Consider the following 576,716-nt stretch of genomic DNA (forward strand, 5'->3'; position numbering starts at 1 on the left):
ATTGTCTTACATGCATATTTATAAGTAACATCATATACCCTGATCAGCCATTACCTTAAAACCATCTGCCTATTATAGGACGGGTGTAGGTCTCCCTCATGCCACTAAAACAGCTCTGACCCATTGAGCCATGGACTCCAGATGTCCTGTGGTTTTTGGCACCAAGACATGTATAAACACACACTAGCAGATGTACCCAGTTTCACCCAGGTAGACCTTAGATATTTACTGTTTCCATTTCCATCTCACCAGTAACACATTAGTCCTTCACCTCTATAGTAATGCATCACTGCTATAGTAAAACATTACCCTCCCTCACCTGTGTACTAACACATTCCACTCCCTCACCTCTGTAGTAAAACATTATCCTCACTCCCCTTCTTAGTAACACATTTCCCCCCTTTGCCAGTGTTGTAACACATTCGACATTTCCCTCCCTCACCTAGAAATACAACCCCTTCCTCACACCTGTAGTAACATTATCCTCACTCACACCTGTAGTAACTTATTCCCCTCCCTCACCTCTGGAGAAAGACATTCCCCTCCCTCACCCGTATTGTAATGCATTCCCTTCCTTCACCCCACAGTAACATATTTGACAATCCCCTCCCTCACCTGTGTAGTAACACATTTTCATCTCCCACCTCTGTAGTAACACAGTGTCCATAACACTACACTATATTGTATGCTTAACCCTAACCCTGAACCCACTACTATATGCTTATCCCCCTAACCCTGCACCCAATACTGTGTCTTTATCCCCGTAACCCTGCACCCAATACTGTGTCCTTATCCCTCAACACTTAACCCAATACTGTACCCTTATCCCTTAACCCAGCTACCAATACTGTACGCTTACTCCATAACCCTGCACTCAATATTATGTCTTTACCCCCAACCCTTCCCTCACTTTTCAAATAGGGGAGCCACACCAACTGGCAGTGATGTTTGGCAGCACTTGGGATGACAGTTGGTGTTTGAAAATTAACTGTGCTACAGCCACGAAGAGGCAGTTAGTCAGGGCATTGCACACGGGAAGGAAACATTTTAGCCCTTTTAGAGGAGTCGAATTTTGAAAAATCCCTTCTTAGTGGGTACCTACATCATGGAAGGAATATGTTCCCCAATTTTCATGTTTCTAGGTCAAGGGGTGTCACGACCAGGGTTTCTCGGCATGGTGGTCGGCGGGTGTTACCTGTGTGGATGTTATGGCGGGGGGCGTCTGGTGGTGGTGCTGGTGCCTGGCGGGGAGCATTGGCTGTGCGCGGTCCTGTGTGGGCATATTGTCACTCTGTGCTGGGTAGGCCTGGTGGTGTGTCCGTTCCGCTCCGGCATGGGTGCCGCCATCTTGCTTTCGGCCATGTGACCTAGTTCCCCAATCCTGGTGTGTCACATGCTCACTCTCTGACCACTCACGGCTGGGCGCTGGGTATAAAAGGGAGTTCAGAGCTCCCTTGCATTGCCAGTGCAACATGTTTCTCAGCGCAAGCTGAGAGAGAGTTCCTGAGCTTGTCCGTCTGCCTGTTGGATCCCTGTCTAAGCCTGCTTCACCTAACCTGCTCCTTACCCTGCTGGACTTCCACTGCCTTCTCCCACTGCCTCCTCCTTTTGCCTTCCCCATTGCCTGAGTATCTGTGTCAGCTGTTACCCTGCACCTTGCCTCCTCTTGCACCTTCCTCTGGACATTATTTCTTCAGCCACCATTCATTTCAGCCTCACAAGACCTGGATTACTGGACTGCCTTCTGTTTCACTACCTGTACTTTTTCCTATTTCCTCACTACAGTTCCCAAGTGCACTTTAGTGCTATACCAGTACTTTCTGTTTTACTACTTTCATGTCTGTTAAGCCACTCATTAAAAACTCCACTTTTATTTTTAAATCTACTTCAGTGTCTGCTCCTATTGCCACCCCGGGCCCACAACAAAACCAGAACCTCACAGTTTGCACTGGCCCAATGGACTTTGCCACTGGTCAGAAGTCTGGAGCGGATTTATTCCAGTGCATCGCAGGCCGTTTGGAAAACTTGGAAGCTATGCAGCACTAAATGGCCCAGTTCCTGCAAGAAATGACTAAACGACAGGATAAAATGCAAACTTCTCTGCCCTCTCCTAATGTAACAGTAGTTACACCTGTTTCTGTATCTGAAAATACTGCATACAGGACATCCCCTCGGTTACATCTTCCTATGCCAAGTAAATTTGATGGCAACCCCAAGCTTTGTTGGGGGTTCCTGAATCAGTGTGAAATACATTTTACCCTACAGCCTGATAATTTTCCCACTGCAAGAACTAAAGTGGCCTACATCATGTCACTGTTGTCTGGCTCAGCCTTGGATTGGGCTTCCCCACTCTAGGAGCGTTCAGATTCTTTGCTGGACAACTATACCAACTTTGTATCATCATTCAGGAGGATTTTCGATGAGCCTGGGCGTACTGTATCGGCTTCATCCAGTACCATGACACTGAAACAAGGAACACGTCCTGTCATCCAGTATGCCGTACAGTTTCAGATTTTAGCATCAGATCTCAAGTGGAATGCGGAAGCCCTCACCTCAGCTTTTTGGCATGGGCTTTCTGATCGACTGAAAGATGATCTAGTCACCCGTGAACTACCCACTAATCTGGACGATATGATTTCTCTCTGTAACAAGATCGATCTACGCTTTAGAGAACGTCAAGCTGAAAAGCATAGAACTGATAGGCAAAGGTAATTTACCCCTCCCTCAACTACCGGTCCATCCACCCCTTCTACAGATGAAGAGCCTATGCAGGTGAATCATACCCATCTCTCCAAAGAGGAACGCCAGAGAAGAATATTTAAAAACCTCATATTTTGGAGACGCGGGTCACCTGGTTACCTCCTGTTCCCATAAATCGGGAAACGCCCGTTCCTAACTGACTCTGGGGACATCAAGTTAGGAGTAATGAGTCCGTCCCCAACCTGTAAAGATTTCATATTAAACCTAGCCTTAGTTTTCAAGTTGAAACCTGCCTTTGTTGCTGCATTATTAGATTCTGGAGCAGCCGGAAATTTCATGACTTCCAGGTTAGTTGACAAACTACACATTCCTTGTACTCTCCTCGACCACTCAATTTCCTTGACCACTGTAGATGGACGGCCTCTGACTAATGGAATCATCACCAAGGAAACCCAGCCAGTATTGGTCCGCATAGGAGCACTGCTTCCGAGTCTCTGAGATTCCTAGTGATTCCTGAAGCCTCCCAAGACATAATTTTAGGGCTACTCTGGTTACGCCAGCACAATCCCAGGATAGATTGGTGCTCAATGCAAGTCCTTTCATGGGGAGCTGGCTGTCAGAAATCCTGTCTTCCTAAGATACGACCTGTAAGGAAAACAGTCTCATTAAAACCATCAGCAATTCCCAAGGAGTATCAAATGTTTACCAATGTTTTTTCTGAACAACAGGCAAATATCTTACCTCCTCACAGAGAATGGGATTGCCCAATCGATTTATTGCTGGACAAGATGCCTCCTCGTGGTCGCACCTATCCTCTGTCTTTGCCAGAGACCAAAGCTATGTCTGAATACATCCAGGAGCATTTGGAGAAAGGGTTCATCTGTCCTTCCACCTCTCCGGCCGGAGCAGGGTTCTTATTTGTTGTTAAGAAGGATGGTGGCCTGAGACCATGTATAGACTATCTGGGTCTTAATGATATAACGGTCAAGAATCGGTATCCACTCCCCTTAATCACAGAGTTGTTCAACAGAGTCGAAGGATCTGTCATATTCTCAAAATTAGATTTGCGAGGGGCCTATAATCTCATTCGTATCCATGCAGGCGATGAATGGAAAACTGCTTTTAATACTAGAGATGGTCATTTTGAATACCTTGTAATGCCCTTCGGATTATGTAATGCCCCTGCTGTCTTTCAAGGCTTTGTAAATTACATTTTTCGAGAACTACTATATGTTTCAGTAGTTGTTTATTTGGACGATATATTGATTTTCTCCTCTTCTCCTGAGGAACATTATAAACACGTGAAGGAAGCATTAGCCCGACTAAGGAAAAATCATGTTTACTGCAAACTGGAAAAATATGTTTTTAGTGTACCCAGTGTACCATTCCTTGGCTATGTCATCTCATGCTCCAGTTTAGAAATGGACTCCAAGAAGGTTCAGGCAATCCTGAATTGGTCCTGACCTCAGACCTTGAAAGCCATTCAGAGATTGCTCGGATTTGCCAACTACTACAGACGTTTTATCAAAGGATTTTCCTCTTTGTTTGCTCCCATCACGGCCCTGACTTGTAAAGGTGCTAATCCTGCTCTATGGTCACCTGAAGCAGAGACAGCCTTCCAGCTTTTAAAGCAGGCACTTGCACCTTCCTCTGGACATTATTTCTTCAGCCACCATTCATTTCAGCCTCACAAGACCTGGATTACTGGACTGCCTTCTGTTTCACTACCTGGACTTTTTCCCATTTCCTCACTACAGTTCCCAAGTGCACTTTAGTGCTATACCCGGACTTTCTGTTATACCATGTTTATGTCTGTTAAGCCACTCATTAAAAACTCCATGTTTACCTTTAAATTTGCTTCAGTGTCTGCTCCTATTACCACCCTGGGCCCACAACAAAACCAGAACCTCACAAGGGGTTTGGGCTGGGCGTTGATGAGTAAGTCAGTCAATCAGTCAATCAGGACATCTGATTTTATATATAAGTGCTGACTGAAAAGCAATGAGATTGATCTTTTTATTCAGTAGACTGTTTTGTGACATCACTTTTAGTGTTGCAGTTGTGGAAAGGAATCAAGTGTCTGATTCCAGCATAGCTGTGGCGCTGTGGCATCAAGTAAAGATGTGTCCCCAGCGGGACACATTGGCGTCCGATGCTGGAATGTTGCTTTTGCTCCCAGCATCGGGTAAGCGGAGGCGGCGGGATGCCTGCGCAGGTACGGAGTATCTGTTACCAGCGCCAGAAGCGTCGGTTGTTTGGCACTCACCGCGAACCAATCTAAGATCGTGGTCCAGCAGCCAGATAGCAGGAAGCCGCGACGAGCCAATCGAGACTCGCCGCATCATAGCCCCACCCACTCGCTTCTTAGAGAGCAGGAATAGTCAGTCTGGCGGCGGAGAGGGAGGAGAGAAGACCTCCCGAAGAGAAGCAGAGGAGCATCGTGGCGAAAACCACAGCAGCCGCAGAAGAGGCCGGAAGACGACTCGATCAAGAGAGAAGATCGGCGGCGCTGGCTGGAAGCAGAAAAGAAGAGACGACACTGCTGACTGCAGCTGGGGACCGGAGAAGAATTGTGGAGGTGGAATGTAAATAACCTAACGAAGCTCCCCTCCGCAGCCTCTCCCACCATACAGGTAGGCCCTATGTGAGGCCTATCTTTAACTTCTCCCTAGACCACTAGGTGTCGGGCACTAGGCCCGTGGGGGGTAAGTCAGGCCTAAGGCCTGTGCCTTCATTAAGCGGGCATTAGGCCTGGCCCCATGCCTATGCTACAGAGTCCTGGGCATTAGGCCCAGTGCACTGATCATGTTACCATTAGGCAGGCGCTAGGCCCAATTGATGAAGTAGGCCCATCCAGGTAGTTAGTGAACTTGGCACTAGGCCATGGTCACTATTTGTGCCCCACAATTAGCTGGGCCCAAGAACCTGGGCGCATTGTGAATGGCTCTGGGCATTAGGCCCAGACCATTAATATAATAAGCAGGTAGACCCGAGCCCTGAATAAAGTGACTCTGAGCAATAGGCCCAAGTCACTATATTTGTGCACACCATTAGGCAGGCTATAAGAGCCTGAGCCTCATTGATAAGTTGCCCTGGGGGAATCGGTATATATTGCCGGCAGATTACATACCGACAGCAGCAGGCAATTGCCCTAAGCATCTCCTCGACATACCCTAACCCTTCCTTAGTGTTGCCTAACCCTAACCTCCCCCCCCTAGTGCCTAACCCTAACCTCCCCTCCCCGTCCCTAAACCTAACCTTCCCTGGGGGTGTGCCTAACCCTAACCCCCCCCCTGTTTTGACTAACCCTAACCCTCCCTTTCCCTACCCTAACCCTCCCCTGACTGCATCCCGGCCCTGGGCATTATGCCCAGGTCACTATAATTACAATTGAGTAGGTGGCCCCTGTAAATATATATACATATATCAGAGGTGTGTCATACCCTGTGGAGTGTTGTCAGGCTCCCACTGGAGCAACGTTTCTCTTGTCAGCTCTAATAGGCAGTGTAAAAGGGCAGCACTGAGGTTATTGGTCTATGCTTATCTTGGAACTGTATATCTGTCCTTACTAAGTATAGGGGATTGTTGTGCCATGCAGGGGAGATTGATTTAGCTCTGTTACCAATTGTTGCATTTTGTAGATTGTGTTACACCACACACATAGGGCCTGAATCATTACCGATCACTATTGTGATCGCAGCTGCGATTACGCATACAGTCCCACTGCGAAAATATGCAAATGATTGCTATCGTAATGCCGTTGCAGCCTAACATAAGGACGCCCACTTCACCTTACACACATCCATAATACTTTGCAAGTCTGCAAAACCATCGGTAACATGGAGTATCACACACACTAGCACAAGATCTGACCTTACTCAGAAATTGCTAACCTCATCGTACGCAGTGAAAAGCCAAGCTGCGTATGGCATCGCAATGGCTGATATATGCACGCCCCTGTAACGGTGTTCAAACGCACTGGTACACCTGCATTTTACCAACCAACCCCCCGTCACCACCCCCAAATGCTCACTCCTGTCAATCACTCTGCGATGGGTCTGCGTAGTTACTGCGATCGGAATGCAAACGCATGCGCAGTGCACAACAATCGGCCATCTGCAGGCATAATCGCAGTTGCAATCGGTAATGAGTCAGGCCCATGGTTTGTTAGGCCGGTGAATTAGGGCCATTATTAATGTAGATAGGTATATTAGTGTTACACACTGTTAGAGCAGGATAGAGCCCTGCATGGTGTTTTTGTTGTCTCCCTAAAGGGACCTGTGAGGGATTGAGCGGGACAAAGTTTCAAGAGTTCCACTGGTGAGAACCTCTGTGTCTGTCTGTTTTTCTTTCTGTCACGTAAAGTTAACCTTCTGTCATTTTGCAACATTTCCGCATCTTAGTCATTATTGACATCTGTAACCACGGTGGATGGTCTCCCAGAACGCACTTTGTCAGTCACTAGCATATTACCCTCTTTGAAGTGCTTCCACCACCAGAACACTGCAGCACGGCTCATTGTTTCTCACCATATGCTTGCCGTAACATTTCATGAGTTTCATTTCCGCTTTTTCCACACAAAATTCAATCACACATCTCTGACGTAATCTCACAGACACGTCTTCCTCATCTGCCATGACGTAAACCAGGGGCGGGGAACCTTTTTTCTGCCGAGGGCCATTTTTTTATATATAACATTATTGCGGCTCCGGCGCAGACCATGCCCCCTCTGTGTGATGTCACATGGGGACGATACTTCAATCGCCGGTGATTACAGCAATGGCTGGAGCATCCAGATGATGCTCCGGGGAGATGTAAGGGCAGCAGTGTGATCGTCTGAAGCGTCCAGGTGGCACTACTGCATAGATCAGCGGTGGCCAACCTGTGGCTCTTGAGCCACATTCAGCTCTTCCATTGTTCTGATGTGACTCCCCTGACTGACACTGACTGCCCCTCTGATAGGCGCACAGCTGTTCAGAGGAAGCTCGTCCTTTGTTGCAACAGTCTGCTCCGCTCCAGAGGCATGACTAGGTGACGTGGTGATGTCACTCCGCAAACAGGAGGCGGAGCTCAACTTGTGACTGAACCTGCAGCCTCGACAAGCTGTGAGGGTTTTTTATTTTATTTTTTCATTTTATTTGTGACATGTGGGGGTGCTGGAGTGGGAGGGAGTATGGGGGGAAGGTGGATGGAGTGGCCCTGGGAGAAAGGAGGCCTGTGAAAAATGGGGGGATGGAGTGACACATGGAGGGGCTGCTGGAGTGAGACATAGAGGGGCTGCTGGAGTGACACATGGTGGGGCTGCTGCAGTGAGACATAGAGGGGCTGCTGGAGTGACACAAGAGGGGCTGCTGGAGTGACACAAGAGGGGGACTGGAGTGACAAATGGAGGGGCTGGAGTGACACATAGGGGGCTGGATTGTATTATGTGAATAGTTTTTTTAATGTATTTTTTTTTTAAATGCGGATGTGGCTTTTTTCAGTGTATTTTATGTGGATGTGGCTTTTTCAGTGTATTTTATAGAGATCTGGCTTGTTTCAGTGTATTTTATGTGGATCTGTTTTTTTTATTCAATGTTTTTTATATTGTTTTGGCATTTCCTTTCCTTTTAATAGTTACTTCCACGGTGATTGTGTGTATGTGCTTGTACATGCTCCTGGAAACATCATACTGTACCAGGGCCGTGGCCTAGCTGCCACAAGGCTATGCCCCTTTTTGTACGTGTGACTTTGGCACTTGCATGATCTCGGCTCTTTGACATACCTATAGATATTTTTGGGCTCTTTGCCTCTGTCTGGTTGGCCACCCCTGGCATAGATTCTGATTGCAGAGTGCCATTCTAGGCACCTACTAGCCAGATGAGGCTAGCAGAAAAAAGCTCTGAGGGCAAGACCAAATGATTCCAGGGGCCTTATACGGCCCCGGGCCTGAGGTTCCCCATCTCTGACGTAAACGTACAAAGCAGGGCCGGATTAGGCCGAGGGCACTTAAGACAGGGGGGCCTCCCCCTCTTTTCAGCACCACCATCTGGCTGTGCCCACTATGTGTGTGCCTCCTCCCCCAGTGTGGCCTAATAGCGGGAGGCGTGACCACGCCCCCTTAGATCATGGCCTGAGGTCATGGAGGATGAGGCAGCACGGGGCAGTCTCAGAAGCCTGCTCTTGGGCAGCGCAGGGACGATTCTGCTCATCACCAGCCGCCAGCAGCATCTCTCCCAGCAATACATAGGAGAGCTGCTGCTGGCGGCGGAGGCTGGAGTCTAGCAGAATCATCCCCGGACCAGGGGCAAAAAATGCAGGAATTTAAGTGGGGCTTTATATATACAAATGAAGAGTCATGCACACTTATTGGCTGTCTACAAGGATAGAGATAAGACATACAGGGGTCTATTTACTAAACTGTGTTAGGAGATAAAGTGAACGGTGATAAAGTGCCAGCCAATCAGCTCCTAACTGCCATGTCACAGGCTGTGTTTGAAAATTACAGTTAGGAGCTGATTGGCTGGTACCTAATCTCTGTTCACTTTATCTCCTAACACAGCTTAGTAAATAGACCCCATAATTATCTAAGATAGACAGTGCTGCAGGGCAGTGGCGGATCCAGGGGGAGCGATTGGAGCGATCGCCGCCACCCTAGCACAGTCCGTCCTGCACTGAATACAGTGCAGGCCTGGATTATAGGAGGGGCAATGGGGCGGTCGTCCCAGGGCCCCCACACGTAGGGGGCCCCACACACTGGACCTCATTCAGAGTCGGTCGTTGCGGCCGCACGGTCGTAAGGGAAAAGGGGCCGGATATGCAAATGATGCACTCGCAAGTTGCGTCCTTAAGATCGGATCGTTAGCTGGTCGACCAAGGGGAGGATGCGGCCGTAAGACAAAAAATACGCCCCCTTCTCGTACGCATTACAAGTCATCTCCGGCCATATAAGGACTAATCGAGACCATCGGTAACCATCGGAACTGGTCGTAGTAAGGTTGACCATACCCTCTCTTAAGCACTACGATCAGGTCAGTGTACAAACCACCCATGTCACGTCTGCCATGACACTACTTTGTTAATTATGCACTCCCATAAAACGCCGTTCGCATAATTAGGCACGCCTGCGTTCGGATCTCCACTTCCCCGTTTTCAAGCACCTTCCCCTGTTTCCACCCACAAACGCCTCATTCTGTCACTCAAACTACCGACCTGGCTGTGTTCAAGGAGAGAGAAATTTCTGATCGTAGCAGCTAGTTTGCGCACGCGCATTGCGAACTGTAAGCATGCGCAGTTTAGCGAACATCGGTGGCGTAAGACCGTGCGGCCGCAACTACCGACTCTAAATGAGGTCCACTGTCCCCCGTCCCTGGCCACATGGGAATCTATTTTTTTTTTGTAATGGAGTCGTCTGCCGGCCGCCAAAAAGAGAGGAGGGGGCCCCGGATGGGGAAGGCACATGGCCCCCTCCTTTCTAAAGACGCCCCTGATATATATACTATATATATATATATATATATATATATATATATAGTATGTATGTGTGTGTATATATATATATATATATATATATACGTGTGTGTGTGTCTATCTGTCTATATGTTTGTGTGCGTGTGTCACAATACAAGCTGTAAGGGTAGAGCTTAATGCGATTACACATTCCCTGCACAGCACTGCATAATATGGTTGGGCCTATATTAATTAAAAAATAAAAAATAAAATAAAATAAAAATATATATATATATATAATCAACTTTGATAATTTTATTGATAGGGGCCCCCACACCTTTGTTGTCACTGTACTACACACACTGCTGGGCTGCTCTCCCACCTCCTCCCTGTCCCAGGAACAGTGTGACACACACGCCATTGGCTGTATACGCTCCACTTCTGGTTAATGAAATACCCGGCTCTAGCAAGGATGGGGTGAGGCAGGAGAGCAGCTGGGGACCAGCAGTGTAGTACAGTGATAGTGAGACTCACGCTCGGAGTGGGATCTCGGGAAGGGGAGGTGTTAGAGTCACCCCCGGTGGTGCACACTGCACACTGTCTGTAGTACGAAAATGACTTCCCTGTGTGAGGCAGTCTGTGTGAGGCGGCTCTGGGGCGGGGGCGCTGCAGACCTGCTCTGGGTTCCAGCTGCTAAGGTAGATGCAGTGCTCAATCAAGTGTGACAAGTGGGTAAGTGATGGTCTGTATATAAGTAGCTGCCTCTCCGGTCCTAACACACAGCTTTATTATATGCTGAAGCTCACCCCATACACTCCATGAGACTTGCTGTTTGTGTGTATGTGTAAATGTGTGTGTGTAAGTGCCCAGGTGCACAGCAATAGTATCACTACACAAACATTACATACAGATGTCTCTCATATGGGACTTGTTAAACCTTATCTCTGTACACCCCTCTTGGCAAATGCCAGAAGGGCCGATGGCCAGATGGGCCGGTCTGGCCAATTTCGTGGAGGGGGGCCCGGGTGGCAGGAGCTTTGAATTTGTTGCCGCATGGTCGCCCAACCATCCGCAGCAGCCCTCGAGAATGACAGCTCAGCTCTCATTCTAATCTAGCACTAGTCACAAGCCAATGGGAGCGTGCGGACCGGCAGCCGCTGCTGATTGGCTGCCAGTCCGTGAGCTCCTATTGGCTCACGTCTGGCGCCTATCGCCCCCTAAAAGAACAGTCTAGATCTGCCCCTGCTGCAGGGTGTCCACATTACTCACCTCCTGAGGTCAAATGGCATTGTGTATAGCCTCAAACTGACACTGGCTGCTGACTTACAGAGGCCGCTGTGTGCAAGCAAGCCTGGGTCAGAGTCTCTCTCTTCAAGCCTGCCGGCTAGACACAAAAGTACTGGCAGAGAAGAAATGAACATCTGTCCCCGGCTTCAGGACGACTCAGCTAAACAGAATACATTCAGAGAGCTCTAGGCATGTATGATATTAAGGACTCTATTTATTAACATTATTTTTACTAAAATAAAGTGAAAAAGGGTGTTTTCACACCCATTTCACATTATTTTAGTATCACCTATAGTTATTACAGGGCAATTGGAGTAGAATTTGTAAAATTCTACTCCAACCCCTAAGTATCACTTATTTTTAGTAAAGCAGATCGCATTTCCCATAATTGTAATGGGAAATGTGATCCGACCAGAGTTACTAAAAATAAAATGTGAAAAAATACCGGGGAAAGCCCTGTGATAATAACGCCACCTGGAGGTGGCGTTATCCAGGGTCTCCCTTGGTTACCGGCCTCCTACTCTGCTCTAACAGGCAGAGCAGAGCCCGGAGCCGGCCCCAGTAATCAGCTGTGTGGTCTAAACAGACCGCAAGCTGATTGCTGTAAAAAAAGGAAAAAGCTTAGCGCCTTGGGGTAGCAGCGATGGCCGGTCAGCGCATGTGCTGCCACTTTGTCACGGTATTTTTTGCGAAAATACCGTGACTAGTGTGCAGAGGGGATTCGCAGGGACAGAGCTTTATCGCAAGCTCTGTCCCTGTAAGGGATTTGTAGTCAATCCCTATGATATTGCCTGAATTCGCAATGCGAATTCAGTCGATAATATCACACTACAATCTGCATTCAATATGCGGATTGTAGTAAATAGAGCACTAGGTCATCATATGTGATATTACTTATTTTCATTTGATTAGAGGGGTACTCTACAAACAATTTCTAGAGCTATTTTTTACAAACAACCAGATAAAAAAAGAGGCTCTCAGGTCCACCAAAACAATGTATTAAAAAAATAGAGATGATTAGAAGAGTTATGAAAATAAGTAAATGTGTGAATAGAAAAAGAACACATTGTTCTGGGATGTGATGAGGATCCCGACAAGCGGAATGCCGTCTGCTGGAGCCCCGGCATCAGAATCCCGAACTCCCCGGTTGAAGTTAGCGTTAGGCTCCGGGCAGGGGGGAGGTTAGGCTCCGGCCAAGGGGGGTTAGGTTCAGGCACCAACGGGGAGGGGGGGGGGGGGGGGGGGTTGGGTTAGGCACTATGGGGAAGGGTTAGGTTTATGCACTTACAAGTAGAGTTAGGGTTAGGGTGCGGGGTAGGGTGGGTTAGTATTAGGGTACAGGAAAGGACGGTTAGGGGGTAAATAGGACAGGGGAGCATTACTTACCATTCCCCTATCGGGATTTGAACCATCGGGATGCCGCTTTCAGTGTACTGACAGCTGGCATCCCGTCCATCGGTATTTCACACCGAATCCATTGTTCTTAGGTAACCTGTTCCATTTGTCACAAGCAGGAGCATAGCCAGAATTTTGTGGGCCCCAAAGCAAAACTTTTAAGGGGCCCTTCTTAATGCTTCTAGAGAGACACTTCTCGTTAATTCTATACCCTCATAATATTGTCCTAGTTCATTTTATTCCCCAGGGTAGTGCCCTACTTCATTTTATGTCCCAAAAAGGTTCATGAGTTCACGTGATACCACACAGTGCCACCAATTCATATTATGCCACATTGCATTACCCTCAGTGTAATATGCCACATTGTAGTGCAGCCAGTACACATTATACCACACAGTACCTACAGTTCACATTATGCCACACAGGGGGCAAGGTCCAATCAGCACCTACCTGAGAGGGACACTTCCTAATGCTGGACACTCCATTTTGAGTAGAGATCTTCTTAATTTAGGCACACTGTCCTATTCTGGTACAGTCCTAATCTACAAGGTCAATTCCCACCCCTCAGCTTCTGAAAGGCTGTAAACAAGGAGATTTCCACTCTCTGACAGTGCTGGGCATACTGTGTTTGTGAGGGGGGAGAGAGAGATCCCCTTTACATGCCCAGACAATGGACTGGACCTAATTTCTTAGCAGACAATCACGGGAACTTGGTAGACAATAAGATGGTTCTGGAGCCTCCGAAGCCTCTGGGCCCATCCCCGGCACCCATTATAGCTATATGTGTGTGTGTTTACATACTTATTTAAATGATTCTTTACTAGCAAAGGGACTTGTATGCCGGGTCATCTTTTTTTTCCTCCCCCCTGTTGTCTGTCCCTTCCCCCTCTTTATGCTGCTGCGCCCCCCACTTAACTCCATCTACCAACCAATCATTCTGTACTGCCCACAACTCCCCTCTCTGTCCCGACACCACTTTCATACTTACTAAGTGCCCAGTGGTTTCTCCTACCTTTCTAGGTCTGTCCCATCTCCCTAGCAGTGGGAGCCATTGGGGCACGCTCCCTGCCTCCCACTGCATGCACATGTAGAAGATAGGACAGACTTTACACAATTATTATATAGATTTAAAGCTGTTTTTTTTCCACTCTTTCAGAAATATTTTCTTACAATATTTATTAATAACTAGTATTTGCAGGGTCACTAGCTGTGTCCAGTGCTGCAGGTATTACTTTTTTCCTATCTCTTGTCTCTCCTCCCATGTTCCTCGTCCCTCCCCATCTCCCTCCCATACCTCTTTCTCTCCCATGTTTCTATCTCTCTTCCACATCTCTATTTCTCTTCCCATGTCTTTCTCTCACTCTCTCCCTAATGTCTCTTCTCCATGACTCTCTCTCTCCCATGACTCTATCTCTCTGCTGCATGTCTATTTCCCCCATGTCTCTCTCTCTCCCCCAGGTCTCTCTCTCCTCCATGCTCTATCTCTCTCCTGCATCGCTATTTCTCTCCCCTTGTCTCTTTCTCTATCTCAATCATGTCACTCTCTCTCTCTCCACCTTGGGCCAAATGTAATAGGGGGAGAGTTTATAAAATGTGAGAGTTTAGCAGTAAACGCTCACATTGGTTAGTTTTATCTTCAAAATGGGGAAACATCTGTATGAGAGTTTAATCATGAGTTTTTTAGTCTAAAAACATGTGCGTTTGCATGTTCTCGGACTCTATTACATTGGCGAGTTTAATAAGTGGGAGAATTTACTGCTAAACTATCACATTTTCTAAACTCTCACCCATTACATTTGGCCCCATGTTTCACTTTCTCTCTCATGTCTCTCTCTCCTATGTCTCATATCTCTCTTAGCTCTGACAATGGATTCCAGCTGACTATTTATTTATTACCAGTTATTTATATAGCGCACACATATTCCGCAGCGCTTACTATCAGTGCAGAGGAACCAGGACTCCACGGCTTCTTCTCTTTCCATGTCTCTCTTTCTTGTCTCTCTCCCCATGTTTATATCTCTCTCCCCCATGTCTCTCTGTTCCCATGTCTCTTTCTTTCTACCTCATCTCTATTTCTCTCCCTTATGTCTCTATCTCCCATGTCTTTCTCTCTCGCTCTCCCCATGTCTCTCTCTCCCCTGTGTCTCTCACTCATGTCTCTCTCAGCTCTGACAATGGATTCCAGTTGGCCATCAGTGCAGAGGATGTCTCACCAGTACTTCGCTTCTTCTCTTTCCATGTTTATCTCTCTCATGGCTCTCTCTCATGCCTCTCTCCCATGTCGCTCTTCTCTCTCTGGTGTGTCTCCCTCTCCTGTGTGTGTCTCTCTCTCTATGTCGCTCTTGCATGTCTCTCCCCATGTCTTTCTTCCACATCTCTATTTCTCTCCCCCATGTCTCTCTCTATATCCCATGTCCCTCTCCCCAATATCTCTCAACTCTGGCCATGGATTCCAGCCGGCCATCAGTGCAGAGGAAGTCTCACCAGGAGTCCATGGCTTCATTCGCCACCTACATTTTCATTGTCTCTTTGACCTGGCTGATGGGGATGCTGCTCAAAGTCTGGAATGCCAATTCTGTTTCTTTTCTGCTCATACTGATGGTTCCCATCAACAGCATATCTGGTGCTGTCATGCTCCAGAGGATGGATTGTCCTCGCGGACTGGAGGCTCCTTGCTCTGTATGTCAGGGCTTCTGAAAGGACAGACATCTGCTTTATGTCTGGTGTGTTCTTCCCAGCAGGATGTTCAAGCCATGTGAAGGTACTGTATGTGGAGGGGGGCTCCTGGTTAACTGGTGGCGGGATGGGACACCATTTTTTATTTGCAATGGGCACCATCAATCTTAGTTACTCCTCTGGGTGTTACACTGGAATTTGCTATTAAAATGCTGCCTGTTTAAGACCGTTTGTCAGTGGGCTACACTCTGTTGTTTGGTCTGACCCCTATCAGTGAACCCTTATTGTGACTTTCCTCCACATCTGTGGATTGGTCTCTGGTCTTGCTGGGGTCCTGTTTCCCTAGCCTGCATCTTTTTTAATGAAGATCGCTACAATGTCAGTTACAATTTTATTATGAATATTTGTAGTTTCCAAACACCTGTTGTTGTACTTACGCTGACATAAATTACTACAATCTCAAGTTCAAGTCCTAAGGACAACCAAGGACACATGGGGGCTATACAGAGGTGGACGCAGGTAAAATATCGGGTATAAGCACCCCATGTTTTATCACTGCACATGCATCTGAGACGTGCATGCGTTTCGATGTTTACCGCATGGAGATGCAGATCAAAAATTGCTTGGAGATCCATGCAATTTCGATGGGTGTTTCTCAGTGGTAACTGGGGGTTGGCTAACAGTCGCATGTGCACTAACACTGGCGGCTATGGTCACTCAGACATTCTGCACCTGCCACAGGCGGTGGTGTTAGCACCTCTGCATCACCTCCATAGTATTCCAGGCAATGATGGTTACTAGATGTGGATGTTTTGTCAAGACCTCTACCAACAATCTAGGGCACTTAATGAACAGTCCACAATTTCAGGAATATATGGCAGAAATGGTGGACTCTACATCAGGAACATTTGTACTTTCATTCTGTAAGAACATAATAAGTAATAGCCTTTTCACTTTCCCAGTACAATAATTCTACAGAAACTCTGTTCATTTCAAACCAATGTAGCCTATCAATTCTCCAAAAACCAGGGTTATTCCTAAAAAGTGTAGGAGAGGTATTGTTTCTCAAGCCAATTCACTGAATGTGTACAAAATTTTCAAAATTGGTCTTAATTCCTAGAATTTTGATCAACTAAAAAAGCTAAATTTGAGAAAGTCAGACTGGTTTGCATGTTCAAGCTTAAATTGTAACCTCAGAGTAGTATATGCAGTTTGAATTAAAAAAAAAAAATTAAATTACTTTTGCTTTAAAAAATTTCTTCAGTGTTAAAAAATAAAAACATATTTAAAAATACTAATTTTAAAATAAAAGACAAACCTTGTTACACTCTATATGTGAATTGCCAACAGAAAGGTAACGATCTACACATTGAGCAGAGGCCAACTGAAGATTGTACTGCAAATTAATTTCTGGCCACTGAACCAGTGAAATTCAATCAATTCTTGAACAGTTGGAAATGTTTGAGCACCTCTAGTATGCAGTAATGCTGCTGTTGCCTGGTAAGGTGACTGCATTCTCATTACATGTTCAATGTCCAGACAATGGCTGATGGATCTTCTCTGTTTGGTCTTTAAATGATAGGAAACTACTATGGCCAAAATTTTCTAAACTCCCAACTCTGTCATCACTATCCAATTATCCACCGCTGTCAGAAAACTACTCAGCCATTAATAAATGATCTCTCCTGTGGAGCCAAAGGACCTGGTGTATTGGTTGCAAGAACAAGCCAGTCATTGTGTCAGGGGTGCACCCAGGCTTAATGTGACTTACTTAAACCCCCCTTTGCATAATTTGTTTGTATTATTTTTTATTTGTCATGAAAAAGTAAATTTCCACTTTTTGTCCGTGATGTGTTGCCGTCTTCTTGCTGGTTAAAAATAGTCCATCCATAGCCTTGGGAGTTTTCTAATTGAAGATCTTTGGAATCTGTGATATGTATATAAGGCCTCCCACACGTCTCACCATGTATATTCACAATCTAATTGCTTTTCTGAGAAAAGGTAGGTCACCCTGACCACACAAAATCATGCTGCAAATCCCTAGCAGGTTAAGTGTCTCCTGAGTCACAATGTGAATGTACAAAACATTTACAGACCAGAACAGAAATCACATTCAACTTTATAAGTTCAGCCAAATTATAGAAAGACAAGATGCAGTTTTGTTTCTACAAGACACTGAGATATAACAATCCATATATGTTTACACATACACATAAATTTCATATACATACTTTAAAAAAATGACAGCAATAGCATTTTAAAAATGAATAAAAACTGATATTTTTGCTTCTTTCTTTTCACCTAAGAATAATTAGAAGTTAAAGCAGCCAATATTCCCCAGGATGTATTTAGATCTATGTACTAACAGTGTTAAGTACTGTTTTAAACCTATTACTGCCAGAGGGAACTACAAATCTCAGCAGCAGAAGAATCGTGGTTCGAAGGAAAGGCCTTGTGGCAACAGGCACCTGAAGCACCAGATCTGTCAGTCCTTATTCCCTGGGTATCAGGTACCAAGCATTAGAACACTGAATCCTTACATTATAAGCGTTGTAATGGCTGTTGTAACATCTGCAGTAGTTAAAAATACAACGCATCAGGTAGAGTGTCACGCCTTATGCTTGTTCAGTTGCAGTAAGTAAGTTCCCAACGCCCAAAGGACTCCTCTAGCAGCTGGGTTAAGGCACTGCTCTGTTCCTGTGACCTTTAAGGATCTAGCTCAATGTCCATACATTGTGTACAGAACATAATCCTTACTGTAGTGTAAATCAAACTAGTCACTACAGGAATTATGTTACCTGACAATTGGGTACTGTACCTCTGCTTCTCAGGCTGGGAATACAGCTGCAATAGGTAGTTTTAAAAGACCCCATAAAAATGCATGGGGCATAATGCCAGGTAGATAAAAAGCAAAGTATACTATGTAACACAGGTAGGTATCGTGCAATCATGTAAATGAATCCTCAGTCATAAGAAATCACTCAGAGCTGGCTCTAAGGAATAGGTGAGATACAGCTCTCAGGCAAGCTACCAGCAGCATGTAGATGAGATATATAAGTGACTGCTGACATCTTGTAGACAAGCAAATTATATATATATATATATATATATATATATATATAGATATATATATATATATACACACACACACACATGCGCACACATACACACCTTTGGTGGTAATTTGGCACTATGAGCTAAGCTAAGCTGAAGTACTGAAGTAAAAGGCAATGGCTAACCTCTAAACTGCCATAGGTATATACAGCACATTATTTTGACCAGGGCAGATAGTTGCCATTTGCTGAAGCCACAGCTTCTACCTAACCACTAACTCAGGTACAATGACTCTCCATGTGTTTCATATTACCCAGCCAGGACTTTATCTGATGAGGGCTGTAACTTAGTCTGCAACACAAGTGCAGGGACTCACTTATTTATAAAACCCTCAAAAACGTAAACAGGAAGTGGTTTTATTCTCACTTTGCAAGTCTTGTAGGTTCATTAATACGCTGCGGGGGGGATCCTACCATGGAGGCGGCAGACTATGACGCCTGTGGGCCGTCATAAAAGCATTGTTGAAGGCAGTTATAGTCAATCATTATGTGTTTGCAGTTTGGCAGGCAATCAGTGCCAATGTTACCCACATGATATTTACAAGTTGCTTGATAAATATTAGGTTAATGTTTGGGAAAGGTATTTCCAGGTAGTTAAACCACCAAAGAGTTGGAGGTCAGAGTGACACAGTAAATCTGTCTTTGGTGTAAGATGAGTGTAAGATGTGTTTAGCAAAATCCTCTTTAGTAAAGCCACATCTACTAATGATTAAATACCTGTACAACGTTGCATTATAAAACATCAAAAGCTACCTAGTTTAGGGGTTCCCACATCCTGTGTAGAAACAGGGCACCTTTTTAGGATATCTTCACATAAGAACAAGCAAACAATATATAGTTATCACAATGGTTCATAGACTTACATAGCTAATATTTTAAAATAATTCCCAGGGACGCTTTGCTGTAAATGTTCTTAAACACATCACACTGATGCAGCCTCAATAGACTGTGATGCACTACAATACTTATCATTACATGCTTATGGAGCTTAGTTATATGGATTATTTTGCAGTACTTGTTAATTATACAGGCACCTCTTGAAACATGGACTCAAAGTGGGCAGGATGCAAATAGAAGAGGGCAGGAGGATGGGAATACTGGAGACCAGAGGTGGGGCCGCAGTGCAGCCCAAAATTCAAATTGGGGAGTCATACTAACTGTAATTTCAAATGCTGCCAAACATAGATGTCCGGGGCTCACTGGCAGTTGGTGTGAATCCTCCAATTTGAATTTTAGACTGCGCTGCAGCCCCACCCCTGGAGCCGTCATTACTGGAGACTCATCCTCCATGTCAAGGGGTGGAAGATAACCGAAATAACAAGTGGATAGAGGCCATGTTTTAAGTTGCGCCTGTATAATTAACTTTTTTTTTTCCATTTTAAAAAATTCTCTTTTCATAATATTAGCTTATAAAGCACATAGGATAGGAATATAAAATAAGAAGTTAATTATATATGCCAAATCAGTGGGACTGTATTGTGCACAATGGCGGAACTAACGTGATAGAGGGGGTCTGGCCTGAAGATGAAGGCCTCCGATTCCCAACTGACAACCATAGGCTCCAATCTGCTCTTAAATTAGTTTCTTCTGACCAGCACTTGTGCCGGATCATACATGCTCATTAGAGGTACCTTGCTCTGCTGTGTTGACTCCTGGGAGACCCCTCCCCAGATTTTGCAATGGGCCTGGTGATGCAGCTGTTTAAAATCAAAATGGACATTTTCAGGGACGTACAATCTTGAAAATCTGTGTTTTTCCCTGGAAATTAGGGACAGTTAGCAACTATGGATTTATTGTGCTCATACATAATCCTGAAAATCTGGAGGTGGGGAACCTGAAATATTACCTATTCACATTTCAATGAGAAATGTGGGACCATGGCTTCAAATATACAATGGCTGTTGTAAGAAGCGGGTAAACTGAATGTTAAATGTTATTACTTTTGTATAGCATACGTTGTGATCAGAGATTATTTTTCAAATTAACTCTTAAAATATTTTTGAACCGCAAATATATTTCTTTGCAGCATTCTGGCTATGTCATTCTCCTGGTACTCAGACTCCGGTCATTCAAACTTTTATGAACAGGGAAAAATGTGGAAGCGTAGTACCAATGCTGCTCTTCTTTTCTGGCATCACGCACTGATTTTTGCATGATTTTATTATGGGTATTTTAGCCTATTATTTGTGGTGGGCACTACAGTGGCAGCTTAAGCCTCCTCTGTTTGATGGGAGCCATTCATTGGACATGGGGACAAAGTGTCCCATGCTGCTTGTACGACAGTCACAGTAATGTTCCCTCTTGTGCACAGGAAATACAAGGAACAACATAACAGAACAAAGAGCCTGATTCAGCATGGATCGCTATTGTGATCGCAGCTGCGATTACGCGCGGGGGTCTGCTGCGCAAATATGCAAATGTCTGCAATCCCTAAGCCGTCGTACAGCCACCATAAAGAGCCCACTACCACTATCTCACATCCGTAATATCTTGCAGTCCTATGTATACATCGGTAACATCGGCCCCTCACACACAATAACAGCAAGTCTGACCTGCCGCAGAAACTGTATGTCTTGTTGAACTCAGTCAGTACATAAGCTGCGTATGCCGTCTCAGAGACTAATTCATGCACGCCCAGAAAATGTCGTTCAAACAGACAGGCACGCCTGCGTTTCTCTGATTACTCCCCCGTCACCACCCCCAAATGCTAACAGCCTGTCACTCACTCTGCGATGGCTTTCATTCTGTTTGAGTGATCGCAAAGCAATGCTAACTCACGCACGTGCACTGCATACACATAAGCACCATCGAGTGATCTGCGTATGCTGTTGCAAAAGCGAACCATGCTGAATCAGGCCCACAATACGCCGATCAAAGGGGTGCAGACTGTGCACTTTGGGAGATGTTCACCAAATAATTTTTATATGTCCTTAGGTGGGCACCAGCCAATTAATTAACTATTTGTGCCACCTAGGAGTATTTTATACAGAAAAGCATATTTATATGCATATATAAACCAAAGCAGTTAAAACATTATTAACTTATGTACAAATGTGGCACAAGACATAAAGACAGCCCTAATGTTCCCTTATTCTTATGATTCACATAAGACAAAAATAAGAGTCCAATCTGCAGTTTTTTAAAAGGAAAATGAAACCGTTGTTAAGGGGTAGTCAAAAATGATAAAAAGCGCAGTAGTTAGATGATTTTACTTTTGCCGTCATATGCATTCCTATGATGTACTGTAAACCTGCAAAAAGTCGCTTGGTGCTCACATAGGGGTAAAAACTGCGCTATTTATCTGCTTTTTCCAGTTCATAAATGACGCCTCCAATAATGCCCAATTATGCTGAAACAACAAGGAGTAATAGCCCCCAATGATTGTATTTCAGATTTCCTTTACAAATCAATGACCTGGTGTGTATTTAGTGCCGCGTATGGCTTGCGTCAAGCCTTTTTGGTTGTTTTAACGTCAACCCTTTTATTTTATATATATATATATATATATATATATAGCGCAAAAAACACATATATTATTATTTACGATGGGTTCAATCATAAAAGTATTTAGCAAGTTAGTTCATGTACACGTGTTTTTTTCTTATGCAATTTTTATTGCATGCAATAAAAAATATCATTGCCTTGACTTAATTACACTGGTCAGAGTGAAATGTGGATGTGCGGACAGGTTGGCTGTCGACACACTGAATGCCCTTTTGTTTTACAAGTTTCTATACAAGAAAGCCGACCCTGAGCCTGCCTCATGTAGAATCAGTTCCAGAGCACTGCACAGTTAATGGTACAGATGTCAGTGCAACCTGAAGCTGCTTATTAAATAGCAAAAGTACAAAACTGTTAAAACACAAAAAACACAAATGATTAATTTCTGAGATTCGGGCTTGTTCTTTGAATCCCATTTTATACTCAGTGGTAGCTTTACAAAGCAGTCATCCATATGTAAGGTAATTCTGAACTGCTAGCAATTAATGCTGATAATAAAAGCAACCTTACAGATACATTGCATTATGGATTGATCAACGTTTAGCAATGAAACAGCTCACAGCCCAAAATAAACTGGTGTATTTTCAAAACACAGTTAAAGTGCAGCATCGCATATTGACAATCAGCATGTCAATTTCTGCCCATCTGATTGACCTATGACTGGCTCTGATTAAGGAATAGCTTACATAAACCACAGACATCACTTGTCTCCTTCAGACTGCACTTCTCTTATCTGTTCGTCATGAACAGTGACTGTTGTGTCTGCTGTGGAATTCTACCCTCTTTCTGCAAAATGTCATCCAAAGCAATTTGTCTGCTCCATAAGGAAACAGCGGACTAAACCAGAATCTGAAATTAGAGCAGGTTAGATAGTGATTCATATGCTTTTTAGCATCAGTTAATAGTGTGGCTTTCTTAGTAAATGTTTAAAGGGGTTGCAATGAATTAAAGTGCTCTATCACTTATAGCAAAACTCTGCATTACAAAAATAGATATGTTCTATTTATTTGGCTCAAAACTGCTGGGAAATGCCTACTGAGATATTATCATAGTGCAAAATGAAATACAGAAAAGGGGTCATGCTTTTTTGCATTTTTGGTGGTGTTTGTTGCCATCCCGGACTAAGGGGCCTATGTATCAAAGCTTGATGAGAGATAAAATTGTGAGAGGAAAAGTATTAGCCAATCAGCTCCTAACTATCATTTTTCAAACACAGCTTGTAAAATGTAAGTCAGAAGCTGATTGGTTAGTGCTTTATCTCTCACAATTGATACATAGGCCCCTAAGCCCAACAACATTACCAACAAAAACAGGTCAAAATATAAATGTTTATCCATCTATTGAATAAAAATATCTATAATTTAAAATATATTATTATTTGTTAAGGTATGGGAACGTTCTTTAAATATATATTTGAATAGATTTTTTCCCCCAATATGGTCTTTAGCTACAAGGTCTCTTTATTTGTCAGTAAAAAAGTTGATATATATACGCAATGAAACAGCTGGAAATGAAGTAATGAACTATTATATGTGCAATGATTAACTGCAACTTATGCCCTTATTGTATATAAAATGTGGATGCAGACTTTGGATTTGTCGAAGCAATATTATCCGCTTTGTTTTGTAGTTGGATAAACCAATAAAGCTGTGTATGGCCAGACCAGAACCGTCTGTGTCCAGGCAGAATACCATTTTAACATAAAGGAGGATGGATCACATGAATTAAATGAATGTTCATTTTCATAGCCTACATGTGAGCAGTAGTGCTGAAGTGATGTGTTACATGCCTTGGAGAGAGATAGGAATGGAGAAGTTGTCCAAAGCATCCAAACAGCTTCTGTCATTTATCTACCACAGTCTTTGAAATTACAGATCCTTATTGTTTACCTGGGGCATCTTCTCCATTCTGTCTTTATCCAGGGCTTAATATATCTCCCTCCAGGGCCTTATTCAGAGTGAGACGTAAACGCCATTGGTGGCATTTTTTGCCGCAAGGTGCATTTGTCTTTAGTGCTTTTGCTCATCTTTTCGCACTGCATACATCTAGGGGCACATGACTATGGCAGGAATGGGGCGTGCAGTCCAGACGTGGGCAATGGGTGTGCAGACACGGCCCATGTACAGTAAGAGCGTGCAGTCGTGAATTGAAACTAAAATGGTTGGTGAAAAGTGGCAAATGTAGCCACCTTGATGGCTCTGAGTAACTGTTGCTATAACACTACTCTACGTTTCACATGTGAAGACACAACCATATATGCAAACTCACTAAAACTGCTGAAACAGTGTTTCTAAAGTGACTTACATGGCAGTGCACACTTGTTTAGCGCAAAGAATGTTCATGCTCATGAGGAAATGGAAGCACACACATATATTTGTAAGTGATGTCATTAAAAATAAATAAATAAAAATACTTATATGCATCTACTTCCATTTGCATTCCAGGGGTTCCGATCCACTGCAATACTTCTTATCTGCTCTGTTTGTCCATTATCCTTTCAGTGGATTCTACCTTCCTACTGTGGTGGTGGTGGGGGGCAGCTGAAGGACTGCAGCCTCTCGCCTCAACCGCGTTCCAGCTCCTATCCATTGCGCATGCATAAACATTAAACGGGGAAACACACAAACAAGCCTTGCAAATACGCAAAAAACAGCATTGGCTAGGGGCTGCATCAGCTGCAGCCCCTAGAAGCTGAATACGACTGCCATAATAAAAGCAGAAGAGGCTTTCCATCGGAAGTGCTTTCTCTGTTAATGGCAATCCCAGGGGGAGAGAACACCTATTGTGGGACTGCCTGTCTGAAGAGTGATTAGCAGAAATCGCTTCCAATGGGAAGCCAATGCTAAATCACGTAGTGGGGGACTAGGTGCTCACAGGGAAGCGATGGACTTTACTAGGGGGGCTGTAGCTCTGCAGTCCCTAGGTAAAATCCGCAACAGGCATTAACTGTATTTTGTTTCCATTGTGTATTGGGATTTTTAGAATGTTTAGGGGCAGATGCATTTTGCTATCCCATTTGCGCCCAACTTTAAATAAGGCCCTTGGAGTACAGTACAATTCTCGTTGATGTGTGGTGGCCCTGTGAGGCTGAACACATGACACCACATTAGGGTAACAAGAAATCACACATTTTCCTGCGTTCCTCTATGGGGTGCAAGATAAATATTTTTACGGAGATTAACGAGGTGTGCCAGAGATGGTCAGAAAGCCGGCACCTTACAGCCATCACCGCTAATTGAATTGCCAGCTTAGATTGTTAGCATTGCATCTTTTGAATTCAATGCCCTGGTCTTGTACTGCCCAATGCAGATGCGACACTCAGGACCATACTGTAGTTCTATGTTATGATTGCTTTTACAGGGTAATATTTAATGAAATATTTTTCCTTTAAGGGGTTTAAATAATCTACAAATAGATTAAAATGCATTTTAATATCATTATCCAGATGTCGGATAGTGGACAAAAAACAACCTCCTGGGTGAGGGTTCAGCAGCCGTGGCCCGCGGTTGTTCTACTGCATGCAGCGCAGAGTGGCTCCCAAGTCTCCTCGTCAGCGTCACGTGAATCATGTCCGTGACACTGAGGAGGGGACTCAGGAGCAGCTCTGCCGGGACGCCAGGTGAGTCATAAGCAGCGGGGATAGGCTCTATGTGGTTTGGTGGGGGGTAGGCTCCGTGTTGGGCTTTTTATGGGGGAGAGGGGGGGTAGGCTTCATTTGGCTTGGGTTTAGGGCTCCGTGGGGCTTTCGGAGGGAGGAGCAGGCTCCGTGTGGCTTGGAGGGGGCCCCCACAACTTAGTTGCCCTGGAGCCGACACAAGCTTTAAATCCGGCCCTGAAAACATCTATCAACAGGTTGCTCATCCCGTGAAATAATCTATTTGTACTGTATTGCCCTCTACAATTTATACATAGTGTAGAGTGCATGGATATGTCTTTGTATAGAAAGTTTTCTACATGCATTTGTGAACGCCACATAATGCCTTAACATATGGATCAATGTATTTTTTTATTTCTTTATCTTTAAACTCGACTGATGGGATTACTTTTTAGTTAAGGCAGAGAGAAAATTTGTCCAGGTGTCCTTGGACCAAAAAAAGATCCATATCATTATAACTATATTACAAAATAGCAACTTTTTTTTATAAATGTTATTAATTATATATTTTTCTTTTAATATATCTACTTTAGTTTTATAAAATAAATATAGGATTTTATTATGAATGATTGATTGTGTGGAATGTTGGGGCTTACTGTTTATGTAACTTTTCCCTGCCCTTTTCCTGGAATATAAATATAGTAATTAGGATGGTAACCACGTAACTGGCTCCTCAGTACAGGGTCAAAGCTTGTGTGTGTCTAGGGATATGTAAGGTGCTATCGTTTTCACATGAAAACTTCACTTGTTGCTGAGAGCATTGTTACCAGAATCTGCCAAAGGAAAATTGATGGAGAGAAAAAGATAAACGTATACTTTTGAGTAAAAATGCTCATAAACATCTAACAATTGAGTTAGATGTGATGTATCTAAACCATGTGATTAATTCTTCCGAAATATACATTTTATGAGCTACGTTGAAAAAACATATATGTGTACTGAAAAATATGGTGAAGCTAATATACTGAAAAAATAAAACATATCCCTTTTCCTGCAGGAGGAGCATGTAAGACGTTGATGGTTAGAACACCTTTCTGTCTGGGTCTATAGAATCTAGAACATTTATAGAAGAACCTGTGCATTAAACTATTCTCTGTTCCAGGGCCTGCAACTGTAATGGTGCAGATTTTATTCCTAAAGCAGTTATGTGTATCATCGGAATACTCCCCCTCTCCTTATCCCCTTCACCATCAGTCAGCACTGTAAGTACAGCTGTGGTTCTCAATCAGAGGGTCATGTAACAGAGTGTTGTTTCAATGCAGGCTGAAGTACTCAATCACCCCTTTGGCTTGTGATGTAGCCCCGACGTCTCCTGGCCTGAAAACAAGAGAACATAATCAGCATTGAATCTATCAAAGGAAATGGGCAAGGAGAAAGTAGGCCTTGCCATTTTGCCCAGGGTTTGAAGCCAGGAGAGTAAGTGCTTATAGTGTAGAATTTTATATATAAAAAAATAGGAATTCTGCCATTCCTCTGCACTGCCTGTTACTCTGTGCATATATTGATGTACAAACTGCAATGTATGACAAATAGATATTCATATGCACAGAACTCAATTTGTGATTCTCATATTTCCCCCAAAATTAACAATTTATACTCCAAAAGTGACACAACATCTGTAGTCTGTAACTGGTTCTCAGATTTGTCCTCTTGTGATCCGTGGGTCAGTGACATAGCAGACATTTAGGATGTTACTCTCTTGACGATGGATGTAATGGTCATGCCTTTCTGGCATGGCGAAGGCTGGAGGTGGAGTCCATTTTGCATATCTGTACACGGTGACCCTTAAGGCACACTGCAGGGGTAAGAGAAATGGCCCGCAGGGGCCTTTTATGAACTGTGGAAGTAGAGGGGCTTGACTCTACCAGACAGGATCTTGGGGACCTGGACGGAAATTATTTCAGACATCATTTCAGGGAAATCCACGCTGACCATCTGTGCCTTCACAAACAGGTCAAATGTAAACTGGTGCAGCTCACGGGCAATCTAAGCAAAATAAAAAGATATGTATAAGATCACCAAGTCTCATGCTGCAACATATACAGAAACATGAAGTGCACCATACACTGTAATTAAGGAACAGTAGGCCTAACATTGTGCATTGAATATGTAGGTTTTATCCACCATAATGCTTCTACAGGGGCAGTTTAAGAGAGGAGTGGGGCCCGTGTGCAACCTCTGTCTGGGCCCCCTCCTCTCTGGCAGCGCAGTAGACTCTGGTGCTGACACAGGACACCAGATGGAAAATTTGCACCTGTCATAGGGTTGGCGCAAGCTTGGCAAGTGAGCGTCTTAGTAAAATAGGATTGGACGCGGCATTAGTATAATGATACAGACGATGCTGCAGCAAAAGCAGAATTGCCTACCCTCCTGTAATGGCTGGGAGGCTCCCAAAAATTAAAGGTGGACAAGTCTCCCAAAGACTGGGGCCACCCAGCCGCGGCCGTCCACTTCCCCAGTGAAGTGGATGGCACAGACGACCGAGGACGTGATTCACATTGAATTGCATCATCGTGGCTCTGACCCCTGCTTCACAATGCCGGTAATCATGGCATAACATAGCAGGGGCTGGGCTACGATGACATGATCACATCGTCACGCTCCCCCCCAGACCTGCCCACCTGCACCAAACCCGCCGCCTGCATTCCCGACCTGGCTGCCTCCTCGCGCAGGAGGAAGCCAAAAGGTCAGCAAGTATGAGCAAAAGACACATCCGCGTCTGTGTCCCACTCTGAATCAGACCTTAAAGGTCTCATTTATTAACCGTTGTTTTTTAAGCACCTACAGGATTAATTTAATCATATGCCAAGTAATCTCCTAGCATGTTTTTGGAGTTTGTGAGAATAAGGGAGCACCAGTGCTCGAAGTATGGCGGTATGCAACGGTATGGCATACCGCCACTTCCAGCACTAAACATTTTTATTTTTTTTCTAAAAGTTTCAAGCTTGGGTGCGACGTACCGTTAAGAATTTGGCTGCCGGTACGTCGCACCATCACTCACTATGTAGCGGGATAAATTGCTGTCAGACCCAGACTGCGCCGCCGAGCAAGTACTTGCTCAGCGGCGTGACATCAGCTCTGGCTCCGCTGCCTCCTGCTGTTCCTTCCAGCCTTCTTGGGCTTATGGGAGCGTGAGGGTGACGTCATGACGTCACATCACGTTCCCACATCGGGCACAAAGCAGCCTGGGTCTGGGCGCATCTCTCCTGTCAGCATCAGCATGTCAGCATCAGCTAGATACCCTTCACGGAGCGGCGCTCCTCAGCTCCTGCTTCCTCCCCAAAGAAAAATAGTGAGTGACAGCGGCGGAGGCAGGTTAATGATGTTGGGAGTGGGGCGCGGGGTTTGTTACTGAAGCAGAGATTACTGGGCGTGGGGTGCGGGTTTTTAATGATGCTGTGAGTAGTGCAGGTTGTTGGTTCTTGTTAATGGTGCTGGGAGGGAGTAGTGGGGGTGATGTTAGTGGTGCTGGGAGGGAGTAGTGGGGGTGATGTTAGTGGTGCTGGGAGGGAGTAGTGGTGGTGATGTTAGTGGTGCTGGGTGTGAGTAGTGGGGGTGGTGTTAGTGGTGCTGGGAGGGAGTAGTGGGGGTGATGTAAGTGGTGCTGGGAGGGAGTAGTGGGGGTGATGTTAGTGGTGCTGGGTGTGAGTAGTGGGGGTGGTGTTAGTGGTGCTGGGAGGGAGTAGTGGGGGTGATGTTAGTGGTGCTGGGAGGGAGTAGTGGGGGTGGTGTTAGTGGTGCTGGGAGCAAGTAGTGGAGGTGGTGTTAGTGGTGCTGGGAGCGAGTAGTGGGGGTGGTGTTAGTGTTGTTGGGAGCGAGTAGTGGGGATGGTGTTAGTGGTGCTGGGAGCGAGTAGTGGGGGTGGTGTTAGTGGTGCTGGGAGCGAGTAGTGGGGGTGGTGTTAGTGTTTTTGGGAGCGAGTAGTGGGGGTGGTGTTAGTGGTGCTGGGAGCGAGTAGTGTGGGTGGTGTTAGTGGTGCTGGGAGCGAGTAGTGGGGGTGGTGTTAGTGGTGCTGGCAGCGAGTAGTGGGGGTGGTGTTAGAGGTGCTGGGTGTGAGTAGTGTGGGTGGTGTTAGTGGTGCTGGGAGCGAGTAGTGGGGGTGGTGTTAGTGGTGCTGGGTGTGAGTAGTGGGGTGGTGTTAGTGGTGCTGGGAGGGAGTAGTGGGGGTGGCATTAGTGGTGCTGGGAGGGAGTAGTGGAGGTGGCATTAGTGGTGATGGGAGCGAGTAGTGTGGGTGGTGTTAGTGGTGCTGGGAGCGAGTAGTGGAGGTGGTGTTAGTGGTGCTGGGAGCGAGTAGTGGGGGTGGTGTTAGTGGTGCTGGGAGCGAGTAGTGGGGGTGGTGTTAGTGGTGCTGGGAGTGAGTAGTGGAGGTGGTGTTAGTGGTGCTGGGAGCGAGTAGTGGGGGTGGTGTTAGTGGTGCTGGGAGCGAGTAGTGGGGGTGGTGTTAGTGGTGCTGGCAGCGAGTAGTGGGGGTGGTGTTAGTGGTGCTGGGTGTGAGTAGTGTGGGTGGTGTTAGTGGTGCTGGGAGCGAATAGTGGGGGTGGTGTTAGTGGTGCTGGGAGCGAGCAGTGGGGATGGTGTTAGTGGTGCTGGGAGCGAGTAGTGGTGTTGGGTGTGAGTAGTGGGGGTGGTGTTAGTGGTGCTGGGAGCGAGCAGTGGGGGTGGTGTTAGTGGTGCTGGGAGCGGGCTGTGGGGGTGGTGTTAGTGGTGCTGGGAGCGAGTAGTGGGGGTGGTGTTAGTGGTGCTGGGAGCGAGTAGTGGGGGTGGTGTTAGAGGTGCTGGCAGCGAGTAGTGGGGGTGGTGTTAGTGGTGCTGGGAGCGAGTAGTGGGGGTGGTGTTAGTGGTGCTGGGTGTGAGTAGTGGGGGTGGTGTTAGTGGTGCTGGGAGGGAGTAGTGGGGGTGGCATTAGTGGTGCTGGGAGGGAGTAGTGGGGGTGGCGTTAGTGGTGCTGGGAGCGAGTAGTGGGGGTGGTGTTAGTGGTGCTGGGAGCGAGTAGTGGGGGTGGTGTTAGTGGTGCTGGGAGCGAGTAGTGGGGGTAGTGTTAGTGGTGCTGGGAGCGAGTAGTGGGGGTGGTGTTAGTGGTGCTGGGAGCGAGTAGTGGGGGTGGTGTTAGTGGTGCTGGGAGCGAGTAGTGGGGGTGGTGTTAGTGGTGCTGGGAGCGAGTAGTGGGGGTGGTGTTAGTGGTGCTGGGAGCGAGTAGTGGGGGTGGTGTTAGTGGTGCTGGGAGCGAGTAGTGGGGGTGGTGTTAGTGGTGCTGGGAGCGAGTAGTGGGGGTGGTGTTAGTGGTGCTGGCAATAGTGTGTATGTAGGGTGTGGGGGGTGACCAGGAGGTGTCCCCAGGGATGTGCAGCCTATGCTCCCTATAGTTAGGCTCTTTGCAAATCATTAGCCTGCCATATAATCAATATTATTTCCATGTGATAGGGAGAAGCCAGTCACCAGGAAGGGAAGAGAGTGCAGGAGACAGGAAAACAGAGCAAGGAATGCAGACAGGACTCCCCAGTCTCTCCCTCCTGGGCTGTGTGTAATTCTGGAGCCACACTGGACTTCTGGATCAAGCTGCAGGTCAGTCCCTTGCTTTCCATCCTCATTACACTGCACTACAGACACTGACCTGCTGTTTAGACCAAGCCCTCATGCAGAGAGGGGAGGTGGGCGCAGAGACTGCGCACAGGGGGCTGTACTCTCACATTTAACATTTTGTATGTATTATTTTAGCTAGTATACCCTGCTCTTAGAGAGGCTGCACTTAATAGATATAGGCCCTGATTCAGAGCCGGATGCTCTTTCAGAGCGCTCGCTCTGAATCAGGGCGGCATTTTTTTTGGAGCCGGCCTTCTGGCCGCTCTCATAGCTGTAGGTGACCACCCACAGCTTTAGCAAGGGGCCAAGTGATGGTCGCGATGGTCCCAACCATCCGCAGGCCCCAGTGAGCTTCCGGCTCTAATGGAGCCGGAAGCTCACCACTGACATCACTTGTGATGTCAGTGGGGCCGTCCCCAAACGGCAGGCGTTCCTTCGGGAACGCCCCCGTTTGGCAAGCCACCCCCCCGACCCGCCTTCAAAACGGGGCGAGCTGTCAATCAATATCGACAGCCGCCCCATCTTGTAGTGAGCCCAGGAGCGACGGAGCTGCCGTCGCTCACTGGGGCACGCGCATGCGCACCCCGATGCCGGAGCAGTGGGGGACCATCGACCTGCTTGCGAGCGCTGTGCGTTCGCGAGCGGGTCTGAATCAGGCCCATAGATCAATGATCTCTTTATAGTGACAGCTGCTGTAATTGTGTCCATCATGCGAAAGATCTGGTGCCAGGTCGCCAGCTGATTACTGGCACACTGGCTGACATCCATGGATGGAGAAATAGCGGCACCACGCCACCGGCATTGCAAATCTGGCACTGTCTGCGAGCCTAATGGAACTTGCGGACCGGCAGCCAATCAGGAGCCGCAACAGCTTCTGATTTGCTTGCAGGCAGCATCTGGTTTTAAATGACGGCGGCGCAGTGCAGCTGTCTCGGCATAGATGTCTGCCGTGTAGGGCACTAAATACACATGGAGATGAGTTTCCTCTCATCATGTAATTTCTCATCATGAGATTGAGGCTGCTAAAGGTACACATGGGGTAGGTAAGATGTACAGGGTACGCTTGCTAAAATAATACATACAACATTTTAAAGAGGGTTTTACTGTGGGGCATAATGTTATAAGGGGCATTACTATGTGGCATAATGTGTAAGGGACATTTATATACTGGGTGGCATAATGTGAACTACAAATTTTATAAAGGACATTACTTTTAAAGGGCATTACTCTGTGTGTGGCATAATATGTATAAGGGGCATTGCTGTGTGGAATAATGTGTTATAAGGGAACACTACTATTGTGTGGCATAATGCGTGTAAGGGGTACTACAGTATGGTACACTACACTAATGAAAAAGGTGTGTGTGTTACGGACACGCCCCCATTTGAGTGGTCACACCCCCTTTTCTGGCGCATGCGCACACATAAGTGCTGTCTTGGATTTTCCATACCCCCACTTCAAAATTCCCACTTCGACCACTGGGGAGCACCTCAAGGAAACCAACATAAGGAGGAGAAAATAAAAACTCTGCACAGATAAGATTTGAAAGGAAGTTTACGTCTAAAATATACATGTAAAATGTGGCGTACAACATTTTGCGCTTACCTGGGTATTTTCAGTTGCACAAATCTTGTGATATGTACAGCTCAAGATACTGTGTAACACTGCAGCTGCAATGTAGATGTCTTTATATGTTTTAAAAGTTTCTGCATGCTGCCACATACTAAATACACCAGTCGTCATGGTTTCCCGAAGGAACGCCTGCCGTTTGTGGGCGGCCCTACTGACATCACTCGTGATGTCAGTAGTGGACTTCCTGCTATATTAGAACAGGAAGTCCACTCGGCATTGCGAGTGCTGAGACCCTACCTTAGGATCTCCTTGCAATGCAGATGGTCACCCACAGCTTTATGAGCGGCCTGGAGGCGGATTAAAAAAATAAAATCTGCCCTGATTCAGAACGAGCGCCTCCTTCAGCCGGATGTTGGGGGTCTTGTGCGCATATGTGATCTGTAGGAGCAGTGAAAAGAATGATGAATTGTTCCGGATTCTGCGGTGAGTTAGAATGTTAATTATCGGGGTCTGAACGAATGAATAGGCTCCTTAGTCTGGTATGCATAGTAAGGATTACTCTGCCCAATTATTAGTGCTGCAAATATTGTTTTTTAGAGGAGGCACTTAAAAGATAAAAGGTCGGAAGAGGATCTGGCTAGGTAGGCGTGCCATTAGTGTGGCACAGCACAGAACTCTTGGGAGACAGGGGTAGGGTTAACCAGTCACATGATCAACATTTACCTCATGTAGTCGACTGTAATTTTATAAATAGGTACTACATTTCTCAAAATAAATTAATGAGTAGTGTTTACCACAACGTGGGAATTTCTCTCCTTCAAGTGAGCACTAATTTGTTAAAAATGACACCAAATGGTAGGATCATATCCATATGCCTCTATTTAGATAATAGAATGCAATATGCAAGCATCTGTCAGACTAAGAACCTGTAACTTAGCTAATTAATGATCAATAGAAGCAGGGGCGTTTTTAGAGAGGAGGGGCCCCGTGTGCAGTCTCCGACACGGGCCCCTCCTCTCTGTACGGCGGACAACACCGGAGTTATAGACTCTGGGCACTAGAGTGCGCCCAGAGTCTATAGAGTATGCACAGGCCACCGGGAAAATGGCCACGGAGGCCACTTTCCCTGTACTGCGCATGCGCAAACGACGGGAAAATGGCTGCGGCGGCCATTTTCCAGTCATTTTTACAGCGCCGGACCCCCATGCTGACGTGGGGCTCCGGAGAGGTAAGTAATACTATGGGTGCAGGGTGTGCGGTGCAGGCCCCCCCGGACCCAGGGGCCCGTGTGCCCTGCACACCCTGCACCCATTACACATATGCCCCTGAATAGATGTAGGTAGATCAGGCATTTAGTGAATATCACAGACCAAGGGCATTTCTAGAAAGGAGGGGGCCCGTGTGCAACCAGCGCCGGAGTTATAGACTCTGGGCACTAAAGTGTGCCCAGAGTCTATTGTTTATGCACAGGTCGCCGGGAAATTGGCCGCGGCGGCCATTTTCCCTGTACTGCGCAAACTATGGGAAAATGGCCGCCGCGGCCATTTTCCAGTTGTTTTACAGAGCCGGACCCCCGTGCCGAAGTGGGACTCCAGAGAGGTAAGTAATATTAAGGGTGCAGGGTGTGCGGTGCGGGGCCCCCCTGGACCCAGGGGCTTGTGTTCCCCACACACCCTGCACCCATTATAGATACACCCCTGTCACAGACAGACAGTAGTATGATAATCTGTGCATGCAGTTCTTTTAAATGCATATGAAGATGGTCATCAAACAATTTCTATTTCATATGACAGAAGATTGATCTGCAGCACAAAGTTCCAGTATTATGTCTCTTTCAGTGCTATAATCAATCCAGTCACTTATGTAATGGATACAATGTCGACATATGAAATGATGCCATGTGAAATGTCGACATTCTCAGAATGCTGACGATTAGGGTTAGGTGCTGTGGGAGAGTCAGGGTTAGGCTGGGGAAGGTTAGGGTTAGGTGCTGCGGGAGATTCAGGGTTAGGCTAGGGAAGATTAGGGTTAGGCTGGGGAAGATTAGGTGCTGCGGGAGAGTCAGGGTTAGGCTGGGGAAGGTTACGGTTAGGTGCTGCGGGAGAGTCAGGGTTAGGCTGGGGAAGACTAGGGTTAGGTGCTGCGGGGGAGTCAGGGTTAGGCTGGGGAAGATTAGGGTTAGCTGCTGCGGAGAGTCAGGGTTAGTTAGGTGCTGTGGGAGAGTCAGGGTTAGGCTGGATAAGGTTACGGTTAGGTGCTGCGGGAGAGTCAGGGTTAGGCTGGGGAAAATTAGGGTTAGCTGCTGCGGGAGAGTCATGGTTAGTTAGGTGCTGTGGGAGAGTCAGGGTTAGGCTGGATAAGGTTACGGTTAGGTGATGCGGGAGATTCAGGGTTAGGCTGGGGAAGATTAGGTGCTGCGGGAGAGTCAGAGTTAGGCTGGGGAAGGTTAGGGCTAGTTGCTGCGGGAGAGTCAGGGTTAGGCTGGGGATGATTAGGGCTAGTTGCTGCGGGAGAGTCAGGGTTAGGCTGGGGAAGATTAGGGCTAGGTGGTGCGGGAGAGTCAGGGTTAGGCTGGGGAAAATTAGGGTTAGCTGCTGCGGGAGAGTCATGGTTAGTTAGGTGCTGTGGGAGAGTCAGGGTTAGGCTGGATAAGGTTACGGTTAGGTGCTGTGGGAGATTCAGGGTTAGGCTGGGGAAGGTTAGGGCTAGTTGCTGCGGGAGAGTCAGGGTTAGGCTGGGGATGATAAGGGCTAGTTGCTGCGGGAGAGTCAGGGTTAGTCTGGGGAAGATTAGGGTTAGGTGCTGCTTGAGAGTCAGGGTTAGGCTGTAGAAGATTAGGTGCTGCGTGGGAGTCAGGGTTAGGCTGGGGAAGATTACGGTTAGCTGCTGCGGAGAGTCAAGGTTAGTTAATTAGGTGCTGTGGGAGAGTCAGGGTTAGGCTGGATAAGGTTACGGTTAGGTGCTGCGGGAGAGTCAGGGTTAGGCTGGGGAAAATTAGGGTTAGCTGCTGCGGGAGAGTCATGGTTAGTTAGGTGCTGTGGGAGAGTCAGGGTTAGGCTGGATAAGGTTACGGTTAGGTGCTGTGGGAGATTCAGGGTTAGGCTGGGGAAGGTTAGGGCTAGTTGCTGCGGGAGAGTCAGGGTTAGGCTGGGGATGATAAGGGCTAGTTGCTGCGGGAGAGTCAGGGTTAGGCTGGGGAAGATTAGAGCTAGGTGGTGCGGGAGAGTCAGGGTTAGGCTGGGGAAGATTAGGGGCTGAGGGAGAGTCAGGGTTAGGCTGGGGAAGATTACGGTTAGCTGCTGCGGAGAGTCAAGGTTAGTTAGGTGCTGTGGGAGAGTCAGGGTTAGGCTGGATAAGGTTACGGTTAGGTGCTGCGGGAGAGTCAGGGTTAGGCTGGGGAATATTAGGGTTAGCTGCTGCGGGAGAGTCATGGTTAGTTAGGTGCTGTAGGAGAGTCAGGGTTAGGCTGGATAAGGTTACGGTTAGGTGCTGTGGGAGATTCAGGGTTAGGCTGGGGAAGGTTAGGGCTAGTTGCTGCGGGAGAGTCAGGGTTAGGCTGGGGATGATAAGGGCTAGTTGCTGCGGGAGAGTCAGGGTTAGGCTGGGGAAGATTAGAGCTAGGTGGTGCGGGAGAGTCAGGGTTAGGCTGGGGAAGATTAGGGCTAGATGCTGCTTGAGAGTCAGGGTTAGGCTGTAGAAGATTAGGTGCTGAGGGAGAGTCAGGGTTAGGCTGGGGAAGATTAGGGTTAGCTGCTGCGGGAGAGTCAGGGTTAGTTAGGTGCTGTGGGAGAGTCAGGGTTAGGCTGGATAAGGTTACAGTTAGGTGCTGCAGGAGAGTCAGGGTTAGGCTGGGGAAGATTAGGGTTAGGTGCTGGGGGAGAGTCAGGGTTAGGCTGGGGAAGATTAGGGCTAGGTGCTGCTTGAGAGTCAGGGATAGGCTGGGGAAGATTAGGGTTAGGTGGTACGGGAGAGTCAGGGTTAGGCTGGGGAAGATTAGGGTTAGGTGCTGCGGGGGAGTCAGGGTTAGGCTGGGGAAGATTACAGTTAGCTGCTGCGGAGAGTCAAGGTTAGTTAGGTGCTGTGGGAGAGTCAGGGTTAGGCTGGATAAGGTTACGGTTAGGTGCTGTGGGAGATTCAGGGTTAGGCTGGGGAAGGTTAGGGCTAGTTGCTGCGGGAGAGTCAGGGTTAGGCTGGGGATGATAAGGGCTAGTTGCTGCTTGAGAGTCAGGGTTAGGCTGGGGAAGATTAGGTGCTGCGGGAGAATCAGGGTTAGTTAGGTGCTGTGGGAGAGTCAGGGTTAGGCTGGATAAGGTTACGGTTAGGTGCTGCGGGAGAGTCAGGGTTAGGCTGGGGAAGGTTACGGTTAGGTGCTGCGGGAGAGTCAGGGTTAGGCTGGGGAAGATTAGGGCTAGGTGCTGCTTGAGAGTCAGGGTTAGGCTGGGGAAGATTAGGTGCTGCGGGTGAGTCAGGGTTAGGCCGGGGAAGATTAGGGCTAGTTGCTGCGGGAGAGTCAGGGTTAGACTGGGGAAGATTAGGGCTAGGTGCTGCTGGAAAGTCAGGGTTAGGCTGGGGAAGATTTTTGCATGGGCTTGTGAGAAAAGGAATCAGCAGGAGGTTGAAGTAGTCAAGGCAACGATACAGTAATGAGAGTATGGATAAAAGTTTTGTTAATTTATAGAGTGATAAATGGGTATCTTCTGGTATTGTTTCAAAGGAAGAGGCTGTATGGCAGCTAAGGGACTGGTAGTGTGTGTACAGCTGAGGTAGTAATTGAGGGTAACACCAAGGCAGCCAGGGCTGCCGAAACATATTGCTGGCCCAAGTACTACAGGGGACGTGGCCATCAGTGGCGATTCTAAGGGTGGGCAAGCAGGGCTATTGTCCGAGGTGCTGTGGCCTGAAGTTATGATATTTACAAAGAGCGCTGCTGTCCCCTCCCACAATGCTGGTGCCAGGCATCCCAGTCTGCTGGTACCATCTCGCCACATGATGTCGTTACACGTGGCATTCTGGGAGCCGTAACGGGAGAGAGAAGACAGAGAAGCAGCAGCAAAGAGGAGGGACCTGTCTCACTTCACAAAGTAAGAATTAGGCAAATGGTTCCCACTGTGCAGCACCACCATTACTATTTATTATGGGTTTTTTTGTGGCCATGAAAATGCTCCTTGATCCATGAGCCAAAGTAAACTCTCGCCCTGAGCTCCACAAAGTCTACAACCAGCCCTGGTGGCCATATCCGATGGGTCAAAAATGTGCTATGAAGACAATCTGTATCACTGGGGCTTTGGTGACTGGTGACAGTTTGATGTAGTCAACTGTGACGGAAATTTAGGGTGTGTGTCTTGGGTATAAATATATATATATATATATATATATATATATATATATATATACACACAAATGGCCACAAGTATACATTTAAAAAAGTTAATTTTGCACTTAGCTGTGTATCAAATGTGTTTGAATAAACTAGAATCTACCTTATGACAGACTAAAAATCATTTTAAATAGCTGTATGAAACTGCACAGAAGGTCAGCATGCCTAATGACTTATAGCTGTGAAGAGATGAGTCAAGACAAATTTTAGCGTAAGACCAGCTGCCGGCAGTATCACAGACACATCACAGATGAAATGGGCAAGTGTCCTATAAAGCTACTTTGTGAATCTGAACTGCTTATGAATAATGGCTACTTGTTGCTGTGGTGAAGGTCTACAATTAATGAGGACACAAGCTGTACTAATTGCAGTGCATACTAGTGATTTGCAATAGTATAAGGGGGTTGGGGGCAGGGCCGTATCAGGGCTAAATAGCTCTCTGTGCTGGCCTGCCCCATTAGCACGTAACATCATGACATTATGGGCCTGATTCAGAGCCGGACGCTATTTGCGCTCGCTCGGTCAGAAAAAGGGGCCGGATATTTAAATTGAGCGCTCGCTCTTTGCGGTCTGTTGACGCCACTATGTCTGAGCGAGCGAACGAAACATGCGCTTGCTATTTTGTAAAGACGCCCCCTGGCCGCTCGCATCCTACGTCATCTCCGCTATTTATTTGATTAATCGAGTACATCGAAAGGCATCTGAACTGCTCGCAGTGCTTGTGGTAGGTTTATCCTACCGATAAAACAGAAACAACCAAGAAACAACCAAGTGACATGGTCGATGACGCTGCTTTGTTAATTATGCACACCCTTAAAACGCCCGTTTTGACCGTTTGGCATGCCTGCGTTCGGATCTCCACTCCCCGTTTTCAAGCACCTTCCCCTGTTACCACCCACAAACGCCTCATCCTGTCACTCAAATTAGCAGGCACTCGCTATTTGGCGAGCGCTCGATTTCCGATCGCACTGACTGGTTGGCGCATGCGCATTATGACCCATATGCATGCGCAGTTGTGCGAACATCGCTCGGAGCGAACGAGCGGCCGCTTACGAGCGGCTCTGAATCAGGCCCTATGCCCCAAGAGTGGACGGAGCCGCCAGCACCGGTAAGTACAGCACTGATTGGAGCATCCTGAGGACGCTCTAATCAGCGCCACATACTGCAGACTGACTGCCAGGAGCGTCTAAAGCAGGCTTGCCTACCCTCCCGATTTGGCCGGGAGCCTCCCGAATATTGGCCCCTTGGCAAGGCAGGCAAGCCTCCCGACGTCCGACGTCTCTCCCAACCGCCCCCCCCCCAGAGTAAATAGAGAAACCCCCGCAGCGGGGGACCCGGTGACGCGATTCGTGCTGAATCGCGTCATTGTGGCCCCACCCCTTGCTTTACAACACTGTTTATTCCGGCATTGTGAAGAGGGGTCGGGGCCGCGATGACGCGATCTCGCAGTCACGCCCTCGGCTCTGCCCCCAAATCGTCACTATAATCCAGCCACGCCCCCCGCTGTAAACTGACATTCAGCTCCGTTTCGGAAGACAGCTGAATGTAGGTAAATATGGTCTAAAGCATCGCCGCAGCAGAGATCCTGGCTGCATGGTACCATTTCAGGCACCCTGCTAGCCAGAAGCAAGGGCTGTAGGACGGCAATAATGCCGCTCATAAAACCCTGCACTCTGTGTGGCGGCACCGGTCACACTCTAGTGCCCGGAGTCTAGTAATGCTCCGGTGGCTGGCCAGCCGCGTCAGTCGGCTGCCAGCCAACAGGAAGAGAGGAGGGGGCCCCGCACAAGGAGTGCACAGGGGCCCCCTCCTCTCTTAAAAAGCCCCTGCACACAACAGTAGTTAAGGCCCTGGTTGGGGGATATGTGGACATTTTACTGTATGTTAGACACCCTGCTCTACCCACCCCTATGACCACTGGCTGTGAGCAAGGTGCTCAAGTGACATTATTAGTGCTCTGTGTGTGTTTATAGCCTATCAAAGGCCATAGGGCTACGTACAAAAATCCACATGTCCGGGGCGAGATGGGGTCGCTAGTGGGGCGAGGTCAGCTGCCATTTCCAGTGTTTCTACGCCATTACAATGGCAACTTGCTCCTAATTGAATTGACCCCTTAATATAAATACACAAATTTAAAAATTTAAGAATTATCATTTTAAAGTATACATCCTTTATAAGAGGATACTGTTACCTCCAGGATCTAATAACTACAGAATGATTCATCTATAATTTATGAAATAGACAAAATAAGAGCACAGGTAATGTAGAAGTATGTATGGTAGATAGCCCCTAAAATACACATATATGAAATGATTAAAAAGCTTATGAAAAAGCAGTCACTCAGTGAAATGCAGTACTTCTAGGAACCAAACTTGCAACTATCTATAGAAAGTCACTGCTGCTACTTACAGTAAATTCCTTTAAAAAATATTTCTCCCAGGTTTAGCTGTTGTAGCCTGCAGAACAAGACACTGCAAAGTATCAAAAATTACAAAAATAAATAAATAATAATATTCTACTGCTGACCTCAATCTGGGATAAAAGTAGAAGCCAATATAAATGTTAATAAGATATACTTTAATACAAAATCAATAAAATGTTAATACTCCTTTAAATTTATTATACAAAAAGACATTCACATTTGCATAAACTCCTGTATAATCAAAAATTCATAAATCCCAAGTGGTGAGATATATTAGGTAGCAAGAATCTGAAGTTTCCTTATGATAACACATATTGCCATGTGTATAGGCTGTTTGATTAATCAGGGACCTGTCCAGTTTTAGACTTCTGTTGTGTTTAATAGTTTAATTAATAAGGTAGTTTTGTCTTAATCTTTGTAAACACCTGAACGATGGTGCAACCCAGCGATCCAGCAATGTGATGTATTGATATATCGCATTACCGTACACACTACAGGATCTGTTGTACGACAGCACGAAATATCGTTACATGTAACAACACCACGCTGTCCATGGAATCGACTATGCGATAGTCGTGCAGATTGGTTGAAAGTCTCAAGATTGAACGATACAGGTGTGTCTATATACACCTTACTTCCTTGCGCATTAAACAGCCTTTCTAGTTGCTCCATGCCGTGGAATGATTCGGTAGTGCCGAGCATCTTTTCATGTGACTTTATACCTTCAAATGTGTATTATTCTCAAAGCGAATAGATTGCACAAGCAGCTTCTGCTGATTAAAATGATGTGTGTGCTGGTGTATCTGCATGCTAAATACTACATTTCAGTGACACAGCCACTGACGCTGTACCATATTATTTTGCATACACCTGCAGTCGCAAACAAATTATAGGCGTGCCGCTTATAATTTTAATCAATAGAAGCTGCCAGTGCGTCCTATTTGCAGTGCTTTGTGAATTAGACGCATTTGAAAGTAAAAAGTCACACGAAAAGACACTTGCCGCTATCGAGTAGCCTAGCGCTCTCGCGTTATGTTTAACACGACTTGTAGCGCACGAAGGTAAGATGTATGTGGACACATCTGAATATCGTATAGTGTGTACCCAACTTTTCCCATTCTCAACAAAGGATTCATTAAACATTTTGGAGTAAATGTAGTAGGTTGCGAATTTGTAAAAAACTCGCATATTTCAGGCTTTACTATAACTCGCAAAAAACATCTTGCATCCAGATGTTTTCCTATTCTCTAGATAGAACTCGGGCAATGTAATAGAGTGTGAGTGCTTCTCTCGCATCCAGATGTTTTCCTATTCTCTAGATAGAACTCGGGCAATGTAATAGAGTGTGAGTGCTTCTCTCGCATCCAGATGTTTTCCTATTCTCTAGATAGAACTTGGGCAATGTAATAGAGTGTGAGTGCTTCTCTCGCATCCAGATGTTTTCCTATTCTCTAGATAGAACTCGGGCAATGTAATAGAGTGTGAGTGCTTCTCTCGCACATACAGTATTACTGCCTGAGATCTCGCAAAAACAATAAATCAACTTCAGGATAGCGAGTTTATCCTGAGCAGAGTAACACAGAAACATGCACATATCCTTGAGATACGTGCTTGTTTCTGTGTGTGCATATAAAAACACTTTTAAAAATTATAAAAAAAAAGATGTGCACTCCCTCCCCATAAGCATAACTAGCACCGGGCTATATAAAGCCTGTCCTGGTTCTAAAAAATAGGGGCCAAACTGTATAGGGGCCCCTATATATTAAGTACCAGCACAGGGCTTTGCTGAGCCACTCCTGGTTGTGGAAAAACAGGGGACAAAATGAGTAGGGGTCCACTGTAATTTCCATAACCAGCACCGGACTCTTTCTAGCGAGGGGGTAATGCCACAGCCAGAGGAAACCTTTCATCTGTTTCCCCGGCCAAAAAAAACCTTTCATCTGTTTCCCCGGCCAAAGCCTTACCCCTGACCGCTAGGCAGCCCAGGCCGGGGATCCCTGGGGAGATGGGGACCCCCCAATAAAGGGGTCCCCCTCTCCAGGGCACCCCAGGCCTAGGCTGATAGCCCGGCACCAACTCGCACCATAAATAAATGTGCAAAGGTGTGAGTTGGATTTTTACTTTAAATCGCGACATATTACATTTAGCCCTTTAAGTTAAAATGTAAATCATATTATTACATAAGCAGTCAACTGATTGCCTGATATTTAAATCACCTGGCACTAGAGGTGAAAACATATTGAAACATATCAGTGATATGGGTATTGTAAGCAAAATACATTTTAATTAGTCATGTTTGCTTACACTGCTTTCTATCATGGCGTTAGAGATCTGAAGTCTTCTATTTAAATGTTAATGCTACTATAGCACGCTGAAGAATTATAAGGTATATTTCAAATGATTGCATTTTGTGCTGGCTGGCATTGGCTATATACTACTCTATCGGTTTAGTATCTAATTGCCAATATCAAAACTACAGATTTGCTGTCATTTCTATTTTTTAAAAGGGATTATTTTAGACAGTTGGTGCAGAATTTGAAGATTCCAGCTGTTATTCCATTTATGGGCCAAATCATGTAATAGCCTCCGGACTGCCAAAAGTTCAGATGCCATGAGATTTAAAGCGGCCATATTTTTTAAAGACAAAACAAGGCTATCTGTACCTTTTAAAAAAATTGCAGCTTTAAATCACACTGCTAAATCGGCAAAACATCTGTACTTTTCGACATTCAAGAGGCTATTACATTTTGCCCATAGTGTTGGTTGTGGCCATTTGCACCACAAAAGTAGTATTGGACAGGTCCTTGATTATTCTTTGAACAGTTTCATCACGTGGACATATTACTACTCACATATTCTTGCTACATATCCCTTACAATTTGGAAGTTGTGCATTTCTGATTATACAGGGGCTTATGCAATTGTGAATATTTTCCCAGAGTGAGGTTAGTGCTAGAAGATTATTTTTTGATAATGAAACTGCCAGCTCGGCAAAGTTTTAATAGTGCAAAGGTTAAAAATGAATAAATGTAAAGAAAAGCTTGCGGGCACATCTGCATAAGCAATGTTTAGCAATGAAGCAAAAGGAATTGCTACAAAATAGAAATCTAATTTCTTAGTGCTGAACCATCTGTCCTGAACAAGGAGACAGGTAGTTTCTGAAATGAGACCACTAAACATAATTCTTATAGGATTTGGCACAGCATCAATGTGCTGTGTAACCACGATCTCTGCACCTGCCATACAATAGAACAGGTGGCATTTTTCCTGCAAGAGCTGCCTCCCATATACTGTATCACCAAAAAACACTCAGATGCGATCTTCCAGACCAAGAAGAATGTTCTACACTAGGGGGTATATTTACAAAGGTTCGATTTTGATTTTAGTGTGATTTCACATTCGAATTTCATTCGATTTTGCATTTTGAGATTTACTAATTTGAATGTCAAATCGAACATACCGTATATACTCGAGTATAAGCCGAGTTTTTCAGCACATTTTTTGTGCTGAAGAAGCACCCTCTCGGCTTGTGGGGGCACTACCAGGGGGGGATTACTTGTGGGGGCACTACCAGAGGGGGATTACTTGTGGGGGCACTACCAGGGGGGATAACTTGTGGGGGCACTCCCAGGGGGGAATTACTTCTGGGGGCACTACCAGGGGAGGATTACTTCTGGGGGCACTACCAGGGGAGCATTACTTCTGGGAGCACTACCAGGGGGGGATTACTTCTGGGAGCACTACCAGGGGGGGATTACTACTGGGGGCACTACCAGGGAGAATTACTTCTGGGGGCACTACCAGGGGGTGATTACTACTGGGGGCACTACCAGGGGGGGATTACTTCTGGGGGCACTACCAGGGGAGCATTACTTCTGGGAGCACTACCAGGGGAGCATTACTTCTGGGAGCACTACCAGGGGGGGGATTACTTCTGGGAGCACTACCAGGGGGGGATTACTACTGGGGGCACTACCAGGGAGAATTACTTCTGGGGGCACTACCAGGGGGTGATTACTACTGGGGGCACTACCAGGGGGGGATTACTTCTGGGGGCACTACCAGGGGGGATTACTACTGGGGGCACTATCAGGGCGAATTACTTCTGGGGGCACTACCAGGGGGGATTACTACTGGGGGCACTACCAGGGAGAATTACTTCTGGGGGCACTACCAGGGGGGGATTACTACTGGGGGCACTACCAGGGGGGGATTACTTCTGGGGGCACTACCAGAGGGGGTTACTACTGGGGGCACTATCAGGGAGAATTACTTCTGGGGGCACTACCAGGGGGGATTACTACTGGGGGCACTACCAGCTGCTGCATTTCCCACCCTAGGCTTATACTCGAGTCAATAAGTTTTCCCAATTTTTTTGAGTAAAATTAGGTACCTCGGCTTATATTCGGGTCGATTTATACTCGAGTATATACGGTAAAACCGAATTTCACTCAAATCCCACACAAAATTGAACATCGGAAAAACATTGGTACTTTTACATAGACCAACACACAAATCCTTTATTTACAATAGTCGATTTGAAACCGAACACAAAATCGAACTTCAAATCGAACTTCAAATCCCCAAGTGAATAGACCTGCTTTATGCTTTCGATTTTAGCATGAGCAGTTCGTTTTGACACAGATACATGCATACATCAGTGAGATGCATGCATGTATCTTACTGTAAAATGCTTGTTAATTTTATTTTTTTTAAAATGACATGGGGTCCCCCCCTAAAAACACAGCCAGCCCCGGACTTTTCATAGCCAGTCCTGGTTCTGTAAGTACAGAGAAAAAATTGCGTAGGGTTCCCCTGTATTTAGCACAACCAGCACCAGGCTCTGATCCGGTCCTGGTTCTGGAATTACAGGGGAAAAAATGCTTAGGCTTTTCCTATAATTTCCACAACCAGCACCGGACTCTTTCTTTTTTTCCCAATATTGCTTTCTATTTAAAGTATATAAAGAAAAAGAAAGTTATAAAAAAGAAAAAGAAGAAGAGAAAATAAGGTGGGAATAGGTACACACCAAAATTACATCCAATACAGTACAATACAACATCTCTGCATACAGATTTGAGGTCATCAAATTCAGACAAAAGCACACAATAATAAACATAGAAATACAAATGAATATGTATACATATATAGACTTGTGAATGGACTAGAAAACAGAGAAATTTTAATTTGAATGATTTTTTTACATCGAATACTCGTTCCATCCGAACCATCAAATATGAGGGTTGGAGGTCGAGGTTGAAAACGGGACTCTGGCCACTTCTAACTCATAGTGGGATTGTACGCTTCTCTCAACAGCTTCCATAGTAGGAATAGTAGAGTTGCGCCAATAGTGGGCTAGAAGGAGTTTGGTGGAAATTAGGATATGGCCCATTATGTACGTCTCATTTAGTACAGTAGCTCTGCCTGGTATGTGAAAGAGCTAAATTCGGGCATGAGGTAACATGGGATTGTGAGATCTTTGAAATGAGGGAGAAGACCAATTTCCACAAGGGGTAAATCTTGGGGCAGTACCAAAAATTATGCAATAAGGTCCCTACATAACCACAATCCCGCCAGCATAAATTAGAGCTAGATGGCTGTATGGTATGCATGAGGGCAGGGGTTAAGTATAATCTATGAAGCAGTTTAGAGAAATGCTACCTGTGGGAAATACATTTAGACAAACGAAAACATGTTTGGAATACCTTATGCCATTGTGCCATAGTGAGGGAGTGAGAGAGATCACTCTCCCACTTTGTTAGTGAGAAGCGAGCTGGAGTCTGAGGATGGGTTAATAACGAGTACCACCAAGTTATATTCCCTTTAATACTCGTTTTAAAAAGTTTTTCCCGAATATAACGGGGCAATGCCGAAACCTTGTGAGGACTTTGTGTATTGCTGGAAAGCCAATGTCGTAGCTGAAGGTATTTATAGCAGTCTCTATATGATATGATATATGATATTGTGAGTGGAGTTGAGCAAATGAGGCTAAGGAATTCTGTATCAGAACATCATTTAAGGAAAATATTCCCTGGCAAGTCCAGGGCTGTAGCTGACGTCATCACTGGACGCATCCAGGAAGACGGACATGCACCACCGGACTCCGTCGCTGACACGTTTAGCAAGAAGGGATATAAGGTAAGCTTTTCTCTTTATATTTATTGATATGTTATCATCCTGAGGACAGGGATCTGTGTAGCCCAGAAACGTTGATGTACATGATATAAAAATATCTCTCTACAAAAATCCTGGAGTGCCTGGTGGATTTGTACTTCGGTGCATCATCTTTGGGTACATTTACAAAAGTGACTGCGGCACCCAGGCGAGTGCCGGAATTGATGGTTTGTTGTGTTTATATATATGTATATATATATATATATATATATATATATATATATATATATATATAGATTGTGTGTGAAGCCCCCCAACCAATGTCAAACAATCGATTGGTTCAACCATTGATAGAAACAATCGGCCATCGATGGTACAGCTGTCAATAACCAAAACTACAGTATATCATAAAAATGTTTGTATGGTGTTTCAAAAAAAAAAAAAATGTGTTGGAATAGTTTTATGTTCTTGATCTAATTCAATCATAAGAAAAAACGACAATTTCGGAGTGGTTTTTGGAAAAAAATTTTATCAGTTAAGTGGTTAAGTGGGTGTACCATCTAGCCATAAACTGCCAATGGTCTGTATATGCGGCTCTAACTATAGCTTGGATGAAGCAGACACTTTGAGGTCAATCTAATTAGGTGCGAGTTTGCAAAAACTAATTTGTTTTATGAAACTCGCAAAGATTGCACAAATGTGCGCTCCAGAGAAATGCGAAATCCAATTACAAATGCCTATTTATGCTACTCGCGTGGAGGGTGTGCACATTTTCTATAACGTGATTTGTGAGAAAGTCATGAAAAAGTGGGGCAACAATCCCGGACCCTAAAAAAGTGATAACTTGGTTAGCAGACTCATACAGAAGGCTGTTAGTGGGCATAAGGAAAGTTCTGGACGTTTTTAAACAGTGTCAAATGGCTGATTTGCGCAATTTTTTTTAAAGAAGAATCATGATAAAAAGCAAATTTTTTTCGTTCAATCACAAATGAATTAAAGTAGAAAAAAAGTAATTTAAAAAATAAAAAAAAAAATCTACAAAGCACTTATTTTTCATATTAAGAAATACTTTAATATATTTTGGGTGCCCAAACTAACAAAAAAGTTGATTTTGGGGTATTTTTGAGGCCATTTTTTAACACCCAAAAATGACATGTAATTATTGGAACAATAAAGCTATCAAAACTTCTAAATGCTAATTAGTCATTGGGGGGGAGGCGTCCAAGGGGTTTAGCATTGTGTCCAGACATTTTTACCTTAAAATAACTATTTTCCCTACCTTTTCACTCCCTTAGGGGCGAGGTTAGGGTTACGCACCCTAAAGGAGGGTTAGGGGGTTAAATTAGGTTAGTTTACACTTACCTTTAGGACGATCAGGATGCTTTTTATAATTTTTTAAGTTGCTTCAATTTACCCCAAAAGCATCTTTTTTTCTACTTTTTTTTTGCATTTTCCATTTAATTCCTATGTAATTAAATGAAATGCTACAGCTATTTTACTTTTTTTTGAATGCACACATCACCATTTGACACCTTTTAAAAGCATGCAGTACTTTCCTTATGCCCCCTTACAGCCTTCTATATAATTCTGCTAACAAAGTTGTCACTTTTTTGTGGTCCAGGAATGTCTCCCCACATTTTCATGCTATTTTACCTGTTCACTTTTTGGACAAAATTTGCACACTCTCACTGCGAGTAGTGCGAATTGGCATTTCTAATTGAATTGTGCGAATCTCAGGTGCACGCATGAAGGTGAAGTGTACAAACTTAAAGGCAAAGTGTGCAAGTTTATCGCCTTTTGCGAACTCACACCTAATTTAATTCCTCTCTCCATCCACGTGAATAGTAAAACTGCTAGCTCACCGGCCTTGCCCCTCCCCCTGCCGTCAGGGTGACGTCAGAGGTCCTTCAGCCCACTTGAATCTAGCATGAAACCTCCGGGCAGCATCCCACTCATTATGTAATCGATGATGCAATGTTGCCTCAGAGGAGATGAGAGTAGACAGAAGGAAGAAGACAGCCTTTCTAAGTAAAATACCGGCATTGGGAGAACAACACGAATGGTGGTTGGGGGAATGGAAAGCCCTATAAGGAACATACAGATGAGGGGGCTGACACATTATGGCAATTACAGATGGGGTGGGTGGGTGTGCGTGCGTATGTGTGATGGGGGTGGGTGCAGGATGCTGGTGCTCGGGATCACAGCGGTCAAAATCCTGACAGCGGCATCCCGAAAGGGTTGTCGGTAGGCATCCTAACCCTCCCCCTCTCCCTACCCTAACCCTCCCTCCCAGGTGCCTCATCCTAACATCCCCCCTAGTGTCTAAACTTAACCTCCCCCTCCGCGCACCCTAAACCTTTCCCTCCCCCCCTAGTGCCTAACCCTGACCCTCCACAGAACCCCGCTACTTACTTTCGGGAAGCCGGGGCTAGGATTCTTACAGTGTCAGGGTTCCGGCACCGATATCTAAGCACGGGCATCCCCTGTGCCGGTATACTGAATGTATCCCGTGTGGGGGGGGGACAAAGCTCAGAGCACATTATGAAATTAAACAAAATACAGACCAAGGAGGGACACAATAAGAAACATACAGGGGGTTTCAGCAACTCAATAAAGAGAATAATGAAATGACGGGGCAACTATAACCAAAAAACAGACTGGAGAGCACTAACAAAATAGAGCCTGGGGGCACCAACAAAATAGAGCCTGGGGGCACTAACAAAATAGAGCCTGTGGCACTAACAAAAATACAGGCTAGGGGAGTACTATAACAAAAATACAGTCACGGGGAGCACTATACAAAATACAGACTGGGGGCTCTATAACAAAAATACAGTGACGGGGAGCACTATAACAAAAATACAGACTGGGGACTTTATAACAAAAATACAGGCTGGGGAGCAATATAACAAAAATACACACTTGGGGCACTATAACAAAAATACAAGCTAGGGGAGTATTATAACAAGGAAACATACTGTGTGGTACTATAACAAAATTACAGTCAAGGGGAGCACTATAACAAAAATACAGACAAGGGGAGCACTATAACAAACATACAAACAAGGGGAGCACTATAACAAAAATACAAACAAGGGGAGCACTATAACAAAAATACACACAACAGGAGTACTATAACAAAAATACAGACAAGGGGAGCACTTTAACAATCATACAAACAAGAGGAGCACTATAACAAAAATAAAGACAGCAGGAGCACTATAACAAACATACAGACTGGGGACTTTATAACAAAAATACAGGCTGGGGAGCACTATAACAAAAATACACACTTGGGGCACTATAACAAAAATACAGGCTAGGGGAGTATTGTAACAAAAAAACATACTGTGTGGTACTATAACAAAATTACAGTCAAGGGGAGCACTATAACAAAAATACAGACAAGGGGAGCACTACAACAAACATACAAACAAGGGAAGCACAAAAACCAAAATACAGACAAGGGGCGCACTATAACAAACATACAAACAAGGGGAGCACTATAACAAAAATACAGACAACAGGAGCACTATAACAAACATACAAACAAGGGGAGCACTATAACAAAAATACAGACAAGGGTAGCACTATAACAAACATACAAACAAGGGGAGCACTATAATAAAAATACAGACAAGAGGAACACTATAACAAACATACAAACAAGAGGAACACTATAACAAAAATAAAGACAAGGGAAGCACTATAACAAAAATACAGTCAAGGGGGCACTATAATAAAAATGCAGATGAGACACTATAACAAAAATGCAGACATGATGGCACTAAGGATAATACAGACAAGATGGAGCACAACACAACATATATTTATATATATAAAAAATATTTTGTGCCAATTTTAATTTTGCTTTTAGAAAATTCCTTTGCATCCAGGCCAGTGTTGGAATACAACAGCAACCTCAAGCTGAAAAAAGCCTCAATGAAATACAGGCGGCAGGAGGAGGACTGAATAACAACGGGTTTCATAAGACAGTATTTAATTTAAGAAATAAAAATGTTATATAATTTTTTTGCGCTGTTTATCTTTTTTTTATTCATTTTAGAAAGGTTATTTTTGTGGGTGAAGCATGGTGTCAGGGTGGTAAGTTAATGGGTAAGTAATGGTGTCAAAAGGGGTGGATGAGGTATGGGGTCAGGGAGTGGTGGGAATTATAGTGGATGAGCTATTGTGCCTGGGAGTGCTGGTGAATTAGGTAAATCACAGTGGTTGAGGTATAGGGACATTATTTTATAAGGCGTATTTTATATTTTTGCCATGGCCAGTGGCGTTACGAGGAGGGTGCATGTGGGGCACCTTCCCCTGGGCACCATGACAGACCAGGCAGAGTGGGACGCCACCGGCCTGAGCAATGTACAGTGTGGAGATGTGCTTAACACTGTAGCAGCAAGTGCTGGGATCAAGTGTGTGATCCCAGGGCCGGTCAAGGAGCAGCAGCGGGTGCTGCTTGCGGACCGGCAGCATTGAAGAGCGGCAGTACTTTTTTTGTTACCTATTTTTTCGCATCTCGCAGTGTCATGGCTGGCCCAGCCGGCGGGGTCTGGCATCAGACGCCACTGGGCGGAAGAGACATTTTCGGCGGCATGGGGGTAATTAGACCTTAAGGCTGTGGCACTGATAGACGGACATTAGGCCAGTGCTCCTATGGCTGTAAGTGACCCTGAGCAATAGGCCCAGGTTACATAAATAAAGGGGGGTGTTTTTCAACTTGCCTTGGGCACCAAAGCCCCTAGTTATGCCCTTGGCCATGGATCAAATGCAATCACCCCCTCCCTCTTTCCTCCTACAAGCTCGAGGTAGCTCTTCGGTGCATTGGCAGGTCCTGTCATCAGGAGAACTGTATGTCAATTCAAAGTTCTGAAGGAGAATGGATGGTGTTTTTTCACACCCCGCCACATATATTTCCTCTATGCAGAAGATGGGCTGATAGTGGCTGCTGTGATTTACGATTTTCCTATTTTATTTTGCTTTATTTATATAGAGCCTGAATCAGAGTTGTATGTAAACCCAATGCTTTATGTACAACTCTGATATTTAATAATCGTGGCATGCACAGGATCTGTAATGCACATGTGCCGATCACTATCTGCAACGGCGGCGGCAGTCCCCCCTCAGCATAACTGCTCTGGCCGTTTGGGGGCAGGGATGAGGTGGAGCTTCCTGAGTTTCCAGAAAATGAGGCGTGTTGGCTCTGTTTTCTGGGAGTGCCAAGGCCAGTGTCTGCATCTTCCCAAACTAATTGGATTGACCCCATTATCTGTATATTTAATTTTAGAGTTACAAAACAATTTACTGCTTTTTACACATTCACATGAACACAACCTTAAGGTTGCTGGCTGTATGTATTTCAGCGCTGTCAATTTCTTCTTCTTCCATTGATCTGCAGATCCGCTCCTGGTGTATACCAAACATCGGGATGCCGCTGTCGGTATTTTGACAGTAGGCATGCCGACAGCCTGCATTACATACCGATTCCATTGTATTGATGGGAGACTAATTTCTGAACTTGCAAATGGGAGCGAAAAATGTTTATGATGACTTTTCACAAACTTGTATAAAAACACGGCAAAATCACTGTACAAGCATTTTCCTGTACTTCAAAATTATATTAAGAGAAAAGAAGATTTTACTGCGCTAAAAGATTGCCCGATATAGATGGTAATAATCTAAACATTTAAAACAAATGTCATAAAATAATATAGTAATAGAACATATCTATTAGTAAAAAACAAAATCTTTTAATAATAACAATGGTATGTGTTACATATAAAAATGTAACACAGTATCACATTTATCAGCAGTGTGTCTTATTTCATATAGACATAACACATATCAAGCAGAGCAAATATAAACGCATAAAAAATATATATTAAAAACAAGAAATTTATTTAATATGATATAGCCGTTACTATTATCAGCCTCAACATTGTCCATTGCTCCGGTGAACTATCATTATCTCTGCTTTCCTTTGCAGCAAGTCACACTTGTGGCTATAAAAACCAAGCACTGTACGGCTTAGCCGTGGCCCCCGCCACGGAGGCACAGCCTGGAAAAGCTCCAGCTCTCCTACTCCTGATACACGGGACATCCCGGTGCGGTAGCTGTCAAGACTGCAACCTCAGAGTGAGCTTCTGGGCAGGTCGCTCCCCCGGAACAGAGACGGTACAGAGACACGCTCCATCCAGTCTCAGAATACTGCTTTGCCTCCACCATCCATGTGGGTCTTTATATTATCAAAGTGGATTGACAACTAAACAGTGAGTCTTTTCCCGACGGCTTTACCACATGTTAACTGGTTCAATTAGCCACCACTTGTTACTATACAGTGCTTGGCATTTATAAACGTCCTTCCTTTGGTCCACATCACTATTTGTTGCACATGATTGTGTTTTTATGCACTATACATATAAACTAATACTTTGTGGAACATCCGTGCAAGTGCAGATATACATAAATCTGAAGCAGCATCACACCGTACAGGGAATACCAGCTACAATAAATCTTTAATTTACCAACACGTATGGACATAAATTAATATCTCCAATAGCCAGATCTACTAATTTTTCAGTTGCTCCAGCAATGAAGAACTGTTGAGGGAGAACTAAAAATTTTTTTTTACAGATCTTGTGTTTTATTGTGTTTTTTTAATTAGTGAGACGCGGTTATATCATATTAAATTAATTTCTTGTTTTTTAATATATAATTTTTATGAGTTTATATTTGCTCTGCTTGATATGTGTTATGTCTGTATGAAATAAGACACACTGCTGATAAATGTGATACTGTGTTACATTTTTATATGTAACAAATACCATCCTAATCATTGTTATTATTAAAAGATATTGTTTTTTACTATTAGATATTTTCTATTACTATATTATTTTATGGCATTTGTTTTAAATGTTTAGATTATTACCATCTATATTGAGCAATCTTTAAGCGCAGTAACATCTTCTTTTCTCTGCATGTCACTGGTTAGCATCCACTATTACTGCAGCTAAAAGGAATTGCCAGAAGTAAGAGTTTGTATTATTTTTTATTTTTTATTGTCTGTATCTCATTTTGAAGCTGTATACATTTTTTATTTGTGTTATTTCAAAATTTTATTAACACTTTCATTTTCTGAAAAACACTTGCACACTATCATTTTTCAACTATTAATAAAAAGCGCAATAATTAGCCATTTGACACCTTTTAAAAATCTCCAGTACTTTCCTTATGGCCACTAACAGCCTTCTATATGGTCCTGCTATCTCAGTTGCCTCTTTTTGTGGGGTCCAGGGTAGTTTTCCCACTTTCATGCACTTCTCCAAGGTTGCGTTTGGTAGAAAAGTCGTGCGGCGTCGCAGTGACTACTGCGAATTGGCATTTCTAATTGAATCTCGCAATTCTCAGGTTCGCACTTTCGTGCGATGTCTGTGAGTTTCATGACACAAACTTGCATTTGCAATCTCGCACCTAATTGGATTGAGCCCAATGTCTGTTGTTTTCCTTATGCTGCCCATCCACTCGCAGACCATAAAAACGACAGCACGATTACGACATTGTAATTGTGCTGTCGTTTCTTTGTCTGTGATATGCCTACACTGTACGAGCAGTCGTTCAGTGCAGGCTCATCAATCATCTGGCAACATGCTGAACCTGACGTTATCATCAGGTTGACCAGCATGTTTGCCCGAAGATTGATGTCGGAAACGACCAGCGGGCGCACACATCGCTGGTCGTTTTTTACTTGAAAGTGCCCGATTTGCAGACGATTTGCAAGCGATTGCACAACAACGACGTCATTATCGTGCAATCGCCTATCAAAATCGCTTAGTGGATGGGTAGCTTTATATCAGCAGGGGTTTTTTTTATGCTTTATCATGAAATTCAACATTTAAAAATTCCCTTTCAAGAAATCCTGCATTGGTCTTTGCTGCTAGAGAGCATACAACAGGCAGCATGGCAGCAAATCAGAATAAGACAGCTGCATTCTGGACTGCTGACACACCTCTTTCATTTCATACATGGGCTGCTGAGGCACACCGCTTGCATTATTGACTACAATCCGCATTTAAAATGTGGTTGTAGTGTGATATTTTCGCCTAAATTCGCTATGCGAATTTAGGAGTTTTCACAGAAATTGTAAAAAAATCCCTTTCAGGGACAGAGCTTGTGATAAAGCTCTGTCCCTGCGAATTCCGTCCGCACACTTCTCCCTGTATTTTTCAGAAAAAATACAGGGAGAAAGTATCTGTGCATGCGCCGCTGCCGCATAACGCAACCCCCCCCCTGCACGCAATTCACCAGCAGCTCCCACAATGCCCCCCCTCTCGCTTATCTTTTACTTACCTCCTGTGTTGGTGCACTGGTGATGTCCTCTGGTGCTCTGGTCAGCTGATCTCCTGTCTCCTGCACTGTGACCACAGTCAGCTCTTCTATGCAGCAGCTGACCAGGGTCACAGTGAAGGAGCTGGAAGACAAGCTGACCAGAGTCCCAGAAGACATCACCGGAACACCAATCACTGGTCCCTGGAATCAGGTGAGAGGTTATTTGTTACTTATTTTTTTTTTGTGCAGTGATCAGCTTGTGGTCTATTTAGACCACACAGATGATCACTGGGGCCTGGCTCCTGGCCCTGCTCTGTCTGTTAGAGCAGAGCAGGAGTCGGGGAACCGGGGGAAACCCTGGATAATGCCATCTCCAGGTGGCGTTATTATCACAGGGCTTCCCGTAGTATTTTTTCACATTTTATTTTCAGTAAATCTGGGCATATCACATTTCTCATTACAATTATGGGAAACGCGATCTGCTTACTAAAAATATGTGATAATTAGGGTTTGGAGTAGAATTTTACGAATTCTACTCCATTACCCTTTAGTAAATTTATGTGATACTAAAATAATGTAAAAAGGGTGTGAAAACACCCTTTTTCACTTTATTTTAGTGAAAATAATGTTAATAAATAGACCCCTTGGTCATGTAAAAAGTCCAGGTCCCATAAGACGCACTCTATCCAATCAGATATTATGCTACAAGCAGGCTGTGCTGGTGGGAGCAGCAATAGGTAGGATTGCTGGGTCATGCAGCTGCGCCTTTGGCGGGGGGAGGACCTACCAAATCTCACTCTCTCTGTGCACACACACTGGGCTGGGGGTTTAGCTGTATGTCTCTTGCTAGTTGCTATTATACCAATAACACACTAAGTTTAGATCAGTGTTCTACAGTAAACGGGTGTTTTAGAAGTCACTCTGCTATATACTGATGCCTGTCAATCTGTGCATCACTTGGTTGTTATGTATAGCTGTTGGCAAATAATGGACATTTGTAGGAGTCTGATGGCATATAAGGGGCACTTGGAGGGATCTGATAACATACTGTATAAGGGGCACATGGAGTGATCGGATGACATAAAAGGGGAACGTGGAGGAGACTGATGATATGTCAGGGGCATCTGGAGGAGTCTGATGGCATATAAGGGGTATATGGAGGAGTCTGATGGCATATGAGGGGTATATGGAGGAGTCTGATGGCATATGAGGGGTATATGGAGAAGTCTGATGGCATATAATGGGTATATGGAGGAGTCTGGTGGCATATAAGGGGTATATGGAGGAGACTGATGGCATATAAGGGGCACTTGGAGGGATCTGATAACATACCGTATAAGGGGCACATGGAGTGATCGGATGACATAAAAGGGGAATGTGGAGGAGACTGATGATATGTCAGGGGCATCTGGAGGAGTCTGATGGCATATAAGGGGTATATGGAGGAGTCTGATGGCATATGAGGGGTATATGGAGGAGGCTGATGGCATATAAGGGGTATATGGAGGAGTCTGATGGCATATAAGGGGCATCTGGAGTCCATTTTTTTCCCTGGGTGCCATTCACCCTAGTTACGCCTCTGTTGGTGAGGTACTGTAGAAAAACTCTTCCTGTTGATCTGACTACATCTTTGCCTGTCCTTATATAAAGCACAATATGAAAATTACCAAAAGAAAATAATTAGTGCGTATTTCTTTATTTTGAGGAATTCTTATCTCACCGGCTGTACTGAGTCCAGAAGTTTGGTAAGTTGGAAAAACCTTCGTGAGCTGGATGCTGGGTTGTTTCTCTTGCAGGAGATAACACGGTCTAGCTCTTTAATGTAGTTCATCCGCAGCTCATCGAAACACTTCTGATCCTTCAGACCTTCCACAGGAACTGAAGACAAGTGGTATAAATACAGTATAGTATCAGTCTGTCCAGATTATAAACGTGATGCCGGTTACAGCCACATACCCATAATCCCAGCCTGGTGTTCAATATACAACCTCTAGGCTATAATCTGCAAAACTGTTTTAGGACCATGACATTTAGTCATGTCTGCAGATTAATAGACCCCCATGCCCACCTCATACAGCTAGTGCAAAGATTACAAGACTTGTGTCTCATGGTCATCACAGATAATGTCCACAATATTCAGTTCTGCTGTTTTTTTGACTAATAAAACACTGACCATGAAGGAAGAATTAAGTCAAAGTGGAAAACTAGAATATTTAGCTTTTCTGAGAGGTTTAGTGCTGCCCACCGTACTGAGGGCTGCCGGGCGTGGTTCCCTGGACAACCAATCAGCTGGGCACCACTGTGTTAATCTGTAAACTGTAATAAATTGTCTCATCTGTTATCTAAAGTTACATTCTGGTATTATTATCAATGCATTATGGTTTATTTACCATTTACTGTACATCTTTGTTGGATGTGTTGATACTTTATGAATTACAAATATTTATTTATTACTTCACTGCAGGGATAGCTTAGTAGGCTAAAGCAACATGATATACTTGCTGCTTACACCATATTCATTGTTAATCACAAGGCATTGAGACTGATACAGAAATACTTACTAATGCTAAAGAGAAGCAGAGCCTTCATACACAGGAACTCCTCCGGTGTGATCTGTAACCACCCAAACTCTTGGGAGAGATGACGCATTCGCACACACTGGCTGTACATGCGAGATTTGTGCATGCGATATCTAGAACATAACCAAAAAGGGACAATTTAGTATAATGACACTAAAGACAATGTTCTGTATTAAGATGATAGGTTTGGCTAATTGAATTTGCAGTTACCACAAGTTATCTCTTTAGAAAACTTTTTTGTTTTTTGTCTTTCTACTTTATCACGTTATAATGCAGTGTAGCCATCAAACAAAATACAGTAAAAGAACATAAATTTGAGGCACTAATGTGACATTATATGAAATTGTATTCTGTGTACATATATTCATTTATCCTTTTCATTATTGGAAAACAAGTAAACTCGAAGTACCGGTAATATAATATTCCCAAAAAAACAATGATGATGATATAATAATAATAATAATAATAAATAATAATAATCATCAACAAGTAAAAATGCAAAACAGCATTTGTCAGCAGTCCCTAAGTATTGGAGGCCGGCAGCCAGCCCCAGTGACCCACTGACCACAAACACAGCCAGCTTAGGATAATAAGGGATGGCTGGAGTAACAGTTCTGCTTGATAATAATCATATACCATGCCAGTTTTCCAAACAGTTAAACTACTCAAAAATGTCACTTGTATGCATCACTGATATTCATTGCCACTGGGCTTGTTGTTACATAGCAAATGCAGTACAACAAATAACATTGGTCCAGGCCCAGAGAATGCTCACATCCAAGCATGCAGTGGGATGTTCAGTATACTTTGGCCCCACACCAGTTCTATTTAATTGACCCACACAACCCAGCTACAAATGGGTCTGAGGCCCAACATTTCATCTGTACATCATGCTAGACATACTTTTCCAGGGCGAATGTAGGATTTTCTTTCTGGTAATGTGTTGTTGTTTTTCTGTTACTTCTTTAAACCATCTGTGGTCAGCTTCAGCAGCTGGACAGCATAGTATTGCAGGTTAGTAAGTGTTCCCTTACCATGGTTTCCATAGCATACCTCAGTTTCTCACCATTAATTAGTACCCAACACCACTCTAAACTCACCACTGATTGCTCAGTTTTGTTTATGGCCCTGGATGGACAAAGAGGAGAGGTCAGTGTTGAGAAGTGATCATGGGGATGCTAATGTTGTAAAGTTATGAGAGTGAGGGGAGATTTTATTTATTGTTTAATTCTTTATTTTTAAGTTTTGCAGAGAACGAAACTTAACGAACATTTGATTACAAGTTATGCCATAACAAAAAGCATAAGAACATAATATTTAAATAATTTATGTTTTAAATTATTTGTAATGCATTTATTGTGAAGTACAACTAATTTGCTATTTGTGTGATTATTACTGTGCATATTATCTTGCGAAGGGCAAGGGGAGATATAGTACATTGTGTTGAGGCTTGTAAGATGTAAAGCGGGCATAGGTCCTAAGGAAAAAGGGTGATGATGTTTGGTAAAGTGTTAAAGAGGGGAGGTACGGAGGTGAGTCTGGGGGTGAGCATAGCCTTGGTGTTAGTTATCTATTTTTACTTTTATGAGGTACCTTGTATTTGTGTACAGTATTGAGCATACAATTATTATCAAATTGTGTGGAACATCCTATGTTGTTATACTGCAAACTATTTATGAGTTCCTCGTTGGTTATAACCCAGATGCTGTTGATAACTTCCAAATGCCCATGTGTGTGTGTGTGGGGGGGTATGTGTGTGTGGCTATGTGTGTGTGTGTGGGTATGTGTGGGTGTAGGTGGATGAGTGTGTGTGTATTTTCCAATTAAATGCAATCTGGTGTTTAGAAGTACCACCTATGTCTATTATAAGATTGGCCATGTATTGTAAGTATGAGCCATAGGTGAACACGGAATGGGTATGTAGAGCCGGCAGTCGGGATGCCTCCTGTCAAAATACCGTCAGTGGCATCCCGATAGTTGGTATCCCGACAGGGGTTGGGTAAGTATACTTACCCTCCCCCTTCTTCCCCTAACCCTCCATTCTTGTAGCCTAACCCTAACCCTCCCTACCCCGCACTCTAACCCTCCCCATTAGTGCCTAAACCTAAGACACCCCCCTTTGTGCCTAAACCTAACACCCCCCTTAGTGCCTAACCTTAACCCCCCCTCAACGGTGCGTAACCCTCCCCCTAGGGGTGCCTAACCCTAGCTTCCCCCCCCCAAAACCTAACCCCGGTATGCTGCCTACACCTAACACCGCCTCCCCCCCCTCGTGGCTAACAGCTAAGGCACCCCTGACTTACCTAGTTCGGGTTAGCATCTTGTCTGTATTTCGGTGTCGGGAATAAGATAGGTGTCAGTATTTCGATGCCTAACTTAAGTCCCATGTCAAGCTTCCATCGTCGGGATTCAGACCGGCGGCATGCGTCCGCCGGTCTGGTAACTACATCCGGTGAAGACAGTAGTAGCTTTGGGTGGGTCAGGCTACAAGTTAGCACTGTGACATTACAGATTTGTGCTAAAATGCCACCCAGATATGTACCATGTAATCTTTGGGCAGAACAAATAGATATGGATTAAAAAAAAAAAAAAAAAGTTTGACGACAGTGTCTCCAGCACCGGTTGGAAGAATGTGGGGATATACAATGCATACAAAGTAGGACTAATAGAACTTTTGTTACTGTATGCTTGTTGGGAGTGTGTTCAGCAGATGTTACTATGTCAGTTACCCAGGCTCATGGGCCTGAAGTGTTACAAGTTTTTTTTCTTTACACACAGCAGATATCCTGTCAGTACTCACACTGATAATGCTGTCTCATCTTGCAGAAGATTTCTCATAATAGTGAAAAATGTTTTGCACTCTGCTACGTAACCATTATACAGTACTCATCAGAATGTGTATATATTGGCCATTTTATTAGTAGGTATTTCAGATAAGGCAACAGAGATATAAAAAATTGTTGCTATTTAAAGGTGTGACACGGTGATACAAAGTGAGTAACGTCTAATATCGCAAGCAACCTTTGAGCTGTATTTGAAACAAAAAATGCTACAGTTGTATTCTGATAGCTGTACCTGGCTACAACAACATTACAATACATGGTCGATCTCACATCAAGCACCTAAGATATTAGAACAACAAAACATAGAGGGGGAGATGTATCACACATGGGAGAGAGATAACGTGGAAGGAGATAAAGTACTATCCAATCAGCTTCCACCTGTCATTTTTTAAACACAGCGTTTAAAATGACAGAAGCTGATTGGTTGGTTATTATCTCTCTCTACTTTATCTTTCTCCAAGGGTTGATACATTTCCTCCAAAATGTATAGAGCGTATCCAAAAGTAGACTAAGAAATTTTTGATAGCACTATAGATCTTTTCAGTAGAGGTTAGACAGAGAGGCTCATATGTTTGTTAGATAGCGGATGGTGCATGTGTATCCACAGGCTACAGCTTTTTCTAATTACATATTTTCCTTGTCTTTCAAGGGGTGTAAGGAGATTTTTTACACTATGGCACAGTATATTTATTATTTTAAGTTCATTGGCACAAATCCATCATTCCCTTCTGACTGAATAAGCATAGCCCGAGCAGAGGTGCCAAAATGCCCCAATATAACCCCATCACTAACTGCCTGCATAATTCTGTACGGCCCACTTAATCATCTGTGAGATGAGAGTCTGATAAATTCATGGCTCATGGAAATGCAGGGAATCTGCAAATTCCTGTCAGATAGCTAAATCTTCCTGTTTTGCAAAGTTCTGCAATTCCAAAGGGGATAATTGATTATATCCCTGTAGCATCTGGAACTGATGCTAGGATGAAATAGTGAGTTCTGGCATGGAAGGAGGAGGGGCTACTGTTAGGGTTGAAGGATCATTTTATAAAAAAATCTCAAAATATTAGACAACATAATACAATGTAACAATAAAGATATCATCACAGATTGCTGTCAAACTTTGTGGTTAGATTTAGAAATCTTTACACATGGATTACAAATACTCTTTTCCAAAAATGCATTTCTGATTTCTAAATATATACTTTATAAACCCTTTAGAAATGCATGTCTGGTCCTGGTGTCAGGCAGTTACCTTAACAGCACTTTGGGTTGTAAGTAACAAGAAAGATCTAGTGTAATGTGTAATGTCTCTAACTGAAAGATTTTTTTGTACTGCTATGTCAGAACTATTCTGCTACAGAGAGAGACAATCAGCGCTGAAGGCGAAAGACTGAGGACTCAGCTAAGATGTGTAAGTTGGAACGGGCGTGGTTTTAAAGGTAGACAATATAAAGGTCGACATTCAAAAGATTGACACCAGAAGGTCGACTGGCTATGAATGTTGACAGTAAAGAGTTTAGTCGACAATCATTCTGTAGACCTATATTTAGGTTGACAGGGTTCAATGGTCACCACAGTCAAAAGGTCGACTAACATGCTGACACTAAAATTGTTGACACCTTTTTGTTATCTTACCCAAACCCTAAAAATCATAAAAAAACCATTTATCAACATTTTAGTGTCAACATGTTCAATGTCAACCTTTTGACTGTGTTGACCATTTAACTTTGTCAACCTAAATACAGGTCTACGGAATGATGGTCAACCTAATGACCATTTCTACCTTTTTACTGTTGACATTCAGAATGTGCCGACCAACAGGTATCCGTTGGGGATGTGGTATAAAAGGTTGACAATATAAAAATCGACTTTCAGAAGGTCGACTGTTTTTGAATGTTGACAGTAATAAGGCGACATGGTCATTAGGTCAACCATCATTCTGTAGACATGTATTTAGGTTTACGGGGCTAAATGGTCAACACAAACAAAAGGTCAACATTTAACATGTCGCCACTAAAATGTCTAAACATTTTTTTTTATCTTAGCCTAACCATAGATAATCCCTAAACTTAACCATAAAAATCATTAAGAAAATGTGTTGACCTTTTTTACTGTCGACATTCAGATGTGTCGACCTTCTGAATGTCGACCTTTTTTACTGTTGACCAATTGACAGTATACGTCGGAACCCTGGTAAACAAAGCAAATGGTGGGGTCACAATTGAGAAAACTCAACCAAAGTACAACCAAGAAGTTGCTCTTGGAGGATGTTTTGGTACCATTCTTTATTCATGGCTGTGTTCTTAGGCAAAATTGTGAGTGAGCCCATTCCCTTGGCTGAGAAGCAACCCCACACATGAATTGTCTCAGGATGCTTTACTGTTGGCATGACACAGGACTAATGGTAGCGCTCACCTTTCCTTCTTCGGACAAGCGTTTTTCCAGATGCCCCAAACAATCTGAAAGGGGATTCATCAGAGAAAATAACTTTACACCAGTCCTCAGCAGTCCAATCCCTGTACCTTTTGCAGAATATCAGTCTGTACTTGTTGTTTTTCCTGGAGAGAAGTGGCTTCTTTGCTGCTTTTCTTGACACCAGGCCATCCCCCAAAGTCTTTGTCCTGTGTCATGCCAACAGTAAAGCAGACTTTGGGGGGACCATTCATGTGTGGGGTTGCTTCTCAGCCAAGGGAGTGGGATCACTCACAATTTTGCCTAAGAACACAGCCATGGTACCAAACATCCTCCAAGAGCAACTTCTCCCAACCATCCAAGAACAGTTTGGTGATGAACAATGCCTTTTCCAGCATAATGGAGCACCTTCCCATAAGGCAAAAGTGCTAACTAAGTGGTTTGGGGAACAAAACATTGAAATTTTGAGTCCATGGCCAGGAAACTCCCCAGACCTTAATCCCAATGAGAATTTGTGGTCAATCCTCAAGAGGCGGGTGGACAAACAAAAACCCACAAGTTCTGACAAACTCCAAGCACTGATTAGGCAATAATGGGCGACCATCAGTCAGTATGTGGCCCATAATTTGATTGACAGCATGCCAGGGCGAATTGCAGAGGTCTTGAAAAAGAAGGGTCAACACTGTAAATATTGACTCTTTGCTTAAACTTAATGTAATTGTCAATAAAAGCCTTTGACAGTTATGAAATGCTTGTAATTTTACATAAGTATACCATAGTAGCATCTGAGAAAAAGGTCTAAAAACACTGAAGCAGCAAACTTTGCGAAAACCAATACTTGTGTCATTCTGAAAACTTTTGGCCATGTCTGTATTATTACTGAAGGATCTATAAAATGTTATAGTAAGAGGGGAAAACCGCTTTACATTTAGTGTTTTGTAAATAGAAAATGTTGCTAAACAACACTGGTCAGGGACAAGATACAATAAAATGTCAAATATTTTAAATATCTCCTATAGCACTCGCAAGGCCACCATAAGACCATAATATTGGAGACAATATGGTACAGATTTTGAATTTGCCTCAATTAAGACATGTTCCAAAACTGAGCATACATGCTACAAAGCCATTAGTTCAGTGTTTCCCAACCTCGGTCTTCAAGGCACACTAACAGTTCAGGTTTTAATGATATCCATGCTTGAGCACATATGGTTAAATCAAAATAACTGCGGTACTAATTAAGACACCTGCGCTCAAGTACGGCTATTTTTAAAACACACATGCCTACTCTCCCGAAAGTTGCAGGAGGGTCACGATTTTTTGGGTAACCCCCTGCACCCCCAGAAGAGTAGGCATATCTCCAGCACCTCGCCCACTTCCTAGTGGCGTGGGCAGGATAGGGAGATTTTACGGGCAATTTTCGGGTCCACAAGTAGGGGGCAGGGCTAAAATGATGCCCTCAGTCTGCCCCCCCCTAAACCCCTCCCCACACCCCGAAGATGTCAACAGAATCTCCTCCCCGGGCTTATTATAAAGATGGCAAGTACACCTTAAAACCTAGACTGTTAGTGGTAAATTTACTAAGATTGGAGTTCTATTTAAGAAGTGATGTTGCCCATAGCAACCATTCAGACTCCAGGTATTATCTTCTAGAAGGTACTAGATAAATGAGAACTAGAATCTGATTGGTTGCTATGGGCAGCATCACTTCTTAAATAGAACTCCCATCTTAGTAAATGTACCCCTTAGTGTGCCTTGAGGATCGTGGTTGGGAACCACTGCATTAATTAGAGAGGTCACCAGGAGAGCTATGGCAACTCTTTTTGCAAAAAGAAAACTACTGTTAAATGAAGTTCACATGAACTTTGACCCAGAATTTGCCAGAATGCATGTGAGAGACCCAAATACCAAGAGGAGGATTCTATGGTCCGATAAGACTCATATTGAACTTTTTGGCTAGGCAACATGGGCCTGATTCTTATATTTATGCTAATGCAATCGCAACTGCGATCTTTTATCTCAATTGCTAAACTAATTTAGCAGTAGAGGCTGTGACAAGCGCCGGAGATGCTACTGCTTACTGTGATAGTCTGACTCAGGGCCTTTATTTGTAATTGATTACGAATGTTTTAGAGTTGTTTTTTATTCAGTACAAATGACATAGACAAGGTTTAGAAAAGATACAGTAAATAATGTTTGGAGTAAGTGTTATATGTAATGAAATGCCAGAGAAAGTTCATTTGAAGTACTACATAAGGCAAAGCAACAGATTTCCTAACAATGGGTCTGATTCAGCATGGACCGCTATTCTGCTTATACGCACGCAACGCTGTTGCTAATATCAGCGGTGATATGTAAATGTCTGTATTCACCCACTTCCCCTTACTCACATCCGTATACTTTGACAACATAGCTAAACAATCGGTAACATCGAGTAACATCGGACCCATACGCAAACTGAAAGCAGGCGGCGTCTGGTATCGCAGTGGCTAATCTATGCATGCCCATGCAATGGCATTGAAACGCACTGGCATGCCTGCGTTCGCCCGATCCCCCCCCCCCCGTTCACCACCCACAAATGCCACTTTCTGTAAATCACTCTGCCATGGGTCTGCTTAGCCTCTGCAATCGCAGTCCCGATACATACGCATGCACAGAATGCAACAAAATCAGCCGATTGCGTGCGTATAAGCAGCGGTGTTCCTTGCTGAATCAGGCCCATTGTCTTTTACTTGCAAAGTAAAGGCCATTTTTACTACCCACAGGAAATACAGAAAGAAACACAAGTAAAAGCAGATCCCGGATACTAGATCAAAAATACTTCTGCAGTATTTCTGTTCTGACATCTCGGGTTCGCCTCACTATGTCCTGCAGAAACCACAAACACAACTTCTGTCTGGCTGCAAAACACACAATAAATAAACTTCAGTCTGATTTGTGCCAAATGGTCCCAGTACACAGGGCTGGAGAAACCCAGTATAACTGGCCTGGTAATTGTAGTGGGAGGGCATTCAGGGAGCTCCATCTGTATTGATTTTTTTTTTCCTGACATGGGTGCTGGTCTTCCACTTTGAGAGGGACATCAGAGCAAGCACAAGGATATGTGTACGTGTGTGTTCATTAATATGTTAATACAAGGGGAAATGGGAGAATGTGATGCTACAGGTAAAAGAGGGGAATATGTGTTGTTATAGATGGAGGAGGTAGAGTGGGCTGTTACAGGGAGGAAAGGGGAAAATGTGCTGTTGCAGAGGGAGGGTGATAATGTGCTGCTATAGGGGGAGAGAGGAGAGTGTGTGATACCCCTGGCTCTAACAGGAGACAATGGGCGTTGCAATATAGGTGGTTGTCCCCAGAAGGAGCAGCTACGCGTCAAAACTGAAACAAGTCAGCAACAGGACAGAGTGTTTGTTGTTGCACATGAGCAGTGGAGACCGTGAGATACAGAGGAGCGGAGTGCAGAGCGGGGTGGACTGCTGCATGTCTGCTGTGAGAGATGATAGACTGGGCAAAGCGTTACCCCTGAAGTGGTGAGGTGACAGAAGCCACTGAATAACCACTAATGGTGCGCTGAGTGACAGCTGCAGAAGCGCCGGCTGAGACTGAAGCTGAGAGCCAGTGTGTCAGCAGTGGGAGCTGCAGTTGAGATCCGTGGAGGCTGTGAGTGAGTAAAAGATCTGTAAAAGGGAGACATCCCTACTGAGCTGCAACACTACTGAGAAATGTTTAGGAGCTATAGTGAACTGTTTGAGAGCTACTGAGAACTGTTACAGAGTTATTGCAACAGTATATGAGAGATACTGAGAATTACTGACATACTGAGAATTAATGAGAGATACTGAGATTTGCTATAATTCAAGTACTATGTAATCCTGATTTGTGCATGAAACTGAGGGCCTGATTCAGAGATGTACGTTAATGCCGCCACAGATGCGAATTTGTATGCAGTGGCTGTGCAAAAATACTCAAATGTCACAGCCACCTGGATATGTATTGAGTTGCCCTACAGTGGCTTCACAAATCCAGGCGACTGCATACAAAGACGCAGCTCAGTCACAGATCACTTCTGAGTAACCCCATGGTTGAGCAGAATGGCCGCCAGGAACTGAGACGCCGGAGCAATTATCACTGGCAATGGGATTGCACTCACAGGCAGAGTCACACCCCAAAAACGAGCTTGAGTTTTTCAGTGTGAAGAGCAGCGGCCATTTTGTGTGAATATTGAGCTGAGTTAAAGAGCACTTTAGGACTGAGTTCTTGCTACTGTGCAGTGCTGCAGATAATTGTGATATATTGCAAATGGAACTGTGTTTATTGTGCCTTATCATTAGAAAGCCAAAGCTATTGTTCTTTGGAATCAGAAAAGAACAGCAGTAGATGGTAAGCTTATTGCTATTACTAATTGTGGATTACAAATACAGGCATGTTATAGGTAAATTATTCCAAGAAAAGAGTTCTGCAACGACAGAACTTTGTGTGCTCTTCAGAGTAAAAATAGTTTTAAAGGTTTTTGCTATATCTGCTAAGTAATAACCTGTGTTGCTATTACTTTATATTCATATTTTGTAAAGGTTATTATGTACTTAAAGTATAGTATATTGAGACAACGTAGAAATGGCATTTTTCTTTGTTATAGCCAAAGAGGTGCAGCAGCAGCAAAGATAAAGAACCTGTTTAATATGGTAAGAGTTATTGCCCTTGCCTATTCACTATCGTATTGCTAAAAATTGTGTTGAAATTGCTATATTACCTTTTGTGCTGCAATCACCTGTCATGTGTGTAGTAATCATTATTACAGTGACCTGCATTACATCTACATTCTCTTACCCCCCTTTAATAAAATGACCTGATTATTCTATTTACTATGGCTGTCACATTACAGTATGTCATGTTACTGAGTGTATTGGGCTAGCCTCTCTGCTACAGCCTGAGCTTGTGGGGTCATTGCCAAAGGAGCAGGAATATCCGCTGGAGCTGCCATCTACACCTAACTTATCTGTGCCCACTTCAACACCACAAGTGTGCAGCTACAGATGGGAGAGAGGAGAATGTTCTGTTACAGGGAGGAAGGGGATGATAATATGCTGTTATAATTGGAGAGAGGATATAATGTACGTTTACATAGGGTAGAGGGGAGAATGTGCTGCTACAGGGGGGAAAGGAAAGCTTCTGCTGCGACAGTTGGTAGAGGGGATAATGTTTTTCTACAGGGGGCAGAATATGCTGCCACAGGGAGGAGAGGAGAAAATGTGCTGCTACAAGGGGGGAGGATGGGGAATATGCTGGTATAGTTGGGCAGAGGGTATAATGTACTGTTACATGGGACAGGGGTGATTGGGACAGGATAAAAGACTCAAATCGACACTATCCTACCTACATTGGTATAACTAGAGAGGTGATGGAGAGATGTGTTATTACAGAGGGGCGGGAGGACAAATGTGTTACAGGGAAAGGAATGACTCGCTCCCTACATGACATCATCACACCCAATACATGGGATGGGCATGTCCCCTTAGTTCTGGTATAAAAGATTGACAGTTAAAGGTCAACAATGTCTAGATAGACACCAGATGTTAGACAATAAGTAAGTTGACAAGGACAAAAGGTTGACAGGGACAAAAAGTCGGCACAGTAAAGGTCGACATGGATAACGGTCGATTGGTATAAATGGCAAATGGTCGATGCATGTTTTTTTTTCTGTTTGCTAACCCTAATCTTTAAACCTCCCATTGGTGACTAACCACTAAGCGTCCCTCCTGGTACCTAACCCTAACTTTTGGGGTAAGTGTCTAACCCTAACTGTCGGGGGAAGGGCCTAATCCTAACCCAAATATAATAAGCTCCTCAATGGCGAAATATAAGAAAAGAAAGGTAATGCAATCAGTATTTTAATTCTTTATTGAAATACTGATTGCATTACCTTTCTTTTCTTATATTTCGCCATTGAGGAGCTTATTATATTTGTTTCTTTATCTCTATTAGAGAATATTACAGTCTTGATTTAATGTTATTGTTATTGTGTTATATGTTGTATGTGTCTTTGTATGTTATAATGTAAATGTCTTTTTTGGGTCAGATATGGTCACCAATTAATAGACGACCTATCGTTTTAATTGCTCTTATTAAAAGTTATATTTTAGGGGCAAATATATATTTCTAACTGCCCCCTTATCCATATTTATCAAGAGTGCTCACACTACAGAGTTTCTTTCTCTTCTTTTTGTCCATATCGTATTGCATTTAACTCTAGTGAGCACCGCCACTCTAGTTATTAGAATAGTATTTTTAGTTAACATTACAGTTTACTTAGTGGCTTTGTTATTCTTTATCTAATACAATACTATATTAATTATAGCCTGTGCGACGTATTTCCTTCTCCCCGCATTCCCTTTTACTGCATATTCTGTGAGGAGAACTGGAAAACATGCACTATTTGGGGTCCTGAGGACCAAGTTTGAGAACCTGTGATCTAGACATTGTCAACCTTTTAACAGTCTATCTATAGTCCGCATACCTGTCCCCTCTTCCCTCTGTTCCCATGGGGACTCCTAAAGAATATTTGGATGTATTGCATCACTGAGTATCCTCTTTTCCTGTAACAAACTATGGGGCATATGTATCAAAGCTTGATGTGAGATAAAATTGTGTGATATATATCACCAACCAATCAGCTTCTAACTTGCATTTTGCAGGCTGTGTCTAAGAAATGATAGTTTGGAGCTGATTGATTGGTGATATATATTTCACAATTTTATCTCACATCAAGCTTTGATACATATGCCCCTATATGTATTACAATAGGCACATTTGGGCTGATTCAGAGTCTCATGCTGCAGCCACCGCTTTTGCAACTTTTGTCATAGTCATGTCTGCAAATTTATGCTAATGCGAGTATAAGAAAGAACCATCAAAAATTGCACCTGCCCTATGTTTGGTGCAGATTCTTTGTCAGAGTATGATGCCTCATATGTAAGTGACACACCTGCTTCACTCCCATAACACGCTCATAAGACAGTTCATTTCCATGCATCTGAGCAGCCACCTCTCAGTCATCATCCAGGAATTGCCACGTTCGGAAAGTTGATAGATTTAATCACTGCTATCCTCCCTAGCATGGAGAAGGGTAATAGTTTCCATGTGTCTAATAATTTAGTTACAGATGCTATAAGAGGGGAGAAATGTATCTTATATAAAGTGTCAATTCATGCAGGAATTTGTACCCCTAGGTATATTAACTGTGTATTAGTAATTCTCAGGGCCAGATTAAGGGGGGGGGGGGGGGGCGGGGCGACAGAGGCGGTTGTCCCTGGGCCCCAACACATGGAGGGGCCCCCACTAGCAGCGGTGCGCTGTCTGCGCCCGAAGCTAGTGTCCCCTCCGCTAGTGTAGTGTAGACCGCGTAGTGAGCGCGGCCACACTACACAGTTACATACACACTGCCGCCGGCGGTAGCTGTGTGTATGTTACAGCAGCCGATGAGAGTCAGACAGACTCTCATTGGCTGCTGCACAACGGAAGGGAGCCGGTTCCCCCCGCAGCTGGTGATGATGGGAGAGACGTCATGACGCTGAAGAGCCGGGACTCGCGTCAGGAGCGGGATTCAGGTAAGCTTTTTTTTTTGTGTGTGTGTGTGTGTGTGTCACTGCATGGGGGGGGGAGCATTACAGGCGTCCCTGTATAGGGGGGCAGCTACAGGGGTCACTGTATAGGGGGCCACTTCATGGGGGCACTGTATAGGGGGTGTTTGCTACTGGGGCAATGCATAGGGGGGGTGCTACTACTGGGGCACTGTATAGGTGGGGACTACTACTGGGGGCAGAGCATGGGGAACTACTACTGGGGCACTCTATGGGGGGAACTACTACGGGGGCACTGTATAGGGGGGACCACTACAGGGGGCAGAGCATGGGGGGGACTACTACTGGGGGCAATGCTTTTGGGGGAATACTACTAGGGCACTATATAAAGGACACTGCATAGGGGGATTACTACTGGGGGCACTGTATAGGGATGGACTACTACTGAGGGCAATACATAGGGGGACAACTACTGGGGGCACTGTATAGGGGGGACCACTACTGTGGGCATTATATAAGGGGCACTGCATAGGGAAGACCAATACTGGGGTCACTGCATGAGGGGCACTACTACAGGGGGCACTGCATAGGGGGGACTACTACAGTGGGCACTGCATAAGGAGGACTGTATAGGGGGGACCATTACTGGGGACATTGCATAGGGGCACTTCTACAGTGGGCATTGCAAGAGGGGCATTAAGGTGAATAGAAAGAACAAAAATATCCTAGGGTGATGAGAAATGGTGGTATATAGGGGCCCCCACAAATTTGTTGCCCAGGGGCCCCCACAGAACTTAGGGCCTGATTCAGAGCCGAACGCTCTGACCAGAGCGCTCGCTCTGAATCAGGGCCCTCCTCCATGAAAATGGAGCGTCCTCCTGGACGCTCGCATAGCTGTGGGTGACCACCCACAGCATATGCGAGCGTCCATGATGATGGTCGCGATGGTCTTGACCATCGCGACCATCGGGCTTGCGACGGAGACCCTGCGGTAGGGTCTCGCTGCCGCAAGCCCTGGAGTGATTTTGTCTCTATCAGAGCCAAAATCACTCCCACTGACATCACTAGTGATGTCAGTGGGGCCGGCTTCAGACGGTAGGCGTTCCTATGGGAACGCCTCCGTCTGGCAGGCATGCCCCCGGCACGCCCACCAAAGGGGGCGTGCTGTCAATCAACATCGACAGCACGCCCCCTTTGGTGCGAGACCCCGAGCGACGTATTCCTTGTCGCTCGCCGGGTCTCGCGCATGCGCACGACGGAGCTCCCTCCGTCGTGTGCATGCGCAGTGGGGGAACATCGACCCGCTTGCGAGCGTCCTGCGCTCGCGAGCGGGTCTGAATGACCCCCTTAATCCGGCCCTGGTAATTCTGGGTGATGATAAGGGAGGAGAATTAATTAAAGTGTTAGTACCACCAGAAAGAGGAAGAATTTTGGACTTATCTATATTAATTTGTACCCTGAGAATGACCCAAAAGTCTGGATAAGAGCCAAAACTACAGGTATGGAATGTGAAGGATGTGACAAAATAATAGCATGTCGTCTGCTAATAGTGCAACTCTCAAATCAACCTGACCAACTATGATGCCCTGAAACAATGGAGATTTCCTAATTGCAACAGCTAAGGGTTCTAATGCTATGGCAAAGAGGAGAGTTGATAATGGGCATCCCCTTTCTTGTTCCTCACAGAATCTAGAAGTGTACAGAGAGGAATTCATTACATGCCACATGTGATGCCAGAGACGAATATAAAATTTTTAACATAATATAAGTAATAGATATAAGACCAAATCTAAGTAATGTGTTAAAGTAAATTAGGCCACAGAACCATGTCAAAGGCTGTCTCTGCATCTAATGACAAAATTATTTTGTTAGATGCATCTTGAAAGTGGTCAATTTATTGTAATTTTCACAACTGAGAGTCTGCCAAAGATAAATCCCATCTAATCGGGGTGAATGATAATGGGCAGTAGGTGTTTCAGTCCTCCTGCCAGAATTTTGGGAAATTTGTTTTAATCAATATTTAATAAACATATAGGTCTATAGGAACCTGAGTTACTAAAATCCCGACCAGCTTTTGGGAGCACGTTAATAATCGCAGTGTTGAAATAAGTAGGTACGATATTCTGGTTAATCATAAAATGATATACCGATGTAAGTATGGGGCAAATGCTGGCACATAGAATATGACAAAAATCAGCCTTGAATCCATCTGCACCCGGTGCTTTCCCTTATATACACACTGAGAAATAGCATTTTTAACTTCTAGTTCTGTAATAGGAGTTGTAAGAGAGGGGATCACACGGACGTAATCTGTGGAAAGAGCAGATTTTGCCAAAATGTGGAATTCTCCCTGGGAGCAGAAGACGGAATGGAATAAAGGGTCGCATAAAAATCTTGCATTACCTTAGCCACTTGTGCACTATTGGATGTAAGTGACCCATCAGATAGGTGAAGAGGAAGACCTGTCATAGGAGGTTTGGCACCTCTTAGTAAATTGATAAGAAGCAAATCTAGTGAAATCTATAATCCTTATTGTAAGAGTAACTCATTACCATTTTTACAAACCCATCAAATTGGGATTTAGAAGCTAGATATTTAGCTCTACTGGGTCTAGAAGGACAACTCTTAAAGGCTTGAAATTCAGTAATGACCCGTTGCTGAATAGCTAAATACTCAGACACCAATTTCTTTCCTGTGAGCAGTGACATATGATATTATGGCTCCTTGTACTACAGCTTAGGAAGATTGACAAAAGAATATGGGGTCCTCCTCTACGTGAAACAGATTGTTAATACGGTACTCTTCCCAAGCAGCTTCTGCTTTATTTCTAAACTTTAATGATTGAGATATGTGCATACTTGCCATCTCTCCCTCATTGTCAGGTAGACTCCCTGAAATAGTAGCAATCTCCCTGACTCCCTGAAGAGTCCAGCAATCTCCCTGATTTCACCTTTTATTATTATTATTATTATCCTTTATTTATATGGCGCCACAAGTGTTCCGCAGCGCCTTACATAGTACATACAACTAATGGGTGAACAAGAAACAAGTAACATACAGTACATTACAGTACAGGACAAGGACACAACTTATATACATTGCTGAAATAGTGATTAAAGCACTCACAATAAGCTGCCGGGAATTGGCGGTCCCGTGTTAGGTGCCCTAATGGGGAGTAGAGAGTAGAAGAAAATGTAAAGAGAAGCACATGAAGGAAGAGGTCCCTGCTCGTGAGAGCTTACATTCTAAGGGGAGGGGCAGACAGACAGGCGTGACACAGAAGGGGAAGATGGGAAGGAAAGAGCATGAGGTGGGTTAGGATGAGTGCTGGAAGGCTTTGATGAAGTAGTGGGTCTTGAGAGCCCGTTTGAAGATTTGTAGAGAGGTGGAGAGTCTGATGTGGAGAGGGAGAGCATTCCAAAGGTAGGGAGCAGCACGGGCAAAATCTCGGATGCGGGAGTGGGAGGAAGTAATCAGTTGGCAAGAGAGGCGGCATGCATTAGTTGAGCGAAGTGGGCGGGCGGGAGTGTGAAGGGAGAGAAGGTCAGAAATGTATGCGGGAGAGGATTTGGTGAGGGCTTTGTAGGCGAATGTAAGAACCTTGAATTGGCATCTGAAGGGGAAGGGGAGCCAGTGTAGGGCTTGGAGGAGAGGGGAAGCAGATGTAGAACGTCTGGAGAGGAAGATGAGCCGAGCAGCAGCATTAAGAACCGATTGTAGTGGAGAGAGGTGAGAGACTGGGAGGCCAGCTAGGAGAAGGTTACAGTAGTCCAATCTGGATATGACCAGTGAGTGGATGAGGGTTTTAGTGGCATCCTGGGTGAGGAAGGGTCTTATCCTGGAGATATTTTTTAGGTGAAAACGGCAGGACTGTGAGAGGTGCTGAATGTGCGGTTTAAACGAGAGGGAGGAGTCTAGGATAACTCCAAGACAGCGCACTTTGGGGCTAGAGGAGATAGTTGTACCTTACCCCCATTATGAAGCTGTTATATAAAAGAAAATACAGAGGTATGTACATTCAAATATGATCATTAGCATCATTTCCCTACATTGATTATAAGGCACAAGGATCCCTATGGCTACATGCATTTTCTGAAAAGTATCAGTGTGTTTTCATCAACAACTAGATCTTACCGACTGCTTTGGGACTTGTTTACATTTGGATGTAAGTCAGTATTATGGCATGCCCCTCAGATGTAGCAGTACACGTACACTTTACCACGAGCTCATAGGTGTTGTTTTCACAATCTCCCTGAAATGCTTTTTCAAAAGTAGGCAAGTATGGTTATGTGGGAGGGGAATCTCCATTGTATATAAGATCTTCCATCTTTAACAATCTGGACATCCATCCATAGGAGTGCATGCTATGACACGCAAATGGGCTCAATTTCTACTCTAGAAATTCTAGGCAACAATGTCTCTGAAGACAAAATGTAATCTATTCTGGAAAGTGTGCCATGGGCAGCTGAAAGGCAGGTGAATTCTCTATCAATGGGGCGCAAAGCTATCAACGTGTCTAACAATTGTAACCTATGAGTAAATAGGGGTACCTCGAATTTGAGTGGCTTCCCCTTATCTTTAGCGGGAGGGGAGTACACCTATCAAGTTGTAAGGGGGAAATTTGGTTAAAATCACTACAGATCACCAGAAGTTTGTCTTGATAAGAACATAATAGTGCTATCATGTTCTGAGGAAAAACTTTAGAATAAACATTTGGAGCATATATAGTACAAAACACAAATGATAGTAGTGCAATCGTCTCATCGCAGATTAGAAAACGACCCTCTGTATCGGCCTTTGAGGAGACTACTTCTAACTGGAGGTTGCGTTTAGCCAGTATTACAGCTCCTCTGGCTCTGGAGTTAAAGGGTGCTGAGGCCCCTACCGATCAGTTAAACATAATTACTTTCTGTACTTCAGGGGGTAAAAGGTGAGACTATTGTAAGAAGACTACATCCAAGGTAAGCTGTTTGAAGTAGAGCAAAATCGTCTTCCTTATCTGCAGGGAGTTTATATCTCCCACGTTCCAGGAGCCTATGTTGAGACTGGCCATTCAGCGTCACAGAACAGAAGCAAAAGATGCTGGGGAATCACCACACAACAATACTAAAATGATATGCAATGTCAATATAGGGTAAGGTGAGGGAAAGACAAAAGAAAAAAGAGGATACATCAGGGCACAAAGAAAAAACACATGGTGGGATAAAGCATTGTACACAACCAAATGACAAATTGAATAACAATCTTCCATGTAGAGTATCAAAGAAAAACATATTAGGAAACCACAATGGAATATCCCAGAGTGGTAAGTTTTTATAAAGTTAAAGTAACTCCGGGGTAAAAAGTACAAAAAAAGGGCAAAGTTTCAACAAGTAAGGAGAGTATGCTCCTAACCAGCACAGCTACCTTATCAGAGAAGCATAATAAAATAATTGCAACACTGCCTTACTAATCTGAACCATTCACCTAGGACAGTGGTTCTCTAACTCGGTCCTCGGGACCCCACACAGTTCACATTTTGCTTGTCACCCAGCAGGTGCACAGGTGTAGTCATTACTCACTGACACATTTTAAAAGTTCCACAGGTGGAGCCAATTATTTCACTTGTGATGCTATGAGGAGACCTGGAAAACATGCACTGTTTGGGGTCCTGAGTACCGAGTTTGAGAATCTGTGACCTATGAGAACATATACATGGATACACCAATTGCACAATAACAACTACTGTGTGAGCCGCTATTTGCAATAAGAAAGTAATTACATCAATTGCGGACGCCTAGGCTTCCTCCCCAATATATACACATTTGCATATTCAACTGTGGTATAGCCTACGAATGTAGAGCGGTCATATAGTCTCAGACGGGCAGGGTATAAAAGTGTAACTTCTTCTCTTTCTGTATCAGCCACGAAGAATGTGGGGAAAATTGCTTCCTAGTTTTAGCAAGTTCAGCAGAATAATCTTGAAACATGAAAAGCTTGTTATTATCCCACATTAGATTATGGGGTTTGCGAGATGCTAATAATAACGCCTCTTTTGTGTAAATAAATGAGACACCTAAACAGCACAACACAGGGATGGGCTCCTGCATTAGTGACTGGGGACCAACAGGATGGGCACGCTCAATAATTAAATCCTCACAGACATTCTGAATATGTCTCAGAGAGGGGAGGGCTACGTAAAAATATCTGACAGTCCCGAACCTTTTACTGCTTCTGGAAGACCTACAATTCTAAATTTGTTGCAGTGTGATCTGTTCTCAAGATCATCCAATTTGTTCCAAATTTGTTTATGAGATTTGTCCAGGTTAGTTACTTTGCTCAGTAGAACGCACTTTTTGTGAAAGTTGGGCTAACTGAGATTTAATGTCTGTTGTCTGTGCTTGTATCAGGGGGCCAATGGCATCTCTCACTGCCTGCACATGTATGTGACAGGAGAATCAGGAGAAGGGAGTATGTGTGTCTCATCATTTGCTGTATTAGGGTCCTGGTAGCTGGCAGGAGTATCCGTGCACTGTAGCCAGCATTGCTGGAGCTGTTGTATCTGCATCTCCTGTGACCGGTGTCATGATAGAGTCTTTGCGGCACCTTTGCTGGGCTGCTGACAGGTAAGGGGGGGGGGGGAAGGCCATCAGACAGCAAGCCCGAGCCCGGGTAATAAGTACCCCCCCCCCTCTAATTCCCCTGAAGTTATCTGCTTGTACCCGTGAAACAATATTTCGAAGTTTTCTATCAAATGAAGATGGCTGAAACCCGCAAAACAAGTAATTTATTTATATTATTGAAAACTCTAACTCCCTAAAGGCTTTTATGAAACACTGTCTACTCCAATATCGGAGACATAAATGAGAATTTAACTATAACAGTCCTGGATCATTTATATCCAGAAAGTATCTTTCTATATTGTGTTGACTGCCTTTTCTGTGTTCTTTAGCTAAATTGGTGGCATTTCTGTTTGATATAATATGAACTGGAGGCACTGCTATGAGTCATAATATGGGGTTCCCAAACTCTTCTCAGCGGGAAAGGAATGTGAAGTTCCCTTCTTCCCTGAAAAGGAAGTTTCAGAGCGCACACAGCAGAAGTATTAACAGCGCTCGCGAGCGGGTCTGATTTAGGCCCTTAATCCGGCCCTGGTAATTATGTATGATGATAAGGGAGGAGAATGAATTAAAGTGTTAGTACCACCAGAAAGAGGAAGAATTTTGGATTTATCTATATTAATTTTGTACCCTGAGAATGACCCAAAAGTCTGGATAAGATCCAAAACTACAGGTATGGAATGTGAAGGATGTGACAAAATAATAGCATGTCGTCTGCTAATAGTGCAACTCTCAAATCAACCTGACCAACTATGAAGCCCTGAAACAATGGAGATTTCCTAATTGCAACAGCTAAGGGTTCTAATGCTATGGCAAAGAGGAGAGTTGATAATGGGCATCCCCTTTCTTGTTCCTCGCTGAATATAGAAGTGTACAGAGAGGAATTCATTACATGCCACATGCGATGCCAGAGACGAATATAAAATTTTTAACATAATATAAGTAACAGATATAAGACCAAATCTATGTAATGTGTTAAAGTAAATTAGGCCACAGAACCATGTCAAAGGCTGTCTCTGCATCTAATGACAAAATTACTTTGTTAGATGCATCTTGAAAGTGGTCAATTTATTGTAATTTTCACAACTGAGAGTCTGCCAAAGATAAATCCCATCTAATCGGGGTGAATGATAATGGACAGTAGGTGTTTCAGTCCTCCTGCCAGAATTTTGGGAAATTTGTTTTAATCAATATTTAATAAAGATATAGGTCTATAGGAACCTGAGTTACTAAAATCCCGACCAGCTTTTGGGAGCACGTTAATAATCGAAGTAGGTACGATATTCTGGTTAATCATAAAATGATATACCGATGTAAGTATGGGGCAAATGCTGGCACATAGAATATGACAAAAATCAGCTGTGAATCCATCTGCACTCGGTGCTTTCCCTTATATACACACACTGAGAAATAGCATTTTTAACTTCTAGTTCTGTAATAGGAGTTGTAAGAGAGGAGATCACACGGACGTAATCTGTGGAAGGGGCAGATTTTCCTAAAATGTGGAATTCTCCGTGGGAGCAGAAGACGGAATGGAATAAAGGGTCGCATAAAAATCTTGCATTACCTTAGCCACTTGTGCACTATTGGATGTAAGTGACCCATCAGATAGGTGAAGAGGAAGACCTGTCATAGGAGGTCTGGCAGCTCTTAGTAAATTGATAAGAAGCAAATCTAGTGAAATCTATAATCCTTATTGTAAGAGTAACGCATTACCATTTTTACAAAACACAAATGATAGTAGTGCAATCGTCTCATCACAGATTAGAAAACGACCCTCTGTATCGGCCTTTGAGGAGACTACTTCTAACTGGAAGTTGCATTTAGCCAGTATTATAGCTCCTCTGGCTCTGGAGTTAAAGGGTGCTGAGGCCCCTACCGATCAGTTAAACATAATTACTTTCTGTATTTCAGGGGGTAAAAGGTGAGACTCTTGAAAGAAGACTACTTCCAAGGTAAGCTGTTTGAAGTAGAGCAAAATCGTCCTCCTTATCTGCAGGGCGTTTAAATCTCCCACGTTCCAGGAGCCTATGTTGAGACTGGCCATTCAGCGTCACAGAACAGGAGCAAAAGATGCTGGGGAATCACCACACAACAATACTAAAATGATATGCAATGTCAATATAGGGTAAGGTGAGGGAAAGACAAAAGAAAAAAGAGGATACATCAGGGCACAAAGAAAAAACACATGGTGGGATAAAGCATTGTACACAACCAAATGACAAATTAAATAACAATCTTCCAAGTAGAGTATCAAAGAAAAACATATTAGGAAACCACAATGGAATATCCCAGAGTGTTAAGTTTTTATAAAGTTAAAGTAACTCCGGGGTAACAAGTACAAAAAAAAGGGCAAAGTTTCAACAAGTAAGGAGAGTATGCTCCTAACCAGCACAGCTACCTTATCAGAGAAGCATAATAAAATAATTGCAATACTGCCTTACTAATCTGAACCATTCACCTAGGACAGTGGTTCTCTAACTCGGTCCTCGGGACCCCACACAGTTCACATTTTGCTTGTCACCCAGCAGGTGCACAGGTGTAGTCATTACTCACTGACACATTTTAAAAGTTCCACAGGTAGAGCCAATTATTTCACTTGTGATGCTATGAGGAGACCTGGAAAACATGCACTGTTTGGGGTCCTGAGTACCGAGTTTGAGAATCTGTGACCTATGAGAACATATACATGGATACACCAATTGCACAATAACAACTACTGTGTGAGCCGCTATTTGCAATAAGAAAGTAATTACATCAATTGCGGATGCCTAGGCTTCCTCCCCAATATATACACATTTGCATATTCAACAGTGGTATAGCCTACGAATGTAGAGCGGTCATATAGTCTCAGACGGGCAGGGTATAAAAGTGTAACTTCTTCTCTTTCTGTATCAGCCACGAAGAATGTGGGGAAAATTGCTTCCTAGTTTTAGCAAGTTCAGCAGAATAATCTTGAAACATGAAAAGCTTGTTATTATCCCACATTAGATTACGGGGTTTGCGAGATGCTAATAACGCCTCTTTTGTGTAAATAAATGAGACACCTAAACAGCACAACACAGGGATGGGCTCCTGCATTAGTGACTGGGGACCAACAGGATGGGCACGCTCAATAATTAAGTCCTCACAGACATCCTGAATATGTCTCAGAGAGGGGAGGGCTACGTAAAAATATCTGACAGTCCCGAACCTTTTACTGCTTCTGGAAGACCTACAATTCTAAATTTGTTGCAGCGTGATCTGTTCTCAAGATCATCCAATTTGTTCCAAATTTGTTTATGAGATTTGTCCAGGTTAGTTACTTTGCTCAGTAGAACGCACTTTTTGTGAAAGTTGGGCTAACTGAGATTTAATGTCTGTTGTCTGTGCTTGTATCAGGGGGCCAATGGCATCTCTCACTGCCTGCACATGTATGTGACAGGAGAATCAGGAGAAGGGAGTATGTGTGTCTCATCATTTGCTGTATTAGGGTCCTGGTAGCTGGCAGGAGTATCCGTGCACTGTAGCCAGCGTTGCTGGAGCTGTTGTATCTGCATCTCCTGTGTCCGGTGTCATGATAGAGTCTTTGCGGCACCTTTGCTGGGCTGCTGACAGGTAAGGGGGGGGGGGGAAGGCCATCAGACAGCAAGCCCGAGCCCGGGTAATAAGTACCCCCCCCCCTCTAATTCCCCTGAAGTTATCTGCTTGTACCCGTGAAACAATATTTCGAAGTTTTCTATCAAATGAAGATGGCTGAAACCCGCAAAACAAGTAATTTATTTATATTATTGGAAACTCTAAACTCCCTAACGGCTTTTATGAAACACTGTCTACTCCAATATCGGAGAAATAAATGAGAATTTAACTATAACAGTCCTGGATCATTTATATCCAGAAAGTATCTTTCTATATTGTGTTGACTGCCTTTTCTGTGTTCTTTAGCTAAATTGGTGGCATTTCTGTTTGATATAATATGAACTGGAGGCACTGCTATGAGTCATAATATGGGGTTCCCAAACTCTTCTCAGCGGGAAAGGAATGTGAAGTTCCCTTCTTCCCTGAAAAGGAAGTTTCAGAGCGCACACAGCAGAAGTATTAACAGCGCTCGCGAGCGGGTCTGATTTAGGCCCTTAATCCGGCCCTGGTAATTATGTATGATGATAAGGGAGGAGAATGAATTAAAGTGTTAGTACCACCAGAAAGAGGAAGAATTTTGGATTTATCTATATTAATTTTGTACCCTGAGAATGACCCAAAAGTCTGGATAAGATCCAAAACTACAGGTATGGAATGTGAAGGATGTGACAAAATAATAGCATGTCGTCTGCTAATAGTGCAACTCTCAAATCAACCTGACCAACTATGAAGCCCTGAAACAATGGAGATTTCCTAATTGCAACAGCTAAGGGTTCTAATGCTATGGCAAAGAGGAGAGTTGATAATGGGCATCCCCTTTCTTGTTCCTCGCTGAATATAGAAGTGTACAGAGAGGAATTCATTACATGCCACATGCGATGCCAGAGACGAATATAAAATTTTTAACATAATATAAGTAACAGATATAAGACCAAATCTATGTAATGTGTTAAAGTAAATTAGGCCACAGAACCATGTCAAAGGCTGTCTCTGCATCTAATGACAAAATTACTTTGTTAGATGCATCTTGAAAGTGGTCAATTTATTGTAATTTTCACAACTGAGAGTCTGCCAAAGATAAATCCCATCTAATCGGGGTGAATGATAATGGACAGTAGGTGTTTCAGTCCTCCTGCCAGAATTTTGGGAAATTTGTTTTAATCAATATTTAATAAAGATATAGCTCTATAGGAACCTGAGTTACTAAAATCCCGACCAGCTTTTGGGAGCACGTTAATAATCGAAGTAGGTACGATATTCTGGTTAATCATAAAATGATATACCGATGTAAGTATGGGGCAAATGCTGGCACATAGAATATGACAAAAATCAGCTGTGAATCCATCTGCACTCGGTGCTTTCCCTTATATACACACACTGAGAAATAGCATTTTTAACTTCTAGTTCTGTAATAGGAGTTGTAAGAGAGGAGATCACACGGACGTAATCTGTGGAAGGGGCAGATTTTCCTAAAATGTGGAATTCTCCGTGGGAGCAGAAGACGGAATGGAATAAAGGGTCGCATAAAAATCTTGCATTACCTTAGCCACTTGTGCACTATTGGATGTAAGTGACCCATCAGATAGGTGAAGAGGAAGACCTGTCATAGGAGGTCTGGCAGCTCTTAGTAAATTGATAAGAAGCAAATCTAGTGAAATCTATAATCCTTATTGTAAGAGTAACGCATTACCATTTTTACAAAACACAAATGATAGTAGTGCAATCGTCTCATCACAGATTAGAAAACGACCCTCTGTATCGGCCTTTGAGGAGACTACTTCTAACTGGAAGTTGCATTTAGCCAGTATTATAGCTCCTCTGGCTCTGGAGTTAAAGGGTGCTGAGGCCCCTACCGATCAGTTAAACATAATTACTTTCTGTATTTCAGGGGGTAAAAGGTGAGACTCTTGAAAGAAGACTACTTCCAAGGTAAGCTGTTTGAAGTAGAGCAAAATCGTCCTCCTTATCTGCAGGGCGTTTAAATCTCCCACGTTCCAGGAGCCTATGTTGAGACTGGCCATTCAGCGTCACAGAACAGGAGCAAAAGATGCTGGGGAATCACCACACAACAATACTAAAATGATATGCAATGTCAATATAGGGTAAGGTGAGGGAAAGACAAAAGAAAAAAGAGGATACATCAGGGCACAAAGAAAAAACACATGGTGGGATAAAGCATTGTACACAACCAAATGACAAATTAAATAACAATCTTCCAAGTAGAGTATCAAAGAAAAACATATTAGGAAACCACAATGGAATATCCCAGAGTGTTAAGTTTTTATAAAGTTAAAGTAACTCCGGGGTAACAAGTACAAAAAAAAGGGCAAAGTTTCAACAAGTAAGGAGAGTATGCTCCTAACCAGCACAGCTACCTTATCAGAGAAGCATAATAAAATAATTGCAATACTGCCTTACTAATCTGAACCATTCACCTAGGACAGTGGTTCTCTAACTCGGTCCTCGGGACCCCACACAGTTCACATTTTGCTTGTCACCCAGCAGGTGCACAGGTGTAGTCATTACTCACTGACACATTTTAAAAGTTCCACAGGTAGAGCCAATTATTTCACTTGTGATGCTATGAGGAGACCTGGAAAACATGCACTGTTTGGGGTCCTGAGTACCGAGTTTGAGAATCTGTGACCTATGAGAACATATACATGGATACACCAATTGCACAATAACAACTACTGTGTGAGCCGCTATTTGCAATAAGAAAGTAATTACATCAATTGCGGATGCCTAGGCTTCCTCCCCAATATATACACATTTGCATATTCAACAGTGGTATAGCCTACGAATGTAGAGCGGTCATATAGTCTCAGACGGGCAGGGTATAAAAGTGTAACTTCTTCTCTTTCTGTATCAGCCACGAAGAATGTGGGGAAAATTGCTTCCTAGTTTTAGCAAGTTCAGCAGAATAATCTTGAAACATGAAAAGCTTGTTATTATCCCACATTAGATTACGGGGTTTGCGAGATGCTAATAACGCCTCTTTTGTGTAAATAAATGAGGCACCTAAACAGCACAACACAGGGATGGGCTCCTGCATTAGTGACTGGGGACCAACAGGATGGGCACGCTCAATAATTAAGTCCTCACAGACATCCTGAATATGTCTCAGAGAGGGGAGGGCTACGTAAAAATATCTGACAGTCCCGAACCTTTTACTGCTTCTGGAAGACCTACAATTCTAAATTTGTTGCAGCGTGATCTGTTCTCAAGATCATCCAATTTGTTCCAAATTTGTTTATGAGATTTGTCCAGGTTAGTTACTTTGCTCAGTAGAACGCACTTTTTGTGAAAGTTGGGCTAACTGAGATTTAATGTCTGTTGTCTGTGCTTGTATCAGGGGGCCAATGGCATCTCTCACTGCCTGCACATGTATGTGACAGGAGAATCAGGAGAAGGGAGTATGTGTGTCTCATCATTTGCTGTATTAGGGTCCTGGTAGCTGGCAGGAGTATCCGTGCACTGTAGCCAGCATTGCTGGAGCTGTTGTATCTGCATCTCCTGTGTCCGGTGTCATGATAGAGTCTTTGCGGCACCTTTGCTGGGCTGCTGACAGGTAAGGGGGGGGGGGGAAGGCCATCAGACAGCAAGCCCGAGCCCGGGTAATAAGTACCCCCCCCCCTCTAATTCCCCTGAAGTTATCTGCTTGTACCCGTGAAACAATATTTCGAAGTTTTCTATCAAATGAAGATGGCTGAAACCCGCAAAACAAGTAATTTATTTATATTATTGGAAACTCTAAACTCCCTAACGGCTTTTATGAAACACTGTCTACTCCAATATCGGAGAAATAAATGAGAATTTAACTATAACAGTCCTGGATCATTTATATCCAGAAAGTATCTTTCTATATTGTGTTGACTGCCTTTTCTGTGTTCTTTAGCTAAATTGGTGGCATTTCTGTTTGATATAATATGAACTGGAGGCACTGCTATGAGTCATAATATGGGGTTCCCAAACTCTTCTCAGCGGGAAAGGAATGTGAAGTTCCCTTCTTCCCTGAAAAGGAAGTTTCAGAGCGCACACAGCAGAAGTATTAACAGCGCTCGCGAGCGGGTCTGATTTAGGCCCTTAATCCGGCCCTGGTAATTATGTATGATGATAAGGGAGGAGAATGAATTAAAGTGTTAGTACCACCAGAAAGAGGAAGAATTTTGGATTTATCTATATTAATTTTGTACCCTGAGAATGACCCAAAAGTCTGGATAAGATCCAAAACTACAGGTATGGAATGTGAAGGATGTGACAAAATAATAGCATGTCGTCTGCTAATAGTGCAACTCTCAAATCAACCTGACCAACTATGAAGCCCTGAAACAATGGAGATTTCCTAATTGCAACAGCTAAGGGTTCTAATGCTATGGCAAAGAGGAGAGTTGATAATGGGCATCCCCTTTCTTGTTCCTCGCTGAATATAGAAGTGTACAGAGAGGAATTCATTACATGCCACATGCGATGCCAGAGACGAATATAAAATTTTTAACATAATATAAGTAACAGATATAAGACCAAATCTATGTAATGTGTTAAAGTAAATTAGGCCACAGAACCATGTCAAAGGCTGTCTCTGCATCTAATGACAAAATTACTTTGTTAGATGCATCTTGAAAGTGGTCAATTTATTGTAATTTTCACAACTGAGAGTCTGCCAAAGATAAATCCCATCTAATCGGGGTGAATGATAATGGACAGTAGGTGTTTCAGTCCTCCTGCCAGAATTTTGGGAAATTTGTTTTAATCAATATTTAATAAAGATATAGCTCTATAGGAACCTGAGTTACTAAAATCCCGACCAGCTTTTGGGAGCACGTTAATAATCGAAGTAGGTACGATATTCTGGTTAATCATAAAATTATATACCGATGTAAGTATGGGGCAAATGCTGGCACATAGAATATGACAAAAATCAGCTGTGAATCCATCTGCACTCTGTGCTTTCCCTTATATACACACACTGAGAAATAGCATTTTTAACTTCTAGTTCTGTAATAGGAGTTGTAAGAGAGGAGATCACACGGACGTAATCTGTGGAAAGGGCAGATTTTCCTAAAATGTGGAATTCTCCGTGGGAGCAGAAGACGGAATGGAATAAAGGGTCGCATAAAAATCTTGCATTACCTTAGCCACTTGTGCACTATTGGATGTAAGTGACCCATCAGATAGGTGAAGAGGAAGACCTGTCATAGGAGGTCTGGCAGCTCTTAGTAAATTGATAAGAAGCAAATCTAGTGAAATCTATAATCCTTATTGTAAGAGTAACGCATTACCATTTTTACAAAACACAAATGATAGTAGTGCAATCGTCTCATCACAGATTAGAAAACGACCCTCTGTATCGGCCTTTGAGGAGACTACTTCTAACTGGAAGTTGCGTTTAGCCAGTATTATAGCTCCTCTGGCTCTGGAGTTAAAGGGTGCTGAGGCCCCTACCGATCAGTTAAACATAATTACTTTCTGTATTTCAGGGGGTAAAAGGTGAGACTCTTGAAAGAAGACTACTTCCAAGGTAAGCTGTTTGAAGTAGAGCAAAATCGTCCTCCTTATCTGCAGGGCGTTTAAATCTCCCACGTTCCAGGAGCCTATGTTGAGACTGGCCATTCAGCGTCACAGAACAGGAGCAAAAGATGCTGGGGAATCACCACACAACAATACTAAAATGATATGCAATGTCAATATAGGGTAAGGTGAGGGAAAGACAAAAGAAAAAAGAGGATACATCAGGGCACAAAGAAAAAACACATGGTGGGATAAAGCATTGTACACAACCAAATGACAAATTAAATAACAATCTTCCAAGTAGAGTATCAAAGAAAAACATATTAGGAAACCACAATGGAATATCCCAGAGTGGTAAGTTTTTATAAAGTTAAAGTAACTCCGGGGTAACAAGTACAAAAAAAAGGGCAAAGTTTCAACAAGTAAGGAGAGTATGCTCCTAACCAGCACAGCTACCTTATCAGAGAAGCATAATAAAATAATTGCAACACTGCCTTACTAATCTGAACCATTCACCTAGGACAGTGGTTCTCTAACTCGGTCCTCGGGACCCCACACAGTTCACATTTTGCTTGTCACCCAGCAGGTGCACAGGTGTAGTCATTACTCACTGACACATTTTAAAAGTTCCACAGGTGGAGCCAATTATTTCACTTGTGATGCTATGAGGAGACCTGGAAAACATGCACTGTTTGGGGTCCTGAGTACCGAGTTTGAGAATCTGTGACCTATGAGAACATATACATGGATACACCAATTGCACAATAACAACTACTGTGTGAGCCGCTATTTGCAATAAGAAAGTAATTACATCAATTGTGGACGCCTAGGCTTCCTCCCCAATATATACACATTTGCATATTCAACAGTGGTATAGCCTACGAATGTAGAGCGGTCATATAGTCTCAGACGGGCAGGGTATAAAAGTGTAACTACTTCTCTTTCTGTATCAGCCACGAAGAATGTGGGGAAAATTGCTTCCTAGTTTTAGCAAGTTCAGCAGAATAATCTTGAAACATGAAAAGCTTGTTATTATCCCACATTAGATTACGGGGTTTGCGAGATGCTAATAATAACACCTCTTTTGTGTAAATAAATGAGACACCTAAACAGCACAACACAGGGATGGGCTCCTGCATTAGTGACTGGGGACCAACAGGATGGGCACGCTCAATAATTAAGTCCTCACAGACATCCTGAATATGTCTAAAAATATCTGACAGTCCCGAACCTTTTACTGCTTCTGGAAGACCTACAATTCTAAATTTGTTGCAGCGTGATCTGTTCTCAAGATCATCCAATTTGTTCCAAATTTGTTTATGAGATTTGTCCAGGTTAGTTACTTTGCTCAGTAGAACGCACTTTTTGTGAAAGTTGGGCTAATTGAGATTTAATGTCTGTTGTCTGTGCTTGTATCAGGGGGCCAATGGCATCTCTCACTGCCTGCACATGTATGTGACAGGAGAATCAGGAGAAGGGAGTATGTGTGTCTCATCATTTGCTGTATTAGGGTCCTGGTAGCTGGCAGGAGTATCCGTGCACTGTAGCCAGCGTTGCTGGAGCTGTTGTATCTGCATCTCCTGTGTCCGGTGTCATGATAGAGTCTTTGCGGCACCTTTGCTGGGCTGCTGACAGGTAAGGGGGGGGGGAAGGCCATCAGACAGCAAGCCCGAGCCCGGGTAATAAGTACCCCCCCCCCCTCTAATTCCCCTGAAGTTATCTGCTTGTACCCGTGAAACAATATTTCGAAGTTTTCTATCAAATGAAGATGGCTGAAACCCGCAAAACAAGTAATTTATTTATATTATTGGAAACTCTAACTCCCTAAAGGCTTTTATGAAACACTGTCTACTCCAATATCGGAGACATAAATGAGAATTTAACTATAACAGTCCTGGATCATTTATATCCAGAAAGTATCTTTCTATATTGTGTTGACTGCCTTTTCTGTGTTCTTTAGCTAAATTGGTGGCATTTCTGTTTGATATAATATGAACTGGAGGCACTGCTATGAGTCATAATATGGGGTTCCCAAACTCTTCTCAGCGGGAAAGGAATGTGAAGTTCCCTTCTTCCCTGAAAAGGAAGTTTCAGAGCGCACACAGCAGAAGTATTAACAGGAAAAGAGCAGGACCTCAAGATCAAAGGTAAGTGAGGGAGTTGGGGGGACTGATGGGGATATGATTATATGGGCAGAGATTGGGTGGAATATGAAATAGAGGAAGTGTGGTGGGACATGATAATGAGAGGGAGATTGATGACATACAATTAGTGCTAGACACACCCCCTGCATGGTTTAAAACACAGTTCTTGGTGGTGCTACAGTAGCTCCCACAGTGGTTCTTGAAATGTTAAGTCATTCTGTCAAACATACTGTACAGAACTTCTTACAGTCCATGCGACGATCACTACAATGAAGTAGTGAATGCTGAGGGCAGTGAAGGCAACAAGAAAGATGTTTTTTAAATATGTCTAGTGAATCTCAGGCACGTTATAAGAAAGAACAGGGAATATTAACACCCATAAAATATAAGCTCATCTACATTGTTTACATTGGTTCATATTGTAATTGACAGTTATTTTAATACAGTATTTGCAGTGGGTTTTAAGCTATTTAAGTAGATCCTGACTTGTTAAGTAATCAAACAGGTTTGGCATATGTAGAGTTAAGAACAAAACAGGTTCAGAAGAGAACTTTCTGGTTCATATAGTCTCGTTAACTCATTCAACTAGTAAATAATTATGACTGGCCATACACATGGGTTGGGTACAGGATCCCGATAGCGGCATCCGGACTGATTTGGGTGAATATTTAATCCAAATCTTAACACTTACACTGATCCTAACCCACCACTCCCGCTGCCTAACCCACCACTCCAGCGCCCTAACCCTAACCATCCCACTGGTGCCTAATCCTAAACCTGACCCTAATACTTACTGTCGCAATCTGTTGGGAGTGTGACCGTTGGGAGGCTGCTGTCGTTATTGTGACTATCGGCATCCTGACCGTCAGGATCCTGACTACATCCCATACACATGCATGCTAGAATATACATTTCATTAATCTTCACTCTGGCACTAATATAAAGCGTGTAAGATCAATACAAATTCCTGTTCATAAAAAGGGTTTATTTTACTGTAAAATACTGTAAACACAGGTTATAACTTGTGCAGGAGATATATTTCTTCTGCATAACTGAATATACAAACATTGTGAACTTACTCATTAAACACCAAGTCTGGAGCAAAGTACAACATTCTAGAGTTGACATTTTTGAATGACCTCCATCCCATAGCAAAGATCATAAGGCCCATCCAGGAGTACTGTATGACGGTCATTTGGTCATTAACATGTAGGTTACGGAAACCTAGAGGAATAGAAAGCACAAGGGTGATATATAAACAGTTGTCTACTATGGTCACTAATAAGCATCTGTAGCAAGATTCAGAGGGTTGAGAGATGTGTACTTATATTATTGCACATAAGTATCTGAAATCAGTTCATTTAGCAATTTTTTTTAATTATCATTTTTATTTACGCTTCAATTCAATTACAAATGAATGCGCTCTGAATTGATCAGAGACAAACAATTGCCACCTGTGGGTTATGATACATGTTTGCCGGTGTGATTAAAATGTTGATAGAATAATGTGATACTAGTTCTATATGATATTATGCTAGGGAAATAAACATACAGTAGGTTTCTAAATATACAACATGCAATACTTGAAATGTCATTAGATTCAGTAAAGGAATAAAGCAAGTAAAAAGCCAGCATACTACTATTCTGGATCTAAAACGTTTTCTCACACATCTTCAGACTGCAGCTTTGGATCAAGAAGTGTACAAAATTGACTATGGAATGAGTAAAACAATATTTTTTTTGGGTTCCATTTATTTCCTTTCTCATCATTTATGTGAAGGAACTTTGTATACAAAATGAATGGTAGATTTTAGTTCTAAGTAGAATTTACATGCTCTGCAGCATCAAAATTATTATAACTGTGAATAAATTAAGTGTTACCATTTAACTGATTTAAAATAAAATTACTTATTTAATTATCACATTTACAGGTTCAGGTGTTTTGTATTGCAGTAAATCAGCCTTTTCTCTATTCCGTCTATTCCTTCATTTTAGCAGAGCCCTGTGAACTGTACTCTGAACGTTTATTTCTGGGGCTTCTCTGTTTTTGTAGTATAGTTCCAGAAAATGTTGCTTGCTATTTTAAATGGACGCTGGAAATGGAGAAAGATCGAAAACAGGAACCTACAAGCCCTAGTTGCAGCTTTTAACAAACTGGATGGTCACAAACAGGGGGTATATTTACTAAAGTGAGAGTTAATAGAAGTGGAGATGTTGCCCATAGCAACCAATTAGATTCTAGCTGTTATTTTCTAAAAGGTGCTAGTCAAATGTTAAGTAGAATCTGATAGGTTGCTATGGGCAACATCTCCACTTCTAAAAACTTTCACTTTAGTAAATATACCCCCAGATCTTAACCTATATCAGCCATTTTTCCCTTAAAGTTTAGTCTGCTTATCGCTACCTGGAAGTCGCCAGGACTTTGGCATTTGTAGTAGAGATTTATCAGGGATGGTATTATTAGAAACTAACCTGATTAATTAGAAAATATAATTCACATTTTATAAGGCATTAAGCACCTACTGTGCACAGTGTTAATATAACAGATGGAATACAATAAGAACTTAGGAAAGGTTCCCCAGTAGAGCAATCGAACTAAGATATATACATATAATGCTGTATGTAAGTATATACTGAGTATAAATGGAACACCAATAAGAGTACTGTCTGAATATAAGGCCAAGGTCAAACTAAAATAATCATTTTGCTGCAAAAACTGTGACCCGCACAGGTGAAATGGAAAGGGAGTTATTTAAAGGCTGTGCAACCATGAATGTTAGCCTATGCATAATACATAATCAGCAGCACCAAAGAGGCAGCCTAGGGGAGAAAAAAATGCATATGTATTATAGGCAAATTGCACATGTACCTGGCTGTTTCTAAAACCAATCAAGCAGCACTGCAGTCATGTGACACACATTGTAACAGAAATACTGTATGTTCATTTGAGTGATGAATTAAGCTTCACATCTGGCATTCTAATAGACAAAATTGGATTTGGTAGATGCCAAGAGAATGCTTCATTACCAAATGTGTACTGCCAACTGCAAAGTTTGATCAAGGATAAATAATGGTTTGGGGCTGTTTTTCATGGTTTGGACTGTGTCCCTTTGTTCTAGTGAGGGGAAATCTTAATTCAGCAGTATAAAATAACATTCTAGAGAATTGAGTTTTTCTAACTCTGTGGCAACACTTTGGAGAATAACCTTTGCAGTTTCAGCATGACAATGCAATGCACAAAGCAAGGTCCATAAAAATTTTTTGTTAACTTTGCTGTATAAGAAGTTGACTGTAATACACAAAGCCCATACCTCAACCCCATTGAACAACTTAAAAATAATTGGAATGCATATTACGAGCCAGCCTTATCGGCCAACATCAGTGCACAACCTCAATAATACTCTTGTGGTTAATTCGATTTGATTCCTTGCAGCCATGTTCAGCATTGCCAGAAGAGTGGATAGTCTTATAAAAGGAAAGCAGCAACAACTCCTTATTATGGCTCATGGTTCTGGATTGAGGTGTTCAACATGCACATATAGGTGTGATGTTTGGGAATTTCCATATTTTTGGTCATGTAGTTTATTTGTAACTTAGACACCTCCCACTTCTGCGTACACACATTACGTCTTGCCTAAACCTTCTACACAACAAGCTCTATGCTTGTCATTAAGTAAGGAAACACATGTGTGCTGGGCTGTTGACAGGTAAGAAGGAGGGGGGTGGCAGCCCCTCCTGGCCCCTCTAACAAGGCCGGGCCCTGGTAATTAGTACCCGCCCCCCCTCACGGCGCCCCTGGGTGAGATTACCTAGTGAGTCCTGGTTCTAAAACTCAAAGACCTCTCACAGGAGATCACGGAGGAGGAGATATGGAAGTCATTGGAAAAGCAAAGTGAGTACGAACGATTGTGAGGTTGGAGATGTTAAGAAAGGGAAGAGTAGTTGAGGGCTTTGAAGTTGAATTTGATTCTGAGGACAGGAAACCAATGAAGTGATTGACAGGGGGAGGTAGCAGATGGAGCGGTGTAAGTGGAAATAAGGCAGGTAGAAGAGTTAAGGATAGAGGAGTAGTTTACAGTAATTTAGGCAAGAAATGGTGAGGGTGTGAATGAGGTATTTAGTGGGTTTGTAAGTAAGTGCCTGATCCTGAAAAATTGTGTAGATGGAAACAACAGAATTGGGAGAAGGACTCATTGTGGGGAGAGAAGGAGTGGGCAGAGTCAAGGATTTTACTTAAACATCAGAATTAGGGAACAGATGAAAGGGAGGTATTGTCAAGGGAGTGATAGAGGGGGGAAGGAAAATGGGCATGCTGGAGAGAAACCAAACACAAATAACCAAGCGCTAATAAGCCTGAGATGTCAAATAAAAGTGCAGCAGTGAAAGAAAGAGGTAACTGTCAACCTCACTAAAGGAACCGAAAAATTGGGAATACACTGCACTCTATTATTTAAGCTGGGACACAGGCAGTGGTATATAAGTAAAAAAGTTATTTATTTCATCCTCTATTTACGGGACTGCACCTTTTTATACACAGGGGTTTATACCGGATTTTTGAAAAGTACTCTTGAATGTGGATCCATGTCTCTACAATTGTTTCATCATTAGTATGAAATACCTCCTTAACAGGAACAATTTCTAGCCATAGGGGTTTTTTCCTTTTCTATGCAGGCAATTGTATATCTATATATACCACTCTACAGAATTTCTATTGGTTTTGTATCCAGGAATAACAATTGTTACAATATTTGTATCAATCCACTTGTTTCATTGTTGTTTGTGTGCAGATCAGGAGCACGATCAACTCCTTAATCTACATCCATTTTTAGACCTGTTTATTTTACAATGTCTCAATTCAGATATATTATATGAGACATTTTATGTGTTATGCATCTGGTGAAATAAATTACTTTTTTACTTATACACCACTGTCTGTGTCCCAGCTTAAATAATAGAGCGCAGTGTATTCCCAATTTTTCATGCTGGAGAGAAAGATGATAACTTCAGTTTTAGAGAAGTAGAGTTTTAGGAACCAGTGGCACATCCAAATGGACTTGGTCTAGAGGGATAAGTGGAAGGGGCCAAAGTCAGAGCCTTTGGAGATGCTGACAGTAAGGAGGAAAATAGGGAAGGTGAAAGTTGGTGTAGAGATGAAAATAGCATTTGGACAAGTAGGATGAGAACATGAAAATGCAGTGTCGTGAAAATGCCTCTGTGATCTGAAGAAGGATCAGTTTAGGATAGTGGTTGAATGAAGAGTTTGAAAACTGGATTGGAAAGGGTCAAGGAGGGAATAGGTGGAGAGGAAAGAGATGTAAACAACCGGCTTAAGAATCTAGTGTGGGAGCAGGGGTCAGGAGGGAGGGACCAAAGGAGGTGAGAGCGGATAGGTTTCAGAAGGCATGTGGAGGGAGGAGAGGAGGAGAAAAAGGCATGGACTTCAAAATCTGACACTGGGTGGAAGGAAGATACAGTCAGAAGTCCACCGGCGAGGGAGAGGATTCTGCAGGTAGGAGATGTCATGGTGTTTGGAAGCGATTTTGTAGGAAAAGTGGGTGGCAAAGTCAAGTGCAGAGAGAAAGGAGAGTAATGGCAATGGGGGAGCGGAGGGAGATAAAGCTAATGTACATACAGTGTGGGTTGGAGGATTGGGAGAAGATGAGAGATTTAAAGTAAAACAGTTTGGCAAAAGAGAAGGCAGATATATAGGATGGGAAAATAAATTTGAAATGGAGAGCATGATTTCCTCCAGTGTTACTGAGCAGAGCATAAGCATTTTTGGAGAAGGCAAGTCAGGGTGTAGTGCCAAGGCTGAGGAAGGGGCCGATAGAGGCTATTAGTGACAATCAGGGTGATTGAGTCAAGGGAGGAGGTGAGGGCTCTGCATTGAGACAGCCCGTATAAGGCAGGAGAGGGTACAGATGGTGATGAGAATAGAGACCAAGAAGGAGGATAAACTATACTGGTCAGGGGTAAGAGTAGCTATAGCAGAGGAAGGAGGCGCAGAGCAAGAGAAATGTTGAAGTAGATGAGGTGGTGGTCAAAGAGAGAGATGGGGGTGATCTCTAGGTTGGAAACTGCAAAGAGGTGAGTGAAGGCCAAGTTGAATGCTTTTGTGAGAGAAAGTAGAGGCCAAAAGGTGGAAGGGAGGGTGAGCAATTTAGAGGCAGCAGGGTTATGGTTTCACTGACTGGGACATTAAAGTTACCTAAGAAGAGGGAGGGGTGGTCAGAGGAGAGAAAGTTGAGAAGGCAGCCAGATAATTTATCATGAAATTAGGCAAGGGAACCAGGGGGATGATAAATGGTGGCTACACAGTGGAGGATAATATGGAAGAGGTGGCCATATGGACTTAAAAGGAGTAGGAAAGAAAAGGATCAGGGGAAATAATCTGGGAGGTGCAAAAGGGTTTTAGAAGAATCCCAACTCTGCCAAAATGATGGCCGCTAGAAATGGGGGTGTGGGAGAAGGAGAAGCCCACAAAGTAGAGAGCAGATAGCGTTAGACAGAGTTATCTAGGTTTCAGTGGTTGCAAGGAGATTGAGGTAGTTGGAAATTAAGAGGTCATGGGTGTGTTTTTTTTGTTGCAGCCTGACCTGGTATTTTAGAGGGTGTATGAGAGGGGGAAGGATATGTGGTTTCAGGTGCACCAGAAAAGGAATGGTTTCAGGTGAGGGGATCAAGAGGGAGGGAGCAAAGGGATGGGGGTAAGAGGAGGTGATGGACAAGTCTTGGTGAGGATGGTGAAGAATGGCGATGGAGGGAGATGGAGCATAGTGGGCAGTGAGTGAGGGGAGGGGAAAATGAGAGTGAAGGGGAATGGATGATGAAAACAACGAGGGAGCAAAAGTAGTTAAGTAGCTGCTGACATGGGCAGTTAGGAATAAAATGAAAGTCACAGTAAAGCAAAAAAATATATAAAAAAGCATATACAGTGGCAAACTGTTCAGACAGCAAATGTAAAGACTGGTAAAGACTGGTAAATAGATGAGCATCAAATAAGCTTAGCAATAACTAGACTTTAAACAATTCTAGTCCTTTATATGTAAAAATGACAGGCTATATTTAACTCAAGTTCCTAAAGATGTGGGTTCTGCTCCAAAAAGTAAGTAGACCTTATTACTTACCTGGTAATGCCTTTGCCCACTTCACCACATGCACTAGCTGCCTCTCACCCAGCTCATTGAGGCTGCTAAGGAGCAAAGCAAAGCTATCTGGCTGGTTGTTGTCATGTCCGGCACACACCACCATAGGCTCTATGGCCTCTAGCACATTCAGGAAGATGGGTTGGCAGCTATACCCTTCAAGCTGTGGGATGGACATGTTGGCTGTCATATCTCTGCCTTCTCCCTGTCCAGGAGATCCCTCCAACTCCTCCTGAGCTTTCAGGTTCCCTAACTTCTTCAGTTTCCGGGCTACAAAGACAGTAATGAAATACATATTTGAATAATCTTTGATTTACAATAAATAAATTTTATACATCAGCAGAAGATATTAAGTAAAGTAAGAATCCATATATGTTATAAACATTTGCTTGCAAACAAATAAATACAAATATAATGTGGGGGGATATAGAGTTTTAAAACTCATTGCATATGATAAATGGTGGTCAGATGACAGTTGGGAGCTGATTGGCTGGAGCACCATTATTATTATTTTTTATGCTTATAGAAGAATTATGAAATTACAGGATGAGTCTCCCATATCCAAATATTCCGAAATACGGAATATTCCGAATTACGGAATAATTTTGGCATGACTGAGATAATAAAACCTTTGATTTTTGATGGTTCAATGTACACAATCTTTGTCTAAGGCACAAATTATTAAAAATATGGTATAAAATTACCTTCAGGCTGTGTGTATACGGTGTAAATGAAACATAAAATTATTTCATGTATGTACACAAACTTTGCTTGAGTCACAAAATTATTGAAAATATTGTATAAAATGAGCTGCAGGCTATGTGTATAAGGTGCATATAACACATACATGCATTCTGTGTGTAAATTGGGGTCCCATTCCCAAGATATTTCATTATGATATGCAATTATTCCAAAATACGGAATATTCCGTTATCCAAAATACCCCTGGTCCCAAGCATTTTGGATATGGGAGACTCAACCTGTATATATGTGATCCCAAACTTTACAACATTGTTTACAGACATATCACCTTGGCTATGCTGCACAGCCGCTGCCAAATATATATCTGCAGATACACTGGGGCATCATGTTGTGTGTACAGGTGGTCAGCCGACTGCCCGTACACTTGCTGCATGGGCTGGTGGTGATTGACAGATCAACTGGGTGGGCACATGTAAATGCCTGCCCAGTTGTGATGTCAGTCACAACGGATCGTGCAGGCTGTATGCAGAACATAAGTTCTGCACCAGTGACGTGCGGTGAGGAAATGGCTGGGGAGGCCCACATGGAGATGGGTCTGAGTGCTGGGAGCCTGTCTCACATCCTACTCACTACACTAAGCTTCAGTGTACATTGATTCTCCTACCTGCATCACTGAGTCTTCTCTTGCTGCTGGGCTCCGATCTAAAAACACTGCAGTGTACTTCCTGGTCACATGACACATCCGAGGTGTCCATCAGTGCTCAAGCTCTCTTTCTGTACAGCTTACTGCCCGTGGTGAGGCCCTGCCCCCTGTTCTACAAGCAGTGTCTCACTATATAGAAGCGAGGCTGAGCTGTTGCTGCCTCATCGCTCGTCTCCCTGCAGTCCCAGGAAGCTCCACAAAGCTGGTGAGTGTTAACTATAAAAAGGATTATAATAAACAAAGAAGATGTTTATAAGTTATAAATATCTTCTTTGTATTCTAATCGTTTTTATATAAAATCTCAGGAGTATGACAGGGGAGGTCCTACCTCCCCTGCCTACCCTGACTGCACGTCCCTGTTCTGCTCAGTCTGCAGATACAGTATATCTGCAGATCAGTCGATATGCAGATATGTCAATCAGGTTAAGGTTTTCATAGTATCAATCAAAGGCTAAGTACAATAAGGGTGTGTTCAGCAGTAAACAATGACAATAAAGGCAATCAGCCTGATTTAATTGGATGATTGCAAATTGACCCCTCTTCCTCAGAGTATTTAATTTAGGCTAGCAAAAAGCCCTTGTTCCATGTATTGCCGAGAATGCTCCTTTGTTCAAGAATCAAACACATTGGGGAATATTGTGGATAAATTTGACAGTGACCAGGACATGAAAACTTCATAACAATCAGATATTAAGAGAGTACACTATCACAATAAAAAGAGAATACACAGTGACAACATAAAATACAATGCCACCCACTGTCCCTCCAGTATAGCTTTTCAAGTACTACTTAGCCTTTGTCTATTGTTATACTCCAACACTATTAAATATTTTCCATCAAGATTCCACCTATATAGTAAATAGGAAGTGTAGCTTTTATAATTGAAATTCTAGTTAAAACTATATAATATCCACTGCTAGTTGCTGCATTCATAAATGGAAGTTGAAAACAAGGACAATGTAAAAATGATGAACGCAGTGCCTTTCTCTCTGTAGGTAATGTATACTACTTACAATTAAAGAAGTTTATTTCCAGTTAAATGTTCTCCATCTACAGCATGTATCCTTGACCTTTTATGGCCTCGTCCAAGATTACTCCAGTTTTAAGGATCCATGGTTCAATTTTTTATTAATAATGTATTCTCAGTTACAGTACTAGACTGTTAGTTTCCAGTAAAGTATATTAAAATTTAACTGCTAGAAAAATCTGATTCTCGTAAATAATCATTTCAAATGTGATCAATAATGTGTTTGTTAGTTGATAATACAGAATAGTTTTACACGGTGCCGTTTTTCTGGTGGTACTCAGTGGTAAGCAGAACCACCATCTTTTTTTTGGTACAATTTTTAATTCTTAAAACTAGTTCTGGAAACAGGAAGAATCCAGTGAACTAATAAGCATCCGAAGGCTTGTTCAGAGTGTGGAAGTTACTATAAACCTTTTATCAACTTACAACTTTAAGTGAGTACTGATCCCTTTTTTCTGAGTGCTGGTACCATTTTGATAGAAAAAAAAAAATAGTTTTAGAAAACAGCCAAATTGCTTACTGGATCAACTCCACACTTTAATGGGCATTTATCAGAGTGCAGGGTTGGCTTACAAATAATGTAAGATGTTTTTCTGCCTTATATATAGGTGTTTTTTGCCCTATTGTTGTAATAGCTCTGTATTATGTAATTTTTGATAGTATGGGTCACGTTATGTACAGACCTGTACCATTGGATTTTGCATTATGCTTTGGCTTTGTACATTCAACTTCTATTTCTTATGTTACTACGGTGATGGATGTACGGGGTGTACGTCATCAGTATGCTCATGCCAGCGGGAGCTGAGCCAGAAGCCGTGATGGAGGATGCAGCAATCTGGTGAGGGGGAGCACTTATATACAGTTAGTTTTGTCTCATACATGTATGTCCTGTTGAAAATGCGGTTGCATTGGAACGTCGACCAGAAAAGTGATGGCTGTGTCGTTCTTTTTTCTAAAATCCCTGAGTGCTTTCCCTGAGTGCTATCCTATCAGCTTCCTTTTGAGCTCTCCTCTTTTTGTTTTTCATTCAAGAGGTGTCAGGCGAGCTGTAACATGTCACTATTGCTATAGAAATATTGTATAAATCACCACCTGGCTTCCTACAAACATTCTCTAACGCCACTAGGCAGGAGGAAACTGACATTACAAAGTAGCTATCAATTATTCAGGGAATTTTCTAACCTGAAACTCTTGCACTGATTTTTAGATGGATAGGAAGCTACCAAGCAACCCTATCAGCAGAATAGACTCATTTTACGTTTTTCTCACTTGACATGAAAGTAGATGCTCCGAAGTTACCAAAGAAACATAAATATTGATGTGAATGAAACTGGATTTCATCTGGAAGTGGCCTGACTGCTCATATCAGGATATTCTATGTCCTTAGTTCGTAATCACAAGTGTACAGTGCAGTTTTACACAGTGTTGTCACTCACAGTTTCCAATATTCATTAATGTTTCTACTTTAAACATTACTGAATTCGATCCACCATAAGGAAATGACAATTACAGGACATATTGGATGTAATCAGAACTACTAAAGGAGGTGCCATCAGACAGGCTATGGTGATAACCGATGCACAGGAAAATAACCAAGGAATAGTTCAAATTAAGCTTCCTAATGATCAAACCTGGTACAAAGTGGTTCACTTATTTTGACAAAAAAAAATCACTGGATCAAGGAGACTCATTTATTAGCATTCCTTAAAGGTGTATCTCTCTCCTCCCCTTTGCCTACAAACTCCTTGAGCAGATTTTTTACAACCGCCTTACCACTTTTCTTTCCTCCCACTCCCTCCTTGACCCTTTTCAGTCTGGCTTCCGTTCTCTCCACTCCACTGAAACTGCCCTCACAAAAGTCAGCAATGACCTCCTTGCTGCCAAATCCCAAGGCCACTACTCTCTTCTCATTCTCCTTGATCTCTCTGCTGCTTTTGACACTGTGGACCACCCTCTCCTGCTGAATATCCTTCACTCCCTTGGTCTACGTGAAACTGCTCTCTCCTGGCTATCGTCCTACCTCTCTGATCGATCTTTCTCAGTTTCCTCTCATGAGTCCTCATCCCCCCCACAGCCTCTTACAGTAGGTGTTCCCCAAGGTTCTGTTGTTGGTCCTCTCCTATTCTCCCTCTATACTTCCTCTCTAGGTGAACTCATCAGCTCTTTTGACCTCCATTATCATCTCTATGCTGATGATACTCAAATCTACCTTACCTCCCCTGATCTCTCCCCCTCTCTTCTGACCAACTGTCTCTCTGCTATCTCTTCCTGGATGTCCCAGCGATTTCTTAACCCTCCCACATCACCTCACTTCCCACTATTTCTTTATCAATTGATGGAATAACTATCTCATCTAGTCCCAAGGTGCTCTGTCTTGGAGTCATCCTGGACTCATCCCTCTCCTTCAAACCACATATCCAGAACCTTTCACAGTCCTGTTGTTTCCATCTCAAAAATATTTCTAAGATCAGATCCTATCTCACCCAGGATGCTACTAAAACCCTCATACACTCACTGGTCATCTCTAGATTGGACTATTGTAACCTCCTCCTATCTGGCCTCCCCAATCCCATCTCTCTCCTCTCCAGTCTATCCTTAATGCTGCTGCACGGCTTATCTTCCTCTCCAAATGCTCTACATCTGCCTTTCCTACAAGCCCTCCACTGGCTCTCCTTCCCTTTTAGAACCCAATTTAAGGTTCTCACGCTCGCTCACAAAGCCCTCACCCAATCTTCTCCCATATACATCTCCGATCTCATCTCCCTTCATGCTCCTCTCCGCCCTCTTTGTTCAACTAATGCACGCCGCCTTTCATGCCAGCTGATTACTTCCTCCCACTCCCACCTCCAAGATTTTGCCCGCACTGCTCCCCACCTCTGGAACTCTCTCCCACTCCCCATCAGCCTGTCCACCTCTTTGCAATCCTTCAAACGGGCTCTTAAGACCCACTACTTCATCAAAGCCTTCCAGCTATCATTCTAACTCCTTGCTACATGCTCCTTCCTCCCCATCTACCCCATCTGTGTCAACCCAGTTTGTATTCCCCCACCTTTTTAGAATGTAAGCTCTCACGAGCAGGGCCATCTACCCTCTTGTGCTTCTCCTTACTATAGTGTCATTTACTTCTTACTCACCACTAGGGCACCTAACACTTGGTTGCTTATGCTATGTTGCTTATCTGGGTGATATGGTCGCTAATGTAGCAATATATATTATCCATGTCCTGTATTGTATTGTTCTGTAAGTCACTTGTCTACAATTTGTTTATGTACTTTGTAATGCGCTGCGGAACACTTGTGGCGCCATATAAATAAATGATAATAATAATAATAATAATTGTGTAATTAGACTATATAAATAGGACACCTCATAACTTTTAGACATCTAAGGGAGCGATTCAATTCAGCTGGAGTTGAATAGCGTTGGGAATTTGGGCCTGGAGCTATTCAATTCAGCGCACTGTTTAGTTTGACTATTACAAGTTAAGTCAGAGAATGCCGGTTCTCGCGACTTAACCTGGGTGTTTAGTCACGAGAACCAGCATTCTCTGACTAAAGTGCCAGCCTTGAGGCTGTTAGCGCCGCTCTAAGTCGGAAAATAGACCCACGGCCGGCACTTTCGTTGGATTTCTCAGGAGGGTATGAGAAGAAATTGAATAGCTCCGGGACCAACTATTCAATGCCCGCTGATTTGAGTCGCCCCCTAAACTTGGGACAACCTGATCCTCACTTTTGGGCTGAACTCTGTCTCCGCCCCTTTCAAGCTCTGCAAATCAGGACTCTGCCCCCAGTTGGTAGGTACAGTATGAGAGTACAGTATGATAGAAGCCTAGTGTTCACTCTAGCTCTGGCGGCAGGCAGAGTGCCGGAGCTAGAGAGGGCAACTTTGTGCGCGCACCGTAGGCCCCCGTGCGTGCCCGAAAAGGGGGTGTGGCCATGAAAAGGGGGCGTGTCTATAAGACGCGTCCGCTTTTCGTAATACTTGGGGGCGTGCCCGGCACTTAAGGACACGCCGGGTAGCACCCATGCGCTGCAGAGAGTGAGAATAGATGCCGGGCACATGCGCCCGGCGTCTATTCTTCGGCAGTGACCGGGTAACCGCACATTTCTCCACTCGCGGGACACTGCGACCCGCAGGTGTAGATGGCACCCGCAGGCAGTGAGGGCAGGGCGCTTTTTGACCTCCAGAAGGAGGGAAGGGCGCCGCGCCCCGGTAAAACAGCCTAGCGGGAACGCTAGAAGCCATTTTGCATTTGGTTTTAGTGCAGATTTGCACCGTGTAAAACAATCCTCAATGTGTTCAATAAAACAATTATAAGTGCATTGTGCAATTTAAATCAGACTATATTTATCTATTATTATGATTACATTAGGTGAAATTAATGCAGAAACTGTTGTTTCTACTTTTTATTTAATGTTTAAATGTCTATGATATTCAACCATATAGAGAGCTACATTTGCTATTTACCTTGGTTTTGCACATGTACCTACAGCTCATAGTATGACTAGAAATGAGTAAAGTACAAACAGAAGATGGGTAAGGCGTCTTTTGAAATTAATATTTGTGTTTGAAAATATAGCCCCAAACTCGGCCTTGTTTAGCCACGTGCAGAAAAAAAAAATTTAGATGTAAATCTATTTTATGACACGCCTCTCAGATGTAGCAGTACACGCCCACTGTACCGCCGCACTCATAGGCAAGTATGGGTTTGAAAGATTGTGGTATCCCTGGCGCTTCAGTTGAGAACTTATAATAGGAAAAAATACATAAACCGTATGGTAGGTCTAATTTCTGTGTTTATTTATAAAAAGGAGTAAAAAAAAGGGCTACACGTCATATATTAAAATTTGTATCACAGGCTACTACTAGTAGACAACATTAAAAACACACTACATGCATGACAAACTACATAAAACAATTGTGACTCAGTGCAATTCCTCTGTAGGAAGGTTAAATTATGAGGGGAGATACGCCTATGGCGGTTTACTCTATCCTCCTAAGTTGAGTGAATATACAACCCCTGTTACATCATCCCCAGGCAGCATCACAGAGACTCATAGAGTTATAGCGCAGCCATTTCAAACCCCCCTTTCTTTGAAGTATGGGTTTGAAGCCTTGCACATCGCTGGCAGCTTGAAGCACAGAACCACTGATTTCACTATTCTGCGGTTTTATAAACTGCCGTCGCTTTCCAGCGGTTTTACAGCGGTTTTGTGGCGTTTATCCTGGATGTAAAAACTTTGCACCTATCTGGCCAAACATTAGATGAAAAATCACAATACAGTATTAATGAAGATAATTATTTTTTATATTAAATAATGAGGCAGATAACAATAAGAATTCTCTTATGGGGAAATACTATTTTATTCATGTATTAGGAGGAGGATTATTTATTTTTTATTAAGAGAACAATATTATGCATTCATTATATTAAAAGGCTATATTAATTACATTTTAATTGGAGTCAGTGAAATGTTTTTATTTTCGGGAAAGCGTTTATTATTTTATAATGTGAGCGCCATTTATATAGCCATGAAATAATAAATGTTGTCCAAGTCCCCTCCTAATATATTAATAAAATAAAATAGTATTTTCCCATATTAGAACAGTCATTATTATGTGCCTCCTTATTCAATACTTAATGACTGACCTTATTGTAAGTGAATGGTAATTCCTCTCAGTCTGAATGATAGCAGAAGCAGCATGTTTTGAGCTCTGTCACAACCACCAAATTTTCCATCAGGTTTGTCGGCGGTTTATATACATCTAATGGGAAAAACATTTATTGGGCTTGGATGTCCTGTTTAATTCTAAAGTCTGGATTCTTGGCTGGATTGCTGCGGTTTGGGCTTTAGCAAATGTGCAGGATGCAAAACAGCTGGTAAACCATCAGAAAGCCGCTGTAATTGCAAAGCCGACGCCTAGTAAATTTAGCTCTTGGTCTGTATATAAGGTGATCTTTTACTAATGATCTAATACTGCAGGACAGCCGTGTTCCTCAGACCCAGAGTATACTCTTTCAGGTGATGCTTAGAATATATTGCCATGCACAGTCTACACCTAAAAGGTACTAATAGAAGTACATTAAAACATATAGGAATCCCAAGTGTAAATGCTATGGGTTACTAATTTGAACAAATCAAACTGGTGGTGCATGAATTATGCATTAATAAACATATTATTTGGGAGATGTTAAAGAACCCATAACCTAAAATGTAAGCAACTTTATGTTAAAGAGCTGCCAAGAACATAACACACAAACGTAAATGGTCTACGTCAGAATCTTGCCTCAAATTATGATTATTCAAACAGACAGTTTAGCGAACACAGTAACTGAAGACTGTATGATTACTGGAAAGGAAACCAATCAGAGCCACTTATTGAAAATTATAGATGACAAATGTATAAACTCATCCAGCCAACAAGAGTATGCTATGCTTCACATATATAAACACGTTTTAATGTTACAGCATTTTTTATTATATTAGATGAAATTGCTGTTTAGTTTTATTGAATTCTTTTAGTACAACACATAACTAAAAAACATATAACTGTTGGGCAAAATGAAGCTAGTTTCAACCTGACTCTGGAGTCTAACCATTTGTAATTAGGTTGGGAAGTATGCCATTATGGCAGCACAATGTAAGTAAAAAGCACTGCTTGCCAATGTACTCAATTCCTGACACAGTGCCTCTACCAATCTTAGATTATTAAAGAAACTCAATCACACCTCCTAATATTTTAGCCACATTTTTTTTACTAGCTTTGTAAGAAACATGTAAGCACAGTGTTCTCCCCAGAAAATGATTCCAGCTGGGTGGCATTATGCAGTAGCCGGGTGGGGGCAAACTGAATAGAATATTAATTGCAGAGGCTCTGGAGGATAATTTTAATTTGCTGGCTGGACTGAACACTCTAAAGCTGGGTACACACTGACCGATACATTGGCCGATCAATTGATCGGCCAATGTATCTGCTGCCCATCGGGCAGTGTGTACCCGCGATATGTCGGTGAACGCTGGCATTCACCGACATATCGCATTGGCTGTGCTGCACGGCAAAGGACAGATATGTCTGCAGACATAGAGTATCTGTGTATCGGCAGGTGTGTACGGGCGGTCGGCAGACCGCCCATACACACAGAGCGGCAGCCGCGAGGGGGAGACCCCCCGCCTGCCGGGACACGCCCCCTGGGTGCCGGGACCTGCGGGCACACACAGATGATGGTTGATCAGTGTGTTCGAACAACCATCATCTGCAGATATATCTGTATAGTGTGTACCCACCATCATACTCCTTTCACCTAAAGATTTGGACCTGGGATATTGCCAGGGATAGCCGTGTCAACCCTGGTCCATTTTCTGTGTGAAAGGGTCTACCCATGTCCAAACTGCTGGGGCCTCAACCCTGGTCGCTCCCAGGTTTATTCCCAGAACCGACCCGGGTCCATTTCTTATGATACACATTGTTTTGCAGGGCTCACGCAGGTTATGTGTGAAAGTGGTCGACCCGGGAATACCCAGGGATCAAGGTTATAGGAGCTGTGATCCGGGTCCAACCATGTTCAATAACCCAGGAAAGCCCCCGCTTTGGTTTGAAACTGGTATTACATTAATTATAAAGACTCACAAATATTGCCAGCAAAGTGGCAGCTCTAACATGGGCAATAGCACAGATGAGGTGTCATATTGCTCTCCTTGCTTCAACTCAGTGCCAGACAAACTTCAGCTTACTTCTTAAATAATTTGTAAAGAGAGGCACCAAGTAATTAGTGTAATTAGTGGAACAATATATAGGAAATCTGGAAGAGGTCATAGCGTGGCACCACTGATCTAATCTGTGTTTGCATTTGAAGTTAGGAAAAAGCACCTGGTATGGAGATCGTTTGCACTCTATGGCAGAGATTCCCAAACATGGTCCTAAAGACTCCCAAGCGGTTCAGATTTTAGAGATCTCCATAGTTGAGCACAGGTGACTTAAATAGTCAATTTGATTTAACCACCTGTGCTCAACCATGGATATCTCTAAAACAAAGAAAACCCTAGTCAAGGCACTTTAAATTTATATACAAGTGCTGGGTGCGCAGCCGTGTGGAGCAGTGTCAATGCTTGTAAGAACTGATAAACATAAAATGCAAATTGGGACACAGTGCAGTAACTCAGCACCAACCAGTATAATAAAGGTAAAAAACAGTTTTAATAACATATATAAAAGCGTGATGATTATATGAATATAAGTCACAATAAATGTGACAATGACCCAACAAAGATGATGTATCTAAAAGGATTGTCAATGAGTGAAATAGTGTTGCCATATAATCACTGCATAATTATAGGTGAATGCATATTAACAATGCAACTGAGTCCGAGGAAGCTGGAGTGTTATAGTTCTGCCCTCCTTGGGGAGGTCTCCTATGGTGCGTATCCATGGACAGTGAGCTTGATTCAGAGCCGGACGCTCTGACAAGAGCGCTCGCTCTGAATCAGGGCCCTCCTACCTAAAATTGGAGCGGCCTCCTGGCCGCTCGCATAGCTGTGGGTGACCACCCACAGCTTATGCGAGCGGCCAAAAAGATGGTCGCGATGGTCAAGACCATCGCGACCATCGGGCTTGCGACGAGACCCTGCAGTGGGGTCTCGCTGCCGCAAGCCCAGGAGTGCTTTTGGCTCTATCAGAGCCAAAAGCACTCCCACTGACATCACTAGTGATGTCAGTGGGGCCGGTCCCAGGTGGTAGGCATTCCCATGGGAATGCCTCCGTCTGGGCAGCAACGCCCCCGGCACGCCCACCGAAGGGGGCGTGCTGTAACTCACCATCGACAGCATGCCCCCTTTGGTGCGAGACCCATAGCGACGGCTGGCCGTCGCTATGCGGGTCTCGCGCATGCGCACGACGGAGCTCCCTCCGTCGTGAGCATGCGCACTAGGGCACCATCGACCCGCTTGAGAGCGGGTCTGAATCAGGCCCTGTGAGCGTCCCAATGTATGATGAAAAAGAGAGCAGATCGACAGCTGTGTGAGAGGCGTCTGCAGGACTGAGGACTATAGAAGGATGATAGGTTCTCACCGCTGGTAAACTGCATGTTGCTGTGTGAGTGCTCCAGAAGCTCCAAAAGTGGCCAGTATATAGCTGCACGTACCTCCAGGTGATTAAACTTGCATGGGAGCAGGAACCGTGAAGTGGCATGCAGCAAACACTCAGTGTGAGTCCACCCAGTCCAGATGAGTCAGCATCAGCTGTGCTAACAAGCCATAATGGCTCAGGCAGAATGGATGTTGGCAGCTGCGGCTGATACATTTCCGTGACCTGCAGTGACAGGTATAAGCGACAGTACTGACGTGTTTCCCCGTGGATCCTCCCACGGCTTAATCATCATGCTTTTATGTATGTTATTAAAACTGTTTTTTACCTTTATTATACTGGTTGGTGCTGAGTTACTGTTACCACTTTGGATTTTATGGATATCTCTAAATCCTGAACTGTTTCGGAGCCTTGAGGACTGCATTTGGGAACCTCTACTCTATTGGGTTGATTCTGAGTCGGAGGGATCTAAGAGCATGTGCAGATTGAGTATGTCATCCTATTCTGAGTCGTAAGAAATTCGAGTGGATCTGTCTTTCAGTGAAATTGGGCATTTTGGGACAGCAACTGAGTAGCAACAATGCAACAACATGGAACCGGGATGTAGTCGGCATCCTGGCGTACGGGATCCCGACGGTCTGAATACTGGCGCCGAAATCCTGACAGGTCAGGATCCCGCCACCAGTACCCTGACCGCTGGCATGCACACGTGGAAGGGACGCCTGTTTATGACATATCTATTGTACCTAGCATGGGGATGACACAAGTGCCGATACTAATAATGATGATAATTGCAGTGGTTGGAGTAAAATCAATGAGCTGCCGGGGTTTCTGCTTGCAGATGCACAAACCCCTGCATTAACCCTATGGATTCTCACATTAGCATAACGTAGTACGGTAATTCTGGCTATCGCTGCTGCCTGCAAGTACAGATACTTTGTGTACAACTCAAAATCAGTTGCTGACTGCCTGTAAAGAAGTGTTCCCACCGCTCTCCCCGCCGGCCGCCACTCTAACGCTACGTCACAGTGAGTGGTAGGAATTGAATGAGTGAGTACTGCTTACTACAGCCACAATCCCTAGCTGTAAATCCGTGACAATGGAACAGATTGACAGCTGGGCGGTTTGAGAAAAATGCTAAGACCTTGGGAAGAACACTATGGGCTCTATTTATTAACATTATTTTTAACTAAAATAAAGTGAAAAATTAGGGTTAGGCTATGGGACGGGAGGTTAGGGTTAGGCACTTGGGGGATAGTTATGGGTTAGAATTAGTCATACTTACCGCTGGAAGTGACTCAGGATCCATGGGATGTCATTCTATTGTCACCGCCTGACCCAGAAGACACAAATGGAGCCGCTGTATCAGTCGTACCAGGTTAAGTCACCACAAGACCACCAGGGACATTTTGTCAACAAACTAATCATGTCAACAATTCAATAGTGTCGATAGGCTGCATGTTGACATTATGGCCATGTTGACATGCCTGTGTCGACGTGATGGATGTCGACATGATGAATGTCAATTAAATATACCACACCCAATAAGAAGGGGATTTCCATATGGAACTCTGAAGGTATTGCAACTGAGAAAATGGCTGAAAACCACTGATATTGTAGTTATTAATCTATGGGTTGGGACCTAAAAGATGGGATACCAAGTCCTTTAGGATGACCCCCTATGATCCTATCTTTGCAATCTATTGTGTAGTAACAACTATTTGTATCGATTAGTAATATTTCCATTTACTTTGCAAAGAAATAAAAAGAAGAATATTAACAATGAAAATCTAAACACGTAGCAAAGCTGATTCACAGGCATTGGGTCTCTGCTTAGGCCCATGATTGAACTTCATCCTTTCTCTTATGTTTTATGTTCTTACATGTTCACCCCAAAAGGTGTTGATTTTTATTTTATACTTAGTACATATTACTGTCCCTGAGCAAGAGGTAACTTTGCTATTTCTATACAACTGACTACAATTTACTGATTTGGCTTGTCTTTTCTGTGTTTGCAATCTGAATGATTAACCATCTATTACTGAACTTGCCTGTTATCGACTACCCTAGTTTGCTTAATGCACTGACCTTTGGCTTGTATTTCTGAACTTTTGCTACCAGTACTGATCCTTGGACTGCCTCTGTTCTCTTTAGTTTTATGACCTGATTTTGCAGTCAGCTGTGATGATTTACTATATTGTTATCACCCATGGGTAGTATTTTGTTTCATAATCTGGCTTTAGAAGTTGGGAAGGTAAAATAAAACTGTTGTAATGGTTGCCTATTGGCAATGACTTTTGGATAAGATTAATATGAGTTCCAACGTCCGTTGATGATGTTATCCCTAAGTATCAAGATCAGCATTCATTTTAGGGAGCATACTCATCAAAAAGGTAATACTTTTTTGCTTCTAATCTCCCAGGAAGCTGCATCTCCTACCACAGAAGATCATGCAAGTAGTTCAGTTGAATCTTTCTAAACCAGAACATATTCTTGATGAGTCTACTGCATATGCACTGAAGCAATAAGTGCCATTTTGCCAGCTTGTATCTCCAAAAATGACAAAATGTGGATTGTTTTTCTGAGTATATAAACAGCTCTCCAGGTATACAAGTATCATTTATTTTTGTTCTTATTCCACCGACTTGTCATTCTGCTTTGTTCTGAACTGCTGATAATTATATTGAAAAATCACTGTTTCAAAAATATCAGATTACAGTTTCGCTCAAGAAATATTTTACAATACAGTCCTTAGTGGGAGTGTGATTACTTCAAACCCACTCTCCCTTTAATATATTGTAGATATGCTGACGCCTTTAGAAACTGCACTCTTCCTTAGACTGTGCCAATGGCTTAATTAATTCCTGGTACCACTCCTCCAAGAGGTCATGTGTGTATGCTGTCAGTTCCAGAAACTGAAGACACAGAGATTTACATTAAAGAGTACTTAACTGCCAGTGAGGATTTTGTAAGAATATGTTGCAACTCGTAGACCTGAAAACTACACAACACTTTATGAGACTTGCTTATTACTATCTGTAATTTATTATAAATTATCCCTAATAAACTCTGGAGCCTGACCCCCAACCCCATCCCTACTGGAGCGGTCTTTGCCTTCCCTTATGTAAAGTAAGCATTTTATACTGCTCTAGTGCAAAAATATCCAGATATCAGTGACTTCCTTCCTGCATTAAAAGAGTTCTAACAGGAAACTTTTGCCAGTAATATATGTATTGGATGAATGGAGAGATCTTCTGAAAGGACACCATCATATCATATCTTCATAGAACATGCAGTATTGTCTCTCAGCACAACCCACAAGTTCATTTTAACATTTACAAACAGCTCATCTTAGACGGAATAATGCCTGGTCTCAGAGTTCTTTTGTATCTTCTCCTACTGAGCTCCACCTTAGTGTGGAAATTCTTTGGGCTGCAACCTGGAGGTGTCTCAGGGAAAGCCCATTGTGTCATTCTCTGGTGATGACATCTCATTACAAATCACTCATTGTCCTGTGACAGCTTGATAACGTCACAAAGCCAGGAAACCATGATACTCCGTATATTCTACTAACAGTGAATGTTTCTGGGCAGTTTGGAGCAGAGAATAGGTGGGGCCTATGGCATGTGTAAATGTTGGAAAGTATGGAATATTCACATAGTATAAAAAGGTTCTTGTGCTTAGATATGCATTGTCACAAACCGGACTAACAAAAACCTATTTATGTACTAAGCGCTGCCACTTTCCAGCCCTTCATGACTCACTTGTCCCAGCAGGACAGGTTTTCTAGACATCCTCTGCATTGGAGACATGGGCATCTCCAACTTCTGTCAAGCAGGTGATCACTAGTCAGTCAGTCAGTCCTGGCCCAGTCTAGTAGCACATGAGTCCTGTATCCTGTCCACAGCCAGGACTCCCTATATAAGTCTCTCCCTGGCTATGACTCAGTGACTGCCACACTCAGAGTTGGCTCTACAGTATCACCTTTATTTCTACTGTGAAAGACCTGATTCAAGTTCTGCTAGTTAATTGTCAGCTTCAGCCTCTTCAGCTGTTCCAGTGATTGCTGCAGTAACTCCTCTACCTGCAGCATGTCCAGCTGCTTCTACATTCAGTGGACAAGTATTCCTCAAGTCACAGAACATAATGTAGTGGTTCCCAGACTGGGTGCCATGGTTTCCAAACTGGGTGCCTCATGCCACTTGCAGGGGTGCCTCGGGTTTGTGGGCCAGTTCACATAAACTGATTTTTAGTCAGTGTGATAGGCAAAACCAGTGCTAGTTGCTGCCAATCAAAAAATACATGGACAAAAAGAAGCGCAGCCCTGTCACCCACCACATAACTGAACCTAAGGGTGACATATAAGCATTTACTTAATTTAATTATTGCCAAATTTCCCAATAAGAGAACCACTGACGTAATATGATTCCCGTCTGAAGTCCTGCAAGTTATTTGTCAGCCTCTTCAGCTGTTCCAGGGATTGCAGCAAATAACTGCTCTAGTTGCAGTATGTCCTTCTGCTTCTACATTTTGTGTTCAAGCATTTTCCCAGTCACAGCACATATTGTTGCCTAAAGTCCCGCAAGTTACTGTTCAGCCTCAGGTCCTGATTCAGCAAGGATCGCTATTGCAATCGCATACACAGACGGCCGATTATTGCGTACTGCGCATGCATTGCAGTGTGCGTGTGCGAATGCTTCACTGCGATCGCATTGCAGTCACGGAGATCACGCAGAGCCAGGGCCGGACTGGGACTAAAAATAGGCCCTGGCATTTAAAGAGCACACAGGCCCACCTTGCGTCAGCATCTGGCTCCTGGCATAGATCTCTCCCACTTCTTAGTCTATGCTCTTACATATATAATTAATATCAGAACAACAGACAAGTACACATCAATCTCTATTAAAATACATACAACAGAGCACATCCTGCTGGGAGTCAAACATTTGGTATTGTGTTGGTTCTGTTAAGCTGTGTACACACCTATAGCTATATCTGTCCAATTCGTGTGGTGGGACAGAAAATCTGGGAATGTATGGGAGCAAATAACAATAGAAATTTGCATCCAGATTCTGGAAAATGGACCAGATTTTCTTTGCCACCAGACAGATAGGACAGATATCTATAGGTAAAGCTGGCACTTCACTGGTGTAGGTCATACACAAAAGAAAGGGGAGCGCATTTTCCCCAAGCCCTCGTTTAGCAGCTGTAGAAAATTAGATAGTGTTCACTGTAGGACTTTTTAGGGAAGGGGTGCTGAACGCAGAGGACACCAAAGCAGAGCCGCAACTACACATTTTGACAAAAGAGCATGTGTTGCGCCATCCATAGGGGTAGCACGGAGAGCGCGTGCCTAAGGCACGCGCAAAAAAATTCAGGTGTCATCTTGCTGGGAAGGGGCGTAGCCACCTAACATTACGTCACACGGTAGTGCCCCATACTCACGTTACATCACACAGTAGTGTCCCTTAGTCACATTACACCACATGGTAGTATCCCTTCATCATACTACACTGCACAGTAGTGTCCCTTATTCATGTTACTTCACACAGTAGTGCCCTTTCTCTCCTTTCGTCAGACAGTAGTGTCCCTTTTTCATGTTATGACACACAGTAGTGTCCCTTTTTCACATTACATCCGTGTCCCTTTTTCATGTTATGTCACACAATAGTGTCCATTATTTACATACACAAACATGAATGTTTGCCCATAACAAATATTATAAAATAGAAATATTATAAACAAGAGAGGAGAAATTTGGGCAGCTGGGGAGAGAGAAGGAAAGAGGGGACCAAACATAGGAGAATTAGGGAGAGCCAGGAGAGAGAGAGGAGGACTTGGAGGAACAGGGGTAGAGAGATAATCTGGGGAGTCAGGAGAGACATAGGAGAAATATGGGGAGTGGGAAGAGAGACAGAAGAAATAGGGAGAGCCAGGAGAGAAAGAGAAGGTTTAGGTTGAACCGGGAGAGAGCAGAAATAGGGAGAGTCACGAGAGAGTGAAGGAACAGGTTGAGCCGAGAGAAATGGAGGAGGAACTGTGGAAGCTAGAGAGACATAGGAGAAATAGGGTGAGCAGGGAGAGAAAGAAGGAATAGGGGAAGCCGGGAGAGAGAGAAGGAATTGGGGAGGCTGGGAAAGACATAGGAGAAGGGAGGTGGGAGAGAGCAGGAAGGAATTGGGAAAGACGAGAGAAAGAGAGGAGGAATAGGGGAAGCTGAGAGTTACATAGGAGAAAGAGGTGAAGCTGAGAGAGAGAAAGAGAGAGAGAGAGAAGGAAGAGGGGAAGACAGGAGAGACATATGAGAAAGAGGAGAAGCTGGGAGAGAGAGGATAGGAATAGGGGAAGCTGGGAGAGACATAGGAGAAACGGGTAGCTGGGAGAGAGAGAAGGAATAGGGGAAGCCGGGAGAGACATAGGAGATAAAGGGAAACATGGGATAGAAAAGAGGAATAGGGGGAGATGGGAGAGACATAGGAGAAAGAGAGGAACCTTGGAAAGAGAGAGAAGGAATAGAGGGAGATGGGAGAGAGAGGAGAAATAGGGGGAGCCAGGAGAGACATATGAGAAAGAGGGGAAGCTGGGAGATAGATAATAGGAATAGGGGGAGACGGGAGAGACATAGGAGAAAGAGGGGAAGCTGGGAGAGAGAGAAGGAATAGGGGGAGATGGGAGAGAGAGGAGAAATAGGTGAGATGGGAAAGACATAGGAGAAAGAGGGGAAGCTGGGAGAGAGAGGGGGGAGACAGGAGAGTCTTAGGAGAAAGAGGGGAAGCTGGGAGAGAGAGAGAGAAGGAATAGGGCAAGCTGAGAGAGACATTGGGCTCGATTCATTTCAACGTCAACGCGAATTGAATAGTGCCAGTAATGAGCTCCCGGAGCTATTCAATTCCTAACGCTGCTAAGCCTGACTAAGGATTTCTTCTCGGATCTCTCCTGGGTTGCAAGCAAAAATCCAACAAAAGTCCAGGCGCAATACTGTTTTCTGCCCTTAACGCGGCGAAAACTGCATCGCGCCGGGAAGTTTAGTCGGAGAATGCCCGTTCTCGCGACTAAACACCGTTCAAGACACGAGGGGTGAAAGAAGGGCATTCTCCGACCTAACAACGCGCAGAATTTAATAGCTCCGGGAGCACATTCCCACCGCTATATAATACGCGTTGCATTGAATCGAGCCAATAGGAGAAAGAGGGGGAGCTGGGAGAGAGAGGAGGAATAGGGGGAGATGGGATGGGAAGCAGTTGGGAAGCCAGCGGACGCATTGCCGACCACCGGCTTCCCGACTGCTTAATCCCGGCATGGTTAAATGACAGGCGTCGAGATTTCTACGCCTTTCATTTTACCTACGATGGGAGACCCGCGCCCAGCATCCCGATCAAAGGGATGCCGGGCGCGGACAGCCGTGAGGTTGGAGGGTTAGGTTTAGGGCTCACGGGGGGGAATTAGGGCTAGGCACCCCCCTGGGAGGTTAGGGTCAGGTTAGGGGAAGGGGGGCTAGGGTTAGGCACTCCCAGGAGGAGGTTAGGGATAGGTGGCAGGGGGGGGTTTAGGCACTTAGAGGGGGGATTAGGGTTAGGCACTTGGGGGGAAGGTTAGGGTTAGGCACCCCTAAGGGAGGGTTAGGGTTAGGGGGGAGAGGGTTAGGAAACACTTACCTTTTGATGATCAGCATTTTCACCCTTGCTGTACAGATGCTGTCGGGAATTGAACCGCTGGCCATGCGGCCGGCGGTAAATCATACTGATTCCGATGGTAGATAGAAGGTAGGAATATGGGGAGAATGGAGACAGGAGGAATAAGGGCAGGCAGCAGAGTTAAGGAATAGGGAGAGATAAGAGGGGAATAGGGGGAAACAGAAAAAAGAGAGAGAGAAAAATCAGGGGAGATTGAAGAGAGAGTAAGAGGAGGAATAAGGTGAGATCAGAGACAGAAGGAAATTAATGGCTGAGATGGCAGAGAGAGATACCTCTGGAGTGTGCAGAGTCACCATATGCAGTCCCCTGTGATGCAGCATCCTGCTGCACTGTAGCTGATGCCCAGGTTTCATTAGCAGCATGGAACCCGGAAGTGCGCCTCCTCTGAAAGCCGTGTACTGTGCCTCAGCTCCTCTTGCGGCTCCGCCTCCCATGGAGCAGACTTGTCTCCATAGCGGGGACCCAGATTCCCACTGCCCCCATTGCCGTGGTGCTTTGTCGCTGCAGCATCATGCCGCAGCACGTCACGACCCGGCCGCACATTTGTGACGTCTGCTTGCTGAGCAAGGCGCCGCCCGGGAGGGTGTACTGCCGGGTAAGCCTGGCTCAGCCAAAGTGGCCCATTTGGCCATCGGCCCTTCTGGCATTTGCCAGAAGTGCCCGATGGCCAGTCTGGCCCTGCACAGAGCAATCGCAGAGTGATTGACAGAGAGCATTTGGGGGTGGTGACGGGGTATGGTCGGAGAAATGCAGGCGTACCAGTGCGTATAAACGTCGTTACAGGGGCGTGCATAAATTAGCCCCTGCAACGGCATACTCAGCTTGAGTGTGTACTGGAAAGTTAGCAATTTATAAGTAAGGTCTGACCTGCTGTAATTGTGCAAGAGGCTCCGATGTACTTCAATGTTATCAACGTTTTGGCTGGATTGCAAGGTATTACGGATATGTAATGTGTTAACCCACAGCCTTACCACCGCAAAGGAGGACGTCTTGAAAATTCAAGACGTCCTCCCCTCATTCAGACCGACCGCACGCTCTGTGCGACCGGCTCTGAATGAGGTCCTAGGTGTACTCCTTTTGTCACAGCACATCTGCTATTCCTGTGTACAGCACCAAGTATTCCTGATGTCACAGCATATCTGCTCATAATTGCCTACTCTCCTGGGACTACTGGGGGCCTCCCAAATACCGGGTGCCGCTCCCGTAGGCAAGCCCCCCGGAATGGCGGCCAACCCCCCGCGCCTGCCACGAAAGTGGGGGTGCAATGACGTGATTTGGGCTGAATCGCGTCATCGTAGCCCCATCCCTTGCTTTATAATGCTGTAATATCGTCATAATAAAGCGGGGGGCGGGGCCGTGATGACACGATCGCGACAGCTCGCCTCCGCTCCGCCTACGTAAACCACCCCCACCCTCCCTGCTGCACAGAGCTGGCGGGGGCTGCTAAAATGTTGGTAAGTATGCTATTCCTGTGAACAGCTCCAAGTACACCTATTGTCATAGGCATGTCTGCTATTCCTGTGTACAGCTACAAGGATTCCTATAGTCATAGCACATTTTCTTTCCTGTGTACAGTTACAAGTATTGGTTCTGTTCATCCTGCATTGCAAATCTTAAGTATTGCTGCTGGTTATCCTGCTTTCCAAGTATTGTATCTGATCTATGCATTACAAGTCTCAAGCCTGTTATCCTGTCGTACCTGTTCTGTGCATTACTAGTCTTAAGTCTCCACCTGTTGTTGCTAACATCATCTGTCTGCAGTATTGTAAGCAATCTGGACTTCTCCTGTTGTGCTGATTGTGCTATACCATTTATCCTGCAATTAATAAAAGATTATTTTCTTTGAATAGGAACTTTTTCAGACCTCCTAGTGTTCTCCATACACTGCTCAGCTGTATTTACACCTTGGATGTTGTTATGAGTCCAGAACCAAAACAAACACAAATCCTGACATGCATGCAGTGGCTGATGGGTAGACCACAACTTGTACCACGGAAACAACAGCCTGTGTGCATTCTGTATTACTGTAGGTATAGGGCACTCACTCCATTAAGTTTACCCAGTGAACTCACCATCTTTTCTGATTTAAATATCATGTGTTTTCTGCCAAACCAGATTTATAAACTCAATAAATCTTAAAACAATAAGCAAAACAAGTAAATTACAGTACTGTAACAAAGTACTGTAACAAAGTGCAGACAATCAGATATCAGCAGGCTAAGTGCCAACTAATGATGTGATCTGCACAGGAATATAATCTCTTTCAAACCTTAATTAAAAAGAAAAGGCCATAAAAAGAATGACTGTAGGGCAATAAAAGCAGCTTTGCGATGAATCAACACTGAGAATATTTCTTTGTAGTCTTTTTGGTTACGAGCTGGGAGGCGGGTGGATTTGGATCAAATAATCTGAAAGCAGTCATCCATGTAACACCTCCGCTGCAGGTTACAATTTCATGCACCAATGCCTAGTTTTGCGGAGATTCATTCAGAAAGCAGCAAAACTTGGAACTTAACTAATGATAACAACTAGAATCATTTAAGCACAGATAAACCAATATAACTAAAGAACAATGTAATATAGTGTATTTTCAACATTAATTTATGAAGCTCAGGAAATGCAGACTTGCACTGCTTCTTTACATGTACCAGTGCGCCTACTTATCCACCATACTGGGTCTGATGAAGAGTTGGAAGTAAATTGGACATAAGCCTGTGCAGAATAAAATTAGTATATTTGCCTGTGTGCAGAATTTACTTGCTGCAAGTCTTCACTATCGGTGCGCACTTGTACCTACTTTATACTAGGTGATAGAGAAATGCCTCCGATTAGGTCTATGTCTGCTCACTTCCCTCTCTGCACAGCCTGCAGTTGCCTTGACATGGCCTCGGTGAATTATTCCTACATGAGAAAGGCCAGTTACACCCCAGTTCTGCCTCTTCAGATGTAAGTATAGAGAGATACTGTAAATACGAAATGTGTGTAACTCTCCATCACCCATACTTGTTGCTTGCACTCAGATTCAGATCATGTTCAAAACACACAAGATAAACTGCGCAAATAGAAATACGTTCAACTCATCAGCCCGCAGTGCATTACAATGTGCATGTTTGCTTTACCATTTAGGAACTGTCCATTGTATGTCAGTCTGTGCCTGTTTTCACAGATAATATTGGAAAGAATAATGTCACATCAAATCCAGTCTTTTTCTACTTTAGGATCAGCTCTGCTTTAATTCAAAATTTTCAGTTTATCTATTAAAATATTGCTTAGTTTATCCCATTGGACATTTTATTTCAATATAATAATTGCAGAAGTTCTGTCCCATCTACTCAATGCACGCACATAGGAAGGTTGGGCACGCTCCCCTACAGTTCCCACTGACAGGAAGATTGCACAGACCTAGGAGAGGAAGAATGAGGTAAGTACGTGGGCGGAGGGGTTAGGATGGCACAAAGGGAGGGAGGGGGGTTAGGAGAGAGCGACAGGGATGGAGGGTTGTTGGGACGGAATGGCCGGGTTGGCGGGTGGGTTGGGACGGAGCTATGACGAAATGAGTGACAGTGGGCAGAACAGAAGAGAGGGGAACGGGGATGGACAGAGCAGAGGGAGGGATAGGGCACATCAGGGTCCAGTTAGGTCTAGAATTGGGTGCTGCAAAGGGCCTCTGACATCACACCCACGTTGTAGCGGAAAAGCCCATTTTCCATCAGAATGGGCATAACTGCAAAGGATATTGTATTGGTAATGACATGTATTTTTTCCCTCTGGTACAGTTGTATGTAAGAATATTTTGAGAGGGTTTGTGTACTATAATCAGTATGGGGTCTGGTATGTGGATAGGTGACAAAACCCCTCTGGACTAGTCCCCTTTGAAGATGGGCAGCAGAGGTTGTAAGAAGGTCTGTTTTCCTGAATCAGTCATAAACATCTCCAACTGTATATGGCATAATATAAATATGTCTGTGGAATTATACGACAGCTAGCCAGGCCTTTGCTAGAACAGTAATTAAAAGCCCTGTGTTCTGTTTGGGGACAGTGATCAAAGAATGGTTGTTTATACAGAGAGACACTCAGTCTCCAGATGTGTGAATTTCGTCACCTAGTCACTGGGCACATTTATTGACCGAAGCCTATTTCCCAAACTTCAAATAGGGCTGAATGTGTAATTAATGCACTCCTGTTCATGTGGCCAGGAAACCCTGAGCTTCAGCCAGCTAAACAACCCACTGAGCTGAAAAGGGTTAAAATCATCTCCAGGGAGAGGGTGAGGGGGTGCATAGAAAAGGCAGGCATAAAATGTGAGTCCACCCTGACCCATTGTTCAGTCTGCATGAGGCTATCGAAAGATACAGATGATCCCTAATTCAGCACTGGGAAGGCCTCATCCCAGAACCATTTAATACGACACAACCCGAATGGTTTGTTCTCCCGTTTATTATTTTCTTTATTTTCTGGAAAGTGTGAGTAACGGTGTGATCTTTTAACAGTTTAATATTCTTTGTAACTTTTGTACATAAGCTTTGAAGACGTTCTACAATTAAACATTAATTCTAGTTCTGGATCTGTGTTTTTATGACCCAAGGCCTCATATGGCTCATGTTACTTATTTTTCTAAGTATTGATAATTGTGTATGCAGGTGAGAGCAGAAGATTACCTTATGCTTTAGCATTATATTCTTCTTCTGCTGGTGGCAGTTACCAGGGTTAGTTAACCACATGTGCTGAGGTAATCTGTGAAAGTCACAGGCGGCAATTCCCACGTGACCCACGACCAAAGGGTGAGGGGCAAGGATCAGAATGGGGGGCCAAAAGTGTCCCCTCGCAGGCTCGATTCACTCGCAACGCTTTGGGACGGTGGCTCACTGCGCTCGCCACAAAAATGTATTCCCCCTCTATGCCCACGTGGATGGCAACACTGGAGTGGTCCGGCACTTTTGCAGTGGTCACGTGGTTGCAACATTAGAGAGGTACTTTCTCCAACTAGGATCTAGCAGCAATCATCAAGGTTCGGAGTGTGAGATGACCTGGCATATGCTGGGTCTAGTATACTAATTAATCATAACATTAAAGAACACCCAGGCTACACGTATCACTTGTGTACTTTTTTGTGGGTTTGAAGCCTTTTTTGACATTGTTCAAAGTACTATTCCACTATTCCACAGACATGTAACTGAAAAGTAAAAATGTCTCCCATTAGCAGTATAGGTTGAATTCTGCTCGCAGAGGTGCCAGAAATCCAGTCCTTTTATGGGGAGGCTGTGCTCAATTCCGCAAAGAAGGGGGGGGGGGTCATTATATGTGCACCTGCTCTAACCCTTTGGGGCTCATTTATCATTTTATATTTGTTTCCCCAGATGTATCACAGAAGGATCACAGCAGATATCTCCGATACCTGCTGCAATCCTTCCATTCATAGCCATATCCCCCATAGGTTCTATGGGGGATGCGGTGTTGCTATATTTACCAGAAAATGGCCTCCGCAGCTACCGCCATCTGAAATTGCGGTAGCCCATTGTAGCCTATGGGCTACAGACCGCGGATTCAGCCAGCAGAGGGATCCCCGGAAATCTCATAGTTATCATTACTTAATGCAGTGGTGTGAATATTTCTTTTTATCTACCAGTACTGTATCTGTCACTGTCATTGTTCTCCAGCCTGAAAGTGGCACTTCGCCACAGAATATATACATATGACACAATCAGTAGACTCTCAAAACAGATTCTGGGACTCTGCTTGGGGTCCTAACACTTGAGGTCCTAAAGGACAAGGTAAAAAGGATTTCCTACTGTATGTAGCAATGGTACTTCAGGCAACTGGTAAACCTTGGCAGCCAACCAAAGACACCTGCTACAATACGTAAATAGGGCCAGTAGGTCTCAGTTACTATCATTAGGTGTAAAAATTGTATTAAACATACTGGGTTCCATTGCACACAATATAATTTATAGATGAAGAAAAGAAAGTCTATAGCAGTCCGAGAGAGTGCAGACCTTGCCTCGTGAGTCACACTGAGGACACTGTGTTATGCTACACTAGCCCAATACACAGAACAGGAATGGGTCAACAGCTGGGTTCATTTGTAAGGCAAGGCATCCCAGTGCAATTCTCTCCATTAATAGACATCTTGGACAACTGGCTCTACTCACTGGATGTAATTAGGTTTAGAACTCGCATGGAATTCTAACTAATTACCTGAGGAATTCATCATTCCTCCTCTCCATCAGTATCTATTCCGAAAAGCTGTCATTTTTGCGATGACAGCTTTTCAGGAAATAGATAGTTTTTCCTCTCTCAGCACTCAGCACTGCCTACAGCTGCGGTAATTCTGCGTGCCCCCCCAAACCCCTCTCCCCCCTCCGCTCACCTCCCCCCCATCCTCACCTGCCGCTGCAGCCGCCTCCTGCTCTGTCTGCTGTTCTGACACGTGTTCTCCAGGCAGAACACAGTAAAGTTTAGGAAAAAAAAGTTTGTTTTTCTTTCTGAACTGGAGAACACAGTGTCAGAACAACCACCGGAGCCAGAAGAGAGACTAGGGAGCGCCAGAGGGAGTGGAGGAGGACCTGCCCACGCTGACACAGGTAAGTGTCACCTACTATACACCACCTCACAGTGGCGGATAGTAACTGCATCAAATTCCGAAAATACCAAATTTTGGAATTTGATGAAAAGCATAATTTCCATATCCCCATACCAATGTACTAATGTATGGGGAGTGTGGAAATTAACGCAAGCGAACTTAACCAGGAGATATCAGTGATATTTCCTGTGTTAAGTGTCTTCATGAATATTAAAATAACGGTAATTAAGGAAAATGTCCTTAAAAACTTTATTTTAGTGTTTATGAATTAGCCCCTGTGTCTTGTACATCAAACCTGTATACATGAACATATGGCACAGTGCTTGCGTGTTTGTGTGTGTGTGTGTTGTGTGTGCGTGCGTACATGTGTGTGTGTGTACTGTATATTTATGTTACTTGATGGTTAAGAGGTAATTTATATCACCTTTTTAGTTTCCTTTAGAGGTAGAGGATATGCTTTTGTCTGCTGATACAATACCACAAAGCGGAAATATGATGTTTAGTACATGTTGGTAACATTGAGCACTGTAACAATACAAGTGCCAAAGATGATAACATTGCACAAAATCCCAGTAAGATGCATTCCTGACTAGAACTACACTGAATCAGCATAACCTTCAAATTGTTTTAAGAAATGTAAAAAAAAAGAAAAAAGAAAAATGAATTTATCAGACGGGTTAGCAGTTCTAAGCTACCACAAGAACAAGTGTTATGTCTGGAAAATTAGAAACTCAAACTGGTCACAGTACAATGACCCATTCCCATCTACATAGGCCAGATGTGATTTTACAAGTATCTACAGTAGATTTCCCAGATCTCTAGGATTAACGCTTTTCCCCCAACAAAAGTCATAATGTCTGCCAAACATCTGGAACTGCATATATTGTGTTATGTGGTGTACACACTTAAATAACAAATAGTTAGATCAGACCACCTGCCCAAGTTATGCACAAACGACTTTGTGCATATGCACCTACCAATCGACTGCCCGTGCCCGATATGTCTGACTAGATGAACCAGCTGTGATGTCATTATTGTTGGTTCCTGTGGCCGGCATATGGGTCAGTCGTTGGTCATGTGTACATATGAGCAAATGAGAAAGATATATCTGTCAGATATATTGTATCTGCCGTGCAGCACGGCCAATGCAATATATCTGTGAAATATGTCTTCCACAGATATACTGTGTGTACAGACTGCCATATAGACTGAACAATATATAGTTTGTCTGTTGTATGAACGATATATCTCCTAATATTTACCCAGCATAAAACCAAACTCAGTCACGTTGCTTCATCACTTTTGCAACAATGTTATCAGCATCATCTCTAAATTGTATATGGGGCTCATGGATGCTCTAATACTGGCCATACACGGAACGATGTAGGTGACGATCCCGACAAACAGGTTCAAGGGGTTGTGCAATTTGAATGATCACTGTCTGCCTCCATACTGTACACAATGATGTATGGTGTACATTGCTTATTATACTCCTTTTCCACTAAAATCTCGACTCCAACCCAGGACACTGAGTACGGGTCACAGCCGGGTGTTACCCACTACACACCAGTGGCTGAGCCCGGGTTATTTCCCAGGTCCAGCCAATCACACCGGACCCAGATCTTCCATGACCCGGTCTTCTGGTGATACAGTGGACACTTGTAGATGATGTCATCACCAAGCCCTACTGAAGCCAGCCAATATGCTGGTTGGAGGCATGACCCGGGTCAGGGTCGCGCCGTTTACACTGCATCGTTACCCAGGTTATTCCCAGGTTCAACTTGGGTAGTGACCAGGGTTGGATTCTTGGGTCACTCAACCCAGGTTTTTTTTCAAGGACCCTTTTACACCGAGCTGCGGTCCGGGTAGACTTGGCAATAACCCAGGTTATTAAAGCAGTGGATTAGGGGTATTACACTGCATGAAGTACCGGTCTGGATATTAGAACATGTTTGAAAATCAAATTAAACAATCACAACTATTTTCAGTAGAAATCATTGATCAGTTACAGGAAGCTCCATCTCTTCCTAATGCCAATTGTTCTGTGTATTTTTGTAATAAAATATGATTAACATGATTTCCCTGTACTATGGGCCTGATTCAGAGATGTACGCTAATTTTGCCGCTGCTGCGCATTTGTGTAAAAGCCACAGGAAGCGTCACTGATCCACTACTGCATCAAAAGATACAGCATCGGATCAACAGCAGGAACAGCGGACATATGAGTAACCCTCAAGTTGCTCAGGATATCTGGCAAAATCACACTGAGGCCAGTGAAACTGTGACCAAGGAAATAGACACTGACTTTGGCACGCCAAGAAAATGGGGACGACACGCCTCCCATTTTCCGGAACACTCTCTGTCGCTGCCCTCAAACACCAGCAGCATGTTGCTCATGCTGCAGCTTTTGGGGCACTGCGACCGACGGCGTAAGACCAGATCTGCACATGCGAAGTGCAACTCCTGCGCATGTGCAGATCAATAAACATCGGAAATTTATGTAGATCATGCTTGCCGACATTCTGGCAGCCCCCTTCGGGAGGGGACAGCCAGGTCGGCCAAGCAGGGGGGCGAGGAGCTGCATAGGGGGCGTGGCTGGGCATATTACCTGGTAATGGGGGTGGAGCAGGGGCGTGGCCACTGAATCGCTTCATGTTGGCCCCGCCCCCGCTACACAATGCAGAGATTATCGGCATTGTGTACTTTTCCGGCTTGGCTATTTTTCCGGGGGACCGGGAATGGCACACAATTTTTGGGAGGCTCCCAGGCGAATCAGGAAAGTAGGTAAGTATGACGTAGATACTGTATCAGATTTACATAAATCTCTGAATCAGGCCCTATATACAGTTAGAAAGAAATTTACCTGAGCATTTAATTGTATAGTTTCACTGAATACAATTAAACAATATGCATACATTACTCAGTGTCTACTCGCTGCCACCTGGGTGTTAAGCAGCCATAAATAAAAATACTTCAAAAAACATAAAGGGGAAAATGAGATCAGCCACTAGCTGTGACTGGGTGAATAGACTTCCTGAGCTCAATTAAGGTCACTAATTCTTGTAGCATTTCTGCAAGGAGAAAGTATATATTTAATTCTGTTAGAATATTTATTTTTATCCCAAATATACTATTTTATGGGCAAAGACAGAAAGCCCACTTGTTACAGCAATCTTGACAGGTACTTGTAATTATACCAGCACCATAGCCATGCGTACCTGAACACCACTTTGATATTGCAGAGTTATATAGGCACCCAGCCACTTAACCAGTGGTGTTGGTGTATTGATTGATAGCAGGTACAGCCATACTCACTGTTATATGCCAACTTGTTATGGAACGGAGCTAATGAGTGTATTATGCTTGTGGGTAGTGGTGCAGGGCTGCTGGAACAGCTTTATAATTAACTGGGTCTCTAATAGGATCTAAGTAGGATACCTCTGTCACCCATCATGCCACTCTACACAGCAAAGACAAGACGGCCTCTGCACATGCTTAGTAGTGACTTCGGTGGACAACCAGGAACAAGGCATGAAGCCTTCTTGGAGGGACAGGAAGACTGGAGTGATGCTCAGTAGCACAATCCTCTTTCAACACTCTGTCCCAATCTCTACATAAGGCATCTTGGATTCAAGATGACCAATGTGAAACTGCAGTACAGCAATTTCACATTGGCCATCTTGGATTCAAAATGAGGCTGCTTCATCCCTGGGAACAAGCAACAGCAAGGAGGAGGCAATAACAGTGGCCACTGCCCAGGCATGGTGAGTTGTATATGGCCTGGAAGGGTGGGTGTATGGTGGGTAGTGTGTGTCCTGGGGAGGAAGGAGGGGGGTGTAGATGCAAACATTAGCTGGTCTGCAAACACAGATATATTTTTCGGCAGACCAATGTTATGTAGAAGAAACGTAAGCAAGCCATCAACTTTCCACTATGTAAATGGGGCTCACTCATAGCATAAATATACCTGTAAGCAAATAAGGGTACTGTATACTGCACTTTTGTACTAGTCATGCATTGTAGTTACTATTTTTTAATTAATGGATTCACACACTGGACAGATTGTGGGATCTTTATTCCTGTGCCTATAAACCTAAACGATTTAATATCTACTTCTCATCAGCCTGGAGGCCACTGATTAAAGCTGATTATATGGCAGGGATAGCGTGATAGCATGTTCAATTTTGCTATAGACTGAAGTGATGGGCTCCATTTTTGCTGTATATTTTCATACTGTAGATGTGATCACAAATTATATTGGGAAAAAGTAAGAGTTTAGTAAAAATTCAGTACTGTAATAAATGTGAATATACTTCAACCTTCAGATACTCTATTAACTTGTAATGTTGCCAGTATCCCTATCTGATAAGTGCTTGCACAGGAGTGATTTATTAGATTCAGTTATCACATACATTTGATCTGGAATCAGGTAAGTTATATTCTCTTCTCTTTCCCAGTGAATTATTTTTCAAAGAATATGCTCCACTGACTCTCCTATAACTGGTTAACTTCAAACAAACATTGCTCTGCTATAAAATTAAAGTGAAGAATACTGGCCAAGTGAAAGAGGTCAGACTGACCCCAGGAACAGAGCTGTCAGGGCAATGAAATGTAGACTGTTTGTTACTCTAGTTATAGCTATAGAATGGGTGAGACTAAGAACAAATTAACCCTATGTGTGTTTTCTCTGGAGCGGCAAAGTGTTCCTGTGCTTTTTATAGGTAAAAACAGAGCATTTTGAGATCAGAGGGCTAGAGAAGTCTGTTTCACTGATGCATTTTACATTGCTTGTTTCATCTGGTTAGTTTTTATTAAGTTTACTCATTTCTAAAGTACATTGTTGTTGTTGTTTTTGCATAAATTAGTGCCCCCAAACAGATAGATGTTGCCAGACATACAGTGATATAGGGGCCAATTCATCATCACTTATTTTTCACAAAAGAATGTGAAAATTAAAATTTTCACATACTTTTGTAAAAATAAGTGTCAGGGCCATTCATCAAGTTCTGAAAAGGCATTTTTTTCAGAACTTGATGGTGTGACTGAACTGCAGTTTCAGGTGGCATTCAGCCCCTGATAACCTTCCAGCCTGAAGATTTACATGGCAACTACAGCAGAGGGATCTATTCAGATCCCTCCCTGCTGTGACTGCATTGCAGAGCCCCAGAGCTCTCACTGCAGACATGTGACCTGGACTCACCGAGAGAAGACAGGTGAGCCAGGGTGGGGAGAGGATGCGGTGGGGGGAGGCGTTGTTAACAGAGGATCGGACACCCACAAGGGGAGGGAGGTGATCAAACACCCGCGCAGGGGGGCGCATCGGACACCCGCGGAGGGGCCTGATTGGACACCGGAGGACGCTGGGAGGCAGGGGGTGTTAGCCAGCGGGGAATAGAGAGTGAGGGAGGGGGGAAGAGACATGCAGCAGCGAAGAAATCCTTGTGGATACCTCAGTTGTGGGGGGAAAAGTATCACTTTCCAAAAAGCTGACTCCGCAAAAAGAGCAGCTTTTCAGAAGTGATATTTTTGTGAGGGAAGTATGATGAATGCTTCCAAAACAATTTTCAAACTCGCAGCGAGTTTAAAACATAATTATCACTAATGATAATGTCATGATGAATAGGCCCCATAGAGTCTAGTCACTATGATGTACATGCCTTTTAGATCTTGAGTTGCTCTCCCCACCAGGAATCGGTATGAAATACCACCAGCCGCAACGCTGGAAATCCCGATCGTCGCTAAGGTAAGCCCTAACCTCCTTAGGGGTGCCTAACTCTAACCTCCCCCCAAGTGCCTAACCCTAATCCCCCTTCTAAGTGCCTAACCCCCCCCCTTCCCCGCTGCCTAAACCTAAGTCCCCCGGGGAGGTGCCTAACCCTACGTCCCCCCCCGGGGCTGTCCGCTATCGGTGCCCGGCATCCCTTCGATCGGGATGCCGGGCGCCTGTCTCCCGGCATCGGGGAAATGACAGGCGTCTAGACATAGACGCCCGGCATTTCACCTTCGCCGGGATATGACAGTCGGGAAGCCGGCTGTCGGTATTAAGGCAGCCGGTTTCCCAAATGTATACCCCCCACCAATACACAGGTTAGGCCGATTCTGCCCTACTGGGGTCAGCAGCATCACTGGTCCAGGCCATTTGTGTCATTGGTTTGGGAGATGAATACGTTGAGTTGTGGTTATGGGTTGGCAGTTGGCCTCCTATCTAGGTATGGGTGGACTTATTGCAGACGGTGATATTGCTTAGTGGGGCTATTCTTTCCTTGCCACCATACTTTATCTATCCTCTTTTCCCTCTTGACAGTTACTTTATTATAAATACATAAAGCTGGGCTTTCTTTTCCCCATATAAATGATTCTGTGTTGTTATTTATATTTAAGGTTAAGGGGTCTATTCATCATCACTTAATTTCTATAAAGGTAGGTGAAAATTATTTTTGTATAAATTAAGTGTCAGGGTAATTCATCATTCATATAACACAGGAGTTATCACTGATATCTCCTGGTTACAATTGTCCCCCGATAATTTCCACAGTCCCCATACTATATTATGGGGATGTGGAAATTATGTAATTCATCAAGGTCCAAAAAAGCATTTTGTTTATCTTAACAGTGAGAATGTATGCCACCCTGAGATGGCGTACAGCACCCAATGTAGCAGAGGGATCTGAAAAGATCCCGCCCTGCTGTGTTATCTTACTTTAATGCAGTCCTCCTGTGATGAATGCCTCCAATACTTGGATTGAATTTACAGCGAGTTCAGTCCTTAATTATCTTGATTAATAGACCCCTAAGTGTTTAAGCAATTATCTTGCACTAAGGGAGCAGCCACACATCAGACAATAGGGCATTCTGGACAGAATTGTTCAGATTACCAAGCATTTAGGAGGTATTTCCATTCACTGCTGCTCTGCATAGCAGTTCTGCTGTGAATGGGTGCTGCACACAGCTGCTACTGGTGCGTGTGGCAGTGAAGAGGTGGTAGGAGAGCCACTGGAAGTGGATAACAGTCAACCCAGCGCTTGACATTAGGGTAACGCCCACTCTGTGACACGGCCACGTCCCACATTATGTGGCCACATTCCCTGTCCCCTCCTGTACACCTCCAATGTTGGGAGGCATGTATGAGGCAAGTTATCCCTAATCTTTAAAACATTTAACATTGAAATACAGAAATAAAACACAAATATTTTAATTTAGAGCCCAATTACAGTATACAGTATGCATTTAACTTTAATTAAAAAATGAAGTGTATAATTCTAATGCCAGTTGGTATGTAGCCTTATGACCACTTCCAATTACTTTCAATTATTTCTTTTTCACCTTGCAGTGCCAGATCACACATGAGCAAAGGACTGGTGGCCCAAAAACTGGAGTAGTTTAAGTCATACATGCCCACCCTCCCGAAAATCGCGGGAGGCTCACCCCCGGAAGAGTAGGCATATCTCCCGTATGCTGCCCACTTCCTAGTAAAGTGGGCAGGATGGGGAGATTTTACCGGGAATTTTCGGGTCCGCCAAAGAGGGTGGGCTAAAATGACGCAAATCACGTAATTTAGCCGCGCCACCTACCCGCAGACACGTGAATTGCGGCGAATCCCTGTGATGGGGCGGGGCCTATTTACGCATACGCCCCCCCAAAGTAGTCAGGCTTCTCCCGGGGAGGAGATATATAAAGTCGGCAAGTATGGCTTAAGTGAGTTTCTCAATAAACCAAAAATGCAAGTGTTTTTTTTTTTTTTTTTTAAATAAAAAAAATTTTAGTTTAATTTTATTAACCAAGAAATAAATGCTTTATTTAATAAAGCATTTTTTTCCTCTAATGGCAATAGCGCTAAGAAATGGTGAAAGTGATAAAAGGATTACAATAGTACATGCTCCATTGTGCTACTTCTTAAACAGGCTTCTCGATGTCTTGCATGGGGTTCCCTTATCCAGGGGTACAGTGGATGTACTAAACCTTGGAGAGAGATAAAGTGGACATAGATAAAAAAAACAACCAATCAGCTCACTATACAGGCTGTACCAGAAAAATTAGGACCTGGTTGGTTGGTACTTTACCTTGCTCCACTTTATCTCTCTCCACAATATCTCTCCAAGGCTTAGTACATCTACCCATGGCTGGCAACAGAAATCTTTGGGCCCAGTACACTTATATTTCTGGGGAGCCTTCCCCTTAACCCCCCTCGACCCCTCCTCCAAACATCCCTCCACTGCATGTGCCAATACATATATAACCAAATACAAGACACTGTAATTGTGCAGATACAGGAAACTGTACAATATGGGGGCCATTCAGGTTGAAGTGATTCATTTTTGATTTTTTATTAAAATCAGTACATACTGTCACAGTAAAACTGTGTGATGAGGGTGCCAGAACTCAGGAGGGACTCACCACAGCCAGGGTGTCTCGTGTCTATAGGGACAGCGATGGGGCTGCGGGCAGCTGCCTCTGTCTATAAATGCCCTCTGACCAAGTCTGTGACAGTGTGCCCAGTGGAAGGTGGTTTTTCTATTGGTCTCAAACTTGCTCCTAGGCAACGGCGGCAAAAGGAGACGGGTAAGGGCAAGCACAGTGCTTCGTGATGACATTGGCACCACCAGGACCAGACCAAGTGACAGGGTAACTAGGGGAAGGGGGGTGGTGGTTATTGAGGCCTATTAATTAGTTTTAAGTTAATTGTCAGGCGGGCGAAGCGGGCAGTTTAAAAAGTATTAATAGGCACTGCATCCCTGTTTTTTTTTTTGGATCCCTTATTCTCGGGGCCCGTATGACTTTCGGATGCCCGGTTTGGGTGTTCCTTTTGTCCTCCCCTGTCGCCGAGCTTGCATCTACCTACCAGAGAGACATGGCAAAAACTATCTCTAGTGAAAACACCCATTTTGCACGAGTAACAGGTTTTCTTCCGTTGCTAAATAAACCCATATCTGCTCGGACTGAGGTCCTCTGACATCACCTCAAGGACACAGAGGACCATATATAATACCCTGCAATTTGCCAGACCCGGCATGATTCTGGCGAGATAGTTACTAGATTTAAAGCTGCAATTATGTTAAAGGCAAAAGCAACCTGGTTTTGCTGTTAACATAATTGTCTCTTTAAATCTAATGATTATTTCACCAGAATCCTTTAAATCGGGGCCTACTACATTTGGCCCAGAGTGATATAGTTCTACAAGAATCTACACATTTTAATATGGGGCAGCTGGGATACACAGATACTATTATACTTATAATTTGGAAGATTTGGTAAAAGGTCAAAAACATCATGATTATATGACTACAGCTATGTATATTTTTCGTGCAAATTATGTATAGTAATATACTGTATACTGGCTGGCGAATAGGCAAGACTCCTATTACCACTGCCAGTCAGAATCGTCGTACAGCGTACTCAGCTGCCCAAGCAAGATTATCTATTGCAGCAATAAGTGTTGATAGAAAATATTTGCTATCGCTGCTTTATAGTAAATAGGCCTGATGGTATAACATTATATATTGCAGTAAAACAGCATACAGCAGTATACTTACTTACAAAGCTTCACAAACATGAACAGATTCTGGAATATAATAGTTATGAAACGGTTTGCTTGAAACAGAGGATTTAAATAAATTTTAATTCAATTGATTTGGGTAAGTTCTCCAGTTGTGTTGTTAGCAATAATATGAGATATGGTAAGAACTTACCTTTGTTATCTCTATTTCTACAAAATCCATAGGGTTCCACAGGATACCTTGGGGGTATAGGTGATGACGTCAGGCATCGGGCACCAGAGAGTTAAGTTTTCAGCCTCCCCGGATTCACTAGGGTCTCCCTCCTATACCCCGCCCCCGAGCCAAGACATCTCAGTTACGTACCAAGCCAATGGCCGGAGGAGGAGAATGAAGAGAGAGAAAAAAGATCGGGACACATACAAGAATCACATTCTCACCAGAGGGAGACGAAAAAAAAATGGTGACCAGAGTAAAGCCCATCTGCAGCACAGGTGCGACAGGGCGGGAGTCCTGTGGAACCCTATGGACTTCGTAGAAATAGAGATAACAAAGGTAAGTTCTTGCCATATCTCATATTTTCTACATCAGGGTCCATAGGGTATCCACAGGATATCTTGGGGATGTCCCAAAGCAGTATCCTTTAAGGGTGGGGACGCTCCTGTGCTGAAAGGAGAATCCGCCGCCCGAAGGAAGCATCCTGAGAGGCAAAGGTGTCAAACGCGTAATACCTCACAAAGGTGTGGACAGAGGACCACGTGGCAGCCTTGCAGATCTGGACTGCAGAGGCACCACGTCGAGCTGCCCACGAAGGACCCACAGACCTAGTGGAATGAGCCCTCACAGAGGATGGAACCGGAAGGCCTTCATGAAGATAAGCTTCTGAAATTGCCATATGAATCCAACCTGCCAAAGTTTGCTTTGAAGCAGGCCAACCCTTTTTACGGAAGCCATAGAGGACAAACAAGGCATCCAACTTCCTAAACGAAGAAGTGCGGTCAACATAAATCCGTAAAGCCAGCACAACGTCCAAAGTGGCCTCACCCACTGAAAGATTAGGTGAGTTAAAAGCCGGCACAACGATTTCCTCGTTGATATAGAAACTTGAAACAACTTTTGGAAGGAATCCAGGACAAGTGCGCAGCACCGCCCTGTTCCTATGAAAAATCAGAAAAGGGGGTCTACAGGAGAGAGCCCCTAAGTCAGAAACACGTCTGGACGAAGCAATGGCCAGAAGGAATATTGTTTTAGTTGTCAGCCATTTAAGGTCCACTGAGCCCAGTGGTTCAAACGGCGGTCCTTGGAGAGCCCTCAGGACCACAGCTAAATCCCAAGGCGCCACCGGTGGAACAAAAGGTGGCTGAATTCGAAGAACACCTTGCATAAAGGTGCGCACATCAGGGATCGCAGCAATCCTACGATGGAACCAGACTGACAGGGCAGACACTTGCACCTTCAGAGAAGCAAGGCGAAGCCCATGGTCTAGCCCCGCCTGTAGGAAAGCTAACACTCTAGACAGACGGAACTCCCGAGGGGCATAACCTCTCGGGCGACACCACTGGAAGAACGTATGCCACACACGATGGTGTATCCTTGCAGAAGATGGTTTCCGAGCTCTTAGCATAGTTTGTACCACAGAGCTGGAAAACCCCCGGACCTTAACATGGCCGTCTCAACAGCCACGCCGTCAAAGACAACCAAGCCAGGTCGGGGTGAAGACAAGGACCCTGTGATAGCAGGTCCGGTCGTAGCGGCAACTGCAGAGGAATGTCCATGGACAGACTCTGAAGGTCTGAGAACCAGTGCCGCATGGGCCACGAGGGAGCTATCAACAGGAGCATACCTCCCTCCTGTTTGATTTTCTGGATTACCCGCGCAAGAAGGGAAAACGGAGGAAAGAGATAAGCAAACTGGAACGTCCACTGGACGGACAGAGCATCCACCAGAGACGCCTTTTCGTCTCTTGTTCGAGACCCGTACACCGGCAACTTGTTGTTGTGCCGTGACGCCATGAGGTCCTTCTCTGGAAGACCCCACCTGTCCACCAGAAGTTGAAAGACGTCCTGGTGCAGAGACCATTCCCCCGGATGTACGTCCTGGTGACTGAGAAAATCTGCCTCCCAGTTTAGGACTCCCGGGATGAATACTGCTGATATGGCCGGGAGATTGCGCTCTGCCCACACCAGGATGCGGGTCACCTCTACGAGTGCTGCCCGACTTCGGGTGCATCCTTGTCGATTTATGTAGGCGACAGGGGTGGTGTTGTCCGACTGGACCTGCACGGGGTGACCTTGGAGAACCCGATGTGCCTGCTGGAGAGCATTGAAAACCGCGCGGAGTTCCAAGATGTTTATTGGAAGCTCCTTTTCTGCCTGAGTCCACCTGCCCTGGAACAAGTGTGGACCCATGACAGCTCCCCAGCCCGAAGGCTGGCATCCATTGTTAACAGGACCCAGTTCGCCACCCAAAATGGACGACCCTTGTTGAGGTGGGTCGTCTGCAACCACCAGGCTAGAGACAGGCGAACCTCCGGAGTGAGCACCATCGTCTGGGACTTTAGACTCTGAGGCAGGCCGTTACATTTGGACAGGCTCAATTGCTGCAGAGGTCTGGAGTGAAACTGGGCATATTCCACCATGTCGAATACTGACACCATGGAGCCCAGTAACCTCATCACCGAGTGCAGAGACACTCTGCGACTCTGCAGACAACTGCGCACCCTCAACTGTAAGGCAGAGATCTTTTCCCCCGTCACAAAGATCCTCTGCTGTCTGGAGTCCAATAAGGCTCCGAGGTGCAGAATCCTCTGAGACGAGATCAGGGTGGACTTTTGCCAGTTTATTAACCAGCCGTGACGTTGCAGTACTGCAATCATCAGGTCCACGTGGCGTAGAAGGAGCTCTGGAGATCCTGCCACCAACAGAAGGTCGTCTAGGTACGGCAACATGCGGATTCCCTGCAGCCGCAGGGAAGCCGCCATGACCGCCATGACCTTGGTGAACACTCGTGGTGCTGTCGCCAGGCCAAAAGGTAACGCCCGGAACTGGAAGTGATCATTGCGGATTGCAAACCTGAGGAACTGCTGATGGCGCAAAAGAATAGGGACATGCAGGTAAGCGTCCTGTATGTCCAATGACACCATGTAATCCCCAGGTTCCAGCGCCAGAATGATGGACCGTAGGGTCTCCATCTGAAACCGCGGCACCCGCAAGGACTTGTTGAGGGCCTTGAGGTTGAGAATTGGACGGTACGACCCATTGGGTTTCTGCACCAAAAATAGATTGGAATAGAAGCCCTGGCCCCTCTGGGAGAATGGAACAGGCACTATAACTTCAGCCTGGAGCACAGTGTGCAAAACCTTCCGCAGTTCCAAGGCTTTCTTCCGGTCTAATGGAAGGCCCGTGGTGAAGAACTGGGATGGGGGCCTGTGCCGAAAGGAGAGGGCATACCCGTGAGAAACCACCTTGTGAACCCAATTGTCTGTCGTGGTTATCGACCAACACTGGGCGAACTGCAGCAGGTGGCCTCCCACTTTGGGATCCCCCAAAGGGAGGCCCGGACCATCAGGCCGCAGGTTTGTCATCTGACTTAGGGGCCGGACGTCTGGTACTCCAGGCCTGTTTCCTGGGCTTGGCCGATTTCTTGGGCCCAGCCTGTCGGGGAAAAGACTGTGCTTTAGGCCTACCCTGGGCCCTGTAAGGCCGAAAGGACGACGTACCCGAATTTGAAGGGTCCGTAGCAGACGGGAGACATGCAGATTTGGCTGCCGCCAGCGTGGCTACAATTTTGTCCAGATCCGGACCAAATAGGACTTCTCCATTAAAAGGAAAAGCTTCTAAGCCCTTTTTGGAATCAGCGTCCGCCTCCCAAGATCGCAACCATAAGGTGCGACGGCAGCAACAGCCGAAGAAATCCGAAGATGTGAGGATACTGATATCCAAGGCCGCTTCATTGATGTAAGTGGCAGAATCCCGGAGATTGCCTACCAACTCGGCCTGTTCAGCTGAACAGTCGGAATCCAAAGACGCCTCCAAACTATCAGCCCAGCGCTCCATAGCTCTGGCTACCCAACATACGGCCATAGCCGGTCTGGATGTCCCCCCGCGAGGGAATAAATGGACTTTAGGCAGATCTCCACCTTGCGGTCCGTAGCATCCTTCAAGGAGGACATGGAGGGCATGGGCAAGGTGGCACTTCGGACTAGGCATGTCACATGAGAATCCACTTGTGGAGGGGATTCCCACTTAGAAAAATAATTGTCCGCAAACGCATAAGCCACAGCTAAGCGCCTCTGAGGCTGATACCGTTTACCAGGGTGTTTCCACGCCTCCTCTAAATGGTCTACTAACTGACCCGAAAGAGGAAACACTGTGGCGTCACCCTTAATATCCTTAAAAAAGGCATATTTGGACTTGGACACCGGAGGATCGTCATCATCAATAACTAAAGCCGTGCGGACTGCCCGAATAAGGCCAGGAATATAAACCTTGGACTTAGCGTCCGACTCTTTAGTACGGAGAGGTTCTTGGTCAGATAGATCCAGAATCTCACCATCATCAGACGTCACGTCGTCATCCTCATAAGGAGCAGACAGAGACGCCACAGGCCGCTTATGTGGCCGCAACACAGACTCCCCTTGTAACACGTCCGACAAATGCTGTACCGAATTTGTCAGTGAATTAACCCACGCAGGCTCCTGTGAAACCTGGGGAGGGGAAATAGCGAGACTGTGGGGTACCATCAGTTGTCTCGGGAACCCCTGCATGGGTGACGACACCACTGACTGCTGGGACAATCACATCTGGGAAAATGCAGGTGGCGGAGCTAACTGGCCCACTAGGGTTGTAAGCGCTTTAGCGAAACAAGCCCAGGGAGGTTCCTGTACCGGAGCCGTGACAGTAATTGGCCGCGCCAATAAATAACACTGCCGACATAGCCCCTCCGCGTTACCCTCCCCCTCCGCTATTGGTACATTGCACTTAGTACACATAAGCTGGAGAGGAAATTCACTCTCAGACATGATGGTAAGTATATGACCCCTCTCACTGATACTCGTTAGTATAGTGGGAGAACTACCCTGCAATCACCGCACCGCAAGGGCTTTAGCAGAGGAAGAGCAGGGACAGTAAAATGGCTGACAGTAGAAAGTGAAAGTACAGGCAGCAGACGCTAGCAGAAGTCACATACTATGCAGAAGAAATTAATCCCTGCACTATCAGCGCTGTTCCTAAACTACACAGACACAGAGTCTGGTAGGACACAGCGCTGCATACACAGACCTGTTTCAACGGAGGAGAGGTATGCCGGGGGACCCAGACCGCGATGCCACCGCCAGCAGCTCCAGCAGCGTTCACCATACAAAGATGGCCACCGAGGAGCAGAGAGGAGGCTGGCCTGGGGGAGGAGCGCTTCCACAGGACCAATCGGCAGCGCAGAGAGGGCTGTGTGCAGCGGGGGAGGCGTCGGCTGTATACAGGGAAGGCGCGCTCCCCTGGCATGCAATTAACCCCTGGGACGCCGCAGCGCTTGCTGCTCAGCTGCGGCCTGCTGTCCCAGGGTAGTGGAAGCGGAGGTTAGTTACCTGGCTCCACGCTGCAGCCAGTCCCCAGGGAGCCCCCTGCCTGGGGACTGTGGACCCACCGCGGGACCCCGACTGCTTACCTGCTGCCCCTTGAATCCGGCCATGGTCCGAAACATCTGGGGTCACCACTAGCCGTGACCCCAGATGCTTACCAGCATCCCCGGATCAGTACCGTCGTTCTGGTACCGGCGGGGTGTAGGGGAGACAGCAAGGACGTCAGCAGTGACTGTCCATGCTGTACTCCCAGATGTGCAGCCACAGCTGCCATGAAGAAAACTTCAGGGGCTATCCTTAGCCCCCCTCTAAACATGTGCTCCGACTCCGAGCCAGGCACCAACGAAACTGGGATGCCTTGGCTCGGGGGCGGGGTATAGGATTGGGACCCTAGTGCATCCTGGGAGGCTGAAAACTTAACTCTATGGTGCCCGATGCCTGACGTCATCACCTATACCTCCAAGGTATCCTGTGGATACCCTATGGACCCTTATGTAGAAATAAGTGTTTATTGACATTTACAAGGTCACAAAAAGACAGAAAATAACACTGTTCATTTGAGATGATAGATGTATCAAATGTCATTAAAAAAGAATACATTACATATTATGGAGTACTGAAGGTATATATGTGTTAGGGGTGCAAATGATAAAAGTGTGTCTGGCAGAATAACTGGGATACAGGGCTATAAATGAATGTATCTACATTGTTTAGATAGACACAATAAACTGTCTTCTAATCAGGGACGAGTAACCTTGGAAAGCCAGCTGTTGTTTAACTATATGTTCCACCTCCATGGCAGAGCATCACGACAGCCTTAGATCAGCCACAATAGGGTGCCAAAGAGTGCTCAATACTGTATTACACAACATAGACATTTACATATGTACATATGTTTGTTTGAATACTCAATGTGCCATTGCAAACTTACCGCCCAATGTCATACCGGCCTCATAACATTTCCGCAAGCGACACGATGGACAGTTTTTCCTCCGGAATTTGTCAATCGTGCAGTCATTCCGGCTGGCACATAGATATTTCTGCTTTCCTAAATGGGGATGAAGAGATAGGATGATCGTGAGATAGAAGGACATGACAGTCATTACCAAGTTTTCCCACAGGATAATAAGTTTGAAGATAGTGCAGCATCCCCCATGGATTTAGGTGAAGAATAAACTGATAAAAGTGAATGTGAGGGAGGTGATGTTATTTTATTGAAAGATTTCTTTCATGGTGCCAATATGTTTATTTAACAGCGAGCCCTGGATGTCCGCTTATGCTCGCTCTAGTAGTTCTACAATCACCAGCATGTTTTGGCAAACGTGTATGCTGGCACAATACTTATCCAGTTTACGGCTGGCAGGGTTTGCTGGCACTAATAGCACCCCAGCTATAAATGCTCAATTCTCACTTATATTATAACTATATTTTATCACAACAATTGTTCCTGTGGGTGATTCAGGCCCATGCTAAACAGGCTAGGGTCGGTTGTCCTAATAACATGTGAGCCCCACTCAGTAGGTTTCTCTGTTATGGTGTCATCACTTCAGCCTGTCACAACCCACTGTTAGCAGCCTCTCTTGCACCTATGATGTCCCACTCCCTGCAATTGCCACTAATAATCTAATTTATTTTTTTTACAAATAGAATACCATTCACCATTCACCATCAAGGTGATGATTAAAGGTGTCACCTGAATGCTGCAGAAGGAACAAACGCATAAAGAACAAATGCTGCAGAATGGACAAACGCATGAAGACAGACAGTGAGAGTCTGGTGGAGGGAGAGAAGGCCATAGCAGATCATCTAAATGGTTATTTATGCTCGGTATTCACTACAGAAGGAGAGGAGAAGGGGCCACAGTTAAGTTGCAAGGCTATACATGAGGTAGATACAAGTACAGTATACTTACAGAGGAAAAGGTCCTAACAGAACTGACAAAACTGAAAGTGGACAAATCAATGGGGCCAAATGGGATACATCCAAGGATAGTGAAAGAGTTTAAAGGTGTGCTGCTAACACCATTAACCAAGTTGTTCAACCAGTCTCTAGCTACAGGAGTAATTCCAGAGGACTGGAAAAGAGCAAATGTAATCCCACTGTACAACAGTGGAAGCAAGAAAAGGCAAGTAACTACCGACCAGTGAGCCTTACATCAGTAGTAGGGAAAGTAATGGAATCACTATTAAAAGAAAGAGTTGTGGAACATGTCAAATCCAACAAATTGCAGGATCCCAAACAGCATGGGTTTACTAGGGGGAGATCATGCCACACAAATCTTATTGATTTTTTTGACTGGGTGACTAAAGTAATAGATCAATGGGGGGCCATAGATGTAGCTTATCTAGACTTTAGTAAGGCTTTTGACACGGTCCCGCATCACAGACTGATAAATAAACTTCAAACTTTGGGACTGGATTCTAAGATGGTTAAATGGATAAGAACTTGGTTGCAGAATAGGAAACAGAGTTGTAGTAAATGAATTGCAGTCTTAAGGTGCGTATACACTGGACGATATTACTGAGCGATTGCACGATTACGACATCGTAATCGTGCAATCGCTCAGTAATCATGCACAAATCGTGCACTAAAATGTAGGAAACGACCAGCGATGCGCGCGCCCACTGGTCGTTTCCGACATTGTCCATCGCCTGAACATGCAGGCCAATCGGCCGATAACGACAGATTAGTCATGTTCAGGAACGATGGAGTGTGCCTGCACGAATGATATCGTTCAGTGTAGGCACTGCAGGGGATCAGGAACGACGGTACGATTACAATGTCGTAATCGTACTGTCTTTCCTGATCGCACAGTGTGTATGCACCTTTAGGAGGGAAATGTTACAAGTGGTGTACCCCAAGGTTCTGTACTTGGACCAGTGCTTTTTAATATCATTGTTGGTGACATTGCAAATGGTATTAAAGGGAAAGTATGCATTTTTGGAGATGACACAAAAATATGCAACATGGTAGACACACCTGGAGGGGTAAGACAAATGATAGAGGATCTAGGTAGACTAGAGGAATGGTCAAGAACATGGCAACTACAGTTTAATGCTAACAAATGCAAAATTATGCACTTGGGTCTCAAGAACCCAAAAGCTAAATATAGCATTGAGGGTACTCTAATGAAAACTACAGAGGAGGAAATGGATCTAGGGGTCACTATTTCAGGGGACTTAAAGGCAGGTAAGCATTGTAACAAAGCAATGAGAAAGGCAAGTCAGATACTTAGTTGCATAGGGAGAGGAATCCGCAGCAGGAAGAAAGAAGTAATAATGCCCCTATATATTTCATTGGTACGGCCTCATCTAGAATACTGTGTTCAGTTCTGCGAGGTCCATAGGGTCCACAGGGTTGACCTTGGGGTATAGCTGGATCTGGATCCACGGGCACCACGCAGTTAAGCTTTGCTGCTCCCAGGATGCACTGGGTCCATCCTCCTCTATACCAGGCCCCAGCCACAGGCACCTCAGTTGGTAAGTAGCCAAGGCCGGAGAAGATAAAAACAGAGAGAATGAAGACTGGAACACACAAGAACCATACTCACGCAAAGGGAGAGACGGAAAAACGGTGACCAGCCACATAGCCCATATGAAACCAGGTGCCCTGTGGACCCTATGGACCTCGTAGAAACAGAGATAACAAAGGTAAGTTCTTACCATATCTCTTGTTTTCTACTTCAGGTTCCATAGGGGGTTACAGGGTTGACCTTGGGGATGTCACAAAGCAGTACCACTAAGGGCGGGGATGCTCCTGCGCTGAAAGGAGAATCCGGCACCCGAAGGATGCATCCTGAGAGGCGAAGGTGTCAAACTTATAGAACCGTAGAAAAGTCTGAATGGAAGACCAGATGGCCGCCTTACACAGCTGAACAGCCGAGGGGCCACGGCCAGCAGCCCACGAGAGACCCACATACCGAGTGGAATGAGCCTTAACAGAGGCCGGAACAGGTAAACCCTCCTGTGAATAAGCCTCACAAATAACCAAATGAAGCCAACGGGCCAAAGTTTGTTTGTTGGCAGGCTAACCCCTCTCGTGGAAACCAAAGAGGACAAACAAAGAATCAGATTTGCAAATGGAACTAGTGCGATCAATATAAACTTTGAGAGCACTGCCCTGTACTGGTGAAAAATCAGAAAAGGAGAACGGCAAGAAAGTGCGCCTAATTCTGACACTCTCCTGGCCAAAGCAATTGCCAGGAGAAAAACAGTCTTAAGTGTCATCCACTTGAGTTCCACCGACTCGAGAGGTTCAAATGGAGGACCCTGCAAGGCCCGAAGCACCACTGCCAAATCCCAAGGAGCCACTGGTGGAATAAAGGGAGGCTGAATCCTGAGGACACCCTGGAAAAAGGTGCGGACATCAGGCAAAGTAGCGATTCTATGCTGGAACCACCCAGAAAGTGCAGACACGTGAACTTTCAACGAAGCGAAGCGTAAACCTAAGTCCAATCCAGACTGAAGGAACGCCAAAATCCTAGAAACACGAAACGCTTGAGGATCATAGTTTCTGGACTCACACCATTGAAAATAAGTATGCCACACTCTGTGGTAAATCCTGGCGGAAGCAGGCTTACATGCCTGTAACATTGTGCTGATGACCGAGCTGAAAAAACCCGGGCCCTAAAGACGGATGTCTCAAGAGCCACGCCATCAAAGACAGACGACCCAGATCTGGGTAAAGTCAGAGCCCCTGAGACAACAGGTCCTGACGTTGAGGCAGAAGAAATGAAACGTCGATGGATAGACCCCGAAGATCGGAGTACCAGGGATGTCTGGGCCAAGCCGGTGCCACCAGCAGAAGCATAACGCCATCCTGTTTGAATTTCCAAAGGACCCGAGGCAGCAAGGCTATTGGAGGGAAAAGATACGCCAGCTGAAATGTCCATTTCATTGACAGCGTGTCCACCAGGCTTGCGCGGCGTCTCTTGTCCTGGACCCGTACACAGGCAATTTGTGATTGTGACGGGAGGCCATGAGGTCCACCTCCGGCAGTCCCCACTTGTCCATGAGCAATTGAAATACATCTGGATGAAGGGACCATTCCCTGGGATGCACGTCGTGAGGGCTGAGGAAGTCCGCTTCCCAGTTGAGAACTTCTGGGATGAAGACTGCCGAGATGGCCGGAAGGTGGCATTCCACCCGACAGGATGCGTGACACCTCCGACATTGCTGCTCGACTGTAAGTCCCCCTTTGACGGTTGATGTACGCCACTGTGGTGGCATTGTCGGACTGAACTTGCATTGCCCTTCTGTGAAGAGTGTGACCGGACAACTGGAAGGCCCTGTACATGGCATGAAGCTCCATAATACTGATGGGAAGAACGGCTTCTTCCGCCGTCCAACGGCCCTGAAGTGAAAGGGGACCCGACACCGCCCCCTAACCCGGAGACTGGCATCCGTCATGAGCAGGACCCAGTCTGGGATCCAAAAGGGGTGGCCCTTGGTGAGATGAGTTGTCTGAAGCCACCAGGTCATCGACAGGCACACCTCCAGAGACAACACAAGCATCTGAGTCCTGATTCGGTGTTGTAACCCGTTCCATTTGGATAGAATCAGCCCCTGCAGGGGCCTGGAATGAAACTGGGCATAATCCACCATGTCGAACGTCGACACCATGGACCCCAGAACTCTCATTGCCGAGTGAACCGACACTTGGGAAGTCTTCAAACAACTGCTCACCCGTAGTTGTAGGGAGGAAACCTTTTCTGGAGTAAGGAAGATCCTTTGCTGAAGAGAGTATAGAATGACTCCCAAATGAACCATCCTCTGTGATGGAATGAGGGAGGACTTCTTCCAGTTTATCAGCCACCTGTGCGCTTGGAGACAAGCGATCGTCAGATGTAGATGTTGCAAAAGGACCTCCGAAGAGCCTGCCAGCAATAGGAGAAGAAGCCGTATACCCTGGCTGTGCAGCTGGGCAGCTATGACAGCCATCACTTTGGTGAACACCCTCGGAGCTGTAGAAAGACAAAAAGGGCAGAGCCTGAAACTTGAAGTGAAGATGTTGTATAGCAAACCTCAGATACTGCTGGTGTGCAGGAGCTATTGGAACATGGAGGTAGGCGTCCTGGATATCCAGGGAGACCATATAATCCCCCAGTTCCATAGCCAGAATGATGGAAAGCAAGGTTTCCAACCTCAAAGTGGGCACTCTCAGAAACTTGTTCAACGATTTCAGGTTGAGAATGGGCCAATGAGACGCATTGGGTTTTGAAATAGAGAAGAGTAGTAACCCATCCCACGTTGAGATGACGGAACGGGAACAACAACCCCTGCTTTCAGCAAGGACTCTATGGCTTTCTGGATCTGCAATGCCTTGGTCTTGTCTTGAGAAAGACTCATGCAGAAGAACTGTTGAGGGGGTCTGTACCTGAAGGACAGGGCGTACCCCTGAGAGACCACTTCTTGTACCCAAGCATCCGTGGTGGTATTGCACCAGCACTGGGTGAATTGAAGAAGTCGGCCCCCACTCTGGGATCCCCCAGAGAGAGGCCCGTCCCATCAGGCTGAAGGCTTATCTTCGGCTTGGAAGCAGGGCGTCTAGTGCTCCAGTCCTGCTTCTTTGGTTTAGGGGCAGTCTTGGTTGATGATTACATCGGGAAGGATTGACCCTCGGACTTACCCTGAGTCCGAAAGGACCGAAAGGCTGAGGTCCTAGCTTTAGAAGGCTGCTGATGGCAGAAACACCGATTTAGACTTTGCCAAGATATCAACAATTTTGTCCAGGTCAGGGCCAAACAAAATCTCCCCATTAAAGGGTAAGGCCTCCTGGCCTTTCTTGGAATCCACATCCGCTCTCCTTGCGGGGTATGCCTCCGGGGAGGGGGAGCCCACCGCCACTAGCTAGCGCCTCCAGTCTATCCCCAGAGAGTGGAGGCATGCGACTGCAATTAAAAAGGCTTTACACACGCGGCTCACTGCAAACAGTGACCCGCGGCTTACCTTGTCCCCGGCGCTCTGGCAGCAGTCGAGGGAGAGCCCAGAGTCGGTGCTAGTGCAGACTCTGGGGTCCTGCTGTGATCACCAGATCTGTACTGGCATCGCGGCGCCAGCGGGGTTGTAGGAGCGGCAGCTTAGACGTCCAATGGACAGTCTGAAGCTGCCGCTCTGAAGAGTAAAAAAAATAAGTAACTCTAAAAGTAAGTTTAGGGCTGCCAAGCAGCCCCCTCCACTAAGGTGACACGACTCCGGCCGGGCACCAACTAATACTGAGGTGCCTGTGGCTGGGGGCGGGGTATAGAGGAGGATGGACCCAGTGCATCCTGGGAGCAGCAAAGCTTTAACTGTGTGGTGCCTGTGGATCCAGATCCAGCTAGACCCCAAGGTCAACCTTGTGGACCCCCTATGGAACCTGAAGTAGAAAAATACATTAGAGATTGTACAAAGAAGTTCAACTAAAATGATGCATGGCCTACATCACAAAACGTACCAGGAAAGACTAAGAGATCTCAATATGTATAGTCTGGAGCAGAGAAGAGAAAGGGGGGACATGATAGAAACTTTCAAATATATCATGGGTTTTTACAAGGTGCAGGAGGGGAGCATTCTTCAGAAGAAGAGAAGTACTAAAACACGAGGACATGGGAATGGGTATGATATACCGCCGGCCGCATGGCCGACGGTTCGATTCCCGTCAGCGGCAGCCCGACAGGAGCAGAGTGCGATGCAGCGGAAGCCCGACAGCGCTGGAAATCCCGATCGTGGATAGGTAAGTATCCACTAACCTAACCCCCCTAACCCTAACTCTCCTTAGGGGTGCCTAACCCTAACTTCCCCCCCAAGTGCCTAACCCTAATCCCCCCTCTAAGTGCCTAACCCTAACCACCCCCTTCCCCGCTGCCTAAACCTAAGTCCCCCGGTGGGGTGTCTAACCCTAAGTCCCCCCCGGGGGTGCCTAACCCTAACCCTCCCTCCCCCTAGCCTAACCCTAACCCTCCCGGGGGGTGCCTAACCCTAAGTCCCCCCCGGGAGCCCTAAACCTAACCCCCCCCGCGGCTGTCCGCTCGCGGCGCCCAGCATCACTACGATCGTGATGCCGGGCGCCGGTCTCCCGGCGTTGGGGAAATGCGGGCATCTACATCTAGACGCCCAGCATTTGACCCTTGCCGGGATAAGACAGTCGGGAAGCCGGCTGCCGGTATATAGGCAGTCGGCTTCCCGATTGCTTCCCAGGACATGTACTGAAACTGGAGGGAGGTAGATTCAAAGGAAATTTTAAGAGAAATTACTTCACAGAAAGGGTAGTAGAAAAGTCTAATAGCCTCCCATCAGAGGTGGTAGAGGATAAGACAGTAGAACAATTTAAACATGCTTGGGATAGGCATAAGAATATCCTTACAAAGAACTGAGGATTACATGGGGTTGAGGTTACCAAAAGGTAAAAAAGGGCAGACTAGATTGGCCAAGTGGTTTCCAGAAAGGGTATCTTCATTTTTCTTAAAGGTATTTTCATGTGGACACTTTTAAGTCATACCGGTCTCCTCTCCCGGAAGTTGCGGGAGTCTCCAGAATTTGCGGGCATTCCCCGCGCCCCCGTAATAGTAGACAGCCCTCCCGCATCTTGCCCACTTCCTAGTGAAGTGGGCACTATGGGGAGGATAATCCCGCGAATCGCGTGTACACAGTGAAGGGGAGGAGCCAGTATGACGTGTTTATAAGAAAATGATATCATATTGGCCCATCCCCGCCCGATTAACCAGCGATTTGCGGCATTTCCAGTGGGGGACGGGGCTTATTGACACGTAGCGCCGGGCTCTGCCCCACCTCAAGTCAACTTCATCTCTCCTCTGGGCTGCTCCCGGAGGAGAGTCTCAAAAGTAGGCATGTATGTTTTAAGTGTATTTTCTGAATTGCACAAATTGTGAGATAAACATGTAAATGCAACTTATAGTGTAAAAGCAGCTTTTAGTGCAAATATTCCTTCCTTTAAATTACCCCCAAACTACATAAACTGTGATATAAAAGTCTAGTCTGTGAAATACGCAATTACTGGTTTGTGAATTACAGTTTAATATTTTTTCATTTCATAATGAAAAAGAAAGAAGAGCACAAGCAAATTAGATTAATTAACACACAATCAGTCCAAAAGACTGTGCAAAGGAATGAGCAGTGAATGTGCTGTAATCATATAGTTCGTGTGAAGTGAATAATAAAAAAACAGCATGTAAGAGATAATTTCGCCTATGTACAGATGTGTCGTTGTTGCTCAAGTTGCACTTTACAGGCATCTAAGTCGTGGCATGAAAATACTACGGGAAAGTGCGGTGAGGCGTGAGACATGACAGTATCCAAGGCATGCAATACACAGCTTCACCACTGGGTGGCCAGTACTCCACTGAGTAAAACTACAGATCTGACTACAATAGCAGTGGATGGAGATGACACTACAGTATTCTAGCAAATCCTGACAGGTGGGCCAATCACGTAATGGACAATGTAAACAGATCCGCTGCCAGTGCCTATGGAAGAAGATGCTATAAAGCCATATTGTAGAAATACAGTACAGTACAGCAAAACATTGGAGCGGCAACGTTGCTCACTTCAGTCTTCAATAAATAAAAAATAAATAAATGCTGCTATATCCTCTAACAGCTGCCAGTCATTTAAAAAAAAAAAATAATAATTCACTGCAATCATGTCACTGCACGTGTGCATTACCATATTACAGTGGCTGCCTTGAGTTACTGGTATGGTTAATACAGTACTTAACACATTGTCCAACTGGGACAGATGCTGATATATTTTTTAATATCTGCAAGTTTCAGCAAAATAGCACCTCATTTTAATAACATAGATGTACAGATTGGCCTCCTTATGTATTGGATAGTGTATTATTATACAGTATTAATAATTGACCCTATAGGTGGTCCATAACAGTGCATGTTTTCCAGATCTCCTAGTTGGTGCACAAGTATATTCATTACAGGCTGACATGTTTTAAAAGATCAACAGGTACTGTAGTGCTAATTATTGAGGGGATCTTAAAAAACAAGCAACTTTAGTACTACAATATATGCTATTTCTATTGTGGTCATCATGGCGTGAGCTAGAGAGGGAGGTTTCCAGACAACCATAAACCCCCCTGCATTTGCCTATGCTTTGTCTCAGCGCCACCTTTACCCAAAACAGGTACAGTAATTAGACCCTGCATAACGTCAATGCTGCCAGACGCCGCATGCTCAGATGTGCAGTATACTTTTCAAAGCGGCAATGCCATCTCTGTGTCATTGCAAAGAAATAAAGGTTGGGGGGAGGTCAAAGTACCCTAACAATGGTCAACATGAATTTACTTGGTTTTATTGAAAGCTGTGAGTGCGTCTTCACACCACCGTCTTCACACCACTGCAGTTACAGTATGTGCACTGATTAGCGTCATGTTGAGCGCAGCAATGTGTGTAGCAATTATCGGCAAAGCTATCTCTGTTGGTATGGCATAGGGATGAAGGCTGGGGGGATGGTGTGAAGGTACAGCGTGTAGTGAGTTAAGCACAGTATCCTGACAATGGTCACCATAAATTAATTTGGTTTCAGTGAAAGCTGAAAGTGCATCTTTATACCACCGCAGTGACGTGCACCGATTAGTGTCATGTTGAGCACGGCAATGTGTGTAGCAATAAGCGAGTGCTAAAGGGGTCATGGACGGGATGTGCTAAAGGGGTCATGGATGTGATGTGCTAAAGGGATAAATGCGGTAAATGCGATAAAATGCATTTTCGGGGGTTATACCACTGTCAGGATTCAGCCTGGGATCTACCATTATTGACCACGGTGTCGGCTTTCCCTGACTAGCCACGCTGTCAGACGTCAGGTGCAGCGGCGGGTGACATGCTGAGTACTATACCCAGGGCCCTGTTGACTTCCACGCAATCCTCCATATCGGAGTTCATGCGGCAGCAGTCATGGGCGCAGCCATGTTGTCTTTCTCATCTGACCGGACCCTACACCACATCGTGGATGCGATGGTTAGTACATCCCGCCCTATGTCTCTTTGGTAAATGGGCCCCTAAATATTAAATATTTTTCATGCTGTGATTAGTGCAAAAAAAATTTATTTTAGAAAAAACGCAGTGGCATTTTAAGAAAATAATTAGCTGGTGCGCCAGATTAGTGCCCCCACAAACACCCTCCACCAATTACAGATAGATCTAAGTATATATTTATCTTAGAGATATATAGCCATGTGCTTCCTTGTTCTCTGTCTGAACATGGCTACTGCCAGAGATACTTGTTACCGGTGGCAACTTTTGCTAAATAGCAAAAATCCTACAGACTGTTTTTGGCCAGGCACAGGGACTTCATAAATAAGCCCTTCTTAGTGATATACCTTAATTCATCTCAATGACTGTAGACTGTTTTTAGTATTTTTGATGCATATACCCTGAAGTGCCAAAAGACATGGCATAGGTGCCTAGCATCATGTAAGACCCCCTCTGGCGAAGTGCAACAACTTGATGTGGCATCGATTCCACAAGTGGATGGAAGACCTCTGGAGAGATGTTGACCCATGACGTCTAGATAGCTTTCCAAAGCTGCCTGATCTTTGTAGGTGCCGGACTTTGGGTGCGAATGGACCTCTCCACCACATCCCACAAATAGTCGATTGGGTTCATCTCAGGTGAATGTGATGGCCACACAAATCTACAGAATGCTCCTCAAACAAATTCTGGACAAGTTGGTACAGATGAACTGTGCATTTCTCTGCTGGAATATTCCATCGTTGTGGGGGTCATCAAGCAATGCAATGTAGCAGTTACTGGTCAATGACGAGTTCAGGCAGACCAGGGGACCCAACTAAAGCCACGTGAACACACCCTACACTATTATGGAACCACAACTGGGGTCCATGGCCTCATGGAGTGTGCGCCACACTTGAACCTTACCATCAGCTTGAAACAACTAGACCCATGACTCATCGAACATTTTGCCAGTCCTCCAGGTTACAATTAGCGATGTCACAAGCCCAGGTGAGGCAGTGTTGTAGTGTTAACAGGGGCACTCTGGTGTGTCTTCTTCTCCCATTTCCCATTGAAGCTAAAGAATGCTGCACTGACCTGCTGGACATGGGTCTGGTACATCCTGCATTGAATGTGATTTGAGCCAGTGTCGCTTGTCTTGCCATGAACAATTCTGGCCAAACACCACTGGCCATGATCATTAAGCACCCGTGGTCCACCTCTGCGCTGTCCATGGCGGGTGGTAATGCCTTCTATGAGGTATTCCCGGTACACATGTGACACCATAGATCAAAGAATGTTGAATGTACGCACAACTTTGGAAATGGAATGTACCATCCGTTAGGTACCCACTATCAAGCCCTGTTCGAAGGACGATAATTCACGTCACCATGCCATGAGCAGCCTAGCCTGTTCATACTGATTCACGAGATGTCAGTTTACAATTGATGCAGGTCCGAGCATTTCCAAAATGTTACATATGATAGCACCAACTTTTTTACATACTGCTATCCCATGACACACATGCAAAGGCATATTGGGCTTTGCATTATATATACAGTATATATATATATATATATATATAATCCATGCAGACCCGCACTCACTTCATAAGTCCATCATAACGGGGTGCAACCTCAGTGCAACTACAAAAAAAATATATATGTAGAAAATACAGTTTGGAGGGAACTCACCATTTCAGCAATAAAACGTGGCATTATAGAAAGTCCAACGTGTCGGTCTGATTTCAGGGCCTGATTCAGAGTTGGGAATAGAGGGCCCGATTCTGACCCGCTCGCGAGTGCTCGCAAGCGGGTCGATGGTGCCCTAGTGCGCATGCGCACGACGGAAGGAGCTCCGTCGTGCGCATGCGCGAGACCCGAATAGCGACGGCCAAGCTGTCGCTATGGTCTCGCTACAAAGGGGGCGTGCTGTCGATGATGAGTGACAGCACGCCCCCTTTGGTGGGCGTGCCGGAGGCAGGGCTGCCCAGACGGAGGCGTTCCCATGGGAACACCTACCGTCTGGGGCCGGCCCCACTGACATCACTAGTGATGTCAGTGGGAGTGCTTTTGGCTCTGATAGAGCCAAAAGCACTCCTGGGCTTGCGTCTCGTCTTGACCATCGCGACCATCTTTTTGGCCGCTCGCATAAGCTGTGGGTGGTCACCCACAGCTATGCGAGCGGCCAGGAGGCCGCTCCAATAACAGGTAGGAGGGCCCTGATTCAGAGCGAGTGCTCTTGTCAGAGCGTCCGGCTCTGAATCAGGCCCAGAGTGAGAAATAGCACTTTACTGTGTACCTGGACAAACCAAGGGTTGTAAATATTTTTTTTTTTTTATGTATGGCTGCTCTTACATGTAGCCCACAAATACTGCACAGCTTTATTATTACTCTACAATTTAGATGTCAGTTTGGACACCCCCCTCCCAAATCTAAATCTCTCTGCACATTTTAAATCTGCCCCACCCGCAGTGCAGCATGGTTTCACAAAGATGATCAGTTGAGAGAGATATCTCACTCTATTTCCAAAGCTGAATCAGGCCCACAGTTTGTCAAGAACCCACAGCCATCAGAAATATATATATTAGAGATGAGCGGTTCGGATTCTGTGGAATCCGAACCGCTCCGAACACAGGGGGTCCGAGTCCACCCGAACGCTGTTCGGGTGTTCCCCGCCTGACTTGGATCCCCGTTCGGGGCTGCACGGCAGCCTCCTGATGTCGGATTCTCACGAGAGTAGAGTGTAGGGCAGAATGCAGTGATAGCGGTCTGCCCTACACAGAAACAAACACACAGCCGCCAGCCAATGAGAGTCACACAGACTTTGGCTGCTGCACGGAGGGAGCCGGTTGGAGCTCACTCATGAGCTCCGTCTTCCGGGTCCCCCCGCTGGGGTCATGGGAGAGACATCATGACGTCTCTCCCATAGTGCAGAGAGGAGCGGATGGCTGCGGTCACAAGCAGGAGCGGGGATTCAGGTAAGTTTTTTTTTTTTCTGTGTAAGGCGGCGCTACTGGGGGCATACTATGAGGGGCACAACTACTGGGGGCACTTGTAATGGGGGCATACTACAAGGGGCACAACTACTGGGGGCACTTCTAATGGGGGCATACTACAAGGGGCATAACTAATGGGGGCACAACTACTGGGGCCACTTGTAATGGGGGCATACTACAAGGGGCACTTATAATGGGGGCATACTACAAGGGGCACAACTACTGGGGGAACTTAAAATGGGGGCATATAACAAGGGGCATAACTACTGGGGGCACTTCTAATGGGGCATACTACAAGGGGCACTTGTAATGGGGGCATACTACAAGGGGCACAATTACTGTAGGCACTTCTAATGGGGGCATACTACAAGGGGCACTTGTAATGGGGGCATACTACTGGAGACACTACTACTGGGGGCATACTACTAGGGGCACAACTACTGGGGGCACTTCTAATGGGGGCATACTACAAGGGGCACAACTACTGGGGGCACTTCTAACGGGGGCACAACTACTGGGGGCATACTACTAGGGGCACTACTACTGGGGGCATACTACTAGGGACACTACTAATCAGTGGCGGGCTGGGCCGGGGGGCAGGGTGCCATATGCCCCCTGGGCCGGTAGACTTTTGCCTCAGTGAGGGCCGGTGTCACTAGTGCACAGGTATGACTGACGGCCGGGTGACAGGCAGAAAGTGCTCTCAGTCGCTCCGACTATAGCAGCATCAGAGCGGCTGGGCAGCATTCTCTGCCTGTTACCGGGCTGTCTTTCACCCTATGTAGCTTGTGGCTGCACACTGAGCAGCACTCCTTCCGAGGCCGCTCCGCTGCAGGGGCTGTGCACCTACTTCTGTGTCCTCTGTCCCTTCCCCGGGCTCCTTCCTCTCCCTGGCTAAGGCTCCGCCCCCTCTCCGGGAGGCCCCGCCCCCTCTCTTACCCTGACTGACTATATTAATCTATCTCCTCCTGTCCCTGCTGAAGACCCCGCCCCCTCACCCCGAGTCTCCGCTCTTTCTTTAGTCTATCCTGTCTGTGTCATCTCTTCCTGTACCCTGGAGCTCCGCAGGGACCAGAGACAGAGCAGCCTTCCAGGCAGGTAAGTGCCAGTGGAGGACTACATGTTTACATGGCATTTGAGAGGGAAGGGGGGGGAGTGTTGGAATACTTATGCAATGGGGGGCTGTAGTTATTTTTATCTTTGGGGGATGGGGTGATTTAATACTGTCAGTGCTGGGGGTGATGTAATAATGTGTGTGAATGTGGGGGGGGGGTATTATTATTGTGTGTGAGGGCTACTGTACACTCAGAATACCTGTGTTATATGTGGGTCACTGATGATTTCTGCATAATCTGGTGATTACTGCGTTATCTGGCAGCCATTACAACGCTCCCTGATCAGGTGGTCACTGAGAACGTCCCTCCATTATATGGCAGTCACTGCGACGCTTCCTGATCTGATGGTCCTTGCGAACCTCTCTGCATTATATGGCAGTCACTGCCACACTCCCTGATCTGATGGTCCTTACGAACCTCTCTGCATTATATGGCAGTCACTGCGACGCTCCCTGATCTGATGGTACTTGCAAACCTATCTGCATTATATGGCAGTCACTGCCACACTCCCTGATCTGATGGTCACTGCGACCTCTCTGCATTATATGGCAGTCACTACGACACTCCCTGATCTGATGGTCCTTGCGAACCTCTCTGCATTATAGGGCAGTCACTGCGACACTCCCTGATCTGATGGTCCCTGCGAACCTCTCTGCATTATATGGCAGTCACTGCGACACTCCCTGATCTGATGGTCACTGCGACCTCTCTGCATTATATGGCAGTCACTGCGACACTCCCTGATCTGATGGTCCTTGCGAACCTCTCTGCATTATAGGGCAGTCACTGCGACACTCCCTGATCTGATGGTCCCTGCGAACCTCTCTGCATTATAGGGCAGTCACTGCGACACTCCCTGATCTGATGGTCCCTGTGAACCTCTCTGCATTATATGGCAGTCGCTGCGACACTCCCTGATCTGATGGTCCCTGCGAACCTCTCTGCATTATATGGCAGTCCCTGCGACACTCCCTGATCTGATGGTCCTTGCAAACCTCTCTGCATTATATGGCAGTCACTGCGACGCTCCCTGATCTGATGGTCCCTGCGAACCTCTCTGCATTATATGGCAGTCACTGCGATGCTCCCTAATCTGGCTGTCACTGCAAACCTCTCTACACTATTTAAAGCACACCCACATTAGGCACACCTTACTTACAGAGGCTATTATCATGTGTCTTTTCTCCATTGCAATGCGCTGGTGGAGAAATCGGGCCACTTGCTTGTGTCTGCCCCCCAGGCCAAAAGTTGCCAGCCAGCCCCTGCTACTAATGGGGGCATACTACTGAGGGGCATTGTATAGGGGGCACTACTACTGAGGGCATTTTGTAAGGGAAACCACTGCTGGGGTATTGTGTAAGAGACACTATTGCTGTGGGCATTGTATAAGGGGCACTACTACTGTGAGCATTCTATAAGGGGCATTACTACTGTGGGCTTTGTGTATAAGGGTCACTAATGTGGACATTGTGTAAAAGCGGCACTACAGTGGGCATTGTGTAACAGGGGCACTACTGTTGGCATTGTGTAAAAGGGGCACTACTGTGTGTCGTAACATAAATAAGAGACACTACTTTATGGTGTAATGTGAACAGGGGCACTATGTGCGGTGTAATGTGAATAAGATTGTGCACTGTGACTCCTTTGGGCCGTAGCCAATTGTGTATACAAGTACTGTGACTCTGCTGGCCGCACCCCACTGGGTGGGTGCACTACCTTTCATTTCTGCCACTGCTGTGTGGCAATGTGTCATAGATGTGCTTTAAACTGTGGTGCCTGTGTCGCTGCTTTGTCGCTTGGTAACTAGTCAGCTCACTGCAACCTTTGGCCAATAATGGTGAAAACTATAATTTAAACTGTGAGGTGGTCTAAATTGACTGTAAATAACTGGAAATTAATGTTATTGAGGTTAATAATACTCTAGGAAGAAAAAAAAGACCAATTTATGTGATTTTAGCTTTTTTTGTCAATTTTTGTAAAAAAATCCAAATCCAAAGCCAGGCACTGCAGTTTGGCAAATCCAAATCCAAAGCCGGACGACGAATTAGAACCAAATCCAAATCCGGCAAAAATGGTCCGGCGCACATATATATATGTGTGTATAAAGAAATGCCCTTAACCTGCGCTCGGCTTTTGCTAATATATAATAAATGGCTGCAAACCTTCTAAAAACAGCCCCCCTGTTAGTAGGGGCTAGAACACAATATTTTATAGAGTATTATAGAAGATGTGCCCCAAAGAAAACAAATAATGAACTGTTCACTTCAATTAAATATATTTAAAAAGTACGTTATATAATAAGCTCGTAATCCACTTTGCAGTATTATAAATTCTTGGAAGAGATGGATCCTATGGCCGACTTGTCCACTTTATGGATACTAAAAACTTTAGTGTGGCTTTTCTCCCATACGATTGGATTTTCTTAATATGAAGAAAAACTCCTTATCTTCTTAAGGAGATAAATATCTAAAAATAAACCCTTGCACCAAGAATACAACCATAGAAGGCCTAAAGGCCACCATTAATTTAAGAAATATTAATTATACATTGATACATTCATTTCCTGTTGAGATTAGACAGACTAAAGAAAGGAGCTATTTGCTGGGTTGTTGCTTTTGCAGTTTTCTGGACAACCAAATAATTTTTTTTTTTATAGAGCCACTGTCAAAATTGCACCTAATAAGGAGCGATTGCCCACTTTCAAAATAGTGTTATACCCCTGAAGTCCTGGTGGAGGACGAAACGCGTTGGGTGTGTGCTATCTACCCTATGTAGGGGCGTTATACATATTGAGGTGTGATATTATTTTATATCAATACAACTACAAATTTTATCTGGCTGTATACTGTTGACTGAAAAAGATTTTATGTATAATAAATATTTTTTATATTAATGGTGGCCTTTGGGCCTTCTTTGGGTGTATATCTATAGCCTGTGTGCATACATCATATATCTATAGCCTGTGGGCATACCTCATATATCTATAGCCTGTGTGCATACATCCTACATCTATAGCCTGTGTGCAGCTTTGCAATTGCGATCCTTGCTGAATCAGGCTCTAAGTTGTTAATAATGAACTATAAAATATCAGTGTTCATAGAATGCACATACTGTAACTGAATAAAACTTGCCTCGAGACCAACATTTTCTACATATGAAGCAGTTGTGTTCCATCTGAAACTGTGCTAGTTACATAAAGCTTAAAAAGCTTTATTGAAAGGTGTTAATCCTCAAGTGCTGATCATGGTAGTATTGGCAATTACATCCTTTTGGTTACTTACAATCAGATCTGTGGTTCCAAGCCAATAAAGTACTTGACTGAAATTCTAACAGGTAATTACTTGATTAGGAGTCATTGACAACTCACTTTTCAGACGCAACCAGGCTTCAGTGCACACAAATAAACTAACTGGAGAAATGTGTTTTCTGCCAAAGCCTAAATCGTGCGATCTGGTTTCTCTCAGGCTGCCAGCTCTGAGATCTAGCTCCCCCAGTGCTTGGCCCAATATTCATGGCTTGTATAAATGCTGGTCAGGTCAATATTTGTGCAGGACAAAATTCATCTAGATCACATTTTACAATCTGGATTAAGATTACTGCATTGGGCACATTGACTCTATGTAAAAAAAACTTTAACCTTTGAAATATTTCATATCTATGACTATCTACAAATCAAGTATTTAAGATGTGTGACCTTTTGACAAACACCAATAATAACCCTACTGATATTTATTGTAGTTGTCATAGTAACTACGTGAGAATCCTGTCAAGTTAAAGTGGACTTGTCAAGCGTATGTTTTAGCTAAAAAACACATCCAGCTATGTACTGAATCTAAAACTAGGCTACTCTCTTTATAGCTGTGCCCTTTCTACCTACCATACCTGCCTACCGTTTTCTCAAGTCTCTTGTGGTCTGAACTTCTGAAGCCCCAGGCAGGTGAATATTCCTGAAGTGTCCAACCCTGCCCTCGTGTCATCAAACAGTGAAAGAATTCTGTATTATTAACAGAGATCAGTAATACCCCTTTCACACTACAAACCCGGGTCACACCCGGGATTTTCTACAGGAGACCCCTTTCAGACTGGTGGCCTGACCCGGCTTATTGCCGGCTTGATGCATCACCGCCATCACATGCCAAGACGGTGCTTGGAGATGGTGATCTGTCAGCACCCCTGCTTTAACAGTAAGTATGGCTGTACAGTACATGCTCTACTGATCAATAAACCTACACAGCCTGGTAAAGATCCTTGAATGGTCATTGCCTACAGTTCATTTCACTGGTGTGTACAAAAAACTCTGCTATTATCAAATTGCACACACATTCCCAACACTTAGGAATATCTAGATTGTGCACTTTTTCCTTAATTTTGCTACTTTCTCTTCAATTGAACAACTTTTTCCTCAATTTTGTGTCTTAGTTCGCTTACAGCATAGTGTACTTCCTAAGTACATAGGATTAGTGTTTTGACGTTGCCAAGTCGCAAAGTCTGTGGTGTGCTAAGCGGGGCTACTGTGTGTGATTTAAGGATAAGTGTATGTGTGGGTGTTATATATATCTCATGCCCTTATATTAAAGCTGAATCGAATAAACTGAATTTTCCCATAGAGAAATCCTGAGAAGGGGGCATGGTGTTTAAGGGGCTACACCTCAAAAGCTATTGAACGTACTGAGCTGAAATTGGCATGGACAGGTAGAACTATCGCTTGGTGCTGCATGCCAAATTTCAGGGCAAAAAATGAGTATTTGGGAATAATCGAAAGTTTAAACTGTCAGTTTTTTCTGCTACTTTCAGTTAGGACCGCTTTTCTGCTTTAATCTATGGGGAATTTTTGGGAAGGCATAACTCAGGGCAGAGGACAAATTCGGACTTGGGGTTTGCTTTATTAGGTAGCTCTTGTTTCAGTGTAGGTGGGTTTGGTGTTCAGGTAATTGAGAAAGTTGCAGTTTTTTAACTATTAGCACACAAATGCCCCATTATAGAGATAGAGAGCTTCAACTTGCTGCGCATGCTCAGTAGGTGGCCTCCTGCAGGGGGTGTACAGTGGCTTCACTTGGGTGCACTACAGATGGCTGTCCTTTGTGGGCGTTAGCGGTGGTGGTATCGGGCGTAAGCAGCGGTGGGGCAGCTGTGGGATCCTGCACCATCTACCATTGCTGCGGAACGCGGTGAGGTATTGGCGGCGGGATGCGGCGGGCTTTGAGACTGGAAGCGGTGGGTGTGGTGCGGGAGGTAGTGGCGGGACGTGGTTACTACCTTGCAGAGTTGGCATCGCGGCGCCATTTTTGAAATTCAAGACGGCCGTGGCGAGCCAATCACAGCTCATCGCATCATCACCCTGCCCTTTATGCATTGCGTGCCAGTTCTGACAGTGGGAGAGGAGCAATGAAGAGCTCCTGAAGATGGAAGATGCCAGGGAAGTCCTGGATGGCCGGCGGCCATGTAAAAAAGCTTAAAGGTCGCCGTCCTCCAGGTGAAGACGCCGTAGAAGTCGTAGACACTCTGATCCGACAATCCTCCATACTTATTGTGTGCATTTCTAGCAAAGGAAATGGACCACTGAATATGACAATTTTACAGATTCAAAATAAGAATTTGGCATGTGCTAAATATTAAGGGCTGGATGTACTAACCTTGCAGAGTACATCCCGCCATGCGTCGCATTCCTACTGATCGCATATGCACTAACATATGCTATCAGTACAGCAAAGGACAGCTCTTCCATAAAGAGCTGTCCTTTGCGATGTGCGCTGTGCCGTGGACTTCCGGGTTTATGACCCGGGAGTCCATCTGCGCATGTGCAGAGTGACACGGCGGCCGCGGGGCATGCTGGGAGGGATCCGATCAGATCCCTCATAGCAGTGTGATGCAGTAGAAGCCCATAGGCTTCTATAGGGTAATGCCAGCAAAAGCTGGCGTTACCCTCCGCCTCGGAGACCCGGCGGCCAGGTGATGATATATACGGAAAATGCGGTAAAACCCCGAAAACGGTTAAATGGTAAAACCCCGAAAATGGTCTCAATACCAACAGGGGATTCCCGACAAGGGACTTAAGATAGGCGTTGAAATACAGACGCCTATCTTAAACCCAGTTGCCGGACCACCGAAGGACGCCAGCCCGAACAAGCTATGTCTGGGGCGCCTTTATCGTTAGCCGTGGGGGAAAACGGTTAGGTTTAGGCACCCCGGGGGGGACTTAGGGATAGGCACCTCCCTGGGGAGGGTTAGGGTTAGGCTGTGGAGAGGCGGGGGTTAGGGTTAGGCACCACTGGGGGGAAATTAGGGTTAGGCACCCCCCCCCAAGAGGGTTAGGTTTAGGGTGCAGGATGGGGGGGTTAGGTTTAGGCACCCACGGGGGGGACCTAGGGTTAGGCACCACCCCGGGAGTTTTAGGGTTCGACACCACCAAGGGAAGGTTGGGGAGGGGGGGGGAGAGTGGGGTTTGCTGACTTACCTGCCCCGTCGGGTTTCTTCTTGTTCGGGCTTCCGGCATCGGTATTTGATAAATTTTTTAATTAAAAGTTACGTTTTTATTTGGATTGAGAGACTGTGTTGTTTATTTAAGGATTCCTTGTAATATAATGTTTGATACACAAATTACTGCAGACAGTTGTGTGTGTGGGTCTGATTCAGAAGTGGACGCAGTGTTGATGTTTGCGCAGTTGAGCAATCATTTGCTAATGTACTGTGCGAAAAGTCTTGAAATTGGGTGACTCAGGACTTGCACGATCCTTCGCACGAGAGCACACAAGAAGAAGGCTGAAAGTAGTATTTGCATATTATGATATGACCGCTCCGAATCTGGAAAAAACTGCAGCCACGCACCCATTAGCGCCACCTTGGAATCAGGCCCCTGTGTTTCATATGTGAAAGGAGAGACTCATATTTATTTTTCTCTGACTTGATAAATGTACTGAAAATCTGCCGCTCATTTTCAAGCCAGCTGAAATATTCATGCCATGCTGCAACCATTTCTGTAATATAATAATACAGTATTGTTTTATAGCCGACCGAATGTGGCAAGCACACAGTCTTGCTCATTACAATCTTTTGCAATATTATTAACTGAGTTAATAAAATTAAAACAATTTACAAGCTAAAATGTGATAATTAACAGTCCTCTTCCACCATGTATCCCTTATAAGTAAAATCCATGTATATTTTTTTAAACTATTTTATTAAAAAATTTTCCTGTCACAGTATTTTAACTGAAACATTTCAAAATTAACAGGACTGCTAAACAGTATACAATGTGATTTTGATCAGCCAAGCGACAAATTTCCTTTTATTCAATGTTTTTTTTTTTTTTTTTTAAGCAGCATAAAGAAAACATAATTCTGACATTATGACATACACTCAGTGGCCACTTTATTGCAGTCCGGTCTGGCAGTCCCAGGGGGAGAAAATACCTTCCCCTGGGACTGCCTGTCTGGCTGTGATTAGCAGGGAGTGCTTCCACTGGGAAGCCACTCACCTGCTATAGCGAGAGCCCTATCTGGCTTCTAGGGGCTGCAAAAGGCCTAAAAATAGAAAATGTTGCCGTGGGGGTGGGGCTCCGATGACATGAGTCACAGTACAACACCCCATTTTGTTTGCTACTCTGCTATTTTGCTGTCACCCCATTGGATGGTGTTTCGAGCAGCCACACTGCAGAGAGATGCAGGGGAAAGGCTGGGGCTGCCCCCAGCAGCTGCCGGAGCACTGGGTAAGCCAAGAACGGGCGGCGTGACATGCAAGATTGCAGACATAAGGGGGCGTGGCTTCGCAGGATGAGATCACGCCAAGAGGAAGCCTGTCAGCCGCGCCGGGTGTCACCAAGGATAGTGACACAGCTGTCTCCCCCTCCAGGACTTCCTAGACAGAGTCAGTAACTATGTTTTGGAGCACACTTTCATTTATTCCAGTCTTCTGTTTAATGCTCAGTACCAAATGCTGTGACATGTTAACCACTTAACTGGCTAATATTTTTTCCAAAAACCACTCAGAAATTGTTGTTTTTTATGATTGAATTAGGTCAAGAACATCTATTTTAAAGTTATCCAACATGATTTTATAAAAAAATTAAATATATATATATATATATATTTAAAGTTTAAACACATTACATTAGTATTGATACTTTAAAATATTGGCTGGCGGTATATCGAAATAACAATCATCAGGACATTGCACATTGTAACTTTCCCCGGCGGCTGCATCTATCTACAGCTGCCGGGTGCGGAGACCTGATCAGCAATGATCAGCAGCACGGCAGACACTGGAAGAGGGTGCATAGATGCATAGGGGCCAGGAGCCTTTGGTGGCTGCTGAAAGATTAACTTCTGGCAGCCGCCCAGTGGGTGTTTATGACTTGTCGCATTGTTTGCGACCATAGGTGGGATGCATGACATATCGCACTCCCGCCGGTCATCGCATGCATGCCGGCGTTGGTAGCGCCGGTATGCATGACGATCCCCGCAAAGGACCTCTCTGTCGGTAAGAGCATACCTTTGCGATGGAGAGACTTCTGGGTCTATGACCCAGAAGCCCCTCCGGCGGTCCTTCTGCTCAGAGGGATGCTGTGTATCATTCCACTACAGACAGGTGTATCATTCCTCTACAGCAGTGGTTCTCAAACTCGATCCTCAGGACCCCACAGAGTTCACGCTTTGCAGATCACCCAGCAGGTGCACAGGTGTAATCATTCTTCACTGACACATTTTAAAAGGTCCACAGGTGGAGCTAATTATTTCACTTGATTCAGTGTGGAGACATGGAAAACATGAGGACTGAGTTTGAGAACCTGTGCTCTACAGAAAGGTGTATCATTCCTCTACAGAAAGGTGTATCATTCCTCTGCAGACAGGTGTACCATTCCGCTACAGGCAGTTTTATCATTCTGCTACAGATAGGTGTATCATTCCTCTACAGACAGTTGTATCATTCTGTTACAGACAGGTGTATCATTCCTCTACAGAAAGGTGTATCATTCCGCTACAGGCAGTTGTATCATTCTGCTACAGACAGGTGTATAATTCCGTTACAGACAGGTGTATCATTCCTATATAGACAGGTGTATCATTCCTCTACAGTCAGTTGTTTCATTCTGCTACAGACAAGTGTATCATTCCTCTTGAGGCAGGTGTATCATTCCTCTGCAGACAGGACAGGTGTATCATTCCTCTACAGACAGGTGTATCAATTCTCTACAGACAGGTGTATCAATCCTCTACAGACAGGTGTATCATTCCGCTACAGACAAGTGTATCATTCCTCTACAAACAGGTGTATCATTCCACTATATATAGGTGTATCATTCCGCTACAAACAGGTGAATCATTCATCTGCAGACAGTTGTGTGATTCTGCTACAGACAGGTGTATTCTTCTTCTTCTTCTTCAGACAGGTGTATCAATCCTCTACAGACAGGTGAATCATTCATCTACAGACATTTGTATGATTCTGCTACAGACAGGTGAATCATTCATCTACAGACAGTTGTATGATTCTGCTAAGGACAGGTGTATTCTTCTTCTTCTTCTTCTACTTCTTCAGACAGGTGTATCAATCCTCTGCAGACAGGTGTATCATTCCTCTACAAACAGTTGTATAATTCCTCTACAGACAGGTGTATTATTCTGCTAAAGACAGGTGTATCATTCCTCTACAGACAGGTGTATCATTCCACTACAGACAGGTGTATCATTCCACTATATATAGGTGTATCATCCTGCTCCAGACAGGTGTATCATTCCGCTACAGACAGATGTATCATTCTTGTACAGATAGGTGTATCATTCCACTACAGACAGGTGTATCATTCCTCTACAGACAGGTTTATGATTCCACTACAGACAAGTGTATCATTCTTCAGACAGTCGTATCAATCCTCTACACACAGGTGTATCATTCCGCTACATACAGGTGTATCATTCCGCTACAGACAGGGGTATCATTCCACTACAGACAGGAGTATCATTCCACTACAAACAGGTGAATCATTCCGCTACAAACAGGTGAATCATTCATTTGCAGACAGATGTGTGATTCTGCTACAGACAGGTGTATTCTTCTTCTTTTTCAGACAGGTGTATCAATCCTCTACAGACAGGTGAATCATTCATCTACAGACATTTGTATGATTCTGCTACAGACAGGTGAATCATTCATCTACAGACAGTTGTATGATTCTGCTAAGGACAGGCGTATTATCTTCTCCAGACAGGCAAATCAATCCTCTACAGACAGGTGTATCATTCTGCTACAAACAGGTGTATCAATCCTCTGTAGACAGGTGTATCATTCCTCTACAGACAGTTGTATCATTCCTCTACAGACAGGTGTATTATTCTGCTAAAGACAGGTGTATCATTCCTCTTCAGACAGGTGTATCATTCCTCTACAGACAGGTGTATCATTCCTCTACAGACAGGTGTATCATTCCACTATATATAGGTGTATCATCCTGCTCCAGACAGGTGTATCATTCCGCTACAGACAGATGTATCATTCTTGTACAGATAGGTGTATCATTCCACTACAGACAGGTGTATCATTCCTCTACAGACAGGTTTATGATTCCACTACAGACAAGTGTATCATTCTTCTTCAGACAGTCGTATCAATCCGCTACAGACAGGGGTATCATTCCACTACAGACAGGAGTGTCATTCCTCTACAGATAGGTGTATCATTCCTCTACAGACGGGGTTTTATTCCTCTACAGACAGGTGTATCATTCCGCTACAGACAGGGGTATAATTCATCTACAGACAGGTGAATCATTCCGCTACAGACAGGGGTATCATACCGCTACAGACAGGTGTATCATTCCTCTACAGGGGTTTTATTGCTCTACAGACAGGTGTATCATTCCGCTACAGACAAGTGTATCATTCTTCTTCAGACAGCCGTATCAATCTTCTACACACAGGTGTATCATTCCGCTACAGACAGGGGTATCATTCCACTACAGACAGGAGTATCATTACTCTACAGATAGGTGTAGCATTCCTCTACAGACAGGGGTTTTATTCTTCTACAGACAGGTGAATCATTCCGCTACAGACAGGGGTATCATACCTCTACAGACAGGTGAATCATTCCGCTACAGACAGGTGTATCATTACTCTACAGACAGGTGAATCATTCCGCTACAGACAGGTGAATCATTCCTCTACAGACAGGTGAATCATTCCGCTACAGACAGGTGTATCATTCCTCTACAGACAGGTGAATCATTCCGCTACAGACAGGTGAATCATTCCTATACAGACAAGGGTTTTATTCCTCTACAGACAGGTGTATCATTCCGCTAGAGACAGGTGAATCATTCCTCTACAGATAGGGGTTTTATTCCTCTACAGACAGGGGTATCATACCTCTACAGACAGGTGAATCATCCCACTACAGACAGGTGTATAATTCCTCTACAGACAGGTGAATCATTCCGCTACAGACAGGTGAATCATTCCTCTGCAGACAGGTGAATCATTCCGCTACAGACAGGTGTATCATTCCTCTACAGACAGGGGTTTTATTCCTCTACAGACAGGTGTATCATTTCGCTACAGACAAGTGTATCATTACTCTACAGACAGGTGTATCATTTCTCTACAGACAGGTTAATCATTCCGCTACAGACAGGTGTATTATTCCTCTACAGACAGGTGTATCATTCCGCTACAGACAGGTGTATCATTACTCTACAGACAGGTGTATCATACCTCTACAGCCAGGTGTATCATTCTGTTACAGACAGGTGTATCTTTCCGCTACAGACAGGTGTATCTGTGCCTCCGTGTGTGTCTGCTTCCATTACAATTATGTGAATTTGTGCAAAATGGGCCTGATTCTAAGCTGGGACCAAGCAAAAAAGCAAGTAACTTTGTATATGGAACAAGCCATATTGCAATGCAAGGGTGCAAATACATTTATGTTTTGGCATGCAGGGTAAATACTGTCAGCTTTTGCATGTAGCCTACAAATGCTGGACAACTTCATTTGTATACAATTTAAATTTCAGATTGGATACACCCCTCCCACATCTAAATCTCTCTGTACATTTTATATCTGCCCACCTGCAGTGCAGCATGGTTTTGCCAAGGTGCCTAATTACTTTTATGCTTTAATTCAAACTCAGAATCAGACCCAATGTATTCAGACTGTTTTCATGAGCCTTCCCTCCTCTTTCCCACCTCCTAAGTGTAAGGATTCCCAATTGCGAGATCAAATCTACATATGGGCTTAGCAGTATGCTTTTTATGGGGGCATAGATGTGCATATTTAATGCTAAACAAACAGGTGTAGGCGAAGGTGAGGCTAGTTGTTACAAAAATACAGAAATTCAAATATCTCAAAAATCTGTGATCACAACCAAAAAGAAACATTTACAAACAAAACAGTATTCTTTCTTCTATTTATGTTGGGTGTAAGTTACATGCCATTATTATTATTAACAATGAAAAACATGTTTTTCGGAACAAAAATAATCGCAACAATCTGCCCACGATGGGAATAAGTTGGTACGGGGTGGGGGCAAATTGTTACCGATAAAATAATCTATAGAAAATCTTAATATAAAAAGCATTCATTCGAAAACTTGGGCCTGATTCAGTTTGGCACGCTATTGCGATAGTGTACGCAGATCGATCGACGATGTGTACTGTGCATGTGTACGCAGCGCATGTGAGTGACTTAGCATTGCAATCACTTTGTGATCACTGAAGCAGAATGAAGGCCATCGCAGAGAGAGTGACAGGCTGTGAGTGTTTGGGGGTGTGACGGGGGAGTGGTCAGAGAAACGCAGGCGTGCCTGTCTGTTTGAACGCCGTTGCATACATTAGCCACTGAATCGGCATACGCAGGTTGAATATTCACTGCCTTCAACAAGATTTGCAGTTTGTGCGGCAGGTAAGATCTGTTGTAATTGTGTGTGAGGGGCCGATGTTACTCGATGTTCCCGATTTATATGCAGGACTGCAGGTATTACGGATGTGAGATAGCGGTAGTGGGCATCTCTATGGTGACATGTAATGGCTTTGCGATTGCAATCATTAGCATATTTTCGCAGCAGACCCACGTGCGTAACCGATGCTGTGATCGCAAGGATACCATATATTTGGTATATAGTCTGACAATGACAGACATCACTCAACATCTTCACTACCGATTTCTGATTCGCAATTAGTGCAAGTAAACGCTACTGCATCACCTCTTACGCAAGCAATATGAGCCCACCCTTTACATGCAATACACGGGTTTTGAAAGATTGTAACTCTTAGCACACATTATACAGAAACACTCCTCTTCAGAACTCAATGATGTTTTGACTACTTTCTTTTTTTTAGATTTTGATGTCATCTTATTAGTCTTTTTATTTTTGTCTTTATTCCAGAGCAAAGATTTCTTAACTTTTGTAGTTTTGCTTCTTTTTTAAAATTTCTTATATCGGGATGGGTACGGGAAGCCGACGTTCGGGATCCTGGCGGTCAGAATTCCGACGCAGGCATCCCTACCAGGTCACAATGCCGACGTCTACCGGAAAGTAACTCAGGACCTCAATTAGGGGCGACTGGAGGTGCACGTGCACCGGGTGCGCCGCTGCACCTGCCGCCAGTGTTCTCCAGCCTGGCGCCGCAGGGAGGTTCCAAGCCGGACGCCCGCTGAGATTTTATTACCAGCGGGTGTCAGGCTCCTTCCCTGCAGCGCCGCGGTAGCCGGAGGCTGGAGTCATCTCCTGAACTCCAGCTTCCGGCTCTCCCCACGGCCCGGGCACTATGTGAGAGACGTCTTTCCCATAGTTTCGATGAACAGCCGGGCAGACCGGACAACGGCGTACGTAGGAGCGGGGTTTAAGGTAAGTATTGTTTTTTTTAATGTAAGTGGCACTACAGGGGCATTACCATATGGGCACTACAGGGGCATTACTATAGGGGCACTACAGGGCCATTACTATATGGGCACTACAGGGCCATTACCATATGAGCACTACAGGGGCATTACTATATAAGCACTACAGGGGCTTTAACATATGGGCACTACAGGGTCATTACTATATGGGCACTACAGGGGCATTACAAGGGGGCATTACCATATGGGCACTATAGTGGCATTACTGTATGGGCACTACAGAGGCATTACTATGGGGAATTACCATATAGGCACTACATGGGCATTACTATATGGGCACTACTACTGGGGCATTACTATAGGGGCATTACCATATGGGCACTAGTACAGGGGCATTACTATATGGGGACTATTATAGGGGCATTACCTCAGGGTTCATTACTATAGGGGCACTGCTGCAGGGGGCATTACTATGGGGGAATTACCAGGGGGGCGGCCAAATTACTCTCTTGCCCCGGGTGACAAAATCCTAGTTTCGGGCCTGCCTAACCTAACCACTAAACCTGCCCATTACTCCCTGCAGCAGACATGCCAACATTCAAATTAATGATACACAGTCCAGCCAAGATACGACTTCAAATATAGATGAAAAATATTACTTTGGAACAAGAAAAACAAGTTTGTTTAGGTACCTATTACATAAACACGTCTGCGTTAGCGTCGTTCGCTGAGCACTGACGGTAACATGTTCAAACCTATTCCCAGTCGCAGAAGCCGCGGCGTGACGTGAGCGTGGTTTTAGATTCATTGTAACAACTTGCCTGTGTGACAACTAGCCCCGCCTTCCCCTACACCCAATTCAGCACCTTTCCTGTGGCAGTTCGCATAGAAGTCCACAGGGTGCAGTTCACACCTTTAGTTTATCTAAGGGCAATAAATAAAATATATAATAAAGTAATAACTTTTCATTGCTAAAAATGTAGCATACAGTATGAAATTGTAACTATTTTCCTGAATAGATGCCAAGGTTGAAGTAAGTGGGCCTAATGGTTCTTTTCCTAGATCTGGTGCCAAATAAGTTATAAGCAATGATTAAATATTTACTTAAAGAACATTTAATATTAACAGAAATCAGAAATGGCTTTATAAAGTTTGCCCTTTTAGACTGCGTGATCATAAGCTACAAAGGAGCTATGGACCTTTTAAATGTCAGGAATAATTCACCAAGGTTCCTGGGTTTCTCAGATTAAAATAATGTCTATTTCTGTGTTTTGAAGAGGGGATTCAATTGTGGGTGATGGCCACAATGTGCAGTCGTCCCTCCCCGCGGTGACACCCAGTGCGGGGAGGGATCCCATGTGCACGGCGGCAAAAAGGGGGCATTGCCTCGGGGAAGGTGGGCATGGCCTCGGGAAGGGGGCGTGGTCTCACGGCCCGAACCCCGGCCCGTGGTTATCACTGGGGTGGGGGATGCCAGAAGTGCAGGCAGTGCTAGGACCCTCACTGTGACAGGAGCCGAGTGCTGCAGTTAATGCTACAGTGCAGCACCTGGCTCCTGTCACTGAGGGGGAGCCCCCACCTTGGTGTCACACCTCGACTGGTGACACCCGGGTGCGGTCCACACCTCCCGCACCCCCCTTGTGACGCCACTGGTCGGAACATCTCCAATTTTCCTCACATCCATACCCACAAACACACAAACACATATGTATGCGGCCCACATTCATATGAGTCAATTGTTGCAGCTGCACATCATGGAGGATTGAATACGGCCATAGTTTCCTTACTTTACCACCTGTGACACTCTCCCTGTGTTCATAGAGCTGCAAGACTGGCCAGCAGCAGCATGCCTGCCTACATTTTACTCCCGCAGGGATCATATCATGGTGACCCAATAGCTCTGCCCCTGATAAACAATTCCATGATGTGCTGCACTGTGTTGGAGGGTGGTGAACCAATGACACGAAATAGTGCCATCAGGCCCCAGGACCTCCCACTTTTCTGGTGGGATCTATGAGCTTTGTCTACTGCCGGCAGGCACATGAACAGACAAATCACAGGTGCACGACTCCAAATTACTGATTATATATAAATACATTATGCAATAAAATTTAGCAATCAATACAGATTTTTAGCATAATCATGGCCACCTTTATGTGCCTGCAACAAGTCTCAACAGGTAGCACCTCCCATTATATATATTCAGGGTGTGCAGTCCAGGAATATTTCCTATACACTCCATTTAATGTGCTTTATTGCATACCTGAAGGAAAGGAGATGCCTTCAGCCTGGACTAGCACCACTCCCTTATTGGTTTAAAGGCATGGAGTCTGGTATTGTATATGCACACTAGTAATAGGCACAATTTTAGGTAAGTCCTACAAGTTATATACTGTAGTGCAACTTCGGGATGATTTTTGGGACGTAGGTCCCCTGGATTGCTTTGGTTGGTCTGCTTCAGGGCATCACATTATAACACATTCTTCCTTTATTGCACAATTTTAACACTTTACTGTTTGTTTTTATTATATTTGTATTTTCACCTTTCCATGCAGCCACAGCTGCTCTTACCTTTCTTACTTCACATTTCACTTTTCTCATTATGGCGATGCCCTGGGGTGGCTCAGCTGCGCCAATTTAGGGGTGTCTTGCCCTCTGGATTTGAACCCTAGCATGTTAGGGACCTACCCTAAAGAGGTTACCTGGATATGGTGGGTAGGCAAAAAACCTTAGCCATGATTATGCTAAAAACCTCTATTGATTGCAAAATGTTATTGCATAATGTATTTATATATAATCAGTAATTTGGAGTTGGGCACCTGTGATATGTCTGTTCCTGTGCCTGCAAGAATTCTCAACAGGTAGCACCTCCTATTATATATATTCAGAGTGTGCAGTCCAAGAGTCTTTCCTATACACTGCATTTATGCTTATGTCTGTCCTATTCTGAGTTGGATGGATCTTCTTTCCGTGAAATCGGGCATTTTTGGCAGGAACTGGGTGGAGACAATGCAATCGAATGGAACCCCCTGACTTGTGGGAGTGTCATAGGCTTGTACTGTATCCAAAGCCCCTGTGCGATTCTGAGTCATGCAGAAGGGGAAGGAAAGCGTGTTTCTGATAGTTCACTTGCACCTAGCATGGGGCTGCTGCAAGTAATGATAATGGTTGCGGCGGTTGGTGTAAAACCAATGTGTAGCACCCCCTCTTTATGGATCCACGATTCGTGACATTCCCTGCAAGGGGCAAAGCCTACTGACTCATGGTGCCGGGCCCCGTCCCCAACTCCAGTCAGCTGCACCTCTCCTCTGGGCTTCTCCCGGAGGAGAGAGGGCAAAAGTAGGTAAGCATGTCTATAGTAAAACAACAGAAACATTTTTTAGCAGTAAAAATAATCAAAGTGAAAATGTTAAAATTATGGGGCTATAATATTACAATTTGCAAAAAACAATTGAAACCACTTACATTATGCAAATCATGTTTTTTAAGGGTCTATTCATCATTACTAATGGGCCGATGGTTTAAGTAAAGGGCCCGTTCATTAATTGGGTTGCCTAATATTCAGCAAACGTCGAAAACTGAAAGTAAACGAGTTTTCTCGCGGGAACCAACGTCTTCAGATGGTTCTTATTCCCTAAGCCCCACTCCTTCCTATGGGAAGGAGGTCCAGAGTTGCAAGGAGAGATCATCCGCTATCTTAGCACTGAGTGCTCATCGACAGTGTGTATGCATGACCTCACATACACACAAGGCCGGACGGACACTGGGGACAGCTGCTTTAGGAACAGCTGTCCCAGCACCGGAGCAAAACTGAATTGCTCCAGTAATTAAGTATCCACCTCCACAATTCTGTGATGAATAGGGTACTTAGCCATTGTAATTCAACTCTTAGTGAACCCAACTACATTTGTGGTTAGTCTGGACAATAAATTTACTGTATCTTTATGTATTTCTACAGAACATGGCTACAGATCATGTATGCTCCTTCCCATTTAAATCAAAATAAAAACATATCACAGTATTGTGGGATTAAAATGGCAATTTCCTTTCATTGTAATACCTTGTATGTAAAGGAGCATTACAAGGTTACCAGGTGCTGTGTCTGTAACCTGACTAATGTCCAGGTGCTGGCCACACAAGGGCTAACACCACACTTGGGGCACGATTCTATTCAGCGCGATGTAAATAGCGCCGGGAGTGAGCTCCCGGAGCTATTCAATACACCACGCTGCCAAGTCCGACTAATGATTTCTTCTCTCATCCCTCCGGGGATGAGAGAAGAAATCTGACAAAAGTCCCGGCGCGAGGCTGTTTTCTGCCCTTCGCGCCTGGAAAACAGCCTCGCGCCGGGAAGTTAGGTCGGGGAATGCCCGTTATCGCGCCTAAACACCCCGTTTAAGGCGCGATAACGAGCCTTCCCCGACCTAACATCGCGATGAATTGAATAGCTCCGGGAGCTATCTCCTGGCGCTATTTACATCGCGTTGAATAGAATTGTGCCCTTGGAGGAGATCTCCTCCGACAATCACTTCACACAGTCTTCATCTCCTTTGTGACCTGCAGAGGACAATCCCCAGACCCCTTTCCCTAAATCACAATTAAATTGGTCTCTTCCCCCACAGTTTAATATCCTCTCCACTGGTCCAACAAGTTCTGTCACTACCCCAAAATGTAGATGAATCTCCGAGAAGGAACCTCTTTGCCCAAGATACACAGCAACTGTATCTTAACACTCCCTCAGAATTCCATTACCCATTTTTATGCTAACACCAGTAATGGGTCATTCTGAACGCAAATAAAGCAACCAACTATGGGTCATGTAAAATCACAACCATGTTTATACATGTGTAGATCTGCTTCTTGCTGAACCAGTAAATGAAATACAATAATCTAGCAGATAACTATATGAAACCCTTTTTTGCCTATCAACATGAAGACCCAATCTGTATGAATAACAATTTAAAGGATATCCTTTACAGAGCCACAATCAGTAGGGCACTCATGTATGGGGTCCCAACTCATTGCTCTCATCACAAATTGTGGGCCCAATACGAATGAAACAGGTAGGAACACCCCACATACTCCAACACCAACCTGTATCACCGTTATAGCATAGAGTCCAGGTGCCAAGAGCAAGTGCTTATACCGTATATTGTTATAGGGATAGACACAATGGAACTGTCTGTGTTATATGTCAGGATGGTAGACAACTTTCACATAAACAGAACATTTTCCTCTTACCAATCCATCCCTGGCACTAAGCTAGCATAGTCTAACTGATTATAAGATCGACCGACTGGTAAAGCATTTAAGAAAAAAAACACACAAATGCTCCACTCTAAATCTATCCTAATTGGCTGGTGTTAAATCCATGTCCTGTGTCTTTTAGCTCCTTCCTTCCCAATTTAAAGCTCATTAGCCCAGGTACACTGTGTGGTTTGTCTGACTCCAAGTCATCTCTCATGTTGACAGGTCTGATGTCATGTAGGGAAGTCTAAAGGTGCCCATAAATACACTATGCAATTATTGTCCCAATCAACCAATTATCCACTGATTGGGTAGATAATTGCACAGTGTACAGCCACAAACAAGCACAAATTATTGGGCTATTGCGCATGGAGAACCTTCTAGCATGCCTCACAGATGGGATACTTTATGCTTGGTTAAAGGACATATTAATTATCTGACAGTGTAGGAAAATATGTTGTATGTTTTCAGAATATTAGATAATTGTCTGACTGTCTGATGGTGAGGTTTATCTGACAGTATATGGCCACCTTAAGAAGCATTCAAGAGGAATGCAGGAGGTCTGATTACATATGGGGGCCTGAAAGGTATGTGGTACCTGTCAGTATTATGGGCGGCACCATCATATCATTCAATTGCTCTGGGTACACCTCTACATCCAGCCGGTAGTTGGGGTTGTTAATGAGGAGGTGGGTGCTCTGTGTACTCTGTATACTGTATTTTATAATATGGGGCATACAGTATCATGTGTGTGCTTAGGTCAGCTCAAGTGTGACACACTCAACACTACACATAAGATTAAAATATAACGTTTCTGGACAAATTTAATCCATAGCACATTATATAAGTGTTACCCACTGTGTACATTTTTAATTGCATACAATGCCCCTACAGTAAACTGGGAGATACACAAGTGAATCAATGAAATGATTGCATTTGTCTCTATATGTATGCTACATATGCAAAGCAATTCAGCAGGTATGTATGTCACATCTTATTCGCAAAGCTGTCAATTACTGTGTGGCAGCCCAGGACAGCATAATAAATGCACCACTCTCGGCGTCCATCTTCATATGAACTGATGCTTGGAGAGACAGTGACTGCCAGTGTAATAACGGGCAGATGTCCATTTACTAAATACCTGTAATTCTTTTGACGTGATTTCACATATTCAGGATCATATTACCGGGGCTACCAAATACCTTGCGGGAGCTTAGAGCAGAGCAATAACTGCAGCATCCTCAGTGCTAGCCACAGTATTTTAAACTACATTTTTTGTCCAAAGCTCATCTATCTCATCTTACTTAAAGTGATACAAAAATAAGCAAGGGTCCTATTCATCAAAACATCATTATCACTTGTGATAATTATGGTTTGAACTCGCTGCGAGTTCAAACACAGTTTAGGAGGCATCCATCATGCCTCCTGTTCCAAACTATCAGTTCAGAAAAGCTGCCGTTTCCACGAAGCAGTTTTTCGGAAGTGAGAAACTTTTCACTGCCAGTCTTCATGCGCATGCACAGCTTGAAGACAGGTTGGGAAGAGAGACCAGCTCCAAAGCAACCCTGCCAGTGTCTGTCACGCCCCCCCATCCTTGTAAAGCGGAACCCTCCCCCCACAGTGTCCGATCACCAAAACCTTCATTGCAACAAAGAGAAAAATGTATGTCTATGGGGCATATTTATTAAGTCAAAATTATGCAGGAACAGCTGTTTCTGTATGATTAAGGCCCCTTTTTAGTATTGGGGCTGTTTAACAATGGCTGAACACAGGAGATAACACAAATACCTCCTACCTGTATTTTAGAGTAGTATTGTAGTGCCCATAATTTCAGCCCAAAAATATTGATATGGTTAAAATGTTGACATTTAACATGTCGACACCAGAATGTTGACTAGGATTGCCACCTCATCTCTTTAAAACTGGACACATATGAATTACACAAATTTTGTGGCTGGCTGAATTCAGGGGGTAAATTTACTAAGAATTGAGTTTGGTCGAGTTTTTTTTTATTTTTTTAACTCACTTTGACTCACCAAAACTCGGGTGAGTTTCCCGTTTTTCAACTTGCAAATTTACTAAGAAGTGAGCATAGCTGAAAGTGAGTTTTCTGATGGTGAAGCAGAACGAGTCTTTCCCCCAAATTGCGAGTTTAAATGAGATTACTTACCCAAGATTGCAGTGTTTTCTCTCTGCGAAACTCACCCAGGCAAGCAGCCTGCACATATCAGTGAAGTATGTGAAGGCTGCTTGTGTGGTCTACCTGTAAAAACGGGTTTCATTTTTTTTTTTTAAATGACATAGGGTCCCCCTCCCAAAGCCTAACCAGCCCCGGACTTGCCAGCCAGTCTTGGTTCCTAAAATTATGGGAAACAAAATGAGTAGGGTTCCACCGTAATTTAGGAAGCAGCACCAGGCAGCAGGGCCAGTCCTGGTTTTAATTATAGGGGGAAAAAAATTGCGTAGGGGTGCCCTTATAATTAAAACCAGCACCGGACCCAAAACGGCCGGGCTGTAATGCCACAGCCCGGAGACCCTTTCACTGGGGCTCCGTGGCCAAAGCATTATCAGCCCAAGCCGGTCAGGTCAAGCAGGGGATCTCAGGGGAGATGCCCCCCCCCCTCCGAAACCCCAGGCCTACTGCGGTCCGCACTATACTAACTGAAACGGACCTTGACCACGGCCGGCAGGGCCTCCTCGCGTCGCCGGTCCAATGGCGCCCAGGGCACGAGCCCCGGGCGAACACCCTTAGTTACGCCACTGATTATTACACAACCTGTTATCTATGCTTAAATAATAACAGGTGATATAAGACCCAATACTTATAATAGCATATAGTAGTAATTGTCCTTTATGTTTGTCCATAACTAGCGTGAAATAAAGCTGTGTACTAAAATATCATATATTATTAATTGCCTTATTGTCTGAACTTAAACAGTATGCAATATAAAGTCCCTGCATATTAATGGTATATACTAGTAATTGTACATAAGAACCCACTATCTAACTTCTTTATTTTTCTTTGAAAGAACAGGACAATGATTTTGAATCACCTGATTGCACAAAAAATTGTAATACAGGTTGAGTCTCCCATATCCAAAATGCTTGGGACCAGGGGTATTTTGGATAACGGAATATTCCGTATTTTGGAATAATTGCATATCATAATGAAATATCTTGGGAATGGGACCCCAATATACACACAGAATGCATATATGTGTTATATGCACCTTATACACATAGCCTGCAGCTCATTTTATACAATATTTTCAATAATTTTGTGGCTCAAGCAAAGTTTGTGTACATACATGAAATACATTTATGTTTCATTTACACCCTATACACACAGCCTGAAGGTAATTTTATACCATATTTTTAATAATTTGTGCCTTAGACAAAGTTTGTGTACATTGAACCATCAAAAATCAAAAGTTTTATTATCTCAGTCATGCCAAAATTATTCCGTAATTCGGAATATTCCGTATTTCGGAATATTTGGATATGGGAGACTCAACCTGTAGCACAAAAATGTGCTCAGTGGTGTGGTCTTAAGGAATTTCCCTAAAGAGAAAGGTTCACTGTCACCTGCCGCCAGAACCATAAGGTCAGACTTCAAAAGATGGGTAGGGGCTGTGGCAAAGCACTGACTTGGTACTAACAGGCATGTTTTTATTGACAAGTGAGGTTTGATTTTACAGACGGGACAGCCAGAAATCTGACAGTGATTTTTTTTCCTTGTTAGATAAAATAACTTTTTCCGTTGTCATTTTTTTTAACTGTAGTTTTGTTAGCTCTCCTGCTATGTAAAAAGTGGAAACACAGTCTGCAGCTGACAGGAAGAGGAAGTGCTGACTGGGGCGCACATGGCTGGTGGGAGAAGGGCTGCCTCCTGAGTCCTGATTGGATCGCTCCCTGGATGTATTGGATTATCAAACTTTCAATTAGCAATAAGACAGACTGCCAAGGACACAACAACTGCTGGCAGACCCCATATTTATTTATTATTTATTTATTTACAGTTTCTTATATAGCGCAACAAATGCTGTTGCGCTTTACAATTTGAATTAACATTATACTGGGTTGTAAAAGACATACATAATACATACATAAAAGACATACATAAGGGTAAGAGGGCCCTGCTCACAAGCGTACAATCTATAGGGAAATAGGTGTTGATACACAAGGATAGGTGCTACATATTGCAAATTGGACCAGCCCGATTGCAGATGTTCTTGGTGGGCTGCACAATCCAATCACACTGGAAAGTTGGCCAAGGGTAAGGAGGATGTTAAATTGAAGAAATAGAAGATGTGATAGGTGTTTACTATAAGAAGAGAGTTAGATAGGGAGCTATAAAAGGTTAGGTGGGCGGTCCTGGAATCTGATAAGCTTGTCTGAAGAGGTGAGTTTTCAGAGAACGCTTGAATGTTTGGAAACTAGTGGAAAGTCTTATTGTGTGTGGGAGGGCATTCCACAGGGTGTGTGCCGCCTGAAAAAAGTCCTGTAACCGTGCATGGGAGCAATTAATGTGCGAGGATGAGAGACGCAGATCTTGTGCAGGTTGGAGATTTCGGATTGGAAGATATTTTGAGATAAGTGAAGAGATGTATGTTGGTGTGGTTTGGTTAATAGCTTTATGTGTGAGTGTAAAAATTTTAAATTGAATATGGTAGAAGACCAGCAGCCAATGGAGGGACTGACAGAGTGGATCAGCAGACACTGAACGTTTGGTGAGAAAGATCATCAACCTCGCAGCTGCATTCAAAATGGATTGTAGTGGGTAGAGCCTGTTTTTGGGAAGACCAATAAGGAGACTATTGCAATAGTCAATGCGGGAAATTATGAGTGCGTGTATTAGAGTTTTTGCAGTGTCTTGCGTAAGATATGGTCGAATTTTGGCTAAGTTTTTTAGATGTATGTAACAGGATTTAGAGACAGATTGAATGTGGGGAACAAAAGACAGTTCAGAGTCAAGGATGACACCTAGGCAGCGAGCTTGTGAGGTAGGGTTGATTGTCGAGTTGTCAACAGTAATAGAGATATCAGGTTGGTAACTACTATTTGTATAATAAAATTTCATCTAGTTAAGTGCGCACAGTGCTCACAGACAAACAATGAATAATCACAACGGTACTTCCCCACAACTCCAATTGGGATTCCGTGTATGGTTGTCAAATTGCAGCAGTGGAATTTTCATAAACATGAAAAACATAAAATCGGCCAGACATAGTGTAATACAATCACGATGCAATTTATTTCAATAAATTAAATTCAAGATAAAATAGGCATATATTCAACAATGCCCCTCACAAACAATGACACAAATAACAAAAATAACAGACACTATGTGCCTATATCACATATGCAAGATAGTTTCTTCCTACATGAGGGTTATTCCTCCTTGCAATAGTAATATTTCAGGAGACAGCTGCTCCCTTCCTCAAGGTACCTTTACCTTGAGGAAGGGAGCAGCTATCTCCTGAAACACGTTGGTACACAGTGACAGGATCATCTAGCTGGGAGGAATTGCATGTGAATATCCCTTAATAAGGACCCTGAGACAGAGGTGATCCGGAGACCTCCATCTTTAAAAACTATGGGCCCTTATATGGGGGACTTCTGGTAATTCCCCATTTATTACTATAGTGAGGAGGAATAACCCTCATGTAGGAAGAAATTACCTTGCATATGTGATATTATTTTTGTTATTTGTGTAATTGTTTGTGAGGGGCATTGTTGAATATATGCCATTTTATCTTGAATTTAATTTATTGAAATAAATTGCATCGTGATTGTATTACACTATGTCTTGTCGATTTTATGTTTTTCATGTTTATGAAAATTCTACTGCTGCAATTTGACAACCATACACGGAATCCCGATTGGAGTTGTGGGGAAGTACCGTTGTGATTATTCATTGTTTGTCTGTGAGCACTGTGCGCACTTAACTAGACGAAATTTTATTATACACATAAGTTTTAGTACTGAAGGGTGGTGCTGTTCACGACTAGTTATCTACAGCAAAGATAGGTGCTGGGCGCCTGTAAAACACCACTCACTCTACATATTTAGACTATATGGTAACTACTATTGGCCGGTGGAAATATAATTAATTCTGTTTTAGAAATATTAAATTTGAGGTGGCAAGATGACATCCAAGATGAAATGGCAGAGAGACATTCAGTGACACGGACCAGCACAGATGGTGACAAATCTGGGGAGGATAGGTAGATTTGAGTATCATCCGCATACCCAAAAGAGCTGATTAGTTTGCCAAGAGAGGTGGTATATATTGAGAAAAGCAGAGGACCTAATACTGAACCTTGTGGTACTCCAACTGATAGAGGTAACGAGGTGGAGGTAGAATAAGAAAAGCGAACAGTGAAAGAGCGATTAAATAGGTAGGATGACAACCAAGAAAGGGCTGTGTCTTGAAGACATAGCGATTGTAGTGTTTGTATGAGAAGAGAGTGGTCAACGGTGTCACAGGCAGCAGAGAGATCTAGAAGAATTAGAAGTGAATAATGGCCTTTAGCCTTGGCAGTGACCATATCATTTACTACCTTAGTCAGTGCTGTCTCAGTGGAGTGTTGGGAGTGAAAGCCTGACTGAAGTGGATCCAATAAGTTGCGGGTGTTAAGAAAGTGTGTGAGGCAAGTGTAGGCAAGTCTCCAGTAGCTTGGAAGGGCAAGGTAGCTGGGAGATAGGACTGTAATTTGAGAGAGAGTTAGGCTCAGAATTTTGTTTTTTCAAAATGGGAGTGATCACTGCATACTTGAACAGTGATGGAAAGAAAGCAGTATAGAAAGAGAGATTACAGATTTCAGTTAAGTGTGGAATGAGCACAGGAGACAGAGCTTTACTGATTTGTGAGGGTATAAGATCAAGAGGAGAGGTAGTAGAGTAGGAGGATGAGAAGAGTGTAGCTATTCATCTTCATTAGTGGGGTCAAATGATGAAAACGTGCCACTGGATTCAGGTAGGGAATTTAACAAGACCCTGGCTGAGGAAGAGCATACCATTTCATTTCGGATATTATCAATCTTGTTCTTGAAATAGGAACCGAGATCTTGTGCACTGATAGTAGCAGGTGGGTTGGGTGACGGAGGGGAAAGAAGTGATTTAAATGTATTAAAAAGTCACTTGGGGTTAGAGGCTTGGGCAGAGATAACAGATTGGAAATATGTCTGTTTGGCATTATCCAGTGCATTACGATAAGAGTGGTAGATCGTCTTATATGTGAGGAAGTCATTTGGAGTATGATACTTTCGCCACTGACGTTCTACTTTACGAGAGAGTTTTTGTAGGTGTCTTGTGAATTTGGACTGCCACAGTTGACGTCTAAGTCTACGCGGAATGTGATGGGTAGCTGGAGCTACTTCATAAAGGGTTAGTTCTAGGGTCTGGTTCAGGTGTGATACAGCAGTCTCATGAGAAGTGAAATTAGAAATAGGCAAGAGTGATTGTTGCAGAGAGGTGGATAGTTGTTCAAAATTAATAGCATTAATATCTCTGCGGGTTTGAGAAGGTTTGGTTGATTTGATTGGCATTGAAGTTGAAGTAATGGAGGATAGTGTGCAGGTGATAAGGTTATGATCTGAGAGAGGGAAAGGAGAATTAGTGAAATCAGAGACTAAGCATAGTTTGGTAAATACAAGATCAAGGCAGTGGCCATCTTGATGAGTAGAGAAGTCAGTCCATTGGGAGAGGCCAAGAGAGGATGTTAAGGAGAGAAGTTTGGAGGCATGAGGGGATTGTGGACTGTCAATGGGGATATTGAAATCACCCATAATAATGGTGGAGATATAAAAGGGTAGGAAGTGAGGGAGCCAGGCAGAAAGATGTTCTAGAAATTGATTGTGTGGTCCAGGTGGACGATAGATAGCAGCAATGCGCAGCGAGAAAGGAGTGAAAGTCCTAATAGAATGTACTTCAAATAATGTAAATGTAAGGGATGGTACCTGTGGAATAACTGTGTATGTAAAAGATTGGGACAGTAGTATTCCTACTCCACCTCCTTTACTATTACCAGGCCTGGAGGTGTGTGTGAAGTGTAGACCACCATGTGAGAATGCTACAGGGGAGGAAGTGTCTGTTTGTGTGAGCCATGTTTCTGTTATTGCCAGAAGATTGAGGTTATATTCACAATGGGATCATGGTGATAACCCCCTCATTCACTTGCTCCCACAACCATGCATCCACTGTTCAAATAATGGGGATTGTGTCCTTGGAGATAAAGGAGTTTTAGCATTTAGATAAAAATTTCAAAAGGTGGTTTGAGGGGGCTGTGGGAAGCTGTTGATGGGTTCTTGAAATTCAGAAGAATTGTTTCAGATCCAAAGTATGCAGACAGCTGTTCTCTGCGGCTAGCTGGAGCATGTGGGGTGGCGGAGGTCAGTAAAGTCAACTGTATTTAAGATCTATGATCAATATTTCCTTTTAATTTTGTAGGCCTGTCTGAGATCCACTTTACAGACATTATTATTGTAATTTAGAATAGGCCACAATTGCACAGTTCAAATGTAAGCATAATATTATGTATGCAAAATAGTGGCCTTATGTTTATTTTGAGTTACAAGTGTCTTAACATTCTGTATGTGCAATTCAAAATACAGTAAAATACAGTACAAAATACTGCAGGGTTGCCGACATTCTGGTTGCCCCTTCCAGGAAGGGGCAGCCAGATCGGCATCAGAGGTGGGCGTGGCTGGTATTGAGGGGCGGAGTGGGGGCATGGCCACGCGTTCGCATCATTTTTACCTCGTCTCCACTACACAATGCCGAGATTACCGGCATTGTGAAGCAGGAGGCGGTCCCAAAATGACGCACCCCCCTCCGCAGCAGGGGATTTTTTTGTAACTGCTGGGGAGATGCTGGGGGCGGAGGGGCCAGCGGCCACCGGGATGCTTGCCTGCCTTTCCGGGGGGTCGGAAGTGGCACCCAATTTTCGGGAGGCTCCCGCGCCGAATCGGGAGGCTAAGCAAGTATGAAATACTGCTAATACGAGATTGTATCAAGATATGTTAGCTATAAACATATCTTGATGTGGCCAGAGTAAAAATATAAATAATTAATAAAATAAAAAAATATATACCCTCTCTCCCAAATAAGTAACCAGCACCAGTACTAACTTGGACTGGTTATAATTGAAGCTGTGGAATAAAGAACATGAAGCTAGGCAGTTCTGATCCCTCTATAACAGGGAGACCGACAGTGGGCTGGTGTAACAAGCAACAGACCATTCAGTACGAGGTGAAACTCCCAGGTCCGAAGGTGTGAGCGCCAAGTGGGTATAGCATGGTAAATATAGGCTGTTGCCTATCACTCAAATGGCTCAGTGATTGATGTTAAATTGTGCCATGATATTTAATTGTGGTGATAAGCAGCTATAAATACAATCAGGCTTATAACACCCATTGTGTATGTTTTGAAAACTGTGTCCCTATGTCAATTTCTTTCATTTTCCCTTTATTTGTATACAGTGTACTGCAAAGGAGCCCAAAAGGTACATACTATTACTACTGCTATAGTTACAGTGTGCAGAAAACAGTTCAACTTCAGAAAGATCTCTATAAAAATGAGACAACATTCAAATACCCTTGCAGAGAAACTCATTATTCTTAAGGTGTCTGACACATTATGTAATCTGACAATCTGTACACTGCAATAACCGAGCATGTGAGATTAGAAACATGCTTACTTGTTACTTCCTTTCCTTTTATGAATGTGTCGTGTGTAATATATTACAGTTTCAAATCACCTCTCATTTCTGTTACCCATAACAACATTAGTGTTACATGTAGACTGTGCACCATTTTATCAGCCTTTCCTATCTAGGACAGATAGTGTCTGAAACTGAACACAACGCTACAGGTCTTGATCATAAATATTTAAACAGTATGATCAAATTTTTTCTGATAAGTTGTTGACGTTTATTTTGTTTGTACCAAGTACTGACTACAACACTATGACAATTTCATGTGACAAAACAAGGCAGGAATATAGTTAAATTCATGTTCCTGTGACACATTCCATTCTGCTGAAGACAAACACTGATCCTCAGTGGTCCTAATTTATGACATATTACAGTTGATGCAACAAAATCCTCTTTGGTAATATCACGCCCCTTCATTTGCAATGGCATGCCTAGACATATAGTGCATAGAATTCTTTTTTAAATAAATTAACTTTGTAGAGGAGCAAAAATGTAGGTTGGCAGAAAAATTAGTTTGCATGGGTATACCTAGGTTTGCAAACTTGTGCAAAAACAAGATTTGAAATCTAGATAAATGGGTGAAGAGTGGGCATTTTAGTGGGTTAGCTGAAAAGAAGAACGCCTTTAGGGCCTGATTCAGCAGTGGGAATCTGCGCAGACTGGCAGCAGATTGTCAGTGATTGACAGTCTGGTGCCATTTCTGGACGGGGAGGAGGCGGCGATGGCCTCCTTTTCGTGAACAGGGGCGTGTCGCCGACGTTGGGGGGGAGGGAAGAGGCCAGGATCTCCGTCTGCTAATGGAGATTTCCTGGTCTCTTTCTCTCAACTATGGCAGCCGGCTGCATGACCCCATGGGTCACCTTAGCTGGCCGATGTTACGCAGATTATCGGTTGCTGCGTTGGACAATGCAGCTCAGATAAGTAATGCACAGGAGGCGTGATGCCTCCTACCACATTACCAAACCTGCAAGGATTGCAATTGCTAAACTGTATGCGTGCATACATCATATCTATAGCCTGCATGCATACATCATATCTGTAGCCTGTGTGCATACATCATATCTATAGCATGCGTGCATACATCATATCTATAGCATGCGTGCATACATCATATCTATAGCCTGCGTGCATACATCATATCTATAGCCTGTGTGCATACATCATATCTATAGCCTGTGTGCATACATCATATCTATAGTCTGCGTGCATACATCATATCTATAGTCTGCGTGCATACATCATATCTATAGCCTGTGTGCATACATCATATCTATAGCATGCGTGCATACATCATATCTATTGTCTGCCTGCATACATCATATCTATAGCCTGCATGCATACATCATATCTATAGCCTGCGTGCATACATCATATCTATAGCATGCGTGCATACATCATATCTATAGCCTGCGTGCATACATCATATCTATAGCTTGCGTGCATACATCATATCTATAGTCTGCGTGCAGCTTTGCAATTGTGATCCTTGCTGAATCAGGCCCTGAGTCCATGAGACCCAACGTTTCATTAGTCCCTGTTTACTTTTATGGGAAATTCTTCTTTCTTTTGCTACTTACGAAGATACAAGCAGAGACATATATTACAGTATTTTATGTTTTTATGTAGATACAATAAAATGTATTGAACACTGTAGAACATTTTCATTGGACATCATTTTAGTGAGGAAGTAGTTTATGGATTGAATAAGGCAAGATCTAAAAGCCGTCTCTCACTGTATTAAGGTGAGGATATATTTATGAATTAGTAAGCAATAGTGCATTCTACCAGGGGCGTAACCAGAGGTATGGGGGCCCCCATAGTGACATTTTCACAGGGCCCTCATAGGCCTAACTATGCTCCCTGTCATGCCCCCACCCCCCGCCCTTCAGTCCTGCACTTCTTACCTCTGACCCCGATGCGCTGCTCCATCTCTCCTCACTGAAGCTGGGATAAGGCGTGGCCATGGTCCTGGGATCCACACCTCCTCCCAGCATCTGTGAGTGTGAGATGTATCAGAGGAAGGGACCTGCAGCGCTGATGATCCATGCATCCAACTGCTTCCTAGTCACAGGCTGCAGTGTGCCTGTGACTAAAAAGCAGTTTACTCCACGGATCATAAATGGCTTCTCTTTTTGTAATGCCGCTGAGGTGAGCTGGGTGCAGGGGAGGCGGGCCCTGGAGCTGCTGCGGGCCCCATAGCAACCGCACCCCTTGCACCCACGGTAGTTGTGCACCTGCATTCTATACTATGGGGCTGATCTCTGTGCACGGACGGAAATGGCGAGTTTTAGTGTACAGCGCACGCGCAGATGTGGATTTATGCTTTTTTCATGTATCTACGTCCTATTCTGAGTCAGACTGAACACGGACTGATCAATCTGTCTGTGAAATTAGGCATTTTTAGGCAGCAATTGAGAGACAACAATGCAAGTGTATGAAATCGCCCTGACTTGTGGGAGTGTCATTGGAGTATTTTGTATCTAAAGCACTGTGCGATTCGGAGTCTTGTGTATAGGGAAGGGAGGCCTGTTTATGATAGATCAAATGGGGCTGCTGCAAGTGCCGATACTAATGATGACGGTTGTGGCAACTAGGGTAAAATCAATGGGCGGTAGGTGCACAAACCCCAGCATTAGCCCTACACATTCTCACATTAGCATAAGGTTGCAAACATAGGCGTTTGAAAGGGGGGGGTTGCAAGGGGGCAGCTCGCCCCCGCCCCCAACATTTGAAAGGCGCCAGGCCAGCTGCAGACAGTTGAAGGCTGTGTTTTACAGCAATAGGCTGCACAGCCCCTGCATTGCAAGGAGGAAAAGAAGGTGTAATGTGCAGTCTTTGAGTTAAAAATTACTGCACATTACACCTTCTCCTCCTCCGTGCGGTGCAGGAGAGCATAGCCCCTGACCATCCGCAGCCACTGTTCCTCCAGTCCCGACCCGGGCCGGATATGACGATTCGTGAAGGCGGAAGTGCGGTTCCATGGACACGATGGGGTTTCATGCAAACTAGGTTTCCGGTGCAACAGGTAAATTGGAGTTGATGTTGGGGATGGGGCGGCGAGGGGAGAAACGATTTTATGTTGCCCCCCCCCAACATAAATTCATTCTGACGCCCCTGGTGGCAAATCAGCCTTTCATGGCTGCCTGCAGGTCCAGCAACATTGCATGCCACTCAGAATGGCATTTAACCTAAATTAGCTTTACACTAGCAGGGGCCAGGGACACATGTCAGGGAATCCATCCGTAATAATGTCCAGTGACTGATCTGTAACCTTTTGGAGCTGCAAGACTTCAAATATGCTGCTGGAATTCAAATGAGCTGCTCCCGAGGCCCTGAAGCCCCATGCATCATGACTGCGTTGTTGTATGCGGCTGTAAGCATGTAATCAGTGCTGTCATTTCCTATATGAGAAGATCTCTGCAATCACCACAGACCTACACTTTTGCTTCTTAATATACTTCCTATAAATGTGTTTTATACAGTAAATTAAAAGTTACAGTACCATCAGTCTACAGCTGATCTTCTGACGCTAGTAACTGGGAGCACCTAGTGCAATGCTTACCACTCACTTATTAGAAAAAGTCAACAGTTTAAAATTTTATATTTTGTTGCATGTGCTTGCTATATCAGCCACAACACATAATAATACAATTTGTTAGTTAGCAATAATTCTTATCGGTGATCCTGTTTATCAGACAGGGTGTAATTTGCAATCTCCAAACTCCATTACAAACTTTGGGTTGGATCTTTAAAATGAAGCAGAAAGGGGGCCTTGTTAGAGGGTTGATATCTATCTCTGAACAGAAATTACAGCCAAAAGCAGTAGCAGACATAAGGGCTTCTCTGACTTGTAGCTACACCAGTGATATCAAATTCAGGAGCTCATTCAGACCCACTCGCTAGCAAGCGGCCGCTCGTTGCAGACGAAGTTCGCTAATGTGCGCATGCATGTAGATTGCAGTGCGCGTGCGCAAACTAGTACAGCCCAGTGGAATGAGTGACAGGAGAGGCCGTTTGTGGGAGGTAACAGGGGCAGGGCAGTAGTAACGGGGGAGCGGAGTTGCGGACGCAGGCGTGCCAGAGTGTTTTCATGCCGTTTCTTGGGCATGCATAATTAACAGGCAGCATCATAGTACACGTCACCTGGTTGAAATATACACTGAAGTGCTCGCAGTGCTTACGGTTGGGTACAGTCAACCGCAAGTGCTGCGGTCAGATCCGATAGAACTCGATGTACCGATGGTTGTATATACTTCCTGGAGATGACGTACGCTAGTGGGCAGCTAAAGACAGGCTGGTGGGCATCTATAAACACAAAATGATTGCTCGCAAAGACATAGTGGGCGTGCTTATGCCTTGCCGAGCGAGCAGCTTCCTTGACGTCACTTTGTAAAATTAAAATACGCTGGGAGCAAGCGGCCGCAACTAGCGAGCGGGTCTGAATGAGCTCCTCAGTTTCATTAAGTTAGCAATTATAAATTTCTATACATGCAGATATGTACTCCCCTATCTTTGCAACAGTCATGCCAGACAGCCCTCCTCGGCGCACCTGGTCTTGTAAAACTATGTTAGCGCTGAAAATGTGCTAAAGTCACAATACAATGCTACTAGGACTCACCAGGAGATTGTGCTTATTAATTTGATATTCGAAACTTAGACTCAGTTGCACACAGATATACATCAATCAGCATGCAAAGTGCTATAGTGCAACGGTTGCAGCTACCAGCCCAAATTCCATTTATAGACTCAGGGCCTAATTCTGCAAGGATCGTAATTGCAAAGCTGCATGCAGGCTATAGATATGATGTATGGACGCAGGCTATAGATATGATGTATGCACGGAGGCAGCTTTGCAATTGCGATCCTTGCAGATATGGTAATGCAGCAGGAGGCATCACGCCTCCTGTGCATCACTTATTCGAGCTGCGTTATCCAACGCAGCATCGGATAATCTGTGTACCATCAGCCGGCTGCGGTGACCCATGGGGTCCTGCAGTCGGTCGCCACAGTTTAGAGGAAGAGGCCAGGAAATCTCCATCAGCCAATGGAGATCCTGGCTTCTTCCCGCCCTCGCAACAGCGGCGTCACGCCTCTGTTTCAAGGAAACGGAGGGCATCGCCGCCCCTGTCCTCGTGTTAGCAGGACCCATTCTGCACACTCGCAGATTTCCAAACATGATGAATCTGCAATCAGCAGGCCCTCAGTCGCACACATATATACAAGGTCACATATCAAATAAATAAGTACAGTCTCCTAGTGCACCCTAGTCACATCACATTGCGACTTAAATGCATTTTCAGTAAAAAAAAGACGCTGAATGCTAGCAGAGTTGCACAGGACCTGGTGGCTCACTCATGCCAGGCATATTGCGCTGCATCACGTATTGAGGCAAGGTGCAGGATTCAGGAAGAATTGTAAGTTGCATACGATGCATCCCGCCACTAATTGTATGCACGCAGGCGCTAATTATGCCGGTATGCACAAAGAAAAATGTGAAGGACAGCTCTCCCGATAAGAGCTGTCCTTTGTGAGAGAGGGACTTCTGTGTTTATGACCCATAAGTAGCTCTGGCATCCTTCTGTGCATGCACAGAAGGACAAGCGCGCCGCAGGGGGTGCTGGAGGGGATCCGATTGGAAGCTTCCCAGGGGGCATTACGGTTAGAAGTCCATAGGCTTCTATTGGGCAATGCATCCAAGCCCCAGAATGTATTGCAGTCTGAGGCTTGGTGCATATGAGAAATGCAGTCAAACCCCCGAAAAACTGTCCTAGACAGTGCCAGGAAGCTGGGAGATATGTACCATGAGTGAATGCCTCACAAACAAGTAGGTATTTTCAGTGAACTGGTCGGCAGCCTATTGCTCCTTAATCGTATGGGGGTAGTGGGATGCTTCCATATGGCCTGGTCATGCCCCTGAATACAGTAAGTGTGACCATTTCCCTTTCACAATTCCCTGGAGGACACCATTGAGAGGTATGTATAAGACTGTATTACTACTCTCAGAAAACTGCACTATACAGTACATTTCACTAAGTTTACTAACAAAATGTTCATAAAATATGAAAAACTATTTTTACAGACAGAGTGAGTCATTCATAAAGTAGCAAAAGGCACCCACAGTGCCAGTGACGCGTTATACCACCTTGTGAGAATGTGGTTTAGCAGGACATCAGCCATCAGTGCATATGCTGGAGCGCAGAGTTGTATGGCTTCTAGTGGAGTATACCGATGCCCCTATATTGCTTTCACATGCAAAAATTTGATTTTATGTTGCAGAACAAGAAAGGTGAATTAGCTTTAATAAAGAATTGTTCTAGTATCCTGGTTTTCCCAATCACAGCCATCTTTTCTATTCAAATCCTCAAGTCCTAATTATTATTCAACTATTATTCAGACTCCTGAAACACCAAGAATAATGGGATAAGTGGAAATAGGCTCTATGCACTAGAATGGACAATTTGGCGCTCATACAGTACTTAATTAAAGTAGCTGTGCATCCACATATACTATGTGCAGTAAACAAGAATCCTAGGGTGAATTTTGGATTAAAATATAATTAAATAATGTTAAAAATATAAAATGTTATATTATACACTGCTTAAATAATTTAGCTTATATACAGTAATAGAATGTGTATTCTCGCTCTTTTCCAGTCACTTCACTTGCCTGGAACACAGATCAGTAATACAAGACAATGTAAAATGTAGTACCTGTAAATGCATTTTTATATACTCTATCTATCTATCTATCTATCTATCTATCTATCTATCTATCTATCTATCTATCTATCTATCTAATTTTTACTGCTACAGTACATGAAAGTATTTTCTCTGCACAATGCAGAGCTCTCACATACAATAAAGCACAGCTGCTGGCCCAAACATTATGTGGAATTTTGGAACACAAAAGTATCAAGTTCACTTCCCATATTGTTGTGTTACACGAGCGGTAGCAAGGCTATAAAGCACTCACCCCAAACCCTACATATGCTGTAAGGGGATGGCAAAGTGATTATGTGTTGAGTGACTCTGCTTTTTGATGTGTACTGTAATTCAAAACAAATGTGCAGCAGTCACTATGAGGAGATGTGTGTTGCTGTGCCCCCATAAGTGTTTGAAATTATAGACGTTTAAGCTGCACAACCACCTAGTAAAATATATTCTTAAAATACTCCCTCCCCATAGACGATGGCTGTTGAGCTAACATATGAGGACATTTCCCACAAGAGTCTGTCTGTGCAGAACTAGCAAAGCTCAACATCCTTAAGTAAGGCAGAGGCATAATTCACAATTGTGAGGAGACTCCTACTCACAGTTAGGGGAAGAGGGAATGTAAGGAAAATGTCTTCCTAGGATATGGTGCGGCTTTAAATTAGCACAGCCTTCTTGCATACTGGATCTGATCCTTAATGATTGACTGGTCCAGTCCAACCAACAGGACTCCTTTTTATAGTGTTATAATACTCTACTTCTGCTTTTCACACTTTTTTTCCAACAACAATCACCTGGGCTGTATTAGTTATTTGGAGTTAAAGGCATTTTAAAATCAGTTAAAAATTCACCACAGGTTATTGTATTCCTCCCAACTTTTAAAGTTTGGGAATTGGGACATTCAAGACATGTTACCACATCGTGGAGTTGTCAGGTAGCACTATGAGCCCATTCCCTTGGGTATGCCTAGAACTTCTGAATCGCAAGGACATTCCTAATCTTCCAACCCTAAAAACACTGGTGTATTGCCAAACACATCAGTGAGGCACACCTCCCAACAGTACCAGCAATCGGGATACAAGTCTTAACCACCAATTATTTACAACTGGGACTGTCCTAACGGGTCCATTCACCATCACTTAATTTCTACACAAGCAGGTGTAAAATAACATTTTCACCTACTTTTGTAGAAATAAAGGATTGGGGCTAATCATAATAAATGTGATGTATCACTGATCTCCTGCTTACCTTTCAGCTCCAATATGTCCCACTGTCCCCACTAGTATGGGGAACTAAATTCATCAAGCTCCAAAAACATAATACTTTTGGAGCTTGAGTACAGGAGCATTCGCCATCTTCAGATGGTGTTAGCTCCCACACCCCTGCTCCTTCCCTTTGGGAATGAGTCCCGAGTTCGGAAGAGGGATCCTCTTGGATCCCTCCTCCCCTGCCCGGCTCCTTCCGCTCAACGCCGGGGCTTAGTGCACCTGCATGAAGCCCTGTTCACACACTAGCACTGACAAGTCACAGTTGAGTTGGCAAGAATGCCCCTCAAGTCGAACTCGCCAATACCTCCTGTACAATTCCATAGAATGATAGTAAGAAAGAGGGAGGGTTAGGTTTAGGGTATGCGGAGGGGGGTTAGGCACTAACAGGGGGAGGTTAGGGTTAGGCACTAGGGGGGGAAGTTAGGGTTAGGCACCACTAAGGGAGGGTTAGGATTAGGATACTTACCACCCCCTGTCGGGATTTACCTCCTTCAGCCTTCTGGTGTCAGTATATAATCCAGCGGCTATTCAGCCACCGGTATTACATACCGATTCCCTATTTTATACATGCCCTGTGGAGACTTACTTTTTCATTGTACCAAATGGTTACATTATATTCTTTGAATGCTCATTAGCTTAATTCCCCTAATAAGAGATGACTAGCTCTGGACACTTTTCATCAGGAAAAGCGAAGGTAGTAGTTTTACAGGAAACGCATTTTTCTTCACTGGCGCCTCCGGTGATCTGTAATTCTAGATATCCAATGGTGTATTATGGCAACGGCCCTTTCAAACGCAATAGGGTGGCTACATTATTCTATACAATTTGAACTCCCCTGCAAGATTGTAGACCGAGACGACAAATACCTCATATTGGTTGGGAAGTTAGATGATAAAGATGGGACTTTGGTTTTCTCTCTATGCAACTCGAGACAAATATGTTTTTTAAAAAAGATGTTAGAGGCGCTACAAAAAGTTCAAAGAGGTTATCTAGTGATCTTAACTTGGTTCCAGATACTACACTTGACAAATCACCTATTGTGGGAAATAAAAGAATGGGATCAGATCCCTCAATTGGTTTTCATAAATTACTGGCAGAGTTTGACCTGTATCATGTATGGCGAGTTCAATCCCCGAGGGTTAAATATTTTACTTATTTTTCACATGTTCTCATTCTTTTAGATAAATTGACACTCTAGAATACTAGTCAGTCTAAAATTGTCCCCGTAGTGTTTTCTGATCATGCGGCCGTAACCTGGTCCTGGGATTATGGAAACTCTATATTACCCCCCAGACCATGGAGATTCACTGAGTATCTGTTGACATCTCCAGAAGCAACCAAAACTCTATCGGATGCTTTTTCAACCTATAAAGCTACTAACTCCCCTGAAGACACATCGATTTCTACATATTGGTACGCCCTTAAGGCAGTGTTGAGAGGAGTGGCTATCCAGACTGGTTATAGACTTCAAAGGCAATATCTTCAACAACAGTATGACTTAGAAAAACATCTTGCACAAGTAGATTCTCTGAACTGTGCTTGACCATCCCGTCTACTTAGGAGAGAGTTGGTTGCCATTCGGAACCAGCTTCAAAAATTATTTATGATTTGTATGAGAAGTGCCCAGTCTAAACTGCAGCAGAAGTTTATACCTTGGGCAATAAATCGGGTAAATTCTTAGCTTGCAAGCTCCGTTTATGCCAAGCAAGTAATAGAATAAAAGCCATTGTTACCCCAGATGGTCAGAAGTTAATTAATCCATCGTCCATAGCAAACGCATTTGCCAGTTATTATGAAAAATTATATAATTTGAACAAATATCCTAACACCTCAAAATCCACGGATGATCTTATTTCTGTGTTTTTTTAAAAAACTACAACTACCTAAATTGAAGGCTGATGAGTTATAGTCCCTTAATGCCCCATGGTCTGAGAGAGAGATTCTGGATAGTATTAATGTACTCCCCTTGGGGAAGGCACCTGGCCCGGATGGATTTACCAATTCTTTCTATAAACACTTCTCACTTAACATAGCCCCTGCTCTTACTATGCTTTTTAATTCTGCTACTAGACATGGTTCTTTTCCTGCTGAAATGTTAGAAGCTCAGATAATCACCATTCCTAAATCTGGGAAAGACGCCTCTTTATGTCAGAATTACAGACCTATTGCTCTCCTTAATTCTGATGTGAAGTTTTTTCTAAATTAATAGCTAACCGTCTTTCTCCATTAGTTCCCCAACTTATCCATCCAGACCAGGTGGGCTTTGTCCATGGACGTCAAGCCTTGGACACAGGGATAGACACGGGCTATCAGCCTAGGCCTGGCGTGCCCTGGAGAGGTGGACCCCTTCATTGGGGGGGGTTCCCAACTCCCCCTGGGCTGACAAGTGGTCAGGGCTGATGCTGCGGCTGGGGGGCCCGGTGAAAGGGCTCCCCAGGCTGTGGCATCAGCCCCCCGCTAGAAAGGGTCCGGTGCTGGTTTTGGGAATTACAGGGGGACTCTACGCATTTTTTTCCCCTGTAATTCCAGAACCAGGACTGGTTCCCAGAGCCTGGTGCTGGTTGTGCTAAGTACAGTGGAACCCTACGCATTATTTCCCTGTACTTAGACAACCAGGACTGGCTATGAAAAGTCCGGGGCTGGTTATGTTTTAGGGGGGAAACCCCATGTCAGTTTAAAAAAAAAAAATAACCATTACGAAATTAAAAAAATATCAAGCAGCCTGCACATATTTCACTGATGTGCAGCCTACTTGTTCGAGAGAGAAATTCGTCCGGTTAAATTGGGGCTTCAAAACGGACAGGATCGACCAAATACGCTATCAATCAAAATTATACTGTCAAAACCAGGACCCTTGGTAAATTCCCGATTTTAAAAGTGAAAAAAAAAGTCCGTTTTGAATCGATCCTATCCAAGTTGAAAAACGGGACAAATCGGGACCAAATCGAATCTTAGTAAATTTACCCCGTAGAGTGTTTGACTTGGCTGAATTTTTAGTTAAAGGGAAACAGGAATCTCTTTTGCTTTCCTTAGATGCCGAAAAGGCATTCGATCGTCTACACTGGAAATTTCTTACTACTACTCTACTAAATTTTGGTTTTCAGGGAGAAATACTCTCTTCTATATCAGCTTTATATAGTAACCCAACTGCTAAAGTATTGAGCAATGGTTTTTAGCCTTCCCCATTTGCTATTTGAAATGGCACAAGACAGGGGTGCCCCCTTTCGCCTTTGAAGTATGTTTTAGCTATTGAGCCCTTTGCAGCTTCCATTCGCAATGTTTCCCAGGAATTACTGTAGCCTCATCTTCCCACAAGTTATGTTTATTTGCTGATGATGTTTTTTTATTTGTTACCAGCCCGGAGACCTCATGGCCCGCTTTCCATGAAGTTATTGCCTCTATCTATAAATTGAATACCACTAAGACAGAGGCATTACCCTTTCATATGTGCCAGAAAACGCTATCCCATCTCCACAATATTTACAAGTATCATTGGAAGAGGGTACCCTTCTATATCTGGGTATATATATCTATATCTGGGTTTTGCTGATATTAATTATTCTCCCATGATATTGCATGTTGCAGATCTTTTAAAAAGTTGGATGGGCTTTGATGTCTCCTGGTTGGGTAGATTGGCAGCATTTAAGATGATGGTTCTACCCAAACTAATGTATTTGTTCCGCACGATAACTTATTTGGTTCCTCAGCGTTGTATAGGCCAAACACACAAATTAATTTTGAATCATGTATGAAGGGGTAAGACTCCACAAATTGCTTATCGTTGCTTAACGCGACATAGGCACTTGAGTGACCTAGATGTCCCTGATCTCTTGGCGTACGAACATGCCTGTTTAGTAGGCCAGATTAGCGACTGGGCGCTACCTCTTAATTCAAAACCATGGGTTGATTTGGAGAGAGCTTTGTACCACATTTCCCTCTGGCAGAAATGATTTGGATGCCTAAACAACTACTCCCAATACCATTAGAGTCCCCTAGAGCAATATTAGATTCCCTTACAGTGTGGGATGCCACCATAGGAGCTACTCATTGTTTGATTTTACCCACCCGCAATCTCTCCCTTTTGACTCTTTCCCATTTAATCCCAGATTTGCGTATCTCGATATGGCGCTCTTGTGGCATAGACACAATTGCTGATGTACTCAGCAATAACTCTATGATTCCCTTTTTGTACTTGCAGGTGCAATATAACCTTCCCTCAGGAGAATTTTTTACTTATTTTCGTATAAGCCATTGGGCCTCTGCTATGTTACGAATTACTGGTTCTTTAGCCTTAGCTCCTTCCCCCATTTCAGCTAAATTGTCAAATGGTAATTCTCGGGGAGCTATAAAATTCTGGTATTCCCTATACTTAGAAGACGAGTCCCTTACTAAATCTTCCATGCAATTGCAATGGGAATCGGATATACAGACTACATTCACCCCCGGCAATGGGAAGATATCTATTTAACGGCTCACTGATTCTCTAAATGCTCTAACCATTTGGAGATGCAATTCAAGCTGTTACATAGGTTATATTTTTAACCAATTAAACTACATAAGATATGGTCTTCACAGTCAAAATTTTGTTGGCATAATTGTTCAGATCCAGGTGATATCTTTCACATATTTTGGAGTTGCCCATTGATTCAGAATCTTTGACCTGAGGTATTTGCTCTGGCCTATAAAGTTCTAAGTCCGCTTTCAGGAGTCACCTTCCATAGCCGTTTTCCATATATATCCCTCAGAGCTGTCCAAAACTCATAGATATCTTCTGGGCCACATTTTGATTGCCGCTAGGGCGAACACAGCACAAAATTGGAAAAGTTTGTCTCTCCCGTCCATACATAAAATCCTATGTAAAATCCAATATGCTTTCCAAATGGAGACTTTGGGTATCCCATACTCTTCTGTGACCTCCTCCCCCTTGGTAATATGGTTTACATGGGATGAATTTGTCACTGATGGAGAAGGTGCCACATTGCTCATTGATTCTAATTGATTGTTATTTGTACAGTAGGTTGGTTTTTATTATATTGTTTCTTTTTTTTCTTTTGATGCTGGGAAATCTGTTACTACTACAGGATTTGTATTCTTTTACATGTATTATTGTGTGTATATCTCTACTTCACTTATTATGTGATGTTAATTATAATGACAGTGATGTCTGATTCCTATTCCCCTTCCCTGTTTTTTTTTTTTTTATGTACCCTCCCCTTTCCATATTGTTTATGGAAAAAAACTTTAATAAAAACTATTGATGATAAAAAAAGACAAAATTCAAGAAGAGAAAAATTTACAGAGGTAACTCATTCAGTCAGCCAAATGTAACATGTGTTTCTCATTATAAACAGATGTTTGTTTTGAGTATACAGAATAAAGAAGATGTAACTTCAAGCTGTGCCGTGGCTTACATCGAACATTTAATATATTATTGTTATCATTTTTTGGGGGGAAAAAAAGTTGTGTAATGCCATCAACTGTCTTTGTGTGATAATTTTTCTAAAGGGCTGTGATCCTGTGATTCTATCTACACCTAGTGTATTTTCTTATTTAAACAGCATGTTTTGAGCATCTTTAACATGAAGCCGAACTTCTATTCCCATAAGATCCATACAGAACTCTGTGTTTCCTTTGCAAAATCTATAGGGGTGCCACCAGGTGCATTTTAAGAGAGGAGGGGGCCCGTGTGCAGCCTCCGTTTGGTACTACAGTGACATAATCTGTGGGTACTACAGTGTGGCATAATGTATGGGGACTACAGTATGGCATAATGTGTGGGCACTACAGGAGGCATAATGTGTGGGCACTATAGTGTGGCAAGAATGTGTGGATACTACAGTGTGACATAATCTAGAGAAAATACAATGTAGTATAATGTGGGGGCACTACAAGTGGCATAACGTGTGGGCACTATAGTGTGGCATAATGTGTGGGGCACTACAGCGTGACATAAGTGGGGGCACTACAGTGTGGTATAATGTGACAGGCACCCACTGCATCTCCCTGCCTCCCACTGCCTGTCACCTCTTCCTATCACCCTCACCCTGTTACCCATAGCCTCTCCCTTCTCCCTGTCACCCTCTCCCTCTCCGTCACCCACTGCCTGTCACCTCTTCCTATCACCCTCTCTTTGTCACCAACTGCCCCTCTCTCTCCCTGTTACCCACTGCCTGTGACCTCTCCCTGTCACCCTTTCACTCTCACCAACTGCCTCTCCCCTCTACCTGTCACGCATTGCCTGTCACCCTTTCACTCTCCCTGTCACCCACTGCCTGTCACCTCTCCCTGTCACCCACTGCCTCTACCCTCTCCTTGGCACACACTGCCTGTCACCCTCTCCTTATCACCCTCTCCCTGTCACACACTGCCCATCCCTCTCCCTGTCACCCTCTCCCTCTCACCCACTGCTTTTCCCTGTCACTACTGCCTGTCACATCTCCCTGTCACTCACTGCCTTTCCCCTCTCCCTTTCACCCATTGCCTGTCAACTACCCCTGTCACCTCTCCCCCTCCCTGTCACCCACTGCTTCTCCCTGTCACCTCTCACTCTCTCCCCTGTCACCCTCTGCCTCTTTGCTCTCCCTGTCACCTCTCCCTGTCACCCACTGCTTCTCCCTGTCACCTCTCCCTATCACCCTCTCCCTGTCACCCACTGCCTCTTCCCTCTCCCTGTCATCCACTGCCTGTCATTTCTCCTTCTCACCCACTGCTTCTCCCTGTCACCCTCTCCTTGTCACCTTCTTGTCTCTCTTTGTCTACCTCTTGCCTCTCCCTGTCACCCTCTACCTCTCCCTGTCACCCACTGCACTTTGAACTTGGAATAGGGTGGAGGAGAGGGGCCCAAAGAAAATTTTTGCACCTGGGCCCACTACTCACAAGTTCCGCCACTGCTACAGTTACACAGGGAATTATTGCTCATCACAAAGTTAATTGGATACAGAAAACACTTATACAGTAAGTTGACTTTTGAATAATTGGGGGAAGGGTGCACTACACAGATCATTAAAAATTGGAAGTAGCAATAATGGTGATTTCAAGAAATGTTTGGCTAGTAGGGAGACCTTAATGAGTGTGTGTATGTGCTGGCGGCACCTCAGACTCAGGGGAGGGAAACCTGTTGGGCCCCTAAATCCCTGGGTGGTGTCTGTCTGCCATTGAGGCCAAATGGAGGAGGAAACATCTGTTTTGGTCCCTATAGTGTTGGACACCTATTTCTATACTTTATAAGTAAGTTATAGCAATTTGTTTTGCACATGATTACTTAATCAAAGCTTTAAGAATACAATAGTTTTATATATAGAACATTTTGTTTAAAGTATATGTTTTGGTTATCAGACTAATGCTCTCTCGCTAACTGCACTACAATCCAGTCAAATGTTTAAGAACTAGAACATATATAGTTGTTTTTAGCAAAGCGACAATACTTTCTGAAATCTGGTAGATTCATCTGGTATCTGATTTTCATTAAACATACTTTCTAAAAAATAAACTAGAATTCCTGCTCAGAATTTCTGTAATGAATCTAAAATGCTCCGCACGGAAAAAACACTCAATACATTCCCATACAAGCAATTTAAACTATCTTAGAAATGCTAAGCTCTCAGACTGGGAGAGTGCTGCTTTTAGTTTAGCAGATGAATAAAGAACATTTTTTCTGGCATTCTGCCGGAATATAAAATTGAATTATACTATTTTTGTCTCATTGGTCTGTTTAAATATTTTATTTACAAATTGTTCCAAATTAAGCATAGTCACATTTCCATGGAACAGTCAATTTTGCAGATGGATCATGCTTGTTTTCACACTGTGCATGCTCCAGAGCTGAGAGCACAATAGTGCTGAGTTATTATTATTCTTCTTATTATTAATAATAATAAACTTTTTATAGGGAACCACAAGTGGTCTGTAATGCCTTACAGAGGGAAAATCAACAAGACAGTACAGTACAATACAGTAGACAAATAGCATTACAAGGGGTAAATTTACTAAGAATCGAGAATGGTCGAGATGCCAATCTCAGGAGAGTTTAGGTATGATTTCAACTCGCAAATAGACTAAAGGCAAAGTCGGGTGAGTTAGAGAGAGATTTCTCTCTTCTCACTCGTAAAACTCGGGTGAGATAGCAAACTCGAATCTTATCACCGTCGGGCAATCTCAGAAGTACTTTTCACTAGAGATGAGTGGTTCGGATCCTGTGGAATCCGAACCGCTCCAAACATTGGGGATCCGAGTCCACCCGAACCCTGTTCGGGTGTTCACCGCCTGACTCGGATCCCCGTTCGGGGCTAAACGGCGGCCGCTTGATGTCGGATTCTCCCTAGAGAATCCGACATCAGGTCTCCTAGCGTGTAGGGCAGACCGCTGTGATAGCGGTCTGCCCTACACAGAACAAACACACAGCCGCCAGCGGCAGCTGTGTGTTTGTTACAGCAGCCAATGAGAGTCACACAGACTCTCATTGGCTGCTGCACATGAGCTCCATCTTCCGGCTCCCTCCTCAATGCGTGGCAGCAGAGCGGACGGCGTGGGAGCGGGGATTCAGGTAAGTTTTTTTTTTTTTACGTGTGTAAGGGCCGGGGGCGCTACTGGGCGGGGGGTCTGCTACTGGGGAGGTCTGCTACTGGGGGTGCAAGGGGGCCATACTACTGTGAGGAGCCTGCTACTGGGGGGGCCATACTACTGGGGGGGGCCTGCTACTGGGGGGCCATACTACTGGGGGGCCTACTACTGGGGGGGGCTGCTACTGGTGCAGCCTACTACTGGGGGGGCTGCTACTGGTGCAGCCTACTACTGGGGGGGCCTGCTACTGGGGCAACCTACTACTGGGGGCCATACTACTGGGGGAGCCTGCTACTGGGGGGGCCTGCTACTGGGGCAGCCTACTTCTGGGGGTGGCATACTACTGGGGCGGCCTGCTACTGGGGCAGACTGCTACTGGGGGGGCCTGCTACTGGGGGGGCCTGCTACTGGGGGGACCATACTACTGGGGGGCCTACTACAGGGGGGGCTGCTAATGGGGGGCATACTACTGGGGGCCTGCTTATGGGGGCATACTACTGGGGGGGCATACTACTGGGGGCCTGCTAATGGGTGGCATACTACTGGGGGGGCATACTACTTGGAGGGCATACTACTGGTGGGCCTACTAATGGGGGGCATACTACTGGGGGGGCCTGCTAATGGGGGGCATACTACTGGGGGGGCATACTACTGGGAGCACTGCATAGGGGACCCTACTACTAAGGGGACTGCATAGGGGGCACCACTGCTGGTGGCATTGTGTAAGGGACACCACTACTGTGGGCATTGTGTAAAAGGGGCACTACTGTGGGCATTGTGTAAAAGGGGCACTACTGTGGGAATTGTGTAAAAGGGGCACTACTGTGTGTCCTAACATAAATAAGAGACACTACTTTATGGTGTAATGTGAATCAGTCCCTATGTGCGGTGTAATGTGAATAAGATTGTGCACTGTGACTCCTCGGGCCGTAGCCCACTATGTAAACAAGTACTGTGACTCTGCTGGCTGGGTGGGTGCACTACTTTTCATTTCTGCCACTGCTGTGTGGCAATGTGTCATAGATGTGCTTTATACTGTGGTGTCTGTGTCGTTGTGCCGCTGCTTTGTTGCTTAGTAACCAGTCAGCTCACTGCAACCTTTGGCCAATAATGTTGAAAACAATATTATAAGCTGTGAGGTGGTCTAAATTGACTGGAAATTAATGTTATTGAGGTTAATAATACTCTAGGAAGAAAAAAAAGACCAATTTATGTGATTTTAGCTTTTTTTGTAAATTTTTGTAAAAAAATCCAACTCCAAAGCTAGTCACCACAGTTTGGCAAATCCAAATCCAAAGCCGGACGACGAATTAGAACCACATCCAAATCCGTAAAAAATGGTCCGGCGCACATCCCTACTTTTCACCTAAAAGATACATCTCGCAAATTTACCAAGAATCGAGATGACAATCTCAGGTGAGATGCCAGCAAACTCTCTGCCAAATTGAAGTTTTAAACACTCACCCTCAAAGCTGCGAGTTTTGCTGAAACATACACAAATCATTGTGATTTGTGTATGTTTCTGCCTGTAAATAGTTTAAATAGGGTATTTAAAAAAAAAAAAATGATGTGAGGTTCCCCCCCCCAAAAGGCTAACCAGCCCCAGACTTGCCAGCCTGTCCAGGTACCTATAATCACTGGGAACAAAACGTGTAGGGTTCCACCATAAATTAGGTACCAGCACCAGGCTGCAGGGCCAGTCCTGGTTTTAATTATAGGGGGGGGGAAATTGCGTAGGGGTCCCCCTATAATTGAAATCAGCACCGGACCCTCTCTAGCAACGGGCTGATGCCTCAGCCAGGGGAGCCCTTTCACAGGGCCCCCCAGCCGCAGCATCAGTCCTGACCGCTTTTCAGCCCAGGCCATGGATCCCTGGGGAGTTGGGAATCCCCTCAATAAAGGGGTCCCACTCTCCAGGGCACCCGTGGCCTAGGCTGATAGCCTGGGACTGTCCCCGCCACCCCTGGGCGGTGGGTGGTGGGTTGATAGTGTATGTAGTGTGTAAAAAATAGAAATATCAACATTGTCTTTACAGTGGAACTACAGGTCCCAGCAAGCCACCCCCGCATGCTTGTACTTGGAGAACCACAAGTACAGGCATGCCAGGCTTTAAGGGCCCGCTGGTACCTGTAGTTCACTTGTAAAGAAATGTGTAAAAAAACACACAACACACACCGTGAAAGTACAGTTTTATTACATACATACACATACTCACCTACATTACCAGGAGTGGTCCCCTTGTCCAAAGTAGGCATCCAAGCTCTTCAGAAAACAAAAAAACAAAATTTGCGATCCACGCAACAGATACCAACCAGGATGGTTGATATCTCCCGAATGAAACACTCACATGTGGCTTCTGCCTTTATAGAGCCGTATCTGAGAGTTCATTGGCTGAGAGAGGTGAGCCCCCACCTCTCTCAGCCAATGAATAGCTCCTCCATTGAAGTCAATGGAGAGCCGCAGGTTACTTAAGTTTATTCTGCGGTTCCCACCACTGACTTCAATGGAGGAGCAGTTCATTGGCTGAGAGAGGTGGGGGCTCTATAAAGGCAGAAGCCATGTGTGAGCGTTTCATTCGGGAGATATCAACCATCCTGGTTGGTATCTGTTGCGTGGATCGCAATTTTTTTTTTTTTCTGAAGACCTTGGATGCCTACTTTGGACAAGGGGACCACTCCTGGTAATGTAGGTGAGTATGTGTGTGTGTGTATGTATTTAATAAAACTGTACTTTCACGGTGTGTGTGTGTTGTGTTTTTTTACACATTTCTTTACAGGTGAACTACAGGTGCCAGCGGGCCCTTAATGCCCCGCATGCTGGGACTTGTTGTTCTCCAAGTATTAGAATGCGGGAGAGGCTTGCTGGGACCTGTAGTTCCACTGTAAAAACAATGTTGTTAATTCTATTTTATACACACTACATACACTATCAACCCGCCACCGACCGCCCAGGGCTGGCGGGGATAGCCCCGGGCTATAAGCCTAGGCAAAGAGTGCCCTGGAGAGGGGAACCCTCCCTGGCCTGGGCTGACTAGCAGTCAAGACTGATGCTGCGGCTGGGGGGTCCGGTGAAAGGGTCTGGTTCTGGTTTTAATTATAGGGGGACCCATATGCAACTTTTTACCCCTTATAATTAAAACCAGGACTGACCCTGCAGCCTGGTGCTGGTACCTAAATTACGGTGGAACCCTACTCATTTTGTTCCCCGTAATTTTAGGTACCAGGACTGGCTGGCAAGTCCGGGGCTGGTTAGGGGGGGCCCTATGTAATTTTTTTTTATAACATTTAACCCGTTTTTTACAGGTCTTAACACACAAGCAGCCAGCACATATCTCACCGATATGTGCAGGCTGCTAGCTCGGGAGAGATTTGTAGAGAGAAAACACTGCAATCTCGGGTGAGTAATCTCATCTTCACTTGCAAATCGGGAGAGATATCTCGATCTGCTTCACCATCGGCAAACTCACTTTCAGCTAAACTCACTGCTCAGTAAATTTGCGAGATGAAAAACAGGAAAATCACCAGAGATTCGGCGATGCAAATCAGGATTAAAAGAAAAATAAACTCGACCATTCTTGATTCTTAGTAAATTTACCCGAAACTTTTTACACAGCCACTAATGCAAGATGTGCAGTGAAAATAGTAAGTGTAATTTTTGCACCTGTACCTGTTATTGTAGAAACAAATAACGGGTCTAGGTTGTCTGAAATGATGAAAGTGGAGTCCTGGGGCAAAAAAACCAAGGTGGAGATGTAGATTGTAGCTGGTGTGTAAGAGAAGTAGGTAATGAGAACAGGAAGGAGAAGGGCCCTGCTCATGGACCTTACAGTCTAAAAATAGGGGGAGACAAACGAAAGACATAAGGAGTGGCTCAGTGTTAGGGGACCTAAGGGCAGATAACAAGAGTGGAAAAACCTGGAAGGTGCAAGAAGGTGAGGTAGGCGTGGTGACATGGTTAAGTAGTGGATGTATATGCTTTTATGAACAGGTCTGTCTTCAATGCCTCTTTGAAACATTGGTGACTGGGGATAATATGATGGAATGAGGGAGAGCATTGCAATGGTGGGGGGGGGGCAGCATGGGAGAAATCTTGGATTCTGGAGTGAGATGTGATAATCTGAGTGGAAGAAAGGCGGCATCATTGGAGGATGGGAGGGAGAGTGTATGGAAAAGAGGTTGGAGATGAAGAGAGCAGTGGAGTTGCAAAGGGCCTTGTATGTGATGGTGAGGAGTTTGAAGAGGATTCTGTAGGAAAGGGGAGCCAGTGAAGTGCTTGGGGGAGAGGGGAGGCAGATGTGGAGCAGACGGTGGGGAAGATAAGTTGAACTGTAGTATTGAGTACAAATTGGAGAGGAGCAAGATGGGAGTCAGGGAGACCAGTGAGGAGAAGGTTGCAGTAGTCAAGGTGAGAGTTCATCAGTAAGGGTACAATGGTTTTGGTGGCATCCTGGTAAAGGAAGGGTCTGATGCGAGCACTGTTGTGGAGCTATAACTAAAAGTATAGGGTAAGAGATTTAATGTGCAGGGTGAAGGAGAGGGAAGAGACAAGAATGACTCTCAGGTAGCAGAGTTGGGAAACAGAAGACAGCATCCAGGAGGAGATGGCAGAGAGGCACCTGAGAGAGAAGGGAAGAGGTGAGATCTGGAAAGGAGAGGCAGAGTTAAGTGTTGTCAGCATAATGGTGGTACTGGAAGCCGAAGGAACTTATGAGATCACCCAGGTACGAGGTGTACAATGAAAAGAACAGAGGGCCAAGGACAGAACCCTGGGGGATGCCCATGTAAAGGATGCATGGGGGGATGTGGAACCAGAGGTAAAGAAAGAGAAGGAGCAATTGGAGAGGTAGGAGGTGAACCAAGAAAGGACGGCATCAGAGGGGCCCATGGTCTGAATGGTGCGCAGTGGGAAAGGGTGGCCTAAAGCGTCAAAGGCCGCAAAGAGATCTAGGAGAATAAGGAAGGAGAAGTGGCCCCTGGATTTAGCCGAGAGAAGATCGTTGGTGACTTTTGCCAGGGCAGTTTCAGTAGAGTGGAAGGGGTAGAAGCCAGATTGAAGAGAATCAAGAATAGAGTTATCAGAAAGGTAGCAGGTGAGGCAGTTGTAGAAATGGGGTGGTAATTACAGTAAAGAGAGGTCAAGGTTGGTTTTTTTAAGATTGAAGAGATGGGCAAGGTGGGAGTAGGCAGTGTTGGCGAGGGAACGTAGGAGACAAAAGGGGATGGGTTCCAGGGTGCAGGTAGAGGTGGGGGCATAAAATAAGGGAATGGACTTGGAGGAAGGGGCACATGGGTAGGTGCAAGGAGGGAGGGGAGGGTGGTGTGCTAAGGGCGGCAGAAGGGCGATGAGAGGAGATTTCGTGCCGGATGGCCTCGATTTTGAAAGTGAAAAAGGAGGCAAAGTCAGTGGCAGTTTTAGGCAATTCATGTGCATCTCCACATGCTACTAAAGTGGCGTTACTGGGAGGTAATGGGAGGTTTGCACATAGGCAAAGTTTGCAAGGGCATGCCAATCGTAATGCAAATGTGGTCTATGCAGTGACCCCGTTTATCATAACATGAGCTTTGCTACTGAGCTTTGCCACGGCAAAACACTAATCCTAAGTACTTAGGGCCTAATTCAGACCCGCTCGCGAGCGCTGAGCGCTCGCAAGTTGGTCGATGGTGCCCAAGTGCGCATGCGCACAACGGAAGCGGTTCCGTCCTGCGCATGCGCGAGACCCGAATAACGACGGCCAAGCCGTCGTTATGGGTCTCGCACCAAAGGGGGCGTGCTGTCGATATTGATTGACAGCACGCCCCCTTTGGTGGGCGTGCCTGGGGCGTGGCTGCCCAGACGGAGGCATTCCCATGGGAACGCCTACCATCTGGGTCCAGCCCCACTGACATCACTAGTGACCCTACCGCAGGGTCTCGTTGCAAGCCCGATGGTCGCGATGGTCTTGACCATCGCGACCATCATTTTGGCCGCTCGCTATAGCTGTGGGTGGTCACCCACAGCTATGCAAGCGGCCAGGAGGCCGCTCCAAAAAGAAGCAGGGACGGCCCTGATTCAGAGCGAGAGCTCTGTCAGAGCGTCCGGCTCTGAATCAGGGCCTTAGTACACTATAAGCATACACTAAAAATCAAACGTAATGAAAAGTAGCACAGTGAAGGAATAAGTGAGGAAAAGTACACGATCTAGAATAGACAGGCAATAAACAGGTCCTATATGAGAGACCCGTGCATGCATCATTGTGCATAATGTTTGACTTTATACCATTTCCTAAGTATCTTGTAAACTTTAAACAAACTATGACACAAACTCGAGGAAAATGTAGTAGGCAAAATACATGCCTGGCATGAGTGACCTGTGCCATGCATCATTATGCTTTATTTACGACTTTATACCAATTCCTTTGCTTGAAAAAGACTAATGCACTAGTACCTAGTATCACTGGCGTCACTAGGGAGGTGCGGGCTGCAGTGGGTGACACCATCTGAGAGGGTGGCACCAAAATAGCAAAGCTGCTCTGCTATTTTGGTGTCACCCCTTCAGATGGTGTCATCGTGAAGCCAAGACATGGAGACAGGCAGGGTGAGACTGTGGGCTTCCCCAGCAGCTGCGGGAGCGCTGGGGAAGCCCACTGTGTGTCGAGAACGGGAGGCGTTAACCCCTCCAAGTTCAGGGCACAAGGGGGGCGTGACTTCGTGGGTCGCAGCCATGCCCCTTTTGTGAAGCCACGCCCCCTCTCAGGAGCACAGGCCTTCAGTGCACAAAAGGACACAGGACACCCGCACCAGGTATCAATAAGGTAAGTGACGCCTCTGCCTAGTACACTATGGCCCTGATTCAGCAAAGAACGCAAAGGAGAGAACGCACGCACTTGGCCGATGTGTTTGTACAGCGCGATCGGGTTATGGTACGTAGACTGCACGCAGTGAGTACGAAGACTCTTCCAATATTGGTTGACAGGAAGTGCCATTTGTGGGTGGTGGTCAGTCAAATGTAGGCGTTATAACGACTTTATATGGGTGTGCATAATTAAGGCACTGTGGCGTAATACGCAGATGTACCGTAAGCTGTACACAGAAAGCGTCCAAAATCCTGCGGCAGGTCAGGTCAACCACTATTAAGCTAGTGGATCTGATGGTTCTCGATGTTACCGATGTTTATGATCTCCGTACTTATGCATTGATTAGCATATTCTCGCAGCAGACGGTGCGTGCGTCTGCATTCGTGTGTTCCTTGCTGGATCAGGCCCTATATATGCGTACTAAGGTCCTGATTCAGAGGTGCTCGCTATTTGTGAGCGCTCGCTCTGAATTAGGGCGGATTTTTTTAAAAAAAAAATCCACCTCCAGGCTGCTCACATAGCTGTTGGTGACAGCTTGTGCGGGTGGCCTGGCGATGGTCGCGATTATCGTGACCATCAAGCTTGCGACGAGACACTTGTGGTAGGGTCTCGTCCACCGCAAGCCCCAGTGAACTTCCTGCTTGCAGGGACAAAGCTTGTGATAAAGCTCTGGACCTCATTCAGAGTCGGTCGCAAGCGCCGATGCGCTCATAACCGACTCGATGGTTAGTCCTGCGCACGTGCAGCGGCCGCACTGCGCGTGCGCAAGCCCCGGAGCGTCAGAGAAACTCTGTCGCTCCTGAGCTCGTTACCATAGGGGCGGCTGTCGATGTTGATCGACAGCTCGCCCCGTTTGGTAGGCGGGCTAGGGGGGTGGTTTGCAAAACGGACGCGTTCCTTAACGAACGCCTACCGTTTTGTGGGCGGCCGCACTGACAACATCAGTGATGTCAGTGAGGAGTTTCCTGCTCAAACAGAGCAGGAAGCTCCCTGGGGCTTTTGAGTGCCGAGACCCAACCTTAGGGTTTCGTCGTAAGCCCCGATGGTCACGATGGTGATGACCATCGCGACCATCAACCTGGTCGGTCGTTAAGCTGTGGATGGTAACCCACAGCTTAGCGATCGACAAGGAGGCGGTCGTTCAGGATGCTAGCGGCCGCCCTGATTCAGTGCGACCGCTTGCAATTAACGACCGCCTCTGAATGAGGTCCTCTGTCCCTGCAAATCCCATCCGCAGTCTTTTGACTGTATTTTTCAGAAAAAATACTGTCAGGACTTTGACTATTTCAGTACATAAAGATAAACTACACTTGCCGAAGTTCCATTGTGGTCGTTGGAGGATCTATCTTGGTTACTGGCGTTCATCACATGCAGTGTGCAGAGAGTTAAAGTGATCATCTGTTTCTTAGGTGTCGTCAGGTTGTTGAATTCCTTGATTGCTTATTATTCCAAACCTGATTATATTTGGGTTACATGTTCTGAACTTCCTATGGCTCACAGACCTCTAGTATAAAGCCTGTTACTAACTGTGTCTCATTGTCTGTGCAACGTCACTTTCAGGTCTTCCTTGGACTCCTGTCAGATTCCTGCTGTGCCTGGTGTATGCTGTGGACCTCGCTACATTCCTGCTCGTGTTCCGGTTCAAGTTCTGATACAGGTTATCAGCTGCACTAGAGAGCTCAGCATTGCCACTGTCTTTCCGTTGTTATCCTGCTCTATTATTGCTTTTCCATTTTACACTACAGTATTTGGTTTACTTGTTATTATTGACTCATATGGACACTGGGGTTACTTATTCTACAGTTGTCAACTGCACCGTTACAGTCTATCCTCATCGGAACCCCATCACATCGCAGGACTCAACCTTGCTCCGGACCTTCAGCCTTCCGCAAGGATCAACCCTGCTCCGGACCTTCATTCTGCCGCAGGGCTCAACCCTGCTCTGGACCTTCATTATGCCGAAGGGCTCAACCCTGCTCCAGACGTTCATCACATCGCAGGGCTCAACACTGTTCCAGACCCTCATCACTTCTCAGGGCTCAACCACGTTCCGGACCCTCATCACGTCTCAGGGCTCAACACTGTTCCAGACCCTCATCACATCTCAGGGCTCAACCACGTTCCGGACCCTCATCACGTCTCAGGGCTCAACAGTGTTCCGGACCCTCATCATGTCTCAGGGCTCAACCGTGTTCCGGACCCTCATCACGTCTCAGGGCTCAACCGAGTTCCGGACCCTCATCACGTCTCAGGACTCAACCCTGTTCCGGATCTTCATTACGTCTCAGGGCTTAACCTCATTACGGATCTTGTTACATCTCAGGGCTCAACCCTGTTCCGGACCTCCGTCACGATACAGGGCTCAACCCTGTTATTGACCTTCATTCTATCCTGAGGCCCTAGCCTCGTGTCAGACTCAGGGTTTCACCCCACACCAGTTCAGTGTGTACTTCGAACTTTGTTTCTCACAGGGGCATACCCCTGCACCTGTTAGTGCATGTCATGAACTTTGTGTTATTGAGATTTAATGTGGCACTTTGCCATACAGTTTTTGTTCTTGAATAAATTCTATTTACTTTTATTTTGTGCTAGTGATATTTCAAGAAAAGGTAATTCCTAAAACCACCTCAGTTCATACTACCTAGTAAGCCTGACTCTTCCCAGGAGTCTCAAGTGTCTGTAGCCGTGACAAATACAGTGACAAGGTTCCGCGCATGTGCCGACTGGCCACCGCTAACCCCCTGCGACCTCCCCCTGTGACTCCCCCATGAGCATCTGTGCCCCCCCACCCCCCATTGTCGCAACCCCCCTGCGACATCCACCCCCTTAATTTCACTTACCTCCAATGATCAGTGCTGCGGTGATGTACTCCGTGGCTCCGGTCATCTGGCCTCCCATCCTGCACTGTGACCCGGTCACAGTGCAGGATGGGAGACCAGCTGACCGGAGCCACGGAGGACATCACCGGATCGCCAATCACCGGCCCTGGATGTTGTTGAAGTTGTTTTTTTTCTCTATTTTTTTCTTTTTCTTAACAGTGATCAGTTTGTGGTCTGTTAAGACCACACAGCTGACCACTGGGGCCGGCTGCGGGCTCTGCTCCGCCTGTTAGAGCACAGCAGTAGTCCGGTAACTGGGGGAAACCCTGGATAATGCCACCGCCATGTGGCGTTATTATCACAGCGCTTCCCCCGGTATTTTTTCACATTTTATTTTTAGTAAATCCTGGGAAGATTGCATTTCCCATAATTGTAATGGGAAATGCAATCTGTTTACTAAAAATATTTGATAATTAGGGCTTGGAGTAAAATTTTACGAATTCTACTCCAATTGCCCTTTAGTAAATTTAGGTGATACTAAAATAATATGAAAAGGGTGTGAAAACACCCTTTTTCACTTTATTTTAGTAAAAGTAATGTTAATAAATAGAGAACATAGTATGATAATATTTCGGATAATTATATAATGGCAGCACAGATGGTGTAATGGTTAGCATTACTGCCTCACAGCACTGAGGTCGTGGGTTTGATTCCCATCACGGCCCTAACTGTGTGGAGTTTGTATATTCTCCCTGTGCTTGCGTGGGTTTCCTCCGGGTACTCCGGTTTCCTCACACACTCCAAAAATATACCGGTAGATTAATTTGCTCCCAATAAAAATTAACCCTGGTGTTTATGTTTGTGTGCATGTGATAGCGACCATAGATTGTAAGCTCCACTGGAGCAGGGATTGATGTGAATGGCCAACTATTCTCTGTAAAGCACTGCGGAATATGTGTGCGCTATATAAATAACTGGTAACAATAATAATATAATGGTGCCCTGATAACTAGAAATGTACTAAAACTGGTTAGGGTTAGTTCTGCAATACAGGTACCTCATAGAGGCAGGCAATACACAGAGCAGCATAGGAAACACCTGTGGTTCCTAATTATCCCAGCCTCACTCAGTATAGTCTAAGAAGAACATTCTGACATAAATATAAGGATCTATCCTGGTCAAACTCCCACAGATAATTTACAACATCAACCAACCAGTCTTAGCAGACTGTAGAGGAGAAGCACAACTGTATCCTTCAACTGCAGAGAGCAAAATATGAATCCATCACTACTTTACCAGCTAAAACATATATCTATATATATATATAATATATACATACCTCAACTTTCTATACTCTGCAATTATGATGCTAAACAACTACTTCAATTGGTGGAACACTATTGTGGTGACTTGCACAACTTACGGCTTAACATAAAAGCCGCGATATATATATATATATATATATTAATTTCTGACATCAATTTAAAGGAACCAAACTGTTTATTGTGTTGACTGTTATGTAGTATGAAATTATATAATTCTGTATTGGAAACTACTGGTAGTAGTATAACATTGTCACTAATGAGTTTAAGGTAGACTCATAAAGGACGTGATTTCCATAAACAGGAATATTTAGATTTGTATATATTTATGTTATTGCCATTGTGACAAGGTCGTTGTTGTCGAGTAGGAGAGGAATAACATTTTGAGTGGTAACTCATGTAGAATTAAAATAAAAAGTGGCTACTGTGGGTGTGAGGTTTTAGGGCTCGATTCAGACCCGCTCGCTAGATTCGTACGCTCGCCCCCAGCATATGCAAATTTGTCTAAGTGACGGCAAGGCAGGCGGTTGCACAGCAAGGCATTAGCACGTCCACTATGTCCTGGCGTGCGATCACTTTGTGTATGCAGATGCCCACCAGCCTGTCTTAAGATGCCCACTTGCGCACGTCATCTCCAGGAAGTGTGTGCAACCATCGGTACATCGGGTACCATCGAAAGCGAATGCAACGCTTGAGGTAGACCATACCCGATCGCAAGCACTGCGATCACTTCAGTGTGAAATACAACCAGGTGACGTGTACTATGCTGCTGCCTGGTAATTATGCATGCCTCTGCAACGGCATTAAAACGCTCAGGCACGCCTGCGTTTGCACCTCCATTCCCCCATTTCTAGTGGCCTGCCCATGTTACCATTCACAAACAGCTTGACCTGTCACTCATTCAGCCGGGCTGTCTATGCTGGGCGAGCATACGCTTCCCGATCGCTCGGATTAGTTCGTGTACGGGCACTGCGATGCATGCACACTTTGCAAAACATCACCAGCTACGAGCGAACACTTGCTAGCGAATGGGTCTGAATTAGGCCCTTAGTCTGTAAAATTGTGCCAAATGTTAATTACTTAAAATTGTAACTAATGCAACAACTTTTCTTGTATGATTTATTTCTTAAACAATTGCAAATTCTCTACATAACCTTTTTTTTCATAGGAGTTACATTTTGAAGAGTCCCAGTAAAATAAAGTTTAAACTCTTGTGTCTGTGTGCTGTCTATAATTGTAGGGGTAGTAGAGGTTAACCATTATTACACACTTTCTACTAGAATTAGGGGGTTTCCCAAGCCAGCCCCTGGTAGTTTGCTGTCTAATAACTAAGGCTTGGGTGGAGGCACTAAGGGCTCTATTTACTTTTAGACCGGTTTGACATGATCCACTCCGAAAAGAGGCAAAAGGAGAAGATTCAAAAATAAAAGCCCAAAAAGACCACCAAGGAAAAGCAAAAGGAATCTGTAGTCCACTCCCTCCCTAGTTGGCCAACTGTTCAGATGATTGAGTTGAATTGGCTTGCTAGTAAATTGATAAGATAAATGTTCAACATAATGTTTTGAGCATAGTTGATGATCAGGCTACTGGATAAATCCTCAGTATGCCAGACCACCAGTGGGAGAATGTAACATTTACTTTTGGGTATGAAGATGTGGAAAATGTCAGGTTGAAGGGAGAGTATCATATGTATATAATATAAATGTACTATGTTATTCCAATTTGTGTATATTGTAGAGGTGCTGTTCTCACATAGTATGATAATATTTAGAAAAATTACATAATGGTGCCTTGATAACTAGAAATGTACTGAAATAAAGTGGCATAGGATGCAATTGGGAAGCCGGCTGACATTTTACCAACAGCCAGCTTCCCGACTGTCATATCCCGGCGGGGATGAAATGCCCGGAGTCTAGATGTAGACGCCGCTCATTTCCCCGACTCCAGGAAACCAGCGCCCGGCATCCCGATCGAAAAGATGCCGGGCGGCGCAAGCGGACAACTGCGGGGTTGGAGGGTTAGGTTTACCACTCCCAGGGGGGACTTAGGGTTAGGCACCCCCCCAGGAGGTTAGGCTAGGGGGAGGGAGGGTTAGGGTTAGGCACCCCCGGGGAGGACTTAGGGTTAGGCACCCCCCTGGGGGACTTAGATTTAGGCAGCGGGGAAGGGGGGATGTTAGGTTTAGGCACTTAGAGGGGGGATTAGGGTTAGGCACTTGGGGGGGATGTTAGGGTTAGGCACACCTAAGGGAGGGTTAGGGTTAGGGGGGTAGGTTAGGTTAGTTAATACTTACCTAGGGACGATTGGGATTTCCAGCTCTGTCGGGCTGCCGCTGCCGGGATCTGTGCCAATGTCGGGCTGCCGCTGCCGGAAATCATACCGATTCCAGTGGCACAAACCCAGAAGGTGCCAGAAGGTTCTGGCTGCCTAAAACTGGTTAGGGCTAGTTCTGCAGACTGTGCAGAGGGACAGAGCGAAAGTGACAGTTGGAGGGAGGGGTCAATTACAGCTGGGATGGCACTGAGGTAACGGCTAAAAGAGGAGGGATCGAGTTGGAGTGAGGTACCTGATTAAGAGAGACAGAGCCCATGCTCTCTAGTGTGAGGAGTCCGATGACAGACAGCGCGGAGCTGTTTCATGGAAGAAGAGGAGTGATAAGTGGTTGTAATTGAGTAGGGGGAGCAGAGCAGAGTCATACCCCCTTGAAGTGAAGGGAGAAGCAGAAGCTTAAAAAGAGGAGAGGGGAGATGAGAGTGCTGTGTGAGGCACCAGAGTGGCGCTGAGGAGGAGCAATCACCGCTGATAGTGATCTCTGAGAGGAAGACATCAGGAGAGGTCTGTAATCTCTCTCTGGGGACAGAACTATAGTCTTTCATAAACAACACTACCTGATTTTTGCAACTATAAACTTCTGACAGACATACTGTGGCCAGAATAGTAAAGACATAAATACCTCTGCAGCCCACCTTACAGAGTATAATATATATATTGCAGTATCTGTGCATTGCTAAACATAGGCTGCCTGCTGCTATTATTATAATTATAACTCTGTAAACCGGAAGCAGCTACAATCTATTGTGCAGATAATGCTTTATCTACATAAGGTGTCATGGCAACTCAGAGTTGGACTCGGGGGTACAGGGGAAATACTCGGTGGGCCCCACTGCCTAAGGGCCCCACCACTTGCTCTAATGTCAGGTTCCAGACTGTGCACTTGAATTAAACATTGTTGTTACACTATTAGAGATTAGAGGGTCAGTTACATGGTCTCTAATGTCTGTCCAAACCTCTGTGGGGGCTGGCCTCATCTCCTGTAGGAACTGACCACACCCCAAAGCATGGGCTCTTACCATTGCATTTCCCCGTTGAGCCCTTCATGCTCTAGTCCGACATTGTGGCAACTAATGTGATAACTTTTCTGGTATAATTTATGCCTTAAACGATTGCAAATTCTCTACGTAACCTTTTTTTTCATAGGAGTTACATTTTGAAGAGTCTCACTAAAATAAAGTTTAAACTCTTTTGTGTTTGATACACTTGAACTGTGTGTTGTCTATAATTGTAGGGGTAGTAGAGGTTAAGCGTTATCACACACTTTCTACTAGAATTAGGGGGTTTCCCAAGCCAGCCCCTGATAGTTTGCTGTCTAATAATAATAACTAAGGCTTGGGTAGAGGCACTAAGGGCTCTATTTACTACAATTCGCATTTAAAATGTGTTAGTAGTGTGATATTTCCGACTGAATTCGCATTGTGAATTCAGGCAATATCACAGGGATTTATAAAAAATCCAGTGCAGGGACAGAGATTGCGATAAAGCTCTGTCCGTGCAAATCCCCTCCGCAGCCGTATCACTGTATTTTTTGGAAAAAATACAGCGAGAAGGTTCCGCACATGCGCCGATTGGCCACCACTCTCTCCCTGCGACCCCCCCTCGCGTCCCCCCCATACTTTTACTTACCTCCAGTGAGGTCATCGCTGCTCCAGTGATGTCCTCCCACAGGGGCTCTGGTCAGCTGGTCTCCCATCCTGCACTGTGACCCGGTCAACTGTCTAATGCAGCAGCTGGCCAGGGTCACAGTGCAGGAGCCTGGAGACCAGCTGACCATAGGGAGGACATCACCGGAGTTACAGGAGCCATTACATCTAAAAGTGGATTACAGTCTAGCTATCCAAAGAAGAGTTTATCAAGAGTAAAACTGGTGAATAAGAATTTACAGAATAAGAAGTTGTTTTTTGCTCCCCCCACCAAAAAGTAAAATAATAATAATGGTGCAGTCTATGAACACATGCAAACAGGGGTGTAACTACCATAGATGCAAGTGGTGCAGCTACTATGGGACCCAGAGCTTAGGGTGTCCATCTTCCTTGTCAAAGTTGCATGTGTTGCATTTTTCACCATTGGGTGGTACATAGGGGCCCTTACAAACTTTTGCTATGGGGCCTTCAAATACCTAGTAAAGCCCCTGCATACAAATAAGAACTTGCTTACATTTGTTTTAAGGAGCAAATAATAGAGACTATGTTTTTAAAAAAAAAAAAAAACATTATATATTGTAATATATATAGATTTATGGATAATAGCAAAATGACTATTTCAATGTTCAATTACTATTCCAATGGATTTCAACTTACCAAGGTAGATTACAATAGAGCAACACTGCATATTTTAAAATGTGCAGAAAGATTTATATTTGAGAGGGGTATGTCCAAACTCAAATCTAAATTGCTGTACAATTGTGCACATTGCATCAGTGGCTGTGTCGAGATTTGTGCTATTTGTATTGTACTGTTTTACCCTTTATTGTCTTATTGTTTTGCTCTCTGTACAGCGCTGCAAAACACTTGAGGCGCCCTATAAAGAAGATGTAATAATAATAATAATTGTAAGAATAAAGCTGTGCAGTATTTGTGGGCTACATGCAAAAGCAGCCTATATTTACCCAGCATGCAAAATTATAATTATATTTTCACCCCTTGTATCACAACTTGGTTTGTTCCAGATAAAAAGTTCCTTATTTATTTTGATTTGCTCTTACCCCAGAATCAGCCACTCTGCCCCTTTCTGAGGTCAACATATGTGCCAATATACACTAGGCACATTATCTTAGCACTACTGATCTGTACTCCTTTTTTCTCATTACATGAATGTGGCTTTATTACTTGTGTTCTTACTTCAATTTAAAATGAATGAACCAACTAATGTGGAGAATTGAAATACGTTTCTTTCAAATTCCTGTTCAGTGTGTTAGTAATAATAGTAAAATGAGTTGGTATGAAATACTGGCAGTTTGGATGCCTGCTGTCAATAACCCGACAGCGACATCCTGATGCTCAGTATCCCGACAGGGGTCGGTTAAGTATACTAATGCTCCCCCTTTCTCCCACTAACCCTCCTTTCTTCCACCCTAAACCTCCCCACCCCGCACCCTAACCCTCCCCCTTAGTGCCTAAACCTAACCCTCCCCCCTTGGTGCATACACCTAACCGTGCTCCCTTAGTGCCTAACCCTAACCCCCTAGCGCTAGCGGTGTCTAACCCCTCCAATGGTGCCTAACCCTAACCTCCCCCCTAAAGCCTAACCTTATCACCCCCGCCAGTGCTGCCTAAAACTAACCCCAACCCCGCGGCTAACAGCTAAGACACCCCATGTACTTTCATTTGGGATGGCGGCTGTCGAGATTCCGGCGTCCGAATATAGACTGACGTTGGGATTTCGACGCCTATCTTTAGCCCCGGGTCGAACTTATGACGTCGGGATTTCGTCCGCCGGCATACTAACTACATCCCTATTAAAATATGTACCATCCTTTTTCCATATTAAGGGGCCTATTTACTAAGCCTTGGATGGAGATAAAGTGAATGGAGATAAAGGGCTCCATTTGCAAACAAATTTGTCCTGCTGTCTTATTTAACATCACCGCTAGCAGTTTTTTTTAACTTGTATTTATTAATAGTTTGCTCACCAGCGAGCGGTAATGTTAAAAATCTCGTCAGCGCTGTTTCTTCTCCCCAAACAGCGCTGACAAATGGAAAGGTTTTTTTTTTCTACTGTAGTGGGTGCATGTGCCATGTGTTAGCATTCGCGGCACATGCACAGTGAGACTGACCTGGCTCCCCTCGGATCCCTGGCAGCACCAGCCTCCCTTCCCAGTCCAGCGTGTTGTTTGCTGGGCTGGGAAGGGAGGTTGTTGCTGCTGCCTTGCAAGTAAAGAGAGGTACAATCAGCTGTGTGCTGGGGTTCTGCGGGCGGGTGCAAGGGCTGGCTGCCGGCTGCTGCGGGAGAGAGGGAGGTGTTCGCTGTCTGCAGCAGGGGAAAGGGAGGAAGGGGTCCACTGACTTCTACGGGGGAGAGGGAGGAAGGGGTCCGCTGTCTGCTGCGGGAGTCAGGGAGGAAGGGGTATGTAGTTATGAGACCAGCGGACGCATGCCTGCCGGTCTCAATAACGACAGCATAATCCCGGGAAGGGATCTAACACAGACATCGAAATGTCAACGCCAATGTTAATCCTGATGCCGGGACCTTGGAAGGATGCCAGACCGATCGTCCAACGCCGGGGGTAAGTATATATGTAGCCAGGGAGGGGGGGTTAGGTTTAGGGCACCCCGGGGGACTTAGGGTTAGGCACCCCCCCAGGGAGGGTTAGGGTTAGGCTAGGGGAAGTGGGGGTTAGGTTTAGGTACTAGGGGGGAGGTTAGGGTTAGGCACCCCCACAGGAGGGTTAGGTTTAGGGTGCGGGGAGGTTAGGTTTAGGCACTTACGAGGGAGGGTTAGGGTTAGGCACTATAGGAGGAGGTTAGGGGGGAGAGGGTTAGGAATACTTAACTTAACTCCGCTGTCGGGATCTTGTGCATCAGGCTGCCGGCGTCGGGATTTGAACCGCCGGGCTGACGTCCGGTGGTCAAACATACCCATTCCTCGCAGTCTGCAGTTGGGGAGAGGGAGGAAGGGGTCCGCTGACTGATACGGGGTAGAGGGAGGAAGGGAGGAATGTGTCCACTGTCTGCTGCGAGAGGGAGAGGGGCTGCTGGCTGCTGTGATAGGGAGGGAGAAAGGAGGGGAAACGCCAGCTGCTGAGACCTGGATGCTGGCCAACAGCACCATAGCGCTTGTAAGTTCAGTTTAACAGAAGCATGGGGCTGGAGAGTTTCAAATAACGCAACAAACGGTAATAACAAATACTGATCGTTGATAAATAAAGGCAGCCTACTGATTTAAATGCACAAATGAAAAAAACAAAACGCTGCATTACAGAGGCACTAACATGCTTTAATAAATAACAGCTCTAAATCAGCCCTGGTATTTCCTACAGGGAGCGCGCCGTAGAAGCGTGCCCTCGCGTAAAAGGGGGTGTAGTTTCATCTCACAGTGGCATGCTTACATCTCATAGCCTGGACTCACAGCACACCCCCGTCTCACAGTATCCCGGCAAATCAGCACACCGGGAGGCGGCGCTGCTCATCCAGGCTTTCAAACCAGACCGGGCAATCAGGCTATCGGCCCTTCTGGCATTTGCCAGAAGTGCCAGATGGCCAGTCTGGCACTGGTCCCAAGGCTGATGATCACTATTATACTTCATATTTATGCATTCACACTAAAAATGGTTGATACCAACTGCCATTTCCCTGTGCCACTGAGCACAACTCCCAGTTTCCCTGCGGCCAACCAATGCAATGTCTGCCCAACAAGAATAAGCAGGGGAAAGAATGGCACACAAGCAAAGACTTAGACAGTTAAACTGATATACAGGCATCCCCTTAAATATAATCTTTATAATCTGGCTATAAAGCTGCTGATTGACAGCTTCAGTCTGAGTGTAATGAGCCTATTTGTTCTCTGTAAAAGCTCTATGATTCCTTACACAGGTTGATATAGTGTTCAAGGTTGCCCCTTTTATGTGCATTTCAATAATGTGATTGCACATCCACCATTGTGTCTTTGTCCACAGAGTCTACTAATTGCATAACTAATAACGGAGTCTCTCTCACCTAAACATGTTACTGCCATTTGTACTGTCAAGTTCTTTTGCATGCTTTTAAGCATTTATCAAGGGTTATATTTTGGCTTTTGTGGGGCAGATGTACTAAGCCTTGGAGAGTGATGAAGTGGAGATATACCAACCACTCAACTCCTGTCATTTTTCAAACACAGCCTTTAACATCACTGTTACTTGGATGGTACTTTATCTCTCTCCACTTTATTACTCTCCCAGACTTAGTACATCTCCCCCTTTGATATAAATTTTTGTACTCGCTCACTTGGAATATCAGTGTGGCACAGTAGACCAGCTCCACGGAACCCACCTACTTCCTCCGTGAAATTGGTGATTCGGGGACTTACTGTAATGACATAATTCACAGCACAATGTGTAGTTGTGGCCCCAATTCCATTCATTATACAGTCTAAGAGGAAATGTAATGTGTAGTTGTGGCCCCAATTCCATTCCATTCATTATACAGTCTAAGAGGAAATGTAATATGTAGTTGTGGCCCCAATTCCATTCCATTCATTATACAGTCTAAGAGGAAATGTAATGCGTAGTTGTGGCCCCAATTCCATTCCATTCATTATACAGTCTAAGAGGAAATGTAATACGTAGTAGTTGTGGCCCCAATTCCATTCCATTCATGATACAGTCTAAGAGGAAATGTAATGCGTAGTTGTGGCCCCAATTTCATTCCATTCATTATACAGTCTAAGAGGAAATGTAATGCGTAGTTGTGGCCCCAATTCCATTCCATTCATTATACAGTCTAAGAGGAAATGTAATGTGTAGTTGTGGCCCCAATTCCATTCCATTCATGATACAGTCTAAGAGGAAATGTAATGTGTAGTTGTGGCCCCAATTCCATTCCATTCATTATACAGTCTAAGAGGAAATGTAATGTGTAGTTGTGGCCCCAAATCCATTCCATTCATTATATAGTCTAAGAGGAAATGTAATGTGTAGTTGTGGCCCCAATTCCATTCCATTCATTATATAGTCTAAGAGGAAATGTAATATGTAGTTGTGGCCCCATTTCCATTCCATTCATTATACAGTCTAAGAAGAAATGTAATGCGTAGTTGTGGCCCCAATTCCATTCCATTCATGATACAGTCTAAGAGGAAATGTAATGCGTAGTTGTGGCTCCAATTCCACTCCATTCATTATACAGTCTAAGAGGAAATGCAATGTATAGTTGTGGCCCCAATTCCATTCCATTCCATTCATTATACAGTCTAAGAGGAAATGTAATGCGTAGTTGTGGCCCCAATTCCATTCCATTTATGATACAGTCTAAGAGGAAATGTAATGTGTAGTTGTACAACATTTGAAAATATCTTTTTTATTAACAAACCTTAAAGCCAGGATCTGTCCCTGGAAATTAGACAGTGGGAAATTATGTGATACAAATAGATATTGTAAAATCATATTTATTTCAATGGAAGACATCACACTCATTCTAATTTTATTTATGATCTACCTATATGAATTACAATACTGTAAGTTCAAATTTTGCCCCCAAAAAACGTTTGCCCGTAATAAGGATTTATATAATAAGTAATAATTATAATAAATTCAAGACAATAATCATTTGCAGCTCATCTTATGATGTGTATGTGTTATCTTGTCCGTACGGACTTAAATATTTAGAGTTTATATTTAAGTCACTAAACAGATTGTTATATGAGCATCAGTGACACATAAGAATTGCCACTCAAAAATAAAACATCTTTAGACACTTTTCTGAACAACATAAGTTAATATATAAAAAAAGAACAATTTAAAATGAAATTGGGCAGTGGCCGAAAACAAAACCTTGTAGGCGAGCTCTAATTTTCATGTGGCCATGCACACACACACACATATAAACATATATATACATATATATATATATATATATATATATATATATTTATATATATATATATATATATTAGGGGTGGGCGGGTTCGGATTTCTGAAATCCGAACCCCCCCGAGCCCCCCCGATCCGAGGCCGATCCGAGTCAGGCTCGACTTTTCCCGCCTGACTCGAATCAGAAATCGAGGCAAAACGTCATCATCCCGCCTTCCGGGTCTCGCGGGTTTTGGACCCTATATAAGGTACCCTCGTCGGCGCCATTTTCTCACTCGGCTGTGGACAGTGAAGAGGGAGGGTGGGAGTTAGGGCTGGCTGGGCTGTGTAGTGTAGTGTAGTGCAGTGTAGTGTTGTGCTGCGCTGCTGTTGTCCATAGGGGCTGTGTCCACTCCTCCAAAGTCCATAGGGGCTGGCTGGACTGTGTTGTGCAGTCAGTTGTCCATAGGGGCTGTGTCCACTCCAAAGTCCCGTGCAGTGTCCCAGTCCTAAAGGGGTGCTGTAGTGTTGTCCAGGGGGTGCTCTGTCCATCATGGGTGCTCCCCCCAAGTGCAAAAAAAAATTAAAATTTTCTGTGTTAATGAATTTTGTGCACAGTAGCCGCACGTGCATCAACAAAGTAGTGCCAAGCGTGCGCCTGTGTCATAAGTAAAGGGCCGGCTGGCTTGACCGTTAAAGGGTGCTGTAACCCCTAAAAGTGCACTCCAAACAAAATAAAAAATATTTTCTGTGTTTGTGAATTGTGTGCACTGTGGCTGCACGTGCATCAACAAAGGAGCAGCGCCAAGCGTGCGCCTGTGTCCCATTAGTAAAGGGCCGGCTGGCTTGCCCGTTAAAAGGTGCTGTAACCCCCAAAGTACACTCCAAACAAAATAAACAAATATTTTCTGTGTTTGTGAATTGTGTGCACTGTGGCTGCATGTGCATCAACAAAGGAACAGCGCCAAGCGTGCGCCTGTGTCCCATTAGTAAAGGGCCGGCTGGCTTGTCCGTTAAAGGGTGCTGTAACCCCCAAAGTACACTCCAAACAAAAAAAATAAAATTTCTACTTCAGGGTCCATAGGGTATCCACAGGATACCTTGGGGTATAGGTGTGACGTCAGTCGCAGGGCACCAAAGAGTTAAGCTTTCAGCCTCCCAGGATGCACTAGGTCCCCCTCCTATACCCCGCCCCCGGGCCAAGGCACCTCAGTTTAGTTTGGTGCCCGGCCGGAGTCGGGTGCACCTGTTGGAGTGGGGGCTAGAAGAGCCCCTGAAGCTTATTCTTCATGCAGCTGTGGCTGCACATCTGGATGAACAGCATGGACAGTCAGTCCTGACGTCCATGCTGTCTTCCCTACACCCCGCCGGTACCAGAACGCCGGTACTGATCCGGGGATGCTGGTGGGCGTCTGGGGTCACAGCTAGCGGTGACCCCAGATGCTCCGGACCATGGCCGGATTCAAGGGGGACAGAGGTAAGCAGCGGGGTCCCGCGGTGGGTCCCCGCTGATCACATGGTCCTAAGTCCCCAGGCAGGGGGCTCCCTGGGGACTGGCTGCAGCGTGGAGCCAGGCGACCAACCTGCGCTTCCACTACCCCCTGGGACAGCGGACCGCAGCAGAGCGGTAGCGCTGCGGCGTCCCAGGGGTTAAATGCATGCCAGGGGAGCGCGCCTTCCCTGTCTCACAGCCGGCGCCTCCCCCGCTGCACACAGCCCTCTCTGCATGCTGCCGACTGGTCCTGTGGCAGCGCTCCTCCCCCAGGCCAGCCTCCTCTCTGCTCCTCGGCGGCCATCTTCTCCAGAACGCATGGTGAACGCTGCTGGAAGCGCTGGACGGAAGCATCGTGGTCTGGGTCCCCCCGCATACCTCTCCTCCGCTGTGGTCAGGTCTGTGTATGCAGCGCTGTGTCCTACCAGGCCCTGTGTCTGTGTAGTTGAGTGATCAGCGCTGTTAGTGCAGGAATTGTTATTTTTCTGCATTGTATGTGACTGTGCTAGCGCTGCTGCCTGTAATCTTTTCTTCTCTAAACTGTCAGCTTTATTACTGTCCCTGTTCTTTCTGCTAAAGCCCTTGCGGTGCGGTGCTGCAGGGTGGTCTCTCGCCTATTTAATACTTAATTGGTGAGAGAGGTCACATACGTGGTGCCATCATGTCTGAAAGTGATTTTCCCCTCCGGCTACAGTGTACCACGTGCAAAGTACCGTTAGCGGAGGGGGGAGGGTAGCGCGGAGGGCCTTTGCCGGCAGTGTTTGTCCATGGCGCGGCCTATTACGGTTACAGCACCGGTACAGGAGCCGCCCTGGGCTTGTTTCGCTCAGGCGTTAACAGCTTTAGTGGGCCAGTTAGCTCCGCAGCCCGCGTTTACTCCGATGGGTTTGTCCCAGCAGTCTGTGGTGTCGTCACCCATGCAGGGGTTCCCACGACAATTGGTGGTACCCCACAGTCTCCCTATTTCCCCGCTCCCGGGTTCTCAGGAGCCAGCGTGGGTTAACTCCCTGACAAGTTCTGTACAGCACTTGTCGGATGTGTTGCAAGGGGAGTCTGTGATGCGGTCTCATAAAAGGCCGGTGGCGTCTCTGTCCGCTCCTTATGAGGATGACGAAGGGACGTCGGATGATGGGGAGATTCTAGATCCTTACGATCAGGAACCTCTCCATACTAAGGACGCTGATGCTAAGTCCAAAGTATATATTCCTGGACTTATTCGGGCGGTCCGCACAGCCTTGGTGATTGAGGACGAAGTTCCCCCAGCGGCTAAATCTAAGTATGCCTTTTTCAAAGATGTGAAGGGCGATGCCACAGTCTTTCCTCTTTCGGGTCAGTTGGTGGACCATTTAGAGGAGGCGTGGAAACAACCTGGCAAAAGATACCAGCCGCAGAGACGCCTGGCGGTGGCTTATCCGTTCGCGGATAATTATTTTGCTAAGTAGGAATCCCCTCCACAGGTGGATTCTCACGTGACCCGTCTTGTCCGTAGTGCCACATTGCCGATGCCATCCATGTCCTCCCTTAAGGATGCTACGGACCGCAAGGTAGAAATCTGCCTGAAGTCCGCTTATTCCCTTGCAGGGGGGGCAGCACGGCCGGCTATGGCCATTTGCTGGGTTGCCAGAGCGATGGAGCGCTGGGCGGATTCATTAGAGGCTTCTTTTGAATCCGACTGTCCGGCCGATCAGGCGGAGTTGATTGGCAATCTCCGTGATTCGGCCACCTACATCAACGAGGCGGCTCTAGACATTAGTACTCTGGTGTCTAGAATTTCTTCAGCAGCGGTAGCTGCTCGTCGCACCTTGTGGCTGCGATCCTGGAAGGCGGACGCAGATTCCAAGAAAGGTCTGGAAGCGTTGCCGTTTACCGGAGAAGTTCTCTTCGGTCCGGATCTGGATAAGATTGTGGCCACGCTGGCGGCAGCCAAATCTGCCTGTCTCCCGTCGGCCGCTGCTCCTTCTGGTTCGGGACCATCGTCCTTTCGGTCATCTAGGGCCCAGGGCAGGCCCAAACCACAGTCGTTTCCTCGACAGGCTGGCCCTAAGAAATCGGTCAAGCCCCGGAAGCAGGCATGGAGTACCAGACGTCCGGCCCCCAAGCCAGATGACAAGCCTGCGGCCTGACGGTCCGGGCCTCCCTTTGGGGGATCCCAGGGTGGGAGGCCGCCTGCTACAGTTCGCCCAGTGTTGGTCGACCACTACGACAGACACTTGGGTTCTGGAGGTGGTTTCCCACGGATACGCCCTCTCCTTCCGGCACAGACCCCCGGCTCGCTTCTTCACCACGGGTCTCCCATCAGACCGGAACAAGGCTACGGAGCTGCGGAAGGTATTGCACACTATGCTCCAGGCTGGAGTTATAGTGGCGGTTCCATTCTCCCAGAGGGGCCAAGGTTTCTATTCAAATCTATTTTTGGTACAGAAACCCAATGGGTCATATCGTCCGATACTCAACCTCAAAGCACTCAACAAGTCTTTGCGGGTCCCGAAGTTTCGGATGGAGACCCTACGGTCCATCATTCTGGCGCTGGAACCTGGGGACTACTTGGTGTCATTGGACATACAGGACGCTTACCTGCATGTCCCTATTCTTTGGCGCCATCAACAGTTCCTCAGGTTTGCAATCAGCAGCGACCACTTCCAGTTTCGGGCGTTACCTTTTGGCCTGGCAACAGCACCACGTGTTTTCACCAAGGTGATGGCGGTCATGGCGGCTTCTCTGCGGCTGCAGGGAGTCCGCATGTTGCCGTATTTGGACGACCTGTTATTGGTGGCAGGATCTCCAGAGCTCCTGTTACGCCACTTGGACCTGACCATTGCACTGCTGCAACGGCACGGCTGGCTAATCAACTGGCAGAAGTCCACTCTAATCCCGTCTCGGAGGATTCTGCATCTTGGAGCCTTATTGGACTCGGGACAGCAAAGGATCTTCGTGACGGAGGACAAGATCTCTGCTTTACAGTCAAGGGTGCGCAGTTGTCTGCACAGCCGCCGGGTGTCCTTACACTCGGCGATGAGGTTACTGGGCTCCATGGTGTCGGTGTTCGACATGGTGGAATACGCCCAGTTTCACTCCAGACCTCTGCAGCACCTGATCCTGTCCAAGTGGAACGGGCTGACTCAGTCTCTGAAGTCCCAGACGATTGTGCTCACCCAGGAGGTTCGCCTGTCCCTTACGTGGTGGTTACAGACGACCCACCTCAACAAGGGACGTCCGTTCTGGGTTCCAAATTGGGTCCTGTTGACAACGGACGCCAGTCTTCGGGGCTGGGGAGCAGTTTCGGGTCCACACTTGTTCCAGGGCAGGTGGACGCCGACAGAAGCGGAGCTTCCAATAAATATCTTGGAACTCCGTGCGGTCTTCAATGCTCTCCAGCAGGCACAGCGGTTTCTCCAGGGTCGCCCGGTGCAGGTCCAGTCGGACAACGCTACCACCGTGGCCTACATAAACAGGCAAGGAGGAACTCGCAGTCGGGCGGCTCTCGTAGAGGTCTCTCGGATCCTGGTTTGGGCGGAGCGCAATCTTCCGGCCATATCAGCGGTCTTCATCCCGGGAGTGCTCAATTGGGAGGCGGACTTTCTAAGTCGCCAGGACGTTCATCCGGGGGAATGGTCCCTGCACCCGGACGTTTTTCAACTACTGGTGGACAGGTGGGGTCTTCCAGAAATCGACCTCATGGCGTCCCGGCACAACAACAAGTTGCCGGTGTACGGGTCTCGCACAAGAGACGAAGGGGCGTCTCTGGTGGATGCTCTGTCCGTCCGGTGGACGTTCCGGTTCGCATACCTGTTCCCTCCGGTCTCCCTTCTTCCACGGGTAATCCGGAAATTCAAACAGGAAGGAGGGACGCTCCTGTTGATAGCTCCCGCGTGGCCCAGACGGCACTGGTTCTCAGACCTTCAGGGTCTGTCCGTGGACATTCCTCTGCGGTTGCCGCTACGACCGGACCTTCTGTCTCAGGGTCCTTGCCTTCACCCGGACCTGACTCGGCTGTCTTTGACGGCGTGGCTGTTGAGACGGCCATGCTGAGGTCCCGGGGGTTTTCCAGCTCTGTGGTGCGTACCATGTTACGAGCTCGGAAACCGTCTTCCGCGAGGATATACCATCGCGTGTGGCATACGTTCTTCCAGTGGTGTCGACCGAGAGGTTATGCACCGCGGGAGTTTAGTCTGTCTCGGATTCTCGCCTTCCTGCAAGCGGGACTAGATCATGGGCTTCGCCTTGCTTCTTTGAAGGTACAGGTTTCGGCCCTATCTGTCTGGTTTCACCGTAGGATTGCTACAATCCCGGATGTGCGCACCTTTATGCAGGGTGTTCTCCGCATTCAGCCGCCCTTTGTTCCACCTGTGGCGCCTTGGGATTTGGCTGTGGTCCTGAGGGCTCTCCAAGGACCGCCGTTTGAACCACTGGGCTCAGTGGATCTTAAATGGCTAACAGCTAAGACTGTTTTCCTTCTGGCCATTGCTTCGGCCAGACGTGTTTCTGAGTTAGGGGCTCTTTCTTGTAGACCCCCTTGTTTTTTTATGGGAACAGGGCAGTGCTCCGCACTCGGCCCGAGTTTCTTCCCAAAGTTATTTCCCAGTTTCATATTAACGAGGAAATAGTTGTTCCGGCCTTTAACTCACCGGGTCTTTCCATGGGTGAGGCCTCTTTGGATGTTGTGCGGGCCTTAAGGACTTATGTTGACCGCACTTCTTCGTTTAGGAAGTCGGACGCTTTGTTTGTCCTCTTTGGCTTCCGTAAAAAGGGTTGGCCTGCTTCAAAGCAAACTTTGGCAGCCTGGATCCGTATGGCTATTTCTGAAGCTTATCTTCATGAAGGCCTACCGGTCCCTCCTTCTCTGAAGGCTCATTCCACTAGGTCTGTGGGTCCTTCGTGGGCAGCTCGACGTGGTGCCTCGGCAGTTCAGATCTGCAAGGCTGCTACGTGGTCTTCTGTCCATACCTTCGTGAGGTATTACAGGTTTGACACCTTCGCCTCTCAGGATGCTTCCTTCGGGCGGCGGATTCTCCTTTCTGCACAGGAGCGTCCCCACCCTTAAAGGATACTGCTTTGGGACATCCCCAAGGTATCCTGTGGATACCCTATGGACCCTGAAGTAGAAAATATGAGATATGGTAAGAACTTACCCTTGTTATCTCTATTTCTACGAAGTCCATAGGGTTCCACAGGACTCCCGCCCTGTCGCACCTGTGCTGCAGATGGGCTTTGCTCTGGTCACCGGTTTTCCGTCTCCCTCTGGTGAGAATGTGATTCTTGTATGTGTCCAGATCTTTGTTCTCTCTCTTCCTTCTCCTCCTCCGGCCTATGGCTTGGTAACTAACTGAGGTGCCTTGGCCCGGGGGCGGGGTATAGGAGGGGGACCTAGTGCATCCTGGGAGGCTGAAAGCTTAACTCTTTGGTGCCCTGCGACTGACGTCACACCTATACCCCAAGGTATCCTGTGGAACCCTATGGACTTCGTAGAAATAGAGATAACAAGGGTAAGTTCTTACCATATCTCATATTTTTCTGTGTTTGTGAATTGTATGCACTGTGGCTGCACATGCATCAACAAAGGAGCAGTGCCAAGCGTGCGCCTGTGTCCCATTAGTAAAGGGCCGGCTGGCTTGCCCGTTAAAAGGTGCTGTAACCCCCAAAGTACACTCCAAACAAAATAAAAAAATATTTTCTGTGTTTGTGAATTGTGTGCACTGTGGCTGCATGTGCATCAACAAAGGAACAGCGCCAAGCGTGCGCCTGTGTCCCATTAGTAAAGGGCCGGCTGGCTTGTCCGTTAAAGGGTGCTGTAACCCCCAAAGTACACTCCAAACAAAAAAAATAAAATTTTCTGTGTTTGTGAATTGTGTGCACTGTGGCTGCACATGCATCAACAAAGGAGCAGTGCCAAGCGTGCGCCTGTGTCCCATTAGTAAAGGGCCGGCTGGCTTGTCCGTTAAAGGGTGCTGTAAGCCCCAAAGTACACTCCAAACAAAAAAAATAAAATTTTCTGTGTTTGTGAATTGTGTGCACTGTAGCCGCACGTGCATCAACAAAGTAGTACCAAGCGTGCGCCTGTGTCATAAGTAAAGGGCCGGCTGGCTTGACCGTTAAAGGGTGCTGTAACCCCCAAAGTACACTCCAAACAAAATAAAAAAATATTTTCTGTGTTTGTGAATTGTGTGCACTGTGGCTGCATGTGCATCAACAAAGGAACAGCGCCAAGCGTGCGCCTGTGTCCCATTAGTAAAGGGCCGGCTGGCTTGTCCGTTAAAGGGTGCTGTAACCCCCAAAGTACACTCCAAACAAAAAAAATAAAATTTTCTGTGTTTGTGAATTGTGTGCACTGTGGCTGCACATGCATCAACAAAGGAGCAGTGCCAAGCGTGCGCCTGTGTCCCATTAGTAAAGGGCCGGCTGGCTTGTCCGTTAAAGGGTGCTGTAAGCCCCAAAGTACACTCCAAACAAAAAAAATAAAATTTTCTGTGTTTGTGAATTGTGTGCACTGTAGCCGCACGTGCATCAACAAAGTAGTACCAAGCGTGCGCCTGTGTCATAAGTAAAGGGCCGGCTGGCTTGACCGTTAAAGGGTGCTGTAACCCCCAAAGTGCACTCCAAACAAAATAAAAAATATTTTCTGTGTTTGTGAATTGTGTGCACTGTGACTGCACGTGCATCAACAAAGGAGCAGCGCCAAGCGTGCGCCTGTGTCATAAGTAAAGAGCCGGCTGGCTCATTTCTTAAAGGGTGGTGTAACCCACAAAGTGCACTACTCTCCAGCAAAAATAAAAAAATATTTTCTGTGTTTGTGTGCGCCTTAGCCGCACGTATATATCAAATCAATATAACATAAATGGAAGACCAATCTTTCTCCAATAAAAATAAAATAGGGAAAGATCAAGAACCACTTCCTCCTAGTGCTGAAGCTGCTGCCACTAGTCATGACACAGACGATAACATGCCATCAACGTTGTCTGCCAAGGCCGATACCCAATGTCATAGTAGAGGACACATACAATCCCAAATGACAAAGTTCAGGAAAATGACCTTAAAAAAAACATTTAAATCATCTGAAGAGAAACGTAAACTTACCAATATGCCATTTATGACACGGAGTGGCAAGGAACGGCTAAGGTCTTTCCCTATGTTCATGACTAGTGGTTCAGCTTCACATGACGATGGAAGCCCTCCTCCCGCTAAAAAAATCAAATGAGTTAAGCTGGCAAAAGCACAGCGAAAAACTGTGCGTTCTAAGAAGATATCACAAATCCCCAAGGAGAGTCCAAGTGCGGTGGCGGTTGCGATGCCTGACCTTCCCAGCACTGGACGGGAAGAGGTGGCTCTTTCCACCATTTGCACGCCCCCTGCAAGTGCTGAAAGGAGCACCCACAGTCCACTTGCTGATATGCAAATTGAAGATGTCACTGTTGAAGTACAACAGGATGAGGATACTGGTGTAGCTGGCGCTGAGGAGGAAGTTGGCGAGGAGGATTCTGATGGTGATGTGGTTTGTTTAAATCAGGCTCCGGGGGAGACAGTCGTTGTCCGTGGGATGAAAAAGCCCATCACGGTCATGCCTGGGCAGAAGACCAAACATTCCACCTCTTTGGTCTGGCAATATTTCTATCCAAATCCGGACAACAACTGTCTTGCCATATGTACCATATGTAATGGTGAAATAAGTAGGGGTAGGGACGTTAACCACCTAGGAACATCCTCCCTTATACGGCACCTGCAGCGCATTCATAAAAAGTTACTGTCAAGTTCAGAAACTTTGGCTAAGACCGTAAGCAGTCCAGGGACACCTAAATCCCGTTGTCCTGTTGTATCCAAGCGCCTGCAAACCACACCGTCAACTCCCTCCTCGTCAATTTCCTCCTTAGTCAGGATCGGAAGTAGTCCTGCAGGCCATGTCTCTGGCATGACTGACTCTCCTATCTGGGATTCCTCCGGAGGATCCTGCATTGCTACGCCTACTGCTGCCGCTGCTGCTGTTGCTGCTGCTGGGAGTCGTTCATCATCCCAGAGAGGAAGTAGTAACACCACTACTTTTACTAAACAATTGATGGTCCAACAGTCCTTAGCGAGGAGGATGAAGTACGACAGCAGTCATCCTGAAGCAAAACGTATAACTGAGGCCTTGACTGCTATGTTGGTGTTAGACGTGCGTCCGGTATCCGCCATTAGTGCAGTGGGATTTAGACAATTGATGGAGGTAGTGTGTCCCCGGTTCCAAATCCCGTCTAGATTCCACTTCACTAGGCAGGCGATACCGAGACTGTACAGAAACTTCAGAAAAAGTGTCCTCAGTGTCCTGAAAAATGCGGTTGTACCCAATGTCCACTTAACCACAGACATGTGGACAAGTGGAACAGGGCAGACTAAGGACTATATGACTGTGACAGCCCACTGGGTAGATGTATCACCTTACGCAGCAACAGCAGCAGCGTCACCAGTAGCAGCATCTCAGAAACGCCAGCTCGTTCCAAGGCAGGCTATGCTGTGTATCACTGGTTTCAGTAAGAGGCACACCGCCGACAACCTCTTAGAGAAACTGAGGGAAATCATCGCCCAGTGGCTTACCCCACTTAGACTCTCCTGGGGATTTGTGATATCTGACAACGCCACCAATATTGTGCGGGCATTACATCTGGGCAAATTCCAGCACGTCCCATGTTTTGCTCACACAATAAACTTGGTGGTGCAGAATTTTCTGAAAAGCGACAGGGGCGTGCAGGAGACGCTTTGGGTGGCCCGAAAAATTTCTGGCCACTTTCGCCATTCAGCGACTGCGTGCAGAAGGCTGGAGCGCCAGCAAACACTCCTGAATCTGCCCCACCATCACCTGAAGCAAGAGGTTGTGACGCGGTGGAACTCAACCCTCTATATGCTTCAGAGGATGGAGGAGCAGCAAAAGGCCATTCAAGCCTATACATCCACCTATGACATAGGCAAAGGAGGGGGTATGCACCTGACTCAAGCACAGTGGAGAATGATTTCCGTGTTGTGCAAGGTTCTCCAACCCTTCGAACTTGCCACACGTGAAGACAGTTCAGACACTGTCAGCTTGAGTCAGGTCATTCCCCTCATCAGGCTTTTGCAGAAGCAGCTGGAGAAAGTGAAGGAGGAGCTAAGACGGAGCGATTCCGCTCGGCATGTGGGACTTGTGGATGAAGCCCTTCATTCGCTTTGCCAGGATTCCAGGGTGGTCAATCTGTTGAAATCAGACCACTACATTTTGGCCACCGTGCTTGATCCTAGGTTTAAAGCCTATGTGGTGTCTCTCTTTCCAGCCGACACAAGCCTGCAGAGGTGCAAAGACCTGCTGATGAAAACACTGTCAGCTGAAGCGGAACGTGACACGTCAACAGCTCCTTCATTTTCTCCCGCAACTGGGGCTGCCAGGAAAAAACTTAGGTATCCTAAGCAACCCGCTGGCGGTGATGCAGGGCAGGCAGGACCAAGTTTGGACATCTGGTCCGGACTGAAGGACCTGGCAACAATTTCTGACATGTCTACTGTCACTGCATATGATACTGTCACCATTGACAGAATGGTGGAGGATTACATCGGTGACAGCATCCAAGTAGGCATGTCAGACAGTCCGTACCTGTACTGGCAGGAAAAAGAGGCAATTTGGAGGCCCCTGTACAAACTGGCTCTATTTTACCTGAGTTGCCCCCCCTCCAGTGTGTACTCCGAAAGAGTGTTTAGTGCAGCCGGGAACCTTGTCAGCGAAAGGTGTAGGAGGCTGCTTCCACAAAATGTGGAGAAGATGATGTTCATAAAAATGAATTACCAACTCTTCCAGGGAGACCAGCCTCCAGAACGTACAGAGGGACCTGTGGTGGTGGATTCCAGCGGGGACGAGTTAATAGTCTGTGGGGATGAGGATGTACACAACACTGATGAGGGTGAGGAATCGGTGGATGAGGAGAATGAGGGCGACATCTTGCCTCCGTAGAGCCAGTTTGTGCAGGGACAGATTAATTGCCAGCTTGTTTTGTGGGGGCCCAAACGAACCAATCATTTCAGCCACAGTCGTGTGGCGCTGAAATGATTGGTTTGTTAAAGTGTGCATGTCCTGTTTATACAACATAAGGGTGGGTGGGAGGGCCCAAGGACAATTCCATCTTGCACCTCTTTTTTTTCTTTGCATTATGTACTGTTTGGGGCCTAGTTTTTCAAACTGCCATCCTGTCTGCCACTGCAGTGCCACTCCTAGATGGGCCACGTGTTTGTGCCGCCCACTCGTGTCGCTTAGCATAGCCTTTTGGACATAAAAACACTATTGTGAGGTGTTCAGAATAGACTGGAAATGAGTGGAAATTAAGGTTATTGAGGTTAATAATAGCATAGGAGCAGAAAAACCAACACATTCTGTGATTTTAGCTGTTTTTATGCTTTTTAAAAAAAAATACAGATCCAAAACACAAAACCCAGAACCCAAAACACGGAAGGGTGGTTTTGGCAAAACCAATCCAGATCCAAAACATGAAGAAAGATCAAGATCCAAAACCAAAACACAAAACACGAAAAGTGGCCGGTGCACACCCCTAATATATATATATATATATATATATATATATATATATATATATATATAGTAACCATGGCACCCCTGCTTAATATAAATTTTACCACCAGCAAGTAGCAACTACAAATTTAATAATACTACACTGAGAAATTGTCTTTTTTCTTACTTTAGTGTAATGGAGCCACTTGTACTACTTTAAAAATGACCTTTTCATATTCTTATGAAAATGACAATTTACACTCAGATTGACTTGCTGATGAATACAATTTGACTATCTATAAATATTTGTGTTGTGTAAAAATAAAAAGTAATACAGAAATTATTCCATCCTTACCTTCCGCTGCTCTCTTGAAGAAGACTTTGCAACTACCACATGTGAGAGCTCCATAGTGACATCCAGATGCTTCATCGCCACAAATCAAGCAGGTCTTCTGAGGTGGGAAGTAATAGTCAATGGGCAGCAGGTGTTCTCTGCCTCCTTCCAGCCTAAACAATACACAAATAAGACTAAGCAATACTGTACTGGGTAAACAAACCAGCATAACAGTTTTACACAAAACACAGACAAGACCAACACAGTATATTACTTATTTTGCATAACAGTTCTAAATTCTCTTCATATTTGCATGTAATGAAAAGCCATACTATCTTCCAGGGTAAAATGATATAATACCAATGGAATACAAAAGGACAGAATCAAACACTGATGACAAAATATTTATTTTCAAACAATAGCGGAATATCTTCCTGACATTAACACATACTTGCTACTATCTCGGGACTGCCGGGAGGCTCCCAAATATCGGGTGCCACTCCCGGGCCCCCTGCTAAAGTAGGCAAGTCTCCCGTAATGGCCACCACCCTCCAGTGCCCCCACCCGCCTGCACACAAAACCAGGTGGTCCAGGGGTGCAATGACGTGATACGCGCTGAATCGTGTCATCATAGCCCCGCTCCCTGCTTTACAATACAGGCGATATCGCCTTTATAAAGTGGGAGATGGGGCCGCGATGATGAGATCATGCCATCACGCCCCCGATCCGCCCAGTTAAGCCGCCTCCACACCCTTTGCTGCACTGACCTGGCAAGCTCCTCCCGGAGGGGTCTGGCAGAATGTTGGTAAGTATGCATTAAAAATATAAAAGCACAATTGTTTTACCCAGTGATTTTAAAGATGTAGAAGATATTATAGTGATCACAGCGCTAATGGTTTAGTATAAATAAATAAAAAGGTATATATATGTATACTTTAAACTAGGTTTAATAACTTCACATAAAAACTTCACAATAAAAAGTACAATGTATTATCACACAAAGTACATGTATAGTGCAAAAAGCATAAATTATTAGTAAGCATAATCCATACATATACGTATTAAGCTCCAATTGGAGCAGTAACATTGATAAAAATAATCAAGTAGCTGTGAGATCTCTCACTTCAGGTCTTTAGAAAACAGGGGCTCTGGATAATACCCTGTTTTGGACACTCACAGGTTAATGTTTCTTTAGTCCTTAGCAGGATGAGTGACTGCTTCTCCAAATCACCGACGCGTTTCGAGCTTCAATGCTCTTTATCAAGGATGAGATGATTTTATAGATGCATTATGTTGGGCTCACTTTAAAATGAATGATAGCTGATCTATATAGATAATAATTAAATAAGTTAAATACCTACTTGCTGACTTTCTATTTCACCCCGCCAGGGGAAGTTTCTAGGGGAGATGCAGCTGACCACTGATGGGGGGCAATGTGTTTCTCATCTTTAGGCCACACCCTCTCATTGCATAATGCGCAAATCAATGATCTAAGAAAATGGGGCCAAAATAACATCATAGAATCACTTTATATTGGCCCGAACCTTCCCCATGGACCTGCAATTCTCTGCATTTTGCACCCCATTCTGCCAATTTCACTAGGAAGTGGGTGGGGTGCGGAAGGGCCACCTACTAGTTTTCCCAAAAATGTGGAAGTATTCTGGACATTCTGGGAGAACAGTTAAGTATGAAATAATAACATGCACTATTACTATATAATAATTCAATGATAATTATATTTTATGAGTGGAACTTCATTTTAAGACAATGGTGTAATCTGATTTTTTTCTGATGGAACTCAACAGTACACAGTACCAGAAAATCTTCCTCACAGCACTGATGTCCTAGGTTCAATTTCCACCATGGCCCTGTGTGGAGTTTGTATATTCTCTCATTGCTTGTGGGGGGTTTCCTCTGGTTACTCCAGTTTCCTCTCAAAATACAAACATATACTGGTAGATTTATTGGCGCGTGACAAAAATTTACCTTAGTGCAGTGGTTCCCAAACTTATTTGAATCACGGCGCCCTAGAGTGTCAGCATTGTTTTCACGGCACCCCTAAGTCAAAAGTTTGTTATTGAGAAATTCAGAATAAATGTAGTAAAGTAGTAAAGTGAAGTAAATTGTGCTGACCTGTCATACTTAGGTTTAGTTATGTGGTGGTGGACAGGTTCTCTCTTCTTTTTGTCCACATATTTACATTACATTGACCACAAATAATTTGATTTGGTCCTGGACAACCAACCTGAGGCACTCCTGCAAGTGTCCAGAGGCACCCCAGGGTGCCACGGCGCACAGTTTGGGAACCACTGCCTTAGTGTGTTTGTGTGTCAGCATGTGGTAGAGAATATAGATTTTTAGCTCCACTATAGCAGGGACTGATGTGAATGGGCAAATATTCACTGTTAAACGCTGTTTAATATGTAAATGACTGGTAACAAATAAATAAACTTTAGGCAAGTATGGCACCTTTTTCTGGGTACAGGTCCCATTTGTCATAGTAAAAAAAACACGGAGTGTTATACTCTTATACTTTTTCAGAATATATACAGTAGAATAGTTATTAAAGGTGATGAATGCACCATTAACCACTGCTTTATAAATAATTTGGACATGAAGGGGAGAATTCAATTACAGTAGGTGCGAGTTTGGTCCCGCAAGGTGAAATCACTGCAAATTTGAATTGCTAATTACATTTGCAATTCAATTATAAACTCGCATTTCTTTTTCAGAATAAATTTCCCTGTTTTTGTTCGCATCCCCCTGAGCAGGTGAAAAGGTAGGGAAAATATGTATTTTAAGGAAAAATGTCGGGACTTGTTTCAGAACCCCTCAGACAACCCTCCGATGACTAATTTGGCATTTGGAATTTTTCAATTAGCTTAATTGGGCCAATAATTGCATGTCATGTCATTTTTGGTGTGAAAAAAACAAATGGCCTCAAATTACCCCAAAATAAGCTTTTTTTTAGTTAAATAATGCACCCCAAATTTAATTAAAGTATTTATTTCAATGAAAAATAATTGCTTTCTACCATTTTAAAATTTTTTAAAGTTGCCTCAAATTACCCCAAAAGCATCTTTTTTTCAACTTTTTTTTTGCATTTTCCATTTAATTCCATTGTAATTCAATGAAATTCTACCGCTTTTTACATTTGCTTTACTTTTTTTTTTTAAATGCACAAATCAGCCATTTGACACCTTTTAAAAGCGTACAGTACTTTCCTTATGGGCACTAACAGTTTTCTACATGATTCTGCTAACAAAGTATTCACTTTTTTGGGATCCAGGATGGACTCCCCACTTTTTTATGCTATTTTCCCTGTTCACTTTTTGGACAAAATTTGCACATTCTCACTGCGAGTAGTGCGAATTCGCATTTCTAATTGAATTGTGCATATATTCGGTGCGTGCATGATGGCAAAGTGTGCGAATTATAAGTTTTTCGGCTTTTGCAAACTGCATGAAGTGCCTGGATCAGACCACATAAGGCCACCCCAAAATTACAGACAGTATATACAGTATATATATCTACACACAGCTCCCGAGGCTGTGAGGAAAAGTGCACCTTCTGGTAATTAATGCGCATGGTATTGGTCACCCATTAAATTGGTCAGCGCTAACATTTAGCCATGGGGTAAGACCACACCTAAAATAAATGAAAAATAAAATATGTGTGACAAATCCTCAAATAGCTTTTGCATTTAATTTGCACAGCAGACGCAGCAAAAAAACAGTCAATCTGTACCCGAGATGCCAGGCTGCAGCTTTAACTGCACAGGAATTAGTTTTACAAAGTCGCATATGAAGCACAATGGAACTTGGCGTGAAAAAAAGCCGCAGCCGCTGCATCGTGACATTTCATATACAGATTCAGACTCATTTGTTCACAAGTGTCACATATCAAATTAATCAATGCAGGCTCGTTAAGTGGTTTTTCACATTGCATTGCGACAAAAAAATGCACATTTGATAAATAAAGATGCATAAAAGACAGTAGGTGTAAGCCAAGACGCATGGCATCTGGCGACCTGAGAAGGGCTGTTTAGCGTGACTGCAGTAATAGTGTATGAGGACACATCTGTATATTGGCAAGTGATAAAATTATCTACAGTATATTGCATTTCTGTTCAAAAGTAGATGAGCATAAATCTGAGTTTCTATGTTTGACAAAATCACTAGTTAGCCGTTTATTTTTATTATAACAAAACATTTTTTTTCTGGCTGCTACTCAATTTTATGTGCAGATTTATTATTCAGACGTGTGTGTGTTCTTAAAAAATACTTGGTGCCTATCTATTTTTTCCTGGCTTCCGAAAAAGAACTTTTTGACAATCACTCAAACAGGTTTGTAGTATTTTATCCATCTTTGAAATTGGGAACTTCTTCCTAAATATATTTTTTTTAATAAAAAACACATGTTTTCAAATAAAAGGTTAAAAATCCTTGCCTCAATCTTTCTTTATAGATTTTTACTTTGATACTAGCAATGAGCCTCTCTCCGATCTGGACACATCACTAAAAGCTTTTTGTAACAAGGGTTCTGGATATCCATGATCTTTAAAACATTCTGGAAGTTCCACTGCTTATTTAGGGAAAAACTGTACTCAGAACAATATCTTTTTAATTTTAGATATTGTGCAATGCGGATGCTATCTTTTCAAATTTTCTGATTACAACTTGAATTATCCAATTGTCCATTACATTTTTTTGTGTTCTGTCTTACTCACAACATTGTCCTCCAGAGATAGGCTGATGTACAAAAAATTTATTTGTATTGTGTTTGTGTGTGAACTGCTAATAAATGTAACTGCTTAAAAATAGAAATGGTTTGACAGTCTATATCAAAAATAAAAACACATATTGCCAAAGTGTATGCCAAAGAGCACCAAGCTCATCCCAAATGGGCTACTCCAAATGTATTCCTCTTCTAACAAGCCCATATGTGTTTTGGAAAATGTTGAGGTAATTTTTGTGCCCATGGCAGTTCTGTGAGTCTTTTAGGGGAAGGGGGCCTGGACTGCACACCCTAGCTCGTTCTAATGGGATGTGCTACCTAGTTGAGACTTAGCACTACAATATAGAAAAAAAGAGGGAGACAAGATGCACAATACAACCATTACTAATTATACATCATACATCAACGTCAAGGTAATCTCATTGGGTAAGTCCATAACACTATGAGGGTTCATGTCTGGGGATTGGGGCACCCCCAAACCATCCCAGCCAAACCACCCTAGGGCACCACACAAAATAAAAATAGTAGCGAAGTGTTGAAGTGTTAGGTAAGTGAAAGTGGCTGCTTAGTGTTGTAAGTGTTAGAAAAATGAAAAAATAAATATGTGAAAATGTAACTTAAATAAAAACAAACATAGTGTGATATAAAGTGTTAAGTGGTGATTCCCCAAAGACGTCCAGCCAGCGCAGTTCAAGGGGCCCCACACTCCAAAATATACCCCATAACTGACTTGCTATATACTGTAGCTCTAAATGCATATAGGTCTTACCTGTAGCTTTGCTAACATTAGAGGCAGGTGGGCGGGGTGCAAGTCCAGATTGAAGAAGTCTTGACCTTCATGTGTGTATACATACACATAATATATTAAATATTTTAGGAGAAGGGGGCCTGGACTCCACACCCTAGCTCTTTTTAATGGGATGTACTACGTAGCTGAGACTTAATACTACAACATAGAAATAAGAGACAGGCCAGATGCACCATACAACCATTAATAATTATACATCATACACAAGATTTTTGGCATAAAGTTATGAGCTTACCCACCAACATCAAGGTAACCTTATCGGGTAAGTCCTTAACACTATGAGGGTTCATGTCTGGGGCATGGGGCACTCCCAAACGCCAAAGGACGCCATTAATTTTTCTAACACTTACAGCATTAAGCAGCCACTTTCACTTACCTAACATTTCACTGCTATTTTTATTTATTTTGTGTGGTGCCCTGGGGTGGTTTGGGGGTGTCCCATGTCCCTGACATGAAGCCTCATAGTGTTAGGGACTTACCTGATGAGGTTACCTTGATGTTGGTGGGTAAGCTCAGAACTTTGGCTAAATTTATGCCAAAAACCTCAAATATGATGTATAATTATTAATAGTTGTATGGTGCATCTGGTCTCTCTCTTTTTTCTAAGTCCTGTGAGTCTGCAAGAAAAACGTCAAATAAATAGTTTAGTTGTAACACTAAATAAACTCACACTACCTCCATAGAGAATCAAGTTCTAATTCTCTATGAAAATATTACTGCATAGCTGTCAGTTCTGACTAATGCTCACAGTTCGTAGGGACTCCACAAGTCCACATCATATGACACATCCTTTTAACCTAAGAAACTGTGTGGAGTCCCTAATATACAACAGAAGTGAGGCAACGTGAGTCTGAAGATGGAAATCCACAAAAGCAGAAAGGTTGGTTGTAAGAGAACCAACACTGATATCATGGAAAGAACCAGTGGTGAAATTAAAGATTTGTGGATCTTACATAACTTATAATAAGTTAGAGAATAGGGTGTGCTGAAAAAAATCAATACTATTCCTCCTTGCAGATTAACCTAAGCCATGATTGCTCTATCAAGAAGGTTTTTAATCTCTACCTCCTACAAAGATCTGATGGGATTAGTGTGAAGCTTTGTATAAAATGTACCATTAGTAAGTTATCTATGAACTTCAAAAATATAGTCAGATCTCCCCACTCTTTATTGATAGAGTCCTTATACCTACCCCAAGGGCCTTATTACTTTTATTGGTGCAAATACAATACCACCTGTTATTATTGATCATTCCTTGCAGGTTTTATTGATAGTATTGTACTACTACAGAAATTGTATATTTGTCATATTTTTCCTATATGTGTTGATTGTTGACATCACTCGTGGAATTTATATATTTCGCTGTTTCTTGTTTATAATCGGACAAGTGGGATGTAGAATAGGAATACAAATTACTATCTATTCTTAGGTAATATACCACTTGCTTACCTTTATTTCATGTTTCATTTATTAGGTTTTTTCAATATCACTAATTACAAGTACTGTGTTATGTCTTATGTTGATATCATAATTTTGACTAGCATTATTTTTTATTCTTAATATGTGTATTCTTCTATTATTATAGGCCTCGCAATTTTTAAAATGTTGGTACACACCCAGAGGGTTTAAGACCTACTTTGCTCAACCTAGTTCTGATTTGTATTTTTTTTTTTTTTTCTAAGCTGTATCTCAGACATATTTGATACATAATAACTTAATTATATATATTCTTTTTTTATTTTTCTCGTTTAATTATAGATACTATTTTCTATTTCCCTAGAGGTTAGGCAGACCAAGTCCTGTTTACCTCCTTGGACTCTTTAGTCCTAATTTCTGTATGTGTTAACCTACGCTGGATTCGTGGATTCCGCATTCAGACTCCGTTCTTATCTTTCCTTTTCTTGATTTCTTCCCCCTCCCCTTTTTTTTTTCTCCCTTTCTCTTTTTTCTTTTTTCTTTCTCTTTCTCTTCTCCTCCTGAGCGAGTCGGGATTTTTTTTTTCTCTCTTTGTTTATTTTTATTTCATTCCCTTTTTATTTGGTCCATTGAAATTGTCAGGATGCCCTTTACTGTTGTTTCCATGAATGTTAAGGGTCTTAATACGCCTCAAAAACGTTCATTGCTTTTTCGCACTGTTCGTGGCCTTAAAGCCGGAATAGTTCTACTACAAGAAACCCATTTCCGCGCTCCCTGCCACCCGACACTTCGATCTAAGAACTTCTCCACTGTGTTATATTCTTCAAGCCCAAGCAAACATAATGGTGTTGCAATTCTAATTAATAATAAACTTCCTTTCACTCAACACTCTGTTTTCACAGACTCAGACGGTAGATTCGTTATTCTAACTGGAAAACTGGGGCACTTAGAGGTGACAATAGCTAATGTTTATGCTCCCAACACAGGTCAGATTTCGTTTTTTAATTCCTTTTTTTCGGTTTTAAATAAACGGAGAGCGGGATATCTCATAGTGGGTGGAGACTTCAATGCTGTTCTTAATCCAGACCTAGATAAGTCACATTCCTCAAATAGTACCCATATAAATCGGCTTGCTAAATCCCTTAATAAGCATATTCGGGACTCAGGACTCTTTGACGCCTGGCGTGCACTCAATCCATCTTCTCGAGACTAGACCTTTTTCTCCTCCCCCCATCATACATATTCTAGGATCGATTTGTTTCTCTGTTGTACTCAAGCTTCCAAACATCTCCTAGACTCAACTATTACACCTAATTCATGGTCGGACCATTCTATCCTCACAACCTCTTACGATCTTCTTGATACGCCTGCATCCAGGCCATCTTGGCGTTTAAATGAAACCCTCCTGAAGATCCCACAATTTCAGACTAGGATTAGATCCGCATTAGCTGACTATTTCTCTACTAATTCTGGGGAATCTCCTTGCTCACCCTTGGTTTGGGAGGCCCATAAATCCGTAATCCGTGGACACATTATTAACTATGCCTCTTTTAGGAATAAGGAGCGTAAACTTAAACTGACTCTTCTGACTGACGAAGTCAAACAATTAGAAATCTCCCATAAACAAAATCCATCCCCCCTTATTTATAAAAAACTCACATCTGCCAGAAATGACCTTAATGCCATCTTATCAGAAAAGACCAAAAAATCCCTCCGCTGGCTCAACCAACGCTTTTATGAAAAAAGTAATAAAGCGGACACGTTATTGGCCAATAGATTAAAATCCTGGAAGGCTAGAACAGCTATACAGGCCATACAAGATAGGAATGGTGTCCCTCAATATAACCCAGCTACCATAAATGGAATCTTTCAGACATACTATGATCAATTATATAATCTTGCAGATGCAACCGATGCGGATCCTAGCATTAATTCACGAACCATTGACTACCTTTCCTCCTGTGGTCTTCCTGGTATTGATACGCAAATGGCAGAAATGCTGGGACTTCCTATTACCGAAGAAGAAACACGCCTTGCTCTTAAAACCCAAAAGCCTTCAAAGGCACCTGGCCCTGATGGCTATCCCATATCCTACTATACAACATTCCAAGACTCCTTAGTTACACACTTAACTAAGATGTTTAATCAAATTTTAGATGGTGAAACCTTTCACCCATCTACGACTAAAGCTTCCATCACAGTTATTCCCAAACCAAATAAGGATCCTCTCATTGCTTCTAATTACCGACCCATATCACTACTTAACGCTGACTTAAAAATTTTTGCAAAAATACTTGCAACCAGGCTTAACCCCATATTACCCAACCTTATTCACCCTGATCAGGTGGGCTTTGTCCCGTCCAGGCAAGCGCTTGACAACACCAGACGAACAGTGGATATTATTCACTATATTAACACACACCAACTTCCCTCTCTTGTGCTTGCCCTGGACGCGGAGAAGGCCTTTGATAGGGTCGCCTGGCCATTTATGATGCACACGCTCTCCGCCTTTGGTCTTAGAGGTAAATTCTTACAAGCCATTAAAGCCCTATATTATAACCCTACTGCTTCTGTTCTTGCTGGGGGATTGCTTTCAGACCCATTCTCCATAACCAATGGAACACGGCAAGGGTGCCCATTGTCGCCTCTTATTTTTGCACTGATCATAGAACCACTTGCTAGAAGGATACGTATAAATCCCGATATTACTGGTGTGACTGTTGGGACCTCTCAATATACTCTCTCATTATTCGCAGACGATATCCTCCTTACCTTGACTAAACCGCTTATCTCATTACCAAATCTGTTTCATGATCTATTTATTTATCAGGCTACAAAATTAATAATAGTAAATCGGAAGCTCTTCCTCTTCATCTCCCGAGAGATCTAAGGCAACTGCTGCAGCTGAATTTTGAATTCAATTGGAGAAAAGACTCCTTGTCATATCTTGGAGTTAATATTACCAAAACATATGATCGTTTGTATCAGGCTAATTATCCTCCACTGTTTAGGTCTATTGAGCATGACTTACTACAGTGGAGGACCTACTTTATATCATGGATTGGCCGTATAAACGCTATTAAAATGAACGTTTTACCTAAGTTGTTGTATTTGTTTCAGACGCTCCTGGTCGCAGTACCGACCAGAGTTCTCTATCAGCTTCAATCTTTGTACTGTCATTTTGTCTGGAATTATAAAAAGCCTCGAATAAGAAGGGAAGTCTTAGCTAGACGATCATCAAATGGGGGACTAGGATTACCGATGCTCTTACGGTACTATAACGCCTCTCGTTTGAGCCAAATGGTGGCTTGGCACGCCCCTATTTTCACTAAACGATGGGTAGATCTAGAGGGAGCTCTGGTGGGGGTAGACTTAATTTCATACTTACCCTGGCTACCACATCAACACCGACCTAGGTCCGTACTTTCAACCCCGGCAGTAGCTTTAACACTTTCTACATGGGACACTCTTAATAAAAAATATGCTCTTTCCAAATACCCTTCCCCTCAGTCTCCCCTGTGGCACAATCCTTCCTTTACCCCGGGGCTTTCGTCAGCTGTAGCATCTATTTGGTCTGCAGCAGGTATCACACGCATCCGTCATATTATAGGACAATTTATTCCACAAAACTTTGGTGATTTTCAGCAGACATATAACATCCCTGACTCCTCTCACTACCAATATCTACAACTCCGACACTTTGCGCTTTCTACCCCCCAGCCTCGTGCACCGTCCCCAATAGAAAAACTGTGTATATACCGACCCACTGATAGAGGCACTATATCCTTTCTCTACCATTCTGTTTTGGCATTGGAATCCCCCTCACTCTCTATACATGAACTCGCATGGGAAGCAGACTTGGGCAACCACTGGGAGACGATACCTGGGAAATAATACGCCTCGCTATCTCCAAATGTTCTCTTAGTGTAGCCATCAAAGAAAACTCATATAAAGTTTTTACCAGATGGTATCTAGTCCCGGAGCGCCTTCATCAAATGTTTCCTAACACTTCTGACCTGTGTTGGAGACAATGCGGCCACATTGGCACATTTTATCATACTTGGTGGACATGTCCAAAAATTATTCCATTCTGGAACATGGTCCGTACCCTTATATCATCAGTTGTAAATATATCTTTCTCTCTATCACCTGCCAACCTGTTACTATGTGCTCCGGTAGACCAGGTTTAAAAAAATACGAACAAATTGATTGTTCACATCTCATGTGCAGCTAAGTATCAGATAGCACGTAACTGGAAAAAATCAGATACTCCAACTCGACAAAAACTCTTGAATAGAATTTGGTTTATATCTAAAATGGAGTACACTACCAGTCTTTTGAATAACTCAGTGGAGAGGTTTCACTCTATTTGGTCCTCCTGGTACTCCCTCCAAGCGGTTATCCTTCCTGGCCTCACGTGAAATATTATTCATAATTTTGACCCGGTTTCATTATTTTTTATTTATTCATTATTCTTTAATTGATTTATTTACTTTTTTTCCCGATATTATTCTGTCCCCCCGGCTCGCTTATATTCATACTTATACTTATATTTTCTCTCCCTTCCCCATCTTCTCCCCTTTTTTTTTATTCACCTTTTTTTCTGCTTTATCTCTTTACCTTTTTCTTTTACTATATTACGGTTATTATACTATAGTTTATTGCAACTTATGAGGATGTTTTCTTCAATTATTATAACATGGAAGAACTTTTTCTTTCTCTTTTTCTTTTGTTTATTATATTTTTTGATATGTACATTTGTTACGTATTAGAGATATTGTTTTTCTATATTATATTGTCCATTGAGATGTAATACTGTTTTATATATCTAGTCCTATAAAACTAATAAACTATTTAAAAAAAAAATATAGTCAGATCTGTCATTTATGGTTATACCTCCTCCTTTATCAACAGGAATTATTTTAAATGTATTGTTCTTCATTAGTGTTCTTAACGTATTTATTTAGTTAACATTCAAGTTCTCTTTCAACAACTTTCTTACAGAGGGCTCTAAAATCCTCAAACGCTGTTGCATAAAACCCTTCATTATATGAACTTCAATATTCTTTTGGATACAGCTCTGATTTTTTTGTTAAGATTTCATATCTTTCTGATCATTAGTATAAAAAAACAGCTTTCCTCACTATTTTCTCACTATTTACACTCCCAACTTCTTTTGGAAGATCAATTAACATCTCTAGGGCTTCAATATCATAATAATACACAAAAATAGAGGATATTATTAAGGTACTGCACTTGTTCTAAAAGCATATTTTTCAAGATCTCTTAGATATTTATTGAAATGAATAAAAAGTTGAAATAGGTCACATTTACATGCTGGGGTATATTTTGGATTTTGTTCAAAATGTCTTTATGTTGTTACAGTAGTTAGAACCTCAGTGGACAAACTGAAAACTCTGCAGGACTTTTTAAGGCCTCCTCAGCATCCTGCTTTCTGCTTCTCTTTGTATGTATTTTGTAAGTATTGGGAATGCTTTACAATTCATCATTACTGTTGGCGATTGTAAACTTTTCCCCCCAGAAAAGATCTATTTTACTGCACTGGGTTTTTGGTCTGACCCGTTTTAAGTAAAAACTGATCTTCATTCTCATCATGACTTTAACCATCTTAAATTTTGGTCCTAAACAAAAGTTCCTGTTATCTCTGTCTCTCAGTTTATACCTTGAATTGGAGTTAGATCAATCATATTTCAAAAAACACTTATAGGTATAGCTTGCTTGATCTTGTTTAGCATTTTATTCACATACAAACTCTCTAGAAGCAAACCTCTTATCAAAAGACATCACTTCTTCGAGGGGGTAACTGTTCACCCATGAAACTAAAGAAAAAACATTGAATATAAGTACAGTATGAAGAACAAAGAACTATTACTTTCATTAATTAAGACAGACTGATAAAAACACAAACCATATAAACAAATAAAAATTGTCATAAAAATGTCCAAAATTGCAACAATAAGTAGTATATAACTTAAAACTCTCCTGTAGGGACCAGTTTGAATGGGAAGATATGAATCATAACACCTGTGATGTATGATCTGCAACAAAGAAACGTCTCTCATCCTGTTGATCAGGTCTGGTCTCAGTCTATTAATTCACAATCCAACCGGCCAGTTATGAAAGCAAAGCTAGCGTGGAGTACAAATAAGCTCTTAAGTCCTGAGTATATCTCCTGGTGACAATTATAAGCTGCATACCAGCTGCATATTCCATGGTGTAGTTAACTAAATAAATGTCATCACCGTCTTACTTAATTGAGCTCAATAGAATATGCCCAATACCTTAGGAAGCACTCCGTACAATATCCATTTAGTAAACTTCACTGTATCTCCACTGGATTGAAGTCACAATATAAAGTAGTGACATCTTATTTTGAATCCCTTGTGTTTCTCCACACACGTGTGTGAGCTTGGGTAGAATCCCAGAAATGTAACCTCCTTGTAAGTGTGTCAAACATAGAAGCAAAAGCTTACAGTTGTGTTCTCATGCACTATGGCTTCAATTGCGCCAAATAGCCCTTCTTGGAGAGCCAGATCCTGGGCAACTCGGCCGTGCCGAGCATCTTTCTCCCTCAAAATGTTTGTCTTATTTGCATAAATAAAACAACTCAAAGCGACATATCTAATTTTCTAGATTACACTGATCAATTTGATGAGTGACATTTGTACATCTGTGTGCGACTGACATATACAGTATATTACTTATTGACAATGTACTCGCTCTCTTGGGTGACGGGAACTATTTAAAAAAAAAAAACTTAATTAAAATTTTTTATCTTTTTAATAAATAAATAAAACACCCTTCCTGATGACTAGTCCTCTATTAGCTAGTGATCCTCATGTCACGTTGCTTCAAACTTTTAAAAGTCTACAGAAAAATGTCAAGTTCCCACTGACTCCTACTGACAAATGGAAATTAGTGCTCTGGAGACGTTTTGGGGTCATTTACAAACAAGTGGTTATAAGTATGATTGTTTTATTGTCGTGTATCACAACGATATAAACAAAATTGTCATCTTCACAATTTATGATTAAACTAGCGACCCGCCCCAACTTCGCATGGGAGCAATTTTGAATTTACAGCTATAGTCTTTTTTAACTGAGGTCCTTTAAGATTGCCTTGTAGATGACATTAGGCCTTTTTCCTCCTGACGTCAACACAAAAAGATTTTGTTTTGATGTGACACGCAAAAGGGCCACGTAAAGTGGTTCATGAGAAAAACAGTGTCCACTTAGGTCAACTCCAGCCAGGTTAAGTGTCTGTCCCTGTTCTTTATTTATTGTCATGCCAAAGTAGACTCTTACCGGGAATTGGACTGAAATGGCAGAATCGTTTTTTATATAAATGAATGGTACAACCCGGGTCTGTTTCCCCTGCCGTCAGGTCACTTACCGATTCTGCCAGCATTCTTTATCACATCCCAGATGCACAGGCTTCAATGTTCCTCGGCCTGCTAGGCCTCAGGCAAGATCTAAGCCTGTTACAGAGTACTGCAGGACAAGTCCCGATCACCTGTTTGCAACAGCCAATCAAGTGATTGCCTGAGCCTCACCATACCACCTGTCTCTGCTCAGCCTATCCCAGGTAACCCAAGGGTATATATCCCAGCTGCTGACTCTACCTAATTGCCAGTACAATGTCTAACCTCAGTTCATACTGAGTGAGCTATACTGAGCTCCTGTTGCTTACATGTATCCTGTTTGTGCAGTTTTGTTTCCTTTTGCTATACGGATTCCTGCAAGTGATCTACACCTGGGGCAGCTATTCAACTGGCTGCACAGAGAATAGCAACCTGTTCCAGCTATCCAAACCTGCAACTCGCCTGTGTATACCATTCTCATTGCATGGTCAGTGTTCTTGGTTCCTGCGTCATTGATGCCGCGCCCGGTATCAGCATCCACTATCCATTCCGGTGTCCGGTCAGCATCCGGTTCTGTCTATGCCTGAGGCAGCTATCCCACTAGTTGCACAGAGAATACCTACCTGTTCCAGTTATCCGAACCTACAACGCGCCTGTGTATACCATTCTCACTACATGGGGAGTGTTCCTGGTTCCTGCTCCATTTGATGCCATTCCTGGTATCATCACCTACTACCCATTTCGGTGTTTTGCCTGCTTCCGGTCCTGCTACCATCTGAGTACTCCTGGGTCCTGGACTACAGCATCAACCCAGTTTCAGCCTGGTGAATACGTTGCCAAGATCTACCACTCCAGCATTCTGGTTACAGTAAGAAGAGTGTTTTATTATATATCTACAGTATTAATCCAGTATCAGCCTGGTCATTCTACTGCTACACTCTCCTCTGATTGCACATAACAACTTGTCTTCAACACCGATGTCCCTGGTGGTCTAGTGGGTACGATCCGGCATCTCTCCGCCGAGACCCGGGTTCAATTCCCAGTCAGGGAAGTTTTCTTCATTTACATGCCAGGAGGTCTCCTTAGGCCTGCCAGCTTTCATTACATGCCTCCAGACACTAACACAGAGGAATATCAGACACCGGGTTCACAAACAAATACTAGTCTGACAATGAAATAGGAACAGTACAAAAAGGGAAGAACTGAATTTTTCATCAGTAAACAGGGCTTCCGTCGATTTTTCTGGAGGAACCGTATAATACGTATCAATTTCTACATGGTATAAAAAAAAAGTCCATCATTGTGATATATCTTTAACGGTTTAGGCAGCGTAAGCCAAGAAAGCGCTTGGACATCTGTTTTTCCATTGACATGCTTCTCTAAAATTGTCACTGCTTGGCTCCCTTTTCTCATACATTAATGTTTCATACACCTAAACCTTCCACGACAAATGCTCTACAGAACAGTGAAAACTGCATCAAAATCCGTCCAGTGGTTCTCAAGATTAGCCCGAACAAACATACAGACGCCTATTAGGGACTTTATTTTATACTATGTTTTGATTCTTGCAGAGATAGCTGGGCTAATCTTAGTGTACCTACAGAGTTGTCATTTGAGTTCCTTTAGTAACAATAATAATAACATAAAAATAATAATAATTATAATTAAAAAATAAACCAGGAAAATTTTTTTTTAAAATATATAGACCATTTAAAAAAATTCTTCATTCAAATAATAAAATATTTTTAAATTGATTTCTTCTGTTCTCACCATCTAATAAAAGAAAGTATTGCGGTGGCACATGTACCGTTGTTAAATAAGCTGACCCACGTCCTTTTGATGGATAGGGTGAAGGGAATTAGTATGTTTGACCGACGGCCGTGGGCCCGGCGGTTCAAATCTCGAAGCCATCAGCCCGATGGAGGAGATCCCGACAGTGGAGGTAAGTTTACTATTCCTAACCCTCTCCCACCCTAACCCTAACCAACCTTTAGGGGTGTCTAACCCTAACCTCCCCCTTTAGTGCCTAGCCCTAACCACCCGTCCCCGCACCCAAAACATAGGGGGACCACTACGGGGGGTGTCTAACCCTAACCCCCCCTTAGCGCCTAAACCTAATTCCCCCTTTCCCTAGCCTAACCCTGAGTCCCCCCGGGGGGGTCTCTAAACCTATCCCCCCATTCCCGGCTACGTAGATACTTACCTACGGCATTGGACGATCGGTCCGGCGTCCTGTCGGAGTTGCGGCATCGGGAGTAACATAGGCGTCGGTATTTCGCCATGTGAGCTTTCGTCTCTATGTACATAAGGAACCATGTGTCGGCGGCCGCCTATTCACTCCGGCTGTGGAGACTGAACAGGGAGGATGGGTAGTGTAGGGCTGGGAGAGGTAGTATTACTTACCTGTGCTGGTGCTATGCGGTACTGTCTGCTGTGTCCTGGGCTGGTGCACTGCTGATCCATCTGGTGCTGTCACTGCTGTGCTGTCTGCTGTGTCCATCTGGGCTGGTGCTGTTGCTGAACCATCTGGGCTAGTGTTGTGCTGTCTGCTGCGTCCATCTGGGCTGTTTCTGATCCATCTGGGCTGGTGCTGTGCTGTCTGCTGCGTCCATCCGGGCCCAAGTTCTGGACCCGAAAAAAATAAATATATAGTCTTTTTATTTTTTTCTGTGTGTGCGTGTTAGGCTTAGCCGCACAAGATACAGCAAAGCAACCTAGTGCTGCCCGACTCCAGTGGTCGTCAATCTGCGCTCTGCGCCCAAGTTCTGGACCCGAAAAAAAAAAGTGTCTTTTTTTTTTTTTTTAACTGTGTGTGTGTGTGTTACTTAGCCGCACAAGATACAGCAACGCAACCTAGTGCTGCCCGACTCCAGTCGTCATCAATCTGTGCTCTGGGCCCAAGTTCTGGACCTAAAAAAACCCCACAAAAAAATAGTGTCTTTTGTCTATTTTTTTTCTGTGTGTGTGTGCGTGTTAGGCTTAGCCGCACAAGATACAGCAGCAACGCAAGTTGCAACCTAGTGCTGCCCGACTCCAGTCTTCATCAATCTGTGCTCTGGGCTCAAGTTCTGGACCCGAAAAAAACCCACAAAAAAATAGTGTCTTTTGTCTATTTATTTTCTGTGTGTGTGTGCGTGTTAAGCTTAGCCACACAAGCTACAGCAATGCAACCTAGTGCTGCCCGACTCCAGTTGTCATCAATCTGTGCTCTGGGCCCAAGTTCTGGACCCAAAAAAACCCCCACAAAAAAATAGTGTCTTTTGTCTATTTTTTTAATGTGTGTGTGTGCGTGTTAGGCTTAGCCGCACAAGATACAGCAGCAACGCAAGTTGCAACCTAGTGCTGCCCAACTCCAGTCTTCATCAATCTGTGCTCTGGGCTCAAGTTCTGGACCCGAAAAAAACCCACAAAAAAATAGTGTCTTTTGTCTATTTATTTTCTGTGTGTGTGTGCGTGTTAGCCACACAAGCTACAGCAACGCAACCTAGTGCTGCCCGACTCCAGTCGTCATCAATCTGTGCTCTGGGCCCAAGTTCTGGTTCAAAAAAAAAAAATAGTGTCTTTTGTATATTTTTTTTCTGTGTGCGCACGACTACACGTGTGTGACTTTTGTAACCGCCCCTTGGCTACACTATTGGTGCTTGTGACACTGCTTCAAGACTGCAGAAAACATGGAGGGCTGTCACATGACAGGAGAGCAAGGCCAAGAACCACATGTTGTAGTTGCCGCCAGCAGTCATCATGATAGTGCAAGGCCGTCAACTTCCTTGTCCTCTATGAAGGCCCATGCCCCAGGGATTAAGTCACGCCATGGATAAGCTACTTTTATTGTAGTAAAGAAAAAAAAATCGAACTGCAAGTTGCCTTTAGATAAACAAAAAATTGCAAGGAAAGGATAAGGCCTTGGCCTTTATTTATGTTGACTGCTGGTTCTGATAGCCCTTCTGCTTGTAGTAGTAGTGGTGGTGGTACCAATACAAAATTTAAAGTTGTTAAGAAGAGTAAGACAGCTCTGGAAAAACCAACTGTGTGCTCTGAGAAATCGAAATCACAAATCCCCGAGGAGAGTGCAAGTGTGTCCGCGGTTGCCAGGTGTGAGCCAGACCTAAATACTAGTGTACTGGAGGATCCTCCAAGTTCCAACATTTGTGTGCCCTCTGTAAATGTGGGGAAGGGCTGTCAAAATCTTGCAGACGTAGTCAGTGAGAATGCTTCTGTGGATTTGCACATGGAGGATATTTTGGTAGTTGAAGGCGCTAAGGATGATGAGGATGTTGATGATGAAGATGTTGGTGATGAGGATGTTGATGCCGAGGATGTCCTTTGTGTAAGTAAGGCAACAGCTGTTGCCCATGGATTGAAAAAGCCAAATACCATTGTTGTCATGCCGCAGCAAAAGACAAACAAATCCACTTCTCACGTGTGGAATTATTTCCTCCCAAATCCGGACAACAGTTATCAAGCCATATGTAACCAGTGAGTAGAGGGAGGGACCTAAACCACCTAGGAAGCTCCTCCTTGTTATGTCACTTGGGGCGCATTCATCAAATATCAAAGTGTATGTCGCCAAGTTCCAAAATTCAAAATGTAATAAGTCCAGTATCACCTACCTGCTCCCTCACTGTGCGATCCAAGTGCCTTCGATCTCCACCACCAACACCTGCATCATCAACATCCTCATTCATCATCGAGAGTAGTCCTGCTGCATCCAATGTTGTTATTCGAAGTATGATTGACTTCTCTCCTATCCATGATTCCTCAGAAGGATTCTTGATGACTATGCCTGTTGCTGCTGCTGTTGCTGTGAGTGGATCTTCATCCCAGAAGGGGACCAGGAGGAAGACTACTTGTAGTGTATCCTCCAAAAAACAATTAACTGTTAAACAATTGTTTGCAAGGGCACACAAGTATGACAGCAATCACCCAGTTGCACAGCGGATTACTGACTCCATAAAAGCTATGCTGGTATTAGATGTGTGTCCTTTATCCGCCATTACTGCAGTTAGTTTTTCAACAGTTAATTGAGGTCCTGTGTCCTCGCTACCTGATCCCTTCTAGATTCCACTTCGATAGAACAGTAATTCCAAGTCTGTACAAGGATATTAAAAAAAACCTTATTAATGTCCTCAGAAATGCCGGTGTACCCACTGTCCACTTGACCACTGATATGTGGACAAGTAGGAAAGGGCAAACTAAAGATTACATGACTGTGACAGCCCACTGGGTAGGTGTATTGCCTACAACAGCAGCAGCAACATCGACCAAAAGACAGCTGATACAGAAGCAGGCTACTCTTTGTATAACTGGTTTCACTAAGAGGCATACCGCTGAGAACCTCTTAGAAAAACTCAGGGAAATCATTGCTAAATGGCTTACTCCACTTGGACTCTCCTCAAGATTTGTGATTTCGGACAATGCCACCAATATTGTGAGAGCATTACATGTGGGCGAATTCCAACATGTCCCATCTTTTGCTCACACAATTAATTTGGTGGTGCAACATTTAAAAAAAAATTACAGGGGAATGCAGGAGATGCTCTTGGTGGCCTGCAAAATATCCGGACATTTTAGACATTCAGCAACCGCTTGTCGAAATTTGCATGACCAGCAGGTACTGTTAAATTTGCCCTGCCATCAGCTGAAGCAAGAGGTAGTAACTCGGTGAAATTCTACCCTCTGTATGCTTCAGAGGATGGAGGAACAGCAAAAGGCCATCCAGGGCTATACAACGGCCTAAGACATAGGCCGTGGAGGGGGAATGTACCTTACTCAAGTGCAGTGGAGAATAATTTCCGTGTTGTACAAGGTTCTCAAACCCTTTGAACTTGCCACATGTGAATTTAGTTCAGACACTGCCAGCTTGAGTCAGGTCATTCCCCTCATCAGACTTTTGCAAAAACAGCTGGAGAAACTGAAGGAGGAACTGAAACTGGTGGATCAAGCCCTTGATTCACTTCACCAGGATCCAAGAGTCATCAATCTATTGAAATCTCTAAAATATATTTTGGCAACCATTCTGGATCCTAGGTTTAAGTCCTACCTTGTGAGTTTTTTCCAACAGACCGAAATCTAAAACTATGCAAAGAGCTGTTGGTAAAAAAAATTGTCAGCTGTAGCCACACGTGAAACACCAATATCTCCTCCTTTTTCTACAGCTGCCAGAAAAAAACTAAATTTTCCTTATAGAATGCCTACTGGTCATGTAGATCATTCACCAAAAAATTACATCTGGTTGGTCCTGAGAGAACTGCCTACTAGTGACATGTCTTCTACCATGACTATGTAAGATACGGTCTCCATGCACAGAATGGTGGAGGACTATTTCAGAGATAACATCCTAATAGGCATGTCAGACAGTCCCTTTCAGTACTGGCAGGAAAAAGAGGCAATTTGGAGTCCCATACACAAACTGGCTTTGCATTACTTAAGTTGCCCACCCTCCAGTGTGTACTCCGAAAGAGTTTTCAGTGCAGATGGCAACCTTGTCAGTGATTGGCATAGGAGGTTACTTCCTCAAAATGTGAAAAAGATGATGTTCATTAAAATGAATTACAAATTCCTCTACCAACAATTACATCAAAAAATGACAGAGGTGCCTATGGTGGATTCCAGCGGGGACTAATTAATTGTGTGTGAAGAAGAGGATGTACACACTGATGGGGAGGACGAGGACGATGACAATTTTAATGTAAAAGTTTGTGTATGGGTTCATTTTCATTTCCATGTCCAATGCACATTGGCAGCTTGTTTTATGGGGGGTCCAAATAAACCAATCATTTCAGCCACAATTGGCAGTCCTTGTCGCTGAAATGATTGGTTTGTTGAACTATAAATGTCCTGTGTCATATGCAACATAAGGGTGGGTGGTAGGGCCCAAGGACTATTCCATCTTGCACCTTTTTCCTTTCCATTATGTGCTGGTTGGGGCATTGCTGCCTGGTATTTTAAATTAATGTCATGGTTGGTTTAGGAACAAATGATTTGTTTTTAAATTAATTTATTACCAATTTTACAGCCAGGGGCTGCACCAATTAATTTTTTTTATTCATTATTCATCCAGAGGCTGCACCCAATGAATTGTTTTTTACTTTTTAAATTAAATTATTACTAATTATTCATCCCGGGGCTGCACCAATGAATTGTTTTTTAATGAATTTATTATCAATTTTACAGCCAGGGGCTGCATCAACTATCAATTCTTCAATCCTCAAGGGTATCCCAACCATCATCTTTGCACAGTCCTCAACTCTATTAATAATTATATTAATCAGTTTTGAGCCAGCAAGCTGGATGCAACCTTTTGGCCCTTTAACTAGATGAAAAAATCAATATTGTGAGCTGTGAGGTGATCAAAATTAACTGGAAGCGAGTGGAAATAAATGTTATTGAGGTTATTAATACTGTAGGAACAAAAAAAAGGCCCATTTTATGTGATTTTAGCTGGGTTTTTTTTATTATTTTTTAAGAAAAAATCCATATCCAAAACCAAAACCTGAAAACAAAACAGAGGTGAGGCTTTGGCAAAACCAATCCAGATCCAAACCCAGGGGAGATCCATATCCAAAACCAAAACACAGGGGTCGGCGCACATCCCTAGTTTCCCACCTATAATTATGCCTGGCTTAATATAGAAACTATCTCAGTGAATATTTCATTGCCAAATATTTCACGACTTATGTAGTTTCTACAATTTACCCTTGACGTTCACTGCTGTCCACACAATTATTTTAACACTCGACGTTGAGCCTAATAAGAGCCGTGGATAAGAATGACTGAGTGAGCAATGGTGTGTATATGAAAATACAATGATGTGTACTGAATATAATGAAAATACTGCTTTGAGCAAATATGTTGCTCTTCGCAATGCTGAGTGCCAATGGAAAAAGGAAATGATAGAATATAAAAACCTCTGAAATAAAAACATAACTAAACACTGCTGGCAATGTATAACAGCTTGTGTAAAAAGTTGAATATTACTGCATGTACTTACAATTCAGTCAGCGTCCATAACACACAAACCAAAAATTATTACTGACTTTTAAGTAACATTAAAAAAAATTAATATTGTTTACTTATAAAGAATCTAGAAATTGTGTTGTAATTGTAATAAGAAGTGGCAGAACAACATACATAAAAATATAAACTTTACATAAGGTACTGTAGCAACATCATGTGTGGATATAAATAAAGATTGGAAAGGTCAACAGCTTACAATACAGGGAGGTGGGGGTACAGTAGGTAAGTGTGACTCAGGTTGAAGTTTAGGACAACAGAGTATCAGAACCCATTGTGGGATGGAGTTTCAGGACAGGGGTGAGTTATTGCATTGTTGAGTAGGCTTCAGAGAATTAATTGGAGGCTGGGAGGCAGTCTGATGTGGCCTGTTCAGAAATTCAAAGAGAAGTCCTGTAGATGGGAGTGTTTATAATGATAAAGAGGTGTTGATTAGAGACATGTGAGAGAGTATCTGGAGCTGACTTTTAAAATGTAGGAAGCACACGCGCACGCAGGGGGGGCCGGGAGGACGGAGGAGCGGACAGTGGCAGGCGCGGAGATTCAGGTAAGTGTTTTGTTTTTTTGTGTCTTTGTCCTATATATGTAAGGGGCACTGCATAGGAGTGGGGGTACTGCATAGGGAGGCTACTACTGGGGCAATATATAAGGGGCACTACTGGGGTAATGCATAGGGGGAGGCACTACTGGTGGCACTGTATAAGGGGCACTACTGGGGATACTGCATAGGGGGGGCACTACTGGGGGCACTGCATTGGGGGGACTACTACTGGGGGTACTGTATAAGGGGCACTGCATAGGGGGGATCACTACTGGTGGCACTGTATAAGGGGCACTGCATAGGGGGACCACTACTTGGGGCACTACATAGGGAAGACCACTACTGGGGGAACTGTATAGGGGGATCCACTACTGGGGGCATTGTATAAGGAGGACTAATGAGTGCACTGTATAAGAGGAACTACTGGGGGCACTGCATAGGGGGACCACTTCTGAGGGCACTACATAAGGAGGCACTGTATATGGGGCACTACTGGGGGCACTGCATAAGGGGCACTTATGGGGACACTAGCACTACCAGGGGCACTGCATAAGAGTCACTACTGGGGGCACTGCATAGGGGGACCACTACTGGGGGCACTGTATAAGGGGCACTACTGGGGCACTGTATAAGAGGCACTGCATAGGGGGACCACTACTGGGGGCACTGTATAAGGGGCACTACTGGGGGCACTGTATAAGGGGTACTACTGGGGGCACTGCATAGTGGGACCACTACTGGGGGCACTGTATAAGGGGAACTATTGGGGGCACTCTATAAGAGGCACTACTGGGGGCACCGTATAAGGGGCACTGCATAGGGGGATCACTACTAGGGGCACTGTATGAGAGGCACTACTGGGGGCACTGTATAAAGGGCACCACTACTGGGGGCACTGCATGGGGCAGCACTACTGGGGGCACTGCATTGGGGGGACTACTACGGGGGGCACTGTATAAGAGGCACTACTGGGGGCACCGTATAAGGGGCACTGCATAGGGGGACCACTACTGGGGGCACTGTATATGGGGCACTGCATAGTGGGACCACTACTAGGGGCACCATATTAGGGGCACTGCATAGGGGGACCACTACTGGGGGCACTGTATAAGGGGCACTACTGGGGGAGGGGGGGTCTTTAATAAATCATGCTTGCTGTATTTATTTGCCTGCTGCATTCATGTTTTTCATGTGTGTGTCTGTGTCAGTCAGTGTGTGTGTATCCTGTCATAGGTTGAATGGTATATTTTACTGTAGTGGTCCTAAATCATGTGTGAGCTGTTTCTATATACATATATATATATATATATATATATTGTGATAGAAGCACTGGTAAAGTGGTCAATGGCAAGTACATTTGTCCTAGGTTTTTGGCCTATGTGTTCTAGAAAACCCCAGGAGAAGTCTGTTTTGTAAGCAGACCAGAGTATCGGCTTTTGGAAAAACTGGTTTGGGTCCTGGGGGTGTGGATGTGAGGAGAGGGGGGGCTCCATCCATAGGCCGCTCCAGGTTTTGGGCCTTTCAGCCTGGTAGCAGGCTCATTAGGGCTCACACCTGGGAAAGTAGGCATGCAGGCTAGCATGTCCAGAGACACTGTTATGACAACCTTGTAAGTACTGTGCACGTGCTGTTGTTGACGGTGTGGGCAGTAGGCCCTACCGTCCTGGTAGTGAGGGTACCTACTGTTTAGTTATTGCCCAGACAGGCTAGGAGTTTGGTTTATGATTTGTTATATTCATTTGGCACAATAAAGACTGGCACCGACCAGTTTGTACGAGAACCCCAGACTTGTGTCCTGTTTCTACGGCTGCTGTGTGTGTAAAGAGAATGTCCATCTACCCCAGGAGAGGGACCCCTATCCCAACTGTGTCACAAGTGGTGGAGAATGCGGGCAATCACACACTGAAATTGCAGTAGGAACAATTTTAATTTAAAATTTAAAGGGACAGACACAATTCATCAGTGTGGATATAAAGTTGTGTCCTTTGAAGTCCATAGAGGTGGCATCTGCAGATGCTTAGGGAAGCCAGATTCTGCTTCAACCTACACCCCAGGATTAATGGAGGACATTGTTAAAGCCTTGCTCCAAGGTACGGCAGCTCAGCAGGAAATGAACAAACTGCAGCAGGAAGCTACCAGAGCTCATCAGGAATTCACCAATGTGCAACTGTTGGCCTTGAAGACAGCCCAGAGGCAATAACAAGTCGCCATCGAGGAAACCCGCCAGGCCTTAAAAGACGTAGTACAACACTTGGTAGCCCAGACTGGAGATGCTTCCACTGACCCTCCAACCCAAACTCGCTCTATACGAGCCAGTCATTATTTGCAGAAGATGACCCCGAGTGATGACGTGGAGGCATATCTTACGGCCTTTGAGAGAACCGCGCAAAGGGAGAGTTGGCCCAAGGAACAGTGGGCAAGTCTTGTGGCATCCTTCCTGTCTGGAGAACCACAAAAGGCCTACTATGATTTATGCCTGTATGATGCCAAGGACTATGCAAAGTTAAAACGGGAGATCCTAACACGCTTGGGAGTCACCTCATTTGTTCGGGCCCAACGAGTCCACCGCTGGGAGCTCCAAATGGAAAAACCTCCACGCTCACAGATGCATTACCTCGTCCATCTAACCACAGAATGGCTGCTGCCCGAGATGCTGACAGGATCACAGATTGTGGAAAGAGTCGCGATGGACCGGCATCTACGATCGCTACCTGCATCTCTGCGTAAGTGAGTGAGCCATGCAGACCCTAAGTCTGCAGACCAGCTAGTCGAACTGGAGGAGAGATACGTGGCGGCTGAGGAACTGTTGAGTCTGCCCCACCGAGCCCCGATGGCGCAACGGCGAACTCCACTGGTAAGACTGTTCCTGGGGAGAAGGGTGCTGGGCGATTGAATGTACCTAAGACTGAGGGTGAGGAACGTGGAGACAGGCCAGCCAGGTCAGGAAGATTCCTTCCCCGTAAAATACTAGATTATAATTTGATTCAGTGTTTCTGATGTGGTGGCTTCGGCCATATTGCAGTTAATTGCCCACTTACCTCTGAACCTATGCAATGTGATACTGCTCTGTATACCGCAGGGGGTCTTTCTTTGCACAGCCAGAAAGGCAACCATGTAGAGGCTCTGTTAGATTCTGGTAGCCTGGTGACACTTGTGAAAGCTGAGCTGGTGAACCCCTTGAAGAGTAAGGGGAAAACTGTTGGTGTGACCTGCATACATGGGGACACTCACTATTATATTACTGCAGAAGTGCACATCGAGACATCATGTGGTTCCGCGATAGTCTCTGTGGGTTTGGTACATGGCTTAATGTATGATGCAATATTTAGTAGAGACTTTGCTCACTTCTGGAAGTTGTGGGAAAGCCAATTTTAAATAGAGGTAAATCAGCCTGACTCGTTTGAGAGGGTTACTGACGTAGTATCAGAATTAGAGATGTTCCCTTTTTCTAGTATGATTAGCGAACTAGAAAATGTGGAGCATGATGGTGGCTTGCCAAGTGATGTGCCTCCCACTGAGGGGGGTAGTGTTGTTGAGGCAGTTGATCGTCTGCCTGATTTAGAGGTCAGAAGAGAGGTCTTTGCCGTGGAGCCGTTAAATGACCCTACTCTGGTAAAAGCCAGGGAGAATGTCATGGTGATCAATGGTAAACCCATAGACCCCAATAGTCCTTTGTCATATCCTCACATGGCAGTATGTCAGGATTTGTTGTATCAGGTGACTAAGAAAGGGGAAGATATTGTGAAACAATTAATAATTCCCAAAGCATACAGAACAGTGTTAGATCTGGCCGATGGTCATATAACGGCAGGTCACCTAGGGGTAGAGAAAACTACTGAGCGAAATGTGCAGAGGTTTTTTTGCCCCGGGTACCATAAAGAGTTATCTGACTATTGTGCATCCTGCCCTGAATGTCAGTATCATGCTCCAAGGCCACATTTCAAAAGTCCCCTGGTTCCGTTACCCATTATTGAGGTTCCATTTGAAAGAACAGCTATGGATTTGGTTGGGCCATTAATGAAATCTGCCCGGGCCCATCAATATATTCTGGTGATAATGGATTACGCTACCAGGTACCCGGAAGCGATACTATTACGCAATACGTCAACCAAGACCATTGCTAGAGAATTAGTCCATGTCTTTACCAGGTTGGGAATACCTAAGGAGATCCTGACTAATTTTATGTCAAAAATCATGAAGGAGTTATGCCGCCTGTTTAAAATTGACCAATTAAGAACCTCTTCACACATCCCCAGACCGATGGGTTAGTGGAGAGGTTTAATAATACTTTAAAACACATGCTAAGGAAAGTAGTGGACAAAGATGGTAGAGATTGGGATTACTTGTTACCTTATTTGCTGTTGGCCATTTGAGAGGCTCCCCAATCCTCCACAGGGTTGTCCCCTTTTGATTTATTGTATGGGAGACATCCAAGGGGGTTACTTGACATTGAGTCCAGTCCGTATAAAACAGTTATTGCGCATGTTTCTCAAATGCAAGAAAGAATTGCTGCTGTGGTGTCGATAGTAAGAGAGCACTTGGAACAGGCCCAACAGACACAGCAGACGGTATACAACCACAATTCTCGCTTACGCAATGTTGCTCCTGGGGACAGAGTGTTGGTGTTGGTTCCCACAGTAGAAAGTAAAGTGGGGCAGGTCAATTATAAAGTTTACCAGCCAGGGAAAAGAAAGCCAGAACAGATATACCATGTAAATCTTATAAAACCCTGGAAGGATAGAGCAGCACTGTCAGCCGTCCGAGCCCCTCCAGTAAACCCAGGGACCATTGTACCCAAAGTGACAGTGGCAAAAATCCTGTCAGCCAGTCAACAGCAGGAAGTTAAGGAATTTCTGATCAGAAATAGGGTGTTTTCTGACCTACCAGGGAAAACCACGGTCATCAAACATGACATAATCACTGACCCAGGGGTAAAGGTTAACCTAAAGCCCTATAGGTTAGCAGAAGCACAAAGAGAATCAGTGTCGAAGGAAATGAAAAAAATGTTAGAGATGGATGTAATTGAAGAATCGCATAGTAAGTGGTCAAGTCCCATTGTGCTCATTTCAAAACCCGACAGGAGTGTGCGATTCTGCAATGGCTTCCAGCAATTGAACAGTGTGTCAAAATTCGATGCCTACTCTATGCCTAGGGTCTACGAACTAATTGAAAGGCTTGGGACAGCCAGATATTTAACTACTCTTGACTTAACCAAAGGGTATTGGCAAGTGCCGTTAACTGAGAATGCCAAAGAAAAGACAGCATTTTCTGCACCAGAGGGGTTGTTTCAATACAAGATGTTGCCCTTTGGGCTACATGGGGCACCTGCTACCTTTCAAAGAATGATGGATAGGATTCTAAGGCCCCATAGACAGTATGCTGTGGTTTATCTGGATGATGTGTTCATCCATAGTCCTGATTGGCAGTCTCACTTGCCCAGAGTACAAGCAGTGTTGGACTCCATCTATAAGGCAGAAAAGTGTTGTCTGGGCATGGAAGACGTAATATATCTTGGGTACACCATTGGCAGAGGTTTGATAAAGCCACAGCTCAATAAGACTGAGGCAATCCAAAACTGTCCATGACCCCTGAATAAGAAGCAGGTGAGAGCCTTCTTAGGGATCACTGGGTATTATAGGAGGTTTATACCCAATTTTGCCACCATTGCAGTCCCACTGACTGACCTTACCAAAGGCAAACAGAAAGTCATGGTGGAATGGGGACCTGAAGCAGAGAACGCTTTCCAGGAGTTAAAAATAGCATTATGTACCCAACCAGTTCTGATGACCCCTGATTTTGACAGAGTTTGTTCTACAAACCGATGCATCAGATGTAGGCATCGGAGCGGTCCTGTCCCAAAGCAAAGAGGGTGAAGAACACCCGATTTTCTTCGTCAGCTGGAAATTAAATGTACATGAAAGAAACTATGTTACGGTCGAGAAAGAAGCATTGGCCATAAAGTGGACGTTAGAGACTCTCAGGTACTACTTTGTGAGAAGAAAGTTCAGATTGATCACTGACCATGCCCCTCTGAAGTGGATGTCATTAAACAAGGACAGTAATGTAAGAATAACGAGATGGTTCTTGGCATTACAAACCTTTAAATTTACGGGAGAACACAGGCCAGGAAGCCAGCTGGCCACTGCAGATGCTTTGTCACGTGTCCATTGTTTGGGGGCTGCGGTTGTTCCACCCCACAGGTCGAAACAAAGGGGGGGGATAAGTGATAGAAGCACTGGTAAAATGGTCAATGGCAGGTACATTTGTCTTAGGTTTTTGGCCTGTGTTCTAAAACCCCCCAGGAGAAGTCTGTTTTGTAAGCAGACCAGAGTATCGACTTTTGGAAAAGCCGGTTTGGGTCCTGGGGGTGTGGGTGTGGATGCTTTCAGCCTGGTAGCAGGCTCCTTAGGGCTTACAGTTGGAACTGGCTGATATAAGCTGTGTTCAGTTGTAGCTAGCTGAGTGTCGCACACGTGGGGAAGTAGGCATGCAGGCTAGCATGTCCAGAGACACTGTTATGACAGCCCTGTAAGTACTGTGCATGTGCTGATTTTGACAGTGTGGGCAGTAGGCCCTACCGTCCTGGTAGTGAGGGTACCTACTGTTTAAATATTGCCCAGACGGGCTAGGATTTTGGTTTATGATTTGTTATATTCATTTGGCACAATAAAGACTGGCGCCGACCAGTTTGTACGAGAACCCCAGACTTGTGTCCTGTTTCTACGGCTGCTGTGTGTGTAAAGAGGGAGTCCATCTACCCCAGGAGAGGGACCCCTATCCCGACTGTGTCACAATATATATATATATATATATATATATATATATACACACATATATATATATATATATATATAATATATGTGTTGTATATATATATATATATATATTTATTTGTGGCTAGATGTTTTTGCATTGGTTCGGTAGCCCCCCTTTCAAAATCCTGCGTTTGCCACTGGGAAGAGTGGTATTGTTAAGGGCTTTGTTAGTTGCGGTGAGGATTTTGAATTGAATTCTGGAGAGTGGTTAGAGCTCATGTAAGGATTTACAAACTGCAGCAGAGGATTTGGAGCGTTGAGAGAGTAAGATCGATTTTGCAGCAGCATTAAGGATGGATTGAAGTAGGGGACAGCCATGAGATCTTTTGATCGTCTTGAGTAAGAAATGGACATACTCTTTCATAGACTGAGACAGCAGGATTTTAAGAGAGACTGAATGTGAGTAGAGATTCCAATACCGGGATTTGAGAATTCCTGAGTTTTTGGATCCCGAATTACTGGGAATTATAAACATTAAATCCAAGGAATAACTGGGTTCCGAATATACCTGGGACTGGAATGGGGGGGTCCACTAACAGCCGCCCGCAGAAGATAAACTGGGGTCTGGTAGCAGTCCATGTGATATGGCAGCTCTCTGACCTCCATTAGACTGCACACTCTCAGTCTATTAGTGACTGAGCTACATAAAGTAATCCAGCTCTTCTACTATAGTAGGGCTTGGGAGAGGTCTGCATAATGCACCCGCCAACTAGAGAAGTGTCAGGAAAAGGAGCACTTATGATAATTCTCCCACTGTGTGACTTAAGACGTCCATTGTTTTATTCTTTTCATCACCTTAGCTTAATACCCACATTTTGCATGAAATGTAGACTCAGACAACTGAATTGCTATTTAAAAGAGGTCACAGCCAAATGTATTGATCAAATTAAAAATGGTAATTAAGGGTGGCATGAAAAAGTAGTGATTACTCTCGGGCCACAGCCCCCTACTGATATTCAACTTATTCATTTTATTAATTGGGGTGGGAAATACATCCTGCCCCTGCACAATTGATACATGTGTCACCGCTTCTCCTCCATTGGCTTAGCACTGGCCCATCCTTTAGATGACGACCAGGTGGAGACTCGCCGCTTATTTGCGGGAAGTGCCAGTCAGCCGTTATTGCGCTACTAGAGGCGCAGAGTAGCACTGCTTGCCGCCAATGCCTGGTTCGCAGAACCGAGGCTCGACACCCCTGCGACCCCTAAGGCCCTACCACAGGCCTCAACAATGTCTTCTATAATCATTTCCAGACCTGTGTCTAACAAATGCACACCATCCTGCATAAAGAGGCCAGCTACCCCAAACCTTAATCTAGGATGCCTTACCGCCCTCCCCCCCAAAGGGATATGGCCTTATTTACCTTCCTTCTGACCCTCTCTAATGCTGCACCACCTTCAGCCCTGAAACAATTTCTAACCACTCAATTACCACCATAGGCCATTCTGTCTATAACCATTACAGATCTGCCCTTATAGCCCTAATATGCTCAATACCTTTACATTTTCCCAAACCATTAACTGGTCTGGTGTGCCCCATGTCTGCTCTGCCTTAAGTAGCCCCCCTTGCAGATTCTCACACCACATACCTCTGAAACCTAACCATGCTACCTGCTCTCCCCACAGCTGTGCAACTTTTTCTGCCGCTTGATAAATGCTGGCCCAGTAAATATGAGTGGCCGACAATCCACACCCGACATTCCCTTGCAACCAAACCTGCAATAAAGATTTTGTATGTTATTAATACAGGTTGAGTCTCCCATATCCAAATATTCCAAAATACGGAATATTTTTAGCATGACTGAGATAATGAAACCTTTGCTTTTTGATGGTTCAATGTACACAAACTTTGTTTAAGGCGCAAATTATTACAAATATAGTATAAATGACCTATAGGCTGTGTGTATAAGGTGTATATGAAACATAAATGAATTTCATGTATGTACACAAACTTTGTTTGAGCCACAAACTTATTGAAAATATTGTATAAAATTACCTGCAGGCTGTGTGTATAAGGTGTATATGAATCATAAATGCATTCTGTGTTTAGATTTGGGCCCTATTCCTAAGATATTTCAATATGGTATGCAATTATTCCAAAATACGGAATATTCCGATATCCAAAATACCCCTGGTCCCAAGCAATTTGGATATGGGAGACTCAACCTGTACTTGCATAACATCAAATCGATAGATCAATGCTCTTTGCAATGCAAAGGACATTGATCTATCGGTTTGATACATATAAAGGTGAAAAAGGTGAAAACCACAAAACCTCTTATATGAGGGTACAATTGGAAAGTGCTTCATTTACCCACAGCGGTGGGAAGCATATGTCCTTGGGTTTCAGAAAAGACACGCTGCAAACATGAAAGCACCTTTAACAATTCAATTTCTCACCATGCAAATAAACCTTATAAGCCCCAGACTTCCAACGACCAAGAATTTTATGGCACTGATGGATGTCCCGGCCGCTGCCACGCAGATTGCTGATCCTATTCTAAGTGAATGGATTCCATAGTCCGCCTCTGTCAGTTTTAATGTCCCAATGCATTTTTTTTTAAAACACTGGAATTTCGTGAGCGGTGACCTGTTATCATGATTTAACCATTGGTATTTGTGGCCCTATGAGCATATCTGCGCAAATTCGCAGGCTAGCGCCTTCAGGCAAATTATTTTATCACATTGCGCAGCAACAAATATCCAGCGCCCCCTAACTAGCTGGTCCGTCTTAGACCTATGGATTTTACAGAGCATCCTATCGTCCTTTACAACAACATTACTTACTAAGAGATTAAGGGGCCTATTCCTCATCACACAAATTTCACAAAAGCAGGTGAAAATGCACATTTTCACCTGCAATTGTAAAAACTAAGTTATCAGGCCATTCATCAAGAAGGTAAAGCAGGAGATATCACAGATATCTCCTACTTACCTTCCTTTTGCGGAATGGCCCACTGTCCCTATATACTAGTATGGGGACAGAATTCATCAAGCTCCAAAAATATAATATTTTCGGAGCTTGACTGCGGGAGCATTCGCCATCTTCATATGGCCCCTGCTCCGGCATCGCAACCCGCTTCTTTCCTATGGGAAGGAGGTCCGGGTTGCGATGAGGGATCCTTTCGGATCCCTCCGCCCGTTTGGCTCCTTCCGCCGGATATCGGGACTCTTCTGTGCATGCGTGACCTGTAGGTCGTGCATGCGTAGTCCCGTCACTGCTCCGACAGGAGCAGTAAAAAGATTCACTGCTCCAAAAAGGAGCAACGAAGTAGCTTGCGCGGACAGCTGATATCGCATCAGCATCACCTGTCACCGCGCCAGAGCAATGATTAATTGCTCCGGTAGCCGTGGCGCATCAGAATGTTAATTATCGGGGTCCGCCCGTAACATCATGAATAGGCCCCAAAAACTTATTTTTCAATAACAAGGAGTGCATTTAGAGTTAACAAGAATCAGTATTTAATAACATATACATACAGTATATACACATACAAATCTAAAATTACTTTGCAAAGTTATATATAATAACACAATTTACACTGTTAAATAATCTAATACAAATTTCAATCTCCAGTCTTCCTTTGTGTATAGAAAATGCTAGTAAAAAAAAAAAAGAGTCCACCTTGCAAAAACCCAATTAGGGGCAACCAATTTGTGTCCTTGTTTGATATTAAAACAGAATTCAATTAGCCGAAAAAAGTCAATATTAACCACTGTCTCCAAAAAGTAATGCCAGCTGTAGCATATGCTCAACCTCCCTTTAGGTTTAATGCATACTTGCCGACAATCAGCTCCAGCCTTCCGGGAGGGAGCTGATTGTCGGCTAATAGCAGGGGGCGGGGCCGGCCAGGGGGCGGCCATTTGGTGGCACACTGGGGACAGGGGCGGGGACGCACGATCGCGTCATCGTGACTCCGCCCCCTCTTCACAATGCTGTTATTTTCAGCATTGTGAAGCAGGGGGCGGGGCCACAATGACGCGATTCTGCGCGAATCGCGTCACCGGGCCCCCCGCTGCGGGGGTTTCCATTTTTTTCAGGGGGGAGGTCGGGAGGGTCGCAAGCTTCCGGGAGGCTTGCCTGCCTTTCCGGGGGGCCGGGAGCGACACCCGAAAATCGGGAGGCTCCAGGCCAAATCGGGAGGGTAGGCAAGCCTGGTTTAATGGCAATCGCAATATCCAGACCAGCAGTCCACAGTATACAGTGGCATTAGAGAACATTACATAGTCTTGGGAGGAATTATTCCATCTCCCTCATTTAAATCTTACCGCTTCCTCTATTTGAGTCAGTAAGGGCTGTGTACTCCCCGCTTTCATGGTATTGTAGGACACGCTGGTGATGTGAGGTGCTGTTGCTCCAGGGGAGGGAGTATGCTTAATGTCGATGCTTCTCCGGCTGGTAGACGGGAGGTTTTTATGAGCGGCTGTGCAGACCTTACAGATATGCACAGGAACAGGATATCCCTGGTCCTTAACGCGTTTCCCAGCTATTAAGGGTGGTGATCTATTCAGAAGGCTCTTTTTGTTAGGGTTAGGCACCAAAGAGGGAGGGTTAGGGTAGGGGGAGGGTTAGCATACCGACCAACAAGTGTCAATATGTTAACCCTGTTGGGATCCCGGAGTTGGGATTCTGACCGCCAGGATCTCAACTGTCTGTATTTCATACCGATTCCGAGGCAACCACATACACCCACCACTGAAGTCGCTTAGAAAGATACAGCAGAGATTCAGCAGGGATAGCCAGTGGGATACAGCGAGATACAGCAGCAATCGTGCACCCAGCAGGGACACCACAGAGTGGCTGAGTATGTTTGGTTTTATTTCCTATTATCTGCTTTTCTTTACCTTGTCTTTCCTCTCCAGCACAGCCTCCCTGGGCCATTCCTCTCACCCCTATTCATCATTTTGTTTCCTCTACCTGCCTTCTATTATCTTCCACATCCCTCTCTCCTGTCCCCTGCCATCTCCAGCCACTCGTCACTCTTCCCTATCTCCTGCTACCCTCCCAGCCACTCTTCCCTATCTCCTGCTACCCTCCCAGCCACTCTTCCCTATCTCCTGCTACCCTCCCAGCCACTCTTCCCTATCTCCTGCTACCCTCCCAGGCACTCTTCACTCTTCCCTATCTCCTGCTACCCTCCCAGCCACTCTCCCTCTTCCCTTCTTCCCTTGTACCCTGCTCCTAGACAGCGCACTTCCCAAACACCTGCCCAGGTCCGGCAGGAATTCCTCTCCTCCCAGGTGCCTGATTGAAGCAGCTTGGACCCTCTCATCCTCCGACTGAGCCGCCAGGAGCCACAATATATACAGTACCAGAAATCCCTGCTAAGCTTCCCAGTGGCTGCCTCCAATCCGCAATGGATGCCGCACTGTCTGTCCATTCCTTGCCGGCAGGTCTGCAAGCCCAGAGGTCACCACACGCCTGGCTCTTCTGAGCAGCAGCCCCCCCACAGTCCCAGCGGGATGATGACGCTACCGCTAACCATGCTCCCAATGATGCAGAAGCCATTTTGGATCACGTGTTCAACAGCCACAGGCCCAGTTAACATTGGAAAACATTTAAATATACTTTTATTTGTTTATAACAAAATAGTAATGCAGTCTATTTAGTTAAAGGCTTGTCCTATCTTTCTCCAGTGCTACCTACTACTTCTCTCCTCCATGCTATCCAGCTCTTCCCTCTGTCCACCCTGTTACCTATCCCCTCATCCTCCCTGCAATCCATCCCCCCCACATGCCATCTCTGCTATTCTTTTATCCTCCCCTTCAGTTGCCTTAAGTATATGAGTACTAAATTAAGTAGGAGGATATGTAAGCATCCAGGTTTTTTTTTATTAGAATACCTGTATAGTGGATCAGGGATGGGAGGGTAGAAGTTGGCAGGGAGGAGTGTAAGGACAGGGGGGTCATTTACAGAATGTAGGGGAGGGAGATTACCTGGGGGCAGGTATATAGGATCAGCAGGATCCAGCCATCTTCCTATTGTCCAGGTTCCATCTTATCTCTGATGGATTATATCTAAGCAGTGGTCTTGGGAGATTGAAGAAATAATGTTGGTGAAATTGATGGAGAATTGGGGGCCAGGAGTGACAATGGGAAAAGGGAAAATGGAGAATTCCATTTTGGACATGCTGAGCTTCAGGTAGGTTTGTGGAGATTGTGGATAGACAGTTGGTCACAGAAAATCAAAGAGGAAGGTAGAATTAGGTGGAATCTGTCTAGAAATATGGGATTTCTCATACAGATGTTTATTTATTGGAGGAATGTCTTCATGAACAGGTTATTTTTCTCTGCTAGGCACATATATTTCTTGTTACTTATTTATTTTGTATAATGGAAAATGCAGGACTTCCTATGTAAAGCTCTCTACTAGAGATGAGTGGGTCCGGTTCTCAGAGAACCGGACCCATCAGAACATTGCAAATCTCGACTTGGATCCAAGACCGGCTCGTGTTTTCCCGCGTGACTCGGATCTCAAAACGAGGCAAAACGTCATCCTCCCGCTGTCGGATTCTCACGGGTTTTGGATTATATAAAGGTCCTCGCGATCTGCGCCATTTTCCCTCGGAGAGAGAAGCTAGCAGACGTGTAGTCACTGTCTGTCACTCAGTATGTGTGTCCAGTCGGGGTCTTGGTCTGAAGGCTGCTGCTGTGTTGTCCATAAAGGGGCTTAGGCTGCAGTTTATAAAGGGGGGCTTCCTTCAGTGGGTGCTGCAACTGCTGTGTCACTTGTCCTGTCAATTAACTATGGCTGCTGCTGTGTTGTTGTCCTGTCCATCATGATAGGACTGTAGTCCATAAAGGGGTGCTGTGTTGTCCAGGGTGGTGCCCTATCATTCAGGGGTGCTCTTCCCCAGTGTAAAAAAAATTTTTTTGTGTGTGCATTAGCAACTTAGCTGTGCTATTATTGTTTACATTTAGTGACACTGCCGGCCAGACCGCAGTTTATCGTCCACGTATTTGTGACTCTGCACTGCAGGTGGTCTGTCTGCATTCGGGAGGGGTGCTTTGTTGTCTCTAAAAAAGGGGTGCTGCCTGTGTTGTTCATCAAGGGGCTGCTGCCTCGTTCACGGGTGCTCTTCCCCAGTGTAAAAAAAAAAAGTTAAATAAAATTAATCTAATCAATTCACAAAAAAAATGTAAAAAAAGATATCAAAACATTAAAATAAATAAATTAAAATCTAATCAATCTAGTTAAGGAAAACATTCTTGGTTTTTAAACTTCCTAGAGGTCATATAGTTTATTAAACTGCCATCCTGTCTACCATTGCAATGCCAGTCTCGGCCATGTTGGAAACTAAAATGCCACATGTTAGTGCCGCCCACTGCTGTCGCTTAGCTTAGTCAGCCAGCTAGCTGGATGCAACCTTTTGGCTTAAACTAGATGAAAACAATATTGTGAGCTGTGAGGTGGTCAAAATTTACTGGAAATTACTGGAAATAAATGTTATTGAGGTTAATAATACTGTAGGAACAAAAACAGGCCCAAATGATGTGATTTTAGCTGTTTTTATAATTTTTTTTGAAAAAATACAGATCCAAAACCAAAACACGCAAGGGGCGGTTTTGGCAAAACCAAATCCAGATCCAAAACACGAGGAGATACAGATCCAAAACAAAAATACGGGGGTCGGTGCACATCCCTACTATTCTTACACTGCTTAAGTATAATCATGAATATGCACATGAAACGTTGGGAGGGAAGGATCTTGTAATCCTCTGGTGATGCTCTTCCCATTGGGTCACAACGGCTAACACCATCTAGGTAAAATGCCTAGATCACAGTACCTATTGAGAATAATGATGTATGTGATCTGCAGCGTTACTTTACACAGAAGTTATCTCTGACATTTTAGCCATTTCATAAACTGCCATGCTACTTAAACCATGTGGGAACAAATGATTCTGCATGGTTTTGCTACAATAAATAGCCCCTTCAGACTGAGCGTGTCATGTGATGGCAGAGAGGGGAGAAGGAGGGGGAGGATTTTACAGTGCAAATTGAGCTCAGAACAGAGGACCTCATTCAGAGGCGGTTGCTCAGGAGCGATCTCTAGCACCCAAAGTGATCGAGAATATGCAAAACGAGCGCTCAGTCGCAACGCACATCGTAAGCGCAGAAACACCCACAACAATGAAAGCACACCTCCTATCTCTACGGCATAATTCAGAGTCGGTCGCAGGCGGCAACCTACGTCAGCACGATTAACACCTGTTACAGTGTTAATTGCCTACAAACATCGGTTGAGGCAGTAACCATCCCCAGCACTCTCAATGCTAAAGGTAGACCCTGGGCTACCTTTAGCACTACGAGCAGTAGCATCGTTATTGCAACGAGATGACGTGTGTGATGACTCGCTCAGTAATATATGCACGCCCTTAAAATGCCCTTTTTAAAGGTCAACCACGCCTGCGTCCGCACCACCACACCCCCGTTCACAAGCACCTTCCCCTGTAACCACCCACAAATGGCACGAATTGTCAATCTCAGCTACGACCTCGTAGTGACTAAAGAGCAAGAGGATTACAGGGCTGACCCGGGTTCAGTGTGAACGGGACCAACCTGGTAAAAACCCGGGTTGATGGTGAACTGTGAAAGAGGTCTGACCCAGGTCGCAGCTGAGTTGTGTTCAAAATCCCTGGTCAGAGTCGGGTTTGCAATGTAAAAGGGGTATTATTTTAAACATGTAGGCTGACCCGTACAATGGCATGAAAGTAATGGTTGGACTGTGTGGAGTATCATGCCACTGTTGAAATACTCTGGAAAAGGTATCACGGAAAATCCCAAAACATCACATGATCACATAGCCAATAACAACACCACTAGATATTATGCCGCACCCTATAACTGGTTATTTCTGTTAGCAGAAAAAAGTTAAATTACAGAACTCAAGTAATGTCATTATTAGTCTCTGCTGGTTTGTATTTCAACCAGCAGGAAACAGAAAATAAAGTAGCAACTAAATCATGCCATGTTGAAAGAGGCTTACACACTGTATAAAATCCATTAAGGAACATGTATCCTGCTGACAAAATAGTGTATGAAGCGTGTTCTGTTTTCAAAAGCATTTCAATCTTCACTTCCCTCTCAGTGTATTTAGGAAGGGGACTGTAGTTTGATTACTGGTGATTTATATGTCAGCAGAAGCAGCGGCATCCATGCTAAATATGTATATGGCGTTTTGGGAATAGAAGTTTCAATAAGTTTTTCCATTTTTCTTAATAAATAGAATCCTAGATTTTCAGCCCTGAATCTGAAAGACATGCTTAGACAAAATTATGAGCCACAAGATTCACATGTTCGAGCTAGTTTCCAAATAAATATTCTCATTGCAGCGATATGCCTTGCATACTGCTCACCACCCTGAGCGGATTATTAGTCCTCACAGAGCCTGGCAAGTAATTGGATTAAAACAAAATCATTTCTGCAGCAGTTATTTCTGCCATAATATGGAAGCTGGTGTTGGATAAAATCCCTTAATTTATTACCTGGTACCACCCATTAGTCTCCATGTAGTAAGCAGTGCATCACCAGGACACACAACAAAAATTATATATATTTGTAGTGCATACATAGTAAATCATAGCGTGAAGCTGAGCTCAAGGCTCTTTTTGTGGCTCTAGAGTTACATTAAATGCAAAAAGGAGACACTGTGCAGTGCCAGGCTCATTACAGATACTGAATTCTGAGGCATTGGCGGCTCAAGAGTTTTAGAAAATCCTTGTGGGAGATTCAAAGAAAAGGTTAAGGTCCCTGGAATTAAAACGCAGTTGGTGCTAACCTTTCATTGGGTACTGAGAGAAAAAAAACATGTGAGTGGAAACCGCAGAGAAAAGAATCTGGTCTGTTTACGGAGTATGTCTGATAGACCGTCTTCACTGTAAGTGCAGACTTACAACCACAACACTTATTACAGTACATATGCATTATACTAGATAATCAAAATAACACTGCCAACATCCATAAAAAAAGAAAAAATATATTTTAGAATTGTAGATGAGCACTGCAAATAAGAACTCACAAGACACATTTTATATATGCTAAAGGACCTCTGAACAGGAGTTACTAATAGATATGCAAGTCATAGTAAGCCTCATAAAAAATGTGTTTGTGGGGAGGGGGCAGCAATGGCAATGGGCTTTAATAATGCTTTTATAGTATCTGTATAGTCAAAAACACTTAATGGAAGCTTATAATTATGCATTTGGAATTGATTGCATAGGCATCACATTTGTCATGTATATTGTGCTGAGCGAGAAGAACTAGAGATGTGCGGTTCAGGTATGGCTCGGATCTTCCCGCCAAGTTCCGATCTCAAAATGAGGCAAACCACCATCTTATACAGACAAAATGTCATCTTTCTCAGACGTCTGTGCCAAATGTCCATGAGAGAAACAGAGCCGCAACTCTCAGGAAATAGCACAGCGAATAGTTACAAACAAGAAATACAGTACAGTAATGTTAGTATTAATGCTTGCAAAAGTTCCCAAAATATATTGTCACTAATGGTATATAGAAATATTTTGCAACAAGCATTTAAGCATAGGCACATAGGTGGAGCTAGACCCGCCCTTTGGGTGGAACAAGACATGCACCCTCAACTGTGCGCCTTCTACTTCCAACTATATTCTCCCTGAAATTAGTTTTCAGAAAGTAGGCAAGTATGATGCACATAAATGAAGCATATCTTTGAAAAATGCCGCCGAGGATGGCAGAAACACGTTGTACATCACAGCCTCCCGCAACAACACTCTGAGATTACCGGCATCACCCAGCCCCCAGATAGACGTAAGGCGGATCTTGAAGGACGACCAACATCCAAGTCCGAACCGCGAGTGAAGGTAAATCAGATCTGTGTGCCATAACAGGGAAGACTGTCGGCGCTAAGGACGTGACGGATGGCTAAGAGACAGCGGCGTACCCGTTGCCTGGACTCTCCAGCACTCCTTCCAGCAACGCCGTCAGATATCCCTCTTAGTCACAACTACAGGGATTGCTATACAGTACATGCTGCCAGTGATCGCAACATGTAACAGCGCTAGCCCGATACTTATCTTCCTCACCAAACCGGCATCTTGGAAAACTGTCAGCAACTGCAGGGCTGACAGCTCAGTTACAACAACAGTGGATGAATCCGGTTCTCTCAAAGACATCAACTTTTAAACATAATATTGAATGTGCCTAATTGGATAGGAAATTACTGTTTTGGCAACTTTTAAACTTTTTTATTTCAACATATATTTGATACATTGTCGGTTATCCACTCTGGCAACTTTATAACAAGCGGATCGCTAGGACTGTTCTTGAAGGAACATTTTTATCTAATTTTATCATTATTGACATTGAACTATAATACTTTTAATTTTATTGCGCTCCCACATTTATTCCCCCCCCCACACACACTCTCCCACCCCTCCTTTTCTTCGTTCTCCCCACCATTGCCTTTTCCCATGTTGTCTATGTTGGTCTGTTTGTCCTGTCATATTCAAATGAGTTAAATTAAAAAATTAATTTAAAGGTCAAAAATAAAAAAAAACTATATATTTTGTTTATTGGATTATTTTTATCAATATCATATTAAACTTACAATTAGCGAATAAATACACATACCTCGCAGGGGGTGTGTGAGCTGGCCACATCATCTTATTTAACAAGTTCCTTTGTATATCAAATATAAATTGTAATCACAATGCACCATATACAATAACGTGAGCGCTAGATTGTTTAACTTGTACAGTATTTACTATTTACCCCACATGGAAAAGAAATGTGTGCATTTGCACCCCTTGCATTACAACATGGTTTGTCCAGGTATACAGTCACTTGCTATTTCTTACTCTCTTCCCAACTCTTCCTCATGGCATCAGATTCTCGCGGGTTTTGGATTCTATATAAGGTGCCGCCGATGGGACTCGGCACCATTTCCTTGTCAGACACTCTGATGCATGCTGCGCTTAACTCTGCTGTATAGGCTGTGCTGTGTCCAGACTCACAAGTGGCTGTGCTGCTTAGTCAATGTGTATAGAGGTGCATACTTCTGTATGCTGTGCTGTACTCTGCTGTATAGGCTGTGTCCACACTCACAAGTCACAAGTGGCTGTGCTGCTTTGTCAATTTGTGTAGGGGGTGCACGCTGCTGTATGCTGTGCTGTATTCTGCTGTATAGGCTGTCCAGACTCACAAGTCAAGTCACAAGTGGCTGTGATGCTTAGTCAATGTTTTCTAGGGGGTGCATGCTGCTATATGCTGTGCTGTACTCTGCTGTATTGGCTGTGCTGTGTCCATCAGTAAGACATTGACATGCATATATAAGCCCTGTGACTCCACTCCACGCTATATGAATAGAGATGCTCCTGCGACAAAAAGCCTTGCGGCTCCAGTCCACGCAGGAATAGAGCTGTGATATCAAAAAAATAAATGTTTTGTTTGTACTGTTTGGTGTGCTTTGTTTACATGCATATATAAGCCACATAGTGATCTGCGAATTGAAAAATGGATAACGTTCCGTTTAGAGAAGAGCAACCAAATACTGTCACTGCAGCTGCTGCCACATGTAATGATAATGATGCTAGTCCTTTAACGTCATCTACTAAAGCCGATGATCAAGGGCATAGGGGTTCTAAGTCAGGGCATCTAAAATAAGAAAAAACAATATGCAGTGCTAAAGAAAAAACACATCTAATAAAGGGAAAGTGTGGTGCAGAAAAACATAAAATTGCCAACATGCCATTCACCATACGCAGTGGCAAGGAAAGACAGAGGGCTTGGCCTTTATTTATGACTGGTGGTTCTGCAAGTGTCAGTGAGGCATCTTCCATTGCCTCTCATGACGATGCAAGACCTTATCACTCAGATGGAGAAGAGGTGTAAAAAAAAATTAAAACCACTAAGCCAATAGAACAGACTGTGCGTTTACAAACAGAAATGCATGGCAGTTTAAAAAATATAGGACATCTATGAAACATTGCAACACAACAGTTCAAGAATCAAAATGGGCAGGTGCGACACCGGCATTACTCCCTTCGATGGTAGGGCCCAAGGACAATTCCATCTTGCACCTCTTGTCTTTGCATTATGCGCTGATAGGGGCATTGCTGACTGTCTTTTTGTGTAGATGACAAACATATTATTGTAGTTTATTAAACTGTCCACCTCTCTGCCACTGCAGTGCCATTCTCTTTCCTAGATGTGCCATGTTGGCAATTGAACTGCCATAGCCACTGAAATCTTCTACATGCAGTTGATGAATGCCAAAAATGTCAGGATTTTTTTATGGCAACAGACAGCATCTCCTGCATGCACCTTTCATTTTAACTAAATTATGACATTGGACATGTTCGCCCAGTTGCAATTATTAATTAATTTCTGCCTTGGCAGTCTAGTGTGAGCTCTCCTTCCAGTAGTTCTGTGTGAAATGGCACCCGAATCACTGCGAGAGGGACTTATATCAAATCCAAAACCTGTTAAATCCAATGCTAGGATGATGACGTTTTGCTTCGAATTTGAATCCAAGCCTGGCAGGAAAACCCAAGCCGGGGCTCAGATCCTGTAAGATCTCCCCCTCCCTCATAAATTTTCTTTGGAATAAAAACATTTAATTACATTTACCAACTAATCAATCGTTCCTTTCCTTGCCTTCCACTACATACATACTCTATCTCCCTGTGGCCACTGATCTAGTTCTTTATTAATGAAAAGTTGCTGCCACTCTGTTTCCTAGATGTGCCATGTTGGAAGTTAAACTGCCACAGCCGCTGGAATCTTCTACATACAGTTGATGAATGACAGAAATGTCCAGATTTTTTGATGGCCACAGACAGCATCTCCTGCATGACCCTTTGATTTTAAAATAAATTGGAACCATCAAAACTCAGCTGGGGCAAGGACTGATGTGAATGAGTAAATGTTTTTTCGTAAATGCCTCCCCTCCTCTCTCAAAAATTTGCTTCAGAATCAAAAAATGAAATTAATTTTACTATGAATCAAGTGTTCCTTTCCCTGCTTTCAACTACATACATACTCCATCTCCCTCAGGCCTCTTGATAAATGAAAACATTTGTTTCCTGATGTGCCATGTTGGAAGCTAAAACTGCCACGTGTGGTACTGCCCACTGTTGTTGCTTAGCTTAGTCAGCCAGCTAGCTCGGTGCAACCTTTTGGCCTAAACTGGATGAAAACAATATTGTGAGCTGTGGTTATTGAGGTTAATAATACTCTAGGAACAAAAAATGCTCAAATTATGTAATTTTAGCTTTTTTGTAAATTTTGGGAAAAAATCCAAAGCCAAAGCAAAAACCCAGTCACTGTATTTTGGCAAAACCGAAACTAGACGACGAATTAGAATCAAAACCAGTATAAATGGTTTGGTGCACATCTCTAATTACAATGTCCATGCTGCCGGCAATATGCCGGATTATTGGAAATTGAAAAACAAAATTGAGCATATAAGAAATCTAATAATGGCATAATTATACACAGCATATCCAATTATTAGCGAGCACAAAAAACGAGTAATCTCTATTCTAATGTACAAAAATAAAAGACATGTAGCAAAAATATCAGTGGAAAGTGGAATCCCAGAATGCAAATACTGAAAGTGGAATCCCATTATGCAAATATTAAAAGTGGAATCACAAAATGCAAATATTGAAAGTGGAATCACAAAATGCAAATATTGAAAGTGGAATCACAAAATGCAAGTATGGTCTAAATATACATTTTGAATGTGTCCTTTCTAAAACATTATTTACAATATATCTTTTTTTGTTTTTCTCGATACATGCACTTTATTATTTTAACATTATGACACATGACAAATGAAGCTATTAACAAAATGTTTAAATATATTTATAAAGGTGCGCACACACACAACGATTTTTTGAACGATTTAACTATAACAACGTTGTTATCGTTCATTCGTTCCAAAAATCGTTCAGTGTAAAACGATAAATGAACGATTATCGTTCATGCGCGTTCACGTTTGTCGATTGTAGTTTTTAGTTCAGTCAGACTGGCCAACTGAACGATTTTCAATAGAAGTTGCAACGTTTTTCCTTCAACACACAGAAAATCATTTATTATGTAAAGTAACCCACTACTTTGTAAAATTATTTTCGTTCACTTTTTCAAGGGAGAAACTGAACGAAAATCGTTCAACGAAAATCGTTCATTACTAACATCGTTGTGTGTGTATGCACCTTAAAACTTGAAGCACTAAAGGTGCGTACACATGACAGATATATCGTTACGATATGAATGATAACGATATCGTTCAACGATATATAAATCATATCGTTAATTTTTTATTCAGTGAACGACCAACGATGCGCGTTCTCGCATGAACGTTAACGATATCTATGATCGTCCGTACATGCAGGCCAATCTGGACGATATTGTCAACTTTGCCTGTTCAGAGATGTGGCAGGATGACTCACTGAAATATATTTTTCATGTCGTTGGTGGTACAGGTCGTACCGTGTATATGCACCTTTAGACTTTTTTTTAAATAACAGCTAGGCCTAAGCTGCCCATCCATTACACGATGCGGGGATGACGGCAAGATTACGACACCGTCGTCTCCCGCTAGGTGAACTGCATACACTGAACGTTCAGTGTATGCAGATCAATCATCCCCGAACATGGCAACCTGACGGCGGTCATCAGGTTGACCGTCATGTTCGGGCGATGATTGATGTTAAAAACGACCAGCGGGTGCGCGCATCGCTGGTCATTTTTAACTTTTACTGCCTGATTTGTGGGCGAATAACAAATGATGGAGCGATAACGACCGTCGTTATCGCACCATCGCTAGGTTTAATCATCTAATGGATGGGCAGCATAAATTAAGAATACCTCTGCACTAGCTCAAACAAGATAACAAATTAGATCAGCAATATATGAAGTTATGGGCATCACCATTACCATACCTCACAACCTTCCCACTTTTCTATGGGGGAGGGGGAGTTGCCCACTGCTGCTCTCCATAATTTGGGGGTGACGCAAAGGGGCAGCCCAGTATCTCTGCAATTGCTGAAAATGGTGACACCTCCCTTTCCCCATGAGGCCACAACCCTGTTTCAGGCAAGGAGTTCCTGCTTTAAAAATCCATATGCCATTACACCCCTAAGGAGGTCTGTTTATACAAGCAGATGCAACGTAAAATATACAAATACAAGATGCTCATGACGTATTTAGATCTAATCGGGTTTACATACCAAACAGGCACCCCATTCATACACTACAGTCACAATTGGATTCCATGTTCTCAATAACAGGCTTATTTAATAAACTAAAGCTGGCCACACACTAGACCAACTTACATCCAACCAGCCAACTTGTTGATTGGTTGGAATGAAAGTCTGGTAACGTTAGGGAGTAACTGATGATCAGCAACTTGCTCCTAAATGCCAGAAAACAGATGAAAATGGTCGTTCAGACAAGTTTGAACAAATAGTTTAGATCAAACATTTAACAAACAGTTTTTGTCCATTTCCCATTGTTTGGGAGCAAATTGCTGATTGTCATTTGCTTTCATATCTTACCAGATTTTCATTCCAACCAATCAACTAGTTGGCTGATTGGACAGATAATCTTTAGATGTGTGGCCAGCTTAAGGGATCCATCCAATTAGCTGTGCATTAAAACGCTGGCAACGGAACCTCATCTTGCACCCCCCGTGGCTGACTCAGAGCCCAAATTTGCACAATTTTGCTCGGAGCCCTATGCGAGTTCGGGCTGCCGTCAAGTTCGTCTGTTGTCGCGATAACTTGCACCCCTGAGATTATCGCAGACAATCGGATAGAGCCCTAAGAACAATGTTAACACTTCTGATATTTGTTTGAAAAATGAAGACAACAGAAAGCTTTCTAACACTGCGATGAGTTGTAAAAACAAATACAGTACTATCACCTATAGATAATAAATAGACCTGTGACTGACCTAAGGCTGCTACGTCCAGGTTAAGATTCCAAACAGATGCATATTTCAAACACTTCAGAGTACGGTTGATTGCGGCCACTTGACCGGTAGATTGCGGTCAATTGTCCGCTGTCAGAAGTCAGTGGCATGTGTACGGGGTATGCACAGCGACAGATGGTCAGTTTATCGCTCCGGGCACTGGGCCTGATTCATACCCGGTCGCAAGCGATGTGCGCTCGCAACCGGTTCGATGGTGGGACAGTGCGCACTTCACTGCGCGTGCGAGAGCCCTGGAGCGAGCACAAAAAGCGCTTGCTCCGGGACTCACTACAAAAGCGGTGGCTGTCGATGTTGATCGACTGCTCGACACCTTTTGTATGCATGGCTTCACAAACGGAGGCGTTCCCAAGCGAACGCCTGCCGTTTGTGGGTGGCCTCACTGACATCACCAGTGATGTCAGGGAGTGAGCTCTCTGGGGCTTGCAGCCACGAGACCCTACCACAAGGGTCTCGTCGCAAGCCCGATGGTCGCGATGGCCTTGACCATCGCGACCATCATCATGGCCGCTCGCATAAGCTGTAAGTGGTAACCCACAGCTATGCGAGTGGCCAGGAGGCCACAACTTAAAAACCAAGCGCCCGCCCTGATTCAGAGCGAGCGCTCGCTTTTTGCGAGTGCCTCTGAATCAGGCCCCATGTTCTGAAAATATTCACTACTGCCACTGGTGGTGTCAGAGTACTTCTGCAGCGCTGCAGGATCTCTTCTTGCATTGCAGAAAACTGGACCCCATGTGTTTGGGAGGGAGGGAGGGAGAGAGAGGAACTCCTTCTCCTGCATGGTTGGGACTCAGAAAGACAGATGCAGAGATTTAGGGTTTAAACCTGTGTGACCTCTGTTCAATTCAATGAGCCATTCACAGTTTCACTGTACTGTCATGTGTTAGGGGCATCTTAAGAGAGGAGGGGGCCCGTGTGTATTCCCCGTCTGGGGCCCCCTCCTCTCTCCCCGGCGGCCAGCAGCCAATTGATGTGATTGGCCGGCCACCGCAGCATCAGTAGACTCTGGGCACTAGAGTGTGCCCAGAGTCTACTGCGCATGCGCAGATCGCTGGGTAAATGGCGCGCCCACCATTTTCCTAGCGATTTCCTCACTGCATATGCGCAAAAGGCCAGAAAAATGCCCATGGCGGCCATTTTCCAGCGTTTTGTGTAGCGCTAAGACACCCGACGTGGGACCTCAGAGATGTACATTTTATATAATATGGGTGCAGAGATGCGGTACGGGCCCCCCTTGGACCCAGCGGCCCATGTGCATTGCACACCCTGCACCCATTATAGATACGCCCCTGCAATGTATACTTACAAGTGCATGGCTTAATCTTTAAGACAAGAATATGCTACTGGCAGGATCAACCAAGTAGCTCTCCGTCCAGTGGCAAGAAATACAGGGTGTGTACGCAGCCACTCCCTGGAGTGGACAGTGGGAGTGGACTGTGATAAGTCAATGGCATGGTCAGGGAGGTCACAACACAGAATTCATCCAATCGGGGCAGGTAGTAGAGAGTGTGTTCTCCTGCCTTTCTGGTGTTTGATTGGCAGCTGAGCTGGGTTCCAGCAGCAAAAGAAAATATAATGTGGAAGTAGTTTGATAGCATTTAGGGGGTAGTTTGTGTGGCATATGGGGGCATGTTGCAGGTAATTTGGTGGCATGTGGAGGGCTAGTGAAGAGGTCTGATGATCCTGTAGGCAGTGGAGGGATACATTTCAGCCGTGCGCCACTGAAAAGGGGGTGTGGCCTTGGGGAAGGGGCATGGCCTTGGGAGGGGGCATGGCCTCACAGCCCAAACCCCGGTCCGTGATTATCAATGGGGTAGTGAGGAGAGCCAGAGGTGTGGGCATCAGTGTCACCTACCTCACTGTGACAGGAGCCGAGTGCTGCACTTAATGCTACAGTGCAGCACCCGGCTCCTGTCACTGAGGGGGAACCTGCACCTTGGTGTCACCCCTTGGCAGGTGACACCCAGGTGCAGCCCTCACCCACCTTGTGATGCCACTGCCTGTAGGGAGACCTAATGAACATGTAGACTGTCTGAGGGGTATATGGTGTGCATCTATATTTCTACTAACCAACAGAAATGTACTGGAACATCTGGCGGTGTATAATACTAGCGTTCCCGCTAGGCTGTTTTAGCCGCTAGGCTGTTTGAGCGGGTGCCAAGCCTGCCCTATTTCTAAAGGGCAAAAAGCACCCCACCCTCCAGCGCGGCTCCCCCACTGAAACAGCCTGCGGGTGCCGTCCCCACAAGCAGGTCGCAGTGTCCCACGGGTGGGGAACACTGTGTTGTAGCGGTCACCTCTGGTGAATGGATGTTGGGCCCGTAAGTGCCGGACATGCCCCAAAGAGTAACGAAAAGGGGACGCGTCTTAAAGACATGCCCCCTTTTCTTGGCCAAGTCCCCTTTTGGCGCGCAGATGTGACCTTTCTCTAGGTCCGGCGATGGACCTAGACAGAACACTATAGTACCTTATTGTTAGTTTATGTTTCATTAGTTCAGAGCCCTAAAAAGTATTGCACTATGTACCATGGTAGATCACAAAAGATTTTCGGCCTGTAGATCACCTGATTCAAAAGTCTGGCCATTGCTGACATATTTGATACATCTTATTATCAGTTTTCCCCTAACCTTTCATTGTATTACAGAACTATAGGGGGGAGGGGGGGGGCATAACATGAGAGCTGGTCATAAAATGCTCTATGCTATTCTGCTGGATTAGAGTTAGCAAAGAAACTTTAATTCACCCAATTGTTTCATTATTACCTTTTATTAACTTAACTTTAACCTAAACCTAGAAATAAACATATATGGAATTTATTTGTAAAGGAATAATTTTAATAAAAGACAGTATAACAGTAATATATGCTGAAGACAAATACATATCTTTATGTTCATACAGTTATTAATTGTATGTTTTTCTAATATGTCTCTGGATTTATACAAACTATTATTGCAAATTAATAATATAGCTTCTTAATAATGACACATTTAAAAAGAAAACCATTAAATTAATATCAACTTCAAATATTCATTACTACATTTCCGTGTTTAAAATATAATGTAAACACATTTGATGTTATAATAGTTACTCAGTAGGTATATAAAAATTTACAGATCTAATTCTAAATACTAATAGTCAGTCCAGAGCCAACATTAGCGATTCATGAATAATAAATACACTGTATAATGCAACAAATGACAATTTTATTATCTATAATAAATCTGCAACAAATGAATAAATATTTTTCATAAATAAAAGTAAGGGCTTTACCCACACTAAGAAAATTCTAAATGATAAGCACAGTCAGATATTTCTGCTTGAGAGCTACAGCATCTTGAAGTTCATACTGTTGATGAAAAATAGTGTTAATTAAAAGCATGGACATATCCTTGTGTTTTGTCCTTGCTTTTAACAAAGTTCATTTCTTAACGTGTCTCAAAGTTTCCCTGCAGCCGAGTGCACTATGTATGTTCCCATAGAACTTAATTGTGTTTTACAGAGCGGAAATACTAATGAATGTTGCAGACATCGTCAGAATTGACGATGGTTACAAAATATGTGTGTTCAGGTCTGTTTACTTTCTCCTTCAACGTCAATGTACATGTAATTGGCTTCAAGAACACGTATTAAACGCTTAAAGAAAATGCACATGTGCAGGGAAACTAACTGAATTTATCTTTACATGACAATAAAGGAGATGTACGTATCAGAGAGGAAAAAGCTTAGGTTACATTCATAAAAGCTTTCTGAACAAGACACCTGATCTATCCTTGCTGGTCAGATGCTTGCTCAGTCAGTTGCCATCCTCATGGCCACAGTGACCAAAGAGGGTACAGTCCTAATCTGTGGAACACACTTATATAACTATACATTTCTCCGTTTAGGTACATTTTTCTTAACAAACTGTAGCTCAAGGAACATGCGGGCTGAAAACAAATAAAATGAAGGCGATCTAAAGGTGGTATAAAGTAGGGATGAGCGGGTTCGGTTCCCTGAGAACCGAACCCACCCGAACTTCGGGGATCCGGGGCGATCCGAGCCCAAGCTCGGATCTCCCTGTCTGCCCCGGATCCCTCTCCCGAGGCAAAACCTCGAGATCTGCTGTCGGATCTCGAGGTTTTGCCTCGAGCGGCCATTTAAAAAAAAATGCCTTTGCCTTTAATGGGCAAAGTGCTGATTGGCTGACAGAGCCGTCTGTCACGGCTCTCAGCCAATCAGCATTATGGTGCTCATTTGCATGTAGCACGGACTCGTGAGATCCGTGCTACATGCATCTGTGTGATTGACAGTGACACAGAGCACAGATGGGTCAGTGAGACCCGTCTGTGCTGCTGTGTATTTCAATGACACAGATGCACGCACGGACCAGGAGATCCGTGCTACTTGCATCTGTGTCATTGACACAGAGCACTAACGGGTCCGTGAGACCCGTCTGTGCTGCTGTGGTAAATAAAAAAAAAAAAAACCTGTGTAAAAAGAGAAAAAAATGGCGTCCTCCCCCCCCAAAAAAGAGCAACCAGCCCCGGGCATTAGTGACCCAGTGCTGGGTGTGCTTAAATACAGGGGACAAACGACATAGGGGTCCCCTGTACTTAAACACAACCAGCACCGGGCTAGTCAGAACCAGAGCTGGTTGCCAAAATACGGGGGACAAACGACGTAGGGGTCCCCCGTATTCTGCGCAACCAGCTCTGGGCTCTGATCCGGTCCTGGTTCTGGAAATAAAGGGGAAAAAAATGAGTAGGGTTCCCCTGTATGTTCCAGAACCAGCACTGGACTTTTTCTAGCGGGGGGCTGATGCCACAGCCAGGGGAGCCCTTTCACCGGGCCCCCCAGCCGCAGCATCAGCCCTGACCGCTAGTCAGCCCAGGCCGGGGATCCCTGGAGAGCTGGGGACCCCCCCAATAAAGGGGTCACCCTCTCCAGGGCACCCCAGGCCCAGGCTGATAGCCCGGGGCTATCCCCGCCACCCCTGGTGGCGGTGGGTGGCGGGTTGATTGTGTGGTGTGGTGTAAATAAAGAATATCAAACATTGTCTTTACAAGTAGAACTGCAAGTCCCAGCAAGCCTGCCCCGCATGCTGGTACTTGGAGAACCACAAGTACCAGCATGCAGGGCATTAAGGGCCCACTAGTACCTGTAGTTCACCTGTAAAAAAATGTTTAAAAAAAACACAGGACACACACACCGTGACAGTATAAGTTTATTAAACATACATACACACACACACACACACACACATGTACACATACTCACCTATGTAACCCTGTAGCATCGGTCCACTTGTCCGGTAAAGTATCCCTAGGGGACCTGTGAAAAAAAACATACTCACCATCTCCTATGCGAGGTTCTGTCCTCTTCGTTCCAAAGTAGGCATCCCCGGACTTGGCAAAAAAAAAAAAACGAAAACGCGATCCACGAACTTAGTACCGTTCTATAGAACGGTACTTCCCGAATGAGAGCTTAGCGGCGGGGTATCACCATGGAAACCCCGCTGCTAAGCGTTCATTGGCTGAGAGAGGCCATCTCCCGTCTCTCTCAGCCAATGAACGGCTCCCTCCATTGTAGTCAATGCTGGGAGCCGCAAGGTTATTAAAGTTTACCCTGCGGTTCCCACCATTGACTACAATGGAGGGAGCCGTTCATTGGCTGAGAGACGGGAGATGACCTCTCTCAGCCAATGAACGCTTAGCAGCGGGGTTTCCATGGTGATACCCCGCCGCTAAGCTCTCATTCGGGAAGTACCGTTCTATAGAACGGTACTAAGTTCGTGGATCGCGTTTTCGTTTTTTTTTTTTGCCAAGTCCGGGGATGCCTACTTTGGAACGAAGAGGACAGAACCTCGCATAGGAGATGGTGAGTATGTTTTTTTTCACAGGTCCCCTAGGGATACTTTACCGGACAAGTGGACCGATGCTACAGGTTACATAGGTGAGTATGTGTACATGTGTGTGTGTGTATGTATGTTTAATAAACTTATACTGTCACGGTGTGTGTGTCCTGTGTTTTTTTAAACATTTTTTTTACAGGTGAACTACAGGTACTAGTGGGCCCTTAATGCCCTGCATGCTGGTACTTGTGGTTCTCCAAGTACCAGCATGCGGGGCAGGCTAGCTGGGACTTGCAGTTCTACTTGTAAAGACAATGTTTGATATTCTTTATTTACACCACACCACACAATCAACCCGCCACCCACCGCCACCAGGGGTGGCGGGGATAGCCCCGGGCTATCAGCCTGGGGTGCCCTGGAGAGGGTGACCCCTTTATTGGGGGGGTCCCCAGCTCTCCAGGGATCCCCGGCCTGGGCTGACTAGCGGTCAGGGTTGATGCTGCGGCTGGGGGGCCCGGTGAAAGGGCTCCCCTGGCTGTGGCATCAGCCCCCCGCTAGAAAAAGTCCAGTGCTGGTTCTGGAACATACAGGGGAACCCTACTCATTTTTTGTCCCCTATATTTCCAGAACCAGGACCGGATCAGAGCCCAGAGCTGGTTGCGCAGAATACAGGGGACCCCTACGTCGTTTGTCCCCCGTATTTTGGCAACCAGCGCTGGTTCTGACTAGCCCGGTGCTGGTTGTGCTTAAGTACAGGGGACCCCTACGTCGTTTGTCCCCTGTATTTAAGCACACCCAGCACTGGGTTACTAATGCCCGGGGCTGGTTGCTCTTTTTTGGGGGGGTGCACGCCATTTTTTTCTTTTTTTACACAGGTTTTTTTTTTTTTTTTTTACCACAGCAGCACAGACGGGTCTCACGGACCTGTCATTGCTCTGTGCCAATCACACAGATGCATGTAGCACGGATCTCCCGGGTTCGTGCTACATGCAAATGGGCACCATAACGCTGATTGGCTTCCTGTCTGCCACTGCAGTGCCACTCCTAGATGGGCCACGTGTTTGTGCCGCCCCCTTGTGTCGCTTAGCATAGTCATCCAGCTTCCTCGGTACAACCTTTTGGCCTAAAAACAATATTGTGAGGTGTGAGGTGTTCAGAATAGAGTGGAAATGAGTGGAAATTAATGTTATTGGGGTTATTAATAGCGTAGGAACAAAAAAAGGCCCATTTATGTGATTTTAGCGGTTTTTTTTTATTTTTTAAGAAAAAATCCAGATCCAAAACACAAAACCCAGAACCCAAAACACGGAAGGGTGGTTTTGGCAAAACCAATCCAGATCCAAAACACGAAGAAAGATCCAGATCCAAAACCAAAACACAAAACACGAAAAGTGTCCGGTGCACACCCCTAGTATAAAGTAATCTATTTAGGTGCATTTAGGGAATGATATCCTGCTGTATTTCTCCAATGGCAAGAGCCATCCAAATACACATCAGTGTTATTACCTACAAAGACCTGACTGCAGACAGTACCTGGGCTGAAAACGCCTGGTTATTGCTGTACAAGTAAAGTGATTAAGGGTGGGGGTAAAAGAAAATCTACTACAAGATAAAGTTTTTAATATAGGCTTTAAGAAAGAAGGGCAGGAAAATGCTCATTTTTTACAGACTACAGAGGGAGCAGCTGTAACACAATGAACTAATTTATCTGTGTACTAAGATGAGGAAAAGAATGGCCGAGTGCCCAGTTTAAATATATAAATTTGGCTTGACGGAGGGTGTACCTCTATTGAATTCGGTTTGCAGCCCCTGACATAAAGCCAGTGGGTTTAAGCAACTTAAGTTCTGCTCTTTATTATAGGGTCAAGTCTAGGCTAAGTGAAAGCTCCAATATTGATGATGTGTCCCAGTGCCAGCATCTCCCCACGCAAATTGGAGCAGGTTTAATATACATGCTATTGAGCACTCACTTAACACATCTAGTTTTCTTAGCATTATAGGCAAAAATAAATAGCAAAAAGCAGATGTAAATAGAAATGCACTTTTTTCCTCAATTGATTCTGTAATTGCTACAATACCACGATCTCATGTGAACTTGCTTTGTTGCCAAAAACTAGCACTTATGTGTGGGGAGGATTTCTTACCCCTAAGAAATCTCCCAGCAAAGCCTGAAATGACCTCTAAAATCTAAACAAATATATAGTAAACAATACAAAAAAACTGCTCAAATTTCCCTCTGCATCAACATCATATCATAATAATGGAAACAATACACAGTCAGGTGCATTAATATTGGGACATTGACAGAATTTTCATATTTTGGCCTCTATTCACCACCACAATGGCTTTGAAATGAAACAAACAAGATGTGCTTTAACTGCAGACTTTCAGATTTAATTTGAGGGTAATTACATCCAAATCAGGTAAACGGTGTAGGAATTACAACGGGTTCTATATGTGCCTCCCACTTTTTAAGGGGCCAAAGTAATGGGACTATCAACTCAAAAGCTATTTCATGGACAGGTGTGGGCTATTCCCTCATTATTTCATAATCAATTAAGCAGGTAAAAGGTCTGGAGTTGATTCTAGGTGCGACATTTGCATTTGGAATCAGTTGCTGTCGACTCTCAATATGAGATCCAAAGAGCTGTCACTATCAGTGAAGCAAGCCATCATTAGGCTGAAAAATCAAAACAAACCCATCAGAGAGATAGAACGCACCAGAGAGCTCAGCAACACCAAAAGACCAGGAAGACCACGAAAAACAACTGTGGTGGATGACAGAAGAATTATTTCCCTGGTGAAGAAAAACCCCTTCACAACAGTTGGCCAAATCAAGAACACTCTCCAGGATGTAGGTGTATATGTGTCAAAGTCAACAATCAAGAGAAGACTTCACAAGAGTGAATATAGAGGGTTCACCACACGATGTAAACCATTGGTGAGCCACAAAAACAGGAAGACCAGATTAGAGTTTGCCAAACAACATCTAAAAAAGCCATTACAGTTCTGGAACAACATCCTATGGACAGATGAGACAAAGATCAACTTGTACCAGAGTGATGGGAAGAGAAGAGTATGGAGAAGGAAAAGAACTGCTCATGATCCAAAACATACACCTCATCAGTGAAGCATGGTGGTGGTAGTGTCATGGTGTGGGTATTTATGGCTGCCAATGGAACTGGTTCCCTTGTATTTATTGATTATGTGACTGCTGACAAAAGCAGCAGAATGAATTCTGAAATGTTTCAGGCAATATTATATGCTCAGATTCAGTCAAATGCTTCGGAACTCATTGGACGGCGCTTCACAGTGCAGATGGACAATGACCCGAAGCATACTGCAACAGCAATCAAAGAGTTTTTTAAGGCTAAAAAGTGGAATGTTATGCAATGGCCAAGTCAATCCCCTGACCTGAATCCGATTGAGCATGCATTTCACTTGATGAAGACAAAACTGAAGGGAAAATGCCCCAAGAACAAGCAGGAACTGAAGACATTTGCAGTAGAGGCTTGGTAGAGCATCACCAGGGATGAAACCCAGCGTCTGGTGATGTCTATGCATTCCAGACTTCAGGCTGTAATTGCCTGCAAAGGATTTGCAACAGAGTATTAAAAAGTGAAAGTTAGATTTAGGATTGTTTAGTTTGTCCCATTTTGGCCCCTTAAAAAGTGGGAGGCACATACTGAAACCGTTGTAATTCCTACGCCATTCACCTGTTTTGGATGTAATTACCCTCAAATTAAATCTGAAAGTCTGCAGTTAAAGCACATCTTGTTTGTTTCATTTCCAAGCCATTGTGGTGGTGAATAGAGGCCAAAATATGAAAATTCTGTCAATGTCCCAATATTTATGCACCTGACTGTATTTATTGAGACCAATAGAAGGGGTCTCACCTTCAAGTGTACCTTAAATACACACATACACAGAGGAAAAAGGAGGGGCTGGGCTGCACATCCTAATCTTAAACATAATAATAGGTGCTACCATGCTGAGACCTGTAGTTCTACAGCAGAAACAAAAGGGGGAAGATGCAGGTGCACACTATAAGCCAGGGCTTCCCAACCTCGGTCCTCAATTCACACTAACAGTCCAGGTTTTAGGGATAGCCTTACTTGAGCACAACTGACTTAATTAGTACCTCAGTTATATTGATTTAACCATCTGTGCACAATCATGGATATCACTAAAACCAGGACTGTTAGTGTGCCTTGAGGACCGAGGTTGGGAATCACTGCTATAAGCACTAAGAATTCTAATGATAAAAATATTTATAATAAACTCCAACAAATAACATGTTTTTCTAAGTAAGGTTTCTTAGTACATGTTTGGCCAAAGATGTTTGCCCACCTACCTCCTTTTTCCTCTGTGTATGTGTTTATTTAAGGTACATTTGAAGGTGAGACCCCTTCTCCTGGGCTGGTACTTCTCCTACCTGCTCCAGGTGATTTTAAATGGTATGTGTCCTTTGCATTGGAATACACACATTTAATGGGCTCTATTAAAGGTAAGTCCTAGGTAAATGATTTAATGTGTCAGTATTAGGGATGTTAGGGACCCACCTTAAGAGGTTCACCGTGATGTGGTAAGTTCGCAAACATCTTTGGCCAAACATGTACTAAGAAACCTTACTTAAAAAACCATGTTAATTGTTGGAGTTTATTATAAATATTTTGATCATTAGAATTCTTAGTGCTTATAGTGTGCAACTGCATCTCCTCCACTTTGTTTCTGCTGTAGAGCTACAAATCTCAGCATGGTAGCACCTATTATTATGTTTAAGATTAGCATGTGCAGCCCATCGTGTCCTTTTTAAATATCACATTATGATGGTTTTTAAAAAAAACCCAAAAGTGCTGTTTGCTCATATATTATAAATTAAATATAAATCTTGGGTTGCTATAGAAATATTCCACACTTAGCAAATGCATGACAATTGGTTTGGTCAATGAAGTACAAATGTTACAATAATGATATGAAATGTGGGGTTTAATCGTTGAGTTCTAAATAAATTTAAATCTAAATACAGTACTGTAGCTGTGAAAGTAGCCACAGAGAGAGAATTAAGGTAAGACTACTGTTGCATAATCTAACTCAACACATTCAGTTTAGCTGGCTGATAGTACCAATTATACTAGTCTGTGTGATAGAAGTTGCTTTTTGGTGAAGTAGAATTGTTCCTGAGCAAACAGGAATCATCTGCCAGAGCTTCTGAAGTTGAGATCCAGGGCATCAGTGATAGTGAAGTGTCTATCTATCTTACATTCTGTCAGCCTTTTTTTATATTTGCTAGCATCACAGTCTTCTCCAGTGCATATTGCCATAGTAAATCATTACAGGTTTATTGTTATCCCTTCCACAGAGCAGCAATAATTTATTGCATGAAATACTAACTGCTTTGTTTTTGTGGACCAAGCTAAGTAAAAAATTTTATTCAATACCCCGATTCAAGAACATCGTTTTTACCGTCATCTTTTTTATGTTGAATTTTCACAGCTAATGTATGTTTTTCAGTGGGAGTATCACAGCCTTAAAAATATAGAAATAGAGAATAAAAATGTATGTACTTTAGCATCTTGTTTAGACTTGCCACAAACTTTGTTTCATAGGGTCAGGTTTATCACAATCCGCATTTTTAATGAGGATATGATAAAACATTTTTTGCCTAAATTCGCAATGTGAAAATGTTAAAATGCTACTTTTCACAAAAATTTAACAATATAATCTTGTTGGGACACAGGCTCTGATAAGAGCCCGTCCTGGCGAAGAGATAGAAGCAGAGTGATAGCTTATGCTATCACTCTGCTTCCTGCTTCGGGTCCTCCACGGCTAATGCACGTATAGTAGCCCATAAGCTAGTATTGACTACTGGGGTCAAGCTCCGGAATTTAGTAAATCTGACTAAAACAAGTGTAGCTCGCTTACATCACAGAAAACAGCGTGGCCTAAAGAACGTAGACGTGGTGATGTCAGATGCTTATTGTACCTGCACCTGAGACTAGGTCCGGGGTTTGGAAAGGATTGTTCGGCACTAACTGGAGAACGGGAGGAGATTGCTATTTCCGGAGGTATTAATACCCACCCGCATCCCATGCTGCCGTGAAACATTACACCGATTGCTGTACTCTGTGATGTAAGTGAGCTACACTTGTTTTAGTAAAAGTTTCTATTATTATATGCACGAGTGCACTCTCGGCTCCCTGTTTTCTTCTATATTAACTACCCGTGCCTGTGGCTGAGGCATATGAGGAGGAGCAGCACAACATCCTATTTCTGGCTTGAACAACTAAGATTATTCTGTTGAACTTTGTGAGACTGTGGCGCTGCTTAATTGTATGTGTATGTATATATATATATATATATATAAACAAATGACCAACCACCATGCGGTGATATCAGGGGTTCTCTCCAGTCTTGAGGTTAAGTATATATGTCTCAGTTTATAATAAAGCAGATGTAATCAATCCATAGTAGGTCACAATATACAGTCAACGTTTCGGTCTAAACATAGACCGATTTCAAGACATGCAATCCATAATCAGCTGACTATGGAGACTTGTGTGCAGAACATTGTGCATAAATATATTGTTGAAAGAAATGGGCACTCCAAGGACCAACATTTAGATTAGTGTGCCAGGATACAAAAATACAAATGCAGAAAAAAATGGCACTCCTGAATAGCTTCAAACACCAGAGTGTTTATTAAAATTCCATACAATGTACAGCGAGACGTTTTGGGCAGCTGTGTGCCCTTTCTCAAGCTACCAGAACCACAGCCAAAGTCACTCGGCGTACATTCACTGGGTGTTAAGACATACTGTATATAGGGAAGTTGTTTGTTCTATTTGTTAATCCTGATGAAAATGCCAAATAATGGGAATTGACACATTGATTCACCTATATGCTTCTGGACAAAGAGTCTGTTATTTCATGCCAGGAGTGCCACACCAAGAAGGGTATTTATGCATTGTTTTGTGCAGGCAACCGGCTAAGTTTTCCTAAGTAAGGGGGTGCCAAACACCTACGTTTTGTATATACACATACATATATATATTCCACGTGCAGAGCCGCACTCACATAGTTTCAATCCAAAAATTTGCTGGGGTGCGTTGCCTCAATAACAGCTGGTAGCCAAAATGCCATAATATATAAAATAGTCAATAAAGAGAGCACTCAGGAGGCTTGTTCCATAGCAGCAGAGAAAGTGTTGTTTATTGTTACTTACAACATCATATAAAAAGGGAGCAAGTCTGTTTCGGGCCTCAAGTAGACCTTTGTCAAGACCAGCAAGACCCTTAGGGCTCTAATTACTACAATCCGCATTAAAATGCAGATTGTAGTGTGATATTACCGACTGAATTCGCAATGCGAATTCAGGCAATATCACAGGGATTTATTAAAAATTCCTTGCAGGGACAGAGCTTGCAATAAAGCTCTGTCCCTGCGAATCCCCTCCACAGTCTTGTCACTGTATTTTTCAGAAAAAATACAGTGACAAACTGCCCGCGCATGCGCCCACCGCTACCCCTCCCCCCGTCACAGTGCAGGATGGGAGACTAGCTGACCGGAGCCACGGAGGACATCACCAGAGCGCTGATGACCGGTCCTAGATGAAGAATATAGAGATTTTATTGGCCAGTTAATTAATTTTATTTTTACCACAATTATTTTAGATTTTTAGAAGATTTTTATCTCCAAACATGTGGTACCGCTATGGGGACAGTGTTTGCATCCAGCTTTGTGACTTTACACATGGGCATCTGGGAAAATAGGAATCTATATAATAACAACCCTTTTTTGGAAAACATAGTATTGTACAAAAGATATATAGATGATATATTAATCATTTTAGAGGTGAGGACGTTTTTAAGGATTTTATAAATTTTATAGGAAGCAACTCATATAACCTTACTTTTACATATAAATTTGATCACAAGGAAATATATTATTTGGACCTTGTGTTGGTAGCAAAAAAGAATATGATAGAAACTAAGAACTACATAAAAAAGTAGATGTCGGTGCAGATGTAGGTGGGTGCACTTATTGCATGCAGGGGTTCAGTTGCATGGGGGTGCAGGGGTGTCACATGCATGGGTGATAGTTACACAGTGCAGGGTGGGAGTTACAGGATGCACTTATAGGGTGCAGGGGTGTAACTTGCATGAGGGCAAATACAGGTGCAGGGATGTCAATTGCATGGGTGATAGTTACAGGGTGTAGGGTGGGAGTTACAGGGTGCACTTTTGGGGTGCAGGGATGTAACTTGCATGAGGCTATTACAGGGTGCAGAGGTGGCAGTTGCAGGGGTGCAGTAACAGTGTGCAATGGTGATAGTTGAAGGCAGGGCAGTTGCAGGGTGTGGAGGTTTCAGCTGCAGGGGGAACAGTTACACTGAACAGGGGTGGAAGGTCCAGGAGTGGCACACACAGGGTCCAGGGGTTGTAGTTACAGGGTGCAGGGGTGAAAGGAACAGCGGGGGGAATCTGTGTGCAACCATTTATTACTAGATGTCAGCACCCTCTCCTCAGCCCTGTACTAACCTTCCCTTTCTCTGCTCCACCTCAACCTGCTGCTTCACCATTTGACTTTAGTGGCCATGGGAGAGAGGGTTACTTACTGCTGCCAGGACTCTGCTGCTGCTGTAGAGGGAGGAAACGGCCACGCAGTTCAGCAGGAGCCAGGAGGAGAGCGGAACTAAAGATGATGCACCACCTATGTGGTGGCTGGAAGAGCATTGTCCCGTAAGTGCTTCTCCACGCTGCAGGCTGTTGACAGGCGCCGGGCTGGCAGGCTGCCAGTGCCTGTCATAATATCTGGTAAATAACATGTGACTCGGGGGCGGGGCTATGAACACCCTTTGGCCCCACACAGTCCAGCTGAGAAGGAGCTGAGCCACCGGGCGGCGGGCATTCCGCTAGTAACAACATACTAGCGGGCATCAAGCAAATAGATATTGCCAATGCGGCCGGTTCTGCCCCCAGAGCAGCTGCGCTCTGTGCGACGGCACCGGCCGCACTACCCTAGCTACAGCCTTGATGTATATATATATTCAGAAAAAAAGTGCACTCACCAGGCTCTTTAAAAATTTTGAAAATATACTCATCATTTTATTGTAACATCCATGTAGATAGCGATAGCCTTTGGTCGACGTTTCAGTCCATACACGGACTTTTCTCAAGACCAGCTCCTGCCATATCACCAGACAACAGATACAGAGATGTGCTCCCAGGAAACCACCCGCTACTAAATAGCCATTGCAATCAATCATAATACAGCTCAGCAGTGACACTCCAAACAAGCATCAGCATTGCTATAGCACAAACCAGCAAATCCTCCTCATATACAAATCTATAGATCACTGTTCTAGGAATTACATTGCAAGATCGCAAAAATATATTAAACAATATAGTACCTGCCTCACACGTGTATATACTGTCCCATGTTGCTTCATAAAGGCATCACCTAAAGGGCACTTCCGGTACGCTCATAGAGTCCGGAACGCCTCACCTAACAACTGGGTGATCGTTTGTATTCCACTGCAGAATTACATTGCAAGATCACAAAAATGTATTAAACAATACAGTACCTGCCTCACACATGTGGGCAATGTCCCGTGTTGCTTCATAAAAGCATCGCCTACAGGAGCATTTCCGGTATGTTCATAGAGCCTGGAACGCATCACCTAGCAACCGGGTGATCATTTGCGTTCCACTGCAGATGCTGTTAGTAGACTGCTAGTATTTCAACGAGCAGGCTATCATTACCATCATCGGAGGTGATGTCAAAAGAACACTCACCAACATATGTGGCAATGTTTTCAATAATCAAATGTGCCAGCATTTTTTCTAAATGGAAATATCACGATATATACGCTTAGTGCAAGCGGGTACCTGGGAGCACATTAACAACATTTAAGAGATAAACAATCTATACTATAGAACAAAATATAAACAGGGGAGGCCGCACACAAGAAGAGGGGGTTGGAAAAGGCAAGGGCAGAGGAAGGAAGGGGGTGAAGAATTAATTTTTAATTTATCGGAATATACGTTAAACACAGCCGAACATTCTCTGTTATCTAAAGGCCTTTCTTTCATCCCTACCCATTATTTTGATGAGTTTCAATGGTCAGTTGACTTATTTAAAATGGGTACAAAGCTCAGACTCAGGGAATACTTTGATAAGAAAGAGGGTGTCTTCGATAAAAGAGTTAACAAGACATTTTCTAAACCGAGTACTTTTGATCCAATTTCTACAAACCCTAGTTTGAGAACTTTCTTAAGGATGATAGATCATGATGTAAAAGCTAATGTCACCAAGAATAAAAAAGGTTTTGATAATTTAAGATCTGAAGAAAGACTAGCCTTAAAGTCATTACGTAATAACACCTCTATAGTAATTAGGAATGCTGATAAGGGAGGGGCTGTTGTAGTACAAGATTTTCATCGCTATGATGCCAAAATTAAGAGACAATTGGCCGATACATCAACCTATCGTAAAATGGAGTTTAACCCTATGGTCCGTATTAAGAAGGAGGTTGATGAGCTGATTGATATGGCACTTTTACAGTGCTGGACTGACGAGGGCACTGCGGAATTTCTGCATGTGGACAATCCAATTTGCCCTGTATTATACACCCTCCCCAAGATACATAAGTCGCTGGTAGATCCCCCTGGCAGACCGATTATTTCTGCCAGGGGATCTATCTTACAACCTATAGCGCAGTATCTTGACTTTTATCTGCAACCTTTTGTGAGAACTAAGAGTTTTCTTCGTGACACTAGTCACTTTTTGAATTAATTAAAAAACATTGATTGTTTAACCCCTGATGCCTTATTGGCAACTATGGATGTTGTATCCTTGTATACAACTATCCCGCATGTTGATGGGATTATCGTGGTTAAAGAAGCTTTGTTGCAGGGTCCTTATGAAGGTCCTCCTATTGAATTTATATGTGAACTCTTAACCAAAGTACTGATGTGTAATCATTTTATGTATCTCGGCGAGTATTATATCCAGATCGCTGGGACGGCGATGGGATCTAATATTGCACCAGCATACATATTTACAATATTTACATGAATAAATGTGAACATGAACTTATTCTGGAGAAATATTAAAAAAATATATTATATTATCGTAGATTTATAGACAATGTTTTTCTAATATGGGGCAATGATGTTGAGTCTTTTGATGCTATGGTCTTACATTTGAACACTCTGGATAGTCCAATTCAGGTTACAGCATCGATTGATGCTGAATCGATAAATTTTTTAGATGTGACTATTATGAAGAGTGGGTGCACACTTGAACACACTCTATATAGGAAACCCACAGATAGGAACACCTTGTTAAGATCTTCGAGCCACCACCCCAATTCCCTCAAATCAAATCTACCGATTTCACAATTTTTGAGGATATTAAGAAATAATTCTGATAGTGCTAGAGCACAACTCCAATTGGATGAATGTAAACGGAGGTTTGTTGAAAGGGGTTATAATACAAAGGTAATAATGAAGTGCCTCACCAGGGCAAAAAGAATTTTTGATGACCGATTAAAGAATGTGACACCTGCGGATAGAATATGCAACAGAATGGTTTTGAACACCCGATGTGATACCAGTTTATGGACGGTACAGAAGACAGTCTTTGATAACCAGTGATTCAGCCTTTAAAAGGTTACGTGACCAGAAGCCCCTTCTAAGTGTAAGAAGAGGCCCTAACTTGAAGGATACTCTTCTGAGACCTAATGTGCAACCAACAATTCCAACTGATGGGAACTGGTTATCACAACAAAATGGTTGCTATAGGTGCCTTGGATGCACGAAGTGCCGAGGAATGGTCACTGGCAAATTCTTCTGTCATCCACATACTGGGAAGATCTTTTTGCGGTATCGTTTAACTTGCACAATGGACCATGTAATTTATTCATTGACATGTCCTTGCATTCTCACATATATCGGAAAAACTATACGTACCTTTCGTGAGAGGATGACCCAACATAGGTCCTCCATACGGTTGGCTTTCAAAACTGGAACCTCTGACAAACCGGTGGCTACACATTTTTTGAAAGCAGGACATCAGCTCTCAACATTACGCTGTATGATTATAGATTGGACACCACCCTTACAAAGAGGGGGGGATCGTGGCTTGAAGCTACTGAAGAAAGAAGCGTGGTGGATATATCATTTGGATACAGTGGCCCCTAGAGGCCTGAATGAGATGAACTCACTTTCTATTTTTGTATGAATATTGAGTGTTCATGTAGGTTCCATATTATTAGTTTTTCATTTTTCTTTTTATTTTTTATTACTATTTTTTTCGATAGCTGGTGATTGGGTCTACTGCTTTATTAATGAGTGATTTATGCAATTGTTCTATAGTATAGATTGTTTATTTCTTAAATGTTGTTAATGTGCTCCCAGGTACCCGCTTGCACTAAGCGTATATATCGTGATATTTCCATTTATAAAAAATGCTGGCACATTTGATTATTGAAAACATTGCCACATATGTTGGTGAGTGTTCTTTTGACATCACCTCCGATGATGGTAATGATAGCCTGCTCGTTGAAATACTAGCAGTCTACTAACAGCATCTGCAGTGGAACGCAAACGATCACCCGGTAGCTAGGTGATGCGTTCCAGGCTCTATGAACATACCGGAAATGCTCCTGTAGGCGATGCTTTTATGAAGCAACACGGGACAGTGCCCACTTGTGTGAGGCAGGTACTGTATTGTTTAATACATTTTTGTAATCTTGCAATGTAATTCTGCAGTGGAATACAAACGATCACCCAGTTGTTAGGTGAGGCGTTCCGGACTCTATGAGCGTACCGGAAGTGCCCTTTAGGTGATGCCTTTATGAAGCAACATGGGACAGTATATACACGTGTGAGGCAGGTACTATATTGTTTAATATATTTTTGCGATCTTGCAATGTAATTCCTAGAACAGTGATCTATAGATTTGTATATGAGGAGGATTTGCTGGTTTGTGCTATAGCAATGCTGATGCTTGTTTGGAGTGTCACTGCTGAGCTGTATTATGATTGATTGCAATGGCTATTTAGTAGCGGGTGGTTTCCTGGGAGCACATCTCTGTATCTGTTGTCTGGTGATATGGCAGGAGCTGGTCTTGAGAAAAGTCCGTGTATGGACTGAAACGTCGACCAAAGGCTATCGCTATCTACATGGATGTTACAATAAAATGATGAGTATATTTTCAAAATTTTTAAAGAGCCTGGTGAGTGCACTTTTTTTCTGAATATTATGGCTTTTCCCCTTGAACTGGCTTAAATATTTGCACCCCAGCTGATGCATTTTCTATAAAGTGAGTGTTACTCTATTCTCTCTCTCTCTCTCTCTCTCTCTATATATATATACACACATATATATATATATGTTTTTTTTATTTTCTGGCTTTATAGAGACAATAACATTGATTGGACTAGTGTCTAACTTTTGATTCCTGCTTATGCTTGGTATATCTATTAATATGGAATGCCAATGATGATTTTGTTAAGACCAAACGCCTCTGGGATAAGGATATTTCCAATTTTTTTTTAAGAAACAAAAATTTTGCCATTTGATGTGGACTCACCACTGGAAGTATATCAGGATTTGATTAAATTGTGAACATGGAAGTTAGTGCTGCATTTACATCAGGTTAACCTTGTCAGAGTACCGTAAGAAGAATTAAATTCAAGAGGTTGTCGTATAAGTAATCAATAGACAATATGTCGTAATGACCAGGAGTTTTGTAAACACAGGATACAGATCTTAAATCAGTGTTCTTTGTACCTGATGGTCTTGGTAATACAACAAGTGAATCTTTATATTGAGAATGTTACTAAAGAAATTATATCACTAGAATTTGCTGGCGAGTTAGTTATGAAAAGAGACAGAACCATGGACTGGTTAACCAAGTTGGAACATTCTATTGAATTGTTCAGATCTGATTTAGTTGCCTTTAAAAAGAACAAATACATAAAAGTGAAAGATGACTATAAAGAATAAGGTGCGTTACCCTTGGTTATTTGGTGTGGAGTGCAGACGGCTCAGGACTGCAGGGTGGAGAGGTAGAGTCATTAGACAGGAGAGAGTTTCTTGTTGTTGAGTCATATACATCACATCACAGTGACTCAGACCAATCGGCTACAAGTAGATCAGCCCCTTTGTTATAGAAGAATCTGGGCACCAAGGGTGCCAGCACAGTAAAAGGAATAAGTGGTATAGGACAGGAAAACGTGGCCCAAAGCGGGACCGACAGAAACTAGTGGCAGTAGTGGTGTTTCATTTTTCTATGAACTCTCTGAAGTTGAACTCGATGTGATGTTCTTTTTAATGGATTCTTTAGTACAAACTAATTGTCAGTCTGCCGTTGATTTTGAGGTAGAACTATTCAAATTTATTAGACAATTGATGATAAAACACTATTTTGCTAACAACAAAACTGATTCAGGTGAAAAGATGGGTATTTTTTGTGGAAAAAGCACATATGAGCCAACAGTCTCTAGTGCTTCAAACAATACCTTTGTCAGGCTGGTAAAGAGAGATTGTATCTCTCTTTTTAGCCAAAAAAAATCTTTCAAGCACTGAGTGGAGGGTTATTGATAAATTGAGAAACAATTTTAAGTGAATTATTTGGCCAGCTGACAAAGATGGCGGTATTGTGCTACTTATTAGGATGTATATTATATAGAACATGCATTCCCTCAATGTTGTGGTGGTGATAGGAATAGAACTACAAATGGAGGCTTGTTAGATTCACTAATTCAGGTGGGTTGGGTATGAAATACCGGTACTTGGGATGCAGTAAGTACTGTAACCCTGCCCTGTTCACCCCTTAACCCTAACCCTCCTTTCCTGTATCCTAACAATAACCCTCCCTACCCTGCACCCTAACCCTCCTGGTTAGTGCCTAAACCTAACCACCCCCCTTAGTGTCTAACCCTAACCTCCCCCCGGTGATGCCTAACCCTAACCCCCCTATTCGCAGCCTAACCATAACCTCCCCCTTCCTGCAGCCTAACCCTAACCTTCCCCCTCCCACAGCTTAACCCTAACTCACCCCGTGGTGCCTAAACCTAACCCTCCACCCCCGCGGCTAACAGCTAACCCGCCCCGGTACACCTACGACCGGGATGCCGGCTGTCAGGATTCTGGCATCAGCATCTCCACTCATGTCAGGATTCCGGCGACGGTCTTCTGGCCGTGGTTCTGGATTCTGGCACCAGGATTTCAGCAGCCGGCATCCCGGCTGTAGGTTTATTAACTACATCCCAATTCGGATAGCTGTCACTTAATAGCTTAACCAGATTTATCTTGCTTTTTATAAAAAAAATCTGTTAAAGTACATATCGTGGCTAATTAAGTAGTGGAATATAATTAATGTAAATTGTCTTATTTACTTTGGTGGGTGGTGGTATATATGACTTAATTATCTGTTCAATCAATACCACATCCTCCACATTAATGTATGCTTTCAGGCTCTTTGAACGGTACACAAGATCACCTCCTTTCTTTAGATTAGGGATGTGCAGGCTCGGATAGGTTCGAGTTTGCACGTGGAGTTCGGATTTTTCCCTCCAAAAAAACGGAACTCAGAACGAGGCAAAACGTCATCTTACATGGACGAACATCATCATTCCTGGTCTTTTGTCCAGGAATGATGATGTTCGTCCATGTAAGATGACGTTTTGCCTCGTTCTGAGTTCCGTTTTTTTGGAGGGAAAAATCCGAACTCCACGTGCAAACTCGAACCTATCCGAGCCTGCACATCCCTACTTTAGATGTAGCAATGAAGGGTGCATTAAATGAAAAGGTATAACTGCAGAATGTGTCCATCCAGACTCCACACACTGAGAAAGATACACTGCAGCTCAGCTCTTTATGTGCATGAATGCTATGGAGGGGAATGGGATTGAAATACTGGCGACGACAACCCAACAGGATGCGATCCTGACGCCGGGTGGTAAGTATCCTAATCCTCCCCTGCCCCCCTCCCCCCCTAACTCTCCCTTGGTGGTGCCTAACCCTAAAACTCCCGGGGTGGTGCCTAACCCTAAGTCCCCTCAGGGGCATCTAAACCTAACCCCCCCCTTCCTGTACCCTACCCTAACCCTCCCGGGGGGGTGCTTAACCCTAACCTCCCCCCAGAGGCGCCTATCCGTAACCCCCCCTTTCCACCCCTAAACCTCCCTGGGGGGTGACTAACTTTAACGTCGGTATATCGACGGCTGGCATCTCGTCTGCCGGGATATTGACTACATCCCTATAGAGGATATCACTGTTTGGATGACTGCTTGGATGTCAGGTAATGCTGACCAAACCTAACAGTAACACACATATTTTATAGATACATAAAACATTTTTATTAAACTTAGCACAGATTTTTTTTTTCCCCCAGTAGTTATGCAGCTGGGAAACTTGACAGAAGATACCAATTCTCTCAACTTGTTACTTTCTTGGCCTAAGCAACAAGCTTTAAAATTAGGCTGAGCAAATTTTTCATAGCCCTATAAACGTTTGAGCAAAGCAGAAACATACCCGGTTCTTTTATTACAGTGGTTATAGTTATGTTTATGACAAGAACCTGTCTCCATATAGTTAAATTGGAATATTATCTAGATTGTAAAAATAATGAAACAGAATCTGTGCCAGACAGCAACTAATGAAAGTGTCCTCAGCTTTCAAAAGCTAATTCCATTAACTAAAAAAACAAAACAAAAAAACTACATAAAGTTACATGTGGTATTTCTGTGTGTGAAGCTTTCTAATACATTGCTTGGACTGCACGTAGGAAAGCTCTTCTCTGCCGTGGTGCAATATGGAGGCACAAAATTAATTATACTATACTGCTGTGTAAAACTACCAATGACGCCCAGTCTGTAAATTTATAGTAATGCTCTCATTCAGTCCAACTAGACTCCCCGGCCTGTACAAACCTCTTCTCCCCTTCAAATGAGACAAAATTGTTCTACAAAAATATTCACTTTACTGGAAATCTAGGCGAGCTTGTGCAATTCATGGGACACTAAAGAAACAAAGACAATTTTCTACTGTGCGTCTGACCTGAACTGGCGCCTATACTAATGGTGCAGAGGTGCATGCATCTTGTGTTTAGTCTAACGTTGCATATGCAATTGCGCTTTTTATTTAACGCATTTCATTTCTCCAAATCTGGACACAATTACATTTACACTCAGCATCAAGCTCTTTGTGTCGGGTCCTTTGTACATTATTGCCTAGAGTTGATGCGGGGTGCCACCGGCCACGGTACAGGCCCACCCTAGTCAGCCAGTGTAGCGCAGACCGCAGTGAGTGCGGTCCGCACTACACTGTTACACACACGTCGCCGCTGGTGCTGGGTAGTAACTCGTACTACCCGATGGCGATGTGTGTGTTTCAGCAGCCAATGAGAGTGGACAGACTCTCATTGGCTGCTGTGCCCACTGCCGGACCCGGGCTGGAGCTCACTCATGAGCTCCGCCTAACGGCTCCTGCAGTGGGTGATGGGAGAGACGTCATGATGTCTTTCCCATAGTACCAAGCGGGACCCAGCGGGAGGACGGAGGAGCAGACAGCAGCAGGTGCGGGGATTCAGGTAAGTCAAGTCAGTGTTATATGTATATGTATGTATATATGTCAGTGTGTGTTTTATGCACTATGGAAGGCACTGTATAAGAGGCAACTCATAGTGGGGATCACTACTGGGGGCCTTCATAAAGGGAACAACTACTGGGGGCACTGTATAAGGGGCACAGCATGGGGGATCACTACTGGGGGTACTGTATAAAGGGCACTACTGGGGGCTTGCATAAGAGGGACCACTACTAGGGGCACTGCATACTGGGGGCCTGCATAAGGGGGACCACTACTGGAAGCACTGCATAGGGGGGACTGTATAAGGGGCACTGCTTGGGGGGACTGTATAAGGGTGCACTACTGGAGGCACTGTATAAAGGACACTACTGGGGGCACTGTATAAGAGTGCACAACAGGGGACATTGCAAAAGGGGCACTACTACAGTGGGCATTGCAAGAGGAGCACTACTACTCGGGGCATTAAGGTGCATATGGAATGGTAAGGAATGTTCCCAGAGTGACGAGAAAGGGGTGTGTGTAATTTTGACACGCCCATTTTTCTGTGGCCACACCCCTTGTGGCCTTATTTTCACACCCATTTTTCGGCGTGCATAAATGGGCAGGGGGGTGGCTCCATATTTCTATTTGCCCAGGGCTCCGAATACCCTAGTTATACCAATGTTGAATCTACAATATTTCTGGAACTATTATTGGTTTATCTGTACAAAAATAAGTGTACATTAAGGACCTGATTTAGAGTTGGATGCGTTTTGCTCACCTAGCATACGCGCACAGATGATGTTGTACTTCATGTCGTCCTCAGTGCTGCCTGTGTTTTTCTCTCTCTCTGTCTTTCCTCCTGTTCCTCTATTTCCTCCTGACTTTCTCCTCAGCACGTTCCCACTCCTCTTTCTCCCTCTTTTACTCCATCTCTCTCTCCCCCTTATCTGTTTCTCTCATAAACACTTGATTTTATTATATAAATTATCCTTAGCATAACCTTTTTTCTTTTCATCTTTACTGTTATACTCTTTTTAGGACATCCCCACCTTTTCTCCTCTACAGAGTGTTGTTATTTTCTGTATGCGGAGTATGCATCACTGTATGGCTTTTTCATTTCTTCTATTGTGATATGGTTTGGTTGTGGACAATAGGCCTGATTCAGAGTTGTACGCTAATGCCGCTGCTGCTGTGTATGTGTATGCAGCTGCAACAGGAAAATATGCAAATGTTGTAGTCGCCGAGAGATGTACTGAGACACCCACCTGCGGCTTTGCAAAACTAAGCACCTGAGCAACATATTGCAGCATCTGCGTACAAAAGAGACAGCATCGGTCGCAGGCCATTCAATTGTCGCAGTCCTGTGTAAGCCTACGGTCTCGCAGAATGGCCATAGAAAGTGAGATGCCGGAGCCATATTTCTTACGTATGGGATCACAGAAGCAGGGTGTGACACTCTCCCTAAACGGCCGCAACACACCTGCGTTCTTTGCCACTACTTCCCGTTACCACCACCAAACGCTCCCTAACGGTTGATCACACTACGAATGAATAGTTGTTGAGAGCGAACACGGTAATGTACATTGACGCATGTGCAGTGCGACTTAGACACAAGCGCAGATTGCCGATTCTGAAACAGGCTGAGTGTTGTAATGTTGTTGTTGATTGATTTTCAGGAGTTCTGCATTTTCTTAATGAGATGGTGTGTGAAGTCAGTATGGGAAATATATATATATTCTAGGAGAAATTAACAAAAGGGCACACATTCAGCAAATATGTAAAACGTATAACACAATAATCACGCACAAGTAAGTTAATGTCAGCAAACAAGCCTGCTCTTAACAGTTAATCCCGGAAAGCTCTGTTCATCTCTGCTCCCGGTCTGACCGATTTCCGACCATCCTCTGTATTAGATGCACCGGCAGGACTCCAGAACGCCACTGGCCATTGCGTGCATTCCTAGCCTTGACCTCAATCATTTTACAGCGAAGTGCATGTCTTTGGATCTGTATATTTGTTCCACTAGACGCGTTTCGTCACTCTATGACTTCATCAGTCGGTGGCCAGCTTCCTAAGTATACCAACTACAGCCCATGCTATGGCTCTGACTTTGTAATGTAGAAGATAAGAACACAAATGATTGTTCCCTTTACCTGTTATTCAAGAGGGTCCACAGAGGGGAAGACTGACAGTTGATCTAACACAAAGGTAAGGGGGCAAAGAAGCCTTAAAGGGTAGTGTGTAGATTAAATAAATGTCACTTTATGAATATACATTTTTAACAACATGGTATCAAGGCAGCTTGATGGCATGTTGTTAAAAAACGTAAAAATAAAAATGTAAAATAATTCAAACAATCTGGACGCCGGGATCCTGACATGGTACCGACACCTGTCGGTAAGTATGCTAACCCTACCCCTAACCCTCCCTCCCCGCACCCTAACTCTCCCCCTCTAGTGCCTAAACAACCCCCCCCCATGGAGCCTAAACCTAACCCTCCCCCTAACCCCAATACTTACCATCGGGATGCTGGCGCCAGGATTCTGACGGGTGTCGAGATTCCGGCACCGGCATTCTAAGCGCTGGCATCCTGACTGTCGGTATTATGACCCAATCCCATATATACATATATATATATATATATATATATATATATTACTATTGCTATATTATTTACTGCTTTAAAGCATTGCAATTGCCATTTTTATATTTGATTTACACATTGTGCTAATGATTATACTGCTTAGGACTATTGTTAAATTCCCACTGGTCAAAACAAATAGTATCATATGAACACTCTCTTGTACACTGCTGCCTATCAGCAGACATCTGCTTTGCACCCACTGAGATACAAACACCATTTTTTTCACTATACCTAATTAGTAGGTTAGGAAAGTCTACCAGGGGTATATTTATTAAAGTGTGCGTTTTTAGAAGTGGAGTTGTTGCCTATAGCAATGAATCATATTCTACTTAACATTTATGTAGCAGTGTCTAGAAGATAATAGACATATCTTGAGACAGGAGCGCATCACTCCATTTCTAGAATGTGAATACTTAGCCTGTAGCTGCTGTAATACTATAATAAGAGCACTGTGGCAGAGTTTGTGAAACCAGCTTCTTTCTGACCCCTGCACTTCTATTATACTTTATTGCAGCGAGAATTTAGAACTTTACTGAACATAGCTTTGGAATCTCCACAGATTACAAACTCTACACTAGAAATATGAGGCATGTGCTTTCTATAAAGCCCTGTATATCACTTGTCTCAAACTGACACACTGACCTTTCCTCATGATTGACACAGCTTTAAAGATGTCATCATGAACCCTGCCTTGGATGGCTTTAAAACTGGCACTGCCTGTGGGTACTAGAATTTCTTTACTTCAAGCATCTTGAATTTTAGTAGCAGCCATTTTAATTTGTAGAAATTCAGGAAGCAGTGTGCTGACACTGACCTTACTACATCTGCATCTTACATATAAACTACTGTTATTTCTGGTAGAATCCTAATAATGTAAAGACATTTTTTTTAATGTTGTCTTAGACCAGTGGTTCCCAAACTTTTTTGAATCACGGCACCCTTGAGTATCAGGATTGTTTTCAAGGCACACCTAAGCCAAAGGTTTCTTTATGAGAAATTCAGAGAAAAAAATTATTAAGTAAATTGTGCTACCTATCATCTTTAGGTTCAGTTATGAGGTGGTGGACAGGTTTGTGCTTCTGTTTGTCCACATATTTACATTACATTGACCATAAATAATTCGATTTGTTGCTTGCCCACCAAGCTGAGGCACCCCTGCAAGTATCCCGAGGCACCCCAGGGTGCCACGACACACAGTTTGGGAACCACTGTCCTAGACTATAGGCCTGATTCAGAGATGGACATTTTGCACAGCAGTTGCGTCTTTGGATGCAACTGTGTATAAATACACATTAATGGTGAAGAGGATTATTATAAAATACCCCCAAAAACTAGATATCATATCAAATAAAGCGTCTGACTGGCCGCCATTGCTTACTACAGGATTTGGACAGAAGCACCCTCATATTTTCAAAATGTAAAACTTCTACATATTTTTAACATTGATACACTGTAACACTGAGTTGCCTATTTATTAACATTATTTTTACTAAAATAAAGTGAAAAATGGTGTTTTCACACCCATTTCACAGTATTTTAGTATTGCATAAATTTACTAAAGGGCAATTGGAGTAGAATTAGTCAAATTCTACTCCAAACCCTAATTATCACATATTTTTAGTAAGCAGATCGCATTTCTCATACTTATAATGGAAAATGTAAACTGTCCAGATTTACTAAAAATAAAATGTGAAAAATACTGTGATAATAATGCCACCTGGAGATGCCGTTATTCAGTGTTTCCCTTGGTTCCCCGACTCCTGCTCTGCTCTAACAGGCAGAGCAGAGCCGGGAGCCGGGCCCCAGTGATCAGCTGTGTGGTCTAAATAGACCATAAACTGATCACTGCAAAAAAAAAAAAAAAGGTAAAAAAAAAAAATTACCCGCATCCAGGGACTGGAGATCGGTGCTCTCGGTAATGTCCTCTAGGGCTCCGGACAACTGGTCCCCCAGCTCCTGCACTGTGACTCTAGTGCAGGAGCTGGGAGACCAGCTGACCGAAGCCCCAGAGGACACCATCGGAGCACAGTTCACAGTGTAAGTGTAAGCTAAGGGGGGGGGGGCGCGGGGAGAATACAGGGAGAAGCAGGACAGAGCTTTACCGCAAGCTCTGTCTCTGCAAGGGACTTTTGATTAATTCCTGTGATATTTCCTAAATTCGCGGCCGTATTCAATTAGGTGCGAAAAGCCGTTTTCGGCAACAAAGTTTCACGAGTGAAGTCATTTCGCCATGCGAAAAGTTTCACCTGTATTCAATTCCGGAGACTTTTCGCCAATGCGGAAACTCAATGCAATGGAACTAGCGAAAAAGTTTCGCCTATGAATAGGTGTCGAAAAAAAGTGCAGAATGGGGTTTTGGGGTGCAAAATTCGGAAGCCCCCCTGCACCCTTGGGACAGTCCCCCAAAGATAAATTGCGTAAAAAAAAGTTGAAAAAAAAACTTTAGATCACCCCAAAAAGTACTTTCATTTTGGAGGCGAAAAAGTCCAAAGTTGGGGGACAAATTTAAAAACTAGCAAAATAGACTCCAGGGGGGTCCCCAAGTATGCCCCAGGTGTTTTTAAGTTTGCAGGTGGTTGCAGTGGGGGGATTTTTTAAGTTTTTTAAAAAACTTCACTTTAGCAACTTTAAAATATGCTAGCACCCATTTTCGTGTACCCCAAATTTGCTGGGACTACTTATTTTCTTCCAAAAAACCTGCTAAATGCTATTCTTCACCACTTCTGCAATTATACTAATAGCTGCTATTGAGAGCATTTAAGTACCCCAAATACCTTCAGCAGGCTTATTCGGGGGTATCTATAGTGATCCCCAATGTCAGTGCATCTTTTGGGGTGTGTTAGGCTCATTTCCAAAAATCTGACAGCCCATTAAGCCTGTTTGCGTTTAGCTGAGCCCCGTTTTCGATTTTTAATTGAATACGGGGATAAGTGCGATACTTTTTCGCATTGGAAAACTAGTGATGTTGGCGAAAAGTCTGGCATGCGAAAAGTCCAGGACTTTTCGCACCTAATTGAATATGCCCCTTAGTCGGAAATATTACACTACAATTGCATTTTAAATGCAGATTGTAGTAAATAGGGCCCTAAGAGAAAAAAGGATTAAAGAACTATAAAACTATAAAATACAATACTAATGTCAATTATTGGGGCCATGGCTGCTAATATTATTATCTTTTATTTACAAGACACCAAGGGTTCCGTAGTGCCGCACAACGGAATACAAATGACAACAGGATTCATAAGTACAGAATAATAAAAATAACATATAAACTCACAGCTACACAATTACAATAAACAGATTATGTAAGTAATACAAAGGAGAGAGGGCCCTGCTCACAAGACTTTAAAATCCATAGGTAATTTGGGTGGACACAATAGGAAAAGAGGGCAGACACTGCAGCGTTAGGAGAAGGGGTGGTAAGCTAGGATGAAAACATTAGATAAGGGCACGCTTGACGTCTGGGAAGCTGGATGAAAATATAATGGAGTGGGGGAGGGCATCTGGGACATTAGGATGAATGCGTGGGAGAAATCCTGAATGTGAGAATGAGAAGTGGTGATCAAGAAGGAGGTGAAGCGGCAAGGGAGGGAGTATGTGAGGAAATGAGACTGGAGATGTAGGTACGTAGGAGCACTGTGAATGAGAGCAGGCACCATCTCAGAAAATACCCTGAGAAGTGCGAGGTGAGGATTCACAAAGACAGAGCTTTCTTGCATGCAATATTTGATACATCCTTGTGATGTATTCAAATATCGCATGGCGAATTTGGCCAATATTATCCCATCTGCAACTGAGATGTGAATTGTGATAAATATGCCCCATATACTCTATCCACTTATGGTGATCTTTCGGGCTATAAAATAAACTTCTCGATACCAAATCTCTTTTCCTTCACCTCCAACACACAGTTCTGGCCTCCTACACTGCAGTTATAATTTCTCCTGGTGCACCTCAAGCATTAAGTACCTAGGGGTTTTTAATACTGCCAATTATGACACTATTTTGCAAACCCCTCCCTTCCCCCCTTACTAAAATCCATTAAGTTGGATCTACTCAGATGGCAGAAATTAATTATATATTGGTTAGGGAGGATTGTGGTTCTTCAGATTAATCTTTTGCTTACTCTACCTCTTTCATAACCATCCCTGTTAAAGTCCCTAGTTCTATTTTACTGAAATACATAAATGATTTATACAATTTGTGTAGAGACTGAAGCCGCTGTTAACCAGCTTCCTCAACCATTGTTGGGCCACTTGTAATGGAGGTAGAGGGTTTCCATATGTAAGTCTTTATTAAGTATTTGCCCACTTGAGTCAGTTGGTAGCTAGGTTTGTGAACTTGAAGGCCCCGCAGTGGATTGCTCTGGAGGCCATCTTCGAAATTGCCTTTTCCTGCTCCATATGGGACAACTGTAAAACCCATTATCGGACTACTAAGTATCACTCCCCAATTAGGGTGATATCCAATGTTCTTGAGCTTTTCTCCTACCGCTACATTTTTTGGGGATCACGCCATTCATTCACCTGAGACTTCCTGACACACGGTTTGATTACTGGGACATTGGCTATAACACCAAAGGATAACAGCTACAAATGGGTCCTATCCAGTCTACACTGTGATTACACCAACAGGATTGGGACACATGACATATCATCTGGACTGAGAATTCAGGACAATCCACTTGGTAAATATTTGCTGAACCCTATATATGGAATAACTATTGCCCTACAACCAGTGTCTTACTATTTGGATCTACAATTGCCCCAGTAGCGACTTCATTGGATACATTTTTATATGCTCCTATTGTTCATGGATTATATATGTTATATCTATTGGTAATATTTTATCAATTTTAATTGTTATGGAATAAATGTGATATTACTTGAACACACATCCGTGTTTTAATTGTACACACAACTCTATATAGCGCCGGTATTCAACATTTGTATTTTATATATTTTTAGGGGCTGACAACCCCCTCCGGCTGCTTTAAATAACAGTGCATTGGATAATCTTTTTATATTTCTGTTCTTGAGTCTGTGTATCTTGCAATCTAGATTTGACATCCACTCTCTCAGCCCATTTGTGCATCTCCATATGCGTGATTATGTTGACTCACTTCCTAGACCATTGTCCTCTCTTGAAAATGTATGTTTCCATAGTCCCCTTTTAAAAGGCATTATGTCTACTCTCTATAATCATCTGTTTACCACAAAACAAACCACTACACCGATACATGAGATACAGTGGGGAGCATATCTGGGTCTGCAAGACATTACTTTCCTCAGTGGTAAAAAAAAATGCATATAAGATTTATTACAGGTGGTATCTCGTTCCTACTACAGTAGGTTGAAAAAAATATATGATTTTTACTTCCGACATGCTGGAGAGGGTGCGGGCATGTTGGCTCCTTCCTCCATGTCAGGTGACCTTTCCAGAAAATTGCCCCATTCTGGTAAGAAGTTGCTTGTCTTCTTAGAGCTGTGCTTGGTGTAATGATCCCCATGTTCCCTTAAGCTGCATACACACTGGATGATATTTATTAACGTTTTGAACGATAATGACATCTTTGAATGATATATTGTTCAAATCGTCCGTTGTGTATGCACTATGCGATGAATGATGAGCACTCCCGTGGGCCATTAACGATATCCCCAGTCGTCTGTACATGCAGCTCAATCTGGGGATATCGTTAAGGATGCCATGCTGTCGAATGAAGCATGGCCCCGCTCCCCCTCCCTCGCTGTCGTTCGTCGTTGCTGGCATCGGCAAGTGTTCATGCACTTACCGATGCCGGCACCCATGCTGGGCCCGCAGCTGCCGATGTTGCTGAATACACACATCGTCCACTGTGTATACGGCTTAAGTCTTTTCTCCTCGGGTTCCAAGATTGATGTGTAGATGATAAACAGGCTAACACGCTCTCTATACAAATCTTTAATGCTGCTTGCTGCCTGATTGCCAGTCATTTGAGACATCAGGAACCCCCTTCCCAGTCACAACTTTTGAATAAGATTTGGCATCTGTCTATTTACATAATAATTCCCATAAATCTCTTCAGGTGTGGGGCGATTGGTTAATTTTATATATAATAGTTCTAAGCCTCAAGGGAGCCTCCCCTGCAGATTTTCTGATTTCTTACTTTACCTCCCCCAGGATGCATACATCCCCAAATTCGAATATCCCTTCAAGGTGTTCTTCTGCGCTTTATCACTAGCAGTGGCTGGGGACCCACCTTTATTTCTATCCCCCCCTTATGTCTTTTCCTTCTTTTTCTCTATCCCATTTGAACATTATTTGATTTTACGTGTATTCTACTTGCTGTTCATTTACGCCGTACTACCTACATCACAGATCTGACTACCTGTTGCGTTGTATGTTTATCCAAACATTGAAAAAAAATTCTTCTGTTGTTCATGGCTCATTGATTCCCTTGTGATATTTCCATAGTTGCTATTATATGAAGCCTGCATAATTTTTGCTGTTATGTTTGAAAATAAAATATAAATTACCTATTAGAAAAAAACAACAACATAGAAAAGCCCTATCCCAGACAAAATGCTTGTTTGCGCTGGACACAGTGCAACAAACAGTGCGCTCTCCCTGTGCAACAAAGATTCATGCTGGCTAAGAGATTTGCCAAGATTTTCCTGAAGAATGCTTCCACAGGCTATTTAATAAGTACAGCACTAGTATCATTGAAACCTTCCTTCACCAACTCAGGATGGCAACTGTAGAAGATAATGTCAGGAGTAAAATGCCTTAGTATTTAAATAACAAATTTTTTTAAATTAGAAAATATATATATCTATAGATTTTTTTGAAACGATCCAGAAATCCGGCACTCACTAATAACAATGATTACTTTACCCCGTTGTCAGCAAAAGTGTGTCAGACGCAGACGCTGTACCTATAAAGTATTGTATAAGCGGTACTCAGAGGCTTCAATAATACACAACAACTACCCTTCCTGTGGTCAACGTTTCAATGTCAAAGCATTTTCGTCAGGACGACATTGAACGTTGACCACAGGAAGGGTAGTTGTTGTGTATTATTGAAACCTCTGAGTGCCGCTTATACAATACTTTATGTTTTTTAAACAACTATTTCTCGGTTTAAAAAAAAAAAAAAAATCTATATTTTTAAATATTTTTATACATTGTATTATTACTTTTTCCCCCACTAAGTGGAACTGAAATCCTTACTCCACCAGGTCATGCATATACACCTAGACAAGCCCTGCAAAGTCTTCTGATCAGTTTCATTGGGCAGCTGACTAGACTCCTCCTACAATAATTTACAGTAATAATAATATGTGATAACAGAGTTTCTTTTGATGCAATAAACAGCTATATAAAGTATGTGTTAATGTTGCAGCAGACTGTGCATGCGCCATAGAAATAAATTTCATATTGCGCATGCACCACTCTATACAGCTTGTTGGTGGATACGACAGTGGTCAGGTCAGACCATGCCCGGTGACAGGTGGGGCCCAGGGGTACAACTGTACCGGGCCTCAAGGTCCTAGGGCAGTGTTGGCTAACCTTGACACTCCAGCTGTTGTGGAACTATATATCCCAGCATGCCCTGCCACAGTTTTAGCATGCCCTAATAGCAAAACTGTAGCAGTGCATGCTGGGTTATGTAGTTCCATAACAGCTGGAGTGTCAAGGTTAGCCAACACTGTCCTAGGGGGCCTCCGGAGGGTACCGCTGCTGCTGCAGTGATCAGCAGGGTGCAGGCATGTACAGGGCCCTGTTGATCAGTGTAGCAGCAAGTCCAGTGTTAGACTGGGCCGGGGAGGGGTCAGGGTGCCATCTGCCACCCGGTCTGTATTACCTGCAGCCGGCCCGCACGCTGTATATACACATACAGTAGCAGCAGGGCCGGCAAGTCTGTGTCACATTCACTGCTGGCCGCCGGGGCTTGGAGAAGCTCATCACTGGGGTGGGGGCGGGACTACTGCCTGATGACTTCTCAGATCTCCAGCCAGTGATCTGAGGACTCTGATGTCAGTTGAACTGTCTGCTCATATCACTGGCTGAGATAGAAGCAGTCATTAGGCAGTAGTCCCGCCCCCACCCCAGTGCTCTGCATCTCCAGTCCTGCCCAGCAGCAGCAGTCAGCCCGGAGTCAGCAGAATATGCTTGTATGTCAAAGACAGGAAAATAGTGCAGGTAAGTACAGTCTGGGGGCAGGGGAGAGCATGGTGGGGGTTGGGAGAGCACAGTGTGAGGTAGGGGATGGGAGGGCACAGTGGGGGATGATGGAGCACAATGGGGGATCGGAGGGCACAGTGGGGGATGAGAGGCACAGTGTGAGGTAGGGGATGGGAGGGCACAGTGGGAGACGATGGAGCACAATGTGAGTTGGGGGATGAGAGAGCACAGTGTGAGGTGGTGGATGGGAAGGCACAGTGGGAGATGATGGAGCACAGTGTGAGATGGGGATGGGAGAGCACAGTGGGGGATGGGAGGGCACAGTGGGAGACGATGGAGCACAATGTGAGATGGGGGATGAGAGACCACAGTGGGGGATGGGATGGGCATAGTGGGGGATGGGAGGGCACAGTGGGAGACGATGGAGCACAATGTGAGATGGGGATGGGAGAGCACAGTGGGGGATGGGAGGGCACAGTGGGGGATGGGAGGGCACAGTGGGAGACGATGGAGCACAATGTGAGATGGGGGATGTCAGCAGTCAGCCCAGAGTCAGCAGAATCTGCTTGTATGTCAAAGACAGGAAACTAGTGCAGGTAAGTACAGTCTGGGGGCAGGGGAGAGCACGGTGGGGGTTGGGAGAGCACAGTGTGAGGTAGGGGATGGGAGGGCACAGTGGGGGATGATGGAGCACAATGGGGGATGGGAGGGCACAGTGGGGGATGGGAGGCACAGTGTGAGGTGGGGGATGGGAGGGCACAGTGGGAGACGATGGAGCACAATGTGAGATGGGGATGAGAGAGCACAGTGTGAGGTGGTGGATGGGAAGGCACAGTGGGAGATGATGGAGCACAGTGTGAGATGGGGGATGGGAGAGCACAGTGGGGGATGGGAGGGCACAGTGAGAGACGATGGAGCACAATGTGAGATGGGGATGGGAGAGCACAGTGGGGGATGGGAGGGCACAGTGGGGGATGGGAGGACACAGTGGGAGACGATGGAGCACAATGGGGGATGGGAGAGCACAGTGGGGGATGGGAGGGCACAGTGGGGGATGGGAGGGCACAGTGGGGGATGATGGAGCACAATGTGAGATGGGGGATGGGAGAGCACAGTGGCGGATGGGATATGAGAGTGTATATTATATTATTACATGGGGGAATGGGGAAGCACAGTGGGATCTGAAAGCACAGTGTGGGATGCCGAGCTTATGTGTATGTGTAAAAATATATATTTTATCTCTCGATATAAAATATGCTTATGCAAAGGAGCTAACACCAACCCCCCATGCTGCTTAGGTTAAATCTGACAAGAATCAACTAGTAGGCGGAGTCAAGCCAGCACCGAGAGGCAAGAAAGGATCCGGCGCATGGTGAGCTGAGGAGTGGCGCTGAGCCAAAGAAAAGATACCCAAGCAGAGATGATGCAGCAGGTACAAATAGAATAAGGTAAGTGTGGGCCATGGAGGGACTCTGTGGGGGCTCAGAGGTACCCCAGAGAAAACACAAATAGATAAAGCAGACTCAAGCGACTGACCTGTACAAGCTGTCAGGGACCTTGGAATGGGGGGGGGGCCTAAAAAAATGGTTGTTCCCGGCCCCATGATTTCTATTGGCCGGCCCTGGGTCAGACCATGTGTGAAGGTGTCACTCAGTCCTTGAAATGGGCTTTTCGGGGGGACAACTGGGTGCCGGTTACTGTGCGAACAGACGGAATAGATCTGTCTCATGGGAGTGCTATAGGCATGTAGTCCGACTTCTGTGTTTGCTTGAGTAGTGAGTACAGAGATGGGACACCTGTTTCCGGCAGGTCTTTTGCACCCAGCATGGGGTGAGCGTAAATGCTGTTACTAATGAGGACCGCTGCAGATGGAAAATCAGTGGGTGGTGCATTGCACCATTAAAATGAGGAGGTACGCATACTCATATTAGTATGCGGCATTAAATCTGGCTTCCACGGACATCCACACTAGTGGCTACTTTGCATTTGACTGGCCCAATTTAAGTTCATAGACCTACACACACTCTCTCTGAAAAGCACTTTGGCCTACCTGCAGTGTACACAAGCATTAAGACTAAGACCAGGATGTACTAACGGCGAAAATGCGGTAAAACCCCTGAAAATTCAATTTTCTGGGCTACACTGCATTCCGCAAATGTACTAAGCACTGGAATGTGATGCATTTAAGTGCTTTGTTCCAGTGGGTAACGACACTTCACGTGTCATCACCCAATAGAAGCCTATGGGCTTCTTATCGGGACGCTTCAGGCTGGAAGGGATCCGATCGGATGCATGAGCAGAAGGACGCCAGAGGGACTCCTAGGTGTTAAAACCGGAAGTCACTCTGTGCGGGGCCATCACAAAGGACAACTCTTATCGGGAGAGCTGTCCTTTGCGATATTCTTGATACATACCGGGGTAATGAACCGCGGTATGTACCTGAAGTTAGGGGGGATGTACCACATCGCGGAAGCGATGCTTAGTACATCCCGCCCTAAGTAAAAATAATATGGAGTTCTAAAAAAATGCTCATTAAGGCCCTGATTCACAGATGTACACTAACCCGATGGTTAGTGCACACCTCCGATGGCAATTGGTGTGTGCTTGCACGGAGTTCCCCCAAGCCTCTGACTGATTGACAAGCAGACTCATTTGGAGGGCAGTATGCGGGATGGTCTGCGTTCCAGGAAACGGGGGCATGTGGCCCCCATTTTCTGGGAGTGCTGAGGCCAGGGTCTGTGTACTGGCCTTGCAAGCTTCCAGAACCTGGTCAGGCTTTGGTAAGCTTCAGCTACCGTAGTCTAGCCAAAGGGTCAACAATCGTGACCAATGGTTGCGATTGTTTCGAGGGTGATCCCAGGCTGCGACTTCGGTTGCAACACTAGGATTACGCAGGTGCAGCAAGGATGTGCATGTTTCCTAAAGAGACCTCCTGGTGCATTTGAATTTAAGATGGATGGAATTGCACACTGCTTGTGTGCTGCTCTGCAATTCCATCCAATCTCTGAAACAGGCCCTATGTACATAGATCACTATACTGCAGTGAAGCTATGAGAGTCCTTAAAGATCAGGTTTGAAATGCTCTGTTAAAAAAAGAAAAAATCAGTTTTGTTCATTCTTTAACCAGGAATTTTTCAAAGCCAATGTATACTGTAGGTTGCTACAGATTTTCTGTCTCTGTTTTAAGGTACAGTATGAATAAAGTAACTATTCAACATCATTAAAGGAAATGAAATTCAATAATCTCTTCAACGCCAAAGGTTCTCTGCTCTAAATACTAGGTGCAGTCGCGGGCAAGACCATTCTTGACTGTTATGCTCTAGAAAAATCAACTGAAAAAAATAAAAAAAACAATTGAGGTGGGAATTGCTACCCATTAATTTGGTCAGGTTAGAAGCCAGTTAGACCTGCCTGAGTTAGCAGGCTTTTGGGAGTATACCTTTCATGTAAGACAAATGAAGATAATTAGATAATCTTGTAATTGAGGATTAAGAAGCTGTGATCAAAACTGTTTCTGAAAACAAAACATTTCACCAGTTCAAAACATAATAAATAGCAACATATTTACAATTAGAGGTGGATCTAATCAATTTGCTGTCCGAAAGAGAACATTGTGAATTTTTCATAGTTTTTTTTACCAGTCATCAGGTAATGGGCAGTTTTACATGGATGCAGTCACGAAGCCGACTGCCGGCTTCCCGACTGTCTTATCCTGGCAGGGTTCTAATGATGGGCGTCAAAATCCCGACGCCTATCATTATCCCTACGCTGGGAGCCCGACGCCCAGCATACCGAACGAAGGTAAGCCAGGGCAGCGGGCGCGGACAGTCGCGGGGGGGAGGGTTAGGTTTCAGGGCTCCCGGGGGGACTTAGGGTTAGGCACCCCCCAGGAGGGTCAGGTTTAGGCAGCGGGGAAGGGTGGGATTAGGTTTAGGTACTTACAAGGGGGGTTAGGGTTAGGCACTAGGGGGGAGGTTAGGGTTAGGCACCCCTAAGGGAGGGTTACTCCTGTCGGTGTTGCAGTGTCGGGATTGGACGTCATTCATACCGATCTCGTTTTAAAGGCTGTCAATAGAAGCCCTTGTGGCTCCTCATGAGGAGAAGCATTATATTGTAACCTTGCAGGCAGGCTCTCTTGTCTCTATCTCTGTTAATACCAAGGGGTGGAATTCAATTATCCATGGTAATTGATCCCCCCGGGGGCTATTCAATTAGGGATTTGTTTCACTTGCCTGAGGCAAAAAAAAAATCCCAGCTAACGGCCTCGTTTCTTTTTGCACAAAAAAAATGGGATGTCATTGAATTTCGCAAAAAAAAAAAAAAAAATTCAATTTTTTTGTACTCAAAAAATTAATGAGGTTAATTGAATTCCCCCCAGGTCTTGTGTTTTTACTGTGTTTGTTCACAATTGTAAAGCACTACAGAATATGCTGGTGCTAAACAAATAAATGCTTATATATGAGTGCATGGCACTCTTTCTGCAACACCACAGTTACTAGGAAGACGGTAAATGCATTACCACGTGTTTGCACATGCTAATATACTAATGTGAATTTAAGCTTTACACTACAATATTTAGACTTGCCGCATTTACAGTTGAACAACAGCTCAGTTTTGCCACATAAAATATACCTTTTTGTGCTGCACATGCAAAGTGAAAAATAAGCATCTGTGTGTCCATATCACTTTATTGCTTATTCCCGAAATGTATCTCCTTTCGTCTGGGGAGACGGAACCGGGGAGGGAAGAGATGTGTAAAAGAAGGACAAATAGGGCGGTATTCAATTGTTGGCGCTGGCAGCTGCTGCCTGACGGAGCTATTCAATTGTTTCTCCTTTCGGGCGCGAACAGCAACATTTCAGCTCGCACTCCCTGGGGCGAGCTGAAATGCGCGAAAAGTGACCCGTTTGGGTGCCAGAACTGCACTTTTGGCGATCTTACCCAGCACTTTGGTCGTGTGTAGCCACTTTGCATGGGTAAACCCTACCTCTTTGGGCACGATAATCAGAATCAATTGAATATCGCCCGTGATCTCCCATCACTCTAGATGGGAGATTGGGCATGATAAAACAATTGAATACCACTCATAGTGTAAAGGCATGTTTACATAGTTGCTCTCTAGCCAGGGGTGTAGTGAGGGTGGTTCCAGTGGAGCATGAGCTCCGGGCACCAAAATGGACAGAGGGTGCCCATTCAGAGTTCCGGAATTCATGGGGCACTGCTTTACTATTTAAAGTAATGAGATATTCCCAGGCATGACCACACAGTGTTATTTGAAAGGTCTTTTAAAACATATTAGGAGACCTGCAAAAAATAATGGTGGTAGACAGAACATGATTAGTAGTACTGACATTATTACATTAATATAGGTGCAATGTATATTTGCAAAGTGGGAGCATAGCTAAGAAGGGAGCTTCCCATAGGTGTTCCCACTCCAGTGATAACTGCTTGGGGCAGTAATTGCAGTAATAAGCTGTGCACCCTGTGGAATTTCACTCTAGCACATGCACAGTATTCTGTCAGTTTAAGTTACATGATCAGAATATATAATACAATCTCCTCTATTGACTAATAACTATGATTCAAATGAGATAAAAATCAGATCCTAGATGCTATACATAAATAAAGCAGTGCCAAAGGAGCTACTCCTTAATGTCAGATCACTGAAGCATTCTATTCCCCCAATGGGGCCTCCATATCCCAGCATTCGCTGCTTTTCTCTTCACTTCAGTATTCCCCTACAGGCTGGCTATACCACACTGGCACAGTTCAGTACAGGGACGGGACGCCAGGGACGGATTAACGGCAGGGCGACAGGGGCGGTCGTCCTGGGGCCCCCACACACAAGGGGTCCCCACACAGGATTGCTCTGAGCCACCGATGGCTGAGAGCAGCTGCCGGTCTCAGACGGTCACTCACAAGGCTGGCGCTGTGCTTTGGCAGCTGCTGCTGAAGGCACATGCATACCGAGCGGCTCCCGAGTCCCTTAAGCGTGACATCATGTCCGCGACGCTTAAGGTACTCGGAAGCTGCTCTGTATGCACTGTGCATTCATAAGCAGCGGCAGCCCATCCTGGACGCCCGCCTATCATTGGAAGAGCCCGCCACAAAAGGTAAGTACTTGGGGGCTCTGTAGGTGTGGTGTACTGAGGGGATAAAAGTAATTCAGCAGGGGCCACTGTGGGCATATACTGGGAGGCATTTTATTAATTCTGGAGATGGCACTATGAGGCATGATTTTTAATACTGGGGGCATAATTATATTACAGAAAACACTGTGGACATAATATTAATACTGGGGGTACTTGGGGGGGGAAATAATACTGGGGTTGTTATGTGACATAGTGAAGGCATTGTTTGTATTTATTACTGGGGAACATAATATTTATTGCTGGGGGGCATGAAATTATTTCTGCAAAGGGCACTATATTATTACTGGGGGTATTGTGGGGCATAATATTACTATTATTCTGAAGGGGGCACTGTCAGGCATAACATTTAATATTGGGGTACTGCAGAGCATAATAATAATTCTGGAGGGGGCACTGTGGGGCATAATATTTAATATTGGGCATAATATTAATACTAGAAAATGCAGTGTGGGCATACTATTAATACTGGAGGCATAATATTAATACTGGGGGCATTGTGGGGCCTAATATTTAATACTGGGGGTCAGTATTTATTCTGGAGGGGGCACTGTGGGGCATAATAATACTGGGGGCATTGTGTGGCATAGTGGTGGCACTGTGGGGTATAATATTAATACTGGGGGCATTGTGTGACATACTATGGGCAGGGTGTGGCATAATATCAAGACATTGTGTGGCATACTGTGGGGACTGTGTGACAGTGTTTGGTATAATGTTTATACTAGCCACTGTGGCATAATGGGGACACTGTGTAGCATAATGTAATTTTATTGATAGGGGCCCCCACAAATTAGTTGCCCTGAAGGAGATGATGGCGTTTCACTTGCGGCTGCAGCTGACAATTTTTTTACCAACAGCTCTTTCCATAGTTTTAGATTTCGGTCTGTTGGAAAAAAACTCACAAGGTAGGACTTAAACCTAGGAACCAGAATGGTAGCCAAAATATATTTTTCAAATTTCAAAAGATTGACGACTCTTGGATCCTGGTGTAGTGAATCAAGGGCTTGATCCACCAGTCCGACATACCTTGCACAATCGCTCCGTTTCAGTTCCTCCTTCAGTTTCTCCAGCTGTTTTTTGCAAAAGTCTGAAGAGGGGAATGACCTAACTCAAGCTGGCAGTGTATGAACTAAATTCATGTGTGGCAAGTTCAAAGGGTTTGAGAACCTTGCACAACACGGAAATTATTCTCCACTGCACTTGAGTAAGGTGCACTCCCCCTCAACAGCCTATGTCATAGGCCGTTGTATAGCCCTGGATGGCCTTTTGCTGTTCCTCCATCCGCTGAAGCATATAGAGGGTAGAATTCCACAGAGTTACTACCTCTTGCTTCAGCTGATGGCAGGGCAAATTTAACAGTACCTGCTGGTCATGCAATCTTCGTCAAGTGGTTGCCGAATGTCTAAAATGTCCGGATATTTTGCGGGCCACCGAGAGCATCTCCTGCATGCCCCTGTCATTTTAAAAAAAATGTTGCACAACCAAATTAATTGTGTGAGCAAAACATGGGACGTGTTGGAATTCGCCTACATGTAATGCTCTCACAATATTGGTGGCATTGTCCGAAATCATAAATCCTGAGGAGAGTCCAAGTGGAGTAAGCCATTTTGCAATGATTTCCCTGAGTTTTCCTAAGAGGTTCTCAGCGGTATGCCTCTTAGTTAAACCAGTTATACAAAGAGTAGCCTGCCTCTGTATCAGCTGTCTTTTGGGAGATGTTGCTGTTGCTGTTGTAGGCAATACACCTACCCAGTGGGCTGTCACAGTCATGTAATCCTTAGTTTGCCCTGTCCCACTTGTCCACATATCAGTGGTCAAGTGGACAGTGGGTACAAAGGCATTTCTGAGGACATTAATAAGGTTTTTTTTAATGTCCTTGTACAGACTTGGAATTGCTGTTCTAGCGAAGTGCAATCTAGAAGGTATCTGTAGCGAGGACACAGGACCTCAATTAACTGTTGAAAACCCACTGCAGTAATGGCGGATACCGGACGCACATCTAATACCAGCCTAGCTGTTATGGTGTCAGTAATCCGCTGTGCAACTGGGTGATTGCTGAAATACCTGTTTGCCCTTGCAAACGATTGTTTGACAGTTAATTGTTTTTTGGAGGATACACTACAAGTAGTCTTCCTCCTGGTCACCTTCTGGGATGAAGATCCACTCACAGCAACAGCAGCTGCAACAGGCGTAGTCATCAAGGATCCTTCTGAGGAATTATGGATAGGAGAGGAGTCAAGCATGCTTCGAATAACAACACTGGATGCAGCAGGACTACTCCCGATGATGAGGATGTTGATGATGCAGGTATTGGTGGTGGAGATCGAAGGCGCTTGGATCCCACAGAGAGGGAGCAGGTAGGTGACACTGGACTTGTTACGTGTTGAGTTTTGGAACTTGGTGACATACACATTGATATTTGATGAATGCGCTCCCAGTGACATAAAAAAGAGGAGGTTCCTAGGTGGTTTAGGTCCCTCCCTCTACTCACTCTTGCTTGGCAATGGTTACATATGGCTTGATTGGGGTGGAAATAATTCCACATGTGAGAAGTGGATTTTTTTGTCTTTTGCCTCGGCATGACAACGATGGGCTTTGGCTTTTTCAATCCATGGGCAACAGCTGTTGCCTTACACAAAGAACATCCTCGGCATCAACATCCTCATCATCTTCATCATCAACATCCTCATCATCCTTAGGGCCTTCAACTACCAAAATATCCTCCTCCATGTGCAATTCCACAGAAGCATCCTCACTGACTACGTATGCAAGATTTTGACTGCCCTTCCCACATTTACAGAGGGCACACAAATGTTGGAACTTGGAGGATCCTCCAGTACACACAATTTAGGTCTGGCTGACACATGGCAACCGCGGACACACTTGCACTCTCCTCGGGGATTTGTGATTTCGATTTCTCAGGGCACACAGTTTGTTTTTCTGAAGTTGTCTTACTCTTCTTAACAATTTTAAATTTTTTAATGGTACCACCACCACCACTACTACTACAAGCAGAAGGACTATCAGAACCAGCAGTCATCTTAAAATAAAGGCCAAGGTCTTATCCTTTCCTTGCCACTTCTTGTAGTGAATGGCATATTGCCAATTTTTTGTTTATCTAAAGGCAACTTGTCTTTTGATTTTTTTTTCTTTACTACAGTAAAAGTAGCTTTACCATATCCACCATATCCATGGCGTGACTTAAGCCCTGGGGCATGGACCTTCATAGATGACGGGCCTTGCATTATCATAATGACTGCTGGCAGCAGCTACAACATGTGGTTCTTGGCCTTGCTCTCCTGTCATGTGACAGCCCTCCATGTTTTCTGCAGTCTTGAAGCAATGTCACAAGCACCAATAGTGTAGCCAAGGTGCGGTTACAAAATTCACACACGTGCAATCGTGCGCACACAGAAAAAAAATAGACAAAAGACACTATTTTTTATTTACTGGGTCCAGAACTTGGGCCCAGAGAACAGATTGATGACGACTGGAGTCGGGCAGCACCAGGTTGAAATTTGCATTGCTGTATCTTGTGCGCCTAAGCCTAACACGCACACACAGAAAGAAATAGACAAAATACACTATTTATTTTTTTTTCGGGTCCAGAACTTGGGCCCAGAGCACATATTGATGACGACTGGAGTCGGGCAGCACTAGGTTGCGTTGCTGTATCTTGTGCGGCTAAGCCTAACACGCACACACAGAAAAAAAATAAAAAGACAATTTTTTTTTTTCAGGTCCAGAACTTGGGCCCAGATGGATGCAGCAGACAGCACAGCACCAGCCCAAATGGATCAGCAACAGCACCAGCCCAGATGGACACAGCAGACAGCACAGCAGTGACAGCACCAGATGGATTAACAGTTCACCAGCCCAGGACACAGCAGACAGCCCAGCACAGCACCAGCATAGTACCAGCACAGGTAAGTACTACCTCTCCCAGCCCTACACTACCCACCCTCCCTGTTCAGTCTCCACAGCCGGAGTGAAATGGCGGCCGCCACGTGGTCCCTTATGTACATAGAGACGAAAGCTCGCGAGCCGCGAGATTTCGTCTCTATGGTTTTGCCTCGGTTTGAGATCCGGGGGCCGGCGGGGGAACCGAATGCACGTTCAGTTCTCGCCCCAGATCTCAAAATTCAGGTGGGTTCGGATCTCTGAGATCTGAACCCGCTCATCTCTAAATAAAACAGAACAAAACTCAAAAGAGAGAGAGTAATTTGCTGTTTTACATCACCCTCGGGACAGACTTTAAGTGATTGGCTAATGCTGGGCATACACTATACAATTATCTGTCAGATATCTGTCCATTCTGGCTGGTTGGAATGAAAACCTGGTAATGTATGGGAGCAAATGACAGCCGATCATATGGTCTTTAACACTGGAAAACGGACAAAAAACAATTGTTCAAGTTGGTTAAATTTGTGTGTTTTAACTAATTTGTCTGAACAACCATTTTTGTCTGTTTTCCAGTGTTTGTGAGCAAATGGACGATTGTCATTTGCTCCCATACATTACTAGATTTTCATTCCAACCAACCAGATTGGACAGATATCTGACAGATAATTGTATAGTGTATGCCCAGCATTAGTAATATTCTGCACAAATTATCGAATGGTGGTTATTAATAAGTGGACAATAGAACACCCCACAATTCTTGCAACATCTCCAGAACTGAATGTGCTTTACATGCTTTCTCCACTGATGACTGGTGAGGCAGGGTAGATCTATGAAACGTTGCTTTTTGGTCGGTAACGGCATGGCCCTGCTTTACCCATTAACAAGGAGAAGCACAGCCAATTACAGACTGCATTCATTAAAAAAAAAAACTTTTGCTAAAGAGGGAAAGTGTTAACTTAGGGCCTGATTCAGACCCACTCGCATGCGGCTGTCTGCTCGCAAGTGGGTCGATGGTCTGCACTGCGCATGCGCACGACGGAGGGAGCTCCGTCGTGCGCATGCGCGAGACGCGACGAGCGAAGGACTTTCCTTCGCTCATAGTGTCTGATCAAAGGGGGCGTGCTGTCGATGTTGATTGACAGCACGCCCCCTTTGGTGGGCGTGCCTGCCAGACGGAGGCGTTCCCAAGGGAACGCCTTCCGTCAGAAGCCGGCCCCACTGACATCACTAGTGATGTCAGTGGGAGTGATTTTGGCTCTGATAGAGCCAAAATCACTCCTGGCCTTGCGGTTGAGAAACTCAACCGCAGGCTTCTGCTCGCACTGGCGATGGTCGCGCCAAGACCATCGCGACCATCATCCTGCACGCTCGTATATGCTGTGGGTGGTGACCCACAGCTATACGAGCGTCCAGGAGGACGCTCCATATTTATGGAGGTGGGCCCTGATTCAGAGCAAGCGCTCTGGTCAGAGCGTCTGGCTCTGAATCAGGGCCTTAAGCTCTCTGGCGAATCGCACTTTCCTTTTTACGGCATCTAATCAGTGCTTACAGTGAATCTGCGCATGCACCGGTCATAAATCCCCAGCGGCACCGACGCCGTTGTTGTGGAAAAACTTTATTGTTTTTTTGTAAGCACAGTCGGAACGGTCAGTGCTACTGACCATTCCTATATTTGCCTGCACATCGGCGCCCTATCTAGGTATAGTAGCGCCGATAATGACAGGGGTGCATTGTGCCCTTGTCATTCTGATCACTTCCCTGCATTTTTACATGAAGGGAAGCGGTAACTGCAGAACATAATGTGCGCAGTTACAGAAATTACACATATCACCCCTTCATACATCTCCCCCTAAATGTCCAGCATAGCAAAACCCAATGCCAAACAGCCAGCACTGCTCATCCCACTGATAACCTTCCTGATCCCAGCAATCATAAAGGACAGCAGATTAGTCCTGATTGATAAGAGAATAAGGGGCTTTATTCTCAATCCTTAAATTATGCAGAAACACACAGTCAGGTGCATAAATATTGGCACATTGACAGAATTTTCATATTTTGGCATCTATTCACCACCACAATGGCTTTGAAATCAAACGAACAAGATGTGCTTTAACTGCAGACTTTCAGATTTAATTTGAGGATAATTACATCCAAATCAGGTGAATGGTGTAGGAATTACAACGGTTTCTATATGTGCCTCCCACTTTTTATGGGGCCAAAAGTAATGGAACTATCAACTATTTCATGGAGAGGTGTGGGTTATTCCCTCGTTATTTCATTATCAATTAAGCAGGTAAAAGGTCTGGAGTTGATTCTAGGTGTGACATTTGCATTTGGAATCAGTTGCTAGACTCTCAATATGAGATCCAAAGAGCTGTCACTATCAGTGAAGCAAGCCATCATTAGGCTGAAAAATCAAAACAAACCCATCAGAGAGATAGCAAAAACATTAGGTATGGCCAAATCAACTGTTTGGAACATTCTTAAAAAGAAAGAACGCACCGGAGAGCTCAGCAACACCAAAAGACCTGGAAGACCACGGAAAACAACTGTGGTGGATGACAGAAGAATTATTTCCCTGGTGAAGAAAAACCCCTTCACAACAGTTGGCCAAATCAAGAACACTCTCCAGGAGGTAGGTGTATATTTGTCAAAGTCAACAATCAAGAGAAGACTTCACAAGAGTGAATATAGAGGATTCACCACAAGATGTAAACCATTGGTGAGCCACAAAAACAGGAAGACCAGATTAGAGTTTGCCAAACAACATCTAAAAAAGCCATTACAGTTCTGGAACAACATCCTATGGACAGATGAGACACAGATCAACTTGTACCAGAGTGATGGGAAGAGTAGAGTATGGAGAAGGAAAGAAACTGCTCATGATCCAAAACATACCACCTCATCAGTGAAGCATGGTGGTGGTAGTGTCATGGCGTGGGCATGTATGGCTGCCAATGGAACTGGTTCCCTTGTATTTATTGATGATGTGACTGCTGACAAAAGCAGCAGAATGAATTCTGAAGTTTTTCGGGCAATATTATATGCTCATATTCAGTCAAATGCTTCAGAACTCATTGGACGGCGCTTCACAGTGCAGATGGACAATGACCTGAAGCATACTGCAAAAGCAACCAAAGAGTTTTTTAAGGCTAAAAAGTGGAATGTTATGCAATGGCCAAGTCAATCCCCTGACCTGAATCCGATTGAGCATGCATTTCACTTGATGAAGACAAAACTGAAGGGAAAATGCCCCAAGAACAAGCAGGAACTGAAGACATTTGCAGTAGAGGCCTGGCAGAGCATCACCAGGGATGAAACCCAGCGACTGGTGATGTCTATGCGTTCCAGACTTCAGGCTGTAATTGCCTGCAAAGGATTTGCAACAAAGTATTAAAAAGTGAAAGTTAGATTTAGGATTGTTTAGTTTGTCCCATTACTTTTGGCCGCTTAAAAAGTGGGAGGCACATATAGAAACCGTTGTAATTCCTACAACGTTCACCTGATTTGGATGTAATTACCCTCAAATTAAATCTGAAAGTCTGCAGTTAAAGCACATCTTGTTTGTTTCATTTCAAAGCCATTGTGGTGGTGAATAGAGGCCAAAATATGAAAATTCTGTCAATGTCCCAATATTTATGCACCTGACGGTATGTTTAAGCATATCTTAAGTATGGTAGCTATTTAGCAAATGCCGAACATGGGAGATATGTGTTTCAGCAAAGCAACACTGAAGACCAATGTCCCACTATGCGCATGTGGTGACCGACTGTTACGCATGTGTACTAAAGACGCCAGGTCAGAAACCAGAAGAAAATTATTTTGCTGCTGCAATAACCAGGCAACTTGCAATGGGATTTAGTCATCGCAAAGACAGTCCTTTATCACATACAAGGTGAGATGCACTAAATGGAAATGCGATAAAAACCCAGTTTCCGGGGTTTTACCGCATTTTCCATATGCACTAATGTGTGGCCATCGGGATTCCGATGCGGAGGGTAATGCCAGCTATTGTTGGCGTTACCCTATAGAAGCCTATGGGCTTCTACCGCATCGCTCAGGTATGAGGGATCCGATCGGATCCCTCCCAGCATGCCCCGCGGCCGCCACGTCACTCTGCGCATGCGCAGATGGACTCCTGGGTCATAAACTCGGAAGTCCACGGGGCTGCGCGGATAGCAAAGGACAGCTCTTATCGGAAGAGCTATCCTTTGTGCTACTGATCACATATGTTAGTGCATATGGGATCAGTAGTGATGCGGTGTGTTGCGGTAAGTAGTGCACTATGTTGGTCCATCCCACCCACAGTGTCCCAGAATGATGGCATTATTAATTAATTTCTTGCGATTTAATCTTTTATCACTGTGCATAGCATAGATAAGAGATGGTCATTTTTAGGACAATTTTCACAATAATAATAAACCGCTTTTCTCTGCTTGTTGCTATTCACAGCGAGGGTTACCAAGGGGAAGTTCATTAAAGGACGGAAAGCTCAGCTTTCTGCTTATCCTGTGTGTTCAGATTCGCCATCTAAGGATGGCGTAGCCGTAGTTGGAACACCGTGATGAAGCAGGCAGGGAAGTTGCTCACTTCCCTGTCTTCTGCCCGACACCCGGTGCTGGCTCCGTCCCTTCCCAGCAGTCACTGCAGCCTCTCCTGAACTGTGACCCAGGCCAAAGACAATTTATTGAATATATTTATATTTGAATTATTATACATGTAAATGATATAATTATCATTTGTTATAGCCGCTTATAGTAGCAATAAGAAAAGATAAACTGGATGTTTCAAAAATCAACTCCAGGAACAAGGGAGCCCATCCCTTCTTCTTCAGGATATGTCAGGTTCAGCTGACCATGCATAGCAGGTGCATAGCTATAGCTGGGGAGGGATCTGGGTCCCTCTCCTGGTAAATGTTGCGGAAAGTAGCACATAGGCTAAAATAGAGAAGTAGCCATTAGCTACCAGGGCAAGCCTCGCTTGGTACAGATGTGTCCTCATACATCTAGCCTCCTTGCGCGTTAAACAGCCATTCTATGCTTCATGCTGTAGCGTGACTTGGTAGCGCTGAGCATCTTTTTGTGCAACTTTTTACCTTCAAATGCGTCTTATTCACACAGTGATGTGAATATGTAGCACAAGCAGCTTCTGCTGATTAAAGTGATAAGCAGCATGCCTATATTCTCTGTGTGTGACTGCGGGTGTATCTGCATGCGAAACGCTACGTTACAGTGCTACAGCCGCTGACACTGTAACGTAGCATTTCCCATGAAGATACACACGCATTCGCTCACAGAGATGTATGATGTATATGGACACATCTGTAAATTTGGCAATATCCTATAGGGGCTGCTTTTGCAAGCACAAAGGAGGCATTGCAGCAGATATCATTGGGGAAACATAACATTTGTGGGTACCCTGAAAACGGTTGTTTTCAGGGGATATCCAACAAACATGATTTCATAAATAGGCCCCTAAATATCCTAAATGTAAACTTTGACATTTTTGCATATAATGCTTCTATAGCAGATGTCAACGTTAGGCTAATTAATATTTGATTTCACAGAACAATATTTAAATCAGCATAATTTTATTTCCCTGCTATATTGTATTACTTTATACAGTACATCAGCTTTGTTTTATTGCGTGTTGTTGATATATACGGTGTCAGCTGAAGCGGGCAATAATCTAAAAGGTGTAAAGGTTAATGTTTAATAGGGTTGTGAGGATGTGTGTGAAGAGTAAGAGACAGACCACGGTGACCGCAGACACAACATGGAGCCTACGCAGAAAGGAGTGAAATTTAAAGGTCAAGGCAGGAGCTGCTCAAGGGTGTGGGATTTCTAAAATAAATGTAACTCGTTTGCTGCCAAATGCCTCTTGAACAATTAAGCAGTTTTTACTCCTGAGCTGTGTGATATTAGTATATTAGTAAATATATCTCTCTCTTATCATGTTTTCACTCCTTTCTGTGCTTGTTCCCAGCCCTTCTTTTCACTCTCCTTTATTGCCACATTCCTTCTACATCTATTTTTGTATTCCCAGATCTTTTGTGTTTTCCCTCCCTCTGTTGTTACCTTCTCTCCCTCTGTGCCTGGCTCTCCTCTGCACCCCTCCATCATTTTTCATAATCAGACAAATTCAGATCTGTCTACAGTGGTCCCAACAAATATCATTCCGGTGCTTTAGGCCAGAATACGCAGTCCTGTCTCCAATTGCAAGAGAAGAGAGTAGGGTTTTTCTGTCTTTCAGGGTGAGCAATCCTTTAGAAAAGTCAATGGACTGGCAACAGCCAACCAGTTTATTTATGCATATCTCCTGCATCACTGCTACGTGTTCCATCTAGAATCCTCATGGTCCAATATATTCTATCAATGGTCTCTCTGACAGGGCTGCAATCCCTCAGTGGCTCAGTCCATGCCTTCAGCACACCTCGGCCTCAGCCAGGAAAACTGCCAAACAACCCCCACCCAATGTTGGCATTCAAGTGTCAGACTGGCAACTGGGTTCATGGGATATCCATTTCCTGACCTTGAATTAAGCTCTTTCATCCTGTATGTAAATCCTGTTTCACTCATTCAACAAGGAGAACCCTGTTCACTTCATCACTTCGCCAACCACACACCTTGCAATACACATATTTTCTCTATTATATATGTAAATCCATGACCAGTGTTATGAAACACAACAAATCTATTATGGATGACACTGTGTGGTCATAAAGAAGGTAGAGACTGCACAAACTAATCATGATGAGCTGAGAAATGTGTATTTATGGAAAGGATTACACTTTCCTTTCCACTGTTAAATGTACAAATACGCCTTCTTGTTCCCCAGACCAGCATCTATAGAAAACAGGTAACCTAAATATGAAGGTAACCTGAATTAGTTACTGTTCCTGCACAGCCACTGACAGACGTTTGGTCACAGCGCCCGTAGGCAGAAAAAATTGCATTATGAAAAATAATAGAGTGAATAGTAATAGTATTAATAGCTAGGCACGCCAAGAGCCGCTACAGGCCCAGGTAACAGGGAGCGTTGCCTAATCGCGGGAGGCCTGGCCACGCCCCCTTCCCGAAAAAAAAAAAAAGTTTTGCAGCTGCGCTGGGGAGGGGTGCACTCTGAGCCCCCTCAGTCCTGCTCAAAGCTAGGGGGGGCGTGATCAGTGTGATCGCTCCCCCCCACAGGCATAGGAGACTGCTGTGGCTGCTGCTCAGCAGCCACGAGCAGTCTCCCACTGCAGCTCAGCACACGCTGTGTGCTGGGCTGCTGTGAGGGAGGGGCGGCGGCGCTGGACATGGGCCCGTCAGGAAGCCTGGGTCCGGGTAATCTGTACCCGCCCCCCCCCCTCTCGGCGACCCTGTTAATAGCAATTAAAATAATAAACAGTAATAATTATCACACTACTAAGCCCACAAAATGTATTTCAGTTGACTACTGCCGTATATACTCGAGTATAAGCCGACTTTTTCAGCACATTTTTTGTGCTGAAAAAGTACCCCCTCGGCTTATACTCGAGTGAAGTGTAGCGCTGACCGGACGGAGTTCGGTCAGCGCTACACAGTACAAACACACAGCCGCCGGAGCCGGCAGCTGCGTGTTTGCTGTAATCAGCAGCCGCTGAGAGTCTGTCAGACTCTCATCGGCTGCTGCTGTTCCCACTGCGGGAGCCATCTTCCGGCTCCCGCAGTGGGTAATGGGAGAGACGTCATGAGTAATGACGTCTCTCCCATACAAAGCGGCCGGAGGAGCTGTTAGCGGCGGGACCAGGAGCCGGAGTTTCAGGTAAGTGATTTTTTTTTTAATTCTAATTACTTTTCTCTCTACTGGGGGGGGGTGGGACTACAGGGGGCACTACCAGGGGGCGATTACTACAGGGGGCACTACCAGGGGGCAATTACTACAGGGGGCACTAAAAGGGGTTATTACCACTGGGGGAACTACAAGGGGGGGATTACTACAGGGGGCACTAAAAGGGGGGATTACCACTGGGGGTACTACCAGGGGGGGGATTACTACAGGGGGCATTGAAAGGGGTTATTACCACTGGGGGAACTACCAGGGGGAATTACTACAGGGGGCACTACCAGGGGGGGGGATTACTACAGGGGGCACTAAAAGGGGGGATTACCACTGGGGGCACTATCAGGGGGGGATTACTACTGGAGGCACTGAAAGGGGGGATTACCACTGGGGGCACAACCAGGGGGAATTACTCCTGGGGGCACTACCAGCTGCTGCCATTTCCCACCCTAGGCTTATATTCGAGTCAATAAGTTTTTCCAGTTTTTTGTGGTAAAAGTAGGTACCTCGGCTTATATTCGGGTCGACTTATACTCGAGTATATACGGTATACTATATTGCAAGATATCATACAGCAGCAGTGTTTTGGCGGACAGGGGAACATCAGTGGAATGTTTTAATATTGCATTGCACCATTGAAGATTTAATAGTAACCACATTTCTACTTATCAGTAAGTTGCAGCTTAGTGATAAACATATTCTACAGATCTGCATAATTATCATTATCTGCAAATATATTTGAAGCAAGTATACAAAAAGAAAAATGCCTGTAGTGGGTTTGTACTGTCACACTAGCACTAGGAAACCAAAGTAAGTATTTAAAAGTTCACCTAAAATGAAAACAAAATATACAACATTCAGCATGGGGTCCCAATAACAATAGGTACAACATAAATTGCCATCTAAGAAGTCATTTTGTTTCTTGAGAATCCATCGAAAGATACATCTTTATTTTCATTATTCCAATAATGTGATAGAAGTGGTTCAATATAATATTGTTTATTGCACAATTACAGTGTGAAAATCTGTTTATTATATGCTGCCAGATCACTGACATTTTGGATGTGGTCATGTATATATGCTACTAGTAAATGGACGTTGCATGGGGTCACCTCCGTGGCCCCCTCCCTGACCCACTTTCTTCCTCTTCTCAGAGTGGTCTGTCCTGTCGCACTGAGCACCATGCAAGTTAGGTGTGATATGCACGCAGCAGCTGCAATGTTATTTCTACAGTATCAGCTGTCAGTTTTATTATATAGAGATATTTTGACTTAAAATTGGTGTTTGTAATTTGGTTGCAGCGTTGTGGATTTTTTACTAAGAAAATAAATTGTGTAAAAATGTAATAATAAAACCAGCCTATATTGTCCATCAATTTATAATTCCAGACTCAACAATACTATCCCTTGAAACAAGCCTGAACACAGACATTACAACAAATAGCATATTGATAAACATGTAAAATTCCTTGTGTGCTATTTAATTTTTCTAAATTCACCTTTTTAAATGTGTGTATGAAATCTCGGAAGGTAGAAATATTGAACTTGGAAGTGATTTACTATTTGTACCCACTCACTGAAGAGAGACGGAATGCATTTTATATGCAAGTAGTAAATTAAACCCCCGAGTCTGTGGTCTGCCTCTGGACAATCATGGGTTAAGGTTATCAGTGAGATAATGGGGGGAGGAGTTAAGAGGGGGTCAGCCTATTGAATGGTGTTGTGGGAAGGGTTTCAAGGCCATTTTGTGGAGTAATTCAGAATCAATTGTAGTGTATTCTGGCTTGGAAATCGGTTGGAGCAGGTGCATTTTTGTGGCTTGAATAAATCGTTTCTGTTGCTTTTCTCTTATTTACTATCTTACCTAGTGATTTCCCTCTTTTCTTCTTCTTTCTCCCCTGATATCCCCTTTTTCTTTCTCTGCCACCCTTTTTTGTGCCAGCTGCCTTTACTTCTATCTTTCTTTTCTGTGTAATTGTATTGCTGGGTGTGTACTATGTCCCGCCCGCAGCACCGTGTTTCCCTGCCCGCCCGTTACCTGGATGGTGTTAATAGTGGGGAGGGTGCTGGGATGCCTCCAGTGGCCAGAGGTGGCCTAGAGGTCACCAGGCGCGGGGTAGTGGTGGACCCGTCTGCTCATGGAGCGGCTGGGGCTGCGCACAGGTGAGGAGGATCTCCTTCCTCTGATTTGCGGCCGTCGAACGGGCCAGGCAGGCGGAGGGTGGAGGGCTGTGATGCAGCTCGACCCGCTGTTTCCGGCCACCGCAGCACTGTGTCTGCAGTGCGCAGTCCACCCTGCATGTCTGTTATGAACTCGGGCTAGTCCGGCTCTGAGTCCTGGCTGGGCTAAGGGGACTCATTAAAGGAGCCGGAATCGCCCGAGGCGGGGTCCCACCGTGTTCGTTTTAGGGTCAGAGGTCATATGACCCCTGTGTTGGTGGGTAGATTCCTTTGGGAGCTGACTGCAATACTGGAGGGGGGGGTCTGCATTCCCGGGCTCTGCTGTGGGTCCTGCAGGAGTATTGGGGGGGTAGGATGCTGACATATGCGCAGGTGGTGGCGGGTGCTCCCCCTCTTTCTGTGGTACCTTCTTTGGCGTCTCCTCCCATCCCTTCGGCACCTGGCATGGTTGACCCTGCATTCACGGCTGCGGGTGCGGCGTCAGCTGCTTCCTCCCCCCTTTCGGTTTTGATGTCTGCCATGGCTTCTGCTGTGAAGCCGCTGCTCGGGGGCTCACAGGTTGCGCCAGTCGTAGGGACATCTGTTCCAGCTTTAGATTTGCAGCAATTGGAGAGTCAGCTGGCACCCCTGGCAGTAGAATTACTGCAGATTTTAGCGCCAGCTTTAGTATTACAGGGAACTCGAGTTCCCACGGGGATACTTCAGTGGCTACTTCCACAGGGGGGCCCCTGTTGCTGTGGATAGTGGCGTTGCTCTTGCATCTGCTCCCTCAGGGGACAGTTTGGTATGTGCTGTGCCTGGTACGGTTGTTCCCTTGTCCTTTTCTATTCCAGATGCTGTGGCTGCGGTTCCAGAGACTGGCGTTCCCGCCACGGATGGGGTGGTGTCCGAGGAGGCTGGAGATGGTGTGCGGGCAAGTGGTTCTGGTGAGTCGAGTTCTTCATCAGATGCTGATTGGGAGGCTAACTCCACTGGGGCTGGTAGTGCTAATTCAAATTCGTCAGATTTATCGTCAGAGGTTTCTCGGCACAATTCTCAGCGGGGATCCCAAAAACGTAGGCGTAGGGGATGTAGGTACAAGAAAGGACATCGGGGATCGTCATCTTCTTCATCCACAGACTCCTCTTCGGAGTTGTTGAAGGATGACAAGGTGACATCTAAACGATGATGGAGGCATCGGTCTAGTAGCTTTAGCTCCTCTGACTTGGAGGACCCGGATGAGGCAGTCCATTGTACCTACACGGCCGTCCTCCGGGGTCTTCATCCAAGGATAAGGGAGCGCATTCATGTGGGTCATTACATTGATGTTTTTGCTTTGACCTCTAAGGACCGCAAAAGCTTGGCAGTCGCACGGAAGGAGAAGTGCAAAGACTCTTATAAGTCTTACACGAATTGGTTTAGTGGGTTTTGTGTTTTTATGGCATTTTACTTGCGAATGCGGCCCAACTAGCACATGAATTTAGTCCGATAATTACACCTGATCTATAGCCTGTATAGATCAGCTAAGGGTCAGGTGTGGCGAACTTACGACGAGGAGTTCCGTCGCAAACATGGGCGGTCGGTCAAAAAATTTGGCTCCAAAGATGTGGAAGTGTGGTTGGATGTGACGCAGCCTCAGCGGGTTAGAGGAGAGGTAATGGTGGTGAAAAAAGGACAGCCAGCTGGGAAAGCGGGGCCGTCCACTGTGGGTGCAATGACAAAGGGTAGTTGCTTCGCGTTCAATAACGGACGTTGTCCCTTTGGGTCAAAATTTAATTTTGACACCAATGTTTGCGCTGTGGGGAAGCCCACCCAGGGAAGGACTGCAGTCATGGTGGAAAAAATGTCCCTCACCCACTAGCGCTCCCCTAACCACAAGTGCACATAAATGATAAGATGGAGAGATAATCACCATAAATCCAAATCACTTGATACAGGATAACATACAGCGTTGGATAAAAGCCAGTGATCTTTAATAGTGTTGAAGCCAAAATATTTTCTTATCCTCCAATGATTAGAAGCTGACCACAGCAAACCCCATATATGGGGATATAGAAAAAAATACAAACATAGTATAGATCCAAAAAACACAAAGGTATAGTTTAATGATCAGTTACATTCACAAATAGCAGATAAAAATCAGGCATGTAAAATCCATTCAACATGGCATAGCAGCAGCATCTAAAACAATCCCGAGGAAGCAAAACGAGATCGCAGACGCATTGTTGCGGTTTGATTGAGTGTATTTCCATAAATTGGCCCGTTGGATTTGCAGTTTGGTGAGTCATGCCCATCTTATGTCTTACAGGTTATCGAGCAGGCATGGAGGCGCTAGCTCATCAGTCTCTGGCTCCTGGGACCTTGCAAAGTTATCAGTCTTCCTGGTTGGATGGCGGCAATTCACGGCTTGCACAGAAAACCGAGGTAAGACCAATCGGAAGCTTATTCTCGCTTTTGTGTAGAGTTTGTATGAGTCATGCAGGTCCAGAGCCATGGCGGCAAAGGTTTTAGCGGGTTTGTCCAATTTTTTTCGGGATAAGGGTCTGGAGGAACTTTCAAAGACTTTTTTAGGTCAAAAAGGATTTGAAGGGTTGGGCCAGGATAGCCCCTGTTCCCCCTGACACACGTTGCCCTATTGATTTGAGTCTGCTGGCGAGGTTATTGCAAGTGCTGATAACCGTTTGTGTTTCTGATTTGAGGCTCGGTTATTTAGTTTGGCGTTTGTCATGGCCTTTCATGGGGCATTTCAGGTTTCAGAATTGGTGGCTCCTTCAAAGCGAAGCCTGCCATCTCTTTTGTTTTCCGATGTCTTTGTGGAAGATTTGGTCGTGTTGTGTTGCATTCGGCGATCTAAGTCGGATCAGTTGGGAAGGGGTCGCTGGGTTACATGCAGGCATGCACGGATGCAGAGGTTTGTCCGGTGGTGTGGGCCAGGCTTTATCGAGACCTTTATCGAAGGGGGCGTGGTTACAGCATGCCGATGGTTCCCCAGTGACCCGTTTTTAATATGCTTGGGTTTTAAAGTGGTGCGTGGCGGCACTTGGGTTGTCCCCGGGTGATTTTGGCACCCATTCATTTAGAATCGGGGTGGCTACGTCAGCTGCTGCGTCGGGATTATTTTTGATCAGATGAAAGCCCTGGGCTGCTGGAAGTCTGCGGCATATAAATCGTTCATCAGACTTCGCTAGAATTTTTTTTTTATCCTAACTTGAGGACTTGCTACTCGCCATCGGGGGTTTTGAGGAGTTTTGTTTAACCACTAGTTTTAACTTCGGTTGCATGCCGGCTGGTGGAGTGGTTGTGTTTTGCCTCAAGTCAAGATAGGATCTCATCCCCGCCGCCCTCTCCTCTCACTGTCCTAACTTTCAGTTTTCTCAATTCTTCCTTCTTTTGCTAACTTTGTCTCAAGATTTATTTATTTCATTTTACAGATACTCAGATTGATGTTTGTCCTGTCTGGATTGTGGGGCATTCCTTTGTGTTTTGGGCCGGCCGGTCCAATTTTGCGCAGTGTTTGGATTTGTTCCCTGTGTTGGATAGGGTTAGGTGGTTAGGAGTACGGGGCATGCTTTGGGCTTCGTTATTGGAATTTTTAAATAGGTCCGTTAGAATTTTTGAGTTTCCCTTGGTTCTTGTCATTCATTTGGGGGCAATGATTTATCGTCCCGTACATCTTTGGATCTGAGGTTGTCCATTTCGGCTGATCTGGAAGCGATTGTGGCCATGTGGCCTTTTTGTAGGGTTGTGTGGTCCGTGATAATTCCTCGGCGGGTTTGGAAGAATTGTGTTTACCCCGGGGCTCTGGATGTGGTGAGAAGGAGGATCAATGTGGAGGTCGGATGGACTGTTCAGAGTCTTGGGGGATTAGTCATTCCACATCCTTTAATCAGGTTCCAGGATGTCCCTCTGTTCAGGTTGGATGGTGTGCATTTGAATGCTGAGGGTTATTTTCTTTTTATTGAAGACTTAGCTAGGGGTATTCAGGGGTTGGTAGAGTAGGGTATGATGGCGGTGCGGTTTTTGAGGAACTGCTTTTGGCGGGAAAGAGTGGTTGCAGTCGCTATTTGTCTTTTGCAGCTTGAGGTGCTCTCCCTTCCAATACATGGCTTAGGCTGATTATACCCTACTGGGGTCAGTGGCAACCACCTAACCAGGTGGGCCTTATGTTGTGCCATTGGGGTGGGAGGTGGATACCTTGAGGATGGTAATGGGCTGGCTGCTCGCCACCCATTTGGAAGACCTGAATGAGTGTGCAGATAGTGATATTGCTTAGTGGGGCCATTCTTTCTGCGCCACCATACTATGTCTATTCTTTCCTTCTTCTACCTTTACTTAGTTGAAACCTAAATAGTAGGTTAAATTGTTAATAATTCAATAAAGCTGACATTTCTTTCCCCTTAAGTAAGTCTCCGTGTCTTTATTTCATTATGGTTAAATTGTTAAGATGTTTTACTCATGTTGGTAGGAGGGAGCACATATCAGACGATGGGGAGTTTAAGAACAGTGTAAGCAATTGTTAGTGTTTGCTGCCCAGAAGGAAGAGTAGTCCAAAGACCTCTTTAAGAAAGTCCACTTATAATAAATCTTTAAGATGCAGGTTCTGACAATTGAACAGTCTCAATTATATTTTTGACTTGAATTTATTAGGATTTCATCATACAGTAACACGCGAAGGCGGTCATCATATCACATATGGCTTGTCAGGATAGTGACTCTCTACCAGCGCTGCACACCTGCAACTTGCATTTCTATCACATTATTCTCTGTAAATAAATATATAATTTTGTGAGGGGATCTCCTGTGTACAGCCTCATTATGTAATTCTCTAGGTTTTCCATAGGACTCAGTCCTGTGCTCTGACTGGGCCATTAGACAGACTTGGTTGTTATTTTTGCAAGAAATCTGATCTTGCCATCCTAAACCAGACAAGTGCAGAATGCGGAATATTGTTGTCACATGACCGCCAGAAATCCTGCAGCTCCTTCAATGTTGCCATAGGACTCTTGGTAGCCTCCCAGATGAGTCTTGTGCTTGTCCTGTCATCAACTTTGGAGTGAGGTCTGACCTTGGCAATTATTTATTTATTAACAGTTTCTTATATAGCGTAGCATATTCCGTTGCGCTTTATAAATTGAATCAACATTATTAGAACAAGACTGTGTTGTAAAAGACAGAAATGTCCCTGTTATGCAACATTTTCTCCACCTATTGAAAATAGTCCTTACTGTGTTCCATGGGACATGTAATGCCATTTAAAATCTTTTATACCCTCTCCTGATTGGTACTTTGTATATGCTATGAAAGCTCCTTGCAGACCATGACAATCACAGCAGGTTGCAACCAAGACAACTGCAAGAAAATCAACCACTATAGTATTTGTGACTAATCAAATCACAATCAGTTTTTTGGGCAGGTGTGTGCTAACTACCTTTAATCAAGATCTTGAATATGATTGGTTGACCCTGAGCACAGATATAACCACATTATGAAAGGATTCATACAACCAGGGTATCGTAGTTTTTTTTATTTCCACTTCATAAAAATGTCTATTTGTTTTTCACTTGAATTTTATCTAACAGTCACTTAAAAGGTAGAATGGGACAGACGTGATTTCAGGTTTTACATCCCAAAAAACCGCAATTTCAATAAGAATGTGTAGATGTTTTATATCCACTGTAACTATGCTCCTTGTGTTACTGTTGTGATATTGTGTATACTGCTATAAATAGCAACAGGCCTGTATTTGTGGATGGCAATGATTTGTCACACGCACATAAGACATAGACGATGAGTAATGACTGCAGATTGTACTATTATAAACTGGAGCAACTAAGTGGAATTGACTGAATGTTTTATGAAACTGTCTGATTATGAGTGTTGGTGTTTGCGCACCAAGCAAGTTGCACCTTTTTTAGTTTTGCTGGCTATCCCAAGTGTTACGAGTGCATTTTATTGCCTAGCACCTTGGCAGAAAGAATTCATTGCAAATGAAGTGTGGCTGACGGAATTCTAAGAAAGCGGAGATATCTAGTACTATGGGCCTGATTCAGAGGCGCTCGCAAAAAGCGAACGCTCACTCTGAATCAGGACGGGCACTGGTTTTTTTAGTTGCGGCCTCTTGGCCGCTCACATAGCTGTGGGTTACCACCCACTGCTATTGCGAGCGGCCATGATGATGATGTCAGTGGGGCCGCCCACAAAAGGCAGGCGTTCGCATGGGAACGCCTCCGTTTGTGAAGCCACCCCCCTGCCACGCCTACAAAACGGGGCGAGCTGTCGATCAATATTGACAGCCGCCCCTTTTGTAGTGAGCCACGGAGCGAGTGCTTTTGCGCTCACGCACGCGTAGTGCGCACTGGGCCACCATCGACCCGCTTGCAAGCGGGTCTGAATCAGGCCCTATATTCACTGAAAAATGGCTTTAGCAATAAGGATACCTTATAGCAGGGGTTCCCAACCACAGTCCTCAAGGCACACTAACAGTCCAGGTTTTATGGATAGCCATACTTGAGCACAGGTGACTTAATTAGTACCTCAGTTATTTTGATTTAACCATCTGTGCTTAAGCATGGAGATCACTAAAACCAGGACTGTTGGTGTGCCTTGAGTACCGAGGTTGGGAATCACTGCCTTATAGTTATTAATGTATTTCCTTCTTTCAGCAAATGCAATGGGATATTTAATTTGGCAACAACAGGATAAATGCAGTTTGCCTACCTCTGACTAATCAATCTATTATCGCTGCAAATAGCTGAGATAAGATATAATACATTATGGATAGTAAATGTAAAAGTACATAAAGCTAATACAATAGGCATATAATACATATATTACATATCTCAAAATGATTGTGTTAAATGCTGACAATGCATTGCCAAGCCCTGACCAAAATATGTTAACAGGGCTAAAAGACAGATTTTACTAGCACAAGGCATCATGTTAATACACTAGCTCAAACATTGACCAGATACACTTTGGTGCCCGCATTGGGAGGCCCTCTAGCCTAACTGAAAAAAAACAAGTGTTACAAGCTATAACAAACAAACATGACAACAAAGCCGGAAGGAGTTGGGGTCTCGAATGAAGGCATTTAGTGCCACAATCTCCCCCAGGGCCGCCTGTTGCCTGTCACTGAGCTAAATGATGGTGTCTGTAATTCACAGCTAAGTTAATCAACTTTTGCATTTTAGTGGTGAAAGGGTTATCGGAACATGCCGTATGAATAAGACGTCTGGATGCTGAGGGGTGAAAACACAATTAAAGCTATTTATGACTCTTCTGAGAACACTATTGACTCCCAGGCTTTTGCAAATATGTGATTTTTTTTCTGTTGTGTTTACTTGGTGAAGTGGGTAACAAACAGCAGGTGCAGAGAGCATTAGCCATGTGAGACTAATTAAATGATACTGGTGTATTTTGGGTTTAATAAAATATACAGGCCCAGAGGAGGCACACATCTGCATTTTGTTAATTTTAAGCCAGCTTGCCATACAACAGACGGACACTGTAACTGGCCAGACAACCTATAACTTAGACTGAGCACCTGGACTTTTCTACACTCTGCTCATAAATCCATTAGGCACAAAGATTGGGACCATTGTGCCAGTTACTGCATTGGAAAAGCATCTTAAAACAGACATTATACTGTGGAAACGAATTGTGTACATAAAGGTTACATAGTGCTGAGGTGTAATTATTCTCTCACACATTGCAGTATTTCCATCTTCCCTACAGACCCATTTTTCCAGGGGCAGTGCTGTTTTAATGTGGGAAAAGTGCAATGGCATACGTACTTGGGGAAATGACCTAATAATGAAGGAATGTGCCATTGGTTTTTCAGGGTCATGGCCTTGATGGTTTACTGGTGTGATCTAAAGGGTCTAAATCAGATCATATTTTTACATTTTGTTGTGAGAAATCTGGATTCTTTTTTATATTAGCCACATGCTGCCTGAAGTCATATATACAGGTCTTACCTGGATGGGAACACATGTGATATAGAAAGTTACAGTAAAGCATTCATCGGGGATAATCCTAGTAGAATGAAAAGGGTATGAACTTTAGTGGTCCCCATAGCTGACCTATGATAGAATAGATAAGATAGAATGGGATGTAGTCGGCATCCTGGTGTGCGGGATGCTGACAGTCTGAATACCGGCACCAAAATCCCGACAGGTCAGGATCCTAGCACCAGTATCCTGACCGCCGGCATCCCGAAGGTAAGTATCGGGGGGTTAGGGGGAGGTAGCTGGGGTAGGCATGGGGGGAGGTTAGGTTTAGGCACCGGGAGGGGGTCTTAGGTTTAGGGTTCGGGGAGGGGAGGTTAGGCTTAGGAACTAGGGGGGGAGGTTAGAGTTAGGCACCGAGGAGGGAGGGTTAGGGAAGGGGTTAGGAAAATACTTAATGTGCGTTCCTATGGGTGTCGGGATTCTGGCTGTCGGGATGCCGCTGTCGGTACCAGCGGCATCCCGACACCGGGGATTTCATACCCAACTCGATAGAATGATATATATCTTTGTTCCTGTGTTTCTGACTCTTGGACCGTAGACTGTGTTTGAGCAGGGGCGCCGAGAGGGGGGGGAGCGGGTACAGTTTACCCGGGCCCGGGCTTCCAGAGGGGCCTGGCGGGGGGCCCGGGTCTGTCACCGCCGCCCCCCACTTCCTCCCTCCCTCTGCAGCAGCCCAGCACACAGCGTGTGCTAGGCTGCAGCGGGAGATTGCTTGCACTGATCGCGCCCCCCACTGGCTTTGCGCCGGGCTGAGGGGCTCACAGCGCCCCCTCCCCGACGCGCAGCGCCGCTTAGCGACACTGCAAAACACTTTTTTTTCTTCAAGGGGGCGTGGCCACGCCTTCTGAAATTAGGCCACGCCCCCTCTTTACCGGGGCCCGGCGTGGCTCTCTATGCCCCTGTGTTTGAGTGAAGAACATATGGCCTGATTCAGATTTCATTATAATATTGTAAGTAACTGTGAACCTGGACAAACCATGTTGCAATGCAAGGGGTGCAAATACATACATTTGTTTTGCATGAGGGGTAAATACTGGCTACTTTTGCATGTAGCCCACAAATGCTGGACAGCTTTATTTTTACACTGTAATTTACATGTCAGTTTGGACACACAACTCCCAAATCTAATCTCTCTGCACATTTTAAATTTGTCAATTATCAATATTCAGACGCTTAAACAATTTTAAAATTATTTCTGAGAATATGTTTCTCTACAGAAAAACACTATTGATGTCAGTGGGAGTGCTTTTAAAGCACTCCAGGGCTTGCGGCAGACAAGAGTCTCGTCGCAAGCCCGATGGTCGCGATGGTCTTGACCATCGCGACCATCATTTTGGCCGCTCGCTATAGCTGTGGGTGGGCACTCATAGCTATGCGAGCGGCCAGGAGGCCGCTCTTAAATTCAGAGGGACGGCCCTGATTCAGAGCGAGCGCTCTGTCAGAGCGTCCAGCTCTGAATCAGGGCCTCTGGGGGTCATTCAGACCCGCTCGCGAGCACAGGACGCTCGCAAGCGGGTCAATGTTGCCCCACTGCGCATGCGCACGACGGAGGGAGCTCCGTCGTGCGCATGTGCGAGACCCGGCTAGCAACGGGCTCTCCGTCGCTCCGGGTCTCGCACCAAAGGGGGCGTGCTGTCGATGTTGATTGACAGCACACCCCCTTTGGTGGGCGTGCCGTGGGCGTGGCTGCCAGACGGAGGCGTTCCCATGGGAACGCCTACCGTCTGAAGCCGGCCCCACTGACATCAGTAGTGATGTCAGTGGGAGTGATTTTGGCTCTGATAGAGCAGAGCCAAAATCACTCCAGGGCTTGCGGCAGCGAGACCCTACCGCAGGGTCTCCGTCGCAAGCCCGGACGCTCGCTATAGCTGTGGGTGGTAACCCACAGCTATGCGAGCGTCCATAAGGCCACTCCATTTTCATGTAGGAGGGCCCTGATTCAGAGCGAGCGCTCTGGTCAGAGCGTCCGGCTCTGAATCAGGCCCTCTATTCCCAGATCTGAATCAGGCCCATAGACTTTGTAATTAGCAGAACATTTCAACTGCTGCACTAATTTGGTACAATAAAATAAGGATAAATTCTTGAAAAAGTGTAACCTTACAGTGGCATAACCTGTTTTTGGGGGAGCAAGGAAACCTTTTGGAGAACGTCAATACCTGGTCCCAGATGAGTCTATTCCCAATAGGGAAAAGTGTGCATGATGTGTTGGTCAAAGTGTGAAGGGGTTAAAGGGTACCTTTATGGGAATGCATCTCACCTTTTTTAGGTGAGTTATAGAAGTTTTTAGAAGCTCTCACGAGCAGGGCCCTCTTCCCTCATGTGCTTTTCCTTCCTTTACTTATATTGTTATCTACTCTATACTCCTTTATAACAGCACCTAACCCTTGACTTTTGCCACCCAGTGTTTTCTTGTTCTGTCCAACTGTTTCTGTACTTTGTTTTTGAACTTGTTAGGTGCTGCGGAACCTTTGTGGAGCCATATAAATAAAGGATAATAATAATAGTGATTGTTTTTCCAAGATTTGCAATGGTAGTCTGCACATTGAAATATAATGTTTTATTACATCTCTTTTCCTATCTGAGATTTCTGCATCTACAAACGTCCAAATAAGAGAAGACGTGTGTCTCAAAGTGGATTGGGGACAGCGCCTTTGGAACGCTCATTTTTTGTTTGAGTGGCGTAACTCATACTTGCCGACAATGTATGCCATGGTTTTTGAGTTCCCTGAATAGGAGGTCCAAGTGGTACGTTCTAGGGGGCATGTTGCATAATTTCAGCCCTACCCCGTGCTGCGCAATCCCATGGCAACACGCAGCGAGGTCAAGGAATTGCATCATCAAGCCCTCTGGTTGCCGGAAACGGTACTAATCACCACCGGACGCAAGTCCGGTGGTTCAAACCCCGACAGGCTGCCCGACATGGGTGAAAATCCCGATCGTCCCCAGGTAAGTATTTACTAACCTAACCTCCCCCCCTAACCCTAACCCTCCTTAGGGGTGCCCCCCCAATGCCTAACCCTAATCCCTCCTCTAAGTGCCTAAACCTAACCCCCCCTTCCCCGCCGCCTAATCCTAAATCCCCCCCGGGGGTGCCTAACCCTCCCTCCCCCTAGCCTAACCCTAACCTCCCGGGGGGTGCCTAACCCTAAGTCCCCCCCGGGAGCCCTAAACCTAACCCTCCCCCCCCACGGCTGTCCGCAGCGGCGCCTGGCATCACTTCGATCGGGATTTAGATGCCTGTCATTTAACCCTCACCGGGATAAAGAAGTCGGGAGGCCGGCCGTCGGGATTACGTCTGCCGACTTCCCGACTGCATACCCTGGTTGCCGACTTCACTGGGGAAGTGGGTAGGATCTGGGAGATAGGACTATTCTCCCGGCAGTCTTGGAGAGGTCAATAAAATTTGGGAGCAATTCACAAAGAGGTACAATTACATACAACACAACACCATGCGACTAAAGTACAATCAAGACACATTTACCTGAACATCAGTATACAATGAAGTCCCATGATAGCATACAATTCAGCACGATCTGTCTGGTGACCATTATACAATACATCAAGAACCGTATTCAATGCAATCCATCTATTTGATTAAGAGTTTTACTGAACAGGCCTAACGCACAGGGCCAGATTAAGGTTTGTAGGGGGGTCCCAGGACAGTTTATTTCTGGTAGCCCCTACCTATAGATGTGTCTACAAAAATGTAGCCTCCTTGCGCATTAAACAGCCCTTCTAGTCTCGCCATGCCGTGGGGTGACTCGGTAGTGCCAAGCATCTTTTTGTGGAACTTTTTACCTTCAAATGCGTCTTATTCGCACAGCGATGTGAATAGAATGCACAAATAGCTTCTGTTGATTAACATAATATGCAGCATGCCTATGTTCTGTGTGCAACTGCAGGTATATTTGTAACGCTACGTTACAGTGTCACAACCGCTGACACTATAACGTAGCATTTAGCATGCAGGTGCACCTACAGTTGCACACAGAACATAAGCATGCCGCATATCAATTTAATCAGCAGAAGATGCGTGTGTGTTATATCCACACCGCTGTGCAAATAGGACGCATTTGAATGTAAAACTTTGCCCGAAAAGATGCTCGGCGCTATTGAGTCATACGGCACTCACACTTTATGTGGGGCACGACTTGCAGCGCACGGAGGATAGATGTATGTGGACACATCTGTATACAACTGTCAATAAGATATACTGGCGATGTTATTAAAAGTATAACATGCAAATTTTCCCAGCACCACAAATGTGTTAAAACACATTGTAGTGTCCCCAGGGGATGGGTATGAAGTCCCAGCAGCTGAATATCCCGATGCCGGCAGCCCGAAGCAAGAAGAGCCCGACAGGGCAGGTAAATACCCTAACCCTACCCCTCTCCCCTCCCTAACTGTCCCTTAGTGGTGCCTAACCCTAACCTTCCCCCCTAGTGCCTAACCCTAACCTCCCCCTGGGAGTGCCTAACCCTAACCTCTCCTTGGGAGTACCTAACCCTTACCCCCCCATTACCACACCGTAAACCTAACCCTCCCGGGAGGGGGGGTCCCTAACCCTAACCTCCCCCCGTCGGTGCCTAACCCTCCCTCCTAGGGGTGCTTAAACCTAACCCCACCCCATCAAAACGCCTCTAAGCTACCTAATCTTATCCTCCCCCCCGCGGCTTACCTCGTTTGGGCTGGCGACCTTTGGCGTTCCAGCGTTGGGATTAAGATAGGCATCAGTATTTCAATTTCAATGGGATTCAGGTGTCGGTATTGAGACCAACTACATCCCGCCCCCAGTTCACGTTATGCCACCAAGAAACCTCAGTTCACATATGCCACAGTGTGTGTGTGTGGACCCCCAGTGTGTGGGGGTCCTGGGCGACCACCCCAGCTTCCCTGTTGTTAATCCAGCTCTGTTTACACACTCACCGTATTACATTTTTACTCCTACAGTACCTAACAAGTTTTGCAGATGTGAAAAAGTTGCACTTTTGCTTTGATATTCAGAGGACATATATGATACTTCTCAGGATTTATAAGTTGCCAATATATCTGGGATAAGCTGGTCAGTTCATCCAGTTTTAGTCCAAATTCTGCCAGCAAAATATATTACACAAATGCAGAATAAGGCACATAATTTGTGCAACAATGTTGAAAATGTCACTCATTGCTACTCCTGGCTGGTGAAAATAACATCAGCTAATGGACAAGCAACCAATGTTGTCATGGCTCACACTGTTATTCCTGCAGTGATCTTGATCAGGCATTTATCCTAAATCATTCAGTGTGGCTGCCAGAGTTCAAAGAAGAAAATGGAACAAGCGCCGCAACTACAGTACAGGATAATTGTCATTACCGGAGGGAGAACAGAAATAGAAATATCGGGAGAATTGTCCTTGTGGTACAGGGACCTCTCTGCGCTAATACAAAGGTGGAAAGTGGTTACACTGATGTATTCCTGACAACAGTTATCTGAAAACACAGACAGGTAGCAACATTAAAGATGTTTTCATAATAAAAGAGAAGCGTGAAAGTACCGTATATACTCGAGTATAAGCCGACCCGAATATAAGCCGAGGTACCTACTTTTACCACAAAAAACTGGGAAAACTTATTGACTCGAGTATAAGCCTAGTGTGGGAAATGGCAGCAGCTGGTAGTGCCCCCAGTAGTAATTCCCCCTGGTTGTGCCCCCAGTAGTAATCCCTCCTGGTAGTGCCCCCAGCGGTAATCCCCCCTTTCAGTGCCTCCAGTAGTAATCCCGCCCTGGTAGTACCCCCAGTGGTAATCCCCCACTGGTAGTGCCCCCTGTAGTAATCCCCCCTGGTAGTTCCCCCAGTGGTAATCCCCCCTTTTAATGCCCCCTGATAATGCCCCCTGTAGTAATCGCCACCTGGTAGTGTCCCCTGTAGTAATCGCCCCCTGGTAGTGCCCCCTGTAGTCCCCCCCCCCCCAGTAGAGAGAGAAGTGACAAGAATAAAAAAAAAAAAAATCACTTACCTGAAACTCCCACTCCTGGTCCCGCCGCTGCCCGCTCCTCCGGCCGCTTTGCATGGGAGAGACGTCGTCATGACGACGTGTCTCCCATCACCCACTGCGGGAGCCGGAAGATGGCTCCCGCAGTGGGAGCAGCAGCAGCCGCTGAGAGTCTGACAGACTCTCAGCGGCTGCTGATTACACCAAACACGCAGCTGCTGGCTCCGGCGGCTGTGTGTTTGGCAGTGTGTAGCGCTGACCGAACTCCGTCCGGTCAGCGCTACACTTGACTCGAGTATAAGCCGAGGGGGTACTTTTTCAGCACATTTTTTGTGCTGAAAAACTCGGCTTATACTCGAGTATATACGGTAAGAACAATTTACATACATTATTAAAAAAACAACATTAGAAGAAATGTCCCAAATTTTGCTCAGCTTTCCTGTACTGGAAAAGTAATACATTTATGGTCAATATATATATATATATATATATATATATATATATATATATATATATATATATATATATATATATATATATATATATATATATATAAAAAAAAAGTAATTTTTATTTTACTTTGCTATTTAAGCCAACATCCACTGCATGTTTTTTGTTTCCTCCTAGATGTCTATATAGAGAGATCCCTGATGCTGATTTGCTGAGGGTTCCTATTCTCTGTTGTGACAAAAAAAGGCCACTCAAACACCATTAAGTTTGTCCTCTGCATAAGAGCTGTCCATTACTCTGCCTAGATGCCTTATATTAACATATAGTACATCACCAAGGCAAATGAGATGCATATGTCTCAGAATCACTCATAAGTCTAAGATGCGTATGTGGCCAGCAACACATGCATAGTTTCATTAAAAAATCACTTGACGCATTCAAATTCAGAATTACAGGCCCAAAATGGCTAATAATAACAAAAGCTTCTCTATTCCAAATTATTGAAAGTGGAATAAAGTAGAATTAAACACTAAAGCTGGTAATACATCTTAAGATAACCTGTCCGACCATTATCCAAATTAGTTGGCTGGTTGGAACGAAAATCTGGTAATGTATGAGAGCAAATGACAATGAACCATTTGCTCACAAATGTCGGAAAATGGTCAAAAATGGTCTTTCAAACAAATTGGTTAAATCAATCAGTTTAACCAATTTGTCTGAATGGCAATTTTTGTATGTTTTCCAATGTTTAGGAACAAATGGTCAATTGACATATTTTCATTCTTTGATACATTATAAGCTGTATTTTGTGTGTGTCAGTTTATACTTTCGGGTGCAGCCATCTTGGACATGTTGGATGAGGAGCGCTCTGCACTGCCTCCATCCATGTTAGTGAAAGCCGGCAATCTCTAGGACCCACTGCAGCTCTGTCAGGAACACTAGGGTGTATGCAACACAATTTAAATCGGACGCCTCTCTGCAAAGGCACACCACAGAATATCCCAAAACTCTGTCTAAATATCCATAACACGCCCACGGGATACTTCTTCTACATGTGAATGCCCCAGTGCCTCCCAGTAACACACAATCAGCTTTATGTGAGAGCACTGGTAAATGCTCTAAGTTGCGTATGCAGGCCGCAACACATGCACAGTTTGCTAAGAAGCACAAAATCTGTCTGCATTAAAAAACAATAAAACTTGACAATAAATCATTCATACAGGGATGTTAGTTGTTGTACAGAATACAAAGGATCCTTTGAAACCAATGACAAAGGCATCAAATAATGCAAAAAAATTGCATTGACATAATACAAATATACAAAAATACAATAGGTGCAGTTAATAATGTTGTTTAAAAATATTTTTCATGATACAATTTGGTCATTTCATCAGGAGAAGGCAAAACTACCCTACCTATTAATTGATACATAAAGTCTAAGCATCACATGAGTGCAAACATCGCTTTCAGGAATATTGAATTACCATGTCAAGGTTTTTGTTACCAGTCGTTCCCAATGCCCACTTGTAATATGAGTACCCACCTGCATCAGTATCTGGGATCTGTTTTCTAAAATTAACAGTAGAACTATAATATATAACTCTTTGTCGCCTATTCAGTTATATGTGATATCTGCAAAGTGCCATTCCGTAATGACATATTGCGTACAGCAACATCATCAGAATTTCCTCGCACCCCATAGAGTTGCATAGAAAAACTTGCTGTACTATATACAGTCAGATGCATAAATATTGGGACATTTACAGAATTTTCATATTTTGGCCTCTATTCACCACCACAATGGCTTTGAAATGAAACAAACAAGATGTGCTTTAACTGCAGACTTTCAGATTTAATTTGAGGGTAATTACATCCAAATCAGGTGAACGGTGTAGGAATTACAACGGTTTCTATATGTGCCTCCCTCTTTTTAAGGGGCCAAAAGTAATTGGTCTCAAAAGCTATTTCATGTATAGGTGTGGGCTATTCCCTCGTTATTTCATTATCAATTAAGCAGGTAAAAGGTCTGGAGTTGATTCTAGGTGTGACATTTGCATTTGGAATCAGTTGCTGTCGACTCTCAATATGAGATCCAAAGAGCTGTCACTATCAGTGAAGCAAGCCATCATTAGGCTGAAAAATCAAAACAAACCCTTCAGAGAGATAGCAAAAACATTAGGTGTGGCCAAATCAACTGTTTGGAACATTCTTAAAAAGAAAGAACACACCGGAGAGCTCAGCAACAACAAAAGACCCGGAAAAGACCACGGAAAACAACTGTGGTAGATGACAGAAGAATTATTTCCCTGGTGAAGAAAAACCCCTTCACAACAGTTGGCTAAATCAAGAATACTCTCCAGGAGGTATGTGTATATGTGTCGAAGTCAACAATCAAGAGAAGACTTCACAAGAGTGAATATAGAGGGTTCACCACAAGATGTAAACCATTGGTGAGCCTCAAAAACAGGAAGACCAGATTAGAGTTTGCCAAACAACATCTAAAAAAGCCATTACAGTTCTGGAACAACATCCTATGGACAGATGAGACAAAGATCAACTTGTACCAGAGTGATGGGAAGAGAAGAGTATGGAGAAGGAAAGGAACTTCTCATGATCCAAAACAAACCACCTCATCAGTGAAGCATGGTGGTGGTAGTGTCATGGCGTGGGCATGTATGGCTGCCAATGGAACTGGTACCCTTGTAGTTATTGATGATGTGACTGCTGACAAAAGCAGCAGAATGAATTCTGAAGAGTTTCGGGCAATATTATATGCTCATATTCAGTCAAATGCTTCAGAACTCATTGGACGGCACTTCACAGTGCAGATGGACAATGACCCGAAGCATACTGCAAAAGCAACCAAAGAGTTTTTTAAGGCTAAAAAGTGGAATGTTATGCAATGGCCAAGTCAATCCCCTGACCTGAATCTGATTGAGCATGCATTTCACTTGATGAAGACAAAACTGAAGGGAAAATGCCCCAAGAACAAGCAGGAACTGAAGACATTTGCAGTAGAGGCCTGGCAGAGCATCACCAGGGATGAAACCCAGTGTCTGGTGATGTCTATGCGTTCCAGACTTCAGGCTGTAAGTGCCTGCAAAGGATTTGCAACAAAGTATTAAAAAGTGAAAGTTAGATTTAGGATTGTTTAGTTTAATCCCATTACTTTTGGCCCCTTAAAAAGTGGGCGGCACATATTGAAACCGTTGTAATTCCTACACCGTTCACCTGATTTGGATGTAATTACCCTCAAATTAAATCTGAAAGTCTGCAGTTAAAGCACATTCTGTTTGTTTCATTTCAAAGCCATTGTGGTGGTGAATAGAGGCCAAAATATGAAAATTCTGTCAATGTCCCAATATTTATGCACCTGACTGTATGTGCGCAGCCGAACATTGCAGTTATGCTCAGTGACACAATCCACTGAATTGAATGGACCCTTAGTAACAAGTGAATGTAATAAAAACAAGTATGGTTCAATTTCTCAATACACCTTATACAATGGCAGGAAAAGTTTATTTCCACATATAGATGATTTTTCTCATATTAATCAATGCAACCAGCTTCTAGTCCAAACTTCCAGTTACTCCTCAAGATCCAGGAAATATAAGTACCAAGATTGGTTGTTATCCTTGTATCATAATGTCCCAAATGTGTTTCATCCCTTTCCTGGGACTTCCTCAGGGGACAAAATGTGGATAGCAAGGATAACAACCCATCCTGGTAATTACCATTATCTGGAACTTAAGGTGTTACCGAAAGTTTGGACTGGAAACTGTTTGGACTCTATCACAGCAACCACCAGTATCTGACTGCTACAAATAAGCTCATTTATTTTTATGTCTTGTATGTTTTTAACTATATGTGTACATGTGGAAAATAAATTGATTTGGTTTTATTATACTATATCACACTATGGCACCATGTCTTTTGTTACATGCAATGTACTTGCCTATGAAGTAATAAGAAACTACAGGATGAGATTTATCCTACATTCAGCTAAGCTGAAAAGCCTCAAAGACGCTTTTCCTGACACTGCACCATCTAAGACGGACCCAGGAGGGCAACAATCTGGTAGCTGCATAATTCCTGGAGGAGCTCATGGTCAACAAAGTCCACAGATAAGCGCATATTCCCTATAAATTGTAAACTTGCGAGCAGGGCACTCTTACCCTTATGTATGTCTTTTATGTATGTATGTCTTTTACAACCCAGTATAATGTTAATGTTGATTCAAATTGTAAAGCGCGACGGAATTTGCTGAGCTATATAAGAAAATGTTAATAAATAAATAATATTAATTTACTCTTGGTACATGGCCTAATATTACCCCTAGTATATATTATTAATTGTAAATATAATTTTTGCACTATGAGGCAAGTCTTATACCTGGTGCTAAGTGATGGGGGTAGCGCTCCAAAAATTCACACACAGGTGATACAGTACTAGACCTCGGGCTGGACCTGAATGAACTAAATGCTGGAATTCGGTGCAGATTTTTTTAATTATCGTTTATGATGTTAAAAAGGGAAAACAAACACTACTGATATATAAGATATGTATTTTCTCTTTGAAGAAAAAGTTGAGGGATTTATGGCAAAGTTTGTGGAAGAGGTAGTGAGGGATTTAAAATAAAGGCTTTATAGTAAGCCATTCATACAAATACAGACATAAAATCAAATAAAATCTGAGTATTATACTAAGGTTGGAAAAGTGCAGATAGGGTGAGTTGTGCCTCTATTACATTATATATGCCTCTGTTTTTACTCTATTTGATTTATAAAAGTGGAAAAATACATATCTGTTTTATGAATTAGACTGGATAGAAAAGAAAACTTTCTTTGTGCTTAATACTGTAGAGTCAGTAGTTGCAGTTCTGTATTTGCACAGTAAACCTAAGTGGTACAAGACTGAATTAATGGCACACAGCAGAGTAATGAGTGATTTGATGTGCATGCGATGGAACTGTAACACAAGGACAAAGAGAAGGAAACAGCACTGTAATAATAATTAGATGAAGAGAGAAATTGTGGCAACATAATGCCAAATACAACATCATAATCTGTCTTTTATTATCATGACCACATTCTGAATACTGAAAGCAGATACTAAGGTCTGTACTGCAAAGGATTTTTTTTCTACATTAATTTGCTTGTAAAATGTTGCAGGATTAATCTAAAAAATTTTTATACAATTTATTTTCTTTTTAACTTTGTTCTTAGTAGCACTTTACTTATTTTGAAGCATGCCATGGTGTCTGCTGTCGTATGTTTTGTACCACACAAAGCCTAAAAGTCTTTTTATTGTATGCTTCCATTAATCTCCTTTAATTTAATTATTTTCCTTTGTTTTCAAAAGTATAAATATGTGACTGTGGGTTTACCATCCATAAACTGTTTAAGTCAAGGAATTAGAACTGCAGCGGTCACTTTAATGCTCTTTTTTTTTTAGCTTCACAAATACAACAATAACCATACACTGAATGTACTAAAGAGGAGAAGTGCAAAATTACAAAATACAGTATAATTAAATATTCTTATTATAACATGCAATGCTCAATGTTGTCTCAAACCAAAACACACTAATATACCATCCAAACAGTTCTGTAATATAGAATATGGAAGCCCACATGGTACATCTACGTTAGCTAGCTGATGGGACACGAAGAAGCTGGCTGGAGAAAAGTATTACCCATATATACAGCATAATTAAAACAACACTGGCGCATAGTAGGTGAGATTATATAAGTAGGGGAAAAAATATAGGACCACATTTAACATCCTAAAAAAACAGGCACAATATAGCTACCTAACTGCTGCTGGTAATTATCATTACCATGCCGTGTAGCAAGCAGTAGTGTTATTTTACCAGGCAGCGGTTGTTTTCTCTTACCCAGCTGCCGATAAATGAAGAGCACCCGTGATTGGTACCAGCAGCTGGTGCATGCACAGAATTCCTTGAGGACTTCAGTGCAGGGAGAGCAGGAGGGAGGGGGCGGACAGTAGGGTAGAAAGGGCGGACAGTAGAAGGGAAGGGGTGGAGAGCGTGAAGGAGGGGGCAAGGAGATGGAGCTGCAGTACTGCATTCTGGGTAATGTACTGGATGCCGGCTACCCGCCGTTACATTACTACTTGCCGACGAATTTGAATATCACAAGGAGCGGTATGTCGCAGTCACTGTTGTTAAATGCAAAGCCTATACAGGTTGCATGGGCAGGAGAAAGCAGTCGAGCTCTGCTCAATCCAATTAGTAAAACTGCAGTATATACCTTCATAGATACCGAGTGATAAAAGACTGATCATTCATTGTTAAATGGGGCCATAGTATGGGTGACTAGAGATAGTTATCTGCAGCATAACTATCAGTGGCGGATTTTACCTAAGAGCTGCAGGTCCCACAATAAAGTCAGCCACTACCATGTGAGCCCCCAGTGCCCTGTATGTGAATTAGCAGTGGCTTCACTATTAGAAGCACTTCTGCTCATCACATGTTAGATAGCCAGTCCCAGGGGGAGGTGTTTTCTCCCCCTGGATCTGCCAGTCTGGACTGTCAGTAGCAGAAAGAACTTCCAATGGGAAGCTGTTTCTGATTTTATTTCTGCAGGATTATTTGGCTTCTTGGGGCTGCAGCAGATGCATTTTACTGGGCATGCGCCAGGTTTTTTATTGTAGGGTTTTTTTTCTGTCCTTTTAATGTGCATGTGCATTGAATAGGGACTGCGTGTCACCACCGCTAATGGATTAGGGCAGCTGGGCAGCCCCCCCATAGTAAAAAGGTAGGAGCTGCCACTGATAACCATGTGCAGTGCATTAGTCTTGCCGACAATCTGGCTGCGTCACCAGCTCCACCTGGACCGGCCATTGATGTAAGGAGGGAGCAACACCGGCAGGGGGTTGCGGGGTGTAGGGGGGTTACCATATCATTTATGTTGCTGTTTTATGGCAGTATGCATATATGTGCACATATTGTAGTCACTATTTGTGTCATACTTGCCTACTTTTGAAAACGCATTTCAGGGAGATTGTGAAAGCAGCACCTATGAGCGCGGCGGTACAGTGGGCGTGTACTGCTACATCTGAGAGGCGTGTCATAAAATTGATTTACATCCACATGTAAATAAGCCCCAAAGCAGCTAGTAAGATCTACTTGTTGATGAAAACACACTGATACTTCTCAGAAAATACATGTAACCATAGGGATCATTGTGCCTTATAACCAATGCAGGGAAATTATACTAATGATCCCATTTGAATATATATATCTCTGTTTTTTCTTTTATATAACAGTGTCTTAATGGGGGTAATGTGAAATGAGGGAGATTGGTAGACTCTTCAGGGAGACAGGGAGATTGCTGTTAATTCAGGGAGTCTCCCTGACAATGAGGGATAGTTGGCAAGTATGATTTGCGTACACAAAAGTAATTTTTGGACCTCCGACATTTTAACTGCTTTCCATTAAATCTCACATATAATATTGTTAATGGAGAAATTGCAGGAACCATTGCTTAGTTAAGCATCTATTGCCACAAGTATAATAAATTATTAATAATAATAATAATAATAAAAAAACTCCTGTGGCACATCTCTAAGAGATAAAAATTAATCCACAGCATAGACTTGCATTTAAAATGGCTCTAGTCTACATGTACTCTTAGAACATTGTTAAACATTGGATGCAACTTGTGTCTTCATACACCTATCATTTTTCTGCCATATGAAGATACCTGGCACAATACCTGTGCTGTGCACTTTTTCCTCAATTTTGCTACTTTTTTCTCAATGTTATGTCTTAGCTCGCATGTAGTGTACTAGGTATGTAAGATTATTTATTTTTGTTACATAGGAATTAGTATAAAGTCGCAGATACAGCATAACAATACATGGCACAAGTCACAGACTTGTACGTTTATACACAGACGCATGTTTTTCCTCAAAATTTGCAACTTTTTCCTAAATTTTGCATCTTACTTTGCTTAAGTGTACTAGGTACTTAGAATCTGTATTTTTGAAGCAATGAATTACAAAGTTGCAAATGAAGCATAAAGATAAAGGGTCACTTTTATCGGACCTGTCTTTTGCCTCTTTACCCTAGATTATATACTTTTACCTCAATTTTGTTACTTTTTCCTCCAATGTGCTACTTTTTCATAAATTTTTTCCTTAGGGGCAGATTCAATTAGCTGCGTTAAAATCTGTGTTTACTGTGGTTTGACTTAAGGTGCTGACTGCACTGTAAATTTGATGCATGCATGTACGTTCCTGCTTAACACAGAATTCAATTAGAAAAGGCTTATCCCGGCAGTCGCGTGGTAAATCTGGCTGGTAATACCCTTGTTAAGTGTTGGAATAAATAGGGAAATCAACCTATTCCCCACAAAAGTGCAAACTAACATTGAATAAGAGTATAGAGGTCTTTTAGTGGCCAAAAGATAAGTATTTTTTAAAATGTGTCAAATGGCTAATTTTTGCATTTTTTTATTAGCAGTGAAAAAATAATTGAAATCAAATTAATGCTCTGTATAAATTTGGGTTGAATAATGAAAATGCCTGTAACTTAATTTTTGTGTCATTTTAAGCCACTTTTAAAAATTGTCTAAGAAACACTTATACCTCCCATAATTTAACGGAATATTCTGCATTTTGCAGAATACACCCCAAAAATGATATGTAATTACGGGCCAAATTAAGCTAAATACAAACTACTAAAGGGTCTATGTACTAAGCCTTGGGGAGAGATAAAGTGGACAGAGATAAAGCACTAATTAATCAGCTCCTAACTGTAATTTTTCAAACAGCCTGTAACATGGAAGTTAGGAGCTAATTGGTTTGAACTTTATCTCCATCCACTTTATCTTTCCCCGAGGCTTAGTACGTAGACCCCTAAGTGCCTAATTAATCATTGGGGGAGGGGAGACCGGGTGTCCCAGGGGTTCTGAATCAAGTCCTGACATTTTTACCTTAAAATAGGGATTTTCCCTAACTTTTTTCACCTGCTCAGGGTCTGCAATGATAAGCTGTGTTAAATCCTGTGGAAAGTTAGCGCCGGATGACTTGTGTGTCTAATTGACTAATAAAGCATTTGCGCCCAATCGCATAAAAATTGGATTTACTCGCGCTAACCCCCTTAGTTCTTTAGTGTACTAGGTACTTAGGATTAGTATTTTGGCATGGGTACATCACGAAGCCCGTGGCGTACTAAACAGTGTTATTTGGCGCAATTTGAGGACAGGTGAATGTGGAAACATCTGTAAGTGCAAATGTACAATGGGCCCAGAGTTGGTTTCAAACTTAAGATGTGACCAACTCTGTATAGTTAGCAAATGCACCTCTGTCCTCCTGCAAATAACAAGAGCAAATGTGCCACTGATATGACAGAAGGTGTGTGGTTTCACTGTGAGTACAAAAGATGGGCAAAAACACAATACACAATTTATACATACTACAGTAAGTGGCCTGGAAAGTGTAGATAATAAGTTACCAAGTTGCTTGGAGCATGTTAAAAGCAAATTGAACATGACACAAATATAAAATTTTTACTTTTTTTAAAAGTTCAAACTACTAAACCCATCAGCACCTTCCCTTTCCCAAACAGAGTAGGAATCATGCATTTTTTTAAATGACTGTCCAGAGCACTGTAATCCCTCTATTAGATCGTGCACATAGAAGATATAGTATATTTGCATAATTGGGTATTTCTTTGCTGCACTTGACGAATCAGACATGGCCGGTGGTCATCATCATCATCCAGCTCACACCCTTACTGTACTTTACCCGCTGCCTCCAACTCCACTCCCGGCCCCCATTGGCTCAGTAATTGTAAGTGCAAAGTGTGGTGGTGTCAGGGCAAAAGATACGCAGCGCAAAAAAACGTGTACGAAGAGTGCGAGATGCGGGGGAAGAAAAAATGCAACTTGCATTTACATTCAACTCTGACCCGTTCGCTATCTGCGTATGCTCGCTAGATGCGTATGCAAATTTGTCAAAGTGACGCCACAGGAAGCGATCGCTCGCCAAGGCATAAGCATGCCCACCATGTCTTAGCGAGCGGCCACTTTGTGTATGCGTACGCCCAATCGCACAGGCAGAGCCGCCCACCAGCACCACGTCATCTCCAGGAAGTGTATTAAAACACTGGTACATCGAGCACCATCGGATGTGAATGCAGTGCTTCAGGTGGCTTTACCCTACCGCAAGCATTGCGAGGAAATCAGTGTAAAAAGAGGCAAGTGACATGTACTATGATGCTGCCTGTTAAAACGGCGTTGAAACACTCTGGCACGCCTGCGTTTGCATCTCCAACCCCCCGTTATTAGTGTTCTGCCCCTGTTACCACCCACAAACGGCCTCTCCTGTCACTCATTACACTGGGCTGTCTTTGCAGGGAGAGCGAGCGGTATGCGCAGAACGAAGCGTGCACATGTGCGTACGTAGAACATCGGGCCGCTTGCGAGCGCACGCATATAGCGACAGGGTCTGAATCAGGCCCAAAGTCTTTAGTCCATTGCCATAGCTTAAATAGTTGAAAAAAATAGGTACCGCTGATCCTTTTGATGCATTCTCAATATTTATTTTTTTGTAGTAAAACCTAGAACAGACAGCAAGACTACTGAACTGTACAGTACTACAAACATATAGATTATACAGTAATGATATCTTAATAATAATAATATATATTGGACAACATATTATGTGCTTGCTGTAACATCCACAAATATTAAATAAATTAACTAAACAAAATATTTTTGTGTGCAGAATAAAAGATGAAAAGGAATACAGTGCCTACATGTGGAGAGCGTGTACTGGGAGTGATTTTAAAAAATAGTAGTTTGAATTAGATTCAATAATATAAGTCAGCATGATTAAATATAATACACAGAGCACTGCAGATAGAAATTAATCTGCACCTGAACAATGTATGCAACCTTATCCACATGTATATCATCAGTCAACTATCTGGTGTTAGATATAGAGCACTGTCATTATTCATTTGTAACCACAAAGTATACTTCTCAGCACACCAGTCGCATTGAGCATTAGCGATGTAAAGTGAATGGGATCCTCAATGTGGCCATGAAGGGGATAATTGGAGTGCAGTATTTGACAGGTGTGAAGTGAAATTGAGAGGATGCTGAGTGCTCGGTGGCTGCCAAAACTCTTGCACTGATATTTTTGTTGGAGCTTTTAAATGGCTCAGTTCTTAAATTCTGGCACAAAACAGTAACACTTTAAACTGTTCTTAGGCCTGCACTATTAGACTAAACATTGGAACGGTCTGCATCATAACTGCTATTGTTATATCCTGTTTAAGCCCCAAGTAATTCTCTTTAATATTTGTATAACATAAATAATTTATGGCTGGACTGACTCTAACAGAGTTAGATCACATCATGCAGAGACCTGGGAATACTAGAGATGTTATTTCATTATTATACACCTGGATGGAAGCCTTGTCTGTGGTGGGTTGCTGTCAATATCCCGACTGCGGGGATTCCATCGGTCACAATGCCGGTGCCAGAATACCGAAACCTGTCAGAATTCCGCCTGCATCCTGACCGCCAGAATCCCAAAGGTAAGTACGGGGTTAGGGGGAGGGATAGCGTTTGGGTAGGCACTAGGGGGAAGTTTAGGGTTAGGCACTAAGGGTTAGGTTTAGAGAGGGAGAGGTCAGGGTTAGGCACTGGGGAGGGAGGGTTAGGGTAGGAAGAGGGGGAGGGTTAGGTTACCTACCAACAGGTGTTGGTATCCTAACCCTGTCAGGATGCTGGCAATGGGATTCTGACCTTCTGGCATTCCAGTTTCTCTTGGGTGCATAAAACCAAGTATACAGCCATGCAATATCCTTAGTGTCACACTTGGCCTTGTGGGGTCCCTTACTGAGGGGCTGAAAGGTGTGGTCCTGGGTTACGGAAGGAATCAGGGACGAGGGGCCTGGATGTTCGTTCTCCCCATCCACAAGCATCGGATGTTGGCGAGACCTGACCAAGGGTGCGGAGTCTAACCTGCCGGGAGGTATTCGCCAGTGACCCCTCCAAACGGGATATGGGCTTCAGCTGCACCCGGCAAGCAGGCCGCAGTCCCCTGGTCAGGGATCCAATGCGAGTGGGAATAGAGAAAGACACACCGCTATGGCCCACTAGTAAAATAATCTCTGTACAAATAGTACAAAGAAGCACACTTCCTGAAGAGGCACTAGAGAGACCAGAGAAAGAGAATCCACTGAGGAGTAGGCTGTGCAGCTAACACTGGAGGGAAGTGAGGATATGCTGCTAACACGAGGGTAACTTAGCATATACTGTTGTCACTGAAGGAGAGTGGTGATTGCACCAGTTTGGATGACGTGGTATCTGTACACAGAGTTGAGCACAAAGTACACAATGTGCGACTTTTGATGCACTGCTGGACCAAATTATGACACTTGTAAATAGCACACAGGTAACGGTGTTCTATCGCACTGATGCATAAGGATATGACACTGGTAAATAGCACACAGGCAAGGTGTTCTGTTGTACTGATACACAAGGATATGGCACGGTAAATAGCACACAGGCAAGGTGTTCTACCGCACTGATGCACAAGGATATGACACGGTAAATAGCACATAGGCAAGGTGTTCTCTCGCACTGATGCACAAGGATATGAGACCGGTAAATAGCACACAGGCAAGGTGTTCTCTCGCACTGATGCACAAGGATATGACACTGGTAAATAGCACACAGGCAAGGTGTTCTGTTGCACTGGTGCACAAGGATATGACACTGGTAAATAGCACACAGGCAAGGTGTTCTGTTGCACTGATACACAAGGATATGACACGGTAAATAGCACACAGGCAAGGTATTCTATCGCACTGATGCACAAGGATATGACACTGGTAAATAGCACACAGGCAAGGTGTTCTGTTGCACTGATACACAAGGATATGACACGGTAAATAGCACACAGGCAAGGTGTTCTATCGCACTGATGCACAAGGATATGACACTGGTAAATAGCACACAGGCAAGGTGTTCTGTCGCACTGATGCACAAGGATATGACACTGGTAAATAGCACACAGGCAAGGTGATATAGCATTTGTAAATAATCACTAGGACTCAGTACATAGGAGATGTACAGAGTACACACAGGACATACCACTTGGAAGAGTCTCTGGAAGATTGCATGTGAAGCCTGGAAGGAAGCAAACAGCAACCATCTGGGATTAACGAAGTTGATCAGGCAATTATCTTTTCAGCTGGAGTCCTGTTTATACCCCCAGGTAGCTGTCCATTGGATGAGCAAGTCAGCTGAGAACTGACACAGCATCCACTGGATAAGGATCTATCAGGTGATTCAGCCAAGATGGCTGTGATAAGTAACAGCCGATCCCAGGCAGAATCCTGACACTTAGGGGCCCATTTATTAATCATTGCATTTTGCAATGCGATCAGGGCATCCAGTACCGCCCATGATCACATTGCAAAATGCGATCATAGCGGCTGAATGTATGTACCGGCACATGCAGGGAGACGGGCTCCGAAAGGAGCCCGTCCCTGCGATGTGGCCGGAGTGCATGCGGGGCTGCTGCACATGCGCAGTCCCGCAGACTGCACATGAGCGACGCCCATTGCCGGCGGAGGGACTGGGAGATCCCTCCGCTGGCTGACATGTGGTAAGTCCCCATAGACTACAGCGGCTAACGCTATCTTCAGATGGTGTTAGCTGCTGGGGCCAATACCGGCGGCAATGGAGGGATCACAGCAGGTATCGGAGATACCTGCTGCAGTCCCTCCTTCATACATCCGGGGGATACTTAGTATTTGAGGTAAACCCCCGAAAACAGGTGTTTTCGGGGAATTTACCTAAAATTAACTTTGATAAATGGGCCCCTTAGTCTAAAGCTGGCTATACACCTAAAGATTATTTTTCCAACCATCCAACTAGTTGACTGGTAGGAACGGAAATCTGGTAATGTATGGAACCAAATGACAATCAACCATTTGCTTCCAAACAATCGAAAATGGATGAAACAAATCATTCAGACAAATTGGTTAAAACAAATTAATATAACTAAATTCATCTGAACAACAATTTTCGTCCGCTTTCCAGTGATTGGGAGCAAATGGCTGATTGTCATTTGCTCCCATAAATTACCAGATTTTCGTTCCTACCAGCCAACTACTTGGATGACTGGAAAGATAACCTTTAGGTGTATGGGCAGTTTAACACTGATCTGCACAGCAAATGTAAATACAATGTGAATAATTTCAAATTATGTCATAGTATGGGTACTTGTGCATCTATATCTTTGAATATTATTAGTAGCTTCTTTATATAAGGCAACATTTTTTTTATTTTAGTGGGGAAGAGGAAAGATAGTTTTGTCCGAGAGACTACATCCTAAAGGGATGGATAAACAGTTGGAGGAAGGAGACATGATGGGAGTGAGAGCAGGGGTGCTGAAGGGGGAGGGGGCCTGGGCCTCTTAGTGGGATCTGGCGGGGGCCTGGGACCGATGCTGCCCCCCTCCCTCTTACCTGTCAACAGCCCAGCACATGTTGCTGTATGCTGGGCTGCAGTGTGAGGCCAGGGAGACTGCTGCCGCTGAGCAGCAGCAGCATTCTTCTCTCCTCTGCCTGTGGGGGGGGGGTGATCACACTGATCGCACCCCCCTGGATTTACGCTGAGCTGAGGGACTCACAGAGACCCCCTCCCAGTGTTTGTCTTTTTTTTCTAAGGGGGCATGGCCACGCCTCCCACAATTAGGCCGCACTTCAGAAATAGTAAATGGGGGCTGGGAGAGGAGTTAAGAGTATGGAACGTTTAAAGCTAAGCACCAGAGGCATATTAAAACTCCCCGCAAGCTCCCCCCACTCAGGGCTATAGAGAGCTGTCCCGGCCCAAAGGGGGTAGGGGCGTGGCCTAACCATGGGAGGCGAGGCCACGTCTCCATAGAAAAATAATGAAATAAACCCTACTTACAGTGAGGGCGCTGTGAGCCCCTCAGCCTGGTACAAATCCAGGGGGGATCAGTGTGATCGCCCCTCCCCACACAGGCAGAGGAGAGTAGACTGCTGCTGCTCACTATTCCCACAGCAGCCCAGCACACAACAGCGTGTGCTGGGCTGCTGACAGGTAAGGAAGGGAGGTGGTGTCAGACCCGGGTCCTTGCCGGGCCCTTCCAACAAGCCCGGCCCCAGGTAATTAGTACCCGCCCTTCCCCTCTCGGCACCCCTGCCCCCCTCCAAGCTCCACATCATACCGTGCCAGCAAGAAGGTCCCTCCTCTGCGGCGCCATCATCCCAGTGATATCCATAAGATGACGCTTGCGTACAAAAGAGCAAAGGATGTGGCACAGTGCCACAGTATTTGGTTTCAGTGCACGGTGCCATCTTCCAGAAGATGTCACTGGGAAGATGGTACCATGGAGGAGGAGGGACCCACTTGCCGGCACAAGGTAAGTATACTCTGGGAGCATTGCACACCGTACACCAATTATAAATATGCCAAAGCTAGGTAGGGTGAAATAAAGTTTGGACTTTGCAAGAGAAAGCGTTCCAGAGAATGTTGTCTTCATTTTTTGTTATTTGAACTGAATAGTTGACCATAATATTAACACCTTTAAAATGTGTTATAATATGGACCTGATGCAGAGTTGGTCACAGAACATCTACATTTTAAAAAATAGAAAAAATTCAAGCAAAAATAAGGTATTTTCACTTATATGCTGAGCTGTATTCTCTACATTGGCAGCCTATGTGCCCATTTACACCAGGCTGACTAGCGGTCAGGGCTGATGCTGCAGCTGGGGGCCCCGGTGTAAGGGCACCCCTGGCTGTGGCATCAGTCCCCCGTTAGAAAGGGTCAAGGGCTGGTTTTAAATATACGGGGTACCTCACGTCATTTTTTTTCTCCGTATATTTAAAACCAGCTCTGACCCTGCTGCCTGTTGCTGGTTCATAATTTACAGTGGAACCCTACACATTTTTTTCCCTGTAAATTAAGAACCAGGACAGGCTGGCAAGCCCGGGGCTGGTTAGTCTTTGAAGGGGGGGGGGACCTCACATCATTTTTTTTTCATATTATCCCTATTTTCACCATTTACAGAAAGAAACATACACAAATCACAATTATTTGTGTTTGTTTCTGACCATCTCGCAGCTCAGGGGGTTGAGAGTTTGAAAAGTGATTTTAACAGAGAGTTTGCTCCTATTGTATCTCACCCGAGCTTGTCATCCCGATTTTTGGTAAACTTGAGAGATGTATGTTTTTGGTGAAAAGTACTTCCGATTTGGCCCGATGGTGATAAGATTCGAGATTGCTCTCTCACCGAGTTTTACGAGTGAGATGAGAGAAATCTTCTCTAACTCACCTGACTTTGCCTTTAGTAAATTTGCAAGCAGGGAAAAAAATCAATAAATCACCCGAGATGGTCATCTCGACCTATCTCGATTGTTAGTAAATTTACCCCCTACAGTACTGTGCAAAAGTTTTAGTCAGGTGTGGAAAAATGCTGCATAGTAAGAGTGCTTTCAAAAATAGAAGTGTTAATAGTTTATTTTTATCAATTAACAAAATGCAAAGTGAATGAACAGAAGAGAAATTTAAATCAAATCAATATTTGGTGTGACCACCCTTTGTCTTCAAAACAGCATCAATTCTTCTAGGTACACTTGCACCCAGTTTTTGAAGGAACTTGGCAGGGAGGTTGTTCCAGACACCTTGGAGAACTAACCACAGATATTCTGTGGATGTAGGCTTGCTCAAAACCTTCTGTCACTTTATGTAATCCCAGACAGACTCGATAATGTTGATATCAGGGGGCACAGTATATTTACTAATGTTCGATTTTGATTTAAGTGTGATTTGACATTAAATGTTAAATCGAACATAGGGCCTGATTCAGAGCTGAATGCTCTGACCAGAGCGCTCGCTCTGAATCAGGGCCCTCCTACCTGTTTTAGGAGCGTCCTCATGGACGCTCACATAGCTGTGGGTTACCACCCACAGCTTATGCGAGCGTCCATGATGATGGTCGCGATGGTCAAGACCATCGCGTCCATCGGGCTTGCGACGGAGACCCTGCGGTAGGGTCTCGCTGCCGCAAGCCCTGGAGTGATTTTGGCTCTATCAGAGCCAAAATCACTCCCACTGACATCACTAGTGATGTCAGTGGGGCCGGCTTCAGACGGTAGGCGTTCCCATGGGAACGCCTCCGTCTGGCCGCCACGCCCCCGGCACGTCCGCCAAAGGGGGCGTGCTGTCGATCAACATCGACAGCATGCCCCCTTTGGTGCGAGACCCGGAGCGACAGCTTGGCTGTCGCAGTCCGGGTCTCGCGCATGCGCACGACTGAGCTCCCTCCGTCGTGCACATGCGCAGTGGGGCAACATCGACCCATTTGCGAGCGTCCTTTGCTCGCGAATGGGTCTGAATGACCCCCATAAAACCAAATTTCACTCATATCCCACTCAAAATCGAACATCGGAAAAACATTACACAGACCACACAAATCCCTTATTTACTAATATTCGATTTGAAATCGAACACAAAATCAAACTTTAATCCCCAAATTAAAAGACCGATTTGTGCATGCATTTGTGTGTAAAAAGTTTCAAAAATGTTTGTTTTTTTAAATGACAAGGGGTCCCCCCCTAAAAGCACAACCAGCCCTAGACTTTTCAGAGCCAATCCTGGTTGTGTAAATACAGGGAACAAAAGACGTAGGGGTCCCCTGTATTTACCACAACCAGCACTGGGCTAAGCGAGCCATTCCTGATTTTGGAAATACAGGGGACAAAATGAGTAGGGGACCCCTGTATTTACCCTTGCGTGCATTGTGCCTAACCCCCCCTGTCCCCAGCCTAACCCTAACCTTCCCCCTCCCACAACCTAACCCATAAAACCCTAACCCCCCCCCGTGGTGCCTAAACCTAACTCTCCCCCCATGGCTACAAGCTAACCCAGCCAGCTATACTTATGTTCAGGATGCCGACTGTTGGGATTTCTGGCGTCGTCATCTCAACTGATGTGGGGATTCCGGCACCAGGGATTTCAACTGCCGGCATCCCGTGTGGCTGTATAGTAACTACATCCCATAAGTACCTGCCTGTATTTCTCAGCATTCAGGACACCATTAATCCTGACCAAATTCTCACTCCATTTGCTGAAATGCAGCCCTAAACTTGCAAGGAACCTCCACCATGCGTCACTGTTGCCTGCAGACACTTATTATTGTAACTCTCTCCAGCCCTTAGGCAAACAAACTGCTTTCTGTTACAGCCAAATATTTAAAATTTTGACTCATCAGTCCTGAGCACCAGCTGCCAGTTTTCTGCAGCCCAATTCCTGTGTTTTTCTACATAGTTGAGTCACTTGGCCTTGTATCCACGTCGAAGGTATGGCTTATTGGCCACAATCCTTCCATGAAGACGACTTCTGGCCAGTCTTCTCCGAACAGTAGATGGGTGTACCTGGGTCCCACTGGTTTCTGCCAGTTCTGAGCTGATTGCGATTTCGAGGGGAAGTAAGCATGATGTGTCTTTCATCTGATGCACTAAGCTTCCTTGGCTGACCTGTCTACAGTCCTCAACGTTGCCCGTTTCTTTGTGCTTCTTCAAAGATTGGTCACACTAAATATTGATTTGAATTAGATTCTCTTTTGTTCATTTACTTTGCATTTTGTTAATTGATAAAAATAATCTATTAACATTTTTATTTTTTAAAGCATTCTTGCTTTGCAGCATTTTTTCCACACCTGCCTAAAACTTTTGCACAGTATTGTATATGTGACTGTCAGCCATTCTGCATTCTGTACAGTTATGTGAATACAGCCTTACAGCTTTCGCTCTATGTTAGTATGCCCATTCCCTCAAAAGTCTTGTCCTCAGGCGCAAGAGAGGGTAAGCGTCAAAATCAATTAATCTCTATAGAAGCATATGTGTGCCTCCACTTTCTGGATAAGTTAAGCTACATAAACTGGAGTAGTAGCAGAATGTATTTATAAAGATGCACAATTTATATACATAAAATGATGTGAGCTGTTATAAATGAGGTACTGTACTTTTATGCAGGCGCGCCAACAGGATATGGGTGGGTGGATTACTGGGCCCCTGTACAAGAGTCCAGAGGATTGCAATGTCGTAATCAAGACAAGCAACAACGAGGCGGTGCAGCCATGCCCGGGCCCATACAAAGAATATCAGGACTGTGTGTATGTAGTATATTGTATAATGTGAGACTGTGTAATGTTTTGCAACAGTGGTTTCAGTATATTTTTTGCTAGCTTTTTTTTAATCTGTCTTTTTTGTAAGGCAAAAGAGTGTGATTGGCCATGGTTGACCTAAAAATCTGGACTAAAGCCGGTAGAGAAGATCATTCCAAATTTATCGAATTGTTCCATGTGAGGTGGAGTCTAGGTATTTCCATAAGGCATAACTGATTTATTTTGTTTAGTATGTCTGACCAGGAACATTGAAGGTTTGCCACATGCTGGATAAGTGTAGTGACATGTCAAGATAAAAAACTGATATACTAATGGGAAAATGTCACAAATATCATTTTACAGTAGTATTTTGATGATTTTCTGGCTAATACATTTATTTCTCATCTTTGCTCTAAGGTTCTAAATGAATATCAGATTTTGGTACCAATATAATTTTTTATCTTCAACTCCCCTTGCGTGCAAAGCCCCGTCCCAAGCGGTCAGCACCCCCCCCAGGCGCCTGGTCGAGGCGGCCCGCCTGCTGGCAGCTGCTGTTTACCGCCGCCCCAGCGTGGGTAATGTCCTACCTTCCTCTGGGGAGCATAACGGAGGTGCTGCTTCCTGGTCTTCTGTTCCACTGCCCGCTTTCACCACAGCTCACGGCACCCAGTGTTCATCTCACGCCGGGGAGCTGGATGGAGACACCGCTTCTCGGCCCTCCACGTCACTTGCCGCTCACTCCACGGCCCCCGGCATTAGTAGTTCCCCGGAGGTTCCCGCAAGCAGAGGGATTGCTGTACTCGCGGGTGATGCTGGACTCGATTATGGGAGTGCCGAGGACTGGGTATCCCTGGCTGCGTCATTAGAGTCCAGCCAGAGGGTGTCTGTCGGGGAGCCCCCGGGCCTCCTTGCAGAGGCCACGATACCTCTGCACACCAGGTATTATAAAGAGGCCCTCTGCCCAAGCCCTGGGTCAAATATGTTGCAACAGACAGCCGTTTTTTTCACCTGCGCAGCACACAACAAGCCCCTACACTTACCCTTGGCAATATGGTTATGTAACACCAGGTTCTTGGCTTCCTGGGTGTTCACCTGCGACTACTATGCCAGCGACCAACCCTTTTCCTACAGCTGCCCCCGCCCATTCCACAGCCACGACTTGCCCCGCACTAACCCTTGTGATAGGGTCTCCTCTGCCGCAAGCCCTAGTGAGTTTTCGGCTCTAATAAAGCCGGAAGCTCACTACTGACATCACGAGCCCCCAAGCGGCAAGCGTTCCTTCGGGAACGCCTCCGTTTGGCCAGCCTCCCCTCCTCCCCACCTACAAAACAGAGCGAGCTGTCGATCAACATTGACAGCCACCCCGTTTGTAGCGAGCCCCGGAGCGAGAGAATTTCTCTCTCGCTCCGGGGCTTGCACACGCGGCGCGTGCGCAGTACCCCACCATCGACCCGCTTGTGAGCGCATAGAGCTTGCGAGCGGGTCTGAATGAGGGCCAAAGTCCAGAAGCTTTTGGCCCAGATAGAAAAGTGCTTGAGCAAGGATAGGGTGAGGCTACATCAGGTCCAGTCTTTTCTTGGTTCCTTCAATTTTGCATGTAGAGTAATTCCAATGGGGAAAGTTTTTTGCCGGAAGCTAGAGAGGGCAACTGCAGGGTTGCCAACCCACAACATACTATAGGTTTGTCAAAGGAAATAAAGGATGATTTACGGGTGTGGTCATCGTTTTTGATTAATTTCAATTTGGAACTGATCTGGCCCTTCAGGCCGGTGTCAAATTCATACATTCAGTTGTTTACTGATGCGGCTGGCTCTTCTGGTTTCGGGACTTTTTTCCACGGGGAATGGTGTGCTGCTCCTTGGACTTCATCTTGGTTTTCACGCGGTTGTTGGAATTGTTTCCAATAATTGTGGCTGTTGAAGTGTGGGCCAAAAAATTGTCGAATCAGAGCATTGTCTTTTGGTGCGAAAATTTGGGAGTTGTTCACGCAGTTAACAACCAGCATACCTCTTCACCTCAGGCTCTTGGGCTTTTAAGGTACCTCGTTTTGAAGTGTTTACAGTCTAACATAAATTTTACGACAATGCATGTGCCAGGGGTTGATAATAGGATAGCAGATGCTTTGTCTTGGTTCAACTTTGATAAGTTTCACTTTTTGGTGCCGGAAGCCGAACCCGTTGGATTAACGTGTCCTCCTTATGTCTGGCAGATTACCGATCAGGCATAGCAGAATTGGCACAGAAATCCTTGGCACCATCGACACTGCAAGCTTATTCATCAGCTTGGCATGAGTGGGAGGCATATAGTATTAGGTACCAACAGGAGGGCAAGTCAGCTGAGGAATATATGCTGACATTTGTATGGGGTCACTACAGTCAGGGTAGGTCCAAATCTTCATGGCTTCTGCTTTAGCCAGGATTGCCTTCTTTGCTAGAGTTAGTCAAGTTAATGATCCCACTAGGTCATTTGTATTGTCCAAGGCCCTGAAGGGATGGGCTAAGGAAAAGCTGTCTCTGGCTGATTCTCGTAGACCCATTGATTTGAGATTGTTGCAAGATCTGCTAGTAGTCCTGAAATCAGTGGCAGATTCAGAATTTGAGGCAGTACTGTTTCAAATGGCTTTTTCCTTTGCTTTCTTTGGGGCCTTTACAATTAGTGAGTCAGTGGCTTCAAATAAACATTCAGGGGATACTGGTTTGTTATTTAAAAACATTGTGTTGAAGGGAAAGGCAGTTCTGTGTAAGGTTCCTCGCTCAAAAATGGATCAAATGGGAAGGGGTCGATGGTTGTCCCTAAAAAGTAATATAGTAGCTGATATTTGCCCATTGTACATAGCTTGGCAATACTTGCAGTTGCAGCCAGCAGGAGGAGGGCAATTTTTATTGCATGCAGATTCCCTACCCCTTACTAAATTTATATTTGAAGCAATTTTCAAGCGTTGTCTGGTTAGGTTGGGCCTGAGGAGTAACGACTAAAACACCCATTCTTTTCGCATTGGAGCTCCTACTTGCGCAGCAGCCAGCGGTTTGCCACGTCAGCCATGCAGGAGATGGGCCATTGGAAGTCTTCGGCTTTAAAGTCTTATGTACGTTGTGATAAGGTTTGATGTTGCGCCTGTTGTGCTAACCCAAAAACGTTGCTTACTCAACAGTTTTTGAATGACTAGCAATCAAAAAGTGGGGGTGTGAAGGCATTTTTAATTTTCCTCCGAGGGGGCCTCAATTACAATTGGCTAAATATCAAGGTCCATGGGAGGTTTTAAGTTTTCTCCTTCTCTTGGGTTTTCTTGTTTATCACTAACACAGTTCTTTGTTAATCGTTCAGTTATTGGGCTTTATTGGCGAGGATACTGACATTTAGGGATCTTTCTGTTACAGCATCCCATACGTCAACAGAGCAAGTGTGGATTGTGGGTCATTCCTACATATTTTGGGCTGAGCGGCATCCATTAGCTAGGAAGGCTTCTTTGATGTTGGGGTGGCGAAGGGTTAGATGGATAGGTTTTCGAGGTTTAAGGTGGTCAGCTCTTTTAGATTTAATTTTCAGGAAGGAACAGCTATGGGGGAGGCCTGACTGGTTAGTGGTGCACCTTGGGGGCAATGACATAGGGCAGGTAAAAGGAATCTACCTTATTTTGAAAGTGAGGGCTGACTTGGCAGAGGTGGCCTAATGCTGGCCTGATGCTAAGTTGGTGTGGTCAGAAATTATACCTAGATCTATTTGGAGAGGTTCCAGGAATCTGGTGGCCATGGACAAATCTAGGAAAAAGATCAATGCAGCTATTTTCAGGTCTGTAGCTACTTCCGGGGGTGTAGTGGTTAGACACCCGTTGTTGACTTTGCAGTGTCCACAATATTTTAAGTCAGATTGGGTGCACCTTTCTGAGTCCGGTTTAGTAGTGTTCCTGAGGGACATTTTTTAATTTATTGATTGATTGGGAGATGGGTCCATTTCAGCATAGGTGTTAATTGAGGGTAGCAGGCTGAGGTTTTTAGAACCTAGCTGTGGCGGGAAGGCGCTACTAGCCAACGACCACATGTGGCATAAGTGGTTGTTGTGGGGCACTTACCCTTTGAAAGATGGTGGGTGTGTCCTACCCCTGCGCGAGGACAGCGGGTGTTTCCTTACGGAGCGTTCATACTAAGCTATAGTACAGGGTGGTGAGTACTGCGCAGCGCAGGTTATGCCGTTATAGAGGGGGGGGGCGTTTTAGTCATCCCCCAATTTCTTAAGACAGTCAGTTGGCTAGAGCTAGTTTTTGGTAGCGTCCTTCTTTGCCACCCTTATTGGATTGAGAAGAATTACAATTAATAAATAACTTTGATCTTTAAACCAATGCAGTGGTTGTCATTGTCATTATTTCTACAGTTAAGTTAGCTTAATGGTTTGTATCCAAGTGTCAATTGCAATAAATTAATGGATGCCTTATACAATTTTGCAGCAAATAAATATCACATTACTTATTGGAAAAGCAATATCTGTGAATATAATCATATTTTAAGAAAAAAAAATCTATATGTTATTGAATAATAATAATAATAATAATATTTTGTATGTATTTTCTTTCCTTTATTTGAAGATAATATAACAATAAGCTGTTGCATTGAGTGACCAGATGTTTATCATTCAGATCTAACTGGGAGACAGAATTTGAGGTTGCCAAAGTAATTTTCACGCCACTAAAACATTAAGAAGATGAAGGGGGCAATTTAATCACCTACTATGGCCGCAAGGTGCCAGCTTTCCAATCATTTCTCAGGCACGTTGTAACCACCAAGAAAATCGGCGAGGTTGCCGTATTTAATAACATCACAACTGCACATCACCCCGAAGAATCCTACCGTACTATATGGAGTCTGCCTTACAACACTGTCTATCTAGCTTAGTTATAGGTACTGTAACTTGATGCACTTCAGGGACATTGTGGGCAGCCCTTTAACCTTCAAAAACACATTACCCTTAATCTTATTAACAAGTTACAATAATATATGTAACGTAAGATAAACCAATCTGTAATAACATATCAGTGGGCATTTTAAACAAGTAATACAATCTTCTATATGTAAATCTGACAATAAAGCAAGAAGGGATTGTCAAAATACAACCAACTATGCATAGGCAGCAAATGTGGGTCCCTCACCAAGCAACTATAAGGAGCAGATGCGCCAAGAATACAACAGGACTTGTAGCTTGGAAGTCTGGGAGTACTAAAAATCTCAGTATACAATGCATACCCATTACAATAAAAGGTTGGAGGGTGCAGATAATGGCCCTCATTCAGAGCCGTACGCTCTGAGCAGAGCGCACGCTCTGCATGAGGGCCGGGCTCCTTTTTCATGGAGCGTCCTCCTGGACGCTCGTATAGCTGTGGGTCACCACCCACAGGCTATACGAGCGTGCATTTTGATGGCCGCGATGGTCGTGACCATCGCGACCATCGAAATTGCGAGCCGGAGCCTGCGGTTGAGGTTTTCAACCGCAAGCTCCGGAGTGATTTTGGCTCTATCAGAGCCAAAATCACTCCCACTGACATCACTAGTGATATCAGTGGGCCGGCTTCTGACGGGAGGCGTTCCCGTGGGAACGCCCCCGTCAGGGAGGCACGCCCCCGGCACGCCCACCAAAGGGGGCGTGCTGTCAATCAACATTGACAGCACGCCCCCTTTGATCGGACACAACGAGCGAAGGAAAGTCCTTCGCTCGTCGTGTCTGGCGCATGCGCACGACGGAGCTCCCTCCGTCGTGCGCATGCTCAGTGCAGACCATCGACCCACTTGCGAGCGTACAGCCGCTCGCGAGTGGGTCTGAATCAGGCCCAATAAGTATTCAAGTTGGCTTTCCAAACTGTGTAATAAACATACTTTAAAAATGTAAACTAAGGCCCTCATTCAGAGCCACTCGCAAACAGCAGTACGCTCGTTGCGTTCCGATGTTGACTAACCACGCATGCGTCGGTGTTACACTGCGCATGTGCGTACGGCAGATTGCGAGCTTTTTATCTGTCGTTCCTAAAATAGCGTACAGGAAGTGACATGTCAAATGTGATTGACAGAACAGGGCGTTTTTGGGTGTTGACGGGGGTGGAGATGGAAAAACGCAGGCGTGGCGAGGCGTTTTTGGGGCGTACATACATTAGCAGATGCGAACGTCAAATGTGTTCGGACCGTCACATACGTCACTGGAACATCCTCTTTCCCTTCAAAATGCTCGCACAGTTTCGGGTCTGGATTACTCGACCACATTGGCGATGGCCTTCTCCACGATGTTGCAGCGATTAATCGCGGGTGGTCACAAAAGCAATTAGTGTTGTATTGAAAACCGGCTTGGTATGTGTTTGGAAAGCAGTTTATTGGGATAGCACAAAACCGTACGCAGGTGGAAATCATACCTGCTAATGTCAGGATTACACAATCAATTGGCGTACATTTTTTGGGGTTTTTTTTGGCCTCAATTTGTTGTTTATGGCCTACTGTGACAATAATGTCATCATGTTTTAATTAGCTCCCCTTTTTTTTTTTAATGTGCAATTTGCATCGTTATGTGTTTTTTTAAACGTTCCTTCAAGAGGCCTTTTTTTTATACAAATGAAATGGTTTTTGGTGTCCTTTTTTGCCTTTAGGGCCAGGATTAAATGTAACCCATTTGTCCAATAATGTCACAATACAATGTCAGATTTTTTTCATAAATTTATTGTTTAAACACAAACCAATTGGCATAATATTTTTTTTTAGTTTTTCTGCCAAAGATACTTTTTTTCAAAAATAAATAATCAATAACTGATAACATAAACGTACAAAAATAACTTAAAAACATTTCACAAGAAAGGAGAGGGAAGTTTTGACCAGAAAGGAATATGAGCCAAGCACAGAAGGAGTGTGGGAAAAGTCGCCATTGCTGTCACCGTTTTTTCGCCCGTTTGGATGGGGGAGGGTGGGCGCCAGACCGGGTCCGGGATGCCATCGGGCTGGCCTGTCCAGAGGCAGATGTTGTGGCCTCTGGACTAGGCACAGGGCTAGGCACATTTGGAGGATTGGCTGATGTTGTGCCAGAGGTGGAGGATCCTGATGTTCCGGCAGGAAGGGAGGTCGGCTCCACCATGTGCTGGCGAACGAGCTGCTCCAGGGCATCGGCGATGCGGATGTTGGCCCTGGTATTTTCCGCCAGGGCCTGACCAATGGTCACGTTGGCCGCAGCATTTTGCTCCAGGGCCTCAGCCACCCGTAGCAGACTGGCGTCCATCCTCTGCAGAATCTCCGTATGGAAATCCGATTTGAAATTGAGTTCTGTGAGGAGGCCCACTGCCTGCGAGGGGGCACGCCCTGGACTGGCTTCTGCAGGGTCCTCAGCCGGATGTACTGGTTCCTCCCCTGCAGAGCCAGCAGAAATTCTGCGGCCAAGGCTTCCCTCTGGAGCAGACTCATCCGCCTGTGTCTCTGTTGGAAAAATGAGAAAAGACTCACATTAGAATCTACATATTGGCACAATAGCATTTCAGAGTTGGTGACATCACAATACTTACCTGGGCCAACATGAGGAGCCGCAAAGTCTGGCATGTCCGTATCCATGTTGGACACGCCAAACACCTCCACAGGCTGCACACACCCCTGTGCCAGCTCTTCTAAATCCGTCAACTCCAATGACACAGGGGTGGGACCCCCACCTGTCCCCCTTGCATGCCTAGCCCTGTCCGCGAGTTTTTGCTTTAGGCGATATTTGAAGTCGCCCCATCTGTGGGGAAAAATGGAAGCCATTATCCTTTGGTTTAAAATGGGGTTTGTTTTTAGGGGGGGCAAGGGTTTACTTACCGCCGTTTGACATCCCGGGCTAGACGGACATAATCACCCACCGTATTGACAGCAATGGCTACCTCTTCCCACATTCTCCACTTCTGGCTTAGACTCATATTCCTGTCTGCCTGTGGCAGGATGTCCACACACTTCTGGATCAAAACCTCCATCTCCTTTCTTGTGAAATGTGGCTGCCTTTTTTTTTTGGCCGCTTTGGCCGGAATACTGGGCCCAGCAGCCTCTTCCATGTCAGCCTCCTCACCTATTTGTGTAAATTTACAGAATTCACAAAATCACAACTTGCCTCATCTTATGTTTCAAATTAATCGTTGATAGAAAATGCATGAAAGACTTACCGCCTGACTCTTGGGCATTTTTTCCCTGGTCTGTCGCCATGTCTGAGGTCCAAACAAGAAATACACCAGAATTTGAATGTGTTTTCGTGACGTATTTATACATGCGTCCTTATTTTGCGGCCGCATCATTGATTGTGCGGCCCTATGATCCCTCCTTAATTTGTGCGGGAAACGAAACACTATTTATGGCTTGGTGTGTCTCAAGTCGAGGTGGCGTTTTTGGATTGTTGGAGGTTATCTTGGCTGGAGTTTATTGATTGTGTAGAAAGGAGTTGGAGGTTGGAGAATCGTTTGTTGGTTAGATTTGCATTTTTTTTTCCGTTATCTTTGTTGGTTTATATTTTTGGGACCTCGTTTGTTGATTTGGTAAGTTTTGTGAAGTCTAACTTTTGTTCAATTGTTGTTTCATTGTGTTTCGTATATTTTGTAATTTTTGGATACCTAATTTATTCTATTTTAGATTTTGTTTATTTTCGACCCCAAAGACCTTTTGATTTTGCATCTTAGATATTTGCTCTTGGTAAGTCCATTTTTTATCTTGTATTAGCGAACTAATTAGCGCATTTTTAGTAGTTACTCTTGTGACTTGTATTAGCGAACTAATTAGCACATTTTTAGTAGTTACTCTTGTGACTTGTATTAGCGAACTAATTAGCACATTTTTAGTAGTTACTCTTGTGACTTGTATTAGCGAACTAATTAGCACATTTTTAGTAGTTACTCTTGTGACTTGTATTAGCGAACTAATTAGCGCATTTTAAACAGCTTAATAATCATTCTAACTTTTTGATGGTTTAGCTTTCGCTTTTTGAGCCAACATTTCGACCCGTTTTGATGTACTGTGTTAAATGTCGCTTTGCGGTTTTGCTAAATGGGTGTTTTGCATATTTGAACTTTGGTCTAGCACAAAATGTATCCACAAAAATGCACAGAGTGAAATGTGTCAAGTAATTTTGTTGTTTATTTTCAGTTTGGACGTATCATGACAATACCCCGGCATGTAAGCAGCAATGGATGGTATCATCAAGCTAAGTTGTTTTAATATAGTTTTGGGGTGGGTCAAAAGCCTTACTTTGAATTTTTGGAATTTCAGGTTGATCTGGGGAGGATTGTTCTGGCCATGCTCCCGGAAGCCGACCAACCTCAATCTCATCCCAGGCGTAGGCATCGTAGGCATGCAAGGCCCCAGATATTTCGAACACGTGTCACCCTTTTTGGAATGCCCGATGAGGTTTTAAGACGCTACCGTCTACCTCCCAAAATCATCATAGACACTCTCTCATTAATAGAAAGTGATCTTGAGCGGCAAATTGACAGTCCAACAGCAATACCACCACTGACGCAATTTATGGCGGTGTTACATTTCTGTGCCTCAGGATCGTTTCAAACAACGGTGGGAATAGTGGCGGGCATCTCCCAATCCTCCTTTTCCCGGATCCTGAGGGCAGTGATGGAGGCACTTTTCAAGCACCTCCATCATTTTATTCAAATGCCTTTGGATATGGGTGCCCTTAGTGTGGCCAAGGCCAATTTTTACCAAATAGCTGGCTTCCCACACATCATAGGGGTTGTGGATGGTACTCACATACCACTTCAGCCTCCAGCACGGCTGGAGGCAATATTTCGAAACAGGAAACACTATCACTCCCTGAATGTAATGGTGGTATGTGATGCCTCCCTCCAGATCCTGTCCCTGAATGCTAAGTTACCAGGAAGTGCACATGACTCCTTCGTCATCCGGCAATCAGGCATATGGCAGAAATTAACCAACCTACAAGCTGGTGATGCGTGGCTTCTGGGTAAGTGGAGACCTTTAGTACATAACAATGTTAAGCTTGATACACAGTGTTCCTGATGTTGTCTCTTATTTTTCACAGGAGACAGTGGATACCCTTGCATGTCCTGGCTGCTCACTCCTTATTTGGCTCCCACACCAGGCCCACAAAGTGAGTATAATTCCGCACTTACAGCCACCAGGCAAGTGGTGGAGCGCTGTATCGGCCTTTTAAAAGGCCGATTCAGATGCCTCCACCGCTCTGGTGGCGAGCTCATGTATTTGCCGGATATGGTGTCGAAAATTGTGGTCCTGTGTGGGATATTTCACAACATCGCCATAAGGAGTGGTGTCCCAATGCAGCCAGAGGATGCCTTACCTGAGGATGGCCCCCCTGAGGTTGGTCGGAGGTCAGTATGTGGGGGGGCCATACGCGATGATGTGGTGGCCAGATTTTTTAGGTAAGTTTGACCCAAACTACAGTGTTTATACCTAATGTGTTTGTGTTTGTTTGCGAACATCTAATTTTTTTTTATTTTTTCACCATCTTCTGTTTGTTCACATAATCTTTGCCACTCCAACGCTCACTACTTCCTGCTACCCTTACCAAACCTGGATCTGGTGATTTTGTCCATATATTCTGGAACCCATATCGCAACGCCATGTTTGTGGAATCATGTTGGCATGGTCCTTCGTCAACCAGTTCTTGATTGTTTTTTTTAATTAAATATTTTATTTGTATGTGTTGTATTTGAGATTATCACTGTTTTTTTGTTTTGGGACTGACCACTTTGATTTCTCATTTATGTTGTGAATAAATGTTTGGAGAGTGAAATGGTCTTCCTTTTTTTGGACGTTAACAGCAAGTGTAACCAGGTTAACACACCTTACAATTGACTAAGGGGTAATCCAGTACTGACACCAGTTGATGTAAACTGAAATATGTTTGCAGGTTCCCAACCCACACCAAAAGGAAGCCTGTCCAAACCTTTGGATTTTGAAGATTGGCCTAAGCAGCTTGCACACCAACTAGGAACCTGTAAAATGGCGAAATATCTAATTGACAATACACCCAAAAAGGGAAATTACATTGTTACTGTTATGTGTTTCTTGTGGCTGTTTAACATACAAATACAAAATACAATCTAACTTTTAAAAAAGGGAAATCCTTGCAGGAACAGTCTACTTATGTCAGGGAAAACTATTTGTGTTTTAGAAAAAAAGAATGAGCCAGAACGTATATTAGAACTACAAAATTTATTTACAAAACGAAAATAAACAAAAAAAACTACTGGCGAAGGATGCCAGACAGCCGGTCAAGGGCCACAAGAAGGCCAATGACATGTTGGCGCATCTGGCCAACACAATCCTCCACCTCTTGACGACGCCTCTGTTCCTCTGTGGGTGAGAAAAGTGTGTGGATTAATAAAACAATAGGGAATCCACATTAAAAAAACAAAAACACAACGAAATCACTCTTAAACAGAAAAAAGAAAAACCAAAACAAAAAGGGGGTGCTGGCAAAAATACAAGGCCTATGTACAAATTCACACAGGTGTGATATGTGTATGTTGAAATCAGCAGGAAGAGGTAAAGGCAAACTGCTAAATCACCAAAAGTAAACCAAACAAGCACGAATAAAGGCACGACACATGATTACATACAAACAGTTTGTGGTTAAAAAAAAAGAGAAATAAAAACATACCGGGAGCCAAAACGGGAGCTCCGGAAGTCCCTCCATGTTCCTCCTCGGAGGAGCCTTCATTCCCCAAAGAACGGGGAGGGGTAATGATGGACTCCGGGGAGGGGGTAATTGGAAGAGGGGTGGGTGGAGGAGAGGGGGAAGTGGGACGGAGGGGAAGGAGGCCCGACAGTTCCGGGAGAGGGTCTGGGAAGGCTGGGGAGGAGTGGGGTATAGGGGAAATATTTGGGGTGGAGTGTTGGCTGGGGGTTGGGGATAGTGGCCGGGAACGCCGTCTGGCCGGACGGTGACGGCGTAGTCTTGGCTGTCCTCCTAAAATATGTCAAACAAATTGAGGTTAGTTTCTGGGCAAATCCGGGGCCCAAATAAAAAAAAAAAAAACAGCAACAAAAAACATGCAAAAAGGAGTAGAATGAAAAAAACAGAAATAGAGGGAAAACAAGCACACGCTGATATGAGGACAAATAATTAATAGGACAGACAGGAAAACATGCACACGCAGATATGAGGACAAATAATTAATAGGACAGACAGGAAAACATGCACACGCAGATATGAGGACAAATAATTAATAGGACAGACAGGAAAACATGCACACGCAGATATGAGGACAAATAATTAATAGGACAGACAGGAAAACATGCACACGCAGATATGAGGACAAATAATTAATAGGACAGACAGGAAAACATGCACACGCAGATATGAGGACAAATAATTAATAGGACAGACAGGAAAACATGCACACGCAGTTTGCCCCACAAACACAAACATGAAAACCACAATACATAACACTTACTTTCAACGATCTGCATGCGAAAGCATGCCAGCAAGCGGGGCGTTCGCCGTTGCAGGTCTGACCACCTGCGCTCAAGCTGCCCGATGTTGCGGCGTGAACCCATCGACCGCAGGCGGGACCGTGCCTCCGCATACGCGGAGCGCTTCTGCCGGTTGGTTATGGGTGGAGGCTGGCTGGTGATCCGCCTATCCATCACCTCCGTAAGCACCAGCAGCTCGCGCCTGGTGAATGCGGAGGCTCTCATGATGGCAATGGAGTTTTTCATACAAAACATTTTTGATAAAGTGTGGCCAGAAATCTCTGGAGAGTTATGATAGGCTTGATGCAGTGACATGCGTTTGCAAATTTAAATAAAGAAATGAACCCCGGAAAATATGCGGGGATCCACAGCAATAGAACAATTGTTTAATTGTGGTTCACATGTTTTTTGAACAATAAAAGCGAATGTTCCATCCGTACGTATTCTGCGGGTAAACACAAACACGGACAAGAGTAAAGTTTCTTGCATTGTGTTGAAAAAAAAACAACAATTAAGCTAATTGATACATTGATTGGCATGATACGATTGAGGGAGGTAGGCAGAATAAAGGAGCAGGTAATCGACATCTGACAAGGCCACTTCCGGTTTCACTTGTGCGTGTGTTCCCTTCAAGCCATTTCGGGGATGTACGCTCGCTATTTCGTACGCTCGTTAGTTAGAGGAGGGGTCGTCTGAGTTTAGGGAGGAATTTTAGATGCGAACGAAAATACGAGCGAGCCATTGAATTTAAATATTTTTGTACGTACGCCTAACGTACGTGCGCCCGCTTGCGAGTGGGTCTGAATGAGGGCCTAAGTATTTAGTACAATGTAATCTTTAAATCACAATTAAACTTTAACTTCCTTTGCATCATCAGCATGCAATTACTGCACTAGGGTTTGCGTACCAGCACGTCATCTGGAAAACCAGGCGCGCAATGTCACACAGTCACAAAGCGCCCTTACTGTACTTTGGCTGTGTCCACATGTTCCCTTGTCGTAGTGATCCGCAAATCCAACTAGCATGGAAAATAAGGCATACATCGGGAAAAGACACACCTGCGCTCTAAAAAAGAGCAAATTTGGGCCACAGAAATCCGCAACTTGCGTATACCTCCAACTCTGCATGAGATCCACAATATGCCATAGCTTTACAGAGAATGTTAATCATTCAGATCACACCCTGCTCCATTGGAACTTACCATCTAAATTTTGTTCACGCAAACCTGAACTGTGGGAAGAAACTGAAGCATTTGGATGAAAAATGTGAAAGCACCTATGTTGGTATAAAAACCAATGGCCCCATAGCTATAAAGCAGCGCTGCTAACCATACATGCCTCTGTGCCGCCATCAATACTGTAGTCTTATCAGTGGCAAACGCAGGATTTTGAAAGTGGGGGTTCCAAATCCTTGGTAACCGATCCAATGAAAAAAAATCTAGCCACAAATAAATATATACAGTATATGTATGTGTATATGTGTATATATATATATATACATATATATATATATATATATATCTCTATCTTGCACAGGATTTCGGACCACTACAGTAAAATATACCACTTGGCCTATGACGGGGTACACAGAAAACACACAGGTAGAGACACACGGTACACTGACACAGTGACTGACACAGACATACACAGATAGAGACACACGGTGACTGACACGGACACACACAGATACACACACACGTCTATCACTAAAAAACATGAATGCAGCAGGCAAATAAATACAGCCAGCATGATTTATTAAAGACCCCCCAGTAGTGCTCCTTATACAGTGCCCCCAGTAGTGGTCCCCCTATGCAGTGCCCCAGTAGTGCCAGTGCCCCCAGTAGTGCCCCTTATGCAGTGCCCCCAGTAGTGGTCCCCCTATGCAGTGCCCTCAGTAGTGCCTCTTATACAGTGCCCCCAGTAGTGCCAGTGCCCCCAGTAATGCCCCTTATGCAGTGCCTCATATACAGTGCCCCCCTATATAATGCCAATAGTGGTCCCCCTATACAGTGCCCCCAGTAGTGACCCTTATACAGTGCACTCTGTAGTGCCCATTATACAGTGCCCCTTATACACTGTCCCCAGTAGTGCCTCTTATACAGTGCCCCCAGTAGTGCCAGTGCCCCCAGTAGTGCCCCATATACAGTGTCCCCAGTAGTGGTCCCCCTATGCAGTGCCCCCAGTCTTGCCCATTATACAGTGCCCCCCTATGTAGTGCCCCCAGTAGTGGTCTGCCCTATGCAGTGCCCTTTATAAGACACACACAATATACACACACAATATACTTACCTTAATCCCCGCTCCTGCGGCCGCCTCCATCCGTTCCTCTGTCCTCATACTCAGCACTATGGGAGAGACGTCTCTCCCATAACCCACTGTGGGAGCTGGAAGGTGGAGCTCATTAATGAGATCCAGCCCGGCTCCCTCCGTGGATGCAGCAGCCAATGAGAGTCTGTCTGACTCTCATTGTCTGCTAAAACAAACACACCGCCGCCGGGTAGTAGGAGTGTACTACCCAGCGCCGGCGGTGGTGTGCTTGTTACAGTGTAGTGTGGACCGCACTCACTGTGGTCCACACTACACCTACTGATCGGCGAGCAGGGTGGGATTTCTGGATACTCAGAAACCCCCCTGTGTGCGCATATGCTTATTATAGCAAAACAAATCTAAAATAGAAACTTTAATAAACTGTAGAATGTTCCCTAAGTGTAAAGCACCATTGTCTACTACAGTGTTTCTACTTGCCGTTAGCCTTCTTCACTTGACCTTTATCTAGAGTTACCAAGCATCTGGGATTACTCTGGACATTCCGGAATTCAGGAAATCTGTCCGGAGTCCGAGTAATCCTGGAAGGGCAGTGTCCGTTTTTTCTTCAACCTGGCAGCAGCAGCTAGCCGGTACCCAGGGGCATAACAAGGGTGGTGCGAGCAATGTGGCACTATAGTGCCCACCACTCTGCTCCTGACACCTCTCTTCTATCACATATGCTGGGGTCAGGGGGCCGGCCTGCCAGTGCCAACAGTATTCATGGATGCACAGGTTCCAACATGCTGCTATCATATGTCTGCTTGAAAACCTGGGCACAGCCGATCTGTAAATTGCCAATTCCATATACAGTAGGAGGTAAACGTGTATGTGACAGTTTGTATATTGCTGGCCCTTATACAGATATGAACTGAGGCCTATTGGGTATGGACTATGGTGGGATATAGTTATGATCCCGACTGTCGGGATACCTGGGGTCAGAATGCTGTCGCCGGAATCCCGACACCAGTCAGAATCCCGTCACCAGCATCTCAACCACTGACATACAGACAGTAAGTATTAAAGTTAGGGAGAGGGCTAGGGATATGCTGTAGGGGAAGGAATAGGGTTAGGCTGCGGGGGGTGTAAGGTTTAGGCTGTGGGGAGGGATGGTTAGGTTTAGGGATAGGGTTAATATACTTATGTGGTTGTGTCGGGATTGTAATCCAGTTGGGATGCGGCGTTGGGATGCTGAGCGCCGGCATCCTGTACCAACCCCTATGGAGTCATCTGCGTATGGGTGAAGAGGGTCAATAAGAGGCAGATTGCATGTGAACTCCATAGGAAGAGTTAAAGCCTAATGAAGGGCTGAGTGGTAGCTAAAAGCTTTACTGCGGAGAAGTGCCAAAGCTGCAAAGTGACGAGTATTGGGTTTAGATACTGCAAACCAAGTAAAAGCCAGTGTGATGCTGTAGAACTACGGGTACCAGCTAGGGGAATGGGTATGAAGTCCCGGTGACGGAATAGGTTCATATCCCGACGCTGGCAGCCAGAAGAGAGAAGATCCTGACAGGGCAGGTAAGTACTCTATCCCTACCCCTCTCCCCCCCTTTGATCCTCCCTTAGTGGTGCCTAACCCTAACCTCCCTTCCTAGTGCCTAACCCTAACCTCCCCCCCCCGGGGGTGTCTAACCCTAATCCTCCCTTACTGATCTCTAAACCTAATCCCCCTAGGGGTGCCTAACCCTAACCTGCTGCCCCCAAACCTAACCCTGCTACGCTCCCTAAGCCCTTTCTCTCCCCACCCCGCGGCTAACGCTAAGGGCATCCTGGACTTACCTCGTTCAGGCTGGCGTCCTTCGGCGTTGGGATTGAGATAGGTATCGAAATACCGACACCTATCTTAAGTCCCTTGTCAGGATTCCGGCCAGGTGATATTTGTTACCCAAGTCATGTGGAGGAGGAATGAATGAAAAGTATATTTTATTATAAGTGATGGTCTAGCCTCAATTTATTGTGAGATTGATTAAGCTGCACTGCCTCTATTATACATCTGCACCAACATTTGTGTCAATACCTTAATCCATTGGTTCCCATACTAGATGCAATGGGTTGGTGGTCCAGAATCAAATTTAATTATTTATGTAATAGGCAAAACCAGGGCTGGTGTCTCTCAGGTGCCATGATTCAAGGCAGTTTGGAAATCACTGCCTTAAGTGACTGTTGCTATAAAACCTGCTTTAGTGTGGACCACTTGCACTCTAGTTGTTCACAAGCTAATCAGATCAGAGGAAGTGTCAGAGGCAGTGGCTTAACCAGGCGGGGGTGCAGGGGGAACGACCATGTGGTCGCAGTGCCACATAAGACACATTGTCATTTGCGGCATAATGGCTGTGGTGGGTCACTCGCCAATCTCTGCACAGATAATCATGTGCACCGGCATCATCATCAAATGGTAATCCCTGATCATGTGATTTCTATATGCTCAAAACCTATAATACTGAAAAAGGTGTCAGTCTTGTGACACATTTCAAAGTGAAACACTTGGAATCTTGAGCTTTTCAATGATATCATGTGGGTGTTCTTCGAATCTGTACTTCAGTGGCCTAGCAGTTATACTGATATATTGAAGATTACAGCTACACTGCAATAAATAAATAATACAACTTTTGTTACAAATGATAAAACTATTGATCCTGAAAGTGGTTCTCTAGGCACTCAAATGCATTTTCTTAGTCTTTATATTGGTATGTTTGCATATAAGACAATCAGCCTTACCACATTTAAGGAATCCCTGTGGTTTACCAGAAATCTAATCAGCACAACCGGTGCACTTGTTTATATTGGTATATAACCTGCAGGGAACATGCTGTATAGATTGGCTCTTTACTTACAAATGATCAGAGAGTTGTGGGGGAAGCTTAGTTTTAAGGACAAGATTCTGTTTGAGCACAGGAAACTGTTATTTGATATAAAAAATATATTTTTATGGCTTAATTAGAATTATTAGACTTACAAAAACCATTCCACTTAGGGTAAGAAATGTACATATAGCTGTACTTATCCCCCAGAAAGGGTCTACAGAGCTTCAAGTGAACCTTTGGCTAGACACATAGGAGAGGGTCATTTAGTGGGCTGAATATTTTCGATATATGGAGGTGGAAGTCGCATGGGCAAATAAGGGACATGTGGGGATATCTGATTATCATGTGACATGCATGGGGAGATGTCTAATGGCATGTGAGAGGCAGGTGGTGTTGGCTGATAGTTTGTGAGGGGCATATAGGGAAGTCTGATGTTATGTCAGGGTCATGTAAGTATGTCTGAAAGGTATGTTGGTCATTAATCTTTTTTTTTTCCTTTATCCTCAATTTAACAGTTCCCTACTAAGCAACTGTGTGGTAAAATCTATAGCAAACTTAAAAATCCATACCATCTGGACACAGCAGGGAGGTAAGAGCTGTAAATATTTGATGATTTTTGTAAAGATTTGTAAATGGAAATAATAAAATGGGGGGGGGGGGACAATAATATTGTGCCTTGTGGTGGCTGACCCCTAAATCCGCCATTGAGACACCTTGTAATGAAATGATGTTGCTAGTCAGAAGATCATGAGCACTGTATAGGACAAAAGGGGGCCACAGAGAGGAGGGACACATGATTGGAGGAGTATGAGAGGATGGCATGCATGAGGTAAGTTAACGTGTGTGTGGTGTTTGGTGTTGAGAACACAGTATAAAATATAGAGACTGGAGTTAAGGAGAGAGAAAAACACAAAACATGTAGATTGGGCAGTATAGTAGAGGGTATACATATGGGTAAGTGAAGTAAACTGATGGCACATAAGGGGCATGTGGAGAGATCTGATGGCACATAAGGGGCAGATGGAGGGGTCTGATGACATATAAGGGGCATAAGGGAGGTCTGACTAGCCTTATAAGGATTATGTGGGAAAAACCTGGGCCTGGGGAGCCTATTTTCCTTGTTTGCCCCTCTACATATCAAAAGCTGGCTACGCCACTGGTCAGAGAGCAGGTGCACTATCTACACAGGCACCTCTATATTATGACAGGCGGTTACCCTTCTACCAAGTGTTGGCAGGAATGAATAACTCTGCAGTTCCCTGACTTTATTTTAGCTCTTTTATTAACAGTGCTACATCAATGCTAGACCACCACACATGTTCTATGCTTTCTGCAACACTAAATATCTAAGTTCTTATATGTATTTTATTTTATGTGTTTTTTTTAATTATCCCTCTATTTCTCCTAAATTTGAGACTCTGAGTAAAAAGCTATGAAGGTATGCTATGTCTAATCTTCAATTATAATGGAGAAATACTGTATGTTACTACATAATCTAGACAGGTGGAAAACATTATCCACATGACTAAATCTGTCACGGTACCCAAGGTGTTTTAAAGTCAGCAGGATGTACCTTGCAGAAGAGAGTATCCCAGGATTGAGGACCTCATTCAGAGTCGGTCGAAACGGCCGTACGGTCGTATGCCAACAATGTTCGCTATACTGCGCATGCGTAAAGTTCGCAATGCGCGTGCGCAAACAAGCCGCTACGATCAGAAATTTCTCTCTCCTTGAACACAGCCAGGTCGGTAGTTTGAGTGACAGAATGATGCGTTTGTGGGTGGTAACAGGGGAAGGTGCTTGAAAACGGGGGAGTAGAGATCCGAACGCAGGCGTGCCTAATTATGCGAACGGCGTTTTATGGGAGTGCATAATTAACAAAGTAGCATCATGGCACATGTGACATGGGAGGTTTTTACACTAACATGATCGTAGAGCTTAAGAGAGGGTATGGTCAACCTTAAGCTCTACGACCAGTTCCGATGGTTCCCGATGGTCTCGATTAATCCTTATATGCCCGGAGATGACGTGCAATGTGTACGAGAAGGGGGCGTATTTTTTTTAATTTCCGGCCACTTCCTCCCCTTGGTCGGCCAGCTACCGATCCGAACTTAGGGACGCAACTTGCGAGGGAATCATTTGCCTATCCGGCTCCTTTTCCCGTACGACCGTGCGGCCGCTTCGACTGAATGAGGTCCTGAATGTGAGAAAGGGGCACTGCAATATATCAAAATAATGATTTACTACATTTCTCTATATGTCTATGGTACAGTACATGTATTCCTCATCAGTTTCTTGTATACATCATTAGATTGACTTACATCCAGCCCTGGGATGTTCTCTTTGGTGAGGTACTCAGCGCTCCCTGGGAATCCCCTGAGGTTTCTATCAAGTTTGAGATCACCAACAGATTTGTAAGTGGAAAAGAGGTCGCCATTGTCCACCAATAGTCTATACAAGCACAGTATGACTGTCAGACTTGTAGCCATATTGGGTGAGTATATTTGGTTGATCAGGACATCCACTCCTTCCTCGCACTTGTCTGATTAATGTGTCCATGTGGGAACTCTTCCCTGCTATGGACATCTAGTCCCCTGCAGGAGATCAGAATAAAACTGTGGAAGGAGTAAAGACTGCACTACCTTTTCCCAGCTCCTTTCCCAGAACAGTCCCATGTGGGGAATGTGCATGGTTTCACCTTTCCACTATATTTTGCTGGTGCAAGTTTTTTTTGCCGATTTTGCCTTTTAAATGACTGCTACTTTAAAACATCGGGCAGTCTCGCACAGGACTCGCCAATGCTTGAAGTCCGCAGCCTATTACATGTACCTCATAGTGTCCATTTTATCAGCAGCAAATGCACTTATCAGTGTGCTTTCAGTGTGTGGGAAGAACCTGGAGCACTTGGGGGAAACCCACACAAACATAGGGAGAACATATATATTTCACACAGACAAGACCACAACCGATCAGAAGACCCCAGTTCTATGAGAAGGCGATACTAACCAAATAATCTCAACATTTCAAGCATATGAATTCAAAATAATATTGTGAATTTCCCTTTAAATTTGTGAATTTCACTAAAAAAGGTAGAACATTTGCAGCACATAAACTGTGGTATTTGATATTGAAGAAAAATATATCCCCAGCGAGACCAAATAGGACAACAGTAATAAAACCAGGAGCAAACTAATAATATATATTTGTCCATAAAATAAACATGAAAACTTCATTTTATATAACAATTGATACCGGGTCTATACCATCTAACTTGTTAGCATACTAAAGACCTACTGCCGTGTTTAGTAATAACCGATTGCCAGCTTGTGTTCTTTCTGAATTTATACCCTTTATACAAATATATAGCAACTCCAGTAGCAGCCTTACCATACATCACTAGTATCCATATGAGGCTGTTCTTGTCGCACACTGTCAAGCACTGGATGAACTGCTATATATTATTATATAGTAGCAGTCCTGGGGAATAGAACAGGACGTGAAGAAGTTTTCTGCTGCTTCAAAGACACACATTTATGACATTCTGTTCAGGCATATTTAGCAAACAGCATGGATAAAAATAAAATATTGGACCTAAGGGTCTATTTTCATGATTTTGTTGAGCACAGGGTAATATCACACTAGTGCTTAGCCCAAAACTTTGCTGCTGTCTCTCTGCTACGAGTGCGAGTGACAACAGCATACTAATATGGTGCTGCTAGCTGGAGAAAGGCATATGCTACCACCAGCGAGCTCCTTCACCAGAACCTGGAACAACTTACACTTTGTGCAATAAGCCATCTGGTAGCAACACTTCTAGGCCACTTAGGGCCTGATTCATAGATGTGAGTATAGCAAAAAAGAGCAATTAACTGTGCACATACATTTATTATTTGTACATGCAGTGTAATCACCGGCTGCTTTTGCATGTATCCCAAAAATACTGGACAGCTTTATTTTTACACAGCAATTTAGATCTGAGTTTGGACACACCCCTCTAAAATCTAAGGACCCCATTTATCAACGAATGCTAATACCAGCGGCATATTTTGTTTAGCGTGCCACACGTATATTCCACTGGTGTTCAGCAATATTACCTCGCCGGTGAGGTCCAGCAATGTCCCCCCTCATCAGTGGCATACTCTGTTCAGCTGCTGGCAGCCTAAAGCTGCCAGTGATAGGCTTCTATATCATGCACATGTAGGACAGCCAGTCTGCTTATGCGAATGACAGTTTAACATGGCGGGGACGTGGCAGCGCCTGGGTCACACAGATATACAAGTGTTGCATATAAAATGAATCATCAGTTTCCTGGTGCTTCCTAGTCGCATCACATTGAGACCTAAGGAGCGTCCACACTAGATGATATGCTCCTTGAGCAATATCGTCTAGTGTGTCCCCGGCAGGCTGTGCTCAATGTCACTCATGACATTGAGCACACCCGCTGAACGATATCATTAACGATATCGCTCAGCGCCGGGCTCTGTCCCCCATTCCATAACATGCAGCAACCTGACAATATCGTCAGGTTGGCCTGCATGTTAACCCGATGAACGATAATGGCGAACGACCCGCGGGAACGCGCGTCGTCGTTATCGTTCATCATTTTTGTGTTAAAAATGGACGATAAAGTGGACGACTTAACGATAACGATATCGTTCAGTCGTCCACTTTAATCGCCCAGTGTGTACGCACCATTAGATGCATTTTCAGCATAAAAGATGCAAAAAAGAGGCCCGGCATTAGCAGACCCACGGGACTGCCGCGCCAAGAGGGGCTGTTTGGCACGATTGCAGCAAAGATGTGCGAGGACACATCAGCATCTGTCAGGTGTAGGTGCTGACCTCACAGGAGATCAGCACATAGACCTGCTAACTGTACTGTTTGTTGGTTTTACTAATGCAAGTGCTCAACACAGTAGTTTATGTTTCAGTAATATAACAGAAGATGCTGCATATTACATACAGGACTGCATACAGTATAACTGCAGGAAGTAAAATTCAATTCAGCGAGACAAAGGTAGTGTTACTTTTGTTTTTTCTTATGCTGACATGCCAGCATCATAAGTACAAATCTGGGACAATCTGTGCCTGTGCAATAAAGTCAAGGACAGTTGTCAGCTATATTAATAGTAACAACAAAATGGTTTATGTCTCCAGCAAAAAAAATTTTTTAATAGTGATATAGATAAAGACATTACAAATTATCACTTTTTTTTGCCCATACACTAAATAATTTTTAATGACAATATTTTCTTTAAGTTTTTAATGTCTGTGCAACGACAGGAGATAAACACTGACAAAGTTTATTTTCTGGCATCAGGATTCTGACCACCGTGATCCAGACTGCCGGCAACTCATACCCAACCCATTATGAGCATATGTTATGAGATAGACACCGGAGAGCAGTACAGAGAAAAAATAGTAAGGAAGCTGTAGTAGCAGGGTAAGCAAATATATGTTTAACAAAAAAGATACATCACTATTCAATTATATAGTTACATAGGTTAAACAATTGCATAATGTATCCGCTAATTTCAATGACAATGTAGTCATGGAAAGATGTAAGCAAGATTTATATTTATGGTCAACAAAGATTTTACCAAATCATCCAACTTTGGTATTAATTTGGTTTTCCAAGAGAAATGATTAGAGAATAGTACAATGCAAAGGTGAATCTCAGATGGGTGATAGATCTACTCAAACACATCAGTTACTATGGAAAAATTAAGTTAAGGTGAGTTTAGTTAGATATTAGTCTACCATATGTATGTGGAGTTTAATTACTTGATCAAATAAATTCCATACTTCTTGGAAATAACATGTAGTACGGTGGAGCTACTGCGGGTGAAGCTATAAAAAAATTGAGAGATTCAGGAACTGACTTCCTGCTGAAATATAGCAATATATATATATATATATATATATATATATATATATAATATCTTTATTTATTTTTTTATTTATCTTTTATACCCACAACCTCTCATCCCATAGACCTACTACTGGGACTGGGAATCTACCCCATGGTCTAGGGCAAAAGAATGTCATGCGTGCCATGAACCAAGAAAGTTTGGGAGGCACTGTATTAAATATTTCACTAATCACCTGTCATTAAGGGATTAAAGCTAGATTGGAAACTGAAATAAGATTAAAGACTGATACACACTTGTGAGTTTAATTGCTTCTTACACTTAGGAGATGGGATTGTGTAGCCATTCTGCCTGCTCCAGGAAAGTGTTGTTGGGCAGTAAATTTGATAAATACTGATTAATATCTGATTCTAATGGAGTTGAAGTATCTCATGGAGGTTTTAGAGGAATTTACAGTATTGTTTTACATATGTTCAATATAGCTCTAAAATCTCTCAACATGTTTTTGTAATCTTTAATCCCATTTGTATTTGAAGTAGCAGCTTTGATGATTATTAATGCTTGCAAGTAGCTTACCATACTTATTACTTTTAGCTGCTTTCTTTGGTTTGCCCTGTAGCAAATATTGGTGTAGAATTGTACAAGGAGCTTCATTCTATTCTGTTAAGTCTATTTCTTAATTGTGTTAAGATGTGCATAAGTACAATGTAATAACTCTCCAATCTCCATATATTTTATTTTAGCTTTTTCATGCTCATTTTAATAAATTCACCCATAATCATGGAGAAATTATTTCCTAGGACCTGTTACATTTTAGGTTTAATCATTCACAGATATCTTCTTCCCTAAGGAGTGCAATGGCAAATGTTCATTGCCATTCCAGAGTACAAAGTACACGGACGTCAATGATAAGTTGCACAAGTGTCACACTCACAGGGTTTTAAGCTCAGTTACTGGGTCCGACAGTGTCACATCACTGGCCGCTAAGTCTTCTCTGGTTGCTTCTGGCATTCCTGAGACTAGAGTTGTCACTACTCAGTGATTGTGCTGAGTGAAAAAAATTGTGGGTCCCAGGGACCCCTCACTTTAAAAAATTGGGGTCCTACACCACTTTTTCTGGGTCCCGTCACATATTATGGGGTTGAGGGCAGGCAGCAGTTGGGACAGTGCTGGGGGGTATGTAGCAGTTGGGGTAGAGGGAGTTGGGGTAAAGCTGGGGGTAAAGGCAGGAAGAAGTTGGGTTAGAGCTGCAGCTAGAGGGGAATAAGGGCAGACAGGGCTGTGGGCAGGAATGGCTAAATGTAGTCAGTTGTTGCGACAGTGCTGGGGGGCAAGGAGGGGGCTAGGGGTAGGCAGTGCTGGTGGTAGGGAGGGGACAATGGTAGATAGCAGCTGGTGCAGTACTTGGGGGGCACAGTGGGGATTAGGGGCAGCAGTACTTGGGGTAGGGAGGAGACAAAGGTAGATAGCAGCTGGGGTAGTACTGCGGACAAGGAGGTGGTTAGGGACAGGCAGTGCTGGGTATAGGGAGGGGGCAAGGGTAGATAGCAGCTAGGGTAGTACTGGGGGGGTAAGGAGGGGGTTAGTGTAAGTGCTGGGTCAGGATAGCAGCTGGGGCAGCACTGGGGGTAGAGAGGGGGCAAGTGTAGATAGCAGTTTGGGCAGTATGGGAGGTAGAGGGGGGAAAGAGTTGTTAGCAGCCAGGGCAGTACTGGGGGCAAGGAAGAGGTTGGGGGTAGGCAATTACTGGGGTTAGGGTGGAGTAAGTGTAGACAACTAGGGCAGTATTAGAGGGCAAGGAGGGGGTTAGGGGCAGGCAATACTGTGAGCTGTACTTGGGTTAGGGAGGGGGTCAGCAGTGCAGCTGGGGCAGTACTGAGGGTAGAGTGGGGGTAAGGATAGACAGCACATGGGGTACAATTGATGTAGCTATCAGTCCTCCGGCTGCACCCTCCTACTGCCCTGTGTTGTAAACATAAAGTATATTGATGGTCTATGGATAGGACAGATCTCTCCTAGTTCAGTGTCCGATCCTATATATAGTTGGTTAGTAGGGGTGGCACTTTAAGTCTGGTGCTCCGTATAGCGGCTCTCGGGCAGTATCTTCCATAATATCTGTCTGGCTGGGTGCAGCGGTATGGCGTGATGTCTGCCGGCAGACTAGTCCTGTCTTCCTGGAAGGAACAGCTTAGTCTTTCGTGCTGGTGTGGGACTCAATTATTCTGCCTGGTGATTGGCTGGGGAGATGCCGCGCAGTGATTGGCTGGGGAGATGCCGCGCAGTGATTGGCTAGGGAGACGCCGCCATACAGGGATTGGCCGGGGAGACGCCTCCATGCAGGGATTGGCCGGGGAGACACCGCCATGCAGGGATTGGCAGGTGAAACGGTGCCGCACATCGATTAGCTACTGCAGCACACACAGCGCCAGCACATCCTGCGGGACCCGATCAGTTTTTAAAACTGGGTCCACAGGTTGCTGTAGCCCGTAAAAGCATGCTATAGTGCATATTTTGCAAACCCTGACTACTGCTGTGTGTCTGGTGTTTTCCCTCCTGTCATTTCCAGTGGCCTCAGATCATGAGTGCGGCCATGTTGGATTTGTCCACATGACTACAATCTGTCAATCGGATTCCAGCAGCTGCGCTCACATAACCTGCTCAGCCAATAGGCACTGGGAGCGCCCTATTTAAACCATATTCTGGGTCCAACTCATTGCCAGAACATCTCTCTTCTCCCTGATAACAATCTCATGGCTGCAGTGTCTTCCAGCTCTGTAGGAGGGATTAGTACACTCCTGTTAGTAAGTAGTCTGTTATGTGCCCTCCTATATATGTTTTTTACTATTGAATATATTACTTATAATAAATCAATCAATTGAGTTTTACCTAGAACTGCTTCCTTTTATTCTTACACTGTTAATGGGCTATAGGATGAGCTAAATGTTCCCCCTTTTTTACTGTTTATTTATCTAGTGAGTCTAGTAGTGCCCCACACCTTTTAGCAGCAGCTAGACAAATCCATCACCAGGGTTCAGCGCAGTCCCACTCCCCTAAAATGTGTTTTGATGGCAGTTTTGCAGCGGTTTTGGCAACACATTTTAGAATAGAACAGAACAGGGCTGTCATTTAGAAACCGCTGCAAAACCGCCACCAAACCCCCGGGGTTCAGAATAGAATAGAACCCGCCACCAAACCCCCGGGGTTTAGAATAGAATAGAACCCGCCGTCAAACCGCCGCTTAGTAAATTTTGCCCAATAAGTGATATTTATGAAACTATTGCAGCAAATTCAATTGTGCAATTTTGCAATAATGGTAAGACCTTAAGGCTGGTATCCACTACCCGATTAAAATGAGAGATTGAACGATAATGTTATCGTTCAATCATTCATTAATCGTTCACAAATTGGCCATGAAATTTTCGAAAAACGACCAGCGATACGCGCTCCCGCAGGTTGTTTTTTACAACTATCATCGCCTGAACATGCTGGTCACTCTGCCGATAATGACAGATTGCCCATGTTCAGGGATGAGGGAGGGTGTCTACACTGAACGACTGATCGTACAGTGTAGGCACAGCACAGACTGTGAAAGGACTGCACGATTACAATATCGTAATCATGCAGCCTTTTCACAATCTGCTAGTGGATGTGCCCCTTTAGCAATTGCAATTTGAAATCAACACAATCTATAATCTATGTAAATATTGCACCAGCTAAAAACTATAGGAGAACATTAATACAATTTAAGATTAAGAGAAAATACTTAAAACAACTGATGAAACATGAGCCATTCAATAATTCAAACAAAATAATACATTATGATAATAAAAATAGAAAGCATACAAAAACTATAACTATAGCACATTCTTAAATATCACTGTGATAACCACAGCTTCTATAAACCCCCACAGCTCACTATGGTAAACCGAACATAACTTTACTCATCTCTCTGTAATTGTATATCATTTTAGTTATGTTTGCAAGGTGTAATTAAAAAATTCAAAAGCACAGTAAATACAAGATTTTTTTTAGCAATAACAATTAATTTTTTAGAAATACTAACAAAAATAATAAAACAAATATTATATTACTACTTTGATACCACTGCAACAATGCACAAATTGGTCTCATAAGCACATTTACATTATTTTTTGTAGTTTTCTTTCTTTCTGCACAAATTCATAAGCTCATTAATCCACGCTGCCTCTTTGCTAGCTTCAACTTCTTCCTCTTACCCCCCCCCCACTCCACCCTTCCCCTCCTTTCTTGACTCCTTACTTGCACATCCCCGCTCCTCAAATATTGTTCTCCCTCTCTCTGTCCTGGACTCTGCAGCCAAATCAAATTCATCGGCAGCGCTATCTCCTCTCTAAAGCCAGCTTCCTCCCCTCCTCCATTTCCACCCATCCGCACCTACCTTCTCAGCCTACTGCCCGACTACCAGTGATGCAGTGCCTACAAAATTAGGCTAACACGTTCCAGTTTTGTAAAACGCTCACTTTCGCAGCCATCGCCCTCCCCGTCAACCAGGCTGTGGCGTCCAGGGCACTGCGAGCAATGGGCCTGATTCAGAGCCGTTCGCTATTTGTGGTCGTTCGTTTAAAAACAAGGGGTGGCTATTCAAATGATCCGTACGCACATTGCAGTCTGTTCACACCTCTAAGTCTGAACGAGCGAGCAAAACATACGCTCGTTTATTTGTTAAAAACGCCCCCTGGCCGCTCGCATCATACGTCATGTCCGCTATTTATTAGATTAATCGAGTACATCGACCAGCGTATGAACTGCTCGCTATTCTTGTGGTTGGTGTTTGCTACCACAAATTTGCGAGCAGTTCTGGCTATAAAATAACCCAGTGACGTGGTCAATGACGCTGCGGTTTTAAATATACACACCCATAAAACGCCCGTTTTGACCTTTAAGCACGCCTGCGTTCGGATCTCCACTCCCCATTTTCAAGCACCTTCCCCTGTTACCACCCACATACGCCTCATTCTGTCACTCAAAATAGCAGGCCCTCGCTATATTGCGTACCAACGATTTTCGGCCGCACTGACTGGTTCGCGCATGCGTACTAAAAACCGTACGCATGCGCAGATGTGCAAACATCGCTCGGAACGAGCGTACTGCCGCTAACGAGCGGCTCTGAATGAGGGCCAATGTCGCTAACACTGAGTTTACGTACATCTCTGAATCAGGCTTATAGTCAGAATCAAGCCCATCCTTACCCCAGATGCCACCTAAAGTCTCACTTGGTGAACTGAGGGCCTGATTCAGAGCCGCTCGTAAGCGGCCGCTCGTTCGCTCCGAGCGATGTTCGCACATCTGCGCATGCGTAAGGGTCGTAATGCGCATGCGCCAACCTGTCAGTGCGGTCGGAAATCGTGTGTTCGCAAAATAGCGAGTGCCTGCTAATTTGAGTGACAGGATGAGGCGTTTGTGGGTGGTAACAGGGGAAGGTGCTTGAAAACGGGGAGGGGAGATCTGAACGCAGGCGTGCTTAAAGGTCAAAACGGGCGTTTTATGGGTGTGCATATTTAACAAAGCAGCGTCATCGGCCACGTCACTTGGTTGTCTCTTAGCCTAAACTGTTCGCATGATTGCGGTAGGAAAATCCTACCACAAGCACTGCGAGCAGTTCAGACGCCTTTCGATGTACTCGATTAATCTAATAAATAGCGGAGATGACGTATGATGCAAACGGCCAGGGGGCGTTTTTACAAAATAGCGAGCGCATATTTCGTTCGCTTGCTCAGACATAGAGGCGACAACAGACCGCAAAGAGCGAGCGCTCTATTTAAATATCCGGCCCCTTTTTCTGAACGACCGAGTGCAAATAGCGTCCGGCTCTGAATCAGGCCCTGAGTACTGAACTGATTCCCATCTGTGATTCCTGCTAGCTTCAGTGAGCTGCCCAACCCATGCCTCAATTATCTATCCTACAGAGCTGATACTTATGCTATGGCATTCTGCCGTTTATTGTATTTAAGATCGAATACCCTGTTAATGTTAAAATGTTCTGTATGTTTACTCTGTACGGCACTACATACATGTTGTGGCACCATATAAAGGAAGATTTAATAATTATAATTAATATCTAAATGTCTATAATATTTTTTTATATGGTAATGTTAAATACTGTTTCATTATTTGTAACATACCAAATGACCAGGAACACATAACATTATAAGTACATATTCAACATATTTAATGTACAACGATGTGGATAGTCATCTACAAATCTCCAAGTTCATATAAATACTAAGCAAAAACAATGTTACAATATTTAAAGACGTATACATGATACACAACTACAATTCACATCCACGAGAGTACTATTACAGAAGACAGGATCAGTAACAGAGAAATACTGTATGTGGAATCGACTAAGACTAGTAACCTGCAGGTCAGATAGAACCTCAAAGGGGAAACAGTCGGGAACCCGGCGGACGCAATGCCGGCCGCCGGCTTCCGACTGCTAAATCCCGACAAGTTTTAAATGACAGGTGTCGAAATCTCGACGCCTGTCATTTTACCTACACTGGCGCTCGGCATCCCGATCAAAGAGATGCCGGGCGCGGACAGCCGCGCGGGGGGGGGGGGGGAGGATTAGGTTTAGGGCTCCTGGGGGGGGAAGCTAGGGGAAGGAAGGGTTAGGGTTAGGCACCCTCGGGGGAAGGTTAGGGTTAGGCACCCCCGGGGGACTTAGGTTTAGGCGGCGGGGAAGGGGGGGCTAGGTTTAGGCACTTAGAGGGGGGATTAGGGTTAGGCACTTCTAGGGAGGTTAGGGTTAGGCACCCCTAAGGGAGGATTAGGGGGTAGAATAGGTTAGTTTATACATACCTTCCGACGTTCGGGATTTCCACCTGTGTCGGGCAATCACTGCCGGGATTTGAATGCGGCCGGCGGTAAATCATACCGAATGCCCTCAAAGATGTATCACAGCAACAGAGGATTCACAGCAGCACAGTGGTTAGTCAACTCCAGGGCTCTATCTGTGTAGTTTGTATATTCACACTCCAAAAACATTTAAGTAAGGTATCTGGCTGCTGACTAGAACATACTGTAGTGCTTGTGCATTAGGGAATTTCGACAGTTAGGTCCAATGGAGCAGAGACTTGTATGAATGACAAATATTCTCTGTAAAACGCTGGAGCCATAGAAACAATAATTCATATAAAAGAGAGATACATATTTAAGTAGTATTCATTTATAAATGTGATTATAATTCTATGGTTTCGGAGCAGGAGTTCTAATCTTCTAATGCAGCACAACTTTGGAACACATGACATGATGGTACAGTATATGAATAATGGGCATGCTGCAACAAGAACATGCAGTATGTGGGGCATGTGTAACAGGTATATGGAGTTCTAGGAAACGATTATATTGCTCTACATGAACTATTGTGTGTGCTTTGGGCTATTAGGAATAAAAACAAAGTGCTCCTAAACAGACATGACTAAATGTTTTAGCAAACATACAGTAAACTACACCCTTACAATCCTGATAAATGAGCTTGCACTGGCACCAAACTGTTGTGAACAAGCCCTAAAGATGTCAAGCAAATTCCTGGTACAATGTTTATCTGCTGTCATATAAAACAATTCATAATTTCTATACTAACCTAGCGATAACCTGACACATCACTTACAAAATATTTAGGATCTCTCCAAAAAGATAAAGTTAAAAAGACTGACATCAGTGGTACAGTAGATGCAGAGTACAAGAAGGAACCCATTCCTTTACTAAGGAATAGTTTCACTGTTCAATAACTATAGTAAGCATAGAGTTACATACTGTATATATTGTAAAGTGTAAACACCCTCATGAATGCACATTTCCTGATACACTATTTAGCTTTCATTTTCCAATAACTTAAGCCTTACATTTTATATGCTATTCTACCCCAAGAGTTATTTGCCCCCAGATTGGGCACATATCTGTGTGTTGGCATTTACCAGCTAATGTGTCTACATCATGCAAACAAAAACAGAACCAAAGACTGAATTTGAAGTCTTTACTGCATTTATACTTGCCCACTCTCTCAGATTGTCCAGGAGATACCTGAATCTGGGTGAGTTATCCTCGAGAATACCCCACCCTACCGGATCATGCCGAGTTCTCCAGTGAAGTGAGCAAGACGGAAATGTGATGACAAAATGTGCGACCAATCGCGTCATTGAGCTCCCCGCAACCTGATTCGATGAATCATAGCATGTTGCATTGGGGCCATAATGAGGCATCAACATACCTCACACACAGGTATCCGGCACTCACCTTGCCCGAGTGGGTAAGTAGACTATAAAATAATAAAGCCATACATTTTATTAATTACCAATGTGAGTAGAAAATAAGAAATATAAGTAGAAAATAAGTATTGATCTTTAGTAAAGACCTATCTGCAATAGATCTACCACCGCTAATGGCCAACCATCGATGGTCAATGGAAAATGTTTTTTTTTACCATTGATGGTAGGCAATAGCCAGATGTGGAGGAATATATGTGCTGGAGTCCCTGTGGTTTCGCTCTGCGCATGCGGAGCTCACAGCCATTGCTGGCTAAATGATTGATGTTTATTTGCTGATTATTAAAAAACAATTGACAATCAATGCTAAATCCATCGATGACCATCACTAATCTTGTTTCATCCTTAGTGAACAAACCGCCTGTATTATATATTCTATTTAATTTTGCAAAAACATATATATATATATATATAGCAAGGTGGAAGCAGTGACTGTGATTTTGTCCTGTCTCTGCCTTTGGTGCTACATATCTTTGCTGATAACAAGCACAAAAATAGAATGCACAACTTCTTCTGTGATGCCAAACTTAATATACCATAGACCATGGTCTTTTTTAAATTGTTTACTAAGAAAGGGCACTTGGGACACAGAGGAATAGCCAGGTGCATTAGGTGTGATGACAGCTCCCTTGCTGGAAATTGGTGCCTATGTGGTCACAGCAATGCGCTCGCTGTCATTTATTAAATTTTTTTTGCCATAACACGTCATAACACTAGTGGTTTGCTGCACCTTTTCCAGAATATGGGCGAGGGTATTGGAGACGGCATCATTATCACAAGCGGCCGCAGCATGGCAGCTATTGCACTGCCTAGAAGACTGTGCTCTAATTGGATGTGCCACCAGCATCATTACAGGAGGCGGTCCCATAATCCCAGAAGAACCTTGCCCTTGCAGAGCACCACCGTGACGCGGAGACAGTGAGACACTGCAGCGGGAAAGGAGAATCAGGAAGGCAGGATTCAGGGCAGCCCATTGCTGTAGATGAAAGGTCACTGAACGTCTATTAGGTATGAAAAAACAGCTCAGGGTAGGAAGTGGACATTTTTTACAGATGATAAAACAGTGTGGGTGGCAATGACCATCCATCCATACAGTATTTTGAAGTGTTATTTACTGCAGGACAGACTTCTTATCAACACTGTATTCAACAATGGCTTCTTTCATTCAAATCTCTGGGCCTGATTCATACCCGGTCGCAAGCGCTGAGCACTCGCAACCAGGTCGATGGTGGCCCACAGCGCATGCGCACGACGGAGTGTGCGTCGCTCCGGGTCTCGCACCAAAGGGGGCGAGCTGTCGATGTTGAGTGACAGCTCGCCCATTTGGTGGGCGGGCCGGGGGGGTGGCTGCCCAAACGGAGGCCTTCCCATGAGAACGCCTGCCGTTTGGGGGGGGCCCCACTGACATCACAAGTGATGTCAGTGGAGAGCTTCCGGCTCTGCTAGAGCCGAAAGCTCTCTGTGGCTTGAGATGGGCGAGACCCTACCACAAGGGTCTCGTCACAAGCCCGATGGTCGCGATGGTCTTGACCATCGTGACCATCATCTTGGCCGCTCGCAATAGCTGTGGGTGGTCACCCACAGCTATGCGAGCAGCTAAGAGACCGCTCCAATAAAAGAAAAGCCCGGCCCTGATTCAGAGCGAGCGCTCTGTCAGAGCGAGCGGCTCTGAATCAGGCCCTCTGTCCCATACAGACCAACATCTATGTATGAAATTATGTAAGGGAATGCTGTATGCATTCAAAAAAAAAAAGTCTGTGAATTATTTCAGTATATGTTTTCCACATAATTTTACCTGAATCTCTACCTATTGCTGATATCGTATTTTGTCTTCTTTAAGAATCTATGCCCTTTCTGCGAATCAGCACCTTTTGTGTTATGCAGATTTTAACCACACAAACCTTGGCATGATAACATAGATTTATTTCCTACATAAAAGACAACACAAGATATTTATTGCTTTTGTCTGTGGTCACAGATAGGTTTGGCACTTGGTCGCTAAAAATGGGACTCAGAACCAATTATTTTATAGTGGAAAATTAAACACTATTTACAAAGTTTGGAATCCTTTCACACATCATGGTTGGCACTGCTTACTTGACACATTGTAGGCGTGGTTTGAATTTTAAGCAAAGTGCTAGCTGTGTGTAGTTAATATATCCTCTCCATGTTCAGTTTGGTTTCCTCCCATGCTCCAAAGACATACCTCTAGGTTAATCAGCCCCGATGTATGAGCATGTTTCTGTGCCTATGGTTAGTGGTGAATTATAATAGGGGCGTCTCAGGTGGTTAAGCTGGGCACACAGCTATAAGACGATCCTGTCTTTTCCCATTTAGTGTTGTAAGTATGTACTTGACAAAAAATATAGGCCCTGATTCAGAGCCGGAAGCTCTGACCAGAGCACTCGCTCTGAATCAGGGCCCACCTCCATTAATATGGAGCGTCCTCCTGGACGCTCGTATAGCTGTGGGTCACCAACGCTTCAGAATTCATTCTGCTGCTTTTGTCAGCAGTCACATCATCAATAAATACAAGGGAACCAGTTCCATTGGCAGCCATACATGCCCACGCCATGACACTACCACCACCATGCTTCACTGATGAGGTGGTATGTTTTGGATCATGAGCAGTTGCTTTCCTTCTCCTTACTCTTCTCTTCATATCACTCTGGTACAAGTTGATCTTTGTCTCATCTGTCCATAGGATGTTGTTCCAGAACTGTAATGGCTTTTTTAGATGTTGTTTGGCAAACTCTAATCTGGTCTTCCTGTTTTTGTGGCTCACCAATGGTTTACATCTTGTGGCGAACCCTCTATATTCACTCTTGTGAAGTCTTCTCTTGATTGTTGACTTTGACACATATACACCTACCTCCTGGAGAGTGTTCTTGACTTGGCCAACTGTTGTGAAGGGGTTATTCTTCACCAGGGAAATAATTATTCTGTCATACACCACAGTTGTTTTCCGTAGTCTTCAGAGTCTTTTGGTGTTGCTGAGCTCTCTGGTGCGTTCTTTCTTTTTAAGAATGTTCCAAACAGTTGATTTGGCCACACCTAATGTTTTTGCTAACTCTCTGATGGGTTTGTTTTAATTTTTCAGCCTAATGATGGCTTGCTTCACTGATAGTGACAGCTCTTTGGATCTCATATTGAGAGTCGACAGCATCTAATTCCAAATGCAAATGTCACACCTAGAATCAACTCCAGACCTTTTACCTGCTTAATTGATAATGAAATAACGAGAGAATAGCCCACACCTGTTCATGAAATAGCTTTTGAGTTGATAGTCCCATTACTTTTGGCCCCTTAAAAAGTGGGAGGCACATATAGAGACCGATGTAATTCCTACACCGTTCACCTGATTTGGATGTAACTACCTTCAAATTAAATCTGAAAGTCTGCAGTTAAAGCACATCTTGTTTGTTTCATTTCAAAGCCATTGTGGTGGTGAATAGAGGCCAAAATATGAAAATTCTGTCAATGTCCCAATATTTATGCACCTGACTGTATATACCCCCCAATAAAAATCCTGCGTTCGCCACTGGCCAGTTCGGCTAAAAGTCTGATCTCAGTCATAAGCATCATTGCTGGACAGCGAGGGAGGGGAGGGGGGGGGGTTGGCGATTGACACTCGTACAGCCATTCCAGTGTCTGCTTACTAACTGCCAATGGGGTGGGGGGCGCCAGGCCCCTATTTTGCCAGGGGCGCTCAGACCTTTAGATACACCCCTGTTGGCACCTTTTCAATGATCTAACTTTCTGTTCAGAGACCAACAGCCTAGAGCACAGCGACTTCTGGATTATCTGGGTCCTAGCTGGTGGCGGCTCTAACTGTGACCTCTGAAGCGGCTCTGCCTGTATTGATCCTGGGGTATCCTGCTGTTAACTGGCATCCTGCTCTTAACTAATGGATTTTGAGCCCAGAGTTCTCCAATCGTTTTCCCAGTGGACCACACAATGCTGCGACTGTTGTGTGAGCACACGCAATAGGCTTTTCCTATTCAGTGTCACGTATTGCTAATACATTTGGTGCTTATTTTTATACTTAATTCCCTCTCACTTCAAAATATGGCACAACACTGCCCTGACATATACAGTATTTAAAGCATGCTGCTGTCCATTCACACTACCCTGTGATTCCTAAAGTATGAATATGTATACAAATTTCAAATTCAAAATCATGAAAACAATAAAAATACCTAGATTTACTTAGCAGGGGCGTGCAGTCAGGGAATGTCATACACCACATAGGCAAACGCAGGGGGGGTTTCCGTCTGCCTGGAAACCCCCCTAACCAGCCAACACCATGACCACTATAGAAATAGTAATGTAATAGAATTTTATTAGTGCTGCATGTTCTTCTCAGTATCACAAATGAAATATAATACACAATACACTTTGTATGACGCATATGTAAAGCTGGTTAAGTGCTAATTCTACCCTCTTCATGGACTGGCCACACTCGCTCTAAAATCCAGCATTTGGAAACCCCCCTCTAGAAATCCTGCGTTTGCCACTGCACCTGTGATTTGATATAAAAATTATTAGAATAAAGCATATTTGCCAACTCTCCCTGATTGTCAGGGAGACTACCTGATATAGTAGCAATCTCCCTGACTTCCTGAAGAGTCTATCAATCTCCCTGATTGCACCTTGTCTCCATTATGAAGCTGTTATATAATAAAAAACAGAGATATATACATTCAATTGGGACCATTAGTATAATTTCTGTGCTTTGGTTATAAGGCACAGTGGGGGAGATGTATTATAGCGGTACTTAACGTGCCACTATAATGCTCCCTGCTTTGCCTATTTACCGAGGCGAAGCAGGAAGCACTAACGATGAGATGTAGTAACATCTCATCGACCGTTGCGGGGGAGTGATAACGTGGGTTCCAGCCAATGAGTGGCCGCTATATGTAAAGCGGCCTCTGATTGGCTGGTGGGCCGTGGGATTTCCCGAAGAGGCCCATCAGCTGGCATTCGCAAAGTATTGGTACATATGTGTGACAACACATGCTAATACTTGTCCGTATGGCTTCGGGTCAGTCTGTTTGTTTTGTTGCCAAGTCTGGGGATGCTACGGAAAGCACCGCGAGGATGGAGGTGAGTATCAGATCTTTATTCCAGGTACTCCCATTGGATTCTACATGGACAAGGAGACAGTTCAGCTGGCAGTAGGTAAGTATGTGTGAGGTAGGTGAATGTAATAAAGTTGTACTGTATACGGTGTGCGTGTACTTTCTTTTTTTAACTATTTATTTTACAGTGGGGGTACGGGTGCCGGCCACCTGCTGACACTTGTAGTTCCACAAGTGCCAAAGGGCTTCAGCCTAAGCCTGGGGTTTCGGGAGAGAGGGGACCCCTTCTTGGGGTGGTTCCCACCTCCCCTGAGATCCCTGCCTTGGGCTGACCAGCTTGGGGTGTTAATGCTTTGGCCATGGAGACCCGGTTATAGGGTCTCCTGGCTGTGGCATTACACTCCGGTCGGTTTTGGTCCGGTACTAATTTTAAATATAACGGGACCCCTACGCCTTTTTTCCAACCTACATTTAAAACCAGGACTGGCCCTGCAGGCAGGTGCTGGTTCCCAAAATAAAGAGGAACCCTACAAGTTTTTTCCACCGTAATTTTAGGAACCAGGACTGGCTGACCAGTCCAGAGCTGGTTATGTCTTTTGTGGGGTGGTACCCCATGTCTTTTTTTTTTAATTAACCCTTAAAACACAGGGCCTGATTCAGCAAGGATCGCACAGGAGAGAACGCATGTACTCGGCTGATGTATTAGCTCTGCGCATGCATATGTATCGCAGTACGCGTGCGCAAACTAGCTATTACGATGGGAAATGCGTTTGCAGAGACTACGCAGACCCCAAGCACATTGATTGACAGGAAGTGCCGTTTGAGGTTGGTGACGGGGGGATGGTTGGGGCGAACGCAGGTGTGCCAGTACGTTCAGACGCCGTTGCAGGGGCGTGCATAAATTATCCACTGCAATACCATACACAGCTTGAGGGCAAATAGCGTGCACTGAAGTTAGCAATTCCTGAGTGAGGTCTGACCTGGCTTAACTGTGCGTATGGGTCCGATGTTACTTGATGTTACAGATTATTTTGCTATGTTGCCCAAGTATACGGATGTGTGTAAGGGGAAGTGGGTGTCCTTATGGTAAGCTGGGATCGCAATGCGATTGCAAATATTTGCATTTCCTTGCTAATATTAATAACTGCGGTGCATGCGTTCTAGCAGAATAGCGATCTTGCTGAATCAGGCCACAGTTTCCATTAATAAACATACACAAATCACACTGATTTGAGTATGTTTGATGAAAACTCGCAGCTCTGGAGGTGGTGCATTTGTAACTTCTACTGACTTCCCAATTTGGCTGCAAAAACGGCAGAATAGAGCAAAACGAATAATGGTAAATTTATGAATTAGGCTGAAGTGAATGAATACTACTTCCGATTTGAGCCGATGGTGTATTCAGTTCTAGTTAAAAAAACGACCGAATTTGCGGAATTAACACACCCGATTTCACCCCCCAAAAATTAAAAAATACCAGATGTTAATTATAGTAAATTCTCGATAAGCAAAAAAGATTGCAATATCGGACCAACACGAATCTTAGTAAATTTACCCCTTAGCGTAGTGAGGGGAGAGTTACAATGAGTAGAGGGTGAGACAGGCTCCAAGCACTCAGACCCCTCTCTGTGTGTGCCTCCCCAGCCATTGACATCACCGTACATCACTGCACCGCAATACCTGTACAAGCTATAGATGACAGGTGGGAGAGCACCATCAGCACTGGCAGCTGCACATTCCTTTACACTTACTGAAATGGGCACTTTGATGAAGATCACATATATTGGCACTACACATTTTTGCACAAGCAATGTTGGAAATTTGTTTCCCTGCCGGTGCTTAGAGTCTTGTTTTGTTTACCTTTTATAGACTTTGTGCTTCAACTTCAGCTTTTACCCTCCTGACCCATTCTCTCAGTAACTAGCACATGAAAAGTTAAAAGTTGGGAACAGATTTTTTTAAACCCAACCAAATAATAAAATCTGACTCTGTGGGGTATATTTACTAAGCCTTAGGTCTCTATTTACTACAGTCTGCATTAAAATGCAGATTGTAGTGTGATATAACCGACTGCGAATTCAGGCAATATCACAGGGATTTATTAAAAATCCCTTGCAGGGACAGATCATGCGAAAAAATACAGTGACAAGGTTCCGCACATGCGCCAACGGGCCGCTCCTCCCCCTGTGACCCCCCACCCCTCCCAGGATTCCCCCTTACTTTTACTTACCTCCGGTCAGGTCATCGCTGCTCCGATGATGTCCTCCCTCCGGGGCTGTGGTAGCTGGTCTCCCATCCTGCACTGTGACCCAGTCAGCTGTTTGATGCAGCAACTAACCAGGGCCACAGTGCAGGAGCCGGGAGACCAGTTGACCGGAGGGAGGACATCACCGGAGCACCGATCAACGGCCCTGGACTTATGGCAGTGATCAAGGTGTGGTCTGTTTAGACCACACAGCTGATCATTGGGGCCAGCTCAATTGCACATTAGTAAATTTAGGTGAAACTAGAATAATGTGAAAAGAGTGTGAAAACACGCCTTTTCACTTTATTTTAGTAAAAATAATGTTAAGAAATAGAGCCCTTAGAGAGAGATGAAGTCGGCAGAGATAAAGTACTAAACAATAAGATTCTGTCATTTTTCAAACACAGCCTGTAAAGTGGCAGTTAGGAGCTGATTAGTTGGTAATTTACCTCCATCCACTTTATCTCTCTACAAGGCTTAGTACATAGACACCCTAGGGGTAAATTCAGACTTGCCTACCCTCCCGATTTGGTCAGGAGCCTCCTGAATATCGGGAGTTGCTCCCAACCCCCGGAAAGGCGGGCAAGCATGCCTTGTTACCGGGTGTGTGTGCAGCAGGCATAGTGAGAGACTCTGTGAGTATGGCATGTGTAGGCAGTGTAGGGCATCATCATTAGAATACACCGACATGAATGTGACCTGACAGCTGCAGCAGTAGCCTGCTGTCTCAGTGAAACAAGACAGGCAGATCTGTGACAGAAGGAGCAGTTACCTGGATTTTAAGTGATTGGAGCAGTGTGTGCCAGTTCAGTTACAGTGTGCTTGTGAACAGTGCAAGGTGCATGTCATTTCATAAAAGATTTAAGTTAACTGAATCGGGGTTGGGGCTGCTTGGGGGGATACAGTGCAATACAATGTGTGGAGGGGAACAGTTTACAGTGCAATACAACTGAGAGGAAGAGGAAATACAACATAATACAAAATAAGGGGTGTGGGAGAGAATATTTATTTATTACCAGTTATTTATATTTCGCACACATATTCCGCAGCGCTTTACAGAGAATATTTGGCCATTCATATCAGTCCCTTCCCCAGTGGAGCTTACAATCTATATTCCCTAAAACATGCTCACACACTAGTGTTAATTTTTGCTGGGAGCCAATTAACCTACCTGTATATTTTTAGAGTGTGGGAGGAAACCGGAGTACCTGGAGGAAACCCACGCAGGCACAGGGATGTACAGAATATACAAACTCCGCACAGTTAGGGCCGTGGTGGGAATTGAACCCACGACCTCAGTGCTGTGAGGCAGTAACGCTAACCATCAGGGCCGTAGCTAGGGTGGTGCGGCCGGTGCCGCTGCACAGAGCGCAACAGCCATGAGGGCGGAACTAGCCGCCCACCGCAATCACTATATGCCGGGCAACTGCTTTATATTAATAAAGGTGCGGTGCACAGTGACAGATCTCCTGGCAGCACGGGAGGGCGGGTCCTTGCAGTTGTCTAGCAGGGAGCTGCTGCTTTGCAAACAGCAGTCACGTGAAGTGCTGGCATCCTTTGCATCAGTCAAAGGGTGTTCCGCAGGGGCTGCTGGGAAATGTAGTCCCTTCTACCTCTGTGACCAGTGTCACAGAGGTGGAAGGGACTATGTTTCCCAGCAGCCCCTGCAGAACGTCCTTTGGCTGATGAAAAGGATGTCAGGTGGGGCTGGTGTAGTTGGGGGCAGGGAGTGGGACCAGCAGCATGGAATTGATTGATACATACAAGGGCAGCAGGTCTCTCTTCAGTGGACTCCCGTCTGGCCACCTCTCTCTTCTCCTGAATGCAGAGGCTCGGCAGTGCTAATGGTAAGTACTGACAACAGTAACTCCCCAGCAGTGCTGCTGTTTCCCCCTGCTGATAATTCTGTCATGTGTATATGGAGGTGCTGAGGCTACATGTGTGTGTTTGTATGTATCTGTGCTGAACCTACCTATGTATCTATGTTTGTTTACTGAGACTGCATGGTGTGTGCATGTGTGCTGAGACTACATGGGTGTGTGTATGCATATGTGCTGAAGTTACAGAGACTACATGTGTGTGTGTGCCATGACAAAGTCAGACCATAAGTTTGTGCCTTCTGGCTGGAGCAGTCATTCCAAGCACACAGTAAACCCAGCATAGGGGACCAAAATGACTAGCTACGGCTCTGCTAACCATTACACCGTCTGTGCTGCACACAGAATACCACATACTATAAAATGAGGATGGGATACTACATAATACATAATACAAAAGGAGGGGAGATCATGGAGGACAGATGGCATAAAGGGGCATTTGGAGGATTCATGTGGCATTAAAGGGGCATGTGGAAGGTGTCTGATGGCATAAAAGGGGCACATGGAGGGGTCTGGTAGCATAAAATTCACATGTGGAGGAGTCTGGTGGTGTAAACGGAGCATTCAAAGGAGTGTGATGGAATATTAGGGGCAGTGGACAATTACACATGCTCTAGAATTTACCTTTCTCCTGCAAGGTCCTAGTCAGTGGTGTGCACCCACAAAAAGAAGGTTGATTTTGTGTGGAAGGAGGATGGCCTCATAGCACACGGTATCATTAGCACCATATAATGCAGAGAGTGTTACAGTGATCACCATATAATGCAGAGAGCATTATAGTCACCATTTAATACAGTGATCATCACAGTGATCGCCAAATAACGCAGAGAACATCGTTTTGACCACCCTTTTTGCTATTGCTGTGCGCAGGTAGAAAAGTTAGGGCCACTTGCATGCATTTGACCCCAAGGCTAATAGTTGTCAGCCAGATTCTGAATATGAGTAAACATTTGTGACACAGGCAATTTGGACCAAGGAGTAGCTGTGATTGATCATAGTACCCCCAGCAGGCGTTTTTACAAGAAGAATGCCTTTTATTATGCTGCATCACTTACTCATTTTATTATGTGAAAATAATGGAGCAGTAGAATGACATACACATGTATAGTACATTGTATAGTACATTGTGGGACATACACAGTATATATATATATATATATATATATATATATATTGTGACACAGTTAGGTTAGGGGGTCCCTCTCCTGGGTAGGGGACTCCTTCCTTTCACACACAGCAGCTGGGAAACAGTACGCCAGACTGGATGCAAGTACAAGCTGGTCGGCGCCAGTCTTTATTGTGCAATGTCAGAAATAACACAAAGAAAACATAAACGTAAATCCTAGCCCTATCGGGGCACTAACTTCACAGGTAGTTCCCTCACTACCAGAACCTGGCAGGGCCTAATGCCCTCACCAGCAACAAAAGCACAGCACAGCACTTACAAATGGGTTTTTCAAGTGTCTCTGAGAAAACTCCCTGCCTGCTCTCCCAGGTGAGACACTCAGCCTTATCCAAACTAGGCTTATATTGGCCACTCTCAGGTGGAAATCCTAACAAGCCTGTTACCAGGCTGCGAGAACCAAAACCTGGAGTGGCCGTGGGTGGAGCCCTCCCTCTCCTCTCACCCACAACCCCCAGGTCCCAAACCGGCTTTTCAAAAAGCCGAAACTCAAGCCTGCTACACTGCAGACTTTCTCCTGGGGGTTTAAAACACATAAGACAGGAATCTGGGACAAATGTACCTGCCACAGACCACTTTACCAATGATCCTATCACAATATATATATATATATATATATATATATATATATAATAAAGGGAGCATACCAGACACAGATATACAGCATAAAGAGTATTCCAGAGATCACCTTACAATAGTAAGGGCATCCTATTGATTGCTACACAATACAGAGCATTCTTGTGACCACCATAAAATACAGACCCCATCCTAGTGACTACTACACAATGCAGTGAGCATTCTAGTTATTGCCATAACATACATTGAGCATTCTATTATGATTAAAAAGATTATTCTCCACTCAAAATAAGGCAAAATATTAAAAAATTCAAAAACAACTGATAAAGAAATGAGAAAACACTCTTATGTTTGTCCCTTATTCTTATAATGTTATACAATCGGTTGCAGTCGGTCTAATGAGTACCAACAAAAAGAAAAATTCTTGTATAGAAGCACACTTGTGGACACATTTATATATACTTAGGCTGTGTATCTTATTTTGAGGGAATTAAATATAATTTTTTCAGCAGGGAAGTCTCTCCCATTTATATATACTACAATATGAAGTGTGTAATTTAATAATCTTCCATGTATATACAGTAATTACCAACAAGTAGATTGTATGTGAATGGACAAATATTCTCTGTAAAGCGCTGAGGAATATGTGTGCGCTATACAAATAACTGGTAATAATAATAATAATAATAATTGTAGGCTGTAATATATCTCTGTGATTGTGCATGTACTGATGTTATTCAAATGATAAGATTTCCTTTAACACATTAGATATGCAGAGATATCTATCAGATCTCTGAACAAAGAGTACTGTATATCCTAATACTGATTCAGACATTATAGTGGTCAACTAATAGGCTTTCTATAATAATCAAATAATTGTTTGTTTTGGTAAACTTCTATTAGCTACCAATACAGTGTTGTTTTAGGTTATTTAATTCACAGTCCTAATAAATATATCCTGACTCTACTGTGTAGCAGCTATCAATGATCGGGGGAAAACTGTATATTAGAAATCACGGACGTGCAGATCCTGATCACTTTTTGGTTGAGATTGGTGAATCGAGGATTTCCAACATGTTGAATTCCCCCAATTCCCTGCATTGCCATAAAGGGGAATTGGGGCGATACATCACGGATGGATGAGCCCCTCTACAATAACTGACTGGCTGGGATGGAACAGACTTGCCGTCTGGCTTGCTGCAGCAGACCCAGACATTTCAATGACTGAATTTCCAGACTCAGCTGCCCAGCTAAAAAATAAGTGCCTGGTTTCTTCAACATCTCTCCCAAGACACATTGCCCTAGGCTGCAGTCTTATCAGCTTATTGGTTGATTAGGTATTGTCGTGGGAAGTTTTTCATACAATGAATAGCTCTTTAAACTCACATATGATGGAGCCCCAATACATCCATGGAGTATGGTCACTGTGGCAACCAAAATATGGTCACTAGGGAATGGGCATGAAATCCCAGCAGTCAATATACCGGCAGCGGCATACCGATGCTCAGGATCCTGACAAGGGTCGGGTAAGTATAGTACCCTCCCCCCCTTCTACCCCTAACCCTCTGTTCATACATCCTAACATTTACCCTCTACACAAAGCACCCTAACCCTCCCCGTTAGTGCCTAAACCTACCCCCCCCCCTGGTGCCTAAACCTAACCCTCTCCCCTTAGTGCCTAACCCTAACCCACTCCCGGAGGTACCTAACCCTAACCTTCCCCTCCCTTAGCCTAACCCTATCCCCCTTTTGTGACACCTAAACCTAACCCCCCCCCGCTGCTAAGACCTAACAATCTTACATTCGGCATCCCGGCTGGTCTTCTGGCCGGGTAGTGGCATTTCGGCGCCAGGATTTTGTCAGTCGGGATGGCGGGTGTAGGTATAGTCACTACATCCCGGCCACTAGTACCTTGTGCACTCATGCACTATACCCTCTAAACTCAAATTATCAGCCTGTACTATTGCCCACTTTCCTGTCCTGAGTTCAACTTTGATTGACTGCCAGTGTTTAAATCAAAGAATGAAAGTGAGCGCTAACAGCAGGTCATGAAATAAGCTGATAGTTGTTCTAAGACCCAGCAGGAGGGATCAGTGTGTATTAGGAGTTGGCCGTCAGTGTGAGAGAGAACAGTGGGGAACTCTGGTGGGGGTATTTGATTGTCAGTGGAATGAGTGAGTACAACAACATATTGCTTAGATGCCTACACTAGTATTTTGATGTGTTACTGTAAGCTTTGGTTATCATATTTGCCACAGAGAGGAGTAGTTATCACACGATATTTCTGGCTAGGTTCTGGGGCAGCTATCAGTATTAGGGCAAATTAAAGATTTCTACAGTGGAAATTCCAAATGCTTTATTTCAGATTCAATAAAAAAAACTTGTTGCAATAAGCCTGCAAAAGACTTTTATTCAGTCAATTTGTTTTACTATAAATTAAAGTTTATTAACCACTTAATAATATATATTTTTTTAAATTGGTCCCAAAATTGACAGTTCTTTTTTATTATTAAATTATGCAAACAATAGCTATTTAAATTTGATTCAGTATAGTTTTATGAATATGCAGATTTGTCAATAAAACTATAGTAACTCAGGCTTAAATAGCTATTAAGTGATTTGAATGCAACAAAAATCAACAGGCAGGTAATTACATATACACCAAAATAAGTTATCAGATGTGCATCAGCTTACTACACTAATTATCAAAAGTGCACAAACACTCTATACAGGTGACTAGTTTGCTGAAATTTTCCATACTTCTCACCAGACATACCCCAGATTTATACACTCATCACCAAGTGTGCCAAAACTATGTATACTTATACCACAAATACCCCAATTTTGTATACTAGACAACATAATAGTCCAGCATTTCTGTTACCAGAATTGTGTCTGCTTTTTATACTGGTCAAGTTGTATGTAATGGCATAATTGTATACTAATCGCATGGGAACAAAAACGCAAACTTAGGGCCGAATTCAATTAGCCGCGAAAAGTGCCATTTAGAGAAAAGTTATCGCCGATTTGTGCTTTTCGCCTGTTTTCTACTTTTCTCCGTATTCAATTCCAGGACGTTTTTGCCTATGCAAAAACTTTACATGGAAAAGTAGGCGAAAAAGTTTCTCCACATATAGGCAGGCGAATAGAAAGTGCAAAATCGCTATTTTGGGGTGATCTAGAACCCTTTGGGAACCCCCCCTAATGACTATTCAGTCAAAAAAAAAAATTAAACTTAAAAAGTGTTGGAAAATGGGTAAAAAGTGGGGGGCCTGGTATTTTGGGAGGCTATATGGATGAGACAGGTGTTTTTGAGATTGCAGGAGGCTGCAGAAGGTGTTTTTTTAAGGTTTTTTTTTAAATCTTCATTTTAGAGACATCAAAATATACTAGTACTCATTTACATGTACCCCAAATTTAACTACGGTACTTATTTTTCTAAAAAAACATTGCTCTCTATCATTTTTCCACACATATGCAAATATGCATATAACAGCCCTTTGCCTCAAAATAAGTTCACTAAATACCTTTATTAGGGCTACTACTACTATTCTATATTGATTCCTAGGGTCACTGAAGCTTTTTATAGGGTACAGACTGATTTCCCCCCAAAAAAAGATGTCCTTTTCGCTAGTTTTGCTTTGTTAAACAATCGCCTATCTGCGTTTTCAGCTGTTTTACAATTGAATAGGATGAAAAGCGGGGATGCGAATGGAGAAAACATCGCGGCAAACAGGCGAATGAGACGCATTCATTCCGCTTTTCGCCAGACGGCACTTTTCGCGGCTAATTGAATTCAGCCCCTAGAATGGCATTTAAAGCAACGTCAGTTGAAAGCAACTGTTTCAACCCACGTGGCAGTAAACAAACTCTAGCACAAATACTATCTTCTGAAACGCTTGTGTGGCACCAGATTTATTCCACCAGTACGTGTACAGAACACTGTTTACAATTACTGTATATATTTGCAATAACAATATTAAATGTTGTTATAGTAAGATATATATATAGACAATCTAGATATATAATTACCACTAAAGATGACATCCTATAGGTTTAGCAATAAATATATCACTACAGATGTATAACTAATCAACTACGCATATACTGTACTGCATAGCAAGTAGGATTAATGTTCACATGTTTTTTTTTCCTTATATTTAACTGTATTTTGGATAGCTCAGTATGTGAACACCATGTATTATGATTTTCCTAGTATGTCTAGCCAACAATCTTTCTGTGTTGTTTCCACTCTGAGACTGCGTTCATATTTGTCTCGGCAGCCTACATGTCTGATTTCAGACGCCCGCCTTACACCCTCTCCATCAGCAACTCTTCCAGTATTGGCTCAGGAATCAAAGTGCTTGTATGCAATCCTGGGTAAGGTAATAAGCAAGAATTCTATAAATTCAATAGCAGGGAAAGGTGTTCTAAATACAAACAAGTAAAGGTATTTCAAGTGGACAAAAGGCTGTCAATGCCTGCAGGAGGTATCTGAAGGAAAAAGACGCCTCTTGCCGGCATCTCAGATCCGATGCCTGCATATGAAGACACAGGACCTGATCAACATCACGACCATTTGTGATCTGAGTAAGCCTAAGCTTAGAAACAGACAAATCTCAGGTGCACAACTCCAAATTACTAATAATATATAAATGCAATAAAATTTTACAATCAATAGAGGATTTTAGCATAATCATGGCCAAGGTTATGGGCCTACCCACCATATCCAGGTAACCTTGTTAGGGTAGGTCCCTAACACACTAGGGTCCAAATCCAGAGCGCAGACTAGCCCAGCTAAGCCGCCAAGGGCACCGCCATAGTAAGAAATAAAATTATTTTATAATACATTTTAACCCTTCACTGTTTGTTTATTATATATGTACTTCACTTTTTTATTTTTATTCTTTTATGCAGCTGTGGCTGATCTTAACTATCTTTTACACTGCACTTTTCTTACTATGGCGGTTTCATAGTCATGTCCTATATAGTCACGTATGTGCTGTCCTATAGTCATATGTGCTGTTTCATAATCATGTCCTATATAGTCATGTATGTGCTGTTCTATAGTCATATATGTGCTCATGTCCTATAGTCATGTATATGGTACCATTATCATCTTTATTTCTGTACCTCAACATACATTCTCCAGCCACCACCAATATTTAGTTACCACAGGTGAATGCTTGTTTCACATGTTATTGGAGTGTAGTGGGAGTCTTGCAGGGGTAGTTTCGGACTCAGACGCAGAACCGTGCGCATAGGGCTAGTGCCAGTGGACTGTCACTGCAGGACACACCCATGGGTGAAGCTAGACACGCCCTTTGGGCGGAACATGGTACACCCTCTCGACAGCAGTGACTCTAATCTCCCTGAAACTAGTTTTTAAAAGTAGGCAAGTATGCCCTAAGTCGCAACCTGATTGACAGGCTGCGGCCCTTTAGGGGCGTGGCATGGGCGGGGCAGTCCAACGTTCCTGAAAATGGGGGCATGTCATCCCTGTTTTCTGAGACCTCCAAGGCTATTGTATGTGTCTTCTGATTCAGATTTACTGACATGGCAGTGCAAATGAGGCGGCCGCTGTAGGCTTACTCAGATGGCCGATGCAACAACCACAGCGATTATCCGATGCTGCATCTTTGGACATAGCACTCGGATCTGCGATGCTGTCAGGCGGTGTTTTTTGCCCTCAGACCCATCCTGCAGCATTAGCATATTTGCACACAGCAGCTGCGTCCAAAGACGATCGGTCGCTATGTCTGCAGCATCGGCCATCTGGGTAAGCTTATGCAAGAAGAAAGAAAAAAGTATTCTGGTGCTGATTCAGCATTGGACACTAGTGCAATGCTGAACGCAGATTCCCGATTGTCGTTAATCTGTCCATGCGCAGGACCCGTTCAGCGAATTTGCAGAATGGGTCCTGCGTGATCGCATCAGCCCAAGCTATGCCTCTGCCTGATTAGCAAAATAATTTTCGGGGTGGCGCGGGGGTGTCGCCCCTGTTTTCCGGGAGTGGCAAGGCCAGGATCTGCATCTATGGACGCAGTTTCCTTGCCTCACAAGCTGGCCAGCTTGCGTAAGTTGAGGCTTACTCAGCTGGCCGACGCTGTCCACCTCGGTCGCAGTGCTGGGATCGCAAATGCAGCAGGGGGTGTCAGACACCTATTGCTGCATTTCCATATTTGCAAGGACTGTATTGCACTACTGAATCACCCCTCTATTGAGAGGACACTCTTGAGAGCAACATACCAATGGGAATTTTTAAAACTGAACTTTTATTAAATAAAAATATCTGATTAAAACTGACTTACAAAACACGTGCAAAACAGAAGGTGCTAGAGTATATTAATTAGGAAAAGAGGGGATAATTCCCATATTCCTAATGATGACAAATGTAAATATAAATAAACTATAGATATAACAAAATACAATAATAGAGAATTGATAAAAAAAAATCAGTAGGTTATTTTCAATAATGGTAATGTTGCCCAGTTACTTTTAATATATAATATAATCATCAAAATTAGATATTGAGAGGTGAATGAGTGAGCAGTCAGGATAAAGAAGTATGGGGGTCATTCAGACCGCTCGTAAGTGGGTCGATGCTCCCCATGCACGACGGAGGGAGCTCCGTCGTGCGCATGCGCGAGACCCGACGAGCGAAGGACTTTCCTTCGCTCGGAGTGTCTCATCAAAGGGGGCGTGCTGTCGATGGTGACTGACAGCACGCCCCCTTTGGTGGGCGTGCCGGGAGCGTGCCTGCCAGATGGAGGCTTCCCAAGGGAACGCCTACCGTCTGAAGCCGGCCCCACTGACATCACTAGTGATGTCAGTGTCAGTGGGAGTGATTTTGGCTCTGATAGAGCCAAAATCACTCCTGGCCTTGCGGTTGAGAAACCCAACCGCAGGCTTTTACTCGCAGTTCCGATGGTCGCGATGGTCAAGACCATCACGACCATCATTTTGCACGCTCGTATATGCTGTGGGTGGTGACCCACAGCTATACGAGCGTCCAGGAGACGCTCCATATTAATGGAGGTGGGCCCTGATTCAGAGCGAGTGCTCTGGTCAGAGCGTCCGGCTCTGAATCAGGGCCTATGTTTCTAGATTCTGCGTCTCTCCATTGGCTCGATAGCACTGGATGGTAAGTGAGAGATGTACACTTGCAGTATATCCTTGGAAACAACAGGCAATATCAGGACATCTGATACTGCCTGTTTCCAAGGATATACTGTACTGCAAGCGGTGATGTGCGGTAAGGTGAGACAGAGCCTTTCCTGTCATACTTAGGTATACTCCAGAGTTTTGACTACAAATATTATAAGAAAAATGTAAAGAAAATATGATAAATATCTTCTTTGTGTTATTCTAATCATTTTTATAGTCAAAACTCTGGAGTAAAAGTGTATGGCAGGTGAGGCACTGCCTCCCCTCTCTACCTTTTCCGCACATCCCTGATCAAAACTCGCTATATTTTTAGCACTATATATTGCTGCATCTTTGTATAATGCTAACATGAACCCTTGGGTTCATATATGTATCTGTAAATCTGACTTTGATACTAGCAAGTGCCTCCCCAGGGGATGCAGTCAGGAAGCCAACGGTCGAAATGTCGCCAGCTGGCTTCTCGACTGTCAAATCCGGGCAGGGTACTAATGACAGGCATCAAAATCACAACGCCTGTCATTAGACCTAAGCCGGGAGCCGGACGCCCGCATACCAAACGAAGGAAAGCCGGGTGCGGACAGCCGTGGGGGGGTAGGAGAGTTAGGTTTTAGGGCTCCCTGGGGGACTTAGGGTTAGGCACCTCCCCGGGAGGGTTAGCTTTAGGCTAGGGGAAGGGGGGGGTTAGGCACCCACGGGGGGGGTTATGGTCAGGCACCCCCCCCGGGAGACTTAGGTTTAGGCTGCGGGGACACGAGGGTTAGGTTTAGGCACTATGGAGGGAGGTTAGGGTTAGGCACCCCTAAGGGAGGGTTAGGGGGGGTAGGATTAGGGTTACTTACCTCAAACCACTGTCGGATCTTCACCCCTGCCGGGCATCCACCGTCGGGATTTGAACCGCCCGCGATGACATACTTACTCCCTCCCCAGACATTTACCTCACTGTCACTGACTGCAAGCATACTGAATTCTGTTTTTGTATATGCTGATGAAGCTCCACAGTCAATGGCCCCTTATGCAAGTATTGAAAGTGATTGTGTAGAGTTAAGGAAGGACACCAACTGAAGTGCTGAGGTTGTATGTTATCTGACAAAGATTAGGGCTGAGGCAAAGATGTGCTCCGGATACAGGCAAGAAGTCAAGGCAGATGGAAAAACAGGATAGCTTCAGGTTTGATGCAAGAAGCAAAGGGAGATTTCGGTAAACAGGCCAAGGTCAGGACAACAAAAGATCAACAACAGACAAGAAACAATATTGGTAAGCAACAGGAATCAATCAGAATAACAGAAAGCAGCTCATGTAACATACAGTCAGAAAGCAGTTTAACCAGCACTGAGTGTGCTGACTTCCTGCCTTAGATACCATTATTTATATATGTAACCCCCCCTTTTACCTCTGTAAAGGGTCTAGGGTTACTAGGTTATTAACACCTTTGTTACTCTTAATGTACCCACCCTTAGCATTCCTCTAAGTTTTGTACATCCCCATTGTCAGTGCCTCCACCCAAGTACACAGTTTATGTGGGTCTACTTGGGAAAACCCAATGGTTAAAATATATAGTGTGGTGTATAGATAATGTGTAATCACAATACAATACTATATAATTTCACTTCACGTTTACCACCGATGTCTTTTCCTTCCATAGATTCCGTAGTAATGGATCTCCCACTGTAATCACTCCAGGTAAGTAAATATACAGATAGTTGGCTTGTCATATATTACTTTTATGAAGAACTTAAATGAAAGTTGTTCCCATTCATAGGCATTCACTTTACATTTGACATAACATTAATGACAAAGCAGTAACAATGTTATTACAACTGCTTCTGAATCCAACTGCTACAACTGCTAGTGTAGCAGTTGGATTCAGAAGCATAAGCATCTACCCAGTTGCACGGTTTTGGTTCAATAAATTGACCACCAGATGGTCTGACATAAACTACGGGTACCGTTTTTTAGACATCAAGTGTGAGGTCTTACAGTTTCTGATCCAAAGAATTGCCTAATTTTGGGTATACATTAAGTACATGTGTATACATCAATATTGAGATCTACCCCTGAAGAAGTCTCATAAAGAGACGAAACGCGTAGGGTTTTAATGAAAGGTGGACACTACATTTAAACATCTGCTGATTGAAAGGTGTATGATATCCCATTCCTAAGATTGGAAGGCTGTGCATTACCAAATTGTGTAAGATTGTCCATCTAGCATACTGTTAAATTTTAATAAAGAATTATTTTACTTTCTATTTTTCTAATTCTTACTAACGTCTTGGTACGAGGGTATCTTTTTTAGAACCTCGAGGAGGACTTAATGCAAACTCATAGTTTGGACTAATTGATCAAAATTGAGAACGAGTAGCCCCATCAGTAATCCATATGTGTATGTATATATATATATATATATATACAGGTTGAGTCTCCCATATCCAAATATTCCGAAATACGGAATATTCCGAAATACGGAATAATTTTGGCATGACTGAGATAATGAAACCTTTAATTTTTGATGGGTCAATGTACATAAACTTTGTCTAAGGCACAATTTATTAAAAATATTGTAGAAAATAACCTTCAGGCTGTGTGTATAAGGTGTATATGAAACAAAAATGAATTTAATTTCTGAACACAAACTTTGCTTGAGCCACAAAATAATTGAAAATATTGTATAAAATGACCTGCAGGCTGTATGTATAAGGTGTATATAACACATAAATGCATTCTGTGTGTATATTGGGGTCCCATTCTCAAGATATTTCATTATAATATGCAAATATTCCAAAATACGGAATATTCCGTTATCCAAAATGCCCCTAGTCCCAAGCATTTTGGATATGGGAGACTCAACCTGTATATATATATATATATATATATATATATATATATATATAGTCAGGTCCATAAATATTGGGACATTGACAGAATATTCATATTTTGGCCTCTATTCACCACCACAATGGCTTTGAAATGAAACAAACAAGATGTGATTTAACTGCATACTTTCACATTTAATTTGAGGGTAATTACATCCAAATCAGGTGAACGGTGTAGAAATTACAACAGTTTCTATATGTGCCTCCCACTTTTTAAGGGGCCAAAAGTAATGGGACAAACTAAACAATCCTAAATCTAACTTTCACTTTTTAATACTTTGTTGCAAATCCTTTGTAGGCAATTATAGCCTGAAGTCTGGAACACATAGACATCACCAGATGCTGGGTTTCATCCCTGGTGATGCTCTGCCAGGCGTCTACTGCAAATGTCTTCAGTTCCTGCTTGTTCTTGGCATTTTCCCTTCAGTTTTGTCTTCATCAAGTGAAATGCATGCTCAATCGGTTTCAGGTCAGGGGATTGGCTTGGCCATTGCATAACATTCCACTTTTTAGCCTTAAAAAACTCTTTGCTTTTGCAGTATGCTTCGGGTCATTGTCCATCTGCACTGTGAAGCGCCGTCCAATGAGTTCTGAAGTATTTGACTGAATCTGAGCATATAATATTGCCCGAAACACTTCAGAATTCATTCTGCTGCTTTTGTCAGCAGTCACATCATCAATAAATACAAGGGTACCAGTTCCATTGGCAGCCATACATGCCCACGCCATGACACTGCCACCACCATGCTTCACTGATGAGGTGGTATGTTTTGGATCATGAGCAGTTCCTTTCCTTCTCTTCTCTTCCCATCACTCTGGTACAAGTTGATCTTTGTCTCATCTGTCCATAGGATGTTGTTCCAGAACTGTAATGGCTTTTTTAGATGTTGTTTGGCAAACTCTAATCTGGTCTTCCTGTTTTTGTGGCTCATCAATGGTTTGAATCTTGTGGTGAACCCTCTATATTCACTCTTGTGAAGTCTTCTCTTGATTGTTGACTTTGACACATATACATCTACCTCCTGGAGAGTGTTCTTGATTTGGCCAACTGTTGTGAAGGGGTTTTTCTTCACCAGGGAAATAATTATTTTGTCATCCACCACAGTTGTTTTCCGTGGTCTTCCGGGTCTTTTGGTGTTGCTGAGCTCTCCGGTGCGTTCTTTCTTTTTAAGAATGATCCAAACAGTTGATTTGACCACACCTAATGTTTTTGCAATCTCTCTGATGGGTTTGTTTTGATTTTTCAGCCTAATGATGGCTTGCTTCACTGATAGTGCCAGCTCTTTGTATCTCATATTGAGAGTTGATAGCAACTGATTCCAAATGCAAATGTCACACCTAGAATAAACTCCAGACCTTTTACCTGCTTAATTGATAATGAAATAAAGAGGGAATAGCTCACACCTGTCCATGAAATAGCTTTTGAGTTGATAGTCCCATTACTTTTGGTCCCTTAAAAAGTGGGAGGCACATATTGAAACTGTTGTAATTCCTACACCGTTCACCCGATTTGGATGTAATTACCCTCAAATTAAATCTGAAATTCTGCAGTTAAAGCACATCTTGTTTGTTTCATTTCAAAACCATTGTGGTGGTGAATAGAGGCCAAAATCTGAAAATTCTGTCAATGTCCCAATATTTATGGACCTGACTGTGTATATATATATATATATATATATATGTGGCTGTGACAAGGAAGTAAGCGGAGAGCCAGTGCTTGCTGTTATAGCATACTAAACAGAAGTCTTAACTTACTGTAACTGCTGTGGCTCAACTGACAGGAATGCTGGTTTACAGTTCCAAAGGTCCCTGTATCAAATCGAATAGAGCACATCCGTGCTGTTTATTGAGTGATCATGAAACCATTCTCCTTACATTACTCCTCAACTTCCTTGAAGAGTCAAGGGACCCCAATATTGAGGTTTGAATGAATGCTGCTTATGATAGGCTCTCTTTATACTACTAGTATGCAAGGATTTTGCTGAAACAAAAGATCAAATATTGGACTTGACCACGAACGTCTCTTGAATCCAAGATTCTTTCCACAACAAATTCTGCATGACCATCCACAAGAACTAAAGATGGAGTAGGACGTTCTCTGCATTGAAATTTATTAAGGTAAAACACTGGTTTGGATAAAAAACAGTGGACGTTACTTGGCATTATTAAGGAAGCCAGAAACTGTGATTGAAAACTGTCAGGACTCCATTTAGTGATTTTGAATAAACTGATGTTCGTATGACCAGATATAACAGAAGGATGCTTGAGTTTAATGTTTTGTATGGAAAGACAGACCCTGTCACCCAGAGGTCTAGCTGGGTGCCATGATGCCCGGAGCAAGGATATGTTGCGGCGCCCCCTCCCCTGTACTGAATTACAGTAGGGGCATGGCCAACATGTGGGGGCATGTTGTATTTGAAAGGAAAAAGTGTGATTAAAGCCGGGAGTGCAGCACTCTTTCAGTTGTTATAAATAGATAGATTAAGAAAAATGTCTGGCACTCCTGCTAATTGTACACTAATGCCTGGTTGCCCTCCCAGCAAAGAGATACTTTTCACAATACATCACCACATAAGGTAACACTCCCTGGACTTCATAGCATTAGAACATGTTCACAAATTTATTCTGACGTTTCAATCATATTTAATGATTTCCTTAGGGACCTGTACTAATGCTATAAAGTCTGGGGAGTGCCACCCTGTATATATATATTTTTTTAGATATACTGTATATATCTAGATATACTGTATATATCTAGATTTAGATAGTTATATCATATATAACTAGGCTTTATACATATATATTAAGTAACTGCCAGCCATCCCTTACCAGCTCATGTTCCAGTTCGGTGTGTTGTTGGGCTGGAGGCAGAGCGGTGGAGTGACTCATGAGTTGAGCAAAGGGCCATGAGAGGAGCTGCTAGGGTGAGATGTGCAGCAGCTCCCCCTCAGCCATTTTACTTTTGCTTCCTATGAGCTTCTGCACATGTGAAGCGCAGAAGCTGCCTCTGAATGCTGCTAAAATGGAGCAGATGGCACCTTCTGGCCTATGCGGCAACCAGCACACGCTCCGCCTCGCCGCTCTCCCTACGGCCCTGCTGTAACTGTCCTAAATTATTCACTGCCTTGAAATGAGCAGCAGTTTTCCTTATTTCCACAGAGTATAGTTGGATATTGTTCAAAGAGCTTCCAGGTTTTTGGACAGTATCCATACAAACAATAGGAGGGTGATGACCCAGATGATGTGTTCTGAGCAATGTTATAGGCAAATTCTGTCCATGGGAGAGAGTTTAACTAGTTCCCATGTTTTGTTCCAGACTCTCATAAACTCTTTAAGTCTGCCTGCTAGTCTGAAAGTGATATGAGGAGGAGAATCTCAATAAGATACTGTATCCAGCAAAAAACTAAAATGGGCACTAAACGGGGACCGTCTGTCAGAAACAATATTAGATGGAATTTCATGAACAATCCTGTCAAACCTACACAAGAAACAAGAATGTGCGAGGCCTAGCTTTTGGATAACTTATGTCACTACTGAGTCCCACAAGACCCTGGTCCCATATATGAATGAACTTCATTATAGATCTTCTTTTGTCTAGGAATTGTAACACTATTTGGGTGGAAGAGAATAGGATTAGTAACATGGAACACTTCATTTGATTCAGTGGTCTTCCCTTTGCTCAAGTTTCTTAGTATCTTACTGAATAGTTGGCTACCAGACTGAATGTAAAGAGAAACCATAATAGCTCTGAGGTGTTGTAATTTTGGGCCTCTCCAAAAAGTTGTCTTTGCCAAGGTCCATTGGACCTTGACTTTGGGGGGATGTAATTGCTTGTATATATCTCTGGTAATCCCAAGTACAGTAAGATCTTTTCAGCCAAGAGGTTTAGAATGGGAGGAGCACAGTGTGCATGTTGCTGTAGAAAGCTTATTAACCCAGCGTCCATGTGATGCAAAGTTATTACATGGTCATTATGACCTGGGTATATTTTATGCCTGATTTTGACATTTTAAGGATGATTTTAGAACATTATAAGTATATTTGGAATAATGAACTATTGAATGTGGTATTTTGTTAAAATAAAAAGTCAAAGAGAATAGAGAAAGAACTTATTTCATTTCTACATAGTCTTAGAAAAAAATAAAACAAAATTTGCAATTTCTGTGTTATTGCTAATATCTTAAATAAACTTTTAATCTAAAATTAAAGTTTTTTGTTGACTTAAGTATGATATCTTTGAAAATTCAAACAATACAGAAAAAAAATGTTACACCGACATTGAGGTTGAATCATAATAACCTTTTTGGAGTTCACTCCCATCTAGTTCTCTACGTTGACACTGGCTGACTGAGTGGTAGCAGGAAACGGGTAGGGAGGGGTCTTACCTCCAGCTACTGAGAGTTTTGGCAACATCACTTAACTAAGTAAAAAGATACATGTAATTTAAAATGCCCCAGGTCATTATGACCCAAAGTCAATGATGCCGGGTGAAAAGTGCATCTGCCTCTAAATTCTTGAAACCAGGCCTGAACATAATTAATTGAAGTTGGAGAAAAAAAGTCCATCTGGCTTGCCTAGGGCTTGACCTTTTTGCAGTCTCAATATAGAACAGCTTTGTATGGGCTGCAAAGACTGTAATTTTAAGAATGCCTATGTCACGATCCGGGCTGTCAGGCTGCCAGGGTCGCGGCTCTTACCTTGCCGGGCGCTCTGGAGCGGTCCCTCCGGCGGTGGAGCTGGGTCCTGGAGAGCGGCGCTGGGCACAGGGGGTCTCCATAGACTGAGGGGGCCCATCTGGAGAGAGGTGTGAGCAGGTGTGACTGACAGCACTTCTGTGCTGGATACGGCTGGGCGCGGCCATCTTGGATTCTGGTCAGGTGTCTGGTTGGAGCCAATCAGGTCACAGCTGTCCAGGGAATGCTAGCAACCAATCCTGCACCACCTGAGGGTACTAAAGGGCTGTCAAGAGGTCCTCTAGTTGCCAGTGCAACATCTTTCACAGCGAATGCTGTGAGCTAGTTCCTGTGCTTCCTTGCTCCATACGTGCTGCAGTTCCAGAGTGTCTCAGTGTAACCACCTCATAGCTCTGTACCACTCCAGCCCTGTGTACCAGCTTGCCTCCTGTACCTGCTACCAGCTGCGGACTGGCCGACCCCGGTTGCTGAGTACAGTCCGCGTCCCTTCAGCTGAACTGCCCTCCGTGTACCCAGTCACCTCATGAGTCATACTCCATTAAGACCGGCTGCCTTTCAGTTCCAGCAAACTAGCCTCCATTCCGCATCTGACTCCACTCCGGGTCCAAGCCCACGCCAAGTGGTGACAGTTTGCACTGGCCAAATGGATTTGGCTAGTGGACAGGAGTTGAGGGCTGACCTGCTCCAAAGCATCGCCAGCCGTTTGGAGGGACTAGAAGCTTCGCAGCGGCAAATGGCCCAATTCTTACAGGAGATGTCGGTTCATCAGGACACCTTGCAGTCCTCACTGGTTATAGTTAATATGCCTGTCGCCACGAACCAGCCTGTGGCTCCCGCCATTCCCGCACCATCCCATCTGCACTTCCTGACTCCTATTAAATTTGATGGGAGTCCTAAGTTATGCCGTGGGTTCCTGAACCAATGCGATGTTCATTTCACATTACAGCCTATGAACTTCCCATCGCCAAAATCCAAGGTGGCCTATATTGTGTCCCTGTTGTCCGGCTCGGCTCTAGACTGGGTTTCACCCCTCTGGGAGAGGTCCAATCCTCTGTTGGATAATTATTCTGAGTTCCTTTCAGCCTTTCGAAGGATTTTTGATGAACCAGGAAGAACTACGTCAGCAGCAGCTGAGATCTTGCGTCTCCGTCTAGGGAATCGCCCAGTTAGCCACTACATCATCCAGTTCCAGACACTGGCATCTGAGCTGAAATGGAGCGAGGAGGCTCTAATTTCCGCCTTCTGGAGCGGGCTATCGGATCGTATAAAAGACGACCTCGCCACACGGGAACTTCCTGCTACCCTAAATGATCTCAGCTCTCTCTGCAATAAGGTGGACTTACGCTATCGGGAGCGTCAGAGAGAAAAGAACAGAGGAGATCGTTTCAGGTTCCGGCCTACCACTACTCCAGTCACCCTTCCACCAGAGCCAGTAGGCGATAAACCAATGCAGATTAACCAGGCTCGTCTTTCGGTTGAAGAGCGACAGCAGCGTCAACGAGAAAACTTGTGCATGTATTGCGGAGAGACCGGCCATCTGGTCGCTGCCTGTCCTACCCGTCCAGGAAACTCTCGCTCCTAACTGGTTCTGGAGACACCAGGTTGGGAGTTATGTCTACGTCTCCACCTATAGCTGAGTCTACCTTATCCATTACTCTGGAGTTAACGTACGGTCCTAAAATTGTTCTCTCTCTCCTTGATTCAAGGGCTGCCGAGAACTTCATCACCACTGAGCTCATCCAGAGACTTCAAGTCCCGGTCTTTCCCCTCGAATGTACACTCACCCTGTCTGCCGTGGATGGTACCCAAATTACCAATGGTACTGTATCCTTTCGTACTCAACCTGTGCAGACAATCCAGTTTCTAGTTATACTCAAAGCCTCTCACGGAGTCCTTCTCGGTTATCCCTGGCTGTGCAAGCATACTCCCAACATAGACTGGGGTACCATGCAAATTCTTTCCTGGGGAGATGCTTGTCATGTATCCTGCCTCCCTCAAATTAAACCTGTCAATAAAGTCTGTGTTGCCACAACTACACAAATACCCCCTCAGTACCTCTCTTTCAGTGATGTTTTTTGCAAAGCAGGTGCCGATACTCTTCCTCCGCATCGGGAGTGGGACTGTCCTATCGACTTGGTGACCAGCAAAGATCCTCCACGTGGTCGTACATACCCGCTGTCCTTACCCGAGACTGAAGCCATGTCAGCATACATTCAGGAGAATCTTCTTCAAAAAGGATTCATTCCGACCATCCTCTTCGCCAGCCGGTGTAGGGTTCTTCTTCGTATCCAAAAAAGATGGAGGTTTACGTCTCTGCATCGATTACCGGGGTTTAAACGATATAACTATCAAAAATCGTTATCCGATACCTCTCATCTCAGAACTGTTCGATCATGTAAAGGGTGCCACGATATTCACCAAATTAGACTTAAGAGGGGCCTATAACCTCATCAGAATCCGGGCCAGAGATGATTGGAAAACCGCATTCAATACCCGAGACGGTCATTTCGAATATTTGGTAATGCCCTTCGGTCTCTGCAACGCTCCTGCTGTTTTCCAGAACTTTGTGAATAAGATTTTCCGGGACTTGCTGTATGTCTCAGTGGTAGTGTATTTAGACGACATCCTGATATTCTCCTCCAGTATTGAGAAGCATCGGGCTCAAGTCAGAGAGGTCCTGACCCGTCTGCGTAAGAATCATCTGTACTGTAAAGCAGAGAAATGCTTGTTTGAGGTACAGGCCGTTCCATTCCTTGGCTACATTCTCTCGGGCACTGGCCTTGAGATGGATCCCAAGAAGGTGCAGGCTATTTTGGACTGGTCTCGTCCCAATTCGCTGAAGGCTGTACAAAGGTTCCTAGGGTTCGCAAACTACTATCAAAATTTCATCAAGGGATTTTTCACCCTCACAGCACCCATTTCCTCATTAACTCGCAAAGGGGCAAACCCATCACGATGGCCTCCTAAAGCTGAAACCGCCTTTCAAATCCTGAAACAAGCATTCATTTCCGCTCCAGTGCTGAGGCAACCGGACGTTACCTGCCCGTTCTTTCTAGAAGTAGACGAAGCGTAGACCGAAGTTATGGGTGCAGTACTCTCTCAGAAATTTGAGGATATTAAATTCCATCCCTGTGGATTCTTCTCAGAGAAATTTTCTCTGGCCGAGAGAAATTACCCCATTGGTGAGCAAGAGTTGTTGTAAATTAAATTGGCCTTTGAGGAATGGCGATACCTCCTCGAAGGGGCTACGTTTCCTATCACCGTCTATACAGATCATCGAAACCTCCTGTATTTAAAAAATATCCAGTGCTTTAGTCCTTGTTTGGCTCGTTGGGCAATTTTCTTTTCTCGCTTCAATTTCATCTTGACATATCATCCTGGTTCACTCAACCAAAAAGCAGATGCTCTCTCCCGTTCTTTCTCCTCTGAAACATCTATTGAACATAATAAAGACACTCCAGTTTTAGAATCTAGAGTATTTGCCACTACCCGCATTCAACCTCCTCCTGCGAGAACCTTTGTGACCTCCGGACCTACGCAAGTAGTTATTGAATTGGGCTCATACTTCTCGCTTTTCCGGACATACAGGCATCTGTAAGACCCTGGAATTCCTACAACGGTCGTATTGGTGGCCCGCCATGAGGTCTGAAATAACGGAGTATGTTTCCTCATGCCCACAGTGTGCTCAACATAAAATATCCAGGCAGGCTCCAGCTGGTACCCTACTGCCCCTCTCTGTACCACTCCGCCCCTGGACACACTTATCCATGGACTTTGTAACCGATTTACCTATCTCCATCGGGTTCACCACCATCTGGGTAGTGGTGGATCGGTTCTCAGAGATGGTACACTATATTCCTCTGAAGAAACTGCCTTCCGCTCCAGAGCTGGCTCAATTATTTGTCATCAACATCTTCCGTCTACATGGACTTCCGACCGAGATTGTCTCTGATCGCTGGGTACAGTTTGTAGTAAAATTCCGGAGGGTCCTCTGTTCCGTCTTTCAAGTTAAATTAAAATTCTCCACGGCCTATCACCTCCAATCCAATGGATCCACAGGGAGGTCAATTAGGACCTGGAGACTTTCCTACGGATCCCCATGTCCTCATCCCAAGACAACTGGGCGGACACTCTACCCTGGGCAGAGTTTGCTCACAATAACTCGTAGCATTCATCTACAGGTCAGACTCCATTCTTCACAGTTTTTGGCCTGCATCCCAGAGTACCAGAATTCAAGGAACTACCAGTTTTTGATGTACCAGCAGTGACCTCTACACTACAGAACTTTTTGCAAATATGGTCTCAAGTTCACTCTGCTCTACGGAAAACTTCAGACCGTTACAAACTTGGAGCTGATAGGAAGAGAAGAGCATTGCCCAATCTAAAGGAGGGCGATCTCGTCTGGCTTTCTACTCGTAATCTTCGCCTCAAGGTGCTGTCCATGAAGTTTGCCCCTCGCTTCATCAGTCCATTTCCTATCACTCAAGTGATTAACCTGGTGGCCTACAAACTGAAGCTTCCACCCTACCTCCAAAGTACCGGACTCTTTCCATATATCTCTGTTAAAACCTCTTGTCCTAAATCGCTTCAGGAGAGTTCTACCACGCTCCCCTAAAGTCCTTACTGAGAGAGGCGTAGAATTTGAAGTTAAACAGATCTTGGACTCTCATTTTCGCTATGGTCAACTTCAGTACTTGTTGGATTGGAAAGGTTATGGGCCTGAGGAACGATGCTGGGGAAAGGCAGAGGATGTCCATGCCCCTCGTTTGGTGCATCAGTTTCATGTGAAGAATCCTGAGAAACCCAAGAAGTGTCCAGAGGCCACTCATAAAGGGGCCTCTGGACACTGTCATGATCCGGGCTGTCAGGCTGCCAGGGTCGCGGCTCTTACCTTGCCGGGCTCTCTGGCGCGGTCCCTCTGACGGTGGAGCTGGGTCCTGAATAGCGGCGCTGGGCACAGGGGATCTCCACAGACTGAGGGGGCCCATCTGGAGAGAGGTGTGACTGACAGCACTTCTGTGCTGGAGACTGCTGGGCGCGGCCATCTTGGATTCTGGTCAGGTGTCTGGTTGGAGCCAATCAGGTCACAGCTGTCCAGGGAATGCTAGCAACCAATCCTGCACTACCTGAGGGTACTAAAGGGCTGTCAAGAGGTCCTCTAGTTGCCAGTGTAACATCTTTCACAGCGTATGCTGTGAGCTAGTTCCTGTGCTTCCTTGCTCCGTACGTGCTGCAGTTCCAGAGTGTCTCAGTGTAACCACCTCATAGCTCTGTACCACTCCAGCCCTGTGTACCAGCTTGCCTCTTGTACCCGCTACCAGCTGCGGACCGGCCGACCCCGGTCGCTGAGTACAGTATGCGTCCCTTCAGTTGAACTGCCCTCCGTGTATCCAGTCACCTCATGAATCATACTCCATTAAGACCGGCTGCCTTTCAGTTCCAGCAAACTAGCCTCCATTCCGCATCCGACTCCACTCCAGGTCCAAGCCCATGCCAAGCCGTGACAGCCTACTTGATGGCCAAGAGTTCCCGGTCTCCTACATCATAAATACCCTTTGTGGTAGGGAACTTCATTGAAAAGAAGACACGTGGGTTAAGCTTGCCGTAAAATGGATTGACTTTCATCAAGATTTTACCTGCCCCAGAGTCTGAGGCATCTCTGGAATAAAAGCCAATTTAAGATTTGGGTCACGAAAAACACTGGAAAACTGAAAAGCCTTCTTAAGGGCCTCAAACACCTTTACACGCCTCCAAAGACCAACATGTAAGACCTACTTTTTACTGCTACATGTGTTAAGTGATGCCACAATAGAAAGAAATTACCAGTTGAAGCGCCAGTAATATTTTGTGATTCCATATAATCTCTGAAGAGCTATTTAGTCCATAGGAGTAACCCACTGCTATACTGCCAGGAACTACTAGGCTTTCATGTAAAAACTTTCAGAGGAAAGGTCACCTTGGGAACCTAAAAATGACACTTTTTGCATTTAGTTTATGGTCTTGCAACTTCTATAGTATTTTACAAACATGCTGTCGGCGCTGTTCAAGAGAGCTAGAAAATATGAGTTTAAACCATCTTAATCCAGCCAATAAAATCCCTCCAGAACATAATTTATGAAACCTTGGATGACTGCCAGGGTACAACTATATACTCATAATTCCTAGTATCTGTGTTGACAATCTTCCTCTCTGCCACAGATCAAAATGTAGGTTCCCACAAGTAAATCTTTGAAAAAAATTACTGCACTTTTCTGTTGTTCAAAAAGTCCTGGAAACAGAGGTAGGGGATATTGATTTTTGACTGTGGTTCTATTGAGTCACCTGCAGTCAATGCATGGACAGAGGGTCTCATTCAGACCCGCTCGCTAGCGCAGGACACTCGCAAGCGGGTCGATGGTACCCAAATGCGCATGCGCACGATGGAGGGAGCTCCGTCGTGCGCATGCGCAAAACCCGAATAACGACGGCCAAGCCGTCGTTATGGGTCTCGCACTAAAGGGGGCGTGCTGTCAATGGTGACTGACAGCACGCCCCCTTTGGTGGGCGTGCCGGGGGCGTGGTTGCCAGACGGAGGCGTTCCCATGGGAATGCCTACCGTCTGGGTCCGGCCCCACTGACATCACAAGTGATGTCAGTGGGAGTGATTTTGGCTCTGATAGAGCCAAAATCACTCCAGGGCTTGCGGCAGCGAGACCCTACCGCAGGGTCTCGTCGCAAGCCCGATGGTCCTGACCATCGCAACCATCATCATGGACGCTCACATAAGCTGTGGGTGGTAACCCACAGCTATGCGAGCATCCAAGAGGCCGCTCCATTTTCAGGTAGGAGGGCCCTGATTCAGAGCGAGCGCTCTGGTCAGAGCGTCCGGCTCTGAATCAGGCCCAGAGACTCCCAGATGGGACATGGAAGAGCTTATCAACCCCGTTTCCAAATTCTCTTGCTCATACTCTTCCACTGACTTTAGCTCAGGAGCTGACAGAGAAAAAGTCTTCCCTTGGGGAATTTAGCACCTGGTATAACATCAATTGGGCAGTTGTATGGCCAGTAGGGCTGATTTCTTGTAGTACACATAAGAAAAATCCCTGTAATAAGTCTTAATCTACAGCAACTGCTGCTGCTGGTTCCAAAAGTCCCAGGATCCTATCGAGTATATCAGTGCTTTTTATTGCAGGATTGTGACAGTTCACTTATAAGTAGGCATATAATTTGCACCTGCGATAGCGATGTTCAAGTATCCTCTGATGATGAACTGGTGGAAAATAGGCACATATGCTGCCTAAGCAAAAGTGCATGCAGCTCATATGTATTTTATACGCGGACACACACTTTGTTTGCAAGATTGTTTATTTTGAGTAATGTACAGTACTCCCATGTTACTTCCAACTCTGTATCTGCCCATTCCATTTGCACTTAGGTGGAGAAGAGCATTTCTAAGATTTAAATACCAAACAGTCCTGATATCCCCTCTCTCACATTAATTTCAGCCATAAATCAGACTAAACATGTTCCCTTTTGTACAGTGCGCATCTTAACATTTTTCTGTCTGCCCTAAATTGCTAAGGTCTCTCTTAAGAGCAGGAAGTGGGCATGAATTTTAAGCAAGTTGAACCATCAAAGTGATCGGGTGCAATATGAAAGCATGCTTGCACATTGTAAATGGACTCCAGAATGTACTTAGTGATGTTAGCAATAGCTTGGTGACTAGTGCGTGTGGATTAATTGTAGGTTAAAAAAAAAACAGATGCTGCTGTGTGATTTCATTGCATGGCACAGGATTGCTTCAAATAAGTAATTTAGCAAAATTAAGAAATTATTAAATACACGAAAGTGCTTTGAAGTGCGTATAGCACTTGATACTACTCCTTTATATATTTATACTACTCCTTTATATATTTGGCTTTAGATTTTAGTTCCTTTGTGTGGAGCAGTTAAAGAAAGATGGCTGAATGCCATGGTTTTTTACCTTTCTAAACATTTGGGTGTTGGCCCCCTGCCCGCACTTTGATCAGACTCCTGCTTTATTCAAAATTAAAATAAATGTTTCTAATAAAAAGGAAAAAAAACCTAACTGCTCTTCCAGCTGCCACTTCCAAAGAAAAGATTTACAAGGAAGAAAAAAAAACAACTAATGTTGAAACACTTGGTTAAAATAACGATAACTTATAAATAGCCGCTAAAAGTGTTGCTTTTAACCCTGTGCCACAGTATTAACAATATTCAAATTTTTTATACCTGTAAGTATACATTTCACGGATATGTTTAGTGTAAATCTAAAGTACTTTACTGTTGAAACTCGTTTGAGTAACATCAATATTTCTGGTAATTTACTATTTGCATCTAAATACTTTGCAATTTATAGAATTCTAAATAATGGCCATTAAATTATTATGCAATTCTGCATGTGACCTGACACTGTTTTAGACCAGTCCAGACAATTGTGGATTGATGATAAAATGTAATATTACCTAAGTACAGAAGGTTACAGAGGCCGGCTTAGATAACTTCTAGGTTCACTCTTTCTCTCAAGATATACTGGATACATTCCAACCAATACAAAACTAGGGCCTCAGTCACTTAAGGAATGGAAACCATAAAATCTTCATAGTTTGATTAGACAAAAAGCACTTTTTATCATTAAGTAATAGAGAAAGTTCAGAGAACCGATGAGATACTGTATGCTGTATTTCCTCTGCATGCCAAACTACACATTGTTCAAGTAGGCTTTCGCTAGCAGTATCTCTTGTTCAACGCTACTAAAGGAATATGTTACGGATTTATCCAGATGACAAGGTCATCAAACTCTGTCATTCAGGAAGTAAATGAAAAACAAAACGAGAAACCAGCAAACATCAGAAAGTAAACATAACATATTTTTAAATGTGATACAAGACAAAAGTTGAGTTCACAAAGTAGTGTATGTGTGGGGGTGGGGTGGGGGAGGGGGGCTTGACCAAGCTAAGAATCTCAAAATTTGTAAACTGTGTCTTTGTAACCAAGAAAACTGTTGCTGCAAACTTTTCCCTGTTTAACAGCAGAGTGCAGTCATAAGTAATGCAACTCTTCCTAATAGGAGACTTGCAGTTGAGTTTGTTTTCGGAAGCACAAGCTCATATGGTACAGAATATATTAGTTTAATAAACAGAGAAGTACTTTAAACAATAGGATTTGTCTTTTCTGAAAGCGGAATGTAAATTTAGTACATTATAATAGTAATATACTTCTATGTTCCTCTCCAGCAGAGAGAAATCAAAATTGCTGTCTCTCATCCGTTCCTGGAGGCTATACTCTCAGTCTATACAAATAATGAACATATATTCTGTATCATCTAACTTTTATTATTTTTTTTAATGCACAGAATGTTTTCTAATAATTTTAATAACATGAAAACAAATTAATTGGATTTAACCTTTGTGGAATGTGACACACAAAAAATATATACATGAAAAAATCTGCAAATGAAATGTATTAACTAACAATGATGGTGCTTTACACTATTTACAAAATCCATATACATTATAAAAACACTTATAAACAAACCCAATATTTAAATGTAAAATATATTCTATATAGTAGTCTGCACCTACAATTGACATTCTTATTTAATATATAATATTTCTAGAGATAACATATTTGAAAGTGTTACAGGCCGAAGTTACAAAACACAAAACTATCAGTTGCCACCAGAAACAAAATTTACTGAAGATCTTGCCATTAAAGTTCACAATCTAAAGTATAAATATGAATCCGCTGATACTTTTTATAGATAGATCCTACTCCTAACAAAGTACACGGCATTTGCATTTAGATCATTACAATGACAGGTTATGTCATTTTATGATGGTTTGATTAATCACTGTCATCAAATACTACTGAGAGTCCTGTTATCTAAAGGAATGTTACATTTGGCACATCTGGTTATGATATCATGAAACAATTCCACTTCATATAGGGGAATGCGGCAGTGTAAGCATATCTCTCATTTCAGCATACATTCTAGCTATACATTAAAAAGAAACTAAACTATACGAGAGGTTATTCAAAAGAATCCAGTAAAGCGAAATGCACAAAGTGCTCTGTCTCAGGTAGAGTTTACTACGACAGAGTAAAGCAATACACGTTCCTTTAGAACTGTAATGTTTATTTTTATATTGGTTGGTTTTCCCGCGAGCATTAAGCCCTTCAGCTATATTAATACCTTAGAGTGACAGAGTGTTTGCATAGCATTATGGTCTTTATCTCTTCAGTGATACGCTACATTCCATGACCCCATTACTATTTTGGTATGGTGTATTTATAATGATACTATTACCTGTGTTTAACCCAAACACGAACAATGTACTGATGATATTCGTCTTCAAACTAATATATTCCTTTGTAAACAATATGAACTGTACATGGGAACCTTGTGAACACTTTGCGGATTGATTAATCTCTGTTGCCCAAACTGATTCCAGCTTCATGTAGTCACATCCTATATCTTCCCTTCTCTATATTTATACAAATCATTCTGTACAACTGGATGAAGGAGAAATTATTTAATGTATACTTACTTTGTTAGAGTCTCACCTTTGCCCATTTATAATTATAACAGCAAATTTACTTGTGTGTTGCTAAGAAGGTGATAACCGGTTTGGCATTTAATGACACGTACTATATGCATTTACGATTTCCATCACAATAGCAATATAAATATGCAGAAAATTATGTGTTTCTGCACTTAGCAATATTTGAAATAAGTAGATATTAAATAATAGAAATGTCATATTTCACAATTTCACACTATGTATATGTGTTATATTCCAGCACAAAACTAAATAGTCTGACATGCTAAAGAACTCTGAAGCAAATTTACAAGATTTACATTTTTATATTTACAATTTGTATTTCCACTGCATATCACTGTGGTATATAAATAAATGAAATTTAGTGTCATTACATTGGGATTTAACCATATAGATACTCATTATTTAACTATTCCTAATAAATATTTAGAATAAAACTAATATTTATCCACAAAACACCCTGACAACTTTGTCCTATTATTGTTGAAAATTAATATGTATAAAATTATGAAAATAGATAATATTGTTTTTTTTTTTAAGTGAAATCCCCAAAAAACAAAGTTATAAAAGTAACGTATTTTACAAAAATGAAAATGATTCACTAAAAATTATTCTTACTCTTCTGTACACAGTTTCAAAGTTGGGAAAAGCTGCCAACAGACTTTTCAGTACTTCTATTGTAACATTCTTGACATAATTAAGCTTCTTTATGGTAGACAAAAATATCAGTTTTTTTCCATTATGTCCACTCTTTTATAACCATAATAAAAGAAGAGGATGGAAAACAAATATTTTATTTTACTATTGTAAAGTAAAAGTGTGGTCAGAATTAATAAATATGTATTTTTTGAAAGATTGTGTGAAGGAAGTGTGAAAAATCAACATTTGTATTTTTAAGACACATTTTTGTCTTTTCAGTTCATATGTGTAAAACAATAAAACAAACACTTTCCAGAACTCCGTTTTTGTAATAGCTGATAATTAACTGTTGCCAGGCAGTCTATGCTTCAAACATTTAATGTGGGTTAATAATTCCCCCTTTGGGGAAGTCTTCTAAGAGACCATCAGTGGCACTGGTAAATGTCCTGGTCTTTCGTATTCTATTTAATGTTTAACACTCAGGTTTAAGCTTCCCGAAAGGTTAAAACAGCACCAGCCTTTAATCTCAAAACTGAGCCTAGCTGAACCCTGGAGGTTATCATTATAATTAGAATGCATATCATTCTGCAGACATGCATACCTATGTCTCTGGACAGTATACCAAAGCTTCATTCTGTCATTGTATCATGAAATAGAACAAATCTCCTCTGTCAATGACATATATGTATATTTGTTGCGTGTTTCATGTTTCTGTTATCCTATTCACTCACACGTTTTAAATGAACAGGCATGGGCCCTCCTTTCTATATACAAGCACAAACATAACTATAATTCTTCAAAATAGCTAAACACAAAAACAACTGTGTACTCATGTGTTTTTTTCTCGAAGAATTGGTTCAGAAAGCCGTGTCTGGTGGTGGAGCTATATATATATCTATATATATATATATATATATATATATATATATATATATCGCACACAAACACACAGACAGTTTTTAGATAAAAAGGCACTCAAAAGGAACTTGATAATAAAAGTTATGTTATGGATAATACATTTTTACCCAGGACAGTTTGAGGAACGCCTCTCCTGATTATGTCACAGTTAATGAGAGGTATTGCTTCTGTGTGTGTGTGTGTGTTATTTTCACATATGTTTTTCCATGTCTTTAAATTTGTATAGTGAGCGAGTTGAAGAATCAAACATGCGAAACTAGCAGTCTAAAATAAATATCAGCATCAAATAAAACTGTCAGATGTTCTAATAGAAACCTTTCACTTATTGGGATCACCAAGTAAACAGCAAATATTTGCAAAAAAGAAATAACGTTGCATAAAAAGAGCAGGTCTCAGTGACCTGGTCCATGTCTGTGTGTCACGGCTTCAAAACATTTAATATGCTCTTTTTGTATGTGGGTCTATGCTAGGGAGACTATAATTCTGAGTCTGGGGAAACTGTGATACAAGCCTCAGATTATGTGCATGGAACCGTTTCCACTATCTTCACATTCTCGAATCTGAGTTATTATGCTGTTCTATTGGAGTTTCTGTATGCACATAATTTATCTGGAATATAAAAAGAGGCATGCATGGCCAAAGTGCAGACTGATTTACAAACCCATGTGATTACTGTATCACTTCTGCCAAATGTCCTTTTTTTCTATTAAAAATAATAATAATAAATTGCTCCAGCTGTTATTTTCTTTCTTTTAGTTCATTCCCCAATAAGTCTGAGGTTTACAAAAGGAGAAAAAACAAAAAGAAAAGAAAGATGCATTTTGCAAGATTGACACAATATGGACATATCTCTATCACAGCACAAACTGAAACAGATTCTATTTAAGCACTGGCAGGTCCTAATATTTTTCCTCTAAAGTTGAAAGGAAATGGTCTTAGCATACAGTAAACTCCAGCTAGACTAAGCACAAATATACATTGCACTCCGACACTAGTACACTTGCAATGTAGCTTTTATGAGGATCAGTTCCAAAGTTTAAAGACAGTGTATTTGTACTTTTCAGGGACAAACAAAACACATTGTTAAATATTCACAGTATCAAAGAAAAAAAGGGAAAAAATGGAGTAGCACCCTGTAAAAATTCATGACAACATGTCTATGTTATACAAGGCACGGCACCTTGGGATGCTTTGGTAATTCTGTAATAATAACTTTTCTTTTATAAAACTTTTTGTATTAGTTGTTTAATTTTTTTATCACTCTCTTTTCCACAAAATATTCTTACCTTCCCTCAATGTATTCAATGTATTACCATATTTGCTAATTACAAAAAACGGTTATGCTAGCCACACGTAATGCAAACTGTCAGACCTGTGAGCGATTGGAGACAAACATGATGGGCTGCATTGCGCAAAACAAATGTTTCATGCATTAGGTCAGAGATAAATGTAGCCACACGGGCATCAGTTTTGGGGATAGCCATTGACTATACATGTAGAAACATGCTACTTGTTATTCCAACCTGCTCAAGCAAAATTGGAATTGACCAGATGAATGAATTTAGTTGTCAAGGGCCAAAATAGCTAATAAAATCTGTACATGCATGGTCAGTATTAGCTGAGTTTACTGCTTCCAAAAACCCACAACATTAACAGCAGTTCAAATAAAAGTGATTAAGCAGACTTGGGCTAACTGGGTACGTTCAGCTGTGCAACTCCGAGCACACTTCATAAAAGCTTGTGATACTTGCGAGGAGCTCTACAACTGGAGGGCAAGAGATTTCCAGGACCTGCAAAAAGTACTGCTTTGTTTTTACAGAGAATGAAAAGTTCTAACCTGACCCTTTCCAACATTTACTTGCAGTTCATAGTAAACATTTAATTTATAATATAATTCACTCCAAACAGAGCGATCTGGAAACAAAATAATAAAAAAATAGCTGTAATGAAACCCTGACGTCAAATGCTCAAATACTGCGTTGGTAACTTTCTGTTCAAAGCAGATTTACACAACACATTGTATCTTGTAAAAACTAATTTTTAGCACTTTCTTTTCCAGATTGTGCAGATCAAAGAGAAAACTTATCATGGTAAATCATGCAACACTGTAAGGTCAGTGACCTGGAAATTTAACTGTTAAAATGATAGTGTTATGAGATCCCCATGATAAAGGGCTGCATTGCAAACCTGCGATGCCACCACATACAATATATTCTTCATAAATGTAATTCCATCATTTCCAATATACACAGTTTAAAGGAAATATACCTTCCACCATTTTAACAATGAAGGTGTACTATTCTCTTTAATTAAACCTATTTTACATATGCAATAACATTCAATGCATAAATTAATTTATATAAAAAAAGGTAAAGATACCAATATTCCTCCATCTAATGGGCTATATGGAATAGGTTGGATGCAAAACTTTCTGATGTTACCAATTTGCCTTAAACTGCAGTGATAAGGGATTTTTATCCTGGTGATAAAAATGAGGCTCACCATCACACATGGAGACCTGCTAATAAATAGACACCTTAATGTATTAACTAAACAAAATTGGTTGAGTAAAAAGAACAGTGATGTTTTGGCATATATATATATATTTTTATTTATTTTTTTTATTATTATTTCAATTAGAGTAATATATTTCCATTGCAGTATTTAAAGTGATCAGTCATGAGACACTTAGTACAGTTAAAGCAGCAGGGCAATCTGGCCCAAAACAGCCATCATGTGAGTTGAAGATAAGCCAGACTAAGGGGCAAATGTAATAGCCTGTGGACTCCTGGCTTTGGTGAGTTCTGTGCAAGACTGCCCAATGTTTTAACCACTTAACTGACGTCGTCAGTTTTGATGCTAAAGCAGCCAGCTATACTTCAGCACCATCCGGCTGTATTTTTGAAGAGAAAATTTGTTCTACACATGTGCAGAATGGATCTCTTCTGACTACCTGGACTTTCCTGCAGACCAGGCAATTTCTGACCGGTTTTGCTGGTAAAAATCGTCAGTTAAGTGTAGTCATTTAAAAGGCAAAATCAACCTGGCTGACTGCTACTTTAAAATATTGAGCAATCTCGCATGGAACTTGCCGATGCCTGCAGTCCGCAGGCTATTACATTTACCCCTAAATATCACATGATTATCTCACACTTTTAGCTGAATCGAAAGCGCTGAATACAGCAGTTGGTGTCCCCTAACATTTGTAACTATGGAAACAAACCAGACTGTACTCATTGTTTCTGTATAGATGTTGTTAGGCAGTTTCAGTTATGCACAACCTATCTGCCAAATGGCAGCCACAAAATGTTTCTGAATCTCCAACTGCCATTTTTATGCAGAAATCCTAATTAATTAGTTATTGCAGCGAATTATAGCACATGGGGCGGATCCAGAATAAAATGACAGGGGGAGAGCACTATAATCGGGGGATGTGGGCTTGAGCCAAAAGGGTAGGGGGCATTTGAAAAAGGGGCATATCACAATGACTCCATTGTGAATATAAGGTCTGCCAGCAGTTGTTATGTCCTTGGCAGCCTGTCTTATTGCTAGGTGAAAGTTTTATAATCCAGTACACCCAGGGACGGACTGGGGCTAACAATTGGCCCCGGTATTCATTTTCTAAAAAGAAGGCGTGGTCACTAGTCATTAGGATGTGACGTGAGTCACAGGAACATGGTATCACGTTACATCCAGTCTCCAAGTAGCTCCTTCAGCCCGCGAATTACAAAAAGCATGCCAGCCAGAGCGCTGGGAGGCGGAACTGCTCGGCCAGCCCTCCAAAAGACCAGACCGGCCCATGAGCCCTTATGGCAAGTCCAGCCAGGTATACACATATTGAAAACCAATAACTGAATTACCTTTTTGCCAAATGGAGTGGTCCATTGTTAATCATTTATAAAGTTTAGATTTGTCCACCCACTCAAATGACATCACTGTTACTTACTTTTTCCTTTTATCCACTAAAATAGTGACAGGTGAAGATTGGATCAAAGTATTATTACTTTGCATACATACTGCCTCTGCCAAAACACACTAAAGTATATCTGTTACAGAGAAGTACATTTATGGAAACTGAAAAGAATCAAGAATTTAATTGTTTGCTATGTCACTTTGTAACGTGAGTTACCATGACATGACCCAGATTGCTAACAGACCACTAAACCCTATGTACATTTTCATGTTAGTACCATAAAGGTTCATTCTTTAGTGTCAGCCATTCATTCTAATGCAGTTCTGCTAAAGTGTAAAACTTCTTACTGGGCCACTACAGACAACTGTACCTCCTGTCACATCCTTAGTACAGGGTCCAGATAATAAAAGAAAATCTGATTTTGAGTTCCAGTTGCACCTGCATATGACTCAACCAATCCATATTATGCAGTTCCGCAAATGTTGGCTTAATATCCCCTTTAATAACATATTGGCTTAATATCCCCTTTAATAACACATCTCTTTACCAACATTGCAGCTGAAAAATAATTGCCTGATGTCAACTCTATTTAATTGGTGAAGCTAAAGTTATTTGGAAAGAGAAATTGAAAACAAAGATATAAATGCGACATACAAAGATTAGCTAAAACTAAATTTAATATGGATGAGACCAAGTGCCATTTCTCTACTGTATTGATATCAGGAACACCACAGTTAGAAAAATAAGTAAATAAATAATTGACTGACAAAATAGGCAGCCCCCTCCCCCCGTGTTTCTGCAACTTCAGCCCTGCAATGTCTCTTCAGATCCAGCCATCCTCCTTCCATCTCTCCAGTCCCCTTCTCTCTCTCCAGCCAGCACCTCTTCTGTCCCCCCAGTCAGCACCCCTTCTGTCCCTCCAGTCAGCACCCCTTCTGTCCCTCCAGTCAGCACCCCTTCTGTCTCTCCAGCCAGCACCCCATGTCTCTCCAGCCAGCACCCTTTCTGTCTCCCCAGCCAGCACCCTTTCTGTCTCCCCAGCCAGCACCCCTTGTTTCCCCAGCCAACACCTTCTGTCTTCCCTGCCAGCACCCCTTCTATCTCCGCAGCCAGCACCCTTTCTGTCTACCCAGTCAGCACCCCTTGTGTCCCTAGCAAGCACCCCAGCCAGAAAACCTTTTGTCTCTCCAGCCAGCACCTCTTCTATCTCCCCAGTCAGCACCCCTTCTGTTTTCCCAGCCAGAAGACATTCTGTCTCTCCAGGCAGCACCTCTTCTATATCCCCAATCAGCACCCCTTCTGTGTCTCCAACCAGCATCCCTTCTGTCTCCCCAACCAGCACCCTTTCTGTCTCTCCTGCCAGAAACCCTTCTGTCTTCCCAGCCAGCACTATTATTTTGTCAGCAATTAGCAGGGCGCAGGCATCAGTTATAGATGGATCTCTCTGTGCACCCCTTACAGATGGTGCCCAAAAGGGTCAATGCTTCCAGGGCCTCCGGTAGTTTCGCCACTGTGCAGCTCTTCAGGTATCAGCAATAGAAGCCGAGGGCAAGCCCCCCTCTCTGTCTGGGCCTGGGACTCTGGCAGTCCATCCCTGATGGTGGCCCTGGGTCCCTGTCACAGTCAACTCATATCCTAGGATGGTCTGTGATGGTGGCTCTATTATAGGGGAAATAAGGGAAAAAGGCATGCATCCTTCCCCCAGAGGTAACCATATATTCTGGTTCAAGCAAACCAATCAGAAGGTGTTAAATAATTAGCTGGGGAGTGTGAAGGTTGTTTTTTGTTCCCCCTCCTATCTTGGTATACATTGCATCGAGAAAGAGAAATTGGATGGGAAAGTCATTTCCAGACTATGGGTTGTAAAGCTGGGTACACACTTAGCGATTTTTTAAATGATTTGTCCGATTCCGATGGATCGGGAACAACAAATTGTTAAAATCATTAAGAGTGTACCCACTATGTCATGTGGTGCTTGCTCTCGTGTGGTCATCAGCCGCATCGTCAGGTTGGTCCTACATGCAGGCCAACTTGACGATGCAGCTGACAACCCATTTAGCGGGATGCGGCAGGGGCTGACATATTGGGCAGTTGGGCACTGGATCATCTAGTGTGTACCGGCTGCCCGATATGTTGGCTTGTCGGCAGGGGATTGGCGGTCACATCGCTGGGTACACATGTCGTTTAGTGTGTACCCAAGCTTAAGTCTGAAAAATAATTAAAAAATTTTTTTATTTGTCTGAACTTGCTATTTTTTTATTGCACATATGGGAATTTTCACAAACCGCGTCTCTTATTTTGTCTTAAATGCAACTTGAGACTGTGTATGACTAAGGGGCCAAGACAAAGGCTGGAATAGGCTTGCAGTAGCAGGAAGTGGTCATGCAATCATGGACAGTGGGTGTGTGCCTGCTCGTAGTGGGCATGCAGTTGCAGCCAATGTACAGTAAGGGTATGGTGTGGGTGTGTAGTTAGGAAGTGCAAAAAGTCTCAATAAAGCCTCCTCGATGGATCTGAGATGAGTGTGCTCTGACCCTGGTGTTGGTGTAAGGTTGACAATAACTGCGTGCGATTGGTCGCAAATTATGAAAACTCGCCCATTTATGCAAAATCATTTATGCAAAACCATTTATGTAAAACCCGTAAAACTGCTACAACACTGTACAGCACACTTGTTTTACACAAATAAGAATACTTCATATTCACTTGGGGAAGGGGAAGACTGCATACACATTATTTAAGTGCTGTCATAACAAAAAATGTCCTATTTCCGTCTGCTACTCTTCACAATTTACAGGATCCAATTCACTTGGGTACTATTATCTGCTCTATCCAGCCATTAAATGTAATGTGTTTTCATTATGTACTGCGATTTTTCATATTTGGAGAATGCACCCTGAAACCAGGCCCCCAGTCAGAATCCTGTTACATCTGACCCAGGTTAATAGGAGGATGGAGTCACAGCTAAGTGGAGCGTGTCGCAGTTTAAAATTTGCATATGCAACTGACTCTTATTTGGTTGCAAAAATGCAAATATACTGTATTTTGAATCAAAATTTGTGAGTCTGTGTGCAACTGATTCGGAAGAAGGCCCTACAATATGTCAGACCAAGGAAAGATTTTTTTTTCTATAAGCGTATTTGAATAACAGCTGCTGAATACCTCTGGAAAGGATAGGTACACCAATTTGATTTTGTGCTATTTCATCAACCGAGCTGTGGCCAGTCTGGGAGTTGGTTGGAAGACCTCACACTCCTGGTTGCCAGCATTGGCCATACATCCTACCAGGTATGAATGGCCCACCAAGAGAATGCAGTAGTTGGGCCCATGCTTAAGGAGTGTGGCCACTTACAACAGGGGTTGAAACCAGCCCCCACAGAGTCTTGGTCAGCCATTAGAGACCATGTAGCTAAGCTTTTAATACAGTAAGTACACAGTCTGAAACCTGACATTAGTGGAAGGGGTGTGGCCTTCAGGCTGTAGGGCCCACCAGGGATTTCCCCTGTGGGCCAATACTGCCCACTTCTGAAAATGATTTACTTCCTTTCTCTAACATCAGTTGTACCATGATTAAACTAGGACCAGTTCTGTGTAAGGGGACACCTATGCAAGTTCTCCTGGTCAAAGGTGGAGCTATTTTCCCCCTGGAAAATTACAAAATCAACACTGTAGGCAGCTGTGTAATACATTTTGTGAACTATACATGTTTACTTGACATCAGTTTTCTCTAGTATTAAAATCCAAATTGTCAGTAAATGGAAAAAATAACACTGTCAATTGCTAAGACCACCAAAATGTGTATTTTCAGTGATCATAGTACAGGATATGCTGTTAAACTTACAAGACAGCTTATACATAAGGTAAAGGAATCAATGAAATATATAACAGCAGCTTTCTCACTTTTAGAGAGACAGTCCATTCTTAGTGGTAACATTGGGGGTGACAGGGATCACGGGAAAATAAAACATGCGATACATACAGGTAATTAAGTAAAGCAAAGAGCCAAAGTAAAATAAAGTTTAATTCACTTTAAAGTGTATATTAAATGTAAAATAAACAACTTGGGAGTAAAACAATGTGACTGGAGCTAAACATGTCCTTTGGTACATCCAAGTATACCCCAGACTATAGTCCCTCTCACTGGAATGTGACTACAAACTTACCACGTTATCCTGTTTTCCTTTATGAACCGTTTTACAGACATGAACTGTTGTGTTTTATAGACTTTTATAATACTTATATAGAGGGTTAAAGTCGAGGTAGGATTACGAAAAAGGACACAGAATTCAACAGCAGGTTTATTGGACCCATGTGTAGGAACACCAATCATGGTAACATAAGTACAGGAGTGCAAAGAGGCTACATACAATATGAATAGTATCTGTAATCACGTTTTCCTGTTATTTCTCTTCTCTTTGACAATTTTCTAAATTCAATTATCTCTGCAAATTTAAAAATATTCTTTTATGCAGATTTCCTCCAAAAAAGACCCTATACTGTATATAAATATTATTTTAATGGGGCATAGCAATGATTATATAAGTTATGCCAATTTTTCTGCCTGTTAAATGTACCTAGTTTATTAATATAAAAGAGCAAATAGCTGCAATGATACTTTTAGCAGACTGCTCACATTGGGGGTGACTTAGGCTTAGAGTTGCATGTAGGTCTGTGAATATATATATAGACTCATATTTAAAGTTACACTACTCTAAGGTGGATCTCAACTCTATAGATATGGGCATAATCAACTACCAAGTTACAATTTTCCTGCCAAGCATAGAACATGTACTTAATTAATTTGTATTTCTTTTGTTTAAACTCCAAAAATACACAGACAAAACAAATATAACACTAAATATATGTGCGCAGTTCAGGTTGATACTGTTAGCTTGTGTCTCCGAGCCCTAACTGCACTGCAATAGCATGTGACTGTCCCTGGTCTGCCTCTCAAATCGGGGCTACAAGTGTACTGTTCAAAATACTGGCACATACTGTGTCCATATGCAGTGCAACAGATTGTATGTGACCATACCCATAATGGGCTTTGATATGTCCAACACTATATTTCACTATTCAGATCATTGAAGGTCAGGAAGAGGAATTCTGCCCATTGCAATGAAGGGAAAGTGTGGTCACATTTGCAAGGAAATCAGATGACTCCCACAAGAACATTTGAAAATAGCACACCCTGGGAACAAAGTAACCAGTGGCCTTATTGAATTATGTAGAGTCTGAAACACAACATAGAACCTCTTAATTTCTGAAATCTTTCCACTTTACATAGCTAGAACTGTAGGGGCACATTTAGCAATAGGGCTTTGTTGTGTTTCTTTCTATACAGTTTAGCTATTACAAAAAGCATTGCACAGGGAAGCTACCATAACAAATATCGCAGAAATATCTGTTCTGTTATTGCCATGTCAGAATAATGTCTTAAATGGCGATAACAGATATTTAAAAATAAAATACTTTTAAAAAATGCTTAATTTTTTTGAATAAAGCATTTTTATTGTATAAAGGTTTTAAATATTTGTTTAAAAATTTTTTTTTTTCATTTACATTATTGAAATTGAGTGCCCAAATCTGGTCTTTCAGTTCAAATGCGTGTGCCATAATTTATTCATATATTCAAAGAAAAAAAAATATTCAAAGAAACGGTAAAATTCAAATCTAAGAGTTGTGGTTTATTAAATTAAATTAAAGGAGTGTTTAAAATTTCTATACAAATTGAGGTATCGCTATTCTATTGCATTAGATTGTGTTACACGTATTCTTGTATATATGTTATATTTTCTTTAACGATTGAGGCATGCCAATTTTTAATGGTTATCCTTTAGAGATGGTTTAAATGAGATTTTCTATCCTTGGCCACTTTGCCACCTACTGTAACTACATTAAAATGGAGCTGTATATGTACTCTCTAAATCTACAGCCTATTCTCAATGGTTTAAAAAGGTAGATTGATTAGGCTTTATTTATATCTTAATTAGTTACCGTATATACTCGAGTATAAGTCGACCCGAATATAAGCCGAGGTACCTACTTTTACCCAAAAAAACTGGGAAAACTTACTGACTTGAGTATAAGCCTAGTGTGGGAAATGGCAGCAGCTGGTAGTGCCCCCAGTAGTAATTCCCCCTGGTTGTGCCCCCAGTAGTAATCCCTCCTGGTAGTGCCCCCAGTGGTAATCCCCCCTTTCAGTGCCTCCAGTAGTAATCCCCCCCTGGTAGTACCCCCAGTAGTAATCCCCCCTTTTAGTGCCCCCTGTAGTAATAGCCCACTGGTAGTGCCCCCTGTAGTAATCCTCCCCTGGTAGTTCCCCCAGTGGTAATCCCCCCTTTTAGTGCCCCCTGTAGTAATCCCCCCCTGTAGTAATCCCCCCCTGGTAGTGCCCCCTGTAGTAATCCCCCCCTTGTAGTTCCCCCAGTGGTAATCCCCCCTTTTAGTGCCCCCTGTAGTAATCGCCCCCTGATAATGCCCCTTGGTAGTGCCCCCTGTAGTAATCGCCCCCTGGTAGTGCCCCCTGATAATGCCCCCTGTAGTCCCCCCCCCTAATAGAGAGAGACGTGAAAAGAATTTAAAAAAAATAAACACTTACCTTAAACTCCCGCTCCTGGTCCCGCCGCTGTCCGCTCCTCCGGCCGCTTTGCATGGGAGAGACGTCGTCATGACGACGTGTCTCCCATCACCCACTGCGGGAGCCGGAAGATGGCTCCCGCAGTCGGAGCAGCAGCAGCCGCTGAGAGTCTGACAGACTCTCAGCGGCTGCTGATTACACCAAACACGCAGCTGCCGGCTCCGGCGGCTGTGTGTTTGGCAGTGTGTAGTGCTGGCCGAACTCCGTCCGGTCAACGCTACACTTGACTCGAGTATAAGCCGAGGGGGTACTTTTTCAGCACATTTTTTGTGCTGAAAAACTCGGCTTATACTCGAGTATATACGGTAATTAGGTTTTATTATATCTTAATATTACATTTTCTGACTGATCTTGCAAAACTTTTCAGAGAGATAATGTAGAGAGAGAGATAAAGAGGTCTATGAACGATAAGTCACCCCCTCAGCGATGGCCGCACAGACACACTCTGCAACTGCACTGTGGTCTCACCTGTCACTTCCAGAGACACATGCAGCAGCAGCAAAGAAAATTGTTTTTTTTTTCTAAACAAACTTTATTGACATCCAAACAAGTGACACACAGCTTCCTGCTTCTTCACAAGAAGAGAAGCAAATAACGGCAGCTCCAGGTGGCGACAAAAGAGCAAACATCTGACGGTATTAACACCTGGGATGCTTAGAGCTGCCGTCTGAACGACTGGTAAGGTTTATGCACAAACAATTTTTTACATACACACAAATCATCCACCCTATATGTCGGGCCAGCAGACTCCGTTTGAATATGCACGACCACTTGTGATGTCACATTTAATGGATTTTGCGCGCTATATATTGTTCGATCGTGTGTATACATCGAACGATGCAAATGATGTATCTGTGAGATATATCGTTCATTGACTGTAAGAACGATATATCAGCCGGTGTAGCATTATAAGCTGTATGGTTAGTACTTTACCAATCTCCACTTTATCTCTCTCCAAGCTTTGATAAATCTCCCTGTAAGTTATTATATTATAATATAATTAAAATACTCTAAAGACAATTTAAAAAACAAATCTGCAGTTCTGGTCAGTAAATAAAACAGACATACTGTATATTCTACTGCTCTCCATTATAGGGCCTGATTTACAGATGTGTACACTATTGAATTAGCAGCTGCGATATTGTACACAACTGCTGAGCAAAAATATGCCCATGTTACAGCCGCCTGGAAATGTACTGAGATGCCCACCAGCGGCCTTGCAGATCCAAGCAATGGTGCACAAATACGCAGAGGTGGTCACACTGAGTAACACTATGGTCACGCAGAATAGCGAGGGAACTGAGATGCTGGCGCCATATTTTTTGCGTGCTGGATCGCAGATACACGCCCCAAAAGCGGGCATGACACGCCTGCTTTTTTAATGCCACTCCCTGTTAGCTCCCACAAGAGGGCCCCTGTGTGTCAATCACTTGCGAATAGATCACCACTAAAACCGTAGTCTAATTTGATTGCATTTCAATGATACTTTAAATTACTACACAAATATAATATCCTGGAGTTAAGTGACTCTGCCATCTACAGCTCTCTGCTGATGATTACTGCAATATGAAGCTGCTTGTACACTTGCTTTGGCAATCATCTTCATCTCAAAGTCAACTAGGTTTACAATTAAATGCATGTAGACCAAACCAATGTTTGTATACTGCATATAACTAGAAGCAAGTTGGTGTGTTAATGACTTAGGCCCTCATTCAGAGCCGTACGCTCTGAGCAGAGCGCACGCTCTGAATGAGGGCCGGGCTCCATGAAAATGGAGCGTCCTCCTGGACGCTCGTATAGCTGTGGGTCACCACCCACAGGCTATACGAGCGTGCATTGTGATGGCCGCGATGGTCGTGACCATCGCGACCATCGAAATTGCGAGCCGGAGCCTGCGGTTGAGGTTTTCAACCGCAAGCTCCGGAGTGATTTTGGCTCTATCAGAGCCAAAATCACTCCCACTGACATCACTAGTGATGTCAGTGGGCTGGCTTTTGACGGGAGGCGTTCCCGTGGGAACGCCCCCGTCAGGGAGGCACGCCCCCGGCACGCCCACCAAAGGGGGCGTGCTGTCAATCAACATTGACAGCACGCCCCCTTTGATCGGACACAACGAGCGAAGGACTTTCCTTCGCTCGTCGCGTCTGGCGCATGCGCACGACGGAGCTCCCTCCGTCGTGCGCATGCTCAGTCCATAACATCGACCCACTTGCGAGCGGACAGCCGCTCGCGAGTGGGTCTGAATCAGGCCCTTAGTCCCATACAGACTGGAAGGGCATCATTTCAATTAGCAGGAAATACAACCAGAGCTGGCAAATGCATTTTACAGGTATTTGCAAGCAAGAAAAAAAAATAACTTTCCTCTTGTATGCATGGTAGAACACAAGTAAGTGGGTAGATTTGCCTCCCCATTTCTGCTTATCATACTAACAGCCTCATTTATCAACGAGTTTATAACTCAAAACTAGTGATAAATATCACTTTTTATGATAAATGGTGCTCAGCCAATCAGCTCCCAACTGTCAACTGTTAGAAAAATGACAGTTGGGAGCTGATTGGCTGGAGCACCATTTATCATAAAAAGTGATATTTATCACTAGTTTTGAGTGATAAACTCGTTGATAAATGAGGCCCTAAGCCCCTTAATGCAGGCACCAGGAGTAAATACATAGATTTTATTTAGTATAATCTAATTAAGTGGAAAGGTGGGAAAATATAATGGATTTTACACTCAGAAACAATAAAATAGACCAGCATCTCAGTGATTCATTTTTACCAAAACATTGTTTTGATTCTTAGAAGCTGTGTCCGTAAGAGCATTTTTTGGTGGAGAATATTTAAAGTGGGTGTGGTATGTTAGGTCGACAGTTCTCATGGCGACTTTTATAAGGTCGACAAGAGAATACCAACACAGTTGAAATGTCAACATGCTTAGCCTGTCGACAGTGACCATGTGGACATTCTTCATGTCGAAACGGATGACATGTCAACATAACAGAATGTTGACCTACATCCCTGGTGGCCAAGCAGTCACTTATCTGTTCCGAGTGTAAGTTTCTGGGTAACCACGATCATGTGACCAGCAGTTATGGCGCAGACGTGACTTAGTGGTGTTCTGGTGAATATTTTACCCATATCCCTAACCCCTACACCAAGTGCCTAACCCAACCACCCCTCCCCACAGCCTAACCCTAACCTCCCCCATGGAGACTAATCTTAACCCTTTCAAAAGGTGCCTAACCCTAACCATCTGCATCTGGGAATGACGGCATTTCACCTGATGACAGTTCAGATGTCGAAATTGTGAACATGTTGACATTCTGAGGATGTTGGCATGTTGAATCATGTTGATATTCTAGTGTTGATAATGTGGTGTCAGCATTATGACTGTCGACATGGTAACTGGCGACCATGTGACGGGATACCATTTGAAGCTTATCAGAAATGCTCCTTACACACTCCTGAAATGACTTCCACAGCCATTTTAGTGAAGTTTTAAAAAATGTACTATTAATCAGAACTTAAATAAACCACCAGGTACCAATATGGAGAAAGAGAACTGCCTTGGTTACCTTCTCCTAGATTTGATAGTATGGTGGTAGCGCTGGAAGGGGGGGGGGGGGGGGACCAACAGTGCTACAGTTTTATAAACTTAACCATAATTAGGAACTATTTATTTTGGTAATATTAATTTATACAGCATAATCTGCTGCAACAGTTTACAATAGGGAAAAAACACAAAGATAAGAAACAGGTAAGAGGGCAATACTAACAAGCTTGCAATCTATAGGAATGGCCCATTTTTCTATGGGACAAAGGCATTATTGTAGCTGTTCCACCACATTTTGAAACATTTAAACTTTGCTGGAAATCCTATAATAGTAAACATGTTTATATCAAAAAGTAATGTCTGTTCTGGTACTTCTTTGAATTGATACATTTCTGGGAGCTGTTGACACAAGTAAAGGTCAGCATTAGGAGGCAGCAAGCTGCATAAATGCGGAAGATTATGTTTTTAACCCACCTTGTGCTTTTAGCAGTTACTAAACTAAACTTTGTGAGTTTAAGAAATTCTGCTAAAAGTTTCCGTCACAAATAGCAGAATCATTATGTAGCCAAGTAAATATGCACAGTTATGAAATCCGCCCTGCTGATGCCAAGACTGGATTCATGAACAGCACATACAAATTAGAATTATACTGTTATACCAAAATTTAAATATTTATTAAATACAGTGATGTAATATGCAAGTCTTCTTAAGGTATTCATTGTACACTATGTAGACAAAAGTAATTGGACACCCCCGTGCTATCGATATGCATACATTTGCACGAGTTCCAAATGGCCATTAATGTGGTGGTTTCAACTAGAACACTTGGTAGGGAGGCCCATGAACTTGCAGTTCTACGGAACAACAAATGTTTTTATCAGGGCAACAATGCCACCTGTCATGTTTCCAGGGCGATGCTGGACTGGTATACAGAAAATTCAGTAACCCGGATGGACTGGCCAGCTCAGAGTCCAAATCTTAACCCCATTGAGAACTTCTGGGATGAATTGGAGCAATGGGTGCGTTCTAGGCTGACTCAACCTTCTTCACTGTCACAGTTGGTCACTGTACTGGCAAAAGGCAGAATGGTAAAACATATCACCTACTGTTGTCCAGGAACTTGTGGACAGTTTGCTAAGAAACTGACGTCAATAAAATCTCATTGATCTATTTCCTGTCAGTGTCCAAACACTTTTGTCTACATAGTTTATATGTAATGGGCAAAAGCAACAGCCACATTTTAAAGGAATCAGGGGACTGTTTATGAAACTTTCATTCCCCATTATTCATGCGGAAACACAGAGAAATATCAAAGATAAACCCATGTACCAATGAACAGAAGGGGCACCAAGATGGGATGACGGATATAGATTACGCAGACTTCGGCCTCTGCAGTGGCCTGGGAGGTGTAACTAAGTATTCCGCAATGCCATGACCATGTCCCCTCATGAGTGTGCCACTATAGGTTATTTTTGAAGGAGAGGGTGTAGCCATGCCCCTCCTCTTGTCATGTCCCCTGCACCAAAGCTACCTGAGTGTAAAAAGTAATATCTTCAGCTCCCTATGATCCTTCCCATTCTCTTTTCTGTGAATGGGCATCATTTTGGCAGTTTTATAAAATGTCAAACAGAATTTTCGTCAAAATTTGTAGAGAGATAAAATGGAGAGAGGTACAGTAACCGGGAAGATGTATCAAAGCTCGGAGAGAGATAAAGTGGAAAGAGATAACATACGAACCAATCAGCTCCCGTCATTTTTCAAATACAGCCTGTAAAATGACAGAAGCTGATTGGTTGGTACTTTATCTTTCTCCACTTCATCTCTCGCCAAGCTTTGATACATCTTCCCCAAAGTCACCATATTTTTTTGTATGCCAGTCATTGATATGGCAAATAAAGGATATATGATGAATTAAATATCTAAAGGTTTAGCCACAGAATTACCAAATTTTATATAGCACCCAGTGGCAAACGAAGGATTTTTAGAGGGGAGTTTCCAAATGCTTGATTTTCGAGTGAGTGTGGCCAGTCCATGAAGAGGGTAGAATTATCCAGCTTTAATATGCATCATACAAAGTATATTGTATGTCATAATTCCAGCATATCCAAGACCAGCAATCACAGTAAGCCATTAAATTTGTCAGTAGGGCCATCTTGCCTGAGCTAAATGTTTTTATTTCAAATGTGGACTCCCTTCCAGAGCATTGGATCAAGTCCGGGAGTCTGGGGTTGCAGCAGAAGAACCTAGCACTGCCCTGGACATATATGTACATATTGGTCTTCTTATGCACTGAATAGTGTATTATACTGTAGTAATAATTTACCCTATTGATGGTCTGTAGCATTGCACCCCTAACAGTGAATGTTTTCCAGATCTCCTAGTTGGTGCACAGGTGTATTTAATACTGGCTGACACATATTAAAAGATCAACAAGGGGTGCTATTTATTTCATTTGTCATTCTGAGAAGAACATTCAGTAAAATTCTATTATATTACAATTTCTATTGTGGTTATGGGCTGGGGAGGGGGGTTTCCAGGCAACCGGAAACCCCCCCTGCGTTTGCCTATGGCACCAGCCCACTTCTGTGTATAGTATGATCTGCGCATACCATTTTATTGTCAGGTTACCCAAGGAGGGAGAGAATCTGAAGTGGGTAGGGGACAATTATCTATGTATCTCTATTTAAAATGTTGAGAAATATTCTTGCATTCTGTAACAATAAAAAATTAAAACAAATGATTTCCACGGAATAGTACCATTCAGTGACGAAATGATCTCAAAAGTAATAGCACTTTTGTATACCTGTTTACAAAACAACAACATCCAGTTCATGGAAATTCGGGTGTAGTAGGTATTACCGCCAGTCGCACGCCCGGCGGTTCAAATCCCGACAGCGGAAGTCCAGCAGAGGTGAAGATCCCGACTGCTAATCACGTAAGTATCGCTAACCTAATTCCCTGCCCTAACCCTCCTTTCGGGGTGCCTAACCCTAACCTCCCCCCAAGTGCCTAACGCCCTTCTAAGTGCCTAAACCTAACCCCCCCCCTTCCCCGCAGAGTAAAACTAAGTCTCTCGGAGGGGGGGGGGTGCCTAACTCTAACCTCCCCCGGGGGTGCTTAACCCTAACCCCCATTCCCCTAGACTAAACCTAAACCTCCCGGGTGGGGAGCTAAAACCTAACCCCACCCGCGGCTGTCCGCTCCCGGCTCCCAGCTTACCTTTGTTCGGTATGCCGGGCGTCGGGCTCCCGACGTAGGTCTAATGACGCCTGTCATTAGTACCTTGCCATGATTAGACAGTCGGGAAGCCGGCGGTCGGCATTTAGACCGCCGGCTTCCTGACTACATCCCTGCAAATTCAGAGGAAATATGTTTGTTCATGAATACGCTTTGGTTTAATATACTTTTAAAATATTCTTATGATACTTCATGTATTGAAATCTATAACACCTGTCTGAGAAAGGAAAATAAATTCAACTTAAGTGATTTAATTTTCCTTTGCAAAAATTGTAATTATTATTATTTTTGTTGTTGTTTAAAGAATTAGATAAGCTCCAAAATCATCTTACTTCTCACCACAGTACTCTCCAAGCAGGCGGTTCGCTGCAGAGCAGGTTCTCTAGTCCTCGCGAGAACTGTTCAGCAACAGCAGATCTCTTACATCCTTTTCCCGGTGAGCAGGAGATACTGTAACTTGTGGTTTCAAGTTGCTGCATAGCCACAGCAGAGGTGAGACCACCCAGGACATAAAATGCAGGTCCGGGATTAGGTAATCTCTGAGCTCTGGTGACATTTTCTGATCCCTGGATCCCTGGACACCATTCCAGTTTATGTCACTGTTAAAGAGAATTTCAGGAATGGTTTTTCTGTGTGTACCTCTGAAAAATACCACTGTACGAGATAATACCCCAGGTATACACTCCTATTGTATTCTCAGATTATAAATGCCAGATTCATAAAGTGAAGATGTAACCCTGTAACGTCCTTTTTTTGAGGACTTCTAGAATCTTAACGTATTTCCATTTCTCTATACCCTATTGCAGAATTTCTTGTACCCAATCACAGGCATTGTTTAATTGGTTTTACTTACTCTTTTCTGAACACAGTTCAACCTGAACAATCAGTATGAAGTATTGTCAACATTCTAACGTTGCACACACAATAGAAAAACAATATTACAAAAACAATACATCACACATTACTGGTGAGTATTTACATATAACTATGATTAAAGCAATGTACACACTATCCAATTAACAGGCTGATCAGCTGATAATGCCCCATAATTGGATAGTATGTATGCAGGTGCTTTGGAGTGTTTGAAGCTGATATATGGCTCAGATCGGGGTAATGAGAAGCTGCACACACTAGGGGGCCTATTCATTAAACGTAAAACTTCTCTGGAGATAATTAGCTTTAGAACTCTCATGGAGTTCTAGCTAATTATAGGTGGAATTCATCATTCCACCTCTCCATAAGTATCTATTCCGAAAAGCTGTCATTTTTGCGATGACAGCTTTTCGGGAAATATATACTTTTCCCTGCCTACACTACCTTATCGCATCTGGAAACAGTGCTGCGCATGCGCTGTTACATCTGTAAAACCAGCGCATGCGCAGCACTGCCTACAGATGCGGTAAGTTTCATAACCCGCCCCGCCCCCGCCGACTTACCTGTCCGCGCAGCAGCCTCCGGCTCCGTCCTGCTGGTCTGTCATGTGGTTTCCCAGCAGACCACATGACAGATTAGAAAAAAAACAAACTTTTTTTTTCTTTTGTCTAAACTTTCTTGTGCTCTGCTGGGGAGCACACATGACAGACCAGCCTCCGGAGCCTGAGGACGGAGTAGAGCGCCGGAGGAACTCGTCGGGGGACCTGCACACGCTGATACAGGTAAGTTTCACCTGCTATTCGCCACCTCACATAATACCATAATTTCCACATCCCCATACTAATGTATGGGGAGTATGGAAATTAACGCAGGGGAACTTAGCAAGAATATATCTGTGATATCTCCTGTGCTAAGTGGCTACATGAATACCAGAATAACGTTATTTAAGGAAAATGTCCTTAAAAACGTTATTTTAGTGTTGATGAATAGGCCCCTATATCATTCCCGCCTTCTCGATCCCAATCGAGAGATGAATGGAAGTACAGTTTCTTGCTCAGTGTGTATGGGTGCGCACTGATCTGGTATTCACTCTGCTGAATCAGAGCATTTACCGGATGAGCGGTGGCTACCTAGTTTAAGTATTCAAAATCTTGAATGTGCTTTAGTTTATGATTTCACAAATGTGAAAATTATTTCAACATGTTTTATTCTCTCTTTTTGTACAGATTTTGAAAATAATAGGTTTGGCATTAATGGTCCTGACAAATTGGTATTTACACTATAAAATATGTTGTTTCTTTCTTAATAAAACTATTATTATAGTACACTGATGATGGTGTTTTTATTGTATTTTTCCCTGTTACCAAGCCAACAGTCCGAAGGACTATATATATATAGTCCCAATAGTCCGCACTCACATACCAACAATATTCAGCAAAGGAGTGCTCCATTAAGGTAACCGGCAGTCCCTCTACCAATAATAGAAAATGTTATGGTCACTTGGGCAAAAAGAGGGGACTCACCAGTATAAGTAAAATTAAGTCTTTATTAATTCAACAGGGCAAGTATCACAAGTCGATGTTTCGACCCCAGAGGGTCAATATATATATATGTATATATATATATATATATATATATATATATATAAAATCTTAAACAACAGGCGGCACTCCAAGGCTTGGAAATGGTGAAAGCAATATGTCTTATTTCATCGATGTGTCGGGGAATGCCACCCCGTCATCAGGACAGACATGAGTGAACAGTGCTTACAAGCATACATATATACTTACAAAACATGCGTACCTCTATCCCACCTCCGGTCAGACGCCTTCCCCTATCTCCAGTGTTCCACTTCCGGTTACCACTGGTGACCTGTTTGTGGGAACTGCATCTGACCGACGCTGGGGAGCTCCACAGAAGTTACCATGGAAACTCTAAAATACAATGTGAATAGAGACAAATTATTACTAAACGTGCAAATATAATATATATAACATGATAATTTCTATGTAAACTCCTTATTATGTGGACTAAATACATAACAAAATCGCTATTAAATAAATTGGATACAAAATGTAAGTTATTGGCTGAGGTATAAAAAAAGGTATTAAAAAAATGCATCAAGGTAAGCTGCTAGAGGTGCACACAGAGATCCCCTGGCAGAAATTATAGGTCTCCCAGGGGGTCTCTGTGCGTCTTTGTAGATCTTTGGAGTAATGTAAAATAGGGGAACCACTGGACATTTGATCTGCAAGCTCTCCTTGGTGGCTGTGTTGATAAATCCCTAATCAACTGCTTCCTGTAAAAAACTTTCAAGCTCCACCTGAAATTGATCCGTCGGATCTTTAGAGAGAGTTCCATATGTTTTATCATCTGATAGCAGCCGCAGTGGCGTAACTACTGCCCCCGCAGCCCCAGCGGTGGCTTGGAGGCGCTGGGTAGTTTGGGGGCGATGGGGGCAGTAGTTACGCCACTCAGTGGTGGAACTCCCATAACTACGGAGAGTGCAGGGGGTGCGGTCGCACCCCCTGCACCTTCCATCTGCCGGGTGCCCGCTGAGTGTGTTACCAGTGGGCGCCCGGCTCCTATTCAAACCCCTGGCGACAGCCGGAGGATGGAGCTCCCTCCGTCCTCCGGGTCCCGCAGGGCACTATGGGAGTGACGTCATGACATCACTCCCATAGTGCCGAGGAGCGGATGCCAGGGACAGAGCTAAGGAGTGAGCTCCGTCTTCCAGGTCCCGCAGAGCACTGGGAGTAACATCATGACGTCACTCCCATAGTGCCGAGGAGCGGACGGCGGGGTATGGACGGCAGCAGCACTGGAGCAGGGATAAAGGTAAGTGTTTTTTTTATTATTATTTTGTGTGTGTTAGTGTGCGGGGGGGGGGAAGTATAGGGGGCTCACTACTGGGGGCAACTACAGGGGGCTCACTACTGGGGGCAACTACAGGGGGATCACTATTGGGATCAACTAGGTGCAACTACAGGGGGCTCACTACAGGGGGCAACTACTGGGGGCTCACTACTGGGGCAACTACAGGGGGCTCACTACTAGGGGCAACCACAAGGGGCTCACTACTGGGGCAACTACAGGGGGCTCACTACTGGGTGCAACTACAGGGGGTTCACTACTGAAGGCAACTACAGGGGGCAACTACTGGGAACAACTACAGGGGGCACTACTAAAATTGGCACAACTATACGGGGGCACAACTACAGGGGCACTACTTGAAGGGGCATAACTACAAGGGGCACTGCATATGGGCACAACTACAGGGGGCACTACTTTAATGGGCACAATTACAGGGGGCCCTGCATAATGGGCACTACTACAGGGGGCATTGCATAAGGGGCACTATTACAGGGGGCATTGCATAAGGGCACTAGTATAGGGGGCATTACATATGGGACACAACTACAGGGGGCATTACTTTAATGGGCACAATTACAGGGGGCCCTGCATAATGGGCACTACTACAGGGGGCATTGCATAAGGGGCACTATTACAGGGGGCATTGCATAAGGGGCACTAGTATAGGGGGCACAACTACAGGGGGCACTACTTTAATGGGCACAACTACAGGGGGCCCTGCATAATGGGCACTACTACAGGGTGCATTGCATAAGGGCACTATTACAGGGGGCATTGCATAAGGGACACTAGTATAGGGGGCATTGCATTTTGGGGCACTAACTTGATACACACAGTTTACAGGTTATAAACTTTGGGCCTGATTCAGAGCCGGACGCAATTAGCGCTCGCTCGTCCAGAAAATAGGGGTGGCTATTCAAATGAACCGTTCGCTCTTTGTGGTCTGTTCACGCCTCTAGGTCTGAACGAGCGAACAAAACTTGCGGACGTTTTTTGGGAAACTACGCCCCCTGGCCGCTCGCATCCTACGTCATGTCCGCTATTTATTAGATTAATCGAGTACATCGACCAGGGTATGAACTGCTCGCTATTCTTGTGGTTGGTTTTTGCTACCACAATTTTGCGTGCAGTTCTGGCTATTAAATAACCCAGTGACGTGGTCAATGACGCTGCTGTTTTAATTATGCACACCCATAAAACGCCCGTTTTGACCTTTAAGCACGCCTGCGGTCGGATCTCCACTCCCCGTTTACAAGCACCTTTCCCTGTTAACAACCACATACGCCTCATTCTGTCACTCAAATTATCAGGCATTCGCTTTTTTGCGAGCACATGAATTTCGGCCGCACTGACTGGTACGTGCATGCGTATAACGATCCGTACGCATGCGCAGTTGGGCAAACCGCTTACGAGTGGCTCTGAATCAGGCCCTATGTTCCCAATAATCTGCTTCTACACGGACATAAAAACTGTGCAACCTGTCTTGAGCTGAGGTGACAGACTGGCAGGAGCAGAGAGGAGGGTTGGTGAAGTAGATCTGTCAGGGTGGGATGTAATGGGCATTACTGTTTGGCATAATGTGTATTTGGCATTACTGTGTGCACAATGTGCTATTAGGGGCATTACTGTGTGGCATAATGTGTAAGGGGCATTACTGTGTGGCATAATGTGTTGTATGTGGCATTACTGTGTGGCATAATGTGTTGTATGCGGCATTACAGTGTGGCATAATGTGAAATAGGGGCATTACAGCATGGCATAAATTTGTTATAAGGGCTTTGCTGTATGTCATCATGTGTTATACGTGGCATGTGTAAGGGTCATTGCTGTGTGGCATAATGTGTTGTAAGGGGCATTCCGGTGTGGCATAATGTGTTGTAAGGGGCATTCCGGTGTGGCACACTGTGTTATAAGTGGCATTACTTAGTATGTCATAATGTGTAAGGCACGTTGCTGTATCATGTAACCACACACCTTAAACATCGTCTTTGGGTGTGTTTAATCTTTGGGCGGGGGGGGGCGCCTGAAACTTTTTTGGCATGGAGGAGCAAAATTTATAGTTACGCCACTGAGCAGCCGCATACATTCCTACTTGTAGGCATCAAGGTCCATGATCACTATAGAACATCCTTTGTCCGCTCCCCTGATCACTATATCTTGCCTGGCACTTAGATTTTTTTGTGCCAGTGATTCTCCCTTACTAAGGTTATGATAGAAATATGTTATAGCCTCTTTGCCCGATTTTTCTAGCATTCTAGAGATATCAGTATTATTTGAGACACTTTGTGTAATTAGTACTTTTTCCTACCTAGGGTTAAGCAGTAAAATATATACTTTTTTTATACCTCAGCCAATAACTTACATTTTGTATCCAATTTATTTAATAGCGATTTTGTTATGTTTTGAGTACACATAATGAGTTTACATAAATATTATCATGTTTTATATCGTCATATCGTTACATTTGCACGTTTAGTAATAGTTTGTCTCTATTCACATTGTATTTTACAGAGTTTCCATGGTAACATCTGTGGAGCTCCCCAGCGTCGGTCAGACGCGGTTCCAAGGAAACACGTCACCTGTAGTAATGAGGCACAGTGGTAACCAGAAGCGGAACACTGGAGCTGAGGGAAGGCGTCTGACCAGAGATGGGATGGAGGTCCGCATGGTTTGTAAGTATATGCGTATGTTTGCAAGCACTGTTCACTCATGTCTGTCCTGATGCATTCCCTGAAACGTCGATGAAATAAAAGGCACCTTGCTTTCACCATTTTTAAGCCTGTTGGTCACCCATCTGGAGGGCACCCAAGCAAGTCACCAAGAGGCTACCAGCAGCCTAGAGTGCCATTTTTGGGAGTCATACATATATATGTATATATATTTTTTTTTCAGTGATTCTGGGCATACAGTATATAGATTGCTTACATTATCTATCACTTCTGCTAACAGTTATTTATGTGAAATGTGTGACAATGATGTGGAAGAGCCTTTGTCCTATTCTCACTATTGTAACTTCTCATTGTCAATCACTTAAACCGTATTGTCTCCTAAACCCTACAAAGATGGTGACTCCAGACAGGATGATTAATATGCTGGTGGATCCATGTTGTTTGTGCCTGTAATCTTTACAGTAACCATTGTTTTGAGCGTCACTTAGTGACTATTATAATTTTTCATTAAACTTCCCAGAAATTGAAAAGTAAGGGCCGTTGGGACATAAAATCCTACAGGTCTCAGTGATCCTGACAAATGCCAACGCAGAGAGGAAAAGTACAAATCTAATGCCCAATTTACCACACTATACATAGATCCATATGTTATAATAGACATACTGGCATTTAATGAATGATAACTAATACTATGTCAAGATGGCACTAACAGGTAGCAGGGACTAGTTATTTCTAATCAAGCCATTAGTAGTTATGCTTACGTACTCAAGTCTATGCCAAGTAACACAATCTCTCTTCTGCCCATGGAGAAAAGCAATTATTTCAGCTTAATAGTGTTTTAATAAAGCCGAAGAGCTGCTTAGTAACATAGGATTGTATTCTGATGAAATGTCACCTTTGCTCTTTTTAGACATGGCTAGAACATTTTGGTCACAGTACCACTAAAAGCAGTTATGTTGCCCCGAATTACTGTCAATGTAGAACATGTCAGCTGCAATGGCAAAGTGTCCTCAGACAAGTAATTCTGTAATGCACTCTGGTAACTCAAGAAAATAAAAGAAATGGCTTTCTAACAATGAAAGACTCAGTTCTCATGGAAGATTTTCTTTTTAAATATATCATGCACACTACATTCATGACTATTATTTTGAAACCATTTTGATAAATTACATAATGAAGAAAAAAACACCTTAGGGTAAAGGCTCACAGGGAGTTTTGTTTTGCCTTTGGAGTCTTCCCTATTTGACATTTGAAAGGACATAGGGGGAAAGCATGATCAGAGCGACGACAGGGTTGAGGTGAAGACACATACAGTCTGTACACACTGGCTCCCTAATATAGTGCTTGATGAAACTACAAAGAGTGGATGGAGTATTCTATGTCAGCCCCAAACTCCACAAGACCTTAAGTTCCTGAATCAGAGGTGGACGCATTTGCAGCCGCGACTGCGTCTTTTGCCGCAGCGTGGCTACGTCTTTATGCCAATGCTACAGTTGATGAAGACGCCAACCAGTTGCGGCACTAATCCGCCGCTACATGAAAATAAGTTGCACTATTGGCCTCATCGTCGGACATTGCATCAGCCCTTTGGAGGCGCAGATTATCCATTACTGCTGCTGCTGTCAGTGCAACTGTGGCAAAAGACGCAGTCACTGACCGCTACACACCCTCATCTGGCTAACTATCCCCCTATTACCACCCACAAACGCCCTTTGAAATTGCCTCTCTCTGCGTACAAATTTGTGCTGCAGTTTTCGGCAGTGCCCATGGGGACGAATGTGCAGTGCGGCACGGATGCACGTTTCCGTGCGGCATGAACACTTTTTTTTTTTTCATTTTAGCCTAGCACCCCTCCTCCAATAATAATTATTATTATTATTATTAATAATAATAATAATTATCACTGCTATTTTTCAGCAGGAACTCGGGGGCCCGATTCAGACACCTCGCTATGAAGCCTCCGCACGCAGCCAACCAATTTTTGCATTCTGCGCATGCGCAAACTAGTCAGAGCGATCGGGAAACATTCGCTCGCCGGGCATAGACAGCCCGGCTGAATGAGTGACAGGAGAAGCTGTTTGTGGGTGGTGACGGGCTGGCCATTAAAAACGGGGGAGTGGAGGTGCGAACACAGGCGTAACTGGGTGTCTCAACGCCATTTCAGAGGTGTGCATTATTAAGAGGCAGCGTCATAGTACACGTCACTTGGTTGAATATTACACTGAAGTGCTCGCAGTGCTTGCGATACGGTATGGTCAGCCACAAGTGCTGCGTATGGGTCCGATAGTACCAATGATTGCATACACTTACTGGAGATGACGTGCGCACGTGGGCGTCTTAAGACAGGCTGGTGGGCATCTGCATACACAAAGCGCTCTCTCGCCAAGTCATAGTGGGCGTGCTAATGCCTTGCCATGCGATCGCCTGTCTTTGCCAGATTTGCATACGCTGGGTGCGTACGAACGCATCTAGCAAGCGGGTCTGAATCGAGCCCTCAGTTCCTGAACCTCTCATTAACTATGACGTAATGCCCTGGCCCTGGACCAAAATGTACTGTACTTTCCATAAGATAAGTTTTATTTTAAATCAAAAGAGATGTCTGGGACAAGTACGGGAGCACTGACTACTAGCTGCCAAAGCGTGTGAAGAAGATTGGAGTCCACCACAACCAAATAGATAACAGGGTTTATACACACACTTGCGGCGCTGTCAGGATGAATCACCAGATAGTTCCCTTTTTATCATAGATGTAATTATTTTTTTTTCTTTGTATAGATCAATCAATTTATGTAAAATTAGTCTCGTAGTTCTTCTTTCAATGGTTATTTCTTGAAAAGATGAATAATTATCCTCAAGTAGTTCTTTCTTTCTCACTCAAAAGAAAAAGAAAGCGCAATACATAGTGTAGTATTTCACAAATGTCAGAAATGTAATGAGCATATAAATACATATAAGGCTGTAAGCATAGCCACATGATAAAGAACAGCTAATATAAAACAAGTGACTGCTACATAAATTCCAATAAGGTATGCAGTCCAGCATATATAAAAGTGGGACCTGTACCGTGATCAGCATTCCGTGGACGACCAAGCCTCTTTACTTGAAGGGAGGAAGGGAAGGAGACCGGAGGCTTGGTGCTGATCACGGTACGGGTCCCACTTTTATATATTCTGGACTGCATACCTTATTGGAATTTATGTAGCAGTCACTTGTTTTATATTAGTTGTTCTTTATCATGTGGCTATGCTTACAGCCTTATATGTATTTGTATGCTCATTACATTTCTGACATTTGTGAAATACTACACTATGTATACCCTATCTTTTTCTTTTGAGTGAGAAAGAAAGAACTACTTGAGGATAATTATTCATCTTTCCAAGAAATAACCATTGAAAGAAGAACTACGAGACTAATTTTACATAAATTGATTGATCTATACAAAGGAAAATAAATTATTTACATCTATGATAAAAAGGGAACTATCTGGTGATTCATCCTGACAGCGCCGCAAGTGTGTGTATAAACCCTGTTATCTAAGTTTCATTTTAAAGTCCTTCTTGAGTGCCTTCTTTTTCAAATACTATATATTTTTTTTTTTTTCTGATGCTCCTCCCCCAGTAGTTTCACCCACAGTTCCTGAACCTATTTTTCCAATATAGCCCTGATAATAATAATAATAATTATTATTATTATTATTATTATTATTATACTAACTACCTAACACTAGCTTGTTGGGTTAAAGAAATGTAACCCAACAATGGTTCCCTTTGCTCTGTGAAGAATACATGGGCAGAGATATGCCCCTATGTTCTGAAGCCTTTTCTATACAATAAAAAAATAAGGCTGACAACAATGGGGCAAATGGAAAGTGAGTGACTTTTGTCTGGACATTTCGCATTCTTGAAACCCCTACGAGCTTCAGCTTTGCAGATATATTTTGGTAAGAGCTGGTAGATACATGGTCAAATTTTGGGCTAGATATATATATAAAATTTCTCAGCAGGAGCTGACAGTGTATAGGTATATGGGAAGCTGGCTTGCAGGTGATGGGTAGGAGTTTAGGGGCAGGGCTATGATTATTATAAGCACATAGGGAGTGGTCCATGGTGAATTTTCTTGCATGCCTCTGAAAAGAAAAGCAATATGAGTTTGTATATATATATATATATATATATATATATATATATATATATATACACACATACATACATATGCATGTGTGGTTTTGGACCGGCACTCCAACACACATTGTTTAGGCAGCACTCCCTGGATTTTAAAAGCAAAATTACCTTAGTCCTTCGTTATTCCAATGTTTAAGATTAATTTATTACATCTTTCTTCAGGGATAATATACAACTCAGGGCGGTATTCAATCAATTTCGTCCCCGTGATAAAGTTTTGCCTGCCCAACTTTCCACCTACATCGCGTTTTGGATGCAGAAACTTATCGTGCGCGCCCCCGCTATTCGCCCAATTTAATTCCAAACCACGCGAAAATGGCAGGCCGTGAGGCTGAAACAGGCGGAAAGTGCCATCAGAAATGTGGAAATCAGCCTGAACCCCCAAAAAAGATGCGCTAACATTGGGGATCAATGTTAATGTTATTGTGCCCCAATAGCCCTAATAAAGCTATTTGGGGTACTTAAGTTGTTTCAATAGCTTCTTATTAGCGTCTTTGCACAAGTGGTGAAGAATGGCATAAGCAGTATGTTTTGGTGAAAGTAAGTAGTCCTGGCAAATTTGTCTTACTTGAAAATGGGTGCTAGCATATTTTAATGTCTCTAAAGTGAAGTTAAAAAAAAACATGAAAAACGCACCTGTTGCAATCAGAAGAACACCTGACCCATCCTTGCAGACCCCAAAAGGTCTATTTCGCTAGTTTTTATGCTTGTCCGCCGGCTTTTTACTTTACTGCCCCCAAAATGAAAGTACTTTTTTTGGGGTGTTATTAACTTTTTTTCTGAATTTTTTGACGCAGTTGTCCTTTGGGGGGCTGTCCCTAGGGTTCTGAGTGGTTTCCCCACCTTTACACCCCAAAATCAAAATGGTGCACTTCTTTTCTCCTGCTATTCAGAGGCAAATCTTTTTTGCCTATTACATTGCATTGACTTTCCGCGTACGCGAAAAGCAGGTGGAATTGAATACTGAGATAAGTTTCCGCCATGCGAAAAGCCGAGATCGGCGATACCTTTCCGCAGAGCTTGGCTTTTCACTTCAAATTGAATACGGCCCATAGTGTCTTACATCCAATACAGTTTACCCCATGTACGAATGCCGCCCGACATGGAGTCCTGCCTAGACTGTGTGCATTCATACACACACACACACACATATATATATATATATATATATTATGTATACAGTACATGCACGCACACACACACACACACATATATATATATATATATATCTCCATGTGCGGCACCCGGCGGACTTGGTAATCAAAACAAAAAGACTTGTTCCTTTAGCAACGTTTCAGGCTTTATTTATCCATCTTCAGGCTACACATATAAAAAGCCTGAAGATGGGTAAATAAAGCCCGAAACGTTGCTAAAGGAACAAGTATTTTTGTTTTGATTACCAAGTCCGCCGAGTGCCGCACCTGGATATATGTTTGATTGTCTGTAGCAGGCACCGTGGCATCATAACACTTGGGAATGAGTGTGCGGAGCCGGATGTAGTATAAATATATACACACACACACATAGCATTGTTAATCCCAGGAATGCCCTTATAAGAGAAAAGCAAATATACTTCATACGGGTATGAAAAGGACCACTGCATATGAAATACTGTAGAAATCACAAAGCTATTTATACTGTATCAAAATATTTGCCAAATGCCTAAGAATATTATAAGAAACAATTAAGATAGGAATAAAGATTTAATAGGCATAAAGTTTGGTAATTGGAATATAGTAAATCTGCAAAATAAATCTGATGATCTCTATCTGCCATTATACTAGAAAAGCCTGGTATTATTGTGTGATTACTTTTAATGACTAAATTAACCGAGGTGAAGATTATACTTAAAGCCTTCCTTTTATCATTAGGAACGCTAATTCTGTCAGAGGGGTGAATATGTTACATGCATGCTCTAAATGTATACTCACAAACAGTACAAGATTAAATATAGAGATCATGGGGTTTTTTAAGGAGGCTGGGGTCATAAAAAGTTTTATGACTTGCTCATAGGCCACCAAATTACTTATAGTCATCAACACACAGATTATTAATATTATTTTACTTTGTAGATGGAAAACATTTTTTTTTAAGTTGTCCAGTTAATATGACATATTAAATGATAAACCAGCATGTACAACTTTCACTTCTTCACAAATTCAAAATACAGTATTCTCAGTTATTGTAAGTACTTTCAATTACCCGTAATAAAACACTTAGCTAAATTCCGTCCACACTTCACTCAGTAAAAGTGCTTCTAAGCAATAAATACATTTTTCATTTACCTCTACAATTCAGATGCATCACTTAACAGAAATAAAATTTCCGTTTCTCTCTATGTGTACAGGCATCATTTACGGAGAAGCTTTTTTGATTATAAATATTCCCTTGAAGAATTTCAAATAAAATTTTGAAAATATATATTATTTCTTACAGAAGGGATTTCAGTTAGTATCTGGACTTTAGTAGGCTATTTTTACTATTCTAATTCCTTGGCATTATGATATTCTAATTGTTTTTGGAATTATGGTTTTTAAAATGAAGGAATAGCATTACATAATGAAGTGGAATCATAGCTGTAACCCAACCATAAGGCTTTCCATTAATGTAGCTCACCTGCTGTGCAAACAGTATCAAGTTGTTTTATGTTAACTGGTTATTTGTTATGAAAACATTAGACTTATCTCCTTACTGGAATTATTCTTGACATTTATGGAATTACATTTATGTCGTCCAACCTTAAATGAGCAAGATCTACTCAAAAAGTCTTTAGAGATCAATTAACATGTGTTTGTTCTGCAAATATTGCTACAATTATTAATTTATTTTAAAGCTGTGGTTATTTTAATAGCTTATCAAGTTCATGCATGAAGAAATACTGTAACAAATAATGACGGATACACATTGGCAATATAGAATTTGTTGAGTGAACAGAGGCAAAAATATCTAGATTTTTTTATTTCAAGAGCACTTCTGTGATAAAGTATTGATAGTATTTAAAGTCAAATAAACATTCTTTGACTTCTAAATATGATTAAATTGGTATTTGCAGCTGAGTTCTGTTATTAAACTATCTTATCTAAGACTTTGCGTATGAAAATGAGAAGTTACTTTAACAGCAACTGTATCGGCAAATTGAGCCAGGGAGAAACGCTATGGAAGGAGATAGTATTTCAGTTAATTAACCGTCTCTGACACTGTAAGTATTAAATGCGAAGCTGACATTTTGTTCCTTTTTTCTGTAGTAGAGTAAGTTTAAACATTCATGGTACAGCAGCTGTATCAAGTAACACTGAAGCAACCGAAAAACATCAAAGACCACAAAATATATTCCCCCTCATCAGAGAGTAAAAACTGTGAGTCTTCCTATGCTGAACATGTCAGTTCTGTGGCGACTAGTCACCGTAGATTCCTACCTATACAGAATGTCTCCAGCACAAATGACAAATAGCAGCACCTATCTACATTGTACACTTTTTGTGGAATGCAACGCTGTATCTAGTAATTGTACTGACAAAATTCAGGAATTTGCCGATAAAAACTCGGCCTGTTTTCTTTCCAAAACTACTGGATGTCAAATTTGAAAGTCATACAATAGTTTGGTAACTAAATTATTAAAATGAGCACAGTAAACACATTAAGATTAAATTAAGACCAGCATACTGTAGATCTTTTCAAAAATAGTTTTGAGCAATGAGCTTGTATGTACCATGTAGATAATACTTTCAAAGGCAGAGATCCCTACGGAATTCAAACTAGGTGCTTACAATGTAGATATGTAGTGTAGAAAATAGATTTGGGCCTTATTGTTCAACTTCATTAACCCTTTATAAATGACTAATACAAATGTAAAATGTTTATGACAATAGAGGACGTATGGTAGAGCAAAGGCAAAACTTGTTTTTTTTTCTACTTTATTGTAAAGCTGGCACTGAGGCAATAGGGGACCTCAAATGTGTTCTTGAGTTCTAAATGGCCAAAGTAGGGTTACAGCACACTTTCAAAGAGTGACTGTCCCTCTCACTTTCCATTGGGTAATTATAGCCTGCAAGATTTTGGTTTGGTTCTCAGCTTCATACTGTTTAAATGTAACATTTAAGACCTATCAACCCCAGCTAAAATCCGTAGAAGCTCTGTTTTATAAATTTCAAACAATTTTAAGTGAGGGAAAACATTCTCATGAAGCTAAAAATGTTGCTCAATACAATAGTTTTGTTAAAGTTGGAGATCTGAATAAATGTGAGTAGTCTTAATGCCTGCCATGCACCCACAATCAGGTTGTTCAGGTTAGTCACTTAATAATTGGATATGTAAGCAATTTGCCAAAATTGCACATATCTAGGTGTTCATGATTTCAGTCTGAGCAACTGTATCACAATTATCACCTACCACTTCCAAGTTTCCCAATAACTTCACATATATGCTAAGGGTCATCTGCTGACCTAGTAAGACCTCTTTTGAGTTCAAAAATGACAAAAATTGGATTACCAAATTTGCTTCTGTGTGACTAGCGTGTGGAAAGTAAAAGCACCGTGACTCTGTTCAACATTTGAGCAAATGAAAGTAATGAAAAAACCCTTCTGATGTCGCTGATCAATTTACAAAAGGAGAAAGCACTGTCTTGGAAAGCATAATTCATTATACAATATCTCCGGGCCATATCTTGCTGCCAGATCCTTACGCCCTATGGTAAATTACTTTATCTCCTTGTGTCTTCAAAATAATTTGACTGTGTATTGTGTTGTTTTCTGTGGCAGTATATAAGAACAATCTATAATATCTGATTAATAAAAAGAGCAAATCACATACATATAATAAGCATAATACCACTTTCTGTTATCCTGATTCATTATGTTAATTAATACTGATTTGGTTTGAAGGTGCAACAACTTTTCTAGTGCTAGAACGCAAATTTCAAGGATATTCATACAGGTTCAATGAAAGTATTCTTAATGAATCTGGGATCGAAGTTTTGCTCACAAGAAAACACAGGTGCAGAAATATAACACAGTATTCACTGCATCTGTTCCTCATTTATACTAAAACAAGACTATTCCCAAACTGTCTAGGTTCATGGCAATAAGGCACTGCAGGTTAATGTAATCGGTTGAATTACTTATCACATTTGTATACGTTTTATCCATTATCCCTGAGGCCTAGTATTTATTTATGAAACACTAGTTTACTTTATTACTTAAGAATGCCTCCTAAAAATTACATCAGTGCCTACCCGTCAATGTAGAGAGTTGAAATAATAAATGTTTTTTATTTCAGAGAGAAAAAAAACACCTGCTAAAAATCGCAAAGATAAACAAAAACTAATAATAATATATTTGTTAACATTAACAATTCATTAACACTGTGATAGGTTATATTCTATAACCCAATGTGTTTAAAATACACATAGTGCACCACAGGTACTTCATTCATAAATGATTCCACATTTTTTTACGCTTAGATTGAAGTTAGACATATTGAATAAAAATGGCAAAAATTGTATATATCGGACGATTTCAAAATAGGGCAAATTCAAAATTTGCTCCATCGAATATTATCCTGTTTCACAGTAACTGTAGTTTTTCATAAAAAGTTAATTGCTTTTCTCAAAGTTGCAAAACTATTGTGCTTTGTAGCATATAATAAAATAAAGATTTAATGAATGTAAAACATATCAGTATAATGACGTATTACATATTCCTGCATGTGTGACTAGAGTTATGAAAACAGACACTGTTAGGGTTTGCTATTAAATGTAATCACTTTGTGAACAGATAACATCAGATACACCTACCCGCACCTTTGGAACAGTCTATATTTTCAATGTATAAAAAGGTTAAAGAGTAAAGGAAGGGGGGATGGGTCAATATTGTGTTCTAGAAAAAAATACAATTAATGAAAAATATAACTATGCAAAGATATTTTGACTAGATATATAAAAAATAAAAAAAGTTATAAAAATACATAATCTCAGTATCGTACAGTACATTTCAACTTAAAGTAAATAGATCACTATATATAAATCTACTGATGCAATGTGTTATTTTCCTAATAATTGTATGGATTGTCATGGAAGTAGATAGAAATAGAAAAATAATCATATATTATATAAAATAGTATTCGCCACATCAAAAGTTATAAAAGCTTAACTTTTTGCAAGAATTTTATCATACTTTTATCTTTGCTTCCAAGTACCTGTCACTGTCAAGATGTGTAGCTATTATTGTATTATTAATCCTATAAAACATTCAGAAAAGTTTATAAACAAAAAAAAAACTAAACAAAGTTTTACCAAGCTACAGAAACGGATGTTTATAATAAACTGTTTGAATGGCGCAACCAATATAAGCAACCATAAACACCTAGACAAAATTTTACAAACACATTCAGAAAAGCGACAACAGGAGTTCCCAACCACTTTGTGTACAGACAACAATGCTGAAACCTAAGGTGTTATACTCTTATTCAAGGGAAAATAAGCTCAGTATCTTAATATTTCGGCTATTCCTGAAAAACTATACATGTTAAAGAATGGATTAAATGTCCTGTCTCCTTTCAGGAGGAGGAGTTGTTGACAGAAGAAAGATTCCAGATAACTTCCACAAAATTATATAACCCACTACACTCATCTGTGAAAAAAAACTCCAAAAACCAGCAAACTGCAGGAAACTTTACACCTGAAAAAATGCAATTGTAGCACCCTCTCACAAGTCAAAGGTTATAATATACACATTTTCATCATGCCACTTTATTAAAAGAACATCCAGAACACATAATATTTACTTGGAGAATGGAAAGACACATAGTGAATGTGTCTTTAAGAATTATGTTATTTTTTCTGTGTCAAGAAATTTGAATTGAAATTGTAGGTTTTCTTTTTTACATTATTTTTTATTTACTTTATTTTGATATCTTTTTTTTCACTAGTATCAAATTCACCTTATATAATAGCGGGACCTTCTTATACGCAAATGGTGAACCCTTCTAGGACACTCATCAGTATTTAGTCCAGAAATTATTGCAAAGATGGTGCTTCTTATAATACTTTTTTTGCTCAGAAAAGTTGAATGTATTATCCATGTTCTCAAAATCAGAGAGCTAAGAAAAAAAACTACAAATAACACAAGGACAAATTCCACTGAGTACACACTTCATACGGCACTAGTGAGCTGCCAATTAAAGAAACAGCAGGTTAAAAAAAAAAAAATAAATTGGAGTGAGATAAAGACGTTCATAAAATAATTTAAATGAGTGGACAAATCTTTTCATTTCTTACATTCCGTTCATGATATTTACAGATGGAGTAAACTGAAATTCTCAGCAACTGGCATCATTTAGATTGTTACAATCACTTTATACATCAAAATTAATATGGATGAGCTATTTCAGTGAAATAAATTCTACACAGTGTGTGTTTATTACTAATTATTAAACATCTAATGTTATACTAGAAGGCAACAAATCTTATGTGTTATATAAACCACTGTTATGAAAACATTCTCTTAGTAACAATAGCAAAAAAAAAAAAACTTTATTGGATAGTACCCAAATTATGTAGCTTTCAGCAGAAATTCTTTCTCCTCTTCCTCTAGAAAACTTGCACTAAGGACATGTTGGATAAGAAGATAATTGCACTCAATCAAGGGACACACATGTCTTCCTTTAAGGCTACACAATATTTTTTTAAATGATTAGTAGTTTCATCAAACAGTTTTATTCTATATCTCTAATAATATAAAAAATACTGTTATTCGCACCAACATACATATGTCTCTTGCAAACAACCCTTTACCATTTTTATTCCTAGAGGGAGAAAAGTTACAAAGCTGTTACACTTTATGTCCATGATTGTCACTGAAAGAGCCCATCTTTTCTAACTGCAAATGATGCCCAAAGGTTAAAAATTATAGACATTATACTAGCACTGACCTTTTATTATTATTATTTGTCTGCGTATAATGCCAACATATTGTGCGGCACTATATGTACTTTCTATGTGATAACATTTAAAAAATGTTACCATACTGTAGATGCTTTATTTAACTAAAATAAACATATGTTATAAAAAAAACAAATAAATCCCAGCCACAAATAAATAGAAGTGAAACTGATCAATAAATAATGTGGAATGTGTTATATACATCCCTGTGTGACACTCTAAAAAACTTATACCTAAATACATAACAGAAATAAATTGAAAGTGTTTTTAAAATACACACACACATATGTATGTGTATATATATATATATAAAAATTGATGTGTGTGTGTGTGCGTGCATGCATGTGTATATATACACAAGTGTGTGTGTATATATATATATATATATATATATATATATATATACACATACATGTGTGGGTGTATAATATATATGTATATATATATATATATATACATATGTGTGTATACACACACACATATGTATGTATACATATGTATGTGTGCATATCTATATATGCAGTATATGTACATATGTATGTGTGCATATCTATATATGCAGTATATGTACATATGTATGTGCATATATATATATATATATGTGCATGTGTGTATATATCTATATGTACAATATATACAAGTGTATATATATACAGTTTGATTTTCTGACCTACTGGATCTTTTCTGGATCTACCCTGATTAAAAATACAATTACCGAATGCCATGATAACTATTTAGATTTAGCTGCACAAACTGTTGGTCTTCTTCTAAAAATATGCCACTGGTATGCGCTGCTCTATACCACAAAACAAAACAATAAACAATTGCATTATGATATACAGTCAAATTGCCTATATTGTATGTTAACTTCAAAAATACTTACATTTTTAATTTTAACTAAATGACCATCTGGATCCAAAGATATTACAGTGTTCCAGATGGCAAAGAAATCATAATACAATAGTAGCTAGTGTACCAATGTTATTTATATAGAATACTCTCTTTTTTGCTTTTATGCAAAAAAATGTCCTGTAGTTCTATACTTTTTTTGATCTAGGAAAGTTGGTGTGTACTGTATAGGAAATGTAAGGAGGCATAAAAAACATATGAAAGAAACACATACTTAAAGAATGGATAAAAGGGTGAATAGCTCAATAAATCTACTATAAGTTGCAATAAAAGTACTTTTTAAAAGTAGTTGTTTTATCAGAGAAGTGTTGATAGTTTTAATGTTGTGATAGAGCTTGCATTCACAAAGGGGAAACAAAAGAGCAGCAATAATTGGGGTGTAACCATTATGGTGTATGTAAGTGTATATAGTATTTGTAGAGCAGGTGGAGATGGAAGAACAAGAATGACGCTGTCCAGTGCTGCACCTACTTACACTAGACATTCATAGTCAGCAGGGGTTTATAAACACATAAACCAGTACAATGAAACACTGAACCTAACCTTGCTCACATTTTAGCAAAATAAGAAAAATACATTTACTTTGAGGCTGAACATACCACGCCACTTCTTATTATAACATTTGTAAGTGATGACACTGCAACATTGCAAACTGCTTACCTAATCTCTCCAAATGCTCCAGAGTATCCCTCCATCCATGGGGTCATCTCAGTCTTCATGGGAGCACCATAAGGAACCCTGCCCAACATGGCTGTCGCTGGATACCAAGTGTCTGGAGTGAATTCACTGTCTGGACCAGGTGGAACATGGCTTCGGGGATAGCTATACAGAGTGGCATCTGTGTAAGAACCAGAGGGTTGACCCTCCTCAAAGAGAGAGTGCCAGTTGGCAGTTGGACCACAGTGGGCAAACCCTGACAGCTCACCGTACCTGCTTGGTGCCCCCCAAGCACTGCCACCAAACTCCATGGGACTCTCTACCTTTATCCTGCCATGTGGTGTAAGTGCCATCTGAAAGCTATAATAATCTCTGCCTGTGTACGCAGGGGCATCCTCCATGAAAGTAGAGGGTTTGTATAAAGTGAGACCGGGTGTCAATTCCATGCCACGACTTCTGTAGCCTCCAGGTTCTGGCAGTGCCAAGTCTGTACAAGGCTGCTCCTTCTCATCAGTGCCCAGCGAACTGCCATCCTCTGGGGCTTTGCCAGAGGAGAAGTTTGTCTGGACGCTCCTCCTAAAGGCACCGTCCCGGTACTGGGGGGATGAAGTGTCATTTTTCTCCTTCTCACCAACTTGGCACTTGTGGCTGTCCATGGTGTGAGTGCAAGAGGCGGCGAACATGCAGTCTCCTCTCTGCGCCTCTCCCCCTGCGCTCAGCTGCTCCAGCGCTTCCATACTCAGCCCCAGGGACACTGACACCGCTTTGCAGATCTCTTTGGCACTGTCAGAGATGCCCTCCGGGGCCAGCGGGTACCCTTCTTTCGCAGCGTGATCTGAGCTTGCCTCCTCGGTCTCCAGCATCCCTGCCCGGTCACCCAGGATCTCTTTCAGCTCTGTGGAACAGCTGCTGAGCTGCGGGAACTGGGAGACCTCTCTGCGCGGACTGCAGGGGGCTGCCTCTGGCTGTGCACCTGGCTGCACTCTCCAGGCCGGTGACTGACTGCCCCGGGGCTCGGACCAGGCGGAGAGGGGCTGCGGTTCTGGGGGTTCGCTCCAGCTGGAATGTGGGTAAGTGGCTGCAGGCTCTCCCCAGTTGGGAGCCGAGTGGGATGTCTCAGGTGCTGCAGCTGCTCTCCGCTCACCTTGCAGCGCCTCCCGCACGCTCAGAAAGAGGTTCTCAAAGGCTCCCCGTATCATCTTACCAGGAGGTTGCTTGTACACCCCCCCGAGCCCGATGTGCACCTCCATCGCCCTCCCGGGGTCAGGGTGAGTGCCAAGGAGAGTGCCCGCCCACCCTTATTATACTTATGCTTCCCTCGTATAGTGTCCACCGGCTGCTCTCTCTCCCTCTCAAGTCCCCCCTCTCTCTCTCTCCCCCCCCCCTCTCACTACTGTAGTGTTTTACAGTCTTCTCTGTAACTTATTTCCTCTCCTGATCTCACATATGTCTCTCCTAAAACTTCTCAGTCTTCCTCTGCACTCACGTAGAGGCTGCACCATACACCGCCCCCCTGCGACTCCACACTCCGCAAACCTAAAATCTTATTGCAACCTCCGACCCTCCACTTCCCCCAAACCTGCAGCTCCTCCTCAGTCCTCACCCCCTGGCCGCTAGTGAGTGGTACTAGTATCTCCCCAATGCTCCCCTGACTGAGCTGTCTTACCTGTTCCCCAAAGTAGCTTATTGCATCCCGTCTCCTGCCGCTCCCCTCAGCATACAGCACTCTGTAGTGTGTGTCTGCCCCCTGTCACTGTGTACTGTGTCCCGGTGCCGAAGGAGAGCATACAGTGCCCGGGATCAGCCGGCTTCCAACTACAGCGAGGCCCTAAAACCCGGGCGGATCTTACAGGGGACCGTCCCTCCTGTGTCCCCGGATACTGGCCAAGAAACTCCCCGGGGCGGGTGTCTGAACTAGAGGAAGAGTGATGTGTGTCGACTGCTGCCCAAGAAAGTAGGTGAAGCAGGAGACTCAGTAAAGGTGGCATGAGGGAGGGTGGCATTAGAAGATGGGCAGCAGAGTGACTTCATGCATGCATGCAGCTGCTGTACCACATGTGAGCTGTCAGGGAGCGCTGGCAGTGTTCCTATAACACATGCTTTCATATATACAGCATTTCTGCTTTCAGAGACTCTGCAGCAACTAAGGTATTCTTATTTTACCATGTCTGTTTTACTACACACGTGTATTTTAGTACACACATACAGAATGTAAATACTATACAGGTAATCGCGGTACTCGAGAAGCAGCTATTCAAAATCAACTGTCATGGATCAGGCTAGCAGTATAAACCATAGCCAGTAGTATAGCAGAAGTAGGTACTGTACGTAGTTTTATATCTAGCACTAATTTATATGGCAGCTGTATTGATGCACTATAGCACCCAGTACTATGGAATGTATGTAATACAAACTGCATGCAGCAGAAGCATAAACAGAAAATAAAAAAGAATACAATGTGCAAAAGTTATTCCATGTAGGTAATTGTTTTTAAGATACGTTTTGTCACAATATTTTTTTATGTTTTTGTAGTTATAGTTATAATAAGAGCATGAATAAGTCTAGTGTCTAGCATTCATTGCAAAGTGTTATGCGGGCCATACATGGGGCGATTTGAAAATGTACAACACCTCGGTACGTTTTCAAATTCAGCCCGATGCATCGCATGCTGCTGTGAATGGTAAACGATGCATCTTACGAGATGCTTCGGTTACCTATTTACAGCATGACGGATCGCAGATCTTATGGTTTTTCCCTAAGATCTACGATACCGATGTACGACAGTGGGGACGCCGCCGTACAGCATGCCAAACCACACACGTTGTGCCCGATTGATCGTTGCGATCGATCAAAATCGTACATATCATCTAAAAAATCTTACTGTGTATGGGCCGCCTTAAGGGTTGCAGTAGCAATGGGGCGTATAGTACTGAAGAGGGCGTCATACGAGTGACTGTGTCAGTAAAGCCAGTTTCTCACATCGAGACGCTCATGCGATTCACTCAGGTTCTTCCTGCTGTCTCTGTACTCCTGATAGTAACAATTTCATGAAGTGTTTTAGAAATATTCTTTTTACATACATGATTTTCATTGAATGATTTGTACACGCGGGAAACAATGTTTGTGACTATTTATTGCTGCTTATTGCCCTGTCAATACTGGCTGATAGCTATTGCCATTCTAGAATCAGGAAGTAGTCGGCATCTCGGCGTGCGGGATGCTGACGGTCAGAAAACTGGCGCCAAAATCCTGACAGGTCAGGATCCCGGCACCAGTGTCCCGACCATCGGCATGCCGAAGGTAAGTATCGGAGTGTTAGGGGAGATTAGGGTTAGGTAGCGGGGTTAGGGTTAGGTATTAGGGGGAGGGTTAGGGTTAGGCACTGGGGAGGGGGTGTTAGGTTTAGGGTGCTGGTAGGGGGAGATTAGGATTAGTCACTGGGGGGAGGTTAGGTTTAGGCACCGGGCATTGGGTCTTAGGTTTAAGGTGTGGGGAGGGGGACGTTAGGTTTAGGCACTAGGGGGGAGGTTAGGATTAGGCACAGAGGAGGGAGGGTTAGGGTAGGGGTTAGAAAACTATTTATCATTGCTGCCTATGGGTGTCAGGATTCTGGATCTCGGGATGCTACTATCGGTATTCTGACCAGCAACATCCTGACTGCTGGGATTTCATAACCAACCCTCTAGAACCAATGTACTGTAACTATAAATAGGCGATAGATAATGTAAGGCCAACATGGCACCATCAAAGATACTCATCCACGGCCACCAATAGTTGTAGTTTATGTTAAACTAGCTGGAATACCTGGAGTCGCCCTGGTTGAATATACCTGCATCCTTAATTTTGTTACATTGTTCTCGCATATAACCTGGATAACTATGCAAATTAGGAGTATATGACAGTGTAGGCTGGGGTATTCTTATACCTTTTGGAATAGAGGAGCAGACTGACAGAACAGAAATCAGTATAGTTTTCAAAGTCACTTGGGTTTTGAAAAGCACTGCAGAACAGATGGGGTGATTCAGCTGCGACAGATATACGATAGCTGTAATATGGTAATGCAGCAGGAGGTGTCACGCTCATGCATGCATTACTGATCCAAGCTGCCTCCAAGGACACAGCATCGGGGCATCTGCGATCCCGTCAGCTGGCTGAATGACCATGGGGTCACGCAAGCTGACCGACGCAGATGAGTAGAAAAGGCAAGGAAATCTCCATCAGCCGACAGAGATCCTGGCCTCTCCCCCCCCAACGGCAACAACATACCTTTGCCGCCCCCTCCCCGCCCAGAAATGGCAGTAGACTGTCAATCACTAACAGTCTGCTGCTGGACTACGTGCGGGATCGCAGACTGCATATGCGCTGTATGGGACAGGTGCATGAGCAGATTCCCGATAATTGGGAATCTGCATGATCCCTGTCACAGCGTCCGCAGCTGAATCACCCTCTGAAATCATTATGCAGACAAACATTGAAGACCATGTCCAGCAGGGCTGCCATTAGGGGGGAATGCAGGGACTGAAGTCCCGTTCCTGGACAGAAGGTGGTACTGTGTGGTTGCGATCCGTCTCCCCTGCTGTTTGTTATCTCTATGTTAAGCTTTGCAAGGATCAATGACTGTGGATTGATTGCCACAGTCTTAATGTATCGAGTGCTGAGCTGCTCACGAGCCTGCAAGGCACTCTGCTAAGACCCATGAGGCGACTGTTGTAAGAATAGACAGTGAGTGAAATGCTAATGATGCACACTGTTTAATGTCAAAGTTTATCATGCAAACACTGAGGGCTGACTAACTCCTTATTTCATTTATGCGGCTGTTGGAAAAGTGATATAACAACACTTTGGAATAGATGAGGCTATGACACTATTGGGGTAAATTTACTAAAGTGAGAGTTTTTAGAAGTGAGTTTTAAAAGATGTTGCCCATAGCAACCAATCAGATTCTACTTAACATTTAACTAGCACCTTCTAGAAGATAATAGCTAGAATCTGAGTGGTTGCTATGGGCAACATCTCTTCTAAAACTCACTTCTAAAACTCTCACTTTAGTAAATTTACCCCTATGTGTAGGAAGCCAGCCCCAGTCCCAGAACCTGTGTAATTTAACAGTGCTCCAGTTTTATGGGATAGTGTGACAGTGTGTGGCTCTGACAAAGTTCAAACCTAGACAAAAACCTAATTCTGGTCAAACGATACCACCATGCCAAATTTGGTGGTACTAGGTACAAAACTGTGGTTGTGCATAAAGGACAAACAGACAGACACACAATTTCTCGCTTATTATATAGATAGCGAAAACAACTCTCTCTCTGGCCAAGACAAGCATTTTTTGTTGGAGAGGACTTTTTAGTATGATATACTAAATCCTTGAGCACCAGGAGAAAATATATTGCCTAAAGGTTAACCCCACTGGTAGCTGCTTTAATGCATCTTGGATATTTATACAAGTGTCAAATTGCATTTGTCACTTATCACAAGTTAATACATCTCCCCTTAAATTACCAGCAAGAATTTCCTGTATTAAATCTCTAGTAGTGTATTATCTCATGTATATGATACTTCAGTATATAATTGTAATCATGAAGTCTATTGTATTAATGACCATCATTGTAGCTCATTAATATCCCATGTAGGGTTCAGTGGCATAACTAGGACAGGGCGACCAAGAGCAACTTCCAGTGCGGTCATGTCCATTTTACATTAGATTTTTACAACCTTGGAGGTGGCAATAACCAGATCATAACCTCTACTTTTAAACATATCCTTTTCTCAGTGTTCAGATGGAGCACATATGTTTGTCACATGGCTCATAAATTGCTCTGCTTGCTCATAAATCAGCCTTGTTTCCATTGAAATGCAGTGGTAGGGTTACTGGGGTCGGGGGTCGCCAGATTTACCCTGCTGAAATGCGCTACATCTGTAGGCACATCTTATAGAGAATGTACATTAAAAAGATACTATTACCCATTTAAAGGGACTGTAGTGCTCCCCCCCTTTGTATTTGTCTAATATAAATATTTCACGGTGAATGCATAAGAGTATTCTTAATACAGAACATTTTCTATGATTGTGCCAGTAAGTCTGCAATCTCATCATTTAGTATTCATCCATAGTTATACAGTCAGTGCTTACCTCCTAATATCTTTCCACAGTAATGCAGTGTGATAATCTATCTTTCCACAGTAATGCAGTGTGATAATCTCTATATAAAATAAAGTCCCTGGTTTAGGGGTCTGCCTGTTTGTTAGGGCTAATCTCTTGAACCACTGGACAGATTTTGATGGAGTTTTCAGTATTCTATACAGCATTGGTCGAGAAAGGTTTAGGTGTATGAACCATTCATCTGTGACAAAAGGGAGCGAAGCAGTGATAATTTTATTTAAGCAAAGTAACAGAAAAAAAATTGTACCAAGCTGCTGTATAGGAGCTGCCCAGGGTGTTGAAACAGCAAAAGATAGAGACAGTTAGAGATAGCAATGTGCCCTGATGCTTAGCAGCAGCCTAGAGAGGGGAGGGAGTCAGGAACTGAGCAGGATCACCTCTGAGGCAGGCAGAGAGTGAGAGACAGCCTCCAACGCACCCATGAAAATGCCTTGATGCAGACACAGTAGCCCAGAAGTAAACAATGGAGGTTTAACTATCAGGAATTAAAAAAACAACAATCATCGGAACTGCTACCATCAAATGGTAAAACACTACCATCGTAACAAAAACATCGATGGCTAGTAATCATCGGATTCCTATGTCCATTCCTACACTGAACCTGTAGACGGACTCCAGCCACCACTCCTCCATCGTGAAGTACTCCCTCTCCAGCGTGATGTTCTCATCCGTGATCCTCCTGCCCTTCCCAGCACGTCCCAGTGGCCGAGCCCCAGCCAGCTGCAGGGCAGTAGCAGGGTGGGTTGTGGTGACACGTGAGATGCAGGGGGCAGGAGTGAGAAGTGGGTTGAGATGCAAAGGTCGGTGTTGTGATGCAGGGTGCTGTGAACAGAAGCATGAGTGAGAAGCAGGAGCCTGTGCTGAGATGTAAGGGGGCTGTGGTGAAATGCAGGGGGCAGTAGTAAGAAGCAGGAGGCTGTTATGAGATGCAGGGGCAGGAGTAAAAAGCAGAAGGCTATTGTGACATGCAGGGGGCAGTAGTAAAAAGTATGAGGCTGTTATGAGATGCAAGGGGCAGGGGTAAGAAGCAGGAGGCTGTTGTGAAATGCAGGGGGCTGTGGTGAGATGCAGGGTACTGTGGAATACTTGCCAACTCTCCCTGAATATCAGGGAAACTCCCTGAAATAGCAGCAATCTTTCTGACTCCCTGAAGAGTCTAGCAATCTCCCTGATTGTGCCTTACCCCAATTATGTAGGTCTTATATAAAAAAACAGAAATATATACATTCAAATGGGATCATTAGTATAATTTCCCTGCATTGGTTATAAGGCACAATGATCCCTATGGCTACATGCATTTTCATATAAGGTTTCTTTGTGGACAATTATATGAAGTCACATGTGAGTAGAACACAATACATGGACAAGCACTGGAAAGTATCAGTGTCTTTTCATCAACAAGAAGATCACACAGAGCAACATTGCTCAGGCGCAGCAGTACACGTCCACTTTAACGTCATGCTCATACAGTAAATGTGCTTTCACAATCTCCCTGAAATACTTTTTCAAAAGTAGGCAAGTATGGACTGTGGTGACATGGTGTAGGTTGTTATGAGATGTAGGGGGCTGTGGAAAGATGAAATTGCCCCCGTGCAAAGCCGGGGCACGACACTAGTACATGATAATACTGTATTTTGGTATGGTTTCCTTATGGTAAAAGATATATGACATTATTGGCAATAGGGTATGACACACGGTATGCAGTCAGGAAGCCGGCGGACCTAATCCTGACAGCCGGCTTCCCGACTGTCATTTCCCGGCTAGGGTCTAAGGACAGGCATCGATATGCCGACGCCTGTCATTAGACATACGCAGAGAGACCAGCGCCCGGCATCTCGATCGAAGGGATGCCGGGCGCAGACAGCCGCGGGGGGGGGTTAGGTTTGGGGCTCGGGGGGACTTAGGGTTAGGCACCCCCCTGGGAGGTTAGGTTTAGGCTAGGGGAAGGGGGACTTAGGTTTAGGCAGTGGTGAAGGGGGGGTTAGGTTTAGGCACTTAGAGGGGGGATTAGGGTTAGGTACTGGGGGGAGGTTAGGGTTAGGCACCCCAAAGGGAGGGTTAGGGGGTAGAATTAGGTTAGTTAGTACGGGATTTCCACTGCTGCCGGGCTGCTGGTGTCGGGATTCCAACTGCCGGACATGCGTCTGGCGGTAATTCATACTGATTCCCAACACACACCCAAGGTGTGGTCAAGACCAGAATGGTCCAAAAAATAGAATAGAGAGCAGGAAAAGTGGTGGCAGAAACAACTACAGTACATTAGTTTGTTTTTATAGCCTGCACAGTGTCATGGGCCGGTCTGGAGGTTCGCGGATCCGGGACTTACCTGTCTGGGTGCTCTGGCAGGGTGGAGCTGAATTTGAAATTAAAAAGATCCTTAATTCCCATCTTCATTATGGTCACCTTCAGTATTTGGTAGACTGGAAGGGTTACAGTCCAGAGGAACTTTTCTGGGTGAACGCTTCCGATGTCCATGTTCCCTTATTGGTCCGCAGGTTTCACTCTGAGAACCCAAGAAAACCCAAAGAGTGTCCAGAGGCCACCCCAAAAGGAGGGGGTAATGTCACAGGCCGCTCTGAAGGACCACGGGGGGTCCGGGACTTACCTGTACGGGCGTTCTGGCGGGGTCCATCTGGCTGGGGTTGCAGGCTGATGGCGGTTTGCACGGTGTGCGGGCAGGTCCCTGAGAGGCAGCGCTGGGTCTCTGACATGTTGGAGCTGCTGTTGCTGGGAATCTGTGCAAACACTGCCGGGTGCTGGGTGTCGCCATCTTGGATTTGGTCACATGTCAGGAAGGAGCCAATCCAGTTTGAATGATTCACATGGGCTCTGACAGCCAATCCAGCTCCATTCTTGGGTACTTAAGGGCTTCCTGGGAGTTCTCAGGTTGCCAGTGTAATGTCTTACACAGCTAGTCTGTGTGCTAGTTCTCTGTGCTCCTTGTCTCGTTTATCTGCAGTCTTCTAGCTGCGGTACTCAGTTGGTGAATTTGTTTGCTGCCAGCTCCAGTTCATAGTGCCACTGCCAGTGCTCTGCTCTTCTCAGTTCCGGTATCTGCCGCTACCTGCGCTACGTTACAGAGCCTCCTCCACCAGCATTCCCAATCAGCACCGGTACCAGGTTCCCATACCTCAGCATCTCTGGAGCTGCACTCTGCATACCCGGTGGGGTTTAGTTCCCTTTTCTCTGTGATCTCCGTCCTCCACATCCAGCAAAGGCAGAGACATTCATGAACAAGTATCCCCTGCGTCCAGCCTTACTCAAATATCAGGAAACTGCTTACAAGGACTTAGCTGCACCCAGTACGGGTCCACTTCCTATTTTGGATATGACAAACAGAAGTTAGATACTTTGAAGTTAAAAGTTAGCTTTTGTCAGGATGCGGCCTGGGATCGACCGCTACTCACCCCTCTGCGCCGGCATCCTTGGGCTTCGGTGTTCAGTTGCTGGAAGTGAAGGTGAGTGGTGGCTGAGTATACTCCCCGGGGTCTGCTAGGGCCTCCATGCATGTGTCCTGGTTCCCGTGGTGGCGGGCATGGGTGCAGCCATGTTGGTCCATATCATCTGACTAGTCTCTCCCGATGGTAGTCCATCTGTCACTCAGCTGATCTTCTGATCCAATTACCAACTACCTAAGGGAATTTAGCCTGACTCCAGGAACAGGAACTTCGCTTTACCAGTGACTATGATGCCAGTATTTGTTCCAGCCTCTAGGTTACTTTCATAGCATAACCCACATCTAGTCTGCATCTGGCTCTTTAGTATTATTAGAGCCAGCTTGCATCTCCGTCAGCTGTGCTTTATTGCGCATATCCGCTTCTGGATTCCTAGTGTCTTACTTTTGTTTAACCTCGTTTTGCTTCAGTTAATCCTCTTGTGTTTACCCAGGTCTGGCTCATTTACCAGTTTCCTGGGTCTCCTCCTGTACCATTCCCAAGCACTAGTCTCAGTTCCCTGTGTCTGGTTTCACGAAGCACCTTCCGTTATTCCCATGACTGGATCTACAGTATATCAAGTTCACGAACCCACGTCTGAGTTCCCTGCACAGTAATTGTACTCCGTGATTGTATCTACAGTGTATCAAGTTCACTCACCTTCGTCTGAGTTCCCTGCACAGTTACTTGTATTCCGTGACTGGATCCATAGAGTGCTTATGCACTAACCTGCGCCTGAGTTACCTGCACAGTTATCTCCATTCCGCGACTGGATCTACAGAGTGTCTTTACACTACCTTGCATCTGGGTTTACTGTACACCCAGTGTCTCTTCGTGTCTGGATTACTGAGCTTCCTTTATGCTACCCTGCATCCAGATCTTCCGAGTACACCCAATGCATCCAGTATCTGACCTTCCATTATCCCTTATCATTCCCAACTAGTCTGTGCCTGCCCTCCTGTGTCACTTCTTGGTGTATCCTGCCTCTGAATCCTGCAACGTTTCATAGAGCATACCAGTGCATGATTCCATTCATTGTACTAGTGTCATTCACTAGTCTCCTTGTCACTCTTAGATACCTAAGCAGATGACCGCGACTTGCTCACTCGGTGCGGTGAAACCCAAATCCCAATAGGAAGGGTCACTGGTGAAGACCACCAAGTGGGTTAGACTCCGCACTTCTGGTTAGGTCTAGCCAACACCTGTTTTTTTTTTGTTTTCAATACATTTTTATTGAATTTTTCAAAAAGAAATTACACAACAATACAATAACAAAATAAAATAATAATATACAACTACTACTACTACTACTACTACTAATAATAATAATAATAATAATAACAAAATAAAAATAAGAGGGAGGGTAGACAAAACAAAACAAAACAAATATATATATAAACACTACCGTTCAAAAGTTTGGGTTCACTTAGAAATTTCCTTATTTTTGAAAGAAAAGCACTGTTTTTTTCAATGAAGATAACATTAAATTAATCAGAAATACACTCTATACATTGTTAATGTGGTAAATTACTATACTAGCTGCAAACGTCTGGTTTTTAAAGGAATATCTAAATAGGTGTATAGAGGCCCATTTTCAGCAACCATCATTCCAGTGTTCTAATGGTACATTGTGTTTGCTAAGAGCATTAGAAGACTAATGGATGATTAGAAAACTCTTGAAAACCCTTGTACAATTATGTTAGCACAGCTAAAAATGGGTTTGCTGGTTAGAGAAGCTATAAAACTGGCCTTCCTTTGAGCTAGTTGAGTATCTGGAGCATCACATTTGTGGGTTCGATTATACTCTACAAATGGCAAGAAAAAGAGAACTTTCATGTGAAACTCAACAGTCTATTCTTGTTCTTAGAAATGAAGGCTATTCCATGCGAGAGATTGCCAAGAAACTGAACATTTCCTACAGCAGTGTGTATTACTCCCTTCAGAGAATAGCACAAACAGGCTCTAACCAGAGTAGAAAGAGAAGTGGGAGGCTCCGGTGCACAACTGTGCAAGAAGACAAGTACATTAGAGTCTCTAGTTTGAGAAATAGACGCCTCACAAGTCCTCAACTGGCAGCTTCATTAAATGGTACCGGCAAAACTCTAGTGTCAACGTCTACAGTGAAGAGGCGACTCCAGGATGCTGGCCTTCTAGGCAGATTGGCAAAGAAAAACCCATATCTGAGACTGGCCAATAAAAGGAAAAGATTAATATGGGCAAAAGAACACAGACATTGGACAGAGGAAGATTGGAAAAAAGTGTTATGGACAGACGAATTGAAATTTGAGGTGTTTGGATCACACAGAAGAACATTTGTGAGACGCAGAACAAGTGAAAAGATGTTGGAAGAGTGCCTGATGCCATCTGTCAAGCATAGTGGAGGTAAAGTGATGGTCTGGGGCTGCTTTGGTGCTGGTAAAGTGGGAGATTTGTACAAGGTAAAAGTGATTTTAAATAAGGAAGGCTATCACTCCATTTTGCAACGCCATGCCATACCCTGTGGACAGCGCTTGATTGGAGCCAATTTCCTCCTCCAACAGGACAGTGACCCAAAGCCCACCCACCTCCAAATTATGCAAGAACTATTTAGGGAAGAAGCAGGCAGCTGGTATTCTATATGTAATGGAGTGGCTAGCGCAGTCACCAGATCTCAACCCCATTGACCTGTTGTGGGAGCAGCTTGACCGTATGGTATGTAAGAAGTGCCCATCAAGCCAATCCAACTTGTGGGAGGTGCTTCAGGAAGCGTGGAGTGAAATTTCTTCAGATTACCTCAACAACTAGAATGCCAAAGGTCTGCAAAGCTGTAATTTCTGCAAAAGGAGCATTCTTTGACGAAAGCAAAGTTTGAAGGACAAAATTATTATTTCAAATAAAAATCATTATTTCTAAACTTGCCAATGTCTTGACTATATGTTCTATTCATTTTCCAACTCATTTGATAAATAAAAGTCAGTTTTCATGTAAAACACGAAATTGTCTGGGTGACCATAAACTTTTAAACTTTTGTATATAATTGGAAAGGGAAGGGAGGGTACCACAATCCACATAAAAATAACATTATACTATTCAATTATCACAGCATATAAATAAAAATACAATAATGAGCAGAACAAAACAAATGGCATTAAATATAAAAGTACCAGAGTCAGAATAAAGGGCTGATAATGTAGATAACTTATATTGATAAAGACATATCCCTAAGCAAAAGATCCGGACCCTCACCATTAGTTACATATTCATGCCATTTGAACGATAGCATCAGTGGTAATGAAGCAGATGTGGAATAAGTAGCTTCTGCTGTTTCCATCAGGAATGCAAACTGTACCTTATGAATAACCTTATAGATAGAAGGTAGGGTAGGAGATTTCCATAGTTGTGCTATTGCTGTTTTAGCTGCTATTAGGATGTGACCCAATATATAGCAGTCACTACTTGACAGATTACAAGGATAAACATAGAGTAGTACCAAGAAAGGGGATGGCTGTATACTAACATTCAAAACCTTGGAAGCCAAATAAAACACCTCTTCCCACAAAGCCTGAAGATGAGAACAACTCCAGAACATGTGGAATATGTCTCCAACATTCACACAACACCTCCAGCAATTCTTTGACTGAGCAGGCCACATTACGTGTAATTTGGCTGGAGTGAAGTATAACCTATGGAGTATTTTATACTGTAACTCCAAATGGTTATAACATTTGGACAATTTGTGGGCAGTTATATAAATAGATTCCCATTGCTGGATAGTATACGACTCCTGAAGGTCTAATTCCCACTGAACTTGGGATTTGGATTTAACAGAAGGATCAAGACCAAGGGTATACTAAAAACTAATAAACCCCTTTGAATTACCTCTCGTCATTTTAGTCAAAATATCTGCTGAGGGCAACTCCAAAGAGCCACTCACTTTAACAGAACTAGCCACTTAATGCTGTATAAGGAGATAGGTAAAAAGTTCACCAGGTGGCAAATGGAATTAGGATTGTATTTGAGAGAACGGAATGAGTGAGGTAGAGCTTGAAATGTCTGCAATGGTCTCAATCCCTCGGGAACGCTAGACCGCTACAGGTAAATCTGGTATCAGATGAGTATACAGTTAGACTTAAACACCATATCATCCCACATCTTGAGGGAATCTAGAACTGCGCTGGGAGTATGTTTTGATAAGGGGCGCATTTGCTTGGGAGTCCAAATTAAATCTACCAAGGGGTAATCATTTAACAATGCCCTTTCTAAGTCAACACATGGTTTAGTATTGGGGGAAAGAGACCAGTCACTGATTTGTGATACTAAGCATGCTGACTGATATATATCTAAGTCTGGAACTTGATTTTTAGGTCTAGTCAAACGCTTGTAAGCTAACCGAGGAGTTTTACCCTTTTAAATGTAAGACACTATCAACTTACAGGTCTGGATTTGGTATCGTTTTGGGACCAGGAAAGGAATAGTGCGGAATAGGTACATTAATTTCGTCAATATCATCATTTTAAATGCTCCGAGGCGGCCCAACCAAGAAACCTCAAAACCCAACCAGTTATTCAGTAATTCCGCTATATGTTTAAGGATTGGATCGAAATTTATCTTAGCAAAATCATCAAGACTATTTGGTATATTAAAACCAAGATAGAGGAGGTAGTCCGATTTCCATTTGTAGCTATATTGGAATAGACAAGACAAAACTGAATCTGATATGTTAAAAAGCAGAGCCTCGGTCTTAGTAGTAGGATGCTGCACTATATCTATCTAGCAGACCATGAAGGTTGGGCAATGTTATAACCGGGCTGGTAACAAACAGAAGTATATTGTCTGCAAACAGACATAATTTGTGAGAGGTCAGGCCAACATCCACCCCAGGGAAAAAGGAGGAATTTCTAATTGCTGATGAAGGGGTTCAATAGCCAATATATACATCAATGGGGAGCGGGGACAGCCCTGTCTAGTACCATTTCTAATGCTAAACGGGGAAGATAAAAGCCATTACTAAAAACCCTAGCCGTAGGATTACTGTATTAGGCTTTAATAGATTGCAAAATTAAACCCTGAAAACCAAAGCGCAGCAATGACTCGTAGAGAAACTGCCAGTGAAGGCGATCAAATGCCTTCTTTGTATCTAAGGATAGGAGATTGAACTCCTTACATTGCCTCAACATCAATTCCGCCAAGTCAAAAACTCTGCTTGTATTATCTGTATTACCTGTCTGCCACCGACAAAGCCCACCTGGTCCGGATGAATCAACTGAGGAATCAAAGGGGACAAACGCATGGCTATCAATTTAGCGTAAATTTTAATGTTGGAATTGAGTAAGACTATTGGGCGGAAATTTGGACATGAAGTTGGAGGCTTTCCCGCTTTAGGCAGGGTAATAATTTAAGCTTCTAGCATCTCTGCTGGAAAAGTGCCCTGACCCGAAGCAAAATTAAATAAAGATGTGAGTATGGGAGAAATAGTATTAGCAAAATATTTATAAATTGAATTAGTGAAACTATCTGGACCAGGGGACTTCCCCGTAGGCAATACTTTAATAACAGCCAGAGTTTCTTGTTCTGTCCATGGAGCATTTAAAGCAGCCAAAGACTCCTCCCCTAATTGAGGAAAAACAAGCATCAGATGTCTGTACTGTAGTACTATTAGTATGTAAATTATATAGCCCAGCATGATAGCAAAAGCATTGGCGATCTCAGCAGGGTTGAGCAATTTCTTATTATTAGGAGTATTAAGATATTCTATTCTATTTCTGGCCTGACGCTTGTGCAGTATATGTGCTAGGAACTTGCTTGCCTTATTCTCCAGATTATAGAATTTCTGTTGGAGTTTAGCTAGAGCAGATTTCATTCGGCAACGCCTGTTTTTTTACCTTTATTGAGGACACTAGTGCTGTCCCTCCCTTAGCTGTCTCCTAGCCATGTTAACCCCCTGGCTCCCTGTCCTCCACAGAGGAATTCTTTTTTCTGGATCGTGACAGTTTGAACAGCCTTTAACATGCAAGCCGCCGGGTTCCAGGGTGAAGCAGGTTTTCAAGATCTTCTCCTTTGTATGAGTGTGCAAGAGGCAGCATAGCAACTCATGGGTCAACAGTTACAATAAATTTTCTCTCAATTAGGATCCATTCATTCTGTTGTTGCCACTTTGTTTCCAGCTTCACTTCAAGTTCCGCCTGTAAACCCTCCTTGTGCCCCTTCCTCCTGAGCCATATTCTCAAGTAACTTCGACTCCAATCGCAGAACTTTTTTCTCATTGTAAATCCCAACCTACTAGTAGTCCTCTGGCTTAGGAATCCTCAAATTTCAGTACCCTGGTGCAGTTTACTAGCTTCTACCAGCTTCTAGTACAACTTCAAGATCTTCTCTCTAATTTTTTTCACATTTTTCCAAAATTTTGTAATGCCACCCCTGTTTTAACTGAGCCTCCTGTCACTCAAAGATAAAGTGAGACATTGTAGGTTTCTACGCCCTAAGCTTACTGAGGCAGAACTTTTTCTCTGCTTATATTGTGGGAAGGCGGATCACCTTTTTAAGGACTGTCTCCTATGTCAACCCAAAAGGGATAGTAAGTGTAAGTCTTCCAATGTTCATGTTTTCAGATCCTGCTCCAAACCATCTGCAGCTTCAGTCCCTTCAGCTTCAGGCAAAGAAGTTTCTGCTACCATACAGGACAGGGTTCAAGTCTACAACTGGGGTCCTGTTTCAAGGTGCTTCTACCCTCGACTAAAGAATATAGGGAGAATATTTCAACCACTATAAGACACAGAAACAGCTCTTCCAGTATGTTCCATTCTCAGTCCGCATAAAGCTTCTTCTAGTTCTACCTCTGGTGATGGAGGAGACCTCACCACCAGTAGGGGTATTTAATATCAAAGTTTCTAGTGAAATACTTAATCCCATAAAGGCAGTCACGAAATCCAGTTGGCCACTACTTGAGTATGCCTCCAATCTAACTTTTGGCAAGGTGCAAGTTCAGGAAGAGTCATTTCTACCCTCACATTTAGTTTCTTCCAATTCAAGTTTCATGCCCCAGAAGGGGGTCTCAAGTTTCTCACCCCTGGAGGGGTTTCCAAGGATTATACCCCAGGAGGGGTCTTCAGGTGTTGCACCTCAGGAGGGGTTTTCGAGTGTCATACCCCAGGAGGGGTTCTCTGGTGTTTTGCCCCAGGAGGGGTTTTTGAGTGTCATACCCCATCAGGGGTCTTCTGGTGATATACCCCAAGCGGGGTTTCTAATTTCTCACCCCAAGAGGGGGTTTCAAGTTTGTACTCCAGGAGGGGTTTCCAAGTACTATACCCCAGAAGGCGTCTTCTGCTGATATACCCCAGAAGGGGTTTTTGAGTGTCATACCCCAGAAGGGGGTCTCAGGTTTCTCACCCCAGAAGGGGGTTTCAGGTTTGTACCCCAGAAGGGGGTTTCTAGTTTCACACCCCAGGAGGGGGTTTCAAGTCTCATACCCCAGAAGGGGGTTTCTAGAGTCTCACCCCAGGAAGAGGTCTCAAGTTTTTCACCTCAGGAGGGGATTTTGAGTTTTACACCTCAACAGGGGGTTTCCAGTGTTATGTCAGAGAAGCAAGTTTCAAGTGACTTGTCCATTCCAGTCAGTTTGACTACTACGTCTGAGGTATCCACATTTTAGAAAGGAAAAGGTTCAAAGTTAAGGACTAAGAAAACCTCTTGTTCACACTCGGATCCTTCACCTTCTTCTGAAGACAAGACCAGTCCTGCAGCTAAAGCCCTTTACACTAAGCAAATTCCTCAGGGAGCAGATAATTGCATGGAAGGCTTATCATTTGTAATCACAGGGGTCTTGGAATCCATTAGGAATGATGAAGCCAAGTTATTAATAGGGAGCTATGGGGGCAAGGTTACTGGAAATATCAGCAGAAAGACCAACTACCTTATCATGGGTCGTGACAGTGGAGAATCCAAGCGAGTGAAAGCAGTGACTCTTGGGGTCAAGCTTATTGATGTAGACGGCTTGTTTAGATTATTTGACACCTTATCTGACAAGGAGTCATCTTCTGAGCACATCGTATCAAAGAACGACAGATTGTGTAACAGTAAATCTACCCTGTCGTTGGATTCTACCAATTTTGATACCCACCAAGGTTTGTCTACACTAGTTTTTCAACAACTACTTGTATTTCTAGTTTCAATTTAGTTCCACCCAGCTGTTCAAGAGCTTCTTCAACTGTGGCCAACTCCAGTCCTTCTGGATCTCTTTCGATCTCATCTGTTGTTTTGTTTAAGGAACATCAGCCACTTACAACAGTCTTGTCTATTCCTCAATCTAAGAAATATCAAGATAATTGTATTTCTGCTACTGGGCATAATTTATTTCCCTGGATTCATCTAACACTTCAATGTGCCTTGTTTTTGATGGAGACATGACTCACTATTACGCACTACTTAAAAAATATATGGCCTTAATGGTAGCTAATCCTTCATGCGGTATTACAAGTTTCTTCTTCTTAACTTCAGAGGAAAGGCGTTAGAGTGGGCTAATCCACTCATACAGTCCAAAGACTATATACTTTTCAATTTGAGGGCTTTTGGTATGGCTCTGTCTAAAGAATTTTCTCCCTCATGTCCGCCATAGGTACCTACTCTGACAAAGCTTCTCATACCAGTTCCACTCAGGCTCAATCAGTCCGGAAGTAGAAGTCTCGAAGAAATATTAAGAACCAACAATCTGATACTATCTGAGTTGGTTATGCTTCCCTCTGTTCATCTCCAAAGTCCTCTGGGATTTCTAGTCATATTAATTTTCCAATCTTCCATTGGATACGAACTTAGGGCCTGATTCAGCTTTGGAAATAGAGTGAGATATCTCACTCAACTGATCATCTTGGTGAAACCATGCTGCTCTGCGGGTGAGGCAGATTTAAAATGTGCAGAGAGATTTAGATTTGGGAGGGATGTGTCCAAATTGACATGTAAATTGTAGAGTAATAACAAAGCTGTGCAGTATTTGTAGGCTACATTCAAAAGCAGCCAGTATTTACCCATGCAAAAAATAAATATGTATTTCCACCCTTTGCTTTGCAATACGGTTTGTCTAGGTTCACAGTTAAGTGCTATTTCTCACTCTATTCCCAAAGCTGAATCAGGCCCTTAGAGTCGGAATTTGATCTTACACAAGGTAATGCTCCGTTTCCTGAGGATCATCTGTTGTTTGATCCTATTCTTCCGAGTCATGTTTTCCCCAAATCCATCCTATCTTACAAGATATAAACTAAAGATTGGTAAATCTACAGTTCCTCATACCAAGTCTTAAATTTTTTTCAATTTCTTCTGGTATCTTTAGCTTTGAGTTTTTTGAAGTTTTTCTTGTGCACTTCCTAGGTGTCCGGAGTCCACCTTGAACGAGGGGTACTGTCAGGATATGGCCGCTACTCACCTCTGCATCGGCGTCCTTGGGCTTAGGTGTTCAGTCACTGGGAGTGGAGGTGAGTGGTGGCCGAGTATTCTCCCCGGGGTCTGCTAGGGCCTCTGTGCATGCGTCCTGGTTCCCGTAGTGGCGGGCATGGGCGTAGCCATGTTGGTCCATATCACCTGACTAGTCTCTCCCGATGGTAGTCCTGCGGTAACTCAGCTGATCCTCTGATCCAATGACCAACTACCTAAGGGTATTTAGCCTGACTCCAGGAACAGGAAGTTGTTCAACTTCGCTTTCCCAGTGACTTTGATGCCAGTATTTGTTCCAAGCTCTAGGTTACTTTCATAGCGTATCCCACATCTAGTCTGCGTCTGGCTCTTTAGTATTATTGGAGCCAGCTTGCATCTCCGTCAGCTGTGCTTTCCTGAGCATATCCGCTTCTGGATTCCTAGTGTCTTACTTTTGTTTAACCTCAAGTTTTGCTTCAGTTAATCCTCTTGTGTTTACCCAGCTCTGGCTCATTTACCAGTTTCCTGGGTCTTCTCCTGTACCATTCCCAAGTACAGTTATCTCCATTCTGCGACTGGATCTACAGAGTGTCTTTAGACTACCCTGTATCTGGGTTCACTGTACACCCAGTGTCTCTCCATGTCTGGATTACTGAGCTTCCAGTATCTGACCTTCCATTATGCCTAGTCACTCCCAACTAGTCTGTGCCTGACCTCCTGTGTCACTTCTTGGTGTATCCTGCCTCTGAATCCTGCAATGTTTCATAGAGCATACCAGTGCATCATTCCATTCATTGTACTAGTGTCATTCACTAGTCTCCTCGTCACACCCAGGTACCTAACCAGAGGGCCGCAACCTGCTCACTTGGTGCGGTCAAACCCAAATCCCAATAGGAGGGGGTCACTGGTGAAGACCACCGAGTGGGTTAGACTCCACTCCTCTGGTTAGGTCTAGCCAACACCTGGGTTTTGACCTTTATTGAGGACACTAGTACTGTCACTCCCCTAGCTGTCTCCTAGCCATCCTAACACCCCAGCTCCCTGTCCTCCACAGATGAATTCCTTGTTCCAGATCATGACAGCTTTGTGCTAGCAGATGGTGTTGCTGTCCAAGATGGTGGCACATGTTATGATAGGAGTCCAAGGGACGTCACGTGATTGGATGCAGGTGTCACCTTATACATGAATGAATACATATACAATCTTAGAATGTGACACTTAGGGGCCTATATATCATTAAATATTTGTGACATATTCACCAAAAACAAACAAACCATTTCAGGGGATATCTGCAAATATTTAATATCCCCCAGATGTATTATGGAGGAACTGCAACAGATATCTCCAATATCTACTGCGGTCCCTCCATTTCAGACAGCAGCCAAAACCCCCATAGGTTTCTATGGGAGATGCGATGCTATCGGATTTACCAAGCTCCGGAATACTTTGCATCTATCTGAAGATGACTTTGTGCTGTTGTAGCCTATGGGCTATACTTCGTAAAAAGTACCAGGAGAAGGATCCAGAGGAATCCGCCCAGCCATGGTTGCCACGCATGAGTGGTCTATAGATTGTGCATGTGCAGGAGTCCGTCACAGGAGTGAAGAGACGGTCTCTTCACTCTGAGCACATCGCAGGGACGGACTGCTTTCGGAGACCCTGTCCTGCAGATTCTTTCATACATCTCGGCACTATGATCGCAAACTGCAATGCAATCATGAGCACTAATATTGCGCACAGAAACACATTGCGAATGCGATTGTTGATAAATAGATCCCTTAAATTGAGGTACCAGTGTTTCCATATTGTTATGGTGTTTTGTTTTCAAGACATCAATATGTAAGGACAACAATTAAAATTTCCATTTAGTTAAGAGAGAGTCCAAATAATTTGAGGTGACAAATAGGCTACTGAAGTGATAAAAAAGTGTAATGGGGATGTGCACATAGAAATATACTGTACAGTACAGTTTAATATTTTTGTTTTTAAACAAATGTGTTGTGCACATTTGTTGTAACTGGTAAATGATCTGCAATGACTGCATGTTTATAATAGAGGTCACAAGACCTAGATGTTTACTTAGTATCAGTGAAGCTCATGTCAAACTGATGTGTAAAGGTTGTGTTCTCAAATGTACCTTTATATGAAATTCTGTTCCTAAATCCAAATGTTCACTTTTGTGTTGCAGGCTAAAAAAAGAACATTCCAAATTTCCATATCAGAAATTAGGGGTAATGGCTTATAAAAAGTAATGAATCGGAGAAGAAATATAAAACTTTCAGGCAGAAGCAGCACATGCTTTGCTCTCTAAGGTGGAAATATCAGGAATACAGTAGTTTACAGGAAGCTATGACCTGCAACTTTCTTTGTACTAGAACTTGAGAATAGGTTTGCAATATAGTAACAACAGCTGGTGTGTGGTCAGCAAGCATCCCGTTTTCCGCTGGAAGAAGGCAAAGTAAAAATAAATTCACTTAACTTCTACCTACATTTGAGGATGGGGCCGAGCATCTGCTCTCTTATGTGGCTGCTTTAGCCAACCTTCAGGCAGATTTTTCTGAAGCCTACTGATGGTAATCCTAATAATAGACTTGAATAGTGATTGATGGCACATTACTTCAAATACAATGAAAAGAAGACACTGACAGAAATCTTTCCAAGTCGAACTGTTCAATGAACTGTTAACATAGGGCCTGATTCAGCAAGGAACGCAAAGGAGAGAACGCACACTTGGCCCATGTTTTCGCACTGCGCAGGCGTATGCATCACACTGCGCATGCGTGAACTAGCCAGTGCATTCGGGTTAGGGTACACAGACTAAACACAGGGCCTGATTCAGAGACGGACGCACTGAAAGAGCGCTCGCTCTGAATCAGGGCATTTTTTTTATTTTGGTGCGGCCTCCTGGCCGCTCGCATAGCTGTGGGTCAAGACCATCGCGACCATCGGGCTTGCAACGAGACCCTTTGTGATAGGGTCTCGTGGACGCAAGCCCCAGAGAGCATCAGGCTCTAATAGAGCCGGAAGCTCTCCCACTGACATCACTGGTGATGTCAATGGGGCCGCCCACAAACGGCAGGCGTTCGCATGGTAACGCCTCTGTTTGTGAAGCCACCCCCGCCACGCCTACAAAATGGGGCGAGCTGTCGATCAACATTGACAGCCGTCCCTTTTGTAGTGAGCCACGGAGCGAGTGCTTTATGCGCTCACTCCGGGGCTCGTGCACGCCGCACATGCGCACTGGGCCACCATCGACCCGCTTGCGAGCACTATGCGCTTGCGAGTGGGTCTGAATCAGGCCCACAGTGTGTACGCAGACCCTACATTATTGAATGTAGGGACATACATTTTGCTGCCCCACTATTGGTGGCTGCATCCCGGGTGATTGTTCCTTACATTGGGAAATGTCAATTCCAGAGCGTTTCAAAACTAGCTATCTAGTTATCCTTTAATCGTAGAGGGTTAAAGGGGTTACAGCAAGTAATAAATAGTCAGCTCTGTCTCATCTATGATTATATTATATCGGGGCTCAACAATAAGATTTTTGTCACGCCTGAGGGTTGGAACAGGCGTGGGAAGCTAAAGTAGAGGCCGATGGGCCCAAAGGCAAGGACAGGAATAAAATGTCTTTATTAGGAATAAGAACTGGAGATAATATTACTGTATAGATGAGCAGAATCGGATTGGGACCGATGATGATGGATCCTTGAGCATGGCCGAAATGACCTGTAATGCTGAACTGAAGAGCTTGATAAATTTGAGACCGATGTTGATGAATTAAGGACTTAATTGATATGAGTCCAATGTTGATGAATGAATGAACTTGATCGGTCGAGGCCGATGTTGATGAATTGAAGGACTTAACTGATATGAGTCCAATTGTCAGGATTCTGCCTGGGATCGGCTATTACTTAGTGCAGCGCCGGCTTCCCCTCACTAGTGTGAGCAGTCAGGTGTAGCGGTAGGTGACTTGCTGAGTATTCTCCCCGGGGCCCAGGTCACTATCACGCAATCCTCCATATCGGAGTTCCTGCGGCGATGGTCATGGGCGCAGCCATCTTGGCTGAATCACCTGATAGATCCTTATCCAGTGGATGCTGTGTCAGTTCTCAGCTGACTTGCTCATCCAATGGACAGCTACTTGGGGTATACACAGGACTCCAGGTGAACAGGAAATTTCCTGATCAACTTCGTTATTCCCAGATGGTTGCTGTTTGCTTTGTTCCAGGCTTCACATGCAGTCTTCCAGAGACTCTTCCCAGTGGTATTTCCAGTGTGTCCTCAGTACATCTATGTACTGAGGGCCTAATTCACTCCCGGGGGGGTGATTAACCCTGTCCCCCCCGGGAGCCCTAAACCTAACCCCCCCACCCCTGCAGCTGTCTGCTCACGGCGCCAGGCATCCCTTTGATCAGCGCCTGTCATTTAACCCACGCCGGGATAAAGCAATCGGGAAGCCGGCTGTCGGGATCACGTCAGCCGGTTTCACGATTGCATCCCATTTCAAGTGCCTGTGTAATATTTACAAGTGCTATATCCTTGTTTTTGTCTGTGTACAACTCCAAGTGCCACCTTTTGGTGCAGCATTGCACCAGAATACCTTTGCCTGTGTACTCGGTACGCACAGTGGTGTACAAGTACAGGTCCTCCTCCTCCTCCTCCTCGAGTCAGCAGCATATCCTCATTCTCCAGTGTTAGCTGCAGAATGTACTATTCAGTGGATTTCCTTTCTCTGGTCTGCCACAGCAACTCTTCAGGAAACATCTCTATTGTGCTTCTCTGTACTAGTGGTACAGAGATTATATTTCCAGTGTGCCAAAGCGGTGTGTCTTTCTCTATTCCCACTCGCATCAGATCCCTGACCTGGGGACTGGAACCTGCTTGCCGGGTGCAGCTGAAACCCATATCCCGCTTGGAGGGACCACTGGTGAACACCTCCTGGCAGGTTAGACTCAGCACCCTAGGTCAGGCCTCCAACATTTGATGCTTGTGGACGAGGAAACTGAACATCCAGGCCCCTCGCTCCTGATTCCTTCTTTGACCCAGGACCACAACTTCCAGTCCCCCAATAGGGGACTCCAGGACGCTAAACGTGACACCAATGTTGATGAATTGATGAACTTGATCAATTTGGGACCGATGTTAATGTATTGAAGGACTTAATTGATATGGGTCCAATGTTGGAGGCAGCAGATGTGACCAATGGTTGGAGGTATCAGCTGGAACTGATGGTGGCTGTAAGAACAAGTCACAGTGGTAAAACTATACTGGTGTGCAAGATGGTATAGGAGACTTGTTTACCAGATATAGGAACTGGATATGACGGACTGGGGGCCTGATTCAGCAGCGTGCGAGGACCCATTTTGTGAGTGTGCAGAATGGGTTCTGCTAAGATGCACGCAAGCCCTTGAATGCTTCTGCCTGACTGACAGGCAGAGGCATTTAACGGGCCATGTAGGGGCAGGGTTGGCCGGCGTTCCCGGAAGTGGGGCGTGTCCGCCCTGTTTTCCGGGAGTGGCCAGCCCAGGGACTGAATGGATATACGCAGTCTGCTGGGTTAGCAAGCCGGCCAGCCTGAGTAAGCTAAGGCTTATTCAGCTGGCCAGCCGCCTGGCGCCGTCCACCATCACGCCCATCCACTACCGATAGTCGTGATGATGATAGTGCTGGGATTGCAAATGCAGCAAGGGGTGTCATACACTTCCTTCTGCATTTGCATTATTTCAGGGATTGCAATTGCAAAGCTGCCTGCATGCAGCTTTGCAATTGCGATCCTTGCTGAATCAGGTCCTGGGACTGTTCAGATACAAAGTACCTGGGAGTTCTGTACTGAGCTGTAACTTCAGCAAGAAGTGACGTTGTACTGGCAACAGAGGTCAGTCACGAAATGGAATTTATAGGTGAGGATCCCCAGGGATTGGATGCTGCGATCATCTGGTCTGGGAGTAGCACTCTGGGGGTCATTCAGACCCGGTCGTTAGCGCCGATGCGCTCGGACGGGGTTGATGGCCCCCCACAGAGCATGCGCACGACAGTGCCGGCGCCATCGTGCGCATGCGTGAGACCCGCTACGACTGACAGCGCCGGTCGTAGCGGGTCTCGATCCAAAGTGGGCGAGCTGTCGATGTTGATTGACAGCTCGCCCCGTTTGGAAGGCGGGCCGGGGGGGTGCAGCCCAAACGGGGGCGTTCCCATGGGAACGCCTACCGTTTGGGGGCGGCCCCACTGACATCACTAGTGATGTCAGTGGAGAGCTTCCGGCTCAGACAGAGCCGAAAGCTCTCCGGGGCTTACGACAAGGGAGACCCTACCCTAGGGTCTCGTCGTAAGCCCCGTAAGCCTAAGGTTATGGTCGCGATGGTCAAGACCATCGCGACCATAACCTTAGGCGGTCGTAAGGCTGTGGGTGTCAACCCACAGCCTTACCACCGCAAAGGAGGACGTCTTGAAAATTGAAGACGTCCTCCCCTCATTCAGACCGACCGCACGCTCTGTGCGACCGGCTCTGAATGAGTTCCTCTGAGTGGTGGAGGAGAGTCAGGTAACAGAGTCCTACATGACTGTGCCCATACTGTTGTTCTGGAGGGAACTCTGGTGTGCAGTTTGTATACCATCATGCTGGAAAGACATGCTGTGTGCAAGTGACTGCAGAGAGCCATCTCCATGCTCAGTGACAGGACACTGAGCAGACAGGGTAGCGTGAGCGGACCTCTATGCTACCCAGGAGTGATGCACAGTGCAAGCGGACCTCAGTGCTAGCCTGGACAGGTACCGGAGAGGGAAATAGGTGGTTTTAAGTGTCCAGAGCATGACAATTTTCAAAGGAGGATGTTTAGGTGTGTCCATCGAGGAAGAAAGCAAGAAAATTAAAAGAGAAAAAACGGTTAGTGATATGTACTGTCATGAAAATAAGATATAATAATCCATTTCTACTTCAGGGTCCATAGGGGGTCCACAGGGATGACCTTGGGGTATAGCTGGATCTGGATCCACGGGCACCACGCAGTTATAGCTTTGCTGCTCCCAGGATGCACTTGGGTCCGTCCTCCTCTATACCCCGCCCCCGATCACAGGCACCTCAGTTTTAGTTGGTGCCCGGCCGGAGTCGGGTCATCCTGTCCCCATAGCTTTATTTTAAAAGAGAATTTTTTTAGTTTTTTCTACTTTTTTTACACTTTTAGAGCGGCAGCATCAGACTGTCCTTTAGGACGTCCACGCTGCCGCTCCTTCTCCCCGCTGGCGCCGCGACGCAGTCTTCATTCCCGGAGTCCTCAATTGGGAGGCGGACTTCCTCAGCCGTCACGACGTGCATCCCGGGGAATGGTAGCTTCACCCAGAGGTGTTTCAGCTCCTCGTGGACAGGTGGGGGCTGCCGGAGCTGGACTTGATGGCCTCCCGTCACAATCACAAGTTGCCCGTTTACGGGTCAAGGACAAGAGACGCAGGCGCCTGTCTGGTAGACGCTCTGTCGGTGAAATGGACGTTTCACCTGGCGTATCTGTTTCCTCCGATATCCCTGCTTCCTCGGGTTCTGCGGAAATTCAAGCAGGACGGCGGCACGCTCGTGCTGGTGGCTCCGGCGTGGCCCAGACGTCCTTGGTACTCCGATCTGAGGTGCCTCTCCATCGACGCTCCGTACCTTCTCCCTCAGCGTCGGGACCTGTTGTCTCAAGGGCCCTGCCTTTACCCGGATCTGGGTCGGCTGTCTTTGACGGCGTGGCTCTTGAGACAGCCGTCTTGAGGTCTAGGGGTTTCTCCAGTTCGGTCATTGGTACCATGCTTAGGGCACGCAAGCCTGCTTCCGCACGGATTTACCACAGGGTGTGGCGCACTTATTTTCAGTGGTGTGAATCCAGAGACTATGATCCGCAGGTGTTCCGGGTTTCCAGAATCTTGGAGTTTCTTCAATCGGGTTTGGACCTCGGCTTACGCCTGGCCTCTCTGAAGGTTCATGTGTCTGCTTTGTCCGTGTGGTTTCAGCAATGGATTGCTACACTTGCAGATGTTCACACCTTTTTCCAAGGTGTTCTCAGGATCCAGCCTCCCTTCGTGCCACCGGTGGCTCCTTGGGACTTGGCGGTGGTACTGCGGGTCTTGCAGGGTCCTCCTTTTGAGCCGCTTGAGTCGGTGGAGCTCAAGTGGCTGACGTTTAAGACCATTTTTCTCCTGGCAATTGCTTCTGCCAGGAGGGTGTCAGAATTGGGGGCGCTTTCCTGTCGCCCTCCTTTTCTGATTTTTCACCAGGACAGGGCGGTGCTCCGCACGCGTCTTGAGTTTTTGCCCAAAGTGGTCTCAAAGTTCCACATTAATCAGGAACTTGTTGTGCCAGCTTTTCAGTCACCTGATCTTTCTGCTGGTGAGGCTTCCTTAGATGTGGTCCGGGCACTTAGAATCTATGTGGACCGGACTGCTTCGGTTAGGAAGTCGGATTCTTTGTTTGTCCTCTTCGGTTTTCACAAGAGGGGTTGGCCTGCCAACAAGCAAACGTTAGCCCGTTGGCTTCGTTCCGTTATTTGTGAGGCTTATGCACAGGAGAGTTTACCTGTGCCAGCCTCTGTTAAGGCTCATTCCACTCGTTCTGTGGGTCCCTCTTGGGCTGCTAGATGTGGCGCCTCCGCTGTTCAGCTGTGTAAGGCGGCTACTTGGTCTTCAATTCAGACGTTTTTGAGGTTCTATGCGTTTGACACCTTCGCCTCTCAGGATGCATCCTTTGGGCGCCGGGTACTCCTTTCAGCACAGTAGCGTCCCCGCCCTTAGTTGAACTGCTTTGGGACATCCCCAAGGTCAACCCTGTGTACCCCCTATGGACCCTGAAGTAGAAAACAAGAGATATGGTAAGAACTTACCTTTGTTATCTCTGTTTCTACGAAGTCCATAGGGTCCACAGGGCGCCCGCCCTGACGCACCTGGCTTCAAATGGGCTGTGTGGCTGGTCACCGGTTTTCCGTCTCCCATTTCTGTGAGTATGGTTTCTTGTGTGTTCCAGTCTTCCTTCTCTCTGTTTAGTCTCCTCCTCCGGCCTTAGCTGCTTACCAACTGAGGTGCCTGTGGTCGGGGGCGGGGTATAGAGGAGGACGGACCCAAGTGCATCCTGGGAGCAGCAAAGCTTTAACTGCGTGGTGCCCGTGGATCCAGATCCAGCTATACCCCAAGGTCAACCCTGTGGACCCTATGGACTTCGTAGAAACAGATATAACAAAGGTAAGTTCTTACCATATCTCTTGTTTTTAACTGTCAAATTCTTAAGCGTATTGACAGATTTTATTGCAGAAACATTAACTGTTGAACCTTGAGATCAGGGGCTAATTTTATCAGTGGCAGTCCCAATTCTTTTGCCATAGCCTATAGCTGACAGTCAGCTGAGATACGTGTGCTTTAAGATTGGAAGTCCAATCTGTGCAATGATGCAGGTGAAGCACAGTGTGCACATATTTATTTTCTGCTTTGCAGTTACTTTAGGATTCTGGTTAATGTGGTTGATAGATGAAGTCCCATGGGCATAACTACCATAGGTGCAAGGGGTGCAGCTGCTATGGGGCCCAGAGCTGAGGGGGGGCCCATCTTCCTTGACAGCATTACAGGTGTTGTATACATTTTTCACCATTGGGTGGTACATAGGGGCCCTTACAAACTTTTGCTATGGGGCCTTCTAATACCTAGTTACGTCCCTGTGAAGTCCCCCTGCTCCTCAATATTTGAGAGAGGTGTCAGTCCATACAGGGCAGAGTCAGATTTACCTAGGGGACCCGTCCCCAGCTGATGCACCAATCAATGCTGCAGCTTGACCAGGCTGCCGATGCCTCAATGCAAACTCAGTTTCCCTAGTCAGACATGTTACATACAGCTGTATATGTGGATGTGTTACAATTTGAAGTCAATGAGAAGATAGTTCTCGTCTTACCCAATTTGGTGTGCAGAATTCCCTCCTTTCCTGTGTCCGGCCAATGGCAATTTTATATTGGAGTTTAATGGAGCCCAGCAGAAACATATAGGGACTGAGCAACCGGGACACAGTGAGTGCACTGCGCATTGGTGGGAGCTGAATAAATCCCATGACACTTAGCTCAAAAGGTCATGTACTGAGCTCTGATTGCTCATATGCTTTTCTGACCCATGGAGGAGAAATAACCACATGGGAGGGATTCATGAGAGCGAGGCAGTGCCTGCTGGACCTGTGTATCATTTGCTGAATACTGGGGGCTATAATTTTTTCGGACGAATGGAGCCCCCTGTAATGAACGGAAACACATATTTACTATTTTGGGTAAACTTTTACAGCTGTATATAACATGTCTGACTAGGTAAACTGAGTTTGCATATTTGTTTATTATTGACCATATTTGCCAACTCGCAATAGATACTATTGACACCTATAGTATTAGGACTAAAAGCACCAACTTAAATGTCCAGCTATTTATAGCCTACTGAAATCTGAGAGTTGTTTTTTTTTTAAGAACATTTTTGCTGTTGGTTTTTGCTCATTATAAGGTGAAGCCTGAGCATGTCTTCCTCTTCTGGGGGTTACCATCCCAGCATAGTGTGTGTAATGGTGTCTGATAATTATTACCATGTGTAGCATGAAGGCAATGTGTACTCAGTGGCGGTTCTAGGGACGGGCAAGCAGGGCTTTTGCCCAGGGGCGGTGCAGCGCGAAGGAGCGGCCGCAGTCACCCAACCGTCGGCACCGTCTCTACTGCCGCGGCACTGCCATGATTTCAAGTTTCTCCCTCCCTGCTCTCACTGTCTCCAAGAATGCTGGTGCCCACTGCCGAGTGTAATGACGTCACACTGCGTGATGCAGTCGCACATAGCATTCCGGGACTGGGACAATTTAAGTTGATTTTAATAAAATTATTTTTAGAAATAGTATTGTTTCGGTACTCTTTATTGATTCATGTACATTAAGTTATACTCTATTAGACAGAGTGGGCGTTATCAGTATTTTAGCAAATTGCATTTTCTAATGTTTGTTTTTGAATTTGAAGCTTGAAAATGAGTAAAGAACAAATTAATCAAGCAAACAAAATTAGAAAATTGTTTACAACTGTTTTCTACCTTGTTTTGTTATACAGTCTAGGGGACAGAGGGCCTGATTCAGAGCCGGACGCTCTTACAGAGCGCTCGCTCTGAATCAGGGCCGGCCCTCTGGTTTTTCAGAACGGCCTCCTGGCCGCTCGCATAGTTGTGGTGATCACCCACAGCTATAGCGAGCGGCCATGATGATGGTCACGATGCTCAAGACCATCGCGACCATCGGGCTTGTGACGAGACCCTTGTGGTAGGGTCTCGTTGCCGCAAGCCCAAGCATGCTTTCGGCTCAAACAGAGCCGAAAGCACTCCCACTGACTTCACTTGTGATGTCAGTGGGGCAGGCCCCAGACGGTAGGCGTTCCCATGGGAACGCCTCCGTCTGGGCAGCCATGCCCCTGGCCCGCCCACCAAAGGGGGCGTGCTGTCACTTAACATCGACAGCATGCCCCCTTTGGTACGAGACCCGGAGCGATGGTTTGCCCGTCGCTATCCGGGTCTCGCGCATGTGCATGACGGAGCCGGCTCCGTCGTGCACTTGCGCACTGGGCCACCATCGACCCGCTTGCGAGCGCATAGCGCTCGCGAGCGGGTCTGAATCAGGCCCAGAATGTGCAGCCATAGTGCTGTTTCTTGTCTGGTTGTAAGGGCTGGACAAAGAGAGGACATTCTCACCTCATTGCTATTGCACAAAGATGTAATTTTACTCCTGCCTCAAAACAGGCAATGAGAAGTAAATAAAGGATGTGTTATAAATATAATTTGAAGTCAATGAGATCGCTCTCTTCTTACCCAGTTTAGTGTGCAGAATTCCCACCTTTCCTGTGTCTGGCCAATGGCAATTTCATACTCCACCAATTAACCACAAAAGCTAATCTTCTCTTTTTAGAAATTGGCTGAACCTTCTCTGTGTTTCTCTTTGTACTTTTTACCCTTGTTCATCCCTCAAGATTTATATCAAACAGACAGTTGGTCCTGCATAGGGAGGCCAATCCTGGGATCGGGATCAGCGGGATCCCGGGATTTTGTCCTAAAAATAACCGGGATTGAATCCCGGGATTGGAAGCTTCCAACCTGATCCCGGGTATCCAGGGAATCCTGGGATTGAGGTACTTTCAATCCTAGGATTGAAAAAAAGCCCCAGGATTGGCCTCCCTAGTCCTGCAGTATCGTCACATGGAGCATATATTAAGTGTTCTTGTAGCTGATCCTTGCACACCTTAAACAAGTAGGTTTTTATCACAGTGTTATGTCACATATGCATGGCATTCTATAGCATGCCTATGTCAGTAATTATTGGGTTTATTCAACCTTGCTAAAACTTGTAGGCCATTCAGAAATAAGAAAAGAAAATGCAGGTGCACACTCTAAGCACTTATACTGATAATCAAAACATTTATAATAAAATCCAACAATCAACATGGAGTTTAAATAAGATTGTTAGTACATGTTTGGCCAACAATGTATGCCCACCTACCACATCAAGGTGAACCTCATCAGGTGGGTCCCTAACATCCCTAATACTGACACATTATATAAATGTATTCAGGATTTACCTATAATGGTGCCCAACCCACCTGATGAGGTTCACCTTGACGTGGTAGGTGGGTATACATTGTTGGCCAAACATGTAATAAGAGCCTAGACTGAACTTACATTTTGACCTGTCAGCATCAAGGGGAGTTTGCGTCATGCTTTAACTCTGAATTGGAGGTATTCCAGCTGATGTCGGACATTTAGGGCAATTAAATGAAGTGAGTTATTGGATTGACTTTTTGTATGCTTTGAATTATACACATTACTTACAACTGTACCCAAGACCAGCAAAGTAGACAACAAATGAGCAGTAATGAATTGCCATAAATTATTACAAATATCTATTATTGACTAATTTATTATTGGTGACTAGCTAATATTTTCACTTAATCATCAAAAGTAAATTTAAGAATATTTTAAGATACAATTCTTAAATTTCTTAGTATCTATATTTGGACATGGTCACAAATCACTATTTTGGATTTTACATTTGTTCATATAATAACCCTTTAATGGTGTTTAATAAATCTCTGTTTTATGAATAATGCATATTTAATATATAATTTAAGGGTGCCCCAGCCAGAGTTTTTCTTTTTGCATCCCTGCATGCCTAACCTTTTGAGTACATGGTATTTGACTCTTTGGAGCACTGCCAACATAGCAATCTGTTTATTATTGGTAAACACTATTGATTACAGACAGTTGGCTATACCATATTGACCTATAATATATTTCCTGTGCAGGATCAACTAAAAGCCCCCTGTATAAAATTTTTGTAGACCCAAATACTTAAAACAATCAGCTCAGCAAAGTGGCACATTCAAAGGTGGGAACAAAGAGCAGGACCTCTAAGACGGAGGAAAGATGACTTGTCCTAATTAATGCAGAGACCCGAATAGGTTCCAAAACAATTTACCATTTGTAGTACATTTCGTAATTAGATAAAAACAATAAAAGAACATATACCTGTAAAGTTATTTTGTCCTCCCTTCACCCCAACCGCAGTCCATTATTGCCCACAATTGTACAAGTTTACAAGCTAATGGTTATATTGTAAATGAAGAGGGTGAAAACTTGTCTTGTACCTCTACACATTGCAAAGGAATCTGTAACACACCCATTGACAAGGACACAGGCTGTAGGGCCAAATATAGCAATTTGACCCAGCTAATAAAAAACGGGGCAACACAAAAGTGCTCCAAGGCCTCCCTGGAGAAGGGCCACTCCACAGAGTCAAAAGCTTTTGCAGCATCTAAGGAGACCACAACCTCAGTGGCCTTTTCCCTATGAGAGACCTGAATATGCATGTAAAAACAATGGAGATTCACTAATGTGGATTGGTCATGCATGAAGCTAGTCTGGTCTGTATTGATAATGAAAACAATAATTCAGTTAATGTGTGTAGCCAAAAGTTTGGCTAAAATCATTATGCCTGTAACTAATAATGATATGGGCCTATAGGTGTCAAGAAACAAGGGGTCATTCCTAGAGCTTTACCCTCAGGGAAGGATCTTACAGCTAGATCAATTATCTCTAGTGTAACGGAGGCATCAAAAAAGGTCCAATCCACACTATCCCTCTCAGCCTTAATCAAATGAACCAAATAACTACAGTTCTTATCAGCATCGGCATAATGGAAGTGGCCACCAAAAAACATTGTACACTTAGACTTGTCCAAAAGATGGTTCCTTCTGCATAATAACCAATAACATTCTGAAGGACTCAAGCCCATTGGGAAGATATTGACTTTTAAGGATCCTACAGGATGTCTTTAATTCCACCTCCCTACATCTAGAGAAAACTTTCAGTTCAGCAACCCATTCTATTACAGTGCTCCACAGAAAGGCCTTGAAGGCTTCTCAAACAATAGACAACGTAGCAGAATCTACATTACTCCAAAAAATGTGCCTTCAACTCAGACCCAGCACCCAAAAAAGATTTAATTTTCAATGTGAATGGTATCCTGGAGCAGCCAAGTCAATTTCTAAGGCAAGTGGAGAGTGTCTTGACCCACCCCTAAACTAGTATTCCACTGAGGGGCAGTTGTTCAAGGCCAGGTCTATTCTAGAAAAAGAAATGTACCTATATGGAAATCTGGGGAATTGTTTTGCAGCAGAATGTCTCTCTAGATATCCACCATGCCCAACTCTGCTAACAGGGCTGCAAAAACCCAGCCCGCTGAGAGAGCCAAAGGAGAGGTGTCCCACCACCTATGCAGTACCGGCTTCAGCATATTATTTAAATCTCCAAAACATAGGACAGGGGTACCTGGAAACGTAGAAATAAATTCTGCTGTCTTTTTAAGCACTTCACTAATATCTGGAGGGGGTATTTATGTTTACCGCAAGAATGAGGAGTGGGGAGCAGTGAAGTCTACAGTTTAGAAAAATGTACCAACCCCAAGTGTCCACATGAACATCACCCAATGCAAACATAGGGCCTGATTCAGACCCACTCGTGAGCGGCTGTCCGCTCGCAAGTGGGTCGATGGTCTGCACTGAGCATGCGCACGACAGAGGGAGCTCCGTCGTGCGCATGCGCCAGACACGACGAGCGAAGGACTTTCCTTCGCTCGTTGTGTCCGATCAAAGGGGGCGTGCTGTCAATGTTGATTGACAGCACGCCCCCTTTAGTGGGCGTGCCGGGGGCGTGCCTCCCTGACGGGGGCGTTCCCACGGGAACGCGTCCCGTCAGAAGCCGGCCCACTGACATCACTAGTGATGTCAGTGGGAGTGATTTTGGCTCTGATAGAGCCAAAATCACTCCGGAGTTTGCGGTTGAAAACCTCAACCGCAGGCTCCGGCTCGCAATTTCGATGGTCGCGATGGTCACGACCATCGCGGCCATCAAAATGCACGCTCGTATAGCCTGTGGGTGGTGACCCACAGCTATACGAGCGTCCAGGAGGACGCTCCATGAAAATGGAGCCCGGCCCTCATTCAGAGCGTGCGCTCTGCTCAGAGCGTACGGCTCTGAATGAGGGCCATAGTCTTCTTAGCTGAAACAGGAATGCTTCTAGATGAGGTGTGTGATGCATGATGCATCACATACCAAACAGGTGTGTTCCTACTAAACATTTTATATCTGAACCATACAATTTAAGCTGCTTAAGCACTAAAGAGCACTTCTTTTTATATTGTTGAGACCTGGACGTTCCATGTAAAAACTTTAAGTAAGGGACCAGGGATAAACATGTCCAAAGTACCATTGCTGACTCACAAGACTAATACAGATGAGTATGCACTAGTAAATGAAAAAAGGATGCTGAGTGAGAACCTCATAAACAGGTGACTCATATGTAGACAAAAGTAAACACAATAAAACATCCCAACATCCCTCAACCCCCAATCCTCTATACCTAACCTTAACTCCAGCATGCTTTGATTTCCTAAACCAGCTCTAAAAATTAATAACCTAAACTAAGTAGTTAGCTGTGTCTAATATGCAACCAGCACAATAAGCACAGAGTAGAAGGGAGCAATGAATGTAATGAAAGAGAGACAGGGAGCTTCACAGCCACCAAAAGAAAAGCAGCAAAAAAACAGAATGTACAGCCAGATCAAACAAATATATGCAACATGCATTATAACATCAATGTGGTAACACAGGTGTCCTAGACAGAGAGCAACACATCTATAGTTAATAAAGTAAAATAAAATGGCAGCCATAAGAACTGTGCCATGTAAGCCAAAAAAAGAACATACATCGTAGACAATGGCCATGCAAAAAATTAGCAAAAGGTATGTAATAAAACATAAACCGAGTGATATAAATAACGTGCTATGTAGACATGTATCTGAAAAATGAATAAGCAAGAAAGGCCATCCTGTGTCCAACAGCCTATGACTTAGCCTATGATGGTCCAATTAGACTGCTGCCTCTTGAGGAGTGTTGAACAACTTAGGGCCTGATTCAGAGTGCTCGCTATTTGCGAGCACTCGCTCTGAATCAGGGCAGATTTAAAAAAAAAAAATCCGCCTCCAGGCCGCTCGCATAGCTCTGGGTGACCACCCACAGCTTTTGCGAGCGGCCACAAAGGCAGGCGTTCCTTCGGGAACGCCTCCGTTTGTGCAGCCACCCCCCCGGCCCGCCTACGAAATGGGGCAAGCTGACGATCAACATCGACAACTGCCCCGTTTTGCTGCGTGCCCCGAGCGAGTGAAGTTCTCACTCGCTCTGGGGCTCGCGCACCTGCAGTGCGCACGTCGCACGTGCGCACTGGCCGACCATCGACCCGCTTGCGTGTGCTATGCGCTCGCGAGCGGGTCTGAATTAGGCCCTTAGACTCACCATCAGACACCACTCGTAACTTGGGAAGACCATAGCATAAGGTAATTGTAACTCCTTCAGATGACTCTTTATGAGGATGAATTGAGCACAACTCTTTTGGACATTAAGAGCAAAATCAGAAAATATATAGATAATTGGGTTATATCTTTCAAGGGGGCCCATAGAATGTGCTATAAGAAGAATGGTGTCCCAATCCTGATAATGTAGCAATTTATCAAAGATAGTGTCTGGGAGAACTACAGGAGGCAAAGTCTTGCAGGAACTCTATGAGCTCACTCCATCTTGAAGAGAATGCTAACGTCATCCATCCCGCAGGTGTCAGTAAGCCATTTAGCTAGAAATGATTAAAATAAATATAGAAAAAGTTCTCTCCTCCTCATACATTGTTTCACCATAACAGTCATATTATTTTGCACTGCAGCCATCTGGGGCTCCAGGTCACCATTCAGAACTTTCATTAGGTATTAGGCAGTGGCGGATCTAGACTTTACTTTTAGGGGAGGGGGTTTAAGAATTAATACCGACTCCTCCCCTCTATTCATTACAAAGGCTCCTCCCAGCCCATCATGTGCACCAGACCCTCCTCCCCAACCCCACTGATATACCTCACAAACACAGACTGACAGCACTCTTCTGAAAAAGTCACAGGCATGCCCAGACCCGGACCGCCGGGTCGGCAGGCGGTGGCCGGGCCCCCTTTCCTTTTTTCAAGGGGTAGTTCAGGCTGCAAGTTCTGCAAAGGTGGTAGTAGCGGGTGGGCGGCCCCCCCATCCAGCCAGAGGCAGGGCCTGGGACTCCAGTCCCAGGAGTCCCCCCCTGATGGCGGCCCTGCCCCCCCAAATAATAAGTTGCCGCACAAAGGCTCCCCCCAGCCCCACATGTGCACCAGACCCCCCCACTGATATGTTACACAAATACATACTCACAGAACTCTACTGAAAACATGACAGCAGGGCCGGTGCTAGTGTGTTTGGCACCCTCTGCGAACTATAAATGTGTGCCCTCCTGGGTGACACTGGGCAGAGGCAGTAGGGGACACGAAGTGGGTGACACTGGGGATAGGCAGTGGGTGATGCTGAGAAGTGGCAGTGGTTGACACTGGGGAGAGGCAGTGGGTGACACTGGGAAGAGGCAGTGGGTGACACTGGTGAGTGGCAGTGGGTGACACTGAGTAGAGGCAGTGGATAAAACTGGGGAGAGGCAGTGGGTGACACTGGGGAGAGGCAGTGGATGACACTAGGGAGAGGCAGTGGGTGACACTGGGGAGAGGCAGTGGGTGACACTGGGGAGTGGGTGACACTGCGGAGAGGCAGTGGATAACACTGGGGAGAGGCAGTGGGTGACACTGGGGAGAGGCAGTGGATAACACTGGGGAGAGGCAGTGGGTGACACTGGGGAGAGGCAGTGGGTGACACTGGGGAGTGGCAGTGGGTGACACTGCGGAGAGGCAGTGGGTGACACTGGGGAGAGGCAGTGGATGACACTGGGGAGAGGCAGTGGGTGACACTGGGGAGAGGCAGTTGGGTGACACTGGGGAGAGGCAGTGGGTGACACTGGGGAGAGGCAGTTGGGTGACACTGGGGAGAGGCAGTGGGTGACAGTAAATAGGTGCCAGGCAGTGGGTGACACTGCGGAGAGGCAGGGGTCAACGCTGGGTACAAGAAGTGGCTGACTGAGAGAGGCAGTGGGTGACATAGAGGATGATGGGGAGAGGCAGTGGGTAATGTCAGTAGAAGGTAAAAGGCAGTGAGTGACAGAGAGAGTGTGACGGGAGGTAGTGACACCAAGGAGAATCAGAGGGTGAGTAGATGAGGTGAAAAGATAATGGGAGGCAGCGAGGGTGTCAGGAAAGAGTGATGGGTAGAGGCAGTGGTAGATGCCAGGGAGAGGCAAAGGGTGACAGAGAGAGGCAGTGGGCGACACCAGGGAGAGGCAGTGGTCGACACCAGGGGAACACTAGCCTGGAAAAGGGACTACACTGGGCTGAATGAGGGGGGACACTGACAAGACAGTCTGGGTGTTTTTGCTGAGGGGCAGTTAGATGGGGCAGTGGGTTGATTGGGGGGCGAAGAGAGGAGACACTAGGCTGGCAGGGTGGGCATCACTGCAGTGATGGGTCAGTCAGATAGTGGGGAACACTGGGCTGGATGGGGGTTGCTTTGTGGATAGGGAGACTAGATAGGATGGGGAGGGACAGTGATATAGGGGTGGGAGGTGGGAACACTAGACTGAATGAGGGCGATCACTGTGACTGGATGGGGGGTCTAGGTAGGAGGCAGAGGGCTGGTTGGGGAGAGAAGGAGGGAGATACTGGGCTTGCAGTATTGGAGACACTGGGATGGGGGATCAGTAATGGTGGGGAACACTTGTTGGAGAATAGGCAAACACTGTTGTGTTCGGAAGCACTAACCTGCTGCTGTCCCATTTCTGCCAGGCCCTGCACACTTGCTGCAGCCTCTAGATCAGCCCTGCAGCTCCAGCTGCTGCTGCTGTCATCTGGGAGCGTGTCCGTGGCTGCCTTTCCCTGGCAGTGCGATGCATGCGGCCCGGATTAGTGGGAGGGGAAGGACTGGTGCTGTGCCCAGTACAGGCGTCAGTGTCAGGCACCTACAGTCAGTGAGTCTGGGCTGTGAGTATAGAAGGCGGAGCCTCACTCCAGCTCCGTATCAGCTCAGGGGCAGAGGCAGACACAGCTCACTGCCTGGCTGCCATACAATTTGACAGCCCAGGCTCAGCAGCAGGTCAGGTACAGCGGAGACTGAAGGAAGGGGAAGGGGGCGAGGGGAACAAGATCGGCGGTGCCGCTAGTAGTGGTGAGGAACCGCTTAGCCAGGTAGGCTCAGCCCACTGCCTGGCTGTAATGTAATTTAAGGGTATAGCTTATTTTCCCTTCTTGCTAGGGACCTGTAAGTGACGTGAGTGAGGGTGGAAGTGCAGTTCATGCCCATGAAGGCCAGATAAACAAGTAAGTTGTCCCCACTTAAACAAGAAAGTTGTCCCCTCGCGGACTCGCACTCACCACGGTTCGGACATGGCGGCTCGCTGCGCACGCCACATGGTTATATTCCCCCTCTATGCCCACTTGGATGGTAGGGAATGACGCTGGGCACTGGTTGATGATGTAAGGGTCCTCTCCGTGAAGAGGATTTAACTTTTGCCGTAATTTAAGGTTCAGCGCATCGGGAGGATATGAGATTAGAGGGGAGGAATTTAGGAGGATAGTGGTTGCCAGCCGCGGAAGAGGTTATTACCTCAGCCGGTGCGCCCACCGACCCTCTCCGCACTGCCCACCCCCTTTGTGCCACCCGCGGTCCTGCCATCCCAGACACAACTTGTGACTGTGTCAGTGACAGACCCGTGCGCTGGTGCTGCGTCGTGACTGCACTGTTGACAGGCAGCAGCACCAGCAGCTGAGCCTGGCCGGCTGACACTAGTCGTGTCATTAAGTGGGCGGGGTTTTTAGGAATCTCGGCTATGTGTACGGGGGGCGATCGCCCTTATCGACCCCCCCTGGATCCGCCAGTGGTATTAGGCATCCTTCATAGTGGATATATGAGACCCAACCACTTCAATATTTTCCCTTACTTTATAAAGATTATATTTTATAACAAACAAGTCAGCCTGCATCTCACTCAAGTTATCGGTAACAAGTTTTTCACAGGTATCCACAGCATCAAACAACTCCTGCCTTGTGTCCATGGTAGCCATTTTAATTGATATGGTCATGGTCATCAAGAGCTCTGATGGGCCAGGATTCTGGGGTGGGGTTTAATGTGACCAATTCTGGGGAGACGTGGCCACACTCCCTCCTAACAAAAAACAAAAATAATTACTGTGCGTGGCACCGCATATCTACGCACTCAGCGCAGGGGGACGGCTGTAGCGGGGGACATTTCTCCTCTCTGCCCACTACCACTGCAGCCATAACTGTATAGCAGCGCAGTCGCAGCAGCACACCGGGATCTCATTGCCTGATGTGCTGTTGCAGCTGTCTGCTGTACAGACATGGCCTCAGTCATTGTGGGCACAGCAGTGGGGGCGATCACTGACCCGGGTCCCTGCCAGGCTCCTCCAATAGGCCCAGGCAAGTAGTACCCACTCCCCCCGCCTCTTGGCACACCTGTAAATGGTCCCTAAGAGTCTCAGCACTGCAATATCTCTATTGCGAAGCCGGCAGCAGGCCGCATAGATGGCTGCAGGAGCCACAGGCATGAAACATCTGCGACTCAGACACCAGCCACTTCAAAAGAGGTAAATTGTCTACAGGCTGCCTTAGCCCTCAGTAGGGTGTTCTTCATAAGAATAGGGCCAGAAAGCTTGCAAACCAGCTTGCTACTCAATGACCATCCTGGCCATGCCACGCAGTTGTTTGGTGTAAAAGCAGTTTTCAACAGTGCAAACCAAGATAAATCCAGTGGAGTTATAAATAGAAAATAAACACATTTTATTTTGTTGCATTTACTGTACAAGTACAAAAAAACAACAACAAAGAACACACTGAATGCATATTGTTTTCCATACAAATTTTTCTCCATTGACTTTAAATATATTTCTTCAATGATAGCAGTTTGCACATAGAAAGTAAGGGCGAGTGCAGGCAAACTTTTCCTAGAAATGTTAACACAATCCAGGACGATACACTTTTTTAATCTATCAGGGGACAACAATTCTTATAGAAGAACCAGTAAAAATAGAGAATTTGAATTATTTGCAGATTTAAAACTTATATGATTTTTTCTGTTCTCTGGTGAATCAACAATACAATTGGTAAAGCATACACTGCCACAAATTGCTTGTTTTCAATTATTAGTTTACTTTAAATCTGATCACACACACACACAGCGATATTGCCAGCAGTATCAGGTAGTTGGCCTGATATTGCAATATGTGTGTCCACATAGTGAGCATGATGCCAAACAAATGTCCAATCTCAACTATTCAGGTCGTTACCAGACATGTTAGAAATGTGGTTAGAAGATGACCAATATTAGTCTTTGTTTTGGCTTCCAAACTAACATTCTAATGTGAATGGAAGTGACCCGATTTCCGAATGGCTGTACTTTGTCCACCCACCACTAAGCTAAGCAATATAGACATTATAATTGTAATGTTGAAACTTGCTAGAGAAAATTCACCTCTTCTAGGTGGAATCCTTATTAGATAAGCATTTTAAATCTTACTGGATTGCTCATTTTAAAGGCAACATTCCTCATGGGTCTACTTACCTGTGGCCAAAAATAACCTGATGAAAAACAGTGTTTTGCCCTACATATGATATTGTTACCACCCCCAATAGAACTGCTATTACTGAGAGAACTGCCATCATCAATAATATTTCCTTCGTTTATCCGGCAAGCATTTCCCCATGCAATTCGGAAGACTATTTAACAAGCATGGTACAACCCTTGTTTCATTATATTTGTATCAACTTTTTTTCAGTTGTCAATAGTTTAAAAAAATGTTTTTAAATATTGTAATCTATGTTTTAAATTATTTATTTCTTTTTTACTTTTATGTCATTATTGTAACTAAAAAGTCCAAGGACCAAATGTATGTAATAGGTTGCACTTTTTTGACAAGTTTGAAATCGTCAGAAATTGTGGCGAGATTCTGGTGTCTTTAGCCTCAAAGTCGCCAGATTTAATAAAAGGTGGCTTACTGGCTTAGTATGAAAATGTATGTAAATTTTCAGCGATTTTTGTCAGAAGGATAAACTTGCCAGAAACTAGGAGAAAACTTGTCTTAAACTTGCCAGAAAATGGCTCTGGCCAGAGAGAGCTATCTGTCCAAATAGAACATAATAAATATCCACATTTAACATATGTATTACATTGAAATTAATTAATCCTCAATGAAGGGGTCCCAAAAATAATAAAAATATTGATGAGCCATACTTGTATAAAGATTTTATTGTTGGGGCAATAATGTGTAAAAATAACAATATTTAAAATTATGAATACAAAAATATGTTATGTTAATTGAGGCCAATTCAATTAAGTATGATACAAGCAACAATTAGAATACATACTTGTGGCACTACAAGTGTCAGCATGGATGAACTTATATAATAATAATAGTTAATTAAAATGGCCTCAGTTAACATAAAAATAATAAATTCATTAAATAATTATGGCCCATTAAGATATTTATTATTTTGTTGTGCTTTTAATTAGGTATTAAATAGGATTGATACCTGCACACTGAGATGTGGGGTCTAATGTCTGGTGGAGCTGCTGAACAAAAGGTTAGATAACCTATAGAGTATAGCAATAAACGATGTTCAAACCCTTGTGTCTCCAGCTCTCTCTCTCCTCTGTGGCGGCGGGAGAGAGATTCACTCCAAAGGGAAAAATCAATTGTTCACGCGCCCACTACTAGATGGTAGTTTGGACACCCTAACAGGAGCATATTTATAACAATCCACATCTCAGATGCGGATTGGCTATTAGAAATTTGCCCAATATCACAAGGATGTATCAAAAATTGCATGTAGGGACAGAGATTGTGTTAAAGCTCTGTCCCTGTGAATCCACTTCACATACTTTTTACTGTATTTTTCACATAAAATACACTGAGTATGTGTCTGTGCATGCGCCGCCAATCCCACTACTGGAGAATCTCTCCGGAGCATCGATCACCGGTCCCTGGATGCAGGTAAATGTTATTTTTTTTTTTAACTATTCACAGGGACCAGCTCCCGGAGTCATCTGAAGGTGGCATTATTATCACAGGGCTTCCTCCAGGATTTTTTCACAATATAATTTTAGTAAATCTGAGTAGATCACATTTCCCATTGCAAGTATGGGAAATGTGATCTGCTTACTAAAAATATGTGAATTGAAGGGATTGGAGCGGTTTTTCATGAAAACTACTCCAATTATTCTTCAATAAATTTATGTGATGCTAAAATACCCATTTTCACATTATTTTAGTAAAAATAAGGTTAACAAATATGCCCCTAAATCAGAGGTTCTCTAACGGTCCTCAGGTCCCCACACAGGTCATGTTTTCCAGGTCACCCAGCAGGTGCACAGGTGTATTCATTACTCACTGACATATTTAAAAGATCCACAGGTGGAGCTAAATATTTCACGTGTGAATCTGTGAGGAGACCTGGAAAACATGCACTGTCCAGAGGATCGAGTTTGAGAACCTGTGCCCTAAATGACACAATTAGGCAAAATGGTGATCTCTATTTAGCTACTAACCAGTCAGGTCTAGATTTTAATTTTCTGTCCAACAACCCAACCCCCCCCCCCCACTTCCTCTTGGTAGCCACTTTTTCCCTGATTACCTCTACCATCTGCTGCATAATGTAATTGCCAAGTTCTATTGATAAGTACAGAAATTGTTACATTTTAATAGAGCCAGTGGTTTAATGTAGAGATGTGCGCCAACCCTCGTTTTTTATTTTTGGATCTGGATCTCCCCTGGTTTTGGATCCGGATTGGTTTTGACAAAACCTCACCTCCGTGTTTTGTTTTTCAGTTTTGGTTTTGGATCTGGATTTTTTCTTAAAAATCATAAAAATAGCTAAAATCACATAAAATGGGCCTGTTTTCATTCCTACAGTATTATTAACCTCAATGACATTTATTTCCACTAGTTTCCAGTCAATTTTGACCACCTCACAGCTCACTATATTGTTTTCATTCAGTTTAGGCCCAAACTTTGCACCAAGCTAGCTGGCTGACTAAACTATCTGGCAACAGTGGACAACACAAAAACATGGCAGTTCAACTGCCAACATGGCATATCAGGAAACAAATATTTTTATTATTCAATAGAGGCCTGAGGGAGTTAGAGTATGTATGTAGGCAGGGACAGGAAGGGTTTGGTAGTAAATTTCATTAAATTTTTTCTTCTGAAGTACATTTATGAGGACAAAGGGGAGGGGAGGTGGCATTTACAACACAATATTTTACAGAAGAATCCTTGAGCTCCATGCCTACTGCTGGGAGTGGATTTTCTCATCCCAGAAGAAGACTAGGAAGACTTCTAGCAGTGCTTTCCCCATGAAAAATCATTTCCCAACCTGTACAGGGACATTAAAAAAACATAGGCCCTCATTCAGAGCCGCTCGTTAGCGGCAGTACGCTCGTTCCGAGCGATGTTTGCACATCTGTGCATGCGTACGGTTTTTAGTACGCATGCGCGAACCAGTCAGTGCGGCCGAAAATCGTTTGTACGCTATATAGCGAGTGCCTGCTATTTTGAGTGACAGAATGAGGCGTATGTGGGTGGTAACAGGGGAAGGTGCTTGAAAACGGGGGAGTGGATTTCGAACGCAGGCGTGCTTAAAGGTCAAAACGGGCGTTTTAAGGGTGTGCATAATTAATCCAGCAGCGTCATTGACCACGTCACTTGGTTTTTTTAAACTCAGAACTGCTCGCAAAATAGCGGTTGAAAAAACCAACCACAAGAATAGCGAGCAGTTCATACACTGTACGATGTACTCGATTAATCAAATAAATAGCGGACATGATGTATGGTGCGAGCGGTCAGGGGGCGTTTTTATCAAATAAACGAGCGTATGTTTTGCTCGCTCGTTCAGACTTAGAGGTGTGAACAGACTGCAATTTGCGAACGGATCATTTGAATAGCCACCCCTTGTTTTTGAACGAACGAACGCAAATAGCGAACGGCTCTGAATGAGGGCCATAGTCAGTTAGTGGCCTCCAAACTGCCACTTAACCAGCACAAAGATATTACGGGGTAAATTAAATTTACTAAAGTGAGAGTTTTTAGAAGTGCGTTTTAGAAATGATGTTGCCCATAACAACCAATAAGATTCTACTTAACATCACTTTCTAGAAGATAATAACTAGAATCTGATTATTTTATATGGGCAAGCAACATCACTTCTAAAACTCACTTCTAAAAACTCTCACTTTAGTAAATTAAATTTACCCCTTAAGTTCTTACGTTGTGTGTTTGTGTCTTTCTTGAGAATTCTGTACCAACTTCTGCAGCTAGGAGTATATTTTCATCCCAGAAGGAGACCAGGAAGACTACTTTCCAAAACAATTGACTGTAAAATAATACTTTGCAAAGCTTTCACATTGAACATTTCCCAATCTGTACAGGGACATTAAAAAAAAACCAGTTAGTTAGTGGCCTCAAAGTGCCACTTAACCAGCACAGATATGTGGACAAGCGTAAGATCTATGATTTAAGGCAGGGGTAGCCAACCCTGGTCCTCGACAACAGTGCATGTTTTCCAGGACTCCTCACAGAATCACAACTGTAATAATTAACTCCACCTGTAGATCTTTTAAAATGTGGTGCTGAGTAATGAATACACCTGTGCACCAGCTAGGTGGTCTGGAAAATGTGAACTGTTAGTAGCTCTCGAGGACTGAGGTTGGCTACCCCTGATTAAAGGTCTTACATTGTGTCTTTCTTGAGAATCCTGCACTTGCTTATGCAGGGACCAGGATGAGTGCTTTCCAAAAAATATTGACTATTAAATAATCCTTTGCAACCCTTCTAAAACAGCATTTCCCAACCTGTACAGGGACATAAAAAAAAACATAGTTAGTGGCCTTCAGTTCAAACTGCCATTGTATCCACTGTCCACTTAACCGGAGCAGATATTGTGGACAAGCAGAACAGAGTAGCAAATGCAACATTTAAGGTTTAAGTCTTACTTTGTGTCTTGAGCATGGTGCTGCTGCTGCTGCTGGGAGTGGATTTTCATCCCAGAAGGGATAAAGACATTTTTTTTCTTCCCCACGGACACAGATCTGAAGAGATGTAAAAAACTACTGACAGGAAAAAGAGGCAATTTGGAGGCCCTTACACAAAACTGCCTTTGCTTTACTTGAGTTGCCCACATTCCAGTGTGTACTCAAAGCAGCACAGCCGGGAACCTTGTCAGTGATCGGCTTGAGGCTACTTCCTTAAAATGTGGAAAAGATGATGCCCATCAAAATGAACTACACATTCTACGAGAAGAACTTTACCGTCAATTACGTACAAAACTTACTGAGGCACCTGTAATGGTGGATTACAGCGGGGACAAATTAATATTGTGTGAAAAGGATGATGTATACATCACCCCAGATTATACCATCACCCAAGCCTATATCGTCATCCCATCCTGTCTTGTGTATAAATTACAGCTGCACTCCCTGTTAGATTGGGGATTCATTGTCCACTTTAGTGGACTTGAGCTCCATTTTAGTCCATAGCATCACCACTCTCCCTACTCATCTTCTGACCTGGGCTACAGGAGGAGCAGCTGCACTCTGGAATACGGTTGCATGGAGTTGCCTTTCTAACTCGCTGAAATTCAGGTAGAGGGGCCATGGGAAGGGACTGGGAGTAGGGACACTATAATCATAGAACGCAGTTTCAGCTGCTTTATTCCATTTTTTAAACCATATCCTCTAATTTCACCATTGAAAATGTTTATGCAAATCTCAGCAGAGGCATTTTGTGATGCCATGGCTAACGCAAACACACACACATAAAAAATTGTTTTTATTTTCACACTAATGGTGTGGCTAATAGGCAATTACGCACACACAAAAAATGGTGGTGTGGCTAACACGCACACAAAAAAAATGTTTTTATTTGAACACTGGTAGTGTGTGGCAGGCTAACACGCACACACAAAAAATTGTTTTTATTTGAACACTGGTGGTGTGGCAGGCTAACACACACACAAAAAATTGTTTTTATTTGAAGACTGGTGGTGTGGCAGGCTAACACACACACACAATTTTTTTTTTTTTTCACACTGGGGGTAAATAGCACACTGAAAGAGGCAGCAGTCCCTTGACAGACAGCAGCACAGCACCCCTGCGCACCTATGTTAATTACAACTGTGGCTAACAAGCACACAGAAAAAAATGTTTGTTTTTTCACACTGGGGGTGAACCCCTGAAAGAGGCAGGAGCCCCTTGACAGACAGCAGCACAACACCTCTGCGCACCTATGTTGATGACAAGTGTGGCTAAAACGCACACAGAAAAAAATAGTTTTCTTCACACTGGGGGTGAAGAGCACCCCTTATGGGCAGAGCATCCCCTGGACAACACAGCAGAACAGCCAGCCACTCTGGACAACAGCCAGCCAGCTCCTATGGACAGACAGCCAGCCCCTATGGCCAGGGCAAAAGACAGCCAGCTCCTATGGATGGACATGACAACCTCAGTGACTCAAAACACCCAGCCAGCCCCTATATGGACAACAGCCAGTTCCTATAAACATTAAGCAAAGCAACATAACTGTATACACAACTGTAGCACGCACAGCTCCCTCCCTCTTCACTCTCCACAGCCGGAATTAGAAATGGTGGCGATCGTAGGACCTTTATAGTATCCAAAACCCGTGAGAATCCGACAGCGGGATGATGACGTTTTGCCTCGTTTTCAGATCCGAGTCAGGCGGGAAAATCCGAGTTGACTCGGATCTGACTCGACTGGTGGGTTCAGTTCTCAGGGAACCAAACCCGCTCATCTCTAGTTTAATGTTTGTAATACATAAATGATGATGTAGAAAGTTAGCAGAATGACGCTCTGTCACTCTAAGGGCCCTATTTACTACAATCCACATTTAAAATGCGGTAGAAGTGTGATATTTTTGCCTAAATTTGCATTTCGAATTTAGGAAATATCACGGACTTAGCAAAATCCCCTGCAGGGACAGAGCTTGCGATAAAGCTCTGTCCCTGCGAATCCTGTCCGCAATCTTCTCACTGTATTTTTCACAAGAAATACAGTGAAATGGTGCTCACCATACCTCCTTCCCCATGACTTGGAGTATGTATGTAGTTGAAGGCAGGGACAGGAAGAGTTGAATGGTAGTAAATTTCATTTCATTTTTTGATTCTGAAGCAAAGTTATGAGGGAGGAGGGGAGAGCATGGGTGGACAATATGTCCCATGTTTTGCCCAAAAAATCAACTTGGTGATTCAGAATATATATATTTTTTGATTACAGGGGCATGCAGGAGATGCTGTCTGTGGCCATAAACATTTCTGGACATTTTTGGCATTCAGCAACCACATGTCAAAGATTGCAGCAGCAGTGGCAGTTCAACTTCCAACATGGCACATCAGGAAACAAATGTTTTTATTATTCAAGAGGCCTGAGGGAGTTGTAATATGTATGTAGTTGAAGGCAGGGAAAGGAAAATTTGATTAGTAGTAAATGTAATAAAAAAATTTGATTCTGAAGCAAATTTATGAGGGAGGAGGGGAGGCATTTGCAAAAAATATTTAAATCATTCACATCAGTCCTTACCCCAGATAAATCCTTGAGCGCTATGCCTGGGAGTAGATTTTCATCGAAGAAGGGGACCAGGAAGATTACTAGTAGTACTTTAAAAAACAGTCCTTTGCAAGGGGGAACAAGTATGACAGCAGTCACCCAGTTGCATAGCAGATCACTGACACCATAACATCTATGCTGGTATTAAATATGCATCCAATATCTGCCAATAATGCAGTGGGTTTCAGACAGCTAATTGAGGTCCTGTGTCCCCTCTGCCAAATCCCATCAAGATTCCACTTCACTAGAAAAGCAATTCCCATCCTGTACAGGGACATTAAAAAAAACTTTATTAGTGGCCTCCAAAGTGCCATTGTATCCACTGCCCACTTAACAACAGATATGTGGACAAGCTGAACAGAGCAAACACAAGATTTAAGGTTTAAGTCATATGTTGTGTCTTTCTTCCCAATGGACACAGATCTGAAGCGATGCAAAGAGCTGTTGATAAGCAAATTGTCAGCTCAAGTGGCACGTGTATCTGCCTAGATTTATCAAAACTTTCCCAAAAGACCCACTGGTGTTGCAGGTGAGTCAACACAACCAAGTTTTGACATCAGGTCGGGTCTAAAGGAATTGCCTACAATTAAATTGAATTAATGAGACCTCTACCATGACTCAATTTTTTACCGTCACCATTCAAAGAATGGTTGAGGACTATTTTACATTTTTTAATGATAGCATCGAAATAGGCATGTCAGACAGTCTATTTGACTACTGGCAATTAAAAAAAGGCAATTTGGAGGCCCTTGCACAAACTGGCTTTGCTTTAGTTGAGCTGCCCACCCTTCAGTGTGTTCTCGGAAAGAGTTTTGAGCACAGCCATGAACCTTGTCAGCGATTGGCGTATGAGGCTACTTCCTCAAAGTGTGGAAAAGATGATGACCATCAAAATTAACTACATATGCTATGCCAATTACATCCAAAATGGTGGATTCCAGGGGGGATGAATTAGTGTTGTGTGAAGATGATGTACACACTGATCAGGGTGAGGGACTGGATGATGATGGTGACAACATCTTGCCTCTGTAAAGCCAGTTTGTGCATGTAGAGATCATTGCCAGCAATGTCAGCTGCCAATTGGTAGCTAATTTTGTAGTGGCCCAAACTAACCAATCGCTTCATGATTGATATTGTTGATGAAGGTGTTGGTGGTGAAGATAAATAAAAAATATAACTGCGCTGGCAAAGGACAGTATGTAATAAATTTCTTAAATAAAAATAATAATGTACAAATTAAAATAATGGTGGAACATAAGTTAAATAAAAACAAACAACATATAAACAATACCATAAAAACATGAAATTAATCAATATAATAGCTGATGTGTAGATGATGATGGTGGTTATGCTGAATTGAGAATTCACTGGGAGGGCAGTCACTGCACAAAAAGTTCCAGAATATCAGGTTAGCATGCAACACACCTAGCTGATTGTAGCTGTATATTGTAATGTTGTAACCAATTGACCTGCAGTTGGATTATCCTAACAAGTAGCCACAATGAAACCAGTCTGAGGTTTAGTAAGTAGTGAAGGGTTATAGGCTCAAAGTGTCACCCCATCGGGCGCACATTCAAGTAAAGCAGGTTAGTACTGACCAATCACCGGTTCCACACAGCGTTCTCTCACCGGCTGAACTATAGAAGTGCTGGCTGAATAATATCAGTCTCTGTGACTTTCAGCCAGATTCACGTTCCAAGGCTCTATGTCCGGCTGCACAATCTCAGGTATCTGCCTGAGGCTGGGACTAGGAGGAAGCCAAGGGATAGTGCTAGATGAGGGGGTGCACTTCCACATAAGCATCCTCGATTTCTATGTCAGCATGTTCACTTATGCTTACATCATCATAAAAGTCTGAACCACCAGTCATAAATAAAGGCCAAGGCCTTAGCCTTTCTTTGCCACTTCATGTGGTGAAAGGCATATTGCCAATTTTATGTCTTTCTGCAGTTATCTTTGCCTTTGATATTTTTTTCTTTACCAATGTAAAAGATTGGTTCTTGATTTTAGATGCCTTGACTTAAGCTCTGTATATCCTTGGGCATTGGCTTTAGTAGATGATGTAGATGGACTAGTATCATCATGACTGGTGGCACTGGCAGCATCTCCAGCACTAGTATGTGGTTCCTGCTCTCCTCTCAACTGATCGTTCTCCATATCAACAAACACGCATGAAGTGGGGTACAGCACTCATGTCAATTTGTACCAATTTTAAATATTACACTTCTGTATCAATGACCTACAGTGTCACAAGATTTTTTACGAATAATAAAAGAATAACACACTGCGCTACCACTTATGGTGTCACAAGATTTTTTTCTGAATAAGAAAAGAATAACACACTGTACTTCCACTTACAGTGTCACAAGATTATTTATGAATAAGAATAACACACTGCACTACCACTTACAGTGTCACAAGATTTTTTTATGAATAAGAATAACACACTGCGCTACCACTTACAGTGTCACAAGATTATTTATGAATAAGAATAACACTGCGCTACCACTTATAGTGTCACAAGATTATTTATGAATAAGAATAACACACTGCGCTACCACTTACAGTGTCACAAGACTTTTTTATGAATGACAAAAGAACAACACACTGCGCTGCCACTTACAGTGATGCCATTATGTTTTATATATAACGCATGTTATTTACCACTTTGTGGTGGTCTTGTAGTCGGCGTGTAGACTAATAATTTATTTACGATTGAGGAAACAAGTGACAAATTGAATATTAGACTGCGCTACCACTTACAGTGTAACAAGATTTTTTTATGAATAAGAAAAGAATAACACACTGCGCTGCCACTTACAGTGATGTTATTATGTTTTATATATAACACATGTTATTTAGCAATTTGCTGTGACCTTGTAGTCGGCGTGTAGACTAATTATTCACGATTGAAAGAAGTGAAAAGTTGAATATTAGACTGCGCTACCACTTACAGTGTCACAAGATTTTTTATGAATAAGAATAACATACTGCGGTACGACTTATAGTGTCACAATATGTGGATGATAAACTGCGGTCTGGCTGGCAGTGTCACCAAACAATAATAGCGCAGCTAATTTGCTAACACACACACACACACACACACACACAAATAAAAGCACTTATTTTTTTTTACACTGGCGAAGAGCACCCCTGAATGAGGCAGCAGCCCCTTGATGAACAACACAGACAACACCCCTTATTTATGGACAACAAAGCCCCCTGCCGAGTGCAGACAGACCACCTGCAGTGCACAGTCACAAATCCATGGACGATAAACTGCTGTGTGACCGGCAGTGTCACTAAACAATAATAGTGCAGCTAAGTTGCTAACACACACACACACAAACAAACACAAAGAGCACTTTTATTTATTTTACACTGAGGAAGAGCACCCCAGATTGACAGAGCACCCCCCCTGGACATCACAGCAACCCTTTATGGACTGCAGGCCTAGCCTGATGGACAGGACAACAACAAAGCAGCAGCCACAGTTAATTGACAGGACAAGTGACACAACAGCTGCAGCACCCACTGAAGGAAGCCCCTCTTTATATACTGTACTGCAGCCTAAGCCTCTTTACGGACAACACAGCAGCAGCCTTCAGCCCAAGACCCCGACTGGACACATACACTGAGTGACTGACAGTGATTACACATCTGCTAGCTTCTCTTTTGACAGCCTGAGTGAAAATGGCGCAGATCACGGGGACCTTATATAATCTAAAACCCACGAGAATCCGACCGTTGGAGGATGACGTTTTGCCCCGTTTTGAGATCCAAGTAATGCGGGAAACCTCAAGCCACGTTCGGATCTCTGTCCGGATCTCGGAGAACCGGACCCGCTCATCTCTATTAATAATGCAGAAATAATGTAAAGGTGGAGTGAATTTTATTTTATGCATTATGTTTTCTTTAGGCCCATACAGTGTCTCATGCTGCAGTCCACTTAGGATTCTTGTGACTGTACGTGTATCCTTATGCCCAGCGGATATTTGATCTGAGATTGAATTTCTCATGTCTGCAAAAGGAAAACCATCAGTTTTAAATACTTCTATTTATGCATTTCCTTTATAAAAGGAAATTTAAATCTGAGTGAATTTTGTTGGAGATCTAAGCTTTATAACAGCTGAGTATATCTGACAACTTAGAACGACAATACAAATAAGCTTTATGGCCTAATTTTATGTTAGGAGGAAATCTACCAAGAAAGTGAACTTTCTTACCTTGGCAAAACCAAAGTGCACTGTCAGGTGCAGACAGATTTATAGTTGGGAGGGAAGCATGAACTAGCTACATTCTATATTACAGTGTTAAAATAAAGTTGATCAGTGCTCGTGTGCTTTATACAGTGTTTTCACTACATGTAAAAATAAAAAATAAACATTTGCACCCATTGTATTGTATCATATTGCAGGGGCAGATCCAAAGTGTGTGTGTGTGTGGGGGGGAAACAGGGTAATTGGCTCCACCCATAAAACTTTTTCCTGTCTGGCACGGCCGGCCGCTGCAAACATACTGCTGTGTGCTGGGCTGGGGATAATCCAGGGAGGCTGCTGCCATTGAGCAACAGCAGTGTCCCAGAGTTGCCTACCCTCCAGAATTTCACGGTAGTCTTCCGAATAAAGGTGGGAGCTCCCGCTACCCTGCAAAGTAGATTGAATCCCCCGCATTCCCTCTGCCCTGTCTAAAAATCCGGACTGCGCATGCACGAGTCTGGAGGTAAAGGGGGCGGGGCCTGATCCTAAAATGCAGGGGCGTACTCACCTTGTGCAGGGGGGCAGGAGTGTGGCTGCTGCTGTCCCGGAGGTCTCTTGTGCATGCCTTCCCCTGCTCACAGACTGCTGTTCCCAGCATTCCCTGGCCAGCCTGTGATTACAGAGGACGGAGGGGGGAGGAGCCGACGCCGGAGGGACACTGAAGACAGAGACAGAGGAGCAGCCTGAGACGGTGAGTGTAGAGCTCACTGCAGCTCCTGTCAAATGTATAACTCATGTCAGTGCCCTGGGGGAAGGAGGGACATCTATTACTGTGTGTTTGTATGTGTGTGTGTGTGTGTGTAGTAATGTGATATGTGTGTTTGTGGGGGGGTGAAATCTTCATGTGATGTGTGTGACTGACTGTGTGTCTGTGTGTGAGAGATTGTGTGTGTGTGAATCTATTCATGGGATGTGTGTGTGAGACTGTGTGTGTGATTGTGTGTATGAGACTGTGTGTGACTGTGTGTATGAGACTGTGCGAGACTGTGTATGAGACTGTGTGAGACTGTGTGTGTGTGACTGTGTATGAGACTGTGCGAGACTGTGTGTGAGACTGTGTGTATGAGACTGTGTGTGTGTGAGACTGTGTGTGAATCTATTCATGGGATGTGTGTGTGAGACTGTGTGACTGTGTGTATGAATCTATTCATGGGATGTGTGTGTGAGACTGTGTGTGTGTGACTGTGTGTATGAATCTATTCATGGGATGTGTGTGTGAGACTGTGTGAATCTATTCATGGGAAGTGTGTGTGAGACTGTGTGTGTGTGACAGTGTGTGTGTGACTGTGTATGAATCTATTCATGGGATGTGTGTGTACGACTATGTGTGTGAGACTGTGTGTGTGTGACTGTGTGTGTGAGTGACTGTGTGTATGAATTTATTCATGGGATGTGTGTGTGAGACTGTGTGTGAATCTATTCATGGGATGTGTGTGTATGTGACTGTATGAATCTATTCATGGGATGTGTGTGTGAGACTATGTGTGTGTGACTGTGTGTGTGAATCTATTCATGGGATATGTGTGTGCGACTGTGTGTGTGTGACTGTTTGTGTGTGTGTGACTGTGTATGAAATGAATCTTTTCATGGGATGTGTGTGTGCGACTATGTGTGTGTCTGTGTGTGATACTGTGTGTGTGACTGTGTGTATGAATTTATTCATGGGATGTGTGTGCGAGACTGTGGACCTCATTCAGAGTCGGTCGTTGCGGCCGCACGGTCGTACGACCAACGACCACAAAATCCGATCTTACGGCAGGGTGATCGTAAACAAAGTGACGCCCATTCGTTAGCACTGCACCTCCTCTAGCTACCGACTGATCTGAACGAATGATCGAGTCAATCGTAGTCAGGCGCTGTCAGTCGCTGTATGCTAATTATGTTCTGATGTTTGCGGCCGTATGTGCTGTTTTGATGGTCACATGTCATGTTTACATGGACTATCGATCAGCTTGTTATTAGCTTGTTGGCAATTATCTAATTAAGTGTTTAACTCTTGCTATTCTTTCAAACGAGTTTTATATCATGTGTCAATAAACTTTATTGTTCATTTCGTGTTTGTTTTCTCCGTTCTTATTTTTTCACACAAAGTTAAAAACAAAGTAAGGTTTATTAAATGTGAATGTCCGTTTGCTAATTGTGTTAACTTTATAAATTCATGTGCATTTTGCGTTAGGCTCATTTGCACTTTTATGTTTGCAATTGCACACTGCGTGTTGTAGCCAATCAAATGTGACCTTATTTTTCGGGACACATGATTAAAGGATTGGCCAATAGTGGTGTTTTTGATGAAAGTGTAAATATTTTAGCCAATCATATTTTTTCTACCCCATGTATATTTCATGTTTTCTGTAAAAACGCCCATTGCCATAATGAGAGCCGCAGCGTTTACCAGGAGAGAGCTGCTTGTCCTGGTCAACATAATGGACAGGCATATCACCCATGCTGTGCCGCCCATTTCAAATAGGACAAAATGGGCCGCCTATGCGGAGGTGAGGCGAGCCCTCCGATCAGCGGGGTTTCGCAGAAACATTGCCCAATTAGAGCGTCGCTGGTCAGACCTGGGCCACCGGTCACCTGCGCTCCTCAGGAATTTGTGTTTGAAAATACGCAGATGTAAGTATGCGTTTGTTTAAAAGTATTAATTAGTGGACTGTTAAAAATGTATGTTCCTTTGCCAATTATTTTAGTCAATGTTAAAAAACCCTCCTGTATGTTGTCCCTATTGTACAGAATGTGTACTTGTATTGTGTAACCGAAATTCAAAACTTTATTTTTGGGTTTTTATGTTTACATTTTAGAAGCCCAGTGGAGACAGAGAAGGGCACGGCGAGTCCAAAGACAAGCTACCAACCAGCAGCCCTCACCTGTATCTCCTCAACCCAGCCCTCCCTCTCCACCACCATACTCCCCCAGTAACCCTCCCTCCCTCTTCCAATCCTCCGCAAGTCTGCCTCCCTCCCCTGCCCACTCATCCCAAATGTCCCAAATCTCCCCTCTCTGTGATCTTTCCACCTCCATTTCCCCTTCCACCATTCCCCCCACTCCCGAATATTCACCCTCACCGGAACCATCTGTTGCTGTGTCTGAACACTCTCAGGGTATGTTTTTTTTATTTTAATGTTTTGGGGTATTGTTGATATCCATGTATTTGTTAAAATTTCTGTGCTTTTTTTGTTGTTTTGAAAATTTGCTGTATGGGGTTTAACATCATTGCGCAGTAATGCTGTTTTTCAGACTTACAACCCTTTTTTTGTTTTGGGGTCCTCAAAAATATAGGTTTTTTTTATTTCTAAAATTTTTTGGAGTTTGAGGAACTAATGATTAAATTTGGATTATTATTTTACAATGTAAAAAAACCTGTCACCAAACTTGCCAAGGTGCTAGGAACCAGACATTGTGTATACTGTGTTTAAAATGTACTAATGTACTTAGGCAAAGTGATGTTTTTTATAACAAACAAATAATAAATTTTTTTGGTTTATCAACTATATTCTAAAAGTGAATATGTGCATTGTGTTTTAAGGATATGGCCATCATGACTTAAGAATACACCTCCCATTATTTGTAACATATCATTATTTGTATCATAGTGGATTTTGGCTTACGCCACATAGTTAGGGTTTAAAATTAGTTGAACAACAGAAAAGTAGAAACCTATTAATAATGTTGTGTGTCTTATACTTTCAAACACACCGTAACATCAGTGTGTTTAAACACTTTTTGGTACATTGAATAATGTGTAATGTTCAAATGTTTCTAATTGTAATGAAGTATTTAATCTGCATTTTTTACAAATTTTCTACAGATCTAACCCACATCCTGAGGGAAATTCGGGAGGAGCTGCGAGAGACCTCAGGCTACTTAATGCAGGCCTACTGCTGCCTCCAAAGATTAGTGGGGCGTTTGGAGGATGTGTAGTATTTTTTATTTTTTAATTTTACATTTTTATGACATTTCTATTAAAAAAAATAAAGTTGTGTTATTTCCAACATTTGTCCTCTTTTTTGCAACACATTAAAGGGTGTAATTCTGCATGTGAAATTTTTTTGGAAAAAAGGTGGGTGCCTTTCCATAGTGTAGGAACTTAAAACATGTATTAGTAAACCTTAAGAAAATTTGCAGTAATGTTGTTTATTTTTCAATTATGGGTTGGCATACATTATACACCTCAAAATGGCTTACAATTTTTTACAACAACAAGCAACAACATTTTTGCATCATTTAAAACATTTATTACATAACAAACATGTTGCCAACAGGCTTTTAATGGTAAAAAAACACATAACAGATTCACACATAACAAATGTACTCATGGTTTTGGCAAATTAAACATCTGGCTTAGTCAAACATAAACAAGTATAGTAAAAAACAAACAGATTTTGGAATGGAAAACATATCAATTACTAAAACAAAAGGCAAATTAACTAAACATGTTGGGGGATATCTGTGCAAAATGTGTTAGTTGTCCAAAAACATACAGGGTATTGCCAATGGGTTCCATTTTTTATCCATGTTTTGGAAAGTGTTGTGATTTTGTTGGTAGGAAAAGAAAACAAAAGACAAAGAGCCACATTAAAATACATTTTGCAAAATTGTACTTTCTTTTCCAAAAAATGTAAATATGCATACCTAAAAAAACGTGAAACAACATCATCGCGTCTGGACCCCCCTGACAGCATCACAACACCTTCCTCCGGGGGGCCATCCTCTGGCAAGGCCTCCTCTGGCTGCATGGGTACTCGACTCCTTATTGCAATATTGTGTAAAATCCCACACAGGACCACAATGCAAGAAACCATATCCGGCGAGTACATGAGTGCACCACCAGAGTGATGGAGACACCGGAACCGGCCCTTTAAAAGGCCGATACAGTGCTCCACCACCTGCCTGGTGGCAGTAAACGCGGCATTATAGTGAGTTTGGGGCCCTGGTGTGGGAGTCAAATAAGGAGTCAGCAGCCAGGGCGTGCAAGGATATCCACTGTCACCTGATGGAAATGGGACACCAAAAGATATACATTTACCATGAGAACCTGTTTACACTATTACTAGAAAGACATACTGGATTTTTACTTACCAAGAATCCACGCATCACCAGCTTGCAGTGTGCTTAATTTGGGCCAAATCCCTGAATGCTGGATCACATATGCATCATGGCTGCAGCCTGGGAATTTAGCATTCAGGGAGAGGATCTGGAGGGAGGCATCACATAGCACCATTACATTTAGGGAATGGTAATGTTTGCAGTTCCTATATATTTGTTCCCTGCATGCAGGGGGCTGAAGTGCTATGTGAGTGCCATCCACTACCCCTATGATGTGTGGAATGCCTGCAATTTCAAAAAACTTCTGCTTTACCACATCAAGGGCTTCCGTATCCAAAGGCATACTAATAAAATGTGCTAGATGATTGAAAAATGCATCTAGCACATGCCTCAGGATCCATGAAAATGAGGGCTGGGAGAGGCCACCCACCAGCTCCACAGTGGTTTGGAAGGAGCCTGAGGTGCAGAAATGTAACAACACCAACAACTGTGTAAGTGGTGAGATTGCTGTAGGAATGTTAATCTGACTTTCTAGATCATTCTTTATTATTGAAAGAGTGTCTAGGATAATATTTGGAGGCAGGCTATCGATAAGTGGTAACGACCACATCATCAGGCATTCCAAAAAGGGTGACATGTGTTCTATATATCTTGGCCCTTGCACGCCTCCTATGCCTACGCCCAGGAGGAGGCTGAGGAAGGTTGGTGGGGGTCAACATGGCCACTATTAGCTGTCCAACATCTCTCTGTAAAGGTAAATTTATATTTTTAATTGGTTCTCCAGAGTGTATTGTGAAATTTTGTGCAAAAATAATTAGCTTTATAATAATGTGGCATATTCTTACAGGGTCGGGCAGTGCCATCTTCGGAAATCACTACATGTGTATTTGTTGTTCGATTTAAAAATGAGAGGGAAAAATAAAAAAAAACATTTTTTAAGGACAAAACAATATTACTACTTTTAGTGTTAAAACCATGCTTAATTTTTAATCTCGCAAATATGAATTATTGTTAAATGTACCAAATTAGAATTTAAAAATAGAACAATAAACAATATTCCCCAAAAATTTTGTTAAAAAAAATAGAAAAAACTATAAAATAAGTGTATGTTTGAAAAAATAGACACTTACCTGATTCCAGACCAAAAAGGAGTGTTAAACACCTTTAAGAAATATTAAAAAAAAAATTTTGAAAAAACAAAAAAAAATGAAGATTATGATTGTTGATCCATAAAAATAACAAACAAAATGCAGTAGGCTGGCACACTTACTTGATTCTTCAAATAATGTTGGATTTAGGAAGAAGACAAGAGGCCGGCCAACCAAACAAAAAAAGTCACCGGATCAAGCCCAAAAACTTATGGGGTTTTTCAAACTCCAAAGCAATCAAATTTTGCTAAACAAAAACCACACCAAAAACAAAACACACAAAAAAAGGAACACAAAAACCAACAACACAAAAAAAGGAACACACAAACCAACACCACAAAAAAACAAACACAAACAAAAAAACACAAAAAAACGAACACAAACAAAAAACACCACAAAAAAACAAACACAAACAAAAAACACCAAAAAGAAAGGAACACCAATAAAAAACCAACCCAAAAAGAAAGGAACACTAAAAAAATAATAATAATAATTAAAAAAAACAACCCACAACCAAAATAAATTAATACCAAAAAAATAAAAAACACACAAGCACCTCTCAATCAACTTCAAACAAACACCTCTCAAACTACACACACAAGCACCTCTCAATCAACTTCAAACAAACACCTCACAAACTACACACACAAGCACCTCTGAATCAACTTCAAAAAAACACCTCACAAACTACACACAAGCACCTCTCAATCAACTTCAAACAAACACCTCACAAACTACACACACAAGCACCTCTCAATCAACTTCAAACAAATACCTCACAAACTACACACACAAGCACCTCTCAATCAACTTCAAACTATTTAACTATTATCAAACACCTCCTGCACCACCAAACACTCCAACTACAACCCACAAGTAAGGGAACATTTTGCTTTGCCTTAAATAAAGAAACCAAACACCAATTATTGAAACATGCAGGAAAGGTGTGCATTTGTAGTTAGGGAAATAAGGATGCACGGGTAACCAATCCAGGGATGCGCTCACATCTAGCACAACCCACGCAGTGATTACGGAATGCAGGAAAGGTGTGCATTTGTAGTTAGGGAAATAAGGATGCATGGGTAACCAATCCAGGGATGCGCTCACATCTAGCACAACCCATGCAGTGATTACGGAATGCAGGAAAGGTGTGCATTTGTAGTTAGGGAAATAAGGATGCACGGGTAACCTATCCAGGGATGCGCTCACATCTAGCACAACCCACGCAGTGATTACGGAATGCAGGAAAGGTGTGCATTTGTAGTTAGGGAAATAAGGATGCACGGGTAACCAATCCAGGGATGCGCTCACATCTATAAAAAAGTCTACAGAAGCAGTATTCTTCATGCTCTCTCACAGGTTAGCAGAATGGCAAGGGAGGAGCATGGTGAGCAGAGGCCAGCTGAGCCAGGTAAGTTCCAAACACATTTTTTACACAACACAAGAACTGGTCATATTTCCCATAAAATATTTTAAAAAATTGTACTATTTGAAAAATTGTTGTAGGTGCTGGGAATCAAAGTCCAGCAGTAGAGGAGGAGGAGGCGGGCCCAAGCAGGCCAAGAAACCCTCCATTTTCACGGATCGAGCTTTAGACATTGGTGACCATGACAATGGAGAACCTAGTGAATGCACCCAGAAATATGGGGGCTGGAGCCAAAGACAGGATTTGGAAGGAGATATCCAGGGCTGTTAATGGTGTGGGGACAACCTACAAAACACAGAAAGTCGTAAAAAAACGGTAAGAAAATGATATTGTGAGTGTACTGAAGGCCAAAGCTTGATCTTATTTAAAAAAACTAACACTTAAAATTTCAAAAATAACATTGACAGCTGGACTGATTTCAAATACCAACTGAAGAGGAAGCTACGGAGTAGGGTGGACCATGCTGCGGGGACAGGTGGTGGTCGCATCCCTGAGGAGCTGGCCTTGACAAGGTTGGAGACTTTGGCTCAGGGATGTGTGACGGAAGAGGAGATAGTCGGCGTGTCCACTATGGACACTGACATGGCCGACTTCAACGCTCCACATGTGCAAGAAGGTAATTTAATTTTGTAAGCCAAAAAGTATAAAGCTGAAACATCTAGGTTTTATTTGGGGAAAAAAAAATAACAATTTTTAATTTATATACCAGACTCAGTGGAGGTAGTGCCTGCTCCTGAGGTCAGGTCTGGGTCCAGCACAGATGGGGACTCTGCAGGGGAGGATCCAAGTACTCCATCTGGGGACCCTGTGGAGTCTACTCCAGGGCAAACATCAGACCGAGCAGTGCCTCTCCTCACCAGGTTGGTCTCCCAAACTCAGGATAACACATGTGTTCTTCTGAGGATGGAGACCACTCTGGTGAGGGTGGCGGTGGCCCTGGAGACCATTGCTGAGGCCCTATATCGTTTGGCCAATACCCAGGAGCAGGCAACCCACCTGCCATGATGGAGCGAGACTCCCTTCCTCCCAGGACCTCCACCTCTAGCAGCCCAACAGCCACCCCCGCAAGTATGGAGAGCCCTATGCCTAGGCCAGAGGAAATCCCATCTACCTCTGGCCAGGCCAGTCGGCGTGTTACATGCCAGTCAGCTGTCCGTAGCTTACCTCTTCCTCCGAGCCGGCCCAAACGACGCAAGTAGCCCTGGAAATCTCCTCCCTCACCTGTTGTCCAGTCCCCATATTTCTGGTCAGCAATGTCTCAAGCTCTTTTTTTTTTTTTTTACCAAAAATTTTACATTTTTTTATTCTTTATTTTAATTATATACAAATGTTGCCTAAACAATTATTCTTGACATTGTGATGAAAGGCAAATTTCACAAAAATAAAAAAATGTCATACCAAAAATGTCTATCTTTAACTATATCAATGTATACAAGGTTTAAACAGTGTGGTATCTGAAAAGGCTGCTACGCAAAACACAATGCTAGATGTTTTAAAAACTGTTTGAGGAAAAAACTGGTTAAAAAGCACAAAGAAACATTTTGGTTACGAATTCACTAATGCACAAGCAAGTGAAATGAGTTACAATGTAATTAGCAGCGTTAATAGTTACAATGCAGCAATCTTAGCTGCTTGGTTTGTGTGGTTCAAAATCAAAACATCGCAGGGAACATCAGATTAACGATTATACTGTTGTGGCTTACGGACGCTTCTTGCCTACCTTAGCCTGGACGATCAGCCTGTTCGTATAGTGACGTTTTCATGCATCCGCAATTCTTGGTCGTATGAAGCAGGTAATTTATGCACTCTCCTAAAACGCCTGGAAACGCTGAAGAACGCCTCCGTTTCCAGACCACTACCCCTGTATACTCCCACAAATGGTCTTTCCTGTCAATCAACTTTAGCAATCCACTTCCGTGTCGGAAGCCCTACGACCGTCAGTATATGTGATCGGTAGAGCTCGTACGCACATGCACACTGCTAGCCGTGCGCAGGCGCAGAAAGAAAAACATCGTATGCGTACGACCGTGCGGCCGCAACGACCGACTCTGAATGAGGTCCTGTGTGTGAATCTATTCATGGGATGTGTGTGTGTGTGACTGTATGAATCTATTCATGGGATGTGTGTGAGACTGTGTGTGTGTGAATCTATTCATGGGATGTGTGCATGCGACTGTGTGTGAATCTATTCATATAAATTAATGTGTGTGTGTGGGGGAATCTATTAATGTCAATATGGCAGGGTAGAGATGTATTAATGTCAGTGGGGGAGCTAGGGCGTCAGCTTATAGGAATATATACGCCCATAGGTGGAGTTAGACACACCCTTTGGGTGGAGAAGATCACGCCCCCACAACGGCGCACCGCGCTGCGCGCGACGCATTCTGCAGCCATCTGCAATCTCCCTCAAAGTCATTTTCAAAAGTAGGCAAGTATGCAGTGTCCAGGGGTGTATCTATAATGGTCCAGGGGGGGCCCGCACCACACACCCTGCACCCATAATATTAATTACCTCTCTGAAGTCCCACGCCGGCGCGGGGGTCCGGCGCTGAAAAACGACTGGAAAATGGCCGCGCCGGCCATTTTCCCATTGTTTGCTTATGTGCAGTACAGAGAAAATGGCCGCCGTGGCCATTTTCCCGGTGACCTGTGCATACACTATAGACTCTGGGCACAATCTAGTGCCCAGAGTCTATAACTCCGGTGCTGGCCATGCACAGCTCAGTGCGCCAAGGCTGCCAGGCGGATAGGAGGAGGCCGGTGTCGGAGACTGCACATGGGTCCCCTCCTCTCTTGAAACGCCCCTGACAGTGTCTGTTCTTTCCCTGTTGATATGTGTATACCATACTTTCCAACTCTCCCTGATTGTCAGGGAGACTCCCTGAAATAGAAACAATCTCCCTGAAGAGTCTAGCAATCTCACTGCTTGCACCTTACCCCCATTATGAAGCTGTCATATAAAACCCCCCAGAGATATGTACATTCAAATGGGATCATTAGTATAATTTCCTGCATTGTTTATAAGGCACAATGGGGCAGATGTATGAAGCTCTGGAAAGTGATAAAGTGCAGAGTGATAAACGACCAACCAATCAGCTCACAAATGCCATGTTACAGGCTGTGTTTGAAAAATGACAGGTGGGAGCGGATTGGTTGGTCATTTATCACTCTGCACTTTATCACTTTCCACAGCTTCATACATCTGCCCCAATGATCCCTATGGCTACATGCATTTTCTCAAATGTTTAAGTGTGTTTTCATCGACAAGTAGATATTACTAACTGCTTTGGGGCATACTTGCCGACATTCAGCTCCCTCCTTCTGGGAGGGAGCTGAATGCCTGCATACAGTGGGGGGCGTGGCCGGTCTATGATGGCATTTTGGGGGCAGGGTCAGGGCGTGACCGCAAGATTGCGTCATCATGGTCCCGCCCCCTCTTCACAAAAATAAAGGCATTGTGAAACAGGGACGGAGCCACGATGATGCGATTCAGCGTGAATCTCGTCATCGGGGCCCCACTGCTGTAGAGGTTTCCAGTGGTAGTCCGGGGGGCAGGTGGCAGCCAGGAGGCTTGCCTGCCCTTCCGGTGGGTCGGGAGTGGCACCCGATATTCAGGAGGCTCCCGACCACATCGGGAGGGTAGGCAAGCCTGCTTTGGGGCTCATGTACATTTGCATGTAAATACATTTTATGACACACTTCTCAGATGTAGTAGTACACGCCCACCTTATCGCCACGCTCATATGTGCTGCTTTCATAATCTCCCTGAAATGCTTTTTCAAAAGTAGGCAAGTATGGTGTGTTCTATGGGGCTATGGTATGCAGAGATAAATAGCAACACCAGCGGAATTGCAGATACATCAAACAGTCCATGTGCTTAACAAGTTATCAGGTTTATTGAAGTGTAGTAGTAGTTATTGGTACAGCCATACTCATACACACTTGTTAATACGGATGCAGCTGAGCATACATAACACCAGCTGGTGATGTATGCTTGTAGCAGAGCAATTGTATACTCCAGATACACAGTATATACCGGCTAATATGCAGGATAATGTAGCAGAGCCTCTATGGGAACATATATACATCCATGTCCCACTGTGGAGCTCACACAGTGAGAAGATGGCACCACTCATGCGCAGAAGACCAAACGGTGGCGGTTAGATAGAATGCTTCAACTAAGAAGAATTCATGGAGGCAGTGCAGTAGTGCATTCCATACTTCAGCACTCCCTGCTCGTTGTGCCGCTATACAGCAGCTAGTGGTAGTGGACAAGGGAGAAGGGCTATGAGGAGAGGGAGGGGGGTCGCTCTTCCTGCCCTAGATCCGCCACTGTTATGTTGTCCATGAGCATTTTTATCTTCGCTGTTGTAAGACTTCCCAGGAGCTCAGGGCGCCATTATAACTGTAACTTCTGCAATTTCTGTTGATACAATACTGTAATCTAAGATCATTAACAGCAAGAAGTTACCATCGTAATACGGCAGAGGATACCTTCACTCAGCTGGTTGCAAGCAATGCTCATCTGTTGTCAAAGCAAGAATGCTAATTGTTAGTTATCTTTTGTTTATTAACATTGTTAACTGGCACACAGCTTCCATCCAATCATTTACTTATTCCTGAAACTGGAAGTCTCTGAGCAACATCCACATTGTTATGTAGGACTCTCTGGGCCTGATTTAGCATGCATCACTATTCTGCTTATACGCACGCAATGCAGTTGCTAAGATCAGCGGTGATATGTAAATGTTTACATTCGCAATGTGATCGCAGCCTAACATAAGGACGTGCACTTCCCCTTACTCACTTCTGTATACTTTGAGAACATAGCTAAACAATCGTTAACATCGAGTAACATCGGACCCATACACACAGTTAAGGCAAGTCAGACCTCACTCAGGAATTGCTTACTTCTGTGCATGCTATGAGGCCTCAGGTGGCGACTGGTATCACAGTGGCTAAATTATGCATGCCCATGCAATGCCATTCAAACGCACTGTAATACCTGTGTTCGCACGACCCCCCCCCCCCGGTCACCACTCACAACTGGCATTTCATGCCAATCACTCTGCCATGGGTCTGCATAGCCTCTTTGATCACAGTCCCGATTGCAGTGGCTAGTTCTCGCACACGCACTGCAATGCATACGCAAAAGGCAACAATTGGCCAATTGCATGCGTATACGCAACTGCGTTCCTTGGCGAGTCAGGCCCTCTGACAACAGATTATTTCTATACTTGTGCTCTTCTACTACAGTTAGCAGCAGTTTATTTATTTTTTTACACAAACTGTTTTTATTGAAAGAGGACCAAGCAAATCCTAACACAATACAGAAAAGAAATGGAGTGGATACAGTTAATAACAATAAATCATTCCATTCTGAATAATGTAATTGAATCCATAATCTAATATAAAAAGATCTCAATATTACTATACAATAAATCAATAAGACAACCAATGTAAGAAAAATAAAAATAAAATTAAAATAAAATTGATAGAGAGAGAAAGAAAAAACAAAAAACAAATTAGACCAGAAAAAAGGAAGGAAGATCGGGGAAGGAAAGTCTGAGGGGAAAAGGGGGATTGAGCGGGTTAAACAAAAGAGAACATAGTCTAAATGGATTACCCCAACGTATCTTCATAGAAAGCACAAATATACAATAATTAATTGCCTCCTAATAAACCAAGCCTAAAGTCATGGTAAAACAGATACGTAAACATTATGTGACCCATTAAACTTGGAGTATTGTGCGGAGTCTTTGAACAACAGCCAGGGAAGCCAGACATCTGTGGAGTCGGTAGGATTACCATTAGAGAAAGATATAATATCCTCCATATCCATGTAATAATCTACCCTCTTAAACCAATCTTTGATGGAGGGAGGGGAGGTAGATTTCCACAAAACAGGTATGACAGCTTTGGCCGCATTGTTTAAATGCCTCAATAAAGAATTTTTGTAGGAAGCCGTGGGAGATGAGGTAATATTTAAAAGCCAGAAATCTGGATCTCTAGGGACATCTCCCCCCAGTATTAATTTGGAACACTCAATCACATTCAACCAAAATGGGACTAGAGAAGGACAATCCCACCATATATGGAGCATTCTACCCGGAGCAGAGTTACATCTCCAACAGGTTCTTGTTACCTGTGGAAACATTTTATTTAAAATTACAGGATATCTATACCAGCGTGATATAACTTTATAAAGAGTTTCAAGAGTAGCTATGCAGGAGGAACTGGCAAAAGTGTTGTTAAATACTAATTCCCAATCAATGTCTTTACCATGAAAATCTTTTTCCCAAACTTTAGTAAATACTGGGGGTAAATCAAACAGATTAGCAATAATTAATGAATTTAATGTGGATACAGTATGAGACGGTGTTTGAGAAGCTGAACATAAGGATTCAAACAAAGTGAGAGGTCTATTAAGATCAGAAAGTTTACATGAGGAGGAAAAAAAATGTCGTACCTGAAGGTATTTCCAGAAATCAGACTTGGGTAAGTTCCATGATTATTGGAGCTCAACAAACGGACGCACCCCTGACGGACCAATCAACTGACCTAATCTAAAATGGCCCTCAATCAACCAACTTTGAAAGGGCCATGAGGAGTATCCCGGGGAGAAATCAGAGTTGCCCAAGAAGGAAGTAAGAGGGGAAATAGTGGATGAAATATGAGGAAGATGTCTCAGTTTCTTCCAGCAACGTAATGTGGGAGTTATAGTGGGGTGTTTAACAATTGGAAGCTTAGGAAGCCAAGGGACTATTTCTATAGCCTGATCCAGACTACTTTCCTCCAACCTAATCCATTGTCTGGAACCATTAGCCCGAGTCCATTCCAGAACTCGATTAAGCATGATAGCGTGGTAATAGCTAGTGATGTGGGGAAGTTGTAAGCCACCATCATGTTTACGTCGGTATAGGATAGAATGTTTAAAATGTTGTGTGGAGTTATTCCAGACAAATCTACGAATACTACGTTCCAAATCAGTAAACCATGAAGGAGGAATGTGAATTGGAAGGGTTTGCATTAAGTATAAAATTTTTGGAAGATAATTAATTTTCACCACGTTAATCCTACCAATCCAGGATAAACGTAAATTACGCCATTTAGTGAAATCATTACGTATAACTTGTAGTAATGGTGTGAAAGTATTCGAGAACAATTGAGATAAGTCCTTAGTCAGATATACTCCCAAATATTTAAGTCTAGTAGGGTGCCAGACAAAAGAGAAAGATTGTTTCACTAACTTTACAAAGGATGGAGGTACAGTCAAGCTCATAGCTACAGATTTGGAGTGATTAATTTTGAAGCTGAAAAGCCTATCAAATCTCGGAAATTCTAGTGTAAGGTTTGGGAGGGAGGTAGTCAGATTAGTAATCAAAGCTAAAAGATCATCAGCGAAAAGAGCTAATTTATATTCCTGGTCACCTATGTGGATACCTGAGATATTTGTATTTAGTCGAATGGCCCTCGCTAGAGCCTCCATACATAGGACAAATAAAAGTGGGGAGAGTGGGCACCCCTGCCTCATGCTGTTTGATATAGCAAAAGAATCAGAAAGAGATCCGTTTACCTTGATTTTTGCTGTAGGGTGTCATATAAAACTAAAATTCTCTGTAGACAAGCAGGTCCCAAACCTAAATGGCGCAAAAGCCCTGACATAAACTCCCAGTCAACCCTGTCGAAAGCCTTTTCTGCATCAATCGATAAAATAATGGACTGAGAAGAAGAGAGAGATGCTTGATGTATTAAATTGATAACTTTAGTGGTGTTGTCTCTAGCCTCATGGCCCAGGACAAAACCAACCTGGTCACCATGAATCAATTTTGGTAAAAGAGTCTTCAACCTGTTGGCCAGGAGCTTTGCAAAATGTTTCAGGTCAATGTTTAGTAGTGAAATAGGCCTATAACTAGGACATAAGGTGGGGTCCTTACCAACTTTAGGTAAGACAGTAATATGAGCCTCCAGCGATTGTTTGGAGAATCGAGTCCGATCTGAAATTGAATTAAAGGCACGAGTCAGGAGAGGCGCTAATCTACCCTTAAAAGCCTTGTAATAAGCAGAAGAGAATCCATCCGGGCCTGGGCTTTTACCAGCCAGAGAAGAGGATATCGCCCGGTCTACCTCCTCGACGAGAAAGGGCGATTTGAGAGTATCAATCTCTTCTTGAGATAGCATAGGATAATCGAGTGAATGTAGATAAGACGATATTGCCTCTCGGTGAGTAGAGATGTCTAGACTGGCGTTTTTTAAATTGTAAAGCTTAGAATAATACGAACGAAAGGATTCCACGATATGTTTAGTTTCATATTGGGTCTGACCAGAGTTGTCTTTTATAGCTTGAATGAATGTGATAACACGTTGCTCCCGCAAAGTCTTAGCCAGCATCTTACCCGGTTTAATACCCCATTGGTAGAATCTGCTATGGCACTTACGGTAGGATAACTTAATTTTATCCATAGAAAGTCTATGAAGAGCGGACCTAGGGCCTGATTCAGACCCACTCGCGAGCGGCTGTCCGCTCGCAAGTGGGTCGATGGTGTGCACTGAGCATGCACACGACGGAGGGAGCTTCGTCGTGCGCATGCGCGAGACGCGACGAGCGAAGGACTTTCCTTCGCTCGTTGTGTCTGATCAAAGGGGGCGTGCTGTCGATGTTGATTGACAGCACGCCCCCTTTGGTGGGCGTGCCTCCCAGATGGGGGCGTTCCCAAGGGAACGCCTACCGTCAGAAGCCGGCCCACTGACATCACTAGTGATGTCAGTGGGAGTGATTTTGGCTCTGATAGAGCCAAAATCACTCCAGGGCTTGTGGTCGAAAAACCCGACCACAGGCTGCTGGTCACACTGGCGATGGTCGCGATGGTCAAGACCATCGCGACCATCATCCTGCACGCTCGTATGTGCTGTGGGTGGTGACCCACAGCTATACAAGCGTCCAGGAGGACGCTCCATTTTTATGGAGGACGGCCCTCATTCAGAGCGAGCGCTCTGCTCAGAGCGTCTGGCTCTGAATGAGGGCCCTAGCTTCCTCCTGCTTAGAGTAATAATGTGGAGACAAGGACGCATTGTGAGAAGTCTCTAGGGATTTAATCTCAGCGAGAAGGGCATTTCTTTGTTGTGTTTTCTGTTTTTTTTAAATATGAACCTAATTGTATACAAGTGCCCCTCAAAACGCGTTTATGCGCCTCCCAGACCGTTACCTTGGAGATGTCATCCTGGTCATTCTTTTCAATATAAGAGTCTATAGAGGACTCGATCTGGGACTTGCAATATGCGTCTTGTAAAAGAAGATCATTAAAATGCCATGTCCATGGATTGGGTGAGCGCTGCTGAAGAGAGAGTGTAAGTAAAACTGGAGCATGGTCAGACCACATGATCGATCCTAATGAAGTGTCAGATATTAGGTGTAGATGTCGATGGCTTATAATTAATTCTAGAATAGGTATGGTGTGGGCGGGAGAAGAAGGTGAAGTCAGACTCAGTCGGGTGCGCGATTCGCCAGGTGTCAGCCAATTGTTGATCGTGAAGGGTGCGTCTTACTCGCCTGAGCTCCTTTCCTGGCCTATGAGATGCTTTATTGGAAGTGTCACGGAGAGGGTCAAGGGGTCAATTTAAATCACCTCCAACAACAGTAACCCCTTCCAAAAAAGTCTCAGCTTTACCTAAGACAGAAGAAATAAAAGAAGGTTGGCCAGAATTAGGCGTGTAAAGATTTAAAAAGAAAAACGCTGACAGTATATTGTACATTTGACTAAAATACCTCTACCCTCTATAAACCTATGAACAGAAATATCAGATATCGGGAGGTGTCGTGCAAACAGGATAGCAACACCTAAGGTTTTGCCAGCAGAATTATCGCTACAAAAAGTGTGTGGGTAATAGTAGTTTTTTAAGGGAGGGGCGTGACCATTCTTAAAATGCGTCTCCTGTAGCAGCAGTTTATTTTGTATGACTCTCAGGGGTAAATTTACTAAGATTCGAGGTAGGTCGTGATGACCATCTCGGGTGATTTAATAATTTTTTTCCTGCTTGCAAATTTACTAAAGGCAAAAGTCGGTTGAGTTAGAGAGAGATTTCTCTCATCTCACTCGGAAAACTCGGGTGAGATACAAATCTCAAATCAAATCACCATTGAGCCAAATTGAAAGTACTTTTCACCTAAAACATACATCTCTCAAATTTACCACGAATCGGGATGACAAGCTCGGGTGAGATAGGAGCAAACTCTCTGCCCAAATCACTTTTCAATCTCTCTCTGCGAGATGGTCAGAAACATACACAAATCATTGTGATTTGTGTGTTTATTTCTGTAAATGGTTAAAATAGGGTTATTTTTTTTTTAATTACGTGAGGTCCCCCTCCAAAAGACTAACCAGCCCCGGACTTGCCAGCCAGTCCTGGTTCTTGAAATTACAGGGAACAAAATGTGTAGGGTTCCACAGTAATTTAAGAACCAGCACCAGGCAGCAGGGCCAGACCTGGTTTTAAATATATGGAGAAAAAAATCTGCGTGAGGTACCCCATATATTTAAAACCAGCTCAGGAACCTTTCTAGTGGGGGGCTGATGCCAAAGCCAATGGAGCCCTTTCACCGGGCCCCCCAGCCGCAGCATCAGTCCTGACCGCTAGTCAGCCCATGCCAGGGATCCCTGGAGAGTTGGGGACACCCCCAATAAAGGGATCCACCTCTCCAAGGCATCCCTGGTTTAAGCTGATAGCCCGGGGCTATCCTCACCACCCCTGGGCGATGGGTGGCGGGTTGATAGTGTAGGTGTAGTGTTAAAAATAGAATTAACAACATTGTCTTTACAGTAGAACTGCAGGTCCCAGCAAGCCTCCCCCGCATGCTGGTACTTGGAGAACCATAAGTACCAGCATGCAGGGCATTAAGGGCCCGGTGGTACGTGTAGTTCACCTGTAAAGACACACACCATGAAAATAAAGTTTATTACATCCATACACACTCACACATACTCACCTGCTCCCAGATGTTCACGTCCCCTTCTCAACGTAAAGTGTCCAATGAAAGTACCTGTAAAAAAGATCCAATACTCACCTTTTGTCCCATGATGTTCTCCACAGTAGTCCAAATAGTGCCCCGGACACACCGTATCAACATGCTACAGCATGTTGATACATTACGCTAAAAATTACTCTGTAATTTTAAGAACCAGGACAGGCTGGCAAGTCAGGGGCTAGTTTTGGGGGGGGACCTCTCGTCATTTTTTTTGGAGCGAAAAGCCTGAGTCCGGACTTTTCGCCATCATCGGATGTGAAAAAGTATTGCGCGTCCCTGCATATCCCTCTATTCAATTGCAAATGTGCAAAAATGGGACCCGGCGAATTGGAAATCGGCAAAAAGTTTTAGGGAAATCAGCCTGATACCCTCCTAAAGATGCTCTGACATGGAGGAATACTATGGTCCTACTAAAGTTATTTGTGGTTTTTAAATTATCTCATTAGGCGCTATTTTGCGTCATTGAGCAAGTGATGAAGAATACATTTTTTCCAATAATTTTTTGTTAAAATAAGTATTCCCATCAAATTTGGGGTACATGAAAATGGGTGCAAGCATTGTTCAAAGTCACTAAAATAAAGCTTTACAGTGCACAAAAAAATGCACCTTCAGCAAACACCTGCAATAATAAAAAACATCCCCCAAGCTTCCAGACCATCCCAGAGGCTATTTCGCTAGTTTTTGAGCTTTTTATGGGGTGTCCTTTGTGTATTTTTTTGCGTTTATTGACACAGTTAGCGGTTTAGGGGGTTTGCCGCAATTTTGCACCCCAAAACCCTGATTCTGCACTTTTTTCTGCTAGGTATCCATTGCTTATACTTTTCCGCTGGTTACAATGTGCAAACTTTCCGCACCGGCAAAAAGTCGGAGAAATTGAATACGGGGATAAGTGGAATCGGCAAAAAAGTATCACCGAAACTGACTTTTTGCACCAATTTAAATACGGACCCAAATTGAATACGGCCCTAACCCGTTTTTTTACAGGTACAATACAAGCAGCTTACACATATCTCACTGATATGTGCACTGCAATCTTGGGTGAAATAACTCACTCAAGCTTGCTTACATATCATCCGAGAATCTCGACCTACATCACCATCGGCAAACTCGTTTAGCCTCAATTCGCCTGTTGGTAAATTTGGAAAAAAAAAGGGATACCGAGATGAATTACTTTGCATTAGGGGTGAGCGGGTTCGGATTTCTGAAATCCGAACCCCCCCGATCCGAGTCCGATCCGAGTCAGGCTCGACTTTTCCCGCCTGACTCGGATCTGAAATCGAGGCAAAACGTCACCATCCCGCCTTCCGAGTCTCGCGGGTTTTGGATCCAATATAAGGTACCCGCGTCGGCGCCATTTTCTCACTCGGCTGTGGACAGTGAAGAGGGAGGGTGGGAGTTAGGGCTGTGTAGTGTAGTGCAGTGCTGCTGTTGTCCACTACTTCAAAGTCCATAGGGGCTGGCTGGACTGTGTTGTGCAGTCAGTTCTCCATAGGGGCTGTGTCCACTCCAAAGTCCTGTGCAGTGTCCCAGTCCTAAAGGGGTGCTGTAGTGTTGTCCAGTGGGTGCTCTGTCCATCAGGGGTGCTCCCCCCAAGTGCTAAAAAAATAATATATTTTCTGTGTTTGTGAATTGTGTGCGCAGTAGCCGCACGTGCATCAACAAAGTAGTGCCAAGCGTGCGCCTGTGTCATAAGTAAAGGGCCGGCTGGCTTGACCGTTAAAGGGTGCTGTAACCCCCGAAAGTACACTCCAGTCCAAACCAAAAAAAAAAAAATTTTCTGTGTTTGTGAATTGTGTGCGCAGTAGCCGCACGTGCATCAACAAAGTAGTGCCAAGCGTGCGCCTGTGTCATAAGTAAAGGGCCGGCTGGCTTGACCGTTAAAGGGTGCTGTAACCCCCGAAAGTACACTCCAGTCCAAACCAAAAAAAAAAGTATTTTCTGTGTTTGTGAATTGTGTGCGCAGTAGCCGCACGTGCATCAACAAAGTAGTGCCAAGCGTGCGCCTGTGTCATAAGTAAAGGGCCGGCTGGCTTGACCGTTAAAGGGTGCTGTAACCCCCAAAGTACACTCCAGTCCAAACCAAAAAAAAAATTATTTTCTGTGTTTGTGAATTGTGTGCGCAGTAGCCGCACGTGCATCAACAAAGTAGTGCCAAGCGTGCGCCTGTGTCATAAGTAAAGGGCCGGCTGGCTTGACCATTAAAGGGTGCTGTAACCCCGGAAAGTACACTCCAGTCCAAACCAAAAAAAAAATTATTTTCTGTGTTTGTGAATTGTGTGCGCAGTAGCCGCACGTGCATCAACAAAGTAGTGCCAAGCGTGCGCCTGTGTCATAAGTAAAGGGCCGGCTGGCTTGACCGTTAAAGGGTGCTGTAACCCCCGAAAGTACACTCCAGTCCAAACCAAAAAAAAAAATATTTTCTGTGTTTGTGAATTGTGTGCGCAGTAGCCGCACGTGCATCAACAAAGTAGTGCCAAGCGTGCGCCTGTGTCATAAGTAAAGGGCCGGCTGGCTTGACCGTTAAAGGGTGCTGTAACCCCCAAAGTACACTCCAAACCAAAAAAATATATATTTTCTGTGTTTGTGACTTGTGTGCACTGTGGCTGCACGTGCATCAACAAAGGAGCAGCGCCAAGCGTGCGCCTGTGTCCCATAAGTAAAGAGCCGGCTGGCTCATTTCTTAAAGGGTGGTGTAACCCACAAAGTGCACTACTCTCCAGCAAAAATAAAAAAATATTTTCTGTGTTTGTGTGCGCTTTAGCCGCACGTATATATATCAATATAACATAAATGGAGGACCAAAATTTCTCCGATAAAAATAAAATAGGGAAAGATCAAGAACCACTTCCTCCTAGTGCTGTTGCTGCTGCTGGGAGTTGTTCATCATCCCAGAGAGGAAGTAGGAACATCACTACTTTTACTAAACAATTGACCCTCCAACAGTCCCTAGCGATGAGGATGAAGTACGACAGCAGTCATCCTGAAGCAAAACGTATAACTGAGGCCTTGACTGCTATGTTGGTGTTAGACGTGCGTCCGGTATCCGCCATTAGTGCAGTGGGATTTAGACAATTGATGGAGGTAGTGTGTCCTCGGTTCTAAATCCCGTCTAGATTCCACCTGCATCCTCAAAGCAGCAGCGACAAGCGTGCGTCTGTCTGTTAAAGGGTGGTGTAACTCTCAAAGTGCTCCAAAAAATAAAAAACTATTTTTTTAATGTGTTTGTGACTTGTGTGCGATGTAGCCGCACTTGCATCCTCAAAGCAGCAGCGACAAGCGTGCGTCTGTCTGTTAAAGGGTGGTGACACCCTCAAAGTGTGCTACACAAACAATAAAAATATTCTTCTTCTTTTTTCTGTCTTTGTGAATTGTGTGGGCTGTAGCCGCACCTGCATCCTTAAAGCAGCAGCGACAAGCGTGCGTCTGTCTGTTAAAGGGTGGTGACACCCTCAAAGTGCGCTCCACAAACAATAAAAATATTCTTTTTTTTTTTCTGTCTTTGTGAATTGTGTGGGCTGTAGCCGCACTTGCATCCTCAAAGCAGCAGCGACAAGCGTGCGTCTGTCTGTTAAAGGATTACATCGGTGACAGCATCCAAGTAGGCATGTCAGACAGTCCGTACCTGTACTGGCAGGAAAAAGAAGCAATTTGGAGGTCCCTGTACAAACTGGCTCTATTTTACCTGAGTTGCCCCCCCTCCAGTGTGTACTCCGAAAGAGTGTTTAGTGCAGCCGAGAACCTTGTCAGCGAAAGGCGTAGGAGGTTGCTTCCACAAAATGTGGAGAAGATGATGTTCATAAAATGAATTATCAACTCTTCCAGGGAGACCAGCCTCCAGAACGTACAGAGGGACCTGTGGTTCCAGCAAGGACGAATTAATACTCTGTGAGGATGAGGATGTACACACTGAAGAGGGTGAGGAATCGGTGGATGAGGATGACATCTTGCCTCCGTAGAGCCAGTTTGTGCAGGGACAGATTAATTGCCAGCTTGTTTTGTGGGGGCCCAAACGAACCAATCATTTCAGCCACAGTCGTGTGGCAGACCCTGGCGCTGAAATGATTGGTTTGTTAAAGTGTGCATGTCCTGTTTATACAACATAAGGGTGGGTGGGAGGGCCCAAGGACAATTCCATCTTGCACCTCTTTTTTTTCTTTGCATTATGTACAGTTTGGGGCCTAGTTTTTCAAACTGCCATCCTGTCTGCCACTGCAGTTTCACGCCTAGATGGGTCACGTGTTTGTGCTGCCCACTCGTGTCGCTTAGCATAGTCATCCAGCTACCTCGGTGCAACCTTTTGGACATAAAAACACTATTGTGAGGTGTTCAGAATAGACTGGAAATGAGTGGAAATTAAGGTTATTGAGGTTAATAATAGCATAGGAGCAGAAAAACCTACAAATTCTGTGATTTTAGCTGTTTTTATGCTTTTTTTCAAAAAAATACAGATCCAAAACACAAAACCCAGAACCCAAAACACGGAAGGGTGGTTTTGGCAAAACCAATCCAGATCCAAAACACGAAGAAAGATCCAGATCCAAAACCAAAACACAAAACACGAAAAGTGGCCAATGCACACCCCTACTTTGCATATCGGGTCAATTACGATTCTTAGTAAATTTACCCCTTAACATTCCATATCACTCTTGCTACTCATCATTACATTTTGATGATGGAGGGCATCCATGTATGGAGGATAGACCTTAAACCCCTAGGCTATTAGGACAGTAGTATATTCAGCTGCATGGTTAGTGGGGGGTTAACTAGTTTTTGTGACAAGCCAATGATAGAGTTGTTGCGCGGGAGTATGGGTGGGGTTAGACTCTTATCAGGTCAGTTTGAGCTACAATCTGCCTCTTTTCAGATTTTGCATCGGCTGGATCAGGTCTGTGCACTTTCTGCAGTTTGTTTACTAGCTTGTGCTATATTGTGCTCTCTCCTTTGCTCTTTTTCTATTTCTTTCCTTTTCCTCTGCTTATTTCCTTTATTCTCCCTATCCCTCTCTTCACATCTGTTTCTTCCCTATCTCCTCTTTAACCTTCATTTGTGCCCAAATGGCCCAGCGTCCTCAGTGCTCAGCCACTGCACAGCCCGCTTTGCTGAGATTCTGTGTCCAGGGACGCAAGTGGTCCTGCGGCTTAGCGATGCCAGGCATCCTCTTGCTCTGTAGGAACTCTCCAGCCCAGAGTGTCCTTCAGGACCACTCTGGCTGCTGGTGCTGCAGCGGTCATTTTAAATTTGACAGGTGAGGACTGGTGCTGCTCGGGCCCGTGAATGGCAGGGAGAAGACTATTGAACATCGTCCCTGGGAGGCGGGGTTTATCCTGTGTCTGCGGGCCCTTTCGGGGGAATCAGGTGTCCCCAGTGGTGGCTGGTGGCGTGAGCTGGAGGGATTTGGGGTCATCCCGATCTGCCAATGCTACGCCGAATCGTCGCTCATGGTGACATGGGCATCCAAGGGGTGATGGGCAGGGCACATCCGGGGGTCTTAATTCCATGGCCGCGAGGTCCTCTGTGTCCGGCGCAGCAGAAGGTCCTACTGCTGTGGTCCCTCCTGTTGCAAAGGATGTAGGGGCTATTGCTGGGCTACTGGTCTCGGTGGTTGTGGCCTTGACCCCTTTTCTTTCCACCCAGTCATCTATGTATGTGGCTGGGGGTGCAGCATCTATGGTGCCTTTTGCTGGGGACGTCCGCTCATAGTTAGCCCCCTTAGTTGCACAGCTAGGTACCATGTGTGGGCTGTTTGTCTCCGCTAGACCCTCCTCCTTCTCTTGTTAGGTCTCAGCTGGCTATGGCTGGTGCTGTTTCTGCCCCTATTTCCTGGGCTCTCACCCCAGGTGTGGGGACAGGTTCTTCTGTATCTTCTCAGATGCGTCTAACTTTGGCAATTCGGAGGATGTGTCTGCAGACCGTTCATCATGCATGCCGTGTAGTGGTCCCTCCTCGGTGTCCTCGAGTGAGCTTTTTACGCTACCTAAGTTACACTCCTCTGGCTCCTCCTCTACTGACAGTTCTCAGTCTCATTCTCCCAGGCGCAATCGCAATAAATCTTCCTGAAAGGGCCGATCCTAATGGCGTTCTCACAAGAGGTGCCATTGTAGCTGGTGCTTTTCTAGTGAGGAGTCGTCTATCAGCCCGGGTGACATGGTATGCTGTGCTAACATGGCTATGCTTAGGGGTTTGCGACTGCGCATAAAAGAGCATATTGACAGGGGTAAATAAGTAGATGTTGTTGCCCTCACTACCAAAGCCCGTAAATCCCTGGCGCTGGCTAAAAAGAAAGGTGGGTGGGGGAGTACGTGCACTGCTCCTATATGGGCTGACTGCAAGGATTTTATATGTTTACAGCTTGCTATTTGAAGTCCTGTCTGGGGAAAGGCCATGAATGTGGTGTGCTACTTGCACTTTATTCATTGTATCTTCCATTCCTCACGGGGCTCAGTTTGACGCCGATATGATGAAGAGTTCCGACGTAAACAAAATGGCAATTGGATCTGGCGTTGGGGTGAAGGGATGTTGAGGTCTGGTTGGAAGTCACCCAGCAGCCTTCTGTTCCAGGTGATGGTTTGTTACACATCATGGTTCTGCTCTGGTTTCAAAGCTCCCAGGGTATCTGGTTCCGGTCTGAGTAAACGATGCTGCTATGCTTTTAATAGTAGCTCCTGCGCTTCGGGGGCACAGTGTCATTTTCGTCACCTCTGCCTTCCTTGTGAAGTGGCACACCCCATCTGTGTGCCCCAAAACCAGGGCTTCTGCATTTGGTCCTAAGCCTGCGGGTACAGGAGGCAGCGCTAAGTAAGGCCCTGTCCCCAGTTTGTGTTGCTGTCAGTGCTCAGTGGTTGAAATTGTATCCCTTATGCGATGATGCTGAATTTTTATTGCGCTGTTTTTCTGAGGGGTTTAGGCTCCCGGTTTTTGGTGTAGTTGCTGGAGGTTGTCCACATAATATGCACTCTTCTCTCAAGTTGCCACACATTGTTAAGGACAAGGTGATGCAGGAGGTTTCCCTCCTGCATCTGATGGTGGGGCCTTTTCCTGTTTCACCTTTTCCTGACTTGATTCTCTCACCTATGGGAGTGGTGCCTAAAAAGGCACCTGGGAAATATTGTTTAATTCAGCATCTGTTTAACCGGAGGGGTCCCCTGTGAATAATGCCATACCGGCTGACGCCTCAAAGGTTTGTTATCAGTCATTTGATGATGCCATGGAGATGGTGTGGTTGTTTGGTCTGGGGGCCTTTTGGCTGTTACCCTTGTAACCAGATTCTTACAGGTTCATGGGCTTTTAGCTGCAGGATAGGTTCTATATTGATCTCTGTTTACCCATGTGGTGCTCTGTTTCTTGTGCCTTTTTTGAGCGATTTAGTTCATTCTTACATGTGTGGAAATGGGCACATGTGAGTTGGTTATTGCACACTACTTAAATGACTTCCTTTGCGTGGGCCCCTGGGGTTCCTCCCATTGTGTGAGTTTGTTGTTTTCTTTGCGTGCCCTGTTATGGAATTTGGAGTGCCCATCGCCTTGGCTAAGACTGAGGGTCAGTGCACCAGTCTTTCTTATCTAGGCATCAAAATTGACACTGCAGCTCAATGTTGTCATTTGCCTGTAGAGAAGGTGGCTAAGCTGCGTGACCCTATTAGTTTGGCATTAGCTAATGGCAAAGTGCCATTGCGCCTGGCACAGTCTCTGCTGGACTTGTTTAATTTTGTGTGTGTCGCATTATTCAAATGGGTATGGGTTTCTGCAGTGGGTGCACGTAGGCCCCATCATTTTATTAGGTTGTCTGCAGAAATTCTGAGCGATCTGGCAGTTTGGGATTCATTTTTGGCCCAATTTAATGGTTTGTGCTTTTGACCAGCTGCCCCTTTGTCTAATTTGCAGTTGCAGCTTTTTACTGATGCAGCGGGTTCCACAGCCTTTGGGGTGCTCCTGGAGGGTTCTTGGCAGCTGCTTGTTGGCCCACTGATTAGGTCAGATGGGACTGATTGCTACCAAGGCTCCGTCGATTGGCTAAGGATATTGGTCCACCAGCAGTTTTGGTAATTCACCTAGGTGGGAACGATTTGGGGATCCAGTTGTCTCTTGACTTGAGGTTCTCGATTGTTTGGGATGTGGTGTTGGTTGCCTAGTGGTGGCCTTGGTGTTCACTAGTTTGGTCATTCATCATTCCACGTCAGCAGTGGTGTGGTAGTTGCACTGGTGTCATGGTGGACATGGCTAGATGCAAGGTCAATTCATTGGTGGCTAGGCGAGTGGCAGCTCTAGTTGGTTTTGTGGTGTTGCATCCCTGCATACGTTTCTTGGATGTGAACCTGTATCAGGCAAATGGGGTCCATTTATCAAAAGTGGGCATGCGCCTTTTTGTTGGAGAGTGTTATCAGAGTTTTGAGGAACAGCATCTGTTGAAACATTTACTTCTGATGCTCATGCTCATGACAGAGGTGATAGTTGGGTACATGATACAAACACATTTTCCATAACATGCTCTCAACATCCACAATATAGTCTGCCTATACAACGCTCCTCCCCTAGTCCACAAGAAACACATTAGACACATATCTGTCTGTGTAAAGCTTTGGCATGATGCTTTACTATATTGTTTAAAGTTCTAAAGCCAATACGGTTCTGATGTTGGCATGTCGGGTTTGACATACAGCTGTCCCATTTGTGTTTGTTGACATTGTGAATATTGATATGCCATACCCATCCAGGTGTAGTCGGAGCTCAGGTCGGGCAGTGGAGGTATGACTATGTGCTAATCATATATGGGATATAAAGCCCACAAAGTAACAGATCTAACTCTACCAAAGCCCATGGAACCTCCTCTTCACATGACTCTTCCAGATCTTTCTGACAGAATAGCCTCAATTCACCATGTGGCGTGAGAAGTCTGACAGGAGTGAGCAGCCACGTCCTGTGTGACTCTGGTAGCGTTGGGCATATTTTTTACAATGCAATGTACTAGGGCATACGAAAAGACAGTGCTGATCAATTTGATATGCAACACTTATCTGTGTGCAACTGGAGTGGAAAAAGCGGCCACTGCATCGTAGCATTTTTTATACAGATTCAAACTCAGTTGCATATATATACTGATAAATATGTTATTAAGCTATCCACATAAGACTCCATCTTGTTACAAGATGGTGTGTGCCTTTAAATATTCATAGCTTTAAATGTGAAATATTACAAAGACTGATTTCTGCTGAGCTATGAGCTACAAAATGTTGAATGTATAAACATGCAGATAGCTTTATGAATAAGACTGTGTATCCTTACCCCCCCTAACATTCCCACATGTACAGATAATAATGTAATGAATGCTAATAAAGGCCCTCATTCAGAGCCGGACGCTCTGAGCAGAGCGCACGCTCTGAATGAGGGCTGTCCTCCATAATTATGGAGCGTCCTCCTGGACGCTCGTATAGCTGTGGGTCACCACCCACAGCCTATACGAGCGTGCAGGTTGATGGCCGCGATGGTCTTGACCATCGCGACCATCGCCACTGCGAGCCAGAGCCTGCGGTTCAGTTTCTCAACCGCAAGGCCCGGAGTGATTTTGTCTTTATCAGAGCCAAAATCATTCCCACTGACATCACTAGTGATGTCAGTGGGCCGGCTTCTGACGGTAGGCGTTCCCTTGGGAACGCCCCCGTCTGGGAGGCACGCCCCTGGCACGCCCACCAAAGGGGGCGTGCTGTCAATCAACATCGACAGCACGCCCCCTTTGATCAGACACAACGAGCGAAGGAAATTCCTTAGCTCGTCGCATCTGGCGCATGCGCACGACGGAGCTCCCACTGTCGTGCGCATGCGCAGTGCACTCCATCGACCCACTTGCGAGCGGACAGCCGCTTGCGAGTGGGTCTGAATCAGGCCCAAAGACTGCTATAGTGAGATATAATGTGTGAAAATTCTGATTTGTTGCTAATGTGAGAACACTGCTTTATATTATTGTCTACATGCAAATATAGTCAGAGCAATCTTTGAATACACGACTGATGGATGTGCCTTGATTTGCCTCTCCTGAGATCTCAGTAATGTAGGGGTCTGACATACACTAATGAATTTATGCTGGTGATTAATGATAATAGATTGGTGTTATGTTCTGGGTTGCTTGTGGACCCGGGGTGGTTGCAGGAGCGATCACAGAAGCAGATTTGAAAATAAAACTAGGATTTTTAATAAGTGCTTGAGTAGACATATAATGTGGCAGTAAATAAAAGTCCTGGAAAATATAAATGTGCACAAGAGTTCCGTGGTGGGAGCAAAAGGGTCAATGTCCAGGTAGAAACAATTAGAGCTGTCCAGGTGTGCAAGTAGTGAAACTGAAAATAATCAAGCCAGGTTTGCAGGTAGTGAACTGAAAATAATCAAGCCAGGTTTGCAGGTAGTGAACTGAAGCGCAGGATGTCAGCAGGCTCAGGCACTCAGGTATGGGCAAGGGTGATGGAGGAAGCGGGGTAGTCCAGTGGGAACTAGGAGCTGACAGGCAGACTGGCAGACAGCGAATTCACAGGAACAGGAAACACAGAGAACTCCCTCTCAGTTAGGTTGAGATACACGTTGCACTGGCAAAGAAGGAAGGCACTGACCCTTCCTAAATACCCCATGCCGTGCTGTTACTGGCCGGAGGGAACATGTGACTCACCAGGATTGGCCACCCGCATCACATGGCCAGAAGGCAAGATGGCGGCGCCCATGCCAAACGGAACGGAGACGCCGCCAGGCCTCACCAGCGCAGAGTGACAACAGGGCCGCACAACAATGCACGCAGCCAAAGCCCCCTGCCAGACACCAGCTCCGCCACCAGACAGCCCGCACCACAACGACCTCACAGGTAACACCCGCCTAGCGCCATGCTGAAATACCCTGGCCGTGACAGTACCCCCCCTTTTGGGGTGGCCTCAGGACACTCACCAGGCTTCTCCGGATGGGCAGAATGGAATCTCCTGATGAGCGTGGGAGAGTGGACATCATGAACATCAGTCCAGCAACGTTCCTCTGGACCGTAACCTTTCCAGTCCAACAAATACTGAAGATGACCTCTGCGCAGACGAGAGTCCAAGATCTGGGCGACTTCAAATTCAACTCCTCTCTCCGTCTGGACTCGAGGAGAAGCAGGTAGAGCATTATGGAACTTATTCAGGACTAGGGGCTTTAATAAGGAAACATGGAAGGAATTGGGAATTTTTAGGTATGGGGGTAACTGTAAATGGTAGGCCACTGGATTAATGACTTCTATTATGGTGAAGGGACCGATGAAGCGGGGTGCAAATTTCATAGACGGAACTCTTAGACGAAGGTTCCGAGTAGACAACCAGACCTGGTTTCCTACTTGCATGCGTGGAACTATTCTACACTTCTTATCGGCCTGGGTCTTATAGCGAGAGGATGCCTTCAACAAATAAGACCGTACTTGAGTCCAGATGGCAGCAAAATTCCGCACCGTGTCCTCCACGGCCGGAACATCGAAAACAGGCAGGCTTCGGAATTCGGGAACACGAGGATGAAGGCCATTTACAACCTGAAATGGCGTTTGGTTAGTTGACGAGTGGTAGGAAGCATTATGTGCAAACTAAGCCCACGACAGCAAGGCAGCCCAATTGTCCTGGGAAGATGACATAAAAATTCTTAAGAAAGTCTCTAGATCTTGATTAACTCTCTCGGTGGAGCCGTTGCTTTGCGGATGGTAGGCCGTGGAAAAGTTTAACTTCACTTGAAGAACAGAACACAAAGCCCTCCAGAATTTTGCAGTAAACTGCACACCACGGTCAGAGACAATTTCAGCTGGAAGGCCATGTAGACGAAATATGTGTTGGACAAACAACTGTGCCAGGTCAGGGGCAGAAGGTAACTTCTTCAACAGTATATAGTGGACCATCTTAGAAAATCGGTCTATTACAACCCAGATAGTGTTGAAACCTTGAGAGACTGGCAGGTCTGTGACGAAACCCATGGAGAGATGCATCCATGGATGTGATGGAGTAGGTAATGGAAACAATTCCCCAGCTGGAGCTTGTCGTGATGATTTATGCTGGGCACAGGAGGAGCAGGAAGAGATAAACTCCATTATATCTGCCTTCATAGAAGGCCACCAATAGTGTCTTTTCAGGAACTCCAAGGTCTTCCGAGTGCCTGAGTGCCCTGCGAAGCGAGAGGAATGTGCCCAAGTGAGATGCTGCTTCTTTAATTCCGGGGCCACAAATGATTTTCTCATAGGAGGCTGAAGTTGTAATGCGGCGAAAACTCTTGATTCCAAGACAGGAGTATTGCTTTGATTTTCAGATTGATCATCACAGAGGAGAGATCTCGATAGGGCATCAGCCTTCTGATTAAGTGCTCCAGACCGGAAGGTCAGGGTGAACTGAAACCTGGCAAAGCATATTGCCCAGCGGGCCAAACGAGGACTCACACATTGGAGGTTTTTGAGAAACAGGAGATTTCTATGGTCCGTAAATACAGTAAATGGAAACTTGGCGCCTTCTAGCAAATATCTCCATTCCTTCAACGCAAACTTTACAGCTTGTAGTTCTTGCTCACCTATGGCGTAGTTCCTTTCGGCAGGAGAGAATTTTTTAGAAAAGAACCCACACGGATGGACTCGGTTGTCCTCATAACGTTGAGACAAGACTGCTCCCACAGCTTCAGATGATGCGTCTACTTCCAACAAAAAAGGCCGGTCCAGATCGGGTTGTCGAAGAACTGCGCTGAGATAAAGGCCTGTTTTAGAAGATGAAAGGCAGACTCTGCCTCAGGTGACCATTGGGCAGGATTAGCACCTTTGCGAGTCAAGTCTGTAATGGGAGCCAGCAGTGTAGAAAATCCCTTAATGAAGCGTCTATAATAATTTGCGAAGCCCAACAATCTCTGGATGGCCTTCAGTGTTTGAGGTCGGGTCCAATCCAGAATTACCCGTACCTTCTTGGGGTCCATTTCTAAACTGGAGCCAGATATTACATAGCCGAGAAAAGGTACACTGGGCACTCCAAAGATGCACTTCTCCAGTTTGCAGTGAAGGTGGTTTTCTCTCAAATGGGTCAAAACTTCTTTAACATGTTCTTGATGTTTAGCCACAGAGGGTGAAAAAATCAGTATGTCATCCAGATAGACAACAACCGAAACATATAACAGATCCCGGAAAATCTCATTAACGAAACTTTGAAAGACAGCAGGGGCATTACACAATCCAAAAGGCATTACTAAATACTCGAAATGTCCATCTCTGGTATTAAAAGCGGTCTTCCATTCATCGCCAGCTCGGATACGAATGAGGTTGTAAACCCCTCTTAGATCTAATTTCGAAAAATTACAGTGCCCTTGACCCTATCAAACAACTCAGTAATCAGGGGAAGAGGGTATCGATTCTTTACAGTAATGTCATTAAGGCCTCGATAATCGATACATGGTCTTAGACCACCGTCCTTCTTGCCAACGAAGAAAAACCCAGCTCCGGCAGATGAAGTAGAGGGACGAATGAACCCCTTTGCCGGGTTGTCCCGGATGTATTCGGTCATGGCTTGAGTCTCAGGCAAGGACAGCGGATAGGTACGACCACGAGGTGGTATCTTATCAGGTATCAATTCAATTGGGCAGTCCCATTCCCTATGAGGGGGTAAGATATTTGCTTGTTGTTCAGAGAAAACGTCGGCGAACATCTGATATTCCTTGGGAATGGCAGAAGAAACTAATGGAACTGTCTTTCTCACAGGTCGAATTTTTGGAAGACAGGATTTCTGACAGTCCATACCCCATGACAGAATCTGCATAGAACTCCAATCAATCCTGGGATTATGTTGACATAACCAGGGTAGACCAAGAACAATTTCTTGAGAGGCCTCTGATATCACCAGGAATTTTAAGGACTCAGAATGAAGTGTCCCAATTCGGACCAATACTGGTTGAGTCTCTTTGGTGACTATCCCGTTAGTTAGAGGGCGTCCGTCTATAGAGGTCAGAGAGATGGCATGGTTGAGAGACAAACAAGGAATCTGAAATTTATCTATGAAACTAGACGCTATGAAATTTCCGGCTGCTCCCGAGTCGAGTAGAGCAGTAGCAAAGACAGGTTTGGGTTTAAGATCCAAGGCTAGGGTAATCGTGAAATCTTTAATCTTTGGAGACGGGTTCATAACTCCTAACTTGATGTCTCCAGGGTCAGGTAGGATTTGGCATTTCCCAGTTTACGGGGGCAGGAGATCAGCAGGTGACCGGACTCTCCGCAGTACAGACAGAGGTTCTTTTGCATTCTTCTCTGACGTTCTTCTTTAGAGAGGTGTGTATGATTCACCTGCATAGGCTCCTCTTCAGTAGGGGAAGGAATGGGACGGGTAGAAATGGAGGGGATAAATGACCTTTGCCGGTCAGTTCTGTTTTTTTCAGCCTGACGTTCCCTGAAGCGTAGGTCAACTTTGATACACAACGAAATCATATCGTTCAGATTAGTAGGAAGCTCTCGAGTGACTAGATCACCCTTTAGTCGGTCTGACAACCCATGCCAGAAGGTCGAGGTGAGGGCTTCCTCATTCCATTTGAGCTCTGATGCTAAATTTTTAAACTGCACGGCATATTGACTGACAGTGTCATGATGTTTGATGATGCTGATACAGTACGCCCAGGTTCATCGAAAATCCTCCTGAAGGATGACACAAAGCCTGCGTAATTATCCAGCAGCGGATCTGAGCACTCCCAGAGTGGGGAAGCCCATTCCAAGGCCTGGCCGGATAACAGAGAGACTATATAAGCCACTTTAGTTTTTGCAGTTAGAAAGTTGTCAGGCTGCAGGGTAAAATGTATGTCACACTGATTTAGGAATCCTCGGCAGAGTTTAGGATTGCCGTCAAATTTATTTGGTAAAGGAAGACGTAAGCGGGGAGATTATCTGCCTCCTGTATTCCCAGACGCTGATGCGGATGTAGATGCTGGTACTTCAGGGGTAGAAAAGGAAGTTTGCAAACTATCCTGTCGCTTGGACATCTCTTGCAGAAATTTAGCCATCTGATGCTGCATGTTTTCCAGATTTTCTAAACGACCAGAAATGCACCTGAACAAATCCACTCCTGACTCCTGATCCGTGGCCGGCTCCATGGGGCCAGTGCAAACTGTTATGTTCTGGGTTGCTTGTGGACCCGGGGTGGTAGCAGGAGCGATCACAGAAGCAGATTTGAAAATAAAACTAGGATTTTTAATAAGTGCTTGAGTAGACATATAATGTGGCAGTAAATAAAAGTCCTGGAAAATATAAATGTGCACAAGAGTTCCGTGGTGGGAGCAAAAGGGTTAATGTCCAGGTAGAAACAATTAGAGCTGTCCAGGTGTGCAAGTAGTGAAACTGAAAATAATCAAGCCAGGTTTGCAGGTAGTGAACTGAAAATAATCAAGCCAGGTTTGCAGGTAGTGAACTGAAGCACAGGATGTCAGCAGGCTCAGGCACTCAGGTATGGGCAAGGGTGATGGAGGAAGCGGGGTAGTCCAGTGGGAACTAGGAGCTGACAGGCAGACTGGCAGACAGCGAATTCACAGGAACAGGAAAGCACAGAGAACTCCCTCTCAGCTAGGCTGAGATACACGTTGCACTGGCAAATAAGGAAGGCACTGACCCTTCCTAAATACCCCATGCCGTGCTGTTACTGGCCGGAGGGAACATGTGACTCACCAGGATTGGCCAGCCGCATCACATGGCCAGAAGGCAAGATGGCGGCGCCCATGCCAAACGGAACGGAGACGCCGCCAGGCCTCACCAGCGCAGAGTGACAAGAGGGCCGCACAACAATGCGCGCAGCCAAAGCCCCCCGCCAGACACCAGCTCTGCCACCAGACAGCCCGCGCCACAACGACCTCACAGGTAACACCCGCCTAGCGCCATGCTGAAATACCCTGGCCGTGACAATTGGTTTCGATCTATTACTTGGAACTTCCCGCACCGAGATTCCTAACCCTGATCCATGGACGGACACATCGGGAGTGACCAGGACAGTGGATTCTAGCTAAAACCGGGATGAGTACTTTTGCTCAAACTGGACTGCACTTTTTTTGGGAAACTCCCGTGTCTGTCTAGGTATTCAGGTATGGAAAAATGTGTATCTCAGATTCTTGTTTTTGTTTTTTTGTTTTTGTTTTGGGTTTTGTTTTATGGAATGACATGTCCAATGAATCTTTAAAAATTTATACAGATTATAATCCTTATTGATTTACATATGAGAAATGTAAATGTGTTATTGTGTTTAACAGTCTGATAATTTGTTTCCCAGATTAGCATAAGTATTGTCCCTTGATACATCTTGTGATCTTTATACTTCCAGAGTGAATAGACAAAGAAGTACATTTTGTTTGTTGGTAGGTTGCCATATTGATGGAGATTATCTCCAGACTATAGTAGGAGAAGTTTGGGAATTGTTTATAACAACTTTGCCAATCAATTACATCCCAAAGGTACGGTCATAGTGTGCCCAGAACTACTAAGGAGACTCACTTTAGTAACAGGAGGGACAGGGTTTTTATAAAACCCACAGACAGGGTTTTTGTAAAACCTACTGACCAGGGTTTTGGTAAAACCCACTGACCAGAGTTTTGGTGAACTCACAATAGGGTTTTGGTGAACCCACAGAAATGGGTAATGCGGACAGCAAACACCTGTCCAACTGTTAAACCCCCATGGATATTATACATATAGTGTTAGGTCCTGGGGTGACAGAAGGAATGTCTAAGATTTTTAAAAGGGCTGGCATTCACAGACATGCCACACTTAATCTGATTAAATTACAACAGATACGTAAGTTACATGGCTCCTGCATAAAGAGTACCAAACTTGAAAGCAAACTGTTGAATTGGATAAAAGTGGTAAAACGGAACTGGTTAAAGAAAGTATCACAAGAAAGGGAATAAGAAATTAATTGTATGTACCTTAAGGATTATTTTAAAGAAACATCTGTAAGGACAGTAGGTCTAAATTGTTCAGTAAAGAATGTTGCTAAAAATAAGTAGCTACTGTATGTCCTGATATAGACTGTAAAGCATGTTATGATTTGGAATTGTGGTGCTGTAAATTGTAGAGTTTGTAAACTGAAGGTATCATATACTGATCCCAGAAAGATACCAAAAATTAGAAGAAGAAAAATACATAGAAATGTGAACATCCTCAATTAAATTGTGAAGAGTGCTAAATTGTTTATGATTTTAAATGTAAAGATAAGTGCATATAAAAATTGCAAAAGGTAGACTTCAGAAATGTGTTAAAATATTTCAGTTTAATCTTACGTGTTTGGGGACTCCTGTAGTTAAGTTTCAAAAGAAATTGATTTTGAATTGGATGCTGACGTTTTGCTTATTGTGTGTCTGAGATCTGACAATCTCCCTTTAAGACATTGTGAAGGGAGGGGGAGCGAGTGTTCAGAAGAAGTTGAAATTTCAACAGTTCATGCAGAAAATAGTAAGCTTACAATGCAAAGAAGTTTCAGAATGAAAATGTCTGATGATTTGCCAAAAAGTAAACAAAATGTTAAAGTCCATAAATGAAAATTAATGAGCTTAAGAAGTAGTTAATGTAGAAGATACATAAATTAAGGTGTATGTTGCAAAAAGTGTTTTTATATTTCTGCTATTGACCTTTGTTCTAATGATACTACATAAATATGTGTAAGTGTTGAATAGTTATGGTATTACGGGGACAATGTAAGTAATGCCGTCCACCTTTACCTTAATCCTGTACAAGGACTTATAAGGTTATTGTTATCTACATATATGTTACCCACAGTGAGTAAATTGGATAGTAACATTGCAGTGTTTTCAACAAGTGTTGAAATGTAACAATTATTGAGAAGGTAACATTGATAACATAAGGCTTGTCCTCATCTCAGTAAACCTATGTGTATGTGTATTAGAATAGACCCCGCATAGCCAAACAATCATAGGAAGATACTGTAGCCCTCAGAATCATCTACCTCTCAATATGACCAGTCATAGAGTCCTGCAATATATTGTATCTATCTGGGGCTGCTAAAAGTGTTATTCAGTTCAAATTAATCTCACCAGAACATTTGACCTCCTCTGTAGTCCCGGTGACTGGCCTGGATGGTCAAATACAGTATTTACAAAAGACAAATCTATTGCAGATTATTGTAAATAATGGTGTAATAGTCTCAGATGACTGCCTACCATAATCTTTTACAGGCAGATCTATTGTCAGCATTAAATGCTACAATGACATACAGAGATGGGAAAGTGACTTTAGCTCATTAATGTTGTCAACACAAAGTCTATACTGAAATGAGATGTCCCTGATATGTTATGGGCATAGAGTAAAATAGATATAAAGTTACTGCCCATTTAAATCAAACTTAAAGCTAACATGTGTGGCCAGTTAAACAATACCCTTTCAGATCAGATCAAGTAACCAAATAGGTAGAAGGTTACATGAAAGTAGGGGTATTTAGGAAATGCCATACCAGTTGAAACTTGCCTTTGTTCTTTATTAAACAGGACACCCCAAATGCAGATGGATTGCCCTCCTTTAAAATAATTCATGATTTAAGAGAGATTAATAGAAGGTTACAGGTTTAATACACTAACGGCACCTAATCTGGACACCTTGTTGAATGGCATACCACCCACCTCATAGATTTTACTGCCTTTTGGTCCCTAATAAAAGAAGCAGTATGTTTAGTCTAAATTGCTACAAGGGTATGCTGCAAGTTCTAATGTGAAAAAAAAACTGGTTGTTTGCCAGTGCAATCATAATCGTTATACGATATGTGGACGATTCAGTGTTGATTCAGAGCAAAATTATTTGCATGAAACAATAGTATTACTGAATATTCTGCATAAGCAAAACAAAATTTTCAAGTATTTAAAGATAAATTGCAATCCATACAGACAAAAAGTTGATTTTTTTTAAGACATCATATATCAGTGTAATTCAGAAAGCATATGTCCAAACAGCTTAAAGCCTTTTTGGGCTTATTTACATATTGTAGGGAATGAATACTTTATATAAATTTTAACTTTTGTATAATGCAAAAAAGGGATTGATACAACGGAATCGGTATGATGCAAGTCTCCCCCCAGGGGTGCCTAACCCTAACCCTCCCTTCCCCTAGCCTAACTAACCTCCCGGGGGGGAGTGTGCCTAACCCTAAGTCCCCCCTGGGAGCCCTAAACCTAATCCTCCCCCCCGTGGCTGTTCGCAGCGGCGCCCGGCATCACAACGATCGGGATGCCGGGAGCCACAACAGAACCCCGTTTTTGCGTTAATATCGCACTTTTGACGTCATTATCGCAGGTTTGACTTTTACACCGTATTCAATTTCAAAGACTTATCGCAGTTTTGAAAAGTCTTTGATAAAAAACGGGGATAACTTTTCTCCATTGAATAGGTGTCGAAAAAAAGTGCAGAATTGGGGTTTAGGGGTGCAGGCTTAAAAAAAATAGCCTGCACCCCTGGGAATGACATTTAAAAAAGTATGCGGCAGGTGTTTTGAAGAATAGAATTATAGCGGCAGGTGCACAAATGCAGAATTTTTAAAAACTTACTTTAGGGATATAAAAATATGCTAGTACCCATTTTCATGTTCCCCAAATTTGATGGGACCACTTAAAAAAACGAAAAAAATAACCTAAGTGCTCTTCTGCATCACTTCTTCAATGTCGGGAAAAAACACCTGCTGCGGCTATTTAAATCCCCGACTTTCAATTAAAGGCTAAAACGGGGGTACCCATAGTGTTCCCCCATGTTTTTACTACTTTAGGGGGGTCTTGCAATTTTTTAAAGGAAAATTTCGTAACTTTACGCAAATCCAACTTCGGAGTTTCCCGTTTTCGTTAATTTTATATTGAATACGGGTATAAGCGGGAGCGCGCCTGATACTTTAACGCAGGTAAAAACTCCGATATGAAACGTTAACTTCGACAGTGAAGTTAACGTTTCATATTGAATACCCCTCTCAGTGTTCATTACAAAGGATACAAATTGATTTTATACCACTACCCAAATGTTCCGAATGTGATGTCGTCTTGTATGAGCCTCATCAGTCACTAGCCCGGAGGGTAGGCGTATTGGAGGGCAGATGCAAACACAATGGCCAAGGTAAAAGTGGGTTTTTTTCTAAGTGGGGCTACATGTACAGCATAACTTAAAGATTTAGGGCCTGATTCAGACCCACTCGCAAGCGGCTGTCCGCTCGCAAGTGGGTCGATGTTGTGCACTGCGCATGCGCACGACGGCGGGAGCTCCGTCGTGCGCATGCGCCAGACGTGACGAGCGAAGGACTTTCAATCAACATCGACAGCTGTCAATCAACATCGACAGCACGCCCCCTTTGGTGGGCTTGCCGGTGGCGTGCCTCCCAGAAGGGGGTGTTCCTAATGGAACGCCTACCGTCAGAAGCCGGCCCACTGACATCACTAGTGATGTCAGATGGAGTGATTTTGGCTCTGATAGAGCCAAAATCACTCCGGGCCTTGCGGTCGAAAAACTCAACCGCAGGCACCGTCTCGCAGTGGCGATGGTCGCGATGGTCAAGACCATCGCGGCCATCAAACTGCATGCTCGTATAGGCTGTGGGTGGTGACCCACAGCTATACGAGCGTCCAGGAGGACGCTCCATAATTATGGAGGACGGCCCTCATTCAGAGCGTACGGCTCTGAATGAGGGCCTTAGTCAGGAGTCCTTACTAGCTATATCCTTTGCGATCAGTGAGGAATGATGATTTGATGGATTTTCCCATTCTTTCATTGCAGGGAATCATCTATTTGCACCAGGCATCTATTATAGAAATACCAATGCTGTCTGGAATACACTGCTTTTCTAGGTAATCATCTATTTGCACCAGGCATCTATTATAGAAATACCAATGCTGTCTGGAATACACTGATTTTCTAGGTAATCATCTATTTGCACCAGGCATCTATTATAGAAATACCAATGCTGTCTGGAATACACTGATTTTCTAGGTATATTGGCCCTCATTCAGAGCCACTCGCTAGCGGCAGTACGCTCGTTCCGAGCGATGTTCGCACATCTGCGCATGCGTACGGATCGTTATACGCATGCGCGAACCAGTCAGTGCGGCCGAAATTCATGTGCTCGCAAAATAGCGAATGCCTGATAATTTGAGTGACAGGATGAGGCGTATGTGGGTGGTAACAGGGGAAGGTGCTTGAAAACGGGGAGTGGAATTCAGAACGCAGGCGTGCTTAAAGGTCAAAACGGGCGTTTTATGGGTGTGCATATTTAAAACAGCAGCGTCATTGACCACGTCACTGGGTTTTTTTTATGCCAGAACTGTTCGCAAAATTGTGGTAGCAAAAACCAACCACAAGAATAGCGAGCAGTTCATACGCTGGTCGATGTACTCGATTAATCTAATAAATAGCGGACATGACGTATGGTGCGAGCGGCCAGGGGGCGTTTTTAACAAATAAACGAGCGTATGTTTTGCACGCTCGTTCAGACTTAGAGGTGTGAACAGACTGCAATTTGCGAACGGATCATTTGAATAGCCACCCCTTGTTTTTGAACGAACGACCGCAAATAGCGAACGGCTCTGAATCAGGCCCATTGTCTTTAAATAATATCTGTAAACTGCAGAGTAACTTAATATTTAATTATATAGTCAGATCTTATCTCCTAGCTTCATGGGATGTTGTTTTTGCTCTGCTTGTTTGTATTAGAATTTTATGACTTGTATCTGGTGTGGGTGAGGTTATTGGGGGTGGGTGTAATCAGTGACTACACATGTTATGCTTAACTATATACTCAGTAGGTTACAAGTCTGCTAGGTTTTATTTCAAATTGTTTTTTTTTCTAAGTGGGACTACATGTACTGCATAACTTAAAGAGTTAGTCAGGAGTTAAGCAGGAGGAAGACATTTTAAAAGAACAAAGAACGCTGCTTTGTTAATTATGCACACCCTTAAAACGCCCGTTTTGACCATTTGGCACGCCTGCGTTCGGCTCTCCACTCCCTGTTTTCAGGCACCTTCCACTGTTACCACCCACAAACGCCTCATCTTGTCACTCAAATTAGCAGGCACTCGCTATTTTGCGAGCGCTCGATTTCCAACCGCAATGACTGGTTGGCGCATGCGCATTACAACTAGGGGTGTGCACCGGCCACTTTTCATGTTTTGTGTTTGGATCTGGATTGGTTTTGCCAAAACCACCCTTCCGTGTTTTGGGTTCTGGGTTTTGGATCTGTATTTTTTTTTAAAAAAAGAATAAAAACAGCTAAAATCACAGAATGTGTTGGTTTTTCTGCTCCTATGCTATTATTAACCTCAATAACCTTAATTTCCACTCATTTCCAGTCTATTCTGAACACCTCACAATAGTGTTTTTATGTCCAAAAGGCTATGCTAAGCGACACGAGTGGGCGGCATAAACACGTGGCCCATCTAGGAGTGGCACTGCAGTGGCAGACAGGATGGCAGTTTGAAAAACTAGGCCCCAAACAGTACATAATGCAAAGAAAAAAAAGAGGTGCAAGATAGAATTGTCCTTGGGCCCTCCCACCCACCCTTATGTTGTATAAACAGGACATGCACACTTTAACAAACCAATCATTTCAGTGCCAGGGTCTGCCACACGACTGTGGCTGAAATGATTGGTTCGTTTGGGCCCCCACAAAACAAGCTGGCAATTAATCTGTCCCTGCACAAACTGGCTCTACGGAGGCAAGATGTCGTCCTCATCCTCCTCATCCACCGATTCCTCACCCTCTTCAGTGTTGTGTACATCCTCATCCTCACAGACTATTAACTCATCCCCACTGGAATCCACCACCACAGGTCCCTCTGTACGTTCTGGAGGCTAGTCTCCCTGAAAGAGTTGGTAATTCATTTTTATGAACATCATCTTCTCCACATTTTGTGGAAGCAGCCTCCTACGCCTTTCGCTGATAAGGTTCCCAGCTGCACTAAACACTCTTTCGGAGTACACACTGGAGAGGGGGCAACTCAGGTAAAATAGAGCCAGTTTGTACAGGGGCCTCCAAATTGCCTCTTTTTCCTGCCAGTACAGGTACTGGACTGTCTGACATGCCTACTTGGATGCTGTCACCGATGTAATCCTCCACCATTCTGTCAATGGTGACAGTATCATATGCAGTGACAGTAGACATGTCAGAAATTGTTGCCAGGTCCTTCAGTCCAGACCAGATGTCCAAACTTGGTCCTGCCTGCCCTGCATCACCGCCAGCAGGTTGCTTAGGATACCTAAGTTTTTACCTGGCAGCCCCAGTTGTGGGAGAAAATGAAGAAGGAGCTGTTGACGTGTCATGTTCCGCTTCAGCTGACAGTATTTTCACCAGCAGGTCTTTGCACCTCTGCAGACTTGTGTCGGCCGGAAAGAGAGACACCACATAGGCATTAAACCTAGGATCGAGCACGGTGGCCAAAATGTAGTGGTCTGATTTCAACAGATTGACCACCCTGGAATCCTGGCAAAGCGAATGAAGGGCTTCATCCACAAGTTCCACATGCCGAGCGGAATCACTCCATCTTAGCTCCTCCTTCACTTTCTCCAGCTGCTTCTGCAAAAGCCTGATGAGGGGAATGACCTGACTCAAGCTGGCAGTGTCTGAACTGACTTCACGTGTGGCAAGTTCGAAGGGTTGGAGAACCTTGCACAACACGGAAATCATTCTCAAATGCACTTGAGTCAGGTGCATACCCCCTCCTTTGCCTATGTCATGGGTGGATGTATAGGCTTGAATGGCCTTTTGCTGCTCCTCCATCCTCTGAAGCATATAGAGGGTTGAGTTCCACCGCGTCACAACCTCTTGCTTCAGGTGATGGCGGGGCAGGTTCAAGAGTGTTTGCTGGTGCTCCAGTCTTCGGCACGCAGTCACTGAATGGCGAAAGTGGCCAGAAATTTTTCGGTCCACCCAAAGCGTCTCCTGCATGCCCCTGTCGGTGGTGCAGAATTTCTGAAAAGCAAGTTTATTGTGTGAGCACAGCATGGGACGTGCTGGAATTTGCCCAGATGTAATGCCCGCACAATATTGGTGGCGTTGTCAGATATCACAAATCCCCAGGAGAGTCTAAGTGGGGTAAGCCACTGGGCGATGATTTCCCTCAGTTTCTCTAAGAGGTTGTCGGTGGTGTGCCTCTTACTGAAACCGGTGATACACAGCGTAGCCTGCCTTGGAACAAGCTGGCATTTCTGAGATGCTGCTACTGGTGACTCTGCTGTTGTTGCTGCGTAAGGTGATACATCTACCCAGTTGGCTGTCACAGTCATATAGTCCTTAGTCTGCCCTGTTCCACTTGTCCACATGTCCGTGGTTAAGTGGACATTGGGTACAACCGCATTTTTCAGGACACTGAGAACACTTTTTCTGACGTTTCTGTACAGTCTCGGTATCGCCTGCCTAGTGAAGTGGAATCTAGATGGGATTTGGAACCGGGGACACACTACCTCCATCAATTGTCTAAATCCCACTGCACTAATGGCGGATACCGGACGCACGTCTAACACCAACATAGCAGTCAAGGCCTCAGTTATACGTTTTGCTTCAGGATGACTGCTGTCGTACTTCATCCTCCTCGCTAAGGACTGTTGGAGGGTCAATTGTTTAGTAAAAGTAGTGGTGTTCCTACTTCCTCTCTGGGATGATGAACGACTCCCAGCAGCAACAGCATCAGCGGCAGCAGTAGGCGTAGCAATGCAGGATCCTCCGGAGGAATCCCGGATAGGAGAGTCAGTCATGCCAGAGACATGGCCTGCAGGACTACTTCCGATCCTGACTAAGGAGGAAATTGACGAGGAGGGAGTTGACGGTGTGTTTTTCAGGCGCTTGCATACAACAGGGCAACAGGATTTAGGTGTCCCTGGACTGCTTACGGTCTTAGCCAAAGTTTCTGAACTTGACAGTAACTTTTTATGACCGCGCTGCAGGTGCCGTATAAGGGAGGATGTTCCTAGGTGGTTAACTTATTTCACCTTTACATATGGTACATATGGCAAGACAGTTGTTATCTGGATTTGGATAGAAATATTGCCAGACCAAAGAGGTGGAATGTTTGGTCTTCTGCCCAGGCATGACCGTGATGGGCTTTTTCATCCCACGGACAACTGTCTCCCCCGGAGCCTGATTTAAACAAAGCACATCACCATCAGAATCCTCCTCGCCAACTTCCTCCTCAGCGCCAGCTACACCAGTATCCTCATCCTGTTGTACTTCAACAGTGACATCTTCAATTTGCATATCAGCAAGTGAACTGTGGGTGCTCCTTTCAGCACTTGTAGGGGGTGTGCAAATGGTGGAAAGAGCCACCGCTTCCCGTCCAGTGTTGGGAAGGTCAGGCATCGCAACCGCCACCACACTTGGACTCTCCTTGGGGATTTGTGATATCTTCTTAGAATGCACAGTTCTTCGCTGTGTTTTTGCCAGCTTAACTCGTTTGATTTTTTTAGCGGGAGGAGGGCTTCCATCGTCATGTGAAGCTGAACCACTAGTCATGAACATAGGGAAAGACCTTAGCCGTTCCTTGCCACTCCGTGTTGTAAATGGCATATTGGCAAGTTTACGTTTCTCTACAGATGATTTAAATGTTTTTATCAAGGTCATTTTCCTGAACTTTGTCATTTGGGATTGTATGTGCCCTCTACTATGACATTGGGCATCGGCCTTGGCAGATGACGTTGATGGCATGTTATCGTCTATGTCATGACTAGTGGCAGCAGCTTCAGCACTAGGAGGAAGTGGTTCTTGATCTTTCCCTATTTTATTTTTATCGGAGAAAGTTTGGTCCTCCATTTATGTTATATTGATTTGATATATACGTGCGGCTAAGGCGCACACAAACACAGAAAATATTTTTTTATTTTTGCTGGAGAGTAGTGCACTTTGTGGGTTACACCACCCTTTAAGAAATGAGCCAGCCGGCTCTTTACTTATGGGACACAGGCGCACGCTTGGCGCTGCTCCTTTGTTGATGCACGTGCAGCCACAGTGCACACAATTCACAAACACAGAAAATATTTTTTTATTTTGTTTGGAGTGTACTTTGGGGGTTACAGCACCCTTTAACGAACAAGCCAGCCGGCCCTTTACTAATGGGACACAGGCGCACGCTTGGCGCTGCTCCTTTGTTGATGCACGTGCAGCCACAGTGCACACAATTCACAAACACAGAAAATATTTTTTTATTTTGTTTGGAGTGTACTTTGGGGGTTACAGCACCCTTTAATGGACAAGCCAGCCGGCCCTTTACTAATGGGACACAGGCGCACGCTTGGCGCTGCTCCTTTGTTGATGCACGTGCAGCCAGAGTGCACACAATTCACAAACACAGAAAATATTTTTTTATTTTGTTTGGAGTGTACTTTGGGGGTTACAGCACCCTTTAACGGACAAGCCAGCTGGCCCTTTACTAATGGGACACAGACGCACGCTTGGCGCTGCTCCTTTGTTGATGCACGTGCAGCCAGAGTGCACACAATTCACAAACACAGAAATTTTTTATTTTTATTTTGTTTGGAGTGTACTTTGGGGGTTACAGCACCCTTTAACGGACAAGCCAGCTGGCCCTTTACTAATGGGACACAGGCGCACGCTTGGCGCTGCTCCTTTGTTGATGCACGTGCAGCCACAGTGCACACACTTCACAAACACAGAAAATATTTTTTTATTTTGTTTGGAGTGTACTTTGGGGGTTACAGCACCCTTTAAAGGTCAAGCCAGCCGGCCCTTTACTAATGGGACACAGGCGCACACTTGACGCTGCTCCTTTGTTGATGCACGTGCAGCCACAGTGCACACAATTCACAAAAACAGAAAAAATATATATTTATTTTGCACTTGGGCGGAGCACCCCTGATGGACAGAGCACCCCTTTAGGACTGGGACACTGCACAGGACTTTGGAGTGGACACAGCCCCTATGGACAACTGACTGCACAACACAGTCCAGCCAGCCCCTATGGACTTTGGAGGAGTGGACACAGCCCCTATGGACAACAGCAGCACAGCGCAGCACAACACTGCACTACACTACACAGCCCAGCCAGCCCTAATTCCCACCCTCCCTCTTCACTGTTCACAACCGAGTGAGAAAATGGCGCCGACTGGGGTTCCTTATATAGGATCCAAAACCCGTAAGACCCGGAAGGCGGGATGATGACGTTTTGCCTCTATTTCAGATCCGAGTCAGGCGGAAAAAGTCGAGCCTGCCTCGGATCGGGGGGGGGCTCGGATTTCAGAAATCCAAACCCGCTCACCCCTAATTACAACCCTTATGTATGCGCAGTTGTGCAAACATGACTCAGAGTGAACTAGCGGTCGCTTACGAGCGGCTCTGAATCAGGCCCATAGTCCGCCCTACATTCTCCACCTCCTTCCCCTATTCTGTCTCTCTTCATCACATATAAGTCTCTCCACTGCATCTCCCACATCTCCAGTATTATTCACTTCTCTTCCACCATGGTCCTGCTGCACCACCGCGAAACCCTGCACCCTCTCTTTTCTCCAAGTTACCTGTCCTCTTCCCCCCCATACCACACTAAACCTCCACCTGACCCACCACCTGCTGTCAACCTTCCTCATTCAGAAGCCAGCCACATAACCCAACACTCCTTATCTCCCTTCTCTAGAGCAATATAACCTCCACAGTACATCAACCCTAATAATCTCATTCTCCTCTCGCCTCTTAACTCTGTCCCTCTCTCCTGTTCCCTCTGGAAAGCCAGTTTTGTCTATAATAAACTGGTCCCCGTTCATAAGCACTTCATCTGCAATGCCTTGATTCTCCTTGCATCACCAAACCCTGGATTTACCCATCTGACACCACTGCTCCTGCAGCTATCTCCTTTGGGGGCCTCACATTCTCTCACACACCCAGCCTGGAGGTTTCCAGGGTGGTGGTCTTGGGGTCCTGCTATCCTTGGGTCACTCCTAACAAGTCTTACCTTCTAAACCCTCCATCTCATTCTTTCAACACTAATGTCAATTTGCCTCTTCCAACTTCTTCGAGTAGCTGCCTTTTTTTGTCTCCCTGGCTTTCATTCAAAATTCCTCCATCACTTGGCTTCCTGGCTCTTAATCTTCAAATGGGCTCTCAAGACCCATTTCTTCCTCAATGCTTTCAAGGGCTCATCCTAACCCTCTACTCTATGCTCCTTCCTCACTATCTAGCCCATCTGTGTCACCCCTGTTTGTCTGACCCTCCCCTTAGAATGTAAGCTCTCGCGAGCAGGGCCCTCTTCCCTCACGTGCTTCTTATTACCTTACTTTTACTTTCATTTATAATGGCACCTAAAACTTGGTTACTGATACCCTGTTGCTTATTTAGGTGTTATGCAGCATTGTTTATAAATCATGTACTTGTCCTGCGTTGTCTGTACTGTTAATAACTGTTGTCTTGTGTGCTCATTTGTTTCTGTACTTTATAAGGCACTGCGGAAACCCTTGTGGCGCCATATAAATAAAGGATAATAATAATTCTAGTAATATAATAATAATAATTAAGATAATTAAGAAAATTATTTTCTCCAGTGTGTGAAGAAAATCATGATTAAGGTCAACTGCAGATATGGTGTGCTATGTATCAATCTTACAGGACACAATTAACTAAAATACATAGTGAGGTATTTTCTTCCATTCTAGTCCTTTATCTTGATACAGGAACCCATTGTTTACAACCAGAGATTGGATAATAATTGGAAATATACCAGAAGGGCCATTGAGCCCAGATTTGAAAGTTTATTCCAAATCCTGATGAGTACATTTATTTCAGTGAAAATTCATGGGACGGACACCTGAATATATGCCTCCGATTGCAAAGTCTTCTTCCAAGGGGAGTTGGAGTAATTTGATATTATGAATAGATACATGTTCCTAGGCCCCAAGCCTGACAAAGGCTTGTGGAAATGTATATTTTGCTTTGCTTTGTTATAAGTTTTATTTCAACTTTAAAACTTTGAGTTGTTATCACAAGTATTAAGCTGAGTAACTGCATACATAGTTTTATATGAAGAGATGAAGCAGTAACAATATCTAGACAAAATGTATAGTATGTTCACCATATAGAAGCTTTAAGCCAAATTGTTTGATAATGTTACAAATGAAATATTTAATGTGCTTAAAATGATCTCTAATGAACTGCAATTTAAAGTAAAGGTTATTGGACAGTTTAGACTGATCCTTGAGAACCCTTACAGCTACTCTATAAGATATATGTCTTATAGTGAGACTAGCCTGCTATAATGTATATAGCTGATAACTTTTCTGACCTGATACATGGACACGTGAAGAAAATAAAGGAACTGAAAGACCAGTCTAGGAAAACACATGGTGAATGGTTTTCCTAATTAAACCATATTGATAAGGTTTAGCTTTGTTTGTAATCATTAGATTGCTGTAAAACTTGCTATTTTCTGATTAAGAAGTTACTTACACTTGACTGTTATTTCTCCAAGGAAAATACACTAAAGGCCTTGATGATGACTCAAGTCTATGATAGCATCTGTGCCTAAGACAACATTCCAAGTTATACCACTTGTGGAACCAGTCTCATTGAGGATGACAAGTAAACATGTCTCTAAATATTCATGACAAGATGGACTGAATAAAAGACAATTAGAGACTGAGGACCGTGGACTTGCTTTATGGGCAATGGATCAATGTGTAATCCTATGTGTAGGTTCCTGTAGATGGAATTTATATATAAATGTACCTATATTTAGTATAGCAAGAACGTGTTCCTCTTAGGTAGATAGTATAGAGTAAAGTTATGAATAAAAGATGGGAAAATTATAACTCTGTTATTAAGCTATCCACATAAGACTCCATCTTGTCACAACATGGTGTGTGCCTTTAAATATTCATAGCTTTAAATGTGAAATATTACAAAGACTGATTTCTGCTGAGCTATGAGCTACAGAATGTTGAATGTATAAACATGCAGATAGCTTTATGAATAAGACTGTGTATCCTTACCCCCCCTAACATTCCCACATGTACAGATAATAATGTAATGAATGCTAACAAAGACTGCTATAGTGAGATACAATGTGTGAAAATTCTGATATGTTGCTAATGTGAGAACACTGCTTTATATTATTGTCTCCACGCAAATATAGTCAGAGCAATCTTTGAACACACGACTGATGGATGTGTCTTGATTTGCCTCTCCTGAGATCTCAGTAATGTAGGGGTCTAATATACACTAATGAACTTAGGCTGGTGATTAATGACAATAGATTGGTTTCGATCTATCAATACTGTACAAGTGTCATAAATGACATTAATCAGCACAGTCTCCTGGTGTGTCCTAGTCACATCACATTGCACCTAAGATACATTTTTGGATAGAGTGATAGAGTCGCATGCGACCTGGAGCGTAACGAGGGGCTGTTTGCGATCAATGTGATTGCTCCCCCCCAGGCATAGGAAAGTGCTACGCCTGCTGCTCATCAGGCACAAGCATTTCCTCTCTGCAGCCCAGCACACATCAGCGTGTGCTGGGGTGCTGTGAGGTAAGAGGGGAGGGGCAGAGCTGGCCCCAGGCCCCACCAGCAAGCCCAGACTCAGGTAATTAGTACCTGCTGCCCCCCCTCTCGGCACCCCTGCTTTCATCCAGACCAGCCTTTACTGCAGATACCAACTTCCAGCAGCATTTGCTATGAGCTAGGACGTGTCCTTCTCAAATCTACATTTCTCTGCACATTTTACATCTCCCCCAACTGCTATGCAACATGGTTTTGTCAAGGTGCAGTTACTTGTTCTTTTTTGCTTTGCTTTCAGCTCAGAATCAGCCCCTAAGTGCATAAGAAAATTTGAATAGCCTAGAGAGCTTAAAGATCAGATAAGACAAATGCTTTGTATTATCCGGTGAACATCAGATGATAGGGACCCTTTGTGATTATACAAGAATTTTCTCAGGATTTTGCAAGCTATATGAGCAAGCAGCACTTGGGTTTTATTGCAAACTGCTGAATTGAAGTAGTATAATCAGTGAGTTACATTCATACTTGCCAAATCTTCCGGAAGTTCTGGGAGATTCACAAATTTGCTGGCATCCTCCCAGACCACCAGAAGAGGAGGTGGCCCTCCTGCATCTTGCCAACGTCCTAGCGAAGTGGACAGTATGGGGAGGATAATGCTGCAAAGGCGAGGTCTAGTGACACATAGCGTCAGCCCCGCCCCCGTCTTAAGTCAGCTGCATCTCTCATCTGGGCTATTCAGAGGAGAGAATGCAGAAGTAGGTAAGTATGGTTACATTTTAGAGTAGGCATATAAAACTCAAGGAAAGAGAATCAGGCACCTTAGCGATTAGGTGGCTTGTGAAATAAAGAAGGAGCTGCTCTGTATGAAAGTCTCTTAGGCCAAATTGCTTCAGTTAGCTATAGCACGCTGAAGACAAAAGGCCTGATTTAAGGCAATACCGATGTTCACATAGTTGAGCAATGTTCTCCTAAAAACTCCTACGGTGCATGCGTTACATAGAGCGTATGCACAAAGACACCATTTCCATCAAGACACTGAAAGTAGGCGCCTCAGTCCTTGCACATTTGGACGCACAGATGTATTCAGAAGGTGCACAGATCAACCCCATCTGCAGATATTTGCCCTTCTTAAAAGCCCCATGCAAAAGCCATGCACAGTCATGTAAAATCAGATGCAAAGGAAGGAAAAGCAGCCGATACCACAACAGAACGAATATTGCTGCTCTGTCAATAATACATTTTCCCAATGTTTGCAGGTGACACACAGAAAAACAGGTCAAGATACAACTTTCATCAAGCTTTTACATTGACGGATTTCAAATTTGCAGTTGATCCTAATCTATAGCTAAATCCCACATGATAGCAAGCATTTATTGATATTGTGTGGGAAAATGAGTACAGAGACAGGAACATCAATATCAATATCCTAAAAGGCAGAAATAGCTATGAAGGAGGTAGAAAGACAAGATATGGTGCACAAACCTCTGTCTTTGATAAAGCAATAAGTGAGAACACATTTTTACAATGTTAGTGTAAACAGGTCAGCCGCATGGAGAGAGATATATGCATAGGATTTTGTACTTGTTAACTATATGGGTGCTACTAAGTCAGGCTCTGTAGTAACAGCTGATTCTATGTTGTTTTCACTTCTCCCGCTGTCTGACTACATGTCTGAATTGATTGAGCCAGGCAACAGGAAATTCCATTCCATGAAGTCAGCCATTTTCAGCCAATAGAAGTAATAACATCCTTTTGCCTTTATTCATTAGGACAAGATACATGCCCAGTGCTATCATTCCATTTTCAGCCCTGACTCCTCACTAAAGGGTTTATCCAGAGTTTTGCACTATACACACATCCCAAGCTCAACATAAACAACTATGAGCTGTGGCAAGCAATTAAGCCACATGTGAGGAACAGTAGTTGCTGAACTGTTTACTTCTGGGCACATGCGCATAACATACAAATGGGTACATAATACTAACACATCTTCCAGAATACACTCCCAATGTCCAGGGAACTACAAAGTAGTCTGCCTATATAAATAATTCCATAGGCAAAAAACCTTACGGTTTCATATGTCCCATTAAGGCTGCTTAGACATGATCTGAAAATTCACAAAACCTATTGATTTTCTGCCACTCAAACTCCAAAAAGCAATTAAATTATGATCATTAAGGCAGACGCCTTAATGGACGTGTTCCTTGCGCAAAACAGATATGGTATGCCATCACACCCTGTGGTTAACGGCAGATTCAGCACTCTCACAGAATTAAATTGCTGTCACTCACAAAATGGTGGAGCTGTTAATTCAAAGAATTGTGTGCTCATTGGAATACACACATGCAGTCTATGCAACTGAGGTCAAAGCAGTTATGTGGCTCCCACATCCCACTCAGTGCACACAATCTTCCCATTTGATTACCAAAACAATCTCACTGGCTTCCCACATCCTTCTCACTGCATAACTTTATCTCATTTAGAATACACCTTCAGCTCCCTTATTTTTAAAAAATATCATACTCTGTCTATGCATGTACACTTTCTTCCCCTATATGCCTCCATGCTGCTATATATTCCCCAATCACTACTGCTGTGTGGTCTCCCAACTGTGATAGTCTGTGTTGCCTCATCGGCACCAATGTTTTTTCCCCAGCCACGCTGCCCTGCATCCGTGCCTTCTCCACAGCCACGTTGCTGTCTTTCTCTTATCTGTGGCACTCTTTCTTCCTCCATCTGCACTACTCTGGTCCCCCAGCCGTGCAACTCTGTCTCCCCCCTACCACCCGCACCACTCTGTCTTCCTCCCCATCCACACCAATATGTCTTCCCCAATCTCTACTGCTGTGTGGTCTCCAAACTATGGTAGTCTGTGTTCTCTCATCCATACCAATCTGTCTTTCTCCATCTGCACAGCATTCCATCCGTGCCACTCTGTCTCCTTCTGCACCACTGCCTTCCCCTAAGCCATGCCGCTGTCTTCCTTTCCCCTGTGGCACTCTTTTTTCCTCCATGTGCACTACTCTGTCCCCAACTGTGCAACTCTGTCTCCTCCCCCCACCTGCACTACTCTGTCTTCCCCAATCCCTACTGTTGTGTGTTCTATTTGTTCTAGTCTGTATTCCCTTATCCACACCAATCTGTCTTTGCCTGTCTTCCCATGTCCATGCCACTTGCTTCCCACATCCACGTCACTGTCCCCCCAAACCGTGCCACTCTGTTTCCCCCCATCCGCACCACTGTTTTCCACCAATCTGCATTACTTTGGCAACCCCCCCTCTGTACTGCTTAACCTTCTCTCCTCTACACGCCTTTGTGTCTCACATATCCACGCTGCTGTGTCTCCTTCCCCAATCCACTACACTTTTATCCCATCTGCATAGCTCTATTCTCTGCTCAGACCTCAGTTGCATAGACTGCATGTGTGTATTCCAATGAGCACACAATTTGTGAATTAGCAGCTCCACCATTTTGTGATTGACAGCAATCTCATTCTGTGAGAGTGCTAAATCTGCAGTTAACCACAGGGTGTGATGGCATACCATATCTGTATTGCGCAAGGAACACGTCCATTAAGGCGTCTGCCTTAATGATCGCAATTTCATTGCTTTTTGGAGTTTGAGTGGCAGAAAATCAATAGGTATTGTGAATTTTCATATCATGTCTAAGCAGCCTTAATGGGACATATGAAACCGTAAGGTTTTTTGTCTATGGAATTTCATAGCTTTTTTAACATTTATTAACTATCAGGGTTTGGATAAGCAAACCAGGCTACATGCAGGGGAGAAGGGCAACAAAATGGTAC

General features: G+C 44.0%; 1 protein-coding gene across 1 annotated transcript; it reads right to left on the bottom strand.

Moving 5' to 3' along the window:
* Positions 1–17,626: 17,626 nt before the first annotated feature.
* Positions 17,627–472,773, bottom strand: AR (androgen receptor). The gene is made up of 8 exons (XM_088444238.1): positions 471,466–472,773; positions 229,972–230,123; positions 137,369–137,485; positions 95,567–95,854; positions 89,519–89,663; positions 57,718–57,848; positions 56,877–57,034; positions 17,627–27,741 (listed from the first exon to the last, which is right to left on the bottom strand). Exons 1-8 carry the CDS (start codon positions 472,710–472,712, stop codon positions 27,586–27,588), a joined length of 2,394 nt encoding a protein of 797 aa, XP_088300364.1. The 5' UTR covers positions 472,713–472,773; the 3' UTR covers positions 17,627–27,585.
* Positions 472,774–576,716: the final 103,943 nt, after the last annotated feature.

The sequence above is a fragment of the Taudactylus pleione genome, unplaced genomic scaffold (assembly GCF_031769625.1).
Source record: "Taudactylus pleione unplaced genomic scaffold, aTauple2 ptg000352l, whole genome shotgun sequence".
In the NCBI taxonomy this organism is placed as follows: domain Eukaryota; kingdom Metazoa; phylum Chordata; class Amphibia; order Anura; family Myobatrachidae; genus Taudactylus; species Taudactylus pleione.

Coding starts and splice junctions, on each gene's coding strand:
- AR (XM_088444238.1), bottom strand. CDS start 472,712: ATGGAGGTGCACATCGGGCTCGGGGGGGTGTACAAGCAACCTCCTGGT. Junction 230,124..471,465: donor GGAGCATTTGGAGAGATTAG/GTAAGCAGTTTG, acceptor TGTATTGTTTAG/GCTGGAAGGAGGCAGAGAAC. Junction 95,855..137,368: donor GGCCGGTATGACATTGGGCG/GTAAGTTTGCAA, acceptor CTGTCTTTGTAG/CCCGGAAACTGAAGAAGTTA.